Source organism: Chroicocephalus ridibundus, chromosome 5 (genome assembly GCF_963924245.1).
Source record: "Chroicocephalus ridibundus chromosome 5, bChrRid1.1, whole genome shotgun sequence".
NCBI classification, from domain to species: Eukaryota; Metazoa; Chordata; class Aves; order Charadriiformes; family Laridae; genus Chroicocephalus; species Chroicocephalus ridibundus.
The window spans coordinates 58,964,231-59,517,216 of NC_086288.1; the positions used below are offsets into that span (position 1 = coordinate 58,964,231).

The 552,986-nt window shown below is 39.5% G+C and overlaps 6 protein-coding genes across 20 annotated transcripts; 3 read left to right on the forward strand and 3 right to left on the reverse strand.

Annotated features, from left to right (window-relative positions):
- Positions 1–56,962: 56,962 nt before the first annotated feature.
- LDB2 (LIM domain binding 2) lies at positions 56,963–432,709 on the reverse strand. 9 transcript variants are annotated; one of them, XM_063336653.1, is made up of 9 exons: positions 432,675–432,709; positions 277,296–277,371; positions 200,864–200,966; positions 111,770–111,942; positions 106,549–106,671; positions 104,845–104,928; positions 68,634–68,757; positions 67,342–67,493; positions 56,963–58,235 (listed from the first exon to the last, which is right to left on the reverse strand). In XM_063336653.1, exons 1-9 carry the CDS (start codon positions 432,692–432,694, stop codon positions 58,005–58,007), a joined length of 1,086 nt encoding a protein of 361 aa, XP_063192723.1. In that variant the 5' UTR covers positions 432,695–432,709; the 3' UTR covers positions 56,963–58,004. The 9 variants fall into 9 exon arrangements, with proteins under 9 accessions (XP_063192723.1, XP_063192722.1, XP_063192720.1 ...); XM_063336655.1 differs by lacking the exon at positions 432,675–432,709 and adding an exon at positions 60,968–61,110 and having other exon boundaries at positions 58,104–58,235; positions 67,342–67,490; positions 277,296–277,634; XM_063336656.1 differs by lacking the exon at positions 432,675–432,709 and adding an exon at positions 60,968–61,110 and having other exon boundaries at positions 58,104–58,235; positions 67,348–67,493; positions 277,296–277,633.
- Positions 432,710–461,508: 28,799 nt separating this feature from the next.
- On the reverse strand, positions 461,509–471,237 carry QDPR (quinoid dihydropteridine reductase). Its single transcript, XM_063336136.1, has 7 exons — positions 471,085–471,237; positions 470,849–470,941; positions 469,338–469,434; positions 467,528–467,668; positions 465,808–465,916; positions 464,329–464,412; positions 461,509–462,375 (listed from the first exon to the last, which is right to left on the reverse strand). The coding sequence occupies exons 1-7, from the start codon at positions 471,169–471,171 to the stop codon at positions 462,270–462,272; spliced, it is 717 nt and encodes a 238-aa protein (XP_063192206.1). The 5' UTR covers positions 471,172–471,237; the 3' UTR covers positions 461,509–462,269.
- Positions 471,238–471,391: 154 nt separating this feature from the next.
- On the forward strand, positions 471,392–477,812 carry CLRN2 (clarin 2). Its single transcript, XM_063336137.1, has 3 exons — positions 471,392–472,642; positions 474,372–474,551; positions 474,953–477,812. The coding sequence occupies exons 1-3, from the start codon at positions 472,390–472,392 to the stop codon at positions 475,213–475,215; spliced, it is 696 nt and encodes a 231-aa protein (XP_063192207.1). The 5' UTR covers positions 471,392–472,389; the 3' UTR covers positions 475,216–477,812.
- Positions 477,813–480,568: 2,756 nt separating this feature from the next.
- LAP3 (leucine aminopeptidase 3) lies at positions 480,569–495,417 on the forward strand. 2 transcript variants are annotated; one of them, XM_063336134.1, is made up of 13 exons: positions 480,569–480,750; positions 481,321–481,436; positions 481,777–481,831; positions 483,939–484,044; positions 485,173–485,332; positions 486,767–486,928; positions 487,891–488,049; positions 488,808–488,932; positions 490,292–490,380; positions 491,996–492,098; positions 493,722–493,801; positions 494,463–494,575; positions 494,685–495,417. In XM_063336134.1, exons 1-13 carry the CDS (start codon positions 480,634–480,636, stop codon positions 494,881–494,883), a joined length of 1,584 nt encoding a protein of 527 aa, XP_063192204.1. In that variant the 5' UTR covers positions 480,569–480,633; the 3' UTR covers positions 494,884–495,417. The 2 variants fall into 2 exon arrangements, with proteins under 2 accessions (XP_063192204.1, XP_063192205.1); XM_063336135.1 differs by lacking the exon at positions 480,569–480,750 and adding an exon at positions 481,542–481,645.
- Positions 495,418–495,999: 582 nt separating this feature from the next.
- MED28 (mediator complex subunit 28) lies at positions 496,000–499,736 on the forward strand. Its single transcript, XM_063336139.1, has 4 exons — positions 496,000–496,204; positions 496,308–496,374; positions 497,412–497,524; positions 497,968–499,736. Exons 1-4 carry the CDS (start codon positions 496,040–496,042, stop codon positions 498,163–498,165), a joined length of 543 nt encoding a protein of 180 aa, XP_063192209.1. The 5' UTR covers positions 496,000–496,039; the 3' UTR covers positions 498,166–499,736.
- A 22-nt stretch (positions 499,737–499,758) lies between these two features.
- Positions 499,759–546,174, reverse strand: FAM184B (family with sequence similarity 184 member B). 6 transcript variants are annotated; one of them, XM_063336130.1, is made up of 11 exons: positions 545,393–546,174; positions 527,025–527,786; positions 520,612–520,722; positions 511,437–511,649; positions 510,080–510,233; positions 508,786–508,898; positions 508,175–508,359; positions 502,981–503,098; positions 502,697–502,801; positions 501,824–502,029; positions 499,781–500,372 (listed from the first exon to the last, which is right to left on the reverse strand). In XM_063336130.1, exons 1-11 carry the CDS (start codon positions 545,525–545,527, stop codon positions 500,282–500,284), a joined length of 2,193 nt encoding a protein of 730 aa, XP_063192200.1. In that variant the 5' UTR covers positions 545,528–546,174; the 3' UTR covers positions 499,781–500,281. The 6 variants fall into 6 exon arrangements, 4 of the variants coding, with proteins under 4 accessions (XP_063192202.1, XP_063192200.1, XP_063192201.1 ...); XM_063336131.1 differs by having other exon boundaries at positions 499,782–500,372; positions 501,824–502,026; XM_063336132.1 differs by lacking the exon at positions 520,612–520,722 and having other exon boundaries at positions 499,759–500,372.
- Positions 546,175–552,986: the final 6,812 nt, after the last annotated feature.

The following is a 552,986-nucleotide window of genomic DNA, read 5'->3' on the forward strand; positions in this document are numbered from 1 at the left end:
TTAGAATTTTAGATCTGGGTTGAGGAGTGTCATTTTAGACACACAGGCTTAAAAATTGTAACACAAATTCAGGAGTGGGTTAACAACTGAATTTCTCTTGTGGGAAATGGATTTCCAGGTTGGGAACAGCTCTAACACTTAGGCAGTTTTCCCATTTACTAAGTATAGCTGTTCATTTTAATTTGCATAAAGAACATGGATATGTAAGTGCCCAATTACTTTAAAAGCAATATTTCAACTGATACAGTGAAGTAATTAGTTCAGTGAGGAAATGATATTACATAGTGGAAAGCTTGGTTTGCCAAGGATCAATTTGTTGACATTTGAATCCAACTAGAAATGAAATGCACAGAACAAAAAGTAGACTATTTTAGTAAAAAGCCATCTCATTAATTTGGAACAAATGAAAAGCATGCCTGCTTCTCAGCCAGAGGGGCTAAGTAAGGGTTTTCTCAGCAGTAGAAGACTTAAGTACGACCATTCAAAAGGTGAGGGGAATAGAATAGTTTATGATTAAAGAATGGGGAATCTGCATGTTTCTTTTGTTATCCCAGAAGTAGAATCATTATTTCTATAGCACTTTTTTCCTATATATAAAATGAGGATACTATTACATGTGCCACCTTTTCACAGAACAGCAACATCTGTTAATTTCTGAAATCCTCAAGCAGGAAATATAACAGGAAGGCAAATACCATAACTTTGATTTACATCTGGATTTCCTTTGCTTGATTGTTGCAGTTGTTTGTGTACTGTCATATAAATTCATAACATCTCCCCTACAAATAAAGCACAACAAGATTTTGTTTCCAAGAATTTTCCTGTCTAAACTGGAGATTATAATAATAACAAATTAAGTGATAACAATGAAAAATGAGTAAGCTACGAGGGAATGAAGAATATAGCTGTGAGAGGTAACAGAACAGTTACAATTATATACATATTTTATTAGTTCATCCAAGTAACAAAGGGAAAGGACAAGGTGCTTTTTACAAGCAAGGAGGTTTTCTTTCTCAGTACAAGATAGATGCGAATGTTGCGGATGTAATAGGCAAATGTAGGATTATTTCAGTTTTCCAAAGCACACTGGCTTACAGTTATTCTTGAAAATTATAGTGGGTTTTAATCTTTCTATCAACACAAGCTTGGATTGAAAATATATAGGCCCCACATGAAAATTTTATTTTTGTGTTTTTTCCTAGAATCATATAAAGAGGTACAATGACAAGAACCGTTAATTCCTATTCTAATTAAAGAGAATGGTGGTATCTAAGATAATTCATATCAGTGTTGGATAAACACTTAGAAATAAACTAGTAAGGATTCACTTTGTCCTCTATAGATTGTGCAATCCTGCCTGACAGAAATAACTGGCAGGCAGAAAAAAACCCAAACCAACCTGCTGAAAAGCATAGGGACTGTCTCCACAACTGAAATTCAGTCAATATTGGGGTAAATAAAAGCTCTTTTAACAGCATATAGCTATGCTACACAACAGCTTCAAATAGAAACTGAAGACATAATATTCAGAATTGCGTTGGTAAAGATTCATTTCTGTTTTAGGGACTAATCTTCATTCTTTTGGACATCAACCAAATCTTAAGTGATGTGAGTTAGAAAAATCTGCCTATAGGAACACTTTTTATTCCAGCCTGGTATGCTTCAAGATTTCTTGCTCTTTCCTCCTAAGAAATCAATTGGGATTGAAGGTAGGATGCTAGAAACAGGACAGAGGTCTCATCAGCTGTGGCAATGCTTACCTGTTTGTCCAAAATATGGACAGGTGTTATAAATTACAGTACAATGAGTCTTTTAAGGACCACACAACGAGCAGTTACCAGTAATTGAGGAGCCAGCAGGAAAATTGTCCACTTACACGCAAAAAGTGGCTGTGTGCTGCCTTTCCATGTGTGTACTCCTGTGAATGAGCTAGGTGAAGTAGAGGACTGGCTCTGGCATGCCTCAGCCCTCTGCTATATTCTGCTTTTGCCCATCTTGCAGCTTTGACAAAATTGGCACAAAAGGATTTCAAGCTGATAGAGATCATTCGTGTCTCGCTCATCAGCGGACACTGGTGTCTACCTGACACCGCCATCGTAACCTGGACCAAACTAGAGGCAGTACCAGGGCATTAGACTTCACATGGGCTTCTCCTTCTGTGTGGTCTCAGTGGCTTTCTTTGCCTCAGCAGTCAGAAAGGGAAGATTGCTTCTGGGTCTCTCACCCAGCCACTCACCCCTTCCTAATGTGTAAGTTCTGACTTTATGCCATTTTGAAGGAGAAAAAAGTGCAGAGGCTGATCACTTCTTTGATGAAGAAATTCCATTAAGTTTGAGTATACATCCTCTAGATGGGTATTTTGGAAACATTAGTGATGTAGCCTATTGAATCTGCATAACTATAATAATGATAACAAGCCAGCAATCTATGTTGACATTAAGTGATTAAACATCTTTAGTAATAATACAAAGTGTCATGAACTGTGGGAACAATCAGCAATTAAATATATTTTGTATTCTAGAGACCTGCCACAGTTAGGTTAACAAAGAACGACTGCAAGGCAAAACCAAAAGGCTCCCCAAAATACCTGGGTGCAGCTAGTGGTAGTGACAGACCGAGTCAGCCCACCGCTTGCAGATGTCACTGCAAGACGTGTCAAAGCGTTCTAGGGTGAATATTTGGAGTAGGAGAATAACATGCTCTGGGTAGTCTATCATCCCGCCTATGGCTCCGCTCCTGCAAATTCTGGGGAGACAATGAGCAGGCAGGACAAGTTATGGGAGACGCTTAGGCTAGGCCACTGTACTCCAGGGGCTGCACACACCTACGGTAGGATACATTCTTTTTAATTATGGCATTTCTTAGCTCTCTGTTGACCTCAGGGACCTTCAGATCAGAACTCTGTTCACTACTCTGTCTTACTGATGCATCCAGGCTTGTATTTGTGAGTAATCCCTTGATTTTTAAAAATGCGTTTTTCACTGCACTGTAATTGTTATTTTTAATATGGGCTTCTGTCAGATCTATGTAGTTGCCAGTGAAGAGTTCTTGCCAGCAGCTGAATTATCACACTCTGTGCTATAAATCTGACGTGGATACAAATTGTTTGCACTTGTCTGCTTGTAAGTACACCTTCTCTTTGAAAGACTCACCATGAAGAAATTCCACAGAGAAACAGATTTTTAAAGAAAACCCCGGAAATATATAGGAAAAGTGAAATAGAAAGGTGACTATGCTTCTGGAAAACACTTAATCGATTTAGAACTAAAGGTGTTCTTGGCACTGATAAACTCAACTTTTATATTATAGAATCAAACTGAAATTCAACTAACGCATATAAGCAACAAATACAACGTGTCAGTAATCTTTTATTCTATGCTGCCATCTTGTGACTGTAAATGCAACCTGCTGGCATATACTAGCTAGAATACCAAGCCCTTTAAAAATGACCTGTACAGCTTGGTAAGGACATTTTATTGAAATAATCTTTCTGTTCTTACATCATCAGTACATACTGAACCAATAGCAGGGAAAGAACAGAGAAAATACTTTGGCGATATTTCTGCTAATGCAGTCATCAGTGAGGAGTCCCAAGCTAGGCCGTTGTGGATGAGATGGTTACACAGTGAAGTCATTGTCCATGAACAACATTTCTGAGAAGGAAACTTCGGTAACCATCCATTAAATCAATTCCTGCCTGTGGGTAAACAGATCCACCAGCTTTTCTATCACTATGGGAAAACAACATGAAATAGCAGCTGGCCTGTGAGTTCTGTCTCTTCTCTGTAACATAAAGGAACAGACATTTAGCTTGGGATGAAATTTAAGGTTGAATAAGAAGGTTTTATAGGGCATTGTATCCTGCTGTTCCCACAGCTTGGCTTTGAGGAGCCTCTTGAAGACAAGTGAATGAGAGCCAGTTGAGAAGGTTGTTCTTAGCTGCTAAACATGCAGTAAGATAGGCAATACCATGCACTGTATCACAAGCACAAAGCAAAGCCAGCCTGGAAGGCCTCTGGTTTTGGTGATGTGACTCAGGATGACGTTTTGCACGTGAAGGCACACTAGCTTTTCAGTAATGGGTAGCTGGTAGAGAAAATATTTACATCTGACACTTCCCATGCACCATACTGTAGAAATGAACTTTCAAAGCTGGAGGACGTATTGAATAATAATAACTGAAAAAGATCTGAGGGTGGAAGAACTAATTTGTTAGGCAAATATCACTCAATAGATTACACGGCATAAATTTTCCAAGAATGAATTTAGCCTTGAATTTAGAGAAGAAAAGTTTCTAACCACTAAACTGGTGAGATTCTGAAATGGCCATCTAGGGGAGCAAAGGAAGCCTGGCTAGTAATAGGATGAGTCCTGTTAAAGTTGTTGAAAACTTGCTGGCTGGAATTCAGGAGATTGCCTGCAGTCCAGTCCAGTGGTTGCTGCAGTTAAGGAAACACCAAATTTTAAAAGCTCAGGTAAGAATTATAGTTACATGAACAAATGGAAAGTGCTGTATCTTAACAAAATAATGTGAAAAAACCCCAACAACTTGAGAGATTTAGATGTAGCTTGAATTGGAAAAGGGGTCAGCTGCATGCATCTGCTTCTGATCAGGAAAGGAAATGGAAGAGAAACGGAAGACCTGAACAGAAAACTGAGACCTCTGTTTTACCCATGCTGAGTCAAAACTGGCAGATTCAAAGGTTAGTTCAAGACCATTGGACATAAGTGTGCCTAAATGAATCTATTAATGCTGATAAAGCCTGACAGATTCACTCTTTCACAGCGAAATGCACCTGTAGGGAGGAAGAACTGATGGTCAAATGAATTTGTGGTGCGTAACTCCAGTTTGGAAGTTTGCATAGGGAAGGGTGAGAAGTCCAGTTGAGACAACACCATGTTATTGAAATGGTTTAATTACTTTCTATTTTAATTTGTTGTTCACCTTGAGTTTTGTTCAAATAGTACGTGATGACTGTGGATTAAGAAAAAACATTATTTAGAAACTAGGTGGAGCTATTTGTTTAGCACATGGCGGTGGGTTCGTTATGTTGCACTCTGTGCACAGAATAAAGCGCATGTTTTACCCACACAGATGGTGCATGTATCACCCATATTTCATGATGCATACATTTGCTAAATTTCAATGGATGCAATGATACATTTCATGATGGATCTGAGCGCTGACGTACTGTGCATATAGTGTACATTTGCAGAGTGGCAGTTCTTTTTATGTTAGAAGGTGTTTTCAGACAGCTTGAAGAAGGCAGTGGCAACTAGTTAAGTGAGTGGCAGAGATGGAGATTGCAATGGAGACTGACTGGTGATGAAAGTCCTAAAAGGAGCCAGATATTTTGAAATTATTGAGTTGTTTCACAGGAATAGATAAGATTAGTGTAGGAGACATAGGGCAGATCTTCTGAATATTCCACTGGATGTAGCAACCTAAAAATAAATACACTGCCATTTACAGGTGCTCAGGAAGAAAACAACAGGGTGGAGATTGAAGAGAGGTGTCAGAGACGGGAATTTAACTCTTGAATCTGTATATGCCATGATTCTCCTGTTTTCTCAAGGTTTGCTTTGACGAATGCTGCCAGCATAACCTGCTTTCTCTGGACAACAGCAAGCAAGTGGTGAAATTCATGGCCCATACACCATCTACATCTACACCCTTTTCTAAACCTACTTTCTTGTTAGAAGGCAAAACCATGTGGAAAGAAAACTGGATTGTGTGCCATTTAATAAGGCCTCATGGCCGTAAAACCTCTCCTTCACTCTGTACCATTCCCCAGGGACCTCTGTGTGCCTCCTTCATTCTGCACCTTATGGATCCCTCAAGAGTCCAGTGGCACTGAAAGGTGACATGCAAGTTGCAGCCATCTCAAGAATCCAACTTCTCTACATCTGCCCCTGGATTTCCCTGCACTTTTGGCAAATCAAGGCTTTGCTGCTGCTGGATGTGCTACACCTTGGAAGAACTGGAAATCTTCTACCGCTGCTGCTTCCAAAAGAGCTTGAACTCACAGGAGGAACACTGTCCTGTGTTTGACTTGCTCAGTGCAACTGCTGGCTTTACAATAATAAATAAAATCAAGTAGGGCTGATTTTTGTCCGTGGGACTTTGTGACTAATTCAGTCACCAAAACAGGGCATTGTTGGCAAAGTATTATACCCATTATCTGCCATGAGGTTGCATATAAATTGAGGGTTCTCTAATTTATTATAATTTACTGTTAGTGTGGAGTGGTTAAGCTTGTTGTGGTTTTTAAAGACCACAGACTTTGATGACATTGCTAATTAAATCCTCATTTTTAAGGTGGATAACATCCTGGTAAAAGATCTGAGAATTCAATCAGGATTGTTTGATTGGGTCGTACAATCTTTTCTGTCCCATTGTTTCATAGAATCGTTTAGGTTGGAAAAGACCTTTAAGATCATCGAGTCCAACCGTTAACCTAGCACTGCCAAGTCCACCAGTAAACCATGTCCCTAAGCGCCACATCAACCTGTCTTTTAAATACCTCCAGGGATGGTGACTCAACCACTTCCCTGGGCAGCCTGTTCCAATGCCTGACAACCCTTTCGGTGGAGAAATTTTTCCTAATATCCAATCTAAACCTCCCCTAGTGCAACTTGAGGCTGCTTCCTCTCGTCCTATCGCTTGTTACTTGGGAGAAGAGACCAACATTCTCTTGTTTCTCTCAGGTTCCATTCTCTTGACTTTGCAAAATAAGTGTTATTTGTTAAAATTATTTTCTCTTAAGTTTTCTTAAAGTTTGCAATGCTTGCAATACTGACCAGTGACTCATTTAGAGAGCTCATCAGAGAGGCTACTCTGCTTGTTGTATCTCTACCAGGTTAAAAACTTCGTAAGAGCTTTCGTTTCTGCTTGTGTTTGCCTTTCGGTAAAGCTTACTTCCAGAGCCTGAAATTTTCCTGAAGTCTGCTATTACTTCTTACTCCAGCTCCTTCCTCCATAGCTCAGAGCTTTCATCCCATTTTTGTAAGTATGGCCAGTCTATATATTTCTTCTCCTCTCTACAGTCATCTTTTAAAGTCAGTTATCACTTTTCTTTCTCCTTTTCTGCTTTAATGCTTCTTCATTTATGTTCTCTGCCATATCAGTTTGCAAGAGGCAAATAATGTTATTTTTTTTACTCCATACAATCCATCACACACTATCTCCTCTGCGCAGATTCAGGGAGGTCAGCAAATAAATACTTTTTGTAAGATTTCCATCTTCTGCTCAACTTTCATTAAAACAAAAGAGGTAATGCCCTCAACATTAGGGTTAAGAAGAAGAGTAAGTGAATGTGAACGAAGTCCAAGGACTTTTCTCTGATGAGAAAATGACCAGCTAAATATGCTTATATAGTCAGCGTGTTCATACAGTAATACTATACAAACGTGTTTTCATCCACCCAGAATTAGAGTTTTCTTCCCCGGTTTACATTATGTTGGCTGAATACAACATAGGTAGATTTAGGGTAATGCAGCAATGTTTCCATAAATCATTTCCAAGAGGTGTTAGCTACCCTGCGATGTGTGTAAGAAAATAGACAAGCATGTTACAAAATTCTGCATCACTCACTGTAAATGATCTTTCCTTGGGACCACTAGTCACAGAGGTTTTTTTCTTTTGCCACTGGAAATTATATGAACAAAGCAGAGCAGATAAGGGCAGCTTTTGTGTTCACAGCTGTGCCCCATCCAGGCGGGCGGACCTGGGCCTGGATCTGAACAGGATCTGAACCCCTTACATGAACTGCTGGTGCAGGTAGGCTCTGATGCTATGGATATTAAGAAGTTAAATCAGTGTGGTCAAGAGATGCTTCACTACCAAGGAAAAACATGTTGAGAAGTTTGGGAGCCTTGGGTAACATGGATTCGTTAATCTTGATGAACATACGAGTTTGTTTTAATAACCATGCTGATCAAGAACTACCTACCGACACCCCAATTGTTTCACTGCAGTAAGTCACTGCAGAGGTAGCACCTGATGTAGGTACACAGAAAAGAGAGAGTCACAGGGTGAGGAACAGGGCAGAAGTAAGCATTAGAACTAAGAAAGCACTATCAGAGGACTTTGAATTCACCAGAATTGCAGCAGGAAGCAGCAGTGGTGTGGCTGGCAGGCAAGGATGGGCCACGCTCCTGATCCAGAGCTTTTCTAGTTCATAGATTAAATTGGTGGGTAATTACAGCATTGCTTGCCTGGATCTCATGCCGCTGCCTTGATAGAAGGCTATTCCTCATCTTTCTAAGCTGGAAGGGTCACATCTGCACCCCTGATTAGGGCTAAGAAGTTGAAGGTGACTCTCACAACCCACTCCTCAGCAATGCATTATATCCAACTCCTGATATGGGCAGAACAACTAGATTTTAAACCTCTGTGTTATCTACTACTGTATCTAATTTTAGCATTTCAAATAGGATAAGGCTAATTTATTGCCCTTCTCCCAATTCATGCTCTATCACACTGTAATATTCTACAGTCTTAATATCAAAATAGTTTATTTGGTTCCACCTTATTCACTTCTCTTATTACATCTGGATTTACAAAGGCTTGAGCAATTCCTCATGTCCCTTAAAGAATTTCTTTTTACACAGGCAAAACAGTTGCCTGGCAAACGCGCATCTGTACTGCATAGTCACAATGCATGAGGAGAGTTTGGTGCTTTACTAGAGAACTACAGCAAAACCCCTTTGGTTGCTGTGACGGAGAGAAAAAGACTTCACTGAGAGGTTCAAATTAACAATTTATTTGGACTTCACTCACAGGTCCCATACGCCACTATTGGCAAGTTCTTATGGATACAATGGAGGAATGCACTATGGCAATTTAAGGGGAAAAGAACAAACACAATTCACAGAATACACTATTAACAAGTGATCCCGAAAAGTAACAACACAAACCACCAGCGTGCTAGATATGAATGCCTTAAACAAGTGCACAAATCACAATCTTAGAGCATGCTAGACATCATACATACGTTATTAAATCACTTACCCTCTCTCTCAGGTAAGGCCACTCAATCCCGGGAAGTTACCTTGCACAGCATCCTGGACAAGGGGGGGCAGAATTTCCTACAGGCCAGCTGTATCTTTAGAAGACTCCTCATTTTGCTCCCCAAAACTTTGCACTTAAATATCCTGTTTCAGGACTGTGCTTGAATGGATTACACTATCTGGGATGGCTGTCTCCGGTAGTTTGATGGCCCCTTAGATAGCAATGTTTATTTTGTGATGTCTGGTCTCACTCTCACTGAATATTGGCGGGACTTGACTCAGGGCATTTTGTTTGTTAAAGGCACCATTCGGGTTTTTGGTTCTGGTTTCAGTTCTTATTGTAGCGCAGCATTGAGACCACCCCAGGCTGAGCCATTTCCACAGCTCCCCCCAAATTATCTCTGCATAGATAGGGATCAACAAGCATCTGCCAAGGCAAGATGGAGCTGAGCGGAGTGAGAACTCCCTGCGTCTCTCCTTTTGTGTTCTGAAACCGGTTTGGCCAGGTGCTCCCATTCAGTTACCTGCTACAGGTCAGTCTCTGTCCCAGCCTCCTTCATACTCTAAATATTGTTCCTGGTAATAGGAGAACTGCAGGACTTGAGAGTAAGATTCCCTTAAAGAGAATTTATGAAAACCTCAGAAGGTCTATGTACAGGAGAAAAACTTCCAAAGCTAAGATTAAAATTGGCACTTTAATAAAGAGTGAGGTGTCTGAATAAATTAGTGGTCCCACAGGTGCTGAGCATCTGCCACTAATGTTAACTCCGTAAGAGCAGAAACTAGGCATGTGTGAAAACTGAGCTCTTTTTGTAGGTACTTGAACATGCCAAAACTCACGACTGTGCCCCACACTTCCCACCCCTTTGACTGACCTCAGTTTGGCAAACCTGCCTTCAGTACACTCAGTTATTGTACAGCTGCTCGTCACAGCCACCCAAAATCAGGGATGGACATTGACACAGCTGTGCCCATTGGAAATATTCTCTGTCCCCCAGCTGTGTGCTACTTGCTTGTGCTAGAGATTACTGTCCTCAGGAGGAATCTTGTCAGCGTTTGCTAATCTGCTTCAGACAAGCACAATTGGCTTAATTTAAACAGCTGATGAAAGTGGTTTGCGAGAGTGGGGCTAAGTTTGCCTGAAGCATTTTAGCACATCCACCCAAGATCCCTTCCAGGAGCAGAGCCGTGGGGACAGCTTCCAGCTGCTGGCCGTGCAAACAGCTGGGGGTAGAATGGTGGAACAGGCACTTGGGATATTGAGGAGGATGTCTGTCCATGGCCTAACATGGAGTTATCTGAGACACTGGGAAAACAAAAATGAGTCACAAGAGCAACACTGAATAAGGATAGAGTCTAAATCAAGGCTTTGTCTCTGATTTGTTTACCATGGATGGATATTTCAGCTAGAATTCACTGCTGATGTCCAAATGTCCTTCAGCCTCACAAGGAGACTAGTCTCTCATCAACAAGTCTTTAATGCCCCTAAGATTACTGACGGTGCCTGAGTGTCCAGCTTTGTAACCCAAGTACCCTCTTCTGCTTTAGGATTTCAGAAGACAAAAGAAAATGAGAACAAGCAAATAAAAACCGTAAGCTCTCATCGGTAAAAAATTGTCTGTATTAAATGCTCACAAATATATGTTAACTCTCAGGCATTGTTTGCAGCAACAATGTCTGCCTCTTATCCTTTCCCCTCAGTAGGAAAATGTAAAGCTGAAAAACAACTGTTCCTTTTACCTCTCCCCAACATCTAATATTTTCACCTCCTTAGTCAAGTATATGACTCAGTCCTCGCATCTATGTTTTCACTGTTGTGGTAATCCAGCATTCTGTGGGCTGCCTTTTGCTTTTTTCCAAGATATATTATTACCTCCTGTATATTATGCTCTCTTCCTTCCCACCATATTTCTGGCACGTTGCATGCCCCATGTGCTGGATGAGAACGTTATCTGATTCCATGGTTGTAAATAACTCTGTTAATAGATTTAGATTAATGCCAGATTTAGTATAATGCTACTTTTACAGCTATCTTCCAAGTGTGTGAACACAGACTGGCCTCATCTGGGCTGGTTTTGACTGCCACAGTGCTTTAACCTCCACAGCGTAAGCAGGATCCCGTGGCCAGCGTCTGAAGACTTAACCCTTTAAAGACAGAAAAATACCACCTATGAAGCAATGAAAATCAGTAAGCTTCATCGTGGATGCACCCAGCTGCTCATTCATACAGCTCCAGATAGCCTGTAGCATCCTGCTTGATAGGATGCTTTTACATGTTATCTCCAATTTGTATTGTATTAGACACCAAAGTTAGTACTTGACATCTTTACATGTCTGATATGTTTTGCTAGGGGTACGCTCACTGGTTATTAACTGGATAAAACCTGATATTAGCTTGGCTTTGTTTAATTTCTAATGGTGTTTACTTTGTGATAACTGACTAACCTCAGTTAACATTGTGAATTGTTTGCCCTGTAATGACCAGATATTCCATTACATTATGTAAATTATTTGCATAGTGATTATGATTTAATGTTATTGGTAATTAGAATTATTTGCCCGTTGGTAATGCTGTATAAATGATCTGTCATTAATCACAGGGCACACCTTACCAAGAGCTCTAATGAGGAAAGCTGCAGTTTAATGTCACTAAGCTATCGGTCTCCTCTGGGACATTGTTTTCCCTCTACGGGGAACTGTTTTCTCTATTTATTGATCATTCATTGGTCATTACCATAAAGACCTGGGGCTTTGTAAATGTCTTTATTCTTTGATGTCAGATGCCACCAGACTTTGAGTCAAAATATCAAAATATGTAGCTGCTAAGATTTACTCTTCAGTTTTCACACTTGAAGTTTTAAATGGCATCAGAAGTTCCTCTTCTTGAAGAAAGAAGAAGATCCGTATTCCACACCCCTCACATTAATATCCATAGAGTCAAAGACGTATCTTTGCTAGAGGAAAATTTAAAAAGGCAAAGGCCAATGAAACTCCAGCCAGTAGACCACTGTCTTTAATTCAGGAAGATAAACTTTCAAGGTGATGCTCCTCTTCCCCTGGAAAAAGCCAGCTTAGAAGTGGTATTGTTCATTTTTTCTACTTGCTGCTTCACATCCATCAATTTTTTAGGAACCGCTTTTATTCACTGCGTATTCCCCTTGCAATAAACCACTAGTAAACTAGTTGGTGACAAGAAGAGCAATAAACTCAACATCCTTCCTACCCCTGCGTAGTGTTTGCTATGGCTAGTCTGATGAACTGAGTGGCTGTTACCGCGTAAACAGAGAATCCCATACCCTTGGAAAGTTGAGTGTCCGTTTAAATCCATGCCAAACAGCTGGACTTCTGAGCTCTGCAAGCGGTGAGCCAGTGGGTAACAGTTGGCTGTATCCACACTGCAAATGCGTACTGACGCATTCTGTGTGTCAAAACCAGGACAGAACCATTGTTTACCAGGATTTCTAAGGTAGAAATTAGATCTTAAGGATCCCAAGCATAATGCTAAGACCTAGAAAAGCAGGATTTAAGGCATGGTCCTGAATCCAGCACCTCCATATGGAGATGATGAGAGGGCTGGAGCACCTGTCCTATGAAGAGAGGCTGGGAAAGTTGGGATTGTTCAGCCTGGAGAAGAGAAGGCTCCGGGGAGACTTTATAGCAGCCTTCCAGTACTTAAAGGGGCGTATAGGAAAGATAGGAAGGGACTCTATCAGGGAGCGTAGCGATAGGATGAAGGGTAACGGTTTTAAACTGAAAAAAGGGAGATTTAGATTTTGATGTCAGAAAGAAATTCTTTACTATCAGAGCGGTGAGACATTGGAACAGGTTGCCCAGGCAAGTTGTGGATGCCCCATCCCTGGACGTGTTCAAGGCCAGGCTGGATGGGGCTTTGAGCAGCCTGGTCTAGTGGGAGGTGTCCCTGCTCAGGGCAGGGGGGTTGGAACTAGATGATCTTTAAGATCCCTTCCAACCCAAACCAGTCTGTGATTCTGTGCATCCCTGCAGGCCATGAACAAGTACTTCAAGGTCATATGAGAAGTCTGAGTCAGATTTTCACACATCCACAGTCAGTGCAAAACCTGAATGTTTTGTCTTCTCAGGCTCTGAAGTTACTTGAAATCAGACCTATCTGATTAACTATGTAACATGACAGAGTTATTCCCAAGTGAGAGGCATTCTAAAATGAAGCTCATGCCCAGTAAAGAGCCTTTACTATGATTTAACTGCAAGGCGTTTAGTGTAAGTACTTTTTCTGAGTGTCTGAAAGAGCTAGAACTGTATATGAAGAATGAAAATACTTGTCACAACACTTTCTGTAATTTTTGTGGAATAAAGAACTGTTTACCTAGATAGTGATTCAGTCAAATTGTGATGCCTGTTTATCATGCTAAAAGATTTCAATAGTCTGAAAGAAATATTTGCACTGAAAAGCTTTATTTAGAATCAAAAGGAAAACAGCTGAAAGCTACTGAACCAGAAAATGTATGCAAAGGAAGATCAATGTGAATAAAATATCTCTTTTAATATTTTACCAGAGGAAAAACCAGAATCATTAATGTTATTTTTAATTTTGAACCTTTGTAAGATTATGAACAATCTTGGTTTTGCCTTGGAAGGTTAAACAAAAAGACTAGTCAGTTGTATAAGGGAGAAATGGGTAAGAGGGGAACATGAAGAAAATTTCATACATTTAAAAGGCTAATTGATGACTGATCAATGCAAATAAATATAGAATATGAATGACTTTGATGAGCCTTTCTCATGGAACCTTGTGTGCTTCAGAAAATCTGAACTATGGAAGTCTAGTAAAAGATTTGGAAGACAAGTGTCCGTGCATTCTTAATGAATAATGAGGAAAAGAAAGAGGTGAATTTCAAAGTATTTGATAATGTGTCCTTTGCATTAATCTGTACCCTTCATAAAATATCTACTGACAGAATTAAGCAGGCAAATAGTGGGATGTGCATACAGGAACATATTGGAAACATGGCAGGTATCTTTGTTTAATCAAAATAGAACAGCTACCTTTTTGGTGAAGCCAAATAAAATCAAGTGAACAGTTCATCCACTAACATTACACTTTTCTCAGACAAGAACGTTATGTTTCTCTAAGTCTTTTGATAAACATGGAACAATTGCCCTATAATAACAAGAAACTGAGGAAATGTTTTGTATGAGTTCTGTTCATGAGCATTTTGCTAAAACAGCAGCAAATGACTTTTTCTATGAATGTAGGGATGTGTTTTGCATGTTGGCTCATTTCATTTCACTGATTTTTTTTTCATGGCAAATGAAATAATAGAGTAGTATATTTTTTAAATTAGAGTTAGATTTTTTTTCCTAGCAGTGATTCCAACAAATATATTTCAATTTAGGTTAGAATACTGCCATCCATCAGACAGCGCGTTCAACTAAAACCACTGGAATCACACAGGCATGAGCGTTAGACAGATGCTATGGGTAACAACAGAATAGCCAGTGCTGCAGATGCTGCGTAAGAAAACCAACAACATAGGTCTGATTTCAAATGTGGCAATCCAGAGTCACATATTAGCTTTATCAGTGTCTGTGACATTTTTTTTCCCCCCACACTTAGTCAATTAATGAGATTAGAAAATCCCATTAATGAATCCTCTGGGTCTTTGCACACAGGCACAGAAAATAGCAGGGAGGACAGAAAGGCATTGGAGAGGGAGGGTACTTATGGTACTTACAGACCTTACAGTCCCTTGGAGTTTTTCAGAACATACCTATCGTGGAAAAACAGTCCAGCTACACCCATGTATTCCTCAGCCAAGAGCTGAGCTGAGCTGAGCTAATCTGAGTTTACTAGCAAGAGTTTGTACTTGAGAGGAATATGAGAGGAGATCGCCTAATGGTCTGGAGGGAACGGATGACGCAGGAAAACCCTGTGTGCAATATCCACCATGTCCCAGACCCCTCCTGGCAGTGGAGGATCTGGCTCCATGCAGACTGGGGCACCGCGATTCTTCCTGCTGAGAGTCTTCAGACTCTCTTTTTCTTGTTCTCCCTGGGGAATTTGGGGAATTTCTAGCGATTCCTTTCTTCTCCAGGCTGAGGAGACTAGATGATTTGTAGATACTGGATTGATGCCACACTGCAGACACTGAAAAACCGCCTCAGCAAAGGAAAGAGAATTACATATACATATACGCTAAAATGCAGCCTGTACAGAAACTTACATAGCACAAAATAGGAAAATAAGTGTCAGAAAACAGTGACAAAGTTACTGCATATTGGTTATTGAATTTACAAAAAAATTCAAAAAGCCACTTGCAAGGACACACGAGTGTATGTTATAAAATAAAACATACAGCACTCTCTTAACAGTTTAATTCTGAGTAATATTGACTGAACTTTGCTTGGCCTTCAGCTGAGAAGTAGAAAAAAGGTAGCATCTTAGACTTACATATAATACTACCTCAGTGCCTCCCTAATCCATAGCGGAAGCATTAATCACTGTGTCTTTGTCACGGCAGCAAGGCAGTTTGCAGTCTGCCTGCGTACTTGATTTATGAACAGCTGATGGCCATTGAACTGCAGCAGTCCACCAAACAGTACTTTGTATTTCCTTCTGTGTTGTGTATAAATGTTACAGAACACCGACATTACATTCCATCTAATATATACAAGGTTAATTTTGCAAGCGCCTTCATTTTTGCATCTTTGGTCTGATTTTCATGATTTTCTTCCGTCCTCCATCACAAAATGCGTTGCTGATCTCAGACCCCCAGCTCACCACCTTGCTTAAAGGTCTGGGCTTGGCCGTGCTCAAGAGCAGGAACAGCACACTTCTACCTTCCAGCACTTCCAAAGTGAGCTCCCGTCCCAGCAGAGCAAGAAATGGCATGGTCCTCAAGTCTATTTTCCTTCTCTTCTTGGCAGGTTTCCTCTTGTCCCATGAACTTCACATGAAATTTGGTTTCGAGATATGATGCAGATCCTTCTGGGATGAGTCCCCAGCATGGCCAAACTCTACTTCACGTAGTTGCTTTGGAAGGCAAAGGAAGGGCACTGGATTTGTATTTTGTTCTCTTGCAGATGCCTAGGAGGTGGGGTGCGCAGCTTGGGCTACCATTTAGAAACACCTGGGGGGCCAAAGAGAAGCCCCTCCTCAGCCCTGGACTTACAAACAAGGCGCGAGTCTTGAGTCCAAAAGCATTGGGCTCCAGTCTCACCAGTGTGTGGTGGGAAGTGGCTCCCTACTGGTATGTACCTGCGGTGACACGGTGGCTATGGAAACCTGCACACTTCACCGGTGCCCTCACTCGGTGTGGGTTTTCTGTTCGCTGGTCTGCTCGCCGGGGGAATTCTGCCCATTTTTGATGAAATACCTGTGTCCTCCCTTTCTCGATGTTGTCTCATTCATAGGCCCCCTCTGTGCTCTGGTCTGCAACTTCTAAAAGCCAAGGCTATGTCCAAATTTCTATTAATCACAAACCTGTGACAGTGCAGCAGTTTGCTGCATTGGGTAGCGTTTAGGAGGATATTGCTTTGTAAACTGTACCATGCTATTCACCATTGCCTGTAACAAAGCACTCTTTGTTGGTTAATGGTGTCTAGAAAATAATGGTTAAATTTACAGCATCTCAAATTCTTAAGAGTGTGTTAAGGAAAAGAAAAAAGGAAAGAAAAAGCCAACTGCTAGGAAAGCTAGGAGTTTTAATGCTTTATCTCCCCTCTCTTGGTAAGAGAATGAGGGAGGGATGCATTCACAAATATTTGAAGGGTGGCTTGAAGAGATAGTGCTGCCCTCCAGGAACTCCTGGCATCAAAGGGTGTATAACGAGGCATAATGGGATGAAATTAGGCAATAAAGCTAACCAGATAACTAGTCTTTCATCCTGGAAGTATGTTCCAAACGTTCATAAGTGCAATAGCGATTGCAAGCATTTTTTGAGGGGGAGGATTCCTACCAGCGAGACCTGCCAGCTATGGGCTGGTGAGGCGGGGAGGGAAGGAGGAAGGGGAGGATGAGCAGTGCCCTCGCCCCGGCCGGCACCGCTCAGCCCTCACTGCCCCGGAGCAGGTCAGGCTTTAGGCCATGGGGGTCACTCCCCAAGGAACCTGCTGGGAACCCCGACCCCTGTAAAGCTGAGCTGAACCCAAAAGCTACTACAAAGCTCCACCTCACACTGGTAAAAACAAAAAAAACCAACCCAGGGTAGGACCAGAAGCAGGTTTTGGCCCAGATGCCTCCATGAAGCACTGGAACCAGAGCCCAGCTGGCTCCACGGGGACGCAAAGCAGATCGCGGATGCCGATGTATATTAATTATATAGCCTATAACCACCGCAAGTGATGAGAACAAATTACCGGCCCATTTCTAATGAGAGACAGTGTGGGAGAAAAGGTGAGGTGAAGCAGGGTGCAGTCAGGTGGTGGGGCTGAGGAGTGTGCTGGTTTGCTTTAAGTCTTTTGGTTTGCTGTTAATTTTCAATAAAAAGCTTGCATTCTCATAATGTTTTTTTAAATGAGTGGAATTTTTTTTTTTTAAATTTACCATAAGCAGAAAGCAACTCTGCATCCATCATCACCCAGAAGGTGGAGCTCTCAGCTCAGGAGCACGGAGGATTTTCTTTGTGTTATTGAAAAATGAAACATTTTTATTCGCACCCTTTTCTAATTTTTATCTTTTGCTAATATAATGCAGATTGGTTTTATACATTATTTATGGAGCCCAGAACTGGTATAGGGAATGCTGTCATTCATTTTAATGATTTAGATACGTTTATTATTATTATTATTATTATACTGTATAGACTTTGGAAAACCTTCATTTGGATCCCATTTAGAATACAGGAAGTTGCCCAAAGCTTGGATGTGAACCTTAATTTACTGAAATCCTTGTAAGGCTGAGAATATTTACTGCTGGCATTTACTGCTCCTGCGAGAGTCAGAGTGAGGGTGAGTGGGAAGGCGGGGTGGAGAAAGAGAGGAAAGGAAAGACAACCGTAACTTCAGCCAAAAAAGCAAAGAACATATGTTGGAGTCGTGCTCGGCTGTGCGAGTGCAGCAGCAGGGTAATCTGCCTCTGAGCCGCTCTGCCGGGACGAGGAGGTGCCTTGCTACCTTGGAGATTTAGGAGAGCTCTGACAGGCCTCGTCCCTGGGGGAGCTGAGTCTGCTTTTCTAAAGCCTCTGTTTATAAAGTGGGTTTTGCTACTAGTTAGGACACTTGGCTTGATGTACCCCCACAGAGGATCGGGCCCCTTTTTCTGCTGCAGCTGCACTGTGGACTTCTCACTGTGCTCTGCAGGCAAAGACCGCAGGGATTTTATCAGTGCGGGGTGGCAGCAGTTCCAGGGATGCCCCAAGGAACCCCATCTCAGGACCCCAGGCAGCGCTGGCTGGAGCCAGGGAATGCTGCAAACCCACCACAGTGTCACAGAGGGCTGGAGAAGGAGACCCAGCAGCCAGCAGTAATGGAAGCAGGAAAAGATCTCTTGTTTTTCCTTCTCCTTCCAGTTACCTTGTGCCCACACAATAATAATAAGCCTAGACAAGCTTTGGTTGGTAAAGCTTGTAGGGAAAAATATTCCTAGGACAGGGGCAGTCTTTGCTCAGGCTACAAGTGCAGGTGATTTCATGGGTCTCCAGCCTTTCAGAAAATCGGAGTTCTGCACTTCAGGAAAAGGAACAAGTGCCCCGGTAATTCCTGAAGTGTTTTTCACTTTAAAGAAAAGCAGAGCAAGATTTTTAAAATAACTTTTTTAGGTATTTGGTTTATGCTCCCCTGTTCCTCCAGCCCCCTTTCATTCAGCTACTTAACCTACCTTTCAACCAGTCTCTCTGGTGGCTTGTTTGTCCTGCGCCGCGACAGTTAAAATGGCTAATAAAGCAGCTGGCAGGAGGATGAATGAAGGGACCGTGCCAGCTATTGCCCCTGTTGTGGAAAAAAACCAACAACGGTGAAACTTTGATATGTCTACATTGAAATTTCGTCAGAAACCTGTGTATTATGGACCAGAGATTTCTTAAATGGGAACACTATTTTGTGAATCCCTAAAGAAATGCGATATGTTTTCTGAAGAGCAGTTTAATTTAAGTGATTGCTTATTTGCATGAAATACCCACCACTGTTGCTATTATTACTGAAACAACTTTTGACGACACACTGTCATTATTTTCAATTTAGTTATGCTTTGTTAGTATTTATTACTGGCACTGTGAAAGCATCAAGGCATTGCTCTATGGGGCATACCAAGGTGTGGTGAGAAGACAGGTTTTTCTCTAGGGGCTCACAGCCAGAGTATGGCCATACAGGAAAGCAGGAGCAATTGGGAGATGGGATAATTTTAAGCTGTATTACTGCATGCAAGAGTGGAGTGCACCCCAGATACACAAGATTACTGCCAAGGTCTCAAATCTCAAATATAGCTCAGTTAGAGAACATGATTGAAACAGCGAGTACATGAAATTGGAAGATCTGTGTTCATGATAACACTATCTAGATGCTTACAGTATAAATATAACCATAGCACCAGATTGTCTCCCGCATAAACACCTAGCATCTCTCCAGTAAAGACCTTCTGAAGTATCTCAAAAGATGTGCAGGTAGTTCAGATATGCAATGTCTTCTCCTAGAATTAGGAAAACTGAAATGCAGAGAAGGGATTTGCAATTGCTTGTAGAGCTGGAAGGTTAGTCATCGTTCTTTATCTCTTATTGTGTGAGTGGGAGGGCACCCGTCTTGAACAAACTGCTAGACACATTTGTTCATTTTTATACTAAGATGCCATTTCACATTAATTTAAAGGAATCCAGTGCAAAATGTGGTGGCATGGTTTAATTTTTAATAATCCCCTAATGATTTCAATTTTGAGAAGGTATTTAAGCATCGGAATAGATAAGGACAACGTGGAAATTCAATCATTAGAGCTGTTTAGAACGAGTTGGACAAATATCTGTCAGGGATGACATAGGTATAGTTGATTCTCCCTTGAGGCAGAGGAATAGACAAGATAACCTATTTAGTCTGTTTTCTAGGACTTGTGTGAGACTAGCTATAGGTGCTTGAATGCAGAAAATATTCTGTGTCAAAAAAAAGAAAAAGACCAACTGTGTTGAAATAAAGTTCAACTTAACCTGAAACTAAACAAGAAATTGGTAGGAATCATGTAATTATCCAAAAGCAAACATAAATAATATCTTAAGTTCCAAAGGAAGGTGAAATTTTAAGAAAATACATGGATGTAGCATGAGACATGCTCAGAAACATCATCCAAGGAACCTCAGATCTGCTGCATAGCAACTTTACCAAATAACATTATTCCAATGATGGGCACTTTTGTGTTTCTAGTTCCAGATTCAAATGTTTGCCTAAAAATTGAAATTATCTTTTTTTTTCTTTCTTTGTGTCTTCATAGTGTTCCCATTAAGAATATAGCCAGCAGCTACTTTCGTTAAGTGAAGCCTGTGATCTCAGCTGCAGGAAGAACAATGGAAACATGCTGTTCTTCTCAAAATGCCCCTGTGGATACAGGCTTCTTCTGCTCTGCTTTTTGATCATAAACTCTCTTCACACCAGCGCCGCAAGCCTCAAAGCAGCCAGGGAAGAGCAGGGTCAGACTGGATTTCTGGGTGCCTCTGTCACTTGGTTTGGCTTACTTGGTTGGGCTTACGTTCACGGTGTCCGCAGGTTGAGCTGCAGGATGACTAGGCTGCCGTTCTGCATTGCTTTTGCCAGGTTGGTGCCATGGTCTGGCTGACAGCCTGTAGACCAGATTTCTTGGCATCTTTCCTGGAAGGGCACTCATCCCGTATCTCATCCCATATGCTACAAAGGTAGCAGGGACTGATGGGCAGCCTGAGTTTTGCGCACTGTGGACACTGGGAGCTCAGTTGTAATCATCCTGTCTCCATAAATATGTCCTCAGGGAACCGGGTCAAGGAGTATGGTGGGCTGTATTGTGCTCAAATGACCACTTATTCAATTAGAGTATAGATGCAGCGTCGTATCGGGACCTCTCTTCCGCTTAGGAGACAGCAACCATTTTGAAAGACAAGTTTCCCACACTCTCCATGAGATTTTCTGCAAAAGAACTTCTTAAGGGGGGAAATGGTTGTTAACCCTCCAACACTGTCTTAAAGAGACTTCCATAGTTTTAAGTACTTGAAAAGTGTAAAGAATCAGCTATTTTATTAAGATCACATAATCAAAGGAGCGAAGTGCTACTTTTATTCAAGACACCCTTTTAAAGTAAAATGAACTCCTAAACTGACTACCCTGATTTATTTATAAAACTCTAAAAATGTATAGGTATTTTGTGCTTTCTCTGTTAACAAGGTCGTCTTATTTGGCAAGGCCCTGACCTTCTAGGATCATTTCTTTGAGGTCTACATTGATTGTTTGATGGCTATGCTGAAGAAGGACCAGGACCTTTGAGTTGACACCATTTTACTTCAAGATATCAAATGCTAGAAAGACATTGTCTTGTTGGCTCCATTTGATGAATTCTTGCAGGTGGGATTCAATCGAATGTGTAACAAGCAGTGTACAGCGACCTGATTATTTATCTTGTCAAATGGAGTCCCTGGACATAAGTATCAAGCTGCCATTGACACTGGAGTATAACCAGCTCTGTATTAAACTGTCCAGCTGTAATGCGGAGGCTGCAGCGATTACTTAAGTGTAACACACAGTGCTGAAAATGTTTGAAAGACGCGAGAGCCCATATAGCTGCCTCAGTAGCCTTTCTGAAGGTATCCCAGTCTCAAATTTTCAAAAGACTGCCCCAAACATGATGCTTATGTCAGCTTTAGTGCAAATTAATGGAACATGCCCACAATTGGAGGGTTTTTATTCTTAGTATTTTCATCAGCTACGTAACATAGCAGAGTATAATCAGCGAATGAAATTTCTAGAGCTTGCCCACCAATGGTCTTGCTTAGACTTCTTTAGCACAATCTCAGTGACACTGTGGCTGAAGGGATCTCCTTCTACTGGTGCCTCAGTTTCCCTGATAGGGCTTTTTCAATATGGGGTTGAGTCAAGGCAACGACGACACAAGGAGACCTTTCAGTCATTTCTGTCACATTCAATCAGCAATACTTGTGCCAAAAAATATACTAGGGGCTCTTGGGGTGACCACTCTACCTCTTAGCACTTAATCACTGTCATATCTAGCAGACTTGTTTGGTGAAGACCAGCTGTAGAGGAGGATGGTGACCAGTTACATCTCTGATGTAGCTCCACTTCAGAGTTAACTGGACTATTGACCTGTCCCTCTTTGGATCCTGTATAATTACAACAATTAGATAAAACAATAATTAGTAGCTTATCTTAATTACAACCTATTTTTATCAAGTACAGCTTGTGCACAAGATTTCAATTAATTTTAACGACATGAAGAGTTGAGAGAGTCTGTTGTTTTAAGATTGTTCAGGACAAAGAACAGATGCTAAATTTCTTTAAATGACCGGTTTAATTTTAGCACAAATTAACAGATTTGTTTATTAATGCTCAGAACACTCATCCTGTTTTCAAAGGATGAGAACTGTAAGTTTGGGGAAGGTGTGCTCATTTCTCATGCATAATAAAAGCGGTGAATCTCTGCTTCAGAAGCAAGAGAGAAGCCTCCGTATAGCGTAGGATTGTGACCAGGGCCTGTGTACGAGAACGGTGACCCTGGTAGCTTTGTGGTGAGGTGTGGGAAGTGAGACTTTCTCAAAGACAATCTCTAAAGTGAGACTTTCTACAAAAGGTTTGCTGCGAATTGGACCCGATGCAGGGTGTCCGTGCAGTTGTGATTTGCCTCTTCTCCATCATATGTCCTCCGACAGGCAGCCCCAGGAGCAGGAGTGGCTGCACGTCCCCCATGGGCCACGCTTCATCCCGGTCTTACCTGCACAGATTGTTTTCTGCTTAGCCTTTAAGTACTCTGGTCATCCTAAACCCGTGTACGATCCCAGGTTATGAAACCATACTGCATTTTAGACACAAGAACCAGCTTCGAGAGGTCCCCTATGTTTGCAGAAAATCTAAGCATCAAAAAATGCTGCCTATCAACAGCTATCAGAGTCTGGGATTCCTGGTATTCATGGGAATTAATTGGCTGTGTGAAATTTGAGAATTACACAGGTTCACTGCAGAACTAAGTCACAATTAGTGCCAAGTGCTTTTACCACTAAAAAAGCCCCATGGATTAGGCCTTTCAGAATAAAGAAAACCTGCTTCTGAACTTTTTGCCGCAGTTGGATACTCAGTCATAGAATAGTCTACATACTGCCAGTACATTTACAATGTAAACGCTTTCTTTTCAAGGTCAGGGTTTTAAAGCACTAGACTGCTATTGAAACTGCAGGGGCAGAGCCTGAACAATTCTACTGGTTTTCTAAAAATAAGGAGCTTTATATCTAAACTGCAGGATGTATTTTAAAAGAAAGAGTCTCAACATTTTTCTTTTTACTGCTACTTGTATCCCATCTCTACCAATTTTTACTGCTTTACACAAAGGCTCATCTATTGCAAGGCATGGCATAAAATCAACACTCTTCCATTCTAGCAGTTAAGCCCAGTCTTACAACATTTGCGATGTGCCACAAAATTCAAAGGCATTAACACAAAACCTGACCCACCAGAGTGAATATAGCTTTACAAATAAAATGACAGGAAGGGAGAATGCCTGCTTGGCTAATTCAGCCTTCTATGTGCAACTGCTGTGTTGAATTTTGCATTTTAATATATCATATTTTTGTTTAAAACCTGCATCCCTCAAATACCTCATGAAATCCTGTAAGACTGAGGCATGAATGAAGCAATTGCTTCCTTCATTATGAATGATTAATTCTAATCAATCAGGGCTTAGTATTCCCAAACCTTTAGAGCTCTCCTGTTTAGCTTTTGCAGTGCTTGAAAATGTTTATTGACCAAAGGGTGAATTTTTTTTTTTTCTTAATTGGAAAAGATTTGCCATTAACTGTGATACCTTAAAATACTGAGGACTAAATTCTGGTCCGTTTGTAGCTAGGTATACTGACAGAAATTCTAAACAGTGGGGTGTCAGCGCACTTATAAGGTTACCAAAAGGTTGCCCAGTGTTGCAAGTAAAAGAGGATATCCATATGATCTTATATCCATACTTCCCTGGAGGCTGTGACAAATGGTCATGTGTTTTCAGGTTTAGAGGACAGCTCGGCGTGTACCTGGCTGTTCCTGCTTCAGATTTCAGGGTAAGCTACTTTGGCCGTAGCCTGGCTGACTGTTTTGCCTGGCCGACTGTTTTGCCTGGCCCAGCTGCTAAGAACAATTCCGAAAGTAAAGCCCGATGAGTGAATGTAAGTGCCGCCGGTCTTGCTTTCCTGGTCCTCACTGAGCACCAGGACTGAGGAAAAGCCAATGATGGTGAAAAGCCACCTGCGTGGATAACAGTGACTCGTCTCTCATTTTCTTCTGCAAGATTTTCTCCGTAGCTTTTAGTACTAGATTTAAAGGTGAAATACTTAACCTCTCTTTTATACACGTTCAAAGAACTTGTTCGTCAATTCCAAGCAAGTCTAATACTGAGGTGTGCTATCCATCATTAGCCAACGTGGTTAATAGGACATTTTTTACATACAAATGTGGTTGGCTTTTTTTCCTAATTTGGTCATGTAATGTTACAATGGAGATACAAATGTAGATATCGTACACAGTTATTTTTAAAGGGTAACACATCTTTGATAAAAGAACTGGTTGAGTAAGTATGACAAACTAAGCAAAGGTAACTGTGTTCTTTTGTTCCAAAATTTACAGTTCTAACCATAAAGTTTTCCTTTTCCAGTTATCCTAGCTTTTGTCCTGAAGAACAACTTTTATGAAATCAGACAAAGCATGGCAATTTAATTGGCCCATTCCAAGCACGTCTTAGCTGAATTTAGGTACTGGACTATACAACTTATTTTTTTCTTCTCTAGACATTTTCAGTTGCATCTACATCTTTCAAATTTTTTTTAATGTTTCTATTAAGATTTGTAAAAAATATTATGAGGAAACACTAGGACTTCTTTTAGAAATAACAGTATTGGATTTGATGAAATTTCTACAGTTTTTAGGACTAGACTCAAATATTAGCAGTTTTAGGTGCAAATTGTATTGTAGAGCTGTATTCAGTACATTCTGATTTCAATCCTTCTTGAACCAGGTGCACTAACATGAATATTTTTCAATTTTTCAGCATATAGAAGCTTACAGAAGGTTTGCTATTACCGCTGCCCAGAGCCAAAGTCAACGTCTCAATCTGTGCAAAGAAATAGGAGGAGAGCCAGTGGGTGAGCTCAAAGCATGAAACACAAACATTCTGGGAAATGGAGGGAGAGGGAGTGAGTAGGGGAGAGACTGTGTGCGTATGTCCAGAGGAGTTAAGGAATCAGAGCATTTGTCAGGGAGAGAAAGGACTGAGACTGATATTCTTCGTCTCTATGATCTGAGGAATTTGCTTAAACTCAGCTCTACCGCATCCCCAACGGCCAAGTTATTTGGTTACTCTGTCCTTTCCAAATGTCTCTTCGTGGAGGTATTCTATTATGAATAAATAAAAGACATCACTTGGAGCAGGGATAAAAAAGTGCTTTCTGTCCATCTTCATTAACCAGTATTCTCTACGTGCTGCTTCCTTTTGTTCCTGTTATAACTATATAAAGTGGAGCAGCATCAGTGGGACAGAGGGAAAGTTTCATCCTAAACTGACCAAGGGGACGGAAAAGTCTTGGTTAAAGTTCTTGCTGTGAACAAGAACAGAGCGTGGTTGCGGGAATTATCTCACTTCTCTGGATCCTGCTGGGGATGCACACCTGATCAGAGTTAGGTCCCTAAATCCAGGTGGGTTGGCTGCTTTGGCTCCTGGGGCTTTTCCTCTCCTCTGAACTGCAGTCGTGCTTGGTAAAGCAGCTCTCTCTTCTTCCAGAAGTGCTCTCTGTTCCCACAAGCCCCTAAATCAGGAATGGAGGTGGTATTAGATGGCAATCATCTATGAGTAAGATATTTCAGTGACTAAGTTACTTTGAGGATTTATTCATAGCTTTTACTGAAATCAGTGGGAAAAGCACATCTAGATTCCTCTGCACGTCAGGCTGTAGGAGTTTCAATGGGAAAGGAATGTCTGGGCATCATCTGCGTTATTAAATTTTGTATCTGATGCCTCCATAGATTTTATAGTTTTGCTAAAACACGTAGCAAACATGGAATTTATTGCTCATAGTTCATCCAGGAAATGTGTCATAGTACAAGATGGACTGAACATAAAAGATAGTTGTTTTGGTTTTGCTTTTCAAATGTTAACAAGTATATGGCAATGGCTTGTAAAACTGCTAAATAGATCAATAAATAATTCCAGTGATAGCATATTGAATTTCAATAGTCAGAGAGAACCAGCACTTTGAAAATGCTGAATTTTGCGTTTCTAATGACTAAGTCTGTGTCAACTTTCGCAATTTTCATCAAGGCCTTATTCAACAAGTTTCTAATTTTAACAAATGCAATTTACTGCAATAGTGAATTGTTGACACGACACCTATTCTTTATTCCTTGATGAGTTTGACCCATAAATTGATTATATAAGTAGAAACGTCTGTGGAGAAGTTTTGAGTAAGCCTAAGGAATAGGAAGGGGGGAAAAAAGCGGTATTTGTTACGCTATTGGAATATAGAACCAAAGCTCCCCTGATGTCTGAAGCATTTGACATCCAGAGAGCTGGCAGCATCTAGTCTTTAGGGAGAAGCTCAGCTATCCCAGCTTGCCTGGCTCGTAGGATTTGTTCAAGGGCCGTTGCTGTGCTTAGTTGGTATTTACACGGCGAGACCTTCAATACTGTAGTGCTCAAGGCGGCAGCACCTAACCTTGCCACCCTGCCACCCCAGAGACAGGATTATGAACTAGAAGAGTCAGGCACTAAAAATATGTTCCCAGAAGGGACAGAAGACTTTCAGACCTGAGCTGGGAATGGAATCACAGGTGGCTCTCCAGGAACCAATGCCTGAAAAACTAAGGTGTTGCAAAGGACTGATTTTAGAAGAAGTTATGAAAATATTAATAATTGAAAAAAAAGTGCTGAAAATATTAATAATTGAATGCTGTAAATCATTTTGTAACAAAAATACGGAATAAAAGAGATAAAAGAGCAGCATAATTTTATAAATGTAAAATAAAGAAGCCTAACATAAATCATTTTCTTAAAGGATGTAAAAACCATTAATAGATGGCTAGTCCACTGCCGCGGAAACTTGTCCAAGCTTTTGCTCTTAAGGTATGAGAAAGTGGGGACCTTTCTGCCCTACAGGTGAGGACCTCGACAATGGCAGATGTCCGAATGCAGAGGACTGCTGCTGTAGGGTGTGTAGATCTTCATTATCTAACCCTTAATACTGTATTACCCAAACATTAACACAAGCTGCATTGTTAAAGATAAGGCAAGTGGACGTATTCCCAGGCAGACTAGACCTAAGTGTATTAGGATGTATTCTGGGATTGGTTAAACCAGCCTGATCTTGTTCTGCAGTCAGTCCTAGCTGCAAAGATTCCTTCCTTTTTTTTTTTTTATCTTGATTTTAATTTGCTTGTCATCTCTTCTGCCCTAACTTTGGCCATTTTCTAAAACACTCTATGAGGACATCTTATAAAATGTAAAAATGCCTATTAGCATTACTTCATGTCCTCAGGCATACTCGTTCTCCATTTCTGCCTTATTCTCTATGTCAGGATCAATATTTTTATTTTTTTTTTAAACCCATGTTTGTACAGTACCTAGTCTAATAGGGTTTTGGTCTCTAAGGTGCAGCTGCACTGCGTAGTAACCCAGTAGGATGCATGAAGTAGACAGGTGTGATTTAAGGCTCTGGCCAATAAGAAATGAAAAGAGAAACTAAGCAAAAGTAGAAAAACCACTGGTACCATCTGAGGTAGCCAAGATTAGCTATTAGACCAGGCACTGAACGTGCGGTGAACAGGGAGCGTACCCATCAGATGTGTTCATATTAAGCATGAAATATATCCTGACAGTGCCAAGAAGCTTAGAGCCCTGGGTGGCAACTGAACAGGCTTCAGATGAAGCTTCTCTCAGAAGGGGTTTTCACTGTGATCCAAATGGGTTTCCCACTATGGGAAAATATTTCTAGGAACGGGTTTATAGTGAAAAATAAATCATTATAATTTGTTAATTTGGGCATAATGCGCAACAAAGCTCCCATGTTTCATGTGTCTGTTGCCAGGCTGGAAATTAAAGGGTACAATTATAACCAGCAAAACACAAAGGTTACAGATATTTCATGCTTTCCTCTCTGCGATGCACTCAATAGCTTCTACAGGTAAGCAATCCGGTGCATGTGATACTGAGACTAAAACCTACACTCTCCTATTAGGACTAAATTGTCCAATGGCAACTTTTTACAGCTTCCTTCCCTTTCACAAAGAATAAATGAATTGGCCGTGCAATTCCTCTTCATCTCATACTGTGCTGTTCCTCATTCCTCCATAACGTTGTCTTCTCTGGATACATAACATGTAGCAAGTCTGTACAGCTCATGGAATTTAGTGCAATTTGTCTAGGCTGGTCTGGTTGTTCTCACTCTGGTTTGTCCCATTCCCTGCCACCCTCCCCACCCCCCAGCCTGCCTGAGTTTTACAATAACACTTCAATGGTTTCATGACCTACGAAGTATGGACGTTGTGGAATGTGTCTGGGAGCTGTAGTTCACTACCCATATTTTAATTCAAAGGCAGTAATTTAGTAAAAACTTTGGGTTCAACTTCTTCTTCAATGTGTTGCTAAAATCACTTAAATCCATTGGGAATTAATTATGTATGTGTAAAGTGGCAAACTCTAGAGGAACTATTTAATGTTGAGAAAAAATATACCAGCCCAATGGCTAATGCAACAATTTTGCAATTTAACAGTAATAAATTTTCTACATGCATGAGATATGCTGATAAAGCAGAAAGTTTAGTAACTTATGCTGCTGAAAGTTGCATGATCACCTGTAATCCCACTGCTTCCAGTAGGTGTACTGGGTACTGAATACTTCTGAATAAACAAGTCCATGTGAAAAATTATGCTTTTTTCCCCCCTGCTCATTATTTATACAAGAGTGTTCACAATCATGACAGTAATTTTTGCCTGTGAAAGGGCTATAAGATTAGGTCTGTGTAGTAATAATGGGAGAGCTATTCTTTGCTGATTTTCGGATAAATGTTTACATGAAATATTAATGCCTAATTACATGTTTTATCAAATAATTAAGTTTTGTTTCACAGTGCAAATATTTATACCATTTAATTTGGCTTCATAGATCTTCCTCATTTCTTTACATATAAATGTTAGAACAGTCAGCACCAAGCAACTTAAACTGGCATGAAAGTATTACCTCACATGCACATTAAAATGATTTATAAAATGGAATCAGTGAAAAACCCCAAAGTGGACTCTTTATCATTGAAAAAGATCGCGCTTTCTGACACTTTATTTAGTTTGTTTATAGAAGCTGAGCCAGAGCTTTAACCGAAGCTAACTTTTGTTGCCTTCAGCAGGGCTGGGCTAGCAGGGACTGATCATGAACCAAATCTTTGATCTTGATTCCAATTTCGGTGCTAACTGAAACGGAGAGATGCTTTTTCAGTTGTTCAGCTCCACACATTGAAGCCGGGGCAGACCTTTAGGAAAGTGGAGATTTCCCTGGAGAGTCCAGGTTTCAGCTCCACTCTGGCCCATTTATAGAAGCCTTAACAAAGGTCTCACAGTTTAGTAACATCACAATTTCTATAAATTTATGTGATTACTGTAGATCTTAAAGAGGTGAAGGAGGTTTGGGTTTTTTTTTTCTTTTTTTGCTCTGCAGGTGCTCCTGTTACTGAAAGGTCTTGGCTCTTTAGGGAATAACAGTAAGCACTAACCCACGTCCAGACCGTTCTGCTCTACTCAAAACTACCCGCGGCTGTGTAAGAACGTGCCATGTTATGTCAGGCAACACCATACAGAAATTTCTGAATTTGTGGTGGGACTTACTATTGTGTTTGTAATGTGTCATCACCGCTTCTGGTCCTGGAGCAGGCTTGGACTGTTACTGCTTTGGGGGTTATTTGCACTGGACTTGGCTGAGCTGGGCAGAAGTGCTTGTAGCCTGGGATTGATCCAAGCCCGCGTCAAAGCCCAATCTGATCCTGCCGAGACAGAAAGTTTTTCCCATGCCCCAAATCCTTTCTTTAACATTGCCTACTTCACGTCACGGGGTGGGTGCTGACCCTTTGGTGACAATTTATAGAAGAAAGATGTTTTTCTTGCCTCCTCATGGGGTGGTACTGCTTTCCACTTCTCACTAGAAAAGTGTTACTGACCCCTCTCATACCATGTATTGTACCCTACCCCGAAGGCCATCTTCACTCATCAAATCATCTTAGCTACTCTTCTCAGCCTAGCTCATACCCTAAAGCCACCTCAGAGGCAATTCTGTCTTTACCATACTGCCCTTTCAGGCATCGGGCTTGTCAAGAAGAGTCTTTTGGGCTTGTCTTCATGGGGCAGTTTGATGCAGAAGAACACAAAGTCAGGAACTGAGATTTGTGGTTGTTTTGCTGCCTGAACTGCCCATGCTTCCGCTCTGCGAGTCCGGCTCTGGCAAAGTTCTCAAGGGGCACATCCCAAAGGGAAGGTCGTTCAGTGGCTGAGAAGCTGCCACACTTGTTCTGTTTAATGTGGGAGAAAAGGGGCCGTAGTGTCGCAGCACTGGGGGTTGCCAGGCACGGTGCTGACCTCAGTTATGTTGGTGACAATACATGAATTCAACCTGCACCCCATCTATGGTGGAATTTCGCTTCGCCTGAGTATGTGTCTTATTTACAGCCCTCTTCTGCTCCTTTGTTTGCTTTTTTTTTTTTTTTTTCTTTTATATGACTGTGTAGTTAGGGCTTAGGTGAGGAAAGGAACAAGTGCCCAGTCCAATCCTGCCTGCTATTTGGATATGTCTCTTGAAGTGACACTGCTCCTTCCCATAGGATGCCCCAGATAAGTCGTCAATACTCTGCTGTCAGTGCCATTACCAGCTACGCCTCGCCGGCGCAGCGAGGGCTCGTGTCCTCGCTCACAGATGAGGTGGAGGGTGCAAAGGACACAATTCACCATTAACAGGTCACTTTACTGTGCCTTCTGTGTTCCTTTAGGGTTTGTAAGGTATTGCTCACACAGACGGGCACTCTCTCCTGCTTTGGGGGTTTTAACGTACAGTTTTATCAGTAGATGAGGTTTGGAACAGATCCCTTCTGCTCTGCCCAATCTCTGCTGCACCAGTTTGGCCAAGCTGTTGGGTTTATTTGCTCTTAGGCACATTTGCACAGTTTGTTAATGCACTATAAAAAGCCTAAATATCAAATTTCACCATCTTCACTTTTCAGTTACACATACTATCATTTCCTACAAATAAAATTCTCTGCGTCCTTATAGTCCAAACTACCCGTGTGAGTGGCCTCTGTGTTTGTTGTTTATTTAGGAACAAGATTGGGGAATTTCAGACCATTTCAAATGCTGGTTTTGAAATACACTCTCGGTATAATTTTTGGCTTATTCCTTTTTATCACATCTTAACTTTGGCTATCAGAAATCCTTCTCCTGTGGATAAGGGTAGTTACTGCCAACCTAATTTCAAATGGACTTTAAAAATTCAATCTTTTTAGCTCTTTAGGTTTGATTGTGCATGGCTTGTAGGATTATAGCTTCTTAGTTTTAATGTCTATTTTTGAATGCTGGTTTGGGGTCAATGGTTAGAAACTCTCAGTATCATTTTTAGTGCTGAAATATCCTTTTGATTTACATGTCTGAAGCGACAAAACCTCTTATTGTTATCATTTTTGAAAAATTGCCAAGATACAGCCAAATCTTTGACTGCTTGCTGCACAGAGCTGGTTCTTGCCTTCGTGTCATGTACTGTAGAATTCATTATTGTAATGCCTTGTTTACTTACGTTTCTTTCTGGTGATAATAGGCTTTTCAGCCTTCAGCATTCAAGGCCTTTGTCCGCAGAGAAAAAGAAAAGAAAAATCAGGCAAAACATCAGGCTCTTTCATCACCTTTTCAAATCTGATTTCAAAAGTTTGCTGTTAACCATTTCAGTGTCACCTTACGGGAACAAAGACCTTCACAATAAAAGATCCGGAATCAGAAGTACTTCTGCAGGGAAACAGCTTTTGTTCATAAAGCTGTTTTGATGCAAAGCGTGTCTTCCAAGATGTATATTCTCCTTTCAGTAGTAAGGGCTGCCTACCTTCAAATGCATTCTCCGGTGTATTTCTTTCAATAAAGTCAGAAAGTAACATGGTAGCATCCATTCTACTGACAGGCTGTGCATGGTCATTAACCTCACAAAGTACCAGATTTAACTACTGATCTATACCTCTCTAAATACACGAAGTTTCTTGTACACTTCCTTTAAGAATGGCAGTCGAGGCTAATGGTTTTCAAGAAGCTGTTGAAAAACTCTCAACCACTTTTCTTTCTTTTTAAAATCAAAAAATTGTCTGAAAAATTGCTGTCATTGTCAAACGTGGTTTGCTTTATGAAATTTTTTTCCACTTTTTTTAAAATAGAAAGTGTTCACCAAATGTTATTTTTGGATATAAATGTATTTCTTGTGACTATTAAAACAGTAAGAAAAGCTTTCTTTACCACCAACAAATCTGCAAGTCAGAAAGTACATGTGCACTTCTTAATAAGTAGGCTTCTGTTTTTCAGAAGATTTTAAAAAGCGTTTTCTTTCTTAATACTAATTTCGCTGCTGTTGTGGTTCCTCCAACTTTCCTGTTTAATACCTGCTTCTCGATGCCTTTAAGATTGCTGTACCTTACCCATTTGATATCATTGATGTCTGGCTAAGTAGAATGTTTTAAAAACTTTTTTTTTATGTCAGTGAGCACAAGTGCACCATTTCAAAGGACAAGGCAAGGGGAAAACTTCTTTCCTCACACTGGACTCACATTTTCCCTAAGATTAATTGAACCCTGCTCATTCTGGGCACTGGACAAGGCGGTCGTTCAACAGGAGGGAAGAAGAGAAGCCTATCATCATGTGTGTAAAGACCACGTGTGGCAAATTAAAGTTCATCATCTAACATTAATTTCAGAGTTTTCTGACAGCTCAGTGCTTGACTTTGCAACCGGCATGTCTCCATCATCTTTAGTGATTTGTTCGGCCACTCCCGTTATGAGATCTTATGACTTTGCCAAATAAAAAACAGCCAGGCTGAAATTTTCTGTGCTGCATTTCTGCCTCAGGGTGGTACTTTTTGGAGACCTTGGGAATCAGCATTTCACATGGCTTTTCCAGAGGTAAGACAGATTTCTGTCTCTTCCAGAGTTAAGACTCAGAAAGACATTATTTTTTTTCTAGAGTTAAAACATTACTTTAGAAAAAAGTCTCTATTGTGCTCATATTTATAGTACAATTTGAAATGTGGCCGAGAAGGTTGGTTTGGTGTCAACGACATTCCTTTTTTCAAGCTCAAGAAAATTCATCTGTGTTTTCTTCTTGCCCTCTTCAGACACATCAGAGTTTCGTGGCTAATTGTTAGAAGTTTTCATCTAGACTGAGCAGGCTCCATCTTCTTACAGATCCTGTCTGCCCGTGAGACCGTTCTGTGCCTGAGCCATCGCCCAGCATGATTGCCAAAATATTTCAGCTACGAGCTGCTCAGGCTTTCCATCTCCGTTGAAAGCATTCACCCAGCAGAAGTACCGGCACTTTTGATACCAGCAACGTGCCACTTCTGAAAGACCTCTTGGTCAATAGCAATTGTGCGTCTTCCAGTAGTTTGATGAGGACTGTCAACAATGAACCTTCCCCTTGAATTTACGATTAGTTTTGGGTCTGTTTACCTGATGCTTAAACTCGGACTAGGCACTTTTAAAATATCCAAGCCATGCATATGAGTACCTACCCTTCCCCATAGCGTGGAACAACACAGTCTGCCTGAAAATGTGTCCCAGGCCCCATCAGCATACTGGGAGAGCCTTTTCCCATCACTTATGTAGTATTTGCTGATGGCTAAATGCCATTGCTTGAATTTAAAAAAAAAAAAAAAAAAAGCAGGAGCATATTTAAATATGGAATTTAAGTGTTTTAATAAACTATACACATTTGAAAATAGGACAGTCAGGTTCCTATTTTACTGCAAAGATAAACAAACCTTTATGAGTTGAGGTAAGGATTCATAAAAATAAACATTACCCTGTGCTTTATAAGCATCTTATCAATGTATAATAAACTAATTTTATTCATAATGAGTCTTGTAATACTATAAAGAGGAGAACCTGAAATAAAATATGTCTGGAAATGTATGCTTAATGAGTGTATGCTGCAAGCACATCCATCTGTAAAGCTCAACTTCAGCATTCAGGTAATAACTGTGCTGTCAGTTTGGCATCTATCTTATGTTCAGCGCTATGGAACTAAAATAATTAAGAAATATTAAGTGTCTTAAGATCCTCCATTTGAAATGCTGCATTAGAAACAGAGTTTTCCTAAGTTACTTCTACTTGCAGCGTTGGCAGATGAGGATAAGTTTCTTTGCCTTTAAGGCTCTCAGAGCCGGGTGAAGTCCCCACATTCTGCGCATTCCGGTGGGTTTTGAACTGCACTTAATGGCTGAACATATGAGGATGTAAAAATGCTTTACCCCCAGCCATAAATTATTCAAACCAATAGGCCACTCCTGCTGCGCCGGCACAGGGTGGGGAAGTTGGTGAGCAGCGCACGGGCAGACTCATATTCCTAAGTGCTTTAGCATGAATCATGTTGGAGAGGTGTTAAGACAGCCAGCAATTCCCTAAAGATGGAGTGTATGTGCCTTCTTCTTGGAGCATATGCTCATAAGAAGCCCTCAACTTATTCTCCAACTAGAGCGCATTCAAAAAGATCCTTCTGAGTATATTAAGTAGAAACACTTCAGCCTTCATTAGCAGGGCTAAAAGTGAGCAAGAGCATTAAAGAGAATATTGGCACACAAGTTAGTTATGATCCCGAGCCTGCAACAAGCAGCTTTCAGAAGGCATTAAAGCAGGACTGAGACCGTGGCTTGCAAAACACCAAATTCATCTGACAAAGGGAAACAGAGAGAGGGAGAATGAACGTGTGAAGCAAAGGCAGGAAAGTTCATTGGTGCGAGGATGCTGCATCCCCGTACTTCACATCAGCTTAAGCGAGTGGCAGAGACCTGCAGGCTGGATGGGAGACTATCGTGGAAAACGCAAGCAGACGTCGACGGGAACGGCTGCTAGTTTTCAGGTTACATATGAAAGTCTTGACTATAGGTTTTTTCCCCATGTTTAATTTTGTGATGACAGCAACAAAGTGCAACCCTCCGCGGTTGTCAGTGGGATTTACACACATACGTAAGTGCTTTGTTGAATTAGGGCCAATGGCACTGATGATATCAGCATGTGAGAACCAGATAGTAGGGGTGTAATACAATCACGAACCAAAACCCAGCAAGCTAGTATTAAAAACTGCAGAATTAGTTGAACGTTTCATCTTGGCACCCACAGGCAGGGGAAGGCAGATATATGAGATTTTTAAGTAAGGACTCTGAAGAGGTTTTTTAATTGCTTTAATTTTTTTTTTTTACTTTTATATTTTATGTCCTTGATTCCTTTTTATTCATGTATTTAAAACTAATAATAGTGTTATTTAAAATCATTTTTTCTTACTCCAGAAGATATGAAGCTGTACAACATAAAACCAAAACAATTATTTCTCCTATTAGGAATTATTTTTTGATGAAAAAAGCAGTACGTTAAACTTAAAAGAAAAATGATACAGTTCTTCAAATCTTCAGTCAGAATCAGAAGAGAAGCCCTCAGAAATAAAGATCCATTATACAGGCAGATCAATCTAAAGTATAAGGTCAATGCACTTGTGTAGAATTTAAGGATTACTGTAGGATCTGGATGTTTCCTTTTCATAGTCTCATGTTTACTCGTCTTAAAATAAAACAGAATAAAAATGGTTGAATTTCCTTACATCTATGTAATTAATATATCCTCATTAGAAATCAATTAGCTCTGATAATTCCCATTGGTGCCATGGCTGATAAACTGAATGCCAATCAGAGTAATAAAAACAGTGAAATATAATTTCTTGTTGTTCAAAGTGGTGATCAACTAATCAGCAGTAAATTTAATCAGAACATATCAACCTCAATCAGATGTATTAGTGCTTGTAAACTATAAGAACCAGCTAGGCCTGACAACTTATGGGTATTGAAACAATTGGAGACCATGTGCGCATTTAAGTATATGGTTTAAACATAAACGTGTAAGCAGTTTAAACGTATAAGAATGTAAAACTTCCGTGAATAAAGTAGTCAGCCTTGTAGTAAATGTCTGTTGCTTGAACAGCCTATGGTTTCTAAAATCTGTATTCTGCTTTACTGTTAATGGATCCAAGAGACTTTTATAATCAATCCCAGCTTTTCTGCATGTCCTGTAAATGTATCCACACCGCCCATTCAGATGGAAGAGCTTTAGTCCCTTCCCCCTTGCTGGTGGGCAGTTAAGTAGGGAGGGAAATAGACAAAATAGACCTAACTGGTACATTTTCCCGGATTTTTTTTCATCACTTACTCAAAACAGCAAGGAGGAGGTGAACTGAGGACCCTCACCTGTTTGGTGTCTGCCCACCAGTGGGGACTCAACCAGCTCTAAGGTGTCCTGCTGGAGAAGAGCCCAGCGGGACTTCAGAGCAAGGACTCTGCCTACAACCGAAGTAGCTTCCACCGGGTAGTTCGCAAATTTATATTGTTCTGTTTTCACCCCAGTCACGAAAATTCAAGCTATTTAATGAAGAACTTGAGCTCAGGCATATAGGATGTGTGGGAATTTATTAATTCCTATCGTGAAATACAGACTTCACCCTTCAGGTCCTGACCTTTAAGATGCATATATTTGCAGTGGTTAATTCTGCACTGCACATGTTCGTGGTAATGACTGAAGATCTGAAGAAGCGTTTTGAAGAGTATTTATTTGATATTAAGAGAAGCATTTTAATTTATCTTCAAATAGACCACAAGTGTACATCAGAGCAGTGTACATCTGTTTGGGGTTAGTTTCCACGGCTGAATGAGTATTTTGTAGTAAATAACCTACTTAATTGATTTAACCTTTCTCTCTTTGCATATTTTCTGAAGATACTTTATAATTTTCTTGGATTACTGGAAATTACTCTTTCAATAGGTTCTCTGAAGATCACCTGTAGATTGTTTACATTTGGAAAGACTCACTATTCAAAATTAAAAATGTAAGATCTTTCTGAGCATCACTTGCCGCGTATCATTATTTCTATTCACAAATTAGGAGGGATTTCTGAAGAAACTGCTCTGAGCTACAAGTTTAAATCCACTTTGTGAATAGTGTCATTATTCTTCAACACTTCTGCCTGTGAACTCATCTGTGGGAATATTCAAAGAAAGTAAATAGAAAGAAGACAAACAGCCAAGACGCATTCACTGTTTTACTTGACTGAATATTCTTAGAAAATATTTAGAAGTATTGGCTCTGTTATTAGTTATATAAATATTCATACAAATCTGTCTATCAGATTGCCTCCCTGAAATTACTCAGGCTTTTTTAGGAACTTGGAGAGAAAAGTCTCTTAAAAATATATTTCTGCGCATTTTCCAGAAGTATAATAGACTGGATATGGCCTTATAAATTACAGGCTTTCCCATACTCATCCAGTCATGGGGCCAAATCTCAAAGTTAACTTTAATGGGATTTTGGCTCAGCGAGGTTGGAGGAAGGGCAGCAGAATTTAGCCTATGATTTATACTGCTTTCAGAAATTGCTTGGTGAAAAAAAAATACAGCAATGGTACTTATGTAGTACAGTTGCACGTAATTTATTTTCTGCATAGCCCACATGAAATTTAATAAGATATAAAAAAAGTCACATTTTTGACTGAAGTCTTACAAATTCTAGCTCTAGTGAAAATAACTACCGGCTTCTCAAATGAGTTGAGCAAATAAGGTAAAAAAGTGGAAAACATCTATTCATTGCAGTGCGGTTTATTTGATTATTTTTATTTAAAAAAAAGGGAATTGCATTTTACGAAACACACTAACATATGATAGAAATTAGGCAATGTGCTGTAGCTGTGTTCTCAGCGGGGATGAAAAATGAGACTGCTCTGGCCGTCTAGGGAGATGGGGTTCAAACTCCAGGGCCGGGACTTAGATTAGTCTCCAGGATAAAAAGACTGATTTTCATTAAAGACAGTGGTACCCACTGCCTATTAAAAAAAAAAGAAAAAAAAATAATTGTGGTTTTAGGAGCTTCCTTTGTAGAATATCGTAAGATGGTACAATTACCATAAAAGAAAACTTTTGTAAACTATCAGCTTTGGTCACTTTTCTATAGATTTTTATACGCCCTTTATGTGTTTGATGATCAGATGCCCAAGATAAGGTGGCAGTCAGACCCTGATGTACTCCATTCAAACAGGTTTGTGGCAAATAAATGGAATTCAGTAACTAATACTGTCTATGGACTTGCTGGGGTAAACCTTAAAGCAAAGCAGCAAAGCGAAGGAGGGAGCTGCACACGTCCACTGAGGATTTCATCCGGGCTGCCACCCAAAGAATAGCTGCCAGCCACAGGGGCTTTGCTGTGCACCTAACGAATTAGGCATCCTTTGCAGAAGAAAATGATACAAAATTGTCTATTATATGTATAATTTTACTTAGGTCCAGTAGTAATTCTTCTTATAGAAAATGTATTTTGATTACAGAACCTGGGTCTATAAAAACAAAACAAAAATGCCCCAAATTTTAATTGCCAGCAGTTCAGTAAAACTTGTTCCATATAGCCACAGGGCGAATATGTGCTGCTTGTTCTCTACAACTATAGCACTGCAGCTGAGAGACACTGGGTTTACATTTGGAGCAAGGACAACTCAGATTAGACACTGGGAATAGATTGCCCCGGGGCATCTTCAATGCTGGAGGTCTGTAAGAAGGAATTAGATAAGTATTTGTCAGAAATGCAATAGATATGACTAATCCTGCCCCGGTGCAAACAGCTGGACCCTCAGCAACTTTCCCAGATTTATGTTTTAGAAGACAAACCTATGTATACAAAGCTACAGCTTAGGTCAAAACTATATATTCAATGAACAATAATCAGAAAGTCTTCGCTATTATATTCTTTTGACACCTAAAATTAGTCCAAACCAAAGATTTTAATTGTACTGTGCAGGTTTTAAATTTGTCCTAAAACATGTCTTTCCCTATACAAAAGGAATCACAAATTCTTTATTTTTTTTTGAACAGGCATGCCGTTGCCTTGTGCTCAGAGGTCTACACTAAACATTTAGAATTCCACTAAGGGCAAAATCTTTCCCTTGCATGCAGTGTTCTCAGAAATGAGGTCAGGCATTTCTCAATCCCTGGCAAGAAAACTTTCTGACTCATTACCCCACCACAAAGCATCCAGAGTTTCCCCCTGGGTCCCAGTCAAATTGTTCAAATGCTTTGGAAAAATATATCTTTGACATGCCGAGAAAGGGAATATAGAAAAGATGTCCTCATAGCATGAAAGGATTAGGGTCCTCTTAGATTTGAATCAGAATGTCTTGCAGTTTCCAAGCTATTATTATTTATTAATTCATGCAATGGCTTTCACAAGCACTGAAGTACTTTATAGAATTACAAATTCTACTGTAAAAACACAGATGTGAAGTCCTGTTGTTATAGACACTGCTGACTTATGAACAGTTTTCTAGTAGGACCCAGAAATTGTCAGAGATCATCATTAATTTGGCATGGGAATGCCTGAGCTCCCCCTGCACGATCACTGGGGACTTCCAGGTCCCCCAGAGCTTCCTGGCCCTGCATTCAAGACATTGGGTGCTCGTCCAGCACTTCGAAGGCCTCCTGCATTTTCACATATTGGTTGATCTTGTATGCTTATCTCCGGAAACGGATGCAGCTCATCCAAGGCTTCCAAGCAGTACCCGGTCTCCTGGGAAGTCTAGGGTTCTTTTCTGAATCATGAAGCTTCTCCTTCCTTTTCCTTCTGACTAGCCAAGATCTGAGCTGGGTTGTCCATTGCAAAAGCATATTTATGCATTTTCACTCCATCCCTCCTTCCACACTCACAAGACTCTGGCAAGTTGGATGGGACCACTAAAGGTCCTCTGATCCAGGCTCTGCTCAGAGTGGGTCCAACCATCAGTCTTCCCTTCCATTTCTCCTGGGAGTCTGGCTTAAATACTGGCTTTGTCCATTCTGTCTGCATAATTTTTTCTGGTTGCTAGTACATTGTTTAGAAAAAGACTCCCTAAAGACTACTTCTGGACAGAAAATGGACTACCATCTGCCACGGTCATAACCGAGACAGCAGGTAACTCAGGTAACGGTCACTGTTACCCACTGCTGTCTGTAGACAGCCTATGTACTGTGACAGTGGCTTGCACAGGAGGTGTCGAAAACAGACTGCGAGGACACAGGGCTGGTGGGGAGGGCAGACAAATGGCAACACTGAGTCGGTGTTGAATTCAAGTTCTTACATCACACATCCATCTCAAGCAAAGGGGAAAAATGATGTAGGCAAGGGCCACTGTCCCTGTATTAGACTGGAGAAAACTGGAAACCTACCTCTCAATAAAATGCCAATACTAGGAAAAAAGTTCATTAACATGTAACATTTCTGTTAGTGAGAAAACAGGCAGGATCTCCTACCCTGTGAGCTGCTGCAGAGTAGCCTTAAGTCAAGACAACTGGCAAGGAGAAGATTCTCCTCAGAAGGCAAGCCCTCATCTGTGTACACGTCTGACCACAGACTCCCTTCTGTCCCCTCTGAATTGCTCCTATAAACTCTGACACTGACTTTGGTACTGGAAGAAGAAGGGTGAAATGTCTGTAGGATCCCCAGGGTGTCTCCCAGACACCAGAGAAGCCTCTTCAGAAGCATCCATACACCTAAATGATGAAGTTTCTGTTTCAGCTTAAAGTAAGTAAATAAACCTACTTACATCAGTTTGTGATCTTAAAAATTCAGCATTATGCTTACACGATTAGCCGCTTCTGAGCCATATTTAACCATATTTAGCCATATTTTATTCTGTCGCAAAACAGAAGAAAAATCACAGTACTTTGCTTCTTGCACAGGACTTGTCCTGGAGCTGGAGAGCCCGAGGGCGGGAGGGCTTCAGAGTGGCTTAACACCACAGAAACCTCTGTCCCCGCGCTCTGCCAAGGCCAAGCCTTCCATATGTACCCTTGCTACCTCCAGTACCCACATCGTGCGATCTCGCCCTGAAATTTCTCTCTCTCTGAAAAATAGAAAGCACCCCTTTTATTCCATATTGGAAAGCAGTAACAGAAAATCATTTGTTTAGTGCATGATTATATATCAAGGGCAAGCGGTAACAGGCTGCTTTGGAGAAGGTGAAGTGTCATGTTAACATATTATATTCTAATATTAATAATTTGATTTAATATTTAATATTTCCTTTTTGTGTTTAGATAAGAATCCAGCAAGCTTCCTCAATCATCTCCCGCACTTCGGTTTCTTGACTGTTGTGTGCCCTGTCCCTCACAGCACTTATTCACACATTAGGAAAATATTGACATGGCGTCGTCATCCCATTTGTGCAAAGGTCTCATCTGCTGTTGACACGTCTGTTCCTTTCATCAGCCGTAAGAGTGCCGACGTCTTGTACAATCAGTGGCAGGCATTTACGAGCCCGACCCGGTAGCTCTTAAGTATGCACAGCTCCCATTGATTGAAGTGGGAATTTCACATGTTTAAGGGCAGCGGGAGCAGAGCAGTTCAAGGAAACGATCCCTGCCTGCATTCACGGAGGACAAAGTGAAAACCCTGGACTTTCCAACAGAGCTTCCCTTACTGGGACTTCCAACACCATGTTTTGCATCACTTTTTGGCTTTGTGTAGACAATGATTATCCTAATTAAGAAACTGCTTGACTTTGCTTTCATTCACGGTGGCAGAAAAACTTTTCCTTTTTTTTTTTTGCTTTTTTTTTTTTTCTCCATTTTTTTTTCCCCCCAGCATACTGCATGGTGTTTCCTGGGAACTCAACCTTTTCCAGGTTTCCGGGATCAGGCCCTAATTGATCTCATTTCAGGAAATCGAGACTAGAAAAACTGGCTTTCTGCCAGGAAATGAGACGCGTAGATTTTGTTGCTGAGACCAAAAAAGATTAGAGCGGCCCTCCAGAGCTCCCTGATCAGTTAAAGATGTGCCTCTTCAAGACGCTCTTATCGCAAAGCAGCATTAATGTTTCCCCCCCCGCTATTTAACTGCTCTGCGTTTGTCGTTAACAAAACCTGGCATGTGTTTGCTTTCTCTTTCTGAAAGAGCTTTTTTTTCCTTATTTAAAAAAGTTTAAAAATCTTCCCATTACCCCTCAACTAACGCAGAATCCAGCCGGGGCAGGCGAGCCATTGTAACCCAGCCAGTAACTGGGCGAGCTGCTGAGCGGAGCAGCCGGACAAAGCTCTCACTGTGAGCTGCGCCAGTACCCGGTTCCGAAGCAAGGCTTGCAGGAGAAAGCCATAAAACCAGGAGTATCGCGCTGTTACAAGTTTCGGCGTCTTTCCCTGCTCTTGCAAAAGAGATCGTTCTTCTACAGGACACTGCAGAAGACGGCGGTGGGGTTTTGCTGGGCTCCCCGTGACTTTTATAGAATCATAGAATCTTCATGGTTGGAAAGGACCTTTGAGATCATCAAGTCCAACCATACACGCACAAAAAACAAAAAAAAAACAAACCAAAAAAAACCCAAAACACTCCCCCCCTCAAACAAACAACCTACAATCTCTGCCACTGGAGCATGCCCTGAAGTGCCACATCTAGACGTTTCTTAAACACCTCTAGGGATGGTGACTCAACCACCTCCCTGGGCAGGCCGTTCCAGTGCCTGACCACTCTTTCAGTAAAGTAATTCTTCCTCATGTTTTTATCTTTTATAGCTATGGAGAGTTTTCAGAAATACTTACGAGAATGAAATGTCACCAATTTGTTACTCTCCTGCTTTTGCCACCTCATGGTAAGTGTGTGAGGTGTACCACGAGGCAGGCACGTTACATGTTGTTTGTGTTAAAATGGCAGGGATATTCCTCCCACCTCAGGCAACCAACTGAGGTGCTTCAGTTAAAAGCCTCATTTTCCACTTCTTCTTACCTGAGCAATGTGTTCAGGTAGACATCTTGGGGGGGGAGATCCTGGGATTTTTGGGAGGGCTGAATCGGCTAACAGAAAAGCTTCTCTCTCTTCCCTAATGAAGACAGCTTCACCTCCTAACTTATTTTTGGTGAGAGACTGAATATTTTAAGCTCTCCCCCCACAGCCAGACTGGGTTCAGAAGTTTTGCAATGCTGAAGCAAACTAAGGGAGGAAACGGGGCAGATATCAACGAAGGGGTGTCAAATAACAGAGACTTGCATATACCATACCAATCAAGGACTTTTTGGAGGCTGTATTTTATTTTTATGATGTGTGTGTGTGCGTGTGTAATTTAGACTGTGTTTAGCTTTTAAACTGCCAGTGAAAGGACAAAACAGGGAGTAACTTGAAGTACATGTTCACTTGGGCTCGTCTCACCTTCAGCACTGCTTTGGCGCTTTGTTGCTGCATTTTAGGAGAAGAAACTACTATGAGAATGATTTCGGGCATAAAGCTTAGATTTGGAAGTGAAATTTCTCAAAGCTTTGGCGTATGTAAAGCGAAAAATGTGCTTCTGCCTGTTGTGGAGGTGAGGCAGGAGAGCAGGTCAGATGTAGACCTGAGTTTTCTTCACGTCCTGGCGCGGTCGGGGATCTGGGTTTTCATTCAGCCCCGCACACGTCTGTTCAGCTGCTCTCCTGGGCATGAAGGAATGGAAGGGTTGAGGGGGAGAGGAATTTATTTCATTAACAAATGGAGAGGTTTTAATATATTTTTTTTTTTCTGAAGTGTCACAAAATTAGAAAATGAATGGAGGAAACAGTCATTATGACATCTTGTCACTTCTACCCTGCCTCTCCTCCAGCTCTCGTAGGCCGTACTGACGTGTAGCTATCTGCAAATCTGCAAGGCATGAATCATCTCACACGTTGCCGAGGTGAAACCTGGCAACTATTTAACGGCACCGCTGCAACACTATGGAACATTTTAAGACAGGAAATTAAGAATACCTGAGCCAACTACAGCCACAGGGGGAAGTTTAGATGGACAGAATTTAATTACCGATGTTGGAATTTGGCCAGGACACCGAAACTTACACCCCAACCCTCCTGTAAAGTGCCATCAGACCTTTAATACTAACAACTGGTCAAAACATCAGCTTTAGATCTGCTCCAAAAGAGAAGAGCACTAAAAGTCATCTAAGACCTGCTGAGGTATTCATTTCCAACTGACTGACAGGAGAGGGTACAACGTACTGAGTCACGCAAACCAGCTATAGCACAACAGGAGGAATACTGGAGGCTTTTCTTCTCCAGAGGTAGCTTAATATTTTTAGGAGAATGCAGTGTTTTTTCAGAAATGCATCAAGTGACTTTGTAAAACAAACCAAGACATTTCATTATCTCAGAAGTCAAAATATCCTCGTGCTCCCCTTGCGGAGCCCCCAAATATACTTCAGTGCTCAGCCGCTTGTTTATTCCCATTTGTAGCGCGGAAAAGAGACATACTACAGTGTGTTGACTTTAAAGGGAAGATTAAAGCCTGGAAGTCTATACTTTTTCACTTCTCACATTATTTTTCTAAAGAAAGCTGTATACTATTTAACGTTTATTTGTGGTGAAGCTGAAAAATTCTGTGGGTTATCTTTTCTGGAAGAGTGGGATTTCTTCAAATCACTGTTCTTGAAATTCCTTAGGCTGAGGAATTGTGTCAGCCCTGAAAAGCATGGGTTCATTATTCACATCGTGTTACGCTGTTGACATAATTCCCTAACAGACTGGGACATGAGGTGTCCCAGTTTGATACTTCAACCTACAGTCACCGCTTTTGCCTTCTCTAAATAGTAAACACCTTTGTGTCTGAGTTCTTGTTTTAAAAATCCTTTGAGCAGTATATCTGTATAAAAAAAAAGAAAACCTGGGTTAGCTGTGGGCCACCAGCAATTTATCAAGCAGTATTAGTTATGTCTGTGGGATATTTTTCATTATCTGAGGATTATTAATAGACAGACTATATACATAGTGATTATTCCTTGACTAATAATTGAGATAATATTGATATGAAGCCTAGTTTCATTAACACCTTAGTAAAGAGACTATGATTGCGAAGGGTATTTTTTCCCCTGCAATTTGTAATCAAAAGTTATTTAATAGTAAAATCAGTCTTTACTTATAACAGAGGTTGCAGACTTCGGGAGTTGGCAGAGCCAGCTGCTGGGCTGCTGGGAGCCAGACTCTTTTTGATCTTCATATTGAATGGTTTCCTTTGATCACCTAGACAATAGATCATAAAAGAACAGAGCTTTTACCCATATCTCCCTAAATTTGCAGGTAAATAATGAGATGGTCTGAACTGAGGCTGGAGTGTAAGATTTTTAACAAACAATTCTCCCCTTTGAAGTAGACTTAGGAAAATTAGCATATAAATGAGCAATACTGCTACATAAGGACATGTGGCTGAAGAAGAGGGATAATTGGACTGAGGGGGTTAGTTTCTAAATGAGGTCGTTTGCTAAATGACCAGCAGTTAGACTACAGGTGTGTTCGTTTTGTGAGTCGGTGATGAGATTTGAACAATGGGGTATGCTCAAGTTGGAGACCCCTGGCTGGCATGGGCGAGGCCCGGAGATTTGTAGCTGGCCCGGAAAGTGCCAAGTTGGGTGGGAGGCAGGGCAGGGGAGAGGGGACAGGGACCCCTCTGACATACTGACATCCCCAGACCGTGACTCCGGGAAGAGGTGTCCTAACCGATGCTGTAAAGTCAGGCTGTGGTCCCTTACACCGCTATTTGTCTCTAGCATCTTCAAGTATGCAATGCGATTCAGCCCGTTCAGCCATGAATCTCTTCACAGCTCCATTTGCCATGTCCGTGAAGAAGAACCTGCTGGAATAAGCCAGAACAAGGACTTAGTGTGGTGGTTGCAGGTCAACATTCGAGTCTTGGAGCCTCACAGCTTTTCATTTCACCAAAACCAGTGGAATTTCCTACCCCAGTGGGAAGTGGGAGACTGCCATCTCGTCACAGGGTACCTTGGACTCTCTCCTCTCTGCATGGCCGGGACAGTTCCGCTGGCACCAAAATGACCTTGTCCTTCCATGGCAGGGACACATGGCTTAGGCTTTCTCAGTAGTGGTGCTGCCTAATTTACTAAACAAAAAAGAAGTTAAATTAAGTAATTCTATTTTTGAGTCAGCTTTTAACCAAAATTTCTCAGTGTGCTTGAAGGGATCGTGCTCAGTTCACTGGGACTTGCTTCTTTATTCACTCTAACAAAAACCGAACTTGAGATTGACAGGGGACAGCAGATGGAAGGGAGCGTGATCCCAGTGGCACCTGCATAGCCAACAGGATAGCCTTTTCTGTGTGGTACAAAACCCAAAAATTCAAGTACCCCCTGTGACTGCTTTGGAGGAAAGACACGGACTCAGTTTCTGTGAAGAGCATCAGCATCCTCTGGAGCCGCTCGCTCTCCTCTGGCCCAGGTACTCTTGAGATCATCTTTGCCCTTCAACAGGAGATGAGATCACCCTCCCTCCAGCCTAACCCCCATGTAACACGGGAGGCTGCGGACTGAATCCAGCTCTTTTACATCTTAAGTGGGTGTTCAGAGCAACATTTTTGCTAAGATATAAATGGCATTTCAGTCTCCTGTGAATGCAACCTGAAGAAGAGGTTCTGTACACCAAATTTTTTGCCCCACCATAATTTTCCTCTCCTGCCCTTGGAGACATCCTAGGACAGGACTCTCTACTATTGGTGAATGCAGCATCTCTCTGGGCTATTTGCTTGCTGCTGGAGCACAGTCAGAGGCTTTTTCAGGAGAAGATGGGCATGTTGGGCACAGGGATGAGCCAAGTACCTGCTCTGACATGGATGTCTGCAGCAAGAAGGAGCTGGTGGAAGTTTCATGGAGGTGCTTGAGATTGGGGACCTCTGGGTGGGTTTGGACAAGAAGAGCTTCATGCAGAGCTTTAGAAAGAGAGGTGTGAGACAGCAGAGGCTGGGGGTTCTCCAGCTGTGACCCGGGCACGTTCGTGGTAAGGACTGAGGGATCAGGAAGATTGTAATGGGTGTGTGGAAACAGGAGCTTTGGCACAGGAGAGGGGCAGAGCTGGGGCAAGGGCTGGGGTGGGAAAGTGATGGGCACCAAAAGAAAGGGATTTATCTTCTGAATTAGATGTTGGTTTTGGGGTGAGAGAACCTCCTGCCCCTTCCCCCCCCACCCCCCGCCCCCCGCTTTTTTTTTTTTTTTCTGCTGGCAACAGGAGTAGCTTATCCTGACTGAACGGAGCTGATTTGTTTGAGAGAAATTGATACGAACTTTTTCTGCACTTCTGAAATCTTTCTGTCCTCACCTCTTATATTTATTAGTTCGAAGTGATTCACCAAAAGTTGACCTGAATTCTCAAACTACTTTTCTTCTGGCAAATAAACTCTTCACTAAAAACATATGTGCCCGTCACTACACTAAATGCGTGAAGTCTATTTACTTGCTGTTGGGCTGATGGCTGGCCCCTTCCCAGCAGCGCAGAGGAGATGGAAGGCATTAAGAAAAGCCCTGCATATTGCTGGCTGAACAGTCTGCAAAAAAAGGACAGGGATGATAGGAATGAAATCCTAGCACTGTTAAGCGGCACTTGGAAGATTTCACTACAAAGTTTCTATTAAAAAAAATAAAGAAAAAAAAATCAATGGAAGTCACACAAATCAAAACCGTGCACAGCACTTTGAAACTATACCAGTGTGCCTCCATAAGTGCATGGGATTAAAAAAAAAAAAAAAAAAAGTAAAAAAAGAGCCTTAGCTGTAGGCAATGCACTTCAATGGCTCAGCTCGGTATGGAATATACCTTCCAGAATGGGCCTCTCCATCCCATGGAGGAGAGGGGCAGACAGAGCTGCAGACACAGAGGCACAGTATCTGCTGAGGCTCCTCTGCCTGGCTACTGCTCCCTCACTCCTGCCGTCCCCGCTGAGCCTGTCGCCGGGGTTGTCGCCGGCCTGTCGCTGAGCCTTGGGCTGACCTGAGTCTCTCAAACCTGCGGGCAGAAACGCCGGGCAACGGGGTCGCTTTTATGAAAGCAGGAAGGCGGCAGAGAAGCTGAACGTGGAGCTGTTGTTCAACAGCCCCCTTGGTACAAGACTTAGGGACCCTCAACTAAGCTACTGTGTCTGTTCAAAGTACTTTAAACAGCAAACGGGGGGTGAGGAGGCAGAGAGTGACGACGGCTTCAAAAAGGGACTGACCTGTGCTGCGCCAGCAGCCTGATTTGGAGACACGAGCGATAAGAATTGTATAAGGGGCTGCCTGTCCTTGGTAGCATTAGAAAAAGGGAGTATTTCCTCGAAATACATTTCCCAGCGCAAAGGGCCGGCTGGCGGCTCGGGCAGGAGGGGGAGTTTCCGTTCGGTGGGGGACGAAGGGTTTTAATGAGGGGTTTAAATCAGGCGACACCTGCTCTTGGGGCTTCCCTAGAGCCGAAAGCATATCGCGAGGGATGATGAAGAGTGGAAAGAAAAAGGGCTTTTTTTTTCTTTTCCCTACGGGAGGATCCATTTGGTGGTACGGGGAGGGCAATGTTTCACTAGGAAATAGGAATAATCATCAAGGAAAGATACGGGAAACAGAGAAATCACGGGCTGAAGTAGACTTAGTAGGAAAACAACGGGGGGGGGGGGGGGGTTTGAAAAATTACCAGAAAACTGATATTCTCAAGAGTGCAAGAAATAGCACAGGCTCTGCTGAAAATGAGGTTAGTTTTGGAAATTAACATCACATCTGTCTACTTCCAATAATCCTTGTCCATTTTAAAATGGAGCTCACACCACAAGATATCTGCTATAAATAATCAAATACATTATAACCTGGACATATCCTCTACATCGAATAATCCCGCTATAAAAACTGAGAATAAAGGAATTTGCTGGATGACTAGCACTTAAGAAATTGTTCCCTGGTGGGTTATTTGCAGCCTATTCTCTACTTCAGTAGGAGTTTATGTTGAATAACTCACAGCTGTGGAAATACCTGCACAATGGAATTTAATACTGCTAATAAAGGGATACAAATTGGCATAGCTCCACTCAAGACTCTCTAATGTTAAGACGTACAAGTGTCTTGGGTCGCGTAAAAGGCTGAGTGGCTTCGGCGCAGAGCCCGGGATGCTCAGGCGGAGGGACGGTACCAGCGCACGAAGGATGGCGCGGGGACGCTAATGGGATGGTGCCGCGGGAGCTGAGCGTGCTGCGCTCCTCACCGGGAGCATCCACGGGTGCGCTGGCCTCCGAAGCCTCTTATCTTTGTACAGCAAGTGGGCTCCTCAACGTAGTCCTTTTGTGGGAATTTTAGGAAACTTGTTTTTTTTTTTTTTTAATTTAGGAATAACAAAAAGGGAGGAGGAGTCATCCCTGCTCGCTGCACTGCGCACGCAGAAAACACAATGAACACACCCAGGTACACGATGGCCACGTCGCAGTTGGGGTTGTTCCCTTCTGGACACATCTGAAGCACCAGATGCCAGAAGAGCATCCTGAGATGTGCGCTTGTAACTGGAAAGGCAGAGTTGGCAACTCTTTATGATTTGGTTTTTTTTTTAATTGCGACTCTCCTGGATTAGTTTATTTTCGAATATTGAAGGAAATTGGGGAAGGGAGGAGAGGAGAAAGATAGAATAACTGATGCCTCAGGTGATCTATATCATTCCTATGTCCTTCAAGCTGCCTCTCTGCAATGTTTACAAGCGTATTTCTGTAGAGAGCTGGGCAGGACACGATCTGCGTAACTCACTCTGCAGCGTCGTGGCTTAGCCAGGAGCCTTGAGAAGAGAACCTCATCAGCCCACCCCTGGCGAGATCAGAGGCACTTGTATGGTATTTGACTTTCAGCTCCAGCATTTTTTAACTCTTTGTTTTAACCAACTTTGCAGTGCTTGTAGCTACATGGAAATCAAATCTGGGGAAAAAAACCCTTATCAAAGTATAAGTGAAAATTTCAATACATGGAAGGAACCAAAAGAAAAAGTGCCTTCAAACCAAACAAAAAGGTTCTTGTTTAATAAAAGAAAACAAAATTTTAAAAATCATGATTTTTGAAGATCATTATTGCTGTTGATCGATCCCAGCTGTTTCTGAGCAGCCTGCGGTCGCGCGGGCAGGTGTTTTGCAATGGAAGTCAAATGGCCACGAGCCTTCCCACCAGGGAGACACTGGCCCGCAGGAGACTGCGGGGTGCTCGGACAGAGGGTGAGGTGTAGGTGGACGGGTGTAACAGTCCTGGAAAGCTGTGACTGCAGCCAGGCCTTTAATCTGACAAAATGACTACTGGTTTCAAGGTAGGACTGTCCGTGTGTTTTGTTTATTTTACCTCAAGGGTTATTTCAAATTAATCCATCTGTTACTCAAAGGGGGTTGTTGCAGTTAAGAAAGCAGAACAGTCTTGGCGCTGACTTGCATCATCGCAGATGATTAAAAAATCAAATAATTGGATAAAATGAATTAAAAAAAAATAAAATAAAATCAATTGTCCATTTCCCTTTTGAGTCTTGACCTTGCAGGTATGTGCCCACCCTGGTACCTGGCAGTGCCTGCGTGAAGCCCGTCTCTGGAAGGTTTCCTTCATTACTGATTGCAATTTTCTTCCCCAGATTATGGGCTTTTCTTAGAAACTGCCGTCCTGTAGATTGCCACTTTCTGAAGCATCAGACTGTTTGAAGGCAATTACTACGCAGACCACTCCTTCCTTCCCCGACACTTCTCCTCCCTTCTTGAGAACTGGCTATGCCGCGGGTCTCACAATGAAATCATAGGACTTGACAACTCTGTTTCCATGTTAAAAGCCCACGTCCCACTATTACATGGTCTTGAGCTTAAAAACGTTGCCTCCCTGTGGAGTGCCACTGTTCAGTCACTCATTATAAACTGGTCATTAGTATTATTTCTTTCCCCCCCTCACAGGAATGCAGCTGGCATCTACAGTAAAGCCAAATCCTGCTGCGTGAAATTTGTGAGTTAGACCCTTCTCAAGGGGGTTCAAGCTTAAAAAAAAAAAAGCGGGGGGATATTGGAAAATAATACACTTTCTGGGAGAAAGAAGGCTGATGTAAGTTACGTTTTTCTGAGCCCGTAGGCTGAAATGACAGCAAAACTTGGAAATTTGCTGAACAAAGCCAACTTGAAACTCCCCATGCCTGTTGATACAAAAGCAAGCAGAGGAGGTGGTAGCCACAGTATGCAAAAATAAAATTGTATTGCTCCTACAAAGCTCAGGAACCACAACAGAGGTTCTTGATCACTGTCCAGGGACACCGTAGCTATGGGCCCGGCTCCTATAAATTGTAGCACTTCTCACCTGATTCACGTCGGAGGAGCTGATGATTTAAGCATAGAGACAGTCATAGAACAGCTGAAAAACCTGTACAAAAAGATAGCTGTCTCAGTTGCTCACCTTTTGTCATCATTCTTTGGCACCACAAGTTTAATCTGAAAGGGAGATTTCGATGAAAACAGCTGAAAATTCCCTTTCAAAATGGAGTTTGCAGTCAAAGACAGACACATGCCCCAGTATCCATCACAGTTCCTAAATTTCACACCTTCTGTCTGCTGAATTTGATCTCTCTTGGCAAGCCAGGAGCATCCCACCTTGGTTTTGATAGGTCTGTCTGTGTGGAGTACAAGACAGTCCTGCGTTTTGTTTTACACGTAGCCAGAAGAAGATGGAAGGTGAAAAAACTTTGGGCAAAACGGCAAACAAATTTTCATAAGCTATCAAAGAGAGATGGGAAAAAAAAACCACCCTCAACCCAGCATCTGAAAGCACCAAACACAGTTTTTAAAAGCTTTTCCAGTACTCAGACCCCCCAAGAGATCGCTCAGGGAGGATGAAACTTCATGTGATGAAATGAGAGTTGCAGTCGAATGTGATAAGGAGTGTTAAACGTCTGCTTCATTTCAAGCATTTGCTAAAACGTCTCCTAATGCACTTACGAGGGAGGCGCTAGCCTTATACATTATGTCTGTTCAATACAAAATTGTACATACTAGCTCAGATGAATTCCGAGTTGTTGAGACAGAGCTATTAATTAAACGGGGGCGATACACAACTTGAGAATCTCCAGAGATCGGACAGAATTCCTTTTAGCACAATGTAAAATACTGCTCCGCACACACACACTGTTCTGCGTGCCACCTTCCGACTGGTAAGATCTTGGACACCTGAGAAGTATTTATATCATAGATCACAGTACAAATTAAAAAAAACCAAAACAAAACAAAAAAATCCCCACCCTCATAAAACCCCCACAACCACGCACAGAAAGAAAAGAAAAGCACCCTGAAGAATTTTGGACTCCAGCTACGAGCACAGACCTAAAGGATCCTAAATCTGGGTGTCCGACAGGAACAGAAGCACCGCGGGTGGGCGTTTGCCAAGGTTCAGCTGAAGCACGTTCCCCTGCCAATGTGCAGTAACGGTACTCAGCAGCACCTGAGTTACCAGGGATGCATTTAGTAACTTATCCAAACTGGAGCGTATCAGTCTCATCCTGCTCCCTGTAAAGCTGATGGAAGCGCAATCAGGAGCTTCTTGGGGAGCTGGCGTGTTTGTGCTCTGCTGTGGCTGGATGCTTTTTATAAAGTTTCTGATTCTGTGTGCACAAGTGTATTATTCTCTGATGTCATCTTTAGTGCATAATGGTGTTTTAAAATGCGCTTACGGATTAAGACTGCCCATAGACCCATTAAAATTATTTCTCGATGTAAGGGATATAGTTCTTTTATCTCAGAAGTGACTCAGGGGGTCATGGAAGAAATGCTCCTACAGTTAGATTGCTCCATCGCTGCTCCTAATAAAGCCTCTCCCTTTGAAAGAACTTGTACTAGTCGCTGTCAAAAACCCACACTAAATTAAAACGGATTTTAATACTACCAACATTCAGTGGAAATTCATATCTGCTCATGAAACACAGCGGCATGGTCCATAAATTTAGAGACTTCCAAAAGTGACTCTTTATCTAAAGGTACCATCTGCCATGCTGCAATGCTGGGGTACCACCAGACTTCCTAATCGAAGCATAATGATATGCCAGAGTCACATCAGTTCTATGGGATGTTAAATATTCATTAGCTGCTCTTAACATAGTAGAAGAGTCAGGCCTCAGTCTTGTATAAAAATACGCTGTCAAAAAGCTAGAAAAAACATACAAATCATCCAGTCCTGCGCAGTAAAACCAGCTGCTGGGGTTACTTGCGCCCCAGGGCAGCTTTAATTTGGACGTGCGATATATCACCATAGGGCTACTTGATCAGAGTTGCAGTCTCAGGAAATATTTTCAGGACTATTCAATTTCCATTAGCAGTTTCTCCAGGATGTATTAGGCACAAACTGATTCCTTCGGTATCAATCATTCATGTTTTCTCTTTCATCCTGTCTTTGCTAAAATAGGGTTTTCATGGAGGCCATGAAATTGCAAAATTTAGTCTGTTCTTACAGCTGTTCTATCATTTAGGCTCCTTTAACGGTGTTTTGCAGCAAAAGGTAGGGTAAGGAACCTCTCTGCACCCCGGTGTTGGAGAACACCCAGTGCTGCTCAGCATTTTGCCTTTCTGTTCAGTATTTGCCTTTCCCTGTACCCCCATCTCTGCCGGCACACTTCAAGGCCGATTCTCCTCGGCAGCTCTCTGGTGATGGGTATTTGCGCTCTGTTCCCCAAGGACACAAGCTGGTTATGCTTCCCAAATGTGCCAGGGTAGGACCAAGGTCAAAAATTAGTCGCTTACAACTTTCAGAGAGCCCCATGCTGCTGCAAGTGTACGAACGCCAGCCACACCTCCCAAGGCCCCTTCCAAACTGAATTATCCTACAACATTATTACATTCATACACACCAAGGCGTAGATGATGAAACCCAAGGACACCTTCATTCCAAAAAGACTACAAAGCTGCAAATGTTGCTTATTCTGGCTCATTGTGAAAAGGGAGAATGAAGGAACTTTAAGAACTGAAATGTTCTCACGAGGGGCAGCTGGTGAGACCAGATGGTGACTCCCGTGAGTTGGCAGCTCCCTGAGAAGTGGACTTTGCCAGCCCAAGACAAAAAAAACCCAAATCCACAAGCAAAGCAATTCAAAGAATCACCAAAACCCAGCAGTGCTTATGATTCCTCCATGTTCCAAGTCCTTTGTAAGAGCAACCAGCCTAGTTATCAGTGTTCTTAGTCACTTTACTAATTATATGATTCTGCTTTTCTAAGTAAACTCCTGGAATTTCCTCCCTCTGGTCAGCAAGGGCACCTCTCATGGCCACTATTTCCCTCCATTTAGTGAAAACAAACAAGAGCTTTCTCTTTGAAAGTATTTCAGCATCGTGAGATAAGTTTCCTTCCTCCTTTTAATAACTGCAGGTCTCCCCAGAGGAAAGCGTCAACAACATTATTTCCTCCCACATTCTAAGAGAGATACAACGTTCTGGTAGGTGGTGAGATTAGATTACAGTAAAATTAATTGTTAGTTTCAAGCTTGCATTCTTCAGGCTGCCACCTCGGCTCTCGTGAAGGTGTTTTTGTGATCTTTGTTCACCTTTCCCACATCTCTGCATCAGGCGCTCCCGGAGCACACAAAAGCTGCAACCCACACCCAAAAGGCATAAAATCCAGTAGTTAATGGGATCGCTGTACCTGAATTCTCTACTGACAGGCCAGGGGAGGTTTAGACTGGATATTAGAAAAAATTTTTGCACTGAAAGGGTTATCAAGCATTGGAACAGGCTGCCCGGGGCAGTGGTTGAGTCACCATCCCTGGAGGTATTTAAAAGACGGGTAGACGTGGTGCTTAGAGATATGGTTTAGTGGTGGTTTTTGCCAGAGTTAGGTTGATGGTTGGACTAGATGATCTGAAAGGTCCCTTCCAACCTAGGCCATTCTATGATTCTGTGATTCTAAGCACATGGAAAGACGCAGGATCACAGGCTCTGTCTTGACGAGTTTACCATGTCATTGGAAAAATGGCAAGAAAAGGCCATGGGGCATCCCAGGGTGCGAGGACGAAGGAAGCAGCAACGACGAGCCCGCATGGGCAGCTGCGGCGCACCTCAAACCACCGCGTTGAGCCGGCCTATTTGGACATTTTCTTTTATGAATAAATAAGTGGATAAATAAAATCGGCTAGCTCCGTCTGTTATTCACCCTAACCACAGCAGGGTGGATTGATAGCCTGTAGACAGGGTTCTTGAGGAGATATGGAGAAAGTGTCCTTCCAGATTAATTCAAGGACAGCACTCGGAGGAGTCTGTTACCCATTTTTCAAGGGTTCCTATGTTTATTTACTGAAACAACAGGAGTAATATGACATCATAAATCTTTTAAAAATTGAAATAGTAGTGCCAGTCTTGAAAGATTAATAATAAGGAACGCCTTTTAGAGTGTGCTCATGGAAATGTAGTATGAATGATTAGTGTTTTTGAACATTAGAATTACAGTGTATAATTGTAATGTTATAGCAGCTATATAGGAGCCAGTGATCCCTTAATGGAATACATTGTGAACTTAATTATTTACATGGAAAAATCGGGGCTGATATAGTCTCTGAATGATAGACCTACCGTTTCCTACATAACACGCAGGTGTTATGAAGGAGCAGCGTTACTATCTGTGCAGGCACACTCAGCCTGCATTTGTTATTTAGTTAGTTTTAAATTCTACCCTGCGATTGATGGCTTTTGTGCTCTAGATCCTGCAGAAACCTGGAGTGTCCTTTAGGCTATCTTCCTGCGAGGCCCACCACGGGTGCCAAAATTCATCAAAGCAGGATTTTGCTTGCAGGAGAATGGTGCCCAGGTCGGAGGCTGAGGCTCGTTCGTCAGGCAGAGAGGGAGTCGTCTCCTGCTGAAGGACCAAGTGGCCACGCAGGGTGCTTTGCCCTGTATTTCTTCCGTGATGGTGGTTTCAAAACTATTTGGCAGAATCACATCCAGCAAAAGTGTGCTTAAAAAACACATATATACACTTGGGAGACACATTTCCCTAAGGTGGCTTCTGGGTACACTTAGAAAAAAAAAAAAGGAGTTCTTCAGATGCTTTTATAATGTCGGTAATATTAAAAGCAGAGTTTCAGTCAAGAGCTAAACATCACTTCCCTGCACAAAAGGCAGGATCACGTAGATTCAGTATCTCTGTGTGGTTAATTCTCCCTGTAAGTATTTGCCACCCGCAGGGTGCACCTTGCAGGGCTTCTCAGCGGCTTCGGGATGCAGGCGTGTGCCTCAGGCCCCCGGCTCAGCCCAGGGGCTTCACACGCCGGGCTGTATTCAGAGCGGCCGCACCAGTCCAGAGGTTTCGCTTGCTCCCGTGGCCAATGGATTTGATAGCAAAGGGAAGAAAGAAGGAGAATTTTTTTAAATCCTCTCAGCCCCAGTTGAGGGACTCACCGTCAAACTATCAGACAGAATTCAGCAGAGTGGAAATTCCTGCCCTGATAAGCCCCAGCCCTGGAAGGCGAGGGATGCAAAGTTCAGGATGGAGGTGCGCTTGCTGGATGCCCTGCGCTCCCTCGTGCTCGGCTCTCGCCGCTGTTACCGACCTGCGCTGTTACACATCATTAATGTCAAAAAAAAAAAAAAGCGCACCTAACCAAATTGAGCTGTAAGCGATTCGCACCTAAACGACAGGCTTTCCGTGTTTCTGGAAAACGATTGTAATGCAGTAAAACGCTAATTCCGAAAAAACTCCTGGTGCGTGACCCTGGGTGTGCGTCTTTTACATGCAAGGAACTGTGAATGCATGATACAAGAGCACATTTGTTAACACAGTTTATTGGCACACTTATTGGCAAAGCATACATAAAATACATTGTATTATATAACACACTGACTCACTGTGTCTTTACATGATGAGTGGAACATATTAATATGTAAATGAAAAAAATTAGTTTCTTTTATAAAGTTTCACATAAATACACCGGAATCAAAAAAAAAAAAAAAAAAAAAAAAGTAAACCAAAAAATGGTTTGAGGGCTTTACAAAAATATTATACAAGAAATATACTATGAAAAGAAATAACAACAAAGCCAACTCAGATACAATAATAAAAACACAAAAGTTTTAGATTTATTAAGCTGCCCACAAAGTTAATGGATTACATGGCTTTAAAATATCTGGATCGACAGCAATTTTACAAAGCATAAACTCTCATAGGACTGGGTGTCTTTTTCCACATAAAAATATTTCTCATGTCTTTGATGAAAAAAAGACATTTCTTGTTTCAGCATTTTTATTAAATGATGGAAAGAGTATCTACTGGCATCAGCTAAACGTAAATTAAAAATGCTGGATCCTTTAAATGATTAACCGATGAAAGAAAAGTTAAAGAAAGAACAAAAGTTACTTTAAATTACTTTTCCTTAAAAGCTGATTTTTTCTGAAACAAGAAATTTCAGGTGCAAGTTGAAAAGCAGAAAATATATTACAATTGTAAAAAGTTTTACATAGTTACGTTAATGAGATCCTGAGCACTGATGACTTGTTAAAATATGGCCATTGTTTGACGAGGAAAAAACAACCCCTTCCAATAAAATGCATTGTCAGAAATTTGCCACAAGATGCTGTTTAATTTTCAATTATTTTAATTGAGGTCAGTGCCAGTATCATGTTGTATGTGAATGCTTCCAAGAAATGTATATGGAAGCTTATACAAGAGTTTTCCCTAATTAAAAAAAATCGGATAGCTTTAGTTTAGAAATAGATACTGTATCCGTTGAAAGGTGTATTTTTCAATTTTTTTTGAAGAATGCTGTGAAACAGTAATTGATAACCCACTGACATACATCGCAGCGGGTACCGCTGCAGAGTAACCTATTGGGAAGCTTGTGGTGTGGGGTTTTCAGATTTAGTCTCCTGGTTAGCAGGAGGTTTGCTGTTCCACGGGCTGTTATTTCCCAGTGCAGGTGAATTGTTGAAATCTTCTTCATCATCCATGCCATTTGCTGCATCGTACTGTGTATTCTCTAATCTAGTGATGAGCCTTTCGTCTTCATCCCCAAATTCGCCTCCCATCAGAGTTGGTTCTCCTACCACCATCACATCCTGTGAACAGCACCCAATATTTGTTATATGGAAACCTTGAGAGAGAAAAAATCAACTTAAAAAAATCATGTTAGAGAATTTGCATCTCTTAACTTTGCGATATTTGAACAACAGAGTTATAAGTTCCTGCATAGTAGGAACCAGGAGACAGGCTTACACTTTATTTCTAATTTAAACGAACAATTATAACACATCTCTCTGGCTGCATGCTCATGGCTCTGGATCTCAGAAACCCCAGAACTGAAAAGCAGGTAGACTGTAAAATGCGCATGATTTTAAGCAAAGAAGCAGGCTATGAAACTGCCTTAAACTCCTGCTTCAAATATTTAGCCTTTATCCGGTAATTCTTTCCTGAGCCATTTTAATTGGAAAGGCACCAAGGTGCATCTGTGTTGCAACTCGGCAACACGCGTATTTTAAAAGTAGTTTAAAAGAAACCACATTTCTTATCCTCAGACTTCTCAAATGTGGAGCACAGCACTCTAATAAAGATGGTAACTCTCTTATCCATAGCCAGCCAAGCCCTTTTACGCATCCAATATACTTGACATTCTGCTACTTAATTATGGTAATTAATTTAGGTAAAGTTTTCGATAAAAACAATGTTCACACTGATTTGACAATTTGCATAGCTAATTAAGTCATTAGCAAAAACCTGCTGATTGCCAACAAGCCCTGAATTTACCATCTGTTATTTCATGGTGCCTGTCACCTAACTCCATGTAGGCAACCCTGCCGCCAATCTGTGCAGTAAGAGGACCAATCTGTCCAGCTGGTACCGTAAAAGGAAGATGAAGAGTGCTAATTATAATTACACTGATGAAGCTAGTAGTCATCAAAAACTGAAGCATGCAAGAAAGAAAGAATTCATCTAATCACTGCTTTAAATACAAATTGTCCTTCCATGAAAACAAGTAAACCGCCTACTGTACTCCAGCGCATCACGTATTTGCTGCAAAAATCCTAGCCAGCATGGGATAGAAAGGTGCAAACTTGAGATTGGAAAGCAAAGGTGCAAAGCCAGAGAGCTCTCTCGCTCTCTCTGTTCAGCGGAGGATGAGGCTGCTGTGCTAACCACTAAAGAAAGAAGTGGGATGCATCTTTTCATGCAGCTCAGGTGGCAGGGCAGCAGCTAGCGCTTGGTAGGAGTGCAGTGATTCCAGATGTCTAGCTTTGTACCTGCTGATTTAAGAAGCCCTTCCAAGCATCCTAGTGAACAACAGATTCATATTTTAAAGGATCTGTTCCTCCTTGTGAATGTAAAAGCAGTTGTAAAAAGCAAACAGAAGACAAATGTTTGCATTAATAAGGTTTCTTTTTCATCAGGTACGTACTTCCTTCACCATGAAACAATACAAATTATTGCCTGTAAGTATTTATACTGTTTCTTGATATCCCTCAGCAAAGGCTGACATGCTACACAAGAACGTTTATACCACATTTTCAGCCTGTGCTATGTGAAAAATTTGTGAGTGGATGGAAACTGTTACATGATTTCTTCTTTACATTGTCTGTATTTTGTTACTCCATATATCCATAAAACATTTGGTTAAATAAAACTCACACACAGCTTTGTGACATAGAAGCTCAAAAGACAAAAGTGTTTATAACCAAAAGTTTATCCTAATTTATTTTGTCCCTCTAAACAACAGTGTGTAGTGCGCACCGCTGAACCGGACCTGACCCCGTGGTATTGCGAGAGCAGTAATGACAAGAGAGACCTGGCAGAGGACAGCGAGTCGGGTTGGAGCGTGCAGTGGGATGTGGCAGGCAAAAAGGACCACGGTGGCTGAAATACAGAGTCACAGACCGAGGTGGCAACAGTTCCTCTTACTTCAACGCTCTCGAGTATGGACCTCAAGTTCTCCCTGTTGCCATACCAGCAAAGGGTTGGCAACTTGGATGAGACTTTGAGAAGCACATCAAAAATAACTGTGGGGCTGGAACAGCCGGCTGGGGAGGCCACATGAAAGAATTAAATATTTATTACATTCGCCAAATAATTGGGAGGGGTAAATATGCTTAACAGCTGCAAGTGCTGAAAGGAAGAGGATCGCTTTAGGCCAACCCGATGAGATGTAAACTAGGGTACTAAGATGACACTGAGTAAATGGAAATGTAACCCCTACTGCTAAGACAATATTCCTGTTACTGAGAAGTGCAGACTGAGGATTAATGACCCCACTGGAACGATGCTAGCTTTGCCGCTCAGGTCACCTAACACTGGGCTGGGAAAAATCTCAATCTGTGGTAGGAAACCTTCGTGCATCAGCGGGGAGATGCTCAATGACCTTGTGAATATTTCCATCTCTAATTTCTCAGATTCTTTGCAAATAGTATTCCTTTAGAATAATGACACCCACTGAGAGGACAGTTTGCACTTATATTTGTCTCCATGCTATTGAGTATCTCTCTCTCTCTCTCTCTCTCTCTGGGAATTAAACTAAATTATATTGAGGTTAGTGGAGTTTTCCCTGATTCTATTTAAAAGAGAGATATCACAGCATTAGTTACAGGACATTTTTAAAAAAAATAATGTTATATATATATATATATATATTCTTGACAATCCTGTCACTTATAGTTATGTCAGGCAAAAATAGTGTCTCAGGAAGCGCACATGCTGGTTCCTCCCCGGAGAGGATTCTGCTCCTCAGACTGAAAGCTGAAGACCCCACCGAGTGCACCCCATTGAACCTCCACTCACTAGATCCCGTGCAATGACCACCAACCTCTGAGGAGGACTGGAAGTGACTCCTTTTAGAGCCCCTCAATGCTTCTCCTTAAATTGGCCAGTGGGGGTCACTGCTGTTGAATGACACAAGGCTCCATCCCTCCCAGGGTTGAGGCTGCAGCTCTGGAGTGCTCCTAGCTCCTGCTCATGGAGTGAGAAGCAGAATCCAAGAATTAAACCCTAGTCTCTTGCACGGCAGCACACACTGCTATGGCCTAGTTATGGTAGCACATATTTGACTAGATTAGTTTAAAAAAGATTTAGACTGTAGTCACTCAATCTTATTAATTTACTCTGTGATTAGAAACAACATTTTTGGTCAAGGAATGTCTCATGATAGTAAAATATGGTTGCAATGAAGCACTGTAAATAAAGCAGTGGATGTTTTACATTATGTGATAGAAATGTATTATTTAATAATACAACCACAAAAGCAGCTTTCATGTATATCATACCTTTCATCCTGAAATAACCCTAGTTGCCATCCAAACTTAAATTGATGTATACAAACTAGACACAGAGACCACTTCATACACGACTCAAATGCAGGCACTTCTATTTAACAGACCGGTGATTTCTCAAGCTTCACCTTTTTTATACCTAGCTTCAAAGTTTGGCTCTGCTATGCCCAGTAATGTAACTAAACTTTTAAACTTGCAATTTGAAAGATAACACGATGGCTAAACAATGTCTCACTGGAGTCTGGAGGTAAAAATGTGTGGTGGGACATGTAAAATTCCCCATCTCTATGCCTGCCATCTTTGCTGCTGTTAAAATGCTGCCCCGCTCAGTGTTTTACGGTGACTAGTTCGTAGCTCAGGTGTCACAGTCCCCAGAAGCAGACAAACAGTGCTTCACAAACCTGAGGTAATGAAAAACGCCTGAAACGATCAAGCATATTGTTCAAGCAAGCCTCATACTCCAAGGACTGGAAGTTGCACTAGTTTTAGCAGCCAGCATACCTCTAAGTGCTAAGTCAAAAGAAGAAGGGTACCTCCTCCTGCCTGCCTTCCTTCCCTCTTACAGAATTGTTAGTGATGATTATTTCAATAATTGACTTCTTAGCTCCTTGCTACAAAAATTATTAATGACTGGAGAGCCCCATTGCTACCCACACCCATAATGGTCACTGCCTCCAAGATAAAAACACTGGACTGACGCTGGTGTTGAAATCATCTATAGAAATAGAACTGACATTTTAATTAGGTTTCAGAATAAACATTTTCTAGAGGAAAATGATTATCTTTCACATCTCATCATAGTCCTCTCTGTTAACTTGACATTCTGGTCTCGTTTGGAATATTTTTCCTAAAGCACAACAACCGCAAACCAATTTGTTGACTCTCATCTCCTTATGGCTAAATCTTAGATTCTGAATTGCATGGTTCTGAGACACGGGATAATTTCTGACACTAATCTTCTGGCCCTGGAACTGAAGCGCTGGTACTACAACGTCCATTACAAACCACCTAAACCTACCCCCTGTTTCCAAAACATGTAAAAGGTTGTATTGCTCTCTTCAACATTAGCAGGTTCATTTACGGATTTGGCTTTTGAGGAGCTTACAGAGGACTACAAAGAGAAAGAGAGATTACTGAGGTATGTAACTTGCTTAAAGAGTGCAAGGAGACTCTAATTAAGACTCTGGATGTAACAAAGAACATTTGATTTACTTCGTGGCATGTAGTGAGGCTTTATTCTTTCCAACACAAATGATATTTCACTGGGTTCATGGTTACAGTATTACACTCAACAGGATCTTCATTAGTAAATGAAAGTAAAATCCACCTATTAATTTCTGTGGTTACGACTGGGAGCAGCCTAGAGCAATGGTTCTTAGAGTTTGTGAGAGTTGTGCATTGGTGTCAAATTTCCAAGTTTGAAGAGATGAAAATGGATCAATGTGCACTGTTTTTATTAAACTAAATGGAAAGTGATACTTAAGTGATAAGGAGGTATGGACCCCTATGGATGATCTTGCATACAGCTGCCATCCACAGATCACAGTATACAGGTCACTGCGCTACATACAGGGGCCTGGTCTTGCAAGAAAGTTTTATTTGAAACAGAAGAATATGAAAAATGCAAAGAAATCAGACCTCAGCCTGTAAAGAGGCTCGAAAACTGAGCAAAGACTTGGGAAAACACTCCTTCTAGCTTCACATATTAGAGGAAATTAGTAATGCTAAGTGATAAGGCAATGACTCACCCAAATTAGACAACTAATTTCTTTGAAATCATAGGAAGGCTAACATTAGAAAGACAAATTTTCTGTGAACCTTGCGGAAGGAATCTTGCCTATCTTTGCTCTTCGTTTAGAGGAAAGAGGAAATTGGTAATTCCGGTTTCTGCACAATGGGTTAACTTTTCTTCCAAAGATCAGATATAACTGAGAACATGGACAAAACTAAGAACAGTTCAAATGACCAGCATCTGCTGAGACTAAGACAGCTGAGTAGACTACAATTTCTGGGTCCCTGTTCCATTGACTTTCTTTATGCGCTAAAAACAAGTCAATGCATTTGTAGAAAGCACTGGAAGTATTGAGCCTGCACCCATGAAAGCCTGAGAGAAGACAATTTCTGTTGAGAAAAATAGAAAAATGTTTTTCTATTTGTGCTATTGGAGTGACTGTAGCAGCACTTGGTTCTATGTCCAAGACGCTACAGCGTGTTGCCTCAGCATCTGCAGGATTCAGGTCAAAAGCATCACTGGACAAGTAATAGGCCAACCTAGGCATGAGTTGTGCGGTGCAATCATGTAGCACATTGGCTAACTACGTTTGTTTTCAGAATGTAGGAAATATGTAATATGTAGGAAAGGTGTTAAACAAGGGACTCGGGAAGGAAGAGTAATATTGACAAGAGGAGATGCTGAAGGTCTGCAACCAATAGCATAAGAATCACTATCAGAATCACAGAGACCACGTTATAAAGGAAAATGAGCATAACAGAGTGCAAGTGACTGTCAAAAGGGTAAAACTTTGTATTTTATTTAGTAGGGTGGAGAAAGTATAAAAAATAGTTACAGATTTGAGGACAGACTGAGACTGACCCTTTTCAAATTGCTGATGAGAGGGAAGATGCGTACCCACCCACTGGCAGAGACCATTAAGATGCTTTTGAAGACTCTGTTATTAAAGATGCATCAGAATGTGTCAAAACCGTCAAATCACTAATAAATTTAAGGTAACACAAAAGGCAGAAATTATACTGATTGATTAGGCTTCAGCAACTGAACTTCAGGGTGCAGTGCCAACATGACCCATGCATGGAAATAAAACCACAACTTTCACTTTCTGGGCTTGGCTCTGTATTGTCAGCCCTGTCCCTGCCTGAAGAATTGATCAGAAAATACACAGGTAGAGGAAGTGACACAATCTCCTATTACTGAAGAAGAATGTGTACGTGACAAACAATGTTCCATCTCATTGGTCAAGGTTTGCCTAGCCCCATGTATTTATCTGAAGGTCTGGAAGGGGCTATGGGGAAAATGACAAATCTTTCTGAAGTGTCAAGCTTTGTCACAGCTGATGGCACTCCAGCTGCTTTCCAGTCACTGTCCTGAACATGGAAAATTTGCCTCTCTAGACATGAAGACCTTGTTAAAGAAAAAGAAGCTAATGGTGGGGGTGAGAAATTTGGATAAGGGATACTGTAAATTCACACATTTGCCAGAGTGTACACAGCATTACTGTAGGAGCAAAACTGAATAATTACTGATGTCCTAAACCAAGAAACATTACAGAGAACAGAGGCTAAGGAAACATTCTCTAACCAGGTTTAATTTACTACCAAAAAGAAACCAACATAGGAGCATAAAAGTGACAAGAAATAAGGAATTAGATTCTATTATGGTGGAGAGGCTGTCTTTGCTGTCTGGGAAGAAATCACTAGAGAAAAAGAGAATGCTGGAGTACAGTGACTCCATATTAATCCAGATTTGGTATGGATATGAACTCATTGTTGGGGTTCTCCAGACAGGATGATGGGAAAAATGGAACTAAAACTAGCTCTGCTTATGTGAATCATCTGGACAGAAGATGCAATGATTTAATTCCTCTTTTCTAATAATGAGGGGGCAAATGCTTTTAGCACTGAAAATTAATTATTTCAGTAGCTATTTTCTACTGACCAGCAAAGTCCCATTCATAGAAAGCTCTATGTCCAAACGAAGCTTTAAGTTAGTTCAAAACTGTCATATAGTGTTTCAGGATTATCTTGTCTTCTATCGCAGATAAGGGAAATCAAACATTAACTACAGACTGATTCGCTTTAAGGTGAAGCTAAGGGAAAGAAACAGAAAGCAAGTTATTGCTACCTGCAGCTAACTTTGGAAAGCAATGGCAACCCTCTAACAAGGCCCACTTCAAAGAACTCATAATTTTGAAGAAACATGGTAACATCTCCCTATTTAACTGAAAAGTGTTGAATAGTTTTACACCGAAATATCCTACTGCTAAAATTATTTTGAGTTCTGTCTACTCTACAGGGTGGCCCAACCATCAATTCCATCTGGTTTACTATCTTTGCTGTGGCAAAGATGGGAAGAGCTGTTAGTACGCCAAACCAAACAGCTAAGCATCTTCCACTGTGCAGAGGGGAAGAAGAAGAGTCCTAAAAATGGAACCTGATCCTCCATACAAAAGAGTTTGGACCATCTTGCTACTCTGGTACAGAAAGCAACGAATATTGAAAAATATTGACTATGCAGCATCCTGAAAGTCAATGAAGAATAAAAATCTATCCCTCATACCATGATAAACTTCCTCATTATGTCTCAGATGCTCAACTATGATCTCCATCAGGAAAAGTAGCCTTGATTATTTCTTCTGTCAGGAGTAGCCTTTCAGTACCTGAAATCAGCTTAAATTTCAGTGGGAGTGACAGGTAACTATCAGAGGGCTCAATTAATCCCACTCAGATGTACGAGTACACATGGCTACCACTGAAGCCAACAAAAGCCATGTCTCCAGGGAGGAGCAGGCTGAAGAGAGGCAGGGGGTCAGATTCTGGTCCTACTGAACTGAACTCGGGGCAAGGAGTAGCCAAGATAAAGTGATTTTACTGTCGTTTAAACTTGGAGACAGCAGGGAACTAGCTGGTTGCTCAGTTTTGCACCAAATTGCTGTTTTTCCTTAAATATGGTTGATTATTGATCCAAGGGGTTTTCTGGCAGACACAGTGAGGCAGAGTGGTCCTTGCCACCAGGGGATCAAGTAGCTGGCCTTCTGACTGCTTTGTGTTGCCAGAGAACCCCAGAGATGCCTATATTAGGGAAAGAATCTGACCCCAGGGATGTGAGCCACGTGAAAATTTTAATATGACAAGGAGAAAATATGAGTTTAATGTACTGAAGCCCAAAGCTTCCGTAAGCTAGTGGATTGCTGAATCAGTTGCTAAACAAAAATCTTCATTTCATTTCACTGATGTTAGCCTACTCTTCTTTTTTATCTGGGTATTCAAGCTTCCTAGGAAGTGCCTGCTTTGTGCTAACAAAAGGCCTATATTCTTTGTGAGGCTTCAGAGGAGACCTAGTCCTTTTCTATCTGCTGATCAGAAATCCAATAAAAATCCCTGCATGTTATTCCCAAGATACCACTTTATACTTCCTATAATATCAAATTAATTTCCCTAGCTTTAAAAAGCGTAAGCTATCTCCTTATTGACTAAGGCACACTTTGTCCCAATTTGGGGTCTGATTACCCCTATATTGTGACTAAGGCAATAAACCTGACATTACTACAGTGCTGGTACGGTTCTGGAAATGACTGGGTGTTTCCCTATATAATTAGGATGTCAACAGTTACAGCTAAACCAAGACCCATTTTCCAGGGAATTGACCCTCTGCAAGTGGAGTGGTTAGAAAAAGAGATAAACTCTGCAGGTAACTTAATTCATAACCTGTTCCACTGAAGCATCTGAACCCGGCAGCGGTTAGAAGTAAGGTACTAATGTAGAGAGACCAGCGGTCTGCTCAGCTACGGCTGTCCTGTTCCACAGGGACTCATCCTCACTTAGCACCTGGCAGATGGAAGTCTGCAAGACTCATGCTATCTCTAAAAACACGAGGCCAAATCTGAGTCCCACCGCCAGTGGAAGGATTCCCACTGACAAGATGGGGAGTTGGCCCAGGCCTTAAAAAAATCACATCTGGTCCTCAGGATACCCCTGCTTGAGGGTCATTCGTAAAAGCTGCACTGCAGAATGGCTTCTTCACATCTCTCCACTAATTTCCCAGCTTCCACAGCACACTGTGCAAGATCGCTTTTTGCTTGCGATACTTTAGGCTCAAGAATGCACCTTCTTTACAATGTAAGGAAAAATTAAAGCACCATAAGTGATTCAGGCCTAAAAGGAAAGTGAGACTTACAGGTACCTGACTTGATAGACTCAGGTTTGCAGCAGCTGACTTTTTCTTGCTGTTGGTACTATTTGCGTTGTTCCCAGCACTGCTGTTGGAAGTGCTGCTGGTAGAGTTTTTCCTTTTTCTCCGTTTCGTTGTCGGTTGTCTTGTGGGTTCTGCTGCAATAAATGGGAAGGAGAGCAAATGGCAGATACTGTAAAGCATGCGCTAAAATGATCCATACGCAGAAGTGCTGAAATACTTTTTCATCTAGTTTTAAGTTCCTATGTTTACTAGTAGTAGTACTAGTAGAACTAGCAGTAGATTTGACATACAAACTGTAGAATAATACTGGGACCCAAACCAAAGGAATCTGCTTTCAATTTTGTATAATGGACTAATTAAGTTTATTCTCCCAGCGTTATCTATAAAGATATTAGAAAGCATTTTACCACTGGGAGAATCATGATAACTATCATGATGCTCAAAGCGACCGCGTAACTTGCTGAAGGTCACACAGCAAGCAACTGTGCTAAACAAAAATCCAGGTCTTATTCTGATGTAGGGTACAGCCTCCACTGACCCAGCCAGGGGCAAAGGCTAAAGGCGCTTCCTACTCTACTGCTGCCATCGATACAGCACACGAGCAACTACTATTTCAGCTCCTTCTACCTCTGCTGTGGGCTCTGTCTTTGAAACTGCGACTCCCAAGGGAACACCTTAGAGAGTACTGAATGCCAGTCCTCTGCGAGTCTTCCAAACTCAGACCAAATCAGGACAATTACACAGCTTTGCTTAAATTGGCAAAGAACAGGGGGGCAATTGTACTTTGCAAAATTTGGCCTGGGCACCCATGTGAATAGTCTTAGATATAGAAATCTTTAATAATCTGAAAAAAGAGAGAATTATTATTTTGAGGTGTAAGAGGAAAGCGATTAGGTCCAGGCCTGTAAATAACATTATATTAGTCTCAAAGACAATTAATTATGAATTGTAGCTGTAATTTCAAAGTCACAGCAGGAAGCTGAATTACACAAACGATGAATTCTAATGGAGCCAGTAGGCATTTTGCATTCCATCTACGCATATTTTTGTACTAAATTATACCCTAGTCATAGTGAAACCATCTGAATGTGCACATCCATAAATCAGTTGGGTCAGACTGAAATCATAAAATAACAGAATCATTTTCAGGCTTACTTTTGGAACAGTGCTAATTCTTCTTACTTTCCTTTGTAAGTAAATTTGCAGTAAATTTTCCCATTGTTTCTATATTAATTTAACTATAAAATAAGTAGAATACTGGAAATGAAACATACCTGGTGGGGCCACCATTCTCTGCCATTTTTGAAACAAGCAAGTCTTCAAGCAGTCTCGAGGACTTAGATTGTAAGTTTTATGTCTTGACATCAGTTCCTGCATTGGCTCCAGTATTACACACAACTGGAAGAAAAAGTCAGAACAGAATGATTTCATCCAAGCCAAAGACTCAGTTGATCAGTATTTACATAGCTGGAAAGTATATTCTTGGCTTTTTTTTTTAACCCTTGCTAACAGAGTATGCCTTGTAAAGCTCAGTTTAATCTGCACTGGGATTGCAGGATCAAAACTCTGAATTGAGAGAACTTTTGCTCACTATTTGCTATTGTCGTGCCATTAATTTCAGAGAGTGCAGTCAGTTAGAAGAGACTTAACTGAAAAGTAAAATTACTGAAAAGAAAATTGGTTCTGTTTTACGTCAAACCAGGACAGCTGTTCTAAGTATTTAAAAAAAATAAAATATCAGAGAAACTTCAACTGTGGTCTTCCAGACTACAGAGATTTCAGAAGAGTAGAAAATTTTCATGCTCCATTGCCAAAGCCGCAAAGATGAATTAATAAATAATAAAATGCCCATAGCAGGTTATCGTTCCCGTATAGCAAAATGTACACACAGTGATCTTCTGACCTGCTGCACTCCACAGTGAAGACTTCTCATAAATGAGGGTTGTAAACGTGATATTTAATCTTGCTATTGCATGCAAAATAATTCAAATTATTTTGTTCTTTTCTCGTTATGAGGACTATACATTCTCTTCTCATCACATGAATGACATGTCCAAGAAAAAAGAGAAGCATTTCATTTTCCTCGTCAGCTTTAATAATCTATTATGTTGAAGCTGGAGATTTCTGAAAACATGGAATTTCAAGCAAACCTCTTCTTTAAATAGAGTCTTATATATTTTTTATCTGTTCACTTAGTAATTAAAATCACTGTTCACCACTTTTTGCTCCTGTTAGCGCAGAAAATCTAGCATAAAGAACAAAGTGAGCTGGTTTCTATTCCCTCCTGTTTATCACCACAGAGTCATTTCCAGTCAGTTAAACCTTATGCAAAGCCACAGAAGACTACAGAATTGCACACATGTAATCGAGGGCTTACTCTTGCTTGCAGGATCCTTGGGGTTTTGGTCATCCTACATGAGAAGAAAAATTCCAGGCTGGCCCCTAGGTTCCACCTGAAATTTGCAGGGCTGGCACACGGGAGGAAAAGGTTCCTTACTTGCTAACTGAGCACATCTGATGAGGAAAAAGCTGACCTAGAGTAAACATGGAGCCTACGCCATTTTTAGAGTCACTTTTCAAAGCAGAACTGCATTGAGAAGCAGGTGAAGGTTTGGATTTTTTTAACCAACAGAAGCAAGGAAACAAGTTGGTCAAATTATTAGAAGTTTGAATGGCGACTGCAGAAAGGCATAACTTGAGTCTTGTTTTGAGTTATTTACTTAATTTTAGGAAGTCTTGCTGAAGGAGCATCTTGGATTTACTTCAGCTTGTGATGTTTTCTTTCCATGCTTTTACAAATATATGAGATATGAGGCAAATTATTCTCTCTGGGCTGCAGAGCCGATCAATGTTTGCTCCATTCTCCTCATGTGCACCCCACCCTCACTCATATAAATGGAGATTCCAAATATGCAGGGAAAATAGCTGAAAGGGAGCTGCCATGAGCACTAAGAGATTAATTCAGCATTTAAATATTATTGTGTATTGGCACTGCTTTTTGATGAGCCTTTCATTAACAGCAGTTAAAACAGAGATAACATAAAGCAGCAGGGAGAATGAAGAGCTTCAGTATGAGGAATTTTTTTTTTTTCCGACTGCAGAAATTGAATCTGCAGTTGCCTCATTGACTTTTTTCTTGCATAGACTTTTTACATATATTTTTGTAGATAAATATCTGCAAGGTAATCTAATAGACAGAAAGCTGCTATCAGATTGTGCACTTTGGGCTCAGATTTTCCTCTGGTTCAATATTCTACCAAAAATTAAGAGCACCAGGTCCTAAAGTATGTGCAGGATCCAGTTTATGCTGTGAAAGAGGTGTTGTATTTTGAGTTCTTATTCAATTTATTCTGAAACCTGCAGACACTTGCTCAGGTTTTGTCTGTGTGTGTGTGTGAGAGAGAAAGAGAGATTTGTGATCATATTTGACACCATTGCTTTGGTTCTCGGAAGTCTGGGATTCTGGCAGGGCTGCCTAAATTGTCTCATTATGAGCAGATACTAACTAGCATGAAAAAGATAGCTGTGATAATTCCTAACAAACTGGTTAGCCAGGGCAGAACACTACACTCGCATAGCTCTACTGCTGCTGAGACTAAAAGTATGTAAATACACATGTATGGTCTTCCAAGATTTCCTTAGAGACACCTTATTCATGACACATTTACTCCTCCATATATATTTATTGTTGGCAACTAAGAGAATGTTTCTTCTTTATCATCTGGCAAAGATGTTTCCTATTGTGCACTAACCGTAATGCGCACTGAGGAGAACTATGCAGTCCCTGCTGTCTGTAGATATCTTGACTGCTGATCCTGTCTATAATCTCTTTCACTTCACACACAAGATTAAAATGGGATATGGACCCAAAACAAAGCAATGCCTGACTGATCTCACACACATGGACTCAATGACAAGCGCTGGGACCCCAACACTGGGACATGGGATGGTCTCATCTTCTGGATATTTGGGAGCTGTACAGGCTCGTGTGAATTCCTCTTCTGGTTTTGGGGAATTCACAACCATTTTCTCCCTCTAAAGCCTGCAAATTGTAAGGTCAGGTTTGGATGCCTGAATAATAGGAGGGCATTGCACTCTATAATGACAAGTCCATTTTAAATGCATCTAGCTTATGTGAATTGGGCACAAATGTAAAATGAACTGGATTAACAATGATTGATACTAAATCTCACAGTCTTTTTCAGTGACCTTTGAGACCTACTTGAAATCTAAAGTGACTCAAAACCAAATCCCTGAATGACGAAAAGATCACGGTACAATTTTCTTAAATCTGAGGAACCTACCAGTGATAATCAGTAGCTTGTTTTTTGCAAAAAGATGGATTAAAAATGTGGGGCAAGATGCATTTAAGAGCTAGGTTGACCAAAACCACCCGCCACCTTCAGCTGCTAGTGAGCAGGGTAACTGGCAGATTGGTTTGACTGCATCATTTTACAAAATGACTTCTTAAAACAAAGCTAATGAAATGTTTTACATACTCCTACATTCATTGGCACATAGAAGAAGCCTCAGGCTTAGCCTGCCTATTCCCCACAGATCACCTAATCTCAGTCTGTGAGATTCCTTTTCAAAATGTCTATTTTAACATTTTTTTCAAGCATCAGATAATATTAAAATGTACTAGTCTACTGTAGTACTATAATAATAATATTTGGAACACTAACAAAACCAACCTCTTCTACAACTATTTTCTGCACAGCCAGAATCAGTCACCCAGGAAAACACCCTAAAGACTTAAAGACTTCAGTGCAGTGACAACATCTGCTCACAGAAATAATGTCCGTATTTCCAGGGACCCATAACCTTTAATGGCAATGCTTGACAAGACACAGGTATTTCCAAGCTCCACGTTTAGACAACACAAAAGGTGGGACTCATTGGTCCACACATTGGTGTCTAGCACTAGCTGAAATGCCCTAGGTTATGCTGGATCTGATCCATCTGATCTCGCTTGCTGTCCCAGAAGGACACAAGGCTTCTTCTGGATGTTTCAGGTATCAGAAGGTGTCTTAAGTGTGTGGGTAACTGAACAAAGCTCAAAGTAAAAAGAAAAATTATGCTTCTTTGAGCTTTTAAAACTTATTTGGAAGAATGTGTATTATAATAGATTATATACTTTCCCTCTGCAGTACTAAAACTTACTGAAAGGATTCCACATGAAGCTTAGTAACCCAATATTATTAGAATTAGTTTCCAGTCGTGTTTTCTTGTTTGAACTCATCACAGTGATGTCTGACCATTACTGTGGAACCATTTCTATTTCACTGTGGATAGCTGTGAGTTGGATCCAGCGCTAGAGAAGAATACAACACTTTACAGTGAGAGAAGCCATTGGCATGAAAAGTTTATATTTGTGGGTGCATTTTGGTGCTGTATAGAGTGTCAGTGATTTTGCTACAGTTCCATATGGATCCTATGGACAATTCATCAATTACAGGGCTTGGATCCAACTTGAAAAAATGGTAATGTTATACCCTTGGGGCTCAGGGAAGTGAAAGTAGGCAACATAATAAAGCACATGTTTTTTTGTGTTAGTAAAACACATCTGGAAGGATTTGATTTATTTTATTTTTTTAGTGACTTTTTTTTTAGAGGAGAAGACTAGCATTTATAGGTTTCAAAAAACAGTGTGTTTTAAGAAGGGAGTTATATGAGGAGATACTGGAGACACTGCAGACAGGAGTTAGAGGGTTCTGAGAATACGGGTCCACACGTAATTTCCTGTAATACTTCAGTTATCAGCAGAGCCAAAATCAGCCTTCATAGGTAAGGGGTCAGATACAGCTCTGAGATCACTCCAATCACACCAAGAAGGGTTTTAGCCTCACGATTTTTGTTCTGACGCTGGGTTTCTGTTCTATTCTGGGAATGCGTGCTGGTTCTGGTAGCAGTGAAGATTAGCAGAAAGACCAATGTAAAAGCTCCCTTTTACCTTACTTTTGCATACCATAAGCTTATGTATTCTATTGCTAATTTAATTAGCAATTACCCTCTTCAGTGAAACCTCTTGTCTCCATGAGATTTTTTGCATTTCCAGTAGTTTGTTAGGCTGCCGAAGAGGTTGCGGTCCTGCCGGCTCTGAGCTGCAGGTGGCAGAGCTGGCCCAGCTACCAGCCTTCCCTGCTCACACGCTAGGAGCACAAAAGAACTGCAGCCTTTCGGTCTTTCAATGCCTTTTGCATTTTAAAGAGAACTCAGTGGGTCTCAAGTCTTGCCATACTTAGGTGGTAAGACTGACATAAGCACCAAGCCAGTTTCTTTAAAGCAGGAAACGTGTCTGGTCAGTAAGTGCTGGGCTGCCAATGAGTCCCAAAGTCTACCAAAAGAAGCAAGTTTTAAGAATTGTCTCTTCCCACGGTTGCCAGTTTTGTCCGTATAAGCAAAAGTATCACTAACCACAATTAAAAAATTTTCATGGAGAGGTCACTTAAAAATGTTAATGTATCATGAGACAACATCAGTTTTTCTGAATTAAACTGCAAGGAACCTGATGAGAGTCTTTCCCAAAGTTTTACTCAAATTTAGTTTTAACCCTCTGGTGCTTGAAACTTCTCCTGGTTGCATGCCTGTATTAATCACTTGCAAATGATAGGAACTGTTGCATAGTCAGAGCTCACAGAGATTTACAACCCTTCCTAAAAGTGACAGAAAAACGTTTGAATGGGAGTATTAGTCACTGTCTAATGTTGACAGTGAAGGTATACCTGGACTACACCGTGTAGCCTTGAAGCGGTTCAGTGCTTTCTTTTAGAGCTCATTTTTTATCCTCCACAAAGATTCTGAGTTATTAACTAACAAATCTGAACACAATGACGTTTTATTTCTATGATGAAACGCAGTCTTCCCTCGGCATACCCTGTATGTGATCTAGAGAGAGCGGCTCCAGTTACCACTGCCAGTGAAATTCTGGCCCCAATGCCTTTCCCTGTGAAAGGTTCCATTGACTCAGTGGGGCAGGATTTCTGAAAAGAACTGAACTGTCTCTGCACACTGTTTTATGGACGTCCACACATATGTATTTCCAGGGGTCCATGATATGTTACTGATACATCTATGATGAGGAAGGGGACACATTATGGATATTTTTTCAGCCCCTGTGAAAGAGCCATACCCAAAAGCCTGACTTCAGGAGTGGTGTCAGAGCCCTGTACAAGCCCTCTGCACTCCCAGCCGTGTGGCACTGAAACAGTAACGCTCTAACGCAGTTCTCAACACGGTTCATTCTTTGGTGTTAGGAATAGGGAAGGCTTAGAGCTGAGTTTGAATTTCTCTGCTTATGCTTGTTTCTCAAAATTAATGTAAGTATCATTCCTCTGCAGAACAGAGGGAGGAATTAAATTTTCCTAGGAACATATTGCTGCTTCTTTCACTGGCCGGCTTGCAATTCACTGCTCAAAATAGCTTGTGTTTTTTAAGAATCACATGTGAATACAGAACATTTTCATCTTAAAAAATGTCTTTGTTTTCCATTAAAAACATGGAGATATAAATGAGAAATGTTTGGGGGTTTTTTATGAACCAAAAGAAATGAGTTTTTTTCGGTTGGTTGGGGTTTTGTGGTTTTTTTGGTTTTTTTTTTACATACTTGTTTTTCTGGAGGCGATTGCTTTTGCTTTGTTCTAAGCTCTTGCCCAGTATGTCAAGTCAAATATAAGTCTCTTCCATCAGTGCGTTTCAGTGGATCAACTATATCCATGCTCCTTCCCTACATGACAAACTTTAAGACAAAGTAAGTGGTTTTGAGATTCCCATCACTCAACATACTACTCTTGCTACCTGCTTTCACTTTTTGAAGAGCCACTGTACACTCTTGCTGAGATGTGGACACTAATAAGAAATGTTCATTGTACATCCCGTGTAATGATACACACGGAATAAATAAATGATCAATTTTGAATTTTTGCAGTACTTAGTGTAACAAGCAGCAAATTCAGTAACCGCTTTGATTTAAATTATAGAAGTAGTTATTTTAACCTGACTCTTCAAAATCCAGTCTGCACAGGCTTATTTATTTCAGTGAAACCTTAGATGATTTTTGGGACAGAATGAAAAGGCAGCTTTTAACCCCAATAGCTTAAGTAGTCCAATACCACAGAGTAATCCCCGACTTGTTTACCGTGACTACTGTTCTCCTCATATTTCCAATTCCTTCTGTGCCAAAGATGTTTAAATTGGTAGTGTAAAAGCAGATTGAAGTCCTTGGTTTTGCTACATAGGTAGGGAACATGAGCTTTTGGTATCCAGAAGGAGGGGGGAAACTGCTTGGAAATACGATATAGGCACATCTACTGTATTTACTCCTAAATTAGATACATTTGCTTTAAACAGATAATAATGAAAAGGTTTAAAAACTGATGCTGAAATTTCTTTCTTTAGGCTTTGATTTAAAATCTCATTGACATGAATGTGATCGCACCTCTCAAAGAAATTGTTTTAGACTAGTTCAGGGCTCAGCAAGACAGCGCTGCATCAGCTTGAGCTTGGCTCATATTTTAAGTATGTCTCCAAAACCAGATGGAGTGGATATTTTCTGTTAGCTTTAAAAAATGCAGAAACTCGTTCTGCAGCACAATACCATTGCAAGAACAGATTCTGTGACAAATTCCACAACCTGAGATTAACTGGGTCTGGGGTATACTTAATAGCTGGAGAAGGTTCCATGTTTTGTGACTACTCACCATGCTGAGTCAAGAAATATTTATACTTGCAATCACCTAAGAAGCTAGGAGTTAGAATTTCCAGCTTAATGCTTGCAATATTAATGATCGTTAGCATCTAAAGCTTATTATTTATTATTTATACAATGCCAGAGATATACATGGATATATTACAAACTACTGAGCCCCTCGTTCTAAAGAGATTCCTATCGCAAGTAGATAAGAGGCAAAATACTAAGCCAGGAGTAATTTGGCAACAGTAAGGTATGTACATGAAAACAACAATTTCATGTAGCTATCTACAAGTCCCTTGAGGACTACTGATATATATTTAAATGGTTCTCACGTGTTGTCACTTGAAAATATGGCTGTTTTGCTATGCAGATTGCCTGCCGCACATTAAGCAAAATGTCATTCATTTCATTGATAATTTGGTTATTTAGGAAACAATATAAGATCAATTCTGCCACAAGGCTCCTGGAATTCACTATTTCTTTCCTCTGTGTTGCCAACCCTGCAAGACACAGTGGGATGACATGCAACTACTGAAGCTCCATGCTGGATTCACTGGTAAACACTCAGCACTCCGTAATGTTTATTCATCCTATGCTCTGCCCTGAATGCCAGTCTAGGACTCTCCAGTTTCTCACTAACACCCAGAGGTAGCAAATGATTTCTCAATAATGCAGTATTCAGCTGCTCAATTGCTCCCAAGCTACATAGCTCATCATGTTTTTACACTGCTCTGTATCTGCAGCCATTTCAATTCCCAGCAACAGTGAGAATGGAAAGAAGCAGCATTCAATTCAGGTAAGGCTAAGCTTAAAAAAAATGTGTTTTTCCAGGCAAATACTATGAGTGGGTAGGAAACAGAAACAGTTCTTAACACAGCACAGCTATCACCAGCACTCCAGGTAATTCTCGTTAGTGTGTTGGACCCCGATTTAATTCCTTTCTCTCTCTCCTTCCCTCTTTTTTTTCTTTTTTCTTTTTTAAACATATCAGCTAGCCAACACCTTCCATCAGTGCCATCTCCTCCACACACTCTGGAGCAATGCAGGTGATTATGGAAACTTTGCTAGCTCTTGTGGCCATTAATTCTGCCTTTCCATGTGGTGGCATCAGTGACAGCATCAGAGCCATTTGCCTGGTCAGCAAGGAAGCCAACCTCCTCTACAATTCAAAAAGCTTCTCCCTCCTTCTGGCATCCCATGTGGGAATTCAAGTTCCTCACTCCCTGCAGTGTGCTCATACTACCGAAAGGTCTCTGGGTTCAACACTTCTGTAACCAGAAGAGCATTCCTGTAAACGTCCTTGTTCTTGCAGAACTGCTGCTGAAATGCTTTGCAGATAGCTGAGCACACTCTCCCCTGAGGAGAACCTCATCTGAGGGCCTCCTTAGCATTCATATTGTACCAAACTAAGCATTTCTTACGCTGCACATGAGCAGTCTTAGTGACATCTTCAGTTTATATGTAATGACTGGTGGGAAGCACCTTCGAGGCGCCATGTAATGAATGCTGAACTGGGCAGATGTGCTCTCCTTTCCCTGTCTGAGGGGAAGCAGTCACGCTGGAGCTGCATGTGTGGAGACGAGTTTGACATCTGCCTTATTTAGTTATCACTTGGCAGTACGCTCATCATTACAGCATGTGCTGGAATGAATTCTGTTTCACAATACACTTAAGCATTAAAAAAATGTTTTAGGCCTCCCAGTCATTGCTGTAACTATTTGATGACCCTCTCCCCTCGGACTTTTTGAAAAAGTAGCTCTTTTTAGTTTCCTTGTGATTTTCCTTAATCTTTCTTTTTAGATCTATAGTTTATGGGTTCAGAAAGGAGCTCTATTGTTTGTATTTTTTGCTTCTCTCTTTGAAGTTTTAATACTGTTTTTAAATAGATTTATATTTTTTGGCCTCTTGGCAAGAACTTTGCAACTTTAAATTATTCACTCTTCCTCTCATTACCCATTAAAAGAATGTCTTTTCAGTAAATGCTCTTTCTCCTATTCACCCTCTGTACAATGGGGAGATGTTTTGAAAAACCCTTCCTTCAACAGCATCACACAAGTCTTATGAGCTTTTAATATTGTTTGCACCAGCTGGACTCATGCCTTTTCCTACTTCCTACACCAAAGTGAACAGTGAATGTTATCTGGTTCCTTTCCTTTTCCCCTGATGACAAATCAGGCAAAGTAGGGGCAGTTGGTTTCAATAATACAAGTAGATATTCCTGGAATCCCAATGGCAGAGGCAAACTGCATCCAGTTGCTCTATGTATTCGCAGCTAATGAAAACAAAAGGACTTGCAGGAGAAGTCTCATCTTCCTCCTGATGGGCTTAGTTCTGAAGGCCACGAAAACCCAGAGTCTGAATAATTCACCACCTAACTCTTCCTTATGGACCTCCTGGTGCAATCTGGCCTCATACAAAGTATATAGATTGATGTTTTCTGCAATAAGGTCGACCTGCTTGAGCCTTCTCCTTGAGCAGAGATCCTAACTGCAGAAAAGGATCAATACATCAAATCACAAGCCTGTATCATAACGAAAAGTCCTGTACAGCCCATCATATTGTGTGATTCTTCTCGCACAACCATCTGTATATTCAATGTTCAATAGGCAAGATTTGTCTTTTACACATCTCAGATCAAAAGTAAGCTCTTAAATGATTTTGAGAGACCATAAAACTTATCTTTGTAATTTAATTTAACATTAGTGTTAAATTATATTGCAAAGTGCATCATGTTGACTGCATGATATGATCCTTTGTACTGCACTTGGTATTGCGCTGAGTATCAGTTTTAGAGAGCTTGTCAGGACAAAATTAAATTTTAATGTAAATCATAACAGATTCATTGATTTCAGCCTATACTGGATTTGGATGGAATTCCACCATTATGTGGGGGTTAAGGCTGGTCTGTAGTAATTAAGAGGAGGAACTAATCACTTTGGACCAAATATTTTTTACTTGAGCCTTGTCCTGTGAACTGTTCTTTCCTTTTTTACATCCAATTATAGGTTATGAATTGACACAGAAACCCAATAGCTGTTGTTTTTTACCTCACTGTGTTTCGGTGGCCTGGTGCAAAGCACATGACATTTGAAAGCTTTCTTAATTTCATTTTCTCTAGGTAGTTCAAAAATCATACAGCTTACAATTTATTCTCATTTCATTATTATTGCCTCTGCTCCTAACACAATCACCAATTTTATTTCTTACACGGCACCGAGTTAAGAACAAAACAAGGGTGACTTCGGAGACTGTTGTGCACTTCAACAGAGGTTCGTTCCTCTCTTATTCTTGGCCAAGTGCAGATATTTAATAATGAGAATTCCTTAATAATCCACCATCACAGCCAGTATCTTTAGGAAACAGCATCGGAAAGGTCTATTTCCCTGTTTGCCATCTCCCATCACTATCACGTGTGATGTTGCTGCATGACATTTCCTTCCTCTCTGTTTCTCCAAAGGCAAACAAGCTACTATTCAGCAGTTCTGAGTCAAATCCTAACACCTGATATTTCTGATATGCAAACTGTTAGCTTTTTCTATTTGTGCAACAATGAGACCTTATCAGTTTTGCCGCTTTTCATTTTGACTATGAAATGCATCCACTATCACTCTTCACCTGTGTCCCTGGCAGCTCCCTTAGGTTCAGATGGAATCCGGTATGTTGTTTGTCTTGTTCAAACTATTGCTGATTCAAAACAAATCACAGCATTATAAAAAAGATCAAGAGTGTAGGGACTGCATTTGAATGCTGACAATTTTTACTGTGCAGCTGTACTACAACTTGGAAATAAGTTTAGGATTGTTTTCAAGGTGAAGTGGTCTGAAGACAGCAAATGCTGCCTTAACGGTATTGAAAGCAGAACAAAAGGAAAGGCTATGCCGGGTCAAAATACAAGTCCAAAAATTTAGTGGTGAGGTTGAAGTCTTATTTTAGTGCATGATTTCTCGAGGTTACTTCAAAAATATGTGCCATAGATGAAGACACTCTTTATACTGAAAAACAAAACATCACCTTCGCCTTTGATTTTACAAATTCACTTTTGTACATTGCACTATTTTCAGGTTTCCTTGTACAAGAAATCAGCTTTCCTTCATACACTAGATACACATGAAGATTCATACACACTGAGGCAATACCACAACTATGATTCATCCTTCAGACTAACATGTACATAGCAACTCTAATCTTATTTACAACCATGCAAAAAGAAAGCTTTTTCCAGAGTATAAGCAGCTAGCTCTTCTGTGTCATGAATCTCTTCCCCCATCCATATTAAATCCTCTTGTTTCTATACTGCAGCTCAAGCACAAATGCAGTGTTTTTCACATAACCAGTTCTATTTTTAGCCTGAATTGTAGGAAGTCTGCAGCATTAATAAATGGAATAGAAGTACAGAACTACACCGCATGGTAATGTGCCAATGCAAAAGCTAGCTTGGCCTTTAGCCAATGAACTGTGGTTAGATGTTAGAGCAAAGAAAGTAAAAACACCGCTTATAATGGAATGATTAATAAGCTGACAAACTTCCATGCATTTATTTCATACTTTTTGAATGCCAACCTTATTAATACCACCATATTCTCTATTTTATTAGTGATATCTCTCCGCCTGAAGCATAGAGATATATATATGTATATGCATTTTTATATACACAATTGAGGTTTGCTTAATTCTGTGTTCAAACAGAAAGGAACAGTATAAGAAGCAGATGATAGTTCACAGTGCAGAGCTTGACACAGGACAAAAGGAATGAGGAAGGAGCTTTTCTTTATAAACTAATAAAGTAACTCCACTAGACACAAAACCCATTGTTTTGTTATTTTCTCTCCTATTGACTCTGCAATTCCCTTGTTTTGTACCAAAATTATGAAGCAAAAATCCTCCAGAGCTGTTACACAGAGGACAAAAGTTCACAGTTCTTACAGGGACGCAGAGTCTTCTGTAATCTCTCCACTTCTCGCCCAATCCACAAAACTTGTCCCAGCACTGTTACGCTGTGGACAGATGGATGTTTATATAAAAGACCTTATGCCTCAATAAAATTCCATTTTTGAGTTATATAAAAACAGCAATTACTGGAAAATGGAACTTTTTAATTAAATGTATTCGAAGAAAGTAGGGATTAATGACTTTAAAGTAGAGAGTATTTAATGCTTGCACTCATAGATCATCCACTAGTCAAGCTGTATTATCACCATCAGGCAACGATGCTTTTAAGTATTGATAATGTGTGTGTTAATAATGCTTAAACTGTTTTCATAACAACATAATTAATAACATAACTAATGTATACTACACCTATAATTAAAATAATGTTTTGATAAACTTAATTCACAGCAACATCCTCAAAATAAATAAGGATACCCTTCGGATCAGGCTAGTTGTCCCTTAGCCCAGCGGATTGCGGATAAGCTGCATTTTGAATCTTTTTGGTAATGTTGATGTAGTAGGGTATGGTTCCTGATAACTGCCCCAGAAAAATGTAGTAACTGTCCATCTGATTCTCTGATTTGCAGGTAAGAAGGAAATTATTACTTTGCACTTCAATTAAATACAGGCAATAAAACATGGGCAAAATTATTTGCTGGTTCTGAAATTGTGCCTGCACAGATCAGAGCCTGGGTTGTGCTCATCTTAAACACTAATCTCTAACTCTGTTCTTCACATGGATCAAATACTGTATGGTGAGTACAGAAACCCACGCACAAAAGTCAAAGGAGAAAAAAAGAAAACACTAACATTAGGTTTGTTTTTCTGTTAAGAATTCTATGCAGGTACAGCAAAATCAATACTTTTCCTTTGACTGTACACAGTGTACTCAAGCTGTTCTGTCAGGATCTATAAAAAACTCAGAGATGGGATTTAAGGTGGGTGGATCTGACAGTCAGGTGGAGGTATAATACACCAGCATGCGTGGCCCCCACTTCCCAGAACGACCACATCTTGTAGCGCCATGGGGTCATCGTGTGTGGCGATGGCACTGCCTTACACCACCCGCTCACACAGGTGCTCACTGGTCTGTCGGTGCTGTGGAGATAGTCCCCAGGGAAACACATCTAACGTCCCCTCTGAGAGGGAAAAGTACCACGACACAGCCACTGTAGCCACACAGGGACAGTCCAGCCTCTTCCCACCCGTCCCACACTGCAGCACAGCATAGACAGAAAGATGGAGAAGTACCAACAAAACTGACAGTCGCTACGCACTTAAAAAAAATCAGATTGCCAGATCTGCATGGTATCTTAATAAATTAGATACCGGATCATTCAACTGCCTTATAACACATGATGCTGTACTTGACCTCCCCTGAACTAATCATCTGTGACGTGAAATGACTAAGATCTGTGCTCCCTCTTTCCCCATGTATGTAAAGAAGTGACCTAAAAAGCAAACAGGAAAAAACAATCTTCTTAACCCTTTCCCTGCGTCTGTTTTTCCCTCCTCAGTCTTTTATAAGCCCGTCCTGTGCTAGTTCCTGAGATGCACCATCATCTTCACACGCTACTTGGTGTGGCTGCTGTCTGGTCTCGGTGTGTGTCTTGATAAGTCTGTGCCGAATTTCTGGGTTAGTTGTACAGGTGAAATGGAAAAAGGAGAGAGCAATAACACACAATTGTTTCACAAAAAGAAACCTTTCAATGGTTGTCAAATTACTTAATCCACAGACTACTTAGATGAATAACTGAGCTGCCAGCTGAAAAGGAAATGTATTTTCTAGGAAGTCTTTCAAATGCATCCATTCATTTGAAGTTCTCAATAATAGCAATATTGAAAAACGTCTTCTGTGTGTGTATCGGTGCTACCAACTGCACTGCAGCACTGCTCTCACTGCCGTTAACTGTGCAACTGAGGTCGTGCTTCAGCAGCACAGCAACCCTGGTGTTAAAGCTCCTGGGTACCAGTGATGCAGAGAGCTGTGTTTGCAGAAATTAATTTGACCAGTTCAAATTTTTTCAAAAATATTTCACAGATTACTTTTCTGTCAGCACGCTTCATGCCACACAAGGAATCTTCTGCCAGTTCCATTCCAGCATCAGATCAGGTACTGCCCAGCACAAAGAATAAAGTCAGCCTAAATTCCATAATGGATGGTCTGCTAATATAACTGAAATGTAATTTTGCTCCCATCTGATCCAGGCTAAGTTTATATGGCCTGGTGATCCAGCGCACAAGGATCCATTACTAATGGGTATGGAACCACAGACTTATGGGTACATTTATGGTCCCAAATAATATGGGTGAGGCCCATTCTCCAGCCCTCAGGGCATGTGACAGAGCAGCTCTTGTCTGCACACAGCTAAACTCTGCCTGCTGCCAGCGGAGGGTGGCCCCAATCGCACTTCTTACTGGAAACCATCCCTTGCACAGGCTGCTCTGAGAACGGTACCAAGGCATGGTCTGGGAGAGAGCGAGGTGGCATGGGACAAATTGTCTGAGAAAACATGCCAACGGCTCACCTGGGTGGATATTTATATGCCAGCTCTTGACTCAGTGCCATAGCTCTGTGTGGTTTACAAGGGAAAATGCAGCCAGCGAGACTTATGCCAAGAACATCATCTACCTAATGACAGCTGCAGGTCTGGTGACTGGAATGTACTGTTTGTTTTCCATGGTCAAGAGGAACTGGACTGGACAGACCTACATTTCTGGATCGGGAAGCCAAAGGCTGTGATGGCTTGCAGACAGTACTGTCCATACACTACTGGTGCATACAGAGAGCATGCAGTGGTCCTGCTGCTGCTGGGGACAGTGCAGCTGTTATTTCCAGACGGGTCACAATGTCCCCAGAAGCTCACAAGACACAGTGTCTGTCTCTGGAAACTCTGACCACAAAAACAATTACGATTTGGCTTTTTATACTTTATTTATAATAAAATATTTACAATTTACATCTTCTTACATGAGCAAGACAATGTGAATTTTACTTCTGGTACAGGATTTGGGTAATTTTGCCTATGGTAACACATGAATTTTCTTCAGGTAGTTCAGTGCTTTTAGAGAACAAGGACAGATTTTGAACTTTTCTGCTAGCATGATCACAGTAATGTATCTTCTATCTTCAAAACAGCTTTTTAATGTGTTCCAGCCAGGACTGAAAATACCACACAAGTCACAGAACAATCGTCAAATTCTCATTATCACCACTAGTGTCAGGAGAAGTCAGTTTTATGGGGAAGGAGTTACTGAGACCTTAAGATTCCTGTGGTGTTTTCTTTTTTTTTTTTTCCCTGAGAAAATAGCCTCCTGATAGAGCACACGGCATCCAGAAAGACCTTCCAATGGTTCCCTGAACTACTCTATGTCCCATCTATATAATAAGGAAACTAATAATTCCATAATTCAAAATGGGTACTGTGAGGATACTTTCTGCTCTTGCCAAACACCAGTTATGTCTCAGTGAAATGGAAGCTACTGGGCTCAGTCTGGCAGTAATTCAGTAAAATGTAATGGCCTATGATATACACAAAGTCTGACTAGATTCTCTGCTAATGCCTTATGTCCTTTTACACCATCTATCTATGAATCAATGATGCTTTTATCAGTAATTTTAAGGTGTTCCAATACCATAAGAACTGAAAATTAAACTATCTGAAGAGTTACTACTTTTTACTGTATTTGTTTAAGAGACCTTTTAATTTTTACAGTCACGTTCCAAAATATTGCCCTATTCAACACCAGAGGAAAGGACACAGAAAATTCTTTCCCTCTTTTTTTTCCTGCAGCTAAACCAGAATTTTTCAGTTCTTTAAAGATGGGACAGTAGTTGCAGCTCTTGTATGTCATCTCACAGAGGAAGCCATTTATCACCAAGTTAAAATTCTGTGCAAATGCCTTTTGACTTCCACAGCCATTATCTTTTGTGGCACAGACTGTTAAGTGTAATTATTACCAATTAAATAAGTAATAATTCAATTATGTTTCTTATAGCAATTTATATTACAAAGGAAAAACTGTAACTTCCAATATTTAAGCAGTCTTGACAAAGAGAAATAAACACATATTTTCAGTGGTTGAAAAGGGTTGGTATATGCTAATATGCCATATGACATTCAGAGAGATGCACAAGCACTTCCCAGACTACTGGAATACTGGGATCTTTTTTTCCCTATATTACTGTTCCTATGTTTGGCAACGAATAAATCCAATATAATCTTTTGACTATTGCACATATTTCACAATAGTATCCGAGCGACCGAGTTTCTCAGCTTTTGATCATGTTTTGCAGGAAAGCATCCTCAGTAGCATCATTGATCCAATGATCATCTGACCAAACACCTCTCACCTGCTCTCATCAACACAACAGATTCTTAGTAAACAGCTGCATTGTCTAAACCATCTAAAACACAGTCAGTCTGTGGCCGTATCCTCGTGACTGTGTCCAAGCCCAGACTTTGCATGTCCTCACTCACAGCACCCAAGCATGTTCGAAAAATCTGTGATTCTTATTCTCTACATAATAATTTCCATACTTGTGTTTCCTACCATTAAATAGCAATTCCTATCTGAGTCTGAAGTAGACAGAGATAATATTAAGCTCCACAGCCTTCCCCACTCCTAAAAATGGTAAATGAAAAAAAATCAAATCTCTGAGGTCTAAGAAATGACATCATTCTTCCTTCCCTTTCCTGGCTGCAGACTTGTAAGCACCCAGATTTTTGTTTTCATAGCTTTCTGAAACAATTTTCTTTTTCCAAATGTATCTCAACACACAGTCCCATGTGTCTACTATCCTTTCCCCTTCTGATACTTGGTTCAGCAGATGGTGCAAATGAACTGGCATATACAGTATTTGCTTAATCCTGTGCTCCTTTGAATTGCTGTTTTGAGACTAATGCAGCTACTTTATTATTGTGAATCGTCTGCATTATGTCCTTGCCTATGTTGTTTGATTTATCTTGTTCTTCCCGAGTGGGTTCATTCTGGGAGCTGATGATGAAGAATCGCACAGCTTGCACATCCCTTTAGTTAGCTCCAACAAAAGGTGGAAACTCTTGCTAAGAAATTTCCTGAAGTCTAAGAGATGACACAAGGCATAAAGCACAGCCAGAGCTAGAGATTTCCAATCATTAAAAATATTCTGAGATTGAATGGGAAAGGCCTGAGATCATTATGGCATGTCAATTGATCAAGACATGAGGAGAAATTAGTCTGCACCGACCAGCAAAACTTTAGCAGGAATACACTGTTTCAGACATCTTATTTTTAAGGTTTTAACTAGTTTTGCAAACTCCAAAAGAACCCTAGTCTCAGTGTTCTGGGAAGCAATATGGTACGTGCACCATGCAGAAAACATTTATGGTATGGAAAACATGAAAAATGCTGACAATGTTTTTATATTCACTAGGTACGCCCCAGTCTCCCCAACCCTTCAGTAATCTGTGGCTAAGTGGAGAAATGAGTTAAACTCTTCTCTTGTTGAGAAACAAGAAGACTGCAAGTGTTTGTATCCAACCGTATAACCTGTGATTGAATGACCCATCAAATATTGAATAAGCTGCAACTTCGGAAAAATCTTGTTTCAGAGACGTTAGTACTAACTGATTTTTCTCCCTTCTCCCTCTCTCACAGAAAGCCAGGCCAGAAGAAACCATGTGGAAGTTTTAGGAAGGGACAGGATCCAAAGGACACTACACTAAGGCTGCTGTTTCTTAGGTGGCAATGCCAGCTTAAGAAGCCCTGTGCTGTCCCCACTGCTGTGCGAGCCCAGCCACTTGTGTGGCTGTACAGCTAAGCAACCAGGGGAACACATCTGTCAAAAAAAATAACCAAGGGAATAGGCAGAAATGTGGGCAGAAATGTGTGGTTGAAACTGGTGATGTGGGAGAAATGTTGCTTAAGAAACTGGTGCAGACGGCCAATCCACGTGTGGGTTTCTGAAAGCAATTGGAGAAGATTTTCTGCTTGGTGATAGACAAAGGCATTTTTAGGACCATGTTCTGAGCCAGATCCTTGCTGGCTTGTTTAAGGAAAGCTATCTTACTTTAGCTCTCATTACTGCTGATTATCTCAGCTCCCCAGAAAGGTTCATTCTGTAGCAGAGACTGATGGTACTGTGCATGTTTGTGGCTCTCAGGTCCACACTCAGAAGAGCTCTTGGGGATCACTTTTACTCCACTATGTCTGGGCTGCATAAGTATGATGACATAACAGCTGGGAAATAAATCTCTTTGGCCAGAAGCCAGGATAGATGACAACAGAGAAAACTACATTTAGTTCTATATTGCATTTAATTATTATTTTTTTTAATCTGTGTATGACTCCTCTAGTTTTCCCAGTAGCCAAGTATGGCAAAGAGGAGAAAGTGGTTTTTAGAAGAACCATTTTCCTGATGGAATTCCAAAGAATGGTCATTTATCTGGCAGGCTGAGCTAAAGCAGGTTTTCTTCTGATTGTGATAGAAGCTGCCCCCTGATACTGACAGAGTAGCAGCACTGGGAATTCACCTTCTTCAAGGGTTTGGTATTATAGCACCATGTAAAATATTAGGGACACGGAAACAGAGCATGGATGTTCAGCCACTTAAGATTCAAGAGACTGTGTCAAATTATTCCCTGAGCCTTGATACTCTAACAGTATTCTGTCTGATCCAGAGCTTAACATACCTCTGGGTTCATGCCAGGATGGGAAGAGGCTGCATGTGGGCACAGATAAAGTTAAATCTTTACTTTCCATGGCAATCATTTGTAACCCTCAAGTCTCCCCCATACTTATTTTTTTTTACTGCCAAGAAGGCAAATTAAAACAGGCTGGCCACAGGAGGAGCACGGGCATAGCTGAGGTTGCACAAGCCCCTCTCCCAATCACAGGGCTTTACTGTGCGCCCAATGCTGTATCCACTATCTGAGGAGGATCAAACCCCTATGCCAATACTGGTGACACCAGTGGAGTCACAGGCTTGCACAGCCCCCTATGTCTGGCAGAGGAAAGCCCATCTTCTGGGTATGGCCATGTCAAAAGATCATTTGGGGGGGATTCCTGGAACTGTTCCTCATGCGGAGAGGTCAGCTTGTGTCTGGCTGCCAGGGCGGGAAGCACCCAGCGGACTGTCAGCTCTGTTGAGTAATGGGGGCAGCAGGCAGGGCCACAGTGAGCTGCTTCACCCTGCCAGCACAGCAGGGCCCTTAGCCAGGAAAACTGCTGTCTGTTTGTTACAAGAAGTGTAAGAGGTCTAAATCAAACATTCAGGGAATAATCTAAATCATGAACGCTCCCTATCATTTTATGTGGGGAGATCAAGCAACTACAGAAGAAAAATACACAGAATCTCTGTCACAGTCTATAGATAAGACTTTGAGCTACCTAAGAGCCTACCAGTAAAAAGAAGCACTATTTTTTTTCCTCTTATTGACTACAAAATAGCCCAAGGTCACCAATAAGCAAAATGAAGGCTCAAAATACCAACTCCATGTGCCCGCTTGAAACAAAAGTTAAAATTATATCAAATCAACAATAACTCATTCCCATGGTGTTCCACCTGCCCTCATTAGGTTATACAGAACAAATGTCAAAGAGATAACATTCAGGAAAAAGGTGTTCTTCTGATAGGGAAAATAGCTTTGTAGAAGTTCCTTTGGGGGGAAATAAATAGTCTTCCTTCCCTTCTTTTAAAAACAGACCAGCTGATCTATTACTAGATTTGTGAAAAGTTTCACACAACAAGGTCCTTAAACTGCTGTTATACTTCACTTGTGTCTTGGTAAAATAACGTCATAAGGTCCCAAGATTATTATCTCACAGTGATTTCCAGATAAGACTTGCAGTTTACATGTACAAATATTTTTTTCCTAATTGCCAGCACTGCAAACTCTTGCTTGGAGTTTGGAAGTCAAGCTGTGTTCCTTCTGTCTCATATATCACCACAAGAAAACACTGCACTCAGCGCTTAACAATTCTGTTGTAAAGTGCAACTCAGGAAAAACCCCTCTAATCTTTGCAAGCCACACGACTTTGCAGCACTAACAAAAGAAATCAAAGAGTAAATTCTTATTTACTTAGGCAGGCACATAAGGACCAGAGGTATTCAAGAAGGAGCTGGCATTTTTTTCAGATTTTAGTCCCATTTTGTGGACTCAGGTATACATTTCCGAGTGTTACGGGTTGTCCACAGCATTCAGGAGCTCTCCTCACATCCTGGAACATGTTGTGTTATGTACCAGTTGGGCATTTTGATGCTTGGCCGTTACACGCCTGCCTCCAGTCTAGGTAGCTGGCCTCTTCCAGAGAGGCAAGTAAAGGTATTTCTCTCACTACCAAAACTGTATATGAGAGGGGAGTGAAAAGAGACTGCCATTTCTCCTGCTAGCTGACAGAGCGAATTGTTATTACCAACTGTGATCCCAGTACGCAGGAGAACAACAGTAGCATTTTCCTGTGACAGAAAGAATAGGTACACACAAGAATGCGTTTCTGTTAATATAGAAAAAAGAATGAAATGGTTGTAATGGTATCTGGCAAAAAATTAGGAAAGCTGGTCTTCAAGCTCATTCTTGGTCTATGACCATGGTCCTACCACTAAATGAAATGTCAGGAAAAAAAAGGATCCAAAATTACCTACTTTAAACATTCAACTTCAAGAGTATGAGCCGTAAAAGCCCTGCTGAGGCACCTGTGTTTCACCTACCTTGGTTGAGGTGAGCCTGGCACATCCTCAACCATTTCAGAATTCACAAAATAGTGTGCTTAAGCCCCCTGAAGCCACAGCAACCTGAATAAACTAAACGTGCCAGTGCTGTTCTCTGGCAGTAAGGCCAACTGGCAGGGAATGGCCCACCTGCATAATGTTAAACATTCTCATGTACCAAGACAGGAGACCACATACAAACTGCCTTCCAGCAGTGGCGTCTATATCATGCCAACTCCTGAGCTGTGCCCAGGAATTATTTTAGAGTCAGCAAAGCAGGCCAGGGATAGCTCCAAAAGAGTATAGACATTGCATTCAGGTACCTCAGAACATTGCTAGATGATGTTTAATATACAAGGATGGACATAACCTCAGGGTCTTGAATGGACAAATGAGGTCTAAGTCTGACAGACCTGGATGGTTTAAGCACATAGAAGCACAAATTGTGTACACAGAAGAGCAACCACTGGCACGTTCACTCCAACACGCTGTTCAGTGGCTCCTTGATAAAAAAATGAATCCTGAGAGCAAAGACTGGAGCACAGAAGTCCTCATTCTTAGTCAGTCATGCTCCCTATCAGCTGAGACAACCTGGCTCCTTTGTGTACTCTCCTTTCTGACCCAGGGAGCCATGCCCTCCTGGTTGTATCATGGCCCAGCTTCAATAGGTTGCTCACAGCACTCACTATTTTTTTAGCCTGCTCACAGTGCATCAGCCCGTCAGGCTTTGAGCTCCCTTAGGTGAAGGAGGACATTGACCCGTATGTCAAGATTTCTGGGCAAGGGTTCTGGAATACCAGATAAAGCCAGGAATCATTTACCACCTCCAATGCTGTGCTGTAAAAATAAATAAAAGAATGGCTGTCTGAAAGCAGCATGGCACAGATCATAGAATCATTCTGTGATTCTGTGATAGAATCATAGAACAGTTTGGGTTGAAAGGGACCTTAAAAGGTCATCTAGTCCAACCCCCCTGCAATACGCAAGGACATCTTCAACTACATCAGGTTGCTCAGAGCCCTGTCCAACCTGACCTTGAATGTTTCCAGGGATGGGGCATCTACCACTTCTCTACACAACCTGTTCCAGTGTTTCACCACCCTCAGCACAATAAACTTCTTCCTTATATCTCGTTTAAATCTTCCCTCTTTTAGTTTAAAACCATTATCCCTTGTCCTATCACAACAGGCCCTGCTAAAAATTATGCCCCCATCTTTCCTGTAGGCCCCGTTTAAGTACTGAAAGGCCGCAATAAGGTCTCCATGGAGCCTTCTCTTCTCCGGACTGAACAACCCCAACTTTCTCAGCCTGTCCTCATAGGATAGGTGCTCCAGCCCTCTGATCTTTTTAGTGGCCCTCCTTTGGACCCGTTCCAACAGGTCCTGTGCTGAGGGCTCCAGTGCCAGATGCATTACTCCAGGTGGGATTTCACCAGAGTGGAGTAGAGGGGCAGAGTCACCTCCTTTGACCTGCTGGCCACACTTGTTTTGATGCAGCCCAGGATGTGGTTGGCTTCCTGGGCTGTGAGTGCACATTGCTGGTTCATGTCCAGCTTTTCATCCAACAGCACCCCCTAGCCCTTCTCAGCAGGGCAGCTCTTAATCTCTTCATTCCCCAGCCTGTATTGATACAGCGGGTTGCCCTCATCCAGGTGCAGGACCCTGCACTTGGCCTTGTTGAACCTCATGAGGTTCACAGAGGCCCACTTCTAAAGCCTGTCCAGGTCCCTCTGCATGGTATCCCATCCCTCAGGTGTGTCAACCACACTGCTCAGCTTCACAGCATCTGCAAACTTGCTGAGGGTGGACTTGATCCCACTGTCTGTGTCATTGATGAAGATATTGAATGGTACCGGTCCCAATATGGACCCCTGAGGGACACCACTTGTCACCGATCTCCATCTGGACATTGAGCCATTGACAACTACCCTCTGGATGCGACCATACAGCCGGTTCCTCATCCACCATCCTCATGCATGTGGTGTCCCAAGCAATGAACTCCAGTGAAAGATATGCCTCTAACTGAAGGCCGCAGCGAAGCCCATAAGTCTGACTGTGGCTTTATGTCCTTCAGAGTATCCTAAAGCTCCTCACCTGTGCAAATGTCTTTTATAACAATATTGCTAGAATAAAAACTGAAAAATTGCAAAAAGATCAGATACTATGATGATGGGAGTGAAGGTAGATCTAGATTTTCAGAGTCCACAAAAAATAGCAGAAGGCGTAACAAAATTCATTATAGGAAAAGGCTTTACTATGCTGGAACTTTCAGGCACGTTTTCAATGATGTCATGGACATGTACTTTAGTAAATGTACATGGATGAACTTTTTCCCCCTCTTCATAATTATTTCTATTTTATAATAGCCACAAGAGCCTGCAGGCAATGCATTTTCTTCTACTTTTTGGATGGCTTAAGTCATCTGGTTTTCCTGATGCTATGCATTTCATTCAAGGTGTTTAATACTGATAACCAACCACAGATGCACTCCCTGGACTTTCCCACTGCCTCAGTAACACACTGCCTAAAATGGCCAACTAATATGGGGGGAATTTCAACTAAAACTAGGGAAAACACATAATTTTATATTCATATAAAAGTATCTATGTGATAAGCAAAACCCAAAAAAGTCACCACAGATTAATTCTTTCTGTGTTTTCTTTAATTTTTTTGAGTGCTCCCAAGCAGGAGGCTGAATTGTTCATCACCGAAGGCGTTTTCTGCACAATCACAATTTCTATGATATTCTATAGATTCATACAGCCTTATTTATTAAAACACAGAGAGTTGAGTGTTATTAAATGCATGTTTCTGACAGCCCCTGCAGATACGAATAAAGTAGCTAATGAGAAGAAAAACTGCCCATATTGCCTTACTCCCATGGCGCAGATCATCTTTAAGCTAGACTATAATGACAAATGGTTGTTTTCACCTTTATATACATCCCTTTCCATGATTACACATGTAGATGAATACCTTTTTGGACCGTATCCATAACTAGCCTCAGACACTGTCTCAAGAACTTGATTCCAGCCTTACTAGTAGGAAGCTGAGCAAAGACGAACTGTATTACTTGTTTGGGAAAGCATATGTTTATGTGCCTACAAGAAATGAGTGTGAGCAAAATTTAAGCAGCTCACCTTTTAAAAGCTTTGTCAAAGGAAGCTCAAAGAATATTAACTGCATGTACTTTTACTCTAAGTTTTTCTTCCCCTGTTTTGGCCTGATTTTTTTATAACTCAGTATAATTCCACTGAAATCAACAACTCTCTTGTGACTGATATCCGCTGAAGTTCTTTCTAATCTAATTCTTGTCCAGAAAGAAACTATAAAAGAACAAAACTTTGAACAATGAAATCAAACATTGTTAAACATGTAAGCTCCCTTCAGAGGAAAATAAATGTGTGAGAATATAAATTAGGGGTAAAAGCTGGCATGATGCGTCCGTCTCGAGAAGTACTAAGCAGCCACAACTTCCATTTAAAAAAGGCATTATCAAGGACCAATAACTGCCTTCATAGCAGGTGTCAAAAAAGGCTACTTTCTTCTTTAATATCACTTCAAGGAAGTGGAGAGAAAAAAGCTTAAAATATCATTCCAAACCAATCAGCGTTAAGAAAGTATTTTGTTTTATATTTTGATCCTTCTTATGATTTCTCTGCTTTTCTGTCCTCTTCAAGAAAATGGTCTTTAGCAGAATTTGGTGCAAGAAATGTGGGAGGACAATGTAAGCAGAGAAGTGAGAGCACCTTTGCAGACAGCGTCCTTCTTAAGCCCCCTGGGGGCTACAGTGCTTCGGCTTATGTGGGTAGATTTTGTTTCTGCTGCTTTTCCTCTTGCTTCATGTATCTCTAATCCCTGCTACAACAGTCAGTGAACAACAAAAAGAAAGCTCTTGAAGCTTTTGTGGTCCTGTTTTTTTGGTCTAGAAGGGTGTTGTGGTTTCAGTTGGGATAGAGTTAACTCTCTTACTAGCAGCTGGTATAGTGCTATGTTTTGGATTTGGGATGGGAATAGCATGATAGTGCACTGGTGGTTTTGATTGTTGCTAAGCAATCAAGGCCTTTTCTGCTCCTCATATTGCCGTGCCAGTGAGTATGTTGGGGGCACACAAGAAGTTGGGAGGGAACACAGCCAGGACAGCTGACCCCAACTGACCAAAGAAATATTCCATGCCATAAGACGTCATGCTCACTATATAAAGCTGGGGGAAGAAGAAGGAAGGGGGAGATGTTCAGAGTCATGGCGTTTGTCTTCCCAAGTAACCATTACGTGTGATGGAGCCCCACTTTCCTGGAGATGGCTGAACGCCACTGGGAAGCAGTGAATTAATTTCTCGCTTTCCTTCTGTGCAAAGATTTTCTCTAGCTATTAAACTATCATTATCTCAAGCCATGAGTTTTTCCTCACTTTAACTCTTCTGATTCTCTCCCTCATCGCAACTGGGGGGAGTAAGCGAGCATCTGTGTGGTTCTAGATGCCGGCTGGGGTTAAACCATAACAAAAGGAGGCAGCCTTTCCCTCAAACCGGGTTTGTACCCAGAAGAGTCTTGAGCAGTGCATAGCTGCTCCCTGTGGTCTCAGCAGAACCGGGCTGATGGGCAGAGGCTTGGGAGAAGCCTTGGAGGTGAGGATATGACAGTGTCCACATGTCTTTTGCTGCTGTGAAGTTCACCGATTAATCCGATAGTGTTCGTACCTTGTATTTCTAAAGGTAATGAAATATACAAATATGACAGGAGAAGCTTTGCACATGCTAAAGCCACTGCTTTCGGAGATGTTATTCCAGTTTGTATACTTGTGTAATAGAAAGCAGAATTTTTCCTTACCATTTATTATCGCAACGGGAATCTTACTTTAGGTAGTAACGTGGCCCACAGTAGGAACCTAAATACTAAAATTAGACTATAGGAACCAACCTATACTTATACTAAACTAGAAAGAATTTGAAGAAGCTGAGAAATAAAGAGGCCGGATGGTCTTCAAGATACAATTCGCCACCAAGAAGGTGCGCAAAAGAAACAAAAAGTGTCATGAATAGGATTTTGGCGATAACATTGAAAGACTCCAAGAATACACATTTTGTTCTGAATCATTTTTCATTCTCCTTACACTGTTAGCTATCATAATGAGCAAGCTGTAGTTCATGTTCTGTTTCTTATTGCAATTATTTTCATAAAATTAATTCATTTTAAAAATTACATTGTTCAAGGGCACTTAGCAATAGAATATATGATATTCTCTCCTTTGTATGGCTGAATATTTCATCTCACACACTGGGAAAGAAAATCAGTAAAGCATCCAAGGATACACTGGAATACCAAGAGGATATTGGGAGAGTTCTAAAAAACAGAGACTTGCTATTAAATAGACTATAATATTTCAAATGACACCATAGCTCTAATATATCTTGTCAAAAGCTAATCAGTGGAAAGGTCCGGTGTAATGTTCAGAAGATTGACATTTTACTTCCTTCCTTTGCATATCACTATCAGCAGATTATTCCATTTTATATTTCATTACTTTGATTGGAAAGTCTCTAGAAAGAAACCTCTGCCTTCTTGTAGACTCCATTAATCGTGGTATAGAGCGTGGTAATACTCCTGCTGAAGCTGATGCGCCAGAGTGAGACAAGGTCTGCTCTGGAGGGTTCTGTGATCTCTGCTTCACCACCCAAACCATTTTCTTTAGACAGTGCCTGTGTTTTCCTTGGAGGTTTTGATCAAGCATAGCTGGGTCCAATCCTGCTTTATAAATGAGACGCTATGAAATCTAGGCTAAGGAATAGGGCTGTGGGCTTTTTCTCGCATGCTTCATACTTACTTCAGTAAAATAATCTTATCATGGGCAGAAATGATGCTCAATCCTTTAATTAAATCAGGTCTAAGTTTTGCCTGAATGATTAATAAAAAGAGAAAATTCTCTGTCTTGCTATGAAAATACTATTCTTTTGTATTCTCTCATTCTTTTCCATTCCTAAACCCTTTCTTCAAATACGATCCCCAAGTTGATATTTGCTCCTTTGGGTCCACCTAAGAACCATAATCTGTGGCTAAATCAAGTTAATTTTCTTTTGTCACAAAACTCCAAAACAAAACAACAAAAACCCCAAGCAATAAAAATAACCAGTTGTTGTTATTGTTCATGAAGCATGGCATTTTCATGGCTAAAATTGCCCAAGGGAATGGAGAAATTAATTTCAATAAATTGGATTTTATGGGTATAAAAGACCTCTGAATAAATGAAAAACTATGAGATGACATTTGGATCAAAGGAGATATGCCCACTGACTTTAGTGGATGTTGAACTGGATATTTGATTAACAAACTTCCTTATTATGAAGTGACGTTGAGGTAGCAACACTGACTGGAAAAGGTAACAATGCACATGATTAAGGAACCGATTTGGGGTAGGAAGGAATATTCAATACAGCAGAGTTGTCTAGCTATGCAGAACACAGTACCAGAAATGACACAATTCAGATGGAAACCTCTGTCGACATTTTGATAATGTCTTCTGCATCCACTCTGCTCACAAGCTTCACGTATGCATCAGTACAGGTCTGGCTCAGCACCTCTGCTCATCGGCACTGCCAGTAGATTCTCCATGTTATACTCTATGGGTCTACCTTAGGTGAGGTAAACACAACACCAGGGGCTTCTCTTTATTAACTTGATACACCTGTTGACATTTCCTTTAACAGAAGGTATGCTTACAAATCAAAAACAATGCACATTTTTGCACATTAATGACCACCAGACACCGATATTCATATATATGTACGTACAGCAGTGAAAAAGTTTACCAAAGTTTTCTAATAGGCTAGTACAAATGGAGAATATTTGCAATTAATCAGTAAATTACTAAACAGTATGGTTCATAGGGAACCTACAAAAATGTGTTCCATTTATATCCATATGTACACATATAGAGATAGGATTTTGTTTTTTACTCAGAACTAGTGCAATAAATCAAGCTTTTCTCTTTCTGCTTATTTAGTTTTCAATTCAAGTCTTATAATTTATGGTAATCTGATATGAGCAAGAGTCTGCTCTAAATTGTACTGCTGAAAGTCAGTAGTCACTCTACTGAAGTGACTAAATTTATAGCAGTGTGAGGCCGTAATAGGTCAGACGCAACCGCTATAATGTTCTCAGATCCAGAAGTAAGAAAGGGAAATTTACAGCTTAGGATCTGTAGGATTCCCCAGCGCTTTTTTGTCTTCTCCTTTCAGGGCTGGCAAATTTGGAGATGAGGTCCAACTTCAAGACAGTTGCCAGCTGATATGAATCCATATATAGTGCTTCCCTGCCCAGCACAAGTAGCACTCAGTTAGCTATTAAGGGTGGTCATCACTTGGGTGGAAAGGACTAGATTAGTTTTTTCATCAGATCAGTCTCCTGACCCAGTTCTGACAGCGCTTGCACCAGTACAAGTGAGGTGACTGCAAGATAAATTTAGCTTTGTGTGTGCCAGTCTCTAAAACCCACATAAACCCAGGACTATTACTCACTTTGGAAATGCTCACTCCGCTTTACTATTTAGAGTCAGCTTTGGTGTTTTAGGGTGTCCTGGTTTCAGCTGGGATAGAGCATGATGTCTGTGGTATGGAATATTCCTTTGGCCAGTTTGTCCTGTCTATGGTCCATGTCAGCTTCTATGGGAAGCTGAAACAGTCCTTAATATAAGCATTACTTAGCAACAACTAAACCAGTATGTATTATGGACATTATTCTCATACTAAATCTAAAACACAACAGCTACTAGGAAGAAAATTAACTCTATCTCAGCTGAAACCAGGTCATAGGGTTTCTGTTCTGAATATAAAATGGTGAGATTACAGTAGAAAACGTGGGAGTATATGAACAGACTGAATGACAAAGTGGGGAGGCATTCTCCATACAGACAAGGATCAGGGTCTCTCCCAAGAAAGGGGAGAGCTTTTCAGGGACATCCTAGAAATAGGAACAAACTCGGGATCCCAGAGCAAACCTCCAACATATGTAGACATAGAAAAGCCAACTTTGATCTTGAGATGCGTCAAAGAAGATCTCTCTAGCCAAGATGGGTAAGCAGTAATGCCATTTTACCTATAGAAAGAGTGGCAGAGAAAGGGGAAGGGACACACAGACTGGCCAGTGAAGTTAACTACATATAGAAAATTATTTTAAAAGATTATATGACCTAGTTGCTTGTGATATCACAATAAACAGATTCGTGAAATATGCTTTCTGAAGATTAGAAACAGAAGGGGGGGCATAGGATTCACTTTCCGAGTCAAGAGCAGACCACAGGGCTGCCATAAGCTTTCCACAATGAATACTTCAGGCTCTAAAATAACTGCTTCCAAGAACAAAGATTTGAACCACCAGCTTTGTACTAAAGCCTATTTCTCGACCTCTTCTGAGCACACACCCCCCCCCCGCATAACAATTTGCACCAAACACCCATGGATATTCAATATTAAACAACTAATTAAAATTTTTGCTGTTTTCATTGCTTTGAACAAGAAGCTGGTTTTGGCGTTTTCAGGTCTTCATACAAATCGTACCTCTGCAGTTCTCATTCCTAAACTTAATTAATAGTTATTATTATTTATGACTGCACTGCATACTAGTCCAAGCTTAATTTGGTCTTCTAAAAAGAAAGCCTGTGGCTGTGTTCTTGGACTTTTTTTCTTCATCTTTTTTCTTTTCTGAAATAACATTATTAGTTCAAATCTTGTAGCTTGTTTTTATATGGCTAGTGCTTTGTCTTTGTCTCTCTTTTTCTCCCTTTTACCCTTCTGACTTTTTTTATTTTTAAACTGCTCCAACCTAACTTCATTCTGATTTCTTACTCATGGATGCTTCAAGGACCCACATCACTGATTATCATCTTTCCATTCTCATTAGTCCAGACCTTAATTTTATTTCAAAGGTCAGATGGTCCATATGTGCAGTGGGCACAGTAGCTGGCTTGTGTTCATACACAATATATCTTTCTCCTTAACTGATACTCATAAGCCTCGTAGTGCCCTTTGTGTGAAGACTGGACATTACCATCTCCAGAATACTGGCAAAATTTGCCATTTCTGCTAAAATCCCAATTTGTTCTCTAATCTTTTGCAGTCTGTTCCCATTTCCCATTTTTCACTGACTTCTGAAATTCCTGCTATCCACAGACACTAAAATCTGTTTCTGAGCAGTAAGAAGCAGAAGTGGTCATTACTGCACCAGCTCACTCTACTGTCCAAAGTCTGGTTTAAAATTGCCATCTGATTTTTTTTAAATGCTATTTGGTTTGGTCCGTCTTTTTTTTGCTTCTCAAGTGCCACAATTTTCCCACCTATAAAACACTTCATTTGTTTTAATAAAATACTTAGAGATCGATGTATGTAAAACACACCACTATTATTGTTAACAACATGAATGTTATCTTTTCAACTCATGTCCTATTCCAGAGATTGCTTCATATTCCATCTTCTCTTCAGAACATTTCTAAATTGGTCCTTCATTCTCTGCCTGTCCGATCTTCTGCAACTCTCCCATCTCTGCTCCCTTGTCTCACCCACTCCATCCTGACCACTTCTTTTTAAAAAAAATTGTGTCATTTCCTCTGATCATTCCTGCTTATGATGGAATAAGTCTTGATATAACTATTCTGTGATGTTGTGTCTTTATTAAAAAAGTGAAAAGCTAACATTTGACTGCATGAGCTGTTGCAAAGAATACATTTCTTCTCATTTATTATTCTGAAAGTAACATATAACACTGTCTATAAAGCATTAGATGCATAAAAGAGAGGAACAGAAACCACTGTGATCATTACTAAAATAAATGCGAAGAAATTACATTACCAGAAAACCTTGGCAGAATCAGCTAATTATAGTTGGCACAGATAGATTATGGATAGCCAGCTATAGTCATCTGAGTCCTTCTGTGAGAACACTCTGATTTTGACTGCATTTTCCTGGGGAGAGCTGCCCCAAGCAGAATTGGTTGAGGTTGAAAAATCCCATCATTTATAGGAATAAAGACTACAAAATGTTGTGTCTGCTTTCAGCATCTCCAGTTCCAAGGATTCTTTAAAATTTTGACAGCTTTCATAGGAAAAGATCCAGAATGATCAAATGAGCCAACCCCCATTCCTTCGAGTGCTTGGGAACCCTTACGAGAACTTCTTATTCATACCCACTAGGATACAGCATCTTGCTACATGATCACATACTCTGTTTCCCTAATACCCCCCATTCAGTGCACAGCACAAAGTAAATGCAGTTGCTGTGTGTAGGACTGTGTTTGTACCTGCTGAAGACAAGGAAACGTGGCAGAAGCATGAAGCAGGGAACTGCAGAACAAGAAAGTATGAGCTTAGAGTAACCCGACGCTGCTTTAACAAACCACCCCTGCCCCCGAGCTCTACTGGGGTACTAAGTCATGGAAAAAAGCATTTTCACCAGTGTGTTCCCAGAAACACCTTTTCCAAGTATATAGCTAGCCTGAGACAACAGACTGCATCCAACAGCAATAGTTTTGTTATTAGTGTATGGGGTGAGATGAAATTCCAAGTGCTCTCCAAAATCAGGCCCTTGCTTTCCCAGAATGGCCATCTCTCCTTAGCTGACCCCTCTGAGTGCCCCAGTGCTCATCCATGTGCCTCAATGCCACACGTGAACACTGGGAATGGCAATGCCTCTTCAGCTGGTAGGTGCTATGTGGCCCTTAACATCTGCAGCTGAGGTACTGGAATGACACTGCAGAAAAGCCTACGTGGAAATAAGTGGCATTGGAGCACTTGCCACTGGGTGAGTGCTAGTCATCCCCTACCCTGCATGCACCAGGGAGTCTGTGGGAAACACAATGCATGATGATGTAGTTAGAAGATGATGACATAATGTAACTCACAAAGGGAAATGAATTCATGTTGCATGGGCGACTATAAATATAGCATCTCTTTTCCCTGAGTACCTGACTTTGCATGCTTAACACGTTTGTATGTAATCTTTCTCCTTCACTGAAGATACACGAAGAGCAGTAAAATATTGACCAGATAGCTGCCACAAACATTCATATCCTTTCCATGCATGAGACCATATTTAGAAAAGCAAATTTCCCTACACATTAAAGGAAGATGTTGCATGCGTGTCTATTTTACATGTGCAAAAGAAAATTTTGCATACACAATGAGTATACATACAAGTGGCTTTTGATTGCAATGTAAGTATTGCCTTTAGAAAATTGTGTCCCATTAAATAATTCCTATTATCCTCCTAGCAGAAGAAATCCAAAATTGTCTAGTGAGGAATTAAATTAGTGAAAGCGGGGATTCAGAAAATACTGTCCTCTGTGTTGCAATAGTAACACTTTGTTATTGGTTTACACAGAAAACAAACAAGCAAATTGGATAATTTGTAGCTCAGATAAGCCTTGGCTAATATAGCCATACAGGATGTAAGGGGAAACGGGAGTGTGCATTCCCCTGCCTAGATACCTCTCCTGACGCAGAGCGAGAGGGCTCTGCCACGCTAATTCTCACTTTGCAAAGGGCAGATGCAGATTCGGCTCCATTAACACCAATGAACTGGCTACCAGAGCAGACCCACGGCATGGGGAGGATGCATTAGCTACACCTGGGGAAGTGCACTAAGAAATTGCTCCAACCCAACCAGTGCAAGAAAGCAGAGAGATGTTTTGAAAACCTGCCTAATTGACAGTAGGGGCTGGCTTTTTTGTAATGTCAGAAATTTTGAGAGAATAAATCATTTTATAGAAGGCGACAAGAAACATTTGAACTCCAAATTGTGAATAGTGCTGCTGGTATAAAGCTACTGTTTTTAGAGTACATTCAAATCCATTATGCGTTGAAGATCTAAATAAAATAACTGAGCAGCTAGAAAATGACATAGAAAAAAAATAAGAAGGTAATGTAAGGGGACTAAATTATTGTAGCTTTGTGGAAACTGTTCTTCTAAGTGTTATCTCCATCTTCAAAATCTGTACAGGATGCCTGTTTGTTCCTAGACTCGTACCGACTGAGACTAGGATATAGGTCTTGGCCTTATTATGTGATAGTTTTTAATATCTACTACTTGATGACTTGATGAGAAATTACATTTTAAAAAGCTTGATATTAATTTAAAACCTACAAGGTTTTGCTCATTATTTCTGAGACAGCCTATTCAACTCCTAGTTAGCAGCTCCAGCAAAGTATGCTGACCCCATTGGTGAGGTAATCAATTATGCTGGAACAAAACAAACTAGTAACTAGAAAGAAAGGAAACCTATGGTTTTATACAGAGCCAGAGAAAATAGGGAGAAAGAGCATTTGGCAAATGACACAGGACAAAACATTTCATTTCCAGGTTCCAAGAAGATATATTTTAAATTTGTCTTAAATATGATTTACAAAATCAATGTTCTTTTATGCTGGACAGCTTTACTCAGAATGAATGAAGACAAACCAGGGCACGCATCCAAAGCTGTGGCTCTACAGGCATGTGGCACTCTGGAACAGAGGTTTACATGCCAGCAACTGCAATTACCCCAACTAGCAATGATTTAGCATTCTGTAATGTCTAGAGTGTAAAAATCCAGGCTGTACCTTTATATCACAACCATCTGAAATCCAGGTTTAAATTCTGCCTTTAAAGAGACTGCAGCACAGCTTGCTGCTGTGTGCACATTGGAGAATAAAAATGATTAATTCTGCCCATCAGTGAAGTTTTCGCTTATGAGTATCACAAGCCTTTGCTGTGTGCAGCAGAAAAAAAAAAAGAAAATCATTTTTATGCTTAGTTTCAAATCCTTATTCAAAACCATGTAACAGCACTAATTACTAAACACTGGGAAGACTGAATAAAATATCATAAAATGCTGACTTAAAAAAAACCCAACCAAAACAACGACAAAACAAAACACCTAAGCACATTTAACACATTTTTTTAGTGCATGATTTTACAATCCCAAGTTCAGAAAAGATTTTCATATTAAAATTAACAGGAGAAAGTAATTGGGAAAGAAGTAAATCAAAATGGAAATACATCATCTAATACGAGCTCCCATGATGAGCTGAACATCTGAAAAAAGAGCAGAATGATCAATTCCTCACCACAAGAAAGAGAGACGCAAAGATTGGCTTGGGAAAAAAAAAGATTTCCTTTTGGAATCACCACAGCGGGAGGCAGAGGAAGCTTTGCACCCAAAGACCTAATGTTGTCTGTTAAGCTAACAAAACTAGTCTGGAAGAAGAAAAAACGTAAGACTTCATCTTTTCATCCCCTTCCACTTCACTGCTCATCTTCCTACTTCTTATCTTGATCCCAGTTTTCTTTTTCTGAGGATTTTTTTCTCCCTCCCCCTTTCCTTTCTTCCTTTTTTTTTTTGATGCTGACAGGGGGAGCAGCATGGGTGCCTGATGCCAGCTGCGTCCTAACAGGGACCCTGCCTTTCTCATTTGCATTGTCACATTCAGCAATTACAGAATATGCCACAAAGGACCCAGAAGGGGTTGATGATAGAGATAGTGCTGCAAATTCAGCACGGCCCTCTGGGCCTCATGGAGGATGGGTGTATTGGGGCTGGTGTGGGCCAGCCCAAAAGCTTGCCAGTGCATCCGGTCATGCTAAGGGGATTACGACCTCAAAAAAAGGGCAATGCCTGGTGCCACAGGAGAAATCATAAAGACAATATGGAAATAGTACACCTAAGCCAGCTGCTTCTTGCCCAGTTTGCCATGGGGGTGTAAGGCAAAGCTTGGTGTGAGTGAAGAGGAATCCCAGGTTGGGATTTATGGAGAACGTGCTCTAGGATGCCTCTCCATGAGACAACGACAGTGTGGTTGAAGAGATGTTGCCAAAGTGCAACACTCGTTCTCTGTACCAAACCAGAGACTAAACTGTGAGAATACAATACACACAACACACACATATTATTCTTGTATTTATACATGGAAATATTCTCATGCAATGTATTATTCCTCTGAGGTTTATGCCTTATTCTTCTTCTTTCTGTTACGCTACAGCAGACCTGCCCTGCATGACTCAGACTATAATTTGAACAGTAACTTTTACGTTAACATCACATAAGCAACGATCAGCAATGGCTTATCATATTTGGAGAGTAAGGACAACTACAGGCTGTCTGTAAGCTGTAGGGATACAGTGAAATAGATCTCACCACATATCTCAGTCTCCACACTGTCCCCCTGAGAGTTAAAAACACTCTGGGGGTAGGACTCCATCCAGAGGGAAGGGGTTACAAAGATCATAGACCTGAATGAAGTGCAACTGAAGCATAGACTATCGGGTACAGCTCTACATTAGGCTGAATATAACTGCATTTTATAGTGTTCCTTTTATCTTAAAAAAGCATCTTGAATAATTACTCACACAATTAAAAGGAATAAAATCAGATATTCTTGGCCAAGGTAGCTTGGTGTATCATTGAGTAATTTGCCTCATTTTATCTACTAATGGCATGTCCAGAAATGAGAAAAATCTGAATTTTAACCTTGAAATATGAACTCTACAAACCTGTATTTCAGTGTATGCATTGTAAGCCCACACCAGGGAATACTTTCAAAAATAAAAATAAACTTCCAAACTTTGAATGCACTTTAAGGGTCAAAAAGCAATGGGAACAAATGCATTATTTAATCATAAAAAACACACTCGATTCAGTGCAAGGCTGAGAAGGGAGCTCAGGCTCCCAGAGGCAAGTGAAGCGAGGACTGCTCTGAGGGGCTGCTACAAACAGGGCTGGAGCTGAGCTTTCCCTCAGCCCTGTCTCTGCCTGGGAGAGCTGGGGAGGTTGAAGAGCTGGAGAAGACAGGTGGCCCTTAATAAGAACAAGCTGCCATTTTCTCAGGAACAGTAAAGCAGAGAGGAAAAATGGTGGGGAACTTCTCGCTAACAAACAATGAAGCCATTATTCAAATCTGAGAAGAAAGACCTTTAAAAGCATTGGCTACTCACACATTGCTTTGACTCCATGATAAAATTCTTATCCTTTTTAATAGCGTGTTGCTACCAACTACATCTTTATTACAGTCTCTGTTTTTCTCCTTCATCCTCATTAAGAGTAAGGTCCATTTCTTACCTGACCGACACAGGCTCTGCTCTCATTACCTTGACTCAAAGCTAATAGTAACTTTTAAAAAATGCTCACAATAGTCATCAGCCATAGTATGCTTACCCTGAGGTAGTTGAGGGTGAAGTTTGTCAGACCCATTCGAGTGATGTTTTTGGACAGCTGCTCCAGCACCTGAGGGTCTTGTGCCTAAACAACAGAGGAAAAAAGAATTTTCACTTTGCTTTTTTGTCTATTTGTTTTTCTCTATGTGCTTAGTGGAGTGCAGGGAGCGTTCTCTGAAGAGAGATGCCATTCCTATGGAAAAAATATACATTCATGCTAAATTTATGTCATAAGCTACAGAGTTCTGTTTGCACAGGAAAATGCAAAACCTTATGAAATTGGAGCAGAATAAAGACTATTTTCCAACACCTTCTTTCTGTCCCTACTCATTCAAGGGACAGACCTAAGAGGTCCAGTCATGCACAGGGGGGCAAGCAAGGAGGGCCCCACCAAAGAGCTTTCTGTGGGATCAGAGTACACTTTGAGCCTTCCATTTGTTCGCTAGGAGTCCCATGAGACTAAGCAGATAAAGGCAGGAATAAAGAAGGTATTGCTTTCTTTTTGTGGATCAGAAACTGAAGCAGAGAGAACTCATCAAGGCATCTTCAGCAGAGCTGATCACGTAAGTGGCATTAAGCACAGGCTGGAGAACCCTTCTGATCTAAGCTATTTTCCCAGAATTAAACAGGAAAAATGCAAGCACAGTCCTCCTCTGACCCTAGGCAGGAGCTTTACCTGTGAGACCAGCCTCCTCTTTAAAATGAGATCAATCTCATTACTAAAATTAATACCTGCTGGTTGCTGCCTAACCTGGTCTACTCTCTTTGAATTGCAGCCCTCTAAATACATATTGTTGCTCATGGCCATCCTCATTGTCCCTTAATGGGATACTGTTGAAGAGTTCAGAAGATCAGCCCTCTAAAAAACTCTGAGATGGAATTGGTGGGGCAGATTTTCAAAGGTATTTTCTTCAGGCCTGTAACAGCATTTTACAAAAAGGCCAGGCTGCTTAAGTTATTTAAAATTCCTCACTAAGAATATCTCTTTATCTATGGATTTCTAAGTAACTTGATCCAAAATATGGGCACGTATTTGGGCCTGTGTTCTTACCCTCTATAAAACCATAGTCCTGCAATTAATTTTGTATATGGAGCACTGCTAATCCGAACGATTCTACAGTGCAAAACTGAAAGTGGCAATGAGACTCTGTCCTTTGTTTCTCCCCAGTAATTTACTTTATAGTAGTTCAGCTTCACCTTGTAGAATATTTAATAATTTAATATTCCATCATGTGTTTTCATGCGATTAAAAAAAAAAAAAGTCTCGAAATGTGAAAAAAAATCCGTATTAAAATTCTAAAGTTTTCTAAGTAAATATATAGTAATTGCTTATTCTCTGTCTCATACAAGGGTAACAGTTTTCTTAATTTAAAGACTAAATATAATTTGTACCTACAATGATGAAAATTCACTGAGTTTTGTGTAGTTCATATCAATAAAAACAGATTATGGGCCCAAATCATACAGACCACCAAATGGGATTAAAAGGAAAACTATGTGCTAAAACAAAACGAAAACATAGCAACAGTGGCAACAATAGAGCACTGAGAAACAAGGGAGTGATGAAAGAACTTGTAAATGGATGTAGTTTCAGGCAAAACAAAATATTTATAGTTAATTGCCTTGGGTGTGAAATTTGCTGTAGTTCTTCATAAACCTAATCTCATCTCTTTGCATTAGGTCAAGTGAAAAAAGGATTACTTACATGCATGGCTAGAATGCTGCGTGGGACTAATTCTCTGTACTGTCTAATAGTAAAGTGCCATGTTTTTATTCTCATAAGATCGTCAAAAGTAAACTCCAAGATAAGACGTCCTTCTGTGCATACCTAGAATACATAAAATGCATGAAATAAATTCCCAGGAATTTTATTTTCAATGGTATTGTATCATCGATTAAACAACATTCAAAAATATCAGAGCGGTATTCTATTGTTCACCTCTGCTAGATTAATTGTTTTTCTTTCTCTTGGGGAGAAAAACAAAGGTGGGAAAATGACTTCATAGGCTTTACCACAGAGACAGTAACTTATAATACTATAGATTTTATAGCATTTTACAAAGATAGAATATTGTGTGTGTTAAATCTTATTTATTGCATCAATTCTCTTTCCCTTGCAGTTCGCTACTGCTAATTAATGAGTGAACCTCGCAGTGCAGGTGGCTATGGTGCAACTGCACACACTTGATGTCAAGTTGCTGAACCAGTCATTCCCAACCTGTTTTATGTTGCCCTTTCCTTACAATAGCTTGGCTTATAAACCTTCCTTTGATGTCCAACTGGAGTAAACAGAGCCCTGAATGTCTGTGGCCAAACCTGATTTTTTTTCCTATTTTTTTCCTTCTTGTCTTTTCCAGGCTTTTATTCCATTTTCATTTGTCATTTCTTATCTATTTTTATTAACCCCACCCTTCCAAGGAAAGCCAGACGGGGTGTCTGCCATTGGGCTGTATGAGCTGCATTGCCACGGCAGGTTTGAGAGCCAGGGGAGCAAGAAGAGGTTGCAGTCATGGACAACGGAGCTGCTTCCACAGAAAGTGGCTCATGCAGCTTTGTGAGGGGTCTTGTCTGAGAAAGGAGAGAAAACATGGGAAAAATAAATGCAGCAAGTGGGTAACACCTGGAAATTAAATGTAAAACAAATTACTGGGGACTTTTAAACAACTGTCCACAACTTTATGTCGGAAAAGTGCTGTGGCTGTGGTGGTCTTTAAGGTGCAAAATACATGCCCAGCATGGTATCCTGACTGCAGTTCTGTAAATGATGCATGATCTGAAAATTAACTCCCTCTGTTGTTAATTTTTTTCTTTAAATTGGATATTTAGACTTACAAATCCTATTCAAAGTAAACTTGCATGTGCAGGGTACGCAGATACGGTGGAAACAGGGTGTAATGGCTTTCGAAAGAAAAAGTTCCTGCAACTTTAATTTTAATACAACTAATATTTGATTGAACAACTAGCCATCCTAGATTCAGTCGAGTCTGTTGAGCCTTTTTACGAGCCCCAACTCAGACTTGGCTGGTTCCCACTTGGGCGATGTATGGCTTTTCTGGTTAACAGTTCACTTAACATAATCATAGCTTTTCCTCCTGGTTGTTTCTGCAAAAACATGTAGGTAATTTTAACAGGCATAATATGTAGAAAAATTACTGTAGACCTATGAGAGAGAATCTCACAACAGGTTCTCATCTGCCCTTCTCAACATACCTTAGTGATGCTTTCATATTTTTAATATGACTTATTTTGTCATTTGACCCTGATTTTTATTTTCTTATCTGTTGCACTATGATAAGAAAATACACAAGAGTACACATGTGCACATATAAGGATTCATACAAGAAGAAAAACATTTTATATTAATATTACTGTGTTGAAGCCAAAGATCCCGATTACTGACCAGTAACCAGTTTAAAGTATTTTTTTATAATAATACCTGTGGTTTCTCAAATGGTTCTTCTGTTAAGCTCAAAACCCCACAGCTCTTAACAGATTAATTTTCTGCACTGGTATTAAGAAATTTTAATAGAAAAACTGAAACACATACCTCATATCACAGTGGTAAAAATTTATACATCTTATAAAGGAATTTAATTTCCTTATGTAGAGCAGAATTTTACGCATTGCTTTTAATCAATAAAATTGACGCAGTTCTTATTTTAAATGGGTCTCTTTTTTAATTTTATTTTTTTAAAGCTGCCTTTTACATAGAATCCAAAAAATCAAAAGGGTCTCCAATTAAGAAAACATTTTCTGTTGTGCCGAATTCATGTTACCGTACTGTGAGCTCTGACATTTTGTTTCTGTGGTAACCAAAATCAGCTGATTAGTTGGCATGGCAACAGAAAAGATGTAATCCCAGCAGACACACTCTAATCAATGCCCCCAGCACAGATGGTCTCCGGAGGATCAACAAGAAAGAGGCTGGCAGGCATTCAGTATGTCACGTGGTTGCTCTAGACTAGGCCAGGAAAAAACTAAAAAAGAACATTTCTCAAACTAACCAATAGCTTTTTAACCCCTTCATTGCACTTATTAATTGTAGGAATTTCAACTGCTCACATCTATGAAAATCAACTTGGGTCCTGTGCCTTATGGCTCAGAGCCTCGCTCTCCTGACACGGGGCATCTTTAAAAACTCTCCCCCTCCTATTAGTGACCATTTCTCACACCTGACCCTGTGCTTGAAAAGAAACCTAAAGCTTATAGAGATCTGGGAAATGCCTGAGATTGTTAGTAAGAATTAAAATCACTGAGTTTCAAGGGCTTCACCTATAAAATCCAGCCAATGGTCCCACTGTTGGGCACAGGAAGAGAATGGTTTGACCATGGGGTGCTCACTGCTCTAGTGGTGAAGGAAAAGCTCGCCTCTGCCAGTCTATTGGGAAAAACAAATAAACATCGCTAACTGCAGAAAAACAGTTTGCCTACATCGAAAGTTGGAGTGTCAGTAAACACGGTGAAAACAAAGACTTAGGAGGACTCCTGAAGCTTTCCTTTACCTGGAGAAAAAAATGAAGCATTTGCCAGGTAAACAAACACGGTAGTTAGGGCTTCAGTCTCTCCTTTTACCACATTCAATTCATGCCATTGAACTGTATTAAATTCTTTATAGCATTTATTTATACCTTGATAAAACAATTTTAAAGTGAGTGACACTTTACAAGGACCTCTTGCCCTCTAAAGACAAGCTGGACCATTCATATTGGTACTGTTAGGCATGTTCTAGCCATATCCGTTTGAAAAAAAAATTTGAAATGCCATTTTATATATTCGTCCAATACTGCAGTATGCAGTGAGTTGCTCTAACTAGGAAAATGTCGAAATGAATAAAATGTAGCTGTGGATTCCTGATTCAATACGTGATGAAAACTGTTTCAGCCCATTATATTACAAGTTACTGAATTTGTAGCTCACAAGTTGTGAAACTGAAACAGCTATTAACAAATATAGTTTGTATTTTTGCATTAAAAAAACCCTTTGTGGTACCTTCACAGGGTCAAATTCAGACATGATCTAAGGAGCTACACAGTCCATTGGACTGCTGCTTATTATTGGAGGTCTGCTTTGTTCCACCACCGATGCTGTGAGAGTTAGTTTACCTTTGGGTACAAGACCTGTGCCCTCAGTACCTCTGCTAGAAGTTGCAGACACACAGCTGAGACAACATTCGGCTCTACCTTATTTCTGAGAGATTAATATATTCTTTTCTCCTTTATTCCACCAACTACTGTGTTTTATTTCAAATTTGCTCTTACTAACACAGTAAACGTACAGCCATTAAACCCCCTAATTTTTCTGCTAGCATCCAAATCACATCCCCACCTGAACTTTTCTACCGGGATACAGAGGTTTATATAGGAATCCGCAACAGGGCTGCGGTGCACATGGAGGGTCTCACTGCCCGCAGCAGGATGGTGCCACGGGAGATGACTGTGGCCCCCCTCACACGAGGTGTGCCCCCAGCCCGCTCCCTGCTGCTAGTCTATCTTTGACTTGCCGGATACTGGTCTCCTTTCCAAACTAACAATACTGTAATGTGCTGTTATGATAAATAAAAGAAACTAATTGAATCAAGAAAAGCGTGTTTTGTTTACTGATTCAAAAAACCCACCCTTTTATTTGCTATTGCTTTAAAGTGAATACAAAGGGAAATGACAGAAATCACTTTAAGAAGCTATGCAAAGAAACAGCTACTGTATACCCTCGTTGCATCCTCTGCACATTGCCAGCATGTACAACTCGTTGTGGCAAAGAGGTGCTTCCTAGGAATATCTGGTCTCTTTGGATCTCTCTCTCTCTCTGGTTGTGCCTGTGTAAGTCACAGGGGGCTGGAGCGGGAGAGCTGGAACAAGGACACCATTAAATGCACACCTCCTAGCTCACCAGCGCTCCACACACCAGCAGCTTCCTCTCCCTCTTCTTTGAGCCCCACTCCAAGAGCCATGAAGATGTCAGGGAAGAGAGTACGAACGGATGGGCCTCACATACATGATAACACAGCATAAGCCATGTGGGCCTGGTCATGATGCTGTCAACTGCTGATGCCTTTTTTGACTCTAAAACCTCCACAGTCCTGCAAGCCAAGGGCAACACGGACAAGTTATCTCCTCCTGCTGCTCCTTCTCCTTTTGTGCTTTTCTCCATGCAAAGGTTAAAATTCATACAGATGAACAGGTACAAGATGGAAAATCATCATTTCCTGTTAATTTACAAAAAGGTACATTTCCATTTTGAAAATCAGTTTACCGCTTTTTTTAATATAAGAGAATTTTTGTTTTAATTTGTATTTTCCACCTTTTTCACACTGTTTTTATGAATGTATGGCACTCAGCTTAATTACAGGACTAGAAGTGGCCAATGCATGAAGATAATTCACTATCAATTACAAATATTGAATATTCACTAACTGTCTGATCCAGAGCATGTTTAAATCAATTGACTCCTTCCTGCCCTTTCGACCAGCATCCTACTGTATTAAATCACTATTTTCCTAGAGATTTATCGTCCTTGGACTGGGTAAGTATCAAATGCAAAGCATACCATCCCAAATGGTAGGTACCAGCAATGTGAAATCTCATTGTTGCTTTAAAATCAAGCCCAGAGAAAAGGAGATGGGCAGGTTGAATTTAATTCACGTACAGCTGATTGTTCTGGCAACCTGGCATTATGTGCTTCTCTTGCAATCTTTCTGGGAGAATTGCAGGGGATGCCCACAGAATTTTCCAGTCACGTAGTGAATATAGAAAATAGTAATTAAATGGCTTCAAGGGTTTTCAATATTAGAAATAATCTCAGTCTACCAGAAAAATGCAACAGCAAGTATTTTTCACCCTTATACACACTGAAAAAGAAAGGGAAAAAACCACCAAAACCCAACAAAAAAAGCAAACCAACAACATGCTTTATTGAGTCTTCCCTGTTACCTTGGTAAACATGGGTTTTCCATGCTGAGTGACCATGGTGCATTGATCACAGTCCACTGTGATGGATGAGTTGTGGTATGACTCTTTTGAGTGCTTGAGAATGTAATACAGGTCTGTTACACCTCCTTCAAAGACAGTGCTAAAATAACGAGGAATGAGGGTCCTTCCAATTGCTGTGAGGAAAATACAAAGCAGAATTCAGCAAATGCTCTAGGTTATAAAGTCTCAAACTATTTGCTAACAGAACATGAATAATTTTAAGTGCAATGAAATCAAACTTTCATTTCACGACCATAATACGTGTTCTCTGTCTGCTGTAGGAATGAAGTTGCGCCTGCTCCCATTGAAATCAATGAAAATGGCTTACTCCATTCAGAGGGAGTGGGCTCATATTCTTTAATCTTTTTGCATTGATGGTGAGTTGGAGTCACCCTTGAAACCATCTGCAAGGGTTTTTGTCCCGAAGCAATTATTATACAGAAAGCCACATGGTGTCAATTATGACTGAAATTTGGATATTACTCATAAATGTATAAATACAAGTGGTGAGCATTTACAGAAATATACCCGTACACCCAAATTGGCAAAGCACATTTATATAGGGGGGTTGTGTACACGTATAAGTTTGTCTGTGTGTGGGCACATGTATATTTATATATACTCACCCACACATCACACACACACACACACATGCGCACGCATTCGTGATTGAATAGGAGGGCTACTGCTGAGAAATCAGAGTCCTGGGGATTGAAGAAGGACCTAAGAATGCAATACGATACACATTACACAATATGTGACTAACCACAGGTCTATCCGAGATCTCTCTTTAGACCAGAAGTATTTATGCCGTAGGCTAGAAAGTCTGAGCAGACATCTGAACTAGCTTATAGGCACGATTTAAACCTCAAACTATGGACTCGAGGTACCCAATTCTGCAATACTTACTCAGCCAAAACTCTCACTGAAGTCAGATGTCTCACTTCAATAGCACTTTCAGGTGAGTACTACAAGGTCTAATTCCAAATACGTAATAGTTATAGTGAGCTTCTGGGTATATTTCAGATGCGCAAACTAGCAGAAGCACTGACATCAAAGGCAATTATCTCGTATGCAAGTGATGTTTTCCATCTCCTTTTTTACAGATAAATTTGGATGCAACCACAAGCCTGGTATGACAGAACACTTCAGTTTATAATAGACTGAGACTTCATACCGAGTGACTCATTGCTTTGCATGCATTAATCAATCCCCAGTAATTCTGAGTGGTGGGTACATAAAAATTGCTTCCATTTTACAGAGGGAAATACTAAGCGATTTAAGCTTTGTTTTGGAAGAACGAGATAGAAACGTCCCCATCAACAGGCAAGATTAGAGCTTATTAGTTCCTAATTCTTATATGTCTATTAGGACTATGCGGTGAGTCATGCCTCCCCCATTTGCTGTTTACTTTTGAGAGTAATTTCTAAAAAAATTATTTTCATAGGAATTTTGCCAGCACACAAACAAAAGCTCCTGACCCTAAAAATGTATTTGCAAGTGGGTGTTGTAAATTAAAAAGCATGGCGTTTTCACAGTAGTTCTGTGAAAACTGTTTCTGCTCTGTGCATTAAAATGTGGAATATTGCATGTGGAGTCATAATGCACATTATATAATGAAAATATACAAATATGGAAAATTAGGACTTGTTAAAACTTTTGCTATAATATTAGATATTAATGTAACTTAATGTACAAAAATATACCACACTCTCTGGAAGTGGCTGACAATTCAATGAATACATTGAATGACTATTCTACAACTCTAGCTCCTAAAAACCCCTACCCACTCATCATGCATATATTAATTTTCTACAGTCTTTTAATTTAATTTAGAAAAACTGAAGTCCAGTGTATCAGCATAGGACTCAACTCAGGCTTTAACTCAAATATTTCCATGTTGGTATGGTATATAGTAAAACGTGAAATTTACCCATCAAGTTAATTTCTTGCTCCCCTAAGGCTAATTAGTGCAAATTAAATTTCCTGCTAATCATCCTAAGCAGCGAATGTGTAATATGAAAATCCAGCATTCCTACTGATTGTGATAAACCTCTGTTCACGTGACTTATGCACTGCATAAATACCTTGAAACTATTTTAACTGCAGTTTATAGACTGTTCCCAAAGTAGCGTGGTCATATGGTGTTGCTTTTTGCACAGCTACAACACATTGAAGAAGGCTAGAAATACATTAAATACCTTATTCTTATTACTTTTCCTAGTAAGCATTATCTGTGTTTGCCACAGGGATATGCTACTGTGAACAACAAAGTGAGGAACCAAAAGGATGAACAGGAATAGAGGTGCCCACAAGGATATGCCCCATGGAACCTGATTTTCAATGACAGATGCAGACCCTGTCTGCCTGTAAATTTGAAAACAGCTAATGCAAATGTCCAGCATAAACTATTATAGCTAATATTCACCTCCAGAAGAAACATTCATGGAAACTTGTATTAACAAGCAGACATGTCCCGGGGTCACTATGTTGCCTTGCCACAGAAGACTGGAGGGGTTTCAAGGTTTTGGTTCTCTTCCTGAAGCACTCAATGGCTTAAAATGATCATTTCATTTCTAGGATAAACATGAAACTCTCTACAGGGGTAACAAAGCTTATTTGTGCAGCAGACAGTATTTCCAAGAACAACAAAAGGCTCTGGAACAGCTCTTATAAAGTCTAGGGATCACCACAAATGTTGTGCATTTTAAGTGCAAAGGACTTTTCCCCGATTTTTTCTCCTCCAACATGTGATTGTGTATATAAACAGTCAAACACGTATGTGTGGGCACCCTCAGCTCTGCTGCATGCATGCGTACAATCCTTTCCTGGGCACAGGAATATGAATGTGGCAAAGGTGCATTTCCTTCCCTTCTTGCAGTAGATGGACACGCTCAGGTGTGGATGCACACACTCCACCTGTGTCTGCCACTATACAGCTCAACAGGATTTTAGCAACACCACGCATCTTCTGCCAGAGTCAGATGAAGGCTACTTCCTAGGAGGACTCCAAGTAACGCAAAGGCAGGATTGTGGGACAACTTGATACCCATGGCCACTTCAGGCTGTAGTTTAGCCATCCTTGCACCAGAACTGTGAACTCACACCTTGCAGAGCACAGGCAAGCTGTACACTAGCTTGGTCTTGGGTTTGCGGTTCCCCAGAGGCAGTCACAGACAACAACGGCAAATATAGTCTAAATAATATATGGTGTAATATCACACCAACAGGGCTGAACGAAGCCTTACACGCTACTGGCACTGGAATTCCTTCATGGTTTAGAGCTTGACTTTTAGTCCACAGAATAAATTTTAAGAATGCATCTCTGCGCATGGTTTTGTAGTGCTCCTCCCTCCCACACCACACTTCCCTGAAGTAGCATCAGATGGACACCCTCAGAGCCAGTGCACAGATCTTTGCCACAGGAGATCCGCGAGTGCATGTTTGCAGCAGCAAACAGTCAGTTTGAGTCTTGCAATTTCCTTTCCTGGTGTCAGGGCCCTGACAGCACCCTGAAAGCACCCCTGCTCTGGAGTTGGGCTGCCAGGCAGATTTTCTTCCCAGCTTCTCAGGGGAATCATTGCCCAGCTACCACGAGGCTTTCTTCCTGCATCCTTGTGGAGCAACTGGACCTCCTTGCAGTCCTGTCTCCTATACAACTGTTGCTCTTTATTCTTTCTCCAATCTCTTTGCTCACCTACCCCCATGGACCAATCTTCCATTTTCTCACCTTATAGTTGGTAGCTTTGCATCAGTTATCTTGCAAGTTCACTGTTCAGTTCCCAGTATTTCCCTGTTTTCTCTCCCCCTCCTCACATGCTGCCCTTTTTTCTCTTGCTCAGGGAGGCTCATTAACCCTTCCCAAATCCACACAATTTCCTCATTCTCCTTACTTAAGCATGCCCGGTTACCTAGTCTCAGTCTTCCTATTCTCCTCCACCCTTGCCAAAACACCAGCTTCACACTCACTTTCTTGGTGCTCTTCCTACCCAACCAGGCTGCCCCAGATGCTTGTCCCAGGCTCCCTGCCTCAGCAGTCTAACCCCCTTCTGGATCTTGATTTTGTGGTTTCTTTGCCCCCAAGATTCTCTCTCTGCCCTTTTCTCCACTCTGCCTCCTCCTAACAGCAGATTCTTTCTCCAAACGAATCCCATCCTTCTTTCCTTCCTTCAGCTTCTCATCCAGCCAGGGACCAGGCAAGAGGACCTCTTCTCTCTGTGCCCCCCACTCAGCCAAACATCTCACTGTTCCCTGTGTTTTTCTCACTGACTTCCAACTCTCCCTTACTTAATCATCCTCCATCCTCTCCTTTCACCTCCCGGTTACTATTTCTCTCCCCTCTCTGCATTTTGCCCTGATTTATTCCCTTCTCTTTTCTTTCCTCCTCTTCCCTCTTCTTTCCTCTACATTCAGGTCAAGTTACTTCCTTTGCAGGGCCACTTGGATCCCGGGTGCATCCTCCAGGAGTGCAGGAGAAGGAAGGGCCTGCATCCTCCAGGAGTGCAGGAGAAGGAAGGGCCTGCATCCGCCAGGAGTGCAGGAGAAGGAAGGGCCTCCTGCTCTTGCATACAGCACTGGCTGAGCCTTCCCCACAGGCTTTGCAGTGGATATGTCCACCAGTTCATATAGTCCTGAGCTGCAACATGTCTGGTTACTCTTTGCAGTTGGCACACAGATAGCACCATTGGGCTCCTACGAGGAGCCTTACTATCTTCCTGGGAAAGTGAGTCCTTGAAAATTTTAGTTGCAAACTCTTGTAAAGCCTGCACTGAGTACTTGAGAATGGGCAGGCTTTTCCCCCAAAGATTTATAAATTTGCCTAATTCAGTCAGGTTTCCACAAAGAGGACAAAGGGGAAACCTCTGCTGCAAAGGCAAGCGACCCTACTCCAGAGCATACAGATTCCTGGGCATTTAAAAAACAAAGTTGCAAGACTTTTGTAACACAGACAAAGAAAGAAGAAATCCTTTTTTGTCTTAAATAAAAAAGAACCAGCTAAAAGCAAAAACAATTTCAGCTTTATTGAGTCAAGTTTGGCAAAATTATAAATTAGTAGAAAAAAGGCCGTTTAATGGGACTTATGAAGAATATTAACAAGAAATGCCAAATCATCTGCCTGCAAGAATACATTGGAATAGCCATGACTGCGGATGCTGGGGTTCTGAGCTCAATACTCAGGCTTAGGAAAGCAGACGTAGATTCGTACCTGCATCTATACAAATACTAACAGGCTCTTACAGTCACATTACCCAGAAAAGACCTTTTTATAGGGTGAAATGTGACACCCTACACTGTTAATATACTAGAAGGAAAATTCACCTGCCCCTCAGTGTTCAGACATAAACTCCAGATCACTGGAATGCTAGTTTAAATTATCATTATGTCCTGGGCAGCATCCTTCATCCTTAGCTGAGTATCTGAGGATGTAGTATTTCCCATGAGAAGCAGGCACTGCCCCTTAACGTTTGCTTCATTTGTGCTAGCAAATCCCCAGATAGCAAAGCAAACTGACAAAGATCAGCTGGATTTAGCAACAGGTAATAGTTATTGATATGAAAATGTCTGTAAGAAAGGCATACCTGAAGTGACTATTTTGCACAAAATAGAATACTGTCATCCACTGGAATGACATACTTTTAGCCTATTCAGTGGTGTAACAGCTTGGCTACATGTGATTTTGTGTACCTTTTTCGTGAATCAGAGACCTAGATACAATTTTAGAACTGAAGACAGGTAGATTTGTGACACTCCCCCAAATATGAGCGTTCCAGAAATCAATTAATTCAATCTATCAACAGAGGCAAAAAGCTTTATAGGTCAGTATAGGTCAGTAACAGTTATATATAATTTCTTAAGTATCATTCCTGGGGAATTCTAAAGAAAAGAATGAAACCATCTGACATTTTAAATGGTCCAAGGCCTGCCTCTCAGGGAGGGAGGCTCTTAGGTCACACTCCTGCTTTTTGGCCTGAGCATGCAACAAGAATGATAAGGCTGCCACACTGCCATCCAGATCCTAGCAATCATTATTTTCATGCTGTCCTTTCATTTATTTTCCCTTTAAAATATGTTTGCCTGAGTGTAAAATACTTTATTCTCTCGGGAATATGTTTAAGTCTAAAATTATTTTGCCGTCACAAATTGAGCCAAAAAGTCCAATGATCTCCAGGTGGGAATAGCGATAATTTGTGCAGTTCAGGGGTTTTGTGAGCCTCAGACTAGCTATGAGCAGGAAGCCAGTTAAAAAAATAGTTTGTAATGTAACTGTGGTACCATCAAACACCATGTGGTGGTGATGGTACTGTTAGCGTTGTTTGGCGTTTTTTTTTCCCAGGGAAGATTTGAATAAAATAGAAAGTAAACATGTTTTTCTAGTTCACAGGAAACTGGTATTATTTGTGGGCTAGGAATAGAAGAACACTTCCTCGCTTTGTGTCCCAAAGATAGGCTGTCAAAATCTCAATGCCTTCTCTACAGAATGAAGGTTCACGGCCTCTTTGCAGAAGCAGGGCTCGATAGCAAACCTCCCCTTGCTCACTGAACTGCTCATGTATTGCTGTTAAAGCAGAAGCTCTCAGGGGCAGAGACTTGAATTTAGCATATACATATACACCATCTAAGATAACTGCCAAGTTGGTATAGAAGTGAAACAATGGAAGTGTTAATCAGTGAAATAAAAATATTGGTTTTATTGCTTCCAGGCTGTTTTTTGCAGCTCTGAATCCTGTCAAGTCCTATGTCTTCAATTAAAGCTAGGATATAAAATAAGTAATAAAACAGACACGAATATAAAAACATAAAATATAAAAAGCCTTTAAAAGTTCCACAGAATCAGCAACAGAAAGAAAAAAACCCACCCTGTGCCTATATCTTAAAGGAGCTCTGTCTGAAAGCTCTGCTGCAGCCTGCAGCTGAGTGTCTCATCAACATCCTATAGATTGGCTTGAGGAACTCCACTAGTTGAGGTTTCTTGGCTCCTAACAGAAAATGTTGAGCTGTCCCGTAAAGCGCTAGTTAGACCATCACAGTCTCTCGCTTGATAGATTATCACAGCTGGATCTCAATAATTAACTGGAGATGCTACAACCAGCTCTCCCTCAGCAAGATGTAAGGGCTAGGGAAGCCAGGAGAAGACTTCCCATTGACTGCAATGAGCTTTCCTGAGCACCGCAGAAGAAAGCCTGAGCTTTCTGTTAATTGTAAATTGTCATGGCTAATGGACATCCGTGTGGGCCAGAGCTTGGTATGTTCATTTACATATGTTTTTATAATTGAAATAAACAAATTCATACCCACAAAGCAAAACTGCCTGGAGTTCCATAGTGATGTCATTGGCATTATTCTGCCTATAGTTCTATTTGCCCGAATTTCTTTCAGTGAAATAACACATCAGGTGTGTTTCATCCCAGACACAGTCCATCTGGCTGGGATGTGGAGGGAGGGATTCCTCCTTGAAGCAGCTCTGGACAGCAGTAAAGCTCCAGTTTTCAGTACTATGACCTGCTCTCTGGAAGAGCTGCAAGGCAGGCTGCTCACGGGAATGCCCTTCCACCTTTAGAACACCTTATCTGGTGTGTGGATTCAAACCCAAACAGCATGAATCTGTCAATTCCCAGGAAAAGCTACTGTTAGATTTATTATATGGCATGAAAAGCAGTAAAAAGACAGTCTAATATTCTCTCTCAGAGATGTGTGGGCCATGTTGATTAAACCACCCACATGTATCCAAAGCAGAATCTGGCACACGCAGGCCTGTCCTTTTTTTCTCCCTATCTAGTGGGTAAGTTTGGGGTTCTATCATTTAGACTGCATATAGAATAAAAATCATAATGTATGATTAATTTCCACTTATTGGAAATTTCTAGTTATTTATACAAATTAAATATTAATTAAAATTAAATGTATTATTTAAAACCTATTACAAAGTTAGTAACAATAATAATAAACTATAATATACTAGTATACTATAAATAATAGTATACTAGTAATATACTACATCATATTTAAACATTCAGAAAACACCTGTATAATCTACAAACACTGTAGATTTTAAACTCCATGAAATTTGGAAGACAGTGGAAGTACTACCTCCATATTGCTAATAAGGCACAGCTTTTGGAGGAGTAAAATTAGCCGTATACACATTCTTCCCGTGCCCTTACAGTTCTGTTTTTATCTTTAATGATCTACTAAGCACTTCATGGAAATTGGGGAAATCTAAGGTTTCTAACCATTTTGTCTTTTTTCTCAATTTTGTAACAAAACTGCAAAGTGGGATGAGCAACATGGATTCAGCAGCGTGACTGAGTGACTTGAATACTTTCCACATCCAGAACCCAAGGTTTTGGGAGGTTTTTGTTTTGATTCATGATACTTCCATGGTATCTGCAATATCTTATTTATTTTATGTCAAGAATCATAGAATCATAGAATGGTTTGGGTTGGAAGGGACCTTAAAGATCATCTAGTTCCAACCCCCCTGCCCTGGGCAGGGACATCTCCCATTAGACCTGGTTGCTCAAAGTCCCATCCAGCCGGGCCTTGAACACTTCCAGGGATGGGGATAATATTCCCTACAGTTAAAATTATAGCCCAAAATACTAAAGCTTATAAAATTGTAAATGTTAGGTTTCCCTCTCCAGTTTCTTCTATCCTGCATAATATAATTAGCATGGTGGGTTTAACTCTGCCTTTTCTCCAATAAGTATTTTCTAACAACAATTTACCCTGGTGAGGATTTGCCTGTACAATTGTGATTCAGTTGACAGTGTATTTCCATTTCTAGAAAGCCTGTAACTAGCATTTCAATCCTCTGAAACACACTTGAGTCAAGAACAAGTAATAGAAACTTCATGACAATGAGACCTCAGCTTAACTCCCCACACCTTATGACCCTTATTCTCATAGACGCCTAATCTGCAACTCAGTCCTAAATCCATCATCTCTCTGAAGACAGACAATATTTTACTATAATTCATTTTGGTAAAAATGGTCAGAAAACAACTGTGTTGTCAGAAAACAGCTCTATGTGTCTCAGTACAAAGCTAAAGTGCAACAGCATAGTTTTTCAGTAAGGCTCAGCCAGCCTACCTATTACAATAAATTTCCCTCCCAACCTTTTCCTTATTATACTGTCAACACTCTATCAGTCATTAAAGAATTGCTCACCACAAAATTCTGAGTCTTCAGATCTAGACTATTTCAGCCTTAGGCTAAGACATTGTGGAGCAGGGAATATGGGAGAGGAAGCAGCAGAGTCCAAAACCCATGTCAAAGGATGGCAGCTGGGCATCGAGGGCACCTCTGGGGGTACAACCCCCCCACTCAGAGCAGAGTCACCTGCAGTGGGTTGCCTAGGTCTGTGTCCGGTCAGGTTTTGAAAAGCTCCAAGGATGGAGCTTTCACAATCCCTCTGGATAATTTGTGCCAGTGTTTGACCATCCTTCGAGGAAAATGCTTTTTCTTATGGAACTTTAAATGGAATTGTCTGTGTTTCACTTTGTGCCCAGTGCCTCTTGCATTTCACTGGGCAACACTAAGAAGAGTCTGGCTCCGTCTTCTTTACTCTGTCCCCATCACATATTTACACAAATTGATAAGATGCCCCTTCTCCAGGCTGCACAGTCTCAGCGGTCTCAGCCTCTCCTTATACAGTAGATCCTCCAAGCCCTTAGTCATATTCATGGCTCTTCTCTGGACTTGACGCAGTACAACCATGTCTTTCTTCTAAATGATGAGCCCAAACTGAATATCCTACTCCAAATATGTCTCAGCAGCGCTGAGGGAAGGATCACCTCCCTCAAACTCTTCCTAATGCAGCCCAGGAGACTGTTGGCTCCTTTGCTGCAGTGGCAGATTGCTGGATCACAGTCAACCTGAACTCTCAGCTCCTTTCCTGTAGGTCCCATAACCAGCACCTCAAATTCAACCACAAATAGCAAAGCACCGTCCCTGCGCGGTTTTGTACCAGCTTCAAGCTTTAAATTTTCCCTCTGTATCCAGTGACAACATTCTAAGAACTCAGAGAGTCTGCTAACCGATCATAACATGAAAACTCAGAGCTCGTACAGTTTGTTGCTTAAACAACTGAATTAGGATGCTAGTAGTATAGAGCAGGCCAGATCCTTACTCCACACTGAAAATTCAGACTTTCTCATGGCAGGCACATTTCTGAGGAAGCCTATGGTCTAAGCTGATTTTTTAGGCTAGAGGGAAGAAGGGCTTGAGGGGGTTACCCATATTCTTTTCCACAGACATACCTTAGATGAGGAAGCTCCAGTTTTAACTGTAAAACTTCCACACCTTATAAATCAAAACCATCACTCCCTAGCAAAGATCTATACACGATTATTTTAGCAAAGAGAATATTTATATTTGCATAAAAAATCTGCACTCTGAATGCGAATAAAGCCAGAACAAATGGCTTGCCTGGTTGCAGTATACAGCCACTCACACTTCTGTCTGTGCTAATCATTCTGTTTGAAGAAATAGTATTTCAGTTAACTTTGTTCAACAACTGCAAAGAAGAAAGTTTTAAAGGCAAGCCAGAGAGGTTATTCACAGCGGTATGACAAAACACTGTCAAAACATAACAAACCACAACCAAACTCAAGCAGAAAATGACAAAATGTAAGACCGTAAAAATGATGGAAATTGTGCAGGACAGGCATTTCAGATGAACAAATGCAATCTGTACCAGCATAAAGGACCAACACAGCACAGAAAATGATACCCAGAAAAGTCGTCTCAAGAAATAAAGGCAAAAACATAAAATTCAAATGACAGGACACCAAAAGGAACAGACAAAAAACAGGCAAACCATCCAGTTGTATTAAATCAAGCTCACCCCTGACCCCTGACTTCATCTGACCTAACAGAATACTAAACACAGCATGAAACAAAAAATTATGTAAAAGCACAAGCAAAATGACATTAAGATAAAGTGACATTGGCCATACCCTCACATACTGACACAATTCTTTTATGCAGGTACCCAAGCTGGTCTGGGGCAGAACCTAGACAGAGAGCTCAAAATCAAAGCTTAGATGCTGCAGAAAATGGGTGTTTGCCTTTTTGTGGCATGTGCGTTCTGATGGTGGGTTAACTGACCAACATTTCACAGCAAATGACTCAATTAATCTCTCGTTGATCTGAATTCAAACAGTTCCACAAAAACTAAGCACACCAATTACCACCTGCAAAGAATTTGGCAATTATGCTGGGGATCTTCCTCCACCCAGATTATATAAATATTCACGCTATTGTTACGAAAGTGTTTAGGAAGACCTGTTGTGCTATATTTGTTAGCACAAAGTTGTTCTGAAGATAGATGTCTACAAATATAATTCTACCCGTTTCTGATCTCCACTTTCTCCTCTGCACCATGTTGAGATGGGAAGTTGAGACAATAAAAAAAAAAAAAACCAAACAAAAACAAATGTACATGTATTCTAGAAATACTATTAAACATTTACAGTCTATATGAGGGAAGAATAAACAACTGACAAAGCACTGATCTGAATAATGCATAGGTCCCTTTCACCCTTAGAAACATTGAAAGAGAAGCTGTGAGTGACTGAGACAGAGTACCATGTGTACTGGATAGCTTTTTTACTTCTTAAGCTCCTGATGTACATCCGGGCAAAATCAGCAGCAACATACACCTTTCATTAGCTGCAACTCTGATAAATCCTATTTTTGGTTTCAGCCCAGTTTGTATCTGCCAGAACAGCGCCTCACACCACCACCACAATGCCTGATGAGAAGCCTGAGGACACCGTTCCTCATGAGAAGCCTGAGGACAAGAACAGGCTGCCAGGACCTCACAGGGCTCAGCTCAGGCAGAACTTATCTTCCTTGGATGCTCTCTGCAGCTCTCCACAAGCTCTCTTCTGTTGAGAGAAAGCTACTAACAGTACTTACAGCAGCTAGTTTAAGTTAGTTAAAGCTAGACCTTCGCTGTGGTAAGTACAGTGTAAACATAGCCATGAATGTGTCTATAAAACATATTGTAGGCAGACACCAACTTGCTCTGCTAACGCTCCAAGTAACCCAAAAGCTACATGTTTGCATAGCATGGCGTCACATGTGAGCAAGTAAACCCTGTGAAGAGGCGGGGTATATTTGCTTGGGCTCCGAGCCAGATGAAAATGACCACACAACATCTGCTCAGCTCACCATGTGGTCAGAACAGGCTCATATAGGCATAGCTGACCTTCTCAACACCGGAAGACTTCTTTTCATGGCAAGACTAAAGCCCATGGGCAGGCGATGTGAAGGAGAAAGATAGTGTCTTCCCTGAACACAGGACTTCGTGCTCAAGCGCTGTCAGTCAAGTATCACACCAGAGTCCACATTCAGGTGAAAAATATCAGAGGTGAAGTGTGTTGATATGTGCATCAAAGGGGACATAACATAGTGGGGAGTGTGTCTGGAGAACTGGTGGGAGGTGAGGGGTTACGGTGATATGATAAAAGATACACACAGCATTCTCAAAATCCTCAAACTGCATTGAGCACATGTGGATTGATAACCAGCACGATTTTTCTGGTAATTTTATGCTGAAGACGTATGAACAATATCTCACCAGTGGATAATATCAGTTGTCGGTTATATACATGTTTTATAACAACCAGAACACTCTTTTTCAAAAAGCCGTTGGTGGTTGGCTTTGATTTCTTTTTTTCTGCAGCAAAGCTTGGTTTCCCACTCTCTTTCTCTTTCAAGCTCATGGAAGCTAACTGCAGAGAAAGTAAAAAGGCATTCAACACACTAGACAAAATAATTAGGAAAATATTCTACCATTTTAAAACGTTTTGTTGGTTTTAAAAGTGCAGCTTGTTTATTACCCCTAAAATGGAGGCAAGTGCCCTGTGTTCAGCTATACAAATCAGATGTCTGACAAAATAACATCAAATAATAAACAGCCACTTTCAGAAAAGGGCAAGCGATGTAACAGGCTTATAAGCTTCAGTCAGAACACACGTTATATGTAGCTTTTAATAAAATTTTATGCAGCAAGTAACGCAGAATGCTCTTACCTCGAAAAAGTTAACATCAGTAGTAAATGCTGTAACAAATCTGTGCTGAAGTTGAAATAGCCCCTTGCTATGTTTTCTGTCCTTTAAGGTGTATGATACATTTTTTCCACATTTCACAGAGAGTCATTATATCATCTTCTTGATACATTTTTGCTACAATGACTCACTGTGATTTCTGGAACCACTACAGGTAAGATGCAATTCCCGTGACAATGCTGAACTGCCACTGCCAGGACAACTTCAGGGACGCCCTGAACATAAAACATAACAACCACCACACAGGATCAACCCAAATGCCCACCCAGACCAACAGCTCTGCTTGGCAACAGCCAAACCAGAAACCTAAAAAAAAAAAAAAAATAAAGGTAAAAAAAAAAAGACAAGTGTGATGTGATCCTTGCCCTGGTCCATCATACCTGCTTCCAAACACAAACAAGTGGAAAGCTACAAAGGTGATGGTTGCATTCAATTACACATGGAAGTCATGGCTACTAACAGCTATTAACATCCAAGTAAAATGAGATTGCAGGGAACTCCATGCTCCAAGTATCAACCTCAAAATTCTTAATTTAATTACAGAAAAATATATACAAACTTTATGGTCCCAGACTGGATACAGAAAAAAAATTTTCTCCTGCAACATATTTTCTTACAAAACTGAAGAAATTCAAGGTGGGAAGTTCTCTAAAGGTTTAGGAATAACATTTTTCTTTCAGCAGTGTTGATAGGGTTACTCTGCAATGCTGCCAATAAGGGTCCCTGTTGACGTCAGGAAGAATGATCCAGATCAATAATTCAGTGTTATGGTATCTTACCATGCATATGACTATCTAATTCAAAATACTTCTTTGACAAATTAAAGATATTTTTCAAAATCTACCAAATTTGAAAAACGTACAGAAATCACCTAATGTGGGAAAACCAATTCAATTTGGTATCTTTCACATTTGTTATCATCAAACAGGACTCTGAATGAAAAAAACCGATACTCCACCTGGCAACACAACCATGCAAATATGGAGCTGTATACATACACATTTGAAATATCCCCATGGATTTCAAATAATTTGTACATATTTCACAACCGAGAATATTTTTTTCAACAGCAGCATTGCAAACTCAAGTCGGGAAACAAAATTTGTTTGGAAACAAATTTTTGTGCCAATTACTGCAGTGAATAGTTAGCTGAGTTATTTGTTTACAAAGCCTAACACAATATAAAAGTAAGCTTGGTAGGAACCAATTTGTGATTTTGTTATATGACAACTAAAAAAGGTCCTGGAATAAAATGCATAAAATGTCAGACCAAAATCGTTATGTTGTGGGCATCCATTACACAGAAGTGTAACAGAAAGCAACACTCCTACAAAGTTATTTTTTTCACCATAACCATAGAAAAATATCTCTGCCTAAAGCCAGTCTTCCTTCACTACAGTCATACATGAATATTTTCAAATTATTTTTCCCCCTGTTAATCCTGATCGTACTTCAGACGTTATTCAAGGACAAATCCTGGTCCTTCATTGATCTCTACTTAAACAGAAGGAATATTGCTTGCATAATGATAAGAAGAATCGAAAAAAATTATCTTCATTTTTGTGAAGTTAGTCACCTAAGAGGTAAGGGCAGAGGAGGAGTGCTGTACCCTGATGCAGGACAGGTAGCTGCACTCTTTCTCTTCCCTATGTGTCTGGATCATGTCAATAAAGCACCCCATGCGCAACTTGAAAACCTCGGAAAACACAGGCTTTGCTCTGCAACTACTCGCTAATACAAACTGAATTCTGTATATAATTTTTTCAGCAAAGTTGTGGATTAATTCAAAACTAAAATGTCATTTTGCTACAAAAAAAAAAAAAAAAAAAATAAAAGGCGGAAAAATCACCCACAGTGAGGCATAAGGAAAGCAATTTAGACAAGTAAGAGCTGTTCCCAGACCTCTGCACAAACCTTGGACTGAACATGACATTTAAAAATTTTTGGATCAGCACTCTTGTATTTTATACAGTGCTTTATCCGCATCTCTCCTATCCTCCTGTTCCTAGAATCAGCACAGCTAGAAATATAAATTAAAAGGTTATTCTTGCATACCTTACATCTGGTTAGAGTTAGGAAGTGCTAAAAATCATATGAGGGAATTTATTCTCGAAGGCTTTTGAGCCTGAAATTCTTGTTGTTTCCTACCTTTGCAAGAACCTCAGAGGCAAGTGGTTCTTCAAAAGGGATGGCTATTTTGCTTGCCATTGGAAAAGAGTGAAATAACTGATGGTCTGAGATATGGCTTAGAACTCATAAATAACTCATTAAATATTTGAATATATGCAAGTTAACATAGAAGAAAACTCACAGCAACCAATGTGATGCTAAAGGCTCTTCTCCCCTGGGCTTCATAGTCAGTAAGTGCCCACACTGACTGCACAATATAACAAAGTGCATGTCACATAACTGCAGAAACGATTCATGGGGTGAGTCTCACCTGTTCATGCGGATGAAATTTGTATCAGCATATAGGGACCTATACTTCTGAAACAAGAAAATATCGACCCTCTCTTACAGTATGTTCTTTGTGTCTACATAATGAGCCCACTCCAGGAGCAATAAACATGTAGCAAAGTGATTCTGGATTTCTTCAGGCTAGTCCTCTCTGCCTACACACTCACGCAATATTCTACTGGTGTGGAACAGAAGCTTCTAACCATATGCACATCGTGCCAGCAAAGCAGCATGGGTTTGATTTCCCAGAGCTATTCCCATGAGGTGGTGTGCAGCGTAGTCACAAGCAGTGGCTCTGAGTGACATTTCTCACCTTTTATCTCTCCTAAAAATCCGCCACTTCCGTGGCAGATTGCAGGCTACACCCCCAAAAGAGGCAACTTCACAGGAAGCCTTTGCTCTGCGTGGGGATGCAGTGTAGGGGAGCTGAACTTTTGCTCCTCCTCTGTTATTTCCACCTGCTTTTTTCCCACGAGCTTCATCACTTGTAAGTCATCCCATTCACATTTTACTCTACCATGCCGAAAGCCGTCTGCTCCATTTGATGTCCTTCAAAGGGGTACTTGTGTGGAAGTCACTCACAAGAAGATCACCCAAAGACTTTCCATTGAAGAATTTCTGTTTGCCACTTGTTTGTTAAGTTATCAGTGCTCCCTATGTTCTGAGTAGTGATAAATGCACCCGTAACTGCAGAATCTCAAGAAAGATGATGGGAATGGGTGAATTTTAGAACACAGGTTTTCATGCAACTGTGAGAAGATTTAAGAGCAAATGGTAGTACTAACAAAACAACATTTTTGTTTACTGCAGCAGAGCTACAAGTTACACTTGAGGAATGACATTCTTAACAGTGTCAAGAAAAAGTGGTGTTTACTTTATAAGGAGTAAATTTTAACCCAAATGAGATCAGAAACCAAGAAAATTTTTTACATTTTTTCAGAGAAACTTCTATGTTTACACTCCAGTGTTAAAAAAAAAAAAAAAAAAAAAAAAAGACGATATCTATGTCCTGAGTGTCTTGTCTTCCCAGTGATTCCAGAAATGAAGATTATTTTGGTATATTCTATAGCGATATATTTGAAATACAAAACCTTTACATAACTAGACAACTGATGTGGAATAATCAATTCCTTCCCATATACCATCCTCACTATACTGACTGCGATACCTTGGGTTGACCTATCTTAGGCAAATGTAGCAGTGCTCCCTGCCAAGTTTGCAAACTAGTCCCAAGAGGGTGACTGCCAATGGATGTATCTTAATGGGCACAGTGAGATGACAATTAGGGGGGATTCTTCCAACTACCTATCCACCTACGAATCATTCTCCTAGATTTACCAGGAATTGCTACATTGTTTTTATTAAGTGTGATACTAAGCAGAAGTCTTGCTGAAACATCGAATAAAAACTGTACTGCTGGCAACATCAGATATGTTGAAGGAAAGAGTCATCAGCCACTTGCGTATCTGCTAACCACAAGAATACACTGCTGCAAGATGGATGATCCATATAAGTGATACCACATTGGTGTCACTGTAATGGAAAATCACACGGTTTTTCTTTTTGTCTTTTTCACTACTTTTTCTGACTGTAGTAATATGATTTGAAACGTAATGGCCTAGAAAATATATAAACTGATGCCAGTGTGTCTGCTACAGAGCAGAAGGATCCCAGTGGGCTCCCTTTATAAGATTATTCCAGAATGGGTCAACTGTTGCAATATTCAGCAACCTAAATATCATCAATGGAGTTATTCCCTACTGTGTCCTTTCCTATCTAACACCTTTTTGAGCAAAAACTTGGATATTTCCTCCAAGACATATTTTTGAGTATCCCACTGATCTTGCTTGTTCTTGGAAAACACCCTGGCGTTCTGCAGAAATTAATCTCATGTTGCAGCATTGCTGTTTTCCACAGGACGACAGTCCATGCTACAAACTGGCGTGTTCATCTGGTTCAGTCTACACCACAGTTCTACTTCCTGACTCCTCAACATGGTTACAAGAGACATTTACTTCATGCATGATATTGCTGGTAAAGTTAAGATCCTCGTTACCTGAAAAAGTTTAGAAATGTAGGCTCACTTTAAGAGCAAATCTCTATATGATCGGGCACAAAGTTACTGTCATGAAAGACATTGACAGCAAGGTATGATTCCCTTTCAGAGTTGCAAAATATATTTTGAAAATAGGAAACAGACCATTGTGTTTATTTACTTATGCTTTTGAATGTGCAATACAGAACCCCCCTTCAGCATCACTGGGGAGAGTCAAGAGCAGTCTTTGCTGAGATACAGAAGCAGACAAACTTTCCTGTAACTCCTTACAATTTAGGCTGACTACATGCAATACCATTTGTCGCTGCAATGCACTGTCAATTAACATATGCAAATTATGAATTAAAATATGCAAACCATATGTAAATCACACTTATTTTTAAAAGGCTTGCCTAAAGAGGGGGATGTAGCTGTCACTTTTAACAATAGCAAACACCTAATAGCAAACGCCTACATGTAAAATTGCTAAAAAGACACAGTAGTTGGTGCAGTGTCTGAACCCGCATCCTCTTTTCAAGACACAAAGTAAGTTTTCATGGGTTTTTTTTTTTGGCATTTTTTCATGGTGTATTTCATATGTATACCTACTAGTGAATGCTTTAAAACAGGATAGCTGGAAATATTGCAACAGATAAGTTTGCAGAGAACAACCTTTCCCCCTGAATACATAAGGAAGCATATAATGCTCTGTGAGAGAGATGGCAAGTACTAAAAAACTCTTGTTCCATGAATAAAAAGGAAAGACTTGGCATTATTATGTCACTGCTTTTCTGTGAGAAGCTGAGCCCTGAAACGGAATCACAAACTCATGGTGAGCCCCAAAGCCTTCCTTAATTTATCATCATTTTCCCTTGAAAATCTTGAGAGCATATTTCAAAGCCTCTCCCATGTCTTCTATAATGTCCTATGGTGCACGGTAAACTGGGGGCAATTTTTTCTTCAAGAAGCAATTAATTATTTTCACTCATATAGATAGGTACTGAAAATGTGGAGGATTGAAACAGAAAACTTACTGCAAATATTTTCACCGAAAATACTGCTCTTACAGCCTAGTTCCTAATCTACACACAGTTTGATAGAAGTGTAACTGTAGGACAGTAAATATTACTGAAATATTTATAGCAGCAACATTTCAAGAGTGGTCACACTAGTAGTGGGTAAACAGGTATTATTCAGGTAAAGCTTATCCCTCTTTGCATACAGGCCCAAAGCATGTTGTTATAAATGTATCACCATGAAAGGGGTTAAGGACGACTTCTTCATGTGAGCAAAGGCCCGTGCTCACAGGCAGAGCCACGCGGTAGGCAGAGCGGGAGCAATGCAAGACATGACCAGCTGTAGCTGCTTGCCGTCGTCCTGCTGGGAGTCACAAGCCCACGGAAAGACACCACGACAGCCCTCATGAAGACTCCAACTCCAAACGAGGGCTTGGTGGCGGCTGAAGCTGACTTGGGAAGGCAGCACGTGACAAAAGCCCCCTCTGAGGTCAGTCACCTCCAGAGGAAGGGCAGTAGCAAAGAGCATGGATGGTCACTTTTACAATAACTACAGCTGTTTCCACATGTGACTGTGCTCTACCAGTGTGGTCTGCAACCATTATTTAATTGTAATTTCAGCTAACCATTTTGCAGTAATTGATGGTGGAATAAGAAATTCAACAACTGCCTATACGGCTGAACAAATTATATTCTGCTTATAATACTTTCTTAACTCAGCCACCCACTATGGCTGAAATATTTGATTGCTAAATTGATTTTTCATTAATTTAATCTTCAAGGATGATTATTATTCTGAAGCTGGACCACACACAATAAAAATAGGCATTTTATTAGTCATATAGTCATAGGGCACATAGGGAAAAAGACATGTGCCCTGGCTGATGAATCCTGGCTGATGTATAATTTGTTGTTCCAATGCCAACTTGCAGAACACCATTACTTCATCACAGTTGGTCCGATAGAAGTGAAAAGAAATTTGGGTCCCGTTAGTCCTTTTAAAAAATCTTGACCTTGAAAATATGAAGCTACTTGGAAGACATTATTAAATAACTGTAATAATAAAAAATAATCCCAATACCGAAATTTTAAATTAAGAAAAGCTCTTTCTCATTTCAGGATACATTTGTTATCAGGAAGACCGTGTGTCCTGAAAGTGCTCTGTGATAGCTTCACAGTAAATAAATGCTTTTAAAACCATGCAATGTGATTACCATAAAATACATCCTTGCAAAAACCACAATCAATTAGCAAAAGGTCTTTAATACCAGACACTTTACAAATACATGTCACTGAAACTACTCACACAAATAAATGTTTGCAGGAGAGCAAGAGGGAGACCTTAATGCTTTTTCAGTGAAAACTTGCTAGGAAGCAACTACACCTACTCCACTGAATAAGAGACGTGGTCAGCAACATAAATTAGTGGTCGGTGCACGCCATCTCAAAACTCCTGCTTGGTAATGTTTTCAAACTACCTCTTTTTTCTGGCAGTCACCATCTTGCATGTCTTAACTATCCCAGCCAAAGCAAAGCAGCAGAATACTGCTGACCTCCTCAAGGTCTGGAGAGGCCAATTTTATTTCTAAGGTTAATGTTTTCCCTTTTGGTGAGATTTTCCTTTCATTTCTGAGAGTAATCCAGGCCCAAAAGACTTCAACATGATGCCCATCAACTAATGAATTAATCAGCTACACCGAAAATGCCTAAAGCCCTGGACTGACCTGAAACTAGTAATGTCTCAACCAGCTTAGACCCACCAGGGACCTGTCTTTAATGCTAGATTTTTAAAAAAGGAAATGGAGAAGAAATGGAGAAAAACTACCTTCTGTGTCTTTTTCTCACCATAATATGGGTACATAGGAATCATAACAGCTTGTGTGATGAAGGTGTGAAGAAAGGAAGTGTAGTAATACAAAAGACATAGATGGTTCTTGACATATGTCCTTTTTGCTGCTTAGCAACCTGTCAGTGTACTGCATTCTTTTTTCATTTCAACTTTCTGCAAAAAGGGTGTTTATACTGGAAGAATCGGTTTTTTGCAGAACTCTTTGCAAAACCTTCTGCAATGTCTGTAATGGTAAAGCACTGGATACTCTGCACTGAAGAGAGCCCAAAGGGTTCTGTAATTGTAATACTAAAATATTTTTCAAGCCAGACAAGTTTTCTCCAGTACTGTGAGCCAGGCAAGACGCTCCCCCATAAGAATTTTTTTCTACTTTCTTTTAATAACTCTTGTAATTTAAAGTGCTCTATTAAGACATACCACCACCATCACCACCACCACTGTAGGGAGTAACATGAAGAGCCACTTCACAGTTGAAATTAGATAACCTGGACTTCTTTTGTTCACCAGAGCCCATTATAAATATATTTAATAGGAAAACTTTCTGTATAGTTAATTGCTACTGACAGGCACCCAAAGATCAACATTTTTAGTTGCCCAGAACCTTCACTTTTCTTATCCTGCTAGAAATTATGTGCATTTGAATTTATACTGGTGGAATTCACATCACAAGGATCGTAACCTCCAAGAAGTTCCTTTTATATTCTGAGCCAAATTCAACCTCTTACTTCAGTAAAACTTACTACCATACTGTTCCAGTGAATTAGCTGTGGAAGTGAACATACAAAGGAGAGAGCAGACACTACAGTTTTAATATTTTTTAAGGTTTGCGCTCATGTCGGCAAAGACGACCTGAGTTTTACTGTATTAAAAGTGTTCTACGTCCTCTTAGCAGCCCAGCGGGTTTTTTTACACCCATTTTGTGTCTCCTTTGCCAGAATTATGTAATGTAACCTTAACATTAATGAGAATAATTCCATAATTTTTTTAGAATAGAATCCAGTTTTTGCACAATCTATAGTACGTCTAATAAATCTTCTGAGTCTGAGTACTTTTGAGCCATGCTTTAGGTATGAATCAGTCTACCTCTCAAGGACGGGTTGAATCTTGCTGTTCAATATCAATTTGAGGATAAACAAGCTAGCATGGTCTAAGCACGCTGTGCCACATGAGATGCACACATAGGTGATTAACAGCAATGAATAACATAAGACCTCATAAATCTGTGGATTCAGTCCCCTACTGACTCAGCAAACCGCGTCATACAATCTTTTCCATGAGTTTACTGAGCTGTGTCTTAAAACTGGTCCATTTCTTCCTCCACTGCTACTACTGATTCAGACCCCATTGATCTGACGATTAGAAATATTCTAATTTCCAGCCCATATTCACTCATATCCATTTGTTTTAGTGTCAAGTGCCTCTTTTCTCCTACGCTGCTGTTTCCCCCCGTGAAGAGCATGTGGACAGCAATCTAGTCTCCTCTCAACCTTGTATTTTGTTTGCCACAGCCTTTTACTTTGTTTGCACAACATAAGTTTCTGTATCATTCTAATCATCCCTATAGCCCGTCCTAATGATTGTACTCCTGGATTTCATCTTTCTTAAAAATGGGTGTCCAGTTTTTCAAAAGTGAGTTCTCCAGTGCTGCTACAACATTAACATTTCCCTGTCTCCACAGGAAATATCTCGTTTGATACTTTCTAGGATTGCATCGCTTTCTTCACAGCTGTATCACATCGATGACTCATATTCTATGACTGATTGTTACACACAGGTCTTTTGCCTCCTCTGTCATTTTCAACTGATAAGTCTCTAGCAGAAATTCTTTTTAGCAGCCCTTAAGTGCCATCCGTACTCTTAAATTTCATCTCATTTCTATTACTTGAGTCCTCAAGGTCAGAACATTTTTCCTGTGTAATATTCTGATCATCCTTTATATTAATGATGCCTCACAATATTTTGCCAGCACCAAATTCCATTCCTCTACTTCTACATTTTGTGCCAACATCATTAATTAAAATGTTAAGTAAGTCAAGTTCTCTAGATTGATCCTTGAAAAATTCTGCTGATATCTTCCTTCCAGTGTGACAGTTCTCCATTTAACATAACCTGTTGTCATGTCTTTTTTATTCAGCTCCATTCCGTTCTGCAGTACCACTACTAACATCCACCTTGTTGAACTGGACTAATAATTTCCCATGTGTGATCCTGTATCAAATGTTAAACTCCAAGCAATATCAGATCTAGCAGATTTCCTGTATCTAGGTATCAGTGTAGTTTGAGATAATAACTTCGATAAATCCATGTTGTATTTGTTCAAATGTTCTAATATTGTGGTTGCTTAAAACTAATTTAAAGGTCATACAAAACGAGATGGTAGTAAATTACCTCTTAAGAAAGTTGTCATTAAAGAAATTTTATTCCATGAGCAACCCATGAAATAAAGACAATTTATATGCAAGACATGAACTAAAGCGTTAAAAAATTACTTATTAACCAGCAGTAACCTAAAATGGTTGTAAGGAAAAGGATAACTTATCTTGTAGATTTGGTATAGAGCAGTAGAATAAAAATTCTTATATGAACCTGTGTTTTAAACACAATTATCTTCCTATATCTATTAACAAATTAAGCATTCACGCATCTTCACAGAACACAACAAGAAAAGGAAAACCACGGATCTGTGAGGATATATCAGTCTTTTCACAGAAGATGGAGCATAGCAAGAAAAAGCTAGTCAGAAAAATAAAAAATGACAAATACATTAATTTCTGCTCTTCAAACAGATAATGCATTTTCCAGGCTGGTTAGAGACTTGATTAGAGTCTGATTAGCATTGTGCTCTAGCAGGGTTATTGAGCTTGCTATTGCTAGAAAGTAAGTCAACATCGTTGGAAGATCTGTAGCAGTTAGCCTAAATTCAGCAGTTAATACGTGGCTGTGGAAAGAGTTTTGGAAAATGTTCTGCACCGCTGGACCCAGTTTTTCCTGGAGCCTTTTAGATCTTTACTGGGGAACTGTACTCACCCAGGAGGCAACCACTATGAACTGATAACAAGGATGTTTCTGAGAGCATGTAACTAAATTAACATGCCTATCTGCAGCTGAAAGAAACATCTGACCAGACTGTAACACTGCAGCTTGCCTGAACTTTAAACATCACATTGAAAGAAACCACAAGCAGTGAATATGGCAGTATGCTGTCAAATTTGAAAGGATGTTCTGAGCGAAACACTACCCAGGCCCAGCCCACCGCCAACTATGCGTGCTGGGATTGCCTCGCTGCCTTCTCCTGCTTTCTGGAGCTCCACGGCCTCCCATCCATTACATGCTGGGAGTGCTTGTGCCCTTCATGACACGATGGAGGCTGCTTACATGTTCCATCATGGCTCAGGAGGCATATATGACAGGCATATGGCTGCCGTACAGTTGATTCCTGCTTTACCTAGATCACAGGACAACCACATCTGTAGTCAGACAACCGGACAGGGGGCCACCAAACACTTCCCCAAGGGCCTCTGTAGGCTACTCCAGCCAAAAGGTTGGAAATACTGCCAAGAATATGTCAAATCTATCACCACTAGCTATGCCAGTTCCCTCCAGAATATTACATTAAGGTCAGCTCTGCAGCCTTAGCTCCAAATCACTTAAAGATCTGGGTGTAGGATCTTTAAAAGACTGTTTAAAGCTCAGGAGTGATGACCCTTTTCCTCTGTTGCAATGTCACTCTCTATCACATGAATAAAGTTAGTCTCCGCAGCAGCTTCTTTCTCTCCTAAGGTAAGACTGAGACACACACTTCCAGGCTTAAAGATCAAGTTTTGAATTTCTTTTCTTCACCCTGGACTTTGTTAATAAAAACTTGTAATGTAAAATGTTTCTACAATTTAAATATGATGTATTCATGACAGCAAATGGGTTCCTATGTCTTCGTTGCACTAAATTTGATGATGTTTCTCAGAATCATTACAGAACACTAAGAAATGCTGCTGCCACCTCAGGGATTATTTAGTTATTGAAATTAGTCAGGACCTTCTGGGATATACTGTACCATGCATGAAGGCAAAGTTAGAGTTAACTGGAGGAATGGTGGAAAAAATAACCTAACCACACATTTTTTCCAAGAAGAAAAAAATCAAGGAATTGATTACAGACAACAAGAGCAGTAAAATGAAAAAATATATGTTCTGGAGAATGAATCAGATGATATTAATTAAAAGATGAAAACTCTTGTTTTCTGAACAAAGCTATCAGCCAGACTATTGGGCAGATTCCATTTCCCCCTACACTTTGTACATCAGAATTGAAAGTTTTAAGGTCCAATGCCAAGTACATTGGTAAAGAACAGCTGAAAAAAAAAAGAGAAAAATTAGCTATTTCCTAGATTACCACAATAGCTTCTCTTACTTTCTGTTAAAATGTTATACATCAATACCAATACACAATATTAATCACAGATACAGCTGAATATAAGACTAACTCATGTTTTTCCTATGTGATGAACTAGACTATACACAATTTTCTGGAGCAGTGAATTGCATGACTGTGGAACTAAACTTCTCTGTATAGTTTGAGCAGGCCTCTTGCAGTGAACCACAGTACTCCGAGCAGAAAAGTACAAGGGGACAGGCCGCAATATTTCTCGTTATGGATGGTACAATAAAAATAAATGAAAATAACAGAGTTCATTACTGCATGAGCTTCTTCTGCTACTACAGAAACTGCAGATCCCAGAATAATTCCTCATTTGCTGGACAGGGAATATCACTGGAACTTGCGCTGTCTCTAATGCCAAAGTTGTCTTTGTAAGGTATCCTGTGGGCACATGCATTTTAGTGACCTCCTTCATGGAGGTAGTGTTTTCTCCCTCCTTTGTAAAATAATTTTCAAAAAGAAAAATAAAAAGAACAGGAGGAGTACAATCCTGTACAATCATCTCAAGAAAGGCCCTGAATGAAAAAGGAATCAATTCGTTAACATGTTCCCTTCTTGTCTATGATTTCAGGAGTCTTCCTTCTGGCCTTTCCTAAGCCACTGGAGGGTTCTTCTTCATGGCATGTACATACCACCATGCCAGAGCAAGGCAACACAGTACACGACACTGTTGATCCAGTTCCTGATGCTGTATCTCAGCTGGCCTCAACATGCATGGCTCCCATCTGCCAGACCAGATTCTGTACCTCTATCAATTTGTATGGGGTCCCCTTGGTGGTGTCTGGTCTCCTGGGGCCGCTTCTAGGAGCAGCCCCTGATATTGCAATTATACAGAGTTGCGATATAATCTACTGGACAAAATCCTACTCTTAGATTAGCTGAAACCCATGATAACAACTGCTTTCCTGCAGGTATAGTGCAGGAAAAGGTTTGCATGAAGTTCGTTCACATCCCTCACAGTAGAATGGATGTGAGATAAATAGGAGAATTTAACTCACTAAGGTGAACTTCTGGTTAACTACTACTTCTATTTTTCTACTGTTTAATTCTTTTAATAATGTAGTCTTAGTTTGCTATGGAAGAAGAATGATTCATGGTTTAAACATACAAATATAATGACGTCAAACAGCATAATGAATCTGTAACTAATATTTAAGTATAAACAGCTCTCGCTATTGTATAAACTGTTACCTCATTATTTTATACATATGTCTAAGGGTGTGTGTCTGTGTACACCTAAACAAACATATTCCAAATATAATCACCAACAAATCTTGATTACAAAACAAAGGAAAATCTTTAAAAATCTAACAAGTATTATCCCATGAATTTTCAAAAAAGTACATATAACAGGCCAACATGCCAAATAGCTTTCTTAACATTTTATATTTGGATGAGTACCTTGCACTTAATAGTCGAAGATGTCACCTAAACAGAATGCTCTTCAGATATTTTAAGCTGTGTAAAATTCAATATACCCTAACTTACAGCTTTTTTCCAAGCTATGTGACAAATGGCACTATACAATTTAAATAAAATTAATAGCTTGCATCTGATTTCCAGATTCATCGTGCACAGAGCCCTTTGGAAAATTCTTATGTGCTGCATTTACCTTCATATATAATATGTGAACACGCACATTGTAGCTATCATCAAAAATATTTTTATAGGGTTTTCATCCCTCCCAGAGGAGTTTAAAACTCAGAATTCAGGACTTCAGTTTTACATACTTTCTTTGAAAAATCTAATGGTCCCTTTCATTTATTACGTTTTAATTGAAGTACTGAAAAATATATTCATATAAAAAAATATGTAGAAAAGTAACAAGATATACCTGGACATAAACTATAGGATGAATTAAAGTAAAAGCTAAAGTAGAATCTACAGTCTGCACATTTTGGGAAGTTCTTTCAGTATTAGACTTCTCTGAAAGAGAAGTGGTTCCTACCAGGATTTTATTCAATATGGCAGACAGGTTCTATCCAGCTGCTCCTTTTATATCCAGGGAAACAGAAAAAACAGACTGGAGATGTCTTACTACTACTTTTGCAAGCTCCTACTTTGAAGAAGCTACTAACAATACAGAAAACAGCTTACTGATTCTTTAATGAGTGCAATGCATAGCACAACATTTGATCTTGTATGCAAGGTACTTCTTGCAATGGAAAGTTATTCTACAAGAGAGTACAAAATAAAATAAACTATTAACAGGAAAAATCAACAGCACACAGGTGCAAAGAGTAAAAACCAAAAAAGAAATTAGCGGATAATACCATTCCTTGGATATTTGTGAGAAACATTACTTGTGTTATTATATTAATTACATTAGTCATGTAAATAATAATTAGGTGGATAGGTTTTTTAGAACAAGTTGGGGTTTTTTATATACAGTGACAGTCTCTGAATTAAACCAGCTAAAAACCAAACTTCCTCAAATGGAACAGTAAATCATATGCTCATCTATAACAGCAAATCTTCTTTTCCAACCCAAAAAATTTTTAATTTTATATATTCAAAATGTTCTTGGCTATCGTAATTTTCCAGGTATCAAAGGTAATGAATTTTATTATCACATTGTATTCTACACCCTTACACTCTTAATTTTATCAATTCAAATACAGAATTTGACCCTGATAGTTAGAAGCTGAATATTGTCATAAGTATCTAGTGTCCCTACTGACCACCCACTTGACAGTTGACCAAAATTGTTTCAAGGAAAACCAAACCCTTCCAGTTTTAATTAACAGATTGTAGCTAGCAACCTTCCTGACTTATCAATTATCAGTGAAGATGCAAAGAATCTTGTTAAATAGCTATTGTAACCAGGTAGAGATGTGGAAATATGGACAGTATTTCCTCTCTTAAAATACCACTGCTGCCAGCAAAATTGCCTCTCACCTGGAGAAGAGCTAGAAAAACACCTGCCCTCCTGTTGCAACACAAGAAAAAAAGACTACTAATTCTCAATACTGTTATCAATCTACAAGACTTCAAATGATATTAAAAATGGCCAACCAGTACACTAATGTACCTCTTCCCGGAGAGACTGAAGGTTTTATTTCCACTTTTCTATCACACCGAATCTCATGGAGAGTGCTACACACTTCAGTGCTGGACACACATTAGTCCTGTGGCAATTTCCCAGAAATTACACATTAGAGGGGCTCATACAGCCTGGAGATAGAATCACAATTAACTGGTATTTCTTTTTAAAATCCTAGGTTGGAGTGCCTGAATGTTGACAGAAAACACATTTGTACCTAATGCAGTGGAGGACTTAATATTCAAATATTTAAGCTGTAGTTAGCACTGGGCTTTTCACCTTCAAACCACTCAGCAATCTCGATTTGCTTTATGAGATCACGGGATGTTCACTGGCGTACCAGGTACCAAACAGAGAGGCCAAATTTTTGGGTGACGTCTTTCTCTTACTTCTCAGGGACAGTTCTTACTTCTCAGGGGTTGTTATGCATATAGCTAAATTTGGGATGCTTTTTGAGTGTGCAAAAATACATCGTCTTCCCTATTGTTTTGTTCCATAGAGAAGTGACACGGGGACAGCATGTGTTTACAGATGTTCTCACAGTAAAAGCTGTTTGCAGGAAAATATTCAGCTCTTCCAGCAAGTTACGTGTAAGCACGTGTTACCTGTTATGAAGTACAAACCCCAACAACAGCAGCATACAATTCTTGTTCAATTATATGAGGTATCAGGTGCCATCCAATGGGCAAGACCCAACATACAACACGACACGTTGAATATGTTGGGTTATTCTCGCGAAAGGCTGGTATATCAATTCAATTTCAGCTCAGTGATGACGAAGGTACTTTCTAGGGCTTTTGTGCCAGGGGAAAAATAGAAGTGAGTTACTAAATGATGGCAAGAAACTCTTCTTCAAACACCAAAACATGGGGCTAGGTACTAAGGATCCTGGTTAATAGATAACATATTCCTGCTGTCTTTGTAGTAAGATCGTATGACTCCTTCAGTGTTTTGTGACTATTTTACCTTTCATGAGACTTTAAAATTAAATGTAGTCTCAAAAAGTTAAACACTCCACTGAGGGTTTACATTCTGTATACATCCAAAGCAGCTGTCCTATATATTCCCTCATTAAGCGCACAGTGAATGCCAATATTAAATTCAAACCAGACACATTCTCTTTCTCTTTCAACAGTGTGAAGTTCAAAAGAATAAACATTGCCTATTGTTAATTAAACAATATATACACTTACGTTATTTAAATCCATTTTCAAAACACATGGGTTGAGTACCAAACTGCATAGCTGAGTCACACACCAAGACAGAAGTCAGTAAAAATTACAGCTGTCCACTGCAGCTGCAGTATCCATTATGCTGGAATTTAACAAAAGACAACAATAGAAATCCCATTGCAGGCCAGAAAGCTAGGGAGAAGAATGGACTATAAATCAAGCAAGTAACATCGCTGTTGCACTTTTAAGTGACATCTCTCCATTAGAGATGTCTCAGTAATGGCTAGGCAAATTGTGACAGTATTATACCAAAATTCTTAAAATGGATCGCTGAATGTCATTGCCATTTTTAAGAATACAGCTATGATCTAAACTTCACGTTCATGTGACTTTTTGAATTAATCTAATTTTAATGTGGAGCTGCTGGGGTGGTTTTCCATTCTGGGAAGGTTACATACCTGAAACTCATCATCTTTGAGATGCACTGTGTCAACAGGTATCCTAACAGCTGGACTTGTGTCTTGTCACACAAAACCAGAAAGGCTGGTGGGTTTATTCTGTCCTGTGTGTCAGGAACAAAAATACATCCTTTACGGATGTAGCAAGAGAAGCTTTGTAGTTTTGTGTGAAGGGACACGCATATTCCCAAGGATAGAACCTACAACAGAAACACTCCCAAAAGAAAGGTGACACATAGACAAAAAAATTATGTGCCTGCAGTTTAACTTTACCTTAGTTGGTTATTTTTGTGAATGAGTATATGCTCAAGTTAAAATCTTCAATATATTGGCACAATTTTTGCCAATAGGTGGAATTCATTCTAAAATAACTTGCCTTGACAGAAGGAAATTAATACGGAGCCCAAGGTGTTGACTCCATAAGAGGCAGGAGTTGATCACTTGGCCCAGCCAGAGAGATACTGATAATTTTAGGGGCCTAACCTGACCTTTTGGTTTCACAAATCCTGTTTGAGATTCTTCCATTCCCATCCCACAGACAAAATTGACCTCATAAGTAAAAAAAGCGACCAGCTCTCCTGAAGTTTCTCCCTGACCCATTACTTCATGTTATCGTGGGGTCTATTCCCAGGGGCTTTACCTGCAGGCAACCTTCTGCCCATGGTCAAGGACACTCTTGAAAATCGAATTCCAACATTTTTCATTTCAGAAAGCACCTCTTGGACTTCAGATGGCAGCAGTGATTCCAGACAGCAAATCAGTTTTTGGAACACATTAAAATATACATTGAAAATCACTACTGTTAGGTTTTGATGACTTTCCTTGTTTTATAGTTGTAACCCATTTTTTCTAGAAATCCAATACTTGAATTTTGGGGAGGATTTGGATCATCATAAATATTACAGCTAGAATGCAACTGTGATGAATTTATAGCTGCAGTTACTATAATGCTGAAAATTTCTAAAAAATGCCAAAAAATGTAAAAAGTTAAAACCAATATAAAATAAAAGTTTAAAATAATTTTAAATATCAAGGAAAGTAAAACAAAATCTGAAATCACAGTTTTGAAACTTGAATTATTCCCTAGAAGACAATGCAGAAGTTATGTGTCTGAAATTATTTCGACATTGAAAAATAATTCAGAGACATTTGATATCAGCTCTCTTCAGTGCAGTCTGGGATTGCAATAGCTTCAGTTACAATTTTCATAATACGTGTAGGATCCTTGCAGTTCTCAAATTCTTTTCTTTAGGGAAATTTCAAAATATCACTTGGAGAATGGAAGAAATCAGAAAGAAAACTGGATTTCCTGTAGTGTCTTGGTGTTTGGGCTCTGGTGTAACTCCCAGTGAAATCTGTGGGATTAGCAAGTACTGGTTGTCGGCCTTACATCACAGGTCTTCACAACACTTCGTATGGGCTGTTCAGCACAGGGAGTATAGTCATTGGGAAAAAGAAAACTACAAATAGTTAAGTAGTTGAATGGAAGTCAGTTTTCCCTGCCAATCTTCGAGGTCTTTGTCAGACACTTAAAATCAAATTTATGTGATACGGCTGATTCCACAAGGTCTCAGCCAGTCCTCTCCTCAGACTAATCACGGCTGGGTTGTGCCTGAAAAGTCTAGTGAAAACTCAAGTGCTGCAAGATGGAGCGGCCATCAAAGAAACCATAGCTTTCCTTTCAGCTGACCTGCTGCCTGGGCAAGGTTTCAGCCTTGAAAGACTATGCCACTGGGGCAAGCAGATGCCCAGCGAAACAGTCCTTAGCACACGTGCTTAGTGAAATGGTATTCCTCTGGACCTATTTCCACAGTATCTCCCAACACCAGCTCTGATGATTAATTCTGCCTGCAGGTTGCAATTTCTTTTCTGCAATTTCTGTTATTTACCTCCTGTCCCATCCTAACTTTGTTTTGTGTTGTTTTATTGTGAGTAGTGGCTCTATTTCACATGACTGAACACGGCCACGCGAGACAAGACCTGCCAGCACATTTTCTCACCTTTTAAAGGGTGACCTAGCCAGTGTAATTGATTCAATTGCTATTTGAGTCAGCTAGCAATTGCCTAGCTGAATGGGATAGATGAGTGAGAGATCACAATTATTTTTTAATTTTCAAAAAATCCATAATTTGTTTTCTTGTAAAAATATTTTGAGCTATCCTAGGTTTTTTGTTGTTGTCTGACCACTGTCAGAAATATGTAGGAAATACCTAAATGCTAAAACTACTTCAATTGAGGAAGAGATATATAAACATTTCCATTTGAAATAGACTTCACAGCTTAAAGACCTGCTGTTAGTCATTATTTTTATGTAATTCTTCACCCTCTTGTGTTTCCCTTTTCAAAAACCTTTAAAATTATTTCAGCATGACTGCAAAACCTTAAAAATTGCATTTTTTGTTTCTATAGAACAAAAACTCTTCCCAGTACTCACCTATCTCCATTTATCTGAAAATGCATTGTACAGAGAATTCTGAGTCACTATGAACTGTGGCATAATAAAGCTCTTCTCAATTTCTTTTGAAAAGTGGCTGGAAGTTGGAACTTTCTGAAAATAAGTTTGCTATTGTATTCTGTGTAACTTCAGCACCAAATCCCAGTCTCAGTTGCCCATCTATGCACAGAGTTGAGTTTTCCCTTTAACTTAACAACCAAGAGAGTTCAAACAGATCAGACTCCTGGTCACAAAACAGACTTGTAGAGTATCTGCCTGTGGAAGGCTCTTTATTCAAGTAGAGCTAAGTCAACAAAGGCCCCAAACCAACCTGCTGAACATCTGCACCTCAGAACAACAGCAACTGGGGCTTCCACCCCACTCTTGCCAGTAAAGGATTTATGCCCCCAGCTGTTGAAATACTCCCTAAACAAGCAAAATGTAAAACCTGGGTTTGAATGTATCTTCCCTTCCTCTTCCAGGAGAAGGAAAAAAAACCCAAACAAACACCACACTATAAACCACAGTAACTTATTTTTGTAAAAAACAGGAGGTACGTGTTTTCTTTTTTTCAATATAATACAACTGTTTTACACAAAGAAAGCATGAAAATGCAGAACGCTAGGGCTTGTAATTTAATTGCTAGTATGTGTACAGCCATATTTTAAAATATTCTGGATTTTCAGGCAGGTAAATTCATAATGTGAATAACATATTAATATTGTAGAATATGATCCTGTGAAAGAGTTATGCATGTATTAAACTTTACATATACAATGAGCCCCATTGAATGCAGGAGCTGGCTTGAAAGAGTACTGCAAATGATACAGTTCCAAAAATAATGAACTGCATTATTCATTACATATATAAGAAAATAGCACAGTATATACATATGTATGCCTGCGTACATTTTTATTATAGACAAGAGCTCTGGTTAAGTTTGCTTAACATTTTTTAATATAATACATTGGTTTCAGTTGCTTATGTCTTTGCCAAGATGTAATTATTTTGCTGAAATTTTCCAGGCTAGATGTTTGCCTCAGATGAAATTTTATTTTTTAACTTTCAACAAAAGCAGTTTCTGCCTTTCCAAAAGAAAAAAGAATGTTAGAGAAACATGTTATTTGCCTGTGTTAAAAAAAAAAAAAAAGTCAAACCTTTTTTCTTTACTGGGAAGCTCAAATGCCTTGATGCATTGAAGCAAGAATAGGAAGTATGGTAGGATGAAGAGAAAGGGTAAAATGCAAAGGTTTCCCTAGTATCCAGGATATGGTTGTTACTGTGATTGAAAATCCACTTCTCAAAAATCTGTACTTTTCACACAATAAAATACATCAGAGGCCATTGGATCAGTCACCTCAGTCACCAAATGTTCTGTCTGTACTGACCACGCTCTCCCCTTTGGATCTGGCTGCTAAAGTACATCTCTTAGAAAGTTTCTGTAGCTGCGAACTGCATAGTTCAAGAAATGAAGACTTATTCTGTGCAGCAAAAGATTCCAATGATTCTCAAGACAGTGTTTGTTTGGTTTCAAATTTTAGAAAATGGTATTTTTTTTTATTTTTTATTTATTCAAGAATATTTCAAAAATATCAAGCTTGCTCACTCAGGAATAACATAAATCTCATGGCAGGAGATGAAATTTTACATCTAAAACTGTCAGTCATGCAGGACTTGATTGAGATGGCCAAGCGTCTGGTGCCATCTGAGATGCTGTAGGGTATCCGAGACACCCTTATGGGGCTGGCACAAATGTCCCAGATCGGAGGCCAAGGTGAGCAATGCGAGAGCTCTTTGAATGGCTCTCGCCATCCACACTCTGTAACTGAAAGCAACCCACAGCATCACTGCTCTTCACAACACATGAACTAGAAAAGATGAAGAGAAGGGTTTGAATGTAGAGGGTTCAGAGCTCGTTTCATGCGAAGAGATTAAGTAAGAGCTAATGTTTTCAGTACAGACAAGCGAAGCCTGAAGGTGTTGTAACACGGCAGCTTAAACTGATGTAATTCACAGCTACCACATGCCTGTCCTTTTTTCTCTATTATCTGTATTTTTCTCTCTGTCTTTCTATTACAGACACATGGTCCCTCCCTCTCCTTTGCACCACCACTAGCGCATGTGCAGTCAGGTGGCAAGTGAGTTTAGAGAGCGGCTACGGCAGGAAAATAACCCAGCATTTAAAGTAATTAAGCTTCCATGGACCTGCACTCTGAAAAATGTGACGTAAATGAAATTGGAGGGAAACATGGGAGAGGTAAAAAAACTATTTAATCTAAAAGAGAATGTTGATGTGACAAAAAAAGAGCTCTAAGCAATCATGGAGAAATGTAATCTAGAAATTACAAAAGAGTTTCTAAGCATTACCACCTCGTATTCTAAAATAACTTTACAGCAGCAATAATGAGAAAAAAGTCAAAAATAATGGAGCCTAACCAATTTAATAAAGGGAATATATGATGTGGTGGCCTGTGGTACCACACCACTGGATTTACTGCATTTCTCTGTTATACCCCTTTAGTATTGTCATTCAAAACCAAACTCCCTGTTCACAAAAGCAGCGTATAACGATGGGCAGCAGCACAAGTGTGTACCTTAGTCTGTTACCAGGTGTGGTTGAAGACACTGTAATGCTCCGCATGTGGCTCTCATGTGCTGAGAAATCACAGGTTAGTGAGCATGTCGTACTTATGTCCCCCTTGCCCTTACCACTGAAGTGCCGTGCATCTACTGCTAAGATGCAAGAGGACCCTTTCAGCGTCGCACCAGAAAGTCAAAAGTTAGAAAACAACCGTGTTACCGTTGCTCTTTCAACCCTAAATTGAGGTCTTGTCCTTGCGTGCAACTTTTAATTACATGAGCTCTGTTTATTGTTTCCACAGGCTTGTAAAAGGATCATTTAAAGCATTCTGCTAATATACTACATACGTCCTGACTTACATGTGAGGTGAAAGTAGTTACTACCTACGAAACACATTCCAATGCGTTTTTCAGGCTGACACGAAGGTAACTCTCTGCTCCAGTTCCTCATTTCACCGCATGCTATAGTTCATGCATTCCCTTAGGACACAATTTTTATTTTTAGAGAAGCCTCTATTTGCTGACTGTTGTGAAAGGAACACTCAGGAGATGCGATTAGCAGTCACTTGTTTCAGTAAACATTGAATGTAACATATGCCTCTCAAGTAATGTGTATCCAAACATACAATTTACAAATAATTAACATCATGTTAATTAGTCACATTAATTTATGCCACTTTGTGGAATTATTTCCTCAGAGTCTTTAGGATTGCTGCCAGCAGTTTGAGCCAAAGAGTGTGAAAATTTGCTTGAAGTAACTGTTGTGACTGGCTGTGACACACAGCTTGAACAACAAGCGACGAGGGGCCATAAAGAGTGACTGAAGATGAGGACGCCGTGGAGGTGGATGGCTGCCGGCAGGGCAGGGCGCGGGCAGCAGCCGGGGAGCGCTGCCGGGGCAGGGCTTGCCCACACGCCCGCGCTTCCTCCCGTCCTGCCCCACACCTCGCCCAAAAAAAAAACCACCACGTGCAGGAGGTGATCGACAATAGCCTGACAAATTCTTGTAATTACCGCAGGTTATTTCAGATGATGAATCTTAGAAAAAAAAAAAAAAAGCTGTTGAAACCAAACATAACTTCAGAACTGATAAATGCCAAAATTAAGCTTTAACTTCTCAAAAACAAAAGAGAAGCCATTTGGAATATTGGCACAATCTCAAAAAAACCAGGCACGGCTATTCTTAAATGTGTGAGGATGGAGCTACTAAACACAGCTGTACTTTTCAGTAATACAATATGAAATGTGCCTTGTATAGAAGAAGAGTTGTCGTCTAAGAATTCGGATGGTGAGGCCAAACACAGTAAGAAACAAAAGAAGCTATCTGCAGTCACTCATGTTTTGCAATCAATAGTTTTGCTTTCATAAGTAATGATATATTAAAACTATATAACATTTGTATTGGGATTGCAACTGTTCAATTTTTAGGAAAAATAAAATGACTCCAGATAAGGAACTGACTGGGCAAGGAACAGCATGACCAATTTCTCTTAATGCACCTGAATTCCAAATTATAGGGATATTAGAAACACCTCAGCTTGCACTATAAATTCATTACATTTCTACAGAAAAAAAAAAAGCAGACTGAAAGAGCAGCTCAAATGATAAATACACACCGCATTCTAGGAAGGCCACACTACGGCTGATAACTAGACACCCAGAGAGGCAGGCAGGTATACAGATGATAATGCAAAAACCAACGGGCCCTGAGAAATGTATTAACAATCTTTTTTTTTTTTTTAATCCTTCTTCCTGTGCAAAGGACTATAAGCCATGATGTTAATACAAACTGACTTATGGAGCCTCCAAAAAAACTACACTGTTGGCCCAGACACGGGGTTTCGGTGCAGGGAAAATCCCCATTGGGGCCTGTCTTGCCTTACTGCACCATGAGGACCTTTGCTCTCCCTCAGACAGCCGCAATACTCCATGACTTTAAATAGTTACTGGGAAATACAGATTTTCTGCTGCTGCTGTTTGTAAAACTCCTCAGAAGCAACTGCTGGGACTTTAAACAGGAATGATGATGAATGGTATTGGCCTGAACTTGTGCCCACTGAAATCACCGGACAAATTCCACTTTTCGAATAATCCACATTTCAGTTTGCACGGTGTACTTCTGCACGATACTTGTATATATGGCCATAGTAGTAAACTGCTGCCTCTGCTTCTTAACAAGCTCTAGGAAGAGCTACAGATAAGAGTACCATACACAGAGCATGTTAAATGCCACCTGAGATGACACATAAAGGTTTGAAACTATCATCTTTTCTACACTTGTCCCACCTACAGCTATAGGCAAAGGTATCAACACGCTTACCACTGCACATAGTCTAAGATTATTTTCCCTAGTCCATCACAGATGCTTTCCCAAAAATACTGAAATCATTGTAGATTATCTAGCATAGCCAGTTGAGCTAGCTACAGAAATAAACAAATAAGTAAGCAAATACTATATAATACACATTGTATATAATTTAATATATATATGTGTGTATTTGTATATATAAATATATGAGACCCACTGTATTCCAAGTATTACAAGTTGTTTTGGGGAATGCTTATCTGGCTCATTTTGTCTTTTATTGTCTTTATTCTTTAAAAATAATTAACCAGAACATTGTCTTGCAGAACAATGTCTGAACATGTTAAAACTACCCAGTAGAATGCAAGATGCCACTGAGAATTTGAAAGCAGAGTGTCTTTCACAGGATTTAGATACACTCTACCCTTCCAAGTGATTGGGAAGCAAGCAATACCACTCTTCTCAGTCTAAAACTCATTTGGTAAAAGCAACCATTCTCACTGCATACCCATTCTAAACTTATTTTAAATGGCAGGAGTGGTACACCGTCTTTTCTTGGAGTTGATGATAAAACATCCACTACTGCTCAGATACTTTTGGAGGTATCTGTTACAGAATACGAGTATATATTTCTAGGTAGGGTTTTCAAGGAGTTACTTTAATAACTCGGTTCAGCTTCTCTAAGGATGCTAACGTTCTTACATTCAACATCCTCTAAAATAAGGACACTGAAAATATTTATATGTAGGCCTGGATTCTGCGCAAGTTCTGTCCGTATTCACAGGACTGTGGTACCTTCCGCTGTTGAGTCTGATTCTTTGACAATTAAATAAAATTCTCTCTTGTCATTTTTAATGCTACTTCTGAGCCTTTTGCCAGAGCAGCCAGTCTTGATGAAAAGCCCCCACAGTACATTCAGGCATGTCTGGACAGATGGCATCCTTATTATATTCACCAGGAACACTTCAGTCCTACCTGGTATTGTACCATCCCTCCCGCCCCCCTCAATGTGGCTGTTGTGCCCACCTGATGTCTCTCATGTTATCTTTCATTTATAGTCCTCTTTTACATATCCTTCATTACATGTACGTGTACAGCAGCAACACAAAAGGAACCTAAGTACTAACTGGCCACAAAACAGACCACATTAGAAACATGTGCCATTAATTAATAAAAATCAATGGCAGTTATGCTGGAGACACTGTAAGAGGGAAGAGTCTAATGCAGGAGACAGTAAATTAGTTTCTAGTTTGTGTTGAAACATAATTCTCTAAATTAGTTTGAATTTAATTTATAATTTATACACTCTGTGGCCAAAAGGGACTGCTCTGATCATCCAGTCTGACTTCATCTATAGACAGGACAGAATTTTTCTGAGATGCAACTCTTTTAAGAGTTACCTCATTTCATTTTAGTCTCCAACTGATGAGTCTGCCACCTTCCCTGGTGAGCTGCTCCCACGCTAAACTACCTTAATGCATGGAAAACCTGTCTCCTTCAAGGCTGAATTTGTCTAAGTTCAACTTTCACCCACTGGACCCTTCTGTGCTTTTGTTTATGACATCTTAAGCTTCCATCAAGCCTGTTTTCCACCAGTAATTATCCGTGTCCAGTCCTAAAGTTATGTCTCAGTCATCAAATGATTCAGCTCTTTCTGCTCCTTGGATAATTCCTTTAAGACTTCTAATTGTACGTGCTCCAGGCCTTTTGTTTCTATAGCATTTAATTATAGAAGATACTGTTTCACATTGTCTTTCACTATAGATGGTAAACTTCTCATTTTATCCATCATATCTTCTTGTACTTCTCTTCAAACATTGAACAGAATTATTAATTGAACATTTCTGACTTTTCTGTATTATTTGATTTTACATTCTGCATATTGCAATGCACCTAGTCTTGGATTAAGGTGATTTTTATTCCTAATATCCTTTAAAATCTTTCTTACTATTTTAATTCTATTTCTACTTACATATCATTGATTTCTTTAGCTTCTCTTATCCACTGCATGCATTTTTAACCTGTAATTTAAATTCACTGCTTCTACTTTCACATTTTCCCATTATTTCTATATTTACTTGTATTTACTTTTTAAAGACGATTTTACATGTCTACATGTCTTTTGCCAGGGACTTTTCAGAACTTTTGTCACATTTGTAGAGTCATGGCTTTTGGATCAACCAGTACAATCTCTTTCAATAATACCAAGGATTTACAATTACAAATTTAAATATAATATTGCCACCATTTATGCCAGGAGAGATTTCAGCTCTGGTACAAAGGTGGTGTTTCTAAAGTATTAAATGTAGCCATTATTGGCCAGTGCCATAATTTCTATTCACAGATATAACAAGTTCATGATCACTAGCTGCATATGCAATAAATGCTTTTTGGATGATCAGTTAACTCCTCGTTCATCAGAACCCCCTGTACCGAGCGGTATTTCCTGTGCTAATGAACCAGCTTCTTTGCTTTAGAATTCAAAGGTAACTTGGACTCTGGTTACATCCAAATTCTCCATCATGCAGCAACTGGGGAATCTTTATGTTCACTAGGATTTATGTGCCTAATGTGGAAAGCCTTTTCTTCAGAGTGTATCAGGTTTAACAGTGCGTGCCTTAGTTGGAGAGAAAGAAGGAAAGAATATGGGATTTCATTTCTGTCCCCTATATACACTGCAAAATGATGAGCCATGTGCTCACCAAGTTCAGAGACTTGAAGAGCTTTTGGCTCATATTAAGATGAATCACTGAGATAAGAATGAATGTATCATTTGGTCATTTCCTGAAACCATGTAAAATTATTCCCTGAGGTACACTTCTGTGACTTTTCTCAACCCCTTATTTAGTTTTTTTCCAATCCAATGCAACTGTTTTATTTAACCACTTCTCAGTGGAGAGCACTGTAGGGCCCATGTGACATTCTCCCATAACATTTAGTCTAAACCTTCTCTTTTTCTGTGTTGGCTGCAGTTGTCATCCAGACCATGTTCATCACGCCTCTCCCTTTCAAACAACTGGACTTGCCCTTTCAAGCAACAGTGGTCAGTCCATACCCACTCAATTACACTCAATTACAAGATTCTCACAAAGTCTCCCATAAGCCGGTTCCTGCTTTATCAGGGATCCCTTTACGGTTTTGTTGTGGCAAGGAGTTGTGATACTGAATTTTGCGGCACAGGCACAACGTCTCTCAACACTGTGGTGATTTAACATCTAATGATCTCAACGTCTAAGAAGAAAATACGATCTTGGAGAGAACAGCATGTGTACATAGGGTTAAACGTGTTTCTTTATGCTTACATATAGAAGAAGAAGAGAAGATAGCCTTTAAATTCTTACATAAGCAAAGGCATAAATAAAGCCAGATACATACAAAAGATTCTTAGGAGAAAGAAATCAAAATTCTGGCCATAGACAGCTGAATGAACAGAGACATGAATTCTCTCATAGGTGGGGGGTTTTGTTGGTGATGTGGTAATATCTCCATCTATCACAGAAACAGGCAGATGCATGCAAAAGCACAGTTACACAAATGAGTTTAATTTACACAGCCAGCCCTCAGAGCTGTAAGTCTGCATGTGAGATATGCATTATTTGCTTGATAGTCAATCACAACTAAACTTATAAGCCCCTACTAAATATATGTAAAAGCTTCTTCAGTGTCTTGACGCAAATGCTTTATAGTTCATACTGATGGATGACTAAGTATATTAAAGTCCAGAGCAACAGTCCAGAGCACAGATTTGTTGTAGATGTTGTATATTTATTAACTTTTGGGAAAGGTTATAGTCTAGAAATAGAAGATATTTCTAAGTGTTCCCAGTATGCTTGTGTGTGATGCACATTTGTCTGGAATTTTTGTTTTGTTCCATTTCTGAGAGTTTTTTGAAGAATGAAAATTGGATCCCTTTTCCTTATAACACTAACAGAGTCCCAGCAAATCTGCATGCCATGGTGAGACTGGATTCCGTAAAGTAGGTGACTAACAAAAAATATTCCTCCTTTCAACATGGGACCGTGTGCCTGTGTAGGCAATGTGCATTTGCAGTTTGAAAAAGCCTAAATTCACTTTAGATCTTAGGCTGTCAAGTTATCTTTGTACAACTTCACAGGCAGGTATAAATTGCAGAAAATCATTTATAACAAAACCACAGGCAGTGGCCTCTAGCATAACCAAAGTGGGTGAGGAAGATCAGCAGTGACCAAGGCAAGCAGAAACATATGGCCATATTCTGCCCCACTGATGTGGGACCACACAACCTGGAATCCAAAGTTATTTTTTAATAAATGTCAATGCAGAATTGAAAAGATACTTAAAAAGGCATTTATGCTGTGTGTTCACGTCTTCATACTGTTTTATCTCTATATGAAAAATATATACTGAAGGGAGTGAAGACAACAAGAGTTTAAAGGAAAGTTGGTTTTTTTAGCTTTTTGCTCTGCTTTGAAAACCTCCTTAGACATATGTTTTTGCTTAGAACAGAGGTGAATAAATCAGTTGATCAGCATTCCCCTAGAGCTGCCTGTATTAACTTTCTTGGCATGATCTCATCACTTAAGTCAATATGACTTAAGAGATTCTCTAACAGCTTATTCGCCTCTAATTCTATACTGTTCCTTAATCTAAACTTCAGTCTACTGAACAGAAAAATGGAAAGTTTGTAGTCACGCAGAGCCCAGAGATTTACTGTCATAAGAAGGAGAAGTTCCCCTTGCAGACCTGAATTAGTGAGCTGCTTTTCTTCATATGGTCCTCCATATGGTCAACTCTGTGTTTAGGAGTAAATCAGAAGTATTCCAGAAGGAAAGTAATCTTTATACCTTTACCACGGTCCTCCATATTGCTAAATCCAATACATTTATCTCTCTTCTCTCTAGACTTTGCTGCATATTGCTTGGCTGCAAAAGCCAGACAGTCCGTTTGAAAAAGTATATTGTGGGGAAATGCCACGTGGATGTATTTGGAGACACTGGCTCTTTTTCTTACCACTTGTGAACGCATTCAGGGAACAAGTAGATGCAAATCACCAATTTGTTCACTCAGATGTTTACTTATCGGCTTATTTTCCTAAGTGACTACATACTTACAGCCAATAATGAGGCCTTCGTTTGCACCTAACAAAGGCACGTTTGGAAATGAACAGATGTAGGATGCAATTTGGCAGGCGCTGCCTGTCCCCAGTAGCGGGTTGTACAACCAGGCGGAGAGAAAGGAAGAAGAAACACACTCGTGCTCTAATCCCTGCATCATCCAAGTGAGGGGAGCGGGGGCACCCACATAGGTGGATCTGCTTTTGTGGAGACACAGGAGTGCAGCGTGGATGGAAAGCGGCAGGGTCATGCAGCGCAGCACTGCCAAGGGTGGGTGTTGCGGCAGGCAGCGGTGCCAGCAGCACCGGCGGCCGGGGGAGTGCTGAGCTCCAGCAAAGCCACGTGGAGGGATGCTGTGTCCCCCGGGCTGTGCCCCCCCCAGGCACACTGCACCAGAAGCTGCAGCCAGGCAATGCAGAGCCGCGCAGCACCCTGCCCGGCGGTGCTGGAACTGCCGCAGAAGAGCCTACAGTCACCTCAGGAAGCAAGACTGAATAAGCCGGGGGGACTTCACACAAGAAAAGACTTTCTGCATCAGTGAACAGATTCTTTTCTCCCAGAACCACTCCCGGCAAAGGCTGAGCTTTCTCCCTGCTCTGCCTCAGTCGGCTGCTAACTAAGCAGGAGCAGGTAACAGCACAGCCCGGCGTGCAGTCTCCAAGGGGCCCTGCCTTCACACAAAAACTGGCCATCAGCAAAACAGACACCAACAAAATTTTTTGCTCTAAATCAGCGCTGTCTGCTGAGATGCCAGCTGAAAAGAAACATTTGCACGTAACCGCAGCAAACAGCAGCGGGAGCTCACAGGGCCCCCTCAGCCACAGCGGCACACGGTCCTGCACAGGACCTTCCCTCCTGGGAGTCCCAGCAGCTTAGCTGAGAGGGATGGCATTTATACATCTGAAAAGTACCAGAAACCCTAATAAAACACACATTTTACGATTCATTTAAAGAAGCTAACCGCTTGATTCCCTCTCTTTGATCAACACCTAATTTTCATAAAACAGCAGAACATTTCTCAGAACTACACACAGAATTTCATTTAGTTTTCTGGGCACATACCTTTATCCTCTCCTCATATAAATAAAAGTGCTTTTAGGGTGTTTTTTTATTATTTTGGGTTGTGGGGTTTTTTTTTCCTGTTTGACTTATTTTCCCCCTGTTATCTTCTAATTCACATGTTGCTCCTGGACATGCCAGTCTTTTTATAAGAAATAAATCTAAGGTCCTGACCACTGGGGACACTGGAAATCTTGTAAAAAAAATTGAGGGGAAGGTGCTAGCTTTGCCCAGTTTGCCAAAATCTAATTTGGGCTGTCACATTATGTCTTTGTAACCTTCCTTTGTAATTTCAGCTGGATAGAGCTGCACGCTATTACCGTCATTGGTGTAAGAGTTGCTTCCCGTGCTGGCATTTCTGGTGCAAGCAAATCCAACACTTTATAGGTTGGGCCATACCTTCAAATTTCGTTTTTGCTCTAGTGAATTCTTTCTGAGGCAGAATGTCCACTGACATCAATAACAGTGTTACCAAAGCAGCGAACAAAACCTGGACAAGAACAGTGAGATCACACTTTAGCAAAGTAATCATCCACTGGCTTAAATTTAAGCATCTCTCTGTTAAACTGGTGTACTGATCCAGAATTGATAAAACGTGAATACATGAGTTTATTATTCTCCTACTTTGTCTCATCAACTTATATCTCACATGTAAGAAATAAATCTCTTAAAATACTATTATTATTATTATTATTAATAATAATAATAGAATACATAAGACTATAAGCTAATGCAAAATAGAATAGAGCATGGTCTCCTGATATTCTAGCTAGCTCAAATATCAACCTGTCCAGGGCAGAGTATTTGATCTCCTGCGGAAGAATTAATAATAGCTTTGAGTTTCGTTCGGGCATTTGTAAAGAAGGATTATATATAGTTGATTATTTTAATTTTTTATATTCCTGACCAAATTCCCCATTTTCCACCGAAAAACAACCCCACAGCATCCATCTCCTTCCGGAGTTCTTTACCCCACTTTTAATAGAAGCAAGATATAAATTCAGGATCAACGCTCTTTTTGATAGTCTACTTAGCTACAAATACAGAACTGTTTGGTAACAGAATGTTACAAGTTGCTCTACGGTGCGTTTTTTGGGGAGAGCAGCTGCACTTTGGAGGAAGCTTTCATGAGCTACTTGCCCTAATTAGGCTTTAGTCTACAAATCCCATTATGTAGATCAGTTTGTATTACTGTAGTTACATTTAGAATTACCCTTTACATTGTACTGGGACAAGCACAGGACAGCCACAAAATATTTTCAGATTGCTACGCAAAGTTTTAAGGCTTGCATTTTCCAGAGTAAATTGCACAGGAGTCCAATAGCTACAAAACCATGCAGAGGTTTGCCAACACTCTGTTTAGCATCAAACTGATCTCACGTCTTTCAGCTTTTTACATTTTTTTTAATACTTACTTTATTAGTACTCCATATAGCAAGAAAGACACATTCCTTCAACCCTAAGTGTTCAGAAGACACTACATTTGGAATTTTTTTTTAGGTCAAAATAAACTGCGTGGAGTAGATGGGTCCACAATGAATCAGGATAACAGGAAAACAAAAATAAAAATGGATACAGCCCCCCAACAGCTTGTTGGACTGAATCTGTTGCTGAAACAAAAAGCACACAGCTCCTCTGCTCATCTCTTAAATATTTCTAAAACAGTTCACGCTAACGGTTTACGTGGGTATTTTATACAATTCCTACAAACTGTGAAATGCAAGTCTTGTTGAAAGCACTGATGAAACAACCACCATTTAATACTGTGTGGTGATAATTGCGCAGGACGCAGACACAGTACAGAAGCATCGTTTGCACAATGTGTCAGCACTACATCCTCATGGTTAGTATGGAATTAGTAGTCAAGGATTAGTAGTCATTTGAATCCCTTTTCACCTACATCTGCTTTCAGTCTATGCTACATGAAGACGCCTGATTTTCAGCTTTACCCACAACATTGACTTCTTTCTGCAGAGAAAACATTAAAGAGTGTTTCAGCTCAGTTTATAGGCAGATGAGTCACTACATCCATTCGTGCTAGAGAGAGTTGTGGTGTAACTTCACCTGCAAGAGCCAGTAATGGGTACTCGGATAACGCTTCGCATCAAGGGAGTCAGACAAAAGAGCTGCAGTTTGTACAGCAGTTGCTCCTACCAGCCTTCTTCCAGCTGGGCCAGCACAGACCACTTCTGCAATGTCAATCTGAGAGGTAATGTGTGACAAAAAAGATGACAGGTCCTACAAGTGTCAGATCCACCTATATTAACTTTTGACATAGCATACCCTGAGTGTATTTTCCCATAAATCATGTTAAAACAGCACAGGGAATACCACCACCTGGGCTGGAAACCTGTGAGGGAATGTAACTATGGCACAAGAGAGGCTGCAAATTCAGCAGAGGCTGTTCCTGCCCAGGAGCCGGAACTGCAGGCCTCTTTTCCTCCTGCAATGCTTGGGGCCGTCAAGCTGCTGGACATACTTTTGCGGGAAATGTAAAAGTCAAGGCTTCTTAAAAGGCCCGTGCCACTCTGTAGAGATCAGGAGCCCTTATACACGGATTTTTTTCCATGGGATTGTGATGCTACTTCTTTCACTGAACCATTCCTACTAAAGTTTCTGTGTCAAGAAAGACCTTCTTTCCCCAGATGTGCTGGTTCCTGCATTGTGCTGCTTTTCTGGGCACATTTAAACAGCTGTCACAGCTCACTCACGAGCTGGCCACTGTGATACGGTTTTTATTCTATAAAAATAAAAAATCCTACCTATTTTCTAATAATGGCCCAAATCATTTCACTAGCACTAATGCAATCTGTAGCGTTTCAGACCATTACTCGGAAAACAGCAATTGTGTTCTGTTTTATAAGTGTCATCTATACAACAGTTTAAGTTTGTAAATCACCTCTGGATCTTTTGTCATGAAAGGTGCTATATAAACTCGAGCTATTATCATTCCTACATTTCACTGCTCCATAAATGAGAGAGATACTACAGCAGCTCCACTCCAGCAGTATGTTTGCCATCACATAACCCTCCCTCCCCAATATTTCATTTTTACTGGAATTAGTGATTAACACGAGCATCACACCTTTTCCTATATCCCACCCCTCTGTGGGGTTTGGATTTTATGCCTGGCAACATTGCACTGCCTTTCTGTAAGTCGTTTCATTGGAATCAGAGAAGAGCAATTAAATTGGCTATTAGGATGCAGAGCGTGCGGGTCAGTGCAGGCTCTGCCGGGCAAACCCACCTTAAAAACACAGCCCTGAGAGTCCCACCCATTTCTGAAAGGTTCAGGAGACTATGGAAAATCACTTGCTGCACAAGCTGCATCAAAGACCTCCTTTACAAACAATGGTATTTCAGTTATAACTGCTTTATGTGGGCAAAAGTTAAGGAAAACAATCAATGATTTCTACGGAAGGTTTAAAACAGGATGCAGTTGGTGTCCCGGTCTTCCTTCTCCCCTCCTTCCCCCACAACTTTTCTTTTTTGCTTCACCAGGTTTTCTCTCACCAGGGCCCTGCTGAGCAGATCCCATTTGTACAGTTTGCTATTTCCCCTCCTCCTTTTTGACGTGCTGCAGCAATCTGAGGGAGCCAATAGTCAAAACAAATAACGAACTATGACAAGTAATGCAAGAAAAAATGGCGAGGTTGATATTTCTGGGCAGCGAGGGGCATGAGGTGCACCAGACAAACTCTGCTAAAATTTCTGTCACCAGTGTAAATTAAGAAACACAGCAAGAGCAATCAGAGGGTTAAAAGAATCTTGTCTTTGCCCTTGTTTGCCTCATTTCTTGTTTCTCTCTTAAACTGCACCACTGGGATGAACCACAAGACTTCCCTTCTCCTTATTAAAAAAGCAAAACCTGCTTATGCAGCAACCGCAGCAAGGCTCTGTTGTTGCAGATAGTAAGGACGTATGGAGATGAGCTGCAAACGGTATCTGTATCAGTGGAGACACTTATGGGGAAAAATTGTTCTGTGAACATTACAAATTCTGGCTCTAATTAAACATTCATCTCTCACTCTTCTGGGGGTGGAGAAGAAAATCATTGTCCTTTTATACTGCAGTTAAAAGCAGAAAACATTGCATCCAGAAATACAAAGAAGAAACATTTTTTTATTCTGTGACAGCAATGAACGGTGAGGGTTATGCTGACTGAAGGTAATTACTACAGCTCTTTGCTTGTTCTTAAAAAAAGAAAAGAACTGTGCATGCCTCAAAATACTGCCTTTTAGAAAATATCTGTAAATCATTCTATGTTATAATTCCTTTAAACTGTGGGTACAAGTGCAGACATGATTCTCTCATTGCTGAGCTTCCTGGCCTTAAAATCATGCTCGAAGATACGTAGACATGAAGTTGAACAAAGAGACACAGATAGAGAAGGAGAGGTGTTCCCAGCTGAGATCAGGTTCATTGAGGGAATGAAATGCTCTTGCTTCCCAGGTCTCTGGTAAGGTAGATGAAAGGCATCACCAAGTTTCTTAAGTGTGGAAAGAGGCAGATGAATATTCCACACATTAGATAGGGAACGACCAAAAAACCCCAAAATGACCGGTCTCACCAGAGTCTCTTTCTTGCTCTCAAAAACATTGGATGAACGCTGCCAAAACCTAGATCTACGCTGCTTTATGAGAATAACAATGACATTTTGGAAGGGCTTATGCACTGCTTTGGGAACATCTCCAGTTTGTTTTTTCCTCTCCTCTGTTTGAGCTCTTTTTCTGTCATCTGTGCATTCCTCCTTTTATCAGATAGTGAATCCTCTAGGGGTTTACTTAAGCCTGAAGTTCTTTCTTGTGGAGGGGAAATAGAGAAGGGTTGTATCTATCAATAGTAATAAAACATTCCACATGATTGATATAAATGTTTTTGTCTTTTCGCATGCGTTCGGAAAGGCCTCAGCTGCCAAAGCCCGTTGTCCCTATTATGCTCCCATTCACCTTCAATATTCGGGAAAGAGGAATACTCACTCCAGTGTTTTTGAAGATCTGATAGCAACAAACTGGAGCTCAGTTCTACAGAAATGTGCAGCACCATCAGAGGCAAAAGAAAAGGAGAAGCAGTCAGCGTACAGCTAACACAGCTGGTCTTCAAGGCTGAAAGGCCCTGAGATCCATGATTTCTGTGTTCTTAGATCACCACCATGGACTCAATATCCCCCTTGCTTTTTTTGGACTGCTCTGCAAAAGTTAACCAACATAAAACAATGCAAAGTGACCACTGAGGCCAAAAGATAACGAACAACTGCTTTCACAGCTTCCTATCTACAGTGCCACTGAGGAGAAACACACACAAATCCAAGTCATAGAAGTGGTTGAAATGTAAAATACGATTATTCAATTGTATGATTTCAATTGAAAGATTAAGATAAAACTTTACTGCAAAACATTGGTGTTCCTTGCAGAAGATTTGTTCATACTGTCAAATCAGTAAACTCAATTTGACTTTTTTTCAGTTCTGTCTTGTCCTGTTGAAAACCTGGTTATCTTGTTTCTTCCATGCACTCTCAATTTCTGACCACGGACTTCTAATGCCCAAACAAGTTACACAGCTTCTATATGAACTAAGAGCTAGATGGAAAAATGACCAATTACCTCCTATTACAGTTACTAGACAGTAGTGAAGGAAACAGAAATCTGAGATTTTATTTCTAGCTATGGGAGAAGCATGTATTTTATTGTGTATGGGCAGGACAGACAAGCAGAAAGAACACGGTTTTTCCAAAGTGGATAAAAGTTGGATCTATGGGTTCGATTCCTCTCTCTGCCTGGAGGGATCTCCTGCAGCCTTTCAGATTATTTATCTATGAAATGAAAAGGGTTTGGGTTCCTTCTAGATCTTTTAGCAGGTAGCAAGCTGAAGTATTGATCATACCACTAGTCTAGAAAATTATACATACAAAATGATAGGATTTCACTGAGCTAAAACTGAGACTGTGTTATACAATACACAAACCTGTGCTTTAATGACCCACTATTTCATTTCTGGAAGAACTGTCACTTATTTTCCTTTATAAAGGAAAATTAAAGTAAATAATTTTTAAAAATATACTTAATAATGAATAGGTCATTTTGTCAATGACCAGATCCTAGACTTACATCTTTGATGTTAGTCCTGCTTTCAGACCAAGTTTGGACCCGACGGCCTTCAGACAACCCTAGCAACCTACATGTTCACATGTTCATGATTCACATGACTGACTAATTTTTGGTTTAAAGGCGCAGTAAGTCTACGTCCATTTTCTGCTACCTAAGGATGACAATTCTCAGAGTTAGTAAACTCAGCTCGTAAGTGAGAACAAGTATTACAACCCCATCAGATTTGATGGTTCAGACCACACTAGGAGGCTAAATTAGCCCCCACGAATTGACACAAAGCGATTTTTGTATGTCCACAAATCAGGTGAATAATCAGAATTTATTTCTATAAATAACCAAATTCCATTTAAGCACGAAAGGAACTTCAGGATGAAGAAGACTTGGCATTAGTTTAGGCTATAGTTTAGTTTCTTTAAATAAACTGAAGTTTGTGCTCAAACTTTTATTGGTACTGCCAAATTGTGACAAACCTTCCTGTGAGGTAGTGCAGTGAACCATAAAGAAACCAAAGAGAAATATGATTTGTTTTCACCTAACATATACAAGAGAGAGTAAGATTTACAAAATACAATGTACTTCTATAAAGCAGAATTCGGTGTGGTTCTTTGCCACATCCCTAATTTTTCCTGTTAGATAACTAGCATCACTTGAGCATAAAACACCAAGAGTCAGATATAATCCTCCTCACTTCTTAACCCAAGTCAAATATTTGTTGAGGGAATGTGTTTTCAAATTATGAGAATACATTTGCGTTGTAGTTTTCTGTCAGTTTGTTAGTAGAAGGAAGATAATGTTCACCTGCTCACTAAAATTATGCTTTTATTCACTGTTACCACAAAGACTCATTTGTCTATCTGTATCTTCTGACATGATAAGTAATTAAGTAAAATAATTATAATTTATAATCGGAATTATTATTTAATTTCAGGGCTAAATATTCAGATAGAGCTCTTTATTATGTAACTTCTACTACTCTTGGAATTGTTTTGATGGACAGGAATTTGCAAATACCACCCTAACTTCATTCAAATCTTCAACGAGAACTACCTCCATGAATAAGCATGCAAAAGTGGGGACCCTCACAGATTAAGTTTAGGAAATGCACACAAGCCTCAAAAAAAAAGATAGGTAGAAAAAGATCCTATAGACATTATCTTCATTAGGCCTCAAAGTTACAAACTTTTAGGTTTGAGCTCAAATATAAAATTAAAATAAATTAAATTAAATTAAGAGTTTAGGTCCTGATCATTATTGATTTGATCTTTAATTTTCTCCACCTAACTCTGATATGTATGCAGCAGCTACAGTTTTGCTATTTCAAATTTCTAGTAAAATTCATGCTCTGCTTGACTGTATCAGCTTTGTCTCATGGGAATCAGAAATGGTGGCCTGTGGGTGAGAGCATCTCTGTGGCTCATTGATAGTGATCAATAATGATTGATCATAAATGACTAGCTGATAATTTTACTGAAAAGTCAAATGATAGTTGATGACTTTCTTAAATAGCAGGTCCTGGAATAACAATCAGCTTTCATGTGATAAAAAGAAAATCCTTACAGACTTACAGACAAAATCCTTACAGACTGGTTGCAGAAGAAAACCAAAACCGAACGAGCACATACCCAAAGCATTTGAAATCAAGTGACAAAATTTAAAAATATTATGTTCTTTAAAGGTATGCTATTTTGGAGAGTGATCTATCACTTGTAAGCAGGGAGTTTTGTCCATGCTAGTTAAACATTTGAGAATGAACATTACTGGAAAAGTAAGTTCATTAAATTGATTCCTAACTTGTTTTTTGGAGCTCATAAAACCAGCATCTTGTATTCTCTAGACACTGGCCGAGATCTTCTCTATTGCTCTCACTCTCAAAAATAATCCCACTCTGCCATATTGCCTTAATCACAAAAACAATGCAGGAATAAAACCACTGTTGGTATAACACCCACTTTTATTCCCCTGCACCTTTCTCCAACAGTAATACCCAGATTCTTAAATCTTGGGGGGTTGTGTGTCGTCGTTTTGTTGTTGGTGGTGTTGTTGTTGTTGTTTGGGGGGTTTGTTTGTTTGTTTGTTTGTCTGTTTTAATCTTTCATTGGTAATCTGAAAGGTTTTCATCAAGAGCCTGCAGAATCTCATTACAGCTTTCTTGTTTCAGCTCACAGAAATGTCTGGTGGACACCGAGGATGCTGCTGCCTTCTGTGTAGACCAGCTCAGGCAGAGAGAGATAAAAATACAGACATTGCTACCTGTAGGCTACATAAACACATCTAAGACAAGAATGTGCCACGTACCAGGGTGCCCTCTTCTTTCTGCAGGGCATTCCAGCAGAGAGGCTCAGCACTTACTAACAGCACAGTTGTACCTAAACCCTGTCTATCATCTACCTGAGCTAAATCAGGAACTGCTGGATGCAGGAACTAAAATTTCTACTTTTTCAGCTGAAGGACTAACACAGAAACAACAGAAGAGTCCTAATCAAGCTGTGGCCTAGCTACCAAAACATGGCACGTAATTGTACAAGCACACCTCATTTGCCCAAAACATGACAAAATAATCAGTGGAAAGTGGCCTTTAGATCTGCTCCAGAAGAAACCTAGATTGCAATGCCCCCTCTTTCTGAGGTGACTTTGCAATAGTCTCACTGACTTCAAGCTAAGAACAATACACCTACACTGACCAGAGAGGTTTGCCGTGGTCTGTTTTTCAAGCAGTAGCCCAGAGACGTGAAAATCAAATTGAAGTTTGGTTGAACAACTGAACAATTTTGAAACACTCCTTTCTGTCCCAAATTTATCACATAGGTGGAATTATAGTACTCACACCTGGAACTGCGTTATATGTGTGAGCAATTCATTTCTCCCAACACCTTTCTCCAGTCACTTGTTCACTAAGAGTCCTTTGTGAGACAAACATCATTATAATTATATATACTGTTATTGCTATATTGACATATTGTTATTGCTATATTATTGTTATATTGACAAAATGATTGGTAAACATTACAGCAATATTTATTGCTTAGCATTCTAAGCATTCTAAACATTTTTTTCTCCTGGAATCCGCTGGAAAAACAATGTCAGGGAAGCTACGCTGAGGACTCAAATCCCTTTCAGGCCATCAGCATTTTTAGTGGACTGAAAATAAGATTATTATCATGGGTATATTTAGCACATGTGAATTTCTCATCAGATAGTGGTCAGAGGCAAAAATAGCTCTGAAGCAAGTGAATACTTTAAAGAGACAGACATGTTGGGGAATGTTTAAGAACTGACACATAAATTAAACACAAAATTTAACATATTTTCAAATTGTTTTTCTTCCCTGTGGCACAATTAGTAAAGCTATTTATGTTTATCCAAAATGGTACATTTTCTCAAAGATCACCAATTCCTTCTTCAGTAAAGAGAGAGTAGTGAATTTAAGAGTTGGTATTCATTTCTCCAAAAACAGTCTTATAATGCTGTAGTCAGAAAAGATCCACTCCTGAAGCACTAATGCACAGAACAATAATTACATTAGGGATGTCTTGTCTTTGTTAATACCTGCCAATCTACTTAATGTGTTTATTTATTTAAACAGGGTAGCATTTACCTAAATTATGGGAACATCAACCATCCCAAAGACAGCTAAAGATTATGAAGAAAATGAAAGGACATCATTATTACCGGCTGTGAGCAGCTTGCAAAATGAAGACTGGAGACAGGCAGAGAGATGCTAGGGTGTCTGGTTGGGGTATTATGATGAAAGGGAAAAGCAAAGTTTGATCCAATGAGTAAATTCACTGGAGTCAATGGAGACACAGAAGTGGAGCAGCTTTAAAAAATTATCCAGAGTATCACAAGAAGAAATACAACGAATTGGACAGTATTCTTTTTTGCTTTGTTTTAGGATGGAAGATCTTCTTAAGCATTGTAATCCAGACAGTATGGGTTAAATTAAAGATAGATTTTATGTAGGAAGATGTTGTGAATATGTGAAATGAGGACATAGGGAATCTCTACTGCTTATACAACACGCAGCAGAAAGCCACACACGAGCTTTAACCATGTAGGACGCATATCTGGGAGCACCTCATCCCCTGCAAGAGCAGTGTTCAGGTAAAGTCAAGTTCACGACAAAGTAAATTCCAGGCAACATTGACTGCCTGAACGTCTGTGCACTGCACAGTGCACGTTTCTTGTCCGGATCAGCAGGAGAGCCTACTTTCCTGCATGCTCCATTCCTGCTTGTATGGGTCCTTCAGATTTAGGACATCTCAGCCAAGGAATTCGGCAGCTCCAACTTCCTTTCATCTTAGATTACTCCTCCCAAAGGACCAGTTAGAAGTTCTTCTGAACCATGTCAACGAAACAGGACAGCATATTTGTCTCAGTCTTTGAGAAATTCAGTAAAAGTTCACCATTTGCTGAATCCTAAATCTTCTGCTGATGAATATATATGTATTTAATATGGAACCAACATCTACATTGACTAATGTTTACTATTCAGTAAAACGGAAGGAATTACGAAGCGTCACAGAATCTGGACGGAAGACATTGGGTTCCATTTCTTGCTCCATCTCTGACTTGTCAGGCAAACTTGGCCAAGTAATTATTTCTCTCCGTGTTCTACAGTCCACTTCTACAAACAGTCATGCAAACAAGTGCACATACAAATACCATAAATTATTACTCCAATGAGTGCACCTTTAAGATAGGATGCTTTCTCCTTAATAGAGAGTGTAAGATTTGTCTAAGCGTGAATATTATCCTTTCCTCCCAACACCCAGTATCTATAAAAGGGTTAATTCAAAAACACCCTCAGAAACCAGAGAACTACAGGTACTCTTGATACCCTGAACATGTAATATTTATAACAGTCATACAACTTTAATTTTACTTCTTTGCCTTAGAAAAAAAAGAGTGCAATTTTTCTAAGCACAGCACTGCAGAAAAAAAAAATGAAGCCCTCGTTAGTTTGGAATTTTCCATTCCTTTTTGCTTCTGCCTGAAAGGCAGAGGACTGTGGGGGTTTCATAGCGGAAAGAATTTAGGCCTGTCTCCCTTTGACTTGCAAATTTTAGAAACAGTGCGCTATCCATCTAACCGGTTGGCAAGGATTTAAGGTCGATTTAATATCCCTTAAGCCAGTCATGAAGCATTGTACAGCCTTGTCTCCTCTTCCTCCTCCCTCCCTCACCCTTCAACTTGTGTATAAAAACTCAGTGCAGGTGGAATTTGCACCCATAACAGTGGTGGTCAGTAGTGACACTATAAAGTGTCACAACAGTTAGAGGTCTAGCAGTGATACTGCCATAAATTCCACATTTTCTTGGGCAAAATGATGCCTCACTGGTTAAAACTTGTGTTGGTCCAAAATATGGTGCCTGTGCATCAAATACCACAATTAAACATAATATTTTCACAATACAGACTGGAAAGTGATGAGAATCTTTCCCGTTGCATTTTCAGCACTATATCAGTATGTATCAGACTGTATCTCTTTTCATATTTTAGTTTACTTTTTCAGATCTCTAGAGTAAAATGAGACCTAAAATACTAAATATAAATTATGGGCAAAAATATATCACCGCTGAATTCACTTCAAAAGCTCTTCAGAAAAAAATTTTCTAAAGCACTTCCATCTGTTGTCCTCAAACCATATAGAAGCTCTTCTACCATGCTTATCACAGTGACTATTTATATAAAGACATTTGTCCAGTCAACGCATGCAGGTTTTTTTCTTCTTTTGACTGACTTGTGCTTTGAAAAGCTGACTTTTTGGAGGAAGGATCTAATTAAAGAGACAAGCATATCTAAACTAAAGCTGTGTAGATTTTTTTTAAAATGCCTGAATAGTCCTAGGAACAGGTAAGGTTGAAGAAAAACGTGAATATTTACTGTGTCACAGCCCCCCTGTACTTTCAGGGGCAAAAGGTAATTTGTACCTAAAATCCCATTTGTACATGTTGCTCTGTCAACTGGACATGACCTTTGAATGTAAAAAGGCAGGTTGGCGCAGACATTATCTCTCACAGGGGGAAACGGTGGGCTACTTATCATCCCATCAACCTCAAAGCCTAAGTCACATTTGACATCAAACTAATGTCGCTGAGATGAATGACATTCACCTATTAGATGGTACTCAGAACCAGATAAGCTAGAAAACTAATGTAGCAAGATGGGGCCGTCGAGGAAACATTGGCACTCTGTTTCATGGCTACTGTGCTCACTTCAGTCCACGTAATGAGGAAAATACTATTAATACTGCAGAATTCGTATATAATTTCATCAGAATCCACATAAAGACAATAAGAAGCAATTAAAGGCATAGTCAGTAACCCAGCATTTCATTACCTCTGCTTACACACAACTAGAGTTTTGTATGCACCTAATCATTCCAAAAGAAATAAATACTTTTAGCACAGTTCACAATTAAAAAAGTAATCTGAAATGAACAGCACGATTTGCATAAAAACACATCGTGTCTTCACAGTAGGTGTTAGGAATTCCCTTGTACAAACTTTCAGATACGCTGCTCTCAATTTTTTCAGAGGATGAAACAGAAGTCCTACAGGAGAACCAAACCGAGCTCTCAGTCCCATTTGCACTCATGTTAATGGGCAAGATTAGCAAATCAACAGCAAACAGATCAGCACAACAACCTTATCAGTAAATCACTTGCTGCACTAAATAGTTGCTTTTCAAAATGTTGTCTGCAATACTTGAAGAGTTATATTGATTTTATATCTATCCCTGAACCTGTCTGTGTTTAAGTTTAAAGTCTGCAAATAACAGTTAGCTTTTAATAAAGTGCCATTTATACAATCATACTGCAAACAAGGCTGAATTTCACACATGCACGAGTGATAACCTTCTTTCCTCACTTCCAAAGCAAGGAGAGGACTGACAGCTACAAAAGAAAATGTCTTTTTTTTTTTTTTTTTTCATTTTGGTGGTAGTGCCTGTGTTTTTATTACCTGCTATGGATCAAAGAAGGAACCCCTAGTGGCTTTGCTTCTTCTCTCCTATGCTCTATTAGCAGAGAAGACTGATCTTTGCATAACCAATTATTTATTTACTGACATTTTCAAGCTCTGGGGCTAAAATGATTTGGGCAATTTAATTAGGCTTTCCTTGGAGTACATTGCTGGAGATGTTTTACCTTTGGAAATTTTTCTAGGGTTTTATTGTTAGTTTTGGGGGTTTTTTAATGCTTTTACAGTGTCATCCTGTCCTTTTGCTAAAACTACATTCAAGGCCCAGGATCCAGCTGTTGCAGCTCGCCATTGCAACTGGCACCACCCCATTACCATTTTGTGCCATGCTGTTTTCTGTACACCAGGCAGCTAGGAGAATGGTAAAACCATACCGGTGAAGCATGAAAAAGTGAAGAGATATCAAAATTACCTATGCTCAATCCTCACATGTCTACGATACAATTCCAAAGGATGTTGTATTTTCAAATAATATTAGCAACATTTTACAACGTTCAATTGTACACCATCTTCCAGTAGTTGACAATGAAAAAATCCCACTGTCATAATCTGTGCATCTCCATTGCCCAGCTCTATCCACTCTTGCCAACAAACACATATTACGCATTTTTTTCCATATGGTCTGCCCTAGGTTAACCAATTAACAACATAATTAATTTAGCAGCGAATAAGTTGGCTTTGATAATGTGTTGGTATGTACTGAGGAAGCCTGGTAGCAAGAGTCCTAAAGGAAGAAAAGCATCCCTTCTATGAAATCTCCCCGGGGACCAAGTCCAATGGGGTCAGGAGCGTTACTGGCTCTGACAGAGCGGGACAGGCCAACAGGCAGGCTTGAGCAAGCGTGAATGATGTGTCTATTTGGCATCTTTTCTGGAGAAAACAGCTTTGTAATAAAGACAAGGGAAATATGAAAATCATGACATTCTTCTATGATAGGTAGATCCATGATGGATCTGCCCTTGGTCTGGCACTCCGATCTCCACTCTTTGGTGAGGAAGCTCTGGTGAAGGAAGGTCCTGTGGGGAGGTTTTGTTCACCTCACCACACACAAGTGAGAAACTGCTTTGCTCCCTGAGTACAGGCCTGATTTCAGTACCTATGTTTGTGAGCAGGGAGTCAAGCTGGGCTTGATGGGGGGGTGTTTTGGGGAGACTGGATATGACCCTGTTGGAGGGGGGCTGTCAACCAGCATCTGTCAGAGGAATTATAATTGTGTAGTGCTTTAGATAGTAAAATTGCACAGTGCAAAGCGCTCGGGCCTGTCACAGAGCCAAAACTTTTAAGTATATATTGGGTTCAACAATTTCATCTGCTTCATGGGTGATGGAATTGAAGATGTACTCATGAAGTGACAGCCAGGTGACACAGTTGCACATGAAAGGAAGCTCAGGGCTCAGTCAGAGAGAAAGGCAGGGAGGCGCAGGGGAGCTGGAGCTGGGGCAGAAGCTGCCAGAGCTCAGGAGAGCTGCTGTCTGCCCAGGCAACAAAAGCTGTTCTGGAAGGAACATGCCACAGATCCCTTCTTCTGTCCTGTGCCATCAAACCCAGAGGAGCAGTTTGAACTTTAGGGAAAGAGAAGACTGTAGATACCCTATGGGAAGTCTACCAAAAAAAACCCACAGAAAATTAAGCTTTGGTAAAAGACTGGGTGGAATATTTTGGCCTTGGAAAGATGGCTGGGAAAATATGAGTTTGAAGGAAATTAAAAATATGCAAAACAACTGAAGATGGATTTTTCAAAGATTTAAATGTAGGATTGATATTAGCTAGAAGTGAAGAAACTGAGGCAGAAGATGTGGCAAGCGATAGATTAGGTACAGACCCTGCTACCTGGATCAGGCTCTATGCGGCATGATACATCTGCTGGATTTTCTGTACTGCAGCCATAATGTCATTTCAGCTCCTCAAGAGGTTAAAAACATTTGTACAAAGTTCTTTTTTTTGTTTCTCTGGGGCAAAGCAACATGACTGTGTGTAGGAAAACCTGCTTGCTTTTGTTATGAGCATCAGTTAAGGGATCTCTAGGAGTTGAGGAGAGGCGGAAGCCTTTGGCTTAGTCCCTAAAAATTGAAAGTTCTTGTGATGTGTCCCTCATACCTTATAAAGTCCTGGCCTCAGGTGCCTCCACCCATTTTCAGAAGCATATTGCAATATACTCTGCACTTTCACTAAATTAACCATATGCACAGTCTTTCCTCCGCTGCACACCCTATAAGCTCTGTGAATAATTTTTTTTTCCACTTGCTCAAAGGCTTACAGCTCAGTCAAATCAAAAGCAATTTTCTCTAGAAAAAGTAACAGCACTTCTCCTTCATGAGACCTATTTCCATGCCAAATTTCAAGCTTCTACCTACAGCAGAACAAGCTGTCGGAGTCCACAAAGATTCTCTGTAGAAGTGGAAAAGTATGTTTTATCTCAGTCTGTATTAGAAAACGGTTCAAACCGTTTCCTGTTTGCCAGTCAAACCAGACTGGCAAACAGGATTCCCAGGCAGGTAAGCAGTGGGAGCATTTTTAACCCCCAAGTGAACACTCTGGCAACTTATTAGTGACTGAAAACAAGAAGTTCAAATGAAAACTATTATGCCAAGTTCAACATGTAATGCAATCCATAAGAGATTTTAATTGCGCCCGAAAATTTGCTAGTGACCCTTGCTTCAAATAATAACAGCAAACAAAAGGCATTTGAGAAAATGAGCTTTGTTTTCATGTTTGTTCTGCCTATATGGCAGAAGTTGCACATCATCGGTTTTACTCTTTTCTGTGCAGAGGCATCTACTTGTTCAGCTCCCGTCATTTGTTCAGACATTGCAGGCGGCAAGCAGAAGGAGAGAACTGGTTTGAGGTTCAGGATAATACGATTTAAAACCATAAAAGGCAGCAGGGAAACAAATGGATGGATTCTAAAAATGGTGGGCAGCCTGCCGTCCTCATGGGCCTTGAATTACCATTGCTTGCTCCGCAATATTGAAAATCAGGCCACCTACTTATGTCCTAAATAAAATTAAAATCTAATTGAGGCATCTTTTTTGGAAAATCCTTGCCATCACCTTTAAGCCTGTGGTTCTATTCCCTAAAAATAAATCAAAACAACAAAAATTCTAACTCCAACCTAGCAAACAGTAAAAATATCTTGCCTTTTCAAAGACTGCTTGCACTTAAATCCTGTCTGACATTTATCTTATGCAATGTAGTCTAAGGTGAAGTGAACAATTTTTTTTCTCCTCCTCCCCAGTTTCAAGCTTTCATTTTGTGTGGATAAAAGTTACAGCTAAAATTCTGTTTCCATTGAGTGCTACACAAATTTGTAAGTCAGAAACCAAAGGAGTTAATTTACATCTAAAAGCAAATCAGCACACACAGAAACTAGAACACATGAGAAGCCCTGAGATAGTTGTTTGTTTATGATAATAATTTTATTTATTTTTGTGAGCTGTATGCTACCTCTGGTAGCCAGAGCCAAGCCACAATTATAACAGATACAACCTGATACAGTCCATCTACCCTTGTCTGATCAAACAAATACAAGCTTTTCTACTTGGTCATTTTTATTACTTCTGATGTTACTGAAAGTCTAAACTAATATTAAATTCCATATTATGTACAGTTATTCCTAAAATGGTATATGATATAACCTGAAAAAAAACAGAATTATAAACCAGAAATAATTAAAAGCCTATACAAAATAACCTGAATTCACTCCTGGACTTAGTTGCATTTTCATCTTTTCAAATATTTTAGCTTCTAATATCTAACAGGAATATACACATCCCTAAGAAAATACATGTGTACACATGTGGATATATCTAAAAATAAAAAATTAAATCTACGCACCCCTAAAATTAATAAATCCATTTTATTACTGTCAGTTAACACAATTTGCTGGACTGGTTCTTTTCAATGGCAAAGCTGAACCCACTTTCAGAGTGATAATTTGTAGGGTTAATTGTCATAGCTTCCTCGACGCAATCTTCTCCACCAGCTTTATTTTATCTGCCAGAGCACCAATATGCCATGATTAGCATAAATTAAACTAAATAAATTCTGTGGGTTACTATATTATTTTATGCTAATCCGTTTATTTATTTATTTTTAAACATTTCAAGGTTAGGGATGGGTGAGCAGTGCAATGGCGAATTCCTAACGGCAGCTTGTTCAAATTCAGCTCAGAAGTGCTTAAAAACTGTGATATTTTCCCCAAATGTTCAGGAGAAACAATCGAGTGTGAAAAAAGTCGTCAGGTACAAACTGCTCTATCATTATATACTGACCTTTTACAGATGGACCCGTGCCGTGCTACTGTGAGGCAAGGTACTCAATACGTGCAACTCAATAACACAGATCAAGAGAACAAGAAGCACCAAGCAAATTTGCCTGCATGACTCAAATGAGAGGCTTTCCTGGTGTAAAAAACAGATACATCCTGCCTTCTTACTGCTCCAAGTAATGTTTTGTCACAGACTTGAGAAAGGAGTTTGCTCATCTCGAACAACTGGTACATGCCAGCTGCCTGTGTCACTATTCACAAAGGCCTTCCTTGTGAATGTGCCGACTACAAATAAACCAGAAGCAGCTAGAAGATGGGGCAGTGGTGCACATGAGGAACATACAGCCAGAGCCATGCCAATGACCATCCAGTCAAGTTGGTGCCTCTCTAATATCATTCTGCTCTGAACGGAAATGTTCTCAAGAGATATGAAGAATGCATATAGTATGTTTCTCACTGACTGAATCTCTCTCTTCAGGAGATCTAACTTGAAACCATAGCCAACTAACATTTGATAAGACTATAAATGTTCAAGGCAGGTATATGTTCTCCATCCTATCTGGCAGCACAGCTTGTGCAAACATACTGTACCACATCATGTAGAAATGAAAGTAGCAGAGAGATTCACAAAACACTTTAATTTGCTTCTTGCACATGACAGCACAGTAAAGACATATGCTGTTCTGGTTTGTCAAGTGTGCAGCAATGTAAGAGGTGATGGGTACAGAAGCAGACCTTAAAGGAAATGGAAAGTCAGGATGAGATTTTCATCGGAGAGTTTTGACAGAGTAAGAGGGTGGGTAGAGCAGCTGAAGTAGAGAAAAGACGGTGAAATTGTAATTGTTCCAACTGCACTTGCACAAGCAATTCAATTTTTCATTTATTGATGATGTTAAAATTCTCTTTGTTCTCTATTATCAAATTTTAAAATATTTTCTTGTTTGTCCAGTTATATATAAGACGAATTGTGACTCTTATTTCTGTTCCAAAGAAGATGAAGAAAGAGTATGACAATACCGATACAGTCCCTATGTAGGCAGGGACAGAATTAAACATAAGGGTACAACCAGCAGCAGAAAAACTAAAGACCAGATCCAGAATGTACAACCAAGAGAAGAAATGCAAATTTTAAGTGCCTAGGCTTAAGGGGGAGGCCTAGGGAGAGGGGGACAAACTGATCACTTAAAGTAGGTCTGTATAGTCTCTGCCAAATTAACTGATAGACATCTTTTAAGGTCTCTGCTTAAATTGTCGAAGTGGCAGATGATCTGTGCATGTTCTGTACACTCCCCAGCAGCAGAAAACAGATGAAGAAAACATCCAACAACAGCAATGTCCCACTAAGAACTTACAAATTCTTACTAACCCTTCAAAAACTGAGGTTGCCTCCTGACTAGTCCTGCCAGTGGCCTGGCTGGTCTTACCATATGTTTCTTTTCTGTATGCCACCAGAGCTAATGTTTATATGTCAGAAGACATAAGTGACAGCACCTTCTGCCATCCAGAAGCATACACCAGCAAGAATTTGAACTGAAGGCCTCCAGTTTGGAAGTCAGAATGGACAGCAAGGCAGGGTTAGAGCCTCTACTCAGACCTTCTTTGTTTTCAGGGCTTGCTGATGCCAAGTCTTGGACAGATCTCTTATTTTGCTGTCCACTACGCTGCTCTGCCCCCCCAGTCCAGCAGCCAGATGTGAGCCGTTCTGCTAGCACTGCACTAAGTCAGTAAGGAACAGAGATGCGTGCTCAGGTTAAAGCTGAGGTAGCCCTTGGGAGATCAACACCAGAGCAGTCAACACCTTGTAGGACCCAGACCTCGGTGAATTATATGAAAACTGTTGTCAGTAGTAACTGTTGACTATGGAAACCAGTTCAAAAATACGTATGAGTTTAAAGCACTTGAAAAAAGGGCAGTTAAAAACCAAATGCACGAATGCAGATACCAGATGCATTGTATCACATACATTATAGTGGCTCTCCTTCACAATGATTTTCAAGATGATATCTGAAAGGATCAAAACCTAGAAGCATTAAGAAGGGTGTTAGACGTTGAAAGCCATCAGAATCCCTTGTTCTATCACTCTGAATACTTTATTGCACCTTATATTCTTGTGCTGAAAATGGATAGATTTTCAGATAAAAATTAGGAGAGCTTGAATTGCACTCCCTCTCTGGATTCTTGTAAGGTACGCATTTTCATAATGTTTTGTGTAAAGCATTCAGGGAAAAAAATTGCATACATTTATGGTCAAATTACTGGCAGCTTAGCTTCATAAATGCTATAATTTAACTGTTTAACAGTAAATTAAATTTACAGTTCGTAATGTAAATAAATTGTTCTTTTTAATTCAAATAATAGTAAATAATGTGTATAATAGAAATTCTGTTTAACAATGACAGACAATTTTCACAACAGATAAAATTTACTTATTTCAGCTTGCATTTATTGCTAAACAATCTCACAATAACAGAGATTGTTTCCAACTTTAAGTGTGTGTTAAAACATTTAACTTTAATAGCAGAATCTTGTCAAACTGAGGTACAGTAATAGAACATCATAAAATCTTATTCCAAATTGTAAACTGAAGCATTAAAAATTAACTTTATAGACTAAGAAAGACAGGTTGAAATTAATGCTGTACGGTTAGAAAGTTAATTTAAAGAACAGGTTAAAAATTTGATTCTGCTTAATCCATTTAAAACATAAAAATCCTAAAATTGTTGGACATTTCTAAAAGAATCAGAAAGTATTTAGGCTTCTGCCAGTTCTGCCAGATTCAGGATGATCTCTGCTAACAAATGTTGCTACTCTGACTTTAGTCCTCTAGGGTGTGCAGAGGCAGACGAGTTTGCAAGGTAAGGGCCCTTATGTTAAAAATTTATGGGAAAGGTCATGTTTCTACCATTTCTGAAGTGCTGAGCAGATCAATGAAACGCATGAAACAAGACAGTAAGACACAGAAATTATTTCCTGCTGACTGGCACACTTGGAAGCAGCACTTGGGAAACGCAGAGGATTGAGGATTGCCACCGCTACCCAACTTTGGGGCACTCTCTGCTTCTGGCCTGTGACAAAGCGGGGGCTGGGGACGCAGAGTGCCTGTTCCACTGGCAGGAGCAAGGAGGCAGGTACCTTCAAAGGCCCCTAATGAAGTCAACATGATGAGCTAAGCGGAGATAACCCACTTAAAAAATGGGACATAGTTACGTGGGAACCTTCTGGCTAGCAGCAAGGCTAAATCTCCAGTAATTAATTCCCCCTGGTGCTGACCTAAAGACTTTGTGTCACAGGGAGGATGTCCTTGCCTGGAGCAGGGGGTTCCTCACCCTGCGTGGCGGGGGCAGTTTAAAAGCCCGCACTCACCAATGCTCATGAGAAATAGGAAAGGAAACACTGAGCAGTGCAACACACCTCTGCCTCAGGTCCTATGCTCTGAATGCAGCCATACCAACCCCTGTCTAGTCTGGGGCTGCAGCCTGTCCTGATGGAGCCAGTCCCACTGGAAGCTTTTCCCTTTGGATCAAGTCCTCAAAATATGCCTGTACGTATCCAGCACAAACTGACCCTGAATTTCGGTGGCCAGCTGTATGAAAGCCACAGCAAGAGAAGGTCTGTCTCACACCATCACAATTATACATTTAATACTAATTCTTTCGCTTGCTTTCTATTTCATCTGCTTCCCAGAGACCAAATTTACCTCCCTTAGCAATGTTTTGCCTTACAACTGAACAATTCACGATAGATGCATTACTATACCTATACTATATATGACATTTCCTGTAGAGTAAAAAAGGCTTTTAAAGGGACTTTGTGACTTTACCCTACTGAAGCTGAAGAAGGCCAGATATAATTGAGGACGGCAGTTGTCTGGCAGTCCCTCAACAGCAGCCCCACTACTTCAGTCCTTTGAAAATCACCAAAATAAAAAGCAGGTCATTCAGAACTGTGTTTTGTGGCCAGACACTTGAAGAGAACTAAACATGATGTAAACTCACATCCTGGTACCATTCAAAAGCACACCACAAAATACAACACGCTTATTGATGATTTGGAAGTGAAGGTCTCAATAGTTGTTTTTCTGAACAGTCTGAATATTATTTTCTGAGATTTTCCTCTCCGTGTATAGACAGTGGTTTTATAAAAGGCATTGGTTTTTTTTAACCATATCTATTATATACTGATGCGTATTCTTTTGAGGATTCCATCAGCTACCTTAACTCATGTTTAATTATACTGCATTCCACACACATCCCCACAGAAGTTGATACAGGATTAGGTACTAGCTAATATAAGGACTAGCATCAGAGTCTGACCCTTAGTACTGGAAAATTTAGACAGCATCTTAACCTCACTAAGAACCCGAAGTGCTTTACAGATTGAATATGCAGTAATTGATCAGTCAGGCTGAGCCGTCCTCAGAAATCTCTCATCAGGGTGTCAGTTGTACACGAGATATGATAAGACTACAGCAAAGATGGCAAATTTGCAAACATAAGCTGAAAATATCTAGCAGTCTTCTAAAATGAGGGACAGTCTAGCTATTAAGAGCAAAATCAGCTCCCATCCCTTAGCTGTTCTAAGTCACTGACAGCTGGTTCAATCTTCCTACAAGTAGCTCTAGTTTATTTAAGAAAGCTCTGTTTTGCCTGTACTACCTCTTTCAATTTGCTATTTCCTGCATAAAAGGGGGGGGAGGGGGGGAAGACAGCTCATTGAAAATGTGAAGTATATAAATGGTATAAGAAAAATTAAAACACATAAGTTGAAAGCATTGCTCTACTTGTTTTACAAATTATAAAAGTTGAGACCCATGTCTCCTCAGACTCTCCCCAGAGCTGTGCCAGAGCTCTGCCTACTACATCACACCGCCTGCAAGAACGCTGCTGACTTACTCCTTGCAGCTTTCTCTGCAATGGAAATAGTCCATGCAGATTCAGCTTTGTTTAGTCAATTTTTAGTCAACCAAATTTCCAGGTGGTCATGTACCTGGTGGATGAAATAGAAGTTGCTTTCCAAGTGCTGCAGGGAAACATGATCTTACTCCTGTATTTTTTTCCTTTGGAATTTAAAAATAAATGTGACCAATATCTCTATGTCAGGTTCTGAAAGAAGTTAAATTCTAGACCAAGCTAAAAATGAATTTTAAGAACGCCCATTTCTTTTAACACTGGATAAAAAAACTTCATCGGAGTAAGAAAACAAGTAGTAATGCTAAAATGATGGGTTGTCCTGCCACACCGCCTTGCACTTGCCTGTCTTCTGCTATGCATTTAAAAATAATGCAGATACTTTCACACAGAGCATCTCTGTGATGCTTCTTATTTATCTGCTTCTTTGCACTTCCAGCTAGCGTTCAATACAGGAGGTCCCAGCCCTGTTGTGAAGGCACGTTATTCAGCTTCTCAAGAAAGCAAGCTGTGAACTGCAGAGCGTGTGGAGGAGCTGCAGTGCTGGACTTTAACAGCAATTCTCACTTAGGTCTCACCATCCAGAAACCACTTTGCATCCAAGTGATCCTAACTTAAGCATAAAGTATACAATATTCACAAAAAAATTAAGTGAAAAAAGGGAAAATACTACTTCTGCCTGCACTGAGAAATCTGTTGTCAGGGCTATGCATTCCGCTCCTGTACAGGACACAAGGCAGTACGGTTTTCATCAAGCTTTCTAACCGTGTCACAGAAAAACTGGAGCCACGCCACCAACTTATATTCACCCTCCAGTGAAGACAAGAGCTTGTTCCACCTCTTGTTTGACTTCAAGGATTTTATGCAGAACAGTGGCATTTTAGCAGTAAGAAGCATGCCTGCTAATATCATGGTGGTCTAAGTTCAAACCCTGTTTATCACAAATGCAACAGTGCCTAAGCACGGCACATTCCTGAATACAAAGATTCAGCCACGGTCAAGGAGCAGGATTTGATGAAGTTCTGCCACACATTCTTTTTTAAAACTCCCTGTTTTCATGTGGAGTGGACACATGAAAACCAGGCTGTGTGGGGGAAAAATTAACAAATCTTTGAAAAAAACCAAAGCTGCATAATCTGCTGTATTGGTCTTTATCCGCAAAATCCCAGATCTTTGTTTAAGCTACAAACAGACTATAAAAATCAGCTTGGTGGCCTCTCTCCTTATTATCCACATCCCTGCACAAATCAAATGAAGCTTTTGCTGTAAAGCTGATAAAAAACGCCACACACATGAGCAAGCTGATGTATTTAAAAAGTGGTTATCATTTCTAATCCTTTCCTCTCTCTCCAGGGAATATCATCTTTCCAAGGAACACACAAAACTCCACCACTGAGCACACATCAGCACTTATACTTGTTTTGATTAGGGATTTTCTAAAATAACAATGAACGAAGTAGTCTGGTGTTATCATTGATTTTTAGCACCTAGAGAAGCAGTACGACGGTCGTCCAATTGTTTAAAATCAGTGAATAGCCAAGACCAGTTCTGACAAATATTTGCACTCACAGAATCTATTTCAGAGACCTCATAAAATGAACTACAGTACCTGGTTTGATAGCATGTGGATGCTTTTGCCATTTCTTTGTAGATAACCCAGAACTCCACGTGTAACTCAGAACAAGAGAAGTGCTCATGGATGCTAAACTTATGCCTGAGCTCTCCTTTCAGGCACTGGGATTTGCCTGGGATTCGAGGGATCGACTGAGATGCTCGCCAGTTCCAGTTCCTTGCCAATTGTGCCAGGAAAACAAAGCAATTTTTATTATCTAATTTAGACATATCCAAATGATAAGTCTAAACCCATTCCAGACAATCAAGCTTAGATTCAGGCATGAAAGAACATCCATTTCACACAAGTGTCAATCCAGTCTCACGACTTGCCTCAAGCCAATAAGTGACAGCACTGGGAAACCAACGTAATACCAGATCCAGGTCCCGCCTCCTAGAATTCAGTCTTTTAAATGGGAGCATTTCCCCATGGGATGAAATTCCTCTCAAAAGATTAAATTACCAGCCATTGTATTCCGTGATTTCAACCTGATTTGTTACAGACTTGAGCCAAAGACTAGAAAGGTTGACTTGGAACTTAAGCAGCGCAGAGAGGTTTAAATATCCCTCTTCACATTGTGCAGATTAAAACTTTGTCCATTTAAAGACTTTGCTTTATAAAGAAAACTGCAGACATGAGTTATGATTTTAGACTCTTGAAAAATATATACATACACACACACATGCAAAGAACAAGGAACAGAAATACAGCGCTTGATTTAAGACACAGATTTCTGACTGATGTAGAATGGAACAAGGTGCTACTTCAATGTGGGCTTGAGCACAGTGAGTCTAACATTCATAGCTGCGGTTCCTGTGTCAAACACCATCTGCATTTCATGTTCTGTGTGATTATAACTTGTGCAACACACCACATGCATTATGCTACTTATTTTCTATCAATTTAACCGTGTATTAAGAGTCTCACCTTTTACATGAAGGCAGTAGGCAGTTTACATAGTAGGGAGCAGTGAGGTAACAGCACGCTCCCTGACAGGCAGTGGCTGATCTTGGAAATGGGAAAGGACAAGGAAACGGAGACAAGTCTACTCATGCAAAAAGTCTTTGCTCTTTGTAAATTTTTAAGTGCTGGTAAACAGCAGGAACAGCACTTTAGAAGTAGCCACAGAAGTTTGGGAATTACAAAATATCAAAATAAAATCTACTCAATTGATTTAAGCCATTTTCAGCTGTACAACTTGCTCCTGTAAATAAGGTACTTCTGTTTCAATTTTTTTCTGTGTCTTTTTTTGGACGTTAAAATATATAAAGCAAAGAGTCAAGCCTGGCTTGCTTTGGAAGCAGCGCAGACAACTAGCTGTTGAGAAAACTAGAGCTTAATTGAACATGCATATGCTTTTTAAGGGAATGGAAACAAAACTGACATTAGGGAAGGAGTAAACACTGCATTTCAGTAAACTCTCCTCTCTTTAGCTAAAAGAAGTTGTCAGGGTTTTTTATTTGGCAATTTCTGTTAAATGAATAATCAGATAAAACAAATAAAAACAGAAGCAACACCTGCTTAGTCTGACATGAGCACAGAGGTGAATCGGATTCAGCCTTTAACAGCCGCCCTCGGGTGGCTGAGGAATCATAGCAAGGTAATTCACACACCGTTAGGCCAATTTTCAATGGACTTCTGACAGTTGAACAGTTGATAAAAGCCGTCTGGACGATCAAATACTGCATAGTGCAAGATACAGAAAGTGGTGAATGTATGTAAGCCCAATCAGTCTGAATGACAGATCTGCCTCCTCACTGCCTAGTTTTTTTGTTACTGTTTTTGACAGCTATATATATTCCATTTTATACAGAGTTCAGAAGTCCAGGCCCTATCTATATGGCATTTTTAATTCACATCTACACAAATGTCATGGTATTTCTCTAGGGGGAAAAAGTGTAGAAGTTGATTTTTGTGTCAGCTAATAAAATTATTGTATAATTCATTCAATTATATTTCCTTGCCCATGTATTTGTATGGATACCTAACAGTTACAAGACAAATGACAGACATAGACAAGATGATGCAGTCCACACAGACTGTCACTACTACCTAAAAAGATATGAATGAAGAAGTGGTATGGAAGAGGCTCGGTCTTTCACAAGGACCTAACAGGTTACCTATCCTATCCAAAATGAGACAGCTATGAATCACTAACAGTTTAGCCTCACAAATCCAATGCACAGCTGCCGTGTGATTGAACAAGCATTGCCCTTTTCTATCAACCATTTAATAAAGGAGAGAGACACCAGCATTTATCTTCTGTCTCTAAGAAGCGTTCTCACCTATTAGTAACTTAGAACACAGACCAAAGGTATCCTGGATGCTAAAAACTTAATGAGTGAAAACGCTAGCTACTTGCATCACAAGCTTTTTCCGTGGCACAGATTTGCTCTTAAAACGTGCCTCGGTATTCACCTGCACTAGTGGTATTGGCCACCTAACCTCACACTGGCTTGTCACATGCATGCAGCATTTATCTCCTCTGCGTGCCTATGACGATCCTCCCCTCAACCATGCAAGTAACTTTGATTGATTTTGTGGAAAATCAGGTGGTTTAGAATTTCGAAAACTGAAAAAGGGCAATTTTTTAAGGCATTAAATACATGTTCTAGAACATATTCTAGGACGCTGTATTTGAAACCCGTTGTCCATGTTCATCACCCTCACAGTCTAACACTAAAACACTCCCTTGGTAATAACGAACCAGATACAAGAAATGGAACAAATGCAAGTTGGACTGGTGTTGCAAGTAAACACACTTTATTGCCAACATGATGACCAAAATTCACACCATCTAATCCCACCTAAGATGTGGATGGACTTCCATTTGCAAGAGGGTCAACTAGAAAGTCTTTAGAGTTGTTTTGTGCAGAAGACAGCTCTCTGATGAGCCTGGAAGCTCCCAGTACCTGTGCACATGGAAAGGCAGTTTGAGCTGTCAGATACCCATCTCCCATGCGTGGCAATCAAAGAAGGCATCTGAACTTGTCCAACAGAACAAATCTTACCTCAATCAACTGTCAAAATCTGAGTAGACACGATTTTGATCCTTCGCTAGCTGTGTCCCTTAGACCTTCTCCACTTGTTGAGGTGTAATTTCCATCATAAATCATAGCAGAAGGCAGCAGCTTTATTTAGGGCATACAATGCATCGTTTGCACAGCATTACCTACGGTAGCTTTTGGTTATGAATTAAAGAAGAAAAATCTCATTAAAAAGGTATGTAAAAGAATTCTCAGAACAGCTACTGGACAGGAATCACTGGGTACAGCATTTTTCACCTCCGGGATGATAAAAGTGGCGGAGACAAAATAAATGAGAGCATGGTAATTTTCCTCATAAAAACAAGAGGTTATATGATAAAAAACTGTGCGCTGAAATGGAAACTGTCTTTTCTCCATTGATAATGTGATGCAGTCAGACACACCGTAGAAGATTAGAAGTAACCTGAAAGGTTTTATTACCTTTGAATTTTAGCTCTCTGCTACATAAAATTAATTTGTATTTTGCTGTAGAAAATGCAGGATTAATGATGCCAATGTGAAAGAGAGATTTTTTCCATGAATTCTTCTCAGACAACACATACAGCAAAAGGAAAATATCTGCTTTGCATTTTATAGTGATATACAACCCAGAAGAGGTCCAGTTTAGATCATGCAGGCTTTCAAACTTTTGGTTACATAGCTAGACCTCGTTGACTATGATCTGAAAATCAGATTGGATCTCTTAGAATGATAAGTAACTTAGCACAGTATTTAGCTATTTTCCAGACACTGAGAAAACAGCAGTTCCCATGCTACTTCAGTGCTTTCTCTCTAAAATGACTCAAAATGTGTCAACAACAGAAAGATGAGGGAAATAAATAACAGTAAATGAAGAGGTTAACTACAGAAATAATTTTCTAACTAGGCAGCATCTTATCCAAAGCTTTAGGAATGGTGGTCTAAAGAAAAAAATCTGATTTTTAGTGAAAATTCAGGAATTATAACTCAGAGGACTTGTGTTTTCTTCCTAGCATATATATGTATAAATGGAGCAAGACAATTCATCTTGGACTCATTATTTTCAGAGTTTTTAGAATGCTACTTATCCAGCTCACTGTGTTGCCCTTCACAAGAGAGAAGACCTCAGAACACTCAAAAATGATACTAAGAAAAAAATCCATCTTGATGTTTACTTAAAAAAACCCCACAACAGTCTGGGGAGAATCGCTGTGTATTTCAGATGCTAGGTTTCCCTGCACATCTGCTATAAGCCAAATAGTGAGCCTCAAGTACATCTTAGAAATGAACACACAAAAATAAATATTTGGGATCTGCTCTTCTTCTCCCTCATTCTCCAGTGTTTACCCTGCTGGCAGACATTACAAACTCTTACAATCCTTCATTCTCCCCCTCAGGGTCCCAGGTACCGTTTCCTTACCCAGTCCCAGCAGTGACCCTCTATCCCCAGCTAGAAGAATTTGCTCCTTTGGAAGGGCCCTGCTGACTCTTTTCATGCACTGGAGAGGAGGGGATGAAGTGGCAGGTAATAGGGAGCTTGGAGGAGCTCAGATGTCCAAATACTGTAGAAATGAGAATAGGAAAACTGTTCCCAACTGTGTCAAATTTTTAGACCATGACACTTTCTGAGATTCTAAAGTGTGGTATCCTTCTAATTCCAAAAGAGAGTTTTCTGCCTACAGAGACATAGCACTGATTAATGCCTATGTCCTGCTAAAATTAAAAGAAATAGCACGGTCTGACCAAACTTCAAATGAAAGGCGACTGGTCTTCAGTAAAATTACGCATAACAATGCATTGCTATTTGAACAGGGAAGGAAGTTCTGGAATCAATCTTGCAGGAGATTTCTTACTTTGACCAAAATTAGAAAAAAAAATCCCCAAACCAGACAAATCCAGATAGCTTCTAACAGATGGCTCAGTTGGGTGGGATGAATCAGTAAAGTGGTATTTCCAAAGCATTTCAGGGATCCTTGGAACTATAAGCGTAAAAGTGCATGGTGAGGGGAAGGCAGGCTCAATGCATGCCTGGAAATGTTCCCAAACAGGAAAAACGGCTGGGTCTTCCTACCAAGAGGCAAGGAGCAATTCTAGAGCCAATTGAGCTTCCGTCCACATGGGAATTACAGTCATCCCGGGAGCTGCAGAAAGGCACTTCTGGATCTCATGTAGCACAGTATTATGCATTGACAGCTTAGGAGCTGGTAAGGGTAATGAGTCCTTCACAGAGGGGATCCAACAGGCCAGAGCCCTTTCCTGCCCTCTCCCACTTTCGTGTTCTCAGATTATGCACAAGGTCAGGATGTGAAAGCATATGAAGGAACTGGGCACTCAACTGCCATAAAAAGTCAAAACCAAACTGACTACTTAAGATGTCATGTTAACTAAAAGCAAAGGATGACTTTGAAACACCACTACCCACCCTCCCATGCCTTTTTTTTTTTTAAAGTAGAAAATTGGACTTTCCTACTCTGCAGTGTGTCTAGAGCACTGGGTGGAGGACTCTGATGAGACATACCTTTAGCAAAGCATCTTATGACCTTTCAGCCATCCTGAACTAATTTTCATTGCACTTTTGGCAATGGATAAAATTGGGTTGATTTCAAATAAAAGGATGCTCTCATGTGGTCTGTGGGAAAACAAATAAGAGTTTGAGTCACTCCTGACATGTCTTGAGGAATTCAAGGCATCAGATTTAATAGTCTATATTAAATGTATTATCCCTGAAATAACTTCTGGCAGTTTTGAAGCGCCTGAGAAAATACTGTGGATTGGAAACTTGAGGAAGATCATCTTTAGTGCCACTGCAATTGTAAATAGTAATGATGGCAGACAGATGAAAGCTTCTCTGCTGTTTTGAAAGAGAAATACATTACAGAAATCATAAAAGCATCTTCAGTGACAGCAAAGGAATCTATACAAAAGCTCTGTAAGAATAAACAGGATATTAGCTGAGATTCATTATTGCTGTCTTTGTAGATGTCTATATTTAAGCTAGTTCAGCAACAGGATAAACCTGATTGCTGCTATTCTCAGTGAGCATGAGGCATCTAAGATGTGAAAGAGGAAGTTAGATTTCTTCTGGAGGAAGAAAAAGAAGAAAATGTAACTTTTAAGAAAGGTTTCCACTGATCTGTCAACAGCTCTCAGCAATCCCACCAAACAAGTTTGAGCTACACATAAAATATCAAAGAAAGGAAGAAACTTCCCTTTGAGGATTTGTAGCCATTCTCACATCATACAAGGAAACTTTTACGGGTTTTGTTAAAGGATTCATGTGTTATCTGCCATCCCTGCAACATGAACCACGTCTCTCTCTAGTTTGAAAAATATGTGATTCGTTAAAAAGGTGGTATATATTGTTCTTTTTTTTTTCATTTTCACCAAAAAAGTTATAGAGGGAAAATGAATGGGCAAAAAAAATCACATACTCTGGTTTGTACTGAGCCAGGGAGTTCTTGCCATTTATGTAGCACTGGGCAGAACTCGTCCAAACAGGGAACTAAGTATGGCATATTTTGAAGTCTAATAGTAGAGATAAGAAATGGAAAAAGAGAGCGGCAAATGGTCCAGCGGGAATCTGAGAAGGAGCTGCTTACTTCAGTCCAGAAAATCTAAAACTCAGTTAAATTTCCAGACCAATATTTTGATGAAGAGTGCTGGAGCTCTGCCATGAATTAATGAGAAGATTATTTTTCTTTAAAAGATACACAGCTAGCTGGACACTAGCTTAACAAGGTAATTATCAAATGAAAGAGAACTGCTGTACTGCTGTGAACCTGCATAAAGACTGTTATAATTACTGATGTTTTGGCCTATCTTTGTTTTAGAAGAACCATACGTTTTAATATTTTTGCATAAAATATGTTCAGTTACATTGTCTGAAACAGTAGGTTTACTCATATGCAATCAATCAAATATTATCTTTCCTAGACTGCTTTCCCAATAGGAAGGCTATATATGCATGACATTTTACTAAGCCGGTTGTACTAGAAATCTGGGAACACTAATAATTATTTTATGAAAAAGCAAAAGTTTAAGTTTTATGAATAAATTTCAAAAGTGATGGTGAGACTCTAAATACATAGCACGATGTTTTTATTAGTAATCTTTCTTTTCCTCAAATGGCTGGATAAAATGGCAGTTATGGATATATTAATTAGGAGTTTAAAAGAACACCTGCAAAAATGACTGTAAGTATTCTCTGCCTCTGCAAATGTTTGGTCTTTGGCCCTTTGCCTCATCATTGCATAGGTAAGGCATATGAGCATAAACCAAAAGCGCTGCTTTGCCCAAGCTCCGTTGACTTGAATATAACGAGTATATTAGGATGTTGTTTTCTCGTTCCTTCTTTCCTTAATATCTAAACTAGCTAGAGATGTCAAATAGTGTCTTTCATAAAGTAAAACGGTGACAAAAGTCGGAGTATAACTATGATTGTATAAAGAAGGAAAAGAGAAAGACATAAGCACTTGAAAAGCTTGCAAAAACATATAATCTATAACGTTCTTCAGTGAGAATGAAAATCAGGTGGTAATGTGTACATGAAAAGCTGTACATGCTATCCTAACACAGTTGTCTGATCCAGGCTCCCAGCTCTTTTCTCTAATATTAGAACTGTTTCAAAATTTCATGGGTAAAGGACTCATGGTTGTCCCTTTCAATCCTGCTGACTTTTGCTTGCAAATTCAAAGCACACAGAAGTAGTATGCTTTAGATCCTATCAACAGGTCTAGAGCAACGTGTCACGGTCTGGTGAGTAGATGTATCAGTTTCATAAGGACAAATTATAAATGCTGTGCAATTGCAATAACCCTTACTTTAAAAAAGAAGTGACAGAAATGGAATACTCAATTAGAAAGACGTGCAAGCCAGAAAATCCTCACATGCCAATATTATCTCATTAAATCCTTGCTTAAAAATGGCTTTAACATGCTCTCTGTAAATAATATTTTTTGTTTATTGTCTCTGCATATTAACTAGCATTTTCAGTAGATACTAAAATGTCTTTGAACAGTCATTCAACTTAAACCGAACTGAATGACTACCTCATGATACATTGTACAAAAAAAGCAAAAATGAGATACTGACATTCTCCTCCTTTATAGAAAGAGGTCTAGATGCTGGGTCAGTCTTTTTTCTCCAGAACTGGCAGTTCTGTAATGGTGAAGGCAAGGAGAGAGATGGTCCTTGCTAACCATCTCGTGGGACACTTTACTTCATTTTTCTCTGCAGCAAGATGTACGAGTGGTGGTCAGGTCCCGAGGACACTCTGCTCTGCGTACTTGTGTCACAGCTCTTACTGACCACTTCTGCTGAGAAGCTACACTACCATTTTCTGTATTAGCTAATATTCCCTATGGACATTACATCCATTCCTAATACTTTTTTTGTGTGCGCTGTAGGTGACCGATGCGCTGGTCAGAATGACCAGGTCCACATACCTGGGTTTAGGATAGCAGTGACTTGCAGAAGAGAAGCAAGCATTGATCCTAATTCTAGCAGTTGCAGCAAAAGCTTCACCAAAAGCTAATGTTGCATTGCAGTGTGCTGAGATGCCAGGGGTGTTCAAATTGAAGCTGACAGCACAATCTTAATGCTGCTTCCCTGTGCATCTGTATTGCAATAATGCAGACTGTAATTACATGATCACATACATTTGCACAAATGAATTCAAAAGTGTAACAATTTACTACAATCTAGATATATGTATGCACCTTTCAACAATCAAGGTATATTAATACTAATTTTAAGTCATGGCAGTCCACAGTATTTCTAATGACATATCGGTTACATTCTTTTGAAAAAGTTATTGCTAGGAGCAGCTAACATTATATTTATTATATCTGAGCTCTGCATTGTCGAATCATGCCATCAGATTCTAAATAGGTCTTTTATCTTTGTTATTACTAAAGAGAATTGATGGGGCAAAAGAAGCTTTAGAAAGCAGCATTTTGGGATGTAAGACTGGCTTTCAAAGTATGCCAAAGCCACGCAAGACCCCATTCCCTGAGGATCGGGATATCCATTCAGCCCTCTAGGACTCTCAGCTGGGGCTAATTGCTTGATCTAACATGAGGGAGTGGGTCCGGAGCAGAAAAACCGAGCTACTGCCGACCCTGGCCACCAGCTTACCATGAGGGAGGTCCGCAGCACTAGAGGGGCAGAGACATAGCTGAAGAGCAAGGCTGTAGACCTCACAAAGACTAAAACATGTGAAAAGGGTGGGAGGCGGCATGCTGGATAGTCTACCTTCTCTACATATCTGGAAGAAAAAAAGCAAGCAGGTGTTTGAGGAAGAGGAATTGCCATCAGACCAGAGAAGAGCATTATCACAGGAACACCATCAGTGCTCGATATGTAGAAGAGAGTCCTCCAGGACCAAAATGCTGTTTTTGGAAGCAAGGGTGAAAAGCAGAGGGTTATTCCCTCTATGCTATAAATGATTTCAAAAGTAAAATTAAACCACCTTTTTTACCCAGGATGCCACACATGGCACCTAGCAGGATGCCTAACGAAGGCATTATCACAAAGCTTCTCCGGAGCTAAATTCACACTCACTTTTTAGCTCAGTTAAGGACTGCTTTTCAGTAGTCAGTGGCCAAATCATCCCACTTTGGTCTGCGCTATGGAGACGTCTCCAAGCTCACAAATTGGATTCCCTCCACACGAGAGGAATCAGATGGACTCCAGGAACGCACCTAATGCACGCCAGCCATTAATAGGCATTTAGTTCACTAGACCAGTCCAAAGTAAACCTCTGTAAAACAGGTGCTGTGTGGACCTCATGTCCTCAACATGAGCTGTTTTGCTCTTTAGATCCTCTCCTACTGCACTGCACTGCTTACTAATGTCGATGTAGCCTCCAGCTACTAGCACAACAGATTATAACCTTAAATCAACAAGCTGCCCCTGAGAGTGCTAACAGTACAAACTCTACCTTTCTGAAGGTGGTTGGAGGTGCTGGATCAACCAAATTGGAATGTATTGTCCAGACTTTGCCTTTCTATTTACTCGAGCACTTTCTCCCTACCATAATACAGTTCTCAAGTAGCACACAAATCCACATTGCAGGTCATGTGCATTTTACTAAGCTAGGTTAAACCCTTCTCTCAGTATAAGATATCCTCTATTTTTCATTCTAAAACTAGGAACCAGTTCAATCAATTTAGTTGTGTATGCATGATGAAAAGAAGCAGAATATTGAATAGAACCAGTCTGGAAAGGGCAGATACTCCTCTGTTTTCCAACTTGATAAATATTTTCTTCGTGCAAGGCCACATTATGGTTCAACATCTCTTTGCCTGGACTTTTTTCTTTCCTTTCTTTCCCTTCTTTTTTTTTTTTTTTTTAATAACCATGACCTGGAGCATCCCTCTGGATTACAGAATTTGATGCATAGCCAGCCATGCATGTGCAACTGTCCCTAAGAGCCAAGCCTCAGCAGAAAAGCTGGTGTGCATACAATCTTGAAACAAAAATAGCTGTCAAATCAAAGCTAATTTGCCACAAAAGAAAGCACTGATCCTCAGTTAGGGAATACCAAGCTAGTTTGAGTTCAGGACTGCTTAAAAAAAAAAAACATAGGGACTTAATTTTATAAAAGAAAAGTGTATTTTTAATCTCTCCAATCTCATTTAATAATGGATGAACTGAGTTTCCTTAAGGCTGAAGGGAGGTAGGGGCGTGGGGGAGAGAGGAGGAAGAAATATAGATAATATCAGTTATCGAGAGTGAAAAGAAGTTTTAAAGTCTCTGTCCAACTAAAAGAGGTGAGGGAAACACAAACAGTTATACAGCAGGCTGCTGCTATCACATGTGCTACCAAAAATATGTTAGTTTAATGCTCCCCAGACCAGGGTTTCATTCTACCTCATTTTAGTGAATTAAATCATGTACTACAAAGGAATTTGGATCTGAATGAAAGGAACAAGATTGATATCAGGATGAAAAGTAATGCCCTATTAATTCAGGTCCAGACATTAAAGACAAAAATAAAATTGAATTACACAGTATTCTAATATTTCTGGACTAGATAAAATTGTATATAAAAGCCTTTTTCATAGCCAAATGGAGATGGGAGCAGTAATGGATTTTTAAAAGATACAACAAAATGGTCAACATCTACTTTCAGGCACCCAGTGAACTGCACAGAAGGTGTTGACTCAAAAGCTGCCGCTGAACAGATAGCTGTCCACTGGTGCTTCTCTGCACACATTCCTCCACTATATCCAAAATGGTAAACTTCTAAGACTAGCCTGGGTCACAGATGAAAAGCAGCTGTTTCAAGCTGAATGATATGAAAAAGGCAACACTGATAATGAAGAAATAGCACACTAAAGCCACTGTAGTCAAGGTACAAGCCCATTTGACCAAAGGAACACTCTCACAAGTGGGCACTTCATTCTGGCATAGAGGTATGGAAGAGACACCACCTAGACTCTTGCCCATTGCCAAGCTGCATGTCATAACGTCCTCGAGCAATAAACTTTTCTCAACCAGTGAATGATGATCCATTTGTCTTGGCTGGGTGACAGTAATGAAGCAGACCTACACAGCGAAACCACAAGGTTGCGGATAAGTCCACATGCTGCAGTGTTATCTCCTCAGCAGCCCAGGCCACCTCTAGTGCATCAGAGCTAGCCGGTACTCCTTCTTGTAGCTTTGCCGTACAGTATAAAATCAAGGTACCAACACTCACTTTCAATGACCTGGAGCTAAGATCCTTCAAAAAAGAGCAGCTCTGGAATATTGGACCTGGATTAGCACTTCCTCCTGTACAGGCAGAGCTGGGAGATGAACAATGTCCTTCAGGAGACATTCCCAGCAGTTCAGTAGAAAAGTAGTTTGAACTCCACAAAACCAAAGGAATATCACAAAACTCTATCATTCTGTTCCAAATCCAATACATATTCCTATAAACTGTCCTCTCTGATGTAAACTTTTAATAGTATCTATATATTGGCTGCATTTGTCTTGAAAAATCCTAAACAAATGCTCCACAGAACCCACTTCTCTGAGAAAACAAGGAGAGAAGAAACAATAAATGCAAGCTACTGCTTAAACTGCTATATGCACCAGAATGAACTTAAAATACTACAGTATAAAACCTGTATGGATCAGAATAGTGGAACAGCAAAATGTCAGCAACATTTTAAAGGTAATATAATTTGGAGTGCAGAATTCAATATGATAAAGAACGATAGCCACTGTATAATATCTCAGCCTTCTCATACACAGCAGACTTAAAAAAAAAAAATCATGACTACATTAATTCAAGGAAACTTCCAATATGAAACTGGGAACAGTATCTCAGTGTCCAGAGTCAGCTTCTGGCTCTATTTCTACTAATCATGGTGCTGCAGCTGACCCAGTTAAAAAGTATTTCTATAAAGATTCCATAATTTTTTGGTGATGTTGCATATTGTATTCTCCTAAGCCATTTAAAAATATTGAACTACAGTAAATACCTAGTGCCTAAAAATGAGGTGTATCATGTGGAACAGCACTACTGCATCATTCAAAAGCTATGTAAAAGTGTTATTAAAGTTTTATTTTTACAGTAAACACAAACATGCACATTTGTGTAATAAACCCAACACTATATTCAGATGTACATTTGCAAATTTGACTGTGTTCTATTTCTGTGTACGTACCTGTCTGCGAGATTAAATTTGTGGGTAGAGGTCATATTTTGCAGCAAATTTTTTATTATCTGAACTGCAAAAAAATCATCTGCATCTACAAGCCTTGTCCTGCTAGCGTTCTAGAGCCGTGAGGTCTGCAACACCACTACCTGCAGTGTTAAGTGTATATGAACAATATGGAATTTTCAAATTATTGTAAAGTTATAGTAACATACATAAAGCTCCCAGACCCGTTAGGATTGATATTCTGATTCACCTACAACTGAGGATTCAGAAAGGGAAGAAAAAAAGTCTTACAGTCCACTCTTTAGTTATTCAGTGCTCTATAAAAGCAACTTCGTTTCTAATACCTTCAGGCAATCTGTACGCTCCAAAGTATGATAGTTTATACCGGTTGTGGGTAAAACTACTATACTCGGTTAAATGCCTCTCTTTGGTCTAGAAACATGAGGACAACATGAAAATATGCTCTGCCACAAAACTTCCAGGGTTTTATGGTATTGTTTAGGTCATTCATAGAGTGGGGTGTTTCACTTCTGAAAAAGAAACAACTTAAGTGTAATAAAAGAAAAGAAATAAAACAAAAAATGCAGAAGAAAAATATTTCCTGACTACTAAGGGAAAGATACATATAATTCTAGATTTGGATGAATATTCAGACTGAGTCTTATTCTTACAGTAATTCTGTACGTATGTTAGAACATTTTCCTGCAAGACCATAACATATATTGATTGACCATCTTAAAAAAAAATTATAATTTTAAAAGTTGAATTAATAACAACCGAACATTTTCAATTTCATATAAAAATATTTTAAAATGCCTTAGGATGACAACATTTTTATTTCTCAATTTTTAAAAAAACTTAACAATCTATATTTAATGTACTGGTGCCATTGGAAGCCAAACACTGATCTGCCTGCCTGGTTCAGCAAAACAGAAAAAGTGCTGACCAACTCTTCCCAACAGCCTTCACACTATGCAAAGAAAGAAATCATTTACCCTGAGTTTGCAATAGTGAAAAGTTGTTTAATATTTTGGTGTAAAAAGCTATTGATTTCCATTATTTTGCATGGGTTTCCAGCATTTTATTAACTTTGTCTCCAGCAGAGAGAAAGAATTGAACGCTACATAATTTGGACTAAATGGGCGAACACAAGCCAACCACAACAAAGGGATTATTTGTACTGGGCAGTGGAAAAGCCCATAAATCACTGTGATTCTATCATGTTAATTTTGCCTTTATTCTTCCAGCTCTCTGAATGGACCCTAGACCCTTATAACTACCATGTCCTATTATATTATGATTTCTCCCAAAGAGGGTTTATCACTTAATCTGTTTATACAGCAGCAGAATCAATCTGATTGACTGGGATTTTGGTGGGCCATTGCAATTAGAGGCTATATATAATTGTGCAGTATTCACATTAGGAGTTCAGTAGCCCTTTTCCAGGTGCCACTTCAGAGACACAGGGTCGGCAACATTGATTTGTATAGCATGCTTAGTAACAATCAGAAGAGATTGAAATACCCATTTGTACGATATCCAAAATCTTTTATTTATTTGTAAAATATTTGAAAAAGACAGTTTTCATGATAAACCTTCCCATGGAGCTCCTAACCGAGGTTGCGTGTGTACATACATGAATGCACACCCATGTTGCACGTGGCTAGCACTTTACAGTAAAGAAGCCCTTTTGTATTTGAAAGGTATCGATAACTCAGAAGCGCAGGAATACTATGCTAACTAACAAGCCTGCAGTGGGCAGAGGTGAAGGTCTAATTCATATCTACTAATTGCAAATCAGGAGCTAGAAGGAATTACTCCTTCAGCACCTGTCAGTAATATGGCGAAAAAGAAAAATGCATGTTCTGAAGGAAATTGGTGGAAGATTCGTGCAGCAAGCCTTGCATAGCCAGCAGTATTAGAAAAACATTATTCATATTGTTAAAAATGAGAAATAGTAGGATGTTTTTAATGACAAAAAGTTTAGCACCCAAGATGAGAAAATCATTATGGAACTTGCTATGATGGCTGAGGCTGAACTGAACAGAGGGATGAAAGCTGGCACTTCCTTTGGAACCAGTGACTCCAGGGAATCAGAGATGGAGGCCAGACACAGCCCCTTAGCTGGTGGAAGCTCCACAGCGTCCCCAGGGAATCTGTTCCAGCACCTCATTTTTCTTATCGGAAGGAACTAACCCCTCAATGTACTTTTTTAATGCAATTTAAGGCCTGCATCTCTTCTCCTGCTCATCATGGATATGGAAACAGATCGCATGCCCTTCCTTGATGTGTCTTGTTACTACGTCCCATTTTTCCCTCCCCTTTTTCCCATGTCCTCTTCTGTAGACTGACCAACTCATATTTTTTCATTTTTCTTAGTAAGACTTATTTTCAAGGCTTTTGCTTTCCTCTGGACACTTTCCAATCAGACCACATGTTTCTGTACAAACGCCATCCAAAATACGCATTCAGTACAGACAAAGAAATGGCAATCCCAGTCAATAGGAGAGAGACAGCTGGTGCTTCAAAATACTGGATTCACCAAAGCTCAACCGACTGGGACAAAATATGGGTAAAAACTATGCATGGAAATTAAGAATCTGTTAGACAGACCTGACAAAATATCCAAAAGCCACAGCTATCCTGTGAGAAAGAAAACAACTTTGGCAAAAAAGTTAGTAGAAAAAGGAAGGCAATAATCAGAAGGAAAAAAACCCTGATAATTAAGATGAATATAGAATGTAAAAGCAAAGAGCAAAAAAAGTGAAAACATTCTGTAAAAACACACTATGAAATATAAAATATAGAACAAGATGCTGAAGGTGAAAAATCCAGGACTGTATGGGCTAGAGAAAATAAGAAAGACCTTGAATTTTATTCAAAACTTAATTTAATTTGCAAACAGAAAATTTGCTAACATCAATATATAAAAAGCTTTTCTGTTCTACTTTTGGAAAGAACGTTGATCTTGAGATGAAAAGTGCTTCCTAGTCGATCATCAACTAAGAATGATTTTAAATAGTGTCTATTAGGAGTAAATATTTTAAAATTAGCAGTTCTAAGAGTTTCTTTTGCACATTTCTATCTGGTGTTATAAAATAGTAATTAAAACTACTGAAGGAATTAAAAAAAAACACTACCTTTGTGCTGATATTTAAGAAGGGACACTATAAAGTCAGGTAACTGTATAACATAATACACTTACTTGATATCAATACAGACAAAATAGTGAAAAAAATTACACAGGATTTAACTGACAAAGATTGAAGTGAAAGGGATGTAATTAATGCCAGTCAACATGGGTTTATGTAAAATATGTCTTGTCAAACAAATCTCATTTTATTCTTTGATGAGCTTACAGAAGTTTGGGTGATAAAGATAAGCACATAGGTGTAATACACTTAGACACCTGTAATGCGTTTGACTTACTAGTGCATTGCTTATATTCTTAATAAAAATTATTAATAGACAGTTTTAATAGAGCCTATGTAAAATGGATTGAGAACTTCTTAAAACACCAATTATCAACTAAAAATCATTAACTGGGGGGTGGAAGTGCTAGTGGTAGTTCACAGGCACTTGCGGACCTGTTAGACCCGATTTTAACAAAATTTTTGTCTCTGTTCTGAAATTAAACTCGAAAGTATTGCCAAGAAACTTTGAAGAAAACAAAACTAGAAGAGTGGTATATAAAGACAAACCAGGCAGTTGCACAGAATACTCTGTCTCACTTACTAAGGTAGGCCAATTTACTGTGTTGTACCTCAATGCTCAAATCATGTTTAATGACTGGGATTTCTCTAGGAAAAAAATACAAGGAAAAATTCAGAGCATGTTCCTGGAAATACTACAATCTGTTTCTCTTGGCAAAGTTGATTTTGTCTGTAAGAGTTATTTGAGAGAAGACAGACGACAGTTTTATAGAAACCTGGGGTGATAATGTAGCATGCTAGCCTCTCAAAACCACCTTTTTGACAATAGTTAAACAAGTGGGTAATGTGTGGTGAACTTTCCCCTGTTTATTCCCAAAGTATGTTCCCTGCTTATAAGAAATGCCCACTAGACATAGCTGTCCACCATTAACCCCTGCAGAAGTTATCCACAAAGGGATGTAAAGTTACCACTATCGCACAGCTTATAAACAGGGACAAAGGTAGGATGAATCTATTTTGCTTCACTTGCTGTGTATTCACTACATAATTTGTAGTAAAGTCTAAGATACACCTCTCTAATATCTTCTAAAGGCACACAGAGCAACTTAGATAACCACTTGAAAGCTGATAATTTGGCCCAAAGTTCACTGTACTCTGAAACTATTGCCCAGAAAACTCTACCTCTAATATTCCAGTTGTCAAAAAAATCAAGAAATGAAGAAAAATCAAGCAGGGTTCACGCAACAAATAGAGAACGTGAACAAAAAATGCACCAAATGCAAAGCATGGTATAGTTATATTGTACATTCCAAACGCAAACTGCAGTAGCGATTATAACACAAAATGCATATTCAATTATCAGCTACAGATTCAGAGGAACAATAAAACTGAAATGACTATATTTTTCTAGGGATACACAGCAAAAAAGCTCTACTGCTTCCTTCTGAAATTTCTGCTGTGTAACATCATGCAATGCCATATAAATTGGGTGATGGAAAGCCATAAAAAGTGCCTGAAGTTCTCAATACATTCTACATCTATAGGTTTAAATAAATCCATTTTGAGGACTCCATCATACCTACCACACATGAAATTTTTTTTACAGTTACAAATGTGAACCTCATGCTTTTGCTTCCTCACAGTATATAGGTCCTCCATGAAAAGAAAGCATTTAGTGAACATAAATGTAGACAAGATCTAATTTTCTGTACAGTGGCAGCTGCATCCATTATGCGTTACAGTGTCATTTGCTCTGAAAGAGTTAACTTTCTAGCTCCTATTCTCTGCAGTGCTGCATAAACACTGCACATTATTCTTACTGAGCATGCTTCATCTTTCCTGTCTCCACAGTCTTGGGCTGTCAATCAGCTGTCAGTCCCTACCACATCAGCACAGCGCGCATCACCAGGCTGTCAGCACAGCAGCTGATGAGACTCTGCTAAGAGCTGTCAATCAAACTTGTTTCTCTTATCTGTTCGGGAAATATTTTGTCTCTAAGAAACAAAGAACCTGGGCAACAATGGATCAGAGTCTAGTATTTACTCTTTTACGGGGACAGAAGACTCTTAACAGGAAACGAATCCACAAAAAAGAAAAAAAAAATTGCTCCATTATTTTTCTTTTTTTTGGTTTTGTTTAAATCCTGTTTACGTCTTGACCCAATAAATTAGGGCATAATAAATGAAAGCAAATTTCTTTTTTCTCTCACTGTAAATTGAATTTCATGGGTTTACTTCTTAGTTTCTGTTGAATATAATTCGATGCAGTTTAAAACAGGTAGCATCTCTCTGGTTTTGGGACTCTTTCCCTGCCTTTAGGCATTGGAATGTGTGAGCTTTCTCTCCATCTCACTATAGTCAAAAGCCAGACCAGAGAAAACACACATAATTTACACCTTTGTTACATTAAAATTTATCTTTTTCTGTATCGTTTCTCATTAAAACTCAATTTCAACGTAGAATTTAATAACATGAGTAGAGTTCATAGATAATAGTAGACCAAAAGAATAGCTGAGGGGTGTACGCAAGCAGGAGAAAAACATACATTTTCAGTGGATGCTTGAAAGAAGGTAGTATCTTCTTTCAGGAATGCTGTACCGGGGAGTAAGAATTGCAGAAGGTAAAGTTCTCGCATTTACAGAAATAAAATGCTGAAGAAAGACAAAGAGCTGCAAAGATGGGCACAGCAGCGATTTCATGTCTGACACAGAAGCTCGGCATGAAAAGTTGAGCTGGGCTTTCAAGTGCACATCTATCTGAGGCAGAATAATGTTCTGCAAAGATAACTGGTCTAGGTCTAACAAACCTGGCAATCAAATTAATTAGCAGTGGTGGATCACTGAACTAACAGACCTCTACTCTTCCCAGGGCATAAGTAAGTATCTTTCCATGCTGTGTCATACAGATATACAGGCACATTTAAAGCCAGCTCAAGTATCCGTACATAGTGCTGTCTTGTGCCAAGTAAAGTAAACATGATGCAGTGACTTAAAATCCCCACTTCCACCAGTATCTATTTTTCCCTACAAATTAAAGAATCTCAGAGCTATAGTCAAGGAGAAAACTCGCAGGCCCAACACTGAGACTGGCAAAGGGAAGAGAAACACTTCTCTCAGTATAGAGAGGTATGCTGTAAAACATGATAATGTGAAAGGCAGGCCTAAAAATATTTGGTGTTTTCATAAAGCTTCAGTTTGGGGCCATGAAATTAAATTAGCAGCTTATTTTTCTGAGACAAAAAAAAAAAAGTGAGTTTTCAACCCTTACAGTTTCTTGGACAGAACTGTATATTAAAAGAAACAGGAGGCAAGTAGTATTTTTTTAAAATCTTAACACTTACACAAACAATGTTTTATAGGCTGATTCACGTGCTCTGAACATTTGCATTGGCTGTGAGATTGGGCTGTCCACATAAGAGCAGAGGGCAGAGAAAGCCAGCTGGGAAACAGGCTGCGATAGGAAACCCATGGAAAGGAGAAGTTTAAAGCAAGTATGGAAAAGAAGCCCCCAGAGGGGTTTGGGGACTGCTGTGAAGATTAGAGAAGAGCAGAAGAGAAAATGAAAGTTCCCAGCAGCCTCCCACAACACCTGGGGGCTTTGAAGAAAGAACCTGGGCAAAACACCATGTTCTTCCTTGTCTCTGTCAACTTAAGGTAAAATCCAGATAGCCCCTGAGAACAAGGACAAAAAAGGACTGGGAATTGCTATAACTCAGTGAAAAATTGTGGCCACGGATAACAAAAAACTATCTGTCCTTCCCCCCCCCCCCCACCTCTACAAGATTTTTTCTGGAATTTGTTTGCTCCAGAAGAGAATATTTTAATTCCCAAAAGAGGGAAACCATTTCCCAAAGGAAAGAAAAAGAGGTGGCAGCCACAACCAATGTCAGAGATGTAAGCAAATGTCTCACAGGCTGAAGCAAGATGAAGGCAGGCAATTTTGAGCTGAATCCTGGAGCAGAGGCAAGAGGTCTATAAATGACTTCTCAAAGGATGCCTATTTCTCTTTCCTAGGGCCTAATCTCCGTTCCCTCCATTACTGTTTGTGCCTGCAAGAGTAAGACAATTAATAAAGTAAAGTAAGTAAGACGAAACAATTTGTTTTTTCTCTTCCCTCTCAGTCAGCTCCGATGTTTTTAATGCCCACTACATACTAAAGAACGTGCTGGGTGAGGAGGCAGGTGTCTCACCGGGGACAGTGCGGATGGAGACCAGGCACTTTTATTTCAGCTCTTCCAAAACTCCATGCTTGGTGCTGCCATCACTCAGCATGCTCTGGCTCATCTAAGAGGAGCCCCAGCGCACTGGCCAGAAATTTCACTGTTTACTTGGAATAACGGCATTGGGTGACATTATGGTCTTTGGGAGATGCCAAGACCTTCCATGGAGAGACCTCCATGCCAAGACCCTCCACGGAGCATGTGCACAGCTTGAGCAGGCAAAACAGAGACCTCGATCAGGTCTCTGTGCTCAGCGAGGACCTGCTACAGGCAGAAGCGATTTTCTGCTAATGTTTGCACCCAAAGGGGAGCAGACTCCTCTGTTCTCAACTCCTGGACATATTTTTGGACACAAACTTCCCTGGTAGGAAGAGAGGATTGCTCTTAACACAGAACCTCTACTCTGTACCCTCCCCAAGCAACACTGGAGGTGTCCCCGAGCAGGGACTTGGACAACCTGGCACCCCAAGGCTGCTCTCAAAGCCTGCTGAGATGGCAATGGAAGTCCCAGACTGGAACAGCTCAAGCATGCTCTTTAGAATATCACTAAACAGGAATACTGCTCATGTCAGAAAGAATCACTAATACTGTAGTTCAGAATTACATAAATATTTACTAACAAAGGAAGAGAAACGTGAATGAACAGAAAGAGCCTTAAATGCTGAGCTTTAATTCCGGACGCTGAGAATAACACCAAAAGCAACAACAGTTTGCGCAAAAATTAAAACCAGAGGAAAAATCCTGTGTACTAGTTGCTTTTCAAAACATGCCTACAGTAATTTGATCTTTCAATCATGCTTATCAGCAACAATGCTAAGAATCGCAATATTGCCCCATACCAAACTGTCCCAGTTACAGATAGCACAACCATTATCAAGCATTTGTGACAACAGGAATATTTCACTCTTTGACAAATTCTTTCATATGCAGCACTGTTTTCCAGAAACACAACTCCCGCTGATCTAACTGGACATTAATTGCTTTTTTGCTGATGTATCTGTGCCTTCTGGACTGATAACACAACTAGCAAATCTGATATCTGACAAGTTGACTCAACCTAATCAGGACAGATCAGCTGTTACCACCGTTGCTATAGGCTGTAATTTGAGGACCTTTACAGAGTTATCACTTGCTTTGAAAGGCAAGAAACTGTAATTCTGTCAACACTAATCCCAGAACGTGCGTTCAAAGTGGCTGTTATTTTTTCTCCAGGAGAAGGCAACACTTGTCAAATAAATACCTGAGATAATTGATAAAAGGAATTAGAAGTATGTGAGTGATACGCTGACAATCAGTCACTCTCACAAAAAACAAGAACCTTGCAAGATTCAGAACATTAAGCAGAGCGCACAAGCTGTCACCGTGAAGCAGGGGTCACTCTGAATGGAGTGAAACAATTGGCAATGCAGTTTTTCAATGTTTACTTATCCCTCTCTTGCTTAGTGCTAAAGCCGAGTGAATTATTCACTTCAAACAATTTGCTCAATGAATTTTTCCCCTTTTTCCTGCTCAGCATATGCAGGCAATGGATACAAATACCATCAGATTTATCCACTGCTTCACTTTTATTCAAGCTTTCATTTAGTGCTTGATTGAGAGTATTCTAGAGTTCCACTGCTATTCAGACAACATCCAGGGCAGGTCCTTAATGTGTGCAAACAGCATAGATCCACACAGCTGATGGAATAATGATTATCTACACCAGCTAGGATATAGCTTTTGGTATTTTTTTTTCTGATCCCTGTTTAAATCTAGTAGACCTTCCAGCAACAATACTGAAAATTTCTACAAAGTTCCTTTTTTGTGAACAATTTTGCCCACAAGACTCAATACTTGAATGCTTGCGGAAACCAAATTAACAAAGAGTGCAAGCACAGCCAAAGGAAATTAATTTAAAAATTCCAAAGATTATATTGTATTATTTGCCCTACTTCACTACAAAGTAATTTATTTTCATTTAATAAAATTCAGAGGAATTCCACAAAAAAATGGATTCCCATCCCATGCAATTTTTTAAGGGAACTTGATGGTCACTGAATACAAACAAGTGACTTTGTCATTGCCAGGGTTGCATCTGCCTCTTACAGATAAACTGTGTTTAGAAACTCAGGCTTAAAATTAGAACAAAAAATATGTCTCTTACTGTATCGCTTTGGTCCATCTTCCAAACAAAATGAAAGGGTTAAGGTTGCATCATCTTCAAAAAATTCAGTTGCAAAGGCATCCCACCAGAGGTTGTCACTATCCTAGGAAGCAACAGATCATTCACTTAACAGGAGGCAAAATGAAAATATGTTCATCCTTTGTAAAAGAAATTCGACAGGATCACACATATTTTGCACTTCTTCACCTATGATTTTGGGCTGTAGATGTCTATATGATATTTCAAACTAATTTTCCTAGATAAAGTTATGGTTCTAATTTAAGAAGAAAGCTAAAATTTTTAGTTTATTATACAATAACTATCTTTAATTTTATTGAGCACACTAAATATGTAAAAACTTTCATTCTCATAAATATATGTTTTTCTTCAAGTGTTAAAAATGGTTTTATAAATCAGTTGCAAATAAAGCAATTATGATTTTTTCCCTCCTTTTCTGGGCTGTACATCTCAAATGCTTGGTCCTCATAATGAAAAAAAACCTCAGTACTTAATTCTATAATGCTACATAACCCGATTATCAGCATGAGCTGACAAGAAAGTTATTTGGAAACTAAATATAATAGCCATTCCACTCCAATGCATTTAATACAAATACAATGCTACTGCAGGTTAATTAAATACCAGCTAGTTACTTAAATGTAATTGTTGTGTGAAATCTTTACTTTTCAGTGGGATACACAAAGTGAAAACAATATTTTAAGATGACCTGTGTATACTTAGACTTACAGTAATACACATAGCCAGAACACAGCAATTATTAACATAGTGTACAATGTAAAGCATATACCAATACACTATTACAGGTGGTCTGTTGGCTTCAACAATTGAACCAGGCATTTTCAGACCTGGGTGACCAACAACAGGCACCCAAACCTCGATGTGCAAGTGGTCCAGCTTGCAAGGGTTTTCAGAGAAGTCAGGCAATAACAGAATTCACCAATTGTTTCATTCAAAAGCTATGGTTATATTTAATAGCTGGATTTGAAATGTTTGGTGCAGACTCTTCTGCTCCTTTGAGGCCCTGAGATTTAAATCACTTGCAGCACACGGGATCAGCAACAGAGCTGGAAATCCAATTCTGAAGATGCACCAGTCACACTTCTCAGAGCCACTCTATCCTACTCACGGCAGCTGCCTTCCCAGCGTGCAAGGCCACGTTCATTCAGCGTAGTGAGCACTGAGTACCTCTTAATGCCTGCACAATATATAACTAAGCCAGAAATCATTTGTTACCTTCATAGGAAGAAAAACCCTGAGATAAAACGTCGATTTAAGACAAAACATGCATCTATCATATTCATTGTATGTACACATGCAGAGAAATAGCTGTCTGGGTTTTTTAGTTCTGCTCCTGGTTTTGCTGAAGATGTTACTATTGGATTTCACTCCAAACTGCTGAGCAAGGTATCTTTCCTGATTTACAACTTTACTTTGATTTTTGCCAAGCATCCAATGAAGAAATGGTAAAAACTTTTATCATTCCAGCTCCTACCAGAGACCCCCGAGAGACTTCTTGGCTGGGTCAGAGCCTGTCTCACCCAGCAGCAGCAGGACAACGAGCAGCATGGCCCTGTGGTACTTGCTCAAAATTCAGTCACACAAAGACGTATCAAAACTGTCCCCACGTCTTAGAAATCTGTTGCCACAGAGAGCTGCTGCTCTTCCCTCTTTGCTGCTGTAAACCTCATGAGTGTTTCTACATGCAAACATCGCTGCACCGACTACCTGAGTGGCCACAAGGGTAAATACAGAATATATATAAAGGTGTTCAACAGCAACCAGCTCCGAGCAACACACCTCTGTGCACCAACCCGTCGCTTGGGACAGCCTTGTGGGTGACATTATAAGCCCATACGAGAGTATATTGTCCAGCAAGTAAATACGAGCCATACTCTGTCATTTGCCATACTCTTCCATTTGCCAAAAGAAAGGCTGCAGTATCACTTAACTGGGATCTTTTGGATATACTTGTCATCGGGAAGAAAGAGGGGAGGGAAAGATTGAAGCAATGTCACATACCATATTTGCAGCTCTTGTTAACTCAGTAATTGAGTATCACTGGAGCTACTCATGCAGCATCCAATGACAATGAAGGCAAAAGGGGAGTATCACAGTCGGCATACAAATGCACACGGGAAAGACAGAGAAGAGCCAGGGAAGTGCAGGGCCTCGTGTCAAAACCACACATATTTGCACTCACTCCTGCTTCCAAGAAGTCTGAAGGCAGGAAAAACGTAGACACAGAATTACTGTGGATTCTCTCCCTGGACAGACAAAATATCCAGACTCTGTCACAGTTTGAATACTGTCCAAGGTCTTTATCTTACACTTTTTCATATTTTATGTCAGGAAGAAGGAAAAACAGAAAATGCAAGACCCCACCCCCACCCACAAAAAAACGCCCAAACCTTAATAGACTATATAAATCCTCTGTCAAGCTTGGATATGCTCTGCTGATTAATTCTCTGCTCCACCCTTGTCACAGGTGGGCCCAACTGCTCTCACAGCCAAATGGTGAACAAAACCAAATGAGGTGTCCCCTAGCCAAGCTGAAAAAGAATCCAGTTATTACGAAAAAAAAAAAAAAGAAAAGAAGAATAAAATCACCCCCTTTTTCTTGCAAAAAGGCGATGGTGAAGGCAAGGCTGCCCCCAGGCATCTTTAACTTATGCTCTGACAGGTTACGGGGGATTTTGCCAGAGTAATTATTTTTCTATTCAACAATAATGAGAAATTACCATGGCAACCTCCCTTTCACGTAGTGCACTCACACGCTCAAACATTGAAATAATGGCCTAAACATAACACATAAAAAAATTAATACTTTAAAAATATTTTGTATTAAAATAAACTTAAGGAATGGGTCAAAGGAGAGAAGAGGGCAGAAACAGCCAGCTAGCTGGGTCAGAAGTGAAGATGCCATGCTGCTCTAGCCAGCTACCCAAGCAGCAAAAAGTCTTCTGCCACAAATGTCATTGTTCCCTCTGATCCCCTCCACCCCTGGTATTATTTGTAATTTGAAGCATGGCTCAACTCTGAATAGGGTCTCCAAGTAAATGGAATCCTAGGGTTTCAATATTTTTTCCTGACTCTGATTTCTTTGGCAAATGTAATCAGATTTTAAGTACAATGATGTTCTTTTTCCCCCTCTGTCTAATAGTCCCACATATTCACTGTGGGATCTGAGAGTCAAGCTGGGTTCTTCTTTACACCTTACACACTTACATGATTAACAGTCTGCAAGCCAAATGAGGCCTTTCTACTTGCTTGTGATGGTGATTGCTGAACCAAAATAGATCTTGCAACTGGAATATAAGGCCAACTGAGCCTATGGCATTTTCTCCAAATTCCTTTATTTTTGTTTAATGACTTGGAAGGCAGAATGGAGTTCATGTAAAAAGTCAGTACGTGAAACCGTGCTCAAGAGAGGACGCAGGTACCTTGCAGGACAGAACTGGAATTCAAAATTATTTTGATAAGTTGCAGAAATGATCTGAAATGAAGATGAAATTCAATAAAGCGAAGTGACAAAAGCACAAATACAAAATGGGGAATAACTGGCTAAGCAGCACTGTAGAAAACAGTCCCAAACATAAAGCAAATATGTCAGAAATCTGTTGCTCTTGCAAATAAGGGAAATGTCTTAGATATAATTCCCTTCAACTCCAGCAAACACATCTCTGGGAAGACTTCAACTGGAATAGTTCATCCACTTTTGGAGTACTATGTCCGGGTCTGGACCACCCACTCTTGAAGAATCTAGCTGAGAACAACAGGAATCATTGCATTTAAAGACACAAGCAAACAAACCAACCAACCCCAGAAGACTCATAGGAATCAAGGCAGAAGGACCTAGATGTGTTTAGTATAAGAAGCTCAGAGGGAACGTGATGACAGTCATCAACTGTATGACAAGATTGCTATAAAGAAGAGCGATCACTTGTCCTTGGTGGCTAACAAGGATAGAAAAAGTAATAATCAGCTCATTTTGCTGCCATCACAGGTTAAGTGGTATAATCCCCTGTTAGAGATTTCTAGGCTAGTGTTTTGCAGAGGGGAAAGAGATGCAGAGCATGGCTACTGTGTTCCCAAGAAGAGTGGATGTCCTTCTGCCTACAAGCCTCAGGCACAGCTGCCCCATGGCAGCAGCTCCACGGCTTGTACCCAGCAAGAAGTGGATTTTTATCTTCTCCCTCACATCGCTTTTGGCTGCACACGTATAATAGGTGTAAACAGTATATTAAAAAGAGAGTCATGGAAACAAATAAATGTGATTCTGAATACACACAGGAAACGCATCTGTTCTGAAATGGGACCTTTTTGTATATAATCACTTTTCAGGGAAGAACTGAATTTTAAACATCAACCTATGTGGCTTGGCATTGGACAAGGCAAAAATAAAAAGAGATAGTGCCTTTGGGAGCTTACATTTTTCTTCTGGCACTTGCAAGCCTTCCCTATTGACATTTACTATTTTCAGAACTCTCTATGTCCACACTCCTGTTGGCAACATACGCGCTTCTCATATTCTTTCAAGTTAATGCTGCGCAAGGAAACTGCTGTCTCCCCAAGGAGAGAATGGTATTCCTCCCCTCCTCCCATTCCCAGCAAATCAAACTACACTTGAGCTTTTAAAATGCAGTTCAAGATAAGATTTTGCCACTAAATACACCTGTAAAAACTGCACAGCCATTACAAATTATGAAACTCACAAGATAAGTATAATAAAAAAATTCTGACACTAATGTTTATACTCGGAGCACACTGACAGACCATCAAAAATAAAATGCCTGAATACAAGAAACCAATAACTTTCCCCATTAGCTTTAAATTAGACCCGTCGTAGGTCTACCCAACAAATTCGAGGTTCTGATATAAATTTCACAGGAGTAACAAATTAACAGGGATCCTTATATCTTAATTTTATACATTTGGACATTTTGAGTACTGATCTGTAGGTCTGGCCCTGCAATGCACAATATTTTTTATGATCTGGCATAGGGTTTTTTTGCTGTTTCTATAAATTCTATATGGAATACTGATATTCTGAGTCTTAAATTGATTTTCTTGGAAGCAGTATGAACAGAGTGAAAAAGTGGAATACTCATATACAGTATGTAGGTGAGAAATCCAAATATTCAAATGGCTGTCTGTTATCATACAGGTACAAGATGCACACCTATCTTACATCCAGAGCATCTTTGCTAGCAATATGTGGTATGTTGTGCAGTTATTAAAAGCACCTTAAAAAAGAATACCAATCTGTTTGCCCAGGGCTGGTTTGTAACGACCACTCCCATTGCTTTTACATTCGTTATTCTCTCTCATTTATTTTATCTTAAACATAAAGTGTGTTTTACAAAGCATTAAACATACCTTTAATCTTGCAGCTAGTGGTATCTCACAGAATCTCCAGCTCCCTTCCCCCTGTCAGGAATGCCCAACTCAATTCCTTCCATTTGTTATTTCACACATATTCACAGTTTTAATGGTGTTGCTTGCTTTTATTTCACTTACTAGTGTGGCTGGATGCCATCTCTCAAACAATGTGTAGTAAAACTGGCAGAAAAATTTTAAGACTTGGCTTTGGTCATAAGTAGTTTTCTGTTCCATTATATACTTGCAACTCCTTGCCAAAACTGCTCAATGCCCAAAACATATCAGTTTCTTCAGCTTACTTAATAATTAATTAAATTATTGTTTACATTCCATTTTGGAACTTATCTTCTTTTGTACAGTAAAGAAATAACACCAAGTTTCTGTTTCATTGAAAAGGGAGACTATAGCCATGCAACAAATCCCCACAGCAATACCACCTCAGAGAGACTGACTTGGGTGCAAAATGGGGGCGACGTCTCTGTTTCTCATGTAAAGCAGGAGTAACTTTAAGAATCCAATGGAATTACAGGGAAAAGCTCATAACGGAAAGCAACTTTTACAGATTCACTGGAAATTCTTAATATATCCAGGATCCTATTTTTATTGCCAATAAACCACTATACTATACTATAAGGCAACAAAATGCGGGGGGTGGGGGGGAGTAAAAGCTTATTTTCTGAATGGGGAACTGTGAAAATCAAACATTAATTATTTGATTTCAGATAAAAATGGGAGAAGAAAAAAAAGAAATATAGAGGCTTTGCAAAATATGCAAATTGATTCATGCCATTTTCTTGATGTCCTCTGAACCCGGGGATGTGGGAATCAGCATCACGACAGCAAAACAGTTATGCTGTAGTGATACTGGCCATCCACCTCAGCTTTGCAGATACACTGCTTTGAGATAGCATCACTTAGATTCTCAAATAGCAAGTCCACACACTGGGCAATTATAACAGGGATTCAGATTAACTAAAACATGCTGACACTGATATGAGGAAGAGAAATATTTTTCTTCTGTTTAGAAGAAAAACTCCTCCTTGTTATCTGGCCACTAAAGTATGCCCGAATTAGAGAGTTTTTGTTAGACTAGTTGTGGCAACTACTCGCTAGGCTGGCAAATAGCAAGACCAGTCTACACACGACTATAAAAGTATCATGATTACATTACATCTAAGTCACCCAATTTTTCCGTCTGTACAGGTGCTACATGTATATCAAGTAGGATGTCCTTTTAAAATTGGAGTCTTTAAAATTATAGAGATTTTCTAACTTAAGTTGTCAGGAAAGGTAAGACAGAGCTACCTGGTTCTGTCTCATTACAGAATCAAAGAAGAAAGGTCTGAAACCTATTATTTTTCATTGTTTAGATTTTACTGCAGTTTGTGGACAAAAGAGAAATGAATCCTTAAATATTCACCCTGTTTCACTGTTCACCTACAGCAAACAGACACAGGTTGCAGAGTTTAATACTGCATTGTAAGCAGCACAGAGCAGAAAGAGTTAATTTATGAAATGTGTTATTTCACCTGCTTCTTTAATTTGAATTAATTATTTCCACTCCTGAAACTTGTGCGCAAGAATGGATAGGAGAAAGAAAGGGGAAAAAAGAGCAACGAAGCTGGGCTCAAGACATTCCACTGCCAATTCCTTATAGCCACCATGACATCATACTTGATATTTCACAGCAATATTATCAATAAGTAGCAGAAGATGCTCTTTTGTCCTTTCTAAGTATATGGGATAAGATTGTACTTGGTCTCTGTGGATAAGACCTATATTCTGGCTATGTGAACAAAGAGACTGGGCATTAACAACTAAATCATGTGCAGTCATAAACAGAAATAGACACTTCCACCCATAGCATAGTATTTGTTTGGACTTGGTGCATGCTAAATCCATATTCAAAGTTGTTTTAAGTTTGAGCCCTCTTTTCAATAGGCATGAGGATGTCTCTAGCTAGCTGGGAACAGTAATGGATTTCTTTAGTAGTATTCTCCATCTATGATCATTGCAGATAAATCACAGACTTGAGTTTTGTGTTTATCAAAAATGAAGCACGGTTACACTTCTCTATTCTGCCATAAAATACCCCACAGCCTCAGCCTTTGAAAATGGTTTATAGAGATGGAATATTAAGTGTGTCTATTATCTATTGTATTACCACCAGTCATATGAATGTTCTTATTTTATTCTGACATTTTGACCTGGTTTCTTTTTTACCTTGTTTACTTCCATCTATATGAGTAAATGGAAGCTACTATGCCATCTATCCCAATGAAAAGGCAATAACTAGTATTGCCATCAGTGAATATAGAGCATCAAACAGCATATGTCACTAGGGCACAGAAAAAGTCATATTCCCAGCAACATTAGTAAAAGAGTCTCTCTGCGTCTAGCTACCCAACTGCACCACCTCCCAAGGCTCTAAAATTTAGTGGACACAAATGCCTTTATCAGTTATTACAGTGAAAGTAAAATTATTACTGACAACAGTTAAGTACTGCAATGGGAACACGATGAAGACAGTCCTTGACACCTCCATTTCACACTGGACTTTCACCACCTCTTTGTTCACTGAAGTCTCACAAAAGCACCACACATATTAGAGACAAGTACAAAGCTGGGATTTTCAGAGGTCCCTGCCTCTGAACAACTGTAATCTAAGCTACAATCTAACAGACTGTATTTTGAGACGTAAGAAACAGCTCTTCAGCTGAGTTAAGAAAACATATTGCTTTTATCTCTTGTGCTGCCCTCTTGTGCAAATCTAGTGGCCCAGGTAGGGAAGGGAAACCCAGACAAACCATCCTTATGCCTTACATTCCAGCTGATTAGAGAAGTATCAAATGGTGACAGGGCTAAGTAATGTAGCAGTTAAGAGTTGACTTTATCATAAACGAAGGTTATATGGGTTGAAAAGACATATAGATGAGGAGACGTACCTCTATTTGACACTTACACACTCTCTAGCCTATGGGACTTTGACAAAACTCTTGCTAAGACTCAGCAAAAGACTTAAAATTAAGGATATGCTTAAATGCTCTGCTGGACTGGGATCCAAGTATGCATCTGTTAGCCTGTAAATCAAATTAATTGAAGATTAAGCTTTGCAAACCAGGTAAGAACATATCACCATGTTGGAGACCTCTGTCTAACCAAAGAGCTGTTATTTCTTGGGAAGGTACATGAAGTGGAAGAGATTCAGTGTATCGTATGCCCCATCTCCTTTAGAGAACAGGTAATATCATGCAGAAAAACTTCATTTAGCAATAACTAGTCAGAAAAAGAGAAAACAACTGAGAGAGACGTATTTAAGAAATCACGCCCTTTTGTTACTATTTACAAGCATATCTACACGTTAAATTATACATTGTTCACTGCAGTTAAGGGCTTAATCATATAACTGTGGTTCTGTGTGTTCAGGTATCACCCAAAGAAATTGTAGGAGCACTATGTAATTCCAGAGAGTGAGGAGAAGCAAATGTTATGGCACTTCTGTGCTATAACACAAATGTTATAGCACTGAAATTCTGCTAAGAAGCAATGGTAAATAACAAAATCAGGTTCTTTGTTATGCCTTAATAATATACTGTATCTTTGCTGCATAAACAGTGCATATTCATTAAGCAAAAAAAATGCTGTGGGAATTAACAAATAATTTCATAAAAGAGATATAGTCACCTGCAAATTATGTCCCTTAAAAGTTCATTCACATTTTTTATTCAACTCATCTCAGAAGCCCCTTATGATTTTTTTTAAAGGATTACTTCTTTAATATAGCAAAAGTACATTTCACGTTAATTCCTATATACATTTTATACTTATTAGGATTAGTAATCACAGCCATTTTTCTCAACTGGCAATGTCACTCTATCCGCAAATATTATCCCTGCTAAATGTGTGTTGCAGAATCTAAACTCTACTTAGGAGACAGACAAGAAAAACAGTAGGAGTGAAGTATTAAGTTCTTTTAGACAACACTTGGTCCAGTTTTCAAAACTATAGCATAATTAGTATCACCCATATTGGTCATTTGGGCCACTATGCAGCTGAAGTTGCCAGATGCTCAGGTTTTTGAAAGTAATACAACTAAATTTTACTTGTCACTTTTTATATACAAATGTATGGGCATTCAAACTTATATAAACATTAAGGCTGAGATTTTCAAAAGTAATGAAAAGATTTATGCATCCTTTTTCCATTAAATTCAGTAGAAATCAGATGTTGGAATATTCTGTGCAAGGCTCCAAATCCCAGCACAGGAATGGAACTTGTTAAATTTGCTGAATCAAAGCTAGAGGGTGACAACAGGGCTGGGATTCATTTCACCCCAAGACAGTTGTCTAAATTCATATGAGATAAAAAGCCTCCTGGTGATATCTATCCCTTCACTGACTGTAGAGGGAGCCTAGAGAATAGTTCAGTCTAGCTGTGTAACTTTTACAGGGATAAAGGTAGGTAAGATAAATCCTATTCTACGTACCTACCAAGAATTTAAAATTTGGGAAGAAAACTGGTTAAGGTTTTGGGAGCTTACATAGTGAAGAAAAAACATAAGTGAAAAGCTGGGTGAAACAACCTTATCTACTTTGTCTAGATTTTTACAGTCTTGGCAGGAAAACCTATAAATGATGTTCAAGTTTTTTGCTCGCAATGCTCAACGCTCTCCAGGCTGCCAGGTTCCTGCTGTTTCATATAAAAAGCTCCGAGTGGCAGACAGAAGTTGGAGCACTGGTTAAAGATTTCTGCCAGTATGAAATGTTTTAAATGAAGAAGATGTGATTATTTGCCTGGCTTCCTAACTGCACTCCTTGGCTACCCATAGTTGCCAATAAAGGCCCTCAGGTCTTGTATTTTATCGCACCCTGTATTTGGACACAAAATTCCTGTACAAAATACAGTTAAGCTAGAGGCAGAACTCTTCATATGTATCTTCCTACATCCTCGGAAATCTGAAATATAAGGAAATCCTATGTCAAGGCAACACATTACAAATATTGCCGTTTCCCATGTATTATTCTGCTACCATCAGATCATTCAGTCTTTCCCTGTTTCTGTCACGTAGCACTATCCTTCTCAAGCACATAACGCTCACTAACGGGCATGTGACAACCAAGTCTGATTAATGAAGGAACAATAATCAGGAGTTCAGGTTGCTCCAACAAAGCGAGGATGGGTTGTGCTTAAGACAGTCACAGATTCTCAGTATACACCATGGTTTTCAAGTTTTGATGGTGAGAAGCAGTATTAGTACAGGGTACTGAACTTTTTAAACTGACATTTGCATTTACAAATTAAAACTCTGATTCAAATGGAGATGTCTGAATCACCTGCTTACAATGAAATAAAAAACTTAAACCCAAAACTTTTACTGTTATTGCTGCTATAATATCATATAGCAGCGTAACAGATCACTGACAAGGGTGTTAAGGTAGCTAAATCAAAGGATATTTAGTTCCTGTCCGGAAAGGCACCAAAAGAAATATAGAGAGAATGAAGCACACATTGGGAAACTCAGAGGCTGTGATAACAGAGTGGTTTTGTATGTTTGTTTTAATTATTAACTTTAAATTTTCACTTCAAAGAAATGGGAGAATTTATGCATGCCAAATAGCGCACTGAGCAAAGTAAGTACAGCTTTCTTCTAAATGGCATATCTTATCTTGTCAACCTCATTTAAAGTAAAAAGGCATCAGTAGTAATAATAAGAATGCAGTTTGCTGAACAATTCCTTCACAGAAGCCAGCTATTACATACTGTAACAAATTAAAAACTCCAAAAGTCTATGTGGGTCCCCAGAGAAATGCTATTTAATAAAGCAAACACCGATATTGAATGTGACAGAATTCCATTTGCTACAGAATCCCATCCAACTGAGTTTGGCTGCAGCTGAAGCAATTAGAGAAAGCTGTGATTTAATGATTATGCTAAAACCCTAGACAAACAAAGCTCTCACCTACCAAGTGGCCACTTAGCTGTATCACTACCACCAAAATGTATAAAAATCCTTGTAGGATTTCATTTGCTGTCAGTCAACTAGTAGCAACATGAGCAATTATTTACTAAAAATGTCTAGTTACTAGCTACCCTACTGCTTAAACATGAAAAATGTATAAATCTAAATTTAAACAAAGTAAGCAAGGCCAACTGTGAACTACGTATGTTGGGAAAATCACCCACTAAGGTCATCCTTGTAGCCGAGACCTGATATGATCAAGTCAAAAGATCATAATAGGTCAGCTTTTTATCCTTTAAAAAAAAAACCAACAAACTTCATGTTGTATATGGTAATCCACTGGGGCCTCACCTCTGGGTCCATAAACATCCAATGAAATTTTAAACATCTTTTCATCACAGCAGTAGCCTCCTATGAACTACAACCTATCACTTCAGACTCTGTGAACCCGCTAGATCAGCAGTACAACTGATTCACTTGAGATTTCTTAGCCTTCGGTAGATGGTATTCGGCCTTCCCTATTTTCTAATGCTTTCAGAATTTATTTGTTTAAAGTTGTAGGATGTAAAGCAGTATAAAAAAGGATTGTATGCATGTGCCAGTTTGGAAAACTTTCTTACGGAAAGCTTGTAAATTTGTTTGGAAACTATGGAATTTCTTGCTGTGTTCGTGCCAGCCAACAAGCTCCATTGTGAAGACTGACTAATGGTCTTTCTGACTCCTAACTTTCACATTAGCGTGAGAGCCAAGTGAGTGACACTTGTTCCCTTCCAGGTGAAAGCATCTTCTGACAAAGAGCAAGCAAAGCCTTGGGAAAAGCAGTTCCTTTCCTCTCCAACTTTTTTAAGGATCAGGATCTAGAGACATGGTGCATATCCATGCCTAAACAAAAATATCAGTGTTGATACAGCCTTTTAAAACCAGAAAGAATATGAAGTCTGGGGGAAAGCTCAGACACACGGAAAACTATTTTAAGAAAGAAAACATTTTTGCATAACGTGGTGAATCATGCACGGAACTGCTGCAAAAAGAGAGTGAAATAACTTCGAGAAGCTATGTATGGGAATGCACTTCTCAGGGAGATCAGACCTATTTTCAAAGATCTAAATCCTCAGGTCTTAACAAAAGCATGTAGTGTGGCGGTTTGGATTTGTTTGGGTTTTTGTTAGTTTTGATATAGCTGTGTATTTCTAGCTAAAATAAGCGATAATTGTGTTCAGAACCCTAAATTATTTTTCTTAATGTGTTCCTCGAGAGTGCTGTAAACCCAGAGCATTTACAGGTTCAGAGCTTTTCTAGGAAGATTTGTGTTCAGACTACTAAAGAGCCTGAGAAGGCAGCAGCAGCCTTGGCAAAGCCAAGAAACTACACGGTCCCATTTCTGGGAATGTGTAACTGCCAGAGGAGCTGTCATCTGAAAGTGAGACAGAAAATCACGAAAGATGTCTTCCTAGACTAGGGGAAGCTTATGTTAAGGCTCAGCCCAGAATATACGGATCCACACCAAGCAGCTTGGTTTCTACCAATGTAGTGACAACCACTGTGAGATGTTATCATATTTACGTGCACTATGTTTAATCAGATCCTACAAAATTGATCGTGGCTGGATGTCTCTCTAGGTCCTCAAATAAAGAGTACATCAAAATCTCACAGACCCTTTTCTGAGGGTGCTGGGTTCAGGTGCTGACTGTTCAAACATCTTAGGATTCTCCTCCAAATGAGTTCCTCCACAATCAACTTGACTTTCACACCTGATTTCTTTATGCCACACTGAAAGATCACCTCTCTGCTCTAGAACAAATTACTGCTGTTCTTTTTAATCCCTCAGGCCATCTCAGTTCCACTTTCTGATTTGGAAGAATTTTTTCTTTCTACACGAAAAAAATGTAGAAAAAAAATGTTTTCTGACACAGATGTGCATACACTCCCTTTTTGTTGATATTCTCAGCTTCTGTAGTAGTGTCTCCTGGATCAGGTCATCTTTTAAAATCATATATTTAGTTATCCCTGGTCTGAGGCACTCTAGAATGAATGTGAACTTTTTATAACCTCCACAACATGTGAGGTCTGAAAGCTGCAAGAGGCCCATCAGAAACTGCAGGGTCAGCACAGAGCCCACTCTGTATCTCACAGCATATCAGTAAGGACAAAGGAGTGTACTGAAGATCAAATATGCTTTGTATTAAGCAAGCAGGTCCTTGTTCAGACTCCTTGAATGTTCTAGTTCAGTAAGGTTCCACATCTGGCAGGGGTCAGATCTGGGCTGACTTTCTTCTGACTTGATTCAGCACTCTCCAGTACAGCTGACAATTGCAGGCCTTCGTGTCCTAAAGTCTCGATGGACTTGCCAAGTACAGAATCAAAGCAGTTTCCCTCTCTGTTCCTGAAAACACTCATGCACTCTGATCTGAAGGGACCACAAGCAGGATTACACTGTCAGTATTCTCCTCATCCCTCTGCCGATATTCCAAGCACTCAGTAGTAGCAACCAAGGAGGTGATACTAAACTGCCCAGGGAAATGGCCTAGAAGCTGGAGAGACACTGAATATTTTCAACTGTATTATACAGTGTGCTGCAGACATACAATTCTATGGATTGTCAGTTGATATATACCAACTGAAGCCAGTGTTCAGGGTGGGACATGAAAACAGAAGTGTCCTCTGCATTATACAGGGTGAGTCTAACGATCATGAACGTTGTATGGAAATACCTAACCTATCGGACCATCAGCAGCAGTGCCTTGCAAACATAAAAGGAGACATTATGTTCCACAATGTTCTTATGATAATAAGCACAGCAGTCAGGCATAATAAATGTCTCCTAAGAAATGTAAGGTGAAAAGGTGGTACTGTATGAAGTAACCATGGCTCTAAGAATTGATGTTTCCTACTTGAAAGACTACACACTCCTTTCTTATTCCTAGAAAATGTCCACTTGCCAGGTGTGCTTCTTAGATTTAATCAAGTACTTCTGCACTTCCAAGGTGGCCATCTGTTCAATTTTGAGAGAGAAAAACCCAAAAGTAACTTACCCCATAGCGAAATAAACAGAAGCAGGTATACAATTTTTTCACTTTGACAACTGCTACCATAAATACCTCTATGGAAACTACTATACATCGTGTTCCAATAAAAAAAATATAATTATTTCCCACCCAGATAATGATGAAAATAATTCTGGATATCTTGCTGATCTACAGGGTCTACCCCAGGTGAGATGCAGCAGTGTCTGTTCTGTGTGGTGTAGTGCTGGGAGCAAAGAGATAGACCTTATAGCTTAACATTTGAAATTGTCAGTCTTTAGTATCTACTTTCTTGCTACAAGCTTAGAATAACTAGGTTGTCTATTTTTCTGCTGTGGATCATGTACTCTGTATCTTGTCCTATCAAAAAATTAACTTGAAATCAGAGCTCACAGGTCCTCTACATAGATATTAAAGTGTGTTCTTTTCCTTAGGAACAGGAGCCTACGCTGATGCATGGTTGCAGAGAAAAGGTTGAGTGTGACAAAATGCATTTAAACGTGAGCAAGGGAATAAAAGGAATTCCAAACTCCCTTTCTTCTTCAATAGATGACATTTAAGCCAATCACATGATCCTTCACAGCCTGGCTCTGCTTTGGGTAGAAGCACTGAGTGGCTTGCCTATTTTAATCGCGTATGTACATTCTCATGGCCATCAACATCAGATAACTGGAAGCTCACTTGGAGGCAGGGTGTTAAACAGAGTGCAAATTTCTCATTTGGAGCAGAAGAAAACGTGACCATCTTTGATATTATCTTTTCTCATTAAGCTTCTTTGATTTGAGCATTGGTATCAAAAGTGACCTGAACATAGTAAAGACGATGCAAGTTTCACTATTCCCTGTTGCATGTGACTTAAAAATTAACGGTTCATTAATATCCAAACAGATCTGCTTTGGGGAGACCTGATCAGAATTCAACACTAGATATCACAAGCATCTGAGAGCACTGCCAATGCGTTTTTAAAAAGGACCAGAAGAAGCATGTCTTGTACATTATTTCCACCACCTTCACTTGCAAAAGCGGTATCTCTGCTTCAGTGACAGAATAAATACATGGAAATTTATTTTTTTTTCTCCATTTCTCAAAAGGTAGGGCACTTTGCACCAATAAATGAAAAAGTCAGCTTATTTTATCTGATTCATGACATACTAGCCACTGGTACAAACAGAAAGATGGCAGCTCCCCTTCCTTCATGCTTTGATAGAAAGTCAACAGAGAAGTAATACAAACTGACAGGTTTTTCTGACTGAACTCCTGATACCTGCCGGTGCATAAACATGCAGTTGTTAAAACTTATCACTAGGGCCAGGGTTATCCCCTCTTGACTAAGAGTCTGCCAAGTCATAAATAAATGAGCTAAAAATAGAGTTCCAAAATGATTTGTTCTATTTAGTGTATTCTGCCACTAAAATGTCATGTCCCAGAAAATCTCCAAACAAGAAAGCTGAGATTTCACAGTTTCGTGTCTTTACTTTCCAGATGTTGCACAAAACTTGGTAAGTAGGAAGGCCATCTATATGTCTCTTCAATGCTCAGTGGTGTCCCTCACGGGTCCGTATTGGGACCAGTATAATTTAATATCTTCATTAATGACACAGACAGTGGGATCAAGTGCACCCTCAGCAAGTTTGTAGACAACACCAAGCTGAGTGGTACAGTTGACATGCCTGAGGGATGGGATGCCATCCAGAGGGATCTGGACAAGCTCGAGAAGCAAGCCCGAGTGTACTTCATGAGGTTCAACAAGGCCAAGTGCAAGTCCTGCAATACAGGCTGAGGGATGAAAGGATTGAGAGCAGCCCTGCTGAGAAGGACTTGTGGGTACTGTTGGATGAAAAGCTGGACATGAACCAGCAATGTGCACTCATGGCCCAGAAAACCAACCACATCAAAAGAAGCGTGGCCAGCAGGTCAAGGGAGGTAATTCTGCCCCTCTACTCTGCTCTGGTGAGACCCACCTGGAGTCCTGCGTACCTGGAGCCCTCAGCACAGGAAAGACATGGACCTATTGGAGCGGGTCCAGAGGAGAGCCACAAAAATAATCCCTTGCAACACAAACCATTCTATGATTCTATGATAGACACCTTGAAATTGGTGGGCTTCTGGTAAGCACTGATGACAGTATTTGGTTGCAGAGCAAGACATAACAACTCCCTTCCCAGATGAACATTTCTGCTCCACTCTGGGGCCAAGCTTCTATTAACAGTACTGCATTTTTTATTTTCTCCGTCCTTTTTTGATTAGCTTTAAATCACTCTGACAAAGATCACCTGAACCCCACCCTCAAAAAATTATGGCGCTTTTTTGTATACAGTTAGTGCTATATACTATTTAGAAATAAAGGTGACTTTTGAACAGTAAATCTTCTGAGAACAATTCTATCAAGGCAAGGCCCATAAAATTCAGCCAAAGAAAGTACGTCCCACTTCTCAAGTATTCAATTTAATGCTGTATCCTACCACCGCACTGCTGAATAATCTACCGGCCTTTGTTTATAGTCTAACAGTCAATAGAAGAAGTTGCTGAATAATGTAAAAATCTTTTTGTAGGGAATTTTTCAAATTACAAATCTGATCTCAGTTTGATTTGTTTACATAGATTTCTGCAACCAAAGTTTAATTCATACAAATGTTTGTGAACAATGAATTTAGGGGCAGGTTGCCAAGATGAATGCAATCATCAAAAGAAAAATCATTTTGTGATTAAATTAAATTCATTTCCAGCAGAGACAGAGGTAGCTTATAAAAATGAGTTGCAGAATTAGAGAATAGAAAAACCAGCACAACAATCTACTATTGCTACTAGTTAGTCTGTCATATGATGGGATTTCTGTTTGCTTTAAAATAATACTAGGAAATTATGAGTAAAGGTGACCAACCATAAAGCAAGACTAGCAAATCTGAACAGAGATAGGAAATTTGTTACAAACAGTTTGTGAACAATAAACAGTGAGATAGAACACTTATCTGAACAATTTACAAAAGCAGTAAAAAAATTTATGATCTGCTTTTGAACACTTCATGAATGAAAAACTTAGATATGCCATCTAGAAAGAACAGGAAGCTAGAACCAAAGAATGTCTTTATCACCTAAAACAAACTAGGTCAATTAAAGTCCACTCCCATCTATGTTTTTAATAAAAAGGCCTCCACAATGCAATTTCTCCCTCCCTGAAAACACTGTCATGTCCACACCAAGGGATTCTAAGTCAGCTGGATTTCAGCTTTCTCATGCCCAAGACCTCTCCTCCCTGAACAGCCGCAACATGGTTTGGCAAGTGCCAGATAGCACCTAAGCCACTGAAGGGCTGGGTCAGTATGGGTAAAGAGGAGGAGAAATTTCCTACATGACAACCTTGTCAGTAAAGTATTTACCAAGAAGGCCCAAATTCAAGTCTCTCTGCAGCTTGCAGAGATTCAAAACTTCCTTCTCTAGCAACCAGGCAGTGCTCTGATTTCCAAAAGAGGCACCATTTATCCCTTTTTAGCCACTCTTTTGAGGCTGTCACTGTTTTTAGAAGGCAACACAAACTTTCAGGGGGAAGAAGCGACTAAGCAAGAAGGATCTCTACTCTAGAGCTATGGGAGCCGAGCACCTCTGGTAGATATGGATCTTGTACTTCTGGAGAGTAACCAATAGCTTTTCACATAGAGGGTCTCTACTCACATCTGCATTAGCAAGCTGCAATAACAGCACAACAGCTGGTGCTGATGATCCAATGCCCACAATATATGGGGTTTGGGGGGTGAGAGAGGTGGAGAGAAGGGTTTAATTTCAATGAGCTTGAGACTAATCTCATGGGATGCATGCCGAAGAGCGGTCAGAGACCGTAAGATCTAGTTCACACGTGCCAAGACTGCTTTGCAACGTGACTCAACATGTGTTGTGAAGTAAGTGAAGACATTCAGATAATTTCCTTCAAAAGTAGCAATCCAAGTACAAACTAAAACACTAGCAGAGGTGAAGATGCAGCCTGTATTACCTTTTCCAGACACACCTAAGAGGAAAAATAGCACTCATTTCTGCACCAGTTTTTTGAGGTTCCTATCCTCAAGGATTTGGGTGGGCAGCTATGTCTGGGTGAATCCCAGCTCTAGAGAGGTGTTGTTCTTTCACAACAAACCAAAAAATAATCCCTCCTTCTAAAGACCACCCCACCATGAGCTTAGTGTTGAGTTGAGCAAATGGCTTGTTTGAAACTGCGCCGAGGTGCATGTCTTTCACCCTGTGCTTTACAGGGAATCAGCCTGTGGTTTTATTCCATTTGATGGAAACTTACTTTTTTTCCCCACTTAACTGGTTTTAACTAACTGTGGCCACTCTGGCCGCTCTGCACATGAGAAATAATCACCAAAATAAGCAACCCAAGAGCTTTTAATTATGCAAGGAGTAATACTCCAACAGTACTACACACCCAGCTCATAAGAGAGATCTGGGGCTATATTCTGAGGGCAATTATGCTAAAGCAAATCCCACCAACTTCAGAGAATGCCTTCACTTTCTGTGACAGAATCTGTGTGACAGAAATCGGAATTTGGCACTTCAGGCAAATTTGAGCCTGACATGGCTCAGAAATGCTTGACAGGTGCTGCCTATGAGAGAATCTTCCTCTTCGTTCCTTCCAGGGGTGAGAGGAAGAAAACCTCTCTGGTGGTATAGCTTTAGGAGTCTCTTTGCCAAGTACCTGCCATACGCCTAAAGGCATTAGAGAAACATGGTTACATTTATTATCATGAGACCAGTTGGCTCTGTTAGAATATCTGAAATAAACCCCACATTTTTTAATGGCCTGGTTTGTTATTGCAGAAAGCTGAATCTTGGTATATGAGCTGTCACATCAGATTCTATTTTATTCTTTTATTTTTACAAAGTATTGCATAAACAGGAACAGCTGGTGTTGATTTATAAACACCAGAGTTGTCTTGAGAGTTTAGATATTATTTTGCCAACATTTAAGCCTAATGATTTCCAAGCAATTGTTCTGTACTATAGTGGACAGTGGTTCTTCTGCTGCCTGGACAGAAAGATATTTTCTAATAATAATACTAATAATGTAATTCTGCATTACACTTAGAAGGATCTTATGTGCATAGATCTATCTGTCTGTATATCTGTGTGTGAGTGTCTTCTTTCATCCAGTATTTATTCTTAGAGAATGCCACAACATTCACTGCTCCAATCTCTTGTAAAATTATTGTAGCCTGTTGTAAATAGCCAGGCAAAGGCCTTGGTCCCTATGAATACCTGTGTGTTATTTGCATGTGTGAGTACCTTGAAGTGAGATGTGAAAATGCAACCAGTTGTTCAGCTTAATGTTTAACCACCTTAACCAGGGGACGATTCCCCCCTGTTTTATTCACAATACAGTTGCCAAGTTCTGGAACAAATATTCTCCAGATAACAGTCTCTTCCCCTGTCACCCTGATCCATTCCCATGCTGTGCACTGAAGAAAGCAGGGATCATGTGATCACATACTGTGTGGTCAGTTAACTAGAGAATTCATTGTAAGCTAAAAGATGCCCGTTAAAGTTTCACAGGCAAATTGAATTCCTGCATCTCCAAGTGGCAGCACTGAAGTTCTTTTATGAAAGTCAGACTGTCCTTATATTTTTCTAAGTTTTGATGAAGAAAAACCAAAGACTTGGTTAATAAATCACGAAAAGATAGCAAACAAAAGGTAGAAATAACTGGTGAACTTTCATAAAAGAGGAAACCTACCAGCCCATCTGCCAAGGACCTGAGATGCTACATATAGTCTTTTAGGACTTTGAGACAAGATGGATAACAACATGTAAAAGTTTACCAGGCGTGGAGAGTCACTCTGGCTAGCTGATCTGAATGCAAAGAGTTGTGGGAGGCTTAAAATACTAAACAACAATAAAACAGCAGAGGGTATTGACGAATGCAAAGTAATGCATATGAGGGAGAACAATCCTAATTAGATCTAAACCACAACGGACCCTAGCTATTATCACTCAGCACAAAAATCTCGGAACCATTATGGATAATTCCATGGAAATATTGGTTTAATGATATGTAGTGATAAAAAAGGCCAACCACATGCTTTCAGCTCAGAAAAGAGGCAACGGGGGATGCGTACAACAGAGGTTTGCAAGTCATAAAAGTTCCGGACTTTCTTGTTTGTGATTAGGGAATGATTATTCACTCTAATAATCATCATTGTAATAAATAAATTACAAAAAAAAATCTGGGGACACCTAATGAAATTAGCACACAGTTTTAAAGCCAGTAAGAGGAAGTAATTTTTCATACAATGCACAAGCTGCAGAACTCATTGCTGCTGGGCTTTGTACAAGTCACAAGCATAAACAAATTTTAAAACATATTAGGTGCATTAGTGGAGGCAGAATGTATTGGTAATTCCTGAACACAGTGCTGCAGGCGCAACTTTCCGTTTGGGATGAGCTGATATAATGGTCCTTTCCCAGTTTTGCTCACTTAACACTTTTCCAAACCATCTGCTGCTGGTGGCAGGATGTGGGACATCTGACCCCTCTTCCCCACAACTCTTCTCTTCTGCATAGGCTGATTCCAAGGCCTGATTTTTTTGTGTAGGAAATATCAAATCCCGTAACTCCCTTTGGTTTCCAGTTTCATATCAATGTCTCTTCCCCAATTCCCTGTTTCTCTGTCCATATCCCTTTCACCCTTGCTTTCCCCCATTACTTCCTAATGGCACTAACCAGAGATAGACCTACTTATTTTCTCAGCTAGTTCCACTCTCCCACCTCCCACCTGCCTTCATTAAACTTTCTCAAAGATTTATAATTGTCAATGTGATGCCTTTCATAAAAATGTTATAAGACAAAGATCACCCTCCTGCCAAATTTCAGATCCTTATTCCAAAACAATAGGATGTGGGACAGAAGGAGGGAGGGGAAGCTACAGCTATTCAGTTTGCCAGGACTTTTCAGTGTGGTCAAAACAAATATATTTTCCCCTTGCCTAAGGCCTGGAAGTGTTTGAATCATTTGCGCTGAAACTTTCCAAAATAGATTCAACTAAGAAGAAACCTAGCATGGAAAGCTTTGACACACACAGATGCCAAATGGTTAAAGTCTGGCAAAGTTATCAGCAACTGCAAAAAGAGCGTTATCATGGAGAAGGCCAGGCAATCTTAGTAAAACCTCATCTATTACACCACCAAAGAGCACAAAATATAGTATAAAACATGTGATTACTGATGCTTCTGATATAATGAAAGCATAGCCTTCTGTGATAGATTTTGGCAATCATTTCACTGCACATTATTTTAAGAGTGCATTATTTTATTTTGCAAGATGTCATCAAATTGAAAAAATCCTTTTTGTCATGGGCCAAAAGGACTTTTAAAACGAGAAGTAATGAAAACATCGGCCCTGGCAATGACCGCAAAAAATAATGCCCTGCAATTCTCTTTGTTTGCAAGTATCCGCAATTATTTCTCTTTAATGGCTATATTATGATTGATTTTAAAAAATGGGAAAACAGCTGTGTTTAAAATGTGCCTCACTTTCCATAAGACACAGTTTTAAATGCAGATAAGTGAAGGGATTTGCAGCTAAGACTGAGGCTTGAGGCAGTAATTTACCCCGCTGAGCGCAGTGAAGCCCAGCTTCACCTTCCTGGCAACGAGCACCAAGCACCAGCTTTTAGCCTTCAGTGCCAAAGCTGCCCGCATTGCTCAGCGCTGGCACTGGGGAGGCGAAGCAGGGCACACGCCACTCGAGGCACTCGGACTCAGCAGGTCTTCTAAGGCCAGGACATGAGGCCAGGTCCAAGGGGATGCCGGCTGCAAGGTTGAGTACAAAGTCCCTCCCTTTTCTCTGGCCCCTCATACATGACTATCAAGACATGCTATATAGGAATGCCTAAAAGTATAAAAGACAGATTTGCATATGTGACTTCTGAGTTTTCTGGCTTTTCTATGCTTAAGTAAGTAGGGGTCCATTAAGCATGATCTTCTTTATTAATTATATTTAAGGAGATAAGTACACTCCCAAGCTCATTCCCAATAATGGCCAAGCTCTTAGCTCCCTGGAGAGCAGTTCAAGTGTCTTTATGGCTCTGTAGGCCAGAAGAGCTTTATTTTTCACAGATCAAGAAGACTTGATGGAGCTCACTTGTTTGCTTTCTGTATGTATGCAGAAAGCGAACAATTTTCAAGACGAGAAAAGCTACTCACCAGTTTACAGGATATGATCATTAATGAATTTGCTGGTTTTAATCCAGAATTCTTGCAGATCTTCACATCGGGACCTGTGATGTACCTCCCTGTATTTACGGCACAGTAGATCACAACTTCTCTTCCACTAGCCTAAAGGTAAAGCCAAACTATGTGCCATGTGGTTTTCCTACAAGTATATACAAAGCTTCTATTGCAAAGTTTGTGATGAACTTGAATGAGTATTATAGAGATAAAGCATTCAAATCTTCAGGGGCTTACTCCAGTTGAACTAAGTACAGGGGTGATACAGGCTGCCATAAGAGGGCTCAGTGGAGAACTGGTCTATGATTTTTGTATTTGAAACATGAGAAGTTACTCTGCAGGCTGAATAAATGATGCTGGAATACAGGTGACAAAACTACTATGTGAAGGAAATCCTGTCTCCCACCCCAGTTTACAGTCCTCCGTTTTCTCTATGAACCAGTCAATACACTAACCTTTAAAAATAGCCTTGCACTGTGAATTTGCTGTCAAGTACCTTCAGTTTTTTCAGCTGAAAAGAATTTTAAGTTCAAACACAGCAGAGCCGTTCTCAGCTGGGTTTGACATGGGGTGTACCACCAGTGAAAAAATCCCATTTGAAGAATCTTTTTTTCTCGGATTGAGGAGAAAGAATTCAGGTTGGCTGCTCACAGAAGGAGTCTGCTGGGCAGGTAATCAGGGATTTTATTTCTTTTCTTTTTTTTTTTTTTGCTTTTTTGGTCCCCTTTTTTAGACTGATCAAATTTCATACAGAGAATCATGGAGAAACAATAAACATGGGAGCCTAGAATAGCATTTTTGCAGAGACAAGTTTCAGGATAGAATAACGCTTTAATTTTTTCCAGGCTTCCCACAGTATTGCTGGCAAGCCTTGAAAGCTGTAGAAGAGCAAGCAAATGGATTCCAAATTTCTACCATGGGCCAGATTGTATTTAGCCCTGCATGGGACTGCAAGGAGCGAACGCGAGGGGAGAGAAAACAAAGAATCTCCTCCTGTGCTGAGGCATAAAACAGCAGGGAAACATGAGCACTGCCTCATGCAAAGATGAATCATGACATCAGTTTCTCCCAAAAAGGGCTGGGAATAGTTTAGGAGTGATTGGCAGTTGTCCCTCCTCAGCACCGGCCATCAGAGCTGTTCAAACATGAGGAAACATCTTTGCAAAGGACTGCTGCATTTCACCTGCCAAATTTCTTTAGGACTCCTGAGAGGACCTCAGCCAAAACGCATGCTGAGACATCTTTAAAAGCAAGCCCTTCCTCTTCCAACCTGCCTCCAAGCACAGCCCTGGTCTCAGTCAGAGTATGGAAGGGATGTCTGAATCCCAGGAACTAAGAAATTCCCAGGAAAAAAACACACATAATGGGTGGATTGACTGCACAGCCTAGGCTTCCACAAGATTTTTGGTGTTTTGTTTTTTTTTTAAAGTCTCTTTATGATCCTAGAAACTGAAGAAATATTATTTCTAGGAGAAAAAAGCTTTGAGTATTTTAGCACACTAACATGGTATACTTGGAAAGAAGTAAAATATTCCATCATTCCCTCTGAGCAAGGCACAAATTGAAAAATGGGTGGTTTAGTTTTGTCACACAACAACTGAAGGTGAAACCAAAATGTGCTTGTTGCCCCATCAAACAGACTCTGTTATGTTTTTACACCTTATCATTAATTCAGTTAAATACCTATGCAGCATTGTCAGACTTCAGACTTCAGGTATCTCTACTAGTGGATTTACAAACTCTCTAAAGCAACTAATATAGACTTTCTACTGAAATATAACCTCTTCTTGCCAAAACACTGCTACTTATTTAACACACATGCTACATCACTGTTCATGTAAAACAATGAAACAACTAAAGCAAAGAAAGTAGGTCAGACTGGAGGGCAAAAATAAAACCATCTTCCTGACTACCACTCAAATCCCTGCCTCTGAAATCCTCTCTTGCTCCTTGCCATTTGTTTGTTTGTTCAAATTTCTAACTTTGCTCCTAACCCAAATTGTCAACTATAGGCATAATCATGTTCTGAAGAGATCTCATGGTTCCCTGCATAACTATGTGCAGCATTACTTCCTAGAGGGCTTTTTTGCACAATTTCTACCACTGCACCTCGTCTGCAGCAAAATCTGATCAAGATGGGTGCAATCAGCAGAAGACTGACAAAATTTCTCTCTGCTTTTAAAAACGGCAAACAGCGCCCTGTGTAGTAATTCATCAGTCTAGTCATATGATGTCTCCTTTTTAACTATGCTACCAGAAGAACCCTTTATTTTCAGCAGCAATACAAAATAACAGTATTTTACTAGTGTGCTTTTTGAAGCTAGAGAGCTCATTCTTTTAAAAATAAACACAATGGAAATTAGTTGATCAGTCTCAAATGAAGATATACACAAAATGCTTCAAATAGTAGAAATGATCCTTTTGCAGTCTTCAATTAAAACTTGCAATTCACTCTCTTAAGTGATATTAACGTTAAAAACTGGTAAAGCATCAAGAGACCATGGTAACACATTTTCATCCTGTTCAGCTTAGTTCACAAATGTTTGACTCTTGTAGATGTATTGTCACTTTTAAAAGTTCTTCTCATGCAACAGCACAGGTGCATAGAGTACATGGTGGCTGTAACAAAAACACCACCAAGCCATCTTCCTCTCTCAGCTGGCCAGAGTTTCATCTATATATACCAGCTGTGGGTGCAGCGGCATGATCATTTGTTATAGACAAAGAAATGGCAAAATCATTATGCAATAAAAATTCATGCAGACTTTACAATTTTATAGTAAGATGCATTCATGCAACCTTTGCAAATTAATAGTCAAACAAGTAGCTGTGGTGACACAGAACTGTTGACAGTTTTGAACTTAGGTCTCTAAATGAATACTCCTTTCTTTCCCTTACACTGGCCCCTGGCATGTTTTATGTGAGAATATTTAATAGACCCCATCAGCTCACAGTACACAAGGCTCAGAATTAGTTGCCTTTACTGAATAGGCTGGGAAAGCTGCCTCAACAAATCTGTTCATGCTTAAGGTCTTGTTGCTGCCAACTGACGTGCCTGAAACGGCTGCCTTTCCATCCTCTGCTGTTAGTTTAACTGCACATTCATAGCAGAAAGGGTGAAAGATATAGTCTACAACTACACCAAAATGAAAAGCAAGACCGCTCTTATGCCCAAAATTCAACCCTGCTGGTGCAGAACTAGTGTCTATTTTTCCCTGGATCAAGAGTTTTGAAACAAAAAAAGCAACAGTCCTGAATTTCATCAGTCCTCTGGAGTCTGAGAGACTTGTGAGAGCTCAAGCGTACAAGTGTACTTAGAGAGTTTCCTTCTATTAGCCATAATAAATACACTTGAGCAATAAACACATTTGAGCAGAGAGAAAAAAAAAAAAAAAAAGAAAATGTAAAAGAACAATAGATGCAAGGTTGACACTGGGGCAAAACTGATGAAATTGCTGGAGGATTCTATCCTTATATAAAGACCCTGTCATGCTGCCAAGGTCATCTGAATCTTGGGTTATCTGTTGCCCAAGGCTACTTTACCTTGTTTTTCATTCAGGGATCATTGTTCTTTGGTTGTTTATGTGGATTTTATTCCACCCTTTTCTTCATGCTTTGCTCCCTTTCAGCTTGCAGTCCCTATAGCACGTACCAGAAAGCCCAGCCTGGTTGTGCGCTGAGAAATCCAGACTACTCTAATGGGAAAGAGCAGCTCCGAGTGAAAATAGTTTTCCTCGTTAAAGGAGAAAGAGAGACAGAGAGAAGGTATTTAACAAAACCTTTGTGAAAAGTGAAAAATTCACTAATTAGTTTTAAGGATAGTTCATTTATCTAAACCAGAGAGAAGATGCCATCTAAATATCTTTATCACCATAAACAAGGTAGTTAAACAATACACAGTTTTCCCTGTATTTTACTGCCATTTAATACATTACATTTACCAGTACTCAGAGATTCATCAGAGGGAACAACATAAAGGAGAAATGAAGGAGAACTGAGGAAAATAGAGGGGAGAAAGAAGGGCAGATAATGCAATGTATAATATTATATCATACACATAGCTGAATAATTGAGATTTTTAGAGTGGAGGCTTTAAGTAAGATTTTTATAGTAAAATGTTGTCTAGCATGGGGAGACTGAGAGACCAGAATCTCCCATCATGAATGTTACAGTTATCTTTTGTATCAGTTCATTTAAAACCATTGCAAGGTGTGGCAAAGCTTTCTTATTCCTTCCTCTAGGGTCAGTATCTGTAGAAAACTTTAAAAGAAACATTTGCACTGAGTTGTAACATGGAATACATTCAGCTTTCACAGGAAAAAATATATGAAACAGGCAAAATCGAACCCTACCATTAGCAATGCCAGCTCCCGTTGACTAAAGTGGGAGTTGGATTTCCTTCTATCAAAGCTGACTTTGGCAGAGGTACTCCCAAAGAGCCATGTAATAGGCTTCCTTATCCTTTCCTCTCTGTGGGGTTTGAGATGGTTTTTAAGCTGCTGCATGACTTACATGCCCCTGAATGCAAGATACAGAACTAATTAAATATTTTGCCTACTTTGGAATTCAAACTGTTCATTTGTTGTGCAAGAAAGGGGGGAAAAAGTTTAATTTAAAAAGAATAACTATTAATGTTATTAATGTAGCTATTATTTTCTGTTTAAGTTTTGCTTCAGATATGCTTCTGGTTTTAGGGAGATTTCTTTTTTTCCTTTAGTCCCCAAGGTTATTACATCCTCCAGGACAACTAGAACTTGAAGGTAAAACAAGTAATGTATAGAACTGCAGGATACTGCATACATTTGGAGGAAAATGTGCACAGAAGGAATCACTGTAAAAATCTAAATAATCTGTTACTTAGACATGAAAGATAACCAACCACTGGAAGCCTAAGGAGCCTAGATTTTTAAAAGACTGTTCAACACTTGAAATCAGATCGTATCAGCTCAATATTCCTCAAGCTCTAAATAAGAACCAGCAAAAAAAAAAAAAAAAAGTCTACTCTGCCTAAATTGTATACTTTGGCATTATAAATATATGTTTTAAATCTATTTTTATAATGCAATAAAGTTTGTATAGCAGAATAAGTACATATCACAGCCTTTGGTGATGATGAAAGTTTATTTGCTTTCAAAAAAAAAAAAAAAAAAAAAAAAAAAGATTCTTTCAGTAAAAGCTTTGAAAAGCACTTTCCAAACAGTGAACCTCATCAGAAATGGGTTTTATGTCCCTTGTATGGGATTTAAAAAATTCTTTGAGTGAACGGCATTAATCAGGTCGCTATTTGATACAAGATCTGTCCCTACACCGTGTCAGTTACACAGCTTTGGGAAAAGATCTTTAAACCTTTGTAGAAAAGAGTACATGGAAATAGCTGATAAACTGGTATTGATTTTCACATATCGCCCTTGTCAAAAGGATTTATTCATGTGTCAATGCATGTTGTGGCAAGGATCATAGCAGGATAGCTTTAAAGGATTTATGGTGAATCTATAGGCTTTAATACACTCTGTGGTAAATAACTAACAACTACTGTGTCCATTGATTCTTGTCATGTGGTCAATGGAATCTTTAGCCCACTAATTGTTAGTATTGACAAACAGTTCATGATCTAAATGAGCAGCAGGACATAATTCCTAACCAGCTTTGCTCCAAACACACTTTTCTTCACCATTTACACCCCGCCAGGAACAATGCTTACTCGCAGATGTATACATCAGGACTCTGACTTACTAACTTTAGGTGAAGCCTGTGTAGGCTGTTAGTGTTCAGGTTCCTGCTCTCTACCCTGTGGTGGTTCCTCACACCTTTAAGAATCTTTAACTTAATTTAAAAACAGCCACAGGACAGTAAATTGTGGCTGCAACTTGAATTATTCCTCATTAGGACCTCTATAGCGGTCATTTTACTCCAATTTCAGACATCTGCCTGTACTATTAAAGGTTCATTATTTTCACCTTTTAAAGAATTCAACATTTAGATACGTGTGAGTACATAGATCAGATTCTGATTTGATGTCTGCAAAGAATTTTGGGAGAAAAAAACTATTATTGGGTTTGTATAGGTGTGTGCTCATTCCTGGCAGCTGAATGTCTCAGCTACGACTTAATTTTATTACCTACAAACAAAAAAATCAACAATTAAATAGTTGTAAAAAGATTTATCAAATTTACTGCTAGTGTAATATCAATATCCACAACTAATATACCTGGATAATTATTAGATAAACAATAGGTAAAATTTCCATACATACTCAGAACTAGGTAAACACAGCATGTGTATGCAGAGCATTATCGATTAGCCATTAGCCTTGAATCTTACACAGAGTAATAAATACAGTTTACAGTGTTCTTGAACATCTATCCGATACCTCAGAGACCCACTAGCCAGGCTTTCAGCATCTTAGACACATAAAAAAAATACTCTTATATAAAAACCAAACACCTTAATAGAAAACAAACAAGAAAAGAAAGCAAGCCCTAAAGCTTCAAAACTGGTCTTCAGTACACCCCTTTCCCCTCAAAAGTTTGAAAAAAAAGATGATGATAACATTAAGTTTATCAGAGTTGGATTAATTTGGGACAAAGACGGAAGAATAAATTAAAAACTGAAGATACCTAAGAGCAAAAGCAATGTTTTCTCTTTTACATATTTATCCAAACCAATCTATAGGAGGAAAGCTAGGCACGGGATTTCAACCTTAAGTTTAAATACTGACAGATCATTCAACATTACATTCTTTAGGGTTTTTTTTCTTTATTTGAAGATTTAATTGCGTTTGTGTGTTTCTACCGCAATGTTTGGAAGCCCCTTTAAAAAGTGGTTCTGCATAGGCACTGCTAGTTACCATTACCTTCAGTTTGCTTTGCTTTCCTAATAGGGCAATTTGTGGCTTGTGGTGAGCATTTGAGGGGACAGTAGTAAAACAGTCTCGGCGTATAGCCTACTTTAAGGAAGGTTGCTTGAGATGACACTTCTCTTCACACCACACCTATACGAGCCAGTAATCAGCTTAATAACTAGAGAAAAAAACAACAACTTTCTAAGTAAATATTTATCAGTTCAAAGCATGAAGCCAACCTGGCACTCACACATACATGGAATGTATGGTCAGAGAAACCATTTCTAGCACGTAGCAACAAATTTTAAATTAAGTAATTTTTAGCAAAATCCTTTAAAGTTAAATTTATAAATGTATTTGGTGTTTGTGCTCTCTTAAGAACTTGAGCCAGTCTGTGTTACTGAACTCCCTTGGATCCTTTATTACCAAAAACTTCTGGGTAAAATGATGCAACCACAGCACACAGTTTCCCAAAGCCATAACAAGTCAAGAGAAACATACTCAAACATTTTCTCTTGACTCAATTACAAACTTCAACAAACTTTCTGATCCTGATTAATAATAACACTGAGGTATTTGTTTAACTTTATGTATATGCCTAAATCCCATTTACTTCAGGAGATCTTAACAGCTCTCCTGTACAGGGATCCTTTCCTCAAAACGAACCTTCATTACTGGCTAGCTACCAGCCTGGCCTCATTTCTTATCCTTATAAATTCTTACCGTTATATTATAAAATTATCTTTTTGCTACATTCAGGTCATCTGTCTCAGAAGCAGTGGATATGAATATAACATAGAGCCTGACTCCTTTATATCTAGGGTAACAACATAAGCAGAAGGGCAGCAAAGTAAATTCTTAATTCTGTCCATTAATCCAAGGTCGCATTTCAGAAACAAAAATTTACCTTTTATATCACACACACTAACCTACTGAGCCCTGTTTTAGATCTGAACAAATAAATTTTTAACCTCTTCAGTCAAATTGTATTATTTAATTCATATAATACCTTCATTAAGATCCAGCAATCCTTCTCATGTCATAACATATGAGGAGGACAATCGGAAGTTATTAATAAAATACACTATGAAGGGCAATATAACTAATAGATTCTGTTTTGCGGGGTTAGAAGGCTGACTAATTATTGTTATTGTTCTTTACAACCTCCTGATGAGATTAATAATAAAATACCACATGGGACTTCATCTACTGCTCAATTCAGTATTTAGCTGGCAATTTAGCTTCATCTGAATATAATTTTCAGCAGCTAAATGTTACAACTAACCAATCTAGGCAGCCATTGCAGGCAGTGTTGTGTATCCTATGCCAGAAGCAGGAAAGGGACTAGTTAAAAGTGCATAAAAGGCAATACAGAGCACGGAGATAAGTATCTGCATCTAAGATGAGGCACCCAAGCATGTAAAAAAACCCCAGTTCTTATGAGTTACTTGACGGGCAGAAGTGTAGTCAGAGAAGTCAGAATGTTACATGACCTTTTCCTGAGATTTCTACCATTATATCATAGTTGTGTACAGCGCCCTACAAAAAAATAACAAGTTTTTTAAAAAGCGTAAACTGAATAAAAAGGAAGTTGCAGCAAGTGATACCTAATGCAATGCAAATGCAAAGGGTCTAATTAAGAAAGTTTGTGAGGCTCTTTGATACCCAAATTCTCTGTTAATTGTGATTTTTCACTCTTTGAAGTAGTTATTTTCTTCTTCGTCTTGTTCCACTCCACTACTCTAGTAGTGGTGCTCAGCCCTATGGTGCAGAACATCAAGGTGGCTAAAAGGTAAAGATTAGTGGCATAATGCTGATCAAGGGTAGCAAAGTTTGGAAAACAAGTTTAAACCTGGCAGGTAATTAATATGCCTGCTGCATTCCAGGCCTGAGCCATCAGAGCCAAAGGCAACCTCAGAAGGATGGGTTTACCCATCCCTACCTTACACTTCTCCAATTTCATTAATATTCTGTAAATTTTAATATGCATAGTTGCACAATATTTTAAAGAATGGCAAAGGGATTGAACTGAGAATATCTTGATAAAATGCAGTTGGCAATGGTGCATACGCTGTTTGCTGGGGACATCGCCCAAGCTGATCAGAGAAAAGGCACTGAAGCTCCACCATGAGATATTTTATGTTTTCAGTAACTATCAGCACTGTCACTGAAGACTGATCTGCAAGCATCTCCTGTGTCCAATTATCACTACCCATTTTGGTAAATGACAAGCTATCAGGACAAATCTGTCTTCCAGACTTCTGGGTATTTATACATAGCACATTTCCCTGTTACAAGCTAAATCTGTGGGCATAAGCACTATAAATGCAGTTTACTGAATGTATGGCAAGACTGCCTTTCTTCTTTTGAAGAAACCAAAAACCTTTTCATGGTTTGAGTACAGTTTCTCTCTCTCTCTCTTCTTTTTTTTTTTATTTTTTTATTTTAATATAGAGATTGTTTGATCCTTTCTACACCACATCAGGTCACAGAATGAAAGCAGGACTTCAGAGGAATTAGGTGAATCCAGACACTTTCAAATTTAATTTGCACCAATAAATGGGATTCTACCTAAATACGATTCATTTCCCCTGAAAATCAGTCCAATGTTACAACCAGGCAGCTGTATTTATAGCCCTGATGGTCTCCTCAAACTACACTGTGTGATGAAGTGTAACTATTCTTCGCTGGCGCAACTTAGGCCCAGCTTCATGCTAGTTTCTTTGGGCAGATCTGTGAAGGATTTCTTAGATCTCATAGGAGAGAAACAGCAGATTTCCCAAAGAATCCCAAAACTTGGATGCTTTCCCCTGGGAATGCCATCTCCACTAGACAAAGGGGCTTTTGCTCTGCAGAATAAGAGACCTTCCCTCTTCATCCAATCCCATTCTTACCCAGGAGAAGTGGGAAATGATAATATAAGATTCACCTCCTCGACTACTTCCCTGCTGATGACAAATGTATGTTTTCAAACACTCCCAATGTTACAATTTCAAGTGTCAATTCTTTTTCTATGTTTCTAACCATTTTTAACTGTAACCTGTGATGCATTCATAATTAGAGGTGCCTTTAAACATGTGTGCAGAATTCAAGTGTGCGATTAGTATTACTCCAGCCACTGGAACACACTGCCATGAGGTGGCTGGCAGGAGCCGTAAGGCAGGTCCCAGGAGCATTCTCACTGCTGCTTTGTGCAGTGGCCATGCTGGGGGAAAGATAGGGCAAAGGCAAGAATATCTGTAGAAGCCTGACTGTTCTCGATGTCTTGGTTACACCTTCTCACGTCATCCTCCTACATCCCAACTAACAGCGCACAAAAGACAAGCTGCAATCTAGAAAGAGTCCCCATTTGTTTCACTGCCAGCCACGTGAGAAGCTCCTCGAGCAAGCCTTCCCTGCAAAAGCCATCTCAGCTACCTTCTCAGGCTCCTCAAAACCACTGCGGAAGGGATCAATTCACAGTGAGTTCGGTGACATCAAGGGTTTTGCTGTGCAAGTACAGTCAAGACACTCCAGTCAAAGGCCCAGTTCTAGGCAGCACTTCAACATGGAAGAGCTGCAAATTAAGCTACCAAACTTACTCAGGAGGCCACACAATATCCCCAAAAGGGCATAAAAGTAGCTGAAAGCCGTTAATCACCATAACCTCTGGGATGCCAAGTTCTGTACCATTCCTCCTTAGCTATCCTAGCAGATTGCAATGTTTATTTTTCTTGAAGTACGTTTCCAACTGTTTTCAACTTGAAAATATTTTCCAAAAACCTCTGCCCTTGCCAGGAGCAAGCATTTCAGTGCCTGTCAGGATTGGGGCTCAATGCTCAGCTTCTCTCACTTTCTGGTGCTTCCTCCGTGAAATGGGGAGTTACTGCTTCTTCCCAGCCCTGTTAACCTTGTTTATTTAGATAGAAAACTTGTTGGGAGAGGAACTGTCTCTCACCATATGTACGTAGAGTACTCTGAACAATCAGGCCTTTGCCTCTCCAGGCACTATCAACGTTTAAGCAAGAAAGCCAAGTGATGATAATTCTTAGAGAAAAATGCAGGGAAAATAACCTAAAAATCACCAGAATTGACATAAAACTCTCCAGCAGATGGGGGCCTAGCACTCCCTGAGGGCCCTGCTTATGTGAAGACCAGTTACTTGTAAACATTTATAAATTCTGGCAAATATGTACAGACTTCCACAGAAGTAATTGCATTCCCCTCCTCTTGCATCAGAGGCAGCTGGTGCCATCTGAAATATACCCCATCCCTACGCCATATCTACACACATGTATGCGTCAGTAAAATGAGTTCTTGTATCTGCTGATGTGTTGAAAGCGAAGAAAAAATCCCTATGAAAAGGTGGTTCTAAGAATTGTTATTTTTGAGGGAAGTATCACCTCCGTAAGACGCACCAAGCAAGCATTGCAGTTGGCTCACTCAAATTACTTTAGATCTCCCAGCCAAGGTAAGTCATGCAGTTCATTTACTGGTAGGGGCATTTTAGCTTAAAGTTTGCCTGACAAAATAATGAAAATCTGTTTTCCAAAATGCAAAAAGACAAGTTATAATGTCCCACTCAAGTGTTTAAAGTCATAAGTGATTTATGTTTATAAAATACAGTATCTGCTGAATACTGTAATAAAGTAACAAAAATCAGATTCAAACTAACAGACACTGCAATAAAATCAAATAGCAAATATAACCCTGCCACACTGAAAAAACTAAAAGACTATAAAAAGATAATGATTAAAATTGATAACAACATTCCCTAAATAAAATCTGCCCCTGTATGACAACTACACTAACAAAAAGGACCCCTAACAGGACCACAGTTTCAATACACAAGCCAAAGAAATCCAACTGGAATGAGACACCTGGTTCCCATTTGCTGCGCTGAATATCCCCTGCCCTGACCTGTGGCAATGAGGTTTTCATTAGGGAACAGGCACTGGTTAACTACCTGGATAAATACGGCCTACCTGTAATGGCAGGCTGCGGCCAGAGCATGCTGAAGGCGTATTTCTAGAGAATACAGATGGTGCACAAAAGTCACATTATAATCTGAGAACAAAACCTCTGCTTTCATGTATTTGAGAATATTAATATATAATAAGGGCAGTGGATAAAAGCAGCCAAGTAGTTTTCTTACGCTACCTAGTGGGGTCTGTCTGCAGGCTTTTAATCCCTGTCCCAAGGCGCCCAGAGAAGCCCTCAGTAGTTTGCAGGGCTGCACCATGAAGGTGGGCTGGCAGCCCCTCAGCCACAGAGATGCTGCCAGGGATCGAACACCTCCTGCTCAAGCACACACACAAGCTCAGCCCTTTGCAGCACTGTTAAAAACAAACTTTTTAAGCACCCATCTCTGATTTCGTACATTCGCCAGCTCTGCTCTTGCAGGTACACTGTCAGCACAGCACACAACCACCCATCAGAACAGGTTGTTATTTTCCATGTTTGCATTCCCAGCCCTTGCAGTGCACTAGAGGCTGATGAGGGTTTGCCAAAGCATTAACTGTGATCTGGAAAAAGAAGCACCTTTGATTAGAGAGGCACTGAAGAGCAGCGACAGCAGTCATAGGACTCTGATGTGCTGAAGTGTGAGGCCTGATGGCTGTTTCCTCTTTTCCCACGAAGATGAAGAGGAAACTCTTCTAAAGTGCAGTTTTGCTTAATTATGCTGCCTGATCGCTTTAAAGCACTGTTTGCACACAAACATTGTAGAAGGTAACTGTATGAGAACAAGCCAGCTGATAAGGGCAGCTATGCAGGTGGGTTTGAATCCCTTTCAAGACAGAAGTTATTTACATCTGTTTTGAAACATGGCACCTGAGGCTGTGCTGTATACTTGCCTCATGTCTGGGTCTAACCTGGAAAGTCCAGATATCAGGCTTTGCGTGAAACTCAGCTGCACCCCAGATTGCTCAGAGAGCAGCCCCTCCATCCCAGAGAGAGAGAACAGCCCTCTCAAAGCCAGGGAGAGCACCTAGTGCTGTCCTGGTTTGGGTCCAGATCGCTCTGGCGAGACTCCCTTAGCGAAACGTCGCCAATGCTAGCACATAAAGTGTGCTAAAATTTGCATGCAACTCTTGGATGTTGTTTAACCTGCCGAGGTAATGAGCTGCTGGAGCGGGAAGGCAGCAGAGGGGAAGGAGGAAAGGGAGGCGAACAATCAATACCCTCCGGGGAAAGGGGCTGTTAGAGCAGGGGTGAGGGCTGCTTTCCTGGAAAAGATGCAGCTGCCAGAGTGGATGGTTTGAGCAGCTCCAGGGCTGAACAGTGAAGAATGTAGCACATGAAAAGTGCAGTAAGAGTGGGAAGAAACAGCCTGAGTGGAAGCACAGGTAGGAAGTACGGTATAAGAAACAAGGAAGGGCCATGAAGGCAAGGGTAGCCATAACAGGGAAGACTGCCAGGAATCATGCTGATTACTTATTTTATAAGCAGGCTATAGTTCATAGTTACAGGCTGTGCGTCTACGGGCAGGCAGTGATGGCTATTGGAAAGTTTGTACTCCAGCTATACAGTAAATAGAACCCTGGAATGGAATCACCTATAACTTACATAATTTCTTTTCTGAGTTACAATTCTCTCCTGCATGCTATTATACTGGAAACTATTTCTTCTAATGCAGGTGGTTCTTGGAGTTTACTTTCTGGACTACGAATATGTTCTGCTCAGGGTCCAGAGAAATAGTTTTGCTCCCATCTCCCCCACCTTCACTTCCTATTCCAAGTCAAACCAGTGCAAGTGATTTCACAAAATGAGGAAGTTATATAGGAGTCAATATCACATTACATTTACATTTTAAGGAGTTTTAGAAGAGGCATGCAAGAGCATTGCTCATCTCAGCTTGTTCTATTTAGGAAGGCTTAGAATAACGTTGCAAATGACATGTCTACTTGGATAGAACGCTAGAGGGCTTGGATGCCATCTCGCACTTCGGCAGAACAGTAAATACAAAGACCTCTACTATGGGAATATGAATATTCACTAGCAACAGAGGGAGGTGAATTGTTATGCAAGTGGCAATATCCACTGCATACACTAAAATTCCTCTTGCTTCACTCTAATGCACAATGTTCCTCTGCTTTTAGATGGATGTATCTGAATATACTTTGTGTCTTTAGCATTTTTATAAAGTCTGACATGAACTGATTTTGTTTTTAAAAAAACCAACCGAATACCACACTATTTGTAATATATTACATTAATTAGCTTGTTATACACAGCTAAGAGAAGACACAGTTTTCTACAAGCTTAAATACTTTCCTCTGCAGAAAGTAATAGATGAGTTAAATATAAATAGGAAAGCTTAGTGAGGTGTAAAGTCTCATATTTGAACTACAAAACTGATGTAATTCTAAACTGACTTAATATTATCCTAAGTCTGATTGTTTGAAAGTCTCAATCAAAATATTTGTTAAAGTATCTTATAGTATTAAAGGTTGGAAATGGGATTAGAAATTCTGTGAAAAATGTGTAAAGGAGATCCATATCCATCTCCAGCTTTGATACTCAGCACAGCTATTACCAAGCCTCCAGGAAGAATTTCAATAACAACAAAACCCTCCACTAGTAGATTTGCTGGAAAAGTGTCCACAAAAAGAAATTATTTCATCGCTTGGACATAGTAGGAAGGCTGAGTTTGAATTCAGCCTTGCAAACAAATAAACCACTGAGAATGGGCTAATGGAAGAGAATAATCTGGCCAGAGGAAGTAATGCAGAAAAAAACCCCAACCCAACCCATTACTAAAATGCATTATATTATTAACTGTTACCACATAGTATGACAAGGCAAATAAGGATTAATTTAACTGAAGCATTTAGCCATTTCTCCTGCTTGTGACTGTGTGCAAATAGGCTCCTATTATTATTATTACTATTACCCTTCAGAGTTGCTCAATGAGCAGTGTATTGAACACATCTCAGCATATAACGTTTGCAACTGTTCACAGAGCATATTCCTTAGATAATTCATTAGATGCAGTTCAACGTTTGCACTGTAGAACAGGCTGCCTAAAGCACAGGATAAAGTTTATGTTCCCTGACTGGCTAATATAAGCTAATAAACAATTTCCATGTACAACAAGTTGCAAAAATAATTTTGTTTAATTTAATCTTGGCTCCATCTTCAACAATAGATTTTTACAAACCTTCACTTTAACAATTCCTCAGCAACAGAATTTTTCATTTAAAATCATCACAATGTCTGCATTGGAAAAAAAAAAAAAAGCCTACAGGCCTATTGTGGTGGACTTTAGTCTCTTTACATTTAAGTTAGCAACAAAAATAAGTCCCAAGAAGAGGCTTCAAGTGTCTTTTTGTTGTGTTAGGAGACGGCAAGGAAAAACACTTGCATAAATGCATGTAGCCCCAAAAGCCACTTATGTGCCATGTTCTGCACACGGTAGCAAAGCATTCAGAAGTGAAGCAGATAATATTCTACAGAGATACATTAGAATACTTCTCAATTTAAATTTCTCAAGACCTCCATTACAGCAATAAAGCTCAACCCAGTAATTTTACCCTTCTGAATAGGCTGAACATTAACTAAATCAGAATCAAACCACTGTGTGAAGCTTAGAAAATAAAAAAATAGATGAAACAAAGCTGCTATGCAGGAGCAACTTCCAATAACAAACATAACTTTTCTGTTATTCTTTCCCAAAACTATGACTCAAATACAGTGAAAAATAATGCTTGATGTTTAATTAATTAAATTACTGTGTTTTCCACCTTTTGCTTCATTATGATTAGTACTGTAGTCACTATAAAGCAACTGTCATTTGATTGAAGGAGACTGCAGTCCATGACACTGTGATATATCAATACAGAATACTGAAATTTGGTTAGCTGTTCGTGAATTCATTTTATTCAGATGCTTGTAAAAACAGATATCTGTCTTTCTTAAAACTTCCAGCCCATTTTTACTGAGCAATTACTGTTTCAATGGAAAACAAAAATGTTGATTTTAGACCTGAATTTGAGAATGACATTGATAGGCATGTGCCTATTACAGCAATGCCACCACATATCATAGGAAACGTCACTGCCTATGGATAATCTGTGGAGGAGAGAGGAGTCTTTACTTGCAAGTCCTGTTTGACCCTGTGTAGACTTTATTCATATGCTACAATCCCTGACACCAACCCTTTTGGATCATGACCACACCTGTTATATGGATATATTTTTAACAGAGTGAAATGTTTCTTTCTTTCTGCAGACGAATTAGCATTTATTAGATCTGTTCCAGTGAAAAGAAACCTTCACAGACTTTCAAGACTCATGTCACTTCACAAATTTTAGAAAAACAAGTATCCTGACACTTATTTTACAGTTTGAAATTTGGTGGCTTCTATACAGGAAGGGAGCAGCAGCACAGCCAGATAAGGGGAACAGATCTGTGCTACAATCAGCATTGTTATTTTTCTTTTTTCCAAGCTCACTTTTTCAATATTCTAATCCTCTCATAATTTCCATAAGAGGCCTATACTCAGCAAATAAAACCAAAAGTAAATTCAGATGCTATTTAAGAAAATTTTACAATAACTTCTCTTCACTACACCTTTACTTTTAGAGATACAGCCAAGCCTTTTGGATAGCTGGGAGTTATTATTTTTCTCTTTCTTTGTGGATTTTTTGCTCTGCGCACACATGTACATGACCCAGTATGCAGTAACACACCACCTTGGAGGGGAAGAACTTGCTCCCAGTTGGCAGAAAGGCTTATGTACTATGGTCAGCCATTATCTTCCTAGCCTGGAAACAACATCGTTTTTGTAACTGGCAGGATCAGACTGCAATATTTTGAAGGAAAAAACTAAATTACTTGATAAATGTTGCAAACATTTCCCCAGTTTTGTGGCTACCAGACTATTGTTTGATATACCTTTTCTTTCCCCCCGCCCCAATCTAAATAATGTATGCATCTTAATGATGTGAAAATGGCTCAGGTTAACAGAAAAAAAAAAAATCTGCTCACTGTTTAAGTCAGTAGATGATTATTTTCTGACATTTTATGTCTCCTCTGTGCTAGGCTTTTTGCTATAAACTCCATCAGAATGTGCAACATGAAGAGCACTTTTGGACATGAAAATCATTATACTCTGGGAAACAAAGGTCCTATCCTGTAAGGTAACATGACCCAGATCTACTAAATTACTTAGATGCCGAAAGGAAAACTCAGACAATAGAATTGTAAAGTGTTGTACTCAAAAAAACCCTGAATTCCTCAGTTGCCTTTTGTAAGATTTATCCCAACCAGGCTCCTTCACTGTACCCACCTACCTATGAGCTGCTTCTCTAAATTCCCTGTAGTCGGTGGAGAGAAAGAGATGCTCTGAGGCTGCAATTCATATAATCTATTTTAAATGTCCATATTGGAAGGAGATAAATTGTTTCTTGTGCAAACATGTTTCTCTCCAGTGATTATAAATGGAATCTAGAAACGTGACTCAGAGGTAGCCATCCACATTTGGTCCGGTGAATCCCATCCCTCCTGTTTGCAGGTCTCCTGCACGTAATCAGAACTGTGGCCATTATGCTGGGAGCAGGGCTGGATCCCAGATTTCCCTGCTTCCAGGTGAGTGCCCTGTTTCCTAACCGGTGGTCTCAAGTCCCTTCTTCAACCCCATCCTGCCTGGTAAGCATGGATGTAGTTCTTGCCCACTGTAAACAAGAGAGCTGAGGAACCTCTTCATCACCAGCACCTTATGCAAAGATAAGTGAGTAAATTGGGGGTGGAAAGGGATACGAGGCTACTCCAGGAAGCAGTCAAGCTGACCGTCCCAAATGGAAGTCTTTCCCTGCAGACCAAAGCAAAGACAGGATTTTCAGCTCCTGTTTTTTCTCCTGTATTACCTGGTGGCTGGGCTGGCGGGTTCCCTGCACAGCGTTCCGGCTGCTGCAAATCCCGTTTTGAGTGTGGTTAAGCAGCACAGCTCAGCCCGTCCAACAGCCTCCTTCCCGGCCTCCTGCCTGGCCCACCTCATCCTCGCCTGGCTCTGCAGGCCCTCCACCCCTCGCGTTTGAGCTTGTCTGACTCCTCTGTGGGACGAGTCAGGTCATTCACCTGGCAAAACACTGCGTGGATTTGTCTGTTGGTTTGTCTGTGGTAGCTTTCTGTTTCTTTATGAAGCCAAATCAACTTGTGGAGGGGCACAGCTGGAGGGAGACCACCTTGACAAGAGGCAGCAGCTTAAGAGGTCATTCACCAAACGACTCAGTCGGCAGCAGACCCGAGTTAGTACCATCATTCAGCCCTTCCTCATTGCTTCACATTCCCCTCCAGTCCTCAGTCAGTGCCCCCGCCCCAGTCAGCACCACAGAGACACCGGACAAACCATTACAGCTGGCTGAACAGTTTGTCTGGTCACTTTCTAACCCAGTCCTGGGAACTGATTCCAGTTAAAACCAAAAGCCATCCTTTTTATAAGAGGCAATGGTTTTGCAGAGAGGGGTTAGAGACCAAACGAGAGAGTTAAATGGGCATAACCTCCAGCTGGGGTTAAAGAAAGATCCATTCGCACTGTATCTGCAGCTGCAGTCCCAAGTGGGACAGAAAAAAACTGGGCATTACTGTGCTCCCTCCCAGCTGTCTCCCGTGAGGAAGAAGGAGTGATGGAGATGCTCAGTGCTATGTAGGACTGTGCTCAAAATAACAGTACCTAGCCTAACCAATTTTGGCATGTTTTTCCAGCTCTACCACTAGAAACCACAAGATATCCTCCAACAATTACATACAGTTAGCATGGGAAATTACACATTTCTTGGCAGAGCAAGTATCCTGGAAAGTTACACTGAATTTTATTTCACAGAAATGTGCCATCCATACACTTGTTAAAATTCAACTGAACTATAACTAGCTCTTGCATTAGCATTTAGGAGCAGATTTAAATTTTCAAGAAAGCATCCCTAAACAGAGCAGAGTAATACGTGCTGTTTCAAATGTTAAAAAATATGGTTGAATTAAAAAAACTGTGCTGATAAATATAACTTTCTGTTACATCATAATTCTGAAATGGGCAGAATTATGCAGATTTGAATGAAATATGGTCATCTCAGCTTTATTGGATGATTTATTTTAGATTATTACAGACTACTTACACTCTGCTCTGCTGTTATTTCTTTATCTAGCAGAAAAACATATTGCTAGCTATATTTATGAAAGGGTGTATACACATGCATATATACATATATATACATACATGAATATGTATATATATTGCTTAATCAAAACCTGAAAATTTAACTCTTTGGATTCTTAAATATTTTTAGTTGTACCAACTTTAAAGCTTTGATTTTCTGGATAACAATTAAACACTTAAGGCACGAACTTATATCAAATACCCAATTATTAGAAAGCATACCAGTTTTGAAAGTTTACTCAAATAAGGAGACTAGTTTGGATTTAGATATAAACAGCCATGGTAACTTTTATTCTCTGTTTTAAAATATTTTTAAAACTACATTGTTATCTATAGTTGCTGATATAAGGCTCTGAGTACGTCAAGTTTCTCATCTTCCACTTAAGACTGAAATAGTTTCCAAGTGGGCACCCTTCTGTGGCATTGTAACTTTTGTTTCTCAAATGTTGTGGTAAAAGCAATGAATTATTTTTTTTTTCTTTTTTACAAATTTGTAGCTGATATGACATTTCATTGGAGGCCTGGGAAATTCCCAGGGAATCTATATATCTTGGCAGGTCTCTGGCTACCACAGGAAAGCCTGGACAAATTTATTATGCAAAATTTTGCAAATTTTCTCTGGCAGTCAACACAAGATTTAAGCATTCTCTATCATCACAGAATCCATGAAGAGAAAAATGAAAAACAAGTAATGAAAATTCCTTTTAAAAAAAGGAACAAATCAACTAAAAAATCTTTGCATTTGACAGCAAAAAAACCAAATTATACTTCTATTTTCCCTAGTTGCTTTACCTGAAATCTTTCCGTGATTTGTAAAGTTAAACAAACGCTTCTTCTTGTGTAAGGAAAGAAAGGCAGGGTGGGCAACAGGCATAAGCCCAAAGAAGAAAGTCACCATCTTCAGTGACAGCAGTGACTTATGCCTGCTAACAGTGTTTCTTGGGAACTGTAGCTTCTCCCTGCTTTTCAAGCTTCACAGGCACTAATTTTGTACATTATGAGTCACACAAATGAAAAGTGTGGGCACTGCTCTGTAGCAAAGAGCATGCAGTGGAGCCAGCATTTTATTCTGGCTAATTGAGCCTCCCTTCTAGGAATTAAACATAAGGGGGAGGGGGGGGAAGAGTATCCCAAAATCAGAATTTGGAGGACACAGGCTGTTCATACAGAGGGAAAGGAAGGTGAGAGGAACTCGCTGTCAAATTACAGTCAGAAGCTTGAAGATATAAATCTCTGTGTGGCTAAATGAGTGTAGGTGCAGGTTTTTGACCTGGCTTAGAAAAGCATTGAGTTAATAGATGAAAAATCATAACTGAAAGGACAACAAAAAGATATAAACAGGCAACAAAAAAAAATCACAAAGGAAACCAGAGGGAGAATAGCCAAGAGGAGGAAAAGCAGGGAGAGGAGGTGACTTGGGGGTGGGGCTAGAAATGAGTTAGAGGAAGCTAATATAATAGCAGCAATCGCTCTCACGGATCCTTTCTCAGAAATCATTTGCCAAAACAAACAACTGAAAAGAAAAAAAAAACCAAACCAAACAAACCACCAACAAACGGAAATGAGGATACTAGTTCTCTGTCTCCCACATTTGAAGAAAAAATAAAATGACCAGCAGAGGAGGCCACCTCCCTCAAGAAAGACATGTGCAGGTTCGGAGGAAGAACACTATCCCTAGGTCAAGGAATGTAACCTACCCAAATCAGCTGAAAGGAGCTCCTTGCTAGAAATAAAAGGTAGTGAGCTCAAACACTTACAGTCATGGAAAGAAACTGGAGACACAACTATCACAAAGATACAAGCTATTTTTCCAGAACCTTACCTGCAAGTTTAAAAACTTTTCCACCTAGTCAAAATAGCTCATAGTCTTGCCTTACAGGATAAAGCTTAGCAGCACAAGCTTATTTCCAGTGATTCTCCAGCCCCTTCCTAAATGAGCTTTGCCTCATTCCAGTTAAAATTTAAGTTATTGATCATTCCTTTTCATTTCCTCAAACAATTCTAGACTAAGCATCGTGCATACCTGTAAAAATACATATATGCCAAGTAACAGCAGAGACAACAGAGCATACGAGCTCTGAGCCTCCAGGAAAAAGCAAACTCCAGCTGCCCTTCGTTTCAGACTAAGAGTTAAAATTGGTTCTCCTGGAGTACCGTTGGACATTGATCCAAAACATGGACGGATACTCAAAAAACTGTCTAAGAAAAATGGATTTTGAAAGGTAGAAATAGCATCCTTCTAACTCACTTAGTCCAATGTTCAGGCTGCAGCCAGTGCTAATTGTGTCCCAGTAGGCTGATACCTGTGATTCCCTGAACAGCCGTCCTTAAACAAGGGAATTGTATCATGTAATTACCGGTATCACAAGCAACTGCTCTGAAATAGTGTAGTGTTTTAGAAGTGAATTGAATCCTTGTTTAGCCATTCTGAAGGTAAATAATTAAATAATTCAGTAACTTCATTTTGAGATAAAGTTGGACGAACTTTCTAAAACTCTGTAGCAAACAAAAACTTGAAAAAATGGTATTTCCTTAGCAGGACTGCTTTATAATACTGATGAATTGATATTTGTTAGACAAAAATAGCCTATGTGTGAGAGAAAGACTGAGAGAGAGACTGACTTCCCCCCCACCCTTTTGTTATCCATTTCCAAATCTATAGCCATTGCAAGCACAGCATCTCCTGTCCCCTCCTATACCTTCCTGACTCCATACAGGATATCCACCCCAAGGCAGCCTGCTTTCCTAAAACAAACTGTTTCAAGATTCTTGGATTTCTTTAATCTGCCTACAAAATGCCTTTCTGCAAACAGTGTACTCTCCCAAGGCAGGGACACTGAGATACAACACAGCGTCTCTTTGGTACCAGAAAAACACATGTGCAGAAACCTACGTTTAAGCAAATGCCAGACTATCCAAGTGAGTCTGAAAAGAAGAACTTAGAGATGTATATTTAAACCTAAAACTCAGTTTGCCTCTTGCTCCGATTCACCTATGCAAGGAGCCTCCATTCCCTATTGACAAAACTGGGAACCATGCTCCTCAATTTGGTGCTTAAAGTGAGGGAGTGTGAGCACCGTTGTAGCCATCAAGCCACTATACCGCTATTCCTCCAACCAGCTTAAACTGTTCATCTCTTGCAGAGCTTTCTGTTTACCCAGGACCACCTTGCCATACCTCTTCTTGACCTCCTAGAGAAGTTTTGTCAGCATGGGCATCACTGTCTTCAGCAGGCCTTGCAGTGCAGGCTTATGCAAGTACCAGTACCAGCTTCCTGGGATAAACTGCAACTAATCACTTACTGCTCGCAGATGGATTACGAGAATTAAATAGTTAAGGCTTTCATAGCATTTTCAACATATCTGTGGCACTACAGCACTGCACAGAACATCGCAGAAATGCCTTCTCCAATAAAAAGCAATCATGCTGCATGTTTACAAGAAGTCCCCACAAGGCATTCCTCTCATCTTCGTATTCTAATGTATTCAGCATCTCCAGGAACACTGCAAAGCAACAACTCCTTTCTGGATTAAAAAAGAAATCCAAAACAAAAAACCATAAACACACCAAAACAAAAAGCCAAGAGGAAAAAACGGTTTGGGATATCTGCAGTCATACCTACAGCCTTGAACAGTTCAGTGACTAATTATCTTCTTTGTATCTAAGGTCAGGTATGCTGGATATGGCTTATGAAAAGCCATTTGCAGAAAGGCTAAAATATATAACAGAATCAACTGTATTTTGCCCTATTCCTATATATTTCAGTAGCATAAATGCAAGGAAACAATATCATTCAAAGTTCATGATTACCGTATTCTCTTCATCCACTTGAAAAGGGCTTTTGATAGATTACCTAAGCTCTGCGAGTCTATCAAAAATACGACTTCTTAAAGTTGCTATCTGTTAACCTTGGGGACAAAACAATTAAGAGTGCTGGAAGGAGCAAGAATAGAGATTCTGCTTTTCTGGTTTGCTTAACTTCTGAAAATATCGTCTTAATGTCATGTTATTTTGCACAACTAGATACAAAAACATTTGTAAAAGTAATCCTTTGTATTAAGATCCTAAAAACGTATCAACCAGACAATACAAATCATGGCTAGGAAACATCCTTCTGTCATTAAAAAAAAAAAAAAAATTATTCTGACAGTTTCTGGGGATCTTTGATATCAAAGTCTCTTTATAAGACACTGACAGTCATCAAGTGGATGTTTGTCAAAGTACATTTTCCAGATGTCTAAATAAAACTGGTTTACTTTGATGAGTTTTATACTGATAGCTGAAGGTAGAATACAGGCGTTGCTTCTATTTGCAGCTCTTTACTTCAATGGCTTGTAAATTTGCTTTAATGCTCCATCTATTTTTGTTGTGTTTTTTGACAATTAATTATTAAAAACGTCATAAAATGCTGAAATCCCTCACTGTATTTTTTTTAGGAAAAAAAGTATGTAAATTCGTCTGGCTTACACACTTACTACAGCAGAAGCAGTAATTGTGAGGTTGGGGTCGCACAAGGTAGTCACACCAGAGGACATCCTCCTGGGCATGTAACAGAGGGCTTTACCCTGTTCCTTTGAAACACAAGGAAGCCCTGGCACTGATTTCAACGGGAGCAGGATCAGCCCCTCTGAGAAAGGCTTTGACTGAGCTGATCAGCTGGCTCATTCTGCACAGCCCCACAGACACACGTGCTGAGGAGGGGGGAGACCGGCACACCTGTGTTGACACCCATTCACATCCTGCACATGTTTTGGGTGCACAGAAGACCTCCACACAGTCCATGGAAGTCCGTCCTGTCTGTCCCCTTTAATCCCATTTGGTCTGGGGCCAAGTTTTGGTCTCTAAGGCATTTTCTTTTTTTTTTAATCACAATATATACTATGAAAATTAACCTTCTTCTGACATCTTTTATTTTTTTAGTCGTTCAGAAGTTCCTTTCTTACACAGCTCAAATAAAACACAACATTTGTTTTAAAACCTAGTGGAAGACATAGCCATACAGAGTAAATCTATTTACAAAGGTACCAAACTGCGTTATCAATAGTTACATCTCACAAGCTAATCCAAATAGTTTAAAAAAGAGGGTTACTGTGCCCAGCATTTTTATAAATATTTATCTCAGTTTACATAAGCTAGGATTTAGGGAATGGAAAAAAGTGAAGCCATCTCCATGTGGTGACATTTTTACTCTGTTTTCTCTGTATTTATAATTTAACTGATGAGGACAAATTGACTTATTCTTCATTAGTAGCCAGTCAGAAAAAAATAACTTGGCTGCTAAGTACAGTCTGAAGCATAAATAACCCTGCAAAATGCCTGAGGAAATTAACTGAGTGAGCAGAGCTAAAAACAAGGGACGATAGATTTCCCTACCTGTATGGAGAGGATGAGATACCTGTGGGTGCGTGCTGATGGGAGCCACGGCGAATCCCCACAGACCCCACCATCACTCACCCACACCAGAGGGGCCCTTTCTCACCCAGCATGCAGGAGGCAAAAGGTTTCTCTGCACCTTGATGCCACAGCCAACTCCTAACCCCCACTCCCCAAAGACATGCTTGCAGAGCCCTGATGGGGCTGATGGGGGATTTTACCTAAACACCATTCCTAAACAGATAAAACAGTGGCCCTATTTTAGGTGAGACACCAAGGACCTCTAAGGCTAAAACGCATCTGCTGCTGCAGCCCTGGCTGGAAAGCTGCCCCAGTTCCACTGTGCCCAGAGCACAGAGGGAGACAGTAAAACACACATCCATGGATGTGCAGAGAATAGGGGGGTGTCCATAAAGACCCACATACAACCCCAAATACCCACATGCAGAGGACCACATCTGCATTTCAAATACTGTGAGATGAGATGGTTTCCCAAAGTCACATGCACTTTGAAAAGCACTATTGGTAAATCTAGCTGTTTCAGGAACATTCAAGTTCCAGAGAATCATAAAATGTAACTCCCAAAGATTTTTTCTCTTCGGCAGAAACAGTGATGAACGACCTTGTTATTCAATCACAGTTAGCTTCTACCATATGAATTTACAAAGTAAAGTGATTTTTTTTTTTTCTTGTAGTCTGATGAAGTAACACTTGCACTGGGAAACAATGCAGTGTTCTCTAGAAGAGCTGCAAAGCTGAGTGTAAAGGGTGTTGTTAAGATCCATTTTTAATCAGATATAAATTTAAGAAAAAAATTACTCTATTTTCATTTGGCACAGGATCCAGACCACAGCATTATCAGTTATCTGTGTCGCCTGGAAGGAACTCTGGGTAAGTCACAGGAAAAAGGTGGGAGCATTGTCGTGGTTTCCTGGTGGCCAGAACACTACAGTATTGTTCTGGTTTGCTTTTTTCCTTTTTTTTTTTTTTTTTTTTTTTTTTTTGAAGAAGGGGTTATCGCATCATGTCATAATTATTTCTGCAACATCCTCTTTCCATACAGGAGCTGATGCACTATTTATTGACATTGAAAACTGCATCAATATACCCGTGCAACTCAGTACTGTAGTACTGTTAAGTCTAAAAAACAAAGTCTAATCACCCAGTAATGTTGCTTTTTAAAAATACTTCTGGTACAGTATCATCTACTATTTCACTAGAAATTCTATTTCACAATTTTATTTTTTTAAATAGTATCTTAAAGCAACAACTACTCCACTTTTTAGTCTAGATGTATGTTATTACCTCAGTTTTACTGAAGCACAGATTTCTACCATTTAACTAGAAAAGAGCTGAGGTATTTATCCGTGAATTAAATGCCTCCAGTAGAGGTCCAGGAGACTGTAAAAACAGAGTTTACGGAAACCTAACAGGCATATTGGTTTTAAACAAGCTCTGAGCAGAGACAGAGACGGTGCCATACGCTAAACCTGAAAAGATACCAGGAATGAATAGGCAAGTGAATATTATATACACTTATTTCAGGTGGTGGGTTTTTTTTTCCCCCCAATTATTTGTAGAGGACATGTAAAGCTAAAAAATTATGTTAGCACTTTAAGACACATTCTCTCTTAACAGCATTGATGAATTACTGTCTCAGGCTCAAGGGGCCAATTGAGCTTTGTTTCTTGTTTTATAGGACTGAAGCACAGGAAGAATCCGTGTGGTTCAATAGTGTTTCAATATTTTACTGTTGAATTGCAATATATGAGGAGGACTGCTGCTCTGAGAAGGGGAGAGATCCAACACTTCAAAAATATAACAGATCCAACATTCGACATACTCCTTTAATGTGTGAAAAGCTGCCTTGTTAGTGAGAACAGATTCAATATTTCAGTGCAGTATGAACGTTATGGCCAAGATATTTAAATCTGACTGCTGATACCTACATTACTAAATCTGAATGAGACACTTTAAATGAAAGTATCCTGATTAAAAACAAAACAAAACAAAAAAAAAAAAACCAACAAAAAACAAAACACAAAGAACACTAACAAAACCAATTAACATGATCCAGTGGTGGTCTAGAGGAGGAGAGTAGAAGTCAAGAGGCATGTACAGCAACAGATCTCCAACCCTGATCAACAAGCTGACAAATTAAGTAGGGATGTCTGAGAGTAGGGATGCCTGGGATAAAATTTTTATAAATCACAGCTTCCTCCTGTTTTTTCTTTGGCATTCTGGATTGCTTAATGAAGGATCATGGCAGGATTACCTCTGCAATGCTAATTCATCTCCCCCATGTTCTCTCATTTGAAGGGATGGTGACCACAAAATTAGACAAAGTTAGAATAAAATGTGCTCTTACTATATGTATTTATATATAACATATGTAATATGTATCTGGGGAGACGTTAATTAGACTTGGAAAAATCAGTTATGGTCCAGAAATATCAGACTGAATCTTAAGAGTGAAAAATAGGGCCATGAGAGCAACAAGGATTGTCAGCTGTATTTATTCTTTCTCCAAGTTCCAAAGCAGTACTTTTTATCTAATGGATTGTTACCTCTTCGTAAAGACGTTTTCTTATTTTTTGTCAACTAACCTCTGTTCATCATAGCGCTAGGGAACCTTCATCTTAGAGAGCTATTACACAAGTGCCTCTAAGAAATGTGTTTAAGGAACCCTGTTTTCAAACCTAGTCCACTGAACATAGGCCATTCTTCCCACATTACCTGGGCTTCAGACCCAGACAACAAGTTACCACCATGTGGCGTGTGCCTGTACATCAGTCAGACAGTAACTGACTGGGTGCATACTGTTAGCCTACCACAAATTCAAGGTAATGCACATTATGGAAACTGCTAACACAAAACATTTAAGCTGATGTATTTTATTCTATGTTGTGCAGGTTAGGAGTATGCGAGGTCAGTCGTGAGCTTGTCCAAGCTCTCTGTCTGCTAAAAATGCCGTTCAGGCCTAAAGGAAGAAGCTGAATTCAAAATGCTCCTGTGTGGCAGGTCCTTTTCTTGTTTCAATCGGTCAGTTATGCATTCCCCATTTAATCATAGAAGCATAGCATCAGCATTTATCAACTCTGTTGACGCAGATTAAGACAAGCATGTTTAATAGCCATATACCCAGAATTTTCCTCATTTTTTTGTATGTTTTAGGAAACTAATTTTAAAACTAACAAAACATTATTTATTGTCACAGGCTAGCAGGAATGGTTTTGCTGCATATTCCCCACACCCAAAAGAACGGGTGTTGTTCCACCTGGAAAATGCTGAGTGATTATTACTGATCAGGCTAGTTTACTCTAGTATTTATGGAGATGAAGACAGCTCTCAAGAGAGGAGGGTCCTGTGGGAATGGAATCTAGGAAGAGCCCACCACGGGGTGAAGGGTTAAGCTGGATCATGCCCAAGAAAAAAGGCTTGGGCTAACACTTCTGTGTAGTATTATTTTAAATAGACGTGCTAATAAATACAATAGACTGTAGAAAACATGTGTGCATGTGTGGGGGAATTAGATTTATTATTTGAGTGAGCTTCAGTCTGCACTAAATTCTGTGAACATAAATAAATGTTTGCTGAAATTACAAAAGCATGAGAGCTATTTTCTGGATCATCCTCCTGAACTACTAAACCAAAGCTAATATCTAGATAGGAAGACAAACCTGTCTAGATTGTTTTATTCAGTGTAGCAAGTAACTGCCTGTGACTGAGTCATGTTAAGTTCTTTGTACTGCTATTCTTGGTCTCCAAGGCCAAAAGGATCAAGGCAGCACCTTAGTCAACAAGTAATGGCCAATGTTGTTTTCTACCACATGAAAACAGAGTGATCAGGAGACACTTCTTTTTTCTGCCCTCAGCAGTTTTGCCCAAAATACTGCACAGGTTAGTTCACACTCCTGTAAGAATTCTCTGCTATCATGGCCACACACAGATTTCTATATAGAGATAAATCATTCTCAAGCTGTATAAATCAACTTTCTATTCCTTTTGTGCTATCACTTAGAGTTGTGGAGGTGGAGAACGGCTAGCTTAAAAACTCTCCATTCCCAGGGATGTCTCATCGGCACCAGGGAGTTTCAAGTTCGAACAGTTCAGAGTTCAATAGAAAATATAACCAAAGTTGGGCTGTGCGGAAACTGTTTAGAGAGTTGCAGCAACATGAATTAAACAATTGCAAATGATTGTCAGATGAGGGGTTTTACCACCCAACCAGGCTGTTATGGTCATTGCGGGGAGACTATCACAGGGAGTGATGTGGAAAGAACTGCCTCTGATATTCTGGCTACACTTTATGGAAGAACAAAGATATGGACCAAATCCAAAGCCTAAAGGAAAATGGGAGAATGGAATTGAGTCTAGCTAGCAAAACTGAGACAGAAGATACCTACAGAAAAATATCTCTAACATACGCTGTGCAGAGCTCTCCAGAATAGTGTAAAACTCAGCAAAGGCGAGAGATGACACTGCCGCATGGGAAGCTGCAAGAAGGAAGGCTTTTCATTCTCTGGCAGCTTTAGAGGCCCAGTAAGAAGCAGATACCTATACTTTCTCATTTCTTTTGATACTGAACTAAACATGTTTTGCAGTCTGAATTGCAGGATGAAGGAGATTATAGGAGATATTCTGACAGGTGAGTAGTTGGGCAAGTTCCCTGGATCTAACTCCCAGTCAGTCCAGCAAAGCTGTTTCTTGTGAAAGTTGTTCTCTTTCCCATGGGAATTCAAGGAAATTCAAACTCTAGCAGAAAACAGGAGGAACACAAAAGCCCTCAACCATCCTCTTTTCCTCTCCAGAACTCCCCAAACATGTCAATTTGAAGTATTTTTAAAGCCAACGCAGTGCCAAAGACATCCAGTTTGGAAACCACTGTGTAGTCAAGGGGAAAAGGAAATGAAACACGGAAAGGGAAGGGGATGTAGAAAGAAAACATGGGTTCAGTAAAGAATCTATCAATCACCAGGTAGCACGGGGGCATCCTGTGCATTGACAGCTACTAAGGACATCAGCTTTTGTGAACCAAAGGTGAGAGAAAACGAGGAAGGCTTTAAAAAATAAATGGAGAAACAAGAGGGAAAGAAAGAGCTCTCAAAGGCCTGGCACTTTCCTCCCAAGAAGAAATAAGGTAGATCTGGAGGAATCCTTTACTACAAAAACTGAGAAAACAAGGGCTCATATGGCCAGACATCAAGCAGCGTATGCTGGTAAATTGGTTATGCATGAGGGAGTCCCTCAAAAAAATAACACAGTTCTCAGATTTAACCCAATAGTAAATTTTGGCCCTTGGTATTTTTAGCTCTCCCATGTTTGCTGTTCTAGCAACAATGTGCCTGTAGTTCTGGCAGCAATTCATACCGTAAATACTCACCGCATTAAGAGTCCTGCAGAATTACTGACCATAGTGGAAACATCATGCCTAATGCTGCATTGTTACGCTTAGTCGTGCCACTCTCACTGTTTGCATGGAGGGTCAGGGTGGACACACAGTGCACAGAAACACTGTCTTCTAAAAGAAGAAATGCAAACCCCCTGCATTTCACACACTCTGAAAAGCCTAGCAAAACTTAACGCTTAAGGATGTGGCGTTCCTCTGATCGGACCATGCGATCAGCATGTCTAACATGTTCAAGCCAATGCTGCATCCTGCCTTTACGAGGTAAATCCATGCTGTGCCGTGCAGTCCTCCAGCTCTGAGCATCTCAGGGCCACCCTGTCTTTCCTCTGCTACTTCCCTTCTGCCATCAGGCCTTTCTCAGGGGAGTAAAGGATGAAGCCTTTCAGAGCTCTTATGCAAAGGGTACGTGGTCACTGCTAAAATGTTTTTGAGATAAATAAATAAATAAATAAAATCTTTGGCCGGAAGCATATTCTCAGCAGTGGATTTTGAAAATTTTTTTCCCCCACAAATATTTTCAGAGTCACTTTTTGGCAGCATTACCTGCCTACTAGAAGGACCGTGCTAAAGTCACTGCCTTTGGGAGAAGAAGTTACTAGACGGCACTGAACTGCAGCAAAAGCTGAGGCCTGCCCCCAACTATATGCACATATAGCACATATGTGCACAATGCACATTTGCCCATACAGTTCAGTGTACGACTCTCCACTGGTTTGTGAGAGAAACCTAATTCCCCTTCCTTGCTATGAGGCTTGTCACATAGTTCTCTGCACTGTAGCCCATTCCTATGGGGCTTCATAACAAAAAAATACACGACCTCTTGGTACTGCAATAAATCCTTCTCAGCAGAACTGACTTTAGCCTTTTAAAGCTCCTCTATCTAACCATGTCATCAAAACTCTTCCTTATCAGTCTGCTTCACGCAACATCTCACCTCTTCCCAGCCTCACTTCTGCAACCAGTCACTTAGAGCCTTCTTTTCCTCTTTTGAGTTGTGCCAATGACCAGGAAGGGAAGCTGGCAAGCGAGCGTGCAACCACCACAAAGCAGGAAGAAAGCAACAATGGGTATGAAATCCACCCATCCAGCTAAGTTACAAAACCATATTGTTAACCATCCTGGCTCTCTGACCCCATTTAAGTTCCCTTACGAGGAAAGAACAAACTAACTGTTTCCATCCCGGGCGGGGAAGGAAGAGAGAGATATCATTGTTCTGACACTTGGGAAGTGCTTAGATACAATGGCAATGAGCATTAATACAAGACCCTAGACAGGCATATTAGGACATTCTCCAAAAATTGTTTCACTGTAAGAGAGAGATATGCCAGGCCATCAATGAACTCTTGTCAGGGGCACCAAAATAGTTGGGCAGGCTGAAGGAAGAAGCATGTAATTCCTACATTAAAGATTCACCGATAGCTTTGAGAGCTTCATCCCTTCCATTCATCTAGTCATCCAACTTAATGCTTATTTTTGCTGACCTCAGCTGAAACAATGAATTGTGTGAATGCAGAGGCACAGAAAGGGGAAAGGCTTCTAAAAGCTCAAGTACAATAAAAACTATAGCAAAAGTTATCTTCACTGCAGCAATCTGTGATGAAAAACCCCATTTAGGCCCCAGATTTACAATAATGTCAGGCAGCAAAAGAGACTTGTGGGGTGGTGCAGAGCTTCTCAATGGTAGATGACTTCATAGTTGAAGGTCTATAGAACATAGCATGCAACTGCATCAAAAAATTTTGTGCAGGTGAGAATGTTTGAGGTCTAAATTTTCCATCAAAATGCTACCTTTTGAATGGAAGCAAGATAGAGGACGGATGGAAGGAAAACAGCAGAATTTACCCACTTCCTTCATACTCTTCTCTGAGGAGACTGTTTTTCCTTGAAATTTCATGCAATGTAGAAGACTTGCACACTTGTGCTAGCTTGTGACACCCTAACAAACAAAACTGCAAAGCCTCTTCTGACATGCCAGCCTGTGAGAGCACTGACATGTGAGAAAATATTCAGTCTATAGATGCTCTTTCCGAGTTTCTATGCAGAGCTCACTCACTGTCTTTGAGAATTTAAACAGATAATGTCTGGCAGTTCAACTTGGGCATCCAGGCCTTTTTTCCTTTTCTTTCCTGGGTTTTGTGTTTTGTTTTTTGGTTGGTTGCTTGGGGGTTTTTTTGTGGGGGTGATGATGATCTTTTTAAGGCTTTGTTAGTATTTTTATCAATTAGCAAACAGCCTTGGAAGCTACAGTCAGAGCTAATGAACTCAATGGATCTCTGTCGAGGTCTCTGAACCTGCACATTAGGACACAAGTAGAGAACAATAAATAAGTTTATTTCTAATCCAGACTCTGCACAGTGGAGTTCGTGTTTACAATATGACAATGAACCAAACAATGCACCATTTTTCATTTTTTTGATATGCAGACACCTACAAATTTTGAACATAAGGTATGCCAATCGCTATAAGGCAAATAAAAGGCTGCCAACAGGGAACTAGCTCTTCCTAGTTACCTTTTATGAAGCCTTTATAAATAGTGTGAAACAGTCCCAGAAAATCCCTCCCAGAAGCCTGCCAAAAAAACAGATATTTTAAAAAAAAACAAAAAACCAACAAACAAAAAAACCCAACCCAGGATTAATATATTTTCACTATTAGGTAGAAAACACTATGCAAATTTGAACACAACACAATAAACAGTGCTAGGTATATCAGACCTTTTAAAAAAAAATTTTTCTTCTATTTGTAGTGCTACTGGCAAGGAATTCTGGTTTCTTGCTTTTTTTATTTTTATATTGCTGACAGTATTATTTTTAACTAAAATTTCAAATATGAATCTTAGACAAAATCAGATGGGAACTGTGGATGGAAAGGTGACAACGGAATTTTCTAGGGTTTTGGTTTTGTGCATTTTCAAGTCTTCTACACTCTTCTAAGTGATATTGGACTCAACTATGAGAAATTCACAGGACCTAAACCCATACTTTTTATAGAATATGTATTCAGTTGCTCCTTTAGGCAATATCATCCTGTTGAGAACACACTGCCTATTCTATTTCAGTAAGTAGAATCAAGACTTTTTGGCTGCAGACCATCCTCGAAGCTTACAGTGTTATGCTTTCTTTCATACATATATTATTTTCTTACATACTGGGGGAGCAGAGGGGGGTCCTACAATATCGTCTTGTTTTACAGCTATAAGATATCAGATACATTTCTAGATTTTGTCCTTCAACTTGTCCTCTCTAGATTAGAGCTCATGGAAAAGGGTGAAGTAACATATTTCAAGCTTTGTATTAGTTTTGGCCTTTGTATAAACATGATGGTCACACAGGCCAATTGTACACACTCATTGCTATATTACGTTCCTGAAAAAATAAGAGTTATTCCATTGATCACCATCAGGTGACCCTTCTTAACCCATCTCTTAAATCCTGAGGAAAGGTATTCCATGAAGAAAAAATAATTAAAAAAATATATATTTACTTAAAGCAATCCTTAGCACGAGAAAGACAGCATCAAAGCTGACTATTCTAAATAGCATATAAGGACTATCTTTACTCTTACTGCGCAACAAAAATAAAAGCCTCCGGCCTGTTCTAAAACCAAAGCTGTTACTTTGCCAATATTTTCCTTACTCTGCTAGCAGGCCCACAGTATTATTGAGCTTGAATCTGCTTTTTCATGATGTTCCCAGGAATCAAGCATGAGGGGTTCTGCCAGTCTGTCCTTTCCTGATGTCTCTTTCCAGGCAGGCTGGCCAAGCAATGCAGAAGGGATGGCACCATATCTCCATGTTTGTGCCCACACAGCCAGGACAATTAAAGCTAGCTTTAGGGTCTGCTTTAGTTCTCAGAGCTTTGCTGGCATTCCTGTAAGTGAAATGACTGGCTATTTTATACAGCTATCATATACGATGCCTAAAGTTTAAAAATGTGTTTATTTACTAAACCGACAGTTGTGGAAAGGATTTCCAAAATGGAAAAAGAAAAAAAAGGGGGGGGGCAGAAACTTCACAGCTCTTTTAGTGTTTAATCTTTGTTCACAGTTTGCAAATAAAAGTCTAGATTGGTTACTACTATAAAAGCAAACAGACGGTTGAGTAAATATTTTGGGTTGTCCACACTGGAATACATAAATTCCTTTTTATCAGTGCATATTATTGATTAAAAAGTAGCATCAGTTGTGTGGACACAGATATTAGCTATTGGTGAAGCATTTGGTCTTGATGGCATTATCTTTTTTTTTTCCTTTTTCCTAATTTTTTTCCCTCCAGTTAAGCAGCTTTTCTCCTCTGAAGATCACTAGATCACCAGATAGCAATCCACTCATAAGCACAGTGAAAAGATGCCCTAGATAAAAGATTTGGGTTACGATTCACAATGTGTGCAATGGACGTACTATTCAGGACATTCTTGACTGATACCACTGTACTGCATATGCATTCGCAACATGGATATATGATGCTTATGATGATTTTGAGAATAACACTGAAAGAATCTTATTTTGCAATTATTAAAAAAAACCTACAACAAAATTAACATCAAAGTTGGAAAATTCAGAATTGTGAATATATTCGTCTTTTGGCTGCTGCTCCAAGCCTAAGAAATGATCCAGAGAAGTACAATATTCATCACTGAACCTCACTAGCAAAATCGTAGCACCATATTATTAACAATCTTCCCAGGGCCAGAGGACAAGAAGAGACAGGTCAGGGCATGGCATTGAGGAGGTGTAGGTCTGAGTCTGGGTCTGAAAACAGGTTGAGGAAGAAAGGGTGCTGCTCAACAAATGAAAGACAAGCAGCATGGCTCATACAAAAAGTACAGTAGGGCGGGAGAAGGACGCAGACAGCCCAGACATATTTTTAAAACAGGTGACACTGGAACAAATGAATCTTCTGGTCATGGCCAGGTTGCCTCCAATGGTCTTGTCCATTAAGCTTTAATATGATCTGTGGTAGGGCACAGCAAGTCACTGATTCAGTCGCCCTGGCATGGGCCAAAGGTTTCAGAATGCCCTGAATCAACTGCCAGGTCTGTCCCACATTCCTGCAAAAATCTGCACTCGCAGGAAGGGCAGTAAGCAGCTAAACATTTCATTTGGATGTACAAGGGGTTTGGCAGTTCAATGCGGGGGATGAAATGCAAAGGTGACATTTCAGACAGGTACTCTGAGTGAGGGTTAAACTAAGTTTGCATTCATTCACATCATTTATTAAAATATAGTACAAGAATCATCATTATTAAAGTGTTCACTTGGTCTGGGTTAGAACTGCAAGAATTTTTGTGGAAGGGAAAGAAGTTATTTGATAGGCCTTGAAGATCTAGACTGTAAAGCAGTACCAATTAGGTAAGAGAAAATGTGTGTGTATATATATATATAAAAATTAAAGATTGTAACTACCATTTCAGACTTTCTTTTCCATTCCAAAAGCAAAAAAGACCCTCTTTGCCCTGCAAATGAATTCTTATGAATCTAGAATCATTCCAAGTGATTCTATAAATCACCTTAGGATGACATGCTATAGCAATAACCAGAAACAAACGGAATGTCACAGACAGAAAAGTCACCACAGTCTTTTCCTTAACTCATGAGCAGAATTTTAACAAGGAGATTTTAGAAGTCTTTAGTACCCCTTTCTAGATCACAGACAGCTGAGTCAGGGCTACATTGTGATATGAAACTATAATGTTTTGCAAATCATAATAACAAGAACCTAAAACATAATTTGATGGAAATGTGCTAATATGCCTGCAACATTTAATTACTGACACCTCATAAAAAAAATGCCAACAGTCCAAGCACAGATTAGTTAATGTCGTAGATTGAGGGCTGCAAGTACAACCTGAAAAACCAAGAATTTTTAAACCGGACTAATCACAGAAGTTAATGACTTCTCCAAATTTTCCTTGCATCACATCTCAAGAATACACATCTCATTGTCCCTCTCCCTTTTAAAAGCAACTAAGTATCACAGCATGGTTAGCCATGGCTCCTACATGTGTAAGAAGAAAAAAAGGCTTCACAGATGAGTTAAACTGTAAAAAAGGGATCAAGTTGTGGAAATGATATTTGAGACAGAAGTAATGCCAAAAAAATCCTGGACACTAAAGATTTATGTATACCTAACTAAATATTACCAATTATTACATAAATGATTATGTACAGTGAAAATGGTAACAGAAATACTTAAGGACAGTGATTCTAAAATGTGAACTTACAAAGGGAACATGACAGGTATAAAAAATGACATGAAATTTGGTACTTGATTTCAGAAAAAAAAGCCCACCCAAACTCAGATCAACCAAGGCCAACTGAAGAAAGGTGAAAGTACTCAGCTCTGAAAATACACACTTGTTCAGATCTGTAACCAGTATTATTTTATGCTCTTCTACAGTATCTATTTCATTATCTGTATCCTCGTAAATTAGGTGTTGATTTTCAAAATCTTTGCAGCGATTTTAATTTGTGATTTCCTTCACTCCCTGCAGCAGCATTAAAACTTAACCATTTCTTGTTGCTAATCTAAAGATAAGTTGGCCTAATTAATATTGGTAATTGATTAAAATTGATGAATTAGTTAACATGACACCAGTGCCGATGTTGGCTCCAAAGATTTCTCAAAAAATGAGCACAAAGCATGAATGATAGATAGGCTTCTCTAAGATGTTTGTTCTGTTTTATTGTTTTCCTGTTGTGAACCGCTGCACTTAAAATATGCAAGATGCCTAATGGAAGAACAACTTTACAGACAAAGATATGACAGGACTGGGGAGCGAGTTGAGATGTACTCTGTGAGGATGTGGTGTGTGTTCACAGTATGAGAAACTACTTGGGGACACAAAGTGATGGAGAAGAGGGCACCAAAGGAGAGATGAAGCAAGAGGACTTGCAAAAACTCAGACACACTAACCAAAGGCATCGTTTGGAAGAACTTCAAAGCAATCTATGACACTCTGCAGACATCACCATCTGCCACATACTTCTAAAGATTTGAGCTCTCAAGGGGCTACTTCCTGCAAGACATGAACATCTTCACAGAAGAGATTAGAGATACATCATGAACTATCTCATCCTGACCATTTATCATGATAAAGCTGCCAAGTGCATTAAATTTGCATAAAAGGATGTGGTCGCCTTTAATAAGCTACCTATTTCTTGATTTCTCAGTGACAAAAAATGAATTGAAACACATTTAGTAAGAGTGCTGCGACTAATCATTGAGTGAACAGTCTTTCACAGAATTGCCACGCTATGATCTAGCTCCAAGATCTTGTAAATGTGCTTTTTCATTTATAGCATAAGTTTAGGTTGTCAGCTATTACAACATTGTGCATCTCTCTAAATGAATGAGAAATGCCAATTTAAACTTGTAAAAAACCCAAATCTCTCTTACAATGTCACTTAAAAGGAAAAACCCACAGCATTCGTACTTTGAATGATAATCAGTGGTGGAATCATCTGTATTCATTGCAGTTCCCTGTATCAGCAATGGAGGTTCTGCGTGAAACTTCAACTAATTTCACTTTTCTTTAAGTTTTTATGCTGACATATCTAACGTTTTCATGTGTATATTGTGATAACACCCAAAGGGAAATCCTGAAGGATATTAAAATCTTTGTAATCTAGTGAAAATTTGTTGATAAATAATATATTATCTTTTCACTGAGTTATTACTTCAGTATAGTTTTTTAGATACATCCTAGGCAAGTTTTAAATGTAGCTTATCAAGGTAATAGAAGTTAACTAAGTAAATCATCTTCACTAAAGGATATTATCCAATCTTGAACTTTCACGTGAGGTCACAACAAATTTCAAAATGTCTTTTTAAAGACACTGTGTGCTGCATCAGCAAACCCTTCTGCTTTTACTGTTCCCTTTGGGTTAGTACTGTCTATAAAAATGGTGTTTAAACATCCGTTCTGTTCATGGTCAGTCAGACTGGTATATTTGCTGGCAAGTCACTTCTGAAAATCTTGCCTTTCCTAAAGCTAACTTTCACCATTTACTGTATATTCTCCTATTTCCCTGAATCCAAGAGTAAAGAAGGGAAAATCCTGGTAAAACTCACTATGGGAAGAATACCTTGAATGCACCAATTATCTGCAAGTGTGCGTCCTTCTTCCTTCCTCTTCCCTCCAAATGACACGGTTTCCAATCAATTCTTTCCAGATATTGTGTTCAGAGTCTCCAGTAAAATCAGCAAGCCATAGACAAAATCCCAACTAGATTTTACAAGAGGGTTTCTGTGGGATGGAAGGGACTCAGCCTCAGCCACCTGGTAATGAGCTCCTCTTTCCACCCGCCACTATAAATACGATTTACAATCTTCCTCCAAAACGCCTGCAATACTCTAGGTTAATACATGAGATCTCACCCCCTCTAGTGACTGGTCCCAGTGAGAATAGGATACAGTTACTTACTGATAGTTAACACAAGCCTTTCCTTCAGCTTTTGCTGCCGAGGATCCCAGGTGCTGCACACTGGCGGTGCGGCCATACTGCCTGTGCTCTCGTGGAGGCTCCTACGGCTGGAGCCCTCCAGGCTCTTCTTCCCTGAGGGCCGTCTGCTAGTACTTGACTAACGAGGCCAGCCTACGCGACTCTAGTTTAGAAATTAAATGTATTGGCTGAAAGAGGAGCAAGGCAGAGAAGGGTATTTACGAAGCAACAACAAGAGCCTGCAGTCTGGAAAATTTAGGCCCCAGCACAACAGTTGCCTCGTTCAGACATGGCCGCTCCCCTCCAGGCACGGGGCTGCCTTGTGGAAAACCCAACAGCACTCCAGCTCAGACCTCTGAAAAAGCTCAGTAGCAGCATTGCCTGTTGCACAAACGTCTGTCTTTAACAATATATTTACAATCTGCCTGTTACTGTGGTGACAGAGCACCTCAGAGCCTTTAACCCCCTTATCCTGTGCCCCGCTCTCTCCGCAGGCACCAGAGGAACATAGGGGAGCTTGTGGAAACTCAGCCGACTTCTGATGAGGCCTGGGGTACCGGCCTACCAGCCTCCTTCCCCCTCCAAAAATACTACATGATTGCAAAGGCAAGCTAATAATAAAAAACAGTCCTTCGATGAGGGTGCAAGGAGGGAATAATTTGAAAGTGTGGTAGTGAGAAAATTTCGCTGTCACTGAAGACTCCAACAAGGTTGCACCTCAAAGGCACAGTGTATAGAAAGCATATAAATGCTATGGTGAAGCATTTTCTGCGAGAAGCCACATGAGAATTGAAGAGTCTGTTATCTTTGGGAAGAACCTGGTAATGTCTTTCTGTCACCGCAATAAACAAATAAACCAGCGTTCACCACAATCGTCACCTTCCTTGTGATTCCTCTACAATTACATGGTGGGGTCCCAGCTTTCTAGCCCAAATCACTTTACCATGCAACTGTTTGTGTTGTGCAAGCTTTTTTCAATGGATTCAATGCTCAAAGCATAAAAGGCAAGCAGCGATACACATTTCAATATTTAAAAGCATAAATAAAAATCTTAATAGATCCCAGATGTTTCATTTCCTCCAGCCTTTGTCAATGATTGAGTTGGTATTGATGTAGATGGTTTTTTTAAGATCAGTGGTCAGTTTGATGCTGAAAAAGGTTTAGATGTCTGGGAATTTCAAATGCAATTCCTAGAAATAAATAAATCATTAAGTAGATGCAAGGGAGACAAGTATGAATGCACGCGGCTGTTATTTTGCAAACTTATTTTATGGCCTGAAATGCACCCACAGGTTTTAAATGCAACTGACTGTGAAACAGACAGTAATATTTTGTCAACATACATAAAACCTTGTAGAGATAATGATTTCAATCTCATTTTCTTAGCAAAAGAACTCCAAAGGTTCATACAAATAACGAACTGAAGGAATCCATACTTTAAGGTAGATAAACGGTGCTGGTGCTGTTGAAGCTAATGAAGAATTTGTTATTTATTTCAGCAGAACTCCAATTTGCTAGCTACATCCATTTCTCACTTATTAAAGCAGCAATTTATTGTTTACTATACCAAACAAATAAAGCACTATACAGAAGGAGCATCTACAAAAAAAAGCTGCTGGGCCCAGTAACTGAGGCCATGCTGCCAAGCACACAAGTTCACAACTGTAATGAGTGGCTCGATTCTTTCCCTCTGATTTTTACTGGGAGAAGTCCTTAGCCTCTTAAATGAAAGCAATTGGGGGGGGTGGGGGGGAGTGTTGAAGCCCATATTTAGCTTGCACAGACCCATGATGTGTGCACTTGACGTCATAAAAATGCTGTAAGTCTGCCAGGTCAGCAGCCACAAACCCCACATGCTGCCAGTCGCAGGCTGAGCAGACACTAAAAGGCTATGAATTTCATTTAATCGTCTCCTTTCCCTTTCCTGGTAAAGCAGTAGAGGCTAGCAGCTGCTGGAGAAAAATGTTGAAAAATATTAACTATGAAGGTCCAGGATTTGGGTTTGATTGGTATTAAAACCAAATAAATTAAGAATAAACCTAATAAAAAACCTTGGAAAAATTGTTATTTATTAATACGGGGAACAATGTAGGCTTCAGAGTCCACTTCCAAGGAGTGTGTGGATAAGTTCAGCTAAATGCTGTACTTCATACAGCCTGCCAGATCTACCTACTATTCTGCTAATTTATGGGCCACATATTTCTGTCCAGCTGAATTTCTAATCGAGAAAAACTTCACCATCTTTCTGCCATTTGTTTTGCTACACCATATTCCTTAATAGCAAGTTATGCTTGTTTTTAACCATGCTTTCTATTATACCTTTGGCCTTTGTGAAATGATAAGTGCATACATAATCTAAGCCCCTGAACATGCGGTTTTAACACGTAGCCAACCATGGACAACACTTAAAAGCTGAATATGCCCTTCTAGTCCATTTAAGGTGCCTCAAATTCATCTCTGAGAAAAAAGGCATCACCTAAAATTTCTAAACACATTAGAATAGGTAGTTTCCACAAAACAAATTTTTGCCAAACCAGCTTCTGAACCTTCATATGCAGGGCCAAATGCTCCTTTCATTGATGTAAACAGGAAAGCTTTGCACGGGATGAGGAGCTGAGTTACAAGGTCAGACTGAAAGAAACCTAGGAAGCTTGTGACAGAGAAAAAGTTTTGTTTGGTTTGGTTTTTTAAAATCACAACAGCACCATTAGCCCACAAACTATGTTATTTGCAATAGTGCATCTGTGTGCCATCAATCTCTAAGGAAGGGAAAGACTGCTGGGCTGAGCTCTCAATTTATGTTTCTCAGTTGACTCTTATAATCACACTCAGTGTTCTCAAGCTTACTGCAGCTATTCTGGTAACAAAATTTGCACACCAGGTGGGTTTATCCAAGTTCCCACAGTCCTAATAATTTCATATGCTTCCTAATAATAATCTTGAAAATTATATAAGTAATTGTGTTTCTAAAAAGCCACCTTCAGCAAAATTAGCAGTTTTTTCCTCTCAACAGGAAAAATATTTTAATAAAGTAACTAGTATACGCTTATAAAAAATGGTGAAAAAAACTATTGAAAAAATCCACTCTTTTTTGATGCTGTCTTTTCATCTTTGTCAGCGTTCAACAAAGCTAATGGAATTCTGGGGTCCACAGACAATGAAAGGTCCCAAAATAGGATGGGCACTGAGCAGGACAAGGATCCCTTGGCCCTGCAATGCTGCGATCCAAATGAGGCATTAATATTTATATTCTAGACTGTGATTTGAAAGCATGCTCTAGCTCCTTGTGCAGGGGTGGGCCTAACCCAGCAGAGGTGCAGCGAACTGCTTCGCTTCCTTATTGAAATTCAGTCCATCTAATTGATACTGCAGAAGGCAGCAGCGTAATGAAATAGAGCAGAGATCATTTCAGTGGTTTTACCCATCTACGATCTCCTGCTTCTCACCAATGTATAACCCCGCACAGGACTCCACTTTTTCCAACTTCAGGCAGTCTCAGGAACGATTTAAGTTTCTATAATATGGTAATCATTAAGATATTGCTATTAGATCATCATTCAGAAATGTATCAAGACTGTGACTACCTTCATTTGTGTAACACCAGAAATGTTTTAGTTTTGCTTAAGGTAGCCCGGTTTCTTTCAAAATGACAATTTAAACAGCGCCTTTCCCTCAGAACCAGAATAAAATATTTATAACTACTTCATTTATTTGCAAGCAAATACAGGTAATGTCTGTTAAAATCAAAATCCATTAGACACTGGGTAGTTTTGGTACTGTAAATAGTCTCCAAAAGGCAACAGATGTGGGGACGGGGGAGGGGGGAAGCTGATTTTGTCTTTTTAATATTCCAAGTGGATCTGTTCTCACTGGCTAATTAAATCAGTAGAGTGCAAACAATAAAAGAAAAAATAAGTGTTGCCTTTCTTCCCTAGAACAACCTCTCTGGTTCATCTCTACTTATTTATTACAATAACTTATTTATTACAATATTCCTTCCCCAAATCCTGATGAAATAAGATATGTATTCCACAGCACCAGTTCCCATCAAGAAGAATATGCTATTCCTGTGGAACTTTAGATAAGATAGTCTTTCCACCATTAAAAAAGAATGGACTTGGAATGACCTGCTTTGAATGACATGAAACTGTTGAAGAATCACACTAAAAAAGTAATAGATTTAATAACAATATCAGATGTACAAATCAACTGGCAGAATGCTTCCCTAAAATATGTACTTGTTTGGCAAAGGCAGTAGGTTTGCACGGGTGTGCTGAATTATTTGAGAAGTAACGAAATGTGTTAATAACATTAAACAGTCATCTTCCAAGAACCTAGAATATTATGGTATTTTCTAGTCAGATAATTCTTTGTAGTGCATAAATACGTGTGATATCAACTAAAACATTTTGATTTGTGAAATCAAAATGAATGTGGTATATTTAGATTTGGGTTTGAAAGTATTTTAAATACTACTATCTACTTTTAGCCTTTAGTTAGTTACAGTAGATAGCACAGTACTAAAAACGGGCTGCAGATACAGAGCAGAACTCCACTGTGCTAGCACTGTACAAGAACAGAGAAAGTGGTCCCAGCCCCAAGAATCTTATTATAAATATAATGGTACACATCACGAAGACAGGGTTGTGTATAAGCATCAGTTGCCACCTAACTTTAAGAGCATAAAACTCAGCCAAGGATCAAAACACCTATGCATGAAACAAGGTAGATTGCATGCCCTGAGCCCTGTGCTGCCTCTGCTTCCCACACCAGCAAGTTAAATGCAAGTTCAGGCATGTAGGTCTACATATTACGTTTAAGTGACAGCACTGCAGACATACCTGAAGAGAAGGGAAAACAGAGGGATGCACACCCCTTGTATCGTAACGGAGCGAATTCAGCAGTAAGTCGGTATTTGGCAACAGAAGACAACCATTTCAGCCCAGTTGTTGCCAAGTTTTTGAAAGCGTCAGAGCCAAGGAAAGTGTTACAGGCCATAACGCGTGAGTTTACAGGAAAACTCCTCTCAAATGCTCAGGATTGTCATGAAAGAAAACATGGACGTCCTTGTTTGAAGACATCACAAAGTAACAATCCAGAGACTAGTGTCAGGTACTGTGAGGTCCTGAGCCTTTACAGATGCAGAGTTCCTTCTCATCTGCATGCATTATTGTCCCAATTTTAAGTTTATTGAGAATTTCTCAGCAAAATACAGCTTCACTGCAGTTAATGAATTATCCATAGCTGAAACACTCATCTATATAACCTCAAATTCAGGGCTTTACAGAGTCGCGTGCTTACTGTATCTTAGTTACTTTTTAACTCTGCTACTGTTTGAACATACTCAGCACCAAAAAGTACTATACTCCCTTCAAGCATTATTTTGGTTAACCAAATTAATGGTTGCAAACAAATAAAATATTTACTCTGTACTGCAGCCAAAACAGTGTTTCTTGATGTAATCTGAATGATGAGCAAACACCAGAGCACTGGAGAGAATAGCAGCCGGTCAGACTTAGTGAAATGATGCCCCATCTTATGAGACTTTACAGTAAAATACATATTATAAGGACTCTGAGCAGAAATGAGCCCACTACTGCTTCATTTAACACTATCTTGAAAACATAGTCAAGTAAACCAGCGAAGAGATTACTGTTGATAGTCGTATGAGAAGGCATTTATGGACACCCATTAACCTCTGGATTTTACCTGTTAGTTCTCTAAAAGATGCTCGTGTTGCTTTGTAAGCCACAAGGTGTCACAGCGGCTCAACTGGTAGGATTCTTGTCAGTCTAGACACGCAGGTTGCGGCTTCAGGTTACATACCAGTGCTAACACCGCTCTGTACCGGGAAGTCTGTGCTACGCTGCTTATTTAGAAGTGCAGCCCTTTGGATGAGACAATCAGTCAAGGTGGAACTCGGCTGCTTCGGGATGCTCTTGATGTGGGTGTTAAATAATCTTACAGCACCGTCAGGGAAGAGATGTACTTGGTGCGCTGGCATCTTGACCGATCTTTTTACTTTGCATTATTAACCCTGACAGGGTGTTAAGAGGTACTGAAAAGAGCTGAGCTAATCATTCACATCAAATAATAAATTTTATGAATTCCACTTTGTTCTACCCAGAGTTACTAGGAATTAATAAGTATTTATTTGAATTTATTAATTATTCAAATTTAAGACACATTTTTGCTCATCTTTCATAACAAGCAGGTGCTGCAAGCATGTAATATTCTGCTAAGACTATATGCTGTGATTGGTCATATATTGTGTATTAATGTTTCCCATCCTTGACTGGATGAGCACAGATGGAGCTAGAGCTTAAAATGCCAGGAAGCTTTGAATTTTTTCACCAATTCTTTTTTATTACATTTTCCTAAAGTAACTGCACGGAAAGCAGCATCCTGTCCCAGGAAAAAAATACGCACGTACATCATATTTACTGACCTGTAATTTTCCTGTTGCCACTAGTCACTGCCATTAATTTGCTTTACATTCATACACCAGTCAGTCCTGACTGAAAAGCAGTCAGAGATTCTTCTCTGGTGTGTTTAATTTCTAAGTATCATGGTTCTATCCAGGAGGTTTTGGAAACTCAAAACAGGAAACGCTGCATCTCAGCTTAGCCTGTATAAAATAAGCAACTTCTTTCCAGAGTGCTTAACAAATTTAAATTTGCATTCTGCAATTATTTGTAAGAATAAAACTCCATTGATCAACCATTCACAGAAACGCATTAAGAGCAAGAGCATAGCCAAAGCAAATTCACTGTTAAACTTGAGTGAATAGTCATGGAAATTTTGCATGTAGTATTTGTTGTACTCAGGTAATGAACCTTTACCCAGTGCGTTGGCTTTTCATGTCCCATTATTCATGCCAACACATTCATTAAAACGGGCCTGTGCTTTTTAACATAATCAGCAATGTGCATAGGTGTGGCCTTCAAAGAGTTATTACCACAGTTTACAGGCATGCTGTTCGTAAATACAAGCAGAACTCCAGTCAGTGCAAAATGCCAAGCTTCCCACAAAACATATGGTAATTTTTGCTCTGTAAAATGGATAGATGCGCTATATAATGCATAATTGCAGCACATTATATCTGAACTTCTAATTGCTTAAAATGATACTTCAAATCACATCAACAGCATTATTACCTAATTACCCTAAGGGTTAACTGATACTCCAGTGATTAAGTCTAGGTAGAACTGATAGAGCTATTGTATTGCCTTCATGCACTACAGCAAGTGGTATGGTTGCAAATGCCCATATAGAACCTATGTCCTGTCGATGTTTCTAACATCTTGGTACAGTGAAGAAAAAAAGTGGAGAAACGCTGGCCGAGTTCCAAAAGGAGGGAGGGTCCCACAAGACGCTGAACAACTTCAACATGAAGAATTTTCGTTTGCTCTAAAGGAATTATTTAGAGCAGCAGTTCTTCTACTTTCTAGTCACAATAATATCATTGTGATGTGAAATGGAGTAACACGAAAACATTTTTGGTACTTAAAGTGGATAGAAGAATTATGGAAGATGGTGACACTGATTTGAAAAGGCAAGGTACTATCAGAATATGGGAGACGGAGTGAAAAATACACTTGTAGGCCTTCTTCCACTGCCACATAACCCATTCATGAGACTTTTGTAAAACGCATAAAGAAAACATAGCATTCTAGGTGAACGGCATTTCACATTCCTTTTGTTCAACTGTAAAATACTATCCTGGTTGCAAACCTAGTGGCAAAGCAGGTTTCATGCCTGCCTCAACAATGTCACCTGAAGCTGGAGGATCTGTAGTTCATGGAAGAGGAGATGGTTAGGAATGCTGGTGCTGCTGACTGCCTTCCTGAGGGAAGGAGTACCGTGAGGGTGCTTCAGCTTAAACAATAATAAAACTAAAAAGTTTCATTCTATTTACTTTCTTGTTTTCTGAGCATTTTCCTCTCTACATGTGACTACTGTATTTAAAGAGCAAGAATATTTCTTTTTCTATAATGTGGTCAATAATATTTCAGAAATCTCTTTATAACCCGCTCTAGGACAGGTTATACATTCTTCTTTCTCTCATACAATCTTCTGCTAATGGCTGAAGCAAAACTACACAACTGGAACAAGAATCACAATAAGGTACATGAAATACTTTAAATGTGCAATGTACCAGAAGTCATAATTTTCTCAATTTACTACTTTAGAAAATAACCTAATAGAAATGCAGTTAGAAAAAACAAATGTTTGGAAGTCCAAAAGAAAAGTAAAAATAGTGTGCTGCACAGGCGATGTAAGACTGCACATAATAATGTTCAAACAGGGACAGTTGCTTTTCCCAGGTATTTAGTTATTCACGAATGAGCAAAGTTGATCTATGTTTAGGTCTATTCTTGCATCTGCCTTAATTAGGGGTTCCCAAATATGGTGACTTTTATACACACATAATGTTTCATTTGCCCTCTGGACACAATAGATAAGGTCATCCAACTGGCCTATGCAATTCTTCTGGGTCATGAAGGATGCTCTAGTCTGCAGCTAGCAGTTGTGTAAAACCGACAGGATCTGGACAGATATTGAATCTGCTGTACGCGAGTAATCTGACAGCAAAACTATACACAGAGATTAGATTTCCCCTTTCGCTTTTTAAACACACACACGAACGGTACAGACAGATTTGAATGTTTCTGTGCAGCTAACTAGGCTTGGCAAGCTGACTCTGTGGCTTAGAATCAGGAAAGATGGGTATCAGCAGGTATTGCAGATCGTGTGTGATAGATATTACAGCAATGTTCTAATTTATTAGTTGTTTGGAAGGATGCAAAGACCTAACTATTTAGTTTGGAGGTAACAGGCAGTAGATTTGAAGTCCATTTAGAAACCTACATAAAGTTATGGCTTTACTTTGTCAGTTGTGAGTTTGTGACTCTGATCTGGCCAAGTACCTGGATGCGAATGTTGACAACAGAAAGACCTTAGGGAGAAGTTCTAGTTTGAATCTTATATTTTGGCTGTAGTTATTAGAGTTATTCATAAAGAAGAATTCTGCTACACTCAATTCTCATGCTTCAAGTCTGTATGATGCAGATGGGAACACCACCCTGGCCAAGAGCTTCATCATGATTATGTCTTCTTGACAATGGTGTATAAACAGCAAGGTGGTGCCAAGGCAACCTAAGTCTCGTGGAGAGGACAGCCTGCTCATGTAAAATTTATGGCCTTTGCAAAGCCTCTACACTACCAACACTCTTTAGTCCTGAAGAGGTGATAATCTTAGAAAGTCACCAAGTCCTAGTTCACAATTAGTTCTGTAAAGGTCTCATTTTTCCAGGTCGATGATTTTTGACTAGACCCATAAGGCACAAATGTGCCAGAGTTGTCTCCAGAAGCATCAACTGTTCCCATACTGAGGTTTATGGTCAGCAGGTGGTTCTAGTTGATCCCCAGTTACCTCAGGAGTACCAAGTGTACTATTCGGCTTAGATTCGTAATTTACAGGCTTTAGTTTAGAAGGGCATGGCAGTTCACCACAATGTAATAGAAACGGAAACAGTATTCTGACCTTAAAGTGCTTTCTCTCTGAAAACAGTGACCAAACACAGAAAGAATGTACTGGAGAAAAGAAAGACACAAGTCTAGGGAGAAGATATCAGCCAGGGCTTCAAGGAGGTTTCTTTCACTACTATTTTTGCCCAATAAATAATAGCATTGAGACCTGGCCAACAGGCCCTGGCCTGCCACAGTCTTTTTCAGAGACTAATCATCAGCCACTTTGGGGCAACCCTCTGAGGCTTCTAGAAACAACTTTTGGAAAAGAGCACCCAGCAAAACTGAGGATATACGCTGGCCTGTTTACACAGTACTATGCAGGAAAGAAAGCTCTTCTTGGGGAGGAAGCAACCGAACAAAGTATCGGCATGGTTGGAATGCCTGTTTACAGCAGATATGCAACTTTTGGCAAAAAGATACAAAAAAATACCATTTGAAGTGAGGAGTCCAGCTAAAAATATTGCAATGAGTTTAGCAATCTGCCCATACCCTTTTTCTGTAAACAAAGAAAGTATATACCAAAAAACAATGATTTTTTTTTTTTTATCTGATCTTGCAATCCTACTGCAGGCAAAACTCCAGCTTAAACAAGAGCACAGGACTGGGGCCTTGTTATGATCTCTATTTTGTTCCCTCTCACCATCCAGAGGTTTCTATTTTTGAGACTGGATCTGCATAGTAAATCTTGTTTACATCAGGGAAAGACTGAATTTAAGGTTTTTTTAAGTGGATTTGTGGTTTAAAGAGTAAAGAATGAAAAAGAGAAAAGGAAGCATTGAAAAGGCTTCTTTAATAGAAAACGTAAGCATCAGAGTGACTTGCAGAGGAGATCCATTTTTACACTTGCACACTGACTTTCTCTCCCCCCCTCACCAGCCCCTGCCCCCAAAAGCTCCCTGTTCCTTATGCGTGCAGTTTACATTCTATATTAAAACTTTAGGGGGAAAAAAAAGGCAGCAAGACATCCCTGACTGTAAGCTAAGGATCAGCATGGAAAGGAAGTAGAGTCTTTTTTTTTCTCCCCCAGCCTCATAAGAATTGTTAGTTTGTAACAATTTTAATTGAAAACAGCTGCAACTGAATTTTTAAAAGGGATGAAAAAACTATATGAAATAAAAGACAATCAGTAAACTAAGAGCTTTGAATCCATTCTGAAGTCAGTGTCTGCCTAAAGAAGTTCAAGGGTTTTCTTTTAAAACTGACGTTTTAGTTTCAGCAAAGCATGATTTGCAAGTACTCTTTTAAAATACTTTACTCATGTTCTAAGAATTGTTAAGTATTAGTATATTTGTGGGTGAAAGAATATTTCCTCAAAAATACTTTGAGACAGAAGTTTATGTGTTTTCCCCTCAGCAAAACAAACTCATTGGACAAACTCAGACTTATGTACACAATATGAGGGGTCTGTTTGCGATACTAAGTTGCTATGTGAACAAACGTGATGTCACAACATAGATTTTTATGACTAATCTATTAAAAATGCATCAGGAAGAAGAAAAAAAGACTTTCATCTGATAGCAATGTGAGGAAGTAAAATAAGAGACATGCATTAAACTGCAGAAATTTTGTTTTGCTTTGATTGCTTGGCTTTAAATATTTGGTTGAATATGAATGTCTGTGTAAGCTTCCCGTTCATTTAGTAGCTTTTAAATAATCATAACATCCTCCTTTATTTTCCTTTTAATTTTCTTTACGTTTTCTTCCATCATGAAATCTCTACTTTTGTGAAATTCACTATACAGTTTAATATGAGTTTAATATGATTTAAGATGATTGTCTTTAAAACAAATACGCTACTAATCTAGTTCTCTAGTCATCCTTAAAACACTGCTCTCTTAGCCAGAAGGAAAGCCGTGTTTTGCATACAATGGCGATGTAGAGCATAACCTCTTGTAGTGGCAGAGAGACATACAGGTGAATTTAATACATTATGATATGCAAAAGTTCTAACAGTATCGGGAACTAAATAAACAACTGAAAGGCTTGATACATTTCTTTGATTATTGGCAATAAAGCAATGCCTCAAACTTTAAACTGTCAGCAACTGCAAGCGATCTACCCACAGCGCACTGTAATGTTACTGAAAAATAATTATATACAAGATATAATCACCTTTTGTTTTCTTTTAAGTGTGAGCAATTTCAAATGAATAAAAATTAGAACAAAAAAGGATTTACAACATCAAAGTGGAAAAGAGGCTTTTTTTAAACACCGAATTTTATGAAAAACAGAGAAAATATTTAAGCTAATTTACCTATGCTGTGTATCGCTAGCTAGAACTTCAGAAACTGCTGACTGTGCCACAACAGGATTGCTTTCTTGAAATGTTAAACTAACACAGATATAAAAATATTAAGATAAACTGAGTGAATGGTAATGAAATCCTTAAAACCACACACAGAGCATGGAAACAGCTGCATTTTGGTTAACCAGAAAGTTAATCAACTATGATAGAAGTAAATAAGATTTATCTTTATATCTGCCAGAGATTATTAAACATTTAAATATTCATTTTACTTCTTCAAATCAGGATTGTTGATGCATTACAAAACGGCACTAGGCGCTCCCAAAGTATTATTAAGAAAGCACGTATTAATTGCCATTTAGAAAAAAGTATTACCAGATTAGATTTCTTTGAACAACTTTTAAGGAAGGTAAGGTGTTCCTGTATGCTGGTTAGTAACTCAGACTCCCTAATTTACTTTAGATCACATAAGAATTAGCTAGGTGGTGGACTTTTGCCAGTACTTACATCATAAAACCACCCCCTGCCTGGGTGTGATTGGAATTCTTCGCCTAAGACTGACCCTGCATTTAAAAAGGCAGTTGTAGGTTCTGCACGAGGAGCCCATAAAGTTGTCAGAAGTTTGGAGAGCAAAAGTTTGCGCATCTAGCGCAGGCCACAGTTGCTAATTCTTTACTTTCATGACCACCATTTCTTCCTAAAGAAAACAAGAACAACAAAGATAGCCATGCTGCATCTAAATGACCTTTATTTATCACTCTGTACTTTGTCTGCTTAATACACTGAGCACATCCTTCACACCGACTATTATTCCCTTCTACCCAATGCTGACACAAACCCGAGTGGAAGCAGTGGATTTCTCAGGGAGCGTGCCCAAGTGCAGAGCCACTTTGAGGACACTTCTACCTCCCCCAGCATAGCGTAGACTTTGCTGCTGGGGAAGCAAGAGTAGAAATGGCATTTACTGGTGGATTCCCCAATGGTGTCTCTACCAGCCCATTGCTTTTTTGAATCATTCTCACCTACCTGCAAGCTCCAGAGAGCAACTCCAGGAATTCACTACAAAGGTGGGCTCTACAGATGGAGGGGAGAAAACACAGACAGGACATACAGATACTCCTTTCATAGGCTCTCCATCCATCCTCTGTAAAAATTAATTGAATTATGTATGTTTTGCTCTGCCTTGGAACTTCCACCACTGCAAGGGACAGCAGAAAGTCTGACTCTAAAAGATTATTAAGAACATTTTTATTTCGTAGGAAAACAGAACAATCCCAAAGGCTTTATGAGGATATATTTGGGACAAGAACTGCAGGTTCCCATTTTTCAACACATCCTCACTTGCCACTGGCTCTCTCCAGAAGTTGGGTCCAAGTGGAATCTGCCAGCTTGCTACCCCCAGTCTTTTGGAAAGTTTCTTTGTAATTCCTTTCCCCTTAAGCTGCTTTACTTATGCTCACCTACCCCCTGGGGCTCACAGAGTACAAGCAGCCTCCTTCAGAGACCAGTGCCTACATTATTCCAAAGACTGCCTGAAGAGAAACGTTCACCCGGTAAGCCTGTATCACCCACAGCACAAGCACATTCCTTCCATGACATACAGGGCTCCATTGGTCTGGATTCAAAAAATTCAGAGCTAGTTATCCATGCTCCAGAAGCCTTCAACTACCAATTCCAAACATGCTTGGAAGTGCGTAAAATTAATGTGGAACTTCCACTCTCAACCTGCCCCACAAGACAGCACGGTTCTTTACAAGCTGTCCACACCTAGTCACTGTAAGTGTCCCAGGAAACTAATATTTTTTAATTTTTTTTTATTAAGGAAGGTGTTCTAATTGGAGGATGAATGAAATGAGCTGAAGCTAGCTAGAAAATACATTTCAACAAACAACAATGCTTACAGCACAGAGCTCAGAAATTAAAAAACAGAGAACCAGAATGTAAACACCGAACAATCACAGGGCAGAAGTATTTTTGCTCTGAGCAAATAAAAGCAATGCTGGAGCATAAGGCCTTCATTAACTAAGCACTGTCTGTCAGAGTAAAATGCTGCTGAAACCTATGGCAGTACTAGCAAGGAAGAGTAGGTTATCGCTTTTTGCCCACAACAGTCCATGTAAACGTGCACAGCAAAAACTGCAATTAAACGCGCTGAAGTCTAACTCAGCACACCTCAGCAACGCAGGAGGGGGAAGTTGTTTCACGAGTCCCTCAAAAACTTTTTTAGTGTAACATTTGTAAAGGAGCTGCAATCAGAAACTGGTCAATTATTAAAAGTACTACTAAAATAATATGTAGAAAGGCTAAATTAGCACTGACAGCTTTTCAGAACAGCTTGTATATAAAACCCTGAAGCAATCACTTAATGATACATGTTTCTTCTTTTCACTTGAAAAAGTCTAGAAATTATTACATAAATATGTACAGGAATTTAAGGAACAAAGTTGCAAGACACTGACAAACAGTAGCAAATAAACCCAGCAAAGCGCCTCATTCTATGTAAATGGCAGTGACCCTCGGCAACCAACAACTTGGGCAAAACTGACAAACAGTTGCCATGATTTTGGGAGCAATGAGCTGCTTGGAGTTTTTAGCCAGCACAAAGTATATTTACCAATTACTCCACAGCAATGTTTTAAGACTAGCAGTGACAACAGTGTTAGAAAAGCAGCTACCCCATAGCGGTTACCCAATCAGAAAGCAGGTCACATCTCGTTAGCTGTATCATATACATTAAACGTCACAGATTCTCCATAGCTTAGCTGACAATTCAGGCATGTGTGTTTATTTCATGATAACCTCATGTTCTCTTAAAGAATTACAATACAAACAGACCAATCTGAGATCCTTTGCCATGCTTCATGGCAACAATTTGGCAGATATTTGCCTCTACATAAAGCCGTTCACTATAAAAGATTAATACTTTTTAGAAGTGTTTTCAGGGCGCCACTAGTAAACTACTATGAAAAATTGCAGCACCAAGAATGTTGGCTGCACAAGCACAGACACATGGGCAGAAACGCAGCCGGATTCGGTCCACACAGTTTTCACTTCAACAGACTAAAAAGTGTGCTTTATTTAACCACATAAATAACAAGATGCAGCCTCCACTATTTTTTGTCTCGAAGTGACAAAAGTATTTCCCCTTCCCATTCAGCATATTCTTTGTGGTGGCTGATCTGGGTGTAGAAGCCAGGCTGTACAAACCACGAACAGATTATACAAAGCATAAGCAACAGTGAATGTAGTTTACATTATTGGGTACTTTTGACAGCTATATGATAAAGTCGTGAACCGATCATCTCTCTCGCTAAAAGTGACCGCATTCTAAACGTAAACATGAATTTCTCTTGTTGGTCGTCCTACACATGTGTTCTTTAAGTGCAGCCTAGGAATAAGTTTTTAAAACTCCGCTCCTGTTTTCTGTTATCATTCATTTTCAATTTTAACGAGTTTACAGAACAAAACCAGAGAAAGGTTCGTCTCTCCCCCTAAGCCTGCAACATTTCTGAATTAGTTTTGTACAAAAGCTCGAGCGATACCTTGCAATATTATAGCTGCAAATGCCAGCAGGACGGATCCTGAGCAAACAACACACTAAGGCAAAGAAATTTCCTGAGCCCAGCATTATAATCAATCCTGAAGTGCTGTACTGTAATTTCAAGATTTCAGCCTAAGCTGGTATCTCCTCAAAGAGTTGCTCTGCGTGGAAACATAATGAGGGATTACCCAATTAAAGTACTAAATTAATTAGGGTTCGTGCCTGCATATACTGTACTGTCTAGTGGGACGCTTCAGCTGGAATTCGGGCTGAAACCTCCCACGGTCCATGCACAGGAAAACAAGGCTGAGGGACTTACCTCCGTCCGCGACTGCAGCCTCTTGTTCATTTCATATATTCGGTACTCTGGTTGCACCATGTATGGTGTGTGTCTCCTATAAAATGGGCCAAAAGGAGAAGAATAGAAAGGGTCATGTGGTGTGCTGGACATCTTGCCTGCGTGCAGAGATTCAAGCTACACAGAGTATCATCAACATCCATACAGAGCACATGGGCTGGGTGTTCTTCACAGTACAAAGTAGCAGCGCGCACACACACACACATCCAGGCTGCACGCACTGGCTGGGAACTGCTGTGGGAGCCCTCTATAGCAGGAGACGGGGGGGACGGGGCGGGGGGGGGAGAGGGAGCGGGAGCGCACAGGCTCCAGAGAGGGAGAGGAAGAGGGAGAGGGAGAGGAGAGAGAGAGAGAGAGACTGGATAGCTTCAGGCACCACCGCTCGTTTTTAAAGCAGCAGTTTCTGGAGGGGTCATTTCCTGTCCACGCTGTGGACGAGTTCAAAAATATAATTTTCCTCTCCGCCTGACAGAGGTCTAAGGTTTGGGTTTAATTTTTCCCAGCCAGGACCCCTCAGGAACCTGGCAGCAAGGCTTGTTAGCATATAGGTGGTTTAAAAGCTGCCTGAGCCAATCACCCTCTGCGAGGAGCACGCTTGGGTAATGTCAGAAATGTGATTACTACAAAATACATAAACACAGGCCACGACAATCCCCGCCGCTTGCAGCTGGTGATTCACCCGCACCCGGGCGCTTCCCCCCGCGCAGCTCTGCCCGCTCCGAGCGGCCGCGCTGGGCTAGCCGGGCTTCGGCAGCGCTCGCCACCCCGGCGCTGCTGCCTTTTAGGGGGTGGGGGGCTAGAGGGGGCTGTACCTCACCTCGCCACTTTGGGGGGACGGGGGGGAGGACGGCCCTGCTGCCGCCCCAGGGGCGGGATGGCCGGGCAGCCTGCACAAAGAAATAACCTCCATACACCACACTTGGCACAATGGAGAGCAGTCAAATGCTAATAACAGAAACCTCCCGGAAAAATGTAAAAAAAAAAAAAACAAAAAAACAACCAAAAAACCACAAAGAGCCGGGTGGGAGAAAGAGACCCCCGAATAACTGCTGGTGGTCCCGTTCGGCGGGGGTTCGGGATAAGCAAATGGATCATTTTAAAAGCAGCTATCCGGCTTAAAGGTGGCGACAGCTAGGTAGGAGACTGGTCCCTGCTTTCAGGCTCATTCCTGTGCACAAACCCAGTAGTGGTTAGAGTACATTACTCTAACGATACCTAAAATTGGGGGTGGGGGTGTCCGAGGGGGGAAAGGGAGGGCAGAGGGGAGGTAGTCACCCTTTGGCGGTGAAGGATGAACTTTATCTGTTGAATCATACTTGCAGGAAAGTGCTGGGAGCGGATACCACGTGAGCAGAAAAAGTCCTCAAAATATAGAGGAAACAAAATGGGCTCATCTGCTACATGTGAAAGTGCAAGGTTTAAGCGGAGAGCCTTCAAATTACCTGTATGAAAAAAGCCCTTGAAGCACAGACTGTGTCTTTATACACAGCTGTAAAGTATCAGGCATTATTTACAGTACTGAATAAATGTAAAAACAACAATAAACAGCGCTGAATTAATCTCTCATGCAAATTCATTCAAGCAAATGGAACCACTCTAGGAACAGATTTAGTTAACTAATATGATTAAGAGAATAACAATCAGCTGCAGTCACAGCAGTTCTCAGACAGGGCGCTTTGCAGGAACGCTGTGGGATCACCCATTTCACAGATGGGGAAATCAAGGCACGCACCATTATGTTCCTAAATTTATGTAATAAACCTGAAAAATATTTGAGCGTGATATGGCTTCACTCACTGCCAAAAAGTTAATTCTAATCCAACTTAATGTAGGAATATTTTAAAACAGATTTGAAATATTCCAGTTTTCACTGGCATTTGTCTAAATCTGGAAAATCTGAAGTTATCTTTTCAGGATAAAATACAAAAGTTCACCGTTTTATTCTACTGACCACTCATCTGGATCACAATTTATCTTTGATGTACCAGCCACTGTTTAGCAAAACTATTTCTGTATACTCTTGTGGAATAACAGTTTCCGTAAGAAGTGACGTATTGAGTTGTTTTATAGACTTCCCAAAGCTTCTGTCACTAAACACAGAGCCAACAGATAATACATGGGGTATTTCTCTTCTCTCTTTAAATGCTCCCCAGATACGTTGCAAGGCTACGCTGTCGCTCCAGTACCATCACAGGAGATGCTGAGTTTAACAAATGGCATGTACAGCTTTGGCTCAATAGTGCTGCAGGGACAGTGACACTGCTCTGCCAGGGTTCACTGGCTGCACAAGAACCCTCTAACATGGCTACGTACCAAGGAGAAAACTTCCCTGCGTCTACCTTGTACTCTTAACAGATCCCAGCAAGGCTACCTTAAAGACTAAAACCAAAGCAACCAGAAAAATTACAGAGTTACAGCACTAATAGACACAATTTTTATGGCTGAAGTACCACCTACTTAAATAAATGTCAAAAAAATATTATAAATCAACACAGAAAACTGTGGGTTTTACTTTGTTTACAAAGCAAATCCAAAGACATATTTGCCCAAGAAGGGACACACTGCTTTTTGTAATTAAAATGGTGGAATTTTGCATAGCTTGAAAACTGTATCTGTGTTAAGGACTTTTTGAGTAGGGTAAAATTCGCTGTTTCAAGAAGTTAAACGCGTCAATAATATTAACATTTTTCATTTTGTCTGGGGTGGGGGGAAAGGAAGAGGTTGTCTTAAAATAAAAAAAAAAAAAACCGACAAACTCGGAGTACTGAAAGTGAATGAATAGTGGCATTTGCTTTCAGGATTGGGATACTCTCAAATACTTCCCCCACACCCCATAGAAGAGCTTCTGTGTATGGGTCTAGCACAAAGCAAAAATATGCGGTGATATTTTAATAATTCCTATTGATTAACTGGCAAATTATCGCACACCTACAGCCCACCGGCAAGAACCAAGTCCCAGGGTAGGAACCTGCTAATTACAGGCTCCGGCAGCACTTCCAGTTGCCTGTTATCATCTAGACCAGCATGATGCATAGAACAGAAAAACAGAAGGCAGAATCAAAGGAAAATAAAGTTACAGGGATCCTGACAGTGTCGTCTTGATTCCCACTTGGATCTGCCGCCTTTAAAGTTTCGTGTGCTCTCCGGGAATGAGGGTTAGGGGGCGTGCAGCCAGCCCCGCTGCCTGGGCTGCTCCAAACCCCCGCACCACTGGCATCAAGCCGCTACCCAAAGTGGCTCTGGGGTCAAAGGCAAACATCTGGCTCAAGATTTAGGACAATCAATAAATTCCTTAATCTGGAAAACGAGTTTAATGTGAGCAGAGGAAAACAGAGGTGGAGGAAAACAAGAGGAAGAGACTAGTTAGTCTTCCCAAATCTGAAAATGGGTGTATTCCTGTGCCTGTGTATGGACGGATGCAAACAAATGGGAAAACTGTGTGCAGAGTTGCATTCACAAGGGCATATGCAGGTGCGAATACCACCGCGGCACCTCAAAGCAGAGAGCCTCACCCCACCGCTCAGAGCCCAGAAAGGAAGGACAGTGACACCACCTGGGTTACCCAGTCCTCAAATCTCCCGCACTACGTAGGCTCACCTGGCACGGTGTGGGTGCTGCACCCATGCACAAGACGCAGCACAGCAGAACGGAGAGGGACTGGGATGTGGGGCCAAGATTCCCAGCAAGGAAGGGGGGGTGGGTAAAAGAAGGGTGGCATCAGACCCCACCAGCGGAGACAGAGCCATGTTTCACGTCCCTCTGTCCAAGCACTAACCACACAGGCCCCCAACACCCCAAGGACCCTCAAGACATGGTGCGCTGAGCTGTCTGATGTCTGGGTGCCAGATTGCCCTCTCCTGGGCAGAAATAGAAGGACCCACCTAAGCCACAGACTACTCTGACAGCTCTGGAGGACAATTTCCCTTAATTTCAGGGGGAAGCATGGATTTGTTGGAGCAGAAGGATGCGGGTACCCTTCTCTGCGCCCAACAGCATGAAAACCTCAGTGCCCCTGAGTAGCTGAGATGCGCTACAATAGAAGGACCAAAAACCAACAGCAGAAACTTCCTCCAGGACCCAAGAAAGGAGTGAGAAGGGATGAACCAGCGTGGTTTGTTCCTCTGCCTTTGCTCTTTATGCTGTCACACATGGTCGGGTGCTGCCTTTTCTGGTTGTGACTATTACTTGAGCCCCTGGCACAGGGGGTCCCGCACAGCCTGCGCTGCAAGGGCATCCATGCTGCTGCCCACTGCCACGCCACGCCACCAAGCAGCATTGACAGCAAAAAGCACCACACACAACTGAGGCACGGTCCTCACTTTGCCAAGGAGACAATCAAAGCAGCTCCGAAGGCTGCGCTATTTTTAATAACCGCTTAGTAATAATAATAATGCAGAAAAGAGATACAGCTGTAAATAGGTGTAATTGCTGCATTTATCCCTGGTATGCGTTGTTGACTGTTCAGTCTCTGTCAGTAATCAGGTTTATAAAGATACATTTAAGGTGGTTTGTAGCTGTTGAAAAGACGGGAAAGGAGAGACTGATCTTCATTAAAGATACACAGCAAATGAAAGCTAAAAACTAGAGGTACTCGAAATGAGATTTCTTGAGAATACTCAAGTAAACATAAATTTCTTGAAAAAAAACCCAACAAAACTACCTTTTCAAATTGCCCTTCGTTTATACAAAAGCCAGATAGCATTGAAGACTTTTGATGGAGTGACCTTAGGTAAAAGAACAAAACTGTTTACCTATGGATGCTTGCGAGTGACTAAATTAAATTTGCTTACCAAAAGTTGGGACACACAATGAAGAACCACCAGCAATAGCCCATCATCTGCAATATATGCCCAATTGCTGATCTGCTCAAACACCAGATTTTGACAGGTTTCGGAACTGAATACCGCCATTAATTTCTACAGCTATAGAATAGAGTGTCCAGATGCTTGCAATTTATAAGAACTCTAGAAGCTGTAATTTGTTTGCATTAAATATTAATATATTGAAATAAAAAACATATTCCGGAAAACACTGTCCTTTCACAGAACATTTGTGGACAGGAAACTAAATAAATCTCTTTAATCCATTGTTAAAAATATTTGCTGGGCTCAGTACACACTTCCAGGCTTTTTCCATGTAGACTACTTTTTTTTTGGTCGTGATAATTGTCCTTTTCTGTCATTAATAAATGACGTGATTATTTTTATCAGAAAAGTTTTTAAAAATCCATAAGTGTGGCCCACCAAAACTACTATGTTTCAGAGTTTACAGCACAACAAGAAGGGTTCACATCTTTTAAATTCTTCAGGCTTTTTGCAAACTCAAACCTACATTGCATAAATTACATATAATTATAATTCAAAACATATGACAATTCTAAGAATTCTCTTTGCCTATTTAATGCTAGTAAATTCAAGTTACAGCTCCAACACTCACCAACGATGGTAGAAGTACCTCTGAAGAGATGATAACACAAAAGAGATTTTAAACATTTTTCAGTTCTGCAGTGTACACAACGTCTTTGTCCACAATTAAAATTACTATTAAATTTTGTCTTGGAACTTCATGAATGCTCAGCTGAAAGCAGCCTTTGAGGAGGCAGCCCATCCCTCACTGAGCAGTCTGTCTGCTTTACCCATACGGAACACGCTCAGCACCTGCAGCAGACGGAGCTGGGGGAGAAAACATGAGACAAAACTCAAACTGGCGCAAATCATATATTGGTGGTATAGTGATGGGCCCTCTAAACATACCAAGATACAGTGGACAAACCAACTTACCATCTCGCTGATTAAGCCATGGTAAGCCAGGGCTCAGTGTGTTTTAAATGTCCTCCCTTTGTGCCTAACACAGACGGGTTACTGGTCTGCAGGAGCTTTCAGCTGCAGCATCTGTCTCTTCAGCTCACAAGGGACTTATGCTTTAAGCACTGGAGGCTTTGCTTTGCTCCTCGCTGTGCTGTTGGTGTGGCACCGTGAGTGGGCAGTATACTCGGGAGGCTTCCACCTACCCTGCATCACACACGGTCACTGCAGCTACAAGGTACATTGTGACCATGCCAGAGAGGACTCTTGTCAAGGAAAACAGCTCTGTGAGGTGCTGGGAGGGAGGAGAGGATGAGGTCCCAAGTGTGAAATATTCAGCCCTTGACATCCAGGGGAGCTTCCCTGGGCTGCAATAGCTTCAGGATACCAAAGAACACTTGCCCATTGACAGAACCAGATCATCCTCCAGATGGGTAAAACAACAAAGAGATTTTATATACCTGGGTCTTGCTCTGTCTCTGAGAACACTACAAAGGCCGCTTTCCAGAATCCAGCAGCTTCAAGACCACTTCTGTCTTGTTTTGTTCCATCTCCCCCTTGTTTCCGTGTTCACTCCATTTCTTCCATTTCCCTTCGTATCACCCCTATCCACCCACAGACCCTTTCGGAGCACAGAGTTCCTTTTCCATGAATCATTTGTAAATACCTGCCTTGGTAGTTTCTCACCTCACACGTTTTTTCTTTTTTTCCCCGGCCCTGCCCCCATAGACACTGCTGAAGTTTGGGGTGGCTTCTCACTGGAGGCTGATGCTGGTAAGGTGCTATTTGAAGCAACTGAGATTCTTCACCCAAAGTGCTCAACAAGTTTAGCTGAGTGTGTTTTCCTCTTTCCTTGAAGAGCTGATACTAAGGGTGGTGAATCCAGAGCAGTCAAGCAGGGAAAAGAAAGGGATGAAATCCCTGTCATTTGCCTCTTGCAGCCATCTCCCATCAGCTGAGGAAGAAAACAGCCTTCAGCAGCAGAGAAGACATTACTGCGGTTTATAGCATTGGCAGACAGCCAGCAAAAAAATCCAAAGAAGTGGTGGGGGAGGCTACAGGAGCAGACTGTGGTCTGGGAGACCGACCCTCCAGCGAAAAATCAGACAGGCCAGCAGAGAGGTAAGGACCTGAAGAGTCTGAGCCCCTTTCTGATACACTAGTTTCCCTTACAGACAAGCTAAATATGAATTAAATGCAGGTGGCACAGTCACTCGGCTCTAACATATTACGCAATCTGTTATTCAAAATTTCTTAAGTCTGTCTCAGTCCAAAGGAAGAATCATTATAACCACCCCTCAATATAGTAAGAAATAAGCAACACCAGATTTCAACACAATCTTTAAGTAACGCTTCCTCCCTAACTTGCCCTCACAAATATATGGCAGCATAGCCCGCCTGTGACAGATTACAAACTGGGCCTGAGAAAGGGAACAGATGTGTGAATATGAAAAAGAGATGCTCATTTTGGCTACCATTTTCCCCAAAAGTTCTAGTGCCGACCTGGAAAAGCTTAGTATTCCTTCTACATACCCAACTCCACCATACTGATTTACCTGTTACACACCTCACCCACTGCTCAACTTTCAGCATATTTCAATTAGTTGAAAGCTTACTTTTTAAAGGACTCAACTGGGAGCACTCAGCTTTGGAGGCATTTCAGTTGAGTGCTAATTAGCAACTAGCTGACTGTCAACTTTTTTTTCTTCGAAGAGAGGGAAGGGTTGGTGATTCCCTTCTGAATTACCTGGCAATCAAATACATGTTGAAATTTATTCATTAACTTATAATAATCATCCCTAGCACTTCTTTGGCAATTTTCATCTTCAAAGCACTTTATAAACATTCATAGAGACCCTGTGGTGATTAGCACTATGACAAAACCATGCAATATCCTACATAAGGGTCTCTGTCCCCATTTTACAGACGGGGAAGGTAAGGGAGAGCTGAATGACTGAGGAATTCAGTGGCTGAAATGTAGCTATACCTCAGGAAATTATGATTTATGGATTTCGATTTGGATCTTGCACAGCACAGATATACATACTAAGCAGAATAAGCGATGGACAAACAGGAGAACTGGTGTGAAAGGGAACGATGCACAGAGAAAATCTGTGCCTGGTACCAAGGTGGGATTAATTTGACAGCAACTTGGATCCTGTAATTGGGCCTTTATCATATAACTGAGCCAAACTCCCACCAAAGCCTATACTGCATTCACCTCATTGCTTTGAACCAACAGTTACGCCTTACTACAAAACAGGCAGTGCCACTGTTTTATTTATTCAAGTATTTTAACACCAAGTCCCAACCAATAGCAGAAAGAAATGTATGTTGGAAAATATTATTTCCTACACAGATTCTTCTAGAGTCTTATTTCATGTTTCTAGCTCATTCTTCATTCTTTATAAAGATTTGATCTTAAGCTTAAACCTTTGCACTTGCAAAACACAAGGCAGAACTTGCCAGGAAATGAAATGAAAGCACGCTGAATATGATCCATTGAGATTCTGGATATCACTGCTGCAGGTACTCTCTGCACTGTTGTAGACTGTACACTCAACATATGAAAAATGCCATCGGTTACCTGCATGCATATTTTGTAGACACAATATATTATTTTTTTAATTTGGCCTTTAAAATTTCAGTATATGTTATTAATTTAAATTTTATACTTTGAAATGTTACCATGCTCTGCAGTGCTTGAATTTTGCCAAGGCCTTGTACGGCTGCATAAATGTGACTGAAATAACCAGGAGTTTTGCTTGGAAAATCTGATTATGCTGCAAGAGCAAAATGTTCCAGCTCATGAGGGCGAAAGACTGGCTGTGCCTCTCCTTTTAGTGAATAATGATTTTGCACAGAAAAATAGAGTCTAAGCAAAATACATACTGAATAAATCTTTATCTCTTCTATGTCATAGATTCTGTTCCTTCTGCATCTCATACCTTCTAGGCATGATAGTCAGCGACCTATATCCAAACAGTGACCAAAAAAGTGACCATGTACCTAATTCAGTATTTAAAACACACCAGACACATCTTAAACACGTCCAACATGCACATATTGCAGAGAGCATGGAAAGATGCTGACACCTCTGGAGAAGCAGCAGATTTGAGCTCCCTCTGACTTGTACCTCAGCCCACATCAGGAGCTGGAGTCCTCCCGGACACAGGACACCACCAACCACCTGCTCAATGGCAGCAGCTGCATCTCCCAGCTTCTGCTCTCATCGCTAGCTTTGATTTTTCATTCCAAGAGTGCATTCTGCTCTCTGCTGTCTGTTGTCTTCCCAGCATCATCCCATCGCACAGATTCTGCAGCCCTGCATGCCCATTTCTACTGGTGTATTAACTCCCTGCAGTTTTAGCAACAGCACAATGGTTCGTGTATGAAGTACAACAGCTTCTGGAATTTTATGTACACTTGTCCATAGTTCTTTGATTGTGAAGTTTGGTGTTTGAAGGTTATTGATTTAGAAAGCTTTGTTTCTAATTAGCGAAACAGAAAAAACCTCCAACTTACTTTATTTCTGCCTGACACTGTACCCAGAGAACTGGCACAACACATTGTCTGTAGCAACCCTTCTTCAGTGCAAGCGTCCTAACAAATATTGCCTTGATTTCAACATCTGGTTCATATTAAATAAAACTACAGATGTGCATCCAATAAAGATAGAAATTTTGGAGGCAACATAAAAGGCTTTAAATTAACCACCAAGACATTTGTGTTAATTTGCAAAAGCAAAAATGCAAGTAAAATTACCACAAGACCTGCAGTCGAACTTTCCTGTGTCTTAGCTAGAAAGGGTAGCACAACGATGCCAATTATTTTAAAACCACCTCATCCTTAATGTGATATGAAATTTCAGACTGAGTTCAGGCATTACAATTCTAACTCACACCATTCTACGTTTTTGCATTTTTAAACTTAAAATCTTAGGATTTGGGGGGAAGGATAAATTAAAGTATGTGAGAAGAGACATTTAGTCAGCTGAAGAATTATTAACATAATAAGGACAATTACAGGGCTGTTTTACATTAACAGCATGAGCACTGAAAATTTTCCTAAGCCTTCATACAACCTTTGTATTTCATGTATATACATACATTAGAATCCTACTCTACTTAGTAATACATGTTACATAGAGCTCAAAAAAAAGGAGGTGCTCACATGTGTTCAGTTAAGTCTACACTGAAATGTGCCATTAGAAACCCCAATATTTAAATCCAGTCATTTCACATTTTGATGAACTGAGTTCAGATTTTCAGAACTTCTTTGCATTATGGGACAGACCAAAGTGTTGCCAGACATATCTAGGCTCACTTACAGTTTTTTAGTGGAGTAATAAAAAATCACAATGGGATGTGGGTGTCAGGGTGTCAGGATGAGTATGTGTAGTGAAGTTTATGGAAGGACGTGTCCATGGGTTGTGTCCTTGCTGCTGCCTCTCCCTTTGCAAGGTACGTGGCCGGTAGTTTGTATATCATGTGCAGTCACACCTCCGTTTCGCAGGTCAGGCTTTTCTAAGTAGTTTCAGGGAGCACATCTGATTACAAATAAGTAAAAGACAATAACAGTTTTTTGAAATATGCCATACTTAAGCTTCACTTTTATCCAATGGTACAGAGGAAACATTTAAAAATAAAGTTCCGTTGTTGAAAACTTGTCCAGTATAATTTCTGTATGTTTACTGCTGTTACCTCTTTCACACTTCCCAGAAGATCTTAGTTGTAAATATATTCACTATGGCATGATTTTAAGCCTTTGCCACTTTGGAAACTCTGAAATTCAAATTCGCATTAATTTCCTTGATTCAAAACAACCAAACTGAATCACAATGGGAAAATCTTACAGTATTTCTTGTCCAAAGCAAAAGCAGGCACCTGCCACTTTAGGGAAAATGCAAGCTTTAGCAAAGACATAAATTACACTTATCCTTACAGTCTCAGAGTGTGGCAATGAGGCCATAATATAAAAAGGAGAGACGCCTCTGCCTTCTCTTCCAAAATTTTTATTTGCATGTGTTTGGTTTCTTCATGCATCTCCCACAACCATTCTTCAAAGGGAGTGCACATTGAGATGAAGAGGCAAGAGGTTAGACTGAGGTGGGAGACTGGAATAGTGAGCTGAGTGACTGTACTAGCTATTTCTTAGATTTTTACAGTATATGATGTGTTAAATGAAGTTTAACAACCTAAAATTTAAGTTAATGATGTTTCCTGTAAGAAACCGAGAGCATATATCATGCATACAGCTTGACATCATTTATTGCTAATTTCAGAATGGCATTTCCATAGGCATATTGTGCTCAAATCGTATTCTGCCTTTCCTACACTTGTCGTAAGAGCATCAGATCAGTGGAATCTGGCGGTGCATATTGAGGCAGATAGACTCTCCAGTGTGTCTTGTGGAGCTGATTGACCAGCTGTCCAAATTGATGTCTCTAAAGTCCTAAAGACCAGGCACCCAGGTCATCTTCTGCTGGAAGTGAGGTAAAGGGGCAGACAGCACACCCCACTGTTTTCCCAACACAAGGTTAGGACATCACTGCAAGGCTCACCCGTGGGATCCTGAAATGTGCTTGTCCTACAGTGTAGACGTAATCCTCGTAATACATTGCTTAACACCAATAAGCTCGTACAGCAATGGACCACAGTTAGGGACAGGCTATTTCACAGAGGCTTGAAAGTATAGTTCGGTTCAGCCAAAGGCATAGATACAAAGACGCTTATTTTACTAAATCCTAATGAAGCTTCCTCTTCACCATCATCCTGCCCTGCAGGTATCTCCCAAGTGAGTGAGTATTCCCAATCCAAACTCACCTTTTTCTTTTCCAGCCATTCCATTCAATTCCCAATTTTCATTTCCCCCTAATAGCCCATTTCATCTTATCCTGAACCAGAATATTTCTATCTTCCCTTCCATTTCAGATATTTCTGAAACACCTACTGACTATTCCCCTGCTACTGTTTTCAGAACTCTCCTCCTACCCAACATCTACTCTGCTTCAACACTGTTCCTCCATCCCTCACCAACATTTAGTCATCTTTCTTCAGCCCCTTGATAGGTCTCAGCACTTCTGGCAGAATGCTAGGGGAAGCTGCAGCACACAAACCTTGTTTGGTCACAGCAGTCCAATGATGTATTGTGCGTCATCAATCCCACAGAAACCCTGAAGTACATAAAATATGGTAATGGCAGCCAGCCCAGAAGAAACTGTCAGATCTGCTGCTATTCTCTCAGGGTTTCATGGGAGATCAGGAAAGGTAAGAGGGAGTGCATGGGAAATCAGAGAGATAAACTTGGAATTATATGGAAATCAGTGCAGCCAGTCAAAAAGAGTTGGCCTTTTTGGTTTTGTTTATGTTTTTGAAAAGGCAGTGATTTAGGACAGAATATTTTTATTTTATAGGAAAGCAAAGTGCTGCAGGTTAAAGTTTGATATCAGGTTCACTGTCAATGTGAAGAAATACTGAAAGTTTACCCTACTGCTACTGTGATCAATCATCTGAATTCAGGTCACAGTTCTTTGAAATACGCATTCAAGACTTGGATGTAGTCAGAGGACAAAGAAGAGGCAATGGTGTTTACAATACGATCTGTGGCTTGTAGTCATCAACCCAGAGTTGATGTCCATTCGTATGCTCAACCAACTCCCGTTCTACTGTTAAGCTGAGAAGGTTACAGACTTCTGTTTCTCCTAAGAGCTTAGTTTCTCACAAAAGCTTAGCAATTTTTTTTCAGGATACAGAAGGCTGTTGTGCCCCACCTTGTACATTTTTCCTACTTGAGAAACGAGCTTTAATTTTAGTTCCCTTAAATAATGCTCAAATCATGTCCTGGACATTTTTTTTTTTTTCACCATGACTCCATCTTACATCAAGCGTTGAAGATCTTATATGCAAAAAAAGATCATTTAACAGTATTGCCAGAACTAATCTGGAGACACATGTGCAGAAAGCTCAGATGAGTTTCAGACAAATATCTGAAGTTTTGAACAATGATTTGAGTTAAAAATCCTACCTTTACAGATTTCCTATTCTTGGTGTAAACTGGACAAAGAAAACCAAAGTAAAATGGGAACACTTACGTCAAGTAATTAAAACCACATGAGACTGCACAGTTAAAGAAAAAAATCTATTGTGTACAAAAGTTTTCTGTTGACTGTCGTAAGGCATCAGTTACTTTTTGTTCCAGGTACACGTGCTTCGGCTGTCCTAAGCCTACTTCAAGGTGCAGGTTTCTAAAGGATGGTTTTTATGGCTGGGCTACAAGGTCCTGCTTCAGCTGCAGAAGGTCAAATGCTGTATAATTGCAAAGTGGGAGAAGACAGGCCACAGTGCAGTTTTTGTTTACTCTGATCCTCACTAGCTGCTGTACGGGACAGGATGTGTTTTGCTGGTCAGCTTAGACACACTGTATTTACAACTGCCATCTTATACAGATAATCACTCATTTTACACCCACAGTCCGTTATTTTCACAATACTGGGTCCAAGGAAACACTTTGTTTTCCCATCTTCTGCAGCAAATGATGTGTGTAGCTTACAGAAAACAGTCTGTATTTTAACTACTCATAATTCAGTTCTGAGTTATGTACCTTTAATAAATCACATCTTCTGGAGCAATGTCCAAATGCAGACATTTAAACACATGTTCATCTCCATTACACTGAGCAGTATATTCCAGGCAAATGCACTATGTATTGCCTGATTGACTTTAGCAGAAGGTCTTTGTAAGAGCATGTTTAAAAATCAGGTCAGGAATACCTTAGTCTGTATCTATCTTTCTATACTCCTTGGGGTTTGGGGTTTTTTTATCTGATGGTGGTCCAACATAAAACACAGAGTCAAACTAGCAGAAACCTGGTGTTCTCATCTCAGCCAGCTGTCATTATCACTTGGACATTGAATCATGCTCCTTCTTTTATGTTCTACATTTGGCTCCAGGACTTTTCCTGAAGGAGGGGCAGAGCGATGCCCTCTTAAATACTAAGCTATAAACTAGTGTTTAGGACACACTCCTAGGAACTGATATATGGACATGTGAATCCCTTAAGCAGAAAAGGGCAAAAAAGTTAGGTTTCCCACTTTGTAACCACAGAGCAATTATGTAAACAACGGGTGGAAGGAGCACCACTCCTTATTTGTGTGGAGACAGTGGGACAGTGAAACACATACCGAGAGAGTGTTGAACGTAATAATCAAAACCAACAGTGGTATACAATAGACCACCCAAAACACAGCTGTAATAGTTTTTCAGCTCTGCCATGGAAACAATGAATAGAAACAACAAGCAGAACAGTTTTGAAAATAGCATTCCTACTTTTCAAAGCATAATTTTAAACTTTGAACCAACCAGGATAGTATTTAGAATCTTCTTGCAACTATAATTTTTGCTGCATGAGGTCAACTGTGCTAACAGCACTGGAGAGGCGTAGACCCTAACAAAGTGATAGGTTAGCGTGCTGTGTAGGAGTTAGATATGTTACAGAAGCTGCTTTAACTGGATATTTCCTGGTATTTAAAGAACGACATTCAGAGGTAATGGCTGAAAATACTTGATCAGAACAACCATCATTTTATATCATAGAGAGATCATTACATAGAAAAAAATATATTAGAATAGTTTTGAAGTCTTTCCATTTTCATCCTGCTCTAGAAATAATGAGCTTCCTGGTAACAAAACCACTTTGTTCAAACCAAATCCGTAAAATTACAACTAGAGTAACTTTGCATCATTTCCCTAGCAGGCCTTGAAAGGTGTGGCAGACGTGTACTAAGAAAAGGTCCAGTTGATCTGCATCCTGCGAGAAGCATGAGGTTTAGTTTAGTTTAGATTTCTCTGACCACAATCCTGTGGCCCCACAGGCCACCCCTTTTCTCCTGTTGCTGAGTATCAGTACTCAGGATTTTCGTACCAGAGGGGAAGGTTCTCGAGAGAGCATATTCATCACTGGGTATCTCTCAGCCCACGTGTGAACCTTGCCAGCCCTATCGTACAATACTCACTACATTTTACCCAAAAGGTGCACTGAATAAGAAATTATCTATTTTCTCATGAGCTCTTCCAGGAACTTCATCGATATAGTGTGTCTCTCAAGTAGAGGCACCTCTTGCAGTACTGATGAGCTCCCCTGTTTGTTAGATAATAAGGCAGAAGTGCTTTTGTTTTGCATACGGGCTCTGAAGCATAGCAAGGTTAAGGCTAAAATTTGTGAATTTTTCAAGTTTGGGGTGCCTCAGTGATTAGACGACTAACTTCAAATACCTAGGGTTTGATTTCCCTGATCTGTTGATTATCTGCCACTCCTTCAGATTTCACCTACAGTGAGAGCTATCAGTGCTTCAGACACCTATACCCTGATTTTCAGAAGTAAAGCCAAGGAAGAAATTATTTTCCTATCTATTAAAGCTTCACAAAAATACTTTTTTTCCCCAGTCCAGGTTGGAGGAAACATTTGGTAGAAAGACTATTACCATGGGAAATGACTGGGTAGACAAATCCTTTGCCTGAACATAAAAGCCTGAAGAGAAAGTTTCTACTTTGAACCTGATGGTTCAAACCCAGACCTTCTCTGAATGTTCCCTATACCACAGTATTGGTTGCATAGGGTGGTACTATCTCTTTCTCTTCCTTAAAAAAGAAATTCCCTACTAAACTGAGAATTTCCATCAAAACCAAGGGGGAATCCAATCCTATTAAAAAAACTTCTGATAGGGCAGCACTGCCCTTGTGACCCCTTTCTGTCTTCTTACTCTCCTCAAAATGTTTGGGAAAAAAAAAATCTAAATCTAAACTAGCTCTTATCTTAAGCTTGGCAGATGAAAAAGCACTTTCAGAAGCTAGTTATCACACAGGAATAGAAACCAGTTCACTTTAGTATTGGTGAGCCATATAACCACAGAAGAGCATCTGCCATCTTCCTGCTGTCCTTTCTGCTCTGCAAGAGCAGAGCACTACATACCTACTCACTTTGACAAGTCATAATGATGGGGGGAGGGTTCCCAATGCCAGCTTCATTCATTAAAAATCCACATTCCTTCTTTGAAAACCTTCCAGCCTGAGCCCTACATGTGGCAGAGACTCAAGGAAAAATTAGGCTGGAGAGAAGGGTCCTGAATCCCATCCTTGGTGGAACTGCAGTGAGAACAGGCAGAGTTGAACAAATCAAGGCTGTTCAGGCTGTTTGCAGCACTTGAAGACATTTAATGGTGTTTTAGGCGGGGAAAAAAAAGTAAAATGTTAGTATGTGGTGCAGCTTGTATGTACAGTACTATGTACAGTACTGTGACATTTAGGCATAACAGAGAAAAGAAGAATTATATGATAAATTATACATATTTCTGTAGTAATAAAAAGCTATAGTAACATAGATTCAGAGGCCCAACATTTATTAACAAATTCAAGCTTTAATAAAAATGTAAGGACATTTCCTCCTTTACTTTAACTAGAGGAAAAGGAAAAAAAAAAAAGACTAGTGCTCTCCTAAACTTCTGTGCCCTCTCACCCCCAACACCTCGATCTCCGCTGAGCATGCATAGATCATGTCAGCCTCAGAACGTAAATACACAGCAGTGCAACAGAAGAATTAAAATTAACAGATGAATCCAAGGAACAAAACCAGCTAACAAATGTATCTTGTTAGACTGCTGTCAGAGAACAAGATTTTTATCAGAAATGCTGTTTTTCAGAGGACACCAGGATAATTTCCTCCTAATAAATTTCCATCTTATTGAGAGCGGCTAACTTTCTGCCAGTCTGAGGGAATCTCCCAAGGGTATGGCTTACGCAGCTCTCCTACCACTGGATTAGATGTATGCACACGTTTTAAAATACAGTGAGTACCTCTGAAAGTGCGTTTGGGTGTTTTTAAAAACACACAACAGTGATAGAAGTTTGCCCTGTTTTAAAAAAAGATTCTCTACTTTGTTTATTGCAGTCTTTTCCCCTGAATTCAGAGGAAATGAGTGTGCATAATTCCACATTCCCTGGAAGGCAAAAGGAGAGCATCGGTCTAAATAGCTTGTGGTGGTGTTTTGTAATTTCCATGAATCAAAGCATATTTTTTTACTGCATCACCTATAATTTTTCATAAATCTCTCTCCTTTCCCTTTAAAAATATTTAGAGGAAAAAAAGAACTGTGTGTCATAGGGTATTAGCTGATTAGTTCATTCAAACAGTGCTAATTATAGGTTTAATTGCTTAAATGTGAAAGTCATTTATTTAAATTAGCTGCATCAAACATACAGTACGCTCAAAACCTGAAACATTTTGGTACTGGGAAGCAGGGTTATTTTCTGTAAACAGAACATGCAAAATATAAGATGAGAAACAATGTGCCTCTATGTACTGATCAGCAAACTCATTTAAACCCCAAACTCCCTCCTCCCCTGCCTCTGGGGTCGGAGAACAGCCTCATTTGAACAATGACTAATGGAATGCACTGAAATGTGCGGAGGGTTGAAAGGAGAAATACTATTCAAGCCAACAAACTCATTTCATTTGTGATTTAGAGGGGCGCTGCACCTTTCCCCTGAACTCCTCCTGAGAAAGAATGAATAGGCATCTCAAGGTTATGTAAAAAGGGGTATTTCGGGTGGAAAACTATATTGGTTTTTAAAACAATAAATGAAGAAATAAATAAAGGTTTGTTACGGCATAAAAATACTGCAGGGAAAAGATGTTTGTACCGCAACAAAAAGGTAGTCAGAGCTATAGCGACTATAGCAGTGGTGGAAAGAGTATGCTTGTGAATTAAAAAATATGCTGCATTAAATACACAGCATGAGAACTATGATCAGAGTGCAAGAGATGGGCTCAGCTTTTTAATCTGAAAAAAAAATAAAGGAAGAAAAAGAAGAGAATTTTAAAGAACAGAAAACATTAGATAATTAACATACTGAAGAATGCCTGGCTGCCAATCCCTCCATCTTCCTGTGTTGACAAAGGAATGCATATATACATATAGATAGACGTTTATTTTTTAAGAAAGAATATTTTTTAAGGAACAAAGAGATTCAGAAGCACTAGATTCCCCAGACATATCAGTTTTCATGTTCTGTATCTCTGTTCCGTCAGTAATCAAGTTGTATCTGAATGTTATTGCATTTTTCTAAACCTCCAAGTTGATATTAAGCCCCAGTATTCTCAACAACATTATGGAAGTACACACAGCAGCAGCGGCGAAGGCTGGTGGACGCAGAAAGCTCCTCTTAATTTAATAAGGGTTTTTAAACCGAACGCTATGCACCATTGACTATGCAGGAAAGCTATTTTTTGCTGCAAAAGTTCCCAGCTCATGAATATCCTTGTACGCTTCTCTGTGCACAGCCTCTCTCCGTGCCCCCTTTTCCTGCTGAGAGGGTCATATGGCCACAGGAGAGCCTGACCCCCTGTTTACATTTCACTGTGCAGATTACACAGTGAAGAATAATACTACAGCTGGTTACTGCTTATAATTATTTAATTTAATAAAATAAAAAAAACAGCCAACACTTTAAAAGCTGAATTTACATAAATCCATCTGTCTCTGTGTCTTTTTCTCTTTCTCCACGTGTAACTCGCCATTTATTTTTCACTTGTAAATTTGATACAGTCATTCATTAGAAGATCGGAGCTTCCTTTTTGGGTGGGGAGAAGGGCTGTGCTTTTGCTCCATGCAATGCAGAGCCTTAACTTGGAAAGATTAGAAAGTAAAAAATGTTTGGAAAACGTGATGGTCATATTTTAGATAAACGAAGTAAGGCAGGGAGAAGGTACAGTCCTAACATCATGCAGTAGTCAGTGACAGAGGAAGCAACATGCTCCCATACTGGGGTCTGAGCCAACAGTTTAATCTCTAATTTTTAGAGACCTCTACTCTCCTGACACACAGCGGTGCCCCCACAGAGAAGCAGGTTTGAGGATGTCTAAGAAAAAACGCGGCTAAACATAACAGCCCAAGCAAAAAAGTGCCAAAAAGATAGCATTGCAAATTTAGAAAGAAAGTCCTGTGTAGATTTTGCTGAGATTAAATTTAAATTGAGTGGATTTCCAATGTGATCAGGGAAAAGTATGTTAAGGGAGAGAGTTGGAGACACATCCTCAGGGGATTTATGTGGTTATACCTCCAGATGATCCCACTGCAGTTGGAAAATGAGATACAAAGGGCTCTATTCTGCCCTCATTTACACAGCACTTAACTCTGATTTTCATGCCATTTAAACAAGAATGTCATGTAAAGTGTCTTGATCATTGAAAATGGTGCCAAATACATATTCTCCCCTCAAGATTACTGCATGCAATTCAGATCATGGGACATTTGCATGAGTAGAGCTGGCCTTTAAAAAAGAGGTACCGACATTAAAATAGAGGTTGCAAGGAAACTAATCTGAATTGACCTATTTCTCAGATACTTAGCCAAAATAACCACATACACTACAGTTTCTTTAGCAGTTTTGCATTTGTATGTGTCAGAGCAAACTGGTATTTTTATACTAGACATACTTCATGTAAATGTCCAGGACACAAATGCAATATTCGGAATGCTGTCCTTTAAGACTATCGTCTAATTTGCTAATATATGTAAATCTGTAATATTGCCAGTAAGATGCAGTAAGAGGCATGCATCACGTCTTCCATTCATTATATGATATCATGGTAATATGTCTCCTCATTCTTAAGTGTTGTAAAAGCTTAGCATTTCCCAGTTACAGAGAGTTATGTTGCCCTCTGGATAAAAGATGGAGAAATACATGGCAATGCTGACATTTGAAGGACAACTATTGTACAATATGGTAAATACATGGTATGTTAGTCACTGCTTAGCTGTGCTGGTGCATGTTATAAGCAGGCTTGTTTAATTTATTCCCATTATTTTAATCCTCAGCCACTTAAATGAACATGAACAGCTGAAAGGTGTTATTGTACTCATGGTTGCATTTCAGTCATTGACTTTATTATCTCCTTATTAAACACCATACCTAAATTCATGTGTGATACCAGCAGGTATGGACCTCTTCTGAATAGGGCTGAACTTAAAAAAAACCCAGCAGATTCTGTGCTGGTACATGCTACAAGTATCCTTGAAAATCATAAGCAACTATGAATGCAAAAGGCAAGAGAAGGTCATGAGTCTCTTAACCTTTTTTTGACGCTTCCTTGGGCTATGTCTGTACTGAATTTGGGTGCTGGGCAGAAGAACAGCCTAATCCAGCAAGTTCCCTTGCCCAGTTTTATGCATTTACGTTGCTGTCTTTGGATACTGTAGACTGACCTAAGGGAGGGATAACACCCTGAAGCTCAAACCTTATACCTGAAACTAAGCAGAAGCCTTCATTTATGAAGTATGGATAGGAAGGAAACTGGGTCTCAAGGCTCAGCTTAGAAGATAAGGAGGAGTCTTTAATTAATCAAGAACCTCTTCAATACACATTTTGACCCATTTCAATTTATGACTAGTTTTTTTTAAGTACTGTTTATTACTGTCGTGGTTTGTTGCATATCTGGCCACTCTAGAATAATATTCTGTTTGGGAAATAGATAAAGGTAATGTAACAGGAATGTACCCAGAACTATGTCTTACAGCAGCAGTGAAGCATTTTTTGTGCCCCTCTGTTTTCAATCTCTGCAAGTAATGCAACAAACGGATTGTATGATGCATTATAAATTACATGATACATAATAGCACCCCTCATCACTACCTAAAATGATATAAAACATAACAAGAAAATACTAGCAAATATTCAGTGAAAGCCAACTTTGAGATTTTGTGTCAACTTATTCCAGGAGTTAGTCCTAAAATAAAAAATAAAAAAAAAAAAAACAACCAGAAAAAATATCATGTGGTCTACCTATAATCAAAACAAACCACAACGTTACTATTATGTACTGGCTAAACGGAACAGCCAAAGATCTATTTTCTCGCCAGATTTTGAGCAGGGTGTATACTTCGGAAACTAACAGCACGTTTGAAAAAATTCATGGACAGGTGTAAAAAAGGCAAAATTGCTACACAGTTATTTCTTCTTTAGCCTATAGGCTGACCTTTGTGTCAATGTTCAGTGAGCACCCTTTTTTTTTTCCTAAGAATTCTTCTTGTGCTCTTCAGACTGAAAAAATGCAGGTATATGTCAAAATAAAAATAATGGCCACCGAGAAGGGAGAAGGCATTAGCTTTTCTTCCCCAATCTCAATTAATTTTCGGTTTGGATTTGTTGTGAGTTCTGTGGGAGAGATTAGAGAGATTCCGGCTGTAGCGATTTTCCCTGCAAGGCACCTTTCTGCGTGCTATAGTGACCAAAAGATGGTGTAAGCTTGGAGTGAACGTATGGTCTTCTTTTCCACATATTGTCCAAGAATTTGTACAAACAAAGGACGCATGTCTCAATTTCTAAAAGCTTCTTCTTTTATAGAAATAGAAAAGTTGGTAAAAATCAGGGCTAGCAAGGGAGTCTGGTACTACTTTCTTAGTCAGTGAGTACTGACTTGATTTTTATATCTCTAAACGTTATTAACTTTACCGACATCAAAGAAGGCTCATACCCTTAACACAATATGAAGAAAAAAGGTATCTGGCTGCACTGGCCTCATGTTTCATTGTAATATCACATCACAAGCTGCTGCACTCATAGAAGAAATCACATATCCTCCACACACAAAAAAAGAGAAGAGAAATGTATATATAACAGTCTTTGAAAGTTCTGTAAATGCACATTAGGCACTGACTGCATTTCACTGGCACAATGCGCGCCACTCTGACAGCAAAGGCACAATGTCATGCGTCTTTAGCAAAGACAATAGAGAAGACAGAATTTAAAGTTGCCATTAGGGAGCACAAGTGAATAAGGAGTAATGTTTCTGGTGGGATCTCCCTTTGAATTTTTAAAGCACAATAATGTAACCAGCGCACCAGCTATTCTCTTCAGCCATATTGAGCACAGGTAGAGTGATCATTCCTAAAAATATGCCCACTGAATCATTAATAGCTTGCTTAGCTCCATTTTTATCTCAAATACTTGCAAAAGGGAAAAAACCCAACAACCCTCCATTAAAATAAACTATTGCCACTTAAAAGAATTGCACCATGATAAGAATGTAATGGCCCAAAAAACCACGCAGTTTTGTGCTTCCATAGTAGCGCTATAGAAGTGTCCTTCTGCACCCCGCTCAGTCCTTTGGGGCGAGAGGAGGATTGATAGAACCCCCTCGTGTTCTCCCAGGCAGCCAGGGCCCTGGGGCTGGGGGGGGTCAAACAGCCAGCTTCAGACAGGCAAAGGCTTCTCCATTTAACTTTTCTTCACACCCCTTGAGACCTAGATATGTACTTTTTCCCTCTCAAGCAGGGACACAAAGCACGAATGGAAGGAGATTATTATTTGCCTCCAAAAACTGCTTGTAATGATAGGGAGTGGAGGGCAGAAGAAACAGGACAAGAGGGGGATTTTTGTTAGTTTGGGGTTTTTTTCCCCCTCAACTATCTATCACAAATGTGGGTCACAAGCCACACATTAACTAGATAAACTCTTAGGTATTATGACTGCCTTAGTTATGTATATATATACTTAATAGAACACGGGTCATTAGAAGCCATATCACTGCTAAAGACCTCTGTGTTCCTGTAAATACAACTAAAAGCATGATCACAGGGTTATGGCATGTATCTCAAGTATTGCGTGTGCGTATGTGCTATTCCAAAAATACCATGAGTTTCATTGCCAGGTATAACCTTCCACAAACACTGGACAGAAGTGTATATGTAGGTAGTAGCACTTCAGTGGAATTGGCAGATTGCAGCTAATCTAATGGTGTAACATGATACGCGTTTTCTATTTAATGTGTTGTGAGAAATCTAAACACAGTTAAGATTTTTATTTTTATTACTTTCATTTTCCCTTTTTCCCAATGTTCTTTCAGTAGCACAGGCACTGAAAGCTGAACAAAACATATAATGTGATGTTTAAAATAGTTGCCATTTTTCAGGAGTATTTTTTAGGAGGTGGTAGAGATTGAGAGATTGTTTTCTAAATTAAGAGTCCAAGATTTATGTGCAATTTGAGTGGTACCTGGAAAATCGAAGGAGCGGGAAGGAGAGAAAGAAGTAATGGTGTTGTATTCCGAGGTGGAAATAAAAAGCTTTTGTTGTCAAATTCTTATTACCAAGATTTAATACTTTTGCTCATTTATTTGAGCAAATACTAAACTTGTTTGTCTCAAGTCTTGAAATACAGTTTGAAAAAGCCTGGGTGAGGCTATCAACTTGACTACTACCCTTCGATAAGGTAGCAACAGAAAAAAATGTCACATCCCTTGCGTACTGCACTCAGATACCTGAAATTCCACCACTATCATAGAGTGGCACAGCATAGTAGCTAAAACACAAATCTTACAACGTCAATTATAAAGCTGAAGTGAACATGTGATATCCATATGGTTAGACTGCTACGAGATCCAAGGTAACATGGAGGCAAGGTTCAGGCTGCCTGTAACTCATACCTCCCTGTACCATCTCCACCTCTCATTTAAATGCAAAGGAGTCTGGGCTGGCAGCTGGCTTCAGGGATAGACCTTCTCCCAAAGGCAACCCAAAGCCGCTGTATTATTCTACAGAGGTTCCTGTGGCACAGTCAGTACTGTCTTGCTATGTATGGAGAAACACCTACAGTCGTACAGGAAGCGCCATCGCTAATTCTGCGTGTCCTCTCACTCACTCCCCATGGGGAAGAGCTTGTGCTTTGCTTGGTAGAGTTTCAGAGTTGTGGTCGATGTTGCTTTTGACATATGTATATTGTTAAATATTTACATTAGAGAGGATGGGGTCAAAGAACAGTGCCTTGCAACTGGAGCAGAAGGCAGTGAGGTCTGTGGGGATTTTTTAAGTTTCCAGAGTTCATTCCAGTTTGAGACCAGCCCTGGAGAAAGTTATCCTCTCCATCGGGATGAGATTTCCTCTTAACATGAGTGTTCCATTTTTCAGAGAAGTGTAGTGAGCAACAAATCCCTTCCACATCTTTTACATATCCTAGACAAGGCAATGAATTATAAGGCTGAATATAAGCAACAGCCCCCTGAATCTGATTTAAAAACTAAGGGGAAGCCAGTGAAAGCATCAGAGGACAGATCTGATGGGCTCACAGTAGGTTGTCTTGTTGAGAATACACTTTTTAAAAAGTGTCTGTTCTTGGAGGCTCTTATATGCTGAAGGCAAAATAATGGGTATCATACACGATCAGAGTTCATACAAGAGTAACAAATGTACAAGTATCTGAGTCTAGATCCTCAGCTGGAGATGACAGCGAGTGTTCAATGCATAACCTGCATTCTGGGGGTTTCAGTGTCGGCAAGGGATTCAATAATTATGTCAACCTGCAGCCTGAGTTCAACAGTTCCTTGATGTACGAGTTGATGTACACAAGAAGGTAAAGAAGGGACACCTGTAGATAATGGGTGGCCAGTTGGCACTACAGAAGCATGACACCCTAACTAGTCCATCTCATGGATCTGGGCTGTTTTCTGCCCTTCTGGGAAGCAAGTGCAGCTTTGGGCCAATATTGCATCACAAAACCAAACCTGCATTTACATTTCTTTCAAAAATGCATGCGTTACATTTTCTTTCAAAATTACAGATTTAGTAGTGTGGAATAGATGCCTTCAGGATGCTATTATTCCTTGGCCAAAGTTACTGATAACTTACCATAATGACTCACCCAGCAGGTCCCCACTGTTCCTACAAATGAATCACTTTCAACATTCTGCTTTTGTCCTTCTTCCCCATGTAATTATTCCTGAAAATAATCTCTCGTTGAGTAAGTAAAACCTGGGCAGGGCCACTCAAGTTCCATTAAAATGAATATAGCATTTTCTGAAATCAACTATTTCTTCATTTTTTCATGCTTCAATTTTCAGCTTCCCTTCAAATTCACATTCCATGCCTGGTGCATTTTAACTCAAAGACTTTATATTTAATAGATTATTATCCTACCTCTCTTGTTATTTGTTCAAAAGTTGTCAAAAATTTCCATAGCTATTTCTTGGGGAAAAAGGACCAAAATATATTTCTTTTAAAATATTAAACTTCAGCCATTTTAAAACATACATCCTATTTCACATTCATGCCACACAGTGTAAGCCTCTTTTTGTGGTCCTTTAAGTGTTAACATCTAATTTTAACAAAGTTTAAGTAATTTATTTTACTATATATTTATTTTACTATACATCCATATATTTTAGAATTTCAAGATAAAATATTTAATTTTCATTTTGTCAGTATCCAGAGGGAATAAACAGCTTATGAACTATCTATAGATGCATCCTAGTAAAAACCTCATATTATCAAAAAAAACCCTGATACTTTCAGATTTTTCAGAAAACAACTCTTCTGAAGAGTTGAAGCTAGCAATTAAACAGAGGCGCCTGGAAGCTAGCCCACAGAAAAGAGTTCATCTGTAATACACAAAACAGTGCTGCAAAATAGTTACGCGTGACCTGTTTAGTACTTATCCCTTTATTTGGGCAAATAAACTCAGTTGTATTTCACTCGGGAAGTAGAGAGTATAATTTGTATTAAACATCGTTTCATGCCTGCTTGGTGTACAGCGAATACCTTGCCATGGTGCAATTTGACAACGTGACAGCATGAACAGTCATGAACAACCCGGACAAATGAGCTTCTAGCAGTTGCCCTCTTTTCCTGTGAGTTTCAGAAATGCATTTTATGGCAGTAGCAGCAACTGCGTATTTATTTTAGCTGATCCAAATAATGTATTACTGGCTAATTAGGGAAGAGATATTTACTTACAATCTTGCAGACATAGTTTACTAAACGCTTCCATTTACTGTTCAGTATAGTTAAAATTTTAGTACTTCTGATATGGTACCAAACAGGCTTGAACAACTGTGACAGCTGGAAAGAGGCAGACTTTTTTTATTTGACTATTTTGCAAGTTTCAATTAAAAACCCACAGTTGAGGCACTCTCATAAAACATCATAAAATTCTTCTACGGTAGGAAGTAGAGCCAAAATAATGTTATTTTTTAAGAAGAATTTGCAAGGAAGTTTAGACTACTTAAAAACAATCCAAAACATCCACTTTTTCATAGGTACAGGGACTGTGGGAGATGGATCGGAGACTGGAAGACAGGAAATAGCCTCTTACGTGCAGGCATACACACACCACAAACACACTATTACAAATTCTAGCCATTGAGCAACGTATACATTACTATTAGTGCCACAAGCATATCTCAAATCCCTTACTGAGCATCCCACTGCGTCGGAACGAACAAGAGAAGATGGGTGACAATTCGTGTGGGGAAGTGGATTAAGCTGGAATTCTTGCTCTGTACTCTGTGTCCCACCTCTCTCAGAATTCGGTGTCCCCAGAGCAAGGGCACACGGAATTTCCACAATCTGCAGCCAACATTTTAATCTGAACCATAATTGGAGGGTTTTCTGAAAGAAGAGCTTGCTCCACAACTAGATAAAAGCAGCCTATATGAGGGTTAATACCTGAATTAGAATAGGTTTAAAGCTCTGAAAGACAGACATCTTTGCTCATCTAAAAAGGATTTTGCTATTCTTGGTGTTCTATCTCCTAAAGACAACAGTAAAACCAAACCCCTACTCTGTGTGTACATAGCTGGTGAAAATTGTTTTGGAAAGCCTAGAGTAAGAAGCCTGGATATCAGAAGAGACTGATAAATTATCTTTGGACCCAAGAGCAAAGCTGTTGGTCCTGGTTTGCATTTGACAGGCCCAGAGAGTGGGAACTGTTACAAGATGGAAATGGCTCACTTTTCTTCCTGTACCTAAACTGGTAAAAATTACCTACTTTATATAACTCGTGAGAAATTTAATTGCAGAGCAAACTTTTTTATTCTAGCTCCATGTCTCTGCTAGCCCTTGTCTTTGCTAAGATTAGTGTTGGCTGGGTAAAGTGGTGGAATAAGACATTCTCAGTGACTAGCAAATTTCCTGCAGAATGCACTTCTGTGGGGAAACAAATAAGTTTGCTCACAAAAATCACTAGGAATTTTTTGTGTCTATAATTGTTAATAACGTTGAATATTAAAAATAGCTTTTTTTTACTTTGACGTGTCTTAAAGGGAGTTAAAGACTTGAAAATGAAATTAAATGTTTTATCCGAGGTTCATCTAGCAGTTTTAATTATTTATTTCCCCAAACGCAGGCAAATTTTTGTTTGAATTCTGGAACAGGCCTCAAAAATCAGTTATTTGCCTAGCCCAGTTAAAAACTTAGTTGTTTCCAGTGAGAAGAAATCTGGTAACCTGACTAAGAGGGCAGGGAAAAGCTATAACTAGTCTCCCAAAGAGGATGTGGACAAATAAGTGTATGCTCTCCCAGTGCTCTGTATTGCCACTAGACCTTGGTGTTAAACACAACACAAGAAATCAAAGAGCAGAAAGAGCCAGGAGCGTGGATCACAGTACCTTGCTAAGGGAAGATGCCTCCCGTTCATCTCTGGCATTCAAGACCAGCCAAAACTCAGCATTTAGAGATATGAGTGCGGACATTTAAAGGAAGACAGCAAAATGCAAAATATATTGTGTTGTAAAACAAGTGACACTCATCCACTAGCAGATTGCCAACATGTCATTCCTAATTTGCTATCTAGTTTTATACTATGTGTGCAGATAGATCAGGCCTCTTTCGCTCATGTGTGTAGAACCTAGGGCAAAAATAATAGCAAATGCATAAAGTGTGAACTTGAATTTCTATTTCTATTGCTCTAGTTCACCTGCCCAGTTGTGTTTGGGGAACCTGTTGTGAAATTATCATCTTCAAGCCGTAAGAGCTCAGGATTGCTGTAAGATTTCCAAAATCTTAGAATTTGTCAAAAGCGTTGCTGTGCATCTTTTGAGATTTCTCTTCGGTAAGCATTGACACAAAGTTAGCTTCATTTCAAATTTGTACACACATTCACACATCTTGTGTAGGACCAAATCAAACCTGCAGTCACCAAAGGGCTGTGAGTAACATGAGAGAGTCAGCTCTAAAATATGTAAAGGAAATGAAAAAGAAAGTAGTAAAACTACATAATGAGAGGATGTTATTAAATGTCCATTAGATTTAGGAGTGTTTATTTTCATTATGTCTCTGATACTGGTTTAAAATGGGCCAAATCCAAATGTAGAGGCATATGCCTTCAAGAGAATTCTCTGTCTTCAGAGAATTCACTAACGCGAAAGCTTTAAGAGCCATTGAGTTAGTCCTTGCATTTGGAATTGATGTATCTGCCCTTTGCATCTTTAAGATGTTGCACAAACTACCTTAATTACTAAATAAAACAGTTCAGTTCTCAGAGAAGAATTATTATGTATTTGGCTAAAGGAAAGGGAATCTCATGAAGCAATGTAAATGCCTTCAGGTAATGCAAGTACAATTGCCAGTGAGTTACGTGCATGCAATTGAGAGCAAATTTTGGGCCCATTTGATGCAATTAAGTATTAATTATTTCATTTTTCCCCCTAATAGATCAGTAAAAAAAAAAAAAAAAGCTGCACACTGATGTAGAACCTGCCCTTCTGCCCCAAAATGAATGAGACTGTAGGTTGTCAAGCATAGTCTATTCTGCTTCCCCTAAATAGCATGATGCTAGATAATGATCATGACCAGAATATTTCTAAACAAGCATCCACAAAATACTGCATAACACAGTGGTATGAACCTGAGCACTTCATACGCTCCGTTAAAACCGTCAGTGAGGTAGGGAACCCATAACTACCTTCTGAAAGAGTCCTGTAAAGAGGGATAGCAGTGATCCATGATGGTTTCTCTGGTGGCAAGTAGTTTCAGGCTTCCCATTGAAGACTGATGCCTGAGGAGGGGCTGACTGCAGAGCCCCCCTGCTCAGGAGTTCTGTAGATTCACAGACAAGATTGCATGAGAAATGCTGTAGCACCAGTGACAAAAACAAATGCACCTAACAATAAAAGGCTCCACTTTTCAGCCAAGCAGCTTTACTGTTCTGTGTTCGTGGGAAAAGAATCATAAATTCAAGCGTCGTGAGGTTCAGCTCACGTATGCGTGTGAGGTTCCCCACCTCTTGCTGGGGATTATTTACCCCAATGTGAGGAACGTAATAAGGCACGGAAAGCCTCTACTCAACAGGTTGAAAAGCCACGAGGCTTCCTTTCTCTCTGCTTTCCCCCCCAAAAATGAATGGGAGATAAATTCCTGTTTCTTCATAAAATCAGCTTCAGAGAAGCAAATGAACTTACTCAGGTATTTAAAAGACGAGTTTAAATTCTGTCCCAAACTCCTGATACCCAAACTTGTTTCCTTCCAGGACAGCTGCATGCATTTCTTTCTTCCAGCAGAGACCTTTTAAATTCCTCATTGCTGTCAGCTTCTTTTTATTTCAGAAGTGAAGTTGTGACAGGGAGTGGGCGGGGGAGCCATGTGATGGGAGGTTGTGCAGGCAAAGAGGTTGCTAAAGACATGCCGAGCTACCTGCTGCTCTCCGGAGCTGCCTCCCAGCCCTGTGCTCACCCGGCCACCGCGGGCAGCGAGGCACCCACCTGCCTCCCCTCTGGATAAGGAGCAAAAAACGTATGAAAGCAGCCAAATCTCACTTTCCCCCTCCCCACAGTATCGGTAAGGAACGTGCAGTATCTGTTTTAAAAATGCAATTTTACCTGTTATTTTTTTTAACCACTGGGGTTTCTTAAGAAGAGGAAAAAGATCCTAAATTACCACAGAGACCATTTCACATCTAAAGTAAATCTTTCCTCTGTTCTCATTTATGCTGGTTTGTTTCTCGGGCTGAAAAGCCACAAAGCGGAGTGTGTGACAAAGGAAGATGAGGCATGGTCTGCAGGGACAGGTAGAACATGGCAGCACAATGCTACCTCGGAGAGGAAGCACACGAGGGCAGGATTTTCCTTTTTTAGGCCACTATCTGGAAGCTCGTTTATCCCAAGTTTGGTTGGTTGGTTGGTAGGTTTGCTTGTTTATTTATTGAACGTATCTTAGTCTAGTGAAAAAGCACAGTGATGTTCCCAAAGCTGCCCCTCCGGGTTCTGCAGGAATCCATCCTGGCAGACAGATCTGCAGACTTGGAGGAAGTTCAAGTATTTTTCAGTATATCAACAAATATGACAAGAAATCCCACTGTATTCTGAGCGATGCCATAATAATAAGTGAGGAAGAAAGTAGTAACATTAGATAATCCCCATAGAAGACTAACTCTTTGATCTGCAGCATTTACATGCATGCCTTTACACTTTGTACATTGTAAGCATTTGATTTCTTACCAACAAAATACAGCTACAACCTCCACTTGAATGTTCCAGAAATAAAATTCCCCTTGATCCGGTTATATGCCTTCTAAGCACTGAGGGAGAAAACTGAGGCCACAGATAACCACGGTGAGTAAATGAACGAGTTATCAAGACAAATGCCAAGAACTAATAGTGTCTATTTAGTTTAGCTGCTTCTAAATATGAAGTCAGTTATGGTTCTGCTTTCTCTACAAGAGTCAGTGTGTTTTCACAAGTTCAATACTTTATCTCCAAACACGTAGGCAAGCCTGACACCAGGGCTTGTGTAGACAGGGAGCGTTAATAAGAACATTTTCATCGCCCCATATCTGTCTGGTATAGGAACTAACCCTACTTTTACAAATAAATTTTGCATCAATTCATGTGAAAAAAATTCATTCTCCCTTGTGTCCTTGACCCCCCTGGGCCTAGATTTCTTTTGATTTTCTTCTGTCCAGGAAATATTCACATAATCGAGCAAATGGGAAATAATGAGCTATGACCTCTCGCGATACTGCTTGTCTGGTTACATCAGTGGATTTTCAGCAAGGGAGCCATTTCAATGGGTGTCAGTGGAAAGGAAATGACTCACTGGGCTGGCTTATAGCTGCTTGTAACTACAGAGACTGTTAACTAAATCCTAAATAAATAGCAATAAATAATAGAACATAAATCATGTTTCATTGCTAGCATTAAAATTCAGTACGTGTATTATTAAAAGTAAATGGATGCAAATAGTCAAAAGTCTCTGAGCAACAATTTTTTTGAAATGAAAGAACTGGAATTTTTGATAATCATGAAGAAAATAGAGGAAGAAACAAAGAGAGAGGAAAAAGCCAAAAGGAAGACATTTTCCTAGGCTGTAGCACCGGAGTCATTTTTTCACAGGCTTTACATCACAGAGAGCTCTGATTCAGAAGATGTTGAAAATGTATGTCTCCAGAATACACCCATCACCTTTCAAGATTTCAAGCAGGGTTTATTCGTGGTTGGGAGCAGCAGTAGTAAAAGGAAGCAGTTAGAATCAGGACACATTCCTGGGACATTATAATGCATATTAACGCATTGTCTCAGCTTGACTGTGAACAACACACTTGAAAATGAACATCAGCTAATTAGTTGCATACCATAGAGGAGGCTTGAGCCTATTTCATTTACTGCACAAATAATTTCAGACTTTTTTCTTCAACACAGAAGAGGCATAGCCCTCCACCCTTTTCTTGGATGTGGAATTTTACATGTGACATGGCGATGCAATCTGGAACAAAACAGAAACCCTGGAAAGCCGCAGACATAAAAATAGTGAGAAGAGAATTTTAGCTTCCTTTCTGCTTAAGCAAGTGTCTGAGAAACTGAAATCTGGTTCCTGCTAAGGAGGTTTGCATCTATACCACAAATGGCACTGCAATGTAGACATAACCCTAGGCAGCTGGAAAAAAAATAAAAAAATAAAAAGACAGCTCACTGGTACCACACGCTATTTAATTATAACAGCATGCAGTTTTGCTTCTCATCCATATGGATACCCCACACTGAATTCCATGTTGCTGCGGGTCCTCAGCAGTGGGTCTCTGAGCAAGCTCACCTAAAACCCAGTCGAGTCTGCCATAGATATACCCTAAAGCTTATGCTTTTCTAGGCTAAGCTCCTGTCAACCCCATTCCAACGATGCCACCACGTTTGAGATATAAGTACTACAGTTTTGCCTCTGACAGACCACAAAAAGGATAGTGAAAAATTGAAGTCCAAGATGGTAAGGGCGATGGCAGTCTTCTGCTAGCTCGATGCAATAGCTCTCGTAAGAGGCAGCTGGCTACTGGGAAGCTCTGTGAGCGCTATAATATAAATATAATGAAATGACAAGGTTCTGCCATCTCTCATCCTTGTCACTAATTGCATACTTTCACAGCTCTCTCTGAGCCCTAAAACTCTGTAAATACCAGAAATGTGAAAGTTTTAGAAGATGACTAACAGCCTGAGAAAAGTTGGAGTTACAGATTGGGAAGGCATAAAATGGAAATAACGTGTGACTGCAGAAGAGGCCTTTTTTAGTTATTCCTACCGCTCCCATACAACTTCGGCAAAGTGTGCAGCAAAGTAATGCTCAGTGGACACAAGCTAACTAGTTGTTCTACAAGGCCAAGCTGAAAGCCTCCGTGTCCTGTGGTGTTGACCCTGTGGTGACCACCTGGACCACCTACCCCACGCCTGCTAAAGAACTGAAAATGTCTCTCCACATCCAAGCGTACGAGGTGTGTGCTAAGGGAACTTTGCTACTAAAGCAAGCCTCCTGTTCTCACACACACACACAGAGCTTTTGAATAAACATTGCTGAATATCACGGTAATTGTATCAAATGACCCAGCATTTGATTCCTTGAAGTTCAGCAAGTGATACGGCTAACAACAGCAGTTCAACAAGGCCAGCATGTGACTGTATGTCATACTGGCGCTTCGAGCACATAACAGCATTTTTCATGTAAACTGAATAGGGAAAAAGAAAAGCTTCAGAGAGGAACTTCTGACTTTGCATTTGATCGTTCTTCTTTTTTTTCTGCTTCACTCATTGGTTAACAACACAAGAATTGAAATTGGAAAAATAAATTAACTATTGCTGAAATATGTCTACATGGACCTAAAAGGAGCACGACATTCATCAGCTACGAAGGGGTTCATCTAAGTCATAGATGTTATTGACAGCTGTGGAGGTATAGGGAAGAGCATAGGGAGTAAAGGGAAATTCCGTCTTTGCTGAAGTGAGTTCCTATCCAATTCTTGGGTAAACTCATTGGACAATTGTGTTGCTCTTGCCCCAAAAGCAGCTTTCTCTCAAATCAGGATGGTGCTTCCTCACAAGTATTCATACAACAAATAAAATGTAAGCTTTTTCTAGCTTTGTTTGCAATTAATGTATTGGGAGGAAAAAAGAAATATGCTTATATTTAATGAATTTCAAAATTCTCTTTCTACTCTTGATAGTAAGGTACAGTCTGACATCAGAGCCATGTCACTATTTTTTTCTCAGGAATGACAGTAGATTGTAGTTGTCAGTCTGAATTTTTTTTGAAGTAGTACTCTCTAAAATAAAACTTTCAAAGCTAGAAATGACATCTGAATTTCTTGTCCTTTGGTTTCTCTCCCCTTCCTAATGCTCTCAGTTTTGTTGTCATGAGAACATACACACTAAATCCCCTAGAGTGAACCTTCACGGCACCTTTTTTGATACAGTAGATTGGACATTGCTTACTTTTTATCATTTGATCTCTGAAACACTTTGTTAAGTTTTCCTCCAAAGGAGTGTTTTTATTGATTGCTTCTACGGCTTCGAAACGTATTTTCTATAGTAACAGAAATGTTTGCATTTTGTCTTTGTAAGTTCAGTGGTAGACTTCTAGTAGCACAATTCTATTTTTTTTTCCAATGAATATCTATATTAAGGACCTCCTAACCTTTAAGGCAAGCATTTTCAAATCAATTATGCTGTTTTTCAAGAGGGAGGCTAGGGAAGAATTGAGAATCCAAGTTAAATTCTATTTATTCTTTCACAATCATTGACACGTTCACACGTGATTGGCTTGGAAAAGTCCAGGCAGAATGAACTGAGGAATGTAATTGAGGAGTCTGAATCAGAAAAATAAATTAAAGAGAGACACTGCATAAGAATAATAATAACTTCTAACCATGATTTAACTGTTGTAGTGATGGTGTAGTGTACATGAGAAATAACACATAAATATCTAACCGAGTTCAAAAAAAGTGATAGAAATGGAACACCAGCAGTATCATCTGTTACATACTGATGGTATGAGAGAACTGGAAAGTAAAATATTGAGTATATTTTTCTGTATTGTTTATGTTGGATAGGAAGTTAGGAAAGGTCTCAAGAAGCATATTTTCCCATCTTAAGAAGTCTCAGGGACTTCAGAGTTTTATGCTTGCCTGTGATATTCTAATCACTAGAGATTAACAATACTGATATTCATTAAAGAAAATCCAAATAGGTTTCCTGGGAGTAAGGAATGCAGGATTGGACTCATGATTTCTCTATTAAAAAAAAAAAACAAACCACCTACCACAGAAAACTACCACAATGTTCACATTGATCAGCTGTGATCTTTGCATCTTCTGTAATTATGTCAAGCCGAGCACACCTTGTTTGGGAGATGCACATGCATAAATATTGACAGAACGTGGCTTAATGCCATCATAAACACTTCTCTAAGGAGAAGTCAAAGGAAAAGTGAAGAAAGAACATCAACACTTTTGCAACATTTCGTTCTCGCTTATACAGCAAATTAAATGAAATCAATTATTTTCAGAGTCAGAGACAAAGCTAATATTGTTGTTATTTTAAGCTTGGACTGGATAGGAGCAAGCGGCAGCTCATAGAAGTGGAAGCAATAGTCAGAATACCACGGTCTCATTCTGCCACTAACTGGAGCAATGCATTCTGCTCTCCATCTCCCTAAACTAAAGCAAGGACTTTCCCATGAATGATTGATACATTTTTCTCTTTTATTGTTAGAGTTCAGAGAATACAACTGCAAGGCACAAAAGCATACATACAGGTTGGTGGGTTTTTTACATAACTGTCAGGTGCTTGTATGATTTCAAAAGCTACACTCAGACTCATCTTAGAGAAATGCTAATCTTTCAAAGATGAAGAAAAATGAAGGGAAAGGTAGCAGTTGTGAGACCTTCATCAGAGAGCCTCTGGTCAGTCTGATCTTGAAGAGGAGTGTCCACTTTGCACCTTGAGCAGGGCTGTTCAGTGCACTTCAGTTTAGGAAGATGCAGCTCTATTCTTTGTCCGCTTTATATATTGTTTTCTCAGAACCATTTTGTTACATAGATTATACAGATTTCAGCCAGTTGTAGCCATTTGTCAAGTGCTGCTAGAGCAATATGCGTAATTATGTGTATTCTGCATGTAAATGGAAGAGAAGATTAATCCAGACTGGGATGTTAGAAAACAGTTCCAGCTAGTCTAAGCTGAGCATAGTCCTAGGGTACAGAAGTCTGCGGTGTCCTTACTGGATAGAGAAGTTTGGGGAAGAAGTGGTTACTTCAGGATTCAGCTTCAATAACACAACATTCTATAACATAAACTTCTATAGCATGTACCTCTGACCTACACAAAGTAGGGGAAAAAAAACAAAACCACAAAACAACCAACCCCAAAAACCAGAAGAAAGCAGAAATAGGGAAAGGATTTTTAAACCTATTTTTTGCCACCAAGCAAACTCAGAAAAACACCGTAGACACGAAGAAGTGGATTTTAGCCCCTTTCAGGTACCAGTTGCCTCTGTAATAATTTCAAAATGAGATGATAAATACTTTTTTTGCAATAAGAACGAGGACTCCCCAGTGAGAGTTTTAAAGACATGAAGACTTTAGAAACATTTGCAGCCACTTCGTTGATTTTTAAAAGAAACCTAAACAATGCCGTTCTGTCAGCTAATTAAAATGGTTCTTTCCAGTTGCAATGAATTTCTTTTGGTGGATCATTACTTTCCTTGCAGCAAGTTTTGGTACTTTTTTTCAAGGTTTCAGATCAAGGGGAGAAAAATTGAGGGGAGACAATAAAGCTGTACGGCAACACCGGCTGACACAGGAGCACAGACCTTTTGGTACGGCCAGTTAAAGCAAATACCACCAATTGAGGCAGGACTTGAATGCTTTCTGATGAAAAAGTCTTATGGACTAGTATTTCCAGAAAGAATAATATCATAAACTATACAAATAAAGGAAGTGATATTTATCTTTCTTCTTATGTCACATATTAAAAAGAAATAGTTACAAAGGATAAAGTTTACAGTTCCTCTTACCCACTCGACAGGGGACAGCTTCTGACCCTGTCATTGTGCAGTACTTGTTAGTATTAGTTCTTACTGGTATTCCCTAGGCACAAATGTGATTAAAGAGACTTCTCAAAGGTCACTGTGTAGAACGTCTATTCTCTGTCCTAAGACATGAATTACAAAAAAATAAAGCAGCAAAGAAGATGACAAAGCAGAGGTACAGGACTTTGCAGACCTGAACTCAACGCCCTGCTCTGCTCCGGCAAGACAGGCAGATGGAGATAAATGTCTTCGGTAAGTCTTCAACATGCCTAAGCATTTCAGCATATTTTTTTTTTTAAATCCCATTTGATATTCCTCTGCTTTCTCAAGTGTCTAGACATCCCTGAAAACCTGTTACTTAGTCTCCTGGAGGGATAGTGATACTACCTTATTTAGGTGCTGAGTCTCCTGAGCAGTCATTTCAGAGGCTGTAGACTACAAGTCAGCATGGCTAACGTAACAGCCTAACCTTTTTTATAGCCCATACCGGGATCCAAGGCAACAAAATGGAGCTTAACTTAGACAATTAAAGCTGGACGGTATGAATTACACTCAGTTTTCAAAATGTAGCTAATACTCACTTATTCAAAGAGGCCTGGGGCAGATTCACACATTAAAGGGTATGAAACTCATATATTATGGTAATGGGAAACATGAAAATAGACAAAGATAAATAACCACATTTGAAGAGTGCACTCCATGAATCTCTTAAACATAAAGACAATTATTTTATTACAGAGTTTTAAAAATATATTTAAAAGTTAACCTTGTAGGATAGCACCAAAAATTCTCATATTATTTATTTAAATTATTTATTGAGATGAGAACGTTGGATTGGAACCGAATTAATTAATGCAATAACAATGAGAAGAATCAAATTTCTGTTATTCCTAAGCATTGGGGGCTGAACAAATAAACCCATTCAAAGTTGCAGCATTCCCTGGTGCTCCTTCGTTTACTGCAGAGCCATTCGGGAGTCTCTAGCCTGCACTCCTGGGTTAATAAACTCTGCTAAGACATGAGTAGGGACAGGGAAAGTGTGTCCGCACCTCTGCCAAAGCTCATCCACCAACCAGGTAATCTGCCTGCTGGTAATGGACAGTTGACTATGATTGCTTATTTTTTTTCATGAGTATATGAACTAGAGACAGGTAAAATGAGACAAAGGGAATGTCTCAGATGAAATCAGATGTGACCTTTTCAAAATGGGGAGCATTTCAGTGCTTTTAATTAGAAGCCTAGGAACAAGAGTTAAATAAGCTTGGAGATACCTGCTCTTTCAGCTGAGCCTGGTGAGCTGGTAGGAAACTTTTAGAAGCCTGCCTGCTTTACAGCACATAGGTTTTATAGCCTCTCACTCCATTAAAAAAATAAATAAATTAGAAGCCCCAAGGCAGCCACATATTTGGAAGCAATGAAAACCCAACCTGTCTACCTCTAAAGCATTTAAAGGCAAATGTATTTGGGCTTACAATCCAGAAATAAAAGCACAGCAGAATGAATTAAAACACTGTGACTTTGCTGTAATCTGTGCTGCTGCTCATGGCACAAATCTGAAGATCAAGAATTCATTCTGTGTTTCTTAATATTTAATACAAATAAAGAATCTCAGTGCTAACAAAATTAACATTGTGAACAAACGTATCTCATTACAATGTCAAACTACGTAAAACCACAATAGACCATTCCAGGGGAGTCAAAACCAATTAGTTGTATCAGAAAATCTACCAGACTACAAAACAGAGAGGCCTGTGAACTTCTGCAACTGGTTCAGAGATTAAAGAAACTGCAACACAGCATGGGGACACGGGGTAAAGTGAGCGTGTTTAGAAAAACTCCAAGGGAACCAAGACGTTTGTGCCCAATTTCAAAACTTACCGAAGTTTAGTAGACTTTCTTTTCAGTTTAGAATTTTCTAAGCAATTTTAGTCTGCTTCTCTTTCTATAAATAAAATCATGCTCCCGACCCATAATTTATAGTTCATTTCACAAAATTGATGACAAGTGCAGGACTCTGACAAGAGAATGATCTTTTCTTTCACCCTTTGTATCCCTGTTCATACTTTGAGTCCCAATGTGAATCCTGGAACGGAAAGAAGACAACCTAGTCTGAAAGCATAACCATTTCTGAGCCTTAATTGTAGCTTGAATACTCATTTAAAAAAAAAATAATTCTAAAATATACTCCTCTACCTCTTTGTTTCAATGACCACTGCCAGATATGTAGATAGGTCTCAAGCTATAGGTCAGACAGGGAAGGGTACTATTTCTTAGTATGCACATAACATAGAGCACAAGACATGTATGATCACGAAGTAAACTCAACCATAGACATTTTTAATGAACGCTTATTAAGTGGAGAAATGTGTTAACCCTGGACCATATGCAGTCCTGAGCTCATACAGTGCAGACTGGAATCATTTTCATCATAGAAATACTAGGTGAATAAAAGATCAAGCTAAAACAAGGTAGATCACTAATAAAAATTCAAAACGCATAGGCTTTATGTTCCTGTCTCCCTATGTGCATTTCGTAAGTACGTTTATGTATGTATTAGTTGTTGTCTTTCAGTCCTGGCAAGTATCCAGCGTTGCCTGTGTGTAGGAAATGTTCAGCAACCCCCACCCCTGAATAACTACTTGGTGTAGTAGGATTGCTAGTAACTTGTGCAACAAGTTTCATCTTAAGGCCTCCTCAGCTTCAAAGATACTCTTGAAAACAGGAATTAAACACTTACGTTGCATGCTTTGGAAGTTTAGCTCTGTGTCTCTTGATCATCATCAAAGTTACCCAACAAAAATATTTCTCCCTCAATTTGATAGCAGTATTAGAACTAAAAAAGATTCTGTACAATATTTTAAAGACATTAAAGGGATCGTTTCCTTGCATAAAATCTGGCTCGCTATCATACCGGTTTTGTGTTCTGCAATTCTAACAATATTCATAAGCCTGTTTAGTGAGGATGAGGAAAGAAAACGTTGTGGGGCAATGTAGTCTACCATGTAAGACAACCCATTATGGGGACTCCTTTGCATTCTCTTTATTTGACTTTTTTGAGCTAAGCATCTTATCTAATTAAAATACAGAATCTGCTTTGCTGCTTCGCAAAATAAATAATGGTTTCTTGTGTCTTCTACTTGCCATTTTCTCCCCTGTCCAATTTGCCATCATATGAAATTTTCACATCAAAGAGGAAACTTCGTAGAGGTTCGGTTTTGAATTTCTCCTCCCTCTTTTTTCTACTATTTGTATATAAAAGGAGAAGGGGGGAGGGCTGGTGGTGTCTAACACACATTAGAAATACTGAAGAATTAAAAGACTTTTTCATGCCAATTAAAATATGAAGGAACTCAAAGTTTTCCAAGGCAGCCATTTCCCACAAGACTTGTGCTCTAAATGATGCATTTTCTAGAGCTTAGTGGGAAAATGAACCTTCCATAAAATTTAGGAGACAAATACCCTGTGTGTTGGGGTATTAACGTAAGGAGGTATTCACTTGGATCAGGTATGCCCAACATAACTGAAAGGTACATACTGGTGTGTAAAGAACAGATTTGCAAAGGTAGTTAATTAACAGAAAATAAAGGTGCTCGTTTAGCGGGAGTTATTGTAAGAGATTGTGTCCAATAACCAGCGGAGTCAAAGAGAGTTAGACAGCAAGCCTAGCTTTATTAATCTCATCAGAGATTTGCTTCCACAGACAGAACCTCATCTTAAACCCTCCTTTGCTAGGTATTATCAAAACATATCACCCTACATTTTTTGAAAGAAAATTCTTAGGGTTCATTTTCCAAATTCAGGGTGAACGTTGCTTTGGTAGTTTGTGGGATCATGAGCACCTACTAAATGGCATTGTGTCTATTTTCAGCAATGGAATTTGATAATATCTATATTCCGCATTAGCTGCAAATTTATGCAAAGGGATATAAAAGAAAGCCAGCAATGTCACATTAGAACTCTTTTAAGTGAATAGCTAATCTGGGTAACTTTCAAAAAAATGCATCTGAAAAAAACATCAGTGTTATTTAGCTTAAGATGGGAAGCTGAACAGAAATTTAAATGACAGGGGTCTTTTTACAAAGAGATAGTGCCATTTTTTAGCAGAGACATTTCTCTTCACAAGTTTTTCAAATTATATGTTCTTGTGAAGGATGTTAAATGTCTGGGTTGTAAATTTCAAATTGTCACTGCATGATGAACTCCAAGATGAGACAGGAAGGAAAGAATTACTTGTTTTTAATTCAAGCTGAACATAAGCTATTGAAAATTCATATTTCATTTGCGGATTTTGCTCAACATTCACAGGAGCTGGAAGTGCTACTTCAAGGCTAGCTAGAAGAAATAAACCAGAAAAAATTCCGAGTTATGCCACTGTTATTTCACCATTTTGAGGTAAAAATTAGAGCTGGATGAAACTGAGAATTTCCACTTTTTAAGAAATTTTCAATAAACAATTTTTTATATCTGCTTTGAGTTAAAAAAAATATTCTTTACTGATAAACCCCAGCTATTTAATTCAGTTTGACTGGTGCGTGATGCATAGCATCAAAGCAAATTAAAGTGTTTTAACCCAAGAAGCTATAAACATTCTGCTACGATTCCATCAAAAACTTTTAAAATGAAAATTCATCAGGAACAGCTGATTTCCCATGCAGAGTTTCATTCTGAGAAAACATTAGTTTCCAAGAGAAACACTGTTGGCCAGCTCTAGAAAGGATGTCATGCGGCCATGCTGAGAAAACACAATAAAGTTCTACCTAAAATTTTATGTCTGTAAAGAACAGTAAGAGCGTGTAACATCAGTATTTCAAGGATTTGCTCCAAAATCTGGAGCCTCACTTGGTTTTGCAACACAGTAAGTTGCAGACATTTGACAGGGAAATGAGGACAGATTTTTCCCCAAGGATCGTGAAGACATACTTGGTAAAAATGTGTGTCAGGGGCCTGCACCAACAAGATCCGGCTTGAAATTGTTTAGTAGTTCAGAGAACCACGATCCTCTGCACCATTAAGTCAACTGGTATGGCTTTGGGCAGGCACAACCTTTCTGTACCTCGAGCTCCCCACAGCTGCTCCTTCTAGGGTTGCTCTAAGGCTCATTTAGCTTTTCTAAAGGACTCTGAATCTTCTGAAAAAAGATGCAAGCTATTGCATGCTGTCCAAATCGATCTTGGCTCAAGAGCTGTTTGTCTTGGAAACAGTGAAGTGTCCAGGCATGTTACTGCAAAAGCCCCATTCTTCGCAAGAGATTCAAAACAAAGTACTGCAGTAATATGGGGAAAGCAGCTAGTTTAGTCCCTCGATTGTCTTGATAAAAGAAATTGTAATTATTGTGCCAATAACAGGGGTGGATAGAATAGAGGAAAAAACATTTACCATCAACAAGAGAAATAAATCCCAATTTACCACCACAGGAGAGAGTAATGGAGAGGCTGCTGATGGATTAACCAATGCCTTTTTCCCCTCGCTCTTCTTAGACACAACACACGCTGATGTGGGTTTATATAATTTTTAAACAGAACAGTTATGGATCTTTTATGTAGCGGAAATGTTGTGTACTCTAATTCAAAAGGGATTTAAGGAAACCAAGTAGAACTGGGGAACTGGGGTGGGGTGGGGAGGGAGGAGAAATAAACTTGAACAAGTACCTCCCTGTACATCAGATTCAGAAAAGCATAGCAGGTACTTTTGTGCAGATATGAAATACAAGCGTGTTTTATTTATAGATGTGTTCCCCATGTGTTCACCTGTGGAATTCGTTCCAGTGTACCAGAAAAAAATATCGTAGTGGCCTCATAGCCACCATTTGCTACACGCTCCTGGCAGTTTCAAAAATCTCTTGGAAGAGAATGCATTCCAGCTGTCTCCTGCACTCATCCTCTGCCTGAGATGCAAGCGTAACAATGCAAAGAGAACAAAGCTACTCCCCTAACAAAGGCAGCATTAAATACTGGCAAGGAAATAAGAAACAAAATACTCCCTTCAAACATAGGAAGGCACATAAGTTCACATTTTTTCTTCTGCGTGTTTTCTTAGTAAGGGTTTGTGTATCTCAGAGATTAAAAATGTAACACATACTAGCTTCAGTTGCTATGGTAATTCTGGGGTTTTTTATTATTATTATTATTTAACTGAAGAGCACTGTAAATAGCTATATAAATGTCCAGAACACAAAACACAGCTTTGCCCCAGGCATCTTTTATTTACACACCCCTCTTTTCTGACAAAACTTTATTATTGTTGTTTTTAATGAATATGCACGCTCTACGCATTGAAGCAAAACCGAAGCAGAGAGGTGCAGGAAATTGAATCCCCACTAATGAACAGCATGGTATTTGAGACTGTTTCAGAACCCAAATGTCACAGATGTTCAGGTGGAAATTATTTGTCATCTTACGAATTCAGAAATGGAGGATCATGAACAGTACTTTCAGATTAATCATCTTTGCACTATCACCAGGTCACCACTAGTGGAAAGGGACCCCTGTGGTATATGTCCCGTGAAAGAGTTAGGATAGACTCAGTGGCTTGAAATGAGCATTTCCTGCCATGCCTATCTGCGGGCAGGAAAGGGATATTGCCATGCATCAGAAAACTTTGCAAATTAAAAGTAGCCAACATCTTGAACGTGCTTACAGTTATTCGAGTCAAATTACCTAATTTAATAGGACACTGAGAGTACCTGTCTGCTTTGACAGGCATTGGCCCTAGGCAAGCATCATTAATAGAGGAAGATGTGCTTTTCCAAAGCATCGGAGAGATGCAATTACAAAAAAAAAAAAAAAAAACAAGAAAAAGCATTGAGAGACAGACAGGACATAAGGAAGGAGCATCTCCCCAAAACTGGTTTTGATAGCAAAAGGTATTCAAGCACAACCATAGGAATGCAGAAGCATCACTCTAGGTCTAGTCAGATCCATACCAAAGCGTGGAAGTGTGTGCCCTGTGTGCCTGTGTGCATGCAACGCTTTTCCGAGAGCAGGGAGCGGCAGGATATAAACAGCAATCCATCAAAGTGTGGGTGGAGCAATGCTCAGGAGAGCAATTTTAGCATGCAGAAAGATGCAGAATACTAAAGCCGCAGGTTATGGAAGAAGAGCTGATTAAAATGAATGGTTGGGGCAATACAAGGAGAAAAGTAAAATGTGAGAGAGAAAACAGCACACAAAAAGGAAAAGAGGCAATAAAGAGATGTAACATTTTTTCTTACAGGACGTGTGTCATGGTTAGAGGGATATTACACCTTTCTAGTCTTTTCTGATGAGTGTTATCCTAGGCCTTGTACATCTGCCCTTTCTGGAGAAGCTTCAAATAAATTGGCTCTTCTCAAACAGTCCCTAGACCACAGTACTTTGACTAAGTTCTGAGTATCTCCTGTGCAGCCTGGTTCCTTCCTTTACATCCCCCACAACTCTGCACCAAGTGGGATAAATAACAGTCTACTGAGCAAGAGAGTTACATTTAAAAGAAGGAACAATTCACTTACGGAAAATGTTTTTTAAAATGTAAGTCTATCCATACACATATATTTATGTGCCCTATCCAAAGGTATACCATTTCCCGAAAGAATAGGTATATCTCTTTTATCCGGCCACTTCATGGGTCCTCCACAAACTATCCTACCTCTCTCCTCAAAAAGTCAAATTGTCAGTTTATTCTTCTGCCTTCTTGAATTTTCCCGCCAAAGAAGCTTCTGAGGCTGAGCGAAACAAAAATTAAGATTTTCCAACCTGTGTAACCAGAAAGGTCTCTGAAGGCAAATGGTTTAGGAAGCGGCAAAGGTGTCTTAGCTTTTTCCTTACTCTCTCTTTTCACTCTCGCACTACTATACTAAATATATAAATCTGTATTAAAAATAACCTATAGCTAGGATTCCATGTAACATAAATACATCTCAGATTAGCTACACAGAGTGTGCTTTTTGAGTAAAAGCACCAGCGCAGGTAATTTCAGAGCAGTTAATAGATACAAACAAAAGGCAGTTTACTTTCTACTTCTTCATGAAGTTGCCTCACAGCTTCTCCAGCTCTCAAGCTTTATCAAACTGTAAAAGAATTAAAACACACTTTTTTATTGCTTCCTCTTCGAGTGTCAGTTATTCAGTTGCTAAGGGAACACGAAATGCAACTACATAACTCCAACATACATAACTCCAACATACCAAGGTTCATCTCTGCCTGATAGGAGTGATAGAGAAAACCAACGTGCTGAACTACAGAAATACATTCCCAGGCAAATAAAAAGGAAAGAGCTGACTATTCTGTGTATAACAGAATCTCAAGACATGGCTCTATATGTTGTTCCAGACCCTTTTGAGCAGTGCTGCTATCTCTATTTGTTATTCTATCTGTATCCCAGTTAGCTCCTTCCCTTGGCATCTCTTCCTCCCTGCTCAGGACCACTTTGGAAGACCTGCACTGATTTTGCAAAGGTGTGAGGAACTGACCCAGCTGCAGTCAGAAGCTGAACTCTCTGCTTCCAGCTTCCTGTGATTACGGCTTGATGGGTTACAGGCTACACCCTCAAGCATCAGCCTCTCTTCTGGTCCTCAAGATGCCCCCTCTCAGCCTGACTTCACTCACACCAGTAACTACGGTTAGAGCTCCCCTGGTCTGGTGCAATGTTAGCACTGACCCGCCCTGTGGAAAGTGAAGCACACAGAGCGGATGCAACTTAAAATTTCTGGCTGAGCTGTAAATATGAACAACGGTTTGGTTTTGAAAATTAAATTTACCGTAATGCTGATTCATTTCAAATATCAGACAGTCTTCAGGCCAAGAATACTGCTGCTTGAAAGGCAGCAGGCTCAGCAAGGAGGAATTTTTAGAGGCAGAATGAAAGACAAATTTGGAGGACTTGCAGCTGTGTGCTCCAAACTTGATTTTAGTATAATTAGGATTCATTATTTGGTAAGCATTGACAATGTGGTCAGCTAAGTAGAAGACACAAATAGACTGAAGTTAATAAGGTCTCAAAGAAATGGAATCCAGGAAGCCCATGCTTGCTCATGCCCCTACAAAAAATGATCCAGACTTGTGAGTATATGCACATGTGCTTGTAAGAGGGATGCTGATGGCTTTTTATTGATGTTTATTGCTTTGGGTCTCTCAAAAGCAGCTAGATTTCAGGAGAAATTTGAATCTGTGTTAGCCAGCATCCCAAGAGCTAATAATGCCACTGGCAAGGGCAGGCTAGCTCAAGAACAACTATTATCTTCAACATATTCGTTTGTTAAATGAAAGGAACTTAATATATACCTATGTCTGTTCTTTCTTAATTGGCAACTGGGCAAACAAACAAGTAGAGACGCCTATATAAGTCTTAGTAATCCTTCACTGAAATTATGGCATTTGAAATTTTTTTGCATATTTTATTTTATTTTAGTGCCGAGAAGTCCCTCCTGATAATCACAGGCTTTTTTAGTGTACAAGAATTCAAGCATTTGTTACAAAATTTGAAAATACATCAGCTAGAGCTCACATGGCACTACCAGCCTCACTTGCTCTTCCAGGATTTATGGCATGTTTTAGAAATTGTTCTATTCCTAAATATAAACATATTCAGATATTACTTTAAAAATCAAAGATAAAATTCCTGATCATATGCTTAGCAAGAATCTTTGGTTTGTTCTTCATAAGAAAAACGTCCATGTAGTCTCGATCCTAAAGAAAATGAGAGAAATGTTCATGCCTGTACATAAAGTAGGCGGTAGTTTAACAATCAATTAATCTATCCAGGATATTTAAATGGAGTCAAACATATTAAGTGGTGCTGAGAAAATACATAATTCAGAAGATAAAAATACTGTTATGGCATTGCATTTATAATTCTGTTCTACAGTATTTATGCTCTTATGGCATTAAGTTCTAAATTAGTTCTGGTTTTAAAAACATGTATGACAGGCAAAACTTTATATTGATCGTATTTATATAAAGGCAGGCTTTTCAATAACAGCATTTTAAAAAAAAATTGTAGGTTGTTGGTTTGTTTTTTTTTGGTCGGGGTTTTTTTGGAGTTTGGTGGGTTTTTTTGGCTTTGCAATCATTACCAAGATAAAGTTTCCGGTACAATAGCCCCAGCTAATGTCTGACGCTTTCACTTTTCTTTTACATCTATGTTGTTCAAATGTCAGTGATTTTAGCACTGAGTTTAACCTTTACACATTTTTCTCCTCTTGCTCCTGAAACCTTTCTGGCCTCTTTCCTCTGCTGGGTTTGGATGACAGTGGACTAGAATGCATCATGCACACATACGCGTTGCTGTTTGAATTCCTCCAAGGCACTTCATGGCAAGTCTACTGAACGACATTGTTCTTTCAGTGCAGACACACAGAACGTCAGCTCTAAAAGCCTGTTAGATCCCTCAGAGGAATGCTACAAACAAGGCAAAAGCCCACCTTTGTGTGGACTGCAACGACCTGGGAGGCCTTCAAACACAAAACTATTTCTTCACAAGAGTTTCTGCAAACGAAGTGGAAAACTTGTAACCCTTCTGGTGCACAAAACCACATTAACTAACAAACGAATACTAAAATCTGGAAGCACAGTTAGAAGCCACCTCTTGGGAATCATTCCTCCGCAGGATAACCTCAAGCAAAACAGTTAAGATCAGATATAAACCAATATTCCCCATACTAAAAAAGAAAGTCAAGTTTCCTTAATAAAAGGCTATTCTGCATTCGAGTATTTAATTTCTAATGTCCATCTTATCTCAGGTAAAACTGACCTGTTTGGGGGGCTCAAAGTAGGCACAAAACATAGTCGGAAGTAGTGAATTTTACATTCTCAGTAAAGGTCAAGTAGAGATAACATGAAGACATTGATGAATCATTTCTAGTTAACTATATAAAAACTATTATTTTTTAACACCATATTTATCCCTGTAGCCTAATGAATCTCACTTGAATGTTCGTCCTGTTTTCTGACAGGGGAAATAAGGCAAAGAGAAGGAAATGAAGTGACTTCCAAAATTAAAGAGGTACTGCCAACCCACGCAGTAATACAATGCAAAAGTCCTTGTCTGCTGTTCTACCCACTGAGTCACGTTGCTTCCTCCAGGAATTGGAATATTAATTATTGACCGTGCACGTCAGGGTGAATGCACTCTTCATGATCTCTACCTGTATGGTTGAATTTGCTTTACTTTAATGCTATTAGATATTGCTGCCTCTCCGTAACATAGAGCTCACAGCTGGTTTCTCAGTTTCTCCGTTCATTCTGGTAGAGAATTCTGATTGAAACCTCAACAGAAATAGCAGTTTATCAGCTGATGCTTAGAACACGCATTCCATGGGGCTGGCAAACATCGTAATGCTCGGTGGTAAATGGTTAGCGTGGACGTTTATTTAAACCTGGCCAAGCCTCTCTGGTTCCGGAAGCTGTAAAACTCCTAAGGCTAGGCTTATGAAAAAGTTGTGTGCTAAGAAGATGAGCACAAATTCCAGACTATTCAAAAGGACTTTGCTCAGTGTGAAAGACAGGGACAAGTTACCAGCCTGGGACCAGCCGAACAATGAAATAATCTGGAAGGGGATTTTCTTGCTGCTGCCATGTATGAGTTTGGCTGGGTCCCAGAGAAGCTGAAAAGAGTCTTTTGCACATTTTCATTACTTCTACTGCTAGTTTTCGTCTGCTCCCAGAAAGCAAGATCACAAAATCCCACTTTTATCACTCCTAGAATACAGTATAAGCCCCTAAAATGAAAAAGAAAAATGCAGGTGACCAAAAAGATTCCGTGAGTGGAGCCCAAGTATCCCTTTTTTCCTGGCATCTTATTCACTCATTATATCCATACATTTTAAAAGCTTTGGTTACCTCATCCACCCAGGTGCTATCAGCAAGTCTATGAGAATTTCTTCGAATGTGCATCACTGGAGAACACTTTCTTTGGAGTTTCTATTGCTAAACTCTCAAAAAGACACACTATTGGTAAAGTTTTAGGTCTCTCACACTGGCTCAAACAGCAAGTTTTCAGTGATAATGCTTAACTAACAGAATTCTATTAACATTATATATTTTGATATACATATATACATATGTATACATGGCCTACATTTAGAATTCAACTAAACTTCAACTGAAAGAGATGAAACCTCTTCTGAATTTAATGGGAGCGGTGTCAGGCCTTTCCTATACTTATTCTGCAACTGACACTTATGTGGCTTCTCTTCACCCCTTTTCCGATCCAAACTTAGTGAAATCAATAGAAAATGACATCACTTGACTTCAGCGTAAGAACAGTTGGTCATTTAGTCAAAGCTGGTAGCTTAAGATCATTTCAACAAATCATCAAAAACCAGGGTGGGAGAAGTGAGAAGTTATCTAGTCTACTCTCTGCTTCAGCAGACTATCAAATATAACTACCACATTCCTGACAGATGTTTACCCAATCTGCTCTTGAAATCTCCCAGTGACAGTAATTCCACAATACCGTTAGGCAATTTCTTCCCAAGCTGAATTATTCGTATGAGAAAAGAATCCCTAATATCTAACCCAAATCTTTCTCTCTGTGGTTTGTGACGGATATTTTCTCTGTCCGCAGCAAGGAGAAGAGTTTCTCCAGTTGATCCACATCTTTCTCAAAGTGTTATGCTTGTATATGGGCACAGTTGTCCAGCTGAGGCAACATCTTGTGCTGACTAGATCAAAAAGATGGACCAGACAATAATCGTCTCTCCATCCCAGTAAACCAGCTGACCTTTCCCCAGCAGTGTGCCATTGCTGATTTGTGCAACCCGCTGGTAAATGTTCAGCTTGCAATGTACTGTGCCTCCCAGACCTCCAAGACCATATCTAATCCCCTTGTTCCTTACCCTGTCTTTGAGCAATCGTTCATACCTAACCCTGTGCTTCTCCTCCTTGAACTGCATGCTTTTTTCAGATTATTTCTCAAGATCAGTCTGAATTGTATCTCTTCCTTACCAAGAACTTTTGTTTTCTCCCAGCTAGGCACTGTGAAATTACTAAATCTTCTCTTTCTTCTGTCATCCACTTCATTATTGAAAATATGCAATTCAGCCACACCCAGGAGAGATTCTTGCAGAGCCCTACTCAGTATCTCCTCCTGGCTTAACACATAACTACTATACATACTGCTTTCCAACCAGTATTTTATTCAGTTCACAGTGATTTCATCCAGTCTGTGCTATAAGACAGTGACAAAAGCCCGATTACAGTCAAGACGTACGACATCTATTTCCTTCATATTTACGATGTTTGTTACCTTATTAACCCATGAAATTAGCCTAGTTTGACACATTTATTTTATAAATCCTTGCTAGCTCCTATTGTTTTCCTTCTTATGTAGTTGTTAACAAACCTTCATTATTTGTTCCTGTGCTTTTCCAGGAACTGGTGCTAAGCTGAGTGGTGTGTAACTCCCCAGCATCCCTGTCACCGCGTTCCAGGGGGAGGTACTGCGCTTCTCTTTTTGCTGCCACCACATTCATGAATGAACTGCTCGCTCAGGGCTGTGACACTGCTGACACCTATTCTTGAATTAACCTGTGGCAAACTTTACCAGGTCCAGCCCAATTTAAAGTGGAACCGCATTCCTTTCAAATTCACTAATTAATTATTGTTCTGCCTGCCCAGTGCATCAGGGGGTGGGGAGCTTGGGTGGGGTGGAAGGGGGAAGGAATTGGTTTTGTCGTGGTGATTTTTTTTTTTTTTTAATTCTAAACTAATCTTCAAAACATTTTATCTTGTCTTACCAGGATACCAAATACAATACGAAGTGCCTAATGCATGCTCTGATTATTCCCTGCAGCACTGTGAACATTACGCTGACTGGCACACCAGCAATAAAATGCTACACAGTAAAATAACTCACTAAAAATCTAACATGTTAATTACAGAGGCAATTCTTTGCAAACACTCTGAATGAAAGACAGATTGTGGAAGAAGCCACTAAAACAAATGTAAAATTTAGAGTATTTTTACTTCACCTTTCTTAATTTTTTTAGTTGAAAAGTTTGTTTCAGTAAATATGTGTGATAAATTTAATATTTTAAGTCTAGTGATTTCCAAAATACCTGTGTTTGTATTTTTCTGTTTTCCTAATAGTCATTCCAATCTCAAAGACACAAATACGAAATATCAAAAACATATTAGTGATAATGAAACTCATAAATATTTTTCTGTTATGCTATTAATTGTTTGGAGTGGTTACTTGATTCAAAACAATTGCAGTATACAATTATCTTTAGACGTGGCATTCCAGAGACTGCTCTTTAGTACAAATTTGACTTTCCTTTAATTATTCATGAGATATGCCCTGATGATGTAAAATATATTCCAAAACCTAGCGCTTTTTTAAAATAACAAGGACTGCAAGTAAATTGGTAGCCCACAGTAACAACATATGTTTATAATTATGATTACCATCAGGGAATTCAACCTTACTGAAGGATAGAAAAGAGGCCCAAGCAGGGAAACCTCAAAAAGTGTATGGAAAAAAAGAAGGGGAGGAGAAAGCTGAAATGGGAAAACCACTCTTGGATAATGGAAAAGACTCAGTTGTAAAAATAAGCACAGCTTTCAGCTGAGGCTGCTACAGAAAATTTCAATATTTTGGTGACCAAGAAATATTTCGGAACAAATTCTTCTTTTCACTCTTGAACTGCTTTTGTGCAATGTTCACCTTCTAAGCCCTATGCGTAAATTCTTTGAGTTTGTCACAAAAAGCTATTAACAGATCAGCTACCTGACAGCAAGATTAAAAAAGCTACAAATGCTGCTCTATGTTATTAGTATAGTATGCATACATTTAAAAGTGCCGTAGTTAATGCTGAATTGAGGTTTCTATTACAAAACTCATTTTGAGTGTTCAATAGCTCAGCTGTTTGAAATCACAGTGAGATGAAGTTGGCAAGCTTCACTTGTGTGTGCACAGAAGATACAGATTTTACAGAACATAAGTAAAAATCACCAAGTTCTGGGTGAATCCTGAAAGATTCACATTCAGAGTTTAGCTTGACTGAAGAAAGCCCCCAAACCTCTTGGATCTAATGAAACAAAGTGGAAATATTCAAGAATTGTCACTGTTCGTTCTATTAAAATCAGCAGGTTCATAAAAAAAAGATCCTTAGGGTTACAGGTATCCATTTATCAAAATATTTTTTAATCTAAAAAAAATCCTGCTTTAATTCAGTAAGTGGATGAAATGTGCTTATTTTTACTAAGAGAAGACAAATAATGGAGACTGAATTAAAATTATTTCTAACAAATCCCATAAAGGCTGAGATTTTTTATTTCTTTTTTTTTCCTTAGAAAAATGATCTGCAGAACTTTCAGGCTAGGTCAGTTTTGCAATTTTAAAATTAGATAAAATTTAAATAACAGGTATCTTACATGGTCAAACCTTTTACGGTAACTTCAAAATGGTGCTAAACACAATTCGCAGCAACAGGGTTTATGTACTTGTAATTGAAGAAAATCTCTGTAATGTTGGAAAAGGGCTGAAGTTTGCACCTTTTTACACTGTTACAGTGAATTGGAACACAAAGTTCATGTGACACTGTGAGAAACAGCTCCCTTCCCTGGCTCAGGCCTCACTGAAAAGGTGATTCACCCAAAAGAGGCCGCATTGGCCTAAATCAGAGCTAGTGAAAGGAAGGCGATTTGGCAATTGTAATGCAAAACCAAAATTAGCTGCAATTCATTGTACCTGCAGGGCAGTGCCAGCTCGCAGGACTTTGAAGATGTATTTCTTCTAGCCCCAGCTTCAGGTTTCATGTGGTTATGACTGAATCTCAACTTTCTTGTATTTTTTTCTTTCATCATTTTTAAGAATTACATTTCCACACTTCATGATTGTAGGAAAAAACGTCTGATAAAGAAATGTTTGAAAAGCAAGTCAACAGTGAGAATGCAGTGCAGAAACTGGAAAAAAATGAAAAGGGGCAGGTTTTCAATAGCATATTGCACACTCTCGAGTGTTAGGTAATGGAGGCTTTAAATTAAGTTAACTTCTAGTTGAACTAACTGTAATTTCTGATACTTAATTGGAATGCAAAAAGATTAAACAATAATAAATAACAAACCCCATTGTAAACAGTGTCATGCGCTATTGGTCAAACACGTTCATTAATTCTCATACCCCAGGGTTACTATATTGCAGAGGAAAAGACGTGGCCTGAATTTTTAGGTTTTTTAGCGTTCAGGTTCTGCTATGAAGTGTTTCTGAAATATAGTAACTTACATACAATTTTATAACCTCATCTAGATATATTATTGCTCCATCCAGGCGAAATTGTCACTGCCCTTTTCAGTCATCCAAAGCTCTGGAAGGCCACGGACACTGGCTTTGTAGCAGGCCGTTATTTAACAGAAAGATCCCTACAGGAAGAAGTCACATTGATCCAAAGACTGACTACACTTAGACGGAGGTGTAAGACACAACTTTGTGACAGAGCCAGAAACAGCACCTGTAAATAATTTTCTGTTAAAAGAAACCTTTGACCACATGAATTTCCTGGAATAGAGGAAACTGAAAGGGGTGGGGGGGAAAATCCTCTCTTTGAATTCTTATTTCTTGATTTTGTTTGGGACCTGAGTCCTCAAAGTTATCACAGTGGTAATTACTGGCTACTTCTGGCAAGCGTGAGGCTTTCTTTGTATTTTATAACCCAGCTTTCAACTTTTTCCTTCAGTCTCACAACAAAGGTAATGTTCTATTACTACATAATAAATAGTAAAGCCAGTCTTAGGCCCTAAAAATATATTCCCAGTAGAAATGACTGACTAGAGGGCCCCATGTTTCCTTGAAATGGCTTTACATAATAGTCACGTGGGAAAATCTTATGAAGATCTTTCATTCTTGCCTAGGTAATGCTGACTTTATCCCTGCATCTTGGATCTGAACTAGCATTACGTGATCACTAACAAGATGAAAGCAAATAGCCCTTCAGATTTTGAGAAGTGGGAACTCATCACAGTTCCAGTTGGCTTCAGTGGTTCTTTGTGTGCCTCACATCTCTGTGAATCACATCCTGAAATGCTGAGCAGGTATGTTTCATTGAAGATTTATAATCTTAGCAACAAAGTTTTGTTTCTGAAATCAACTCTCAGAAGCTAAAATGCTTAACGTATATGTGAAAAACGATGTACATATTTGAGGAATGTATGGCTTATATCCTTTATATCTAGGAACTGACTGGCCTGTTTCCAAAATATGTGATGGATTGATCAATTTGAAAATAAATCTGAAAGATCTTTTTACAAAATGTTTAATAAACTGTAAGTATTTTACAATCATGCCAATGATTATAAAATCAATATATTGGTTTATATATAAAAAATCTTTACATTTTCAGCTTCGCAAACGTTTGGGAATTTAGTGACTTGAAATTGTGACCACAACCATAAACGCTGTTTTACCATTTGAATAACTCATATTTGAAAGTCATTTTAGCCAGATCCCTTATATTGCTGCTGAATGATAAAACAATCAGTCTTGAAAACTGTAATAATCACATAATAAGGAAACAGTCTGGAATGAGAATACTGCAGGGAATAATACTGCAGCTGGGAGTACAAATCATTATGCAAATTATAGAAAAACATAGCAAAGGTCTCCAAGACGTTCAAAGTCCTCTAGATCCAAAAATTATTTCAGTGTTGAAGGGGTGAATGCACTCTAGGAAGTGACTTCCACTGCCTGTTCGTTGTTTGATACTCATGATTTATAAGCAACTGAAACATGTTGCATTCTTTAGTACCTTGGTTCAAGCTGTTTATGACCTCCTGTGTCATAGAGTCAGGATGAGATTTTCTTCCAGTTCTTCAGGCCCTGGACCTCTAGAGACAGAGGATTCGATTCTGCTTCTTGACTGATGGGGACTCATGGGACACCTTTCCCCTGATAAGTGGAGAAAGCTGTTTTGTGTGTCCACTTCTTCTGACATATATACAATATATGCATGTTTAAAGTATGCATTATGGATGTCAAAGACAAAATGAGAAGTATTTAGAGGAGCTTTTGCTTAGGAATTTAAGTTCTTTGTATACAAATACTTTCTTCAAAATTATATTGCTCACACTTGCATCTTGAGAAATTGGACAGTCAATGAAACCTGGGGTAGTCTGAATGATTACAATATTGAAGTATCTGATCATACACCAGGTGCACAGCTGGCAGCAGAGGCGAATTTATTCCACTGCAAATAAAACCACAGGGTGATACTCTCTGCTAAAGACGATACCTATTTTAGAGCTATTGCTCAGAGACAAAGGATCTTGAATGGAAGCAGACCAATGTGCTATGTGACAAAGCCCATAGCAAGGATCTGATTTTAAAAAATGAACACACACAATACAAAACAATAAATTAAACCAAAACCAGGATAAAGTACTCCTTAACTCTGCAATGTGTGGAGGATAAATATATTATGGGGTACTTCCATTTGGAAGGCAGATGTGGAAACTCTTACCTAACAAATAATAACAAACTTGTGCCTTGCAATTCAGCCAATAGTAACAGTAAAACAACTTAAAAAGAAGTTGAACCCAATATGAGATAACTATTTTAGACTCTTATTAATAATAATTAAGGTCAAACTACAAACTATAGATAGGATGTATAAGCATGACCTGTTGACATTTAATATGGGCAGCGCTTGATACCACCAATAAGACATATTCATTGAAGGTTTCCAAACAGCTGATTTCCCAAAGTTGCAGGAAGTTCTGGGAAAGACTGACTGGGCAGAAAAAGCACAGAAAACAAATAAATAGAAATAAGAGCTTTTTTAAGAAGAGCTCACTATCTAGAAAAAGGGAAAAAAGGGGAAAAAAAAAAAGGAAGAAAAAAAAAAGCCATGACTCTGCAATCAAAAACCAGGACAATTTGGCTGGGAAGAAAGCTAAAGGCATTCAGAAAAATCCAGGGCTGGCAGAGCTCCTGGTAAATATTTTTTTTGGTAAGGATATTATTAACAAAAGGGATTTTTAGCAATGTATGGACTATTTCAGGGTGACAAATTGCTAAGACAAGTAGAAAAAGCTGACACGTTCTTTAGCTATGACAAAAGGTAATGTACAGTGACACTGGGATGATATTTTTTCAATGCATTAGTGTCATAGTTGGGTGTTAAAACAATAGCTACTTGGAATAAATATTCTGAAGTCAATGGATCTCAGTAATCTGCACCCAAGTATATTAAAGGAATGGCCGAGAAAATATTCGTCACACTGATGTTAATCCATAATAAATCTTGTTGTATTAAGGAAATTCTAGATGATTTGCAGAGTGCTACTGTGCAAATACTCAAAAAGTACGAAGTGATAAAATCAGATAACTATTGGCCTAGGTTTAATCCAGTGATTAAACCAATGGGATATCACATACGGTACTAACCTGAATAAAAATTATCACAAAGAAGCCTCCATAATGCCAGTTAATCAGTTTTACTGATAATAAATCTAATCAAATCTGACTTATTTTTAATAGATTACAAGTCTGGCAAAAGTTGAAAAATTGATAAATATAATTGAATTGAATGCAATATACTTAACCTTTTAATAAGGCACTAACTTGCAATGTGTAACAACCCAATTGAAACAGGAGCACTCTACGATATCAATAAAGCCCACGTTATATGAATGAAGTCCTGACCAGCTGATCAATTGCTAGCAGAAGGTGTCAGCAAGGAATCCCTGAGTAGGGATGTTTATAGTGGCAGTCCCACCAACTTCTATGTGGCTTTGAAGTACTCAACTTTTTTTCTTTTTTAATGGTGATTTGGAAATAGTGATAAAATCACTGCTTGTCAGATTTCAAGTTAAAACTCAAGGTGGAAGGAAGGTATAGAAGAAAACAGAATGACACCCACTCTTAATAAAATGGGGCCAATGCTAATGTCTTTTAGCATTGACATCTAATTATCTGGACCCTGTAACTAGTATCTGCACTCCAGTACCTATTGACGTCTTCCATGTATTCCAGCGTACAATCCCCTTTTCCATTCTTTTTTAGTGTAAGAGGGCTGTAGAGATGCATACAGTGCATCTGCACAGAGGAGTGAAGATCAGAGATGAACGAGCTTGCTGGGATTGAAACAGTTGATGCAGTTTATGACCTGGAAGCCAGGCTGAACTAACACGTGGTATGCCACGGCTGGACTAGTATGGTGCCATACTGCATGGCACTGAGAATGTAACTGATCATCTTGCTCGTGAGAGGAATTCTCTGCCCTGCTCCCCGGTGCATCAGAGGGGCACCCATGCAGTCTCAGAGCTTGGGGCCATTAAGCAACCGTTAGCTGTTAGTTAGAACTGCTTTTCTACTACACACTGAAAACAACAGTCGTTGTTTATACATATAGAAAAAGAGATGAAGGATTTGCACAACTGCAATGAAAACCATAAAAACTCATCTAGTAGTAACTGCTACTACTTTATTATCACTGTTATACATGTCTGTACACCTATGCCAGTAATAAGCAAATTTCTCACTGTCTAATCCCATTCTTTTTCACCACCACACATATATTTGGAACCTTATTCTTAGGATGCTGTTGTTCTACAGAACTCAATGCAATTTCAAGGTATAAGAATGTTGCCTGAAAAGTCTGTATATGTATACACTAAGTAGTTTTTGCCCAAAATAAGCTACTTTGTGCACTGAATAATGTAACTGTTAATAGGTCCTCACCTTTTTTGCTACATGATTCACCATTCTTTTCAATATATAGACTTCCTTTCTCAATTCTTCTTTTAGCCCGTGTCCCCCCATATTGAATTACTCAGCTTGTTCCAAAGGACTTAATATTTGTAATTCTAATATTTTAGGGTTTCTTTTTGAAGGGACTTTTGAAAAGAAGAATCATGAACTGAACAGAAGATAATTCAATTTGCAAAATCATGGTAAATTGATAGGTCAGTAAACAAGGTGAGTAAAACTTAGAGAGTCAAAACATGCCAGAGAAACAATAGTTTACCAATGAATACAGTAATATCTGTAGTCATGACACTGAGTGGTTATTCTATTTGGATCTTGGTAATTTCTTTTGGGAGAGAAAGTGAGTAGACAGCAGGCACCAAATTACTAAATTATCCTATTACACTTTTATTTAGAAATGTACAATTCATGCAGACAGACTTTGAATAGACTGGATTTTAACAGCAAAGTAGTGCAATTCAGGCTCAGGCACCAGCTAGCAGCAAAGATATTTTTCACCATCTGCTCTTGGAAAATCCAGATTCTTATTCCCAGTACAGCCCCCACACATCTTCTCTTAGAGTGTTCATCTTCCATCCTAAAAGATTTCTAACCTGGTAATACTCCTGAACCCAAAACCCTGTGTAAATTCATGTCCCTCCTTGAAATCAATGGCAAAGCTCGCTTAGACTTCAATAAGCCCAATAAATTGCCCTTTAAATTGTAGAAGTCTGAAGTTGGCCATCTGGCTCCAGATGGTCTGAAACTAGTCTTTCAGGACTGATTCTCCAGAGCTATCTCAGAAAGCAGATTCCATTCCTGCTGGGACTGGAGCCATCAAGTCTAGAGGCACTTCGCCAACACAAATGGGAAGCCACTTCTACCAGTGAACAGCCCACCGGCTATTCAGTCAGTACTCCTTAACCTTCCCTTCACCAAATTGCTGCCATGTCTTTTACCAACAATTACACGTACCCTCCCCCCTCAAAACAGTGGTCCCCTAATTTATATGCAATAGTACATATGCAAATAGCATTACTGGGGATCACCTAGAAAATTATTCATTCTGGTTTTATGTATCTCTACATTATTATTATTATATTTTCTGAATTATATCCTGTTAGTACACTCACTACCATAATATCAAAGATTAACATGTTTTGATGTTTTTCACTTGGGAGGGTCTGCCTGTAATCTAATTTAGGCTCAGTTCAGAAAAATGGGTTGTTTGTATGAGCATAAGTGGATGCAAACAAACTGTGCCTTCAGTCCTATATACCTCAGTCCCTTTCAGTTCCTATACTTTTGTTCACTGGGCAGTTATGTACCTGATCTTTGCAGGTGTTTTATCTACTATTTATAAACTCTTTCATTCTTCTACATAACATGATTTAGTGGTCATGATTTGCCAAAATTTCTTTAAAAAATGTTCACGTGTATTTATACCAATGTATTTTTAACGCAAAACTGTACAAAAGCAAAAGTCCTCTGCCTTTCTTCAGAAAAAGTGCTGCTATTATGCAGCCTCTAATTTTAACCACATAACCCCATCAGTTCTGCAAAGACCTCTTGGTATTCATTCTATGGAATTAAAAAGAAATGACATGTATACCACTGATGGTGCTTTAATGAAAATAATAGAATTGTGGAGGTACTGGATTGAAGAAAAGCAAATGAAGTAACAAAATATTCATGAAAAAGAAAGAAGAAGAGTTATGAAATTTACTCTTGCATAAGTTTGACTTCTATTCCCAATGAAATGACACAGAGTTAAAAAATTGCAAAACTATTTCAGGATAATAGTAGAGCTGACTGAGTAACAGGAAAATTATTTCATGAAAATTAATTTCAACATTGTTTCGATTCCACAGTGTGCTGAAACTCAGACCCATTTCCTGTTAAAAATAAAAATGAATTTTCACATTTTAAAATCAATACAAGAATTAACACTGAAGCCTCAGCTGAAGCTAAACAAATTCAGACTAGGGAAAAGGTACATATTTTTGCAGTGAACACAATTAACCCCAGAGCAATTTACCAAGGTTTGTAGTGGATTTTCTATCATTAGAAATGTTTAAACCAAGACTAGAATGAGTTTTTGGTTTTTCTGTCTGTTTTTTTTTTCCCCTGAAATCTATCATTCAAGCAGAGCCATTGGACTGAAGTGAAGTTTTAAAGTTTTAAACAGGGGTTCAGACTAGACCCATGACCATTTGAAGGCCCATCAGCCTTTAGAATTCATTAGCTAAACTCTACAGAGGAATAGTTAATGACATTAAAAGAAATACCTTGGGCTTTCATTTTTGTTAAGAATTATACCAAATGTGATCATGAAGCATATCTTTGAAAACTTTTTTGAAACTGATTTATGAATACTAATATTTGGAGATGCACCTAAAATCTAGTTAAGACAGCTGGATATCCCAAGGGATTGGTAAGAAGATAAAGAGTTTCCCCTCTAAGTCAGTTTGAATATCACCAATATTTTGCATATTCTGTAAATGGTACCTATCATGCTTTCAAAGCACTTCGGAAAGGTGGAAAATCATTATTTTCCACTTTTTATAGTTGGATGAATTGAAGCTCAGATAAATAAAACTTCCCTAAGGTCATACAGCTTGTCAGAAATAAAAATGATAGTCCTCATACCAAAATCGCTTCTCCAGCTACTAAACAATGCAAGCATTGCAGCCCTCTTGCTGTACAGGTGACACAGGAATGACAGAAAACTCAGCTTTTAGAACTACAGACCTAGGCCTCCCTTTTACTCTCACACGTAGACAGCTCGTTTTTCCCAGGCCAAATCTTTCTTTTGCAGCACTCACCAGCCTAGATGAAAGTGTTTTACCCATTCACTGTCTTTCATGTGAGCTACGAGGGAGGACAGATGAAGAGGAAAATAATGACACCACTGCCAGTCAGAACATCTCAATCGCCCAGTATATTTATTCCTTTAAATATCTGATGTCTTGTAATCTCCTTGGAGCCAAACTGAGTCCTATTCTGTTCTTCATACTGCGGTAATGCACTTTTGGCACTTAATAAATGAATAATTATTTTCAACAACATTCAGGGGGAAAAAAATCACATTTCAAGGCACTGTTTGACAAGTGCAACATTCACTACACATATCAGACGGTATTTAGAGTTAACACTACAAGAAAACAGAGAAGTTCCCTAATTGTAAAGGTTTAACGAACATTTACTCTCAGAATCTTTATAAATCAGTAAGCAAACATAAACACGCTTTCCCCTGAAAAAGCTTATTGTAAAAGATGTTTTATAGTCTTAAATATGTTAATTCAGTGGAGCAATGTTAGAGTTTATACACAGCCATCTCCCCTCGCACACACATAAATCTCTTCCCATAAATGTGAAGGTCAGGGTACAGTCAGGCGGGACACTCTCTTTGAGAGGCTAAACATCTGCTTGGCAGCCCAGATGCAAACTAACCCACCTGAGCTCAGGCAGTCCTCTCAAAGCCTTCTCATAATCCATCATTTGTATCCCAAAAAAAGCAGATCGTATCTCCCACTAGTCTGCAGGAAAGCGTCATTGAGCATCTCAGCTTACCACAGCCCTGGTAACCCGGCAGTACGACGACAGAAGTCCTAGCTCCTTGATTAGGAGCAACTCTTATCGCAGAAGCAGCAGCTAGACACACTGAAGTCCTGTCTTACAGAGTAGCTGTTCACACCCAAGTCCCAGTCTATATCCCAAGACGGTTCCATAGTAAAAAAAGAGCTCGATGCAAAAATCAAGAAAGTAGCACTAATATTAACTCTGGTGAAGGCTAAACTAGGTATATAACATTTACATAATTCAAGTGGATTTAAAAAAATATCTCTCAATACAGGGTAAGTGATCTACTAGTATAAAACTATTATAATGGAATTTCAAAAGTATTTTGGAAAGTGACTATCTGTACCTGCTCGGAAATACTGTGGATTGTCAAAAATCTGCGACAGTTACTAAGTTTGCACTCAACATTGAGTAGTTTATGCATTCAGGGAGGACAACACTATTTTACATGGATTTCCAAAGAAAGATGCAACACGCTAAGTACACGTTTCAAGCTCAGCTTGTTTTCCTAGACATGTGCCATATGAGTGTTTGGGAAAACGAAAGCAGAGATTTACCAGTTCACCTACTGTAAGTACTCGGTGTCAAAGGGCAGCAGCACAGCAACCCTGTGTTCTACCCCTCCTTCATAAAGAGTTAATGCTGTTGTCACATATAACAATGTTAACCTTAAGATATTCTTTGTCTTTTCTACTTGCAAGTCACAGGAGAGCTACACATACATAATGATTATTTATATTATATTCCTTATATATTTCAAAAAGTGGTTCCTAATTGTATTTATAAGTCCATGCCACAACCTCTCCAAGCTACCTCCAAAGGAGAAAAAAAAAAGCACCTTTCAATACTTAGGTGTCCAACCACCTGAAAAAGATTCAAGGTCTGTGCAGTGCAGTTATTCTGACATTTCCACAAGTGGTTTAAAGGTTTATCTGAAATACAGCTGAAAAACTATTTTTTCTCCTGCTGCATAGTAAATCTAGATTAAGAAGAAAAAGAAATAAATGGTACTTTAAAAAAAGGTAGAGCTCCATCACACTGCAAAAAAAGGTTTCAGAATTGAAAACACACCTCTTGGCAATTCCTAGGCTTCAATTCCGTCTTCATTCTCTTTGACTTTTAAGCGTTCACTACTCCAACAAACTCCTTTATTACTTAGCTTTGAGATTCCATATTTCACAGTCCCATTTTTGTCCTTTGCTTCTTGAGTGTGTCAGTGGGAACGTGGTATGATCTGCCCTTGAATTAAATATATTAGCAGCTCACTGGAAATCAGTTTATGGCCTCCAGATTAGCTGCTACCATAGAGTTTGCCACTGGATTTAATCATGGCAAACTGCACTTTTGGTAATGTGTTTTTATTGATAACTTCTGCTTCAAAGCTAAGCAAATCCACCACAGTTTGGTCTAACAAGGCAGGAAGCAACAAAACTATCAGAATCTACGTTGCCTACATAATCCGTTATGGGGGTGGCCTGGGGCATGTGAAATCCGACAACAGTGGTGAGTTGCTTGGTTCCTTTTTTCTCCCCAACTCCCCACACCACCACCACCACCCCAAAATTCTGCCTTGCTCTAATGTGCCCTTAGTAGTATCTCCATTCTCCTTAGATAGTTATATTCCCAGAAGTCTGGAAGGAAAACAAATTTCTGTTCACTTCTCCCATCTTCATGCATTTGCAAATACACAAGCTGTGAAGACTGATAACCTAACAAGAAAAGATACCTAAGTTTTGGTAGGTTAAATATCTAATCTAGTACTTTAATGGGTTATATATATATCTGTGTTGAATCTGTGTTGAGAAATACATGTAACTGCTATACACGTAATTTGCAGTTGTATTTGCTGACCCTCAGAGAACAACAAATTACAAGACTAAGCCACTTTTTGACATTGATACAATTTATGACTTCTTTGTTGGAAGCTTCTGAGGCCTTACGGTTTGCCGTATATTGTACCAAACTGCTCAGGCCCTTAGGCTCGCTGGTTGATGACTTCCACTTCGGTAAATGATACATCTTGTTAGAACTACACAACAATCTGTTACGTAGATCTCTTACCTTACTGAGCCCCCATTCCCCATTTCATTCTGACAACAACATGAATATCAAATTCTTCCTGCTGCCCTGCAAGCAGTGATGATTTCTCTCAGACCGCCTTGGTATGCAGAGAGAACAGCTCCACCAGACTTTTAAAACGCCATTACTTTATCCTTTAAACCCTTTCTTAACTTTACTTTTGCTATGGTATTTACAAATCTCTTCCATCTGGTATTGATTAGGAATTATAAGCTCTACTTTATTATTCCACTGTGTTCATTTAGCTTTTTCCCCACTATAACCTTATTTCTCTGTTTATATCCCGGCACACATACTGGAGGCACCACGGGACCCAGAGGCAGGTTATGCCTATACCAGTAACATAAATATGCTCGAGACCGTACTACGACACTGAGGTCAACAGGCACGGAGAGGTGTGCAGCCACATTATAAACCGGCATGAGCATCCCAAACAGGGCAGACACACGCAAACAGCCTGTTGGGAGCAGTCCCTCACCTGCGCTAATTTCTGAGCTATGTGTAGGAATCATTTGGGAAAGTGCTAGCGGGCACAGGTGAAAGCCATGGCAGGAACTGTTCTCCCAAAGTACCAGCAGAACGGTAGTGCTTGGGAGCACTCCTGGATGCTGCTTAATTTACAAGTACAGCCACCGCAAACTCTCTTCCTTTCTAGTCGTCCATACGGGGCTTGGCACAAATCAGTACAGCTGTTTGATTGCGTCCCGGGCACTTCCATAACACATGACAAATGAAACTGTGTAGAAACTGCTTTTCTATAGGTAACAGTTGCTTTATATAACTTCCCAAACTGAAAACAATACACTCCTATAGCATGCAATTTCTTATTCTAATGGCCATGTGAAAAGTCTAACAGGAGCTGAAAAGAGATCAATTTCAGCAGGAGCTGAAGAGATCAGAGACTGAAACTGATTTCAAGTGCTTGAAAAATGAAGGTTAGATGTCGCTGTATCTCAGCTGGTACGATGGAGTACAAATCATGAGAGGTACTATCTGATTACTATTTGATTTGATTTGAGTGAGTGTTGCCAGAAGGTCAAAGGGAGGTGATCGTTCCCCTCTATTCTGCACTGGTGAGGCCACACCTAGATTACTGTGTCCCGTTCTGGGCTTCCCAGTACAGGAGAGGTATGGACATACTGGAGAGAGTCCAACAAAGGGCCACAAAGATAATGAAGGGATCACGACCTCACATATGAGGCACCTGGGAAGGTTTAGCCTGGAGAAGAGAAGGCTCAGGGGGGATCTCATCAATGTAGGTCAATACCTGGAGGGAGGGTGCATAAAGGACAGAGCCAGGCTCTTTTCAGTGGTGCCCAGTGACAGGACAAGAGGGCAATGGGCAGAAACTGAAACACAGGAGGTTCCCTCTGAATATCAGGAAGCACCTTTTTACTCTGAGGGTGACTAACCACTGGAATTACCCGGAGAGGTTGTAGAATCTCCGTCCTTTGAGATATCCAAAAGCCGTCTGAGCAAGTACCTGGGTAGCCTGCTCTAGGTGGCTCTGCAGAAGGGTTGGACAAGATGACCTCCAGAGGTCCCTTCCAACCTCAGCTATTCTGTGATTATCAAATTTCTCATCCAAACCCCTTTGAAACTTCAATGGAAGTTCAGCAGAATTTATTTCTCTCATCTTTACATATTAATTTAGATGCAAACAGAAAATCTGTTAGGGTGCTGAGGAGGTCCACAGGGAAAATTATTTGCCAACAACTGCTGACACAAGTGATGAAGTCCTTATCTTCATATAGTACAGGTTGCCAAACTTCTTTTCTTTTCTTTTTAAAAAACACTATCACAATGGTAATGGAAGCAGACTCCAGATCTATGTCCTGACATGCCAGTTACACATGCAGGATTTGTTCAGGCAGCTAAAATGGGAATCTGTGATATATCAGGCTATTAAGGTAGCAAAATGCTTTTAGTTCTAAGGTTCAGAACCTCGGTCTCCATTTAAATAACCCGGATAATGGAGAATATAAAAATTTCATTGTCAAGATACAAATATACATTCTAGCTTTTGACATATACCTTACAATTACAGGCAGAGATTAACAGAATGAAAAGAAAAAAATGTCATGGATTATGCAAACTCACATGTCTTGAATTCACGTAGGCCTGAAGAAAAACGGAAACCAAACAGAATCCGGGTTTAGAAAAAGCTTTTTAAAAATCTCTTTGTATTTCCAAAAGATGTCTGTCAAATTCCAGAAGCTAATGAACCAAATTCATAAAATAGCTTTCTTTGGTTTTCCAAACCTAGAAGCAGAAGTCATCACAACATGCTTCACTCAAAGCATTTAAGACTAAATCATAGCCAAGCTTGAACGAGGGGAGCGAAGGCTGGGGTGTACTAAGACTTACTTTGTTTATCTGTACTTTGGTCAAGCAGTTCATTTTTTTAGTTCTCTAACTTATCATGTTTGATGTGTCATGTTAAATGCTTTACTGATGGCATCAATACAGGCCATATTGTTCTTAAAACAATTTCATTGTTTCTTAATGAAGCTGACATATCTTCCGTTCTTAGTGGATCAATTTGTTCTCTGTACGTGCATATATATTCAGGTGCACTTCTCAACACTCACAAGCAAGCTATTACATAAAAAATTTCTCTGATTTAACTGTTTTTCTGAGTAAGATTAGTATTCATAAAAAGCTTACAACAGTACATATTTAACTCTATCCATCATTGGAAACAGAAGAAATACAGTCCTTCAAGGTGCTTCACAAGTATGTCTCAATCCTAAATGTTAGGACTATGCAATTTTCTAACAATTTTTACCAGGAATGATTTAAAAGAACATCATCACAGTTTACATAATATGGGTACACCTTTTATGAACCTAACTAAGACCAATGAACCGTTTTGGATTGGACAACACCATCTTGCATCGGACTTCTCCATAGCAGCACAGTACCCTACATCTCATCATTTAGCCCCTGAACTCCTGTCTCAAGGCTTTTCAATAGTTGAAGTCAGTAGTTCTCCTGTTGGCAAATATAAATGCAATGTATCTGGAAGAGACAGTGTTATGTATTTGTCAACATTTTATTTTCCTTTTCAGTTTGGCAGTGTAAATTCTGAGGATGAGTGAGCGAGTGAGTGGATGGGAAAAGAGCCCAAGTCACACAAGGGAATTGACATGTCAGTGCCCATTGTTGACTAGAAGCTCCTTAGTATGCTGCTATGAATCAACAGACATTTCTACTTTCACACTTACATAGATCTGTTATAAAAGACATCCCAGAGCTCTGTTTCATCTTGCTTGCCTTACAATGTTTATAGGCTGCCACTGGGACAGAGAACAGATGTGATGGATTAACTAGCAATAAATCATATGGCAGAGAACACACAGCATTATCATTCTAAAGAGGTAGCATTAAGTATTCCTCTAGAAAAAAAAAGAAAGAACATTTCCCTCTTCCTCAAAACAACTGTTTCTTTATCCCATAAATGACCATCTTGCCCTGTGTCCTAAACTCCAAATCTATCTGGGCTACAGTAGCACTCTACTTCACTTTTAAAAATTATATTATGTATTTTCTTAGGTTCAATGAAAACAAAGATCAATCATACCCTTCAAAGTAGTGATACAGAGCACTATGTCCCACCATTTTCTCTTTCATTAAAACTAATGAAGAGAAAGTTTCTTACAACTCGTAGAACTCCCACCAACAAAGCAGCAACAAAAATGAAGCCCTGCCGGTCCAGTCACATCCTCCCCAGGGAGCACTTCTACTCCCCCGGCATCTATTTTCTGATGGCAAGATGCCGACTCCTACAACCTCCACAAGGAACCCAAGAGTCATAACATCCCCTCATTAGTATTTGCACACCATCTGGTGACTATTACTGAATTAACTTCTCACAGAAAAATAAGTTTTTAGAATATAAGTATAAAATTAGACTTTGATATGAAATCTTACTGTTCTCCCCCCTCCCCCTTCCCCCCAAAACTGCAGAATTTTTAAAAGAAAAAAAGAGAACTGTGGGCCAGATACAGTTAGAAAGGTAAAGAGTCTTCCAAATGCCCTTCTTCCCAATTTATTAGGGTATGATTTAGTGCACACATGAGCTGTTTGGGTATAGCTCTTACTCTCTATTTGCTTTGTTTAAATAGCATGCACACTGTTGGCCACTGGAAAACACTGAGTGATAACTTTATAGAAATTTTACTCCAATCCAACATTTTTCTTCTGTGAAGATACTCGTAAGATTAAACCCCAGTGTGTTTCATTTGTCCCAGCAAGTCCCCAGGTGCTGCAAGGGCCTTCAGATTTTGAACCTCATTTCCCCTGTAGTAGTACCCTGGGAGAAGGAAATAAGGTCTATCTTCAGTTTTGAATCTTCAGTGCCAGTTAAGAGAATTTTTTTCCTTTGGGAGAGGAAGGGAAAAAGAAAGAATGGAAGAGGTTTCTCTGGTTGTTTGATTTCTTCACTTTTAGTTTAATACTGTTTCTTTCAAGGGGAACAAAATCCTGGCAACACACATTAGCCAACTATTTAATTCCACTGATTGCTATTAGAAATTAATCACGAACTACAGTTAAGACCAAAGCTGTGACAATGCAGTATAACCGACGTAGTATTTATTAGTTAAAAGAGAAACAAGTTCTCCAGAAACAAATCAGAGATAAAACTGTCTATTCAGATAAACCACTGAGTAGCAAATTTGGGAAAAACAGCTGTTCAGGTTACGTGCAGCATTTATCTTTTAAATGAAATACATTGGTAATATTAAAGGAATTTTAATGCAACTGCAAAAAATTAAAAATAAAATACCAAGGACCATATGGTACTGCCATAAAACATTTATGTCCAAATATTTGCTCTCATTCTCATCCAATGAAAACAAAGTCCTAACTAGGAAGCAGAACTCATTTCCCTCCTAACAACCAGTAAAATATCCCCCTTCCAAATTACAAACTGCAGCAAGCAAATGCCTCCTCGCTTACCATAACTGAAGTCAAACTTTGTCAGAGGAGGCAGAAAGTATCTCTAAAGTTGGACCAAAATACTTTACCGTTCACCAGAAGACCTCAACCATACTGCATTCCTTGTGAGAAAACTGCAGTGAGGAGACGTGGTAACAGTAAAGATGATTTGCTCTCCAAATCTCTTAAAGACTTTAATGTTAACATTGAAATCTATGGGTTAATAAAGTTAAGCATATGTGCAGCTGTTTGCAAGATCAGAGTCTAAGCACAACTGATGACAATTAAAATTTGTTTCTTAATCAATACTTTAGCCAAGACAGATTGAAAGTTATTTTAATTGCTGGTCTTGGAAATATTAGATGTCTGATTTCAAGTTTAAGGGATAGAGATTCCACAGGTTAAACCTCTTTAGTTAAAATGCTGAGCATTCTGGCCCAAATCCAACAAAACACTTAAACACATGCTTGACCTAAAACACAAAGACAGCTGCAGAGAACTTAAAAGTTAAGAATTTACAGGACCAGGGAAAGAATGCTCAGTACCATTCAGGATCAAGGCTCAACACCGTCAGTCTCTTTAAAGGACATGGATTTCTGAAGCTTCTTCCTTCTGTAATTTAAGATAAAGGTATATGACAATGTGTCGATGTAAAAACCAGACTATTTTTTTCTGGCCTTAGGATCATCTATATCAACCATTCATAAAGAAAAAAATGAAACCCCAGTGACATTTCTGTAATTTTAGGAGGGAAAAGATGAGCAGTGTCTTAGCCTAAAGTCGGAGCACCGAGTACAAAACGTGACAACAAAGCATGTTGATTCTTTGATCTCAGTACAACTTAGCCCATAATTTAGGCAGTGCCATAACAGGCCAAGATGGCAATGTAATGATAAGAAATTCACACAAACTCAGAGACATAAATAAATATCAATAACAAACAGACTTTCTAAAAACAAGTAGAAGTTTTCCTCTTGTGGCTTTGAACAGATCTTTTGCTTTGTATAAAATGCTCAGAGTTAAAAACGAGGGAAAGGATGTGAGCACTTCCCATCTTCTTTATGTTAGCCAGCTCTGAGAAGTGTAATTTTAACATTACAGAGGTGAATCAGGAAATAATTGTCAAAGAAAAAGTACAAAAAGCAAAACCTGTAAGAAAGTAATTTCAGCGTTACCTGCAGTGGATTTAGTGATACTATTATCAAACCCAACAAACTCTCAGGGGATTGTGCCATTTATGGGGTCTGGAAAAGCAAAGCACATCACAAACACCATCCTGTAAATGCTTATACTCCTTATCACTGGGTATCTCTCAAGTGTAGACTCAACTGAGTCATAAATTACACCGTGCACGCAATTACACTTTCATCAGAGAATCTCCGTTACTCCTGATCTCATTGCACATAGCAGCCGGCTCAGGGCACACTTCACTTGCACCGAGGGCATGTTTACACCAGGCAAGGGAGCGCAGCATCCACATCCTCAAAATACAATTCACCGAGCACTAGCACAAATTCACACTGATTTAAGGTCCCTATAGCTGTGCCTTCACAGTGCAGTTCCTGAAGCATTCAGCCCTTCAGAAAAACAGGACTTACTAGCAGCATTTACGCTTTACAGGGCTGGAGCGTTGCTGCTTTTGGGAGCTGAACCACTCTCTCCTTCCTGACCAGCATCACTGGCACTGTGCTGGGGGATCAGAGGAGCGCCTACAGGTGTGCTTGCCTTCCAGTGCACCAGTCCCAGGGAAGGGGGCAGCTCTATCCACAACCTTCGTCAGGGAAAGTCATACCTGTGTCCCGCAGTACTTCAAGTCACAGGGCCACAAAGATGCTCAGAGGGCTGGAGCACTTCTGCTGTGAGGACAGGCTGAGAGAGTTGGGGCTGTTCAGCCTGGAGAAGAGAAGGCTCCAGGCAGACCTTATTGTGGCCTTTCGGTACTTAAAAGGGGCCTACAGGAAAGATGGGGACAAACTTTTTGGCAGGGGCTGTTGCAATAGGACAAGGGGTAATGACTTTAAGCTAAAAGAGGGAAGATTCAGACTGGATATGAGGAAGAAATTTTTTATGCTGAGGGAGGTGAAACAGTGGCACAGGTTGCCCAGAGAGGTGGTAGATGCCCCATCCCTGGAGACATTCAAGGTCAGGTCGGACGGGGCTCTGAGCAACCTGATCTAGTTGAAGATGTCCCTGCTCAGTGCAAGGAAGGTTGGACTAGATGACCTTAAAGGTCCCTTCCAACCCAAACTGTTCTATGATTCTATGATTTTCAGCTAACTCAGACATCTCTTTAGTTAATATGAGGTGGCTTTAGGTCTGTGTTCCTTTGCCATGCCACTTTGACTCCTGAAGAAAAAGTGTCCCTTCTTCCATAATTCCATCTCACTATTTTTTCTTATGCATATAAAGGAAATCGTAGTTTTACAAGCCACTTCAGTGTAAACATAGCACAGACTTTGAGAGGGGAAGGTATCCAGTGTTTTTATGGAGGCTTTTCTCATTTCTCCAAAGAGAAAGCTAGTATGATTTTTTTCTCTTAAAAGCAGTGACTGAACTGCTTTCTACAGATTTTTATCAGAAAAAGATAAGGCTGAAAGAGACATTGCTGTCACGAAAACTGACCCTTCTGTGTAACTCAGACCATGGATGTTTTTCCAAAAAATTCTTTTTTGAACAGAAGCACAGATTTTTTACACAAACACCTCTTTTTATGTTTTCTGCAATAGGGAGTCACAGGGTTAAAAATCTTAGGTAAGTTGTTCCATTGATTTTGAAAAGTGTCTTACAATGGTTAATTTAAGAAACTGCCCCCAATTTCCAGCCTCAGAGCGTTGTTTTGCTTTTCTCTGTAACCTTCTAGAATTTTCTTCTCTATTTTAGTACTTGTACGCCAGGACTAAATAACCTCCTCTGATAAGAAAACAGATGGAGATCTCAGATCCTTTCATTGCAAAGCATATTTTTAAAAAATATTTTAACTATTCTCTTTTTTTTCCCCAACACTCTCCGAAGTATTATCGTCTTTTTCGAAAAGTGGGCACCAAAACTGAACCCAAGGTCTCATAAGATTTTCACTAGACCTACCAAAATAAAATCATTTTCCCATCCCTTACTTGAGTTTTCCCCATTTGATACATCCAAACATCACATTAGTTTCCCTACCGTGTTAGCTGGCAGCTCACCTTTAGCTGATTATTTACCAGAACCCAAAAGCCTTTTAAAGCCACAGCCTCCTGCAACGGAGTCTCCGTTTTCCAAGCATTGGCTTTGTCCCTTATTCATCTCCATTGACTGCAACACGTATCGCCCACTTCCACTTATCTTAACAAGCAATCTGAGATCACTGTGTGTCAATGATCTGTCATGTTCATCATCAGCCACTTTCTCCTACCTGTAATACTTATGAGTAATAGAAATTTTCTTTCCAAAACAGTGTCATTAAATAACAAGTTAGTTTTCTGATCATTTCAAAGTCTGCCAGTTAGTTAACTATAAAATGGATCCAGTAAAGCTCCTAAGAACATGCTTAAACCTTGAGCACTTTACTCACAGTAATGTTAAATGCTTTGCTCCCTGGAGACCCAGGACTCGGCTATAGAAAGGAAATAAAATACAGCAGCACAATCGATCTGTATGCCCAGGATTCCAAGTTTGGCGTCTCATTCAGAGATTTCAGGGTAGCCAGTAGGAACATTGTATACAAACAGAAAAGGCTGAGCTCAGACTGAGAAACCTGGGGTTTCGACAATAAAATACTTCTTGCTTTGGAGAATTTTTTTAAAATTCACTCTACTCCTGTGCTTGGATTAGTCCCCTACCTGGACTTGGATTTCACAATTTGGTTTTGGCTTAGAAGAGAACATTGTTTGGAAAAATCTGGATCTCTACCTCCCCCTCACAATTTTTGTTATTACTATTATTATGATTGAGAATTAGAAGCAAGACCATTGTTATGAGTGTTGACATTCCCTGAAATACTTCAAAATAAAAGGAAAACAGAAGAAAAAGAGAAAAAGAAAAGAATGTACCAATTTAACATCCTGTTTCAACAGTTAACATGATGGATGCTATCTGAAAAGATACTGCTTAGTTTTTCCTTCAAACTTGTCTTTTCATAAACAGACGGACAAATCTATTTTAAATTTATCGTAGCTTAAACCATCAAATATCTTGCATACACACATCAATAGAATTTTCTGTTGTCTTTTTCAGAGGCTATAGCATCGGTCAAGATATTGCTGAATTCTAATCCTGCCTGTGCTGAGATGGAAAACCAATTCCTGAGTTCAGTGGAGAAGGATCAGACCTTTATAATAAGAACTGGATTACTGTAGAGATATTGATTAGCTCACACTGTACTCTGAATTAAGAATCGCAGTTCACAGATAGAGATTCAACAGTCTGAACTCCTAAGGATTTAATTACTGAGGATAATAATATAAATGTAACCAAGGAAAAAATTAAACGTTTTCAGAATTATTTTTTTCAGAGGAAGGAAGTAAAATATTACTAGTTTGGGGCGGAGGGCAGGGAGGACATTAAGGAGCTGATTTTTTAAGCAAGCTTTGCACATTGTCTTTTAACATGCCATACTCAATAGGATCAAAAATAAACATACAAATAAATTATACATTTGTCTGGACACAATAAAATGAAGTTAAAATTTCTCCCTGGACAGCAGTTGGTAGCATAGCAAGATGACCCTCACCGGTATCTCTTTGAGATTTGATCAGATAGGAGTACAGCCAGACTAGAATCTACAAGAGGAGCAGACGAACGATGTTCACTGATCGGCTGTCCCAAGTAAAGCAAGTGCTTTCCTTACAGGAGTTAAAAATGGGGTAAATGTCCTCCCAAAACTGAGTAATAAGGAGGGGCAAAGGTCCACTACCATAAGAGGCTTTTAAATTTCTCTGCCCCAAGGAGAAACATGTCATTTTCTGCTCAAATCCCTCAGTTTCTTCTTGAATGTGTTCTTGCCTTTGGAACATCGAGTCACCAGCTAATGCCAGTTGCAGTCTCCAGTGAGAAAACTAATAGTTCTTGAAGGGAAAGCAGACACTTGCCACCCCGCTCTCAGAGACAGGCACTTCTTGCTTCTGACCAAGAAATAACATCCATGCACTTCTTCCATGAAAGAACTTTTTTTCCGTTCAGAACAACGAAGATACACAGACATGGGTAATCAGTCCTAAATCTTATTTTATTCCCAAGTTCTCAAAATAATCATGCTAGAAATCTTTAGCGTAAGTTCGATCACTAATCTAATCCTTTAGTTTCCATTTTTATTTACTCACCAGATGATTCCAAACAGCAGTATGAGCTGCATTTCGCAAACTAGAAGATCGTGTGACCAAGTATTCAGCAGAAGGAGAGGAAAAGATAAAAATGTGGATCAGAGAGAAAAGTTATCAGAAGACCACTCTGACATACTCTCACTGGCTTTACTCTATATAGTTTTTTGGTGACTCAGTTCGCATTTAGGACATAAATTGTCCATCCTGTAACAGTTGCAGTAATATATTTGATTTCTCAGCCACAAATTCCAATTTATATTCTCCTAAAAATGTTGTTGATTTGAAGATTTTACTCTTTAATTGTCTTTTTGAAGTAGAATAGAATAGAATGGAATGGAATCGGAGTATTTCAGTTGGAAGTGACTTACAATGATCATCTAGTCCAACTGCCTGAGCAACTCAGGGCTAAGCAAAAGTTAAAGCACATTGTTAACAGCACTGCCCAAATGCCTCTTAAACACTGACAGGCTTGGGGCATCCACCACCTCTCTGGGAAGCCTCTGCCAGTGTTTGACCACCCTCTCAGCAAAGAAATGCTTCCAACAGTCCAGTGTAAAGTAGTCTAAAATTGTAAGTCTAAGTAGTATGGCTATTAGAGTTATTCTTCTACAGGGAAGAACGGCTACATAGAGAGCAAACAGAATTATGGAAGGCTTTTTGTTTGTTTGTTTTTACAGAAGATTGAAATACCTAATTCTGCACTTTCTCCATTTTAAAGCCTGTTACAAACTTTTACTATCTGTAAGGGACTAATTACACTTTTAAAGGCTCCGGACTAAATCCAAGGTACTTTTTATGTTTATCGTCACACCCTCGTGATATTTATAGTCTGATTCAGGTTCATTTGAAAGAAGGTACAAACTAAGCGCTGGTTTCTACAGGCCACCTTTAAAGCAAGGGCATAGAGGATGACTTCATCTTCCATTATGTATATCACGCATCTCTAAATGTGATATCAATGCAGTGTAAGCAGCTAAATACCTCCTTGTTTGCATGTATGTAGAGTGAGATTTGCTGCTACTTCCACAGCTAGTTAATGCAGCATCTTAGTGATATTACGCAAAAAGTGTAAATCGGGGAATCCCTGATTTATCTTATACATCAGAAAAAACACTGAAAGAAAGCATCATATACCATTTACAATTATTTAGGTCTGCAATTTGTAATAGGGAAATAATGGCGGGAGAAAGTGGGCTGGATGCATTTTTTCAAACAGCTTGTGAGAGGTAAAATATAGTCCCATGTTATTTTATTTTATTTAGGGTATCAATTTTACTCAGGTCACAGGCAAACAGCTACACTTTCATTAATGAAATGCTCTTAAGCTAATTTCCATTTGTATGCAAGCAACATCATCGGGTTTAGTACATGCACACAGTCGTACATACTTATACCGATATCTGCATGAGAAGAAAGCGAACAGGCTGTTGATTTATTACACACAAATTGAATGAATAAGATAACATTTTATTAGCGAGATACCATTATAAAAATGACTATAAATGGATACAATACAAGTGGTATATGGCCTTATCAGTAAATCTACTGTATGTTAGGACCTAGTACATGTTGTAATAAAAAGATAATTAAAAGTATTGAATCACAGAACCATACCAAGAAATAGCCCAGGAACAACAAGCTCCATTAGTGAGACAGTATGTACTGCCAACCAGGTTCAAAAAAGACTGAGAAGTGAAGTCAATTTTTTGGGAAGCGTAAAAAAGCGCAAAGTCCAAGCAGTAAAAGAATAAAGAAGGGGAGTATTTTTCTGGCTTTCTCCAAAAGAGTCTAAAACTATTGCTTGACACAAGGATTTCTTGTTTGAGGAGCTTTATCTCATACCCTTAACGTACGTATTTCTGGTAAGGTGATATTCACACTCTTTAACTGCTGTAAGTAATATAGCACACTGGAAACCTGTGCAAATATTTCAGGGGGCTGTTTTTGTGGGGGGTTTTGTGGCTGGTTTTTTTTTTTTTAGTTTTATGAATAGCACTGTCTGGCTTTGGAAATACACACTGTCTTCTTCCTCTCATCCCTCCCCCTTTCCCCTCAGGTCAACCGTTTCCCCTCCCTCCCTCTGGTCAGTTTAATATGGAGATGCTGCCTGCGCCTTGTTGTACAGAATAAGCACACAACATTTCTCCTGGGAGTTGGTTCATGCAAAACACTGCCCCGCTGAGAGAGTGGAAATTTACCCATAAGACATTCTTCCAGCAGCAAGACTCCAGAGGAAACCTGATCAGAATTTTTAAAGACATGCCTTGATTTTCTCTATAATTCCTTCAAAGTTTCATGGGGAAAAAATATAAGCCAAATGTTTAAGGTTTGTTATGCTTGGTCTTGACCAGAAACAGACTGAGATATAGCGTCATTTGGGGATAAAAACTGAGAAGAAGACAGCAGTGGATTATTTTTAACAGATTTTCTGCTGCTATATCTTCTCCTGTGATTTCTTTTTGTTTTTCTTTCCTCCTTCTGACTATCAGTTTATAGTCTCTGCAGCACTTCAGCTGATCAATACACCACCTCTCCCCCCTCCACACACAGCCAGAGTCTCACTGGCTTTAAGACGCGCAGGTGGTATTTGCGAAATAAAAAACATTTATTTTTACTATTTAAGTTTGTGTCACTGATTTTATCAAGTAAATATACTTCCAAGCAACATGGAACATAAGAAAGGGGGTGATTTTTAAGATGTTATTTCTTAAAGACCTTTGGGAAAATGTACAGGAGATCTATATAGTGAATTTAAAATCTCTTTTAAGAAAGAAACCTTTAATTTTGGGCCTGATCCAAAGTCCAATGAATGCTCCCCCTTACTTCAGTGTGCCTTGAACCAGCATTTTATTGTTTAATCTCACTCTGATCAATTTCAGCAGCACAGCTCCCACAATCTTTTATTATCATAATAAATTTAACCTTTATAGTTTCATAGTACCTGCAAGTTGCAACTAGGGTAGGACCCAGTGTGCCAGGTACTATTTAGAAACTCCTTACTAAATGACAGTCCCTTCCTTCAGAGGTTTCAGTTGTTACAGTCAGTTTGCAGATCGGCACATCCCACAGTTGCATATCAAGTAACGCCGGTGTGGTCAGACCTAATGAATCCGTCAAGTTAGCCAGGTGAAGAAGGACTTTGCAGAACTAAACTCCAATATGGCGACATCTTTAGGAGAGTAAACACATCTCCCTTTTAATCTTAAGCAAACAAGCATCTCCCTTCACTTCCTGCAGTAGTAGCGATATTATTTTACCCTTCTCTGCAGCAGTACTGGGACACTATGTGCTTTCTGGTGACCACAGTTTTTAAGTTATATCAAAAGTGGATCCAGGAGTCACAAAAACACATGAGGGATGAAGAACTTAGAATAAGGGCTGAAATTTAGTGTATGTGCATTAGCAACAGAAGATTGAGATGTGATTGCAACATTTAAACACCTTAAAAAGAAGACATCACCAAGCTGTAAACGGCTCTGCAGATTCCACAGAAAGGGATGTAAGAGGGAACAGTGACTGGAATTCATATCCAGATAAAATAAAGACTGGAAGGAAGGTACAACTGTAACAATGACAGCAACAGATTCCTGGAAGTACCAAGTGGTAGATTCCCTGTGTCCTGATAACTTTGATTCAAAAAAACCTAGAAAATCAGTGCTAGCCAAACACAAGTAACTAGGGTTATTGATGAGATAATCAGTGAAATTCTGTGGCCTACATATAGGAGGTCAGACTACCCTACTGACAAATTTAAGGATCAGAAGAACCACTTGCTCAGATAAAAAGTAGGAACTTTTTAATTTATTTTGCTACTAAGCAACTTAGCTTTCAGCTAAAATGTTTCTAATTTGGAAAAAACAAGGGCTTGGGGTACATGTATATTTTGACTCTTGCAGGGTACCTTGCACCTCAATCCAAAACTTATTTTTTCAACTCATCACTGTCACTATATTTTCTAATTCTACTTCCTAAGGACTTCCTGTAGTTATGTCACATTTCTGACTATTCATCAGCTGCGTATCGCTTTGTTCCCCTGTCTGTAGTGAGATACTATCTGGACTGGGGGGAGTGTTTCATCTTGCCCACGTGTCCAGCTAATAATAATGCAAACATAAAAACAGGCATCACAGTAAATGATGAATAAGAAGCACATTCAAGACACTTCTCACTGTTGTAAGGAAGTAAGGGTAGTTTAGATAAACCACAGACAGTTCAGGTACAATTTGCTCACTGCCATTATTCTGAGATGCACAAATACTATTCCAGTTTGCTGTGATCTGCTCTGCAAATCTGGGATGTTGGTGACTCCCAGTAAACCCAGTACCAGGAAGAGTCATTGAGATGCTGAATCACCACAAACTGAATCACAGCTGGAGGATTATCCTGAGTCACAGGTGGAGACTCCTAACTGTGAATGGGACCAATCCCAATAAGCATTACGTGATACATTGTAATAAAACTTAATGAGGGGTAGGGGAGAATTTAAGCATTCCTGGGAACTGCAGGTCTAATTTTTCTCTGACTCAGAGGCATGTAAACTGGCATTCACTTAATCACCAAAAAGTAAGTATAAACTCTCCGTTCTTTCGTATGATAATGCAGAAAGACAGACGACAGACACTGAGTATCTTCTTATGTCCATAAGCTTAGCATAATACTTATTCACTTCTCTCTCTCTGCACAGAATGTTCTACATTTACCACAAAATAGTAACAAGAGGGAGGTTAACAATCAAGGAGATTTATTTTTAAAAAGGATTTTTACTATGGACTGTTTCCAGGAAGAGAAGGTCCTCTCATTCACGCTACTCCTCTGTGTTTTGATGCAGAGGCACTCTACCTTTGCATGGCTTGAATTCCTCAGGAAGGCGTGCTGTACTTCTAGTTATGGAAAAGCTTTAACACAAAGCATGAGACCCTCACAACTGGCCCTTTTACCTGATGTCTACATGCAATATTTTTGTCATTCTGGGCCTGTGGGTGGAGGTCTTATTTTTTGAAACTTCCACTCATGCCACTCAAAACATTCACCTCCTGATCCTCAGAACATACTGAACAGCCTTCTTTTCTTCTCATGAAGGCTGTGCAAAATTCATTACAAAACTAGAATGTAGAGAGGCTGTAACCTATTGGTATTTATGCTTAGTCTCGAGATTTTTTTGCTTTCCAGTCTTCCAAAAAGCACACTCCATAGACATTCTACAGGTACTTTGACCGATCTAAAGAGTTCCGTTCTTTTATCCACATATCCAGTAAAAGGTTTCTTAAGATAGCAGGAAGAGGTTAACCTGAAACAATGGTCCCACTATTAAGGTCTATGAATAGATGTTCTGCCATCACTTAAAACAGCCGGTATCTTCTAAAAATTGGGGTAGCACGGACCTTTCTAGACTATCTCACATAGAAACCATGAACTTTTCACATTTCATCCTACCACTGGAAACTTCCCTTTTTCTATCAAAAGCCTGATGCTAGGCACAAAGGCCACACCTATGGGGCAATATCCAGATCGATAACATTAAGTACACAAGTGTTGCAACTCCTAAAAAAAATGGTGTCTGGATTGAATGGGATGACTGGGTTCTGTTACAGGAGAAACAGGTGTCTCAGTGAGAGAACTAGCATGCTAAATCAGGAGTGACACACAACTTAGGCGACAAGGAATGCTAGGCAAAGGCTTGTGTTGCAATTCTTGCACTTCTTCGGAGTTGAGGCACTGCACTCAAAAAAACCACTTTCAATAAATTCACTTTTGCCTTCAACCTTAGAATTTTGTGCTTAGAAAAGCTTGCCTCTTTTTCTTTTGGGTTTTTTTTTGTTGTTGTTGCTTTTGTTTGTTTGTTTAAAGCAGTAACAGTGATTTTTAAATTATATCTGTGAGTGGTAACAGGGACAGTGATTTGGAAGGGGAATAGAGAGAATTTTCTTGGGAACCATTGTACAGCATTGTTATTTCACTGTGGATATCCATGGTTTCTCTTTTCAACAACAACATGGTGGGAAAGGGCACACGACAGTAAACTTCTGAAGAGCAACTGACCACAGGCTTTCTGTGGTGCTAAGATAGCTTGCATGTAGAGAAGAAACATAGAAGTTGTTTTACCTGACTCTAGATGTCACACCTCTGAAATCTTCAGGAAAATGTCCCAAAATAAAGAACACGGTAGCCCCAAATTCATAAAGCATTGCTATGGGTGAAGATACGTAGAAATCTTGGACCAGATGGTGTACTGATTTCCAAACACTGTCCATACATACAAGCAAAACCATTGTTCATCAGTTACTGTGGAGCCACAGTGTAGATAACAAAAACGTAGTGATTTGGAAGTGTAAACCTGAGTATAGAGCATAAACTCTTCTTTAGATTGTATACATTGGACAAGGGCCATGTCTTGGCAGCGAGAAGCGCACATCGCACAGAACAGAGCACAGCCTCGGGGGCTCAAGTAACTATAATCATACAGATAACATTTGTTTTCTTTGCATTATAAAAGTGAGATTCACCATGAATCTACCAGCTTAAAAGCCCTTCAACAGACAGTGGAAGGCAAAGGAAATAAGAAAGTTCACTAGCAATTTCTCCAAGATACCTCCATTTCTGTAAAACTTACTTTTAACAGAGAAAAATATGTATGAAGTATGCACGTTTATGCCTCTATATAACATAAGAAAATAAAGTTCGTTAAAAAAATGGTATTAATATCAGATCATTTCCTTTGAAAATTTCTTTACAAATTCCTGCTTACGTTGAAATTTTGCACCAAGCCGTACTGCGCAATACAAATTGCATCAATTAACTACGACATTTGTATCCTACACTAATAGTTAGAATACAAAACTACCTGTAATACATAAATTAGATGGCTAACACAGATATAGACAGAAATGTGCCCAAACTTTACAAGTCAAAAAAAAAAAAAAGTAAATTATTTAATTTCCATTAATGAGAATGAGGAAATACGCTACTGAAAGAAAACCTTTCTAAAAGCAAAGAGCAATTATGTTTCATGCTCAAAAGACCACAGATTCCACATAAAACTCACAATGCTGCACCAATTATTTGGAGTTCAAATTCCCTTATTGTAGTAATTGAAACAATCTCAAAGACTCCAAAAATTACCGAGTTGAAAAATCTATTCTTTAAAGTATACCATGCATTCATTTTGCACATAAACGATCTTAAAGTATTTCAGAAGGTGCTGTACTTTTTAGTTTTAAAAGTAAAAATAACATCTATCACTTCCGTAACACTGTTAGACATCTTTTAAATAGATATTTAACAGAATTACAGACATGTTGGAGAAGATAGCTTATATTCACTGAAAAGGCTACTGTAGTGCATTAGTCTTTAGATAAAGTAATAGGATCTTTTCCGTGTATTAACAATCCTTCATACAAAAGATTTCTTAAAACTTTTTAAACAGCTTTATCAAGTCGAGGTTACAAAGCACAAATGGGTAGCTAAATGATATGTGGTTACTCAAAAAGGTATTGCCTGATTCCATACAGATTTTGATTGCGTTAGGAAAAAGAGGAATTTGCAAGGTTTGCTTCTTTAAAACTAAGGTATATTTTAAAATTTACAATGGCATAACAAATTGAAAGATAGTCCTATAGTGTGGATTTTTCACTTGCTTCTAAAGAATCTTTATCATACCGGTACGATTTCAGCTGCAATGCATTGATTTGTCCCCTCTGACACGATCTGAGGTGAGCCAAACAGAGTGCGACACTACACTGAAACCTCCAAAATTTTTTGCTGACTTTACATTTGCATCTCTGGTAACTGCAAAGTCTAGCAAAGTCAGTGCTAATTTTATGCTATAAACAGCTGGCTTAAAAGCAATATTTACTTAAATAGATAGAGATAGATATTAGTCTGGTCAAATTCCCTTTGATAGCAATAACAGCTGTATATTCAAGAAGGTAGCTACATATGTATAGCTTCTAGCATCTGCACATACATTTGCATTGCATGTTTATCTACCCAACATCCATCACCCCACCAATGATTTAAGTACTTCTAAATGTGCATTTGTTTCTGGTTCCCACTTCAACTTCTCTGTCTTAATCAAGAATGTCCAAAAAGACTCCTCCACCTATACCTACAATTTGTCCATTTCTCTGGTTCAAATTTCAAAGCACTCAGGATCAGGAAATATAAACCCAGGCGTTCGGCCAGGCACCCAAATGTAATAGAAAAAAATATGTTGTGTGGAACAAACGATGAATCAGTCTTTTATTCATTTTTCTGCAAGGTTTGTAGCAAATAAATGAGCCTTTCTTTTTGGTGCTACCACAGCATAAAAAGAGAATCACTGGAACATGCTGGAATAGCCATAAAAAGTGAATAAAAAATAGCAAGAATGGCTCTCAAATGCCTACATAAAGCTAAGTCAGGGCTATAAAAACTGCTGCATCTAATTCCATAATTTCTTTCTGCGTTTTCATGCAGTCAGCCATTCCGAATTGTCCTGGAGTTCACTGTCCAAGGATATTGCAAAAAATCTTACCTAATCCATAATACAAATTATTTTTTTATTATCATTATTTCCTATTGATGTCATCATTGCTAAAAAATGGCATTAACTTCAAACCAAATAATTACTAGAATAGAACATTCACCCTTTTGCGTCCCCTCCCCCACGATTTTTTATGGACATGCATTTCATTTGGTTTTCTGTACACCCCTTAACAGTTTGTGAATTTTCATTCCTCTCTAAGATATGAATATATTATACTAAGGGATATTATATAAATGAGACCATTATTCAAAATGAGAACCTTCTCTACTAACAGCATCACTATTTGCAGAGTATGAGACAAAATAAATGTCTCCCATGAGTGACTAAATGCAAAATAAAAAGTAACCACTCAACTTTAATAGTTTAAAAATGCTATTAAACATAATGGCTCCTCAACATTCAAGCAGCACTATGTTTTAAGTGATCTTCATTTTTAAAGAACTATTTTATTTACATTTGAAATATTGATGGTGCATAAAGTTCTGTTCATGTAGTAATGATAGTCAAAAGTATTTAAAATAATTGCCACAAGACCGAAGTCATAAGTTTGCTCTGTCCCTAGGCCAGTGGAGACTCCAGAGCTAAAAACGTAAACATCTGAAGAAATAATAAGAAACACCTACTCCAGTCTGTGGAATTCTTGAAAAAGTATCTGAGACTTTCTTAGTGACTAAAAGAAGAAATATCAAAGCAAAACCTACTAGGTTATTAAGCAATAAAGTAGAAACTCAGTCTGGTTTTTTTTACTGGTCAAGGCGAATTCTGGCTCTGGGTATATATTCCCAGAAATTAACTCTTTAGGAAGTAACCTTATCATCAAAATTTAGGGATGTAAAGGAGCTGTTTCAGAACACTACAAAGATCATGCTTGCATTTCAAGAGATAAAAAGAGAAAAACGTTATTTTTAATCTGTGATGCCATATTTAAAAATAAATTCACATTACTATTTCTTGTGTTGCCAAGGGCTGAAACCCAAAATCTTCAGGAGGCACTACAACTTATTTCCCAGACTATTTTGTCACCTGATATTGAGCCCGGTGGCCATGCTGGCACAGCATCCATATACTTACTATATGTGCTCTGGGCAGCAGCAGAATTTGTGGGAAACCAAACAAATACATATGCCACTTTACAAGAAAACAAAAAAGATTCCAGGTCGGATTTATGATTCCAGAGTTACTTGTGTTCCAGCAGCATATAAAGCTGCATGGACCTAGAGTGGCCTAGCAAATGATGTGAAGCGGCCAGATCTACAGGATCCATCTCTCCAGTGAAACACCGAACTCCCGGAAAGGAAGCAGGGCACGCTCAGAGGCCACAGCTGGCACACGGTGCGACAGTAAACTATAAATTGTGTAGCCTTAAACTCTTTTTTGCTCAGTTGAATTTAACCTGAATTTCTGTGTAGTTCCATATCTTCCCGAAGACCACTCTGGGTTACTGCTTTTCAGGGTAGTCAAATAAAAAAAGAGAATGGTTACATCCATTTACCAAAAACGTAACCAGCCGTGAGCAATATGGGCTTTGAAACATGCCAAGAAGGTTAGTTAAAAAATTCAGAGTGTATGTAACCTCAGAAAAATTCTCCAAGACATACTAGCCTGAACTGGGAGGAAGGAGACTGCCAAAAATTAGCCAAGATGCTGAAGCAGATGAAGAGGTCACTGGTTAAGTAAACAACAGAAATGTGATTTATTGGGTTTTTTTCTTTACTCTTAGATCGTCTAGAATAAATGCATATTTATTCTAGAACAAACAGATCAGAAGAATTTTCTTTTTCAAACAATAATGTTTAATTGTTAAATATAATAAATCTAGAATGCTTTTACATTCACAGAGCAAACAGAGGCTTGGAGTCAAACATTTTAGAAGCAGGCAACCTCAACAACATTAGCACTCTTAGGGGTGAGAAAGGGTCCCATAGAGCTGCAAAAGCCAGGTGGAGAACGGGTGATCCAAACACTGGGGCAAAAGGAGAAGTCTTCTCAATGTAAGGAGTATAAGCAGTGAGAGAGAAATGAGAGGCAGTGACTGACTGTCACTTTGGGATATTCTGCAGTGTTCCTCAGACTTTTTTTCATCTTATTATATTTCATTTGTAAATTTATTAAGGTGGCATTTAAAAGACTCCACTGAAAGTGAGGCCAATTAGGGTAAACTTCATATATACAGAGAATTAAAAAGAAAAAAACCACATACTTTTCAGTGTTTATGAATTATATAAAAGTCACAGGATATAATAAGAAACAGATTTAAATCACTTGTCCAGTATCACATAGCAGGACAGGGACTGAGCTTAGAGAGAAACCAGAAATATATCCATGTGACAAACTATTTACTTCTTTGCTTCCCCTTGCTTGCATCCCTTCCTGGGTTGGTGGTGGCCATTTACATGCTCCAACTGCCAACATTTTGCTGACAGCTCAGTTGCGCATCTGCACTCACAACTGATTTCTGTCCAGCCAAAGCCACATCTGGCATTTCCAACGGGAATAACTCACAATTGAAACATGGGCACCACTAATTTCCATTCCCAGCTCTTTCCCTTCCTTCCTACCGTGTCGCAGTGGATAGCACAGCGTTCTCTGTGGGCATCATAGATACCTGCCCTTGCACTGATGCCCTATGACCTGATATACTTCTTCCTCCAAATAATTTCTATAGTTGCTCTTTTCCTCCTTTAAGAGTCAACACCCTCCTCTCACGTCATAAAAGTCTCCATATACCATTCACAAGCACAGCACGTTGTAAAATGCATCTGTGCTTTTTCTAATCAAATTCCTTCCCTGTATTTTGCGTCTGTCTACCAGCAACCAGCTCCACCTTTTTTCCTAGTATCTGGCCTTTTCTTCAGGGCCCTGCACAGCTCCGCTTCCGAACGCCTGCCTTCATTCACATCTCCTCTGCTTTGGTTGTCATGGCTACAACACCAGCCTCACATCCAGGCTTCCTTTTCCCCATTGGCAATTTCAGGCTTTTTTTCAAGATACCCAAGATATTTGAAAACCCTTTAAATATTCAACCCTGCCTAACGACCAACATCTATCGTGACATCTATAAAAGTGTGTCAGATTTTCAGTTTCGTCAAACGTCAGTGAGGATCTTCTTTGATTTCCTTTGAATAATGGGTCTTCAGTGAAGTCTCTACGTTTCTTGCAGACCACCCAACACCCTGTCACTACAGTCATAGCTCAGAACTTTAGTAAAGCAATAGGGTCTTGTGTATTTCTTGTGGTAGCCTTGGAATGAAGTTTGGAAAATGGGGCAGAGGTGTGTGGGTGTGTGGGCTTTATTTTCCCCGAAATATTTTCAGATCAATGAGACTCAACAGGCAAGCCTCAGGCTAAATTCAAACCACAAGACATGTCCATCCAGGTCACAGCATTGTATCTTGTGGAAAACAGCTACTTGGACAGCAATACAGCAACTACCTTCTTCAGAGCTCCTGAAAATGACAAGTTTCTATGAAAGCAGAAGGTGGAAAAAGAAAAAAAAAGCACCCCCTTCGTTTGCACAGCCTGCAGACTCTAAAATACCCAGAGAAAGATCTGCAGCAGATCTTGCAGCTACTGGCATGAAAGTTTTAGATTAATGAGAAAATGATCAACCTATGTCATTCTGACATCATTTTTGATTTGAAATTTCACCACATGCATCATTTTTTTTACATGGTTTCTCCTGTTTTTTTAATAACATCTCTAGTTTGACTTACAGCCCTGATGCCACAAAATATTAACAATTTCTAAAGAGATAAGATGCAGGCAAAGAAATCATGGGGGGTTTTGTGTGTTGGCTAAAATTTTATTTACAGGGATATTCTCAATTTGGATCAGTCATTGATTTTGTAAAGAAAACGTGAAACGATAATTCACGCTGGATTTACTTGCTCCTCACCTTGGTACATCCATTGCTGCTGTTAACATGGCATCAGCTATCAGCCTTCACCTTTCAACAGTTTTCAGTGGAGGGAGCAAGAGGAAAGGGGCACACATACATTGTCATCAGTGGCATTTTTCAACATTATGACAGGTTCTCACTCGCAGGGTGGCAGCTGCACTGACGATAGGTTGTTTTACACCTGGTGTTTTCTTGAGGGAGAATAACCCAGTGACACTGGACAGAGAACAAGTCACGGCAGAAGTGGTGGCAGCCTGTCCCTCTTACATAGGCATGGTTGATGAATCAGAAGAATTGCCTGTAAAGACCATAAGGCTGTGACCCTTAAAAGTTGCAGTGGCCAATTAGTTCTTGGGATTTTTATCATTCTGTTTTCCTCAACATTTTTTCAAGGCTAAGCTTTGATGCTATGGGGAATGGCAAAACAAGATTTGTCGTTCCTTATTTATTGTATAGAGACATGGAACAATTGCCGCCTAACCACTTACTGGTTCAGCACATGGGTGCGTAGGCACAGAACAAAGATACCTCCCAGTCTCTGGGGAGGTTCAGATCTTGAGTTCTGTTGCTGGGGCTCATCTCAACTCACCTCTACCTTGTTGTGAAAGTAATGTGAAATGACAACGCTTCCCAAACAAACACAGACTCCTTTCCTTTGTTATCTTCAAACAGTGCAGCAGACCAAAGGATGAAACAGAACCCCTATACTTTATGGTTACTTTCCTCTCTATTTTAGTCAAAACCAAAGAACCTCTCATGTTCTGTCAACCCAGGCAGTGAAATACATGTATCACAAATCCACTGTACTTTGCATGGTGTTTGAGTCCCACCACACTGCACTCGTGGAAATTTAGCTTTCCTTCCAGGCTTCAGCAGTGTCTTTCTTTGGCTCTCCATCACATTTTGTGTGTACCTCTTGTAGTTCAAGCAAAGCCTTATTCCTTTGGTTTATAGTTTTCATGTCCAGGGATATATATTAATCTAAATGTATAACTCCAGGATTTCCTCCCTTAGCATATCTCTTCTAAATCATGCAAAACTGCTTTGGTTCTGGTCAGTCCACCCAAGCTTATCTCTGTCCATCTTCCCCTCCAACGCTTGGTAAGGTACTTTCCATTTCCTTTGACAAGACTTGATCGGAAACAGTTGGTTTACCTCAGCAGATAACTCATTTTTTGAAGTAACGACCTCATCAATTCTTTTCTATTTACATTTACAGGGTTGTTGCCATGTAAACTGCCACTGTTAGTCTTTGATTTCTGGCCCGATGTAAAGATGAAAAGATGAAAGTAAATAGATGTGCAATCAAAACAGAAACCGATACTTATGGGGACTCTGTAGCCCTAAGAAAAGTTCAAATGTTGTTCATGGACGCATTGGCAATTGTCATTGCATGCAGTGTAGCTCTTCATTCTGGGTGCCTAAGGATGGTAACTAGATTTTAGATAATGCATATATATCTCATGTAATGCTATATTTGGACAGAACTCTGTCCAAACATCGGGCAATGGGAAAATACAACAGTGTATCTTTGCAGTATTGTTTATCTTAGATGAGGTCAGGAGAAGGATTGTGATATTTGCTGTGATATTTACTGCTAATATTTTTCTTTTTGTACTTGCATCTGCCTCTTTTCCAGCCTCATTCTATTATGTCCCAAGTTTAGTTTTCCTTGGTAAAGAGGTCCTTTTGGACCTTCCTGCTTCCTCCACTGGTGTCCCTAGCTTCCCTGATGGCTCTGCTTTCAGAGACCAGTTGCAGTTCTGTTCTCCCTCATGCATCAGAAGCCACCAATAAACACGGCTAAGTTCATTCCTCCTTTTACAAATCTTAGTGCTCTTTATAAGGAGGTTAGGACAGTTGTAGATACATTTGGTAACAAATGAAAAAAGAGAAAACTCTTCCCAGATAAGCAGACAAGATTGCATAGGATATCAGAGCTCTCTTATGCACTCTGAACTTCAAAATTCCCCAGCACCTTTTGCTGCTCTTGTTCCCTTCTAATTAATTCTTTGAGTGAGCAATTGGAGTTTGATCAATATAAAATCTGTGATTTTTCTAATTGTGATTCGTTCCAGCTTCTCTAAAGTGGTTACTCTAAGAATAAAGACTAACCTTTTCAAACCTCTCATCCGGAAATATTATGATAATGAGCAAAGCCTGAGCTTCACACAAAGGATGCCTACAATATTACTATACTATTGAACAGAGAGATCATTTATAAAAGTAAAAGGTTGCTTCCAGAAAAGGCATCTTTATGGAAATGTTTAGCCCTCTTTAAATTAACAATTTTTGCTTTATTTCTTATTTTAAGAATTTACGAGAAGACCACCTAGAGGATAACATTTGCTTTAGAAATGACACACTACTGTTTAATGCAGAGAATAGACACTTATCTCTACTCCAATTCATGTAACATTTTTGCAGAAATAGTTTATAAAAAATTAAGCTTCCCAAAATGAAATATATTTGTCTACGTGTGAGGAGTGTGGGGTGTAAACTGCAAACCAAATCCTATTTAATCTAGTGCAATTTATATGAATGATCTCAGCCACAAAATAAGTCCATGTTCAAACACTTTAGTGTTAGGTATCCAACAAATATTAAAAATGGCATTTGCACAATACACATGGATGTTGATGTTACAGAATAGCAGACACTCTGCTTGAGGTTTTTGGAAAAGAGAATTTACAAACATTTATTTTATGAGGTCAACAGTGCATTCTCTCTCTTGAACAAGCTATTTGTGATGCTATTAGGCAGCATTATTTGCATACATCTATGCTTATTAAAGATTTTAAAAAGCAAACTTTAGTTTGAATCTTACCCCAACACGGAACATAATTTTTTCTTTTTACTTTCAGAATGAAGTCTTCGAGTCAGCTATCCCGTAATGTCTGCGCAGTGTCATTTTATGGCACTCATGTTCCGATACTCTAAAGCACTTAGACAGTATTGTTGACTCCAGTGCAACAATTTGCATACTTAAAGTTAAGTATATACTTTTTGGGACCCGGGCCTAATACTTCCTTTCATTGTTTGTATGTACTGCAAATGGTTTCTGTTTCCTTCTGGATGCGGGATAGCTAATTATGTTTTAGTCCCTGGGCATCCAGCAAGCACAATATAAAACCACAGGCTTATGGCTGGTTCTTACTGCAGTTTTGTCCCAGCGCAGGCTGGCTAAAGGTGCAGTTACAGGCTCCCACTCCAGAGCAGCTTCCTCCCAGTACCCAAGGAAAGTAATCTCCTGGCTATGCTAACAGTCATCCAAAAACCTACCATATAATCTAATTGAACTATCGATTCCCAAGCTAGGGCTTCTATTTAACATTCTAGAGAGAAAGAAGAGAGAGAGCAATAGGTTTTACAGACACAGTAACACAATGCTGCACAAACCTTCCTTAGCTTCTGTTGCTTTACATTCATTTATCATAAAGATTATGCAAAAAATATAGTTACAATGATAACAATCATTGTATTCCCCCTCCTTCTCTGAAATATATTCTCCTTTCTATTTCAAGCTGCAAATTCTTAAACAGGGAATGTACATTTTCCTTAATAAGAAACAGTCTAACTGCAAGGGAGAATAGAAGAATGGAAAGTGCTCCGTCACAGCGTCACCTCACATTACTTATGCGTCTAGACAGCTGGTAGTACTATCGGTATGACAGAATCTTTCTCAGCTTTTTTTTTTCATTTGGTTAGTTTGTTTGGTTGGGTTTTTTTTAATTTAAGAGGAGAAAAAAAGAGGCACGTAGTTTGCATTTTAAAAATTCCATCAGAAACCTACTTCATCTTTCATTCAGATTGCAAGATCAACAGACTCCCTTGACAATTATTTCCTATGAATATTAATTAAGTAACTACTACAGTGTGTTTACTAATCTTTTAGGAATAATGCAAGCATTATGGGGACAAGATATTAGTGCCATGAAATTAGAAAAATATTTTGAACATTTGACCAACCATAGAGGTTCCGTTCTGGCAATTCTGTAAGTGCAAACCTTACAGCTTTACCAAAAGCTATGTATGCTGATAGCAATGTGTGACATTCCTCCGTATTTTTGATAAAGCAAGTCAGGATTATTCGTACCAATATCAAAGGTACTTGCTTACAGAAGTGTTCTGTATTGCTATCTGATCCTAGAATATTTAGTTCATACGACTGGAATAATTTAAATAAGAAAATATCTTCATTTATCTAAATGGCATTATGAGATTTGTTCTTTCTGGTCAAAAAATTTCCTTATATTGTAACATATTTAAAGTGTTAAAAGCACTTCTCAATTGTTTCTTGGGCAGATTTATATATTTGGAGATCTTTTAAGTCATGAATTAAGCAGCTCTAGGAAGGTGAGTTCTTCACAGAATAAGGTAAAATCAGCTCCGAAAGAGTTTCTAGTCTGATTTTTAAAATGTAGTTATTGACAGAAAATAACACTGGGGGTTCCTCATACTATGCCTCTTCGTGACTAGTTTGTAAGTTATAACAAACCACTTCCTATCTACCAGCCCCTGAAACTTCTCTAAATACTAAACCAACGTGTTGATAGTTAAGAGCTACAGTTTACTCTAGTCTTGTACTTTTGGTTTTGGGCAATGAAGCTGAAAAACAGGCATTTAGCAACAACGTAAACTAGTGTTGCTCCTGCCTATTTTCCACTGGGATGATAAGAGTGGAAATTTTAATCTTATCTAGGACAGTGACAAATCTTCAAGGGACAAATTTCTTTCTACTGACGAGGTCCATATACACATCAGGGGAACGGAGTAACATACAAGACCTAGAAGAGAGTTCCTCAGAGAAGGAATTACTTCCTTAGGGTCCCTTTGCAAGCTGCAAAGAAGGAGCAGTTGTGTGAAGACAGCCAGGAAAAGCATTGCACCAGGCCGTGGCAAGGCAATGCAGGGAAACTGTTGTAACTGCAAGAGTGGTGACCCTAACTTTTGCAGGAACCACTTTCAGAGCAGCCCAGGGTTTGGTGTACAAAAAGGAAGCAAATTAAACACCATAACCCCATTTCCTTCCAACAGTCTTAAAAAATCTTAGCCCACGTTTTCAGTGAGGACTGCGCACCAAACACTTTGCCCAGCTTAAAAGCAGTGATAGCTTCCGAAGAGTAACCACTGGGTGAGGAGGAGCCTGAGGGAAAGAACATCCCCAACGCCGCTGGCCAAATGCCAGCCTACATCAGCCAGAGATTCGTGCTCCAGCCAGGGCAGAGAATAGCTGAAGAAGAAAGTGTGGGAGCACAGACACACAGCATCAAGGAATCGATCAAAGGACAAAAGTATATGTATTGCTGGAAAAATCACCAACTCATTTGGTGCTATTTGAATATTTACTGCAAAATAAGAACGTTGCTGAACCCCAGGTCCTCGTTTCTCTTCAGAAATGGGGGTAGAGATGCCAAATTACTGGCATCATTGGTGTAAAAAGGGCCTTTTCTTCAGTGTTTTTCCATGAATAACAATCTGTCCTTGACTTTTTGTGTAAATTCTAAAACTGGTGTAGTAATACACAGGCAAATGTTCAGGTCTGGCTCTCATTCCATCACATTTTCTAGCTATTTACTGATAAACTGTATTAAAATTACTCTTATTCTGTTGGCAGCAGTTTGGCCTAACCTCACTAATGCGTCTTCTCTGTGAGAACTGCCCATAATATGCAAAGTGAAGAGGACCATATGCACTACTTTTAGCATTTGTTCACTGCTAGAAGTGGTGACGCAAGACTGCTAAAGCCCATGTTGCTGAAGATAAAGAACATGTTTAATTTCTCCTGATTTACCCTTGTTGAACAAAATCTATGGGTATTAGCGGAGAATTCGGATGTCAAGCCCAAGAGACTCCTTCAGAAGGCTACCTTAGCTTTCATTCTCTGCAATAGCTAACAAAAATCATGAGATCATCATCTAAGCCCTCCTCCATTAACTGTGCATTTGCATTCTTCTTTATTATTTTTCCCCTTGCCTTAAGGAATCATCAAGACAAACTCATTATCAGCTGTGTCATAAAGCTGATAAAATACATGAATTCTACATTGTCCCCCCCATAGCTCAAACTTTCAGAGCTTCGCCATAACTGTCAGCACCACTCTTACTGATAAATAAAGAATTAATAAAATATGTAAATCCTGAGTGACTCAACACAACTTTGCCCTATTCAGTAGGAAGACCAGGAATTTTCACTCGGGAATTTGGCTGAAGTGAAACTGTATCCTGTTCAGTGGAGTACAGAGCAACTGTCTGTAATGTTTCACTCATGTTTCAGCAATACAGAAATTTCTTGGCCTAGTCATGCTCCTTCACCATGTTATTCTACTGAAGTTTATTGAAATGGGCTCTGGCATGAAATGCTTTTGCCCAGCTAGTCCATTTACTAGAAAGTGCAACTTCATCTCGTGACTACTAATGAGGTATGGTTTTTGTGGGATATGCTGAAAAGCATCTTCAAAAGCACTTTCTAAAGGACTTAGGCTGCAAGTTCGGGCAAGGAAAACAAATATTTCAGCCATATACAACCTTGTAATTCGCTTCTCCCTCCTTTACAAGGCATTATGCTCCACTGACACCCCCAAAATAAAACATACCAAAGGGAATTTGAAGTGCACCTTTCTCCTCAGCACAACTGCAACAATTATACACACTTTACAACGGCCCACCATCATTATGAATCCGCTTATTGAGGACATTTGTGATGTCCATCATATCAGAGGCTGTCAGGCTACTTTCTGGAATGTGACTACGTAAAACCAACTCCTCCTTTGGAGGCAGTCTCGCTCCTCTGTCTCATTTCTGTGCTTGCAGGAGAAGGTGTAATTGAAGGTTTTCAGAGCTGATAAAATCTCGGAGATTGCCAGTGACAGAAAGATTCAAGTATTAGTTCCAGTGGTGGAAGCACAGTTCAGTGAACTGTTTCCCCTTAAACAGCTCATAATTATGTTTCCATTTTATCTTTTTCTCCACAGTTGCATAAATTCAGAGAACCTGTGCAAGCGTAGGGTGTTTTGAAAGGAACAATGCATTTAAGGGGTTAAAATGGCAATATTCTATTAAATCCTCTTTTCAGAAGTTGACAAAGGTCATACACTATGTGGTAACAATGCTTCTAATCAAACTGGTGAATTCTTTTTAGGCAATCATCTGAATGGGAAGTAGAGAAATTCTAGCTTTTAAAAAGTCTTATATTGTCATATTTATTTCTTCTGAAAATTGTTTTTTTGAAAAGGTGGAAAGTTGAGCTGCCTAACACAATCACACCAATCAACAAACATAGGATTTTGACTGTATCTCCTATTATAATGCTAGAACTCAGTCCTTTATTGCTTATTTTCCTTTTCTTCTTCCAAAACTGCTTTGTGACACCTTGAGTATGAAAGCAGCCAAATAAAACCTGTCAATTCTTTCCAGTCTTCTGAAAATACCTGAATTATAAAGAAAGAGGATGGCAAAACTTCAAAAGGTTCATTACATTATACTGATTGTCTATAAGGGCTGCTTTACTTACTTCTGTTAATTTGGCTTTACAGTGTGCAGCCACAGCCTTGCAACAATAACCTGCCCACCGCAAAATCGTCATTTCTACACTGAAGCGGTATTGCCTTTTGGTCACCCGTCCACAAGCACATGAATCATTAAATTTTCAGTCAGAAATGATACCTGTATAGCTGGAGAGTTGGCAAAGAAGGAAGTGCAGAGGAAACTCTTGATAGCAAGAAGATTTTTTTTCCCCCCATTTGAATTTAAAAAGGAACAAATTTTGTTTGCAAACAGCTCGAGAAGAACAAGGTACATTTTGCCCTACATGCAGGATTCTTGAGCAGTAAATGTTATTTCCCTTTCTAATACCACCTTTTTTCCACAGCCACATGCTTCCATTTATACATAACACACAAAAAGAGAATTCGCTAACAATGTACATACGCTCACAGATCTACAGCAATTTCTTCATCTGATTTCTCTGAGAGTTCATCTCAGAGGGTTACAAAGCAGCACTTGGGCTGCAAATAGAGAAGAACCAATGACAGCCAGAGAACCATGAGGCCCTTCTGTCTATCAGTCAAGTTGTCACTGCCCTTCAACACAGGTGAAGAAATGTCAAATAATATTTGCAGCAAGTTAAGCACTCCCATAAATGTTAGTGGGAGTGTATTTGCTCCAGACACCTCTTCTTAAATTTTTTTTTCTTCAGCGAGAACAATCTTAGCAGGAACTGGGAAGGCACACAGCTTGTGTGCCTTTTTTCCCTTACGTGACTGGTTTCCATCAGGACCTGAGGTAGAGTATGAAGTATTATGGGGCACTTGAGAGACAACAGGCGTCTAATGCAAATAGGTAGTAAGTGCAGGGCTGTCAGTGAAGATAGTAACACTGGCACATGAAATAATAGTAGTAAGGAATTGAAGCAAGGAAAAGGAGTGTCAGATGAGACAGCTGAATTGGCATGTGAGTCTCTCATGAGATATTGAGACACGTTGGTTTGAAGAATCAGACTCTCTTCTGCCATCATTTACAGAGTCTCTTTCTCCTCCACTTAAATTGAAAATAATCAGACAGGTAATACGATGTCTAGCATCACTTAAATTTAATCTTGGTGATCTGCAGATGCTCCTGCTCGCTAACATTAGGGCAGGGGCTGCCTGGGTGAAAGTTTTTTTAACCCTAATGCCCAGCCTGAGCTAAAGTTCTAACAGCAAGTTATGTTTGCTTCTAGTATTTCTTCTCCTTAGATAACATGTAAAATTTACACCACTACCTTGTTTACACTAGCAGCTTAACATATACCAGGAATACATTTTATAGGGAATCTCTGCTCCTTTGCACAGATAACCCTCCAGTCTTCGCCCCCATGAGCTTGGCAGGGAGGTATTCAGCAGGGAAAGTGGGAAAGAGCCCTCTTCTTCTCAGCACCCTTTGGTGCCAGCCCTGCAAAGCTGATCTGCTATCACAGCCAGCAACCGAGCGCTGGAACAGTCTCTGCTCTTCTCCGTGTGGGAGATTCCCCACACCTAAATCATTTCCTTCACAGCGCTGTGCCATCATGCTGCACGCAGAGAGTTAAATTTCTACACTGGCACCTCAAAGCCAGCTCTCGGTCCAGGAAAACAAAATTACATAGGTTTTGTGGCAGACAGCACGCTTTATAACATGAGGAAAAGAAGTAAAATTTTGCCCACAAGGGAAAAACTGCAAGGGAAGCAACCCAGGAGATTATTTTGGGTATGCAGTTATGAGGTAGTGTTAAAATTATTAAATAAATGGACCAGCTAGTATATAAACATGACTGAGGAAAAATAAATATTCAGAGAGGTTCAGCTGCTTCATTATTTCCCCCGATGCTTTTCAGACATCTTCACTCTCAAGCACTTAAAACACATACCAAAAATATTTGCTACTCCCTTAAGCCATTTTTAGCCTACCTGCCTAGTGCGCAAATACAGTTCCCTTGCAACAGCAAGCTGTACTATTGTGTTAATAATTTTTTCCCCCAATTCCACTGAGATACCCAGAGAAACTTGAAAGGAAAATCAAAAATTAAAAAGGCAAAGGGATCTTTTAATATATACTGTCAAACAGCTGTGAGGCCTTAAACCTAGATCCTTTTTTCCTCCTTCCATAACACCTACTCAAGATTTTTCTGTTCAGCAACAAAGAAGGTGCTTAACCTGAAAAATTAATTTTTACAATGTGCATTTTTAAGACACGGTGATTTGAACAAAAGTTCTTTCACTGACTTCACAACTTTGCCCAGAAATCGTATTTTACAAACTTGATGAGGAAGTGACTTTCGGCCTGTTACCCCTTAACTCCATCGCCTGCCACCGTTCCCTCCCTGCGGGGCATTTTTTCCCAACGCACTAATTCAGAACTGTTGCCAACTGGTAGTTCAAGCCACATTTTCACTTAATCCTGACGGACCCAAGCTGGAAGGATCTTTGAGCAAGAAACACGTAATTTATATTTATGAAAGCTATATGTACTTATTCCGCTGTATGTACAAGCTGAAAGCCAAAGACTGTTTTTTAGTGGGCTAAGTGCCCCACATCTTCCTGATGCAAGTGGGGACAGAAAGCACTCCCCAGTTTGCAGAACACACTTTAGAGGATGGGAGACTGGGTGTGTGCCCATTTTAAATTTCCTCCTCCCTACAGGTGCACATCCCTCTGCATCTTGACAGAAAGAATCAGAATCCAGGTGAAATGACAGAAAACAAAAGATGACCATGGTGCTGATTTTATTTCATTTTTTTCCTGCTGGACTTAGGAGGCAGGTAGGAATGTTTCTCTTATGATATTTCTATTAGCCCTTTGTGTTAATTTATCATTCACTCCAGTAAATACCAATACTGTCCTTGTCTATATAGGGACAAACAAAAAAATTAAACCAAATTAATATCTAATAGGAGTAATTAAGCTAAGTTTAAATAGTTTGTGTGAAAATCATACTTTAAAAATAAATAATGTTTTCCTTTAAAAAATAAACCTATTTAAAATTAAATTTCAAGTTATGACAATCTTTGTGAAAGACCTAAGAGTAGGGTTAAAGTGTCTCATTAAAACCTTAATACTACAGTTTTGTTTTCAATCACAATTTAATACAATAGCCTCTGAAGACCAGGGAGAGGGGATATTCTCTTCACTTCTAGTTACTCAACTAGCAAACTCAGTGATTAGATAATGAAAAACAGAGCAACGACCTATAACCTGGAAAAGCATAAATTTATTTTCCCCCTCCAAGATTAGGGCTACAACTAGGCATTAGTGAAAGAGAACTACTGGTTCTAAATCCTGGCAGACTCAGTCCCCAGAAGGTATTACATCGGTTCCTTCATTGCAGAAAATATTCATTTTGTTAGGTAGTTGTAATTTTTACGTGAAACATATTTTGATAGACTTATTTACTTATACATGCAACGTGTTTAAATGAACTGATTTTTTTTTTAATTCACAGTACCATTTTATATCTATTAACTGAATTTCAATCACCTCTAAAAAGTGTTCAAAATACAAATCACTGGAATAGTAAAACATTCAAGGCTTGAATCTACTTCAGATAATAACCTGAGTATATGCTTCTTTCTTCTAAAATACCTTAAATATTGTGTACAGGGGTAACAAGCAAGTGTTTATTTTATTGTAAAGACAATATTTTGCAGCAAACCAACACTCAATGGCAACTTCAACTTTCAAAATAGAAATTCATAGACTATCAACTGATACAAACTAACTCTTCTTTCAGGAAGCAGCCGAGAAGAGGGGGTAAAAAATGCCTCTTAAAAGTCTATTACTTAAAACAGGTTTTTCCTGCTTCAGGCTTTAAATCAGTAATAAAAATGGCTATTTAAATTACTTTCATGTCAATCCATCCACCATGATCTGCAGAGAGCTATTTAAGAAGACAAAGAGGCAGACTAAAGAATGTCTTCACTTGTGTTACTGTCAAACCTGGTATGGTTCATATTTTTCATGTTGTACTAACATTTCTTTAAACTCATATTTTTACTGCATTGAGTATTTCAATGGAGAAAGATATATACATTATTATAAACACAGAGGATTGTTTATTTCCCAAAACAAAGGAAAAAACTTACGTATTTGAAAGAACACATTGAGGAGATGACATATGACTAAGAGCTTCCATTGTAATAAAAAGATATAACAGCAACAGTTGGCAACCAGCAGAAGCACAACAAATATATGATTACCCCTGACTTCTCTGAGACAGACAGCAGGATAGAAATCAACATGAAAGAAAAAATGTATTCTGTAAATCAATTAAAAACCCCGCCAGTGCCACATACTTTTTACTGTATAAAAGTAAAACCTACTCAGGTTAAAAAAAAAACAAAAAACAAAAAAACAACAACAAACAAAAAACCCAAAAAACACAACAAAAACCCCACCAAAACCAAAAAAGGAACTACTAAGATATCAGTAGAATAATTTCCAGTGAGCTCAAGAGCCTGAAAACCTTTCAGAAAGCTCTCCAAGGCCCAGAACGAGATGTGCTCTGCTGATGCCCTCTGTCTTTCTCCTCCAGCCTTCCCCCATCCTTTAAAATCCCCTCCCAGTAAAGGGACATCAGAGGATTTTATGGAATATCCATTGGACAGTCCCATGCCTGTCTTACTTAATCGGGAACTACCTAGCAGGTACAATACCCTCTGCAAGAACCACAAGCAAAGATTCAGAACTATGTTTGTCTACACTGGATGCTTACAGTTGACCAAATTAACAAGAGAAGGCGTAACCTCTGCGTTCCTGTGGAACGCAAGTGGACATTAAGAGACACTTGGCAGTGACAGAGAGGACAAACTACTCTTGTACTCTTGGGTAACTATGACAGGGTTATTACTGTTAAAAACCTAACGAATAAACGAACCAACGTTAGTTAACATAGAGATAGGGTTGCTCCAGAGCACTTCCTGGCGACTTTATTACCAATGGAAAACCAAGTAAAATCCCTGTTCAACTAGTGCCAAAAACCATTTGTGTCACTAGCCAGGCTCCAAAATTCCAAATATTCACCCAGGCTAGCTCTGTACCAGGAATTTCCTTATACTTTCAAAATACATTTGCCAGCAGCACAGAATTCAGTCAGATCAGAAAGTTGTAGGTCTGGTCTCCTCCCCACAATGGATAATGTGGGACATCATTAACAACAGGCCAGGGCCATCAGTGATATGTGGGTATCACCTATTGTAGTGCACTATTGAAAATAATTATAATCACAAAAAATAGCCATGTAGCAACACCTACAGAAATCAGGGATTAAACTTAAATTTGTGCATCCAAATAACCACACGCTTTAGGGCAGACGCAAAAAGCAGTTCATTCTTTAAAAAAAAAAAAAAGGTGTAGTATATTTTGGTTTTATGATAGCTGGGTGAGAGGTGACAACAGTGTGAGATCTATTTGGTCTGAAGTCTTAGCTGAGGATTTTCTCTATTTTTAGCAACAGCAACAATAGCAGGAGGATGAAGAACTGCAGGTTTGCATTACGCCACAGAATAACCATGCCACCCCTTTCTATGAACTGCCAAGTCTTCCTTTCATCTGGACATGCCTTTCCATGTGAATTCGCCCACCTAGATACATTAACCCAATTCCACCTTAAAGGTTTTATTTTTGAATAAAAATATATATTTCTAAGCACTAATATATAGAGAATAGGGGAAAAGTATAATTTATCACATCAGAGTACCTGAATAGATGGTTGGGCTGTAAGTTTGTAAATCTGGCTAAATCCATCAATTTGTTTTGACGTATCCATTCCTTTATGACACATGAAAGGAACAGTTCATACCTTACATGGCTTACGTTTCAGTATTTAGACATCTCCAAGACTCACAGAACCACAGATACACAGACAAAGACGGACCAGCTCCGAGAAAGCTGGCACATTTGGGGGTGGCACATGTTTCTGAAAAACAGCAGACATGATGCAAAAAAGTCCCCCAGAAACAAAGGAATCCCGAAGGTACTGTTAAAACTCACGTGCCTGAAAACAAAATAGCAAGGACTAATCTGTGTGTGAAGCTTGGAAATTAAATTCCAGGACGATGGATGAAAATTAAGGGATGGATGGAAGAACGTTTTCAGACCAAAGCAACAACTACCTTGCCTCTCTGGCCACTGCAGCCTAAGCAGGTCTTGCAGGGAGCAAGGCAGAGTGCTGCAGTCAGATTGCTACGCTTAAAAATCTCTGCACAGCTACTCAGCACCTCCACACCATAGTAGGACATGTGCAGGAATGGCTTGGCAAGGGGAGCGTGTGTCGCACCCTTGGCTTTTTCACTTGAAATAAAGTCAAGTTCCATTTCGGAGAATGAAGCTCTTCTCAACTGATGTATAAAATCTGCTGCTAAGATAGGGGACTCTGTCGATAATCAAATTAGACATGAATAGGGGGAGGGACATTTCCTTCTGCTGTACTTAGATTTGCCAAATTTAGGTATATTTGTGACATTTTAGACAGTTAGAGCCATCCATCAGCATCTCTGTCACTAGCTTTGGGTTTGCAAAAATGGAAACAAGATGTTGCCTTGGAATGCAGCTTTGCGAAATTCTGCAGATTAAAAAACACCTCACTACAAATCCAAGATTCTGTGTGCAACTAGAAGCTACCGCTGTAACGTGATAAGCAAGATAGGTGCTACATTAAATGACCATATGAATGGTCATTTAATAAAACGTTAATAGTAGGATCCTGAACTTACTCAGATTAACTTTCCTATTATTTACACAGAACATCGTTAGGCTATCAAAACATACCACACTGCAGCCCAGAAAAATAAGCAGTGTGCTGGGGGGTGGAAGGAATCAGCATTCTGGTGCGGTAATAAAGGTTTCTTTCTCCAATGATAATCAACTCTGCATAATTAAAATAGCTCAGACTGCTGAACTAATTTTCAGACTGGAGGTTTCTTCCTGTAGCAACACTTACACACAAAGTTTCTACTGCGGCTGAATTTAATCGTGAGTCTAATTACAATTTTAATGAATGTCTTCAACACTGCATGTAAACTTGCACTTCACAGTCTTGCTATCAGAGCATTTTAGAAGCTTTCTGCATTTAATATAATGGATTGTTCTGAGAGATACTCATGGTAAAGCCAGATTTTTTAAAAGAAAGCTTAAACTATATTTGGCTGAGTTGAAATAATGTTTAAAGTTGGTTTAAAATAACTTTAAGTTTTAATGTGCATATTTCAGAATATTTTTACTATACATTTAAATAACGATGAGCATTTAGCCTATTTCTAATCAAGTTTTAATTCAGTATGGTCCGAACAGTATCTGTTGAATTTCCGTTCTTCCCTTTCACTGCTTTTTGTAAATACTTAAGTCTTACTTGGAGATTTTCTCACCACACTGCAAAAACCAGTACAGGAAATTCTCTATTTATTCACAGGAGAGAAGCCAGATTTAATAGTCAAGGCCTAAAACGCGCACCAATAAAATACCAATTCTATCTAAATTGCCTGATTTTTTTATGTAATTCTAGCGCAGCGAACTAAAAATTCTGTAGCAGCCTCACATAAATCAGAAGCTTTTTAATTAAACATGAAAACTGACTATTCACCATGGAGTTTATTCTTCTATATACAGCTTAGTTTATTTTACACTCCCCTCAAATTTGCAATGGCCACGCTGGTGTAACATTTCCGTTACAGCAGCACAGGTTGCCGGTAAAATAAAAGTGGCCTGGTGATCCAGCAGTTTGCAGATTACTTTTCTAGGTCCTAGGCAGACGTGATAGATTCAAGATGACAGGATATGCGCATTCTCTAGCAGTTGTTGATATATCCATCAGTACTGAAATCATCAATGCAGAATAAGCATTTTTATGCTCCAGAGTTAAACTTCAGATACGGTTTCTATGAGGAAGCCTGTTCAGATGTGCTGAAGGGTTTCTGGGGTTGAGTTTCTTCCCTTCTCCCCATTCCGCCTATATGTTTCAATTGAGACAATGTCTTTCTTGTTTGCTTTAGAATTTTAATCTAGCAGGAACATCTTCAGTCGCTGAGTCCTATTCCCTGCTTCTACATAATAACAGTATATAATCACTTTCATAGATTTATAAAACTTGATGTTGAAACCAGTTAGGTTGTCCCACTAGTCCTACTGGGATGCTGTTCTAGAATCCCACTGATTTACTGGTTAGAAACCCCCTTCAAATGTCACCTGTTAAGTTGCTGTGCAGGAGGATTTCTCCTCCAGACCCTGTCGCGTTGTCCCCTGTGGTGGTGCTCGCATCTTCTGCATTCACAGCTCAGCACAGAGGCTTCTGTCTCCAGCTCCAGGAAACCCCTACACCAGGTAATACCACTTAGACCTCTGACTAGCTGCGTCTCACGTGTGGCCCTAGAAATAGGCTGCAAGATTATGAAGCAGACGGGGTGCTGCGTTCAAGGGAGTCTCATGAGAAATGTTGCTCTCCCCAGCCGCAGCTGGGACTGCAGGTCACAGCTCTTCCCACCATGCTCTGGGTATCAACTGCCTTCAGAGACCTGCAACTTCAGGTTAAGGAGAAAAGAATTCAGAACCCCAAAAAATGTGCATTGCATAGTAGATTTTAAAAGGGGTTCAGAACAAAAAAAATCTTTTTTTTTTGTTTTCCTTGTTTCAGTTCAAACACCCTAACAAAACAAACCACAATGGGTTTGCTTTTGGTTTTTTTTTTCTATGACTTGCATTTAATTTCATGAAAAGAATAGTAAAAAGACGCTTTTTAAAATCTAGAAGTGTATTCAGAAGCAGTGGAGATCTAATGTGTGCATTTCATGGATAAATTCAGCAATGTTTCAGTAGAAATGGGAATGCTTGAAGAAAAGAGGTTGTTTTTTCATTTATTTTTCTTTACTCCGGAAAACAATCACCTCAGTGTTGGATCATGTATATCTTCAGCTGGGCTGTAAGGATCAGGGACAAGAAAGGGAAATACGTTGTTTTTCTATGAGTCTTTTCCTTCTAAATATGCCCTATCAGACAAATATCTCCAACCTAGGAGGTAACACAGGTAATAATAATTTGCCTTGCTCTGGGCGTCGAGACCATTTTTATACAAGTACCAGTACAAAAACACTGTCCAGAGTTTAAAAAAAAAAAAAAAAAAAAAAGCTCAAACCCAAGAAAACTAAAGCTTCTGAGGTATGAGGTATTTGCCAGTGTTAACTGTGCTTTAGCTTGTAACAGTCCGGAGTCACTCAGTGAAGCGGTGATGCTGCAATGGGAAGCACAGCCAAACGTCAGCCAGCGAGGGAGTATGTTGTACCTACAATCCCATGCTGTGTAACACAGAAGCAGCTGTAACTGAAACACTGGCTGACGCGGGTCTGTAGGTGTGATTTTAAGGTTAGCTTAAACTGACCTAACTGCAAACCAGTGCAGAAAGGTGCAGTGGTTTCCCCCTTGTTCCTCCCCAGATGCATGTTGCCACCTCTTCCTTCTGCCTGTTCACCCAGAGAGTCTCACTCATCTAACAGGAAAATGTGAATTTCTTAGTTATCTTTCAGTCAGACTGGCAGGCAGGTCTGGCTGACTGGGTAGCTGTACGCTGGTAATACAACAGGACGGCTGCAGGGCTGTGGAGCCCAGCATCAGGGATAAGGACAAACTTCTCTGAAGGCGGCAACTTCTTGCAGTCCCCCTCAAACTGCTGTGATACCCTGTGCTATGCCCAGAAACTTGACTCTGATTTCAGGCTAGCAACTGAGGCAATGACGACATTTTTGTTTTTTAAATTACTCACACAGCGGAAGAGTGAAGTAACTAAAAGCGCGATGAGAGCTGGAAATGCCTACAAAAAGGGAAAACATAAGGAAGTTCACACAGCACTTCAGATGTACTTGCAAAGAATAGGAGCCAAAGAATAAGAAGGTACACGGGAAGTGGTCTGATTTTTCACATAGCACTGGCTGGTTCGGAGCACAAATGTTTAATAGTTTTCAGCTATCGTAGGCATAGAATTCTAACTATGAAACCATACTAGAAATTCGAGGAGCACTGCATTCCTTGTAAAAATGAAACACATGAAGTGTGTGCTTTTAATCAGGGCACAGAAGAATGTGAAATTACAGAGGGGGTTGTGATCAATCTAAGCCAATTTTGCAAGTCTAACTAGGACCAGATATGAGATAAGATTGTAATTGAGATCTGGAAAAAAAACCCGAGTGTTCACTGGAAAACACAGAATTAACCCTGAACTATGCAATTAGAATTTACAACACAACCATCGTTGCCCAACACGTAAGGAAGATTATGGGATTGTGAAAGGTAAGCAATTCTCCAACACTGAAGTCACGAGTAAGGATACACAGCAGAAGAAAGGTGTCATGAAAAAGGTTAGGGGGGAGTTGCAAAGTCCATACCTGTTATGGAAATTAATGTAAGCTGCAACAGCAGAAAGAGGTAAGAAATGAAATTAAATAAATGAAATGGATTTTATCCCTTTGCAGTAGTTTGCAAGTTCCAGCAGTGTGGGCTGCTCAACAGGAAAACATCACCTCTGCCAGTTCACTGCTCCGATACAGGTGAATAGTCTATAACCCTATTTTAATCAAGCAGGACATTCCTTTCTTGTACATCAGCCCAGCTCATGCACCAGGGAGCAGGTAGGAACAGATAATAGAACATAAATGGGTGAAAAATGCAACTAGGAGGGAACTAAGAACTAAACACATGGGTGAGAAAGAAACTGCAATAGCACCAGTTAAAAAGATGTAATTGTTATCACGTTAAAAACTCATCCTGCATTCAGTCTTATCAAGCAGATAGGCCAAAATGATTAAAGAAGAGTCTGAATCAATCTTCAGAGTTCACCCCAGAAAACCAAACATAGCTAATTCCACCGCCTGTAGAAATGTTGCTTTCACCTTACAACAGAAGCCAAAAGAGGAGCCCAAGAGACACATTGTTCTGGGCGCACAACAGAGAAACAGGTAACGGAGCGAGTACACACACTGTGCATTGTTTTAAAAATAGAAAAAAAAATAAAAGAGAGCCAGATTGAGATCATATTTTATCTACGGCTAAGTTACACAGCAAGGAGCAGGTATGTAAAGAAGGAGCGTTTTTAGCACCCGCTGAACAAGAAATACTGGCAGAAGGGAAAGAATGTAATGTATTTCAAATATTTTTCATGTACAGCTACATTGTTGTATATGATTATGTTATCATAATAAGTAATGTATGAAAAAAAAATCTCATATCCATGTATAACAACAAAAAGACCCAACCATTTTTTCATACTCATATGTGAATTCCAGTCAATACCCAGTTATATCTGAAAACACAGAAGTTTGATCACATAAAGGATAATTAGATTTATTTAGATTATCTTTTAAACTGGGGAAAACCAACAGAAGAGTATGACTGGAAACTGTAGGTGATTTTTGGCAGAGGTACAACTAAGACAAAGCAAAATGACAGAAATATAAATCCTACATAACAAAATAACAAATAGGAAAAGTATTAACTTAGCAAAGCACATAAGCAAACTGGAGTAAGGTGAAAAATCCACAGGGAAAACTGTTTGATGTCATACTTTTAAACATTGGGATAAAAATTCTGACACTTCCTTTTGTTTCTTCCAAGTCCCCTTGCTTTTTGCTGGAAGGTATTGTGGAATAGGGCTGATTCTGGCTCAGGTTTTCAGGATAGATCACTGAAGGCTTTCTGAATTGGTCGGCAGTAGATTTTGCCAGCACTCATCTCAAACTTCCCTAGCTTCCTCCAGGGTGCAGAGTAAGCTGGATCAGGTTTCACGTTTAAATTAATTTGGAATTGCTTTTTTCCAAGGCTGCCTGGAGTTTGCAAGTTTTCCTGCTTTCCTTTGCTAGAGATGAAATATTACTTTCTGCCTCCCTACTTGTCAGAGTCAGAGTCTCCAGCATTTCAGCCTACCTACACGACTGGATCCTTCTTGCCTTCTACCACAATTCATTTGTGTTCCGTTCTAAATTTTTCCTAACCAAGTACAGTTCTATTCCTGTCAGGTTTACCCAGTTCTGAGATCCCATCTGCTTGGCTATATATTCTTGAACAGATTCTGTTTGCTATATGCTGACCTAGTTCAAAGTTACATTTGCTCATTGACTGTTCTGTACTCCACCTTCTCCCATGTTTATTTCACCAGAAAATTGTATGGGTTTGCAGTTAGGTTTTTCACCTAGGGCATTTTTATAGATTAGAAACAGTACAAATTCAAGTATTGATCCCCGGGGACCCCATTTAATTCTTTACCTAAATTGAAATAGCTCCACTTACAATCACTTTTTATTCCATATGTGTAACCACTGAGCTATTCATCCAATTTCATATTACTGCACCTCTTGAATCCTTGAAGCTCTTTACTGTGGTCAGTCCTGTGACAATGCTTGCTGCTTAAATATGCCACATTATAACCCTGCGGTGAATATCTGAAGTACGCTGTGTGTACTAGTCTAACGTTACACATCTTGGCCCACCTAATGATTTTTCTTTTGCTTATGCCAGCTTTGTTTATCAGAAAAAGGAAGTGATTCTGTTCTTGCAGTGGTAACTCTGTTCCTATACTCAGGGAAAATGCAGTGACCAAGACTGACTGCCTTTTTTTGGCTATTCTCTCTGGCATGTGAGTTTGGTTGCTCTACTCAGTACACTGAAAAGTGTCATCATAACAAAATGCCTCACAGACAGATATTAAGCTAAGCTGCATCTCCTTTTTGAAAGCTCTACCATTTCCTATAAAACGGAGTTTTACTGGTCATTAACGCAGAGCCCACATTGAGCAAGCAGATCTGATACATTATAAAGGCTCCAAAACTCCACAAGGATTCCTGTGCAAGCTCAGGCAGGGACAAGCTAATCTAACAATGAGAAGAAAAGCTCCAAACCTAGCAAAAATTTCCATGCTGACTGGAGGGGTGGAAGGGAATTTGTGACAAGGCGAGCAAGGTTAGTGTAGTTCCGTTCTCCAAACCAGGCTCCCGGACATTGACACTTTTCTCATTGGAGGGGAGACTGTACGAGACAGAAGCAGCAGCTCAGCCTTTTAAGGTTCTCTTCTCACCTTTATCTGGTTCTTGTTGGGAAAAAAAAAAAGGTCCTTTCTCCTGCCCTCTCCAACACTAGGGCTTAATGGAGAAGTTGGGGATCCTAACCACTTCTTTAAGGCTTTTCAAGGAATTGGAGAAACCTAGGGCCTGAAGGAAAAGCAATGATGAAACTAAAAGTGGCAATGCTGAAACAAAGAAATTAATATACCGGAGAGGGGAACGTAAGAACTTTTGGATCTGGAAATGGAACTGATATGGGAACTACATTGTTTGTCCATAATAAGAGAAGCTTCAGTCCTCTCAGAATGGGCACCAGGATTGAGGACAGGCAGATGTCAATTCTGCTGCAATGATCTGCAGGTTGGGAGAGGCACAGAGTTAATTATAATTCTGGAAGCCTCACAACATCAGGCCGACCAAAGCAGCTGATAACCCTGTCAGACTAACACTTTGGAGTTAGACATGGATATTCAAAATCAAAAGGCACACCAAAATAAGCCAATACACCTAAATATTTGAAATATGTGCACATAAATTCATATTCTCATGTACATAGGTACACACATACCAGCTAATCTCATGTCTCTTTGGAGGTTTGCCTCAAGATTTTTAATTGTGGGATTTGGCAATCTTGCACTTCTAACAGGGTTATTTGTTAAAAGCATACGAAGTTCCTTGTTACCCTGCTAAGAGCCTGGCTGTAGGGTTCAATGGAACTAGATAGGACCTTCCCTTCTTCCTAAACACAATTCAGAAACTTAATCATATTATTTTAAATGTGGCACTAGATCATTATGTAATATTTTTTCTATCTTTATCTGATTCATAACACCCATCACCATTTCCAAATTCTTCTGTTCACAGCTGAGAGGACTCCTGGACTTGATCCATTAGATCAGCCTATCCTGCCCATTTGATATCTGTTCAAATAAACACCTTCACATTTTTTCCAAGCTACTGCCCTCCCTTGGAGCGGTGCCCTTAAACATCTGCAAGATTGCCTCATTATCCTCCTTTGAACTTTCTTTGCATCAAATCTTACGCTGAGGTGGGGTGCGGAGGAGAGGACAACAGGAGGTAAGAGCAGGTCCAATGCATGTTACCCTCTGCAGAGCTGCAGCAGAGGCCTGAGGTTACAAGTAAAGAATAATTTTGCTGCTGTTCAGGAAACTGAAGGATTCTTTTTCCCAGCATCCACGAAATAATCCTACATTAAGTTTAGCTATAAAGCCATGACCCTGGAGAAAGGACTTGGCTCTAAGCCAAGTGTTTTTCATATTCAGTTTCACTTTCCTGGTATAAAATATTTAAGAAAACATAATTCTGCTTAAAATAATTCTATGAAAAAGTCATCACATTCTTGTCTTTTTTATACGTATCAGAGACAGACATTTCAAAATTATTTCATCCAGCACAAGGTTTCACCCTCCCTTATGCTGCAAGTGATCAGTACTTGTGAAAGCCTACGGAATTTATTCTGAAAGGCAAGCCAATAAAAAAAAAAATAAAACTTCTTAATGCGTTAAAAACCTCCTTCCTCTGATCTGAGTGGTGTTTGTACTGTCACCAGCCATTGGAGAATGTGAATGTTTCTACATAAAACAGATTAGTGCTAATGAAGTCTCTGGTAAACCATGTGGAATCTCTGGCCCTTCTGTCTGTTGAGGCTGTGGAAAAGCTCTGCTCTTGTTGAGATTTTAGAAAATTATGATTATTTAAGAAGCGTGAGTGCCTGGTGTTGTGAGTGACGTTCTAGTTTTGATGGAAAGATTTTGTCTGATGGAGAGGGTTTAAAGCCTTTCTTAAAGATGGTCAGAGTTTCAATTCACCTAATCTCCTCTGGAAGTTCATTCCGCAGCCAAGATCTTTTGTCCCCAGCCTTTACTTGTGCCTCTGCATAAGATTTGTGATGCATTAAAAAAAAAAAAAAAAAAAAAAAAAAAAAGAAGACACTATAACTCTGAATCTCTACAAAGTAAAAAGTGGTCTAGCTAAGAACAAAATATTGCAAGTTTTATAGTCCAGGCAATTGTTTTTGTTAACCACTAGAATTTATTTCATTTATCGACCTATTTAATTTGATTTTTTAAATAAAGGTTTTATATAATCTAAGTTTTATATAACCTAAATTTTGGCCTAAATAGGTTTCATAACAAATGCATACTGAATAGCAAGGCATATTAGATCCTTCTTTTCAATCTGGTATTTCTGAAATATTTAAGATATATATGGCAAGCAACCAAACTACATTCGTGTTTAAAAAAAGATCTTTAATGCTGCAGTCCTGAATGTGCAGCTGTGGAGGATGCCCCCAAAGAGGAAGTTTTTCCTTCAGTAACAGTCACAATGCTTGGGCCTTTCTACCATATGGCTGCCCAGCTGGGCAAAGTCTGTGAAACTCAAAGTAAGTCACAGGGTGGTTTTTGGGTTGCTTTTGTTTGTTTGTTTTTTCTTTTTTTTTTTTTCCCTGCATTGCCAAAGAGGCTTATCGATTTTCCACAGGCTGGCTGCAGTGGGGCCTTTTTTCTTCTGCTCAATCTGTTTTAGTGAGGTCAGTGAAACCACCTGATGTCTGATTTAAACAGGGAAGGAGAAAGAAATTCAAAGAGACTGCAAGGCCCAATATTTCCTTAACAGTGTGCACAGGAACGAGAAGGAACCAGAGATCACTCATCTTCTGATGTCACCAAGCACCAGTAATGTCTCCTTTTTATTAATTGAATTAAGAAGTCAGTATACGTAGCAGCTGAACTTAGTAGAACAAGAGCTTCACATTGGTTTCCATGAAGAAGAGTGAATAAAGATATCTATCCCGCCAAAAAAGGTCACAAAAATTCCTTCAGTACCACGTAAGTCCCCAAAAAATCAAGTCCCCTATTATGCGGGACAAAAACAAGGAAGCAGATTACTGCAGGACAGTGAATAATTTCCTGACCTAGAGTGGTCTGCTGGTGATCTTCCCTCTCCTCATTTGCGTCTCAGAACTTGCCAATCTCTGTTCTGCCAGCAAAAATTGTCCCTCACAGCACCCAGGTGCAGCCCTCTGATGCTTCAGGGCCAGAATGCTCACATCCATTCAGAGAGACTGGTCTCACGGCAGTCTTCTTTACTAAGGTTCTTCTCATTTTTAGAACTGTTAGAAAAAAAAATAAAACCCCACTTCATTCTTTGAAAGTAATTAACCTTTTGGAGAATAAGCATGCTGTATTTCAGAAGGTCAACAGTTAAAGGATGAGTGCTTTGACTTCAGCTCACCAGGCAACACATACTCCCTTTGAGACCACAGTGTATTGACTCAAGACTTGGGTCAGTTTTAGCGGTTTTTAAATGCAGTTCACTTTCCTGCAGCAAACTTTAGCTCTTTTTTTTTTATTTTAGTACAATACTTCATGCTCAGACTACATTATAGGGTCAAGCACAAGAACAGTTTTGTGTATGCCAAGGCATTTTGTAATGTTAACATTTGCTAAGACCATCTATTAGCATTTCTCATTTGGTCTGCGCTAAGGCAAACTGGCAGAGATGCTATTGACCCCATGAATGTAAATTGATACTCAAGCTACAGTTGGGAATGCGTAGCTTATAACATCATGTAAACAACAGTAGCTTTGACTTCAAGGTAAAAACTAAAGACATATCTCTGTACTGGAATTTTGTAAAGAATTACTATTTATACAATTTTTTATGTTTTGAGAGTTTTTAGCTCCTTTTCTTACAAGACAAATACACACATCATTTCTAAATACTACAGACATACCAACTTTACTGTTACTTCTGCCTTTTTTATTTTAGTTTCTCTTTAGTTTTTCTTCTTTTTTAGACAAAAGCAAACTACAAACTGCTACAGAGTCTGCCTTTTCTTGCTCTATTTTAAACATATTTGCAATCACAACAACAATTCACTGAATCTGTTCCTTGCATTTTACAGCTGACGGCTGAGTTGTTCACTGAGTACTGGGGGTTTGTTTACTGGGGACACTGGGGCTTCCTTAAAAAAATGAAGTTTTACCCCTCCAGATCAATTACTTGGATTTTTTTTTTTCAACTTGGTTGAATCCTAGTCCATCATTTCCAGTCAGAGTCTACTCTACTTGTGTCCCAAAAGGAGACAGTCCCTTTTCTGGAGTTAATGACCATAATGTCAATACCTAGATTTATTCCTTTGACTCTTAGTTAAACTGAGGTTTATCTCTTCTTGTTCTTGATCAGATTATTTTATTAACCCACCCTTACCTTGTCTCAACCCCATTTATTTCAATGGCATTATCTTCACAGAAAGGCAAAGCTTATGCAGTATAAGGGATCTGCAAGCTGGTGACTTAGCAGTAAATTATTAGCATCCTTAGCACTGATGGTTCTGGTTTGTGCATTATTTTGGATTTTCATTATTTTCTTCCTTCCATTTCATTTTAGACTTTTAATCAGTCTTCATCTGTGGAACATTTTCTTCTTTTAAGATTTGCTTGATAGAGTAGCTTTGGAAGAAATTTTTTTATTAGCATTTCACAGCAATTTTGTTTTATCTTTAGTTTATGGTTGAGTATAAATTAATCCTTGGTTAAGGCACTGTGTGGCTCCATGGGGCATTTTGACATGCTTTTGACCATGGTTCAAAATAACTAGTCATGTCCATTCTCTCTCCCTTGGTTTATCTCTCTCTGTCACATTTTAAATAAAAAAGGCTCTTTCAGGACAAAGTCCTTGTCTGTGTCAAACAGAACAGGGGCCCAGGCATCAAAAGCATTTACAGATGTTACATGATGTTCCAGGCAGTTCCATGTGGGAACCTTTTGAAATTAACAGGTTACATTTTGTTACTGTTTGATGAATATTCTTTTTCTTTTTGCAACAGATTATTTAGCGCAACGATTTTATATATGACGTTTGTTATGCAGCAGGACTTAGCAGCAAAAATATGGTTCGAATCTCTTAAATTTCAAACTGCATAATAAGCATTCAAGATGAAAATCATTCAGCAGTGACTATTTTCTGAATTACTTATTCAAGTTAACTATATATGTAACGAATTCTGTCTCCATAGTACCACATGCAGACTTCTCTCCACGACGAAGATTATTTTAGTAGTGGAAAAAATGAACATAGACTTAGATTCAGATTTTCATATTTTCTAAGTTTTCTTTCAATTTTAGAAGGGACAAAAAAAAAAAGGAGCTATATTTTCTTGGATTTTCTTCCCTACTCCAAACAAATGATTGTCTTGAAACTCCAATATGTTGTAGAATTTTCTGTTTCCTTATTCATAAGAAAAGAGTAGGTGTTCATTGAAACTACACTGGTCTTGACTTAATTTCCATCTACTGAGTGACGGGGTTATATTTGGCCTTCTAGAATAATGGTGAAACGCACTTACAGCAGAGGTCCACCTACTCCTGTCAATATTCTGACCACAGCCAGCAGCACAAAAACATGTAGTGTTAATTTTCGAGGATATCCTCGAGCCTCTTTGCATTTGCTACTGAGAGACAGAGGTACCGGAATTAATGGTGGGTGTTGCCATTAATTCGTCCAGTCAGTATTTAAATCCATTAAGTATGCATTTCTTTACATATGCATACTAAGTAATATACATGTACATATATATACACACATGCGCACACAGCATACAGATATGAAAATTTGAGGCAAAGCATTCCACAGATACTATGCATCACTTTTACTTCAGTTTTAATGTGCTCCACCCATAAAATGAAGAATCAAGGCTTGTTGATTTACTTAGGATCACTCTGGATTCCTTAAAAGTCAAATGTCAGTCTGAGTTATTTGTAAGTTCCCCTTAGAAAAATATTTTTAAAGCTAAAAAAATTTAAAATTCTAATAATATGGTAATCAACAGAAATACTGAGTGGCTATACAGCATAACTACTAGGTCATTATTTTGTAATAACACTCTAAAACTTCTTTCAGCTAATAGAAGTTACCCCATGTTGAGCAGATAAGCACCTTAGCTCTACACAACACTATACCAACGGGAGAGATCTTCGCATCTAAAGTGTTATGGACAATGCCTGTGGATACTTTCATGTCATATTAAAGATTCCTTCTTGTGAAAGTTCTGTAACAATAATGTAGCAGTAAAATCTGATATATGAATGCACGGCATGCTTCACCAATAGGTAGGTTTCATCCCCAAGCCTGAAAGCGATGTCTCAGGGCAACTTTGCTATAAATGAGAGGGCAGGAGAGGGAAAAAGCATTGAAGCTGATCTTGCCTTTGAGCTACGCTGACCACCGGATCAATAGCTATCATTAGTAGAGGTCCCTTAAAGGAAGCTTGCTGCCACAGTGCTGACATTTAACCTGCGTCAGGTGGCACCATGTGCACGCAGCAGGCAACTTCAAGTTTAGAACTGGAAGAGACAGAAAATGAAAGGACGTTCCTAAGCTAAACAGCAACTCTGCCCTGGAATTTTGAGTGGTTGTTGAGTTTCAGACAAAAGCAATCTCTTGTTATAACAAACGAGTGAAGATAGAGCTAATTTTTATACTAAATTTTAGACTTTTCAGCTGGTTATGTGTACTTGGGATCACTGGAAGAGAGAGAAGAGTGCACATCTACATAAACCTCATTATCAGTTGAGGGCATGTCATACTCATTTGATTAATCTTAAATTGCTAATGAAACTCATTTCATTCCGAACAGGTTGTCATTTCAACTAATTTAACTGAAATCCACCCCCCCGCCCGAATAACGAACTTGCCAAGTTTGGTAAATGCACTGCTTGTGTTGTTTGTATCGCTGCCTCAACCGACAACCCTCTCTACAACGGTCTGTATCTTTAATATTGTAGAATGATCACAAAACACTGAACATACAGATAGCATACACATGTCCCCAGAATTAATAACAAGATACAAAATAAAATTAAGACTATATCTGCATATATATACAAAATGCTTTTGTCTCCAAAGGCACTGAGGAGGTAAAACCAGACTGTACCTGAATACTAGATGACTTCACATATAACAGCACTGTCTAGAAAACCCTCTGGAGAAATGGATTTCTGATAGTTTCATCACTGTGCAATCATCATAATAAAAGATAATCCCCTTACTCCAAGAAAGTTATAGTCTGAATAGACAAGACAAAAGGGGAAGAATAGAATGAGTCACAAAAGAAAAGTGAAATGTCCAGAATTAGATAAGACAGGGTCTGTCAAATTCTATTCTAATACCTCAGTCACCAATACTCAGATAACACTACGCATATAAGCAGTGTGCTAACACATACTGTTACTGTTGCTTATTTAAGGACCATCTTCCTCCACCCAAGCAACAACGTTTAGGAATATTAGACTTAAAAGTGCAAAAATACAGAAGACAATTTTCACTGTAAGTTCAGCCCTTTTGTCCTGAAAGAATGCCAAACAGGAAAAATATTGGCTTCCAAATTCTCTCTAAGAATCATGTCCCTTTCAGACAGCAGTCTTTCGCTATATGAGGCATAACAGAAAGCGTCTGCTGTGACCAACACACTCAAAAAAGCAAACCCTCACTGTATTCTACAGAGGAAACAGAAGACAGAATAATTTCAAGCGAATTAAAGATCTGTGATATCTTCCAATGAGAGAGAAAAAGCTTTATACGTTTTTTGCAATTAATTTCTGATGCAAAACTAGCCAAGAAGTCTTTGTCTTGAGGAAATGAATATAAGTTTCCTCATGTCAGGGAAGCCCATAACCTTGTAAAACTATCTTCATACCATGCTGTGGCTGATGGGAATAAGATAATGAAGAGTTCTTGATCTCTCTTCAGAGAGAAGGAAATCCTGCACAGTTAGGTCCCTAATCTCTGTTTAGCTCCACCCACGCTGGTAGCAACACCATGTCACTTTCCAACTTCTCCTCGGTTTCCATTCTCCACTTGTACCCACCCAGCAATTGCTGACAACCTTGTCTTCAGCTTTCAAATCCTTTCTCCTCAGTGCCTTAGAGCCTCACAGAAAGGAGGCCTAGAAACTCTTAGTAATCCTGGTAAATCAGTTAGCAAGCTCCAAGCCCATCTTTTTATTCCAATAATAGGATGGGCTTGCTTTGATCTGTTCTGGTGCACACTAAGATTTTTCTGAGAGCAACAGCTAACAGCAATGTCTTCATGCTGTACAGCTCCTGAAATATTCCTTTTTAGCAGTAAATAATAAAAGAAACTGATGATACATTACTGCCTTTTTTTATGCTCTCATCCCCATCAGAATTTGTTCATGGTGTAGCTTTGTACTTCTGGTGACTGCTAAACAGTTAAGATAAACAGCAATGCAACATTTGAGAAATAACTGCTGCATCCAGTGAGAGATTACTTTAACGCAGTCCATCCCCTCCCCATTTTCCTTTTCCTCCTTCAGACACTGCCCATCCCATAGATGCTTTTTGTTTGGCAACAAACACAGAGTTCTCTTTTTGTGCTCGGACTTATTAGGACGTCCACTTGAAAAGAAGGATCTAGCCACACTTCCAGGGGCTCTTTGGTGGAAGTGCTCTGATATCTCAAGCTTTCACAAAACCTTTCTTCTTACTAGGGCTACACCTTTTGTGTACCCCAACTCCCACGAGCCATGCTGAGCTACCACAGTTACTGAGGAACCTGGGTAGAAGCAGCCAAGAACTAACCTAGAACCAAAACCAGGAAAAGATGGAATTGGCAGTGTGCCAGACCTGAGGAAGCAATGCCATTCTTCGGTGAGAATGAATAGAATACAGACAAAATACATAAATATCTAGTCAGATCAGAAGTATGTCTTTTCCTAAGTGGCTTTAAAGTGTTAGGGGTTTGATTTCACCAAATATAAGTTTAGGTTTTGGTTTTTTTTTTTTGCTTCTTGTTCCTGAAACCTTCAGGTATGTTTGAGACAACCTTTCTGCTGCAATAATGAGAAAGCAATAACAATAATTCCCGTAACTCTGGGAATTTGAGATAAATATAGTGACATTCCTATGAAAGCTGCTGGAGCTGACAAAACTGGAAGAGTAAACCCAGCAGCTTGGAGAGAAGTCCACTCAAGAGCAGGTATAATTTATGTGACTGTAAAGTTCTGAGAATGTGATAAATAAATACTTTTGATTTTTTTTTTTTTAAATAAATTGGAAAAAGATAATGAAGACAAATTTTCTATTTCATCATTTTTATCCATAAATAATAGTAACTTCCTGGGCTACAAGTAGGCTAACAAGCAAGGAATGTATATCTTTAGCAAGCTATTTAGAGGTAAGGATCAGCATCATCTTTCTTTCATGCTCTTCCCCTATCCCTTTTTTTCTTTTAAATGTTTCCTTTTGGACACACAGAAGAGATTTTCATTGTGTTGAGGAAAAAATGAAAGCCTCAAAATATAAAAACTAATTTTACTAGAAAGCTAATGACTGCACCATAACCCAGATTTTCTATGGTTATTGCATTAGGGAGAAAGAGTTATGAAACTTCATGCTTTTATACATTTTGTTGAGCTTGCAGTCCTGGCTGAAGGAGAGAGCAAATTCTCAGGTGCTAAACATCAAATTGCTTATTGGAACAGCTGCTGCACTGAGCTGAGTAAGCAGGACATGCAAGGAGGGGCTTTTTCTGGGCTAGTCTTTGACCAGCTTCAGTGCTAACACTTGCAAATTAAAAGGCATACCTTACAATTACAATATTGTTATCACCATTCCCCTTCCACTAAACGTACAGATACAGGTGTTCTTTTTGCATCTCTTACTCTTGGTTCCACTGTTTCTGTCCCACATTGCTTAGGCTCTGCAGTGTGTATTTTACCTGTCCTGTTCTCCAAGCTGCAAAACCTGGAGGCGGGTGGGTGGGTGTGCGCGTCTGTGTTGTGTTTGGTTTTGTTTTGGGAGGGTGGTGTGGTATTATTGAACAAACATGGCTTCAAGTGTGGGACTGAAAATACAAAATCTTTTCCTTTTTGAGGACCAGTGAAATGCACTGGGGCAGAGCTAATGTTAGGAAACTGCATACAGTTTCCAAAGGAAAAAAAAAAAAAATTATAATGGCACTAGCACAGGAAGCCCTCCAAAGTACAGATTTATTTTTTTTCTTTGAACACATTACAAAGAAAAATGTTCACTGATTTTATGGGGGTTGGGCAGAGAATGTTAAATATCATGAAATAATACTGATTGGAATGTAGATTATTCAAGATTCAGACTCTCTGACTTCCAGAGATGAGTTTGGGTCCTTTTGTTGACTTAGATGATGAATTGAATCATTTACTTGGGAGAAGGTAAGGCTGAGCAACTATTAGTTGCTCTGTGATGGAAACAAGATTAATATTATGGCAAACAACCTATTTTGGTTGTCAAGGCGGAAGCAGGGGAATGCTGGAGCACCTTGCACTGCTGACACTCTACATTGACAAGCTCTGCAAGCAGGTAGGAGTGTCTGAAGTAAAAGGCATGATTCTGCAGAGCAGGCTCCATCAGATCTGCATTAATACCCCTCCCCACCCCCCTTCTCACTTCCAGGCTTTATTTCCTTAACCTTTGCTTTCACTCTTAGTGTTTCTGCATTTTTTATTTTATTTTTTTTCTCTAGTGAAGTAGGGGTTCAGCTCCTGCTGGGGAATAAGAAGTGCCACTCCTGAAATCTCCTGCTCACTTTGAACAACAACTTCCCAAGAAAGTCAGCTTCTGTTTCCAGCAGGTTCCAATTCATGTTAGAAGCCTGCAGGAAATGGGCACATTGCAGCATCTGATTAAAGCCTTTCATTGCTTAGATTAATGCAGGGTCAGCTGGTGAAAAATCTTTCTTTAATAGAAAGCAAGCTGAAACAAAACTAAAAAGCCTACTCACTTAAAACACAAGCACAAAACCAAATATTCCCCTCTTGAAAAAGAAATCCTAACAATTATATGGATGTTTTGAAAACTCTCCTAGAGCATACTTTCTCCCCAACAGCAAAAGGGTGTCCATATTCTAAACACAAACCTCCACATTTCAATAATTAGCGGGAGATAATTATCTGGAGATCAAAAAGCAACTTCCATACTTTTTTATCCCAATTAACAATAAGCAAGTATAAAAACACCAGAAGTTTGATTTATTAAAGTCCAGAAGATGCATTCTAGGACACATCCAGGATGCAGTCAGGCCATCCCTCTTCACCAGCGGAGTCAGAACTTCCACATTTTCTGAATCCCTACTTTCCACTAATTTTCATCACAATCCTCTCTTCAAGCAAGGAACCTGCCAATCACTACCTTGATTCATAATTCTGATGCTTCATATGGCCTCAGTATATCAACAGTCGCCTTCTGCCTTCCAAGTTGTCAGGTTCTCAGATTTCTTGCCCTTTTAACAACCCACTCTGAGATTTAATCTCCCAGGTGCTTCCTGTTTGCAGATTGTGGAGCAATAAACAGCAACATCAGTAACTGTGCAAGCTTGCTATGTCTTGCTAGTTGGGAGTCTAGAGGTACAGAACAGGCCTGAGAGGAGGACGACGATATTTATGCACATTGTTCTGAAAGCTTAGTAATGAGCTATGATTCTATTTGGTTTCAGTGGAAAGTGTCAGAACCCAGACCTTTGTAAATTCTCATGAGCTAATTCACAAAAAAAACATTGTCATTCTGTTGACCACTGCAAAAGTTGCCCTTGGGCCATTTAACTTCTAAATGAGCTACAGAGGAAATACAGGGGAGTCTGATGGAATGTTTTCTGAGCAGACAGTTTTTAAAATAGGTCTATGCCCAGCTTACGCATGCCTGTAAAACAGGTCTCTTGTCAAAGTAAGTGTATGCTTACTTTCCCGTATAATTAATTTAGTAAAACAAATTTTCTAGATCACACCTTTGTGTCTATTTTGCAGCCGAAGGATACTTGGTGTCATATGCTTTAGGGGACACTGACTAAAATGGTCGGAAAATGGAACTTTTTGGCGTTCGCATCAGCCACTTGCTTTCTCAGAGTCTTTAAAAAGCTTAGTCCAAGTGTCTCCAAATTGCTCTGGTTTCCTCCATTTGAATTCTATAGTCTTTATTGTGTTTTTCTAATGAAATAATCTTGCAAGTCTTGAACACTCTGAGGGCCTTCAAAGCATCTTGCTGCAGCGTTTCATTTTTAGTGGCATGTCAATTAGAGGCAACTTCCCAATGTTGGTGTGGACAAAGAGGTGGCTACCTCCAACTTCTTCTCCAGACTTGTAAATAGGCCTCTTATTTTTAGTTCTCATTTTTCTGATTGTTTACTTTCCAAAGGCAGACCACCCATCTTTGCCTGCAATGCTTTTACTATAACGAGTAGGTAAAACTAAGCACACAATGTTAAAATTTGTATGTAGCAAAATGGAGTCACATTGTAATTTCCTACACAATCTGTCTTCTCTTTTTGAAGGGTGCCATCCACCAGTGACTGTTCATACAGATAGAAGAACCTAAAGCATACCCTTTTCCTAGATGTATTTGTCCGAAAAATATAATTTTTTTTGGTCCCTTTTGGTCCCAAGATATTGGAAAGAAATATACGCAGATATGTGAAAAGAAAACAGGGCTGTCTTCCTGAATCTGCCTGCAAGCTGTTGTGACAATGATATGCTGCTATTACTCAGCATATTCCTTGTGGAACAGGGGACCAAATTTCAAAACTGATTAAAGTCTCTGCTATGAAAAGGCCACAGACCCCAGCTAAGAATCCAGCCAAGAGTCTTCAAAAATTGTCCCTACAGCAGCTTCATGCAAAAATAGCAGAAGCATATACTGCAGTTATTTATAATGAAAAATGACTCGATAAGGATTGACATAGCAGTCAGAAGGGTTGTGAGGGACCAGTATTTATTGGCATAGCATGAAAAAGATGGCACTTCTCTTTTGCTCTTTCGAAGTGCATATGGGAGGTGAGGGGATGAAGCAGACTACCCCCATGAAGAATTTCACACAAGGTTATGTATTCATTCTTTTTCTAGTTTTTATGAGAATGACTTCACATTGTAACAAAGAGACAAACTGCTATCGTGATATAGTTCAAACATACAGAAGCCAAAACTCAAGATGACTTAGCTAAGCTACAAGGTTGTTGACAGAGCTTGACTATATAGGAAATTTACTGCTAAGTGAGCTAGAATACAAATTTACAGCACGTTATTCATTTCGAACAACTTTCCTGTGATGGTGAAAAGAAGCTTTCCCCAAATAGAGCAGACCTTGTGCCCTACTAAAGGCTGAGAATACTATGTTGCACTTGCTCTTCTCAGTAAGTATCTGGATGATTTGGTAGCAGAGACAGGCTATTGGATTGTGGATCCACACCCTAGATAACTTCAGAGTTGTATTCTGTGCAAGACATCCTCTGCTTAAACAGAAGATGGGAAGATTCATTGGAACTCTAGAGGATCCAACTCTATCATACAAAGAAGGGTAAAGTTTAGATTTGTTCAAGCATTATCATTCACATAAGCTACTTCATTGCTACATGTCATTTCATTTTTCATTATCAAAGCCTGGGGCGTAAATTTAAAAGGTCTGCAAGATCTCTCCTCTCAATTTGTTTGCTGCTGTAGTTCAGCAATATTTAGCACAAATGTGTGTTGGCCCTTTAGCACTTCTCTTCATCTTTAACATAATTTATCAAAGAAAGTAGCAAAATACAAGTTGATCAGTCTCTCTGGTTTAATTTAACAAGGCAGGTCATAAAGGCTTTGTTCCTTGACCAGCCATGGCAAAGTGCTGCTTTCACATATTAATGTGACATGACTTGTACAGTCATAATTACTATGACAAGATAAAGGGAATTAGTTAAAACTTAATTAAAATCACATGCCTTACAATTGTGACACTGTACACATTTAGTAACTTTACTTCTTTGTTCCTGGTTTATCAAAAGGGGAAGGGGTCCACATGAATTTTCCTGGTATTACAAGTGCATCAATTAAGAAAGAAAATTAAACACCGATCATAAATAACCAGATAAGAAACAAACCTGAAATAAGACAAGTACTCTGATTCATGGTTAGTAATGAATTTCCTCACGTACTAGACCTACGTACTAAAGCAGCAATAAAGGACAAACAGCAACTCCTCTTCCAAGGGTATGAAAAGAATTGATCAGTGCAGAGGTAGGGCACAGAGATGGGAATCTGCAGTGACTCTGTGCCGCGTTATTGGTAGCCCTTTCAAAACAGGCATTACTGAACAGCACCATGAAGAATAGAAATAAGGCTTGTCTTTTCACATTACAAATAAGTGCAATCAAAAGGAAACAACAGCTTTCTGTGGATTATCATTACACTGTACAGCTCTATAGAAAGGTACAGCTCTATAGAAAGTATAGATGGAAAGTAGATAGCCTAGTTTAAAACTGTTTAAAAGTTTAACCCTGTGCAGTGTACTATAATAAGTCAGCAAAATCTAGTTACGTGTGCTTTGCTGTAGCAGCTATACCATTTTCCTATGAAGAATTCAACTATACAAATGCTCTGTTGTCATTTGTTGTCACCTTCTCTTTTCTGTTAGGCATTTCCCCAAGGGCAAGACCATATTATTGTGGTACAACCCCTCCACAGCATCAGAGCAAAACATTACCCTTTCCAGGTTTTGCCTGCAGAATAATCTATCTATTCTTCTACTATTGTAGAAGTCACATGCTGCTTTTAGTGCAGACATTCTCAACATGATCTGGGCTCCATGGTGACAGGTTCCCTTCACTTGGATTTGACTGTTTCAATCGGCTTTATGGGCTTCTCATTTTCAAAATCTGAATGAACTTTGTATGTCTCAATGTGTTTTTTAACCCTTGTTCACCAGAAGAAAATAATGGCAGCTACGGGGAAAGAGAAGAAAGTGAGAGTGGGAAAACTTATTGCCCCAATGGGACAATTGGCTCCTTCTTGATTAAGGTTACAGTGGTGGCTTATCTCCCACACTAGTGGCACCTAATAAGCTCTGGCTCTTAACAGGTTTTGCAGCTGTTTATAATCCTGCTCTAACACACTTCTGATGAGTAGTGAAATAGTTAACAGCACTGACATTTACAGTATAACTAGGTATCAGCATTAATACTGCTGAAATGAATGGGCCCGTCATATCTGTCAGAGCTGTGGTTTCAGGTCCCTGCACCCAGTGCCCGTTTTCAAGGCTAACAGCCAGTGGCTGACTTTCGTATTAAAACAGAAAACATACCAGCATGGGGAAGAGGGTGTCTGCACCAAAGAAGCATCTCTGTTCTGATGCACCCCAAATCGGCACTATCAGACCTTCACTACTATATCCTAAGGCTGGAAGGGTGTGTATCCAGGAACAGTGCCAAAACATCTAAAGATCTAGGAATTTAAGAACATTCACAGGCAAAATTTATACAAACACCTTTCTGGTTTCCTTTGTAAAGGAATGCTGCAGAAACAGCTCACCAGACTCCTCGGACCTACAACTGAATCTGGCTCCGGGTCTGACTGCTTTGTAATGACTGTAGCTCTTATAAGCAGCCATAAACTATATTAAAACTAGCTAGCTCAGGTGTCACCGGTAACGTAGCTGCAGCAACACAGAATGTGACACCACCTACCTACTTATTTAGTCAGCATCTCGAGGGTGAGCCGTGGCGTGAGCTGCCACGATCACACCTTTCTACAGAAAGCTAATGCAGGCACGTAACCCTTTGTAGGGGGACACAAACCATCACAATAGCAGTCTGATTCTTCTGTTCACATTACATGACACAAAGAAGAGTTTCACAAGGATCAGAAAAGGATGCAGCAAGGTTTTACTGCTGCCCAATATTTTGGCATTTTCTCCAAGACTTTTTGGTGTATAAGTGCACTTTATAAACACCTTTTTAAGGGGGTTCCACCTTTCCTGGCTGCTGGAGAAAGGCAAGTTATACGAAATACAATACTGAGATTTTAAGGTAGAATTAGCAGCTTGTGACTCATAAAAGTAAGAATAATTAAAGTGAGAAATAATCCAATCAATGAAGTATAATCCTTGCTCTCCCATCCTGGGTGAGCCACACTGCAACTGTTTCAATCAGAGCATATCTACACATTCATTAGAGCATATCTATATTAGTGTTATATAAAGAGGTTATATATGCCTATATACTATAAAGTATAACATGCTCTATACCACTGTAATGCCTCTAAAGCAGATATTGCTACATTGCTACATTGACAGACTAAATCTAGCACAGCCTCATCCTCACAAGAGTTAAACAAGTAGCACTAATAAAAATACATTTTTTTAGATATGCATATGTACATTTTTTTCTCAGGCAAAGAAAACAGCTGCAATGATTTAAGACTTTATTGCCTGCAGTTCTTTACCTCACCCACCTGGCAGAGGTAACTGCCCCCACAGCAGAGGCAACACAAGCAAACTCCAGTTCACAATTTAGCAGAAGCCTGTCCTTCACTAGCAATTTAAGCAAATATAGCAGAATGTGACCTGGAACACCCATAACAAAAATACTTGTTCTTTTCTGCTCCCTCTGCTCACCTGTAGCAATGGGGTAATGTAAAAAAATTAAAGCCAGTAGCATCATGTCTCATTTCAGAGAAATCCAAACACATGAGTCGGAGCGGGATCAGCCAGCAGAGCACAATTTACCTGGCTAACAGAGCTATGCCAGCAGAAGTCCACCATATAAACATGCCCTCAACAAATTTAGAACATTTCTTACATAGTTACAACTCAATTAACACTGGAACTGATATGCTGCAAGTTGCACGTAAACAGAGTAAAAAAACCTGAAGCATGATCTATCTTTAGCTTTAAAGGCAGGTGTCCCTTAGTGACTAAAAAAATCATCAACATCTCAAATCAAATATGAATGTTAATAAACGAGAATACACAATTTTGTGCAATCCCGTGGCAACCACTGGTATCTGCACATTTGTAAAACAGTGAAACCTCTTTTGGCACCACATCATTTGCAAATGTGGAAGATGTGAAAATACATGGTTTTGCCCCAGCAGTAATGCATCAAGTGTAGCACTAAAGAGAATGTTTCAGACAGCAAAACTAACTATTTGAAAGGCAAAAATATCAAGAACAGAAAGGAACATTTAGGGCCGTAGCAAGGCATGGCTACTTTGAAGACTGGGATAAACAAAAATCCAAATTAAATTTTCTATTTTTAATTTATGAAACAGTCCCATTTTGAGTTGCTTTATATGGTGTCATTTACTTACTGAAAGCCACAGTGACAAAATAGACATTCACAGTGACAAAATCCAGACCTTAAAAAATTCAGGGAAACAAGTACATCTAAGCAGCCAAAACCACAAAAGATACCAAACACTTTCTCAATAAAAACATGACAGTGTCAATGGATACCTGAGAAACAGGAACATGTATGTAAGCCATATAAACAAGGGAAAATTTCTTTGCTTTGAACTTCGGAACCTACCAAGTTTGAAGTAAGTTGGAACTACTTACCTGCCATTTTGCAACCAAAATCACCCTGATCCTTGCAACTGCCGAAGGCTTCCCTTATTGCTCAGTCTTCCCAAATACAGTTACTCTGTAACCTGCCAAGTACTGCATCCCCTGTGCTTTCGTCTCAAGAACTATGACAAGACCCTCATATGTGTTATATAGATTGTAACCAGAGAAAAACCACAAAGAATTGTCAGGGGAAACCTCCCTTACACCCAGTCTAACATAAAAGCACAGGACATGTCCTGCTGGGTCAAGACTATCTAGCCAGCCTCTGTCTTCAGCCACATCAGAGACTCTGCTCCTGGCACAGGAGAGCACGTCAGTCTGCCCACCACCTGCAGCTCATTCCTCTCTTGCCCTCCCAGCAGCTGCTGTCATTGGATTAGGGATCTCAGAGGTTCACCCCGGCCCTGTTGGTCAGGAATTTCTCCAAGCCCCTTTTCCACCTGATGATACCATCTGTCTCCTCTCCACAACCTCCTGTGGTAACAGTTTCACAAGTTCATTATCCACCATGTAAAAATTTCTTTTTTCCCCTCCTGTTTTTATCTCTTGCTGTTTTCACCGAGTGTTCCTAGATCTACTGTTGCCTCATTTGTTGAATAACAAATGCATTTTTTGCAAACATCAGGTGTATCATATTCAGTTTGTACCTCTTCCAGGTGGAAGGTCCCAGCCTTTTTAGCCTGTCCTTCCAATGCAACAGCTGTCACTCCATCCATCATTTCAGTTGCCCTCTTCTGTAGCTCCCATGGTTCTGCTGTGCCATCTACAGAGACCAGAATGGCACACTATACTTCAGATATGGTTTCTTTAAGGTTTTACATAGCAGCAAAATGATACCCTCTGTCTCGATCTCAAAACCCCTCCTGATGATGCCTGACGTTTTGTTTGCTTTTCTGTCTGACACTGCGCATTGAGCCAATTGCTTCAGAGAATTGAAATCAATGACAACTCTCAAGATCTCTTTTCTGAGTTGCAACTACAAGATCTGCAGTACGTACGTTTTAAGTCAGATTTCTGCAGATGCATTACTGTACATTTATCTATAATGAAGTTCTTCTGACACATTTTTGTCCCATCACTCAATTCTGCAAGGTCCTTTCAGAGTTCCTTATCGTCAGTGTGGCGTTTGAACACCTGAAAGAGCATAGTATTGTACAAGAAATTGGACATTTCACTGCACATTCCCTTCTCCAGGTCACTAATGAAGGTGTTGAACAAGAATGGTATTAGCACTGGTCTCTGGGAGTCTCCGCTACTGACTTTTCCTTCCTAAAGTGACCTTAAAACCCAACCATCTGCTTCCTAACCTTTAATCAGATTTGAGTCCTCAAAAGGACCTTTCCTTTTGTTTCTTCAATAACGCCAGTTCTCTTGTCCTCCAGGGCTCTAGCTCGTACCAACAAAAAGTAACATAGAAATAGTCTCAAACAAGCAATAATGCCCATGGTTTCCTTCCTCGAATCCTTTGTGCACTGGAAGATGCTTTTCTGGGTTTTCCTTAGCTTTAAAGGTCTCTTGCTACAACCTTAATCATTTGCCTGTCCCCTCCTTTCATCTCTATCTGTTACATTTTCCTCTTCTAAACAGTTCCACTACTATTTGTACCAAATCCCATCTCTCCGACTGAAATAATCTTTTTCCTTATTGGACCCTATCAGTCGCTTTACTGACTTGCAGTGGATTAGAGGGGGTGCATTTCTTTTGTTTAAGAGGTACATTACTTTCTCAAAAAAATATTTGGTTAGCTTGCTCCAATCTTCTATATATTTTCCTTAAAAAAACATCTTTATATCAACATTTTAAAGAGTATTTAGCAGAAGGGAAAATTGGGTAATAATTTCATAAGCAACATAAATGTCTAAGAAATTATCTGCCAATTTGTGACTTGGTTACACTTTCTTTACATAAATGATTTACAGATGAAGTACTAAACAGACCCCATTAAAGGGTTTTTTCATCTAGCTAGCAACTTGCTGCTAGCTAATCTGGTACAGCAGGAACCATGTCAGAGGGGAATGATCAAAGTATTGAACTAAAAAATAAAGTAAAAAGGATTGGGTGACAACAGTTTGATGTCTCATTGAGGAGCGAGTAAGGCTCGGAAACAACTTTTAACATTTGGTTGTACATTCAAAATTCAGTTCCTGTGTAGCATACAGCAATTAAGAAAGGAAGGGATATTTGCTAATACTATTTAAACTATTGCTGTTTTTCTGGTACTTATTAGCACCTACTTGTCTACAGTGACAAGTGAATGTTTTGGATAAATGAAGTCTTTGTTAAATATTCAATACTTCACTTCTGGCTACATACCTCATGATAAACAGAGGCCAGCCAGTTAAGACAGGTAAGGCTCTCCCCAGACTCAGTCTACCCAGCTGTGAAAGGGTATCTCATAATTTGGGCTAGGAATCAGAAGTTGCTGTCTGATGATGTTGATAAGTCTGTTCTCATGTGCTGCTAGCTACAGAAGTTTACCTAACTTGGTTGATTTACCACAGTGGTATTTAAAGATTCACAATCTATCTGGCCTTACTGTAGATATTTTCTATAAAACTGAGGAAGGCCAAACACTTCTAACACGAAAAAGACTTCTTTCCCCTCTTAAATGATCAAAGGACGGGGGCAAAGGCGTATTTTAAGTTAGAAATAAAATACAGAGGAAGAAAAAGAGAAAGAAAAGAGAAAAAAAGAAAAATCATGAGAGATTTTGGGATCTCCTTTACAGATCTAGACCTATGCCATCAGGAGATAAATAGGCATAAAAGAGATGAGACTGGCACAAAGTTATCAGACAACTAACTCTCACTAACAAGGTGCTCTGTAGAGTCTATCAATTCGTTTCTAGTGCCTTCTTTGTTTTCCCAGTAATTTCATTTTGTAGACTCTTATACAGAGGCAGGATTACATTTCTGTTTATATTTTCTTGTAACAAAATAAAATACTGATAGCTAGGCAGTTTTTATTGCATTGCAATTCTAATATGTTTAGGCTAATGCAAAGGGTAGCAATAAGCCTTAACCACTTCCCTTGTGTTTCATATAGGTGGATTTTGTCTTCCAATTACCATGTCAACATGACAAGAATCAGAACAGGGCTAACTAACTAATGATGAACTAGAGCAAGTCAGTTACAGATACACAGCTAATGTTGAGAAAGATCACTTTTATTTTTCCCTCTCTGCTTTTCCCTAGTTGCAAGGAGAGAAACTACAATCCCTGTGAGACATTTTGTCGTCAGGTGCAGCACTGAGGAAAAGAATATTAAGATGTTGGATCTTGGTTTATACTTTTGGAAAGCATCAGCTGGGGGTTTGTTGCATAGACAGAACTGAAAAAAAAAAAAAGAAGTTAGAGGCCAACCTGAAACCAGAACTCCAGGGAATTTTTTGACTTAAGGTGTTCATTTCAGGTTAAATGAAATGTTTTGTTTGATCTATGATAATTTGGGGGGCATTTTTAGTACATGGTGACAGCACGGAAATGAGATCCTGCTTGTGCCTTGAAGTCCAGCATTTAGACAAACGATTTTAGGTTAATTTTCCTGAAAGAAATAGGCCTGGGCACTGCCTATCTTGTCACTGTCTAACACTAAGCAAAGAAGATTCTGATCTTCAACTTCTTAGTCCCTGGCAACAGGAACTATTAAGAATCACTTTAACTTTTTCTTAAAGATAAAATGGAAAAAACAGTCAAAGCACTGAAATTGTAAAAGTATTAACTCACACTTTCACATTAACTACCCCTTATTCCTCTGCCCTTTACTGGTAGTGGCATTTTTAAAGGGAAACAGTCCTGGTAATCTTTCAGGTAACATTAAAGATGGCAAGAACTGTCCTTGTAGCAACAGTGGATATGAGCGGGAATTACTGTTAAAGTTCAGCTTTGCTTCTTGAAAACAAAACAAGGCAAATATACATCTAAAGGTGAGACAAAAGAACAGTAAACAACAGGGGCAGGAAATGCAGATTTTGTTGACAGCCTCCCTGGTGACAAAGGCAGGCACTGCACAAGTTCTTATCCACTACTACGGGACTTGGGTGACCTGTACCAACATCAACCAGCTTAAGACATTGTGTTCAGTTGCCTTCTAAATTATGACTTCATGGCAGTGTCAGAAAAGAGGCCTTTTTAGCCATAAATGTCAAAACATAAGGCAAAGAAGAAAAGGAGGGGGGAGGGGGAAGGCCAAACCAGACAGAGATAATAGGAGAACTAAATACCGCAGCCAAGGTGTTTCCTCTGGTTAACATGTTTTGTATAACCACGATAACTGCTCTTTGGAATAAGGCATCTTAGTAATAAGTATTCTTAGTAGCAAGGTGCAGCTATGATGGCTGAGACCCCTGAGTTCAGTCTGGCTGTTGTAGTAGACCTGGCACTAGTTGGGATGTTGCAGGGAGCTTTTCATCTTCTTGCCTGCATCCAGTCGTGAGAACAAAAGCACGTGGCAAATAGAGAATTACCAAGAGAAGGCAAGGTTCTGTTTCCCAGCAGTTCATGTAATACAGCTTGTAGGTTCTGTCAGTAGGACTTTTGGTTTGGGAAAAGGTCATGCTGTGGTTATATGAGACAATAAATGTAACTTAAGGATTCCTAAGTAACCAGATCAAAAATGCTGCGTCTACAGACCTTACATAAGAGCTTAAACTCACTCTGGCAGTTCATACTTGTTCAAAAATATTTGTGTTGCCAGGCTTTATTCTGGATCAGATATCACCTGTCTTTCTACAATCAGCATAAAATCAGTGTAAAAGTAAGAAAGCTGGCACAAACTTCATGCCATGTTCTGACTCGACAGAAATGCAGTTGTGTGCTTGTGCCTGATCCAGATCTAATTTGTCTTGCTGGATGATTCCACAGAACATCCAGATCTGGTATTAATGATCACGCAACCATAGCTATAGTCTCTTTCTGTTGTTTTGGCTTTTGCAAGCAATTTTATATAAAAACTGTGTTGGATGCCTGTTACCTCTGACAATTTCAAGTCTAGGCCTCTGTTGAGTGATGACACAGATTTAAATTCTCTCTGTCTGATTTAGTATGAGGATTTCTATCAAAGTCTCCAAGCAGGTTGTACAACACTGTTCTTCCACTTCTCGCAGATTGAATCATCTTTGTAAAGCTCCATTTTGTGGAACGTTGCAAAAGGCCACTCACATTTCCCTGCCATTACTCTTACTTCTCTTAAAGGCTGTGTCTTCTTTTAGTTTTGGGCAAAGTTTCTCTACTTGACAATTGAGTTGAAGACATATTAATCTTGTTTCTGTTGTCTGCCCTAGGCTTTGCAAAACCATCCATGACATCCTTAGGCCTAAGATTCGGGATTTCATGGAAACATCTGCCAAGTAACCTATCCAGCAAGGGTAAAATGTCCCTGATCTTTCACCATTTTATGGGCTCTACAAAGACTACTAAAAGCTTTGTCTTCGAGAATGAAGGCATTTTACTATAGGCAGTGCATTGTGAAGGCACTGGAGTATCTCTCATATGAGGAAAAGCTAAGAAAGCTGGGATTGTTCAGTCTACGGAAGAGAAGGCTCAGGGGGAATTTCACCAATGCCTACAAATATCTAAAGGGAGAGTGTAAAGAAGGAGCCAGTGGTGCCCAGTGACAGGACCAGAGGCAATCAGCACAAACTGAAACACAGGAGGTTCCCTCTGAACATCAGGAAACACATTTTTAATGCGAGGGTGACTAAGCACTGGAACAGGTTGCCCAGGTAAGTTGCGGAGTCTCCATTCTTGGAGATATTAAAAAGCCATCTGGACATAGTCCTGGGCAGCCTGCTCTAGTTGACCCTGCTTTAGGAGAGGGGTTGGACAAAATGACGTTCAGAGGTTCCTTCCAACCTCAAATACTTTTTGATTCTCCGCATCTGCAAGCCGTGCTTGCCCACCTGTAAAACTGTCTGCCCTTTGGTTTGCAGGAACAAACTTTGGAACAGCCTTTGGTACAAGGGATGTTGCAGCAGTTTTGTACTGCTGTTACCTTTCCTCCCAGCGGACTTCCTAGTGCCAGGCATTTGTGCCAGGATTTATGCCAAAGAAAGCTGGCAGAACCCCACACAGAACCTCACCCAATGTTTTATGGAGTCTCAGAGCCAGTTGAGGGAGTTTGTTTTTCATGTGCCATCACTTGTTATGGCAGCACAGCATAACCAGGCCCAAAAGTTAACTTCTTGGAGGTCAGGTATATAGTGCAAAATTCCTCCCCATTTGAAAAGAGCTTATATTAGCATAGCTGAGGAAACTGAAATATATTCATTCTCTCCTTCACCCTGACCTCTTCTTTGAATCACTATCCTTGTTATACATCCCAGCCCATCATTTCTAAACCTAACACCGCACCTGCCCATGTCACTCCATGGATGCTCCAGTTCCCATTATGGGAAGTACAGATTTGGCATCTGGAGGATGTTTTTCCTTCTGAGGACTGAAAAAAGCAAAGCCCAAACGACACTGAAAATCCTTGTGATTTTGCACTAGTTATGATATTGAGATGTCATCTGCTTATTTATTTTCCTATTCCTGTTCTTTAAGAGCTGTTATTTTGAGAGAATTTGAACTTTCATTAAAAATAAAAAGGGAGAAGGTTGTCTTTTTGGCAGAGAAATTATTGAAACACATTCTGAATATATTCTACAGGCTCAAAACCTAAAAGGTTACTACAAACATCTCACCTTTGTTAATTTAATATAACCTAACAGGTTTCAGGGGGAAAAGTCCAGTATTTTTCTAGCCGGGAAAGATAGGAATACTGTATCTTTGGGCTTCTCGCCATACTATCGTTGTTCTCAGTTAACCCCTAGGCAATCCGTGCCTTCCTTCTCCAAGAAGAAACACTGAGCCGGGAGACAGTCATACAAAAGTTTATTTCCTGCAAATCAAGCTCTCCCTACAGGGATGACATTTACTCTAGGAAGCAGAAGAGGATCCAGTAGGAAATCTTCAGTTACCTTACCTCCCTGCCACTTTGAGATTGTATTTATTACATGACAAAGAATTTTGGCATATCTCTGAGGATGAAATATGATCTCTTGGTGAACCACCATTGAAAAAGGAGTTTGGGCTCAAGTCTTCTTTGGTCAGATTTTACCTAAATCAAAGAATCCTGATTTGCCCCAAGCTGGAGCCCATAATCACAGGGTAAAACATTCCTAACCTCTCAGGTAGAAAAGGACAGCAGACTAGCTACGGTGCTTGCTATGGAATTAATTGCTTTCCTATTCTGCGGAGACAGACTTGATAAGAAGCCTTTTAGAGGCTGAAAGATGAACAGCTGCCTAGGGAAATACAGTGGCCAAAGTTTTGGAGTAGTTTGGCAGAAGAAGCCAGTACAGAACATCAAGAACTGGAGTCTTTCCTCCTGCAAAGCTGCAGTCAGATCTAAGGGCCTGAAGAAACATTTAGCAGTCCAAAGAACAAAGGTGAATACTTCCTGGTGCTGCAAATCTTAAAAAAAAAAAAAAAAAAAAATCTAACAATCAGGCTTTGAAGAATCTGGAATTAAATATATGTGTGTGTGTGCATATAAATATATATATATATATGTCTTATTAGAAATCTAGGATACCTACGTCACTGAATCCAGGTCTTCACAGTGACAGGTAATCACATAATAGATGCTTAGTTCAGAAGAATTCATGAACACGCACATCTTGTCACTAACTGAGCTCAGCATGCGCCCCCACCTTCCTGTCTGAAACTTCACAAAACTAACAAAAGCCACGTACAACAATGTTAAAAAGGAAAAAAGTAGGAGAGTCAATTTCATAGGCCCTTACAATAGCAGGGAATTTCCTCAGTGAAAATGTGTAGTATCCTACGATAATCTCCTCTCCATAGAAAAGGAAGGCAAAGTACCTGTGCAGTCCAAGTTAGTCTGACGTGGGGGGAAATTACTTGCTAACTCCAAATATAAGACTGATTTATCAGTCTACTACTATTTGACCCAAGTGAATCAGGTACTGAAGACACAACAGATGCTCTCACTCATGAAGAGTTTACAATCTAAAGATAAGTACACTTTACTTTACAGTCTGATGAGCTGATCAGATTGACATTGACAAAACTTTCCATCTAATAGGAACAAATATTAATCCCTACTAAACTAGGCAGAAATTAAAAGAAACTGATTTCTACCTACTGCCAAAATAGCCCAGGAACTCAGTGCAAGAGGAATTTTGTGGATGCCAGAAGTATGGAAGTATTCAAATAGTGATAAGACAAATTAACAAAAGAAAAATGTGTTAAGGATATTAAATTTAAACAATTGGATATAACCTAAGGTTCAAGAAGTACTTAAGCTGCAGTACCATAGGAATGGAGAAGGCATGGAGAATAAATATTATATTATACTGACCTGGTTTTTGTGTTCTTTTCTTAGTCATCTATTACTGTCTATTATGAGGGTTGTCAGATGAGCAAATGGGTCTGTGGTCTCACTCAGTAACTTTTTTCTAATATTTTTATGTTACTAAACTGGGGGACAGAAAGGTGAAAGGCTCTACAGCTCATTAGCAGTGTCTTGTGATATAAGCACTAACTGAAATATTAAACTGAACTAACTTAAATATTAAACTTTTTTGGCCTTTACAGAACTTAAAGAGGCAAGTGTCCATTCTGCCGTTGCACTGATAAAACTTTATCTTCTATACTGCTCTGCTTGTTGAGCCTACTAAGCCTGCAGCACCCAGACTGTGTACTTTTGAAATTATAAACATTAAACAAAATACAAATACTTTTGAAAAACACATTGCAAACCAAATATTACTGCAAGGGCTAAATTATTTTTTGAGTACAACATCCAACAATAGAAAGCCATTCCAAAAATTATTTCAGTGATCCTTTCAGTAACCCTTTCATAGCATGCTGTTGGTGTTTTTCGTACTTTATCCCCTGTGGCCGTAACAAAACCAAGGGATTTATCTCAAAAACTTCATAATCACAACTACCGCCTCTTCCATTCCAGGAAAAAAAGAGGTAACATAGAGAGGAATGAGTTATCACATCTCTGTGGACTAGTCCATATAGGAGATCTGTCCCTACATCTACAGGTCCTCTTTGCTGGTGGCTTACACAGTACTGCAGCAGTGCTAGCAGATTGCAGCTACTCAATTTCTCTTCCTGGTTGTAGGAAGAAATTGTGATATAGTGTTTACAGGTGTTAGAAGGAAATAAAGAAGTGTTTGTGTTTGGATCACAAAAGAAGACAGAACTCCAGGCCTCTAGATAGAAAAAGCATTACCATTCCCCACTTGGTTAAAGCAGAATGTATAAGCCCCTACACCTATAGCCAAGAATGGCCAAGCTCTCCCCACCTTCCCAGCTGTAAAATCAGAAACCTCTGTGCAGGTTTAGACGTTGTCAAGTGACAGAAGCATAAAATGGCAAAGCAGACAACCATAGATCAGCTTCTTGGAAAGCTGGGCTCTGCCCTTCACTTGGACAGCCTTTCTCAGATTCTCATTTGAAACTATCAAGCATTGCCACATGTGTCCAGGTATGAAGCCTAGAAGCACACAAGGATGGTAAGGTTCAGATGTTTTAACACAACTTCATGGGTGATCTAGGAGTAGGCAACCTAGTCCCTAATTGAACATATGTTCCACTTTATAAGGCACCAGAAGGTAAAGATGCAGGGTAGAGCTGATTTCTCTCATATCACACTAAGGCTGTTGGCTTTCACATCATGCGAGACTGCTCGCAAAAGGGAAATAAAGTTTGTGAGAGAACAAACATTCTTGAAGATAAGACCTTGTGGACACATCAGGTTTGTAGCACAAGAGTGTCCCAGGGCACATAAGAGGAAACTGAGGTGCAGTCACACACATCCTTAGTTTGTCTGGACTGTATTACACCTCTCCATACAAACAGAAACCATTTATCCTAAAGGAATAAGTGGCAATTATCTTGGTGTTTAACTGAATAGTAGGAGTGCAGTGTGGACTGAAGCATCTAAGCAAAGGAAACACCACACAGCCATTTAAACAACAATCCCTTAAAAGAAGATTTGCCTTTCCCCCTCTCAAAAAACATGTTTAATTATTTTCCTAATAGTTGGATTTTTTTTGGAAAATATTTGAAATAATTGATTTTTAAATGCTGCAGTGAGCATTTCAATTACTATTATCCACTTCCTCTTCTTTCATGCTCAGGGACTGATGACAATCAGAGAGCCCGGATGCCAGTCTGCATTTTGTAGCCTCAGACAGGGTATTTGGCTCCTTGGCAAGATCCACAGGCAGTTATTCTGGCAGGTCTCAAGCTGTCCCTGACTAGCAAACCACTAAGGCTGTTGACTGACTGCTCAGACTACCCTGTTCTGGACATCTGGGCTTTTCTCCTCCCCTTACTTGTAGCAGAACAGCTGTTCTGTGCATGTACTGCATTTGTGCAAGTGTGCATCCCTTCATTTATTAACAAGGAATCAAGAAAAGCATGTTTATTTGGGTCCCTTTTAAGTCACAAAACACATGGTTATCCCCTATGCTAGGATGATTTTCTATAAGTTAGAGAGAAAGTTACCAAACAAGTAGACGCAGAAACGTACATGAAAGGCCGTGGCTGGGAAAAGGTCTCTATACACATGTAGGTCTACAGCAGGCAATGCATATTGCCTATTGCTTTCTGCTGGAATCTGAAGAACACTTGTTTTAACATGTGCCTCAGAAAGTTGCCAGAGTCTCTGTAAACCCCAACTCTGACCTTAGCCACCTCTATGACTTCCTGCACAAAATTTCCTCTGCATCAAATGGGCCAGAAACACTCCATATGTGGCTGATCTCCCAACAGCATTAGCCTTAAATTATTTATTATTTTTTGAGTGCCACCAAGGTATCTGAGGCTGTGCAATACAGAGGGAAAGACGTGGTCCCCGTCTCATGAGACTTAATCTAAATGAGACAGAATGCTTAGTGCAGACTTTCAAAGTAATACCACACAGCATGAACAGATGAAGGGCCAGGCTCAAAATTTCATCACTCAACTCTGTTATTATCTAACATTATTGCAGAACATGTGTGCTTTCAGTAAGGCCAGGTGTGCATGTAAAGATTTTCTTAGATTACCTACGTCAAGATAGAAACTGATAAAAATCAGATCTGTTTGACATAATCATTCTGTCCAAAACCTTAGCATAGATGGAACAAAGTCACAAGCAAAAAAGTCTCGTTGTGATTTAGCTTACTTTGTTTGGTGAACAAGTATAGGCCGTTGTAGCCGAAGAACCGTTTTGTTGGTATAACCTGCCTCTACGTCATGGTTTAACCCCGGCTCGCAGCTAGGACCATGCAGCCACTCACTCACTTCTCCCCACTCCCAACCCCCCAGTAGTGGAGGGAGAAGAGGGAGAAAAGGAGAAGAACGGAAAAAGACTTGTGGGTTGAGATAAAGACTGTTTAATAGAATAATAATGGAAAAGGAAAATTATAATAATAATAATGGTAAAAGAATATACAACATAAAGTAATACAAGACAAGTCACTCTCACCACCCAGTGATCGACAGCCCAGCCTGTCCTGAGCAGCGATCGTGGATCCCTGCCCCCTTGGCCAACCCCCGTTTATGTACTGAGCATGATGTCTATGGTATGGAATATTCCTTTGGACGGCTCGTTCTGCCTATGCTCCCTCTCAGCTTCTATGGGAAGCTGAAAAAGTCTTTGACTAATGTAAAACATCACCTGGCAACAACTAAAAACTATATATGTTATCAGCATCACTCTCACACCAAACCCAAAACACAACAGCTACTAGAATGAAAATTAACTCTATCCCAGCTGAAACTAGGACACTCTATTAGAAGGTTTTGATGCCACTGCAACATTGTAAAATGCTCATAATGTACAAAGGCCTAAAACTGCTCTGAACACCAGGTATAATACTGGACATGGTGGCTAAATGTTTTGAAGAAAGCTTGAACTAAATACACACGGAAGGTACATATAATTAGATATCTAGCACTCAGTAACTACTTCCATGCCTGGTCATATTTGGTAATGCACATGCTTAAAAAGGTAAGAATTTGGAGTAAAATGACTTATATTTACAGCCAGGAAGAGAATGCAGATGGGTAGTTATAGGGGTGCAGCTGACACACTGTAGGTTTCCAACCTAACCTACCTCATGGCACTTTGTGTGTACACCAACATGCTTTGAGAAGTAACTTTACCCCAGTAAATGGGCAAGAAGATGATGTGGAAAGAAATGAGCAGAATTCCAGGCACAGCTGGAATCACTCACAGTTATGACTGCAAGGAAGCTGGAACAGAATGCAATAGATATGGGAAAGTCGTTAAAAGGATTCAAAAGCAAAAAACCCTAAAGAGTCAGAAGGAAAATGGATTGGCTTGGTAGGACAGAATGAATCGAGATATCTGAATGTTGAGATGGGTGAAGTATTTGAGCCAAAAACTATTTCTGTCAGATGTCCTGTCCTAGACTAGCTCACTGAGAGGATGTACCCTCTGCAACAGGGCAAATGCTCAAGATACCTAGTTTGGATGTAAACCTGAGGATAGCCTACCCAGGCGTTTTGCTTTTTACGCTTCATGGTATTTCAAATCCTGGTCTAAATTCCCATAAATGAAGAACAAACATGACTACTGACTGCCTACACATGCCCATCTGTTCAGATGGCACAGCTCCCACTAACAATTTAGTTGGGCAGTTTCACTGAAGTCTAGGTGCCAAACCAGCATACGTTTCACAAAGATAGACTGTATGACACTACAAGCACCGTTTTCTTCGCAAGATTCCCTTGTCTGGGACAGGTTTGAAGATTAGCCATCTAATACTTCCCTGTTATCCTGGTTTCGTAGGAAAAAAAGATTATGCAATTGCAGCGTGTCTCCTCATCCGTCAGCCTGCCCCCTTCTTTCCTACAGAAGTTTGGCAAATCTCAACCAGATTTGACAGAAGGGCAATGGTTTCAAAGTTATTATTTTCCTATACATTTCATTAAAATGAATAGCTGGTTAGAGGAGACCTTACCAGTGAATTTACTGAGGCAAGTTCAAATGTGTGAACTAAATCCTTACACACAACAGAAAACCTACACAGGTGAATGTTGTCTTACCCATGGGAAAAGCTACTGTCAGAACTTCACTGATACCAGGCAGAAGGGAATCCAACCATCAGACACAAATCCATAAGAAAGAGGACAGCTGCTCACAGAACAACTTGTATTTGATCACACTTCTCAAAGTATGTGACCAAACCAAATACCTGGAGGCAAATGCTGAAGAATCCCAAAGAGTTTACAAACATTTCTGGCCACAGCTCAAACACTCCATGTGCATAGCAGAATAAATTGGCGGCACACTCAGCTTGCACAGGACAAGCACAGTGCCATCCACCTACACGTAGCAAAAGTGCATCGGAATATCTGGTGGGTTTTTCAGATTTTGCGAGTTCCTCAGTAACTTCCTAATGAATGTTACAGAACTCACGTAAGCGCTCTCACGCTTTCCTGACTGTTCAGTGTTGTCCATCAAACTCTTGGCCGCAGGAGAGAACCAATTCAATGAGCAAGTCATCCATAGACATTTACAGTACAAAAGAAAAGCCTATGTGATAGCTTCCTCTAGCTGGTACAGTTCAGTTCAAGTACCTCAAGCCATTTTGCTGATAAGGCTATTTACAAAGTTGCACTGTTAAAAACTCTCAGTCAAAGATATGCTGTACTCTAAAGACCAACAGCAGCAAACCAAACTTGTTTTCTGCCTCAAAAAACAGCAGTGCAGCATACAATGAGGAAATACAGGATAGTTTCCAAACAGAGTGATAACAAAAACTGACCAATGCATACTGGTCATGAAAGAGGACAATTGTTTGTCTTTTTAGCTTCAAAAGAAAACAAAATCCACAAAACCCAATATCACCGTACCCACATCAGCTCCATAAAAGCAGCTAGCTGTAGTGAGGGATGGAGAGACCTACCAGATTTGTGCTCATAGTGTTGATGCAGCCACACAAAAATCAGTCCCAGCTGTCCTGGCTAAGAACAAGGAGGCTAAGGACATGAAGGGAACTGGATTAACAGTATTGGGGGAGATGGCCAGCACCCGCAGCATGTAATTAACGTCATCCTGGCATGAAAAAAGGAACATCATCCCATTTCCTTTCAAATGTACTGTGGCCCCAGATGATCCACCTCTACCAAGAAGTCTGTGGCAAAAAGCAGAATTTAATCTAGATGTGTGAACCGTATCAGTATCAATAGTATCAGTGTTCCCACCATGAGACCTGCCCTGAACTGGAATCCTCCCAAACTAGGATGTTACTATCAGAAAAGGCAAACCACCCTCACAAATCAGAATTCATGAACAGAAATATTTTTTTACTGAAACCCTTATTTGAAATTGATATTTTGTACAATAGCATTTTTATTTCATTGTTTCATTTAATTTTTTTTAAGTAATAACAAGTATTTTCTTTGGCAAACCTAACTAAGATTAGCATTACTCACACTGATACTCTATGCTGGGAAGAACATTTCTCTTAGAAATGGTGAATTTCGCATGTACATTAATTGGCCCTCTTGACCTTTTTGGATCAAATACAGCACAGTTTCTATTTACAGGTGGTTGACATCCAATAGAATAGCTTCACTGCAGTTCTGCGTGTAGAAAAGTGTCCCTAACAATGAGAGACACACAAATAAAAAACAGACCAACAATTTATAGTTTGATTTTTCTAACTGTAGTTTAGGACTAAACAAAAGAAACCATTCCTCGTGTTTTCCAAGAATCTTTTACTCTCTTAGATAAAATTGGTGAAGGCTTTTGAAGGATACAATTTTACTGGCAGTTACTCCTCAAACTAAATCAATAACTCTAACAATTTTTAATAGCAAAGCTCTTTCCGTCTGAGTGGCTGCAGTGCATGTGCATAAGCTGCAGTGATGTTTATTGTATATCAAGATGGAAAAGCTAGACTTTAAATTGTGTAACTTTCCATAACACAGTTTTCCTGAGGGCTGTTCAACTCAACAAGCAGCCAAGGAAAAGGGAGGGTGAATGCAGCAGATCTGTTCCTTTCCAGCTTGAGATGCAAAGGAGGCCCCACCCAGCAAACCAAACCTTTGGCATTCATCCACATGATCCTCCAGGCTAAGGAAAGAGGAGCCACAGAACAATATAGCAATACAAGCCCTCCTCACCCTTCTCATTCTGGTGCTTTCTTTCTCATAGAAATAAACTGCCCCTCATGGCAAAGCAAGCTGTCAGGTTCATGGTGCTCCATAATTGTAAAGTAGTCATGTAAATCTTGCTTCTAATATGCTAGCTTTTGCCCAGTTTCAATATGCTAGAAACAACAGATTTTTCTTCCCTGTACTGTGCCCATAGTACTGGACACAAACAGGGTACTCTTCAGTATGGAGCGAAACATGTCCTTCTTTCCAAACCTAATTATCACTGAAGCAACGGAAGACTCACTCATGTGAAATTTAAGAAGTAATCAGAATTCCCTCAAACTACAAGATTTTTACTGCAAGATCGATGTACAAATAATTTGGTAGAACATCACCATCTGGTGGATACACCCACTGACAATTTGGTTTTAATTTTTTTCTTTATTTCGCAGATAGTTCGTCGGCTCACTGAAGAATATTGTATCATAAGGACACACAAAAAATACACTCAATCCATTCAATAGTAATCTATAGCTTCTCCATGGGACAACATACAAACCTGCAAAAAGAGGGGGGAAATTCCTATTTTCATATACCATCATAGGTGGCAGACCTGTTAAATAAATAGAGGGAGTCCAGCCTTACCTGGCTGGACTCTAATCAACATCTCTTCCAGGCTGCCATGGAAAGATCCCATCCTTTGTGGAAAGTAACAGACACTTCCTCCAGCCAGAGAGCAAATAGTACTCTGCTACCAGTTGGTTAAACAGCTCATTCCTCACCAAAGCTAAGACATCTTTTTCCTTTTACTCTCAGAACTGAGCAATTAGTCTCATTCTTGATGGAAATCATTCGCTTTGCATAGTCCCTGCTCCCCGGCATGTCAGCAAAGTGCCACACTTCACAAGCTCTAACTGGATAACGGAGAAGAAGGGGAGGAAGGGAAACAGAAAACATCCATACTGTCCTGTGAAGGCAGTCTGATGTCAATCAAAAATCAGGTTGCCTAAAAACACTATCTGCCCTTAGACCTTGCATCTCATGTCTTTGAAACAAGATGTTGAACATGGTATTTTCTGTCTGCTTTGTTTAATTTTTTTTTAACCAAAAGCCCTATCAAAGGAACCATATATATGGTAGGTTTGACAGTCTCCTCGTAGCATTATTAAAAAACAGGTTTTTTCAGTTTACTTCCTACTTGTAGCAACCCTCATCCTACAGTTTCATACAGGCCTCGTGGCAATGTGCCTTAAGTGATCATTCTGTGTTTATGTCTCTGTCTGAAAGTCCACCTCCTTCTTTCAACCAAAATCTGAGAAAAGGTAGTGGTCTCTAGATCCATTATGTTGCGGTCAGTTCCATATAACTGGGCTGATACACAAATAATGGAATGGAACTTATACACCTGGGGAGACTTCTGCAGCACACAGACTGTACAGCGTGTGGAGCTCAGATGCCCAGAGACAGAAGTGCCCCAGTCACTGAAGAAGAACTTAGACAAGATCTTGTGCGACAATTCAGGCTTCAGTGCTCCCAAACTGCACGCTAAAACCCATAGCCCACTGTTACAGCCTATACCCCACATCCTTTATATTGTTTGTAACTTACTCTCTAATTCCACAAATCCCTTAGCCTGGCACACTTAAGCACTACATTATACTGACAGCAGTAGATGCTTGGCAATGAAAAAGCATAAAAATCAAACCCATTTCAACAGAAACGTGTGTTGTGTGATTTATATCATAACATTACACCAATATTAAAGCAGAGGTAAAAGTTGAGAAAGGGACAGAAAGTGGTTTTGGTGAGATTTTACATAACAACATAAAAACACAGACAATGCAGCTGCTTCCTGCTGTGCTTGTCAGGAGTTTGTATCATAAATTTCCCATAAAAACCTGTGAGGAGCAGTGACACAGTGAAGTAAGGCTCCACAGCCATTCACATTTATCCCACCCAAGACAACTCGAAAAAATGACAAATAATGTGTTTAAAAATAATAATTTTTAGGGACTACCAGGAAAAAAAGATTTTAACACATATTTCAAAAAACATAAAACAGTACTAAAAAATGGATACAAGCTATCACTAGAATGGAAATTTGAGAGTTAACAGCAAAACATTCTCTCTTATTTGTGGGTGTGGGAGAGGTCCCAGGGCAGTATGACATGAGAGAGAGCCCTGTGTTTCAAAAAATTGTGAAGTCTCAAGGAGAATCAAAACACCTGAACAGTGGTTGAATTACCTAAAGATTTTGTGATATATTTAAAACAAAAGATCTTTTAAACACAGCCAAAATACATACTCAGAAGACGACAGGAAAAACAGGATCAATAGCAGATCAGAGATAAACACATCCTTAAGACGTTGTCGATAAAAAGAAGTACAATTTGGATTCATTGTTGTAGCAAAAGCCACTTTGGAGAAAAAAAATGTTTAAAAGCAATTAAGCAATTTTACAGAAATAGTCTGGGATTTTGTGCAAAGGGAGAGAGACTCCAGGCTTGCCTCATCTCCTAGAAGCATCCCATATTCTTAGATGTGACGTTGCCATGACAACCACAACTTGGTGACCTCGTTATTTCAACCTAATCCTGCTTTGAAATTATAGTTGCTCCACCCTTTTGCCTGGCTAGCCTGATAACATAATCATTGTAAATGAGGATGGAAAAACACAGCAGGATACCATTCCCCTAGTGACATGGGACTAGTCTCACCTTATCAGGGAAACAGACCAACAATTAAACTGCACAAATCTAAAAGCCCAAAAGTAGATTTTTTTTATTTTTGTTTGCTATTCTGTTTTGCAAAAAATCTAATAGCTTGTCAGTGCAGAAACGCAGTTTGGAATAGGGGCTTTTGGGGAAATTCCTTTTAATTTAATTTAACGTCTTTATCAGGAAATTAAACAGTAATAAGGGGTAGTTCTCCTTAATTATGCATTTGTTTTGACTAACAGCTGGAGGAAGATTTAGGATCTACAAAAGAGTCAGGACAGAACTTGTATAGCAAATCAGATTGGAGTTTTTAGGTTCAGGCTTGCCTTGCTTTATTTAAACTGGTTAAAGCAGCGAGCATTACAAAATCCCAGCTGTAGCCATTGTGGAAATACTTACTATATTTGCTCACATGTTACAGGAACATTACTGTAATTCTGCTCTTATTAAACACATGGACAACAGTACTGTTGCTGTCGCAGATTTAAAGGAAACATTTTCTCGGCTCCTTGGGGAGGGACATCAGAGTTTTCTATGTACATAGGACATATGAAAGCTAGAGAAGGAAAAAGTAGAGCAAATACCTTTAAAAGAACATAAATTTGGAGCTATTGACATGTGAGCCAAGTGAAGCTTCGTAGACTGTAGTTCACAAAATCATTTTGTGACATACTTCTGTCTCCCTCCCTTTTCTGGCAGAGCAACCTGATTTGTCCCTTTCTCAGTATTTGCATGTTTTAGGATGCGGGGGCAGATCTTACCCTGGAGGGTGTGACATTGCCTGAGACTTCTTGTGGGAACAACATGCACACTGAGGAAACTAACTTTGTAAATAGCGGTCATTATTAGGAGAAGACAACAAAAAGGAAGAAAGGGAAGCTACTTTGACAGAGAAGTGCAGAGAACTGTTAGCTTGTTCAGTATGGACCCAGGACTTCTGTTATGGTTCTTTTCAGAAGACTAACACAAAGATTTCCTCAATTCTAAGCTTATGTGCCTCAGCCAGCAAAGGGGCTGAGTCAACCTCTGAGAATATGAACCCCTGATTCTAGAAAGAAACTCTACATTTTAACATTTGGAAAGGTGTAGCACTTTATCATTCTTTCTGGCTTCCATGTCACAATAGGGAAGTTGGATGGTGCCCTCTAAAATAAAGCAGCAAAGACTCCATGCACAAGCAAAGGTACCTGTCAGGCACCCACAGATTTACTCGGTGACAAGCCAGGGAAACTTTACCCAGAAACTGTTTTATTAACAGTATAGTCACAAATCTGTTAGCAGTCATCAGCTCTGAGATAGCTGATGAAGTAGCAGGGCAAATAAAGTGATTCTTTTCTGGTAAGGCTTTACACCAAAAAATCCTTTTGAATACTGCTTCAGCAGTGCTTTGGGATCGTTTTCCTCAACAGCCAAAAAAACCCCAAAGTGCTATAGCCATACATTGCTGGTACAACACAATGAGCTGAAAACTGAGCTCTCTCCTCTGTGCCATGAAAATATCTTTGTATTCAAAAGCGTCTGCAACAGGCAGGGCTAAACCACCACCTGCCTCCATTTTAAAAACTTTCCACTCTCAACTAGAGAAAATTAAGCCACCGATAGCTTACACAGCCACCTTTCACCTATGATTGGCACAAGGTGTCTCAGGCACATAGAATTTAGCTTTTCCTCAACAAAAAAAGAAAAAGTGAGACTGACAAAACACATAGCTTCCTCCACGAAGGGATCACTTAACATCCCCCCGGCCTTCCCCTTCAAGTGGGGCATTTTGCTGTCAATTGCCGATCATTAAATGATTAAAAGAGAAGAAATGTGAATGTAATCATTAGACATCTATTTCTTGAGGTGTTCAGCAGGGGTTAGAAATCAGTCTCCATTAAAATATTTTTCTTAAGCTCTGTTGAATCCCAAGAGCAGAGAATAGACATGAGTAGGAGATGTTTATACAGCACTGCAGCAGAGGAAGCAGGTTTTCCTTCACTAAAAGGCCAAAGTTCGTTCTCTTAGAATAGCAGCATACATTCCAAAATGGTGCCTCACATTTACCAAGAGCTATCAGTGAACAAGATTTATGTTCAGATTCAGATTTAGTTCTGCTACATACACCAGCAAAAGGCCAGACCATTCAATACCTAATCAGGTTTTGAGTCTGATTTTTCCAGCTTGTTTGAGATCACCATGTATTGTGTGTAGCCTGATTAATCCTTCTAACTACTGACTCTAACACACCAACAGGAATCCAGAAGCCCCAAATGAAATTCCAAGCAGGAAGCATACTTTGACAATTGATTTTTTGCACATAGAGTCTGACTTCTTAATCTGTTGCAACCTAGTTTTCTGTACTCTTTTCAAAAAAAGGTAAAATAGTGTCCTTTTTCCAGTTACGGTCCTGGATTTGAACACCAGCTAGAATTATTCTGTGTTAAAAACAGCTAACATACTGGGGAAAAAAAAATATTCCTAACTCTTTCTTGTGTAGTTAAAAACAGATAGCAGACTTTTTGCTGAAGTTGGGGAACACAATGACTCCTTACCGACGATGCTATGGAGTCCGTAGTTATGAGTTTTTATAGACAATACAAAAGTTCTTATATACAAATGATTTTCTGCTTTGTACAGATTGAAAACAAAAATAGAAACAAAGCTTTGCTTTTCTCCTAGATCAGTAGTGACACCTAGTGACCAAGTACTAAAGGAACAGCGCTTGAAGACGACCGATTTTCACAAAACTGTGCTGGACTATGTTATAAAAAATCACGTTGGCTGTGGACAAAAGCACCACCACAAAAACCCTAGGGTGTGGCAGGAGGAAGTAAAACAAATAAATACTGATATTATCTATGGGATGATTTAAGTTTACGTAGAAATGCTACATCTGCTTTAAAGAAAAATACACTGCAGTTCAAAAAGGAAGGGATGCATTTCACAAAGAGGGAAGAAACCATTTGGACAAGTAGAATGTAATTTCCCAGTAAAAACTGGAAAGAGCATTCCTAAGCATAGGACAGGGAAAAGTCTCTAGTTGTAAGAATCACAGTTTTCCATCTCATCCAAAGAGGATGACTACCAGAACAGAGTGCAACTGCTCCAGTATTACGCTTATTCTGGTACAAGTTCTTGCTGATATAGATAAGACTCGCTAACATAGCTATATTAGAATAAGTTATTCCACTCAACCTACACCAGATCTCTCTCTGTCTGGACATACTACCCTAGAACAAAAGTTATTTGGTTAACGGTAATTATCTGGATCAATGACTTGTGGATGCAGAGGAATGCTGAAAAGACTACAGTCTTCTCATAGGCTTTGTCCAGTGTTGGTCATACATTCTATCTTATGCGACGAGGGAAGAGCTATGCAGGTGCATATGTTCCCCAAATAGGCAGCTAGCTCCAATCTGCAAGTCACCTGTACTTTGTAACATGCCGTCCACATAGTGATCTTTTCCCAAGTGGCAGTAACACAGAAGCTCGGCAAGCTGCAGTAATGCTGATCAATGTTATGGAAACAGTCTTCGCTTCAGGGGGAAAGGAGGCCGCTTTCTTCCCAAGAATCACTTCTTTCCAGCCTTTCACTAGGTTTTAAGATTTGTAAAATGCTCTGTGTTGCACTTGAAATGTAAAAGGTTAAAGAGATGCCCAGGAGTAAAGTTAGGAGAGTTCCCACAGAAAGAGATTAGTCAAAATAGAAAAAAGTTTAACGAAGAAAAATCTGGGCAAACTCCATAGTAGAAGAGATTAGCAGAAGGTGTAAACTCTAGATCAAAAGACAAATGTACAGTTCAAGAGCAAAGACACCAATTTCTTCCGCAATAAATCTCAGATTATACTTACAGTGGAAGAAAATTATTTTTTTTTTAGTATCATAGAACAAGCAGACAGTGGAGACATCAGTCTAAGGGAGACATCGGTCTCCATTATTTTCACTTTGTATTCATTTCTCAGAGAAAGTGACTTCAAGTTTAAATAGAGTAGAGAATCAGGCTTGTAATATCCAAACTGGAGAAATCATGCTGATTTGTGCAAATGTTTTCACTTGCACAAAACAGTTAAAATCACAGATGGCTAAAGCAGCTGAAAAAGAAATTGAGTGAAAGGAGAGACATCCATGACCAGCAGAAAAGAGACCATTAGCCATAAAGCCAGAAAAGTTATACATGCTCCTGGCAGTATTTAAGACAGATGTACTAGGAAAATTGTTCAGAAATACAAAAGAAAACTACTCGCTTTTTGATTTTCTGAGATAAGGAATCCGGGGACCGATAATGGAAAAGGCTTAAGAATTTTGTCTTACCAAAGGATGACAGCTGCAGCTTTGATTGATAAAAATATCCAGCACAGTGACTGGCAGTGTCAGAAATGTGTGGCTCGTTACACCCAAAAAGAAATCCAGCTGTGTTACTTCTGCTTGCTACAAGCAGTTTGTCCCGTAACTATACCATCAGACTTCACTTGTACTCCTATTTGTAGCACCAGCTAGTATGAGGTCCCCTCAAAGAGGGAAAAAAAATCCAACCAAGACCAATTGATTACGCCAATCAAATAGCCCTGGAGAAGTCCTCAAAACAAGCCACACCGCACCAAGGTCAGAGAAAGGAAATGTCCCATGTTTCACCCATTAGGTCTTTTCCTCATTGCCAACAAGATAACTCATGAGACTAGCCAGTTACCTGACCTGGTTTATACAGAACGTAGATCAGTTTGTAGAGGAACAGAAGTTTTTTGTTGATTCAATCTACTGGCAAGACAGTGATTACTTTTAAATGGAGAAACAGCATAGATTCCTGAACTCAAGAAAACCACTCTGTTTGTGACTGGCCTTTGATAAGCAGTTTTCACCCTGGCCCTGAGTCTGTGTAGTATTTCTAACAGATCCATGGGAAGTGAAATATAGCCATTATTTGACCTTTGTGAAATTTTGAAGCGTCAGAATCACTGCTGGAAAACCTTTAGGGCTCCACAAAAAGGAACAGCAATGAAAACCATTGCCTCAAATTGGCAGGTGTTCAGTTTTGTTCCCATCTCCAATGCGGGCTGGCTGTGACCTCACAGAAAGTTCAGTAGGACAGGTTTGACATTAAAATAATCAGCTGTATATTGTAACATCTCTAATTTATACCTTAAATTGAAATGAACTTAATTTTAACTTGTATTAAGATTTGCTACCTTCTTCATGTGGTATCTTTCTTTATAAGTAGTGAAAGAAAGGTCAATATCTATTCACAGCATAATTTATGTATTTGCTAATTACCGTAGATTACATCTGAAGCAAGGTGATCGCACACTTGTTAGCTCTAATTACAACAGAAAAATCATTAATCGTAGCTTTATAATACAGAATAGGTTTTGTAGGTATTAAATAGGTATTTAGCTTAGTGCTGTGAAGATCCTATAGTATCAATGTGAATACCCTAAACATCCAGAGCTTATAAAACACTCTGGAATGCCTCTGCTATTTTACAGAGTTGTGATCTGAACTGTTGAATTGCCAAAGAAACCAGGTGCACATGCACTAGGATGTGGAGTGGGAGGTACTCTTGATGTTTCATAAAATGAAATGTACATAGTTTAATAAGAAAACCCTCACCTTCATGTAAAAATTCAATTTTTTCCCAAAATGAAATGGAACGCTAAGATTCAAGAACATAACCTTGTAAATAGACCTATTATTTCTTTGCATCAACCCTTAGATACTTTCCTACACGGTTTTGCCTAATGATCTTACTGCTAAATTTAACAAAATTGAGTGTAATGTACTGAAAATACACTCAACTGATATTGAACTTGTTGATGAGGAGTGTAGACCTGTTAAAATTGACAAATCTGACAAGTTCTCTATTGCCTTTTATTTTATTGCTCTTTTGGTTCAACATGTGGCTTTGCCAGCATAAAGCCTTTCTTGCTTGCTGGTTGAAAAGTCATGCTCAGGACCACATTTTGTTAGTCACGATTCAGGCTCTTCTACCAGTTTTCCTCTTTGCTGTAAATTCCGATTTGTTTATGGTACCTAGGTACAAAGGTAAAAATAAAAATATTTCGTGGAGTTCTAGAGAATATCACTGGCCAGCAAAGGTCAGAACTCTATATTTATACTATGGAGTTTTTCTTAAAAACATTTTCTTGGAGATACAGTAGCAGCAGAGACATCAGTAAAAACACTCACGCTTTCGTTTTAGTGGTGTAATCATTGCTAGATCTAGTGCTAAAATGCAGGGATTGCTACCCAGAATTTTTTGGCTGGTAAGCCACTAGAAGATTTGGTTCACAACACGACCCCAAACCAGCTGCGTTGGCAGCTGCAGTTAGTGATGTGGCAGAGGGTAGGCATATAGAACTGCAAACAAAAAGCCGAGAAAGGATGATACGCTGCCTAAATCCAGAATTTCAAAACCATATTTCTAAGCAGCAAAATTCTACTAAGCAAGTCTGCCCTAACTATGGGACTAGACTGTGAACAGCATCAATCCAAAAAGGTATTTGGTGATCTGTTTCAACAGTTAGGACTATAAGTAGTCATATAAGCCCAACTGAGGGAATTAAATTTGGATAGAAATGAGTGAATTGATCAAGGGAAGGAAATGCTTAAGCCAATTTAAAACTAACAGAACTGCCAAAATTATTTTGCCCTCCCTGACACTGACTATGTTTTCAGGGCCATATCAAGTTATATCCAACAGTCTGTGCTGAAGCCAACTCTCAGAAACAATTCAAAAGCACTTCATTCATTAAAAAAAAAGTTAAATATTAATAATCCAATAAAATGCTTGAATGTAATATACTGCACACAAAAATACAATATAACTAGTGCATAAATACCTAGGGTCTAAGTGGAAAATATCCAAGGCTCTGCCATTTGTTACATATTATACTAGTCAAAAGAGTATTTTACCAATTGCAAAACCAGGAACCTCAAAATTAGAAAAGCCCCTTTGTACATTCCAATTATAATAATGACATTAAATCCCTGTTCACGTACTTTTTTTTTTTTTTTTTTTTTTTTTACACCTGATCCTCATCAGCCCCTTTCCAGTCCAACCAGAATCAGCATTACACACTTTCTCTTCCATCCCTAATCCTCACACTTTCCTTAATAACAGTCAAAGATTGGTTCTTCACTCAAACTCATTCGCAATAGGGCACAGGAAAAGCTTCAAGGGAGAAGTCCTTTAGTTGCCCAAACCTTTCTTTATCGGCGCCTTTCCAGACCCACTCCGACCAGATCTCTAGGCTTCATGGGTTGATTCTGCTCAGCTTCAAACAGGGACTTTCAGGATGGACACTTGTGCCTCATACCTGGCAAAATCTAAGTGTTCAACATTTCCTAAGAGAAAAGCAGGGCACCAAGACCTCTCGGATAATTAGGACTTTGCTCACAGACCTTCCCACCTCTTCTTAGCATTGACATTATCTTTGACTTCATACAGGGAAAAAAGGAATTGTCAGAAATTTTCAGACCTTCAGAATACCTTACTTCAGGTGGATCCTGTGAACTGCAGTGACACTACTAGTTTTGACTAAACTATGCCTGCAAATCCACTAGAAAGGTTTTAGAATGAACTGTTACCAGCTTGCCGGTAGATGTGCTTTCCACTGATTTAAAATAAAGCACCTGTGCCTAGTTACCCAGTCACAATCAAACCTTGAATGAGGGCTAAGTTTCTGCTTCCCAGCTAATATAATTCATAAGTAATATTTATGCCTGCAGGAAATGTTATGAAGAAACCACAAAGTTGCCTCCAATTTCAAATTAGGAGATACTTCTGCATTTAGTTCAAATAGATTCACATGAGTGACATCTAGTCCAGCATATGGCTGCCTACAGATATCTGGAGATGAGTGAAATTTTTCCCCTCCGATGCTTCCTTTGCAAGGCCAAGACCTCTCCTTTCAGCTGTAGTTCAGACTGCAGTAATCCATTCCTTCCTCACTTCTAAAATAGATTACAACACACTACTCGTGTCCACTTGAAACTGCAGCTCTGCAGCTGCTCTTCTTACATTACTCTCACATGCAACAAAAGGTACTTGTGCTCCTCACATCTGCCATGGCCTTGGATTTGTTTGGATTAAGAGAAATTCTGATCCTGTGGTTAACACCTAGTTGTATCACTGTGATCCATTCAAGTAGCTGAGGAAAGAGGGAGTCCTCTGGCTTGCAACCCTCAGCTTTGATTATTTTTAGACTGAGGATATACTTGGCTCCTGATCCTACTCTTTGTTCTATTTTTCCAAGAGGGAGAAAACCCGATGAACTTTAAAATATAGGCTTTTGCATATCTGCTTCTAGTACTGTTGTGTTCCCAGGTGATTTACAGATTATTTTACATAAATATGTAATTTTTATACTTTATATCCACCCTGAATGCAATCAAGTACATTGAGAAAAGTATGTGATAAAAAACAAATACAGACGACTGAAATAGAAAGTATTATTAAAAAGCAGAGCCAGCTGAAAAACTGAAATTAACATCATAGTTTTCAAAATAACACAATATTTTCCATCTAAACTATTGTTTTGTGGTCTTTTCTATTTTTCATTTCACATTTCAAGTACGACGAATATTGATTTGTCACAGACAAGTACACCCACAAGAACATTACATTTCATGTTATCCCACTTGCTTTGCTAAAACTTTTGGTATTTTTTAGGGTTTTTTTTCCTTATTTTTGTCAGCTGGGTAAGGGGGAGACACAACCTCAAATGAAACAGGAAGTCCTCCTTGTGCTATTTATACACTATGGAACATAAGTGCCTCCCAACATTGCAGCTGTGTGGCAGACAGGCAATGCAATTGTTTAATGCAATTTAGTCAAGAACAGCTAAAGAAGGAAAAATCTGACTGAGGAAAAATTCGAGACAGATTCCAGCTCTGCTCATTAAGGTTTAAAGAAAAGTACTTTATGTGCCTGAATGACTGCCTTAGCATGGTGTGCTCCTTTCCAAGTCCTGAATTTCATGCTGCTTATTGTTCCTAAAGCTGAGTTCAATTTTGTACAGCATCCATTTAGAATGACTTGTATGTTTTTAATTTCTCCTTTGAATACAGAATTAAAACAAACAGGTTAGGCTGGGTGGCTTTATTAAGAAAAAAAAAAAAAGAGTTTTGAAAATGAAAACTAGGTATGCCTAGTGCACCAAAAATCAACTTTTGTTCATTTACTCCTCCTTTTCTTCTGTTATCTACAATAGGATAGTTTAGCACTCAGCTTTCTCAAAGACGTGAAGGAAAAAGAAGTAATAAGAGCACCAAGGATACTGAAGTTACATATCCATTTCGTGCGGAAGTCTTAAATTAGAAGAGAGCATCAAATGGACTTTGTTGTTTGTTGCAAAAGAACTAGGTAAAGGTCAAAGTGAGTCCAAGGCAAACGGGAGACAAGTAAAATATCAAAGATTTCAAGAACAGAAATTTGGCTGCTCTGGTATTATGAATACATCCAAGGTTTTTTTAATGCCCTAATTTGTTCTTTATTCTTCAGTACTGCAAGGCAAGACTAATTTATTACAACAGCATTAACACCACTTTAGAATTTCAATTTATTGGCATAGAACAAAGGTAAGTTTTAAAAATAAAAAAGATAGAACTATGTGCAGATAAAACCCTTGAGGACGTTTAGATTTGATATTGGGGTCTCCTAGTTTCTAAAATCTTGGGGTCTTGGTCTTACCATTGAAACAAAACCCCTTCAACCATACTCAACTGACATTAAAAGTAGGACTATGTGTGCAATGGAAATAACTTCTGCATTCAGTTCACTTCAGTAAAAAAAAAAAAAGAAAAAACAAAAAAAACACACACACCAAAAAAACCCCAACTCAATCTTGTAAAGAAATAAGCAGGTTCAGCTCAGAATATGTGCATTAAACAAACATTTAGAACTTTCCATTGTTGGGGTCCTCATTTAAATATACCTATGCCTAAAACGGGTCATTAAATGTGTTAGAAATTGAAGCTCCATTAAATTCCTAGCTCCATCAATGTCAGCTGGCACTCTGCTGTTAACTTCTGTAGAATCAGGATTTCATCCAAGATGGTACAATCTAAAACAAGTTCTGAGAAGTTTCAGATGCCCTATTTCTCACAACAGGTATCTTGAAAATATAAAAAGTGAGGTTATAAAAGTTAAATTATTTTTGCTGCTAATGATTTTGATTACTGTGTTTATTGATAACTGTTGAATCAAACAACAATTACAGAAGTAGAGACTCCAGGCTTGCAGATTGTCATCTTTGTTGGATAACAAACTAGGAGTTCATGTTATATTCACTAGAAAAAGAGAGAGAAATAGAAGAAGAAGAAAAAAAAGAAACCTCTGTTCCTGCCAGTGTGCTTAGAACAAGGAAATAAATTCCTCCCCATCATCCAAGTAGCAGCCACCGAACAAGAGCAAATAGCCTCCAACAATTTTCCAGGAGTCCAAAGCATCAATTATTCCACACACAGATGTCAAATCCTTCTTCTCAACTTGTAACAACTTCCACAATACAGTTATGTGTTAGTCAAACAAAACAGATACAGCAATACAAAACCTCAGGCATAGCAGAGAGAAATGGCTAGCAGAAAGGGGAGTAACTACCAAATACGTTATAGTAGAGCCTCTGCATCCAAAAAGCTTGCTTGTATCTCACTCACACGCCTGTCATGGCATCAGTAGGTCTAACAGAAGATATTATCTTCCCTTAAAAACCTTAACTATGTTATCCAGTATGAAACAAATTATCCCTTTTGAAAACATAGTGACAGTAGATGGGCTACAGAAAACCCACTAACTGAAACATCTGCTTGCCTCCTGAACTGTTCCCTAAAGCAGACAGAAGAGAATCAAAGTAAAGTTGGAGAGTCCAATTTCAGTAAAGAAGCCATAGCTCAAATACTGACTACAACAGAAATTCTGGGACACGGCCACACAAATACCAGCTAAGGCAATTATTAGCATGTTTCAAATAATTGTATTGTAATTTCCATGCATCAAAGAAAGTAGAGGCAAGGACAACAGACGATCAGCAGGCAACAGACAGTGCCCTTGACTTCCTCTTTGCCTTAGCTTACAGGAACGCTCACAGTAAAATGATTATAATAGAAACCCTGCAAGAACAGAGATGTTTACATTGTGCTGTTTTGTATCATATGGGGCAGATTACTGATGCCACAGTCAGTGATTTCCTTTTCCTTTTCTTTTTTTTTTTTTGTTATTTCTCAGCAAATTTCTACTTGATGATTTAAGCGTTAAATCAAAATTTTCCTATTCTTCCCCCAGAAATCATTTGTGGATAAGTATTGACGTCCAGGTCTCCCTTTACATTGGTAACTGAACACTTTACAGTTCACATACAGATGTTTATTTTGCTCAGCCATCTGTTCCATCTGAAATACAAAAGAGATCACAGAAAATGAACTCTTACTCTAACTCTCTTTCTGAGTACACAGACAAACACCTGGGTTTCCAACAAAACAAGTCTGTTGTTTTTCACAGTGTGTCAGAAAAGATTGCACTTTACAGACAACTCAGAAAGTCAGGTCCCCGATCTGAAGTGTGGAATCTTGGTAAGATAATTGTGAAGAAGTGATGACTGATGATGGGATAAGGGAGCATACAGATAACTCTAGAGGTATTTTTATTTGCAGGATGGTGTTCCGAGTCTTGAATTTCTTTTTTTTTTTCCTTTACAGTTATAGGTATTTGGTTCTTTTTTTTTCAGACGTGCACACAACTAAGAACTAGGTTGCACCAGAGCAGATGTAGCAAAGGGTGGTAAGCTGAGAGAAATGGATTTAATGAGACTTGAAGAGGGAACGAGGTGTGCAGTGGTGCAGTGCCAAAATAAGAGGGTCTATTTTCAAGTGCATGGAAGAGTCAGCCCATAAGAATCAAGTCACAAGAGAGCTGTCAGGTAAGAGGTACATGCAGAGAGGGCATGAAATGGGAATGATAAAGACCGGAAAAGATATACACATAGTATGCAAAACAGCAACAGGAAAGAAACTCAGTTTGCAAAGGCCATTAAGAAGTATCCAGCTTTGAGTCCATGACAGAAAAGGGAGAGAACTGTAAGACAGTAAAGTCTGTAGTGGAATCTGTTAATTGAAAAGAAAGTTCAGCTACTTGGGCAACTGGAAGACAGCAGAGAAAGGGAAAAGAAGGGTATAGCGGCTATAGTACTGTCAGAGAAGTGGTTCTCATGAGTACGAAAAGATTGTGGCTGCCTGGAAGTAGTGCTTACCCAGCCCTGTCTCCTGGTCATACGTCTGCATGAAAAACTGGCCCTTTATTTGTTTCCTGGTGCCTGCAGCTGTCCAAGGCTGTTTCAAACTTTGATCCTGAATACTAAGTGTTTCAGAATGCCTACAACCTAAAAACTGAGCCAGAGTGTGATCTGATCCCCCAATAAATGTACATAAGTAATTCAAATCTGATCAGAGAAAGCAACAGTAACACCTTGAGCCAAGAGGGTTCGCTCTAACTACTCACATTAACTATTTATTTCAACATATAATCAGTCAAATTTCCACACACTAGCCAGTTCTTACTACATGTTTCACGTGGCCATCATTACACTAGGTCATACACTCCTGTATTACAACAGATATAGGTATACCACAGTACTTGACATGAGGATGAAAATCTTTCATTTTATACTCTCTGAAATTAAACAACCAGACAAAGTATGAAGTTTCACGTGATGGAGCCCATCAAATTCATGTCCTGATTCCTGCTGTCAGGCTTTAAAACGGAATCATACTTGCGGACTAAAAGCCAGGCCTAGAAGAGAGCAAGTTACACAACCTTGCTTATTTTACATATAAAAAAAACCCCAAACAACAAAAAACCACCAAACCAAAACAAGCAAACAAACAAAACCCCAGCAATGACAATCTTTAAACCTGGAGTTTCTGTGGAGATATTCCTACCTTCAGGTTCCAAGTGTGGAGATCTACCTCGCACAACAGCCTGACTGATCTCCCTGTGGACCAAGTGGCAAGTAGCTGCTACATGAGGAAATTTTGTGGTTTGTGTTTTGGTTTTTTTTTTAAAGGGAAGCTGTCTGATATTACAGCAATAATCTTTTTTAAAAATGGGAAATTATAATTCTGAAAAATAAATGCATGAAATATATGCACTATAAAACCAAAAGTACAAACTAAAGTTTTGGCTGTAATTTTATGACATACTAAAGTATTTGTTCACCTACAGAAATAACCCCTCAATATTACATTTGAAAAATGTTTTGGTGTATTTGATGCACACACGGGTTTGGAAAATACGAGCGAGAGTAAGAGTTGACACAAGTAAGGTGATCATTGATAGATCTGTTAGCAATACCCACATACACAACCATCTAGAATTACAAAAAAAAAATAAAAATAATGAACTACATTCAGAGATATCCAAACTGGCACTAGCCAAACTGGATGCAGTTCACTGATGTTGTTATGGTATAAATCTACTAAAGGTGATTTATCTCATACTGAGCACAGCTACTGCATCATAGGAAGAAAGCTAAGCTAGCCCAAGAGGTGCTTTACCACCGACACTGCAGAACCAGCTTCATTTGCAACAGCTCATTTAGATCTAGCTCATGAGTCTGTGCACTGCACCGCACTGTGTGGTACAGAAAAAACAGAAATAGCCAAGACAAAGGAACGAGCTTTTGGATACCTTGAGATTTATATTCAGCCCTATTGCTTGTGGGTGAGTTTTTTTATCTGACCTCCTGCACTACAAAAAAATATTCCTCCTCTTGCACACGTGAAACTTTCAGCTTCTCTGTTAGAACGGCTATGTTTTATCACAGTGAAGAGGGTTTATGGAGCGTGCCTAGTGAGGTAGGACATCCAAGCCAAAGCAAGTTAGATTCATTCAAGTTTATACTAAAGGGAAATGGCAACACCTCTCCTATAGTCCTTTTATTAGGCCACATTATTGACAATGTGTTTTTTGTACTGATGCCTTAGGCATGAAACAATTAGGCTATGTCACATATCCAAAGTAAAAAGGGTAGACATCCTTTTATAGTAGAAAAGATACATCCACAGCTCTTCTTACTGGGCACTGCTGTTGGTATAGCCTGTAACAGCTGATCTCATGGCATAAAAAGGACTCTTAATAGATTGTGCTTCAAACACCCATCCTTTCTGATTCTCTTACTACTATACACGTCAACATACATATACACTCCTTACACATTAATCAGTGGGAGTTTACACATAGACTAGTCAAAACCACCCTTATTTTAGAAAAACTGGTTCAGTCACTGCCATTTTGCTCTCAGTTAACCTCATTCAAAATAATGTCTCTCTCCGTGCTAGCTTTGATTTGATATATAACCCTTTCAGACTCATTTCTGTTGTTGTTCTTGATGCATTCTGTTCCATTCTCTACCTGGATATAACCACATGGACTAATGCTGATGCTGTACTAAGTACAGTGACAGCATTATTAAAGCGCTATTTTGTTGTCCACAATAACCTCCCTCTTGTGCCTCTGGTGTTCTGTAATTAGGCCCCTTCAGACACACAGTTTGGTTATTATGGTTCATCAACTTATAATGCATTATTCCAAATGGCAGCATTTTCATTCTCTTTTTCCTTTTCTTTTTTTGCTGTTAAATAAAAAAAAAAAAAAGAAAAGCCAAACAACCAGATAATGGAGGTAAAAAGAATTACTCACCCTTCATCTCGATCTAACATAGCGTTCACAGGCAGCAGGGATAGCAGGAAGACTTTCTTGCAAAGAGAGGAACTTGAGCAGCTTTATAGGACAACAACCTAGGAAGAAATGACAAGCCAATACCCACTTTTACTGTTTGTAAATCTGAGCATTGATTCTCCTTTCACAAGTGGCTTTCATCAAATGCAAATCAGAAGCCTGGCATCTGCTTGAGTAACCAGGCAGCCCTGTCCCCCTTTCAGGGGAACAAAAGCCATACAATCAAAGGGTTTTAAAAGGATGGCAAACTTATTGTAAGCTAGAAAAGGTTAAAAGTCTGCCAGGGATTAAATATACCTCTCAGAACTCCCAAGTATGAAAGCACTGGTGACCTTTATGAATTTTTTTTTCTGTGAAATGTTTCTGTATATTTGAAACATGATAAAAAGTGACAAAACAGGAGAAAAACAAACTCATTACATGTCTCTCTTCCCAACTGATTTTGAAAGCTCCAGAAGGCAAATTTAGATCTTTTTGTTTATTCTCAGATTTCAAAAAAATCAACCAAAAGCACCCTGGCTATCGTAACAGGGCCTACATGCGCTCCCTGCATCAGTGACAAGTCATCTTCTGAAAAGATGGGTAACAACTGGAATTCACCCCAAACATGCAATTTCCTCGCCTCAGAAATCTTCACTAAGACTGGCACACTCTGCGAAACGCCTGAATCATATCTGGGTAGCAAAAACCTTTTTTTTTTTTATATATGCTGAAATCTTGCTACTTCTACTTACTTCAGTTAAAAGCACGCATTCTTAGCGCCAAGGAAAACCAGATTACTATTTCTCCTAAAAATCTTATGGAAAAATGTCTAATACTAATTGAACATGTGTATTTATTGTGAAAATAAAGCCCTTTTCTGTCTGGTAACAGCACAAAATAGGCATTTAAACAAAAATATGTTAAAAACACTTAACAAGTTCATCAGAGTGTATCTTTCTAATAGCCTTATTCGTCATTTACTTGGGAATAATCACAAAGCTCATCCCAATGACTATGAAGCTAAAAAACAAGATACAAAGATCTGAAATGAGCCTGAAGTGTCAGTTTAATAAAATTTTTGGCTTTCTGTTTAAAGATTGATTCCAGATTCCAAAGTACAGAAAAGAATACCATTTTGCACACAAGTTTTAGCTTCATAAGAACATGATTTGTCAATGCTATTAATAACTAGATGGATAATAATTCAGTCAGTAATGTCTTGAGGATCCTGCTGCTGTAAGGAAACCACTCTTTATAATTATAAGCAATTTAATTTAAAACAGGCCTTGGTTCTAATGGTTTTGAATACAGTCATTGCCTGACAGAACAACCTATGATTTCTTCTGAAGGAATCATAACTGTCCCTGGTGTTTAGAGACAGCTACAAAGCAAAAGCTGGCAATTCTTTAAGGCAAAATCAGAACAAAAGATTTAAATCAATAGGAAAGATTTTATTATTTTTTTTTATGTAGTATGAACTACATAAATCAAATTATGAAACTCAGTGTCAGAAAATGTCATGGAGCCCAAAAATATGAACAGATCTGAAATAAAAGTACGCAAAATAAGGGAGAAACCTATTGACCCCTATTAAACATGACAGTACAAGTGTTACCTCCAGGTCAGGACAGACTGAAAAATACCAGGCTTACCCTACACTTTCTGTCTTTATAATTCTATGGTTTTGGCATCTCATGTTGGCAGATATCTTTGTTGGATCACCCCAGGAATAAGCTGTCTTGAAACAAACAGCCTTGTCCCTGAAGCACAGAATCTGCAGTTCAAATAACACAGATGCAACTGACAAAAAAAAAAAAAAACACACACAAACCAAAAGAACAAACAACAAAACACAAAAAACCCCAAAGGAATGATGATTTAAAAATGAAGGATCCAAGAAAAAGAAACCAAGAAGCAGGAAACAGATTCTGTTATCATTGTAAACACAGAATGTAAAAGTTTACTTCAAGGAGGAAACATCACGTAGATGTAAAATACGAATGTTGATTGCAGGACTAAGCATCCTGCATTCTGACCATCATGACTCAAAGCCCACCCACGCTGCTGCCAATGGTGATTTCTCACAAACTCAAACTCCTTGCAGGGAGCCAAGAGAGCTACAGAAAACCAAACGGGGAGAAATCAAATGATCCCAGACTACAACAAATGAAATAAAGGAAGGGGTCAAAGCATCAAAAGTGGAAAAGCCAGGGAACTGGAGAGAGACGTTAAACAGAGCACTCCTAACAGTGACCACCGCCCCCTGACACTACCCAAGATGCTGATGGATGCTGCCAAGTGGCGGCCTGTCCAGGAGCAGAGACATCACTATCAGAAACAGGATACTGAGCTGGACTCTGCATCTGATATTGAGCTGGCGCTTCCATCTAACCGGCTAAGAAAGTTCTTAAGGGAATACGATCAGGAAAAGAAAAACAGAAGGTTCTGCTATGCTGTTTTTCCAATACAGTACCTCATGTTCAAAGTCGATCTGCACCTGCAGCAAGGCTTTCCCCACAAAGACCTTGTTTTAAGTCACATCGCAAGACCCTTTTCCTCCTAAAAGGAATGTGATTTTGCATAAAACGATGTGATTTAGGGTATCTATTCAAATACCTGTTTCAGACCCAGAAAAAATATGAAATTCTGTGCTGAGTCATGCCCAGAATCATTCTTACCTTCTTCATGACCCTTTTCAGATGCAGCTATTAGACACTGTTTACTGAGAAAGATGATAAATAAACTACTTGCTTATTAGTCTTGCAAATAAGTCACTTTCACAATATGAGCCTTGCACAACTTATTATGCAGATGACTATGTTAGATGAAAACAACTGATCTTCCCAGACCCTTCCCTGGAACCACAAAATGTAAGAACAAGTGTTAGCTGCTGGAGCAGCATCCTTACTTGCCACTCAGTTTAGGCTGTGTGAAACTGCTAGCAAATAGTTACTTCAGTTATTTAGCTGGTAAGGCTCTATGATACTCTTTTCTATACAGCAATTAGAAAGAAGGTTTAGCTGAAGATGCTCAGCAAAAATTTCTATACTTCAGAGTATGAACTATGTATCTGATTAAACTCACAGCTTGATGTACCTTGTCTTGACAGTGTTGAAGAGTGGTATTGTTAGAGATTAGACTGGCATGCTATGTTTGCTTAAGATAACTGTTCTAGAGTATCTGCAATGATGCACGTTGCACAATAAGGATGATAAATTTTACTAATGCTATCCAAAATGCTGATAGCCTAATGTTAAGTACAGTATCCTTGTTTATTATGTTTACACAAGATAGCCCCATGTAATATAAGCATGACACACCGTGATAAAATTTAATGTTAACATAGACATTAAACTAGCATATTATTATTTTCCACTTAATCCCCTGGTTTTAGCCAGATCTCACTTGAAGCTCTGAAATATTATCAGATAATACATGCTGATTATCCCTTGAAGTATAAGCCAAACTTTGTTTAAATGTTAGTTCTTAAGTCCCATTAAAACAATGGGTTATTTGTGTATAAACAATGTAAGCTCCCCACTCCTCAGTCTATACCTACGATAACACAGATTAAAGGTTAAAATCCTCCTAGTCTCATTAGTACTTTTAATCATATTTCAAATTTACTTTACTATCAGAGCAGTGGCAGTCCTGACCGTAAATTTTTCAAAGATTTTTCAAAACAAAACCATCAAATATTTAAATTGCATTGACTTCTCACCTTCTCTTCCATCCACGCTTCCACTTCTTTCTCCTCCCATACACACAAACACACGTGAACACATTCACACCCTCACAAAAAGCACTGAAGATTAGAAAGAGTCAACATTTTTAATGTGGAAGTAGAGAATATACTCTCATAAATGTGAAGCCACCGTGGTTTAAAGTCTAAGCATTCAACACGTAATTTGTAACTTTAATCAACACATCTCATTTTGCTAATGCATACTGACTGGATGCCTGAGTGCTAATGAGCGTCCCTGAATGCTAATGGCTCTGTGAAACTAGATGGCCTCTGAGCATCACATGGATTATCTAAAACTTATTTGCATCTCAGATTCCCAGCACCATTCAGCTTCACCTCCCTTTGACCTTGACATTTTATAAACCAGGGAGAATGGTTGTGTTATGAAAGAAAAGCCAAAACTAAACAAAAAAAAAAATGCAGGCAAGGACATATCCATCTAGGATATATTTGAAACAATTTACTGAGTTGAATATTCTGACACTAGAATGTGATCACTGTAAGATATCGTACATCTTATCTCATCATACTTTGAACTCTAACGTTTACCAGGACATATGCTTACAAATAGAGTTGCTGTAGCCAAGAAGTTTTAAGGATCTAAGTAAGACAAGGGTTGTGAGAAGAGATAATACCTTTTAGAACTTATTGATTTGCCAGCAAATAACGGTATTAAAGATAATACACATTACTGCATGTATTACTAAGAGGTAGCATAATAACACATACATCATAAATTCAGTGCAGTTGGAAAATCAGACAAGGTTTCGGGCCCACAAATCCTTCTTCAAATCCTATCCCATGTATCAAAATAATATAATCCCTTTTCCCCATCAAATAACATTTATTTGCTGACTGTCAGATGTGCTCTGTAACTTTGCAAAAGCCCCAGCATCCTGCCTGAACCTGTTCCAGTGAGCAGACACCGCATCGATGCCCTGCTTTAAAGGGAAGCCTGTACTCAAGGTATGATTTCAGTGCCCTGCATGTCACAGCTCTCTGTAGAAAGTTGGAAATACTTTCTCTGAAAGCCTTTTTTCTTTGTAAATTGTTTCCATGTACTAATTTTTCTGTGAAGAAATGCATATATATAAATATACATACACATTTACATATTTTCAGGAAAAGAAACTTACTTTCTTGTCTGCCAAGAAACATGAGAAAAATTATTATTGAAGAACACCATGCAAAAGTTATTTTAAAAGAAAATGTCTTTCCACCCTTTGTTACTCTCAGAATAAACAGACACATAACGTCCAGATAACGTTTAGATCTGTTTCCCAGCTTTAAAATACAGTGGAAGTGTTTGATGTATTGTTCAAGTCAAAACCCAGAAGAAGCCATTAGATCATCTGACGTGATCTCTGCAATGTACAGCACCTCAAACCACTACTCAATCACTTCTCCTATTAAACATAATTTCTAACATTAATTTTTCAATTTCTACTTCCAGGTGATAGAACCTACTGACATGTAGAAAAAAAAAATTAAAGATTTGTACACTTCTGTCTAAGCTTTTCAATCCATCTAAACATACTACAATTGGCTGCCTCACCCAACTTGTCTTTTTTTTTTTTTCTCCACATTTTCTCTCTTCTGAATTTTATCTAGTACTTTAGGATTTGTTAAAAGTTACCAGCTTACCAGATTTCTTTCTAGTTCTTTAAAGACTGTTTGGTACAAATTATCTGCAACTCTAAAAGTGTTTATCCTTTAGTGACTATCTGTACCCTGAAAAGTACTTTCTTATCCTCATGGAATGCAAACACATGGCTTTCCAAGTACAGAACAGAAACTCTTACTAAATATTTCTACACATTCTATATCATTATTAATGATTTCATTATCTCCAGTTAGTAATGGATCTATAGCAGGACTAGGACTTCTCTGACTCCTCATTATCGTTAGCTTTGGGTTTCTCCCCTATTGTTCTTGGCTTCCTTATGAGTTTTCTAGATTTCCTATCTTCCAAATGACATACACTGCTATTTATTTACACACAAAAAACCAAACAAAAACAAAGACAAAAACCAACAAACAAACAACTTTTCTGTAACTATATGTAGTTACGTGTCCTACAGGAAGAGAACTAACTTCATGAAACCCTCTCCAGAGACACTTATACAAAAATCAGGTTTGGTTAAGACTGAAGACAAATTTGTCAAAGGTGGAGCTCAGAGGATCACAGATTCTTCTGGGAGAACTCAAACCAACACCTGAAACAAATTCCATATCATCACCGAAATTAAAGTATTTTGGGGTCTTTCAGATAATGCCACTGTAAAATCAAGAAGCCTAAGACCCCTGCATTGAAAAGGTTGTGATTTAACATTTATAAAACACAAGTTAGTAATAAAAATGTGGTGAAACAATTAGATTTGACATTGTAAGGAACACCTTTAGCACATCCTGAACAAAGACCACAGGGTGTAATGTTTGTTATGGATGGACTTCTCCACACATGGTAGGTGCTAGCAGCTGCTAGAATCATAACAAGAATATATAAAGAAAAAACTACAATGTAAGAAAAAAAGCTAACATTTTAGCAGAGTTAAAGCTATGTAGGTGACTTTAATCAAGAAATTAATTGTTACGGGTCCACTCCTAACACTTTGCACAACTGATTTTCAAATACATCACATGGCTGGACAACAAACGAATGAAAAAGAAAGCATCATAATCTACAAACCCTTCATATCAGTAACAATCAAATGAACATATCAGCATCTTGGACTGATATATATGAGATTTATGCAGAAGATTCCCATTAATACCACTGAAAATTTACTAAAGCTTTTAAGCACAAATGGTAGAATAATATTTTATAATAAACTACATCATGTGATTTTGCAGTCCGAAATAGTCGCATTTCTATTCATTGTCTTCTTATGTTAACAACAAAAGTTTAAGGAACTGTAAAGACTTATTCTAAAAATGTTAACTTTAATGAATTTTATGACTTTCAAATAATTTGTTACTGTCTTAATATGATATGCAAAGATAGTATTATCAGATATTTAAAGAACTTTGAATTTTTAATTAGCTTGATAATTTGCAACAGCTTCTTGGCTAATACCACAGTATATACCTCACTATTTCCCACTTCCCTGTAAGTTGCCTAGATTTCACCGACATCAGACAAGAGCCCAAACCGCAGGCTGGCTTTTGCCGCAAATTGTGAATTGCTGTGGTGGGTTACGTCATCTGAGCAAAAGGACCCCATCAGCTACTTAATTGTCCACTGTTTCTGATAACACACTCAAGGCAGGCAAAAGTCAGTTCCTCAGTGCCACATTACCTGTACTGTGTTACTCCAGCACGCGCCTGAAAGAGTCCTAGCAGGTCGGTGAAGCTACTCCAGGCAGAGCCCATGGGGACATGGGGCAATTCACACTTCTCAGACCTACTATTCCAGGCTTTCTTCTGACGTATCTATTTTACTTCAGCCCAATTCGTGTTCAAGTTTGGAGGTTTTTCCTCCATAGTTACACACAGCTAACAATTTTAAATGTTAGAAGAGGAAAGGAAGAATTAGAAAAGTCAGTGGTATTTCATAAGGGGCCTACAGGAGAAATGGGGAGGGACTCAGGGAGCACAGTGATAGGACGAGGGGTAATGGTTTTAAACTGAAAGAGGGGAGATTTAGATTGGATATTAGGAAGAAATTCTTTACTGTGAGGGTGGTGAGGCACTGGAACCGCTTGCCCAGGGAAGCTGTGGATGCCCCATCCCTGGAAGTGTTCAAGGCCAGGCTGGATGGGGCTTTGAGCAGCCTGGTCCAGTGGGAGGTGTCCCTGCCCAGGGAAGGGGGTTGGAACTAGACGAACTTTAAGATCCCTTCCAACCTAAACCATTCTATGATTGCATATGCAAGAAAGGTATTTTCAAATTTTGTTGTTCTTTAAATATTTTTCCCTTTTTTTTCTAAAAACGTTCTTCCAATATAGACAACCCACAGAGATGAGTAAATTAACACTGTTTCTGAGCTAACGTCTGCCCAGGTTAGATACTTCTTGAGCTTTTCTCCCATATATTCACTGCTCATTAGAGTAGCCATCTAAATGTTGCTTTATAGTCCCTTGAAACATTTGCCTAGTTCTCGGGAAAACACGCAAGACTACGCTTCACCTTGTGTGGCTGACAAAACGAAGCTTATCCTTTTATTATTAATCTTATTATCTCTAATAATGGCTTTAGAAGCTACTGTCCAAATATCTTAAAATAACTCCATATAGCACATTTTAATCCTGGTTTAACACATCCCTTTACCAAGGGAAAGCAATCCTATTAATGATTCTGATAACTTTGTGATATATAGAAATAGGTGTTGTCTTCAGTCAAATCCTTCTCCTTTTCTGCTTAAAACCTAAACCAGAATTAAGAACCTGGGCAAATCTCTGATGCAGTAATCCACTGACACACCAAGCACTTCCGTGAAACACGTTACCCCACAACACTAATTTTACGTTTGCTGCATTAAACTATCATAGTCTTTTTTGAGCACTGATGCCATGTTTTCACCCCAAGTGTCAGTGCATTACAGGTGTATCATAGTTAAAACAATTTCTTTAGCCATTTAGTCTGTAAAGCATAAAAGCTTTATGGCCTCCTACTGCATCATTCTGTGCACATTTATTCTACAGAATGATAACTCTGAAGTTTAAATAAATCTTTGGGATACTTTTTCTGATTTTGACCTAACTATTTAATTTCTAGTCAGGTCTTATTAAAATGACAGGAAAAATACTGTCAAGTTTCTATATTTTAGCACTTTAATTAATTTTTTCATGTGTAGAAAGTATTATAATTTCCCATAAATTTACAAATATAAAAAAATTAATGACATATCATCTCTTTCCCACAAAATTTGAAAGAAAGTTTTAAGATCACATTTCCATTTCTCAAAATGTTTTCATCGTGTTCCTAGTTTGTAATATGAATTATCTAGAAATGAAGACAGTTACTTCTTAGCAGGAATAAGAGAGGTCAAGTCAATCTCTTTTACATACAAACAAAAAAAAATCCAGATCAAAATAAAACCCTCTCAGCTGCAGTTCTTACAGTAATTTTGTTGTTTTTCATGAGGTATTTTCCCCTGCCTCCCTCCAATGAAACAGGGATATCATTAATTCTACAGTCAGCAGCTGAAACCAGTTAGTCTGACCTCAGATGTTACTGATCACATCCCTTCCTGCTAGTAAACCCCAGACTACAAAAGATATATCGCTCTTCCTTTCTGACTAGAAATTAACAAAGCAGTCAGGCCAGAACATTATTCCTAACACAAACACGCATTATTAGTTAAAAATACACCTCTCTGAGTGTTTTGATCCAAAGTTCATGGCCCTATAAGGAAGAGAAGGTAGAACATAGAAGCCGTACTGAAAGCTACGTACTACTTTAACCTATATGACTTTCCATATTCAAATTACAGTAGCACGGATTTACTCAGTCATTTCTCACACCATCACAGAATTACAAAACAAGACCAACCCTCACTGTAGTTTAATTTAAAAGAAGCCTGAAAAACATGTTTAGGAAGTGTCTGTTCTCCTGACCAAGATCAAGACTACAAATCAGAAAAAGCAGTCCTGCTTCTCCAAAATGGCTAAACACTAAACAACTGCTAATCTTTAGACTTTATGGCACAGTAATTCACCAGCTCTCAGTGTCAGATGTAAGTCTGATGTAAGGACAGCCATTCAAATGGTAGGATCTGGGATCATTCCGGGCTAACTGTGTAAAGAGAGGACAATAAGCAAGACAGAGAAGAAAGCAAGAACGTCTCTAATAAATAATTTTCAGAAGGGGTTGACTATGCAGTGCATTGTCACCATGAGTCAAACCCATCTATCATATGGTCACTCTGCAGCCTTCTATAAAGCAGAGGGATTGCATCTTTTGGCTGCCAGTTTATTTAAGGCAGCGCGTTTCTGTGGATCCAAGCTTGACTGATTTCTCAGCAGCCTATGTGATATGGAAAGCCACTTCAGCTACAATATTGTAAATTGATTTTTTTTTTGTCACATGGTATTTTACAAAATTCTCACGGAAGAACGTGTGAGAGCTCTTTAAAATGCAAGATTCACCAAGGGGGAAACAGCGGTTAGCTCTGCAAAGGAAAAACTGTCACATGGCTGAACACATTCTCTCATTATTCCCAGAAGCTGAAGAAGTAGCTAGAGGCAGAAAACTGACAATAATTATATTGCCTAGAAACTGACAGCATACATAAATCTACTGTATTAAGCCTTTATTCATTGATTTACTTTCCAAAGCTCATTTCAGCATTAGCCCAGAAGTAACACTGTGCAAGACACTGCTCTTCAGTTTAAGGAAAATGTGGGTAAATTTTTCTTCCACATACTGTGATAATTAAAGTTTTGTATGGTTGGTCTCTCCATCCTGTGGCAACCTGAATTGCCGTGATTTTTGACTGTAATTTTCTTCCTTAGTAGATTGTCAGTAATACATGAAACAGAAAGCAGGCATGCTTAAAGGAAGCGTAATTTAGCCTTTGTTGAATTTGTTTTATGTACAGTGTAAGTCTGCAGTGATGGCAAGACAGCTATTCAGTCCTGAACGTCTGTTTATGTCAAATCACACAACCATAGTGCAAGCAATCTAGACCCAGCAGGAATCTTTTACTGAACTGATTTTGACAAAACACTGAGAAATCATGAATCAGAGGTACATCTCAGAGGGAAAAATAACAATTGGTGACGCTACAGAAAAAGTGCTAGCACGGTACTGGCAGACTGGTACACGTGTGTTGCAGTAATTATCTCACAGGCCAGCAAATTTTAAAATTTATTTCCCTTTATTTAGGTACCAGATCCAGCCTGCATTATTACTGATCCTTCAGAGATTTCTTGTAGGACATTGCTGGTGGGTGCGCAGGCTGAGGTGAGGAGCAGACTAGCCCCAGTGGCAGCCAAAGGAAAAAAGAAGTTTAAAACTTCCCACGTTTATGAAATCAACATCGCTATTTTGCTGCCATTTATTGCTTAGAGATGCCTAGCAGTCTTAGTCACTTGAGTAAACATTATACCCCTGGTATAAACAGATTACAAACACAATTATAAGTCTGGAAAGACATTCTATCAAATTAATTTATTACCTATGATGATCCTTTATTTCTCAGATTTTTGTGCTTTTTGGTATGCTTTTGCTTTATTTTGGATGCCTAATTATTAATATGGTACTGTATGATTTAATGACATTTCAAAGCCAGAAAGAGTATTAAGAATCCTAACACTTCTATAGCTACATCTACTGCATATTGTATATTAACAAGTAAAATGTGTCATTTTTACAGTGACAAGATCAATGCTTATTAATAATTTTTTCTCTTTTAAGTTTCAGGATATACAGTCTCCTTGAATTGATGTTGACATGTTTGCATATTGCTCATTGCACAGTTTGTGTTGTTTTTTTTTCTTCAGCTTGACTATGAGGCCAAATAACACTAAAAAAAAAGTAGTTTTAGGACCAGATATTTTCATAATTTCTACAATGTAACACAGAATAATATATACTGAGGTTTTTTCATGGAGAATATAAAAATCAGACCTTGGGAATCGCAAAAAAAGAATTGTGTCCAGAATCTTTCAGAACCTGTATTCTCCAGGGTTCTTGAACTTCAGGTTCCAGAGCTCATGTAGCTACTTAACCCTGCTCAGGGAGAAAACTTGCTTGCTTTTCCTTTCAGGGAAGCTAGCTAAGTGTCTACATGGTAAACGTACCAGCCCTCTAAAGCAGGCTTTTTGCCTTTTTAAGAGAGAGAACTGATATAAATCACACATGTATTCAGCAAATGCATAGTAAAATCTAGGGTCCAGAAGCAGAGATGAAAGGAAAGAGCCTCGAGGGACTCATGGAGACAGCAGCCAAGCAGGGTAATATTGCTGATGCCATCTTCAGGTCAATCCGTCCCTCTCACTGCCTGCTCCCGAGCTCTCCCCAAGCACAGGGGCCAGAAGGCACAGCATGTGCTGGGTAAAAACACTGTCCTAATGGCTTCTGCAGGAGACAAAGCAGTTTGAAAGCAACGCTTCTCATCACCTCCAGCCTAGCCAGCCCCAGTACCGCAGTGCAGGCACCGTTGCTCCTCCCTGCCTTTGGTGCAGTAAAATACGCAGAGTTCTTTTTGCCAGGACAGCTACACCTACACAAAGAGCTTTGGTCTGTATGTGCTAAGGGTGTAGTTGCTCTGCTGCTCACACCTTTCTGGGTGACTGTGGATATCTCCAGTAAAGGGGCAAAAGTTTATTTGTTCAGGATACGATAGAATCTATAGAATCATAGGGTTGGAAGGGACCTCTGGAGATCATCTAGTCCAACCCCCCTGCCAGAGCAGGGTCACCGAGAGCAGGCTGCACAGGAACTCATCCAGGCGGGTTTTGAAAGTCTCCAGGGAAGGAGACTCCACCACCTCTCTGGGCAGCCTGTGCCAGTGCTCTGCCACCCTCAAAGGAAAGAAGTTCCTCCTCATGTTTAGGTGGAGCTTCCTATGCTCAATTTTGTGCCCATTACCTCTTGTCCTGTCACTGGGCACCACTGAAAGAGCCTGGCCCCATCCTCCTGACACCCATCCTTTAAGTATTTATAAGCATTGATAAGATTCCCCCCTCAGCGGTCTTTTCTCCAGACTGAAGAGACCCACATCCCTCAGCCTTTCTTCATAAGAGAGGTGTTCCAGTCCCCTAATCATCTTGTAGCTCTCTGCTGCACCCTCTCCAGCAGTTCCCTGTCCTTCTTGAACTGGGGAGCCCAGAACTGGACACAGTACTCCAGGTGCGGGCTCACCAGGGCAGAGTAGAGGGGGAGGATGACCTCCCTTGACCTGCTGGCCACGCGCTTCTTGATGCACCCCAGGAAGCAAGAATATAGCACCAAGAGCAAGAATGTGGTCACCAAGTCCCTTACAAGTTCCCATTTACAGTACTGCGTATCCCCGATTTAAAAAATCTGCCAAAATTTGAGACTTGGAATAAATAAAGAACAAGCAAAACTTTGCATTCAGGATGGTCTCACCTAAAATTAACATCCGCCTTGCTCACGCAGTAACCAAGCTGAGGAAAAGAGATGTGTAATTGTTCCTTGAGAAATATATCGTATCTACAGCTTACGTTTTTAGGGAAAGCACTGAAAAAGAGAATTCCAGTATGGAAGATTTTCTGTCTTTAACTCCATGACAGGAGTACTGCATTCATTTTTCTCTTTCTTATACCTAGAGCAAGAACAAATGGGTATCTCTACAGAGACAAAGTTTTTCCTTTTTTCCAGGAAGGAAAGAAGGGTAAGAACCAAAGAGGCAATAAACAAACAAATGAACAAACTGAGAAATAATAGAGCAAACCAGCTTTGCTATTCCCTACTCGAATATTTTTTCATTATTATTTTAAATTCTCAGAAGAACTAGTATGCCCAACATACCTAAACATCCAAATATGGTACTTCTCAAATTATGATCCAAGAAGTTAGTGGGAAGCAAAAGGGACAACACTGTTTAATAACAAGGAAGCGAAAGTCATAATAGTATAGTTTCTCTAATAAACTCCAATCTACCCTATTAAACAGTTAAAAAAAACCCTTCCTCTGACACCAGTTGAGCTAACTTTTATAGAGCATTCGCTATTAAGCTCTACTGTTTCAACGTGTTCTAATATGCTAGCAATTAAATATTCGGTTGTGTATTGCTTGCACAATGTCTGCAGGTTTTGAGGAATAAGAAAATATAATAAATATTTTGGTTTACTTTTATTAAAATAAGTTATCCTAATTAAATATTTTCAGAAAATTATTTTCTCCTTATCATACATGGAAGACTTTCAAAATTAAGTTTTTAGGGGACAAGAATATTTTGGGTTGCGTACGTGCAGCCTACCAAAGCCAGTTAAAACTCCTACTTTCTAATCCCATAAAATATAGTGTCCACACACATTCCTTAGCAACTTACACCTCCTGCTCTGCAAGTACAGAAATATTGCTTGTGTCTAAATGAAAAATAATGAAGAATCACGACTAGGTGAAGAAGCAGGACCCCCTGGTGTCCCTCACTTATTCTGTGACCACGCGAGAGACAGGCACAGCCTTGTTCAGATTCTAAACAGCTTCCTTCCATTGTTGGCTGAATGGTGCCTATTAAGCCTGGCTAAAATCCCTCCCTTCTTATTCCGATGGTTTTTTTGAAATTTAGTGTAAAACAATGCTGTCCATACATAAGCTTCCATGTATCTACCACAAGAAAGGCAAAAGAAACATTCCTTTCTTAAGCAAATTGCAGGAACATTCATAAGCCTAAGGGGAAAAAATTCTTGTGGTGTAATGTGGATAAATCCTTTTTGTCTGGGGAGATTCTACAAGAGGTTTTACTCCATTAATCCCTCTTGCTAGTAAAAGCAACCCCCCCAATATCCACTCTTATCCATTCTTTCCTCACTTGTCCTTTCGCAGAGTTCCTTGGACCTAACTCTTTCATAGACAAAAAGAAAAGAGAAGTCAACGAGAAGACAAGTGATTTTGGAATCAGTGAAATAAAAGCCTTGTCTCATAACGCTCTACAGCAATGATCCACAATCTTTGCCGGATTATGGCTAACAACACTGAGCAGCAAAGAGAAGCACGTAAATTCAGTGAAATTAAGGAACCCGCTACTACCCTTACCAATCTTGCTACCACTTGAACGATGTCAGTCACATTGGTAATAGTGGGAAAGGTTCACATGAATAAACACTGTCAGGAGTATGAAGGAAAAAATAAGGAATGCACAGAGTTAGAACACATCTTCAATCCAGAGACAGAGCTTGTGTAGCATTTTGCTGCTGAGTGAATCTAAGAAAACTAATACTTTTATCTCCTGTGACTAAATGGTTTTCTTAAGTTGTCTGTAATTTGGTACAATATTTTTATTATGCAAACAAAAATGTTTATTCAGTATTTTTCTTCTTGTGTTTTATACTTAGCAGATTGTAAATGCACATTATCTTAATATTTCATGCAATCTTTGGATTGTCAACATTCAGATAAAGTGTATTTTTTAAAGAACATGTAGACTGGAAAAGCATTTGGATCTTATGTCAATATATTAATCACTATCACTGCCTTCCTCTTATGCCATGAAGGGGGGAAACTGCATCCTAAAGATGATTAATCTTTTGAAATAAAGAAGAAAAGCATTTTATGTTTTTTTTCCCTCAACTATTTCAGAACCAGTAATTAGCTCAAAAGAAAAGTTTCAGCACTTCTTGGTAAAACAGATAGGAATTTTTCCATCTATGTTTCTTATAGAAAAACAATTAAATTCCTCATTAACTATTTGAGGTTTTTACTGCATTTTCCCTATTTCTTTTTCTTTTTTAAAAAACAGGAAGAAAGAGGCAAGCAGCAGCTTTCCTCAGGCTGACTTACTTTTTTTATATACACTTACACACCCAAAACATTAGGTAGACGTAAAGGAAGAGAACAGATTTTTCCCTATCTGAAAGAACAGCTTTTCAAAGCTGTTAGATATAGTTTAATGTAGTATACATTAAAATAATTTCTATTTTCTCTAATTTCACAAAATGCACTTCTACTCTATTTACTTCTTTAAGTTAGCTTGAATGTCCTCATTACAGACTTAGTTATAAGAAAAAACCCAGAAATTTCGTTACATTAGTGCAAAAAAAATAAGACTGGCTGGTAATTTTACCTTAAATCAAGCCTTTCAGACATTACAAAGTATTACATTACCTTTTTTTTTTTTTAATGAGCTTTTAAAAAACATCTGATTCTATTCATGGCTTTTTTTTCCCCCCTCTCTTTCTTGAAGTAGACAGCGTTGATCTACCAAAATAAGTTGTCTTTTTGGAGGAATTACAAGTTAACTACTGAACATAACTGAATAACGGAGATGTCCTAAACCAGAACATCTGCCACTGCTCCACCGTGCGTTTGAAATGCAGTCAAATCTCCAAAATAAAACTTGAAACTTTTTATGTCAAAGGGAGATGTGTTCATCTCCCTTTTGAAACCTTTCAGTGCTCCTGTGACTCTGCCATTGTGTTTATATTATTTAGAGAATGGCTGTTTATATGAATATTGGTAACTTCATTTTTGTGATGATAGCAGAACCACCCCAGCTAAAGGATCTGATAAAGTCCTTATCAAAGACTTCTGTCTCAGCCTTGGGCTTCTAAGACTCTTATGAAGAAAGCTTCTTGCTTTGGTTCTGTCTAACTTGTAGACAATCAGTGAACCTTCAGTCCTGAATTATTGCTTTGAAATACAGTATAGTCCTCCTAGGTTATATAAATTAAGTTCCCACTTAACACTTACCCCAGCATCTCTGATCCTGCTCAGTTTGCCTCCCCACATACTTTTACTGACACATGATATAGAAAATAATGTCTTGGGGTGAGGTTTAGGTGGATCTGATCATTAGCAGATTAGATCTGTAGTTCCCTTATGCTGCATGGTAGCATACTAGAACACACACAGAATGAAAGCTCATTTCAGTCACCAGTAACCGAACAAGTAACAGGGCAATGAAAATTTGAGTTTCCCACAAAGCAATAGCGATATCTATCATCGAATTCAAAGTTAACCATGGCTCTGTAGTTAATCAAGCTTTATGTACTGGCTCTATAGTTAAGGAGGATTGTAGATAGTTACTAAGGAGTGGATCAAAGGTAATTGTTTGAAGGAACACCTGTAGCCTAATTATTTGGTCTACCTGGGACACTAAGACCTTAAATGAACATCTAATCAAACTGTTTCTACAAACAATGCCAATTTGTCAGTGAAAACCTGAGTCCAGGCATCCTTAACTGAACTATCTCCATTATAATATTAAAACACACACACAGGTCAAGAAGGCCCTTGCCCAGGTGAAGGCCCTTCATCCACACAGGCACAGCAGCTGTAGAGAATGACACAGCAGATATTATAATTGCATGTAAATTACTAACCAATCATCATAACTGGGAGTGTGCTACCTCATAACTTTTGTGTTTAAATATAAGGAGGAAACCAGCACAGGGTGTGCTGGATTTGTGGAAACCCACCGAGCACCCAGGCCTGACCAAAATGCAGTATCTCCCCTGAGCGTGAGAATTGGTTTATTGCACACCAGGCAACGAATCCACTTTTCAGAAAACAATAGTATCCAAGTAGGATTTAACTTCTCTGAATCATTACAAGAAGGTCTAGAATCAAACCTGTGTCCATTCAAATATTACAAAGTATACCTAGAAGAAAAAAATACGTGGCGAGTGGAACAGTGAGGCCCTGTCAGTCTCTAAGAAACAAGGTCTAGGATGAACACCTATCCACCACCAGTCCCATCCTTTCCACAAGAGTTTTAGGAAAAATTAGTCTGGAGCAAGGTGGGGAGTTACTGTTGTACACTATGAAAAGAAATCGGGGCTAGTTGATCATTAAACTGAAGAGCTATTGGTGGTGCCTCCCGCACTCCTCTAATCCATTGCGTGCTCAGATTCACTCATCCTGTCTTCACACTAGAACTTGTTCTATTCACCTGCAGAGACCATGAGCAAGATTTTCAGATCGTTAAGTAAATATAAAGGCCATTTGGAACTATGGTATTGTCACTTCAGCAATTTCATTTCCATTCATATGCTTTAAAGATCTTAGTTTGAGGGGGAATAAAGGCTTAGAGGGCTGTGCTAGACGGCAATTTTAGCCTCATAGAACAGGCTATAATTTACATTTATCTGTGTCTGACAAGGCTGCGTATGGCAGGGGCAAGGAAATGTTGCTGCTTGTCTCTCAGGCTATTGATAATAGAAGTGACAGTTAAAGAATTACTAATGAAGTAAGAGCAGCTTCTAGCTTTAAGGACTAGATGCAGAGAACTTAGATGCACTCCACCTGTGACTGAATCATCTGAACTGCAATGGTTCTCTTCATGACTGTAAGCTGTCACTCGTAACACCAGCAACAGCAGATCTGTTTCATGAAGAAATGCAAGATCTGCTAAATAATGGGGTTTGCTAATTACTGCAATTCTTCTTTTTTCTAAATTCCATCCCCTGCCCTCAGAAGAACATCCAGTTCAACCAGTAAAAAGCAGCACAAGACATGCTGCCTGAGTACAACGCAGCTGTTTACTCCACAGGCACAGTAGACATGCTGCTACAGTCGGATATTGCATGACCAGCAAAAACATCCTGCAGCAACAGAAATACCATAGAAATGTCTCACCGAGTCAAACTGATCAGTTTGACTGATTAGTCTACAAGTCTCAATGGTCTACAAGTTCTCCCATGGAGATCTTCAATACATTCTCTGCTCCCACCCCTTAAGTGCCTGCCCACACACCAACGACACAAGGCTACTCCCCACCATTCTTGGACCTAGAGCAGGTGTTCTTTGAAAAGAGAAAACCAGTACTGATTTCACATCAGATGTCACATCACATCAGAATTTCAGTTTCCGTCTCCTCCGCAGATAGAGCCAGAAAACAAAACAAAACTTTTCTGTGCTGCTGATTCCCCCTCCCTGCACAGCTCTGCCCAGCACTCCAGGAGGAAAGAAGAGAACAACAAGAAGCAAGCAATTGAAGGGGATAGCATCAAAGAGGCACATCCATTCAGAGGATTCATGCTGACGTGCTCTAGGAGAGTCAGCAAGAAGCACCTCAAATAGTTTAAACACTAAAGAGACACAAATTAAAAAAAAAAAAAAATCCTGTTTTTCAAGGGCTGTTCCATAGGCTGTGACCCCCACCTTTGCTCAGAGTCATCCTCTGCCTGTTTGAGTTGACAGTCTACAGGCAATGGAGGTATAGTCCTCCCCTTTATGTGGCACATATTTTGAACCTGTGCTTCATATCTACACTTCCCGCCCCCCCCCTGCCCCCCCCTTCAGAGGAAGCAGGGGGGAAGGGAAGAGAGACATTCCTAACAAACAGTTCGCAATTAGGTGGTGTGAATGGGAATTTCCCATTTCCAAGTTACAATCTGAATAAAAATATCAGTGCTGACAATTTATTTTGCCTTTTTTTCCCCCCTTTATATATGTGTCTAACATACTAGATATTAATGGAAACACTGGCTTTTTAGTCCTTACTCCAGCCAGCTACAAATCACGTGGCTGACAGTTAAAAGGCCAATCTAAAGATCCTGTCTGACGTTGCTGTGGCTTTGGCGTGCCCCAGGATGTAGGTCACTGTTAGTGCACAGCCTCCCTCATATCCTTTGCTCCCATGATGCATTTAGATGATGGTTCATTAATGTGACACTCTTTCAAAATAGAAGTCAAGAGATGTAAAACCTGTTCCCCACATAAATGATTTTTAATCTGTAATTTCCATGACTCTTGACATCTGCCATCAAATGAATACATCTTCTTGTTTTATCCTCAAGAGAAAGGCAGATTGTCGCTATCTCCACTGCCAGCACTCATCTCATCTTCTTTAAACAGCCTTATTCCTCATTTCCAGAGATGAAAAAGAGACTCCTGAAGAGCAGACCATTGTGGGGTTTTTGCATAAGAAATACTGGAATGAAGAATGCTCCTAGGATTAACAAGCATCGCCCCCCATGTCACACATGGTCACATCATGCAATACTTATAACGAGGTCCATCTTGAAGATAGGGCAGTATTTTACCCTTCTTTAATCCCACTAAGAGCAGCGTTACAAAACCACGTAGATCTAATGACCAGAGCCTTATTCTAATTTCTAAGTCGAACCTCTGTCAGTTTAGTAGCGAGATGTAAAAATGCAAAAAACGCAAGAACTAGCATATTACACCAAAGCCAAAGTCCATCTACTTTGAATTTAAGAATCAAATACGAAAAGAGCAAGGAAGAGCTACACTAACTGTGACAGAAACAGGCACGCTAACTCAAAACACTCATTGTCAACTGTAACTGAAATGAAAATTAACTGAATAACCGTATTTTCTTTGTCTTATTCCTTTCTGACCAGTCTAAGCCTCTGAGAGGTATTGTAGGGAAGAGTATTACAGGTGCATTATTATTAATTTTTTTAACTGTTTCTAAGTTGAGTAAATAGCTGAAGCTGAACTTTGACCTATGGTGCCTCTACTCATGCCATGTCCGGGTTAATTTAAAACTAATCTGTATTCCAGTCTGAAATATCTGGCTGGTTTTTGTGACAGCGGAGGTCACCAAATCACATTCAGGGTTAGAACCTATAGGGCCTTCAGGACGTTATATAGTAGAAGTATACCTTTTTTAAGATCTTTGCATTTGGCATGCCTAAAGTTAGTGCCACTGGCTAAAAAGTATCACAGACATGACACTAACACTGCTAGAACCTGTTTTGAAACTTTTAAGATCAACTTTATCTTACACTAGTTCATTTGACAGGAGACGTCTTATTAGCCAAAAATTTACAAGTGAAATGTATAGTTTTCCAAGAGTAATTTTTCAATGAATGGAAGAAAACTCAGCTTTCAAATAAGGATTCCAAACAGCTACACAGACAGGGCTCTTGATACGATAAGATCGATTGTGGTGAGTAGCAACAAATTGGACATTCTGTAGTTTCATTTTCACTGCACTTGCCATGAAACACTTCACAACTTCAAGTTATTAAGCTAGTAGCCATGCAGAACATTCTTCTCGGGGCACTAACAACTCAAAATGCCAGTTTCATCACCAATGCAAGCCCTGAAACATTCATAGTTACATGCAGAGTCCTTCCCCATGTGATATTTCATACTGTTCATGACAAGTTATCTGAGTGTCTTCTGAAAAGTGGGAGGCTGAACTTCATCTCTTACACTCCTTAAAATAAAAGGGGGATGCAGAGAAGCAGAGGTAACTGAGCAGCTGTAAAAGACATAATGGGGAGGCTGCTATTACTAAAATAAGCCTGGAGGTAACTGAGAGCATAGAGGGAGGTAGAAGGCCGTGGTGAAAAACTGTAGAGGTGGATTTGTCTTCCAGCTCTAGAATGATCCTGGACTTTATCTCCCATTTTCCACACCTCTCCCCACTAGCCAATTAACTTTATAGGTCACAGTGTCCCAATCTTGGTCATTATCTTCTCTTTCTCACCCTCTCCTTCCACTAAGTCCTCCTAGTACCTCTATTTTCCCCACAGAAATTGTAACTGCCTGGGGTAACAGAATATGCTGTCAGTGAAAAGAACCAAATTTTAATTTCTGCAGTGATGTTGCAGGTGTTCCACCTCCTGGTACAAGCAGAAGGAGGTAGAATTCAAACCCATTTGTTTCCCCTGAGTTCAATGAGACCACATTATATGTTTTAATCCAAATCACAACTTATGCCACCAATAAGCACCTGACAGTCTTTTAATACTTATTTTGAAAGGTTGGAGAAGCTTCCCATCAAAATGGAGCACTGTTCTGCTCACACATGAAACACAGCTAGTGTAATTCATTACAGACATTTGGGAGATCTGCATTACTACAAGGCGGGTTTATTTCTGAAGGTAGCAACATGAGATAGCTTTGTTTGCTCAGGAAACACAAATCAGGGGTTAAAACATTACCTTTTCTGATTAGAACAGGTACATTCTTTCTATCACCTGGCTGATAATTTCCAGTGTATTGAAGATTGGCCTAGCTAGTACATTTTTTTCATGACTGCATAAAGAACACATAGAGTCTGGGCTCCCTTAACACAGAAAGAATCAAGGAAGAGAGGAAAATACCTTGTTAATACTCATGCCTGCTTTAGCCAAGTCTTAACTCAAAACTCACCTCCCTCAAGCTTTTTTCCCCCCTCTCTTGATCATAAATCCATGATTTGCATCTTTACCTAGAACACTGATCTTTCTGTATGCTGTTGATACCCTCACACCAAACTCCACCAATTACAGCTGATACAACCCCAGGTTCTCTCTGTTACTCAAGAAGAAAACAGGGGTGTTACACAGCTCCACTTCTTGCCATATACTGGTGTTCTGGGCTCATATTCTTACCTTCAACTTGAAAAGCAACCTCTCTCTTCCTCACATCCATGTTTGCTCTTCTTATTTCACCCGATCGTTTTATCCCGGTCTTTGGTTTCACCATCATCCTCCAGTATTGCTCCCACCTGTTCTCCATTAGAATTAACGGGGCTGTAAAGCTCTAAGCATGAGTTCACCCACACCAGCGACCCTCTCTTGTTAACAGTTCCACTTTACTCAGCAATCCGAAGCAACCTATAATCACAGTGGCTGGAATCATGCCTCACATAAAGTGTTTTTGATTGAGATCTCAAAAAAAACTAATAGGACAAAGAACAGTAAGTTTAACAGTGAGTAAGTGGAACAAAATGACTTAAGATCAATCCCCCTTTTCTCCTACTGAACTTCAAAATTACCCTGTGAATGCCACCCTCAGTGAAAAAATCATTATAGGGAAAAAAACCCTAAACATTAAGAATTTTCCTAATCATGACACGTTTAGCTACATTCAGAGTCTCTGCATGAAATCCACAGAATGCAGCCATGCACAAAGCAATTGCTCTGTTTTCATCTGTTCCCTGTTGACTATAGCTCAGGTGAAATTAATGTATTAAATGATGGAATGTAACTCAAATTTGCTACAGCTTTTAGAAAGCCTTAATCCTGAAGGCGCCTGCCTAAGTAATTTTTTTGTAGCAGATGAACATAACAGGAGATGCACCTGGTGTCTCTTTCTGATTAGAAAGTATTGACTTAAATCACTTAACAACTGCAAAACCAGAAGTTAGAAAAACAGGAGATGTAGCCCCTTATTTGAAGTTCAGTGTTTTTGGCAAGTTACAACTAAAAGCACAAGGGTCAAGGAGATGTTAATTTGAAAATTCAGCCTGCACTGGAAATTAATAGTGGGCAGTTGAAGAGTGGCAATTTTTGTTTTATTCCAATTTTAAACACTGTTTCAAAAGGTATTAGACCCTCATGAAAGAATTAACTATTACTTTGTCTGAAAATTCAGCCTCTTCCTCTCTGAAAGATACTTCTATCCATCTCTATGGCTTTGAATTTACATACGTTACCAGCAGGCAAAGCGGAGCAGAAAACCATTAGGCACCTCAACCTCCTACACTGCCTGACACCTCTCTGAGCAAATTTGGGCTGAGAGACAGTAATCCACAGGGAAAATAAGGGAAGCTGAGACTGGGGAAGGGGGGAGGATACACGTTTTTAGCGTCTGTGGGTCCTCATATTGCTAATAGCGTGGTTTCCCTACATGCTAGCTGTCCAGATGGTGTAAAGGTTTGCAGGGTAACACTTTGGTTGAAGATAGGCCTAAATTTGCAAACAGGAAGTTTTGGAGGGGGGTTTGGTCAGGAGAAAAAAAACTTGCTATTCACAAAAATTAGCCGAGTCAAAGCTATTTATCAGGTAATGTGGATGAAGTAGGTCATTAACACCTGCTGGATTATGGACTGCTTCGTTTGATTAGTGTGATATTCTATGCGTAAGGCACTTTAGACATACATAGCTATGCCCTGCTGCCTGGGATAGCACGCACTGATTTTGATGACTAGCAGCTGGCATTTTGAGAGTCTGGTCATTCTTCACATGGAGGATGTAGAAAAGTCTGGGAGTCTGAGCATATGAGAAGGATCTTAATAATTTGGAAAAAATACCTTCTTGGGGGTGAAAGAGACTCTTTTCTTCCAGGTGACGTTTGTGTATGGGCTTAAATAAAAAAAGCTGTCAGGCTGACTCATGTAGACCCAGAATCTAATCTGGGGCCCATTTGTACTATTTCCTCAGCCCTATCTCACTAAGATGTAAGGATACATCGATAGAAAGAGTAACTGGCTTGTTCAAAATTAAAACCAGCATTTTATTTTTAAATTCCAGCCGTGATAGTCACAAAAAATTAATGCCTGCTGTGCTGGACAGAAAATACCACTACCTACTATCAGATAAGTAAGTGATGTCCAAATGACCTGGCTGAGGTAATCTTTGGCGTACAACTTCTTTTGCAAATCACTGAATATGGCTGGTGACAAAGTGACATGACTTTGGCTTGTGGTCACAATTTTACATTCATTTCAATGAGACCAATGACAAAAGAGGTATTTTGAGCTTCTCTTGTTGCACGTACAGAGAGATAATTGTATTTCATTCATCTGTTCTGGTTTTTATCAGTAGATCTCAAAGCACTTTAAAATGGTCTCATAAATATTTGGAATATGAGGCACGGATGCAGACATATTCAAAGTCTTCCAGCAGACCAATAGCTGAAGCAGGAACAGAAACCAGGGCCTCCAATCTTAAGGTTTTTCTATACTTTTAATTTGTAAGAATGTCCTAATACACATTTAATAACAGTATTTAAGAGGAAGTTCATGCAAGGAAAATGCTGTGATTAGTGGTGTAGTTCCTATCTACAGGAGGCACTGGATAATATTAAGCTATAGGAATGACAGTCGTGTGGCTTGATACTGCTCGTTCCCTCCTAAATAACCCTTTTTTTAATATTATCTATTCCTTCGTTTCACAGGCAAAGGAGTTAAAACTTTCACATTTAAAACCCTATAGTAATTAATTTTTATGTCTCCAAATCCCATCTCTTTGTTAATACCAGTCTGGTCTGAATAGATGCTGGTTCTTTTGGTTAGGTCAGGAAATTCTTATAATCCTTATGCGCAGTACAGAAGTTAAATAATGTTTCCCTTCCTATTGTGTCCAAGCCCCTAAAGCTGTGTTACAGAATACTGATTGCTGATAACAGTAATGCTACGCCCTGCTGTGGGACTCCCTTCACAGCCTTGGCTTCTTTTTTTGTTGGTTTTTTTTTTTGTGCATTGTTATTGTTGGTTGTAGTTTTTTCTTGTTGTGTTGTGTTTCGTTTTGTTTGAAACAGATGGAAGGGTTTCTGGAAGTGGTCTATGTAATAGGCTGCATGTGCTTGGTTTAGGAAAGGCCAGAAAGCTTGGATTGAGGACAATAAAGCAAGAAAGGAAAATGAGCCACTCAGCAGAGGTTGTGGCGCGATTAAAATCCTCACTCCCAAAAAGAACAGTTACATATTCCTAGCAACAAACTCCCCAATGTATTGGAAGTCTCTGCCCTCTACTGGCATTCCTGAAGATCAGCCTCAACTCAGCGATGGGAGTCTGTGATCACATCCCAGAAGAGCTCTCCCAGACGGTGTTGAGACCTGCTGCATTTATAAAGCAAAATCCTTTAGAACGTGGTGTTTCGGGAAGTGCCAGAATGGCAGTGTCTGACAGGGATCTAAATCTCAAGTGACATTTGCTATTGACTTCTGCAATGCTTTTCGGATGTCTGCCTACTTCTCACCTTGTTCAACAGCACAAGGGTTAGTCTGAAGCATCTCCACATGCGATTACGGTCCCCATCTGTTTTCTTCCAGAGACCCAATACAAGGAAGAAGAAACAAGATAATGTTATTTTTTGTTGTGGTGGTGGTTTTCATTCCACTATAAAAAAATTGTGCTTGTTTAGCATAATGAATTATTTCAACAAAAGGTTTCAAAGTACATTTTTGAGTGAATGTAGAACTGCAACTGCTGAATGACTCAGCTACCATCGTATTTGGAAACCATTCCATCTGTTTTCCTTGGGTGCAAAGCATAATTTTAAACCTTCATTTTGTGGCAATTTTGTTAGCTAATTGGTAAAAAACTAATTTTCTCACAAAATATAACTTTGAAAAACTAATTAAGCCTGTTGGTAAAATACATGAATTTGACTTCACAGTGAAAATTGAAGACGTTTTGGACTCAGTCCTGCAGTGAACCAAAGGTTCTGCAAAGCAATAGGACCCTACATGGGTCAGGCTTTAACGGATGGTGGCCTCAGTCCAAACAGCAGCTCGGGTTCTCGTCCACTTGCGCCTGTGTATTGGGTTTGGGTGGCAAGGTTTTGGTAGCAGGGAGGCTACAAGGTGGGGCTTCTGTGAGAAGCTGCTAGAAGCTTCTCCCATGTCCGATAGAGTCAGTGCCAGCCAGCTCTAAGACAGACCCGCCACTGACCAAGGCTGAGCAATGGTAGTAGCACCTGTGGCATAACATATTTAAAGAAAGGTGAAAAAAACCCCAACAAAGCTGTGCGATTGCAGCCAGAAGAGAGGGAAGTGAGAATATGTGAGAGCAACAACTGCAGACACTAAGGTCAGTGAATAAGGAGGGGGAGGAAGTGCTCCAGGCACCAGAGCAGAGATTCTCCTGCAGCACATGGTGAAGACCATGGTGAGGCAGGCGCAGCCCATGAGGTTAACGGCGGAGCAGATATCCACCTGCAGCCTGTGGAGGACCCCATGCCAGAGCAGGTGGATGCCTGAAGGAGGCTGTGACCCCATGGGAAGCCCATACCGGAGCAGGCTCCTGGCAGGACCTGTGGACCCATAGAGAGAGGAGCCCACATTTGAGCAGGTTTGCTGGTAGGACTTGTGACCCCGTGGGGGACCCACGCTGGAGCAGTCTGTTCCTGAAGGACTGCACCTCATGGAAAGCACATATGCTGGAGCAGTTCATGAAGAACTGCAGAAGGGCTCATATTGGAGGAGTTCATAGAGAGCTGTCTCCCGTGGAAGGGACCCCACACTGGGGCAGGGGAAGAGTGTGAGGAGTCCTCCATCTGAGGAGGAAGAAGCAGCAGAAACAACATGTGATGAACTGACCACAATGCCCATTCCCCGTCCCCCTGCGCTGCAGGGGGTGGGTAGAGAAACTCGTGAGCGAAGTTGAGCTCGAGAAGAAGGGAGGGGTGGGGGGAAGGGGTTTTAAGATTTAGTTCTTATTTCTCATTATCCTACTCTGATTTGATTGGTAATAAATTAAACCTATTTCCCCAAGTCGAGTCTGCTTTGCCCCTGACGGTAATTGCTGAGTGATTTCTCCCTGTCCTTATCTCGACTCATGAGCCTTTTGTTATCTTTTCTCTCCCCTGTCCAGCTGAGGAGGGGAGTGATACAGCAGCTTTGGTGGGCACCAGGTGTCCAGCCAGGGTCAACCCAGCCTGAAACATCAAAAACAGATTCTTGCCCAGTGTTCATTTGGATTTGTAATGGTACTATTGATATTTTTCTGTAAAAGTCTCTTTTATACTTGCTTGTGCTTTATTAAAATCTATTTTTTCTAAATCCGTAGAAGAAAAAAATATTCATACAAATCAGACCTGTCTCAGCTCCCATGGTATTCTGGCAAAGATGCATTTTGTCTCTGCATGTTTGTACCCGATGCCACGCGTAACAGCCACGTGTATGAATTGCATCATGTTTTCAAAGACACATTGGCTCAGGTCTGGAAACATCCCTTTTCTACAGAAGGGGCAGACTGCTGCTCCTGTAAAAATGAGAATGCCAAGCACAAACGGGTTAGAGCATAAGAGCATGACTGATCTGCATGGCACGATTTGTGTTTTATTTTTCCCCAGACCTCACCCACCTCTTTCTTTAGTAAACAGTAGCATGCATCTTCAGAAGGAGGTTGTATAGAAGAGTGCCTTACTAAACTGGATCTACGCACGAGAATTTTTTAATGGCACCCATTGTACAGTCCTAAATAAAAAAAATGGTAAATTCAGATGCTTAATATATATAAGAAATGAATAAATATTGCATTCCTTAAACTAAAGCAGGATAAGCTTCTTACTTCTGCAGTATTACATTGTTGATGATGGTGCCATACAAACAGTAAAATATGCTGAATAATTCAGGGGCTCTCAATAACACCAGAGTGGAAATTCACCAGGTATTGCATTGCTGTAAGAAGCACTAAGTTGTCCCTGCCCACAACAGGGGGGTTGGACTAGATGATCTTCAAATGTTCTTTCCAACCCAAACCATTCTGTGACAATCCTCACAACAGACAAGCAGCCTCCAGTTGTTTAGTATGGATTGACTCCCTGCAGTTCCCACAGACTATGTGTTTCCTTCTCATCGCAGCACCGACAGATCTCTGAGCCTGCTGAAGGAGCTAGGCAACCCAGATGTTTCCAGTGCCAGGGTGGCTTTTTTTCCTAGATGATTACTTAACTGGAATGAAGTTTGTAGAGACACAGGATGAAACTGGTCACAAAAAGTGTCTTTTCCATCAAACTCCCCAGGTTACATCTCCCATCTCTAGCAGGCAAGCTTGACATACGACACCTTCATTCTCACTCTCAAGCCTCAATAATGCCATTTTCATATCTTTCCAAACATATCTACAACTGATAAGAGTTAATAATCCAGGCAACAGTCTTCCATTCACAATTCTGTTTTAACACTATTCATTGTTTCACAGTCAGCATATTTCACCACTTACATTACTACAGTCAACTTATTATTGTTTTCAACAGCTATATTACTGCTTCTTACCCAGTAGGCACCAGTACAAGTTGAATGAGGACACTGGGGCAGACACCTTTTATGGAACAGAGAAATTGCTCATGTTTTCTACCATCCTTCACCCTTCAAGCAAGAGCAGAAGGACAGCTCAGTTGAGGACAATGTCCCTGTTACTATGTTCACACTCCATTCAAAATGGATTTCTTCCACCTCATGCATTTATACAGCTACTCTGTCTTACAATAAACATAGCCTTTTGTTTAATTAGCTGGATGAGAGCAGCAGTTGAGATATGCAGAGCAGACCCCTGTGAGGCATTGGAACTGGCACTGGAGCTAGAGCTGCACACGCACAGCAGCACAGAGCGACCAGTGGCGCTGCTTCATGTTCAACTCTCTCCCAACACAGCTGTTCTGCTTCTAGACCTGTGCTGTGGCATTCACACAACATGACACAGAGGGAGACAACTAGTCAGGTTAGGTCTCCATAAGCTTAGCAACCCTCTCCTTAGCACAGACACCTCCCCAAAAAAAGCTAACAGTGCTGGTTCCATCTAAATCTATGCTCGGAATAGGCCATACTTTCACTCTGCAACCAAACTATATTTCCATGTAATGTAGCTGGATTAAAAAGCATTCGCTCCAGCTGAAGGCCTGCCTCTATGCATGGCTAGTAGCTCTTCTGCACCTCTACCACAGAAATGTATTTTATGCAGCACAATCTGAAGGAAATAAGTAAAAAAAGAAAGTCCTTTTCCATAACTGAACTGCAAGTTCAGTTAAACTGACTAAGATGTTATCCAGATATTTGGGTTACAGTGATTGGAGACAGCCCAGTACATAAAACAATATACATTTATTTAGCGCAAAAAGTTCCATATTCAAGTAGAAGTGTATATGCTCTTTCTGGTATTTCTTTACGGTACTTTGCTTTTAGAAAAATTAAAGAACCATCATGACTAAGACAAAGACATACTAATCATTTGGCAGAACAACTGTTTTATCCTACAACTGTAGGCCTGATAGCAGCTTATAAACTGTAAGGCAAATTAGGAACTCCTCCTCAAGTGAGTAATCTCTATGCAGTTCCATTAACTCAACTGGAACATTCACAAGAAAAAATATTATGAGAACAGGACATCATATATGACTGTAACATTTCCTATAATTACAACCAACATAATATGCAGGGATGGGGTTATATTCTCAGACTGAAGACAGACTACTGAAAGATTTACAGTAAGCTGCCAGAAGCACTTACTGACTGAGGAAAAATCCAACCATTATATATGTGATTATATGACACAATTAAGCACAATTCCCACTTCAGAGGAAACAGGTAAGTTGACATATAATGCTCAGACTTAGGACATCTACAAGCTTTAAAGACTGCAACTTTCATTTAGAGACAAATACTTGATACTTGTTGGTAAACAAATGCTGATATCACACAACTGACAGCACAGAAATTTTACTTGAAATCTGGTTCCATTAATGACACAATTACAATCACCGGATACAGAATACCATCTAATTAAACAGGCAGACAGATTTTCCATAGCTTCTCTTTCGCTGAAGTTCCACCGTCTTAAGTGACTGACATCAAAGATGTGCTGCAACTAGTTCAGTCTTCCCTCCTGTAGTTATCACCTGGATTAGACTGCCTGAGTTTGGTCGATTCTTTCCTGCTACCCAGTCATAAAATGTTCTGTTTTAAAATAGATGGATAAAACAGGGTGAAGAGGAGGGAAAAAAAAATACTGTTATCAGGTATATCAACAAAAAGCATAAAATAAAAGCCTATTACTTTCCCTTCTTTTCCTATTGCCCTCTCTAGTGATTTCTATGTAGCTTGTAAACTAGCAAAGCCATCACTGGATTCAGACCTTCAGAGTGGACAGTAGTCCAGAGAAATCCATAGGGCACAGACAGGATTTTCAGAACATCTCAAAGGAAAAGGCCAAGAGCTTCAAGCGTCAAAGCGACATGCCAAAGCGGCAAGTTTTTTTCCAAGTTAAAAAAAAATTTTGAAAACAGCTACTTAAGTTGCTTGTATAGTATGTATCAGGAACACAGATTTATGGGTAAAATAGAGTTGCTAAATCCATTACTCTACCAATAGGGCATTATAACACTTAGATATTTAACTGTGAAAGTGGTCTCAGCAGAAGCGCAGAAAGCCTTAAGACATCCAAAATAATGCTGAGTAAGATGGACTAATTCTAGGTAGCATACCAGCACACTCCTTATCAACGTGTAACATGAACTCCATACTCGAAATATAATACAGAAAGTGCAGTATATTTTTCAGATCTATCAACCCTTCCAATATTGCAGACATAGCAGGGTGTTCCAACATGAGAGTCACTATCTGATACAACGGCTTCCAGGGCACAAAATTAGAGTATCGTATGGGAAAAGATCTGCCACATCTTTCCCAAGATGTGGATGTTACCAACACTTAAAAACACTGGATGTTTTTCTTCCACAGCCATTGAGATTTTCTGTTTCCAATGCTGGACTTAAAGTTTAGGGAATTAGAACCCAAGAAACAAAACAAACCAATCAACCTATTTCTCCCGTAAGGAAATAATACTTAAAAGTTAAAATTTAAAAAAAGAATTTGTAAAACCACAACATCTGGCTAAGCAGTCTCCGAAGCACAATAAATTAAAGATCTTTTTTTGAACGTTTTTAGGCCAACTAAATTCAATTGATGGGTCCCTTTTAAAGAGCCACATCAAAGAACTGCAGAGGCTTATGGCAATAAAAAAAATAAAAACCATTTTCCACTCTGACATCCAACTTAAAAAAAAGGAAATCTAATGTCAGAACTAAACTACTCTCTGAACAATTAGCAATCAGTAAATGCAATTTCAGTGTCAGTTCTAAAGGACTTTAAAAATGTGCAAGAGTAAAGCTCTTACAATGTACAAACATAGACTCATCTTTGTTTTTCCTCAAAGAGACAACACAGTTGTGTCCTTATTTTCTGCCTTTTGACAGCTCACCCTCAGCAGAATCTTTACTCCCCACCACATCACAGAAAGCAGTACTTATACTGCACCTTCTCTAACTGAGAGGAATTAGAAAGAGTAAGCCTTATAATCTCAGCCTGCTGTTAAATAAGCTACAGTTGGAAGTTTCAGCATTTTGCAACATCACTCAGGACAAGTCTTTGTGGATGATGGGGGGAAAAAAAAAAAAAACTTGGCAAAATTCCTGCTCTTTTTTAGAAAAATTTAGTCAGGTGAGAGAAGTGAACTAACATACCATAGACTGAGCAGTGAAGAGTGTTTAAAACAAAAAAATCCCACCAAACTTTACCTTTAAGCCAGACCACTATCTCCTGCATCTGCTGCCTGCAATTTAGTTTGACTACAGGCTTTATGGGATTCTCTGGCTTCTAACTGCTTAAGGCTATCTCTCTTGTTGGAGTAACTGGTGTAGAGATGCTGAAGTTGACAGAGTTGAGCTAATTCTCTCCAGTTAAGAAGCCTGTGCAATAAACCCAGCGTGATTTAGAAACATACACAATAAGGGGACAATGGAGGAAAAAAACCCACCCAAATCCAAGACAGCTATTTAGAAAGAACATGCAATACGATGCAGCAGCAAAGGGGACAGTGAAGAATTGCTTAGTTATCACACGGATACTCACTCAGCAATGAATTCTAAGGGTGTCCAGGAGCTGAAATCTGCATCAGGCATTGATTTCCTGTTTGCTGGTGTGTCTAAGGTAACCCTGTGATTAAAAAAGATAAGCCTTTTATTTATACATCATGTTTCTGATGAGTGCCACCTGCTTCTATTCATTGCTGTAACATATGCTTGACTTTTATACCACGTGGTATGGATTTCCCTTGCACCCTCTACATGTGTTAACAGCATATAGCCATCAGTTTCCATGTATAGCAAAGGCCCCAATCTATAATCCCTCACCTTCCTGGCGCGCTGACGACATCCAGCCCATTAGGGTGATCACTTATCCCACAGCTCCCTTGCAGTCTCTCCCATGCAGACAGGGAATGGCAGTAATACGTTCCCATGCACTACACAGCATATACACACTACATCCACGCCTCACACCCACTGAAAATGCAGAGAGTGAGCACACAAGCATAGAAGTTTTGGGTTGATGATACGTATTTACACTACACACAGTGATATTAAGGGGTGAATTTCACACAACTCCCTCACTGAGATGCTGCTAACAATCCAAGGTATAATTACTCTCTCAAAAATTCACTCAAGAACAGAGTTTTTGCATGAGAACTATGCAAGAGCAAAATGCCCAAAGTCCAGTGATCTTGGTGTCTGCCTGTAGAAGCTCTGTAGAAGGTGATGTCAATTATCCAAACACTTTTAATGCTGTTGCTCTCTGACCTGAAGAAGTGTGCATAAGACTGTGTATATGAGGAAAACAAAGCAGGGAGAATTCAGGTAGTGTTCCAAATCCCTATACAGAACCCCTTACTCTTAAGTTTTAGGTCCTGAAGTAGATGTGCACCCGGCAAGAAAAATACTTTTAATTTTTGCAGCAGAACTGATAAATGTAGGGAAATTGAAGGACTACTAAGCCATCCACTTTTTACTAGCTTTCCCCATCAAAAAGAAAGCTGTGACAGGCTAAACTTCTATTTTCACAGATCCCCAAAGTGACCTAATTTTACTGATCAAGCATAGAGATACAGCACCTTATGAAGGAGCACCTTTAACCCAGTCAAAACTTGTCAAGTAATCCTTTGCTAAACTATTATCACACAGCTAAGTCTAAAACTCTGCTGAATAGCTCATCTCATTTTCAGAGTTTTGGCTATACTGGGGCAAAGGAAAAAAAAAAATAATCATGTTAATGCACAGCTATGGTTAAACTGGTTAAAAGTGAATAAAATTTTAATCCTAACATCCACTACTGTTTTGCAAAGAAAAGGAATAGTACTTAATCATTTCTACGGTGACTTGCATATCGTTTTGTTCATACATTCAAGATGCCTCCTTTCTCTATGAAACTCTAAATATGTCTGAGAAGCTCTTTGTGTACCGTGAACAGGACATGGCAAGAATATTCATGTGACTCTAGGTTACAGTAGTAATTAAATTAAACAACGCAGGCAGAGGCCACCATGCAGCCACTTACGGTAAAACAGCAACAGCAGCGGAACCGGATGGCAAGCCACTATTGGCACCAGCTAAACTCTGACAAAGCTGATGCACTGCTCCTTTGGCCATGCCGTAGGCAATCATCCCTACCAATTAAAAACAGGAAAATTAGAGCACAATCAAAACAGCTCTCAGTATGCGGTATGATAGCAACTCAAATTATTTGATTAATATTAAGTTTAAGACCACTTACCACAGCCAGAACAGAATCAGAGTTTTAAATTATACCAAAACATACGTATTAAAAGGAAAAAAAAAAAAAAAGGAAAAACCAAAAAGCTCTTACTAGACATCCAGAACTATCATAGAACTCAGTTTACTCAGCGCTATAGAAATAAGCGGCTTACCAAGTCGTGCTTCTACATTTCTTAGCTATCACTGTCAGATTACTTCTGTAACTGTTCATATAACTCTCAGTATTCTTTAATTTGCATTATGCGAGTCAATATTTACACATAGGAAAAGAAAATTCACACTAACAGCAAAAAAGAAAAAGATTCCTTCCATAATGACTGGTAGTAACAAGCCTAACAAATCATATTTGCAAAAGTTGAGTAACAACTCTTTCCCAATTCTTCCTGATGTTAATAAGTTGCATGTGTTTGCCCAAAGCACTGCTGTGTTTTTCAGAAAAATCCAGACTTGTTGAAACCAACTAGTTCAAAACATGAAAGCAGACCGCTGTAATTCCTGTGTTGTGCTCCCTACCTCCCAAAATCACCCAAACAAAAAACAACATGAAAGTTTGCCAGAGTTCACATTTTTTCATTTGTATATGGTCAGTCAGTAGTACACAGTAAATTATTCATCTACTTATTCTCATAAAACAAGCCTTTTATCTTCAGACTATGCCCAATGCAGTTGTAAACATAGAAGATAAATCATTAACTAGAAAATACAACATATTTTTCCTGAACAGTTTTAGATACAGCTTTCAGGAATATTCGTAAGTATTATATGTTGTAAAATGTTAGTATCTATGTCTCTTCAAAATATTATTGAAGCCAAACTAATAAAAGATTGGGAAATAAGAGTATTTGTCTCAAACTTTCCTTTCCCAGCCTGTGGGCTTGTGTGTCCGTGCCCTTTTTTTCTTTTTAAATTTTAAATTGGTCCCAGACTTCTTCCTCCATGTAGACCAACATGGTGAGAAGGGAGATGAAAAAATTAATAAAGTTCATATTAAATAGCTAGCAGAGGGCAAAGCCGAAGGTCAACAAGCTTATCTAAGTCTGAAGCAAAGGCAGACTGGAATCAGAACATGAACAGGACAAACACATTTAACAGAATTAGCTCAGTCCTCACCAATGGAAAAATTGGGCAACTAAGGACCCTGCCTTTCAGAACACAAATAGGAGATTAAACTCTATTTTAAAGACAGTACTTACACCACGCTGTGTGATTCTATTCTTATTTTCCAAACTTTTTTTTACTGTATCATATATTAGTACATTTCACCAATGCCTGTCAAATACTATTTAAACACTGATTCTATCTGTTTGCCCTCCGGCTTCAAGAGATTCAGTACTGCTACCTACAAAACTACACTTTCCTAAGTTCTTCAGCAGCAATTTTCCATTTGTACTAGGTGTCAAGAAATTGGGGAGTGAAACTGTTGCTTCACAAACAAGAATGCTCAGACGAACACATAGCTATAATTGCTGATGTCCCAGCAGTTACCATACATTGCATTTTACCTGGAGTTCCAGACAAAGCAGCTTGAGCTCCTGTCAAAGTCAAGAGGCCGCCTTCTTTCAGATGTTTTGTGGCTAGGTGGCTGGAAATAGTGGATGTCCAAACGCTCTGCTTCCACATCAGATCACAGTTTTTGTATAAAGCTGATTGGGAAGAGAATTAGTGAAACTAACTAAAAGATAGAAGATTTGTAACTCTCATTTCCTTACTGTCACACAGAGTCTAACAGCCTATGAAAACATGCTTTCTACCATCTTCTACTTCCACATTGGGTAAAACATCGATTTATGTCTTTCGTATCTCCTTTATCTTTGGAGTCTGAGTCCCAGCTCTACGGCATGTATTCCAGGTAATTATCTTTCTCACTACCAGAAATTAAAAAAATAAAATAAACAAACATGAGATAGTTTCATTAGTGGTTCAAAGATTTCCAAGCTCTTGAAACCCCTGTAGGGGTTGCCTCAATCTATGTCAAGGATCTCAAAACTCGCACATTAGCCTCATCTCACCATGTAGCAGCACGATCTGTCTCTTTCCATAACTTCCTCACTGACTGCAAAAGAGCTATGCTCCATTAGTGTGCAGATAGAGTCTCCAAGAGACAAAGGAGTTGAAAAAGAGGTATGTAGTTCTTATAACCAGATTATTTCATAAACCAAGAATCAACCTGCCTGTCTGACAGTAGTATGTTGGAATGGAATATCGAAGATGCACGCATCTGCACTGTACTAAGTGTGCATTCCAGTGCCCCTACGAACTGGAGCGCAGCCTCTGGTAAGGCAGCCTACTAGTGAAGGTGCACCAGCAACTTCAAATTGAGCAAAACTTGAACTCTCTTCACTGTTTTTTATTATCAATATCTGCATGGGAAAAGAGGAAAAACAATAACTAGCCATGTCAAAAATTTCAGTATTCAGAAAGAAGTGTTTCCATAAGACAATATGGAATAAGCATAAATAACTCTGTGACATAAGCCAACCACCTACCCCAAGATATCCTGCAATGCTGCCAATAACATTACTACAAATTATGGTTATGATAAATCACCTGATTTAAAATATGGTGCACACTAATAACAATCAATATAATGCAATTCCAGTGTAAGTGTGTATGCCTTTCCATATAGTCTCTCTTTAAAAAGTAATCTTTGCTTGTAATGTCTGAACTAGAAGAGGGGAAGAAAAGGACATATTTTACCAGATTTACTCCAGGCAGAAAAAAAGGCTTTTTTTTTTCCCTTGTATCTCTATACTAGTGCATAAAGTATAAAATTTCATTCTGAATGTTACATGTTTAAAAGGTTTTCTAAAGCTGAAGATTCTTTTCTGTAGCATGATCTCAGCTCATTAGACAGCTCCTTCCCATACTGTATTGCACAGTAATAGCTCAGAGAGCTGCACAAGGCAACTGAGGTTTTATGCATAAAGCAATAAATTAGGAAACAACATCAATGTTTCTACCCAGCCACTGTCCTACATAACTTGCCTGACATGGGTAAGCTCAGCAAAAGTTAGTTCATAGATAACAATGCTAAACTCCTTCACAAAGTGCATCAATATTTTTTCTGATGAAAACTCGTGCATCAAAAAGTATTACTGAGACTAGTAAGCACTGTAAAAATTTAACAGACAGCAATAATTCAGAAAAGTACTAAGAAGCATTGTAACTGAGCTATCTTGTACTTTTACACTCACGTCGTCTTCTGGACTCGGGAAGAAAGATGATCTCAAATACCTCTATTACTGTGATTTTTAAGGATTACTCTCAGATTTCGTTCATGTGTTCACTAGCATGCATGTACTAAAGGCTTACATTTAGCTTTGGCGCTGCCTCCAGCCCATCCGCCTGCTACACACAAGATTGCATCCACCTTTTCTTCACCAAGAAGTTTTCCAACCTCCGCTGTCACCTTCATTACATAGGACAAAGACATATTGAAAATACTGGACTGATCAAGTAAAGGAGTAAACATCAAGGCTGCCTTAAAGTTACTTATTTCCAGTTATGTAGCTAAGTAACGCAACACATAGCAATTTAAACAGCAGCAGAAAATTAAAAATTTATGATCTATGAAATCAAAACAAAATAATTTTGTTGAAAGATAATTATAGATGAAAGTCAGACCATACAGTATACGATGTCACTGGAAATAACTGATTTGAGCAGGACTGGAAGATCCAACGCTTACCTATAACATTAACAAAGTTTTTTATTTGTGACTTACTTTTTGACATGTTCTTCTCTGGGTACAGTGCTGTTTAATACAGGAAATGAAACTCCAGGTCTGACCAGAACTACTGGTGTCACTTTTGATGACAGTGCAAGAAATGAACAACTAAAGATTAGCCTTCTTATTGCTTCTATGTAGACCACAACCATCAGTTTGAGTCTGACCCCTAAATTTGAGTTTATATACTAGATATCCAGTATCTTTTTTCTCTTTCAAATGTAAGGCTTTACGGTTGGCAATTAATTAGTCAGCTATGAATTTTATGTCAAAGTGAAAAGCACATCTCTCTATAAAAGAAAAAAACCACTGTTTTCACAAAGGCTTGGTATTGAAAACCACACTGCAAACATTTTATATAAGTCTCTAAAAGCCTTAAGAGTTGTGTAGCTATAAAGAAAACATATTGGCTAGTGATTCAGTTTATCAATAAGAGAAATAGGTTCAAAAATTAAAATTTAAGAAAAAATGATCCTATCTCTCGAGAATAAAGCAAAACAGTTTTTAGGTTAGCTTTGATTGTCCCATGTTCACTTTTGCAGAAACCAGTGGATTCTCTCCGGATCCTATTGGGCCATGCTTTGAGTATACCATCTACCCTCACACAACGCATTTAGGAGTTAGGACATCGGAAAGAAGCACTGCCTGCTAAAATGTCCTAATCCATCGTCATCTGATTCAGTCCGTGACTCCGCGACTTTTCAAGTCACCGTGAGAAAAATAATGCAAAACTGCCTCACGTTCTGAACGTCCAAAACGCCAGATCGAGCTCTTTCTGCACATTCACGCATGCATGCGGTTAAAAGGAAGTTACAGAAAAAAGCAGCAGCGACGAACAGGAGCCGGGATGTTCGTGCTCACAACCGGCAGCAGGACCGACACCGCCCGGGCTCCTCCGCCCCACACGGCGGCTTCTCGCCTGAAGCCGGACCCATCCCCACCGCCGCCTTCCTCACTGACGCAGCGGCGGGCAAGGGGCGAACGGCGGCGAACAGGCGTGGGGAGAGGCTGGATGCAGCGCTTCCACAGCCCGGCCCGGAGAGAGCCGCCTCTAGCCCCCGGGCAGCGCCCGCCCCGCGCCCCGACGCGGACCCACCTGCTCGGCCTGCTCGGGGAAGGACTCGGTCGCCCCCACCACCACGTTGGCGCTGGCGTCCTCGTTCTCCGCTAGGTCGATGCTGGCCACCCACTGCCGCGGCGAGAGAAACGGCGCGTTAGCGGGCCCGCTCCCGCAAACGCCTGAGGCGGCCCCCAGCGTGGGACGCCCTCCCGGCGGACGGCTCCCCGCTGGGGCCGGCTCCCTGCCTCGCCACCCCCCGGCCCGCCGCTTACCCAGTTCCTGGACTTGAAGTACCGCACGCACTGGGACCCCAGCGCCCCTCTGCCGCCGTACACCAGCACCCTGCCCACCGCGGCCATGCCCGCTGCCCGCTCGCCCGGCTGTAGATCTAGATCTAGATGTAGATGCAGATGCAGATGCAGATCAAGCTCAAGCTCCTCTCTCCCCGCCCCGCCGGCCCCGCCTGCGCATGCGGACTGCCCCCGGCGGGGTAGGGGGGGCGCTCGAGGGGCGGCGGCGCCCGGCCATAGGGGGCCGTGCCGGAGGAGGGCAAGGCCCGGTGCCTCGGCCGAGCCCCAGCCCGCCCCCCGGGGGCTGACGGGGTGCTGCCGCGGCAGTTTTACCTCAGGAAGTCCCGCGGCTGCCCCGGGCCTTCAGCGCCTGGCTCGGGGCGAAAAGCCGGCCCCCCCTCTCCCCACCCGGCCTGAGCTCCAGCGGCGGGCTGTGCTACCTGCCCGCTAGGGATACTGCCGGGATTAATTAATTAGTGGTTATAAAGGCCCCTGCAGGTCTTGGGTAGCAGTAACCGTAGAAGCGCTGGTAATTACGGCCGGTTTCCTTTAGCGCTCCTGGATCGCACCTGTAGCTTCAATGGCGCCGCTCGCTGCGCTCCCCGAGACCCGGGGCCGGCCGGGCCCCCCCGGGCGGCGAGGGGCGGCGTGCGCCCCGTTCCCAATGCAGAAGGTTCATACGAGGCACCTCGGCAGCCTGGAACACGGCCTCTGTCCCTCCGAGAACAGCCTTGGAGAGGAAGGGCAGCGCTCGCAGCTCCGGCGGCGGTGACATTTAGACGCCGGGCGGGAGCGGGCGCAAACAGAAGGCAGCCGAGGCGCCTGCAGAATCCTGATACCAAATGATGTGTTTTTAATGCTTTGTCCCTTGCACATGGCTATTTACCTACGTTTTTAATAATCTGAAAAAAACCGGATTCTGCTTCTAATTTTCTTCCTGTGAGGTGTCAGTAAAGAACTTGATGTCATTTGAGCAGGACAATTAAACCTCCGATGAAACATTAGCCGGGCAATAGATATAGGATTACTTTCTGCAGAAACAAGCATCATTGCACTACAGCATAATGAAGCTGTTACTTGCAAGCATCTCAGGATGTTGTCGCAGCAAATTATATTTTCGAGCTTGATTTTTAACCGTACAGATTAATTTCTGTAGCTTCAAAATACAATGAGATGTATTTTGAAACACCCGCTGTTCATTTGTGGATTTTGGAGCATGAGAAAAAATGGGAAATGTGTCTGACTGCTGCAGAGAGGCCTTGGAGGTGATTCCTTGAAACCACGAGGATGCCTGGCTGTTTTAAAAAGACTTTATTTGCCTTGGCTTCTCTAATAAGTTTTGCATCTTTTATCTTGATTGTTGTTGCGATGGGGACCCCAAAGTGGACGACTGGAAAGATCCTTTGCAAAACAGGAGCTGATTTGGTCAATGCCACAGATCCAGAGCTGGTCAAGTTCATCGGAGAAATTTACTATGGACTGTTTCGGGGCGGCAAAATACGCCAGTGCGGGCTGGGCGGGCGGCGTTCCAAATTCACAAGTAAGTACAATTTTGGTTTAATCTTTAGCCTAATGTCTAGTTCAACTTTAAAAGCACTCTATTCTTTTTGTTTACAGAACCTAGAGAATGAAAATCATTATTATTAAATTTATATTTGTGGCTGACTTGCGGTCTTCATGGTTTGGGATCTAAGTGTGAATGTAAAATCACTACCATTTCAGGCTAGCTTTTTTCTTCCAGTTATATTCTGTAGTCCTGGAATCAAGATGGGGGAAAAAAAAAATCCCTAGGGCTAAACAGATGGTTTCCTTTTAGTCTTGTGAAGGGAACGAGAGTCATTTGGAGATGACCCTGTAAATCATACTTTCCCCTCAACCGACTCTTTCGTATTCCAAGCGTTGCTCTGCAATCTCTCTGTGCCTTCTTGCCGTCTCTGTTGAATGCCTCCCCTTTTTTTATCCTTTAAGAAATAGAGATTTATTTAGCCCACATTTCTGTGTTTCTCTAGCTGTCCTAATGCAGATGTCTGCCATAGCAGATACTCATAACTTTATTAACAGGTTGAAGAAATTTTTACCCTTTTTTCTGCTAACTTTGGAGAGACAAAATTGCTGAACTCTTCAAAAACGTAGAAACTCTTACAAATGTATTCCTTTTAACTTACAAGATTTTCTTGAGGTCTCAAAAGAACTTAGATGTTGATCTGTACTTTGGATCATTTCCAGTTTTCACACATCCTGTGCTGTAGTGAAAACGATATTTTCCATTGAAGATTTTCAGGGCTCTTCTTGATCAGCTTGTATTTTAGCGCTCTTCTTGATCAGCTTCTCTCTTTCCTGTCAGTCAGCATGTCACCTACAATTCCCTACTCACATTTCCTCTGATTCTGTTACTAAAAGGCTGCAGTTTAAACTGAATACTGAGGTGCTCCACACTTCCCTGCTGCTGGCCAATCTGGCCCTCCAACAAAGTAACTCTGTGAAGACAAATCTAAGAAAGTTACCATTCTTTAGAGACAGGCGAGTGACAGGCTACTGAGGAAGAGCTCATGCCTATAGGAAAACATGTGAGCACTTCGCATAAAGCTCACCCAACTGCGATACTTTACAAGCTTCCTACAGATGTAACTAAAACACTGCCAGATACCCACAAGAGCAGAAAGAGCATCTCACTAATGAGTAACCAAGAATGGAATCTGAAAGCGGAAACCTATGGGATTAGGAAGTATGAAATCAGAGTAGATCTCACTAGAGCCAGTATTAAAGAGAGGAAGAGAGTAAAAGAATAACATCATGAGGAAATAAACATGGAGTGATACTATTTTAGACAGCAAGGGGCTGGACAAGGAAACTGGGACTATCAGACTTCAAAGGGATGAGATTAAGAGCATGGGACAGGAATTAGAAACTCAAAAAATAGAGGTTAGGAGAGCAGAGGTGGAAAAGAGACAGAAAAGAATGCAGCAGACAATACAGCAGCAGAGATAAAGATATTAACACAACTAAATAAATAAAGCAGGACTGAAGCCTGAATCCTCATTCACAGACCCTGTGTAAAGGATTGTTCCTGTAGTAGAACATCCCTGGTTTGTCTGATGCAGTGACAAATAAAGCATCATGAAATAAGATGTGTGTAATTACCCGAATTGACCATCTCTGTAAAATATAGTCTTAAAAAGTGTAATTTAAGTTTGTAGACCCAGCACAGTGTGATGTTTACTGTTGTCAAGAAAAAATACACACTGAATAGATGATTTTTTTCTTGACAGTTTTCCCACACATGGTGAAAAAGCTGAATACAGGCCTGCACGTGATGATTATAATGTTCCTCTGTGTGGCCATTTTCTTTTCTCTGGTCAGTTTTGGATTCTGCATTCTTAACGCCATAAAAGTTCCTTACCGGGCTATTAAAGGTCCTGCAGGAGTATGCCTTTGGAACTTCCTTGCAGGTAAAATTATTTACCAGTATTTTTCATTAGTCGCATTTGTATAAAACGTTAAAAGTGCCTTCTCTTGCCTTACTCAATATCTTCCTGATTTAAATACTTGTGAATAAAATTAAGTTAGCAGCAAATTCTCATCTATCAAAACAGAACTGTCAGGTGGCATCTCGGTTTATTGTGCCTAGTCAACTTTTTACAGGATCACCGATAAAAGCGCTTTATTACAAATGCTGAAATGATGTTTGGCCTTACAATAAAAACTAAGCATTTTAAAGGTGTTTAAGCCATGCCTAAATCTACCCCTACTCAGTATAATGCTCACTCTTGTAGTCAATAAGCCTTTCTGAAGCACAACCAAACTGTCTGTCGTGATAACAATGGTGAATACTTCTTTCATTTTGTTGCAGGTGGATTTGTTGTACTTGCAGTCACCAGCTTTATGGCTGCTGTGAAACTTCATCACCTTACAGAAAGAATTGCCAATTTTCGGGAAATTTTTCAATTTGTTATTTTAGAAGAACGGTTTGAGGACTGTTTTTGGCTTTGTGTGGCAAGTGCCACAACACATGCAGTAAATTTGCTGCTAATAGCCATTAGTGGGATCAATTTCCCTAAAATTAAGACTAAAACAGAAGAAGCAAATGTTACAGCAGAAGATATCATGTATTAATAAATCTACACAAAACTACTTTGGTCAAGTGAACTGTCTTGATAGAAACAGCTTCTTGGCTCTTCAGCTTTTGATTTGGATGGACGATTTTGGTATAAACATGGGTAAAGAGGTCACTTGTGAAAATCTGTGTTATTTTTTAAGGTCAGTCTACATTACCAGCAATTGACATGTATAGGAAAGTGGGAAAAACAAATGCTACAAATATCATTATTCTCAAAACTGACCAGTATCTGCAGTGAACATATGCTGTTCACAGTTTTTAGAAAATTTGCATTTTGAGATATTTTAGAAAACTAAGGAAACACAAAATTTCACCTAAACTAAGTGTCTTTTTTGTTTAGAAAGAAAATATGTGTATCACAAATCTTTGATAATATAGGGTTACTTCAAAACAGACAGAATGGACATTTGCCAACTACCTTCACAGAATTATCTGGAAAATGTTGAGAGGGCCATATGAGATATGTTTGATGATGTTACACTGCATTGAAAAAGAAGACTTCTTCATCTGGGAGGCTAAAGTTAAGGGGAAGCACTGGCTAAGTATGTGTGAAATGTTTTTGGAACAGAAATTATCAAACCCATAAAGTAAAGTGAGAAAAGTAATGTTTATGGGATGTTAGTAGGCTATGAAAAAATTATTAGCTGCAAGATGAAGGTTTCATTGCAGCTTCTGGAAGTAAAGTAAACAGAATATAAGTAATAGTGCTTTTAGAAAACTTGGAAAATAATAATGTGACAGATTAATTGTCTTCAGAACCCTCTCGATACTTATGTCTATCTGAAATCAAGTAAAAGTGATGTATGATGAAACAGTATTAAAATTAATAAAAATGGTGAAATGGATGGGAAAGTTACTGTGTTAGGAACTATCATAATTTTGATAGGCATTCAACCAGTTCTTGGGTCATGGGTAATGAATAATTCCGAGAAAACAATATGCCATTAAGCATGTCATTTTTAGAATTTGACTACTACAGTGAACACATACTAACATATTAGCAATAAAACCTACACATAACTGAAGAATGTCTTTGAACGAATGAAAGAAGTTATCATCTAAATTAATTATTTTGCAGTCAGTTACTCTTCTTCAGACCACTAGGTTGTGTAACTCTATTCTTGTGAAAAGCTCTTTGAAAAGAATAGTAACTTTTTTAGAAAATGAATTCAAAGTGTTTTAAGAACATGTCAGGAAATACAAAAATTCCTTAATTTTTATTTGAAAAGACTTCTTCACAAAAATATTACTGTAAGGGTCAAGTATTTTCAGTATTATCACTGAAGTCTGCAGAACACTCGGTAAAGAAAGTTGCTAGAATGAGCTGATGTTTAACATGTTTGCTGATTAGGCCACTTATTTAGATATTTAAATAAGGACTTATAACTTGGCTTAAGCATATGAGTTTCATATCTTTGGCCCAAATACTTATTTTCCATGCTCTTTTTACTTTGTTTTCATCTAAAGACCAATGAAAACAGATGTTTTATGGAGTAAATTCTACTTTCATTTGGTATTCTTATGAAATCAGTTATGCTGTTGTAAAACTATTCAAAGTACTCTCAATTTACACAGCAGACTCAAATCACTGTGTTCACTAAATGCTTCAGCAATGTATGTGCAAGCTCTGTGTGAGGTAAGAAATGAAAAATATTGATGTCCTTTTCAGCACACATGCAGCAAGACCAGCAGACATTTGGCAGTCAGTGGCTTAGTTCCAGCGGAAACTTTATTAGCCAAACTCAACGTACAGATGCAATGAGTGGTGTCTGTTACTGTAGCCTGTACCATCTCTTGTTTTGGCCCTACAAGTTTAGGATTATGAACGAAGCAGAAATTTTTGAGGGTGCTTCTGCAATAGGCCCTAATAATCCGTGTTCTTCAAGACAGTATTAGCCACTGGTTTTTTTAGGAGCACTACATTTTTTCTTTAAAAGTCCCATAAAAATTTAAGAGACAGATGGAAAGTTTCGATAAGTCTAGAGCACTGTTACAATTTTAGCATAAAGGAGACTCAGTAAGGAAGAAAAAGTGATTCCTAATTTATACCACCAACTTACTTCACTGTTCTTCTAATTTTACTGGTGCTTTCCCTCAGTCTCTACCCTTGGCCACGGCTCCGAGCAGCAAACCAGCCCAGTCTATGAAGGTGTCTGAGATGGTAATGAAGTAGGGTTTAATATATTAAAGCTTTAAACTAATTGAAGTAGGTGCTTAATATATTAGAACTGTAAATTAGAGTAGGAGCTTAATTTAAGAGACTGGGCGCCTTAAGGCTGTACAAAGAGCAGATGCAACAGCTGTAGTACTAAATGTCAGAACGTATCTCCTGTTTTTTAAGAAAGAATGCTTTAGGTCAGTATAACCTTGTAGTAGAAGCTTACCTCTCAAAACAAGGGGCCCAGGGTTACTGAGGAATGCAGAGACTAGTCAAAACTAACACTTTTGATGCATCAGCAAGAACAAAGAAGTAGAGCAGAGGCCTGCAGTTCACCCAGAAGTCACAACGATGAAGAGGAGCGGAGGAAGTAAACGATGACCAGATGTCTTTGAAGACCATCGAGAGACTCTAGTGCACATGCAGGAGTGGGCAGTAACCTGTAATAATGAGTTAATGAACAGGTAATCATTTCTTGGAAAACTAGTGAATATACATACATAGTACGTATTTAAACTGTACATCTAAATCAGTCGGGGCGCGCATTAGGTGGAGCAATCCCCTGTGCGCCCGGCACTGCAATAAAGAATATCTGTTAATAGTCACCAAGGCTATTGAGTCTTAATTCAGCATTTCACAGCATCAGTAACAGCACAGTACTGTCCAGAAAAATGTCCACAAAGGCCTCTGTGGTTACACCACCTTCACCTCACAGAAAATTCTGAGTGGCTCTGGAATAGAAGACCTTAAACTGCAGTATAATTACACAAGTGGAAAATGAAATATTTGTCATTTGTAATTGTTCTATGAACATAAAATTTACAAGTAGTTGTACAGAAAGAATTATATTGTAACATGTAACTTAGCCTTTATTAAATGGAATTCTCTTTAGGAAGTGAAAAGGAAGCAGATTTTAGGACTGTCCACATAGAACTATTGCTTCAGAAATGCTTTTCAGTAGTACTAATATGTGTGTATTACAACACATTTTTCATACTGCTAAGGAACTGCTTAATGCCCCCCAAAAACTAGTTATTGGGTAAGAGCTGTGGGACTACTTAGGTAAGGACAAGATTAAAGATTTGTTGGACTGGATTCCTAGATAGGTCACAGTAGCTCCGAAAGAACCACTCGAGTACATTGTATAAATAAAGTTAAAGGGGGATAGCCGGGCTGATCAGCTTTTTAATTTCTTATTTTGAATCTATTCAACAGTGAAGCAAACTCTGCACTAACAGTCCAAAAGAGTATTTCTCACAGCAGATGCATGCAGTATTATTGTGGGATATTGTTGAATGAGTTGAATGACCAAATAACATTATCACCCAATGACCGTTTTGTGACTTGTGAGAAAACATTATTTTCAGTTCACTTCAGAGTGAACAGATGTATTACCATGCATGAATTAAACTGAACAAAACAGATATAAGGCTAAACTAACCTTTCAGCTGCACAGGTTGTCTCAGTTTAAGCCCTGCTAAGACACACCGATGGGACAATGCATAGAATAATTGCCCTGGGAAATTTTGTCTCGGGGAAAAAAAGGTTAAATGCAATCACATACAGTTAAGATGTGCAAATACAAAGCACGCTTTAAGGTTAACAATAGGTAAGCCTATCACTTAGACCTTTTCAGGTTTCCCTTGTACATCATAAAATACTTTCAGAAAATGTGGAACTTGATGTAAGTGTGATCTACTTCATTTACACGTTTTAATTTTAGTTATACTTCATATAGTGTATCTGATCATATGCATGCTAAACATGTGGAAATGAAGACCTTTTTGGCAGTACTTTTTACTTTGGAAGATCTGAAATCCAAAATGAGAACATTTATGAGCAATATCTGTCCAGAACTTTGAAGAGATTATGGGTTCAAATCCTGTCTTTCCATAAAATTAAAGGCAACTTCATATACCCTGAAAATGACCACTTAATTTGTACATGCAGAATATATAGAAGCTCCATGCAGGATATAGAGAAGCTATGGAGCCATTCCTCAAAGAACGAAGAAACTACTCATTATATCTAAGAGCCTCTCCAAAATAAATTAAGCTAAAAACTAATTACCACTTTGATTCTTCAAATAATGTTACGATTTAATGTTAAAAAATGTAATTTTACAAGATAAATCAAAATGGATGCAATTTCCCTCAGTATCTGAGTGCCGCTGTGCTTAATAAGATGTGTTATTTCTCTCAGAACCACTTAATGGAAAAAGCGGTTAGGTGGGAGCTGCAATATACTGTTGGCATATAGGCCATAAACATAAAATAGGCCCAGCTACCCTTCTTCGTCATGTTCTGCTAATCTAACAGTGCAAATTCAGTTACAGATGTATGGAAAAGCAAACTAATTGTTACACATAGTGTTGTAAGGTTTCAGATTCTCACATATAAAAGTGAATTACTTACAATCCATGTTTCACATTTCTGGGGAAAACAAAAAAGAAAGAAACAAAAAAAAATATGGCTCACTTGACATTAAAATCCAGTGCATGTTCTGTGCAACTGAAACTCTGGCTCTTCATACTGACGATACAATAAAAGTCAGTAAACTCCAAACAGTTCTTTTCTATACAGTGCTTTTGCTAGAGAAGCATAAATCTACTTCTGACATTACACTGATGACCCAGTATTTTGGTGTGAATTCTGATAAAATATAACCCTAGTCATTCTCATTGGTCTTTTATTTTCACTTACTATGTTTTATTTTATTTTTTATTGTTTTTAATGTCACTCTGGGATTTTTATTGCTTTCTCTTACAACCTAATCAACTCTTCCTCAGTAGTCATGGTGATATTATACCACCATCCTATATGGAAAATAATATAAATTTGTTTTGTCTTTGCATTTGCAATAAAGCTTTGATTATTCTTTCATAAACCATTTACATTTTAATCTTCACTGTGCAAATCCGATACACTGTATGCATAAGAGGACTGGTTTTTTAGCGTCTCTGCAAGCCCACAGGAGAAGTTATCTCATCCTCGGCATCAGCGCGGATACTTACCGGGAGCATACCACAAGAGGGCAAAAATCCACGGTGAAACCGACTCGCCCCCATCCCCGCGGTGCAAACCCCCGCACACGAGTCACCGGCCAAACACCACCTCCTGGTCCATCGCGCACCGGCTCTGAACGGCTCCCGCGTCCCGCCCCGGGCCCCGCCCCGCCGGCGCCGGCGGATGAGGCCATCACGGCGCCGGCTGAGGGGGCGGGTCGCCTGCGCCGTCTCGCCGCCTGCCCGCTCGCCATGCTGCTACCCTGGAGGGCGGCTGCGCGCCGCTTCAGCCGGGATCTGCCCCGGGCCTGCGGCTGTTCGGTCCAGGTGCCCTCGCCGCGGGGCTACAGCCGCGGGGCGGGCGGGAAGGTGAGGAGGGGGCGGTCCCTCTTGCTTGGGGTGGACCGAGGCGGGAGGGGCCCTCGGCTGTCCCTCGGCTGTCCCTCGGCTGTCCCTCGGCTGTCCCTCGGCTGTCCCTCGGCTGTCCCTCGGCTGTCCCTCGGCCCCTCCTGCCTGCTCGGCAACTCATGGCCGAGCGTGCCGGGCCTCCAGCTCCGGGGGGGCCGTGTGCCCCCCCAGGGCCAGCAGCTCCCAAACCTGCGGCTCCCTGCGCTCCTTCCGGGATGTGCCGGGCTGGAGAGCTGTCTTTGGGGGACAGGATGGGGGGAAAATCACAGATGGAAAGAGTTTTTGTCTACGTGTTAGGCAAAATGATGATAACTCTAGTTATACCGTTTCTCATTTGTCTTTTACATGTAAAAGTAGTTGTAGTTGTTTATCCTGGTTTACCAAAGTGCCACTCTCTGCATCACGTTGGGTGAATACATAAACTGTGATGAATATGTATATTAGTAGCTATGGTTTGAACAGTGTGCTTGCTGCCTTTCGGGTGGGCCTCTCAATTTCATGTTGTTTACATGAATGCACATCCTTTTTTAGGGTCTTGTTCTGGGAATCTACTCAAGTGAAAAGGATGAAGGTGCTGCCCAGTTCACAAGTGCAGGAGATGCTTTTGATAGACTTGTGTCTGGAAAGCTGAGGGAACTTCTGTCTGTGTAAGTGTGTGATAAATTTGTGAAATAGATTAAAATACCTACAAACGCCAATAAGAATTATCCTTTTTTATCATTATTAGTGTTTGTCTCTATACCGCTTTTCAGGCTGGTGTTTGCTTCTACCAGGCCAACCAGTTTGGAGGGGAACTCCTGTGGGAAAACCAAGCACTGGGGAAACAGATGCAGAACGTTCCTGGGGGCTGTGCTCTGTGAGTCAGCGCTGAGCCAGGCGTCCCAGTACAGTGTCGCGGAGCACTGTGTGGTTGTAGAGTGAACCTAGTACCATAAGATTTATCACCAGTAAAGACTTCCTTATTGAAAGAATCTTTTTGTGTCTTAGATGTGGGCCACCTTTGAAGAAAGGCAAAACACGCATGTTCCATGGTTTGCATCAGGTATGAACTTTGGCATTCTGTGTGCGTATTGATTAATGCGTGAGGTCTGCCTTTACATCTTATTTTAAGCTGAGTTCACTGCTGTGCTTGTATAAATGCATTGCTCTTTCCTCCCCACCACTCCCCCATCCCTCTCAACAAAAGATGTGGTTCTTACTGAAACCCACTGTTGTGCTCTCCCTATGTTTGCGCGGCCTTTTGCACAATCCTGTACTCCCTCCGCTGCGAACTGGGAAGATGTAAACAAGTCTGCTTCAAAGGTGGTGCTCTCTGAACAACTGCTTACTGAACGAGCTGAAGCACAACAGTTTTTGGATCAGGCTTCTACTGTTGCCTTCTGTGTTCAGGAGGAATGAGTGTGTGAGTGTGTACCGATATGTACAAAGACCTTCCAGATGTGACAGTTCTAACACAAGGTAGTCCCATCATAGGCTTTAATCAGAGGTTTTAAAGTCATGTGTTTGAAACCTCTGAAAACAAGATGTGGGGCTGTTCTTCAAACAGGACTTTGTTTGCACAGACGTGATATATCACAAGGGTATGAGATGGGGATTCATCTGCTTAAAGTTAGGCTTTAGGTGCCATTATGCAATGGCATATATATGCAACTTCTCTCTCTATATATATAAGCCCTAATACAGGTAATACACTTACATGGAGCTGGAAAATACAGCACAACTATGCCTTTTTGGAGTAGTAGTTAGAGGCTAGGGAAGCGTGTAATGTGACACTAGGTGTCACTGTATAAGTAACTGGATTTTACCTTAGGGCCATTTAAATGATTTAAAACAAAACAATTTGTAGCAAGTATTGCTTACCATGTATAAATTCCTGTGCGGAGACTCCAGACAGGTGATGCCGCACTCAGTAGAAAGGCTCTCAGAAATTTCATGGACGTTGAATCTGACGAAGGTCCCATTATCCCATTCTGAATACAGGATGCCCTCTGAAATGAGTAGCAAATCTCTGCAAGAGAAGGCAGTAGAATTTGGCCTTACGCACTCTTCTAAGTGTGTAAAATAATGATAACAAAAAAATACTTTTTAGATCCCAGAATCACAGGATGGTTTGGGTGGGAAGAGACCTTAAAGATCATCTAATCCAACCCCCCTGCCCTGGGCAGGGACACCTCCCACTAGATCAGGTTGCTCAAAGCCCCATCCAGCCTGGCCTTGAACACTTCCAGGGATGGGGCACCCACAGCTTCTGAGTAACCTGTTCCAGTGTCTCACCACCCTCACAGTAAAGAATTTCTTCCTAGTATCTAATCTAAATCTCCCCTCTTTCAGTTTGAAGCCATTACCCTGTGTCCTATTTTCCATGAGATCACCTTGAATCACTGATCTTCTGGAAAGCTAACGCTAGTTTCAGCGTCTTGTGGACTAAAGACTTTACTGCAGTGTATCAGTTTGAAAGCTGACTGTTAGAATCTGACAGAGCAGCTATTTGTGGTGGAAGGGAAAGACCACGATTAACTTCATTTTTCTTCAGAGCAATAGAAAGTCTGCTCGCATATATAACTTTGAGTTTTATACAAATCTGACTTCATTCTTAAAATGCTCCTTTCATCTTTGTTATTTCTTCTTTTTTGCCTTCCACTTGCAGCTTATAAGGCAAGTGTTTAGTCTGCCGTGCTACATTGCTTTCCTGAGTTCTGGAGCTGAGTACCTCTGTACAGCTCTGATTTGGTACCTGGCAAATCATGACAGCTCAGCTCCGGCTCAGCCTTTGAAGTGATTTTATTTCCGTGAACTATGCCAAAAAAGGTTACGCTTCTCCAGCTTAGTGCTGGCCTTTGTTGCAGCTGGAAAGCTGGATCTGCTTTCAAAGGACTTGCCCTCAGAAGTATCAAGTTTTGTAGGTGTTGAGCATAAAGCGCTATCTGCTGTGATACACATAATTAACTATTAACTGGAAAACAGAACAACTAGTTGCATGCCTGTGGCAAATGATTGGGAGTGCAACATAGAAATGTGTGTAGAGAAAGTACTGAATGCATTTTATGCTGTGCTTGATTAGATTTATAAAGTAAAGTCTTTTTAATAACTCTCTGCAGCGACTGTAACAATGAGGAGAGTTAATCCATTTGTGTGTTGGCTTCATCTAGGACTTTCCGAGTGTGGTTGTAGTTGGCTTGGGTAAGAAGAATGCTGGAGTAAATGACCAAGAAAACTGGAATGAAGGCAAAGAAAACATTCGTGCAGCTGTTGCAGGTTAACTGTTTTGAAATTTTCTTAAGCCTTTTGTCTATAAAACTCTTGCAATGGTGCAGCGTGTTCCACTTTTGAAGAGTGAGTCTATATATGATTTTGTTTTGACATGCAGAAGCTACTGCATGGTTTGGTAAATGCGTTTGCTTGTCAGTGATATTCATGTAAGCTTTTGCTTAGTGAGGAAGGAGTTACAGGGCATGTAAATCAATCTGAAGACAGGTAACTGCAATTATTTATATCAAATAACTTTCCTAAACAGTGTGATATTAAAAAGGCACTTGTTTAATTACTACTACTTTGAAGCCTGAGAGCATCACCGATTCACTTTATGCTCATGCTGTACTTAAGTATGCACATGTATTTATTTTTGCCACTTAGTTTGTTACTGAGATATTTGTGTTATAAACTGGTATCTTTCACAACATCAGTAGTATGATTCAGTATGTTATCTGTCGTAGGCAGAGGAGGCCTCTCTATCTTAATTAAGGATGACTGCTGCATCTAAGTGTGTATAAAACAAGAATAAAGAGTTCCCACCGCTATAATCTCACAGATTATAAACAGAGTTTATAATCTGAGACTAGAGGTCAGTCACACATATATGACAGCTGTATGTGCTAGCCTGCATTGTCTCACCAGCTGCCAAAACACTGCTAAATTATTTAGGTATAAAATAGAGTTTATGGAATTTTTGTTTGTTTATAAAAGTGTGTATAAACTCATTTGGAAGATGAGAGCAGTCATATATTAGCAAAAAAAATAAATTACAGCAAATTTCTGATACCTGTAGATAGTCATAATCCATAGCACTCCAGAATGGTAAAGCTTTTCTTGATATAGTGTGAGCTTAAAGGAATCAGAATAACTGTGGACTTTCCTTTTTATTCTTTTGAAATATCTTAATCATTACAATTCATCAAGGGATATTTTAGTGAAAATTTGTCAGTATATGGCCATTAGCATTTTTAATTATTCTACCGCATGATCTTTTTAATTGATTCACTTATAAACTTAGATATCTTGAGTTAAAATTATTTTTTCGTTGAAATGTCATATTGGTCACTTCAGAAACCAGTTTTGCTGTTCTGTGCAACGCTCGGCCTACTAGTTCTGTGCTGTGTTTTTCAGTTGGCTGTAGACAGCTCCAGGATCTGGAGATCCCTTGTGTTGAAGTAGACCCCTGTGGAGACGCTCAAGCGGCTGCAGAAGGTGCTGTCCTCGGATTGCATGAATATAACGAGCTCAAGCAAAAAAAGAAACCCGCAGTTACTCCTCAGCTTCATGGAAGGTGATAGCAAAAGGAAAGCTTGCCTATTTGTTTGTTTGTTTATTTATAAAACTGTGTGCATGCTTGTGCATGAGAAAAACACAAAACTGAAAGAATAGGTTTTATAGCAGCAATATCCCTCTTAACTCCTCCTACTTCTTTGAATTTCCTGTGCCAACCCTCTCATCATAAAAGTCAGTCAAGTTGGTCAGGCGTGATTTGCCCCCCAAAAAAAATCTATAGTGACTGTTCCCAGTGACCATCTTGTCCTTCATGTACCTGGAAATGGCTTTCAAGATTACTTTCTCCATAAACTCCTAGGAGATTTAGTCTAGGATAACTGGCTTGTAGTTCCCTATATCCTCCTTGCCAGTCTTAAAGATGGGGGTTTGTCCTTTTCCAATCATCAGGGACCACATTGCGTTACTGTGACCTTTCAAACTGAGAGACCAGGCTTGCGATGCTGCCAGCCAGCTCCCTCGGCACTCTCAGATATATATCCTGCCTGCTACCAAGGATTTGTGTCTGTCCTGCTTTCTTAAGCAGGTCTATCTTCCTTTTCCATGGGTAGTACCTTTCTTCCCCAGACTCTGTTACTAAGAACAAAGAACTGGGGAATCTGGAAGCAGACCTTAATAATTATTAAGACTGATGCAAAGCAGGCATTAATGTCAGTCTTCTCAGTGTTCACTAGATTGCCTGCCGGATTTAGCCAGGGGACAGCATTATTCCTGACCTTCTTTTTGCTGATGATGTACACGTTGAAGTCCTTTTGTTGCCTTTCCCACTTCTTACCAGTTTCAGTGTCAGCTGAGATTTGTCTTCATAATTGCATCCCTTCGTATTCAGGCAATGTAGCTATATTCCTCCTGGGTTCCTTCTTCACTGTGCTGCTTTTTTGAGAGGCAAAATCCAACTTAATGCCCTGCTTTGTGATATCTTTTAGAGTAAATAAGACTTTCAGTAAAATTAAAGGTTTTGTACTGGTAGTGTTGCAAAGTAACCAGAGAGACATCTCCATTCCCTATGCAGGCAGCTCTTTGAATGTTTGCTCTGTCATTCATTAGTGAAATTCCTGAGTACACTGTTATAATTAATGCAATTACAAATTTTGGAAGGGATATTAAACCTTGTGCTTAAGGATTTAAGCCAGTCTCTGACTAGTAAGGATTAGGACAAGATGTAATGTATTAGACAGATAATTTTACATCTGTCTGCTCCAGGATCTTCCAGCTTTCTGTGAAGCATTTGGCACTGACTAGAACCAGGGATGAGCTACTAGACTAGATGCACCTTGGATTTCATACTAAATTCCTCGTAGTAAGATTACTATGACATTCTTAATTGCCCCAATTAATGATACCACATTTTCAAACAGGAGAGGACAGATGGATGCTGACATAATCTTACTTTTGCAAATATTTATGATCCTGATTATTGTACGGTGTTGTTTAGTGCTGAAAGTGAAGCCTGGCAAAAAGGTGTTATCTACGCTGAAGGTCAGAACCTCGCTCGGTATCTTATGGAGGCTCCAGCTAATTATATCACTCCAATCAAATTTGCTGAACATATTGAACAGAAGCTCAGAAGTTTCAGCAATGTGAAGGTCCATATAAGGTAAATTCCACTGAAATAATTCCTCTATAGGGTAAGATACCTTGTGGGCTATTCAAATCTGCAGTGTGCTCTCATTTTTACTCTGCCACTTCAGATGACAAAAGCAGGGGAAGTGTTTGGCACAAAGGTACGAGGGGCGCTCAGGCTGCAAGCTACTCTCAGGGTTAGAAGGTGAGCTTCTAGTTTGCAGAGTAAGCAAGATACTGTGACACAGTAAAATGATTAACTGTCAGTGAGTCGTGCAGGCAATTACTGCTTAATTGACACGTGCTGTGAAAGAGGAAGCTTGATGACGACTCAGTGAATAGGGGGCAAATACTGGATAACCTTTTTTCTAATACATTTTGGGTTTTTTTCACAAGTGGATTTTATACATACCTTTGCTTTTTTTTTTTTTTCAATGTGGTAATTAAACATCCTCCATTTACTGCTGTTATTGTTGGGGCTTTTTTTAACTTTTAAAAATGTTGAGATGGAGTCATAAAAGCCCTTGCAGTTGAATTTGCACAGTTAATGCTTCTAGCCTCGGCGTTTCTAGTTACTGCTCTTCAGTGGAAATGGGCTAACTGGTTGTGCAAGTGTTGGAGGCTGTTTTGTTGAAAAGCAAAGGATTGAGGGAAATCAACTTTTGCTTATAGTTAACCATCTTGATAGCAGAAAGCTAAACTGTAACCTGCTGCAATATTGTTATTCTATGTGCCTTCAGAGACTGCAGCCTACTGGGCAAGTGAAAGTTTCATGTTTCTTACGCAGCAGCTCTGAGGCCCTATTTTTCTGTTTCACAAAAAAAAAAAGTGATAATGGTTGGATTTAAATGACAGTTTCCAAAATAACTAAGATGGATTTCACAGTTCATGTACAAACCTTCAAGAATTGGGATTTCTAAACAAACAAACAAAACGAATCACCTTAGTCAAAGTGTCCAATTACCAAAAAAAATAAAATATATATTTCTATTCCAGACCGGAGTCTTGGATAACAACACAACAGATGGGAGCATTCCTGAGCGTAGCTAAGGGTTCAGCTGAACCTCCTGTCTTTCTGGAGATTCACTATTTGGGTGGTGCTAATACAAATGACCCCCCATTGGTTTTTGTAGGAAAAGGAGTTACATTTGACAGGTACGTATGCTAATCTTTTAATGACTAAAGGGGGGAAAATGCCTTCCTCCTATTCACGTTCAACGGGGAGATGCTTTTTCTTTGCTCAGCATATCTTTCAATGCCATTCCTGTGAACTTGCCCTGTGTAGTACTGTGCTGCGTTTTCTGGGGAGAAGACAAGCTTGAGTGGTTGGACAAAGTAGGAATTGATATGCCCTTGTCTTGTCAGGCAAAAATGGAAATTCAGGAGAGAAAAAAACCAAAGAACTTCCTTTTTTTTTTTTTTTTTTGGCCTGAGCAAAACTCTGAAGAATTTACATGTTTTGGATTGTAGTCCGTCACTGGACATCTAGATCATGCTTAAGAAAGAGAAAATAGTTCATTCTTTGCAGCAGTTCCTTGTAACTGCTTTTCATATCACACAACTACAGAATAATTTATCCGTTTGCTCCCCTTCCATGTGCTGATTTTACCAAGTGTACTATTTTGTTCTTGTTTTGTGCTCTTTTGCTATTATGAAGACCATTGAGTTAGTCTGCTGCAGGTTACCTGGGCTTTTATGCATCCTAATTATGAGGAAATAATTCAGAGATATCTTTTATCTGAAATGAAAACCCAAATACCTTGCATTCAGTATGCCTGTTATGGTGTTGTAGGAATATTTGAAAACACATTTACTGATACTTGGTGTTAAAACATACTGAAGGATAGAATATTATCAATGTATGCAACTTCGAACTCCTACATGTTGGATGATATTTGTGCTCTTTGTTCCAGTGGTGGCATTTCACTGAAGCCATCATCGGGTATGGATGCGATGAGAGCAGATATGGGAGGGGCAGCAACTATCTGTTCAACCATTGTGACAGCAGCAGCTTTAAATCTACCTCTTAACATAATTGGTAAGTATGTTTGTGTAAGAATCCAAAAATCTCAATTTTACAAGATTTCTTTTTGCCAAAGTCATTTTCTAGTGTCAGCACTGGTAACCGTCTTAGAGAAATGCCATGGACTCTTGCAGACTTATTTGTCTCAGCTTCTCTCCCATTTTTACTTGCTTATCAAAAACTATTTGCTTTGCTTGAATAAAACATTTCAACACTGAATTAAAATTTTGAACATGTGATTTTTAGATCTTAGGTGAGAAATGGTTGTCAATAAACTGATTTTCGACGGTTTTTTCAGAAGTTATGATCCTTCAGGAATGTGAATATCTGTAGAAGCAATTAAAAATGGAAAGGAGTTATCTAAGCTACACTCCATGAGTGTTTGCCACAGCTGAACGGGAAGAGGGATCAGCTTTTGTTTCCTTAGGTGAATATCTCAGCAGAAATCTAAAATAAACAAAAAAAAACCCCAGTGTACTGACACTATTTTTAAGTATGAGAAATGCTTATATTCTTCTGAAAAAATGTTGCACAGCTAAAATTAAATGAGCTGATTCAGGACCCGTGGCAAAATGAGTTGCTGATGACATGTAATCCATTCTAAGATAAGTTTGATGTTTCAGAACCTTGACTTTCAGGAAACTTAATATTTTAGTCACTTTTATGCTTCAACCAGTAGAGGGCAGCGAAACACATCCTCACGACATTCCTCACAAGTATGCAATGGGAAAGGCTAAATCAGTGGAGCAAAAATCTGTGTACATAATTCCACTGAAAAGAGGTGGCCCACAATTCGCTTATTCCTTGTGCCAGGAGCAGGTTTTTCCTAGGAATGGTGGAGTGCCGTTCATCCCATTATCCCATTCATAGTTGGAGTTCTGACGCTGACCCTCTCTTTTGCTCACCTCTATTTGCTTGTCTTGTGGTTGAAGTTCTACGGCGAGTCCTTGGACCCCTCAGCATTACACAATGTTTATTTACAGTGCACAGAACTTGAACGGCTCAGAGCGTTAATTCAAGAAGTTTTTAATTTCAGAAAGAAACCCCTTTTCGTGTGACTTATTCATATATGGAAGACATAAGACATTTGTTGCTCCTCTGATCTCATTTGTCTGGGCGTAAAGTAGAAGTAAATTCTACTGGTAAAATGGTGTAGGTGAGAGAATGTGGTGGTGCAACATGCAGAGGAATCTCCCTGATTGAAAACTGGACCGTGTGTCTTTCAGTAGCCAGGAAAATTCAGATTTTGAACACAAATTCAAGATGAGAGTAGTACTTAAGGAGGTGCTTGGGTTTTTCTAAGTGTTTTTTTTTTTTCCTACATCTTTTCTGAGGAAAAAAACCTAGTAATGCACTTTTCTTTTTCTCTCTGAGGTTTGGCACCCCTCTGTGAAAATATGCCTAGTGGTAAGGCAAACAAGCCTGGGGATGTAGTTAGAGCCAAGAATGGAAAAACAATACAGGTATGCATATGAAACTTGAATTTTGAATATTTTCAGTGAATTGGTTTAATCAATTGAAGTTAAATGACTGCAGTCAGAGTACGTGTTTGAAAAGACCCTTTAAAAAGATAAAAGTGCAAAAAGTGTTTTAAAAAATATAAGCAGCATGTTATTAATTAGAAATTGCTATCATAGGATTCTTTCACATATAAATATAGATTGAAGAGATTAGACATGTTTTATAAGTTGCTATGAAAAGCTGAAAAGTCATGGTCATTTACTGAACATGCTAGAAAATCTTGTTTTAGCACAAGAGGTTGTTACAATGCTCATAAATATAGGTTCTCAGGATGAACAATATACTAATTCAGCAGACCCTTCAGGACACTTCCTTGCTGTCTGGAGTAAAACATAAGAGTATTAGTTTCCTCCTGACGTAACCAAGGTCTTTACCCTGCCAAGCTGCTCTGTACAATCAGAACTCTGAGTCATAGGGGCTGTTGGTTCAAAGGAGCTTGCCCAAAATACGTATTTCATATTTAATCCAAACTGTTACATATTCATCTAATAGATTAAATGGTATTGAAAGTCATTGTGTTGTAGACCAATGATTTCCTGCAGAAGTAGATGGCTTAATCAGTATTTTGCTTTGGATTTCTGTGGATCTGCCACCTTTGACTTGCTGAACCTTCCAGTTCCTTGAGGTTCTTCTCCCAAAACACCCTGAGTTCAGTCACCCTCTGTTTTGAGGGGAAAAGACTGAGCACGTATTCCCACACCAAGAAAGAATTTGAACGAAAGTGCTAGTAGCTCAGAGCATATCATGCAATTAATCTTGCAGAATTCATCGTGAATTTTCCCTGAAAGGGGAAAGGAGCAAAGGAACTATTGATCATCTTTTTTTAGAGGGAAAAAGTTTCAAGATCAAAGGGAAAGCAGTGTAACAAGGAACTGTGTTTCCAGGCATCCATCTGTGCTTCTTTGTAGTACCCTCTCCTTCTTTGCAGTTTCCATGGCCAGATCTCTGTGCTGCTCAGAAGCAGCCCCTGGGATTCCTGGTGCTTTGCTGGGAATGGTAACCAGCCCCCTGCACTCCACTGGGGCACTTCTGCACCTCCAGGCCCTTCTGAGAAGCCAGCAGCACAGAGGCCCAGCAAGCAGAGGAGGCTGCAGTGATGAAAGATGACTTGACCTCAGCTACAGATATGCTTTTATTTTAAAAACATAACTATATCAATACTACCTTTTATCTTTTTTTTTTTTTAGTTTATTTTGTATATATTTTGATTACCTAAAGTTCTTAGAGCCTGTGACAGTGCATTCACAAACTGACAGGTATTTCTTAGAATCATAGAATGGTTTAGGTTGGAAGGGACCTTAAAGGTCATCTAGTTCCAACCCCCCCGCCATGGGCTGGGACACCTTTCCCTAGACCAGGTTGCACAAAGCCCGTCCAGCCTGGCCTTGAACACTTCCAGGGATGAGGCATCCACAACTTCTCTGGGCAACCTGTTCCAGTGTCTCACCGCCCTCACAGTAAAGAATTTCTTCCTAATTTAGGATAAATGTAAGAAGTAAGTCAGTGAAAGGGATGTTTTCAGTAGTTAATCTGTTTGTTCTCATTTTGCACCTGAAGGTAGATAACACGGATGCAGAAGGAAGACTGCTGTTAGCTGATGCTCTCTGTTATGCCCACAACTTTAATGCAAGGGCTATTGTGAATGCTGCAACATTAACAGGTAAGCAATCTCCCTGCTCGTTTTGCAAGTCAGTTCCTTGTTACTGTCGTTAATTGGGCTGTGGATTAGTTGCACTAGGTATATGAAGCCAACCTGAATTCAAAAGCAACTGAGATGGTTTTACATGTTGTAGGACAACAGCTAGCACAATTTGTGCTCTAACAACTTGTACAGCTGCACCGTGTCTCTAGGACTGGGGAGGGTATTGTCATGCAGGGTACACTCTCAGCAATGTAGACGAAGTTGAGCTGGCCCAGACAAGCTGGAACTAAGAAAAGCGGGAAAACCTAAACAGATTTGGATATTTGTGCACAACGTTTTCCAGTGCTTCCATTTCAGAGCTAAGCCCTCCCAGCTCCCAGGGCTGTGTGATGCAGAGATACTGGTGTGGTTGTGGAAAAATCCTGCCAGGTCCATGTGGCACTGGCCACGCTGGAGCCAAAATAGCTTCTTTGTGAACGGCTTCATGAGTGCCTGAGCTCTGACCAAGCCAGCACCAGTTCTTCCATAATGTGAGTTAGCTCAGGTCTCCGTGATTCTAGACAACGGAATAGGAGAGTCATTACCATCTTCACAAGAATTTGTTTGACCGAAGTATCTTTTATATGCAGTTCGCATACTTTCAGGCATAATAGAATGTGCTTCAATTGTTTCATCTCTACAGATGTATATGAATAAGGTTATAATTTTAAATTTAAAACCAGCATTGTGTATGCATCTCATGAACTGCAGTAACAAGCTGTCATGGGTGAAGTGACTGTAGTTGAAATGAGAGCAAACATGGGAGAGTAGTTCAGACAAGAGTCCACTGTGTTGCTTATGAATATGCTAAGCAAAATAATTATCTTTCTATATATTCTGTACTAACGCTTTAAACTATGTTCCATCAGTTTTACCAGTTCAAATGCTGTGGAAAAATTCAGTAGACAGAAGAGAAGACTATTTTAAGATTGTTGCCTTGCATAAAAGTATTCTCATATAAAGTGCATGATAAAAGGAGGAGTTTACTCCCACTATAAATTATTCTGTGTTTCGCATCCTTGGGCACCAAGCAGGAAGAAGAGCTCCCGTAGAAGTTTCTTTGACGTGTCATTTTGTTCAACTACTATTTTCCTTCCTTTTTTAAATCTCACTGAAGATTGAGTGTTGGCATTAGAGAGGCAGTTCTGTGGTATCAAATAAATAAATACGTATGTAATCCCCCTGGTTTAGGCATGGTTTAGTATTTTGATAAGGATTACTTCCATTTAAAGTAAATTCATGTATGCTGTGCAAAAATCTATGCAAGTGAAATTCACAAAAGGGAAAGTATCAGCTTGAAAATTGTAGAGGTCCATAAATTGGAAAAAGTCCACTCACTTATTTTCTATATGGAAACAGTAAAATTTAGAGTTGTTTTTTTTTCAGAAGACACTGCTATTGCTGAATACATTATTGTCCTATTGTAGACTATGTAACTGGTTTAATGTTTAAACTTTTAAAAATGCAAGTGTACTAAAATCTTTAGGTTTTGCAGACTTTTTAGAAATTACTGATAATGGGAAATAAAAATGGAAAGTTTTGTGAGGATGCAAAGGTCCACCTTTGCCTTCATTGTGTAACCTCGAAGGTGTGTTTCTGTAGGTGCCATGGATGTTGCACTGGGGTCTGCTGCGACTGGAGTGTTCACAAACTCATCTTGGCTTTGGAGTCACCTTTATGAGGTAGGCCATCTGCGTTATTATTAAATCATAATAATAATTCAGTAATAGCTGTTACTATTGAAAAGTTAGTGCAGTAATGAAAGTCTTTATGCAAATCTAAAAGTTATATTATTACATTTTGAAATCTCATAGGAATTGTGAGTACTGTATTTAATTGAAAATAATTAATTTTGACTTAAGTACTAGCTCTTTAGTGAGGTTTAGTATCATTCCGGAGACAGCATGCACATACTCTCAAGGATCTGCATGTTCTGATAACACTGTATATGCATAAGCTCTGGACCGACAGTAATTAGTTCACGTTAAAAATATAATCAATCGTGATTAACAACACAGGTACAAATTCAGAGAGGCCTTGTGAGTGGCTGAAGTGTGATGGTTAAAGGAAGTCTGAAGGGAAGGATTTGTGTTGCCAGGGGAAAAAAAGATTGGGGGGAGGGGAAAAAGCAGTCTGTTCAGACTTTTGCCTCTTGATTAACACTAAAGTACCTAAAAAGTAGGATTCACTGTTTTGTTTTGCAGTGTTATTTCCAAATACCTAATATTTTATTGGGATGAAGATTTTTAGACTAATCAAAACTAAACAAAAATAAGCATGCACGATACTGGGGCTTATAAATGCAGTTTAAAAAGACACCCAAACTATCACTTTCTTTTTCAGGCTAGCATTTTGACAGGAGACAGAGTTTGGAGAATGCCTCTTTTTGAACATTACACAAAACAAGTAACAGACTGTCCACTTGCAGATCTGAGTAACATTGGAAAGTACAGCAGGTAAGATGTAACAATATCCTCCATGTGCCCCTTTCATTCAGTGTATTCGTTTAATATTTGTGCTGTTGGTGTTGCTTTAGAAACAATACAATTTTTCTGCTTCCCACAGAGCTGGAGGAGCATGCACAGCTGCTGCATTCCTGAAGGAATTTGTCACTGCCTCTCACTGGGCTCACTTAGATATAGCTGGTGTGATGTCGAATAAAGATGAGGTGCCCTATCTTCGAAAAGGCATGGCAGGCCGGCCTACGAGAACGCTAGTAGAGTTTGCGGCTCGATTAAGTCAAGACAGTCACAGTACCAAATAAAATACTTCCTCTAAAATCATCCACTCTGCCTTAAGAAAAAAAATCTTAAAAAGTATTATTCATAAATGAATGCTCCAAGCACATTTTCACTGTGGCAATGAACTACCACTGCATTTTATAAATCATTATGTGGGTAAGAATATCTCACCTTTGAGATTTGTCGTCCCATATTAAGCAGTTTAAAATAAAAAAAATATTGTTTGAACTATTGAGATATTTTGTACCAAGACATGATGATGGAAAATATCTGAACTCCTATTTTATATGTAAAGTAAGCATAATTATTGCAAACAATAAATCTCTTCTTTGGGTGTGTTATTTTGATTGATAGGGAATTAACAATAGATGGAGATCATAACTGTGCCTTGGTTTTGGGTGAATTGTAGGTGGGATGAAAGGTAACTCTGCAACGTTGTTTATAAAAATGCTATTCTAACATTTTTTCCTCAGAAAAACTAAAACTGCACAATCACCTTTTACAGGCTGTTGCACTTAGTGGGATTAGCATGGCTTCAGCACCAGTTTATGTAGTGAGTCTTAAAGGAGTGCCAACAAGAGTGTATCTTGTTAACTATTTCACAAAAACTAACGAATGCAAGGAACTGCCTGGTGGTTTTTTTCGGCAGAGTCTACCACCATCTCCCATGAAGTCTGTCATCCTGCTGCTCCCCCCTTTACGGCTGTGAGGCTGCAGGCTCCCAGCAGGGACGGCATTCCCAGAATCACTTCAAACGTCAAACAGGCTTAACTTTCACAAAGTGGGGTGAAGTTTACCTGAGAATGTGTAGGATCCAGGCCCATAGGGTGTTTTTTGGTTTTTTAGGGAGGGGGTTAAGCGCTGGCGTGTAACAAGCGGTGCCGAGCTGGTGCTTACCCCCGCCGGGGCCGCGGGAGGGCTGGAGGAGGAGGAGGGTCGCGCTGGGCAGGAGGGCTTTGCTTCCTCCGCCTCTGGCGCGGGGGGCGATACCCAGCAGCTGGGGCCGGCCCCTGGTGGCATTAAGGGCCGACGGGCGCTGCTAACGGCCGCGCCGCGGCAGCCCCTGAGGCGCCGGGGAGGGGCGGGGGGGTGACAGCGCCTGGGCCCGCCTTCGCCTTCCCCCCCCCCCCTCTCGGCGCATGCGCGGCCTCTGCACAGCACAGGCCGCCGCGGCTCGCCATGGCGGGCGCGCTGAGCGGCATGTTCGCCAACCAGCCGCCAGGGCCCCCGCCGCCGCCGCCGGGACCTCCCGGCGGGCCCGGCCCGGCCGGCCTTATCCCGCCTCCCACGGGGCCGCGCAATCCCAACAACACGCTGGTGGACGAGCTGGAAGCGTCCTTCGAGGTGTGCGGGACGGGGTGGGGGAGGCCGCAGGCGGGCGGGCGCTGCCCTCACGGTGCCAGCCCCCCCCGCCTTCCTCTCACCCCCGCGCTTCCGTCTCTGGCAGGCCTGCTTCGCCTCGCTGGTGAGCCAGGACTACGTGAACGGCACGGACCAGGAGGAGATCCGCACCGGTGAGGCCCCGGGGGTGGAGGGGAGCGTCGCCGCCGTGCCCCGCGCTGCCCGGGTGCGGCGGCTCGGCTGGGCCGGGCCTCACAGGAGCGCTGGGTGCGGCAGGGCTTCATTCTGCGGGCCTGAAATAGTGAGGGGGCGGCTGGGGTTGCCGACCTACGGCCACCGACCCCTAAAAACTTACTATGAAGTTCTGCAATGGGAGGCTCGCACGGAAGGAAACCCACCCGGGAACGATCGGGCTCTTGCGGAAAGGTCCGAGTGCCAGCCGGCTCCTGGGTTATTAATGTACAGTTAAATATGTGGTTCAAAAACTAGGAAGCTAATGTGATGTACTATGGAGCTATATGGAGCAATAATAAAAGGTTGGAAAGAGAAGCCTAGATTGCTTAGTAGCAGCGATTTAAGGCTGGTGTGACAGGCATCTCGGTGGGAGGCATAATTAATATGGGTATAAACAGAAAGTTAAAAAACGGCTCTTGATGACTGTTAAGAAGTGTACTTTTTCCCTGAAAATTTTCCAAATCCTGACTCTCAAGTCCTGTTTCAAAAACAGCATAAATGCTTTTGAAAACTCCTCTCTGGATACTGGGTCACGTTCATATGCTGGAATGGGGTAGTTTTTGTTATCAAAACAGTAGTGCATAATACGTGAAGGCAGAATATTCTCCTAAATATGCCCATATTTTAGAATCTTCCATTAAGCTTGTTGCTTGGGCGTGCAGTGAAATGTTTTCTTTATTCAACAAAGTTCCACAAATTATTTTATCACTCTTTGTCATTGTCAAATATGTAATAAAACTTGGGGAAAAAAAGAGTTGTCTTGCACCTTTTAAAAGACGTTCTGAAAGTCTGCAAAGCAATGTTATATGCAAAATTAATGCAAAACCTGGTTTTGTAAATACGTAATTTTAGTAAATCTGAAGATTTGCTTTCTAGAAAGTACTGTGAAAAGTGTTTTTAATAGCGTGCAGACAACTACCAGTATCAGTCTGATAACTTCTTTTTTGGAACCTCTGTGTTGTTATTTTATATTTAGGTGTTGATCAGTGCATCCAGAAGTTTCTGGATGTTGCCAGACAAACTGAATGCTTTTTCCTACAAAAACGACTGCAGCTATCAGTCCAGAAACCAGAGCAAGTAATTAAAGAGGTATGTTTAAATTAATTTACCTGTTGCCGTGGTAACCAGGACACCTGTCTTGTGCTAGATGAGGTAAGCTGTGTACCAGTACAGTTGATCACCGAATTCTTAGGTTGGCAGAACTTAACAAAGCTCTCTCCCCATGAATCTGTAGAAGCTGATGCCTGCTGCTCTGTGGAGTATTGGAATACAGATGATAGTTGCATTGGAAGAAAAAAACTAGTCAGTTAAATTTTGCTGGAAGTAATCATGTCTGAAATAGATGACCTAGGGGAACAGAACTAGTGCATTCACAGTGCTTTCCCCTCTGTTTCATTAGACACTTTTCCATTATTAGAATCCCTATAAGATCGGCTTGAAAACTCAAGCTAAAGAAATTACATGCTCTTTATGTGAGGTGGTTATTCTTTTGAATACTGTCTATTTACTAATACATATTTTTTCATACGTAGGATGTTTCAGAACTAAGGAATGAATTGCAGAGAAAAGAAGCATTAATTCAGAAGCATTTGGGTAAACTGCGACACTGGCAACAGGTCCTGGAAGATATCAGTGTACAGCACAAAAAGCCTGCAGAAATGCCTCAAGGTCCATTAGCTTACCTAGAACAGGCATCTGCTAATATTCCTGCTCCAATGAAGCAAACGTGATCTCTGACTTTACGTATCTGAATATTTTCAACAGTGCAAAGCAGCAGTGTTCTTTTTACTTTGTATGCTTTTTGTATGATGTAAATTGTACTACAAATATAAATCGTTAAGACAATTAAGCAAAATAAATTACCTTTTTTTTTTTTTTTTTTTAAATACAGATTGGTTTTATATTTCAGTCGAAAATACGCCGAGTTGCTGTTCAGGATGCTTTCTGGTAGAAGGGTATTTTCCGGAATGCATCCTCTTTCTTCTAGAAAGGGTGGCCCTAGCTCTCTCCTAACTATATGTTTGCTGGTATGATGAAAACACTTGCAAAGATTAGTGTTTGCTTTTACTGGAAGATTTAAATATTTTGTGATCCAGTAATTACCCATAAGTACCACTGTAGAAGCACCCTTAGAATTGTCTCTAGGTCAGATTTTTGAAGTGAATTGTCTTATTTCCACGGGACTTCTGCTCACCTCATGAAGGGTGCTCAGGATGTACAAATTTTATAGGATGAAATGAAACTGCAAAATTACATACACCCTGGGGGTGTATGTCATGCAGACCCAGTGTTACTGGTGTTCTGTCTGGCAGGCTAGTGTAGAGATGGTCCAAAATACCTACCCCCAAAATAAAGACCACTCATCACCACTGTTCAGCTTGAAGAATAAGCTCCTACTGGGCTGCACTATTCAGTAATCTAAACGTGGCCAAAGAAAAATTTTGGAGGTAGAAACAGCAAAGGAATTCTGTCTCTATATTACTAGGCCACAAACTTAATTCATCTGAATAGGCAGGAAAGCCACTTTCTAGGGACACCATTTTGGGGACAGAATTAATTAGAATATTGTAACCCCAAAAATTAGAATTGGTAATTGTGTATTGAACTTCCTAGTGTGCTTTAAAAGTTTTTGGGGCAGAGTGGGTGAAAACTAATGAAAACCAGCTCTATACATTTTGGATATTCTCACGGATACTCAGGCACTCGTCAGTGTTACTTACTGTACACCATTTTATCCTCTTCCTGACTGCGTGTATAACAAGTGTCTTTTTGCCAAATCTGTTTGATACAAGAAGAGGTTAAGGTGGAGCTATGCCTCTGTACACGTAAAATTTGTTACATAGCTGGGCCCTGCTTGTTGAAATTAAGTGGGGATTCAAATCATACAGTAGTCGAAGATGAACTATTCTATCTTAAACACTAGGCTGCTGGTAGCACGAGCCCCTGCCTTTCATATTTGTTGATTAATTGTTGAGGGTTAATTTCTTCATGAGTGTCTTTCCTCCCAGTAATGAGTTCGCTAGCATGATCTGATAAATGTCATTCGCCCACTTGGCGTTTTGGTGGGCATAGGAACAATATTGAGATAAAATGTACAAGTACACAGTTCCCATAAATCTGGAACTCTGTACCTGACTCACACTTGAGCATACCAGGACTATTTTGCAAAACATGGAAATGGATTATTTACAAGCAAATTTTAATATTCATACTTACATATTAATCTAATTTATCAGGCTGATTGTTACATGTATTGAAGTAGAACAGGAATATTATATTGCAGGGCTGATTATACAAAACAGTTGATTAAACCAGAAAGTTTCTAAACCAGCCTGCTATTAAACATGCTATTCTTGGAGGTATACCACATGCTGTACAGCTTAAAATAAGTTTAACAAAAACCTATTAAAAACTTTAAAAATTACATTACTATATGCAGGAATTATTTTAAACAGCTGACGAAGCAAATATATAAACCTACAGAAATCACCTACAGAAGTAAGATCTTTTTTCACCTAGAGCCAGATTGACAGGACATATCAGAGACCAGACTGCATATTTCATGTAATGGAAGTGGAGTGGTACAGTCTCTTGATTAAAAAGTCTCTTCACATAACAGAATTTTCTTTTTCTCCATTTTTTACAGAGGTTGTTAAAAAAAATGCATTTTTCTGGAATCCATGCCTATAATTCCATAGTAATTAGATGTAAGAGTGTACAGTTGTTCCTAATTATTTGGAAATTACATCTTTTTTTTTCCTAAATCATATATTGGATTATCATTCCCTAAAAGAAAACAGGAATAGCTTTTCTAGTAATTCTGAGAAGTACCGAAAACAGTTTGCTTTAAAATGAAAAATATTTAGTAAACCATTCTTGATGCTGAGGGTCTTGGCTTTGATCATCTTTGGTTTGTGGTGATTCATTGCCATGTGTCCTGTGCAAACAAACAAGCATTAGCATCGTTCACTTACTTACGATCTTACCAATATTTAATACTTTTTTTCCTGGAAAAACTCATGATCCTATGAATGGATGGATCTGTGCTCACATGAACTGGATGAGGCCAAAAGGCGCCAGCTACAATTTCTAGTGGAAATCTGTGCTAGCCAGGTAGCTGGGCTAACAGCACTGGTAGTAACACAAAGGAAAGCATGAAAGAGAGATAAACAGCTATGGAGGAATGTTTGAAAATAACTGTTGACTTGACATCTCAAAATATATATATAAAAAAAGGATGCTTCCAGCATATGAAGTCTTGAAAATGAGGAAATCGCAGCTGCAATTCACTCTTAAAAATATGAAATACAATTTATGCCTTAAAACCATTGGGTTTTATTTGGAACAGAAAGATTTATCTGAACATTAACTGGCTTTTATAATCAATCCTATTACATAGTCCCTGATTTTTCAGCATTCAGGAGACTTTTTTTAACATATTTATTTTGGTTAGCTTATAGTAGAAATACGACTTCACTTAGGATCGATTGATTTAAAAAAGTAAGTAAGTAGCAGCTAAATTACCCTTAACCTCCCTGTACGTTCCCTTTAAAATGCAAATCTGATTTGCCTTGGCAGTCATCTGGCATGACACAGAATGCTTTTATTTAAGATATAAGAATTGCCAAACTGGATCCAAGCCCGTGTCCCGGGTTATCGTCTTTGGCAGCAGTCAGCACCATCTGCCTTCAATGAAAGAGCTCTCTAGCACACAATTTACAGGATAACTAATCTCCACTAGGAGATAGGTGAGAAGGCTGGCTTTTTCCTGAAGTATAGTGGGTTTTTAAAGTATTTATCATTATAAGTATAATTTTAACTACATAAATTTTTAACTATTTCTTGAAGAGACTCATAAATTTGAAGTAAAATTCAAACTTTTCAGAGAAAACCCATCAAACTAATAAGTTTTTAGTTAAGTATCTGCTAATCAATTTTTAAGTGTTTAAACCCTTTGCCAAAAGATTAGCCTAGATTAATTCAAATATCTCCTAAAATAAAAATATGTCATCTACATCTACCAAGTCCAAAGTGAGGAAACAAAAGTAAGAAGGAAAACACATCCTTAACAGAACCACTGATACATGCCCAAAGTTTTAAAGAGCTCTGTTCACTATTAGCTACATTCTTAGTTAAATACTTGCAACTCCTCTTTTTTTGTACCAGGAGGGGTTGCAATCATAAGTTTTGCTGGGTAGTGATTATAGCCTACTTCTGCAGTAAAGTTCTGGGTCTGTCTGTAGAGAATTGAACACATGGAGTTCAGTGCACAACAGGAACCTTATGTCAGTGTTTATTTCCAAATGTCTAATGTGTTTGAATTGCCTACAAGATTCTGAATACCAATTAATTTATCATCTTACAAGCCACTGCAAAATGGATAAATACCTTGTGGCAGCACTGCTGTCTGAGGACTGTGGTGATGGAGAGCCCACCCTGAGGCAGCCAGGACTCCGGTCTAAGCTCGTAGATTTTGTTATTTGAGGAGTACTTCTTTTTGATCTCAAGTCACAGCTCAAAAAGCTCTTTGCGTAGGAAGCTAAATTCGGCACACTGACAACACGACTGGGCACCTCAACCGTTTTCTTCTGCTGCTTTTTATTGTAACAGAAAACTTCATTACACATGCATTATTTTTTTTTTACACTGTATACTATAAAACCTCAAAAATACCTCATTCATAGGTATCTTGTGAGGAGCACTCAAAAATGAAGATTCTCATCTTTTTCTATAGGCATAAATTCTCAGGGTATGCTGTGAGGATCCAATTAGGTAGTCCAATTAAAACAACTTATGTATTTGACCTTGAGGTTTCAGATACATCAAAGCTGATAGCTTTGCAGAGCTCAGTTAGGTGCTTTCCACCAACTTGACTTCCCTTCTTCCCATGAATATTTATAGACAGTATCATGCAGAGGGGCTGGAACGACAAAGCGCAAATCCTAAGCAGCCCAAACACAATAATTTTCCTTGATGCATGCAATATCACAAATGGCTGTGCTCATCCCAGTGGAAGACTGATGTCTTCAGAGTTCTAGTGGTTTGTATTTGCTTAAACACCTGTATCTATGTGCATATATACTTCTACTGAATTTATGTTATACTCAGCACCTGACTGTAGGTTGGCTTACTGGAAAGAATTCTACCAAGTAACATTACCATAAAAAAATTAATAGTACCTTTATTGTCCTGAACATCTGTATGATTCAAATAACAATAAAACATCGTGATTTGCAATTTTAATTGCATTGCCCATCTTACCTTCACGGAAGGAGTCAAGCATCCTGTATTAGGGTTGAAAGAAAATGACCGATTCCTGTAAGATTCAGTGTTGGCTAAAAGTGAATGCTGAAATTTTCTTCCTTCCTGAGAGGAGAGAAAAATCGTGTATGGGGACATCCATTTGGTGGAAGCTGTTATGGAAACATATATTTGTCAAAGTATTCCAGAACAGAAAGAATCGGTCTGAAGCAATGTGTGCAACACTGAATAGAGCCTTCCAACAGATTCCAAAATATATATGTACGTATAAAAGGAAATCTTACCACCAACTGCTTGATAATCTCTTCTCTCTCACTTAATTTGTCTTGCAGACAACTTATAAGGTATGTATCTTCTGGTCTGGACTCCCAGATTCTTGACTTTTCTTCTAATTCTTTAAGTCTGTACCAAAGAAAATGCAGACTGGAAAAAACTTCCTCAGACCAAGTTCAAGAGATACTTGGGCTTCCTTCTGCCCTAAATTCCAAGCTTAAAATAAAGGGACATAGTTGGGCCTTTCCAATAAAACAGCATTTTTGAAAAATGGGCATCTGTATATGGATTACATATAAGTACAGAATGTTGTGGAATTCCAAAATAAATTGCCACCAGGCAATATAGGAGGGTTGATTCACAACACCTGTCCAGTGTAAAATCAAGCCCCTGTAAAATACTAGGGTAAAATACTAACAAGCTTGCACATCACATTGCTAGTCTAGTTTCCTAAAGAAAAAAAAATCTGTGTCACAGTATCCATGCATGTCTGTATTCATCTATTTGTTCTCTTTTCTGACCCAATAACTTTAGAATCCACAGGCTAATTCCAACCATATTTGATAGACGCCTCAGAAATACTCAATTCCTATAACTTTCATGAAAAGAAAGGCTTGGATATACATCCTGCTTTAGTGAACCCTCTAAGTCAAAACCTGTAGTGCGAGTCCAGCTCTTTAAATGGCTTAATCAGGGGAAAAGATTCAATTGAGAACTTACACCTTCCTAGAGATGGTGTAGAAACATACATTTGATTGACCCATGAGAAAACAAGTCATTATTTCATCAGCAAAGTTTATTAATTTTGCTGCTTGAGAAACTGAGTGCTATGAAGTTCACCTGCCATACTGAGAAATGTATTAGAGAATACAAACCACCACTTTGTGGGTTTTTTGGTGAGGACGTTCCCCCCATTTTATACTCTTAATTTAGTGTATCTCAGAGTTCAGATAAAAAGATAAATCTTAACATCTGAATGGTCTGCGACCTGCTTACATGCAAGAGACCTCTCTTCTGGACCTATGCCACACAGTTGGTATCAGAGAAAAGGACAAGGGATATATGTAATCACAGAGATTAATTTTTGACGGCCCTCTCCTGTACAGTCTGAAGCACTGCAGAACTACTTAACTCTACAGGGGGCTGCAAAAAAAAAAATTTATTTACATGAGTTAGTGTGGGCTGTCCTGGGAAATTTGCAAGGGAGGGAGAATAAGCAGGAGCTTAACCTCAAAGATGCTGCTCTGTTGAACCAAATGTAGTACAAGATCATGCCTCTGGTATCATCTGTGACAAAGACTTCATAAAATTGCAAGATGCTAAGTACAGGTTTTAATTTAGCATTGTAAAACTTTATGCATAGTGCTTTACACTAAACAATATTCAGAGTTTATTGCAGTATAACTAGGTCTTTCTGTGTTTGCAAAGGAAAGTGATCGGCACTGGTGAGGCCTCACCTCGAGTACTGTGTTCAGTTCTGGGCCCCTCTGTACAAGAGGGACCTTGAAGTGCTGGAGCGTATCCAGAGGAGAGCTACCAGGCTGGTGAGGGGTCTGGAGACCAGGGCATATGAGGAGAGGCTGAGGGAGCTGGGCATGTTTAGCTTGGAGAAGAGGAGGCTGAGGGGAGACCTCATTGCCCTCTACAACTACCTGAAAGGAGGTTGGAGAGAGGTGGGTGTTGGCCTCTTCTCCCAGGTGAATAATGACAGGACCAGAGGAAATGGTCTGAAGCTGCGGCAGGGGAGGTTTAGGTTAGATATTAGGAGGAATTACTTTACTGCAAGAGTGGTCAGGCACTGGAACAGCCTGCCCAGGGAGGTGGTTGAGTCACCATCCCTAGAGGTATTAAGAAACGTCTAGATGTGGCACTTCAGGGCATGCTCCAGTGGCAGCGATTGTAGGGGGTTTTTTGTGTGTGTATGGTTGGACTTGAACTCAAAGGTCCTTTCCAACCATGAAGATTCTGTAATTCTATGAAATACCTATACACTTCTATTTCAGTGCTTATAATATTCTACCTATAAGCAACAAAAAAAATTATACATAACTAACAAAAATAATTTCAAACCGAACTCATTGCCAGTATGAGACAGTTTATTTAAATGACATAGTTTCTAAGGAGAAAATCTTTGCTTAGAGATGTGCCTGAGTGCTGCTGAAATCAGATAATATGTTTTCACTTTCCTTCCAGTGATCTTGTTTCACTATGTCCAGTTCTTTTTTATGCTTGATATTGAGGCTTTCTACCAGTAGCCTTTCATTGGGATTAAAATATGTCTGAATTCTCTCATTTCAATACTAGTTTATTGTCATTGGTCAAAGCACGCAGTTTTAAGGTCTTTCATTGACTACAAAGGTAGCTGGGCACAGCTCTGGGCTTCTGCTTACTTATTTGACTTCGACACCTCAGTTGCAATCTCAAGCAGAACAACACTACCACCTAGGAAGGGGAAAATTATTTGGAGAAGTACTTGACCTCCAGCCTTCAGGAAACAGAGAGTCTACTCTGTATAGTAATGCTGTTGGTATCCTGACTGGTTAGTTTGTACATCAATCTTAATGGTCAAACATGACAATAAAGTACCATAGGAACTCACTTGTATTAAGCAAAATTATTTTGAAATCTCTGGAATTTCAACATGAGGCTCTCATGCTCTATTTCATCACATCATGGCACCAGAAACATTTAATACTGCCTACCACCATCCTAAAAATATATTTTTTTTAAAAGTGAGGATAAGAACCTTAACAATGCCTTCAACTACAACATTTGTCTCTAACAGACAATATATTTTGAAAGATACAGCTGTTTGATTAACACCATCAACTGAAAACTAAAAGTTGCCTAACACTTTTTCAAGCCCAGCCATAACATTGCTTTCTGATACCAACACCAAAATCAACAGCCATCTATTGAAGAATCGTTGTTAACTTGTTGCCTTTTGTTCACTAATGTTTTGTTAAACCTTTGAGAAACTTTTCCATTAAGTCAATGCAGAGCCCATGTTCTGTTGTCTACTGATTAAAATAGAGAGGTTAAACTCAGCAGATTAACAATTGTAATTTTCACAAAAGATATTCAGTTTACCTTTTTTTTTCTTTTTCTTTTTCTTTTTTTTATTTTTAAATGTATTTCTAAGTCCTTTCACTTGTTTCTGAAATGCTTCGGGAAAGGCCAAAAGGCCCATAAAAGGGTTCTGCCCTTGAAATCAGAGCACAGTCATGGGAGTGATTGATTTGGCACTTGGCACAAAATAAGAAGCAGAAGAATAAGAGTGAAAATGGGAGCAGAATCCCTGAAATGGATCTTCAGAGGTAGAATTAAAGCTCTCCTTCAGACATTTTGGGACTTGTGCTCTCTTCCCATAAAAAAAACATTGTCTGCTCTCATCATACTCCTTGCAAAAGGTTTCTGTACTGGAGGTGGAATTCACACAGTTCAAGAGAATGGATATGGGAATGACAACTTCAAGTAGATTACTGGTTTTGCTTACTTGGCAACAGTAGGAATAGTAATTTTAAATAATTGGTTATAAAAAAATGGCACATGCAAATAACAAGCCACTATCATCTCTCAAATCAGAAACAACTATATAGCATAAGACCAGGTCACTGTTATTAAAGTAACAGTAAAAAACTGTTATTTATATGCACTCACCAATTTAACTATTCCCCTACCCAAATTATTTGTCCTGCAAAAGCAAAACAAGAGCTGCGAGTTAAATGTTCCAGATCTTCCATGGGTTAATTTCAGAGCAGCCTGTATCAGGTGCCTAGGACCATTTGAGCTCTTTGGTTCTACCTCCTGTTATTTGAAGGATTTCTCCTTACGTAATTTCCATTAATGCTTCCTTCTCAAATGCATACTGTAGTAGAGCTACACCATCTATCCCCTGTAAAGATTATCCTCCAGCCCAACAGCTTTAGCATTTGAAGCCTTTTAGACCTCATCACTGACATGCGAATAATTGTCTCTTCATGAACAGAGGCTCTAAATTCCTTCAAGGTAGCTGGAGGGCACTGATGAAACTCTCTGGTTTGCAATTCTTTCCATTGATCTTGCTTCAAAAGCTTGAAATGAAAGTCACTTTCAAGTAACTCTCCAAAGAGTGCAAAGGCAAAAAAAAAAAAAAGTTTCTTTCTCATTCTTTAAATGTCTACTGACTGGTAGACAGGAATGGAATTATTCTGGCCACTCTGACAGTCTGCTGAAAGACACTGCATCCCTTGAGTGCTTTTCTCTAGACTCTATAGGACATATTTTTAAAGATTCCTTTAAGGCTATACTCTTCAGAAATCCTTTATATATATGGCTTGAGTAGTTAGGGTCATACATTCTACACCACTGCAGAAATGAATTGAAGGGTACCCATGCACCAGATCCCTCAGTCTTTCCACAAAGAGAATGTATTAAGTGTGATCATCCAGAAATTTCAAAGGATTCAACAACCATACGAATGCACTGCACAGTGAACCCCAGTTTTGCCTCCCTTGTAAAAGGTAAATCCTGCACTTTTTCTGCATGCGAACAGGAAGACTGCTATTACTGCAATGCAACACGTGCTCCGAGCCTGTGGCTGCACTAAGCGAATGCGGTCCACCTTCCACAGAACAGCCAAGACTACAAGTCAGCTCTGCCCTCCTATGCCCTGACAGCATATTACAGCTCCAGGCTTCCATCAGCCCAAAACCACCATCAGTTTTCGCTATTGCTGCTCTCACTCCCCCAGTGGAAAGCTGGCTGTTACAGCCAAAGCAAAGTCTCACAGAGTACATACGGCCTTTTCAAGTGTCCCGTTTAGAGTTAACAACCCGTTGGTTTCAGCTACAGAGAGCATGTATAAAAACCTGATATTTATTTTCAGAGACTTCTACTTTTTTTTAATAGCTCTTGGGTGAGTTTGGAATTTGTTTATGTCTTCCAGTGCCTTTCAAAGGCTGACATTATGCAGATTTTTTCAGGTCACTCCTGTGGGGCTACACTGGACATATTTCTCTGTGACATATAATGACCAATTAGTTCAAATGCTTTTATTATGGCTGGAGAGAAATGTGATATGAACTACTGCTATTACAACACTCCTAATCTCTAAAACTAGTACTTTAGAGAGATTGTGACACTCATCGCATTTAGAACACCTCTGATGTCGGCATTATTATTAACTCTCTAGATAGCACTGTGAAGTCTGAATTTAAGGCAAACCTTCTGTGCTGTTTATCCCTATCCTGAAGCTGTGCAGCTTCTTGCTTCTGCGACTCCAACTCAGCACTGAGTAGCTCCATTGTGTCCTTCAAAAGTAAATTCTCTTTCTTGAGTTCGGAAATTTCACTCTGACATTTTTCCAGTTCATCATGAAGAGATCTGATCTGGCTCTGGCTACTTCCTTCCTAAGAAAAAGGCCAAATTTAGTTATTCACCGCTGCTTATTATTTAATAAGAAGATCTCACTGGAATTGTGTGCATGGAATTTTTGTGAACTGATTTTTCCATTATATGTGCAATTCTATATGCAAGACAAAATCTGTGATCAAAAATTCCTGAACATATTTTATAGCCTCCATAAAATGTATTTTATTGTAACATTCATTCATTTACTTGTGTTGTAGATTCTGATCTTTAAATTGAAAAAAAGCCTGTCCATAGAGAAAAGATGATAAACAATACTAACATTTTAAAGTGGGACGTAAGGGAAGGAAACCCATTACACTTCTGTAAGAGACGCTGTAGACTTTTATTATCTCTGAAGAGAGAAATTTGATACTATTGCTTTTGCAAAACACAACATGGCAATGAAGTAGGAACTGGATTCTTGCCTGTTGCATCTTCAGTGTCCTCACACTTCTCAGCTCCATTTGGAGTTCTTCTATTTGTTTCTTGAGATTAGTGCACAATGTCTGTTGCTCAGAGAGTTCCATCCTTAGAGATCCTAGTAACAATCAGACAGACAATCATTAACACAATCAGAGGTCAGCTGGATGGGGAAGGTAGACATAGATAATGCAGATGAAAACAATGACACATTACTTCTTGCTTTGTCCCTCAACTCCTTCACCATTAAGTATAATAAACGCTCTGGTAAAAGACAGGCCTCCTACTACTAGAGAAGTAACTCAGTTGAGCAACCGTAAGAATATACGGAGTTACAACAGGAACGATTCAACATTGGAATCAGAGATGTAATTCTGTGGCAGTTGTTCTGCAGACTAAATCACTACAATTGTTTCTTCTAACCTTGAACTTTCCTGGAGCACCCCTGAGCTTCCCTGTTAAGTTCACTGGTGTTTTATAGAGGGCCATAAGGCAGACTGAGGAGAGCTCTGGTTGTGTTAGAGAAGTACGACATTTATGTAAGCAGATCTGTCATAGACTGCAACTTTTGTGTATATTGGGTACAAGTTTTGTGATGGGTCAAATACATGGAGAAAGAAGTTTTTCTCTCTATTGTCTCCCCACAATTTTTCTTGAATAACAGAATTTATCTATTGAATATATAAACTTCAGAGAGCAACACATCTTTCTAGCAAATTCAAATTACTGAAAAAACCCCCCAAGAAGATAATTCAGTTTATGCTTCAAGTACTTTCAAATCATTCTATCTTTAATTAAAAAACCTTTTATAGATGAGCTTTAATAACCAGAGTTGACACATGGGTATAGTACAGGTCCTCCTAATGCAGTGTTCTGTTTAGTTCTGAACAGTTTAGAGAACTTTCTAAACTAACTAAACAGTACGTATGGAGCAACTGATCTCCACTGCTGAACGTAACAGAACAGACTTGAACCACATATAACAATTCTTCACATCATAGAAAAAAAGAGAAAATTCATATACACTAACTACAATATTCCAATTTAATATACCTAATAATGCATACTTGAATGTTGTACACCATACCACTCTCCTAGCAATGTTCTGCTGCTGACAGTTGAGAGCTAGGTTAACAAAGAATAGTAAGTGTGTATTGCTGAAATTGCAGGGTATGGAAAAGGAGATTGACAAAGACCTGAGTTCCCAGAAGACGGGAAAGAAAATTAATGGGAGGAAAGCCAGTGCTTCTCAGCATATAATCAAGCAGTAGGAGCCATGCGTGACATGAGACGTCATACCTAGCAACAGGGCTTGCTGCTTCTGTATCTGCTCGAGTTCATCATGTAATTCTTTCTTTGCTTTCTCTTCCAAGGTTTGTATTTCCAGCCTATGAGACTGATGTTGGATCTTGAAAGTCTCATTAAATTCCTTTTTCAAACGTTCTTCTGCCTCCTGTAAGCAAAAGCGCCCCCCCCACCCCCGGGAAAACAAAGTAGTTGGAGCCTATTTATCACCTTGTTGTTTTACTTGTAATGCCAGGATGAATCTGGTCTTTCACTGTAGAACTTTTATTTTCATCACACGTTTACATGATGCTTCATCAACACAAAAATAAAAATAGGACAAGAGAAATTATCAAGAGATCATCTATGAGATTTGTTGTACATCATGAAATAATAACCCTGACATCTTTGCACTGTTTGATATTAGAAAGATGTTTTTGTTATTCAACATACAAAGCCCCCCAGATTTGACCTGTATGTCATTACTTATCACAGTGTGTCAGATGAAGGCTTCTATCTTTCCTTGTATCGTTCTTGGCTAAAACTTCCACTGTCATTAGAAGTGCTGCTGATATGCTGTAAATGACGAAGCAGTTGCTCTGTAGTGGTTCTGAAAGTAAACTCCTATCCTCAGTTTTATTTTTAATAGCTTAGTGCCTTCAGCTTGGTTTTGTTAAAGCTGGGATTTTATTCTGAATATGTAAGCAAGATTAAATTCTACTTAGGATGGTTTTACTGCATATGTTTTATAAGGAGGTTTTCCCTAAGGTGTGTGATATCAATAGGGACATCTGACCACCACATCACAATCACACGTAGATTTTTCAAGTTGATTTTTTTTCTCAAACAGCAACATTATTTAGAATCTCAATATATTGTACTAACATTGCATCACTGACATAAATCCACTTGAACCTTTAAAAGCTTTGGTTATCTACTTACAGAATTGATTTCTTGGAGGTATCTAAGGCAATACACACCATTATATGTGTCTTTTATACTTCTTTTAAAGTATTTATGTATAAATTAATAATGGATGAAAAAGAATAAAACTGAGTCCTGTTAATGATGCACTTAGGAATTCCCTTGTATTTCTTAAGCAAGACCACAGCTAGAGGAGCTTGTATTAATCATAGCCTAACTGTAGAGGGTAGGCTATATTATTTTATGAAACTATTTCATTCACACTGTGATCTAAGTTCAAATGTTAAAATTCTAAAAAAAAAACAACCTGAAGATAACGAGGTTTCAAAATCACAGAATAATTCATTATGTGCAACAATGGCAACCCATCATTAAGATATCTGACTCTAATTAGGATAGTTTATCCCACAAATACAATTTCTTTTAGACTAGTATGTCACAAACTGACCTTGAGTTCCTGATTTTTGCTTTTCTCCAACATTTTTAAGACTTTTTGATGTGATGCCTCCAGCTGCAGTTTAACATTCTGGTTTTCTTTAATGGTGTTTTGAAGATCCTGCAAAAGCGTCTCTTTTTCTTTGTTGGACTGTAGATTATGTTTCTTCAGTGACTCCTTGAAATTTTTTGCTTGTTGGTCTAATATTTGCTTCAGCTGAGCCACCTTCCAGAAAAGTAAGTCAGCAGGATAGGATTAATGGGTGCATTCACAATGGAGAGGAATTATGTAAATTTGAGTACATTTTATGAACTTGTGTTGCTCTATGAAGAACAGCAAGATGCTTGTTTCATGCAAGGAGCCCTTTTTTTCAGTGAAAAATGACATCCCTTTTGCATATACTGTCTGTTGCCCATTAAGTACTTTCCTTAAGTTATTTCTTTTCAAATCATCTCCATCTCATACGTACAATCCATAGTTCAACTTGCACAATAATTATGTCACAAGCCAGGAGGCAGGCCTAAGGCTGTGCTTATTGTCATCCTGGCGATGTAACACTGCAGAGTCCATTTATACAAAGGAGTAGATAAAAATCAATGGAAACAAGAATTCTGCACATCACACATCAGATTTATTTTCTCACCCCACTTAGCTAAATTACTAAATACAGTAGACATGTTTATAATGGCTGACATAACAGTAACAAAAAATATCCGTTTATAAGAATATCTTGGTGGGGTAATTTTTTAGTGGGGAAGGAAGGAGGAGCCTGTACTCTTTCGTATTTTGTAGGTTTTCTAAACTTTCAGCAAAAAACTGTATTTGCTTTTCTTCTTAAATTTGCCATTCCAAACATTACAGCTGTGAAATTCTGAAAAAGTGCGTTCTGCATAGGAGGAGCATGCGTAATTAGTATGGCAAATTAGCATTTCTGCTGCTGTGTCTGGGCTTCCAATTCTGCTTTTTTGCTGTGCCATGCCTCCTTAAAAATCTTTATGTCTCTTGCCTTTTCTTTTTGGAAGCATGTGAAAGAGGACAGTCTGCTTTCCAATTTTTATATACTTGTACTTTCCAGCCTTAGAGAAACAGAATTCAAACTATGGAAGGAAGAAGTTAGCTTCCTTAGAATTTCATGTGACTTTAAATGATTCAAATCATGCTGCATGCACCTGCAAATTGGATATGATACAGATTAGAACCTGTGACTCTATCCTATCCTTTTCTCCACACTAATACATGTTCTTTTTCTCTTCCTCAGTGTTGCCTTCATTTTTTCCATGCATACTGCAAACAGTTTGTTAGTTGAGGAAGCACTGTAGCTTTATCTAGCTAAATAGTTGCTTGTAACTTCAACTGCACTCTGGTGGTTCTTTCTGATGCAGAACAACAAAAGCTGGATGAAGATTTACCAAGTGGGCGAAGGTGTCTATATCCTTTCATATTTCATTCTTATAGCACTTTCTGGTATATTTTGTGTTACATAAAAGAAAAGGAAAGGAAACATGCTGTGCAAAGCCCTTACTTCTCATTAACTTCATGGCCACGGTCAGCATTGCACTGTCCAAAGGGAGATACTAATGAGCTATGCCAGATCTCTCCAAATCACAGGAATCCTTTCTATAATGGCTAAATATACTCTTGCTAGTTCATGGCTCTGTTCTTTCTCACATTGTCTGAGCATGCTGGCTTCTCTCCTCCAAAGGATGTGTTTTCTCCTTTCCCTCTCCTGAGGCCCTTCTCCATTCCCAGATGGATTTCAGCTCTTACCGAAGTACTTTCTAAGCCTCTACTATTCTCACAGGTTCCCAGCACAGAAGTGCGCCCCGAAGTCTCAAAGTGTGCAAACCACAGAGCTTGTATCAGTTCCCAGGATTTCAACTCCTTTTGGAGAGAGGACATTCTGTACTCTGAGTTTATGACCAGAACCTTCAACTACATTGTATCTTGACTTGTCTTGAATTCTAGTCACGATTTCTGCTTTTGCCATTTCTTAGCATCTGTTCCCTTCTCTCTAGAATTTATACAAGTCTTTATGTCCCAGAAATGAAACCTGATATTAAAGAAGAAAAATGACTGTGAACCTTTTTTTTTGAGACACTCACAGCTTAGAAAGAATTATTTCTTCTTGATCAATTTGTCCTACTTTAATTGTTTTTTTCTACAGAGCAACTAAATAAGGGCCTGAAAACATGTATAAACTTGCTCTATTTGGTCTGCTGGTAGTTTATAATTTTGAGTAGAAAGTTTGTGTTCACAGAGTATCAGATGAAAATGATTTGTTTCTGTGTTTTTCACTATTCACGTGAAACACAAATGTTCATGGACTTCACGTGCTGCAGAGATAACTCCAAACCTGTTACTTGAAGACACACATGCATCATGAGAATGACATAACTTCCTGTACTAAATCTAGTTTCTGTACCTCTGTAAGCAGCTATAAGAAAGAATTACTGTTCCATTTTTAAGTACGTTTATAGCTGCAGAACTGCTGTTCCTATACATAAGTCAGTATACTGTTATACATTTAAATAGAGTTTCTTCAAATCCACAAGTCAGGTTTCTTTTCCCCAATTAATTGGTGGTGGTCATTACTGATCATTACTGATCTTGTACTTCAGTTTCCCTCCAAACCGCTTCCAACAGCTTACTCAGAAAGGGCTATACTACTATTATAATTGATGTGGATTTCCTTTACCAGATGGGGTAGTGCGCTATGTTTGAACTTCAAAGGTCCTCAGCTCTATTACTGATGTTTCACTTGTTCTGAGATCTACAACAGTATCTGTAATTTAGATGTGACAGAAATCTGCAAGCAGAGATGAACCTTGTTTTTTAACTCTTTAGCAAAGCTACCAGTTTGGGCAGTGGAATTCCTCCTATTTGGTGGCTAAACCAAGCAACCAATAAAGCTTTTAGTCAAATAATCCAAAGGAAACATTTTTGAACGCACACATCAAAATGAAAAACTATAATATTTCCTCCAGACTAAATTCAATGTTTTTAAACCTTAAATTATTTCATCATTTGCAAGAAGACAAATGACTTCATTCACAGAATGAAGGGAGGAAGAGATGGCAGTGGTGGTTCTGCTTTGTGTGCATGAGAGGGAGGAAGGAAGCATGGAGGCACAGAAAAACCGAGAGAACAAGAGAGTATGTACGTGTGCATATGAAGGTAACTGGGACACTTACCCAAGTGATGAAGGCCTAGGTTGTCCAATGACAACTTAATATACAAGTGAAGAAGTGGCAACAACTGACACACTGTAGCTCACCCTGTTTTATCCTAGAACCCAGTGACAAGGGGACTCTATAAATGGTGAGAAAGCTGACAGAAGAAAAAAAAAAAAAAACAACAAACCAAAACAAGCCCAAGTCTCCCACACATCATGGGAATGCTAGGTTGGTAGATAAGAAGAAAACAAACATTCTTTCACCCAGTGTTCTGTGAATCAAGTTTTTTATTTTCTTCTAAATGCAAGAAAAGTGCTTCTCAAACAATTTCAAACCAACATGGTACACTTGAATTTCACTGAAGCTATCCAATCAAATTGATTTGAGTTAACAAATTTGAAAGAGCACCTAGCTTCAGCTCCCCCAAACTGAGTTTAAGTTAACTAATCATCCAGTGGTTTCTTGGCTTCTTCCATTGTGTCATCCGATTAAACACAAAGAAAACTATCTGTCTGAACAAACTAGTGAAGAATAATTGCTAAATATTATTCCTAATGAATAACATTTAATGTGTCTGTGTGATGGGATCTATCTGTGGCCTGGATACATTCCAAGAACAGGCAGATGCCAGAGGCACTTGACAACTATACCTTTGTTTCCAGAGCTGCTGCAATTTTGTTTTTTTTTTTTGAAAAACAAGTGGTAAATCGTAAGATTTAACCAAAGGGGCACTTTGACATTTACTTTGTCTTAATACCTATTGAACTCAAGCCAGTGTTTTCCTATATAAAGAAAGGAAACACTGAAGTTTTTAGGTGCTTAAATTTACATGTGAAACACTTAATCAGTTTGTATCAGCTGTTGTAATATTCATTAGCATTACTAAACTCAAGCATGCATTTTTTTTCCTGGGCTTCCTGAAAGTAAGCCAGTGAGTAAAATGGATGTGCCAGAAAAGTAGGCTGTATATTTTCTAATAGAACAATTGGAAACAGGAGAAATGTTGCTTGGAATATTTCTTTTGCAAATTACATATTTGTCTAGGCAGGGAAGATGAAGTGTATATAAACTTCAGCTGTGGTCACAACATTATTAACCTTCCAGACTCTCTTCATAGACAATTATTGGTTCAAAGCACTACTAACATGAAACATAAGATAATACTAACTAGAAATAGACTAAGCAGCAAAGTGGTAGCAACAAAGAATATAATGTAATAAGAAATCAGATGTAAAGGTATTTCTAAAAACATTATTTTCCAGTGATTTAGGGAAAAAGACCTACACAAATATATCAGGATACAAACACACTTTCTCATGAATCCTGCTACTTCTAACATATTAGAGGGTAAGAAACAAACACTTCCATCCCATCGGGTTTCCTCCTCCTGTCTTTCAATTAAAAGGGCTGTCAAATCCGCCAGTGCAGATCCTTCTCTGGAATATTTTGCAGTGCCCAGGCATTTTATTATGTTTCATTACTTCAAAACAGATAGCCAGATCCTCAATTTGTTTAAATTCGTAAAGCAACATTTAGGCCAATGAAACCATGCCAACTCACATCAGTCCAGAATCTACTTGGCTCCTCTTACTATTAACAAACCAGCAACATAGTGTGATTTTGTGTTTTATAATGTCTTCCTGCTGCAAAACAAAACTTGAAAAAACTGTACCTCTAATACCATTATTAATTAACTTTTATCCACCTGAATTGCCTAAAGTGGTCTTAAAAGATGCAGCCAATACCTATCCACAGTACAAACTCTAGGCAACAGTATTTTTCTAGGCTTGCTGAATTCTTTTCAAATTTCAGGGTTATGTTTGTGCTTGCCTTTTCTTATGACAGCTGATTTTGTCTACCACAGTCTTCCAAGTAAAGAAAAAATGAACAACTATTACTAAAACATGACAGGTAAGTTTTAAAATATTTCAAAAGTCTTTCAAGTTTCATTCTTTTCTAACCATAATTACTGTCCTTCTGGGGAGGATGGCTTGATTCTTTTGAAGAAGTACCTCTCAGACTTTGATAGCCCATGGGTAAAAATACTGGGCATGTATAAGGCTGTGCCTGCCCTCACGGTTGGCTCCCCCATTTGACTTCTGCTTTGATTATTTTAATTCACTGTGCTTGCAAGCACTATGAATTCTTGAAGTCTATCTTATATCTGCTCTCCCCTTCTTTTATTTATCATATGTAAGAAGTGTGAAATCTCAAAGGCAAGATCTAAAGTTGGAATCAGAGAGAATATTTTGACTTCCTGTATCTTTTAACTAGAAAGATCCGAGTTTCTCAATGCATTGCTAGTGGATGAATTTATATAAAAGACTTTAAACTGCCCTTTGATGTATTATAGAAGAGTCAGCACAATTGAGAATTTGTTCAGAGTCAAAATAAGGCACCCAAATGCTACATACTATGATCCTATTACATCAAAACAGTAACATGGTATAAGAAGTAACAACAAAACAATGAAATTATATTTTACTGTTGTCTTTAGGCTTATTTCACAATTAATTCAGTTAAGTTCAAAGTTAACTGCTTTCCTAAACTTACGGCAATTCCTGACTGGAGGGACAGGTGTGAACGTATTAGGCACACCTCTACTGCTCCTATTTGGTGGTGCCTCCAAGATCCATCAAGGCTCTTGGGCATTGCTGTGCTAGCAGTGTTCAAAGATGTACCATAACAAGGTGATGCCTGCACTTCCATTTTATGTACCTTCTAATTCCAGAATAGCCCCTTTAACACATGTTGAAGAGACCCTGTAGTGCAAAAGCAAGGAACTGGAGGACTCTAATGAACTGGCATTTGACCCACACTGAATTTTACATCCTTCCTTCCAGACAACCAAATACGTGCGAATCCGATTTCTTTATCCAGAAAAATCTCGTTAATACAGAAATACCGCCACATTGAAGTGCATCCCCAGAGAGATGGAATTATCATGATCCTGTCTACTCTGCAAAGTGCTCTAGCTATGTCAGCCCAGACAAAAACGTGTCTTATGCAGCCAAGGAACCTATTTTTAGATCTGAAATTGTATCCAGGTTAGAACTGGATTAGTAACAGCACATTGCCTAACCTTTGAGGCGGAAGCTCTGGGCTGAGCCATTGCAAAGGTTCCCAGCTGGGAATCATGCCCTCGGTGAAACATAATGTTGTATAGTAAATGGTGGTTTCTTGGCTGTGAATATTCACATATTTATAGAAGGAAAGTATTGTTAGCTGAAATTAATTCACTTCCCTGGCAATACTGCCAAGTAATTGGTTCAGAAAGTAATTTACAGAGTACCAAGAAAAATGCAAAATTTCTCTTCAGAGGGAGCATTTCCTCATGTTTGGGAGCATTGCTAGATTCTAAGATACACCAAAATGTTTCTTAGTGTATCTGTTCATACTTACCATGGTGTTGTGAACATAACATATGGCATGATATATATTATTTTATATTAATTTATGTCTGTAGTGGCAATAATTTCCCACCAACCCTTGCATTTACCATGATCTCATGATATGAGAAGACTAGCCGTTAGTAAACACAAGTTCCTTTCCTATTTTTCTCTCCTGAATGTATGACTTCAAGAAAAGTAATTTTATGACTCACTGCCTTACTTTTTCCATCTGCAAAACCTGAAGAATAATTGCTTCACGTGATAAGCCTTTTGATTTCTTTGAGACCTTTCAGGGGACTAAACCACCTGCATGCATATACACAATACGATGAGACCTGACAGTGTACCACTACTCCTCCCTTCCATCTCTTCCCCTCACACCTCAAACCAGTATAACTTTCAGGCATTAGTCAGGGATGCCAGAATATCATGGTAAATTTTCATCTTTGAATGGACTAAGATATTTTTGTAAAAAACTAAGTTTAGGGAAACTGGAAAAGAATAAATGTGACTAATTTCTGAGAACTCATGTTTTGCATTAGGAGCAAAGAAGTCACTCAGCATAGGTCAACACAGGTTGGATCGACCTGAAACTCTCTCAGAGAAGAACCTGTAAAAAACGGTGGCATGCAGAAATGTGTAATGAAACCTAAAAATGTGATTTTGCCACAACTTAAGAGCTACACTTAAATTCTATATTTCTAAGACTGGGAAATGTATGGAATGGGAGAATGCAACTGTTTGATACCAGAATGTATAAATCTGTTTTAAAGGAGAAATGAAAGTGAAAAGACCATGCTTCACTCAGAACTAGTATAGTTAGTATGGCATGAATGGGAGAAAAAGCATGTGCCACATAGTAAATGACCACAACACATGCCCCAATTGCTGGAACATTCCACTCCAAGCAGTAGTAATGGCATGTGGGAAAGTGGACGCAGGTAGCAGAGGGGGGGCCAACATCTTGCTTAGCCCCCTGATGAGCCTATCTGTCCTTTTTTTTTGGTCTTCAAACACTCAAAAAGAGCTTATTATGGCCACTAAGAGTCTACAAATGCCAGCTGAGAAAGATCCAGGTCTTCAACTTTTGTGGAGCTGTTGCAATGCAAACTCCTACTGAACTTGCTGGAAGTGAAACTGGTTAGAATCAGGGAAGATATAAAGCAACGAAAATTATAGACAACCAGTTAGAACAACAGTGGCTATCTGTAATTCAGTAGATCCACAGTGTGAGCTACCTAATTCCTGTTGTTCCTTACTTTTTCTTGAACTAGACTTAAGAAATTTTGGGAATGTCCTCATTTTGCTTCATAAAATATTGCAGTCTGAAAACCTGGACTGGCAGGAAAAAGCCAAAGAAATGAATGACAAATTTGCACGGTGAAAACATGTTAATTCACCCATAATCTTACAGAAGGGACAATCACAAATCATTAATTGTTCTTCTGAAAAAGGTACCAAATGCAATGACATACTTGGGCTAGAAAAATAAATGCAGCACTGAGCGTCATCAGAACTTTTCACTAGGGCATTGACTTCAGTTCTGTTAAAGCAGTTGTTTTATAGCTTATCCATGAGACAAAAGCATCAAAATGTTTGCAGGCAAAAACTTCACATGATCACACTGCAAAAAAGGAAATACCCTGTACATAACATTTTAAAGCAGACAGCATTTGCTGAAAAGAACTGAACACCACAAAAAGGGAACACCTGTGAGGAAGAAAAGGTGTATTTACAGTTGTCAGAAATTTCAAAGGTGCAGTGTTTATGTGGGTAATTAAATGCCTTGCAGGCGTTCTGCTTTTGTTTTCTCAGAAAATTATTTATCCAACCTGTTACGACTTTTCAAATAATGACACTTTTCCTGTATAAATATTTTGGCATATGTACTAATCTGGCCCGCAACTGACTATACATTACAGCTGTTACAGGTGGATAACCTAATACATCTCAGGTATCTATTTCCAGATTAATCCATGTCCGTAGATTTGCATTATGACTTAGGTGCAAGCAGAGTGGGGAACAATACATAAGCTATGACATTCTCAAAGCTACTTTGGGGTCACAGTGCTTTCTCTGTTTCATTCTTGATCTTGAAACAGAGGGAGGCATACCTAACTACTAATATATACTAAATTATTGCACATTCCAATCTGCTTCAGTTAACATGCTTACTTTCAAGCAGGCAGAACAGACACAATGATCTATTCGACCTTTTTTCCATTCAATTCTCTTGCTCAAGGGAGCAAGCAAGCAGGCCCTTTTCCAAGTCTACACACCCACCCGCACACACACAAAATAATCAGAAAGTCAACAAGACCTATAAGGAAGCCCTGTATACAGATGAACAGAGTCACTATCCAACCCTGAAATAGCCAAAATCCTCACCAAAAAGCCTTAGTATATCTCCAAAGAGTTATATATTATCAAAATAAATAGGCTTGTCAAAATCTTCATAGAAGCTCAGGAGCAGTAATTTCTGTTATTTCTATCTAGAGTCCCTGCATATTTTCTTGAATTACAGTCACAGCAAATATGACTAAAATGTAATCAAGAATCTCTCAGATGAGAGCAAAAATTAAGACCCCTTTTATTACTGGGTTACATTTATGCCCAGTTTACCTCAAGTGAAGAGTTCTGAAGTTTCCCAGTTAAGACTTCTTTCTCTTTCTCTAGTTGCTTTAGTTCACACTCAGATTTTCTTTTAAATTCCTCTAGCTGTGTCTGGAGCTCCTACAGTAAAAAAAAAAAAAAAAAAGAAAAAAAAGAAAAAAGAAAAAAAAAAGAAAAAAGCATGCAATAGCTGGGACAAAACATGCAGCATGGAAAAGAAAGGACATTTCTTCCACAGTAACCTAGATAATAGAGCAGTTTACACAGTAATACATGCTACTGTTTACACAATACATGCTACTGTCTTTTAATGTCACTCATGTATTATTCAATCAAAGAAGTATTAACAGTTTGTTTCAGCTCTTTCTAATACTAGCATTAGACAATACAGTTCAAATAATCCTAATCTTCTACTGAAAGCACCCCTGAGGTGGAAAATTGTACAGCATGAAGAGTCAGACTGTTTTGCCTTGAGTGGTGTTAGTGTTCAAAAATAATTTAGTATGCAAGAGTCACCCACAAGATCTGAAAAAACATAAATATACATTGACCGTATAAATAACCAGATGACTAATTAGTGGGCAATTAGTGGAAAAGGGAATCAAAGGAAGCACTATTTTATAGCATCCATAAGGAAAATCCCAGTGAGGCAGTAAAAATCATTTTAAGTATACCTGTACAAACTTATTCACATAAAAGAATATACTATTTAAAAGCCAAAGCCTTTCATAAGGCTTATACTTGATAGTGTAACTGTGTACCTTGAAGCACCGCATCTTTACGTACTGATCAAATGTCAGCACTTTCACAATCAGATAAAATAAGTTACTCACACAGGTTCCTTTTTGAGAAATGAGATTGCATAAATGTATAAATTCCAGCAGTTTCATAGGCAGAAATTAATTCTTCTGACAACCACTTAACTTAATTCCTAGTCTCCAAAATCCAGAAGGTACTATGAAGCTCAGCATCTAGTGATAGGATCTGCCTGCTTTTTATGACTTATGATTTGATTACTCTCAAGTAAATGTTGAACTTGGAAAGGTATAGCAGCATTAAAACTGGGAAAAATGGATAGAAGTACATTCTTATCACCAAGAAGGGTCTAAAGAACACTTGACCTGATTTTCCAATTCTACAAACTGCTCTAATAATTTTTTTTTTTTGTCTAGATGTCTGACAAACACATCAGTACATTAGGAGACAGAAATTAAATTCCTCCTTAGTTTATGCCCAAATTTGGCAAATCATTTGGGCATGCACTGAGTTGTAAGCTTCACTAAGCATCAAAGCATGTGCTGAAAATGTGTTTCAAGGTTTTCCTCCATTTCAATAGATTTCAGCTCACATTTACGTTCCTACTGCACAGAAACATTACAGATAGAAAATCTCCTGAAGCCAAAGGATTCAGCCACAGACACGGTTCTCATGAAAGTGAAATTCTCTGAAGAATCTCTTAAGCCAATTACTGCTAAAGCACACCAAGAAAATAAATTACAGCCCAGCCACTTAAAACACATTGAGAGAAGGTATCGCTCAGGCAACCTGTCTGGATCCACGAGAAGATAAGCATACTTCCTGACTAAGGCTAAATAAGGATATATATATGCATGTATTTGCTTGTAACTAGTCGTCATTTCATTGGTAACACCTGCACTCTGAATCCATTTACCAACACTTTGCAGAATTAAATCCTCTGCCTAAACAATGCAAAATATTGATTAAATCAATGTATCTGAGTATTTCACAGCAGCAATCCATGGAAAATTAAGTCAGAAATTGGAATATACCTACAATACATTTTTCATCAGGAGGGACCTTATATTAATCACTCTGTCACATGCAAAGCATGCAAGGATAAGTGTTGCTAAGAAGGCAGTTTATCACATCAAGGCAAAATTCACCTTCCTGCCTGTGGAGCTTTTCACAGAAACACATCAGTTTGACTTTTTTTCTCCCCATTTTTTTTTTTCCACTAAGACGGTAGCAAGAAAATCCTTGCATTTCATGTTAATTCAAAGTGCCTCCAGTGAGGATAATTCAAATGATGTCACTGTGACCAATAAGATTAAAACCAGATGAATCAGAGCATCTATAAATAGAAGAACATTCCTACCTTCTGCATTTTTTTTTTCAGTTTCCATTAAGTTTTAGACTGGCTTGATTTCCTTTGTATGCTTCATTACAAGATCTTCCAGCCCTTTTAATGGCTATTCCTTCAGACAAATCTTTTCCTTATGGACCTGATGCTTGCCTTTACAAAGCAAGTTCTCTGTGTCTTTTTTCATACCCTCTTTTTAAATAGCTACAGTTTATAAAACACACTAGCTCTATAATATGACAAAACCAGGGAAGAACTCTGGGGTAGCAGTAGTCTATTTAATTGGATATACTCCTTTGAAAAATACTGGCTTTATTTTAATTAACAATGTAGAACTGTAGTGATTCAGGGCGGTATGCCTCTTCTGCAGTCTAGGAATGGGGCTTTTTTGCTGTTCTGGTTTAAATTTGGGGGTGTAACTCACTTCCAACCATGTAGGCTTCCTCAAGGACAACCTTAGTTCTGTGAAAAAGTACAAAGGACAGTTTGATTTTTCTTATGTCTCCGATGCTAGGTCTAATTTTCCAGAATGCTAGCATAACAACGTTGTAGGAGAATTAAAAAATATAGAAAAGATTTGGGACTGGACAATTGTTTAAGGGGAGACATTGTACAGAGGAAACTCTCAGGATACTTACGCTCCTCATTCCTCCTACTGAGTTTATTCCTGGTATTATTTCTGCATGGCTTTTCAGAAGAACTGTTTTCTATATTTTAAAAATATAAATCGGTATTCCAACTTGACCTCAATAGAGGAAGTCTGCCTTCGATCTTGTTCTCTTTAACATTTTAGTTACAGAAGAAGTTGAACACTCTGTCTTGTTCTAGCTCAAGGATGTCAGTAGTTTCTTTCCTATCATTGCTTCTCATGTACTCATGTACTTCAGGTTACGAACACAAGTCATTGTTCCTCTGGATGAGGTCAGAGATCTGGAAATTTTACAGGACTGACTGCTGTAGAATAACGCCAAATCCATTAATCTTAAAAGAAAAACGACATTGATTTCAGCACTTTTGGCATGCCGTGCCTTTGAATATTTGAGAGCAAACCACCTATTTAAGGTCTTGCACTTCTGCAGAGCCACTCTTGTTCTGTCTCTGTTTAGTAGAAGTCATTTGCTGCAGCTGTGCTATTTGATGTTTCAGTTCATCTTCTTTATTAACAGCTTTGTTTTGGGAATTAAACGTAGTTTCCCTAGCTTCTGTGGTATAAAAATTTACATTTCAAATAGCATGAATAACTTGCAGAATTTCCAGCGTGAGTGACTATTAACAAGGGAAATACTTCAGAATGACATTAATGAGCATCTTACCTGCTTTTGGCAGGATTTCCTTCTCTTGAATTGTGCTTCTCTCTTTGACTACACTTAGATCTTCCTCCACTTTTTTCACTATACTTTTTGATTACAGAATTTCTTGTTGTGTTCCCATAAGCTACACTTACAAATCCTAAAATATACATGACATTACTTCTACACTTAATACATATGTTCTTTTTTTGTCATCTGAAATAAATGGTCATTTTCTCTCTTGGTGTAGATTCATGATAGAAATCTTTCACCTCCAGAGTTGCTTTATATGCATTTTTTGCTCTTCCATACCCTTAAACTGTTTCTGCTGCCAGAATATTTGTAATGTGGCGCCATTCCCTGAGATACAGTAGGCATGACTATAAAGTGAACACTCATCAAGAATTACCATCTAAAAGATACCCGAGATTATCCTAAACTTGGAACACGATATACATCCATTAATTTCACAGCAACTTGTGCTAAAAGGTAATGAATATTAGTTTGGGCTTTTTTCCAGTTGATGAAGTACAATAGTTCTTAACATAAGCCATAATACAGATGCCTAAACCCAGAAAAATCAGCTCCTACAGACTTTGCTGTGAATTGTCTGTCCATAACTAAAGGCAAAAATTTGAACCATATTTAATGTTCTGTTTCTGGATGTTCTAGTCTCAGCTTCCAGTTGTCTAACATAATACTGCAATATTCACTCAGACAAAACTGCCATTTGTTCCTGTATGAATGTTGAGTAAAACCTCATGGGTTAAAACTAACTTGTTGTTAACGATCTCTGTACTTGAAAACTTAAAGGTAAGCTTGTTCTTTTTACCTCTGGCATATGCCAAAATTCTTCCAAAACTAGACTGAACAGATCAGACTTAATGACTTGTCATCCTTTGTCATTACTCTTCCACAGTAATAATAATAATAATAAATGTGCACTAATGTGATTTAAAGGTCTCAAATCTCTTGGCATACACTGAGAAAACAGAAAATTCATCTTGCTTAAACATCTGTGCTTTTATCTTTCAAGCCTTACAATAGCTTTTCTTGCTAGCATTTACTAATGATCAGAGGTATTACTGATGAAAGAAATGTTTCTGTTTCCCAGTCTGCCATTGTCCACAGGATTCTGAAAAAAATGTAGTATTTAATGGCATCAGAAATAGATAATTTGTAAAGGAGAAACTTCTGCTTCTTTATTTAAACTGGAAAGAAACAGAAAATAACATTGTGTCTACATGTTTTTCTTCTTCCGGATTTATCCTGGTCTGAGGCTATCGCTTTAAAGACTCAAGGCAATATGCTCTGGTGGTATGTAAATCAGCCTTATTCCATAGACTCAGAGGATCTGAAATGTATGAGCTAAGCATATGTCCCTCAGAAAATATTTCAGTTTTATCCAGCTGATCCTGAATTTGAAAATTAAATTGCTAATGACACCAACTTCTTATTTCCTATCATGTTTTACATTATTTATTCTTAAAAGACTGCGTTTCTTATACCATAAATCAGAACAGTAAATCACGTGCATAAATTTCGACGTCTCCATTCTTCATTTCTCATGAATGTTACTTCAAGTACCCACAAGAAATCAGGATCTTACTTTCCCTCTTCCCCTCTATCACTTCAAACTTCTACAGAGACAGGACACTTCCTTACTGAAACAGATATTATGCATTTCCCTGACTAAATTTTAAAAAGTCTCATCTGCAACTCTGCCATTCATTATATCCTCTACACTTTTCTGCAGAAGATAAAGGTTGTTCTGCTACAGATCTACACACTGAGAGAATGCAGTCTGAATAACGTGAGAGAAGGTGTATTCAATTCACCCTCTAATCTTGTGAAACAAAAAGGCAGCAGCTGTTTTGAAGGCTGAACTGCTCAAAGACAAGGCCCAGAACTTTGCACCATCAGCGAAATGATACTGACAGGCAAGATGTGAGGGCAGATGGTGAAATGAGTCAGAGTTATCTTGGAGGAACACAGCTGACTGGGGTGACCCTGCTCTCTACAAGATTCTGGGGTTCTCTGACCTTAAATGAGCTAAATCTTCTGTCCACCAGGAAACAATTACTGCTATTCTGAAATACTCCAAGTCTAGACCTTCAAGGTGTTTTCTTATCTAACATGCAAGATTGCCATCATAGGGCTGGGGACAGGTCTGGTAGGTGAGTTTATGTCATGGGAAGGACCAATAGTATTAAAAGGAAGTGGAACTGTTGAGCATAGAGCATGGCTGGGTGCTTCAGCTTCAGCACAGTTCATCAGTGTCTCTCCCACACACTGACCTTACGTACCAAATGCAGCTGGCTGGCAGATTGCCCATGATCTACCAACCTCTGAAACTGAATTTGACATGATACAATTAAGCAGAAAGGGGCTGCAGAGCTGTGCTGCAAATATATGTAGGAGATCTACACCAGCTAGAGTAGACAGGCACAGCGTGAGGTGAGAACTAATGGTGAAAGTCTCGTGGGTCAGCACATAGAACTTCACAGGGGTAAAGCACACTTCATTAAATGTCACTTGGTCCAAGCCACTGTTGCAAGAGTCATACAATACAAAGCACTTGATTCCTAACCTGACAGACTAGGTCTCTTATCTAACCCTGTACATGGATAATCCATGCACTGAGTTGTTGGCAACCACAAGGGAAAAGGAGAATGTGCTTGTAAATACTTATTGCTACATTAGCGCCTGTTTGCTGTTCTCTTCGCATTTCTGGGCAGGAAAGGCAAAGCTCTGTTCAGTCAACAGACAAATTTTACCTCACTCCTCCTTCAGGGTATACAAAGTCTAGTGTTCAAAGAGTTCTAATGAGTTACTAAGAATCTTAACTCTTTCTTTAAAACTCTCGGCACTATATCCCTCCTATTTCTCTCTAAGCCTCTAAAACTGCTTTAGCGCTTACAAAGCATTTGACTCAATAAGATATTTAAAAGACCCCTCTTCCCTCAAATTTTGAGGAATTGGTAATTCGCACTTTTATAGGCAGAGACAGGGATCACAGTATCATACTCTACCTGTATTCTCTCCTTCAGCTTCTGAGAATGCTTCTTCCTCTCATTTATCTTTTGGCTTTTCTCCTCTAGGTCTGCCTCCAGCTTCTTTACCTGCTGCAGCAAAAAACCTTCTTCAGCCTCTGAGCTCTTCCTTTGCTCCATTTCTCTTTGCTGACAACTCTTACTTGTTTCTGTCATAGACTGCTGCATAGCCTTTTTCAAAGTCTCTTTTTCTCTCTCGTAAGGGGCTCGCAGCTTGCTTGTTTTCTGAGTATAGTCTTCAGTTGGTCTCTTGTTCTCACTCTTCAGGTTTTCCATGTCATTCACTACAACTTGTCCTTCCACACTGTATTTTTCATCTAAAATTACTTTTTTATCTAAATTTTCTCTCCTAGATGCTTTGCATTCATTTAGCAGTCCATCAGAATCCTGATTTAAATGTAGAAGCTTCTCAAAGTCTGCACTGGTATGTACCGTGTCTGTAGCAAGGACTGCCTGTGCTTGTTTCACTTCTGTTGTCAGCTCCCTTTCTTCCACCTGCTTCTTGCACAACGTTAACTCTGCCAAAGCTTCTTCCTTTAGTCTCTTGTGTTGTTCTACAGCAATTTCAAGGGCCTGAATACGTTTTCTCAGCAATTGTTCTTCTTCAACTTTGCTTTTACACCGGAGAATTGTTTCCCTTGTCTCCGCAAGAATGCATTGAATTTCTTCGTCGTGAGCCTCTCTCAGAGCCTGTATACTAGCCTCATGTTCATCATTCTTCGTGTTCAGGGCATATATCACCTATTGAACAAGAAAAATAATAGGAAATTAAAGTATTTGGTGAATGGTAGTCATTAATTCAGTTACTGTATTTATCAAGGTGTTAAAGGCTAAAAGAGAATCACTGCTACAGTTTAATCTTTTGTTGTTGTTGTTTCTTTGTGTTGTTATTTTCACTAGGAACAGAAGGACAATTATAAACTGCAAAACCTTATAGGGAAGGAAGATAATACTGTGAGAAGACTTCTTTTTTTTTCCACTTTTTGTCAGAAATTTCCTTTTTTATTCTTGGCGAGTTGTTACTTCATGACTCTAGTTTGATCTCTAACACAAGGAATTAAATAGGAACCCTTCTCTAGCTAACTGACTCCATATTTATAGTCCAGTTCATCTAGCCTTCAGTGCGGGTGAAGTAGCTGCCATGTTGCCTTTAGCATTAGCAAGTGCTGGGGACCAGTAGTGGCAGATCTGTAGAGTGAAACCTGAAGTCCTGACATCCAGTTCATGTGGACCAAAATCACTCTGTGATGTAAACGAAAGGAAAGTTTGCAAGGAGGATTAAATTTCACACTCCTGACTGAAACTAAAACACAACTGAAGATGTACTCCTGGAAATCATATGCCTGGCAAGTTAGCTTGGTCAGCATTTCAGGATAGGTATTACTTGACTGCAAGCACCTTTTGCCTTGATTCTGAGAAGTGTTCAGGCAACGGGGTTTCTTCCTCACTTCAGTAACAGCTATAAATCTCAGAAACCAAGTTTTAGCAGATTTGAGTGAGCCTCTGATGACAATAAGCAATTTTTTCAAACAATTGATTTAAATCTTCTGATGCTTTATTATCTTCTACAAAATGCAGCATAATTCTCATGACTATAAGACATATTATTACCCCAAGCAGGCTTCATCTGTTACCCGTGACATACACCAAAGATCTCTCACAGAAGCTGTTGTACAAACATGCTACTATTGTTTTGAAAAGAAATTGCTATTAGAAGCCCACAGTAGACTGAAATGAAAAGTTGATAGTCAAAACCGGTAAATGTGCATGTTAAGCTTCCAAGACAGTTCCATATAATTGCAAAACATAGTAACTGCCTTGAAAAGATGCATGCTTGTATTACAACACATGGGAGCTGATCCAGTTTCTACTGGACATAGTTACCTAAATCAAGGAGAACAACATGTTGTGTATTAACATGTGTGGAGGTTTTCCACTTGTTTGATTGTTTGGAGTTTTTATTTTTAGAGAGAAGTTATTCATCTACACAGCTAGGTTTGGAATTTGCGTACAAGTTATGACAGATACTTCTGAGTCTGGCCTAAACCCACAGAGGTTAATCTAAAGATTCCTTGACTATGTTTGAGAAAATAATAGTCTTAAGTACATAAATAAGTACAGAAGCAAGGTCACAACTAATTCTTTAATTATACTAGAATTTTGACCCTGTAATCTTCAACCCTTCCTCAGGGAAAGCCTCAACTGAGAGACCAAGAGGCATCTAGAACATACTAAGTGTCTCAAGTCTGTGGTCTGTGTTTATAAACCCTGAGGATATCTCCACAATTACTGAATTTGCTTAGCTATGCCTAACCATTTTTTGTGCTATCTGTACATGAATAACATATTAAATTTCAGTCATCCATAAATGAAAGTAAACACACAAATATATCTTGCGTGTAGTAAACTTTCTCCCTGGTGGTGATGAATTAAGTACAGAAGTCTTAAAAAGTCACAAATGCAAAACATGGTCTGGATGTATTTCTGGATAAATGTGTGACAAAAGAGAGTAACAGAATCATATTACAGACGACAAGCAGACAGGAAGTCATTGTCTACATTTAGATATGTATATTTTTGGGCCTTAGATTACATGCTATTAATTCTTCTCTGTTATTTTTAATTATTTTTCCTTTAAAACAGAAATAGTCGCAGCATACTGAGCAGATTCCTTCTCGCCACTAACTAAAGTCATTCTATGAACCTTTCTTAACTGTTCAGGAGACAGACATAAAAACTAAAAGGAGAAGATTAATTTTGCCCACGGGTTTAGAATGACCAGTAATTAGTTTGTGCAACTCCTCAATTAACTAGGTCAGATGTTGATGATCACATTTCTGTGTTTAATTCCACCGGCAAAACAGAGATGAACATTCGGACTTTGTGACTAAAGACCCACTCTTAATGATTAATTTATCTAGTAAATCACCACTGCCTATCTCATATTATGTTCTGTTCAAGCTGCCAATGGAATTTCAGTTCCTCTAAAGTCTGACTTCATCATAGAGATTTCCCAAATTCCACTGAGCATTAGGCCATCACCAACATCTTCAGTGAGTTACCTAAAAGAATGGAAGAAAGCGGCCTCCCTGCTCTACGCTTCTGTTCAATAGTGGCTAGAACCACAGTGAAGAATTTTGACTTGAAAATGTACGCCCTTAAATTTAATCTTCGAGCTTGAGTGCTGAAACTGATTCCTCAGTATCTTAACCTTCTTAAGAGATTTAATTTTTAGAGGGTTGCTGCTCCTGTACTTTATGAAATTTAAGCCCCTCACACCTGCCTTTCACCCCCCTACCAAATATAGCTACCATATTCCTCTTCCAGATACTTCATTTAAGAAACTGGAGTTATGCGAGATGAATCTGGGACTTTATGTGCTGGAAGGAAAAACACTGAAAAATTATTTCAGCATCTGTACTTTGCAAGTGCACGTACTGCTGGCTAATGTGGTGTAAATCTTTTAACAGTTGTGTTGATAAACAGCTTTTTAAAAGCAGCTCTAAAATTGATCAGTTTGACAATACAGACAGAATTGCCTTCAAATGAAAAGAGCACTGTATTACTCTTTGAGTTACTAGCATAATACCAACGACTACTGCCTCCTTACAGTTCTCCAAAACTGAATGTATTGGGAAACTGTACTGATTTTACAGCAACTGAGAGTTATATGACAGGTTGGTAAAAATACTATTACACACATACACTTGAACATGAACAGTGCAGTGAATATGAATACATCTTATTATTCCTATTTTATCCCCCATATAAAACACTATTACACACACTTCAACATGAACAGTGCAATGAATATGAATACATCTTATTAGTCCTATTTTATCCTCCAAATGCTGTAAATCTAAATGGCATTTCCCTTCTCCTTTTCTTTATGGTAATGTAAAATAACAAAAAAGAAAACATTCGACTGCATCTCATCAGTGAGGACAAAGCTAATGCATTCAAACCAAAGACGACTGTTCTATCTTCCTACCTTACTGTTAAACACTACTCTTGTACGAACCTGACAATCATAATGAAAAAAATGGTTCTAGCAGGCTTCTTTACTATCTGAATAAGAAGTGAGACGGTTTGGTATGGAAGGTGAGGGCTGACGATGATAAGAAGAATCAAAGAAAGGCGAAAGATCATAAGTGTTCTTCCTTCAGGCCCAAGCTAGTGGGCACAAATTGTTAATGACGGAAAAAGGAAAAAAAAGAAACACAAGAATGAGAAAAGGCCCTGGAGGGGGGTGCCAAACAGGCTACTCCTGGCAGCATTCTAAACAAAGCAGGGAAGGAGACAAGTTTGGATTGCTAATTAGCTTGCTTCAGGCTCACTGAGGCCAGGCGATCGCATCACCTCCTTTTTACTAGTAGCAGTAGTATCTTACCTTCACTGGCAGGTGAAACATGTCAACCTTAAAAGGGTCTCTTAAAGCAAAGGATAGAGAAATTATTAAAAGTAAGTTCAGTTATCGAAAGAAATGGGTCTATATCCCTTAGCCTCCTCTGTCACTGTAAATATACAGATTAGAAAATAAAACCAACTCCCACAATTTATTAATTAATACTTTAATAAGTATCTTTTGTTCTTTCTAACACTGAATATGGAAGAATGTCTTTTAATTAAGGTACAGGCCGAGGCTAGAATTAGCTACAGTGCTGATCCAATTTTACACCTATGCTTATTTCAACTGAATGATATGGCTGTAAGATATGATCAAGGACCTCGTGAAGTCTCAAATCTCTCCTTCTGTCCTCTGTGGCTTCCTGAAAGCACAAGAATAATTTTATGCATCCAAATAGTTGCAGCAACTGTTGATAACATTACCCATTTATGTATTTATATGAGAAAAGCCTTAAAAAACTTGGCATTCCAAACATCGAGGAGTGTTTCAAAACCTAAAATTACAAAAATCTCTTTAAAATCACATGGATTTTTTTTTTTAATTTGCCTTATGATTTTTTAGTCTTCCAGGTGTGCCTTCAGAACCTTGCAAAAACACAAGCTAAAGTAATTTATTTCCCTCCGAAATGAAAGCTTAGCTCCAGATGAAATAACTTTGTTTTCAAAAGCTGGAGTTGTGGGGAGAAATATCAAAAGTTTATTTTGTGAGCTTTCAGATTACATAGCCTGCTACCATTCCACCCATTAGAAAAATGTTATAAAGTACATTTCTTTTTATAAGAAATATAAAGTTCATGATTCATTTATCCAGTCACTATGACAGTACATTAAAATTATCTTGAATCAACACAGACCAACACAGTATTGACTGTCACTTATAAAACAACGAAAATACCTTCTTTCAAGCCTTTTGCTGTCAACAAATTACTAAAAATATTTTTCAAAAATCTCTCAACCCTCAAATTTCTATCTATCCACACGTAGCAGGCATGGATAATGAATGAACAAAGTCAGAGATGCAAAGAATTCCAGGCCAACTTATGTTCAATGGAGTTACTGAGCTCAAAGTCAGAGCTGAGAATCCAGATACAGCTCACAGTGCCAGCCTCTCGCTGAAAACGGTACATCTGCTTTTAGCTCTGGAAACTATAACCAGAAACAAATGAGATTTGAAGATACAAGTTCTATGAAAAGCCAGATCAGATGTCCCAGCATCATGCTGCAAACACATGCAACTGGCTTGTCATAGCCTTAGCTCAAGTTCAGGAAACTCCATCAGCTCTCCCCTGTGTTGGCTGGCCACAACAACCCAAGCTGGTTTCCACAGCTCCTCAGGCCTCAGAAGAGCTGCATTACTTGTGTCCTGCACTGGAATGAATCCTAATTACTGTACTAAAAAAGGATTTTGCTTCAGGAGATTCTCTGTTAGTGCAGGGTCAATCTAAATCCTTTCACCCATTGCTTCAACCACGTTAATAAAGTCTTTCAGATCCTGGAGGGGTGGAAGCGGGGCACAGCACAGAGGTAGCCAAAGGCTCTGTACGAAATCTGCTTGTGTTTAGATGATCTGATGTCTCTCAGACAGAAGCTCACTGTGCAGAGTCTCACCCCCCTAAATGTCCCACATTATCCATAGTATTTGTGGTTTTCCGTATCTAGAGATTCACACTAGGAAGAGGGAAAGTTGATTTTACATTCTTAAAATTTGAATGTATTGCCATTTTTCCTACAGCTACCATGTATTACAGTCAGTCCAAAATTACACTGAGATATTAAAACGTATTAAGAAACTACAGGCATAAAATCTCTATAGGTTTCTAATGTCTTTTGGCATGTTTTTTGCCTCTTTCTGCCTCTCCTTTTTTTTTTTTTTCCCCTTTTAGTTTAAATTTTATACAGGGAAATCCCACAGGCACATTTATGCATTCCCATTTTTTACTTTTTTATTTTTATGCCTAGTGTGGTGCAATACCGAACATAGAAAACCTTAGTTTAGCAGTCTACGTATTGCACTTGATCTCTCAAGTATGATTGAATATAAAATTAGCCTTGGCCTAAATTTTACTAAAGAGACATCCAGCTGTCCCTCATTTATCATAGAATGGTTTAAGTCGGAAGGGACCTTAAAGATCATCTAGTTCCAATCCGCCTGCCATGGGCAGGGACACCTCCCACTAGACCAGGCTGCTCAAAGCCCCATCCAACAACTGGTTGTTCTGAAACACAGCTACCACAGAAGAAGGTCAGAGGAGGCCACTGGTAATTACTGCAAGGAAATGAGAAAAACCCTGTGCATTTCATTCTCAGAAGGATGTATCCTGCATACAAGAGATGGGATTCATCTCACTTAACATCATCCAGTTCATCATTACACATCTAATCTAGGTTAATCAATGGAGAAAGACAGGTGCCTCCAAAGGACAATGTTTCCCTTTCCAATACAGTTGTCTAAATCAGGTAATAGAAGTGAATTGCTTCAGGTGTTTGACTGGTTGTTTTGTTATTTTTTCTTCTGCAGAGCCAACTTCCCAGCTCTTCCTTCCTCTGTAGAGCTAAAATAGAGTCCCATACAGAGGGAAGAGACAAGTTTTAATCCTCAGAGGCTGAAATGGATTACTTTTCCTCTGTTTCTCTGTTCTCTGGGGTTTCTTCCCATCCTGCAGTAATGTCTCACTTCATATTGTCTTCATTTCTGTACACCCACTTTATGTTGTTTTGCCAACACTTTACAAACCAAAACAGATAGTGGGCATACAGCTACCATGCACATCAGCTTTGATGCAGGATTTTGGAAAAACAAGCTTTTTTCTAAACTGAATGCAGTTTATTTTGTCTTCCATCTATATTCCTTTTTTCTTTCCATCTTGTTTAGGTGTTTATGATTCCCCTTGAGTTAGTATCATCTGTTAATTTTAATATGTTGTTTATGTTTACTTCCAGATCATTAATTAATATGGGAAATACTGCAAGCTCTAGCCCAGATCTTTGTAGCAGCTGCCTCCCTACAATATGTTATAAACCTTTTGTTTAGTTTCTGATTCATGTTGTATCTTATCTGCCAAAACCCTTTTCTCCATAACTTTGAAATAATTTTGCAAAACTTAAATATCAAAAGCACCACTATTTTTTGTAGATTTTGTCTGCAATTAAAAACCAGAATTAATGAAATCAGTCAGCATGACATTGACATGAAATATATTTCTATTTTTTTGTTCTCCCGGCAGTGAATCAAATTCATCCTGAGTGTATTTACCAGGTTAAGTGTATTCAAATGCTGACAGAGAGGATAACATTATTTTTCAGTAAAAGTTAAATTAGGTAAAATTTCTACCTATTAAAACACACGTAACTAGATGAAAACACTTGAAAAGATTATGCTTATTCATTGATATAGTAAATCAACACACACACATACGCAGACAAGCAGAAAGGCCAAACTGACTTGATTTCAGAGTCCTATCTGTTGACCTTTTGTAATCTCTGTCTTGGTGAAATTCTTGCATAGCTCCTTAATATCTCAAATATGCCCATAAATCTTTGACTTTTACAGTCTTGGATGAGTACAAATCCATTTTAGGAAGCTGTTTTAGATAGATAACATGCAAGAAATAGAAGATTTGTTAAATACAAGTCACATCTTTATCTACGCCCTCTGTCTGTCCATTTTAAGGTCATTGCAGTCCAGGTGAATTTTTAGTGCAGAAGTGAAGTCAACAATTCTGTGTCAACAAAAAGAATAAAAAGGCCTTATTTCCATGTAATTCACTGGTAATTTAGCTGTCTGGTTTTTGTAACATATCTAAAATATATAGGACAGCTTGATAGGTTTATATCCCAGAAATTTCACCTCTATTATGCTTCAAAAATATGAGCTAATGTATCTCATAAACCAGATCAAAATACAGTGGTGACAGAATTCATTTGCCAAATAAGCATGCAATTTTGTGAAAATGTTTCATTATATCCCAGAATTTTTAAGATCTCTAAAATTGCAGAAATATGTTCAATGCTTTTAAAGGGTTGAGTTGGGGTTTTTTTACGATTCTAGATATTTATCTGAAACTTTATTCTTCCAAAACATGTTTAAAAACCTTGTTACAAATTATGATAAAGCAACATTGTCCAATTTTACAATAAATGCAGTAAACAAACAAATTCATCAAGTAAGTTCTCATTTGATTCCTGTTTTTCAAATATTTCCTTACTTTATATACAGTAGAATTTGGAAATCTTGCAAATATCAACTGTAGAATCATTTATTTAATTACAGCCCAGGGTGAAACAGATTTTCCCAACCAAATAAATCTTTTTGTGGAGAGAAATATTATAATTTATTTAAAACACAATGTTTATTGCAGGTTTTGCCTTTGACGCAGATCTGTGATAAACACAGATAAAATGAGGCCTGTTTCTTCCTAATCCAGACTAAAGCATTATACAGATTAGATCAAATTCTTACTCTCCTGTAGTTTGCAGGTGAAATTCTGACAGAGGAATTTTTAAAATTTAAAAATATTTCTTTATATGTTCTACATACTTTGCTAATTAGGAAATGAAACCATCAAAACCCTCAGGTACCCATAAATTAATAATACCGGTTTCTACTACTGCAGGCACCAAAATTTAAGATCTTTGCTGCTGTAGGCAAATTCAACAGTGGGAATATATGTGAAAGTTTCACAGACCCTCTGCTGCAGCTATGTTGACAAAGGATTGTCACTTTTTTCTTCCCAGTTTATTATGTATACACTTCTAAGAAAGAAAAGCGCAGTATTCTAGGGGCTGTGGAGATTTCAATTGCCTTGCAGTTTTCTCATTCTAATAATATGCAGTTCATACTTTTATTTTGTTACAACTAAATATATTCTCTACTCAGAGAGAATAGTCAGTTTTCATAACAGACATCATGAATAGAGTCTCTAGAGTGCTGTACAGCTATCCTACTGAATATATCCATTAATATTTTGAAAAATAAATTAATATCAAAAGTGATAGTTGACTACAGGAAGTTGCAGAAGAACCTCAGTGAATTGAAAAAAGGTATAGTTAAAAGCAACAAGAATAATCAATCATGACGAAAGCTTCCATGCAAGAAGTAACACAATAAAGCATGACTTTCCACGTCTGAAAGAGACACAGCTAAGAAGGGAACATGAGATAACTTTCTTAGACATTAAAATACTGGGAGTTAGGTGTTCACTGATGTGCCATTTGTGTAAACTCCCATTATAGTACACCAACAGAGATCCAGTCAGTAAAGCTGACAGAGACCTGAGAGCGATTCAGCTCACTGAGGCAGACACTGATGTCCTGACTCACTTGCCTAATCTCTGAGATCTGGTGCCATTTAAGATGCCATAGGCACCTGAAACATCCACACAGGAGTTGACAAATATGCCACACGCTTTGCAGGATAACTATGCTTTTCTGGAACCAGGCAGATTATGCTTAAATCTCAAATGACATTAGTTTTAGACAGTTGATGAAACTGAGTTCAGTCCCTAATGGTTGGTCTACTAAATTACTCTCTAGGCTCTACTGATTACACTAGCAGCTTGGACATACAGTACACATAAAGAGTGTTAAATTAAAGTATCTTCATCTCAAACTGAACCTCGGCTCTGCCATCCCTACAGTCAAAAGTATAATGGAGAAGGTAAATACCAAATGATCGCTCATCACCTTTTTCCGTATATAAACTACAAAACAGCTACGAGGTGGCAGGTCAAAACAAATGGAAGACAGTATATCATGTTATATTCAACTATGTACAGACATCCTGTACATAGGACATCTGTAATACTAAAAAGTCATATGGTTTCAGGAAGTGATTGGACAAATTTATTGAATAAAAATCCAGTCAGGGCTATTAAGTACTGTCGTTGATACTTTGGTAGTCTCTGGAAAACTCACACAAATCACTGGAGGCAGGGAGAATACTTTACATAAGTGCACTAGAGGCATGCCATAGTCCTGTAACTCTCTGGGCACCATCAGAGACAAGCTGCTGGCTCAGATGGACCTCAGCATACAATATTTTTTAAAAGACATTTTTCTTTCAGATTCTCTCCTCCCTTTCAAAGTAGTATCATAGGAACTGGAATAAACACATTATTATGTAGTTAAAGGGCTACATAATAATACACAACACAATACCACACCATTACTCATGTAACTATGTGATTTTTATGCAATGGATCTAGACTGAATACAGCCACTACTCACATTCCCATTCCAGGATGACATTCTTATTAAGCACATGCGTATTAAGTATATGCTGGACACCTCTTGAGATTGCATCAATGATGAGAAAACCACGACAATTTAACCAACAGAAAACGTGGAAACAGTCTGGGAAATTTAAATTGGTCTAAATGCGAATAGAGCAAGTCTCTCAGCAACCTGATCTAGTTGAAGATGTCCTTGCTCATGGCAGGGGGGTTGGACTAGGTGACCTTTAAAGGTCCCTTCCAACCCAAATTATTTTATGATTCTGTGATAAGGGTCTAGTCTAAATATTAGCGCTTATGCTAATTTTTAATTATGCTTTAATTTTAAATTTTTAAGCATTACAATTTAAAGCTTTAAGTCACACAAGTCTTTGACAGCACCATGTTTATATCATGAACAATGACTCCACTGGATGACCAAGAGGCACTTGTCACTACTCCGACTTGACTATACTCCCTGGCCACACTCTGACTGCATTCACACATCTGGGTGCACAAGTGGGCAGGGAGCTGTAGTGTTCTCCCCTACACATCCCTCATCTTGAAAATCAGGGGACAATGACTGTAACGTGCATTGCCAAGACTGCCTGTCCTGTACTTCTGAGACAATAACTTCTTTTTTATAAAATACTAAGGTATATCAACATCTTAGTAAAAACATTTAAAAGCGCCAGCTATTGTTCTTAACAGTCCTGTTATCAAATTCTAGTAGTTCTCTCCTCCTGAATGAAAAAAGCAAAATATTAAACTGTAATCTGATATTTACATCTGTAGGTAGCTCTTATATAACCCTCTAAATGTCAGTGCATAGTCAGAACCAAACGCTGTAGCTTCCAAAGATAATTAAAACAGCAGACCTTTCTGACAGAAACCTGTTTTAAGTTAAAACTGTGTTTAAGTGCCTAAAGGCCAAGTCATACAAAGTTCTGAATGACAACTACATTAAAAAAGTACAATCTTACTTCAGATGAATTTCACTGCAGTCATTAACTTAAGAAAAAAACCACACTATTTGAAAAATCCCAATTATGAAATAAAGACAGTACTTCCTCAGTAACAGGGTTATATGTGTTCTGGTGCCTTCAAGCCCTTTGGAAGACAACTGAATTTACATTAAGTAAAATGCCAAGTCTGAAGCAGCACAGCCGTGCCTGAGCTACCGTGCCCCACTGGGAGGCAGGATAAATTAACTTAGCCTTGGTACCAGACCAACTGCATTCACACACTTCCTGACCGCGTTAAGTACAAGCAAGAAAAACTCACATGCCTGTCTGTTCCTACTAAAAGCACAGGTTAAGTGGTCTTCAGCACCACATAGAGACAGCCTGGTTGTGTACATGCAGCAAAAACAAGTGAACTGTTACAGTGAGACAGCTGATGTGTTTAAGATCTGACTGTAGAGGTGGCAGTTCTACCTCACTGTAACAGCTGTTTTATTAAAACATAAACACTCTTCTACCTAACAAAGACATGACTTCGAGGAAAAAAGAACAGGATACTTTACGGAAAAAAAGTATTTTATATACCATACACAATGCTGAAGTGCTCAAAAGTCTAAATAAATAGCTTTAGAAAATTTAAGTGAGAGTGTCTTAAGCTGAGTTGGCACTGACTTCTAACTGGGTATAATCTTCTCAATTGTAAAATATTGGCTTCTACATACTGCTTAAAGAAAATGTTAGGAAACAGGTACAGATATAGTGTCACTGAAAATGGTACTTTTATACATTACCCATGAAGAAAAGACAGAACATGAAAAAACTATAACCTTGCAATTTTCTTTTGTGCAATTAATGTATTGCTAAATATTTTATAACCTATTGCCTGTAATGCGCATAGTAATAAAATGCACAATATTTTGTATATAAACATTAACTAGGGTTCCTCGAAAAGGTGACTTGAAATCAGTTTCCATTATAAAGTACCTTTGAGTTGTTGGTTACTAAGGCTGCCAGATTTTCTGCAAACTTGGTATAGTCAGGGACAAATTTGTAATTCCAATACATACATGTCATTCTTATACCTTGAATTAATTTAAATGACAACATCTAGCCATCCAAATAATAAGATTCTGGGTTCATTCCTAATAGAAATAGTAGTTTTAATACTGCTTTTGACTAGTTGATCAACATAACATTGCACATGGATTTCATTATCCAGGAATTCCTTTTTAGTTCTGTAGGGAAAATGTAGTGATGACACGTTAAGACATCTTAGTCTGCACATTTTTGTCAGCTGGTAGGCAAAAATAACGCTAGCCTTGAAATCCCGACAGAAAATTGTACATAAAAATCATGAAAACAAATACATCATAAAGTGAAGTACATGGGAGATACTGATAGCTGACTTTGTTAGTCTTGTTAGTACATAATTTAAGCAGCTTTATAAAAAGATTCTCTCTCTGCCTACATGAAAATCAGTTTTTATATTCCTTGCCCAAAGGAAAAATATTGTTGCTCCAAAAGCACAATCCTAGCTTTTATGCTGTTCCATTTTGCTTCATTTCTGTAGAATATTGAATACCTCTCTAGAGAACTGAGATCAAAAAGCCTCAAGCACACAGGAGAGCTCTAATAGCATAACAACTAACTGCACATCAGCTGAGCCACTGTAAGCATTGGTTACTGAGTACAGTTAACACATCACAGTAAATAAGGTCAATAAACTTAGCTTAAACTATGTGAAAAAGGCAATGTATTTCAACTAGGAACATGAGTAGACAACAGGGGTACTTCGTTCCAGTTGCTGAGCTGATAGGTGCTTCCAGAATAAGCCATTAGAATTTGATCATATTTCATTCCTAAACCTATCAACCATTTATTTTAATGGCAAATAAACCAGGAAAGGTTAAAAGATCTGCAACCATGCTGCAAGACACTGGAGTGGAGTAAACAGTCTATGCCCTCACACACATACCAGGACACTTGCTAATTCTGTAAATTTCCACCCATACAGTGAAGCTAATAGAACTAAATATGAGCATATATCTCATACACTCCTTTGCAAAAGTCAGACATCCTTCCTTAAATAACTAATGAAAGTGGGTTTTGCTTATCTGGATGAATTTCCACTAAAGCTTATTAAATATTTTTCATATTTTCTACCCTGCTGACTGAGCTGAGGGGCAATAAACCTCCTGGGTGACTGGTGGTGATAAGCAGCGGAGTGTATAGCTTTTTCAACTGCTCCACATAGAGTTATTAAGGAACATCTGCCTATGCTGCTGCTTCGAGGAGAGGAGCACGCTCGCTCCCCTTTGACATTTCTTTCCCCTGAAGGAAAAAAGGTTCTTAATTGTGTTTTACCAGCAACTAACTTTTCCCTGTGTTGGCACTCTCTTCCTCTGTTAAGACTCACAGTATCCAACATACATATACAAAATTCTTGCCAGACTGCTTGATTTTTTGACTAACAATCTACTTGACCAGAAATACTGCAATTTAAAATGTGCATCTTACAACAAGGCTCCCAAATTCCCAATATAGAGTCAGATGAACCCCTAGGGAAAATGAGTTTGAGGGTAACTATCTACTCTCATTAAAAACACTCCTCCATTGGTATCCAGGAATTTGTCTCTAAGAAGGAAACAGAACTGTTTTGTGGCTTCAGTAGCTCTCTGATCACCAAGTAATGTCACCATCTTAGTTATTCATATTAGGCTTGGTTCCAGAACTGCAGTCCAGAACAGCAGGCTTGGTTTGAGCCCCTCTGGCAGAGGTCTGAAAAGAAGCCTGAATAACATGGATATCTGCAGCATATCTAGTTCTTGCCAGCCCTGCCTGAACTGCCTTTTCAGTGAAAGCTGATCCACTCTCCTCAGCACTCGTCTTCAACAGTTCATTTGAATTTCTCATCCTATCTCAAGTAAAAAGGACTGTCCTGAGAATCCATAAGCACATGAAAACCACATACTAGCAAATGGGTGTTAGAAATACGTAGCTTGAGGCAGCAGGGAGTGACACCCAACACATCTTATAGAAGTCCATTTAAACTCGATGTTATTCCTAAACAGATCAGAAATACAAAGACCTTGCAAGCAGAAAACAGCACACCAAGTGTCCAATGTTTGATGGAGAAGTCTAAACTTAATTACTGGTACAAAGTCATGCATTCTGCTACAATCATTAAAATACCCTAACTTCAAGTCCCTATTAATTGAATGCACTAGTGTTGCAGAAAGGTACCTACCAACTAAATGTGTGATTTGTATATGTGAATGACAACTACAAATGGACATTCCCATTTGCAAGCAGAATGTTTCCATTTTAATTTCTGTAAGTTCATAAATCAAAGCACAGCTCATCTGGAAATAGCTGCAATGTTATCTGATTTTAAGGTCAAAATTCAGAAGGCCTAAACAGCTCTCATCCAAACTGACTAATCCTACCAGGGCTTTTAAACTTTTTACCTGCATCCGTGGGAGCAAAAAAAAAAAATCGGTTTGCCATTTTTAATATACCCCTTTTAAAATATATCCATATCTTTTCAAACAAAACCTCGTTGTCCCACGTGTTCATTTAGCACTGTGAGCTGAGGCTTTAAAAGCAAAACCTCAACTGTACAATTCATAATAAAACCTGCCATATTTTCATTAGTGTACTTCAAATGTGGGCAGACAGATGTCTAACGGTAAACAAGGATCTGTGGCCAATTCTGCCTTGAAATGCAAAGGCCACCTTACTTTTGTGAAGAGTGGGGCAGAGCAGAACACGGAGCCTAACTGAGCTTACAGTACATTCACTGGTTTTGCTCATTGTGATAGCTCTATGTGGAAAAACAAAGTATGTTCTACAAGTCAACAGTGGAAAAAGTCAATCTTTGTGAAAAGGGCCAGGCATCTAAAAATGCTGATAAATGGGCTACAAAAAGCAGTAGTTTGCTGCCCAAAGCAATTGAAATATTTCTAGAGGTTTGTATTTTTGCTGCCACAACCAAAAAGGTGCAGAACAGAAAAATGCATGACTGAAGGTATGAAAGCTTACTATTATTCTACCTCTCTAAAAGCAGAAATAGCAGGACAGTAGCATGGGAAAATCTTTCGGGATCTCTGTGTCCCGATTACCTATGGGGGTTCCCTGTACCAACCCATGTCTTACAATTTAAACAGCGCTTCATGCAACAATGGAAACTCGATCACTTCAACCAGTTTGGTTCTGCTGTTGATGCCTTTGCACGCCCCTCCTTTGCCTTTGAGAGTAGGAGGTGGACACTACTGACTATGTAACAAAGAAACAGAATGTGTAAATCAAGCTCTGTATCCTGTACCTAATTTAAATATTTTGTATTCATTTCTCCTGGCACAATGAGGAGTGGATGAGTAATTAGATCATTATAATCATTATATCCCCATCAATGAAAATCTAACATCACTGGGACAGGAAGCTGCAGCTGCATAACAACAGACAGCAGTATTGCATACTAGCTTAGAAATGAGAAAGGAAAGCACTAGAGGCAATTTAAAGTTAGGAAGGATTTTCTTATAATCATCCTGACTGCAATATAGCCAAGAAAACGGTGTTTTGAAAGGGAGCTCTCAAAGTTCCTAGGTCCAAAATGATTATGACAAATTTTCCATATAGCCATTTTTCAGCTAATCTGGTTTCAGATTTTACTTCTCAGATGTTTGCTGTTGGTACAGCATTAGTCTACGAAGAACTTAGAAGGGAAAGCTTATGAACAAAATTCCAGTTCTGCCATAAGTTCTCTATAAGTGTAGTGTTATTGCACAGAAAATTGGTTCTTAAAGGCCACATTCCAAAACAGAATTATTTGCTTTTCAGAAGTACTTTTTTGAGCTTCAAGTATAAATCATCTTTATTTCAGATGACTGAAAAGTATCCAGAGGGGAAATTCTATTAAAAGAAGTTACCCCACCCACATTTTAACAGTAGAAATTTAGCAAGAACATCTGAAAAAAACACCACAATAAAATTTTTCCAAGATCCCTTGCACTGGGTGATTTTTTCTCCCCCTTTTGCTGCTAAGATAGAACTTTCTTCCCCAACTCAAAGACAAGCTTTGTAAAGTAATGTAAGAGTTTTCAGAAAGGATATTTTTTCCTCAAAATTGAGTTGCAATTAGAGAGGCTTTAAAAAGAATCACTTTATATAAAAAGGAAAGCACAGAAATCTCTACAGAAAATTAGTTGCTTGAGAGTTGAAAATTTTGAACAAGTGTTTCTTTGCACAGATCTCATCAATATGCTCAAAGTCTGCTGTTGAGAAATGGATCACCCAGAAAGAGGGAGCTGGTGACTCCTCAACTCTTGTAACTGTGACATATAGGCTATCTATTAATAGATACGGCCATTGCTTTTCTATTGGAAAAGTTAATACTGTGATTTTTTTGAGTGATACTTACAGACAAATATTACTTAATGGGCAAAACTGATCAAAGATAGCAAGTGAGTACCAGACAGAAAACAAGGGAACAACTCAGGACATCTTAATCTAATTTGCAGTCATCTTTCATGTACTGTTCACTATGGTTGAAAAATCAGGAATGTTATCAATAAACAGAAAGTGCTTCTCTCTAAGAATTTTTACAGACTTAATTGCTCAAAAATATCTATGATCAAAATAATAAAAACAATTGACGTTCATTTGGACAGTTTTCTTTCAATTACTACAGTATGAAAATGTACCTTGAAGAGTAATGTGTGCATTCATAGGCAAAAAGTAAGGATCAGATTGTGCACAAATACTATTATACAAGCAAAGCACCGGTAAAGTAAATATTGATATAGGACAGTAAGTACAATATAGCAAGTATATGTGTAAATATAGGTAGCACTTGTGTATGTATTCATATACATGATATACATTATCACATACAGCCATCATTTGATGAGAATAATGTTACTGTAACTAGTAAGCCATTCTAACTTGAACATCTTAACGATTTCTTATTGTTTGACATGTATTTTTGGTGTTTTTTTCATTGCTAAATTGTCTTGACCAATTGCAGTGAGGTTACAGAACATGTAAAATCTGGACTAGCAAGTAGGAAATAGCTTTTTCTCACCGACAAAGGTGCAGCATAAGAATAGCTTAAAAAGTAAGTGCCACCTCCTACAGATTTTCTCTTAGTTCTTAATATGGTGTGAAAAATGTTAAAAATATTTAGTAGTATAGCTCGGTATTGACTAAAAGTTTTACTACAATATACTACGTAATGTCCTGCCTCTTCTCTAACTCCGGTCTTTTAGGAAGGTCATTTAAAGTATCTCCTACACGCATCAAGAACAAATAAGTACAAGACAACAAGTAATACTGTACTTTAGTACCACAGTTCGCCTGTAGTTCTGCAACAATATTACTCGAGAACCTATAAAACGCAAATGAAACTGCCGTTTTTGTAATTCTGGAAAAAAGCGGATACCGTCAATCCCTCTGAGCAGCATACCGACAAACCCTATGTCTTCGCAGAGTTTGAGCTCATCTCGCTATTCTTGCACGCTAATTAGAGCGGTTAAGTGCGAGACGTCGGTCTTCAGCAACAAAGGCGAGCCCTACGGTTGTAGCACCCCAGGGGGAACCGTTTGAAAGGAAGTTTGTGCACACCGATGTGTTCAGGAACCGCCTTAAAAGAGAGGACCGGTTTCTCTTCCCTCCTCTCAGGGCCATCAGAGCAGGCAGCTCGGTGCCAGCGCCGCCGCCCCCGGCCAGGGCAGCCTCACCTCCCTGGGAAGGCTGCAACAGCGAGACTTACCTTAGTGAGCTGGGCAATCTTCTTGCACATTTTCATGTGCATTTCCTGATTGCATTCCTCTGCCGAGCTGCTGCGAGCGGCTTTAGATCCATTGCAAGTCCCGGGCTGATGAATCTTGTTTATGCCAGAGGCCATTAGGCTTGAATTTTAATCAAGTCTGTGTGCGTACGCTCCGGGTAGCGCGATCTGTCCCTGCCGCTGGCCTCCCCCGGCGCTCTGCAGGCACTCAAACCCCCATAGCGCTGGAGAAACTTCAGCCCCAAACAGGGCAAGCTCCAGCCGCCGCTGCTCTCCCTTCTGTGCAGACGTCCTAGTCCTTCAACAGAACACCCAGGCGAGGAGGCAGAGAACAGCATGTGCAAACATCCTGATCGTTTTTTTTTTCCCTCCCCTTCTCTTCAAATGGTTGAGCTTCCGCCAGGAGAAGACGCCAGTGGCTGGATGCTACAAATTCCCCACAGGGGACGCTGAGCCAGCCATACAGGCAGCAGCACAGACGTTGCTGGGGATGTGATAGAGAGATCTTCTGCAGATTAAATCATGTTGCTTTCTTGGGCTGCCAAAGGATTGCAGAGGTCATCAGAGACGACGGTGTTGGCACCTTTTATAAGCTCTGTTATTTTGGCAATCCTCTCTAAGTCCGGATGGACCAATAAAGAGATGAAGAAGACCTTGTTCAATTTTTGCTGCTCAGCTGAAAGCAGATTGAAGCAGTTCTTCCAGCTAAGAGGCACACTTGAGCACAGCTGAGCCCGGGAGCATTGTCCAGGCAGGAACCGGTCTGCCTGATCCAAGGAGACTGGTCAGTTCCCCTCAGTTACACTAAAGGCACTGGAAAGGTGCCAGAGGAAAACTGACAATATTACAGGTCACGTCTTTTTCATCTGCAAGTCATTTCCTCTCTTCAAAGAGACTAGGCTTCTATATGTAAAAAATAAATAAAAGGGCAGAAAAGGCAGAAAAAAGCGCACAAAAAAAAAAAGGCAAGCTATTAAGGTAATGGGATTTTTAAAGAAGAATGCTTCCGTAAAATGTTATGCAACAAGAAAATGGTTAGTGGACACGTTTAAACAAGTCTAGAAGAGAAAGGGGAAGGAGGAGAAGGCAAAGTAGGGTGAAATCAGAGAGGTGGAGAAGAGGAAAAGATAAAAAGAACATGTAAGAGAAGCTGAGAGCTGCTCAACACCCCTTCGATGTGTCACTGTAGCCAGCAGAAGAGACCCCATGGAGCAGGCTGAGGTCCCCATCTCAGCTCACACTGGCTCACAGCCCCCTCTGAGGCTGCCTCTTCCCCCCTGCAGGTTGGGCAGCTTTCCTGTCGCACCTCTGGGCAGTACGTTCCATCCTTCTCTAGCAAGAAGCTTCCACTTTGCTAGTGGTGGGTTTGAAAAAGTGTTTCCTCAGTACTATCAGAATTGGAAAGGAGGATTATCCTGTGTCAGGTAAGGGCATGGAAAAAGGGAAAATCCTCAGCAAGAAAGGGAAATTATTGGTGAGGACAAAAACAGATAAAGCGCTGTTAAGAATAAACACTCCAAGAGGAAAAAAATAGATCAGGGCAGAAGAAGAATGCCTGCAGGTAGTGGAGAGAAGGAGGAGTGAGAAGATGTAAGAAGAGAAGACCTTGGAACAGAGAAACCAAACCCTTTAATTGCTGGGCAAAAAGGAAGGACTCTCAATCTTCGGAGGCAGAAAGAATCTTCAGAAGTGACAGGAAATAAAGACTGACTGAGAAGCGCAGCATAGGAGAAGGGAAAGGCCAGGAAAGAAAACCAAGATGGTCACAGTTGCTGGGAGATGCTAAGCAGGGAGAAGTTTAGCCCAGGCAGAACACGAATAAGAAAAGGTAGGAAACAGAGCCTTGCACACAGGAATGACTAAGTATAGTTTCTTCATTCACTGGTATTACTGTCCAAGATGCTGCTGCCTGTGACTGAAACTTTTTCTATGACTAGAGCATAAGGACATGCCATCGTCAATTGTCTGGTGTCTGATAAGACACGCACTCACACTTAAGTTTACCTCAGTTAATATGGTTATAATACCTTCTCTACATAGTCATCCATTTGAGAAAAGAGTGTAGGAACTTAATTATATGTAAAATTTTGATAAAATTGACAAACTTAGTAGGACAATCAAGAGAACACAAAGGCATAGCACAATTTCCTAGCACCTTGTTTTCTCAGAAAAAGAACAAAACTGTGTGAAAATAGAAAGCAAATAAAGAAAAACACAAAAGGTTTTAAAAGTACTTACAATAAGTTACCTGTGTTATTGCTCTACTAGACAGATAGTAACGTTCATGTTTTTCCTGCTGAGCAGGATCTGGACACACTGGATCTGAATGCATGGCTGGACAGAGACTTGAGACACACAGGCATAGAGCAGAGGAGCACAGATCTTCACTAGGAAAGGAATAATCCACTGAGATATTTTCAAGCAAGCTGTTTATGTATTTTGGGAGGTTAGAGGGAAAAACTCGAGGTACAAGATTGTGTTTGAGCAGAACATATTTTATCACTGGTAAAGTATTCTCAGTCCAGACAAGACTTGTCAGTCAATACTGCAAACATTGGAAAAGCTTCAATTAGATCTCATGCACCATAAAATGCAACCACAGAACATAAGTTCATAGGTGACTCAAGTTCATTAGTTCCACTACTCAGAAACCCACTTGGTTTCAACAACAGAATTTCAGCAGATAATGCCAGAGCTTTTCAATGAGAATCTAACCTATTTTTTTTTCTTCTAATTGATCTAGGGATCACCTACAGATAAGACAACAAAGCAAGGACAACAAAAAGCATAATTTGTGTACTATACGAATGTGGGTTTTGTGAGAGCCACATGGAACACATCAGTAGATTACACAATATTCTTGAACTTGGGGCAGTATGTGGCAAAGGTAGTTTAAAATAAGAATTAGAAGTCTAAACAGAAAACACACACACTTCTGCTTCAGTTATTATTGCTGTGTTAGTTTTAAGTAAATTATGAGAAGGTGGTGATGTCAGTCTTTATACTGACATAACTTCATACTATAGTAAGTCTATGAGTAACTGTACACAGGTTTATAGCCTTACTGCTCAGATGCATTAACTAGCTTCCTTTTATTATAAAAAAACCAAGTCATATATGACTAAAAGACTATAAGCCTTCCATTTTTGGTACCTCCTGCTTGTTGAATATGCAAACTATATAGCTTCTGAAATCTTCAGACTAGCTACTATTAGAAGATCCACACACCCCAAATTCCAAGACATGAGGAAGATATTTCTGTTGCAAATGTTTAATACATAAGTTTGCATCTTTGTTTAACATATTACAAACAGCTTTCCCAAAACACAATTAATACAGAGCCCAATCCTTCCAATTCTTTGTCTGGATTATCAGTACTACTGAAGTCGGTTGGATTTACTTATTTTAATATGTGAGGGCAAAGTTAAACCAATCCCCTAGATTATACTCTACTGCTGTTTTGCATTACAATAAAATTTGCATTTGAAAATGGAAGAACAATACAGTTAGTCATCAACTATCATGTTATGTTTCAAATGACAAAGCCATATCAATAAAATGAGTTTAAAACTTCTCAAGCTAGTGTCCCAACAAAGGACAATGCATCCTTGAAATTATAATTTAATTCATAAATCACTGTTTTCATTATTGATGTCCCCTAAATTCATTTTGGTCCTAGAGTAGCTTTTTGACCCCAAAATATAGACAAACAGGTTTTGAGAGTCCAATTGAAAAACCACCAGAAGGGCTACTGATTTCCTCATTGACTAAAAACAGTAGCTATTCAAAATGTACGTGCAATTTTATAGCTGACTTACATATACACAAGTTTCGGAGGAAGGTGTCAAATAGAACCTCTGATTACTACTGCAGAATGGTAGCCCAACTGTGGATGAAATATTACTGTGTTTATATTTTTAATATGGAAACCGGAACCAACAAGATGCATCAGTTATAAAAGCCTTTGAACACCTACTACATATGATAGCAACAGCTATCATATTTTTTTACCCAGTGACCTACATCTAAAATTACCACAAAGTAATTGGCATGCAGCAAGTTCATCTTACCCTGCGGTGCTGTATATTTGCTCACACAACAGAACTGACAAAGGAAAGAGAGAGAATCTAGAACAGCAAGTCAGAAGTAGAAAGACACCCAGATGTAGACCATAGCATAGCAGATAAGCTCACTATTTCAAAGGGCAAGGAAAAAAATCTTGAATTATTAGAGCACGTTTCGTTCTAGAGCACCATCCAAGGTTCTGAGTTTCATCATTCCTTTCCTTTTCAGATAGGACTGTGAAACCCACAATCTCTTGGCCTGTGCTACTGGTGAGGTCCTTGCCCTCCCGGTCAGTCACTGTATCCATCCCTCAGGAAGCAGCTGGCCCTGAGAGCTCAGAAAAGAACTGAAGGTCACGGCTGAGCTGATATGGGTTTCCTAGGCCCATGGGCAAGGGGTGTGGCTGGAGGCCCCAGGTGAGGCTGTGTAGGGGCCATTAAGCCTTATTAGTGCAGTCAAGGCCCTGAAACATGACCTGTAAAAACAATTACAGCAAACACCTCTATCAGTTGAACAAAGTATCTGGTATCACTGGGAGACTTATGCTCTATGCAGAGCAAAGTCTAAATGGCCAATATTTATGATCTTGCTTCAGCACGTTATATACCTACACATGAAATACCAATTATTATACTGAGAATCTGGATCCCTGTGGCATATTTACCCTGAAAGCCAGCATGTCTAACTGGATTAGACATCAGTTTGTCATAACAGAAGCCTGACTTCTATTTCTACCTAGAAATACAAAGCCTAGTAGAAATATTTAAAGCAGACTGGAAGAAATAAATCTTACATCCTGGTTAGAATCCATCATAAGGGACTGCAAAGTATTCACCAGGGAAAATCCTCATCTGTAGATCTGAGAGGCAGGTAAGCACAAATGGGCTGCCAACCATATGTGAATCAAAAATAATTCATTTCACATTATTAGTTTCACTTAAAGTCTTGGGTTTTTAAAGCCACAAGAATCACAAAGTTTTACCTGCTCTTCTCCTCCTGTTTCCATCCTCTTCTCCGCATCCTCTTCTCTTCCTGTTTCCATCCTTTTCTCTTCCTATAGTGGAAAAAAATGAGATTAAGTTAATTTTCCAGTAAAAGTATCTTAAATAGAAAGATGGTTACACATTGTATTTCCCCAGAAAATATAACCTTCCAAAAAACCCCAACTCATTTAGCATTTGCTGTTGATTATAGTGTTTTTGGAGAGTGACTGTTTCTTCCATGTAAAGTAAAAACTTTTAGAAAAAGTTAATATATATGATTCTATGTTACTATTGTGCATACAGAATCCATTTCCTGCTCTCTAGAAGCAGAATGGTCAGATCCATACCTTTTGAAAGTTAAAATGCAAACGACACCTTTAAAAAGCATGTATCTGTTTTAAACACGCACAAATGTATGATAATACAATACATCAGGGAAAAACCTCTCCGCCACATTTATAAGTGATTTTAAAATTTATTTTTATCTTTAAAACAGAACACTTTTTTCCTGCTGCTGCCCTCCATTCTCCACATACAGCTCATATACTCCATAATCTTTGACACAATTGTAAAGATAAAAGCATTCTATTATTTTGTCTATAAAAATCGGCTACTTAAAGAAAATACCGTGAAGATTCAGATCTGGAACAAGACTGACCCCTAGTGCTTATTTATTTTATTTTTAGGTGGTTTTTTTTCTTAGAAAGCCGAAAATGACCCTTCTTAATGATGGGTTCTGCCTCTTTGACCTACTGTCATTTGATGGTATGTCATCTGTTCTTACTAGCTAACTATCATCACTTGAGGCAATTAGACACTTCTTTTTAGAGCCCAAACACATATAGACATCAAATACCTTAGGTTCCTAGTGTCCACAGTTAACTACTGCTGTTCACATTTTTGAATGCTGTGTATAACTCTGTAATTAATATATGCTCAGAATGCTTCCCTTCAGCTAATCATCCCCAGCCTTGCTTCTCCCTGTCTCACAATGTGTTCTGTAACCCGTAACATGTCTCTGGAGCCCAGCTGGAGCTCAACTTGGCCACTAACATTAAGGACAATAAAAAAAGCTTTTATAAATACATCAACAAAAAGAAAGCCAGGGGGAATCTCCATCCCTTACTGGATGCTGGGAGGAAAGTTGCAACCAAGGATGAGGAGAAGGCTGAGATACTTAATGCCTTCTTTGCCTCCATCTTCAATAGTCAGACCAGCTATCCCCAGGGTGCTCTGCCTCCTGAGCTGGAAGATAAGGATGGAGAGCAGAACAGCCCACCCATAATCCAGGAGGAAGTAGTCAATGATCTGCTTCTGCACCTAGATGTACATAAGTCTATGGGGCCGGATGGGATTCACTCAAGAGTACTCAGGGAGCTGGCGGGAGAGCTTACCAAGCCTCTCTCCATCATTTATCAACAATCCTGGTCAACAGGGCAGGTGCCAGATGACTGGAGGGTGGCTAATGTGACACCCATCTACAAGAAGGCTCGGAAGGAGGATCCAGGGAACTAAGGCCTGTCAGCCTGACCTCAGTACCAGGAAAGATCATGGAGAGGATCATCTTGAGTGAGCTCTCACGGCAAGTGCAGGGCAGCCAAGGGATCAGGGCCAGCCAGCATGGGTTTAGCAAGGGGAGGTCCTGCTTAACCAACCTGATCTCTTTCTATGACCATGTGACCCACCTTCTGGATGCGGGGAAGGCTGTGGACGTTGTCTATCTGGACTTTGGTGAGGCCTTTGACACTGTACCCCACAGCATTCTCCTGGAGAAGCTGGCGAATCACGGCATCGACAAGTGTACTCTTCGCTGGGTTAAAAACTGGCTGGATGGCTGTGCCCAGAGAGCTGTGATTAATGGGGTGAAATCCTCTTGGCGGCCGGTCACCAGTGGCGTCCCTCAGGGCTCAGTTTTGGGGCCCGTTTTGTTTAGTATCTTTATCGATGATCTAGATGAGGGGATTGAGTGCACCCTCAGTAAGTTTGCAGATGACACCAAACTAGGTGGGAGTGTTGATCTGCTTGAGTGTAGGAAGGTTCTACAGAGGGACCTGGACAGCTGGATCCATGGGCCAAGGGCAACTGTATGAGGTTGAATAAGGCCAAGTGCTGGGTCCTGCATTTCGGTCACAACAATCCCAAGCAACGCTACAGGCTTGGGGAAGAGTGGCTGGAAAGCTGCCCGGCAAAAAAGGACCTGGGGGTGCTGGTGGACGGCCAGCTTAACATGAGCCAGCAGTGTGCCCAGGTGGCCAAGAAGGCCAACAGCATTCTGGCTTGTATCAGGAATAGCGTGGCCAGCAGGAGCAGGGAAGTGATTGTGCCTCTGTACTCGGCACTGGTGAGGCCTCACCTCGAGTACTGTGTTCAGTTCTGGGCCCCTCTGTACAAGAGGGACCTTGAAGTGCTGGAGCGTATCCAGAGGAGAGCTACCAGGCCGGTGAGGGGTCTGGAGACCAGGGCATATGAGGAGAGGCTGAGGGAGCTGGGCATGTTTAGCTTGGAGAAGAGGAGGCTGAGGGGAGACC

Coding starts and splice junctions, on each gene's coding strand:
- LDB2 (XM_063336649.1), bottom strand. CDS start 277,427: ATGTCCAGCACACCACATGACCCTTTCTATTCTTCTCCTTTTGGCCCA. Junction 106,672..111,769: donor GAAAACCCATGTTTACCAAG/GTAACAGGGAAG, acceptor TATGTATTCTAG/GTATGCACAGAAGGACGTCT. Junction 58,236..67,341: donor GTCTATCAAGTCAGGTACCT/GTAAGTCTCACT, acceptor TGCTGTTCACAG/GATGTGATGGTGGTAGGAGA.
- QDPR (XM_063336136.1), bottom strand. CDS start 471,171: ATGGCCGCGGTGGGCAGGGTGCTGGTGTACGGCGGCAGAGGGGCGCTG. Junction 467,669..469,337: donor AGGCAGCGCCAAAGCTAAAT/GTAAGCCTTTAG, acceptor CTTCCCAATCAG/CTTTATACAAAAACTGTGAT. Junction 462,376..464,328: donor CCCTTAGAATTCATTGCTGA/GTGAGTATCCGT, acceptor ATTTTAAAACAG/AACATTTTATGACTGGGTAG.
- CLRN2 (XM_063336137.1), top strand. CDS start 472,390: ATGCCTGGCTGTTTTAAAAAGACTTTATTTGCCTTGGCTTCTCTAATA. Junction 472,643..474,371: donor GCGGCGTTCCAAATTCACAA/GTAAGTACAATT, acceptor TTTTCTTGACAG/TTTTCCCACACATGGTGAAA. Junction 474,552..474,952: donor CCTTTGGAACTTCCTTGCAG/GTAAAATTATTT, acceptor ATTTTGTTGCAG/GTGGATTTGTTGTACTTGCA.
- LAP3 (XM_063336134.1), top strand. CDS start 480,634: ATGCTGCTACCCTGGAGGGCGGCTGCGCGCCGCTTCAGCCGGGATCTG. Junction 480,751..481,320: donor GCCGCGGGGCGGGCGGGAAG/GTGAGGAGGGGG, acceptor ATCCTTTTTTAG/GGTCTTGTTCTGGGAATCTA. Junction 494,576..494,684: donor AACATTGGAAAGTACAGCAG/GTAAGATGTAAC, acceptor TGCTTCCCACAG/AGCTGGAGGAGCATGCACAG.
- MED28 (XM_063336139.1), top strand. CDS start 496,040: ATGGCGGGCGCGCTGAGCGGCATGTTCGCCAACCAGCCGCCAGGGCCC. Junction 496,375..497,411: donor CCAGGAGGAGATCCGCACCG/GTGAGGCCCCGG, acceptor TTTTATATTTAG/GTGTTGATCAGTGCATCCAG. Junction 497,525..497,967: donor CAGAGCAAGTAATTAAAGAG/GTATGTTTAAAT, acceptor TTTCATACGTAG/GATGTTTCAGAACTAAGGAA.
- FAM184B (XM_063336130.1), bottom strand. CDS start 545,527: ATGGCCTCTGGCATAAACAAGATTCATCAGCCCGGGACTTGCAATGGA. Junction 527,787..545,392: donor AGATTGCCCAGCTCACTAAG/GTAAGTCTCGCT, acceptor CTTGTTCAATAG/GTGATATATGCCCTGAACAC. Junction 503,099..508,174: donor AGGGATAAACAGCACAGAAG/GTTTGCCTTAAA, acceptor TCTTTGGTACAG/ACTTAAAGAATTAGAAGAAA.